The sequence below is a fragment of the Leopardus geoffroyi genome, chromosome C2 (assembly GCF_018350155.1).
Source record: "Leopardus geoffroyi isolate Oge1 chromosome C2, O.geoffroyi_Oge1_pat1.0, whole genome shotgun sequence".
Lineage (NCBI taxonomy): Eukaryota > Metazoa > Chordata > Mammalia > Carnivora > Felidae > Leopardus > Leopardus geoffroyi.
The window spans coordinates 129482247-130058962 of NC_059333.1; the positions used below are offsets into that span (position 1 = coordinate 129482247).

At 40.4% G+C, this 576716-nt stretch overlaps 2 protein-coding genes, 4 long non-coding RNA genes and 2 other non-coding genes across 16 annotated transcripts in view; 2 read left to right on the forward strand and 6 right to left on the reverse strand.

The window, feature by feature from the left end:
- Window positions 1-19748: 19748 nt before the first annotated feature.
- On the reverse strand, window positions 19749-88669 carry BFSP2 (beaded filament structural protein 2). Its single transcript, XM_045503610.1, has 7 exons — window positions 88054-88669; window positions 52856-52938; window positions 46787-46943; window positions 45571-45732; window positions 29406-29537; window positions 22664-22884; window positions 19749-20024 (listed from the first exon to the last, which is right to left on the reverse strand). The coding sequence occupies exons 1-7, from the start codon at window positions 88543-88545 to the stop codon at window positions 20021-20023; spliced, it is 1251 nt and encodes a 416-aa protein (XP_045359566.1). The 5' UTR covers window positions 88546-88669; the 3' UTR covers window positions 19749-20020.
- Window positions 82748-85484, reverse strand: LOC123611552. Of its 2 annotated transcripts, none has more exons than XR_006718725.1 (2): window positions 84845-85484; window positions 82748-83071 (listed from the first exon to the last, which is right to left on the reverse strand). It is a non-coding gene; the product is annotated as an uncharacterized LOC123611552 (long non-coding RNA). The 2 variants fall into 2 exon arrangements; XR_006718724.1 differs by having other exon boundaries at window positions 84651-85484.
- A 2178-nt stretch (window positions 88670-90847) lies between the features above and the next one.
- TMEM108 (transmembrane protein 108) lies at window positions 90848-455321 on the reverse strand. Of its 6 annotated transcripts, none has more exons than XM_045503613.1 (6): window positions 455210-455321; window positions 448387-448505; window positions 264029-264114; window positions 105939-107366; window positions 97020-97174; window positions 90848-92737 (listed from the first exon to the last, which is right to left on the reverse strand). In XM_045503613.1, exons 3-6 carry the CDS (start codon window positions 264066-264068, stop codon window positions 92615-92617), a joined length of 1746 nt encoding a protein of 581 aa, XP_045359569.1. In that variant the 5' UTR covers window positions 264069-264114; window positions 448387-448505; window positions 455210-455321; the 3' UTR covers window positions 90848-92614. The 6 variants fall into 6 exon arrangements, with proteins under 6 accessions (XP_045359569.1, XP_045359571.1, XP_045359568.1 ...); XM_045503615.1 differs by lacking the exon at window positions 455210-455321 and adding an exon at window positions 454539-454630 and having other exon boundaries at window positions 264029-264110; XM_045503612.1 differs by lacking the exon at window positions 455210-455321 and adding an exon at window positions 454539-454630.
- Window positions 129009-132024, forward strand: LOC123611554. Of its 2 annotated transcripts, none has more exons than XR_006718726.1 (3): window positions 129009-129398; window positions 131656-131774; window positions 131940-132024. It is a non-coding gene; the product is annotated as an uncharacterized LOC123611554 (long non-coding RNA). The 2 variants fall into 2 exon arrangements; XR_006718727.1 differs by lacking the exon at window positions 129009-129398 and adding an exon at window positions 130714-130748.
- Window positions 175947-274183, forward strand: LOC123611555. 2 transcript variants are annotated; one of them, XR_006718729.1, is made up of 4 exons: window positions 175947-177417; window positions 260221-260334; window positions 268565-268739; window positions 273829-274183. It is a non-coding gene; the product is annotated as an uncharacterized LOC123611555 (long non-coding RNA). The 2 variants fall into 2 exon arrangements; XR_006718728.1 differs by lacking the exon at window positions 175947-177417 and having other exon boundaries at window positions 257254-260334.
- On the reverse strand, window positions 247017-247323 carry LOC123576317. Its single transcript, XR_006701323.1, has one exon. It is a non-coding gene; the product is annotated as a small nucleolar RNA U89 (small nucleolar RNA).
- LOC123576233 lies at window positions 305094-305201 on the reverse strand. The gene has a single exon (XR_006701253.1). It is a non-coding gene; the product is annotated as a U6 spliceosomal RNA (small nuclear RNA).
- A 60390-nt stretch (window positions 455322-515711) lies between the features above and the next one.
- LOC123611558 overlaps window positions 515712-576716 on the reverse strand; it is a 141669-nt gene continuing 80664 nt past the window's right edge. The window contains exons 3-4 of the long non-coding RNA XR_006718730.1: window positions 518837-518896; window positions 515712-516206 (exon numbers count right to left, since the gene is read on the reverse strand). This is a non-coding gene — a long non-coding RNA (uncharacterized LOC123611558). The remainder of the gene's footprint in view (window positions 516207-518836; window positions 518897-576716) is intronic.

The window sequence follows — 576716 nt, forward strand, 5'->3', positions numbered from 1 at the left end:
ACCGTTCAGCTTAACCATCAGTAAAATGATGAGATGCAATGTAAGCATATCATCGCAAACCCCTAGTTCACATGTACCATGTATGTGCAAAGGCACATGCACACAATGTAAGCGCCACGACAGCAAGTTCTTTCTCTGTGGCGCCACCAAAGATCGCTGTCTTGCAGTGGTAGGCACTCAAATATATGTCGAATAAGTAATTTGAAAATAAATGATAGAGAAAGATATCTGTATAGAAGAAAATACCACCCACACAGGGGTTATTCTCCATAAGTGCGTTGCACTAGGAGAACATACAGAATATTAATTACATACAATAAGACCTATGAGATGATAAGCTAAGACAACAAAATGGGTTGGAGAGGATACTGCAGGACTAAAGAAAAGTTAACGCTATTAGACATGAAATAAATAAACAATGCGGTCATGAACTGACATGACTGGCAGTCAAATGTTGGAGGCGAGGTTTGAGAGAATGCAGAGAAAAGAGAGAAAAAGACTTTAAAAACTAGAGAGACAATGACAGACATAGAGAAGAGCAAAGGCAATCCTTTGATGGCTTTGAAGTAGAGACTCTAACAAACGGAACAGAAAGAACACTCAGAGATATAACCCAAAAACGTTGCCTTGAGATGAAAGGAGAATAGAATTTTCAGGCAAAGAGGGCATATCATACACTTGGGAAAACTGATTAAACATGATGGCAATCAAAGCGCATCTACCCTCTGGTTTCTTTAACAACTTGAAAAATGAAGAAAAGCTACTCAGGTGTCCAGGAAGAAGCAGGTAGGGTAAAGCGTGAGGCTGGCCTCAGACTTTTTCACAGCAATAGTCAAAGCCAAGAGATGATGAGGCCATGCCTGCCAAGTGCTGAGGGAAACCAAATGTGACCCAGGAGCATTGTACTTAGTCAAATTCTTATTAAAATATAGCAGAGACAGTCGGACATGTTCACACCTGAGAAAAGTCAGGAAGTGGAGCATACATCAGCCATCAGCCTTTTTTGGAAAACTACTTAAAGATAAATCCATTCAACCAAGAGATGAAAGAAAATAAAGAGCTCAGGAACTACAATATTGTGGTAAAAGTACTCATGTTCATTTAAATGTAAGGGAACGTCTTTTCATGTGTCTGTTAGCCATCTGGATGTCTTCTTTGGAAAAGTGTCTATTTATGTCTTCTGCCCATTTCTTCATGGGATTATTCATTTTTTGAGTGTTGAGTTAGGTAAGTGCTTTATAGATTTTGGATACTAACCCTTTATCTGTTATGTTATTTGTAAATATCTTCTCTCTTTCCATTGGTTGTCTTTTAGTTTTGTTGATTGTTTCCCTTGCTGTGCAGAAGATTTTTATCCTGAGGAGGTCCCAATAGTTCAATTTTGCTTTTATTTCCCTTGCCTAGAGGTTGTTGTCTGTTTTCTCCTATAGGATTTTGAACATCATTCATCATCAGGGAAATACAAATCAAAACCACAATGAGATACCACCTCATACCTGTCAAAAAGGCTAAAATGAACAACTCAGGAAACAATAGATGTTGGCAAGGATGCAGAGAAAGGGGAACCTTTTTGTGTTGTTGGTGGGAATGCCACTCTGGAAAACAGTGTGGAGATTCCTCAAAAAATTAAAAATAGAACCACTGTACGATCCAGCAATTATGCTACTAGGTATTTATCCAAAGGATACAAAAATGTTCATTCGAAGGGGCACATGCACCTCAATGTTTACAGCAGCATTATCAGCAATAGCCTAAAGTTTGGAAAGAGCCCAAAATGTCCATCGACTGATGAATGGATCAAGAAGATGTGGTATATATACAATGGAATAATACTCAGCCATCAAGAAGAATGAAGTCCATGGGGCGCCTGGGTGGCGCAGTCGGTTAAGCGTCCGACTTCAGCCAGGTCACGATCTCGCGGTCCGTGGGTTCGAGCCCCGCATCGGGCTCTGGGCTGATGGCTCAGAGCCTGGAGCCTGTTTCCGATTCTGTGTCTCCCTCTCTCTCTGCCCCTCCCCCGTTCATGCTCTGTCTCTTTCTGTCCCAAAAATAAATAAAAACGTTGAGAAAAAAAAAAAAATTAAAAAAAAAAAAAAAAAAAGAATGAAGTCCTGCCATTTGGAACTATGTGGATGGAACTAGAGTGTATTATGCTACACGAAATTAGTCAGAGAAAGACAAATATCACATGATTTCATTCATCTCTGGAATTTAAGAAATAAAACAGATGAACATAGGGGAAGGGAAGCAAAAATAAGATAAAAACAGAGAGGGAGGCAAACCATAAGCGATTCTTAAATACAGAGAACTGAGGGTTGCTAGAGGGGAGGTAATTGGGGGGATGGGTTAAATAGGTGATGGGCATTAAGGAAGGCACTTGTTCAGATGAGCACTGGGGGTCATATGTAAGAGAGGAATCAGGATTCTACTCCTGAAGCCAAGACTACACTGTAGTTAATTAACTTGAATTTAAATTAAAAAAAAAGAAGAAAAAAATAAATGTAGGGGGACCAAGTCTAAATCATAAAAGGAATTATGGTTGCAGAAAGGAATGGGAATACTATAAATCTTGATAAAGTAAAAATGATGTGAGCAAGAAAAAAAAAGGAGCATTAAGAGGGAAAGAAGAAAAAAAAGTGTAGCTGTGTTAATAATTACATGTGTTCTACTACAGGGACAAGTGATACTATATATAAAACAAACACGTATTTAAAAGTAATATATAATATTCCAACCTCTTAACAGTTTTTATTATCTTTATTTATTTATTTTTAACGCTGGGCCCAAAAGAATCCTATAGCAACTAATAGTTCTTGAGGTGAAGAAAGCATTTATCAAAAGTTCAGTATTTCTTTCAATATCATTTTTTTAAGTTCATGTGGAATTAAACTAAAACCTCAGTTTGTTTTTTTTTTTTTCTTTTCAAGAAAGCAGCTTGTGTAGCTTGAGCCTAATCACATATAATTTGTTCCGGGTGCCTCTCTTTAACAGATCTCTTTTGATCAATACTTCTCACCCACTGTGGGCATAGACAGAGGGCTGGAAAAATGATCACCAAACCCTAGCGCAGGGTATTTCTGCAGGGTGAGATTTTAAGTGATTTACTGTTTCTTATTTGAACTTTCTGGTGTGGCTTAAGATTTCTATAATAAGAAGGCTTTTAGATTTTTGTTTAAAATTTTTGTTAGTGTTTATTCTTTTTGAGAGAGACAGAGAGAGAGAAAGACAGAGTGTGAACAGGGGAGGGGTAGAGAGAGAGAGGCAGATACAGAACCTGAAGCAGGCTCCAGGCTCTGAGCTGTCAGCCCAGAGCCCAATGAGGGGCTCAAACTCATGAACTGCAAGATCATGACCTGAGCCAAAGTCAGATGCTTAACCGATTGAGCCACCCAGGGGCTCCTAGATTTATATTTTTAAATAATTGTGAACCAACAGAAAAGCTGCAAGGATGGTACAAAGAATTTCCATATTCCTTATCTAGATTTCACAAATACTAATATCTTACCACATTTGCTTTATCATTCTGAGTGTGTGCACGTGTGTGTGTATTTCTTTTTTCTTGGGAACCATTTGGGAATAGGTTGTAGACAGGATGGTTTCTTTACTCCTACATACCCCAGGTGTAAAAGCAAACATATTCTTGGATAGCTAGAGTACAATTATAAAAATCAGAAAGTAAACACTGATACAATAGTGTTATCTAACCTACAGACCTTATTAAAATTTTGTAAATTGTCCCAAATATGTCCTTTATGGAAAAAAGAAAAATTTTGGCTTGGGATACAACCCAGGTGTGTGGGTTACATTCAGGTGTCATGTCTCTTAAGTTCTCTTTCATCTGAACAATCCCTCTGTCTTTCCTTGTCTTTTATAAACTTGACATTTTTAGAGCATATAGGTCAGTGATTTCACAGACTGTCCCTCGATTTGAGTTTGTCTGATGTTTTCTCATGATTAGGTTTGGACCATGCATTTTTTTGGTGGGAATAGCATAGGACAGACATTTGTCCCTCCCAGTGTATCATCAGGAGGCACACGATAACCATATGGCTCATTCTTGGAGCATGTATTGTTCTATCAAAAATAATAAGGGCATGGATTATAAACAAAAATAAAATTAAGGGCTATCTTAATGTTGCTCAAGTGACAATGTTAGAAGAGTGACCTGACATGTACGTTAGGGTCAACTAAAGCAGCCACCTGTTTGGAAGGAGTCTCCTATGTAAGGAGACCTCCTCCATTATGGTGTCTGTAGCTTCTATGTGAACCCCTACGAGGCCAGCTTGTGCAACTTCCTGATACAGTTGTCTGTGTGACCCGAGTTTTGGCACTGAGCAGAAGGCACACTCTACCTGGCTGCTTTGAGTAGGGCCCGATAAATGGGTTATGAACAAAGGTACAGGGTGCAGAGATCATATAAGGTGGTGCAGTATCCCAGCCTGGGAACAATGGGGCACTGTCACACCTCTAGGTTTGGGAAGGTGAGTGGAAGGAGCCAGTCGTAGACTCAGAAAGACAGAGTTGGGTGAAGAGGGCTGCCTGATGAGGTGAAAGCTTTAGTTAGGTAGGGGGCCAGCCTGTGGTAATGGTGCAGGGAGGGCAGGGGATAAATACCCTGGCCTCACTCTCTTCCCTGTCATTCTCCTGTGGTGTCCCCTATTGCTCCCTCGTGCTGGCATACACTGGAGTTTACAGGGAAGCGAGCCATTTGCACAGTGCCCACAGATCTGCCTTCCAGGCGCAGAGTAGGTGGCCTGAAGCTGCCTGTGCAGCCCACCAGATCCAGGGAACGCGGGGAACCCAGGGGCTGCTCATCAATGGAGAACGGTTGTCAGCAATGGCGGGCATAGCCTTTCTCAGACTCTGGGGGACTTCACTGCGATCCTCCCACTGTGGCTCGCGGGGTTCTAAACAGCGTCTCTCTCTGCAGCAGATACTTGCAACATCACTGGGCGCGCTGGTCACAAAGCCCAGGGGCAGGGCGGCCTACACAGAAAGCCTGCCTATCTGAGCCTCCTACAGATCCCTGTCTTGCTCTAGTCCCTCCACGAGTGCATCCTGATATAAATATTCAAACAAACAAATAGGGGAGAAAGGAAAACTCTTTCTTCCAGGAGAAGGTCACCTGGAAACGTAGAAGTGATGGAATTGAAAAATCACCATTGGGCAACTGTAATAGTAATAAATGCTCCAGGCAAGAATCATCAATTGATATGCAACCTGAAACCAGTGGGGGAAAGTTTGAAGACTCACAGAATATTTACATGGTCTCAAAGTATCTTCCCATGAGATGTTCACCAATGACAAAGGGGGAAACAGTAACTGCAGTGGAGAAGCTTGACTCGCGCCACCTTGACCAACTGATGAAAGTTAACAACACCAGCAATGGGACATAATAATATGATGTGCCTCCTCATCAGTTTTATGGTATTCTAACCTAAAGTATACAGCCTGAATTTAATCTTGAGGAGATAGCAGACAAACCCAAATTGAGGGACAAATTTCCGTTGGTATGTGTTGAATTGTGTTCTCCCAAAATATATGTTGAAATCCTAATCCCTCAGAATGTGACCCTATTTGGAAATAGGGTCATTGCTGATGTAAGTGTTAAGATGAGGAGAAAAAACACGCACAAAAAAAGAGGAGAAAAACCAAGGACAGACAGAGGGGAGAATGTCCGTGAAAACAGAGGCCGAGAGTGAAGTGCCCCAGATACAAACCAAGGAACACCAAGGATTTCCAGCCACCACCAGAAGCTGGGAATAAGCAAGGAAGGATCCTCCCCTACAGGTTTTAGAGGAAGTGTGGCCCTGCTGACACCTTGATGTTGGATTTCTAGCCTCCAGAACAGTGAAACAATACATTTCTGTTGTTTTCGGTCACCCAGTGTGTGGTAATTTCTTACAGCAGTCTTAGGAAATGAATGTGCTTGTTAAAATGTCAGTGTCATGAAACACAGATGGAAATACTGAGGACTTTTTCAGATTTCAGTAAACTAAAGAGACATGACTAGTCAATATAATCCATGATATGGGATTTTCTTTTGTTCTAAAGGACATTATTAGGACAACTGATAAAAACTGAAGAAGGTCTTCAGATTGGATGATAGTATTGTCACCAATGTTAATTTCTTTTCTTTCTTTTGGTTTTAAAAACAAATTTTTAATTTAAATCTTTATTATTATTAATTTTTTAAGAGAGAATGTGAGCAGGGGAAGGGCATAGAGAAAGAGGGAGAGAGAGAGACAGAGAGAAGCTTAAGCAGGCGTCATGCTCAGTGTGGAGCCTACTTGGGGTTCATGACCTGCCCAGAAATCAAGAGTTGGATGCTCAGGGTACCTGGGTGGCTCAGTTGGTTGAGCATCCAACTTCAGCTCAGGTCATGATCTTGTGTTCATGGGTTTGAGCCCCGCATCAGTCTCTCCTGGAACCTGCTTTGGATTCTGTGTCTCCCTCTCTTTCCCTCTCCCTCCCCTACTCATGCTCTCTCTCTCTGACTCTCAAAAAATAAAATAAGACATTAAAAAAAAAAAAGAGTAGGATGCTCAACTGACTGCACCATTCAGGCTCCCCTTAAATAATCATTTTTAACAAACTTATTACACAAGTGAACTTACTACCAGGTGAAATTAAAACAGATATCTGTGCCACATCATTAATTAATTGCTTTTTTTTAATCATTGGAAATTTCCATTTTAAATTAAATCACTTCTTCAAATTTTAGGAAATGAGAAGTATCTCCTTTTTATTATTTTATTATTTTTAAAAATATAATTTATTGTCAAGTTAGCTAACATACAGTGTATGTAGTTGTACTGTAGTTATTTAAGACAGTTCCTTTTTTTAAAGACATATTCATTTATTAATAAAAATAGGGGTAAAGAAACGTTATGCCTGTAACTGACTTTTAAACAGTTTAGAAATTCCATCAAACTATTTTGGGGATATTGACAAACTGATTCTAAAGTTTAAGGCAAAAGGCCCAGAATGGGCAACATGATGATGAAGAAGCAGAACAAAGTTACAGGATTGACATGACCCATCTTCAAGACTTACTATAAAGCTACAGAAATCAAAATAGTGTGCTTTGTGAAAGAATAGACAGCATATAAAGACGGTATAGTAAAGGACTCTTATCCGCAATATAGAAAAGACTCTTAAAACCAGCAGGAAGACAACCACCCAATTAAAACACAGGCAAAAGATCTGAGCAGACACCTCACCAAAGAGGATATACAGGTGGCAAATAAGCACATGGACACGTGCTCAACATCATACGCTATTAGGGTATTACAAATTAAAACAACAGTTGATGTACCACTGTATCAGAATGGCTAAAATCCCCAAAACTGAAAGAGCAAACACGGACGAGGTTGCAGAGTGCTAGAACTCTCATTCGTTGTCGGTAGGGAACGCAAACGGTACTTTGCGCTGACACTTCCGGTTCAGAAGACAGTTTGGCAATTTGCTACGAAGCTAAACATAGTGTTACACTAAGATCCAGCAATCACACTCCTAGGTATTTACTAAAATAAGCTGAAAATACCTTTTTGTCCACACAAAACCTGCACCCAGATGTGTATGGCAGCTTTATTCATCATTGCCCCAAATTGAAAGCAACCCAAATCGCCCTTCAACATCATTGTTGAATTTATCAACAAATTGGTGTCTCATATCTCGTCCATACAATGAGGTATTCTTGAATAATAGAAGCAGAGGAGCTATCAAGCCACAAAAAGACTTGCAGGAACTTTAAATCATATTGCTAAGTGAAAGAAGGCAATCTGAGAAGGCTACCTACTTCATGTTTCCAATTATATGACATTCTGGAAAAAGCAACACTATAAAAAGTGAAAAGATCATGGTTGCCAGGGGTTCAAAAAAGAGGGGAAGGGTGAATAGAGGATTTTTAGGGCAGGGGCACTATTCTAGTGACACTGTATGGTGGATACAGGACATTAGGCATTTATCAAGACCCACTGAATGTACAACACAAAGACTGAACCCTAATGTGAGTTATGGACTTTAGTTAATGATGTGTCAGTATTGGTTCGCTGATTGTAATAAGTGTACCTCACTGATGTACGTAGTTAATAATAGAGGAAAATGTGTGGCAGAGGGAGTAAGTGGGAACTCTGTAAATCTGTCAGCTTTTCTGTAAATCTAAAACCATTCTAAAGAATAAAGTCTACCCATTAGAACTTATTACTCAATTTAATGAATTTTAAATATTAACTTTTAAATTTTTTTGTCTCAATGTTTGCCAGTCAAAACTTCTTTTTTTTTTAAATTAAATTTTGTTTAACGTTTATTTCTTTTTGAGAGAGAGACAGAGCATGAGCAGGGGAGGGGCAGAGAGAGAGGAAGACACAGAAGCTGAAGCAGGCTCCAGGCTCTAAGCTGTCAGCAGAGAGCGTGACACAGCTCGAACTCACAAGCTGAGAGATCATGACCTGAGCTGAGGTCAGATGCTTAACCGACTGAGCCACCCAGGCACCCCAGCTAGTCAAAATTTCTAAAGCTAGATAAGTATATAAGACATTTACATGCTTTAACTTTAAAATAATTTTTTTCTAAGTTTGTAGCATTTATACTTCTGAAGTTAATAAAGTTTAAAACTGCATTAAGAATCTATCTAGAATGTTAATATTTGTGAAATCTGAGCAAATGGTATAATGGAATTCTTTGACTATTCTTTCAACTCTTCTGTATCTGAAATTATGTTAAAAGAAAAAAGAAAAAAACCTCAAACCCAAAACCTTGTAGTCTTCTGAGTTACTAGTTCTCAGCCCAAATTGATTTGTATTGCTTCTGAAAATCAAGCTCTGTGCCTCTTCCCTCATGGTGACTGGTGTAAATTACAACCCACACTACTCACTTTAGAACATCTATCCCAACGAACCCCAGAGGCTTTACCCATGTGGCAGTGTTCTGAGTGTTCTCAGGGCTTACCTTCCATCCTCTGGCATGCCTTCCTAAGTAAGGCATCTACTTGCTAGTTAGTTCCTTCGGGCCCACCAGGTCCAATTAGCATGATGAAAACATGAAATGGATCAGCTAGGTGTGCCGGGGTCCTTCTAGACTACATTATGAGCAGGTGCAGGAGAGTTGACATAGCCTGAGGCAATACAGTAAAGGTATACTGTTGTCCCTGTAGAAGAACATGGGGAGAAAAGCATTGGCTAGGTCAATGTAAAAAATGTCACCTCTGTTGGGGTGCCTGGGTGGCTCGGTTGGTTAAGCGTCTGACTTTGGTTCAGGTCATGATCTCACGGTTCGTGAGTTGGAGCCTCACGTCAGGCTCTGTGCTGAGAGCTCGGAGCCTGGAGCCTGCTTCGGATTCTGTGTTTCCCTCTCTCTCTGCTCCTCCTCTGCTCATGCTCTCTCTCTCTCTCTCTCTCTCTCTCTCTCTGTCTCTCAAAAATAAAATAAACATTAAAAAAATTTTTTTAAAAATGCCACCTCTGCAATCTTGCTGTGATTCACGTCACCATTTGATTACTCTGTGATAATCTGCAATTATTCTCTGTGACCCAGCTGATTTGTACCCTGACTAAATGGGTGAGCTAATCGTGGATATGGTAGCAATCACCACCCTGCCTCTTCAGGTCTCTGGTGGTAGCATTCAGCTCTCATGAGGGCAGAGGAAGACATTTGTAAGAGGCTGGTACACCGTAGGAGCTTGACGAATAGTCATCACCATCCTCATTGTTGTTATTGTGTCAGCCAGGTCAGGGCCAAAATCTATGTTACCATTTTCCCTTTCTAAAGTACCAAATTTCATTGATCATCCATCCTAAGAGCACATTATCTCACACTTGAACATTTCTGAAACTAGAACATGGTAACAGCTGGTGGTGTGTTATTGCTGTCCAGTGGGATTCAAACTGGGTTTGTTCATAGAGAATTTTTGTTTGTTCTTGGAAGTGGAGGCAGATTACCTGAAGCCAATGAAACTACAGCCTCAGGGTCCCTCCCTCACGTGTCTCTTCCAAAGTCCTGCAAGGGCCCTAGTCGCAGCTTCATACGATCATATGTTTTTGTAAAATTTGCAAGAATAAGATATTTTGTATTCATTTTCCTAAAGATGGCCCCAAATTCTATAAGCTTTGGGCTCTGCCCCTGCCAGTGAATTCAATAATATGAGACCTCAATCTGAGGGTTTTGAACAGCACAAATGGTCCCACAGTCTGCATGAGAACCAACTTGGGGTTCAAATGATTAGGGAAGATATTTTCCTTCCCTCCACCCAGGGGCAGAGTTGAAACATGCAACTTCCCTTGCTGCCCCACTCTGCATGTTCCTTTCCTGCTATCTCTTTTCTGTAAATTTGTCATTTCCTCCTCTACCGAGGTCTTTAGTGTCTCAGCTGTATCTGGGGTCTCCTACTAGACTTCTGTTTGAAGTAGTTTTATTTCTAATTTTTGAAAATATTTTTATTTATTTTTGAGAGAGAGCAAGTGAGCACGACTGGGGGAGGGGCAGAGAGAAAGGGAGATACAGAATCTGAAGCAGGCTCCAGGCTCTGAGCTGTCAGCACAGAGTTTCACATGGGGCTTGAAACCATGAACCGTGAGATCATGACCTGAGCTGAACTCAGATACTTAACTGACTGAGCCACCAAGACGCCCCGATGAAGTGGTTTTATTTCTTAGTGTTACTCGCAGTGATGGTGCATCTTATAATCAATGATGCCTTAAGTTCCATGAACATAATATATAATGGGACCCTCAAGCTGGGACCAGTTGGGACAAGTAGGCTAGTGTTGGACCACACTACCCGCTGGATGTCCCTCTTGTACTCTGGGGAGATTAGCCTACAGTGACTACTGATAACTCAGGAGTTTCTTAAAACTCAGGAAATACTTAGGGACTTTGAAACAGATGCCTGGTCATATGCCCTGACTGGCATAGGGCTGAGGGCAGAATGTGAATACAGTCCAAATATGGGGTTCACATCTGTTTGAGGAACTTAAATGGTTGGAGTGAGTCCTGATAAGGCTGGATTGAGAGACTATGGAACCTTGGAGAGAAAATCACTACAAGGGAAAGAAGAGACTGGTAGAATGATGCAGCTGAGCAAGAGGGGGCCAGTGGTGAGATCATGGCGGCCAATTTTGATTCAGCTCACCCTCTCCAGGGCTTGTGTGTTAGGGGGCCAAGGAAAGGAGAGGGATGTGGCATGAAACAAAAGACCTGTCATAGGAGGCTCAAGAGCTCTGACAAAGGGACTCCTTCCAAAGGAGTTGGTTATGAGAGGCAGTTCCGTGGAGTGGAGGGCTACCTGAGCCACGTAGGAGGCATGTGTAACAGTCGGAGTGGCAGCCATTCTATTTACACCTGCCTAGGATACTCTGGGACACGCCCCTACCAAGCACTTCTCACATTGCTGAGGAGGTGAAAGCAGGACTTCCCACAGATAAGCTTGCAGTAGTTTTCACAAGCTATCTATCCATCCCGCCCACCTCTACTCAACCTTTATCTGCTCTGTCCAAACAGTAGCCACCAGCCACACACAGCTAGTGTGACTGAGGTAATGCATTTTAAGTGTTATTTAACTTTGATTAATTAAAAATTTAATTTAGGGGCACCTGAGTGGCTCAGTCAGTTAAGTATCCGACTCTTGATTTTGGCTCCGGTCATGATCTCACAGTTCGCAAGCTCCAGCCCCAGAACGGGGCTCTGCTCTGACATTGCAGAGTGGAGCCTGCTTGGGATTCTTTCTCTCCCTCTCTCTCTGCTCTTTCCCCACTCACGAGCTCGCTCTCTCAAAATAAATAAATATACGTTTTAAAAATTTTTAATTTAAAAATAGAAGCAGTATAGAATATTTGTCCTGTAAAACTTACAAGACAAATTTGAAAAGTGTTTTTTTTTTAGATAGTTACAGATTTATTAGAGTTGCTTTTCAATACATACCATACCTTCTTAAATATGATACTAATAACCCTGAGTGAACACAAGAGTTAGTGAGTTTACTTAACTTGGACAGGTGTGGTTTTGAAGCCAATATGCTTTTGCTTCAAAGCCAATAAATTCTAAAAAAGATGAACAAGGTTTTGTTAACATAGATCAAAGGAAAAAATATAAACATCAAAGGAAAACAATTTTTGGTCCTCAATTCAATTATTGAAAAACTTCTAAGTCTATTTGGGACCACTTGGGTTTGTGAATCTACTTTTTTTTTTTAACTATACATTTTGTAAAATCTAAATATGGATCACGTACTTCTGAGGAAAATTTAATATCCTAATTGGGAGGGACTGGAAGGGTAAACTAGAAGCCTGATTAGAAGATTTAGTAGCAAAACAAGAATCTAAAATATTTTATTAATAATTTTAAAATGTCAATTACATGCTGAAATGTTAGGACCTGGGATATATTCAGATAAGTAAAAGGTATTATTAAAATAAGTTTCACCTGTTTCCCTCTGATCCTTTTAAAAATGTGGCTATTAGAAAATTTAAAATGATGTACAAGGCTTAGATTCTATTTCTTTTGGACTGTGCTGATCTAGATTATTTAAAGGCAGGTCTCCATACCCGTGGCACCTAGCAGGTGTTGACATGTAACAGAGGCTGCATAACTGTTTTGGGGGGGAAAGAGGATTTAATCTTGGAGAGGGGAGAGCTGCTGAGCACGATGGTTGCTAGTTTGCTGGGACTGAATTCCCCAAATAATACATAAAACCACAATTTTACTTCCCCAGGACAGTTATTATCCTGCATGTTTCTCTTGCCTCTTTTTTCTTGGTCACTAGTAGCTAAGTGATGAGGTGCTTAACCTACCACTAGTCTATTCATTCCTGCCCTTTTGTTTCCCATCTCAAAGACCCCATAGCAACACTGACATAAAGGGACTTGGTGACAACTTGCTTGAATTATCTAGTCAGGTTTGCCAAGTAGACTTTTTATTTTTTAATTTTAATTTTTAAAAAATTTTTAATGTTTGTTTATTTTTGAGAGAGAGAGAGAGAGAAAGAGAAAGACAGAACGTGAGCAGGGGAAGGGCAGAGAGAGAAGGAGACACAGAATCGGAAGCAGGCTCCAGGCTCTGAGCTGTCAGCACAGAGCCCGACGCAGGGCTTGAAACCACAAGAAGTGAGATCATAACCTGAGCAGAAATCAAGAGTTGGACACTCAATGACTGAGCCACCCAGGTGCCCCTAGACTTTTTAATTTAAAATTTTGAACCTCATTTATACATTTTTCCTGCCTAGGTAGGTCATCAATAAGAACTTTAGCTGTAGAGACAAAACAAAATGAATAAAGACAAAACAAAATGAATAACAACAACAACAAAAGGCCAAAGTACCTACGGCTTGTCCAAAGAAATGCAGGAGTTTTTTGCTCATCTACTTTGCAAAGCCCATTCTCCAAAAGTGCAACACAGCTTTTGTGTCCAACCCCAAAAGTACACTGAAAACCTGACTCAGTGTCTTTCATTCTCAGGAGGAGGAGAAAGAGAAAATGGAGTATTTCCTCTTGGGCGTGACAGGGAAAGTTGGGTTTTCTGTTGACTCTGCAACACAGCACATCTATGCTGGGATCTACTCTGGTTCCTGCTCCACCTATTGTTCAAAATAACTGGTCTATATGATCCAATTAAGCCAGTCACTTCAGCTGAGAAAATAGTATGCTTTCTTCACTCAACCAGCAGATTAATATCTCGAACGTGATTGGGCCTGCTGTGCTGTTGTGTCAGGAGACTGAGTTTCCAATCAAGACTGGGCAAGAGCATGACCTGGGTCACCCATTCCCCTTCTTGGGTGTTGGGATAGCCAAGCTAGAAATGCCAGACAAATCTTCATGAATCACTTGAGGTCAGAAAACTGTGGGGGAATGTGAGGATGGACTATTTCTGTCTGATACTATTAGGGCTGCATGATGATTTTTTTAGTAGAAGTATGTCTGATGCGATACACGGGATGTATTTCTACTAAAAAATTATTCATTGTTTAACTGAAATTGAAATTTACCTGGATGTCCTGTATTTTATTTGTTAAGTTCAGCAACCCTAGATAAGATGCTAGTATTGCCCCAAAGAGGCACCATTCTCTTTTGCCATTTATAAAAACAAAAAAGATGATGTAAGAGTTCATGAAAGAATATCTGTGGCACGGTAGCGTCAAAATAACAAAATAGCTCAGAATAAATTTAACCAAAGAAGTGAAAGATCTCTACACGGAAAACGATAAGACATTGATGAATGACATCAAAGAAAACACAACCCAAAATGTATCCAGTGCTCATGGATTGGAAGAATTCGTCTTGTTAAAATGTTTATACTACACAAGGCCATCTAGAGATTCAGTGCAATCCCTATCACCATTCCAATGACAGTTTTTACAGTAGTAGAAAAAAAATGCTAAAATTAATATAGAACAACAAAAGACTGCGTAGCCAAAGGAATTCTGAGAAAGAAGAACAAGCAGGAGGCATCACACTTCCTATTTTGAGGGTATATTGTAAAGCTATAGTATTGAAAACAGTGTGATATTGGCAAAAAAACAGTCACACAGACCAATGGAAGAGAATTTAGAGCCCAGAAGTGAACACATGCGTATACAGTTGATTGTATTTGACAAGGGAGCCAAGAGTACTCTACGGGGAAGACACAGTCTCTTCAGCAGATGGTGCTGGGAAAATTGGATATTCACACGTGAAAGAATGAAACTGGACCCACATCCTATTTCTGCTTAGAAAAATTAACCTGAAATGGATTAAAGACTTAAATGTAAGACTAAAAACTATAAACCCCCTAGAAGAAAACATAGGGAAAAAAGCTTCTTGACATGGGTTTTGGCAATGACTTTTTGGATAAGACACTTAAAGCACAACAACAAAGTAAAAAACAGACAAGTGGAAATGAACTGAACTAAAATAAACTAAAAATTAGCTTCTGCACAGAAAGGAAATCATCAATGAAATGGAAAATAACCTATTAAATGGGAAAAAAATTTCGTAAACCAAATATCTGATAAAGGGTTAATATCCAAATTATATAATGAACTCACACAACTCAATAGCAAAAAAACAAATAATCTAATTAAAAAGTTTTGGGCAGGGCACCTGGGTGACTCAGTTGGTTAAACGTCCAACTCTTGATCTCAACTCAGGTCATGATCTCACAGTTTGTGAGTTTGAGCCCTACATCAGGCTCCGTGCTGACAGTGTGGAGCCTGCTTGGGATCCTCTCTCTCCTCTCTCTTTGCCCCTCCCCTGCTCATGCTCTCTCTCAAAATAAATTAAAAAATCTGGGGGGGAGGAAAAAGTAGGGGTCCTAGCATTTCAAGGCTGTCACTTCCCAATGCCCTGTGACCCTGCCAAGGACCACAGACAGGACATATGGCTCATGTACTCTGGCATGGTAGCAGGGACAGCTGTGGCAGCATCAGCCTTGGGGTGCCAGGCCACCGACTGGGCAGACACTCAGCATGCAGTGGTTCATTTTGGATGACCCACTGCTGTATCCCACTAGCACCTCGAGATGTTTCAAGAAGAACAGGTGTTTGGTTTAGCAAAGTCGAAATGTCAACTGGCCAGACAAGGGCATATACAAGGAGAGATCGTGTCTCCTTTCTAATCTACTTGGAGACTCTTGTCCTGACTGGGGACCATATCAGCCCTGGTGCTGCCACCTTAGTCCTCCTGGGGACAGAGTGCCCTTTCTCTCCAAAGAAGGACCTCACTTTTGGGATAAGACTATTCAGCGAAAAGTCCCTGCTCTCAGACTGCAAAATGTTAGATCTGTATGGGTGATAGGCCAGCCATAGTCATCATGCCCCACCAGTGAGCTACTAGGTCAGATGATCACGCGTATGTGTTACCGCTTCATCACTTAGAATATGAAACAGGCAGCTTTGCTTCCCTGAAGAGTAGTATCAAACCTCCATTAATGCTCGACTTACTCTTGCCTTTTTGTAAGAAAATCCTCTTATTCTGGCTGCTGTCGGCACCCTTACACTGGTGTCACATGTTTCCTCAAAGGGCCCGTGAAGTTTCGTTTGTAATAACTGGTAAACTGAATGTTATGCTAACAGATTGGGATGACACAGCTCTGCGCAGCTAGAGTACTAAAAATTAGTTACCCTTCCAGATATGTTGAAAATCACTCATTTCTTTAATAGCCAAAGTCCTATGCTGATTTCTGCAATTTTTTTTTTAAAGTAATATATTCAGGGGTGCCTGGGTGGCTCAGTCGGTTGAGCGTCTGACTTCGGCTCAGGTCATGATCTCACAGTTCGTGAGTTCGAGCCCCATGTCAGGCTCTGCACTGAAAGCTCAGAGCCTGGAGCCTGCTTCTGATTCTGTGTCTCTGTCTCTCTCTGCCCCTCCCCAGCTTGTGCTCTGTCTCTCCGTCTCTCAAAAATGAATAAATGTAAAAAAAATTAATATATTCAACTTTGGAAGAAGTATTAATGTCTGATAATACAATAAATTAGCAAATTAAAATTTTAAAAAATGGGCAAAAGGCCTGAACAGACATTTTTCCAAAGAAGATAGATGAGGGACCAACAGGTTCATGAAATGATGCTCAACATCATTAACTGTTAATGAAATGTAAATCAAATCCACAATAAGGTATCACCTCATATCTGTTAAAATGGCTAGCATTAAAAATACAAGAAATAAATGCTGGTGAAGATGTGCACTCTTCGTGGGGATGCACACTGGTACAGCCACTGTAAGAGAAACAGTATGGAGGTTCCTCAAAAAATTAAAAATGGAAATACCCTGTGATCCAGCAACCCCACTTCTGGGACAATATTTGAAGGAAATGAAAACATTATGTCAAGTTGATATCTGCATTCCTGTGTTCATAGCAGCATAATTTATAATATCCAAGATGTGTGTATGGATGGATGAATGGATAAAGAAGTTATGGTATATATATATATATATATATATAGACACACACACACACACACACACACACACACACACACACAGAGGGGAACATTATTTAGCCATAACAGGCAGGAGATTCTGTCATTTGCAACAAATGGATGGACTTTGAAGGCTTTATACTAAGTGAAATAAGTCACACAAAGACAAATAGTGTCTGATCTCATCTGTATGTGGAATCTTATCAAAGAGACAAACAAACGACTAGACTGTTAGAAAAAGAGATTAGATCCGTGGTTAGCAGAGGTGGGGGGTGGAATTGGAGGAAGGTGGTCAAAAGATACAAACTGCCAGTTATAAGAGAAATACATACTAGGGATTCATGTACAACATGATGACCACAGCTAACACTGCTGTATGGTACATGTAAAAGTTAAGAGTAAATCCCAAGAATTCTCAGCACAAGGAAAACATAAATTTTTCTTTTTTATATGTGTGTCTATATGAGATGATGATGTTAACATACTGTGATAATCGTTACACAATATATATGTATGTCAAATCATGATGCTATACACCTTAAACTTATACGGTGCTGTTTATCAATTACATCTCAGTAAGTCTGGGGAAAGAAAGAATATCTGTGGGTTATTTAGAGATAATCAGAGACCAGCATGGGCCTTGAGGATTCTTGCTGAATCATCTTACTGAAAACCCACAGAGATCAGATCCAGATGTCTATTTTCATGCCTTCTATAATAAGCTGAATTATAGGAAGGGGTCGTGCAAACTGTAATGTGCCTGCTTGGCCTGTTTTGCTTTGTTTTTCATGTGCACACCCAGACTCCCCAGTGAGATTGTAAACCCACCGGAGCAGAAAGCGGCTTCTGTTTCCTGGTATCCTTGAAGTCCAACAAGATGAGTAGGTGCTCGGAAGTGTCGTAGATGACAACGAAGGTGAGTTTGTTCTTTGGTCTGAAAGCAAGTGGATGTTCTAGCAGTCTCACTGGGTGTTACACTGTGCCCCAGGGGCCAGAGGCCAGTGGCGTTACCTAGTCTGGAAATAGCACGCATCTGCGCTTCTGGAGGAGTCCATTGGAAGCCCTTCTCTGGTCCGCTCCCGAACAAATGCTCTGTCCTTGACACCAACAGAAGCAGCAGCCTCCCCAGCCACCTGTCAGCACACTGCTGCCAGAGTGTAATTTTACCGGATGTTGTGAGAGGAAGCCTGAGTTAAATAAGGCCCTAGCGGAATCAGGGGGCCAGCAGTGCCTTTTCTTACCTGTTAATGAAGCCTCATTAGAAACAGCAAGAAGCCTTGCTGAGAACTGGAAGCACCAGTCTGCCTGGGCTCTCCCTGCCAAAGGATGATTAACTTAATGATTTACGGCAGCTGCTCTTTGAGATTAGGGAGCGGAGGGGATGGAATGTGTGCAGCCCCACACAGCACACTGGTGGAAACTCAGGATGGTGTACAAATCCAACCTCCCCTGCGTCCAATAGTTGAAACTGCTCCCGGGTTCTGGAAAACGCGTGGCCATTCAGACACAGAATTACCTCCTTTTGATGGCTGACCTTTCGGGGCCCTCCAGCTGTGTGTAGGTTAGGGATTTAGGTCTTGGCTGGGGGCAGAAAATTAATTGTTAACAAGGAAGAAAGAAAAGAAAAGACCTCCGTGTACAGTGCATCCACCATAGCTAGGTCAGGGCACACGCTCTGCCTTCTAGGGAGGCCCTTGCTCCCAGTGCTTCAATTGTGGGCACTCCTGGGGTGTGCGGCTGTGGCGGGGGGGTGGGGGGATGGCTGCTTTGTTGAAACGTAGCAGTAGGTGGTGCCTTGACTATTTCCGTGCCTCAGACAACAAACAGAATTATGTAAAGGTGTCGTGCAAACTGTAAACACCTGTCCTGTACACACGAGTTATGAATACAATTCCTTTTATCCTAGAAGCCAAAAAGGGAAACCAGCTGGCGCATTTTCAGCCAGGAGACTCCGCTTCTTGCCTTGCTTTTCTTCTAAGCTTTCTTAAGGGTAAAGAAGGTTTCTTTTGTTTATGTCGGCTTTGGCTATTTGGAATCCCAGGGCTGGGGGGGAGGGTGTCTTTGAATATGCCCATATTGGACACTTCCCCCGCCCCGGCTGGATTAGCCACTTGTGAGAACAGACTCAGCTTGGATATTTTGGTCTGTAATTCTGGGTGGCAGGTCTGTAATTCTGGACTGACAGACGCTTGGGGGAAGAATTAAGAAATTAAGACTGGGCTTTGTGTGTGTGGTTTTGGAGACACTAAGAGCCCGCGGTAGGACACAGGTGGTGGTTTCAGTTTTAATCAGAAGGCGGGGAGTCTTGCCTAGGTAGGGGCGATTCATGAACCATATTTGGGTGGGCTGGGTCCTGAGAAGGCTGGGGGAAGGATCCTGGAAGAAAAGTCCAAGGCTGCAAGTGGGATAGGCAGCCACAACATAATTAATGCCCTCCCCCACAAGACTTAAATTGAAGTACCCTTTCAACTGATTGAGAGATAATCTGCCAATCACAGTGGACTGTGTGTGTCTGCACGTGTGTGTCTGCACGTGAGTGCCTGTGCAGAGTTTAGTCAAGAGATCTGAATGCTCTGTGATCATGATATATTCGATAAAGTACCGCACCAATCCTCTCTCTAGCAAGAGTGATATTTTTGCCCCAAATTGGGTCAACCCGGCATGCCATGAGCACAAGCCTCGCCTAAGCAGTGCGTTTATGTCCATAAACCCAAGAGCACCTGGCCCTTCGATGACGAGGCAGATGGCGTCAAGCTCAAGGACTCTTGCAGAAGCCTTTAAGAATGCCTCCATGAGCAAAAGCCAGCCAGGTAATGTGATATCCATTCCACCTGACAGTGGGCCGAGCAAGGTGGGCAGACTGGAAGCCACACACAAAGCCTTTATTTGGAGAGGCACAAGGGAGGTTGATCAAGCTACAGACTATTTAAATTAAGGCAGAAGGATCCTCTCCACTTCCAGGATGCTTTTCAGATTAAGCCAAATCGACCAGGGAATCCAGCAGGGAATCCAGCTCAGGAGGGTAGGGTGGTGGTGGGAGTCTATGAGGGTGTGGAGGAACTCCTCTAGGAATTTCACTGGTCACTTGGTGAGGGAGGAAGCATTTCCTTTATGAAAAGAGGAAGTTTCTTCATTAGCTGAAACAAACAAAAAATACATACATGTGAAAGAAGTCATAGATGATGAAAATTAGTAAAGATATCATGGGAGGAGTATAGGACAGGAAAAAATTTGGCTTTTGGAGCAAGGCAGTTTGGGTTTCAACCCCCTGTCCCATGGTTATTAGATAATGTGACTTTGGGCAAATGACTTAAGCTCTCTGAGGCTTTGTTTCCTGTCTATAAAATGGGGAGAATGATGTCATCCTGGCAGTTTTGGGGAGAAATGAAGATAAAGAGCCTAAGACTATCTTGGCACATAGCAGGCACTCACTAAATGGAGTTCTTATATTCCTGAAGTACATTCAGCCTAACTCATTACTTTCTGTATATGTTTAAAACAATTTTATGTATTTATTCAGATGTTCATGGGCATTTGAAAAAATTAGCTTTCTTAGGAGCATCTAGCTTTTATAATCAATAGAAACCAATCCAATAAAAAGGCAGTTGGAAAGGAGCTGGGTGACATATTTTCCATTTGAAAGGAGGGAAGATTAGGTTGCCTCTATTCAGATCTCTTGCCTTCAGAAGAAAAATGTGGCACAGCACATTGGAAAAGCCAGGAGACCTGGGCTCTAGTCCCAGCTCTGCCTCCACCTTCCCGTGTGATCAAGGACACATCATGTTCTGCTCTGGGCTTTAGTATTCTCCCTGAAATTGAGGGGTTGGACTGTAGAATCACTAAGTTGTCTCTCAGAGCTGATATTCTATTCATTATTCAATGTATGTCTTGGAAGGGGTGTTGGAGGGAAATACAGAATTATGATAAAATAAAGGCTTGGATTTCCTTAAAGAGCTGGCAAGGAAACTGAGCCTCAAGACTTATGTATATGCTCCTAGAATTCTTATCCGTTAAAAAAAATGACTGCAGGGGAGCCTGGGTGGCTCAGTCTGTCAAGCGTCTGACTTTTGATTTCGGCTCAGGTCATGCTCTCAAGGTATGTGAAACTGAGCCCTGCATGGGACTCGGCACTGACAGCGTGGAGCCTGCTTGGGATTCTCTCTTCCCCCCTCTCTCTCCACTACTCACTCTTTCTCTCTCTCTCGCTCTCTCTCAAAATAAATAAACATTTAAAAAAGACTGTATATACACATATGTGTGTGAGCATACACATACATACACAGATGTATATATGCCATTCCTATCCCTTGTCTCTCTCCAGTATGGAGGCTGGAAAAGCTAAATCATTGCTTTCCCAGCATCCCTTGCAGGTAGGAATGGTCACATGAGCAGGTTATGATCAGTGTGATATAAGGAAAATCCACTGCAGCGCTTCTCAAAATGCTTTTCTTTCACTGATAAAAGAAAAGAGCCACAAACGGAAAAGATTTTTTTGTCGTTTCCCTCTTCCCTCCCCTTCTTGCCGTGAATGTCTGGAGCTGTGGCAGGCATTTGGCAACCATGGGTGACAAAATGAAGACAGAAAGCCAATATATCAGGGATGGTATATCAGAAAGATGAAAGAGCTTGGGACCTTAATGAAATCATTGAGTAACCTACACCACCTTATTTCTGGAACTCTTAGATAAATGTGGTTTATGCCCTTGCTGTTCAAACTGTGGTTTTTTGGGCCAGCAGTTATGGGCACCACCTGGGGGTTTTGTTAGACGTGAAGACTTTCCTGCCTTACCCCAGACCTGGTGAAGCAGTGTCTGCATTAAAAAAAAAAAAGTCCCCAGGTTGTTCTCTATCTTTAAGAATCTGTTTTTTTTTTTTGTTTTGTTTTGTTTTGTTTTTCTCTTTTTATCTTTGTTCATTTGCTTTTGTTCTTAAATTCTACATATGAGTGAAAACACAGACTCTTACATACAGAGAACAAACTGGTGGTTGTCAGAGGGGAGGTGGGTGGGGGATGGATGAAATAGGCGATGGGGATTAAGGAGTGCACTTATCTTGATGAGCACTGAGTGAGGTACAGATTGTTGACTCCTTATTTTGTACACCTGAAACTAACATAACACTATGTTAATTATACTTCAATAAAAATAAAAGATGCCCAGGTTTTGGCGTTTTAAGTGCACATGAAAGTTTCAGGAGCATTGATTTGTGGACCCACTAATGAGGGTCTATTACATTCAGCTGAAAGTATTCCTAACAGACATCATGTGTGTACTCAGTATGTATGAACACATAGAGGTATGTCTGTGTGCATGTGTGTGTCCCTGTGTGCCTGCATTATGTGAATATATGAACAGAAAAAACCCTTCAGGGACCTAGGCTGTGGAAGTGTGTGTGTGTGTGTGTGTGTGTGTGTGTGTATGTTTGTGTTGGGAGTTTGAGGATGATTTCTTTTTTACTACCTTTTTAAAATGTTTCTTTATTTTTGAGAGACAGAGCATGGTGGGGGGGGGGGGGGAGGGGGGAAGGGCAGAGAGAGAGGGAGACACAGAATCCAAAGCAGGCCCCAGGCTCTGAGCTGTCAGCACAGAGCCCCACCAGGGGCTCGAACTCTCAGACTGCGAAATCATGACCTGAGCTGAACTTGGACGCTTAACTGACTGCACCACCCAGGCGCCCCTTCCCCTAGTTACTTCTCTAGCGTTCGAAAAACGTTTCATTTCAAACCCATGGGCATGTCTTCTTGTCACTCACGGGAATCTGGAAGACGGGGGCTTACCAGCTCTCCTCCCTGTCCAGCAGGGCGTGGTAGGACGCCACGTCCCTCTGCAGCTGGGCTTTGTGCGCCAGCAGATGCTCTCGAGCCTGCTGCTGCTGCTCCGCCTCTGAGCGCGTCTCCCTGAGCTCCGCCTCCAGCCTGCTCACCACGGCGCCCAGGTTCTGCAGCTCGATGTCGTGCCAGTGCTTGGCGTCGTGCAGGGTGTTCTCCAGGCCTCGTTTCTGCCAAAGAGAGAACGCGGGTCCGAACCCGAGGAGGCCGCAGGCAGGGCCCTTGGAGAGGGAGGTGGGTGGAGCTGTGGGAGGGGCTGGCATGGCCCCGGGCTGTCCATTTCTCCCAGGACAATGGCTTCGCTGGCTCCCCGGGGGAAATGATGACTCTTCCTGGGGAGGCCAGACTCTTGTTTGGTCTGATTCACTGAGCCTTCTGATGGGGGGTGGGGGGAGGAAGAAAGAGAAGAGGGGAAGGAGAGGGAGAAAGATGAGGTATAGTGATGAGACAGAATGAAAGAGTCAGGAGAATAATGAGGGGGAAAAAAAAAAACGGGAGTGAGAAATTGACACACAGGTACACAAGGGGGAGGCAGTTTGCAGGTGTTTTTCAAAGAAATCTTGCTCTCTGAACTGCCTCTGGGCCTTTCTGCCCGTGATTTCTCACTCCCTGGGGGGCCTTTTCCTCCTCCACTGCTGAAACCCCATCCATTTTTAAGCTAAAAAGCCTTTTCCTCCAGCATTCTTGCCCACATTGCCAGAGTTGGCATGAGTGTCTCTGGCCTTTACACACTCAGCATTTTTTCTTTAGTGTGTTACTATCACACCTTGGCTAAGTTCTCTTCCCCTTGCTGTCCCCTCTCTGTGGGCACTCCACCACCCTCTCCTGAGTCTGTTTCTCTCTGAGCTGTGCTTCTCCTGTCTGTGTTGGTTGGTCTCTGCCACACTCATGATTTTAGTTGTCTCTCTCTCCCGGTGACTCCTGCATTGATATTTCCAGCACAGACCTCTCCCCCGAGCATAAACCTGCTCCTGAACTTCTTACTGTAAATATATACAATCCATGGGCATCTCAAATCAAGGTGTCCACAATGGAGCCACCGGCTTCCTTCTGAACATGCTTGCCTCTCCTATTCTGTGCTTCAGCTGGTGAACTCACATGGACTAGAAACCAGGGAAAGAAAGGCATGTCCCTAGTCTTCCCTCCCTCCCCAGTTCATCATCAGTGAATTCTACCTCTTGTATATTCTGAAAAATTTTCACATCCGTGCTCACTCCCCACCAGCCACAGGTGCCCAGGATGGATGCTTATCACTGCTCCCCTGGGGTAACCTCAGTAGCCTGCAGCTGGTCTCTTGGTCTCTAGCCTCCTGCTTTCGCACTCCCCACAGAGCAGCCATACATAGTGCTCTGCCTGAAGTCCAAATCTGGGTGTGTATCTCTTCTTCCGTCTCATCTGGATCATTCTTACTCATCCCCAAGTCCAAGCTCAGGGGTCACCTCCCCCAGGAAGACTTCCTTGATAGTCTCTTACCCCATCCCCCCCCTCCCCCCCAAGGTTGGGTTAGGGGCACCTCCTCTGGGTTTCCACAGCTGCCCAAGTACATGCATGCTCTTGAACTTGTAATAGTGGGCTGAGCTTCTTAGGGGCATGTCTCCCCTACCGGAGAGTGAGCAGAAATGAAATTTCTGTAACCCCAGTGATAAGACAGAGGCTGGCACAGAGTAGGTGCTCATCTGGGTGTGTTGCCCAGGATGACAGCACTATGGTTACACTTATTGCCCTACCTGTCTCCCATATACCAAGTGTTGCAGACCATAGGGCTGACCAATAAACACCTTTAAAAAACTGCATGCGTCTGTCTTTAACATTTTTTAATAGTTGTAATTATGGTGTACCTATAATTTAGCATCTGACTTTTTATACAACACATAAGAACAGATAAATATCTTTTCAAATTGGATTGAATAAAATCTCGATGAAGCAACTTTCTGTTGTTTCTCTTCCCTAGGAGGAGATTTTTCATACCTTTTTGATGACTGTGGTTGAAATGGAGGATTGTTGGCCATGATGCCATCTTGAATCATGGCTCCTGTTAAGCAGGGGCCACTATTATCTTATTTAAACTATCTTAATTCCATTGGATATGAGGATATTGAACCAGATTCCCATTCTAGGTACATTTACAGGTGGCAAAAAGGTGACTAATAGAAAATAAATCTAGATCAGTATCTGGTCTGGGGTTATTATTTTGGTGAGATCTGAGAACTGCTCCATGGCAATGAGGATGCAGAAATGGCCACCTGCACATTGAGAATCACTTGTTCCACTCTGGGTTTTCTCCCTTTGTTTATCAGGAAATTGCTTGGTTTGGAGTGTTTATTGTTGATGTTGGACCTGTAACACCTGTTATTTGGAAAAACCTTTTATGGAATCATGTTTGGATCATCTGTCTACAGTTTCTGCTCCATGTTCATGGGTGACTTCTCCATGTGGCCTGGGGTTTTCTCTGATGACTTAGGACCCATTGCCCAAGGTGGGTTCATAGGAACCCCTATCAGAGGTCTTCTGTCTCTTCCATCCCACCCTCAGAGTCACAGTCCAGCTTCCCCACCTAAGTCCCTGAAATCCTGGCCTGGTCCTCCCAGAGACACTTGGGCTTGGGTGATGGCAATCAGGCCACTGATGCACATCTCCTAACTCTGGCCCCCTCAGCCACACAACACCAGCAAGCAAAATGAGGTCACAGAAGCAAACTTATTCCCCAGTCTCTGGAGATTTGAAGGGACTTCCTTGAACTGCTAAGCCCTCCAGAAAGTAAAATAGTGACCTTATGTGATTTCTGGCCTTGAATCCCATTCCTGGTTTGAGTTGACTGAACACAGAGCTCAGTAGGCTTTAAGCACCATCATTGGTGTCTGGCTGCCAATATAAATAGGGCCTTGTTGGCAAAGGGGACTGAAAGTGTCTCCACCGTGGCTGTCTGAGACTTCTATGAGTGCAGGTTGCTCAGACTGAGGATAACGGGGATGGCTGAATGAGCAGAGCTGTATTTGAAAGCTGCAGGAAAGTGTGCTACTTATTCTGGCTTAGTCTGTGCTCCCAACCTTGCCCACAAGGCCCAGTGACCAGAACTCTGATCTACTCGAGGCAGCAGGGGACAGAGGCAGCCTGTCCTGGGTCCTGAGCACCACCAGCATGTCATTACTCTTAAGACTTCTGGTTGCGGGGGTGTGAATTTTCTTCCCATTTGTTCCAATAGTTAGGACCATGGGGTTTAAGTGAGGTGATCGGATGATGCCAACTTGGGATTACTTTGCCAGTGGTTATAATAATTTTACAGTGATGATCAATAATAGATACATATATCGACTGCTCACTCTGTGTCAGGCACTGCGCCAAGGGCTTGACCTGCATTGTTTAATTAATCATCCCAATGACTTTATAAAGTAAGTTCTGTTAGGTCCAGTGGTAGATCACATTTCCAAAGGCAGTTATAATCATTATCTCCATCCCACATGTCCTTTCGCTATGTGACCTTGCCACTGCCTCATCAAGAGGTGGTGTTTATTTCTCTTCTTGTGAGATCTGGGATGGTCTGTGCCTGCTTAGACCAACAGGATTCTGTATAAGTGACATTTAGGGACTTTCAAGTCCAGGTGTTAAGAGGCCTGGGAGCTTCTGTGCTCACGCTCTGAGGGAAGCCGCTTCCATGTCAGATGTCCAACTATATGACTGCTATGATTTGAGGAAGTCAAAGCCAGCCACATGGAGAGGTCACATGGAGGGAGAAAAAGAGGCACATCTGGGGCACCAGATGTGTGATTTGAAGCCATTCCTGGATGGGCCAGCCCCAGCAGATGCCACATGGAACGGAGAAGAGCTGTCTCTGCTGGACTCCACCTAAATTGCAGAGTGAATGAACAAATGATTTACTGTTGTCTTCGGCCACTAACACGGAAGGGAGCTATGATAACCCAAATAGATCCTCACCCTGCAAGTGAGAAAACAGAACCTTAGAGAGGTCACGCAGCTAGTGAATAGAGTCAGGATTCCAGATTCCAGAGTCTGGTACCAACCCCCAATCCCATAGGCCTACCGTGGTCTAGTAGAGAAACAGAGCCAGAAGGGCTTGGGTCCTCCACTTGTTACTCGTGTTAATGGGCAAACCCCTGAACCACAGTTTGCTCTTCTGCAAAATGGGAATGTCAGTCATAGCCCACCACACTTCTCAGTGTTTCTATGAGGGTCTAAGGGCAGAATGCTTGTGAGTATGCTCTCATTGCTACTGGTATCACTTTGAACACTCACCAAGTGCTTTGGGGACATAAAGCTAACTAGACATGGTCTCTGCCCTGAAGAAGTTAATGTGACATCAGAGGATCAGCTGATATACCACACGAACCACAGGGCTCTGAATGTGAGTGGGTGGCAGGTGGAGAGATCACCCCAGCTGTGGGAGTCAGGATCTAGGCTCTTCACTGGGAAGCATTGGCAGGTCTTCCACTTCACCTGTGCCAAGGGTGTGTGAGGACAGGTAGAGTGGGCAAGGCTGGGGAGGGGTCTCCTTCCAGTCATGGGAAGAACATGTCCAAGGGCTCAAGGGTAGGAGAGCAAAGGGTGAGTCCTGGGTATCTCCCTTCCTATGGAATCTGGGCTGGTCTCTGAATGAAACCCAACCTGGGTGGTGCTGGAAGGTCTGGCAAAGGAAGCCTTTCTGCTTTACCCCCAGGCAATTCCACCGAACATGCAGAAGAGAGGGGACAGTAGATAGAGGAATGTCCCAGATGGGGCAACAGTGGACAGGTGAAGTTTACTGAAAGGAGGAGAGGATGGATAAAGCTTTAGAGGTATTTCGAGTTTGGAAAAGGAAGACAGAGCCCTCGTGTTGGGGGACCTGAATCTTACCTGCAGCATGGTGGTGACAGCATCTGCTGAGGGACATTGTTGAGGGCAGGCTGGGACTTGCTGAGAATGGAGGCTGCTGGGAGGACCTGCTCGGGGGAACCAGTACCCTCTGCTGTGTTCAGTCATTTGCACACAGGTTTTCTCTTACCCGTCTGTTATGAGTTTTTAGACAACAGGAACCATCCACTTCCTGTTTGCATCCCTGGGACCTGCCTCAGGGAGGGCTTAGCACACACGAGGCGGCCAATACACGTTTGGAATGTGTGCTGAGTGATGAGCCACCTCTACTCAGGTGCGATTCATCCAGGATTTTTTGATGATGTGGGGTTGAGTGTATGTCCCCCACATTTTGCCTGGCACTTTCTATGACTGGAAGAGTGGCAATTTTGACAGCCACATGAACACCTGGGGAACAAACGGCAGCCCCTTAACTGTGCTTAAAGCAAGTTGGGCAAAGGGCAGCACCCCTAACATTAGCATCAAGGGTTATGGCAAGTGAGTAAAACTGATTACAATAGAATTCACATAGCTCTGAGTAAATAATGCAATGTCTTCCAATTTTTTGGCTAAAGCCACATTGCTCTAGGCTGTAGCTTCCTGATTTTTCTCACCTCAAATCCTTTTCTCACATCCCCTTGCACTGACCCAGATCCCATCACAGGATGTGTGGGAGAGCAGAGGAACGGTGAGATGTGTGTCGTGTCGTGCTGTGGCATGGCAAGACTGAGCATCTTCCTGAGCTGACTGGGCACCATGTGACCTTGTTGGCCAGAGGACATGGACCCAAGTGAACTGAAGACGTAAAGGAGGGGAGCTGGGGGTGATGGGATCAGCTTGGCCACAGGCAGTGAAAAAGTTGTTTCTGAGGGAATCAACTAGAATAAATCCTTGTGCTAACTTCTTGGGAGGTGGGGCTGCTGGTTTGGTGTCGGAACTGATTTGGGTGGCAAGACTGAGATGGGGGTGTATGGGGAATGGTAGAAGAGAGGGGCACTAACAATAATATTGGAACTTCCACAAGGCTTGAAACTGATGGGAGAGATGGGCTCCCTGGGCCTCAGTGGAGTCCAGACTACCACAGCTGCACAAGGATTGCATGAACTATTGCCTTTCATGCACTCCAGTGTGGACAACAGGCTTGTGGTTCAGATCTAATAATAATAATAATAATAATAATAATAATAATAATAATAAATAATGCAAGAGATCTTTCCACAAACCCCAGTGAGTCTGAGGCGCTTACTAGGTGTCTTAGGTTTGGTTCCCCAGAAGCGAAGCCTGAGGTAGGGATCCTGGTACCTGTAAATAATTAAGGGGTTGTTCTCAAGAAAAGGGGGGGCAAGGAAAGCAGTATAGAGCAGAGGAAGGTGCTAAGCCAGGAGGTAGTCTCAGCAGGAGACTGGGACAGCCTGATCCCACAGAGAGCTTGGAGTATGAATTACACTGTAAAACCTACTCGCTTGGAAGCAAGTGGGCTGGACTTTTAAACCCCATGTCAGCCGTCATTGGCTGAGGGGGGTGGGGGTGGCGGGCCTAACCTTCTGGGCCAGGTGTCTACTGTTTGAGGACAATTCCCTGGAGAAGTGGGGCCCCTGAAGAGGGACTCTGAGGATATCAGCGGCCATCACTCACAGCAGCGGCCTTGTGTAGGGTATTTCAGTGGGGCACTAACAGCGTCTACTATTCTTGTGATTCTGTATCAGAGGACCCTTTCAGGACTCAAAACTCATGCTGTGAAATGGGAATCTCTTGCAAACTCTGACCCACACGACTACGACTAGGGTTCAACAGTTGAGAGTTAAAACTGACATAAGAAACGCCAGGCTCCTCCCGGCCCACTCACCAGGGCCCGCAAGGATTCCGTTTCAGCCTGGAGGCTCTGGACCTGGCACGAAGTGTTGTGCAGCTCCAGCCTGAGGGCGGCGGCCAGCTTCTCTTCCTGGGTCTGCGCCATGCGGGCCATTTCCGCCTGTTGCTGTGGAGGGTCAGGTGTCCGCGTGAGCAGGGGTGCGTGGAGAGCCCGAACCTCGCTTTCCCTCTCGCCCTTCCCAGTGACCACTCCGCTGCATGTCACTTAGGGCAAACAGCTGGCAGATTGAAATATCCCCCTTTTTCTACAGATGCCCCCACCGATTCGTATCCAAGCATTTACTTAGTTTGAACATATAATGCATGCAAATAGAATAAAATTCAAAATATTTTTCTGAAGGATTTATAGGAGAAAGTCTCCTTTTGTCTCTATGCCCTAATTATCTAGTTCTCTTGTTTCCAGTTTCCTATACCTCTTTCCAGAAATATTCCATATATTTATAAGTAAATAGGTATGGTCATCCCCCATCCTCTTGCTTTGGTACTTAATATATCTTAGAAAATATTTTCTACCAGTATATATAGATCAATTACATTCTTTTATTAAAAAATGTTTTTGGGGGGGTGTTTATTTTTGAGAGAGAGGGAGAGAGTGTGAGTGGGGAAGGGGCAGAGAGAGACGGAGGCACAGAATCTGAAGCAGGCTTCAGGCTCCGAGCTGTCAGCAGGGGCTGTCGCGGGGCTGGAACTCATGAACCTTGAGATCTCGAGCTAGGCAGAGGTCAGATGCTTAACGGCCTGAGCCACCAGGCACCCCTCAATTACATTCTTTTAAACGGCTCCATAGTATTGCCTTGTTTGGAAGCACCTTAATTATTTAGAAGCCCTTGCACCGATGAGCACTTTGTTGCCAGCCTTTGCCTGTTATAAACAATGGTGTGAAGAATGGCTTTATAACCCTCGTTTTCCACATGGGCGTATCTCCGAGGGGGTAAATCCTTGCAGTGGAACTGCTGAGTCAAAGGGCATGCATTTATCATTTTGAGTAACGTTGCCAAATTGCCCTTCAGAGAACTTCTAACTCTGTCCAGTACTGTAAGGCAGTGCCAACTATCCCCACACCTGCTTCAGACGAGGAGCACTCCAACTTCTCTGACAGCCCCTGTTTCCTCATAAAAAGGAGTCTGGCCACAATTGTGAACACAGGGGGAAGGTCTGTGTTTCGAAATTTCTCCCTGAGTGAGATGGACATAGTCTGGTTCTTCCCCATACTTTCAGTGGAGTAGGTCATCGCTCCCCTTTTCTTTGTGCTGGAGAACAGGGAAAACTAGAGGTCACCTACATTCATCTGAGAGTAGTCTAAGGGTTATCTCTGAGCCAGTGATATGGGAGAAAACACCTGTTTTCTCTCCTACGTTACTGGCTGGCTGGGTTAGCCATTTTTACTACATCTGAATATTTATTTATAGGGTTATGCAAAAATAGCCCAATCTAACTGACTAAGAACACCCAGGTCAGAGGGCTCATATCTCAGGAGTAGTTCTTTCTGTGTGAGGGCTATAAAGCCCTCAACAAAAACACCCATTAAAGAAAGGTCTGGGAGGGGAGCCTGGGTGGCTCAGTCGGTTAAGCGTCTGACTTCACCTCAGGTCGTGATCTCGCGGTCTGTGGGTTCAAGCCCCTTGTCGGGCTCTGTGCTGACAGCTCAGAGCCTGGAGCCTGCTTCAGATTCTGTCTCCCTCTCTCTGACCCTCCCCCGTTCATGTTCTGTCTCTCTCTGTCTCAAAAATAAATAAAGGTTAAAAAAAATTAAAAAAAAAAGAAAGTTCTGGAATTGGGAGCCTGAGTGGCTCTGTTGGTTAAGCATCTGCCTCCAGATTTCAGCACAGGTCATGATCTCACGGATTGTGGGTTTGAGCTCTGCGTTTGGCTCTGTGCTGATGGCATGGAGCTTGCTTGGAATTCTCTCTCTCCCTCTCTCTCGCTGCCCTTCCCCTGCTCATGTTCTCTCTCTCAAAATAAATAAATAAACATTAAAAAAAAAAAAGTCTGGGATCGGCTGAAGGAGAATGGAAGCTGTGGGCCCAGCTCTGACTGGTCAGTGCATGGCTGTGTGTCCCTGGACTGTCATTCAGCCTCTCTGAGCCCCGTCCCTGCCCACAGAATGCAGATGACAGTGAGTGGAGAATGATAATCATATGACTCTCTCTAGGGGTCACTCTGAGGCTTCCATCAGGTTATGCATGTGGAAACTTTTAGAACCTTAAAAGCATGCAAATAGTGACAGCATATATTCTCTATATATGTAAAAAGTACTATCAGCCAATAAATGAGTTTGTAAAAGATATTGTGGGTTGGATACTACTAATGATAACTCATAGGCGTTAAGCACTTAACTGTGCCGAGCGCTTCATTAACAGGGTTAAGTCCATTATTTCACTTAATCTTCACGACCCTATGAAACAAGTGTCATTGGTATTCCTATTTTACATGAGGAACTGAGGCACAGAGAGACTGGGCTATTTACTCAAAATCGTATGTCCTATGAGGGCAGAGCTGGGCTCCAGTGTAGAGACAGATGCCAGACCTGTGCTCTTAACCAGTACTGAGTGCTGCCGTTTCCACCAACCCATCAAGACTCCTGAAAGCAGAGTTGCCTTCCCCAAAGTGAAGGTGGACCACTCTAAAACATCTTTGTGGTCTGCCAAGCCCTCCTGCGATGGGTTGCCCTATTTTTCTCTGTCTCTTTCCGGTTGGGGCTTGACCGTGTAGGCCGTGTGGCTGGGTGGGCAGTGGGAGGGTGGTGCTCTGGCAGACAAATGGAGTCTGGCAGTGCAGGGGCACTGAGCGGCCAGGGGCAGCCGGGAGCTGGAGTCGGCCCCTGACCCCTCACAGGAGCTGAGTGTTAAATTCTCAGGATGTTTGTAAGCTGGTTGGTAAACACCGCCATCATTAAAAATTAAATTGCATCAACTTACACTTAATTAAGTTTTATTAAAATGGTAGCAAATACTCCAAACACATCACTTGCTAATTTATTTACATTTTATCATTATCTGTGCCATCCATGGTCTTTATATTGATGGTACCTGTGTAGTGGGAATAACATTTAATGGACTTCTGAGCATGTCTTTCAAACTCTGTGCTCATTTACATCAAGTTAGGAGTTTGAAATCAGCCATGAGAGTATTTACCTCATGGAAATTGGTAAACACCACAAATCAGGGATTGAATTATTGTTTTGCTGACTGTCTAGAGTTAAGGAAATGTTAATAATGCAGATTAAACTTTAAATTGGGTCATGTCTGTAGCTGTTGCATTAAGAATAGCAAAAACAGGGGTGCCTAGGTGGCTCAGTCAGTTAAGCGTCTGACTTCAGCTCAGGTCATGATCTCACATTCGGGGGTTGGAGCCCCTCATCGGGTTCTGTGCTAACAGCTCAGAGCCTGGAGCCTGCTTCCGATTCTGTCTCCCTCTCTCTATGCCCCTCCCCCACTCACACTCTGTCTTTGTCTCCCTCAAAAATACATAAACATTAAAAAAAAGGAATAGCAAAAACATTAGAGGGAGTATTTTCCCAATATTTGCAAACTATTATCTGATTTGCAAAGAAGTTACTCATATCATTGATGAAAGGACTCATTAAGGTCAATGGAAATATCAACCGAAAATTCATATGAGAGCTATCCTCATTTATCTTTGACATGAGTGACTTTTTTGTTTAATTGGATATTAATAATCAAGCATATTTTGTAATCTGATTTTGTGACATTGTTGATGACAGAATTATAAAAACAATTGGCAGATTTTGCAAGATTTCAGCAAGTCACACTGATGGTATAGGTGCAAATGGAAAAAGCAAAGTGAGTATTTTATCTTAAAATTTATGTTCTCTCTTACCACCTCACATCTGTCAGAACGGCTAAAATTAACAACTCAGGCAACAACAGATGTTGGCGAGGATGTGGAGAAAGAGGAACCCTTTTACACTGCTGTTGGGAATGCAAAGTGGTGCAGCCACTCTGGAAAACAGTATGGAGCTTCCTCAAAAAGTTTAAAATAGAATTACTCTACGATCCAGCAATTGCACTACTAGGTATTTATCCAAAGGATACAAAAATGCTGATTCTAAGGGGCACACGCACCCCAATGTTTATGGCAGCATTATTGATAATGGCCAAAGTATGGAAAAAGCCCAAATGTCCATCGACTGATGAATGATAAAGATGTGGTGTGTGTGTGTGTATACATATATACACACAAAATATAATATTACTCAGTGATCAAAAAGAATGAAATCCTGCCATTTGCAACAATGTGGATGGAACTAGAGTGTATTATACTAAGGGAAATAAGTCAGAGAAAGATAAATATGATTTCACTCATATATGAGATTTAAGAAACAAAACAAGTGAACATAGGGGAAGAGAAGGAAAAATAAGATAAAAACAGAGAGGGAGGCAAACTTTAAGAGACTCTTGAATACAGAGAACAAACTGAGGGTTGTTGGCAGGGTGTTGGGTGGGGGAGATAGGCTAAATGGGTGATGGGCATTAAGGAGGGCAATTGCTGGGATGAGCACTGGGGGTTATATGTAGGTGATGAATCACTAGATTCTATTCCTGAAATCATTATTACACTATATGTTAACTAAGTTGGATTTAAATTTAAAAAAAATTTATGTTATCTCTAAAATTATATAAAGAAAACGTCAACAGAAACTTCTCTGTTACCTTTTAATGGTACTGTGAAATCTGACTAGCACATAAATACACATGCTTATGTCTACCCCCTCCAGAGAGCAGGTGTGAAACATGAGCAGCATATCCTGGGTAAGAAATGGAGATGGGTGGAAATCAGGTCCTTTGGAGGGCAAGTTTCAAAGCCTAGGTGGGTGGGTCTGGGGTGAATCTGCTGGCCCAGGCTCTCATAGTCCCCCATATGATCTGCCCTCCTCTCAACCCAGGCAGTAGGTGGTTTGTATTCAGAGTTTCACACTGGTCTTTGAGGGGATGAACACTTTATCCAAGTGTTTCCACAAGCAGCATGGTTTTGCACATATCTGAATACTGACTTAAACAATTTTTATTTAAATCAGTTCATCTTTTCTTTATAAAGAAATGTGTTCAAAATGGAAACTGTAGATAAGTTCTCAAATTTTGTGCACATCAGAATCATCTAGGGGGGGGCTTGTGAAAACGTAGATGCTGATTCAGGAGAGCTGAGTGGGCCTGGGAATCTGCATTTAAAAGTCCCATGTGATTTTTGGCTCAGGTCACGATTTCACAGTTCGTGGGATCCCTGATTGCCCCTCTCTTTCTCAAAATAAATAAAGTTAAAATAAAAAAACTGTCATGTGATGCCTGGTTCATGGAAGCAAAGTTCTAGATTGCTACAGAAACTGCTAAAGCTGTGTCACTTGTCACAGACAAAAGATAGTTGAAAAATTAATCACATTAAAAAATTTTAAAAATGGAGCAAATTTTGGTTGTCAGGTTGCTAAGTGCCAAACCCTGCTTTCTCTTCATTGGAAGTTGAAATTAATAATATAAGAGAAGTGTCGGGGTACCTGGGTGGCTCATTAAGTGTTCAACTCTTGATTTTGGCTCAGGTCATGATCTCACAGTTCACGGGGTCAAGCCCTGAGTTGGGCTTTGCACTCACAGGGCACAGCCTGCCTGGGATTCTCTCTCCTTCTCTCTGCCCCTCCCCTACTGGCGTGCTCTCTCTCTCTCGCTCTCTCTCTCTCTCTCTGTCTGAAAATAAATAAATAAGCTTAAAAAAATAAGTACAGGGGAAGTGTTAATGACCTACCAGCAGCAAATGGAAACTTTCTTATACAGTTTAATTAATATGGAAAGAGAAAAATAAATTAACTTGCTTACTATGGGTTTCAGTGTCATTTTATATCATGCCCAATACCTTCTCAAAACAGCTTACCACAAGTAATACTTACCCTTCATTTGGGGACAGTTAACTGCTTTAACTCACCTAAAAGTATTACCTGTTCTCTCCAATTGCTTTTTGGAGTTATGCTTTCTGATTAATAATTACTTTACTTCTATTTCCATTTCAATCCAATGCTTCCAGATTTCTCCTCACAGACCAAACAGTAGGTGTGTCAGTCTAGACCCTGAGGATAGGAACATAGGGCTCTGTTTTGTTGCTCAGTGCAGTTGCTAGGATGTGTAATGAGATTCAAATATGTTGGTCCCCAGGCTTTCAAACCAGCTTGAAATCTTGGCTCTGCTGTGCAGGAGAAGGCTCCCATGTTTGCACTCCATCTATATTTCTGGGACAGGAGAGTATATTGACATTTTGAAATCTGGCAAAAGATTTCTTAAAAAATTTTTTAGCGTTTATTTATTTTTGAGAGAGAGAGAGAGAGAGAATGAGCAAGTGGTGGGGGGGGAGGGGCAGAGAAGGGGACAGAGGATCCAAAGTGGGCCCTGTGCTGACAGCAGAGAGCCTGATGTGGAGCTTAAACTCACAAACCGTGAGATCATCACCTGAGCTGAAGTTAGACGTTTAACCAACTGAGCCACCCAGGTGCCCTGGCAAAAAAAAAAAAAAAAAATTAATTTAAATTAAGGGGGCACCTGGGTGGCTCAGTCTGTTAAGTGGCTCAGGTCATGATCTCGCAGCTCGTTAGTTGGAGCTCCACGTCAGGCTCTGTGCTGACAGCTCAGGGCCTGGAGCCTGCTTCGGATTCTGTGACTCCCTCTCTCTCTGCCCCAAACCCTCTCATGCTCTGTCTCTGTCTCTTTCAAAAATAAATAAACATTAAAAAAATCGTTCTAAATTTTAAATTTTGCATGTTATTGCACATGTAAGATGGGTGTGATAAAGAACAGCAAGCATGCTTTGGAGTGAGTCAGAATGAAGTCTCTGAGAGTCTCCAAATGGAGGGGGAAAAGGGCCATCTCCTAACCCAGCCCTCTGCTATGCAGGCATGTTCTTAGCAGAACATGTATCCAAGATGAGCGCTCAGACGTGGAAATGTGCAATCTGCCTTTTCCCAGCAGGTGCTGTGTGGATTTCAGCAAATCACTGGAGCTCTCTCTTTTTGCAGCTGGTGAAAAACAGCTTTACAAAAGCGTTGCTCTGCTTCAGAGTACAGCTAACCGCCTTGCTCTCAAGCCTCTTGGATCTCACGGGGTCACACTAACCTCATTATGTTCATTATCGAGGAGAAAGGGAAAGCAATGGAGTCCTTGAAGATACCGGGGTTCCCGATCTTCTATCACAGAGGAATCTTATCCCACGTGGGGGCAGGACACAGAAACATGATTTGGAAAGATCATGACAAGAGTCTGGCATACCCTTTTGGACCCTCAAGACAAAGGCTTCTCAACCTCACATTCCACAAGATGTCACTTGCTCATTTCTAAGTAAAGAAAATGAATCAAGACACCCCCACTCCCATCCCATGTGATCTGTCCAGGTCAACCTAGCTGTTAAGAATGTTGATACTGGAGTCAGAATGTGTGGCTTGAATCTCAGTTCTGCTGCTTTGTAACTGTGTATTCTTGGGTAAGTTACTAACCTCTCTGGGCCTTCCTTAGTTCCCTCCTCTGTAAAATGGATAATATTTCAATACTTATCATGGGAACACGAAATAAGAACAAGCCTCTGAGGTGCTCAGAACACCACTGATACTTGGTAAATGCTCTGTTGGCAATGCCTTCATGACACATTGCATTCTGCCTTGTGGAAGTCTTTTTCTTCGTTTTAAAAATGTTTTATTTACTTTTGAGAGAGACAGAGACAGAGTACGAGCGGGAGAGGAGCAGAGAGAAAGGGAAACACACAACCTGAAGCAGACTCCAGGCTCTGAGCTATCAGCACAGAGCCCGATGTGGGGCTCGAACTCATGAACTGAGAGATCATGACTGGAGCCGATGTTGAATGCTTAACCGACTGAGCCACCCAGGTGCCCCTAGAAGAATGGTCTTTCTCTCCATTGCCTCCCACATGCACTCAGCCAACCTCACACTAGATTGTAGGTACCTTTCCTGAGTGGACAACATCTCACTGACCCCTCTGTCTGCCCTGGTGACCTAACATGGTTTTTTACACCTAGGACATGCTCAGCAACGTTTACTAAAGGTCTACAATGTGTCCTAGGCACATTCTAGGGACTACAGAAGAGGAGGGTCTACCAGCAGTGGAATTAAATCACATCTCCTTTTCATTAGGAGGATTAGCTATCATTATTATAATGACTATAAGTCACTTTATAGTCCTGCGGTGTCATATAAATGGTATTTAGCTAAGGATAGCTTTTGATAAGCAGCACACACACCCCTGACCTATCCAGCCAGATGTAGGATTTATTTGGGAGAAGGCTGGATGCTATCCAGTCTTTACCTGAGACATGAGTTCTCCTGTGTGGGAACTAAAAAGAAATACGTGTCTCGCTCGATGAAACTTCAGTGTTGGCAGGAGAGCTGGCCTGGTGAGGCTAAGCCAGGTTTCTCCTTGAATTTACACAAGAGCCACCTGGCTGTTGAAGCTGCTCACTTAAGGCTATAGGACCAATTCCCAGTCTCAGTGGAAACTGGCAAAGGGCACAGCGAGGAGCACGTGGCTTTTTGGTCTTGAGGCCCCTTGGCCATCAGTAAAGCACGTCCCGCTGAGGAAAGTGGCAGAAGAGGCTCGGCAGTGAGTGTAAAAGTATGAAAAGTATGTTTTCCTTCTTTTTTTTTATTTTTAAAAAAAAATTTTTTTTCAACGTTTATTTATTTTTGGGACAGAGAGAGACAGAGCATGAACGGGGGAGGGGCAGAGAGAGAGGGAGACACAGAATCGGAAACAGGCTCCAGGCTCCGAGCCATCAGCCCAGAGCCCGACGCGGGGCTCGAACTCACGGACTGCGAGATCGTGACCTGGCTGAAGTCGGACGCTTAACCGACTGCGCCACCCAGGCGCCCCAAGTATGTTTTCCTTCTTAAAGCAGTTGTTGGAGAAGTCTAAATGATAGTATTTTTCTTCTGGTTCATGGAGACCATCCCATTCCTAAGAAGGAACTCCTCTGCTCTGTCTCTTCTTGGAGATTAACACGTGTTGAATGAACACCATACTACTTTAATTTCTCAGGGATTGGAGCTGTTTCATCTTTGCAAGTGTCTTATTTTAGAAACAAGGTCCCTATACTTTTCATGGGGAAGAGCTACCACTGAGAAATATCTAAGATATTTTGAGACCACAGAATCAGGTGGCCAGGGACGGGCCAGGGACTTTGTGCCCACAGCACCAAGCACCTGGTCTGTGTTTAGCAAATGGAGTCCGAGTGAGTGAGCGAGTGAAGATTTCTTGGTAGAATGTATGAGGAGGAGCTTACAATGTTGGGTGATCCTCTATATAGATAGTCACTCAAATATTGGTCGTCGACCAGTTATGAGGTTGGAAACACAGTGTGGATGGTGAGGGTCTAGGAGTGCCCTCTGCAGTATACACGTTATACTTGGTAGGGTAAAGAACAGGTGAAAGTGGCCAGTGCCTACCTCAATGAGACGGTCTCTTTATTTTCCCTTCTAACAACTACTCTGATTCCCCCGACCTGTCCCCCGGCCAGACCAGCCGGGCTACACTATTGTACCACACAGTGACAGGAACCAAATCCTGGTCTCCTGGCTCCTCTAGTAACCCTGCCTTACTGGCTAACAATACCTTTTGAAAGCTAGCTGGAACTACCATAAATTAAGTAAAAAGACAATTGACAAGCTGAGAACACATTTACAACTTATTGCAGGGAGAAGATGAACCTTTCTAACGTACAAAGAGTCACTACAAACCAGTAATAAAAAGTCCAAGACTGGGCTGCCTGGGTGGCTCAGTCAGTTAAGTATACAACTTTGGCTCAGGTCATGATCTCCTGGTTCATGGGTTCAAGCCCTGTGTTGGGCTCCGTACTGACAACTCAGAGCCTGGAGCCTGCTCCCTCTCTCTCTGCCCCACCCTCGCTCATGCTCTGTCTGTCTCTCTCTCTCAAAAATAAACATTAAAAAAAAAAAGTCCCAGACCTAACAAAAATGGGTAAAAGGTATGATCTGATAGTATACATGAGAGCAAATATGGCTGAAATTCAGCATGTAAAGAGATGTTCCACCTACCTTATAATATGAGAAATGCAAAATGAAACTGCACCGAGAAACCATGTTTTACCTATAATATTGATAAAGATCACAAGGTATGAGAACTCACAGTATTGGCGAGGATGTGGGGAAATGGTCACTCTCAAACATTTCTGAGTACGTAAATTGTTACAACCTTTACCTAGGGTAATTCGACAACATTTATCAAAATTACCAATGTACATAATTTTTGACCCAGCCATTCCACATCTAGGAATTTATTCAGTAGATGTATTTCCATCTTGGGAAGTGAGGGACATACGTAGTTAGTGACTCATCTCATTTATAAAAGCAAAAGATTGGAAGCCACCTTAATATTCATCAGCAGGGCATTAAATAAATCCTGGGATATCCACTAGCTAGAACAGGGGTTAGGAATTTTTTTCTGTAGAAGGCCAGATAGTAAATATTTTAGGCTTAACAGACCATATGGCCTCCAATGCAATTTTTCGCCTCTGCTAGCATATGCAAATGCAGCCATAGACAATATGTAAATGAAGGAGCATGGCTGTGTTCCAATAAAGCTTATTTGCAAAATACAGGCAGTAGGTCAGATTTGGCTGTGGGCCATAGTTTGCTGCCCACTGTGGTATAATATCACGCATCTAAAAAGCATGAATACTACTATTTGTGTAAAGAGAAAGAGAATATATACGTATTCTCTTGTATGTGGATAAAATATCTCTGAAAGGACTCATAGTATAAGGATAACATTGACCGACCCAGTAGAAAAGAACTGTATGTCATTTCGCACATTTTGAATTTTGAAGCAAGTGAAGGTATTATATATCAAAAATGCTTAAATAAAATAAAAGTAAATAAAAAAAAAAAAAGAAAGAAAAACAAGCTGGGCCCAAAGCTCTTCCTGTGACACTCCCCCTCAGTGCTTGTAGTGAGCGCATCAGAATAAAACATGGCTTATTTCACTGAAGAGGCATCAGGATTATAGCCAACTCATCAACACACAGGGTCTCCTAGATTGCAGATGCTCTTAGGGGTTCTGCTGTTTCTGTCCTCCTTCAAAGGGACTCTCCCAGTGGGCTATCTTGCCATCTAGAGTCAGTGACCCCAGGTGACTAGCAGAAACCCATTTCAATCCAATTTCATATATTCTAGAAAATATTCACTTTTGTACAAGCAAGCAAAGGGAATGTGTGGACATGGCAGCCTATACAAAATATTTGCCCTTTCAGGATAATTTATTATTTGTGAATATGGGTAATGTGGAGACATGTTATCCAAGGTTTCTAGTCTCCTATGGGTAGATCTAGACCTATGTTGTCCAATATGATAGCCACTAGCCACACATAGCTATTTAAATAAACATTAAATAAAACTAAAAGTTCAGCTTCTCGGGGCACCTGGGTGGCTCAGTCGGCTAAGCATGCAACTCCAGCTCAGGTCATGATCTTGCGGTCAGTGAATTCAAGCCCCACATCGGGCTCTGTGCTGACAGCTCAGAGCCAGGAGCCTGCTTCAGATTGTCTCCCTCTCTCTCTGCTCCTACCCCGCTGGCGCTCTGTCTCTCAAAAATGAATAAATGTTAAAATTTTTTTTTTTTTTAAAGTTCAGCTTCTCAGTTGTATGAGGCACATTCCAAGAGCATAGTAAGCACAGGTGGCCTGTAGCTGCCATACTGGAAAGATGTACAGATTATACAACAACAGTTCCATCCTTGCAGAAATTTCTATTAGAGGGCACTGCTCTAGTCAGTTGCTAATGTGTCTTCCAGGCCTAAGACTATCAATAACCAGGAACCTCACAATTCATCTCAATCTGTTCACCTCTCTTCATTCTCTACTGTCTCCACAATCTGTCATCCTGACTGTGGGAGGCATGATGGTTAGAGCTCCAATGAAGTTCCTGACCACAAATGCCTTGAACTGATCTGAGGCGAGTGCCGGCCACCATCAGAATAGGTAGCGTGGGAGCATTTGCTGTGGGGTTCCTGGCCCCCAGGAGCTATTAATAGGAAGCTGAGTTCTCTCTCAGTGGCATCTCCCACCCCACCCCACCAGCTTGTGCTGGTAATTGAGTAAGCCTTTGGTTATTGCCCACATCCTCCCGCTGCAGTGAACAAGGGACAGGGATGAGGCTTCCGGGAGTGAGGGTGTGGAGACCCCAGGGGCGTGGTTAAGAAGGCAAAACAGAGCCTGTCTTGCTTGCTCCAGAATAGAAAATCTCAGATTAGGAATGCTAGGAAAGAGGTGCATGATAGTGGCCTCCCCATATTCCCAAGGTGGCCTTGTGAGGGTCTGTGGGCTGCAGACTGGGGGATGTATTCCATGGCCAGCCAGGAGGTCTGGAGGGTGGTATGGCATGTTGTCTGTGGTTCCCTGAACATCCTCAAATACCTTGAGGTGGGTAACCACAATAAACCAAAGGAAGGGCCAGGCTGCAAGACCCTCCAGAAATTTTCTGGACCAAACTGATCTCCCCAAACGTGGAGTTATACAATTTGAGAAGTTCCAAAAACTGGACCGCCAAAGTTCCTGACATCCATGACCGTGGCCGGAGAGAACCTAGCCATAACCTCTTTATAAGCTTTTGTTGATTTAAAACTAGGAGGCGTTGGCAGATAACTGGTAGCAGATGCCGATGGCATCCACCTTTATCCCTCAGGCTGAAACATGTTTGTTCTCCCCAGCTTCCATTCCACTGCCAAATTCCATACTTCTTTGCCTGGGAGAGCTTTCTCTGAAGTCTTTGAAAGGTCACTCTGCTAGCAGATGCCAGATGTCTGATGGGGATGGTATTACTACCCCAGCTTCCTCGCCTTTCCCTTCTCTTGTATTCTGTACTGTTCCCCAGAAGCCCTGTGGCTTCAGAGTCCAGTCTCCCACAGTGGCTGCTGGTTGGAGAATGAGTTCTTTGTTGGTTCCCTTCTCTACCGGTATTTTGTACTCCCCACCCGCCCCGGCCAACTTCCAGATAAACCATTTCCACTTTAATATTTGTCTCAGGGTCAGTTTCTGGGGAAACCTAAACAAAGACATAAATTAATCATGTCAATTAATTTTCAGGCTTTCCAGGCTGAGAGGTAATTAAATACATGTTTGTATGCTCTCTGCAAAAGGTTTTGAAAGGAGTGTGTGCTAAGCCATTTCACATTTATGCTTTGCTGCCAGGAAACCGACAGGAGATGCTCAGGACGGGCAAATGTCAGCCCCCAAGGGCATGACAGCAACTGACAAAACTATTTATTGGAGGACTTCTGGCTGTCAGTTCTGATCTCTGTTGATGATCAGAGGAATTCACTCATTCTGCAAATATTTTCTGAGCTCCGCCTCTCTGCAAGAGGCCCAGGCAGCATTAGCCAAATGAAAACAAGTACTGTCTGTTTTCTCTGAGATGCAGCTTTCAGATTACTCTATTAAAAAAAACACTAATGAATCTGTTCAGAATTAATGCTTGAATTACTGTTGGGTTGGTAATGATTCTCAAGAGTGTGAAGGGTGAATAATAATGGCCAGGAGTTTTTTCCTTTTCAAACTATGCAGGATTTATTTCTGTGAATTCAATGCCCCTTCCCTCCTCCCTGAAGAAATAATTGCTACAGGGGCGCCTGGGTGGCTCAGCTGGTTAAGCCTCCAGCTCTTGATTTCAGCTCAGGTCACGATCTTACGGTTGGTGGATCCAGCCCCTCATCTGGCTCCACACTGACAGTGTGGAGCTTGCTTGGGATTCTCTCTCTCTCTCTCTCTCTCTCTCTCTCCGCCCTTCCCCCCTCCTCAACAAACAAACAAACAAACAAACAAACAAAGAAATGATCACTACAGTGTGGTGTATGCCCCAGGAGGGTTGGGACAGAACAGGGTTGCACACCACAGAGATTCTGCTTTGGGAACAGAGCCAAGCAGGAATGACAGCCCAGTGTAGAGTAAAGGTGCCTGGACTGGGAGCCTGGAGAGCTGAACAGTGGTGTTGCCAGCCAGATGTGTGACCTCAGGACGTCACTGCCCTCTCTGGATCTGTCTCCTCACCTTTGAAACGAGGAAATGGGATGGTCTCTAAGGTCCTGGATTATAAATATTCATGAATCTTCTAAAAAAGAAGCAATGGACCAAAATCAAACCTGTGGTTTGGTTTCACTTTCCCTTTGTGTTGTTCCACCTCTGGCCTGGTTGGAGGTGGGGAGCTGCATTTTGTGCAGTTAGTAGGCACTATTTGCCATAAAAAATGTTTGCAGTGACCTGGCCCATGGAATTAAGGTTAGAAAGAAAAGGGGCGTTGAAAGGGGATAAGGGGTAAGAGAGATGGGGGAGTAAAGATGTTTCCTGGGCTGGAGAACATTAGGGGGTCCAGAATCAGTGAACACCCTGATCTGAAGGTTTCTGTTGATACTTAGGGGCCAGGGGATTGAGGGGCCACAGGGGGAAGAAAGAACAGAAAACGTCCTCCTGGTTTTCTTTTAGTAGCTTTTATAAACTCTTGTGGCTCTCCAGCCTTCCTGTATATTAGAAACATCCAGCGAGCTTGAAAAAATCACAGAGACCCTCTCCTTCTTCGGATCTGAGTGGTCTTTGATGGCACCTGGAAATGAGCATGTTTGAAAATGCTCTGAAATAATCCCGCCGTGCAGGTGGAATTGAGTCCCACCAAACAGTGACTCAAAGTATAGGAGCAGTCCACTTGCCTTCTCTCCAAAAGATGAGCTATCTCATTTTTCATACCTTTTCCACACCTTTCTTTCTCTTCTGTTCCTCTCATCCTGGGCCTCAAAATGCCCCAAGTCATACATGGCTGGGAGATGGAGAAGGGAAGAAGAAACCCTATGCATTCTATTTTCTCGTTAATTTCTTGATTATTTATGAGGTTTAATAAAAGATGTTTTCCTCCATGAATATAACTCATAATATTTAAGAAAAACTTTAAAAACACCGTGCTCAAAAACAAGCGAGCAAAAACATCTCAATGTGTCAAATAGGCCCCTCCCTCAAAGACAACCGCTGCTAACTCCAGCACATTTTTGCGTTTTCTTTCTAATTCTTCCCTGATGCCTCATTTCTTTGTCTGATTGCTTCACCCTACTGTATATACCAGGGGTTGGCAAACTGCAGCCCACAGGTAAATCCAGCCCACTTCTTATCTCTGTAAATAAAGTTTTATTGGAACACAGCCATGCTCATTTGTTACCTTTTGTCTACAGCCGCTTTCACAGGACCATGGCAGGATTGAATAGTTTCAACAGAGACTGTCAGGCCCAGGAAGTCTAATATTTATTATTTAGTGCTTTCCAGAAAAAGTTTATTGGTTCCTGGCATATACCCTTCTGTACTCTTGTATCCCCCATTTTACCTTATTATGTGAGCATTTCCCGTGTTGTTATAAATGCTTCATAAATATTTCTAACAACTTCCTGGAATTTCATTGCATGGTTAGGTTGTGGCTTAGCCTTACCCCTATTATTAAACATTTCTGTGTCCCCTCACCCAGTTTTTTCATTCTTTTTTTTTTTAAATGTTTATTTAAACATTAAATAAGAGAGAGAAACAGTGTGAGCAGGCAAGGGGTAGAGAGAGAGGGAGACACCAAATCTGAAGCAGGCTCCAGGCTCCGAGCTGTCAGCACAGAGCCTGATGCAGGGCTCGAGCTCACGAACTGTGAGATCACGACCTGAGCCGAAGTTGAACGCTTAACTGACTGAGCCACCCAGGCACCCCAGTTTTTTTCATTCTTTAAATGAATGCTTCAGTGAGTATGTTTGGATGTAAACTTTATCTGTGTTTTCAATGATTTGTTTAGGAAAGTGTCCAGATTATTCAACTGGGAGGTAGGGGCATTTCAGGACTTTTAACACATATCGTGAATTCCCTCACTCAAACATGTCATACGAGTTTGTACTCCTCAGTAGTAATATAGGGGAGAACCTACTTCTCCACACACTTGTCAGCATTAAGTTTTAAACATGTTCTGCATTTAGATAGGTAAGCCGCTATCATCTTAAATTGCATTTCTTTTATGTCTAATGAGATCGAAACTTGCATTTCTTCTTTTCTATGTTGACTGCTTTTCACCTTTGCTTGGCCTCCTTCTGCACAGGGCAGAGGGGAGCACACTCACCTTGGCTTGGAGCAAGGCTCCTGCCTCCGCCCGGTTCTTTTCCACGTCTCTCTCCCAGTGGATTCTGATGGTCTCGAGGATGTCGTCCAGACCAGTGCCAATGGGAACACCCATTTGTTCCAGCTCAGACCCTGCCAGCTGTTTGTACAGCACTTTCACATCCTGCAAATGACGATAGACGCTTCAGGTGAGTTCCAGAGGTGAAGGAAAGGACACAGAAGTTGAGCCAGCATAAGCCCAGGTCTGTTGGGTAATCCTTATGCTTCTCATTCTGCTACTGCCAAAAGTGGGGCTTCGCAGAGACTGGCAAAGTCCCTGACCCTGTCATCAGCACCGGTGCCATAGTCTCCTTCCTCAAGGACGCATTTCTTAGGCTGGTCTTCGCAAGCCCAGACCCACTCAAAGCAAACGTCAAAATAAATAAATAACCAAATAACAACACAAACAGAGTAAGCAACAAGAGTAAGATGAAATTGATGGATTTCGTAAAGTCACAGTAGGCAGGAAGAGGTTTAAAGGTAACTCTGGAGTCTCTCAAGGGTTGGGGGTGGGGGGAGTGGTACCAAACGACTGAGCTAGGAACAGGAGGGCTCCTGGTCAGCCTGAGGTCGGACAAAAGAAGGGACTTCCCAATGGAAGCATGGTTAAATGAGTTTTGACTTTTTCAACTGAAAGCACTTTAAGTGTCTGATCAGCGACTTGGGTGAGGTGGTTTAGAGTCAGTGCCATTCCGCAGGGAACTGGAGGGCTTCCCCGTTGGAGGTCCCACTGAGTCCTGTCACTCAAGCATCTGACCTAATTTCATTAATGAGTGTGTGTAAACCACAGCTTGGATCTACCTTCAGAGCTGTCTTGTTTGTCCTATGCAGTGCAAAAAAAAAAAAAAAAAAAAAAAAAAGACGTGAAATACAGTGCCTTGAGGTAGAGGATGCTCTCTCCAGTTCAACACAGACTCCGTCACTCTTGCCGGTGTGGACCTGCTGTCTCCTCCATTTATGTACCAGCCTGGTCTCAAAGCCACTTGAATTTGAGACTCCCCGGGGTAACCTTACCCACTACAAGGATTTGAAGGTATTTTACCCGCATTTTCCCTGCAGCCCTGGGCAAGGGACGGGGAGAGGCCGAGATGAGCCACCATCTCTGATGTGAACCTCCGTCAGACAGGTGAGTGCCTGTGGTCTGTGGCCAACCCAGCGTTGCCCCTGCCCCCACCTACCTCCTCATAGCCCCTTGACAGAAAGCCAAGTTCTTCTTTCAGGCTTTCTATTTGACTCTCCAGATCCATTTTTGTCAAATTAGCCTCATCGATGACTTTATACAGAGAGTTAATTTCCTCTTCTGCTGCCTTTCGAAATGGCTGCTCATTTTCATATCTGCAGATAAAGGAAGGTAAAGAGCAGAGGTGGGCAACCCAAAAGGGAAAATAATCAGAAACATTACCAATAGGCCAATTATGTCATAGACAAACAGATGTGAAAAGTCACTGTTCCAACAGCTTTAAGGGCACTGTTAATGCAAGTCTTAGATGTTGACTTATTATCATGAAAATGATTGCAGCCAACTTCTGATGGCCCAGCTTCACAGGCTGCCAGGCTCAGGGGCTCTGGAGGCACAGAACTCTAGGGAAAGCTTCTCCAGGAGTTGAGATCCAGGTAAGGGGATCTGGCCTTGTCACCCTTATTGTGATTTGTCATCCTTTCCCTTGAGGATCTTTGAACAGACATGACTGAGAGTCTGCTAAGTACCAGGCTATGTGCTAGTGATCCCAAAATAAAAAGCATGGTTTCTGCTCCAAAGAACCCACGTGAAATTTTAAACCTGTGGCTGCAAACCCAAGTGCCATCAGGGGCCAAGAGGGGAATATAGATGAGGGACGAGGCCCAGGTCTGGGAAGCAGGGAGAGGTGGGGGCGGGACAGGAGCACACAGGACGGCTCACCCTTCAGGCAAGGGGAGGCTGCTGCGTGGAAAGGTGTGTGCCCAAACGAGGAAACCTGGATTTATATGTAAAATATCCAGAGTTTTAAAAACTTGCAGCTTATACAATCACACACACACACACACACACACACACACACACTGACACAAGTCTGAAACTGTGCCCTCCCCTCCCACCACCAAGTTCTTTCTTTTTTTTCCCAAGTTCTTATTTAAATTCCAGTTTACATACAGTGCAATATTGGTTCAGGAGTAGAAATCAGTGATTCATCACTTACATATGACACCCAGTGCTCATCCCAACAAGTGCCCTTCTTAATTCCCATCACCCCTTTAGCCCATCCCCCCACCCACCTCACCTCCATCAACCCTCAGTTTGTTCTGTTTTTTTTTTTTTTTTTAATTTTTTTTTTTCAACGTTTATTTTTGGGACAGAGAGAGACAGAGCATGAACGGGGGAGGGGCAGAGAGAGAGGGAGACACAGAATCGGAAACAGGCTCCAGGCTCTGAGCCATCAGCCCAGAGCCCGACGCGGGGCTCAAACTCACGGGCCGCGAGATCGTGACCTGGCTGAAGTCGGACGCTTAACCGACTGCGCCACCCAGGCGCCCCTGTTTGTTCTGTTTTTAAGAATCCCCCTGAGTTCTTTCCATCTCTGGTTTGCTCAGAGCCTTCTTTCTAAAAGCCACTCAACATCTTTGCCAGTTTCCCCCAGTGTTAACTCCTTTTCTTCCACAGCCTTCCACCCAGGTGTACCCCATCAGCCAAATTTCACACCTTACCTTCATCCATCCATAGGATGGAGAAAGCTCACACTTCTCATTGAAGAAAGCATCTTAGGGCTTTAGAGTTTTAAGGGCATTTAGTGTTCCTACATGTCTCCCACTCTGTGACAATGCCTCGATAGCATTCTTGATAGGTGATCATGTAGTCTCTGCTTGACTACTTCCAGTGATGGGGAACTCATCACCTATCAAGGCCACCGTTCCATTTTGGGACAGCTGTAATTATTACAAATTTCTTCCTTAAAGAGCTTAAGCCTTCATTCCTGTAAGAGTCTGAGTTCCACTCTCTGGAGTACCCAAAGTCAGTCTAATCCTTCTTTCTGGCAGTCCTACAAATATTTAGAATGTCTCCTCTTATAGCACTCTTTCTTTCCCGCTCATCTCTCCCTCCAAGCCTTTTGTTCCTCAGGTTAAACATTCCCGGTTCTTCCGTTCTTCATACAAATTGGTTTCCATGTCCCTCATCATCCGTGGCGGGGACTGTGACCTTTCTGTCTTTGTATTCTTAGCACCCACCTCCAGGCTCCAGATAGATTTGTGGAATGATTAGAAATGCCCTAATTGGTCCATGTCCTTCTCAATATGTGATACAGAAAATGGAATGTAAAACTGCGGATGTTCCCTGATCAATTCAGAGTCCTGGGGGACTGTTTGCTCCTTTGTTTAAACCCTTCAGTTCTATTCACCATGAGCCCTAAGGTTTCCTTTGAGGGGGTTTGTTTTTTTGTGTGTTTGTTCATTTGATTTTGACCAGCTGTATTTGCTGTTGACTAGTATTGGGTGTCCTCTCAACTAGAGACCCTGAGCATTTTTCACAAGCCCAACTACCTTGTCCTTTCTGGGTGCACCTGGCATTTGAACCCCAAAGAGAGGATCCGCATATATCTTCTCTCAGTTTCATTGGCCCGGTGTTCCAGTGTGTGGGGATCATTTTGATTCCTAGTTCTGTCTGTCATCTTTCTCTTCACCACCCTCCTGGCTTTGTATCTTCTGCCATTTTGCCCTACCTGCTTTCATGCACCTGTGGTTAAAAATAGTAAATGAAGGAACCAAGGACAGAGCCCTGTGGCATACTGCTAGAGACCTTTCCTCAGAGTTGGACCTGCACCTTTGAATCACCCCCTGAGGAGCTGGTTTCTAAAGCATTTTGATGTGCTCTCTATGTGGGATTAGATTTTCTACCCAAATGTATTCTTTAGGAAGTACTGTATTTTTATTAACATTTAATCTTTGGGAAACGAGTCTTGCCCTTCTAGCTGGAATGAAAACCCACCCATAGCACTGGGATTGGTCCCTTTTGACCCCCGCTGGAAGAGTCTCTGTGTGCCTCCCAAGTCCTGTTGTGATTATCTCTCCAGGGAGCCTGGTCCCTCCCAGGATATGCGCCACTCAGCATTATGGGAGGCCTTAGGTGCTCTACAGACCTTTGTTTGGAAGTCCTTTAGAATTTGACACATATCTGTGATATCCCCAAGGCTGCTGCTAAACTTTCAGCTTTCTCTCACTGTCTTTTATTCCTTTCCCCTTCCATGTTGAAGTCATCAAATAGAATCTCTGTGTTGGTGATGCCCAGAAGTGCCTATCTTGACCTGTGGGCCACTCTGGCCCGGCATCTTCAGTGGCCCACAACTGCTCCATCAGCTCAGCTCAGCTCTGCTTGCTCAAAGCCAAGCTCATTACTACCCTTGAATTTAGACCAGCTTTGCTTCCACAATTTTCTATTTTTGTCGAGAGAATGGCAAATCCTCTCACTTACCCAAGTTCAACACCTGAAACTTACCTTTGCCTTCTATTTTCAGGCTGCATATGTAGATAATTATCAACCCCTGCCAATGATTTCTTTGACCCATCCCTCAAGTCTGCTCGTGGCCACCGTCCCAGGCAGACCTTGAGCTGTAACAGCCTCTGATCGTCTTCCCACAACTGACCCACAGTAGTGCCTCCAGAGGAACCATCCTTAACCATATCCAGTCACCATCTGCTCAGAGCCTTAAGTGTTATCTTCTGGCCCCTAAGTAATCTGATCTCACCTTACTTTCCAGCCATGGCTCCTAGTACAGACTCTGCCCTTCCACTGGTCCAGCCCCTTTGCTCCCATTGCTTCTTGCTGGTTTGCCCTGCTTCTCCTCTCTACCAGTACAAAGCTGAAATTTTGAAGCTGAAGACTAGTCATGATGAGACACTGCTCAGATCCCTTCTATGGGTCTCTTCTTCTCTCGGGTCACCTCTGAGCTCTTTGGTAGGCTGACATGATACTCCAGGATTTGGTCTCTCCCTGATTTTCAAGCCCCATTGGTTGTCCCTCCTTTCTTCACTCCACATGCCCCAGTTATAATGAGCTACTTGGTGGCCACGAATACACCATGTTTTCTCGTGTCCTGCCTTAACACATACTGCCCTCTCTGCCTGGAAATTCGTGTCTCCTTTATTGGCCTGCACAACTCCTGCAAAGGACCCAAATCAGACCTCACCTCTTTGGTCAACCCTCCCTGGCCGACTAAATGTCCCCACCCCACCTGTGCTCTTCTCAGTGATGGCACAACCACCCCATGATGCTACTATCTGTTCACTCCTCTGTCTTTGACACTGAACTGTGAGCTCCTCGAGGTTCCATTTACTTCATCCCCAGGACCTGGCCAGGGTCCGGGCAGCTATTCAAATATTTCTTGAATTTATTCATTTATTCATTAATTTAACAACTATTTGTCAGGCATCTATCTTGTGCCTGGCACTGTTAATACACTGGGGAACAAAACAGACCAAGCCCCTGCTACTCAGTTGGATGGATGGATGAAGAAATGTATGAATGCATAATGAATGAATGAATTAACGAATGAATGAATGAATGAATGAATGAATGAAATTTTGGTTACATCCTAACTTAACTTCACACCTAATTAAATTCTATCTTAAATGTAGCACAAATGGTTTCATGTCTCTTGGCATCCATCTCTAACTGTGCAGTTAGCTGTCAGTGGCCAGCTGATGGCTTCGCTTTTTTGCGCTTCTGTGACCTTGGCCAGCACAGTGTTGTCCAAAACAGCAACCCCAGCTGACTGAGTTTCCTTGACTCGAGAGTGGCCACTAGTGGAGGTCCTTTTATCAGATGGAGAAGCCTGGTCTTAGAGAAAGGAAATGACTCCGGGTCTGAGGAGACGGTAGCGATTTTCCTTTCCATCACGATACCCTTTCTATCCTAAGACAAGAATGGCAGTGGGGTCACTGTCTTCCCCAAAGACTCCCAACTATATGCCTTTCCTCTTTGCCTTTATCAATTTAAGGAAATGTTCCTTGAATAACTATCCCATCACCCATCTAATTGCCCAACATCCAGAACACCTTCCCCGCAGAATATTCCCAAAATCGCTGTGTTCATCAATGAAAGGTCTTTTTCATTTCACTTCTCCAACACGGACCACAGACCTCATGCACCATCATGACTTTGCCCTAAATGCATCTCTCTCCTGTCACTAGTACTTCATATTGTCCCTTAAATTTATCTACTTAAAAAGTACATGTTAAATCAGTAAACTTTAAAAGCTCTTTATATTGAATACATTTTAAATTGCTACTATAAATTATAGTAGCTATAGTGGAAAAACAGTTTCATGAGTCATAAATAGAAGGTAACTGTAAAAATCCATAACTATTAAAAACAAACTGTCTATCCTTCTATCGCTTAAAACGATCGTCATCAGTGGTCTACACACCATATTTTAGGAAACACTGTACTAGACTTCAACAGATGTTTTTCAAGGCTGGTGACTTAAAACGACTGAGGCCTGGACCCACCCCCAGGGACGGTGGTTTCATCTGTCTGTGCAGCTTGCACGTTGGCAGCTTTAAGTGCCCAGGTCATTCTGACATGTGGCTGCAATTGAGAAGCATTGCTCAAAACCAGCTGTTCTCCACGTGTGGTCCCAGGACCAGCAGGATCAGCATCATGGGGACCTCATTAGGAACGCAAATTTGGGGCCCCACCCCAGACTACTGAGTCAGAAATTCAGAGGGCGGGGCACAGCCATCTGTTTTCTAGAAGACCTCCTGCTGGTTCTGAAGCACACTACAGTCTGAGAATCCCTGCCCTGAACCAGGTGACAGTGGGCAAGGTCTCTGAGCCCTGGGGACCTGGCTTGTGTCTAGAAGGAGGGTTTGAACTGGACGATCTTTCCTCTGGATTCTCCTGGGGCTTCCACTATCCCACTCCAGCCTTCTGTGCCGCTGGAAGGGAACGCTGCAGACCCTCGGAATAGCAGTCCCCGAGTTGCACAGTGGTCTGAAGGTGCAGAGTGACTGTCCCCCCTGCTGCAGAAGTTACCTCTCGGGGCACCTGGGTGGCTCCGTCAGTTAAACGTTTGACTCTTGATTTTGGCTCAGGGCACGGTCTCACAGTTTGTGGGATTGAGCCCCATGTCAGACTCTGCACTGACAGCACAAAGCCTGCTTGGGATGCTCCCCCTCTCTCTCTATCTGCCCTTCCCCCTCCTCTGCTCTCTCTCTCTCTCTCTTTCTCCTTCTCAAAATAAATAAACTTTAAAAAAAAAAAAAAGAAGAAGAATTACCTCTCTTTAAAGTCGTCTGCACCCGCCTGGATATTCTCTGTCTGAAGCATGAGCCGGGCATTTTCCAAGACCGCCTCGCCCACCTAGAAAGATCACACACATCAGAGGAGACAAGGTCACTGGACCATCTTCCCTTACTTCCCACTGTGACTCGCACTGGGCACAGAGGTTCTGGGGAATAGAGCACTTTTCTTACAGCAAATATTTTTAGAATTCAAGTATCTCTTTCCAAAAAGGTAGGGAGGAGATAAACCACAAAGCATAAAATCTGGCTGTCTTTTAAGAGCCTTTAGAGTTGGATTTTTGGAGCTAAAATATTACTCAAAGGCAGACTTGTTCCTAGCCTCTGTCATAATGCTGAGCTCTCAACTGCCAGTGAAGCTTCTGGCTCCTTAAATGAAGTTTCACTGGTTTGATTTAGTGGCTCTTAACATTTTCTGCTCATGGGTGCCTTTGAAAGGCTGACGAAATCTTTAGGTCAGTGCTGTCCAATAGAACTTTCTGTGGTTATGGCACTCTTCTATGTCTGCACTATCACGGCCACACGTGGCTACTGAGCACTCAAGATGTGGCCAGGATGACTGAGGAACTGAAAATTTAATTTCATTTGAATTTAAATAGCCACCTGTGACTAGTGGCCACTGTACTGGGCAATGCAGCTCTAGAATTTCATTCATCCTCAAAACGTACATATGAACATAGATACACTATGCATACAGTCTGGGAGTTTCCTGGAGCCACAAAGAGTGGCTTTTCTTTTTTCTTTTTTTTTTTTTTTTTCAACGTTTATTCATTTTTGGGACAGAGAGAGACAGAGCATGAACGGGGGAGGGGCAGAAAGAGAGGGAGACACAGAATCGGAAACAGGCTCCAGGCTCTGAGCCATCAGCCCAGAGCCCGACGCGGGGCTCGAACTCCCGGATCGCGAGATCGTGACCTGGCTGAAGTCGGACGCTTAACCGACTGCGCCACCCAGGCGCCCCAAGAGTGGCTTTTCAAAACTGGCTCCCCAAACCCTACAGAGTCCTTCAAAAGTGGGGGCTGGGGGGTAGTTCTCTCCTTGATCTGAGAAACATATATATTACATACGTAGCTTTTCTATAATCTTCAGTTTGGGGGGGATAAGAGGACAGTTACTTTAAAAGAAGGACGCAAGTCACTGTTTTCAGTCCTTTTGTACTTGGATGTGAAAGTGTTGTAAGCTCTTCATTGAGTGGGAGGTCTTCCAGCACCAGAAGTCAGAGATGGCATGAGATGAGAAAGTAGGAGAGGAGAGACCCTCATCTGCCTGTTCCCCAGGGTTCCCCAGGGCTGGGCTGGAGCTGAGAGAAGATCAAATTTGGTAGCAGGAAATTCAATGAAACGAGACAGGACATCCCCACTGAAATAAGGCAGGACGCAAATCAGTACTCTCACTGTGGTTGGGACTTGGCCCACCCCTGTGCTCTCTCCGTTTCCCCATGGGACCCCTAGCCCACCGTGTTGACATGGACCCTCCCCAAGCTTGGTTCCTTGTTAACTGCTAGGTCTCCAAAGCCTGGCTTCTGGTAGACATTGCATCGATACCTGCTGAATGAATGCATGCATGAATGAATGGTGCGACCATGGGTGAACCGTACCCCTCCCTTCCCCCGTCAGGGTCTGGAGGTCATTTCTATTCCTCAGAAGCCCCCTGAGATTTTGTTTTTAGTTAGGTAGGGTGAGGCCAACAGATTGGGAGATGGCTGACCTTGAAAAGATATTACTCACAGTTCCCAAAGGCAGGGGCAGCCACACCAAGAGGGGCCATATAACGAAGTACAAGGGTCGGCTGCAAAAGGATGAGGGGAAAGTGTGGGCAAAAGCCTTTATTGTGGTTTTCATGGGAAGGATGGGAAGGAATGGGTGAGGCAAGGTAAATAGCCAAGCGGGTTTAGGATTGAGTAGTTTGAATCATTTCAGCGGTCTCTATGGGTCCCTGGCTGGTCTCGGGCCACCTGGGATGATTAGAGCAGAGGAATATTGCCTCCTGGAGTATAAGTGCCAGAAAGAGAAGGCAGATGGGGTACAGACTCTCGGACTCTTGGACTGGCTGGTTTGCATATCAAAAGCATGTCGGGCAAGTGGCTTACTATCTCTAAGATCAGCTAGCTCAGTGAGGGGCTAACAGCGAGGCCCTAGATGCCAGAGCACCAAGAATACAGAAAAAAAGAAAATACAGTCAATATTGTTGAATATAATTCATCTAAAGGGCCACGGCTATGTGAGGCCTCCCTGAGGACTGGCTTTGGCTGGTCTGGCCGAGGCTCTCTTCAACCTCCTGCACGCGGTTGTGGCCCTCCCACTCAGGAGCCCCTTTTCCAGACTTTGGTTGCCACTTTACAGATGCCATTTTCCAGATGACAGACTTAAAGCCAAAGGCAATCAATCACCCTGCTGGATTTCTCACAACAATGCCCGAGCAAATGTCCCACTCTAGTGTGGGACACCGAATCACAACAGGTATCTAGACTGCGGGCCCCAAAACTATGGCTGTTAGAGAAGGCGGCTTTACAATCTCTTTAGACAGAGATTGTGGCCACGCAAAGGCAGCTGTGGGCAGCTGTGGGGCCTGGAGCTTATGCAATGTGGGAGACTGCCTTTAAGAAAAAAAATAAAGACTAATACAAAGGGCTATGCACAAATAAGGGATCCTGAAGCTTAAATTCTTAAAATTCTTCACCTTGGTACAGCCTAATTTTGTCTGTTTCTGCTTTTTAAATTTGGGCCCCAGGGGGTGGGCAGAAAAAGTACAAACCAAGCAACACTCTGGCGCCTATGTTGGAAACGCGTATTGAGAGTCCTACGATTCGGGACGAACAGAAAGATGGCTGAAAATGCAGTCGCCCCAAGTCCTGCCATCCAGCACAAGCACCGCCAGCATTTGGATATGTTGTATTTCCTCTCAGCCTTTGCTTTGCCCAGCTACAACAGTACCCGGTGTGTTCATTTTTAACGCTCCCCTAGTTGATTGCAAACTTTATGCAGAAGAGGTGGCAGGGAGCCATCCATGAAGGAGTCTGATAGGAAATGCCAGCCGCTGCGTGATCGGCTGCGGTGAGGGGTCAGCTGCTCAGTGGTCCTCCTGCTCAGTTGGGGTTGAGGACAGGAGCGCTTCCTGGGGTAAATTGGAGAGCAGACGGGGTAGTTGCGTCCAAATGTCTATCCCAGGCAGCTCGTGTGGCACTGGGCTCAGGGAAGCTGGAGGCCTTCCTGCTCTAACTGTTGTTTAGTGACAACCAGGGGCTTATTCAAGCCTCAAGCAGAGGATAATTATAGGCCCTGACTTGCCAAAGCACGGTTGCTGTCCGTGCTTTCCCGTCTCCTTCACATGAGGAGCTTAAAATAAACCGCCAGCCCCCAATTCAGCCATAGAGCCCTTCACTGTTCTCTTGTGGGCACCTCAGCCTAGCAGAGGGGCGTCCTCTCTGGAGTTCGTGGTGGCCCAGCCTCCCCCACTGTAGAAAGGGCCCGTCAGGCAGCATGACCAGGGCTGGCACCTTGGCCGAGGTTTAGCACAGGCTGGGGACCGGGCTGGTGGCCAAGGCCCAGAGTAAAGCACGGAGCCTGCCGGGGCACAGGCTCTTTGTCTTCTCACCTGGGAAAGTTTCGTGAAATCTTCCCCAGGGCTGAGCACGGGAACTGCAGAGGGGAGGGCATGCACTGACCACCTACGGATGTGCCCGGCACACCTGCTGGGGCTGGCTTGTACTGGCTTGCCGGGGCAGGCTGGTAAATACTTCAGGAGTTTTGGGAGCCAGTGGTTAAACACAGCCATCACGAACATTTTAATTATGTGAACTTACAATTAAATAAATTATACGAAAAACACCATTAATAAATGCTCAGAATACAAAGGCCATGATTACTCATCACTTCCTCCCATGTTTGACTATCATCCTGCTAGTGAGGTTATTTCCTTCTGTTGTGTCTGCACAGTGGAAACACCGTATGATGTATGTTATGTGTGTCTCTTCTCAAGTGTGCATTCAGTGACAGCAGGGTGGTAGCTTCGTATCAGCCGTGGTGAGAGTGTTTACACCAGGGAAGTTGGCAAACACGGTAAACCAGAGCCTTTTATTTATGGAAAGCTGATTGTTACACAGATTCTGGCTCGGTGGCTGGGCCTCCCATGCTACTGAATACTTAACACTCATGACTTCGCTCAGTGCTCCTGATATTCAGCCCTGACAGCAACACACCTATTTTACAGAGGAGGGTGCCAAGGCCATACAGAAGTTGCCCCAAATCACCCGGACGGAGCAAGGCAGAGCCAGAACGCCAGGCCAGGTCAACGCGACTCCAAAGTGTGCGTATTTTTGTCATCAGCTTTGGAAACTAAAGGGCTCATCAGCATCAATAGAGAAACTCATTGCGGAGGACTGTCTTCTGTCTTTTTCCTGGAACGGAACAGCCAGGAATCGTGGTTCCTATTTGGGCTGCATCACAGAGAGAAAGGGATGTCTTCCCCACTGGCGTGAGGCAGCTCACCAAATCAAACCAAAGCAAACCAGCTCCCACGCCAACCTCCTGAACTTACATTTCTGAGCCCGTAAGCTAAGCAGAGCTGAGCAGACAGTGGGGCCAACTCTGAAGAAGGCCTGGAGAAATCCTGCTGCAGAGTGCTTTGCTGTCTGGCCTACAGAAGAGACGTCATCTGCATTTAAAAGTGAGGGAAATGCACATTCGCTATCTGGTCCTCTGAGATTCACGCTTGAAGAGGATGCAAATTAACTTCACCTCTCTGGTCATCTTTTCTTTCCAGGAGTGAAGGCCATACAAAGACCAAATAGTAATATGTACAGTCACTAGGCTGATGCCATGCGTACAAGTGTCCTTGCTCGTAACCCCGGAACCCCTCCTGCCCTCTTTTCTAATAGGAAGAAAGTCGGAACCAAGGTAATAGTTGCACAGCAGGGTGAACCATAAGGGTGGCTGGCTGGCAGCTTGCGTGTGGCTGCTGGGAGGGCCAGAGGGGATGACCTCTCCTCCTCCTCTCTCTCCTTCTGCCCAAACCAAGCTGACTCCTGCCAGCAGCATGTGATGATTGTTTCGTCTGTGCAAGATGATTTAACACCAGGTCTCCTGGTAAAAAGAGACACCGAGGGGCGCCTGGGTGGCTCATCGGTTGAGTGTCTGACTCTTGATTTTGGCTCAGGTCATGATCTCACGGTTCGTGAGGTGGAGCCCACATCGGGCTCTGTGCTGACAGTGCAGAGCCTGCTTGGGATTCTCTCTCTCTCTCTCTCTCTCTCTCTGCCCTTCCCCTGCTCTCTCTCTCTCAAAATAAACCTTTTTTTTTTTTTTTTTTTTTTTTAAAGACAAGCTGATTTTCATAGCAGCATCAGTGAGAATTGGTGTGGGAAATCAGGTGGTCTTGAGGGGATAGGTCTCAGGATTTGGAAGTTTTGATGGAGTGAGAAACGGAAGATACCTTCGAAGCATACAGTTCAGTGGAGGAGAACAGCAGAGCTGACTAAGTACCACGGGGACGGGCAGTCAGAAGTCAAGTAAGGCACAGGCTTTGTTCTGAGAGGGATGGGCAGGTAGGGGTAAGGGAGTGTTTACAAACTGCTTTGGCTTGGCGCGCAGCTCTCTTAGTTACCTCCCTGGAACCCTCTTCCTCTCGCCTCCACGTGGAGAATTCCTTAGCACACTTTATGTAGGTGGTTCTCAAAGTACGGTCCCCGGCCTGGCAGCATCAGCACCACCTGAAACTTGCGGGAAACGTGAGCTCTCAGACCCTACCTCAGACATCTGAGTCAGTCTCTGGAGGGCGGCCCGACAATGCATGTTTGAAAAGCTTTCCAAGGGCTCACAGGGCACACTTGGCTTGGAGAACAGCAGCTTTGCGCAGACCTTCCTCCAGTCCTGCTCGTGCTGCCTCCCAGCCTGCTCCTGGCTGTTCCTCCGTGACCTTGCCTGGGTCATTGTATAAACCTAGAGCACCCCGTTTTACCACTTCACACTCCTAGGCCTTGCCTCCTGAGAAATCTCCCTCCATTTTAATGCTCATCTCAAACATGCCTTCCTCTGCAAAGTTTTTTAATTTATCTACTCACTCATTCTTGCCTTCACTTCTTCAGCACACGATTATTGTTTCCTCTGTGGTAGGCTCTGTGTTGGTTGTAGGGGAATCAGCAGCTGCTATAAGGGATGCTGTTAGAAAGGTAGGAAAAGGCCAAGCATGAAGGGAAGGCTGTGGGAGCGACAGGAGGCGGGATTTGCTGGGGAGCCAGTGAAAGGTTTTGAGACGGGCACAGGTGTGATCTGTGCAGTAAGCGTGTCCCCTGACTCCTGAGGGAAGGGCAGATTGTAGGATGCAGGGGAGTGCGCTGAGGGCCCAGCTAGGAAGCTCTGTGAGAGCCCAAGGGAGATGATGGCGGCTTTGACTAGGGTGGTCATCGGGGCCATGAAGAGAAGCAGACTTATCTTGTGGATGGAACAGATGGGTTTTGACGATGGAACAGTTGTGGAGAGAGGGAAAGAAAGTAATTGAGGGTAACTTCTAAGTTTTTAGCCTGAGCTGCTGGGTGCCTGGTGCCTTTGCTGACTCTCTTCCTCCCGCCTTAGATCATTCGTGCATTGGAGCCACGCCCCGACCTGTGTACCACACCTAGTAGACAATGACATCGGTCATGAACCCCCCTCCTCCACTCACCAGCTTGGGCCAGTTACTTGGACATTTCTAAGATTCGGTCTCCTCATCCAGAAAATGAGGATAACACCACCCCCTACCTCCTAGGGAAGATGTGAGAGTTAAACGAACCACAGAAGGTAAAGCACTTGGCCGGCTGCCTGGCACAGAGTAGGCTCTCCATGCATGGCAGCCGTTATTATCACTGTTACATGTCTTAGGCCACAGCACTTGGCCCATGACTGCTGAATGGATATGATGGGTGTGTGCAGCCTGGCACTGTTCCCTCTTCTCTGTGCAGGCAGTTGAATGAAGACTTCCATCTAGTGGCTTTTTTTTTTCTTTCAGTTTTTTCCTGTCCATAGTCATTTGAAAAAAAGCCCTGGTCACTGGTACTATGATGAAGAGGACCTTAGCCTTTCCTACTGCTGTTCCTTGCTATGGGTATAGTTATTAAAATAAATGATGCTGCTGGTGGCAGGTGAGGAATCTGACCCTCCTTGTGTTTTAAAAAGGCAAGGACAGGGAGTATTTTTAGAAGGGTTATCATTTGGCCTGAAGGTACAACTAATGCTTTTATTGAGCTGCAGGTGCGGGGAGGAGGTGGGCAAGACTGGGCCCCTGGGAAATTAGACGTGGCTGGTGCAGTGGCAGGGGGTAGGGGTCCCTGGAAACACTTTACACATTTCTTTGACTCTCAAGTTTAGGAGGAGTGCTCAGCACGACTTGTTCTGGCAGTAAACGAACAGGAAGTCATTATCTGTCCCTAGCACCCCGCTGAAACTGCATCTTCATCACGATGGTGAAGACGCACCATGTTACCAAGCCCAACAGATGCTTCTCTGCGCTCAGCTACACCTGCCAGCGACATTTGTCACAGAAGATGTACTTTACTGTCTTGGCCGCCGTGACACAGCTCTTCTCCCGCTCTTCCTCCTACGTCACTGGCCATTCTTGCTCAGTCTCCTTCACTAGGTCTTTCTCCCTCAACTGACTTCTGCGTGCTAGAGAGTCCCAGGCTGGGTCATGGGACTTGTTCTTTTATCCCTAGGTGATCCGGTACAGTAGGTATCAGTTGAACGAATGAGCCCAGCAACAGCACTACCTCTTTAGGGAGAACCAAGGCGGTGAAGACACGGTTCCTCCCTGGCTCCCACCTAAGACCACCTCCCTCACCTCCCAGGTCAGAACTCCATCGATGCCCTGCATCGATGTGCTCCAGTTCCTTTCTGCCGCACTGCCCAGCCTGGGTTCGAGGCCCGGTCGTCTCTCCGGTGCTTTTACCTCATCGTTGCTACCCAGGGACGGACAGCACAAAGCCCAAGCACATGGAGTTAAGATTACAGCTACAAGTGCAGTTAGGGAGCGTGTCACAATGTCATGGAGAAGTTGAACCTTCTCCAGCAATAGCTCACCCCTGAGTGCAGTCACAGCCGGTGGGGATCCGGAGAGGACCAGGGACACCTGAAGGCTAAGGTTGGGTCTTACTTTGGGAGGCCAGGAGAGTAGACATTTCTGAGTCTGTACTGCAGAGAAATGTTGACTTCATCATCAAGCTGTGCTCGGTCTGAAGAAAGAATGTTATTGTAGAAGGGGTCAGATGAGCATGGGCTGAGAGGCCAGAACTGGTGAGTGGTGTTATAAACAATTTTGGGGCAATCAGGAACACTCTGATCTCTACAGGTTGTCCTCTGTCTTGATGAGTACAAACCTCCTTAGGCCTCACCTTTCCCAGAAATGTCTGTACCCCTCCCAGGACTGGTTCTGAGCTTAGTTAGCATCCTGCCTCCTCTCTGGGGAACAGAGGGGTTGATCTGGAGAGCAGCAAAGCCCTAAGGAGCTGAGCACTAAAGAGTAGCCACCACTGTGTGGGCCCCCCTAGTCCTGGGTGTCTGTATCACAAAGCCTGCCCTTCAGGGCCTAAGTTTCTACAGACGTCCTAACAAAATCTGAGTTTTGAGTGCCAGGCACATCAAGATACAGTGACCCTGGGAGGCTCTGTCTGGGCAGCCAGCTGATTGGTCTCTCTCTCTCTCTCTCTCTCTCTTTTTCTTCTAGATTTAGAGTGAATGCTTTCTAATCTTCCATTCCCTTTCTTACTGTAATGAGCTTACTGCAATGCAAACTTGAACTCACATTTATTCAAGAGGGTGTTCTTGAATAAACCCTCACAGTTTGCGCCTTTCTCTGCACTTAGCTTTCTCTCTTCTTCACTCTCCTGCTGTGAACTGAACTATTTCTTCTGAACAGACTCAGGCCTTTCCAGCTTTCAGAACCTCGGCCCATGCTGCTGCCTCTGTATGTCATGACCTAACCATGCCACCCAGCCTCCATGCTTTCCTTCTCTGCCAGGTAAACTCTTAGCCATCCTTCAAAACCCCAGCTCAGGTGCACTGGTAATCCTCTGTCCTCCCTAGACTGCCCTGCGGGCATATCTCTTTCAAAGCAGTTGTCACGCTGTATTTTATTCTGATTCATTTCTCTTTCCCTACCACTGACCTGTGTGTCCCTGGGATGGGGACAGTCTCCCACCTCTGCCTCCTCAGCACCCGGCTCAGTGCCTGGAACAGGGACACTAAATATTTGTTAACTCAGTAGGTGAGGTAAGCTAGCTGAGGAATGCAAATAATGCAAACACATAAGGCAGTACGTAACGAGATGTGTAGGACTAAGTATAAGATGGCTGAGAACTCAGAACTTAGAGCCAAACTTCATAAAACCCAAAATAAAAGCAAAGCAAACCCAAACATTTTTAAAGCATTTAACAACGTTTTATGCCACGATAAGCCCTTCACAGTCAATGAACCCCACACCAGCGGCTGCACAAAATGGGTGCGTGTTCATTACAGGGGAGGATATAGACCCAGAGACTTGCCCACAGCATCACACGGCCCTGCTGAATTTAACCTGTCTCCTGGACTCCACAACCCATGCTCTTTTTTACCCCCTTAAAAAGACACCTTTTTTTATGGGGAATTTCAGCTAGGTAGAACTATATATAAAGGTGGAGAGAGAATAGAATAATGGCCCCCCTGTCTCCCCACTTCAACAACCAAAATCTCACGGCCAATTTTCAAAATCTCTGTTGCTGCAAACCCCCTCTCCTGTCTGAGATTATTACATAAGTATCACTTCATCTATAAATATTGCAGGAGTCATGCTCGATGTTGTACTCCTTGCATTTTAATTTAAAAGGTATCAAAGTAACACGTACACTTGATTAGAAGAAATGCTGGTAAAGAAAAGCATTCCCTGCCCCACGTCTTGTCCCAGAGCCCCAGTCCCCAGCAGCTTCCACTTTTCATTTGCCCGGAGCTTGCCCCATATTTCTACAGGTTTTTGATTGTTTGAGTTATCAGCCATAGACATCATTTACTGACTTCCCAGCTGACAAATGAAGATTATGTCACTCACACTCCACCACCCTTTTCCTGTATTTATTGACCATCTTGATAACTTTAAATAATGAAGCTCTATTTCTCGCTGTATCAGTTATGGAGTTTCTCTTTCACACTTTTGCGCCCTCTTACAATCACAGGTGATTTATCTTCTAAGGTCAAAGGGAAGACACAAAACCAGCTTAATTACTAACCTACTTCACTGATGCTTGTGTGAAATACAGGTCCTTTCTGCTAGGAATTACGATGTAGGTGCCCCTGTCAGAAGCTATGGGCAGATAGCCAAATTGTTTTACTTCCCAGCTGAGCATCCTCGGGCCTGCAGAAAAATGTCAGCTACTTGACTATGTTCCACGGCGCTGCATGCACACCCCCACGAAACCACCTTGCCTTACCACCACGCTCAAGTCCAACGTTAGGTGGCTCCGTTTCTTCTCTTGAGAGATGGGGCCACTTTATCGTGACAGTACCAGGCACACAGTAATCCCTTAGTGGATGTTTGTTAAATGAATAAGTGATACGTGTTTAAAGAGGCAAACATATGAAATAACGAGAAACCAATTCGCAAGCAACAGACTGGCAAACCTGTGGGAGGAGAGGGTGTGGAGAAAGCGGAGGTCAGTCTCACATGCTGTTCCAGAACGTAAATTCGTGTAGCCGCTTTGGGAAGCAATTTGGCAATGCCATAGAAAAGCTGACGGCAGGCATGGCCCACTCTGCTCCTACCTACTGGCCTGGAGCAGGGTCAGAAACTTTGTCGCTTTGTCTACAAAGGGCCGGACAGGAGATACTGGAGGCTACGGGCGCCCACAGTTTTTGTTGCAACTACACCACCCTGCCCTTGTAGGATGAAAGCACAAGTACACAATTAGTACATGAGTGGATGTGACTGTGTTCCAATCAAACTTTATTTACAAAAGCAGGTACCTGTTTGCATTTGGCCTGCCTATTGTCTGCCCACCTCTGACCTAGGGAAGCTCTTCTGTGTGTGTGAGGTTTATGTATGCCCTCTCCTGTTTGCGACAGAGAAAACTGGAAGCAACCTACATCCATCAACGGAAAACTTCATAACCTATGATGTATATACAATGAAATGCTACATGTATCACCGTGGATAAACCTCAAAAACAAAATGAGAAGCGAAGAAAGCAAGTTGCAGAAAGAAATATTATGGGATGGTTAATTTTTTTCTAATGTTTATTTTTGACAGAGAGAGAGACTGAGCATGAGCAGGGGAGGGGCAGAGAGAGAGGGAGACACAGAATCCGAAGCAGGCTCCAGGCTCCGAGCAGTCAGCACAGAGCCCGACGCGGGGCTCGAACTCATGAACTGTGAGATCATGACCTGAGCCGAAGTCGGACGCTCAACCAACTGAGCCACCCAGGTGCCCCTGGGGTGGTTAATTTTATGTGTCAACTGGCCATGGTGGTCAGATTTGGACAAACGTTATTCTAGATGTTTCTGTGAGGGAGTTATTGGATGAGATTAACATTTAAATCAGTGGACTCTGAAAACAGTAGATTGCCCTCTGTAATGGGGAGGGGGGTGGCCTCATCCAATGGGTTGAAAGCCTTAATAGAAGAAAGACGAGTGCTCCCCTGCCCCAGGGAAGGAATTTTGCCAGCAGCAGATGATCTTTGGACTTGAACCGCAACGTTGGTTCTTTCTTAGGTCTCCAACCCGCTGACCCCTTAATCTGGGACATGTAGACTCCATTATCCTGTGAGCAAATTCCTTACAATAAATCTCTTTCTCTCTCTAGAAACATCCAATTGGTTCTGTTTCTCTGGAGAACCCTAATGCACAGTATGATACAACTTAATATCAAGTTTAAAATCATGCAAAACAATCCTATAAAGGGTTTATTATACATATATAGCAAAACTGGAAGAACATTGGTGGGAGTGGTAAAAAGCCAAATTTAGAGTGGTGCTGGCCTCTGGGGAGGGGATTGGAATCAGGACAGAGCACAAATGAGGTTTCCACTGAAATCTTTGATTTCATGTTTAAATATAAAAGGTCTGCCGCAAATAACACGGAGACTGACAATTCTGGATGTTGAGCACCCATTTTCATATGCCTGAAATATTTCATAATTAAGAAGAAAAGAATGAGAGAACATCAACAACAAGGCAAAGAAATCTAGCGTGGTGAACGGAATGCAATAGACTCCTAATGTGCAGAGAGGGAGACTGACTGGAGAAGGCAGGTGACGGAGACTCGGGGGAGGGGAGCGCCTCTAGAGCTCCAGAAAAGGCCTCCTTGGGCCGCCGGGGGTGAAGATGGAGTGGGACTGGCTGTGGACTCAGGTCTGGGGGCCAGCAGAGCAGGACAGGAGGTATGGGGACAGGGGAACCGAGAACAGCTGGGCGAGTGTGGGAGAGGCAGTGCGCGCGTGGCCGCGGAGGTGTGGGTGGGCCAGTGTCAAGATCACCGTCACTGGAGCTCTCCCAGCGGCCCTTTGTATTCATCCTAAGGGGGCCCTTTAGAAATGGTTAGCCTGGACTTCCTTCTGACAAGGTTTGTTTCCTGCGTGCCGGCCAGAGTCAGAGGAGTCCGTGTTCTCACCGGGGACTTGCTAAGGCTTAAAGCAAATGAGGAGCTCTTCTTGTCTACTTCAGGGGTGGCTGCTGGGGCAGACTGTCAGCGCTCAGCCCGCAGAGTTTTTTCAAACCGCCTCTGTATGCCCCCAGGTTCCGCTTCTTTTCCTTTCCCACAGCCTGCACCTGGGCTCAGGCCACCCCAGCCCGCTTTCCAGTTCCCCTGGGCTAACTGCTGCTCTGGGAATGACTGACAGGTGTGGGGTGGGAAAGCCAGCTCCCTCGCTGGGGGCTGGGGCAGCTCTGAGGTGGAGCTTCCCTCCCAGTTCCCTGCAGGGTCAGGCTGAAGCTGAGACCTGGCCAGAGACGGTTCTCTTGCTGGTTCCTCCCTTGCTGGTCTCTCTTGGGAGCACCTCCATAGTGTGTCCCTCACTAAAGAATCCTGGACTCTGGCTCTGCTTCCTGGGAATCCGTCTGGGACAAGTGTTCTTCTCAGCCTCCTGCCTTGCATCCCAGAAACCCTCTGGAGTACAGGTGCCTTAAGCCTGGTCTGTCTCAGTGGAGCTGGGCACACAGGTTCTGGAGCCAAACTGCCCAAACCGATCTCTGTCTAGATGTGTGATCTTGGAAAAAGTTATTTAATTGCTCTGTACCTCAGTTTCCTCATCTTCAAAAAAGGAGTCATGAAAGTATTGGCCTCATACAGTTGTTGTGAGGTTGAATGAGTTAAGAACCTCAGAACAAATTCTGGCATATATAGTAGATGCCCAATAAATGTTAGGTGCATTAATTAATCTCCACTGGAAGTTTAAATGGTGTTTAAATGGCACTATGTTTTTTTAATGTTTATTTTTGAGAGAGACAGAGACAGAATGTGAGTAGGTTAGGGGCAGAGAGAGAGGGAGACACAGAATCCAAAGCAGGCTCCAGGTTCCAAGCTGTCAGCACAGAGCCGGATGGTGGGCTCGAACTCATGAGCTGTGAGATCATGACCTGAGCCAAAGTCAGATGGTCAACCGACTGAGCCACTCAGGCACCCCTAAATGGCACTATTTAAAGAGCATTTCTCTCTTCCCCATTCTTGTTTAGGGCACATGCCTGCAGGAGATACAGGGTGTGGGAGCAAGAGGTGAAGAGCTAAGCTGTGGGCTGCCTTCCACATGGGAGGTGGGGGTGGGGAAGGGGCTGGGGGTGGGGGTGGGGGTGGGAGGCCTCTGCAGAATTCTCCGCCATCTGCTTCCAAGAGACCTAAGTCAGAAATGTCATTACACAGTCTTAGAATGCAAAGGGCTCATGAAGATCATGAAAGATGAAGACCTGAGGCACAGAGAGGTGTGATGGCCAACGCCAGGCCCCAGGGCAGGTCCTTTGCCCTTTAGAGTCCAGCAGCAAGGACTTCTGGGAAGATCACGGGCTGTGACTGGAAAGACAGGGCTTCAAACCCTGTCTTTGTTACTTGGGGATTGTGATGCTCTATTTGTAGACTATCTGTAGCCTGGGGAAAAGGAAACTTGCTCCCCAGGGTTTCAAGATGATGAGAAGAAATGTATGGGAGGGTGTCTGGGTGCCTCAGTTGGTTGAGTGTCTGACTCATGATTTCGGCTCCAGTCGTGATCTTATGGAGCCCCTCATTGGGCTCTGCGCTGACTGCGGAACCTGCTTGGGATTCTCTCCACCCCTCCCCCGCTCCCACGAGCAAGCACACTCTCCCTCTCTCAAAATAAATAAACTTAATAATAATAATAAAGAAATGTATGTGTAACAACACAATGTTAACTCATCTGGGCTGCGACTGGGAAGTCCCTGCACTCCTCTAATGGCCCCCAAAGGTGCGCCCATCCTGGGCACAGAGGTGGAGCTCGTGACAGGCATGTTAGCCTGCGCTCATTGGAGAGGGGTCCTATCCAGGAGGGCAGCCTGGGGCTGGGGCTGAGGGAGAGGGGCTGCTAGGGGGGCATCAGCTGAAGAATGGGCTTCTCCTTGCGGTGGGTCCAGCAGGGGAATCTTAGAAGAACCCAGAAAAATCTGTTAAGAGAATCTGTTTTAAACTTTAGTCAGACCCAGACACTGTGAAGCGACCTCACAACAGTTTCTCTCATGGAAGAACTCTCTGGCCCTCTTTCCCTTTCCTTTCTCCCTGCTTACACTTTGGTCAGGTTGAAACAGCAGTGGGGTGTGAGGATAGAAGAACTTCCAGCAAGAGGTGCTGGGCCCTACCTGGGGCGGGGGTGGGGGGAGGGAGACAAGGGTCCACGTGTTGAATGATATACCGACTAGACATTCTATTTACTGACTTGGGACCGTGTTTCATGACTTAAAATGAGCATGGAAGTTTTAGGTAACGACAAGTGATCAGAAAAGTCATGAGACTACCCAAGTTTTCAACCAGAGGCAGGAGATAATATTTACCTCCCAGTGAACCAGGAGAGGTTCCTCTCAAACCAAAGCTGCTTTTAGAACGATGCCTCATGAGTCCTTCCTGTTCAATGTACGGTTGACATCCATCATACAGGTCTTGGCACGTAGCAGGCACTCAACAACGTGTGGATTTATTTACTCATCATACCTCTTAGAACTTCAGGTCCTAGAGTCTGAGAATTTTGACTCTTTAATAATATTTAAATTCCCATAGTTCCTGGTACACAGTAGACCCACATTCAATGCCTGATGAATGAACATAACAAAACTGAATTCTGTGCCAGCCCCACAGCAGCTACCATGACAAATGTAACACTGTCAAGACTGCCGGTGAGGAGGGAGGCAGGGCCAACACATGCCAACATCACTAAAGATTCCGTACTTACAAGTGACACTAATTACACCCATGGACTGAGAATCTGCAGCTGAATCTGTGACACTGACAAAGACTTTTTCTACTCACATTATTCTCCTTAAATTTTAAAAGGGTCGGGGCCATGATGGCAGGTGTAATTATCTCCATCTTTTTGCAGATAAGGAAGCTGCAGATGGGAGAGATTAGGGACCTGGGTGAAGCCTTTGGGGAGCCAAGACTTGGGGTATTCAAACTCAAGCTCTGACCTAAAACCCAAATGCACAGAAAATGCAACTGAAAGAGAAAAGGAGCGGGGGCGGGGGGGGGGGAGGGCAGAGAGAAGGGGTTGTTTCTCCATCATAAATGGAAGCAGGAGAGAATATGAACAGACTTGCTGGCTAATATATGCAAAGTCTCAGGGAAAAATGAAATTTTATGGTTGATTTATAATTCTCAGGAAATGGGAGCCATTGTGGAAATTCTGACATAAACAGACTGCAGGGCAGCACGGACCGCGTGGCTGGCCTTTCAGATCAGGGTGGCGTTGGCAGTGAAAGGATGATTATAGCTGTCCAAAACTTAACACAAATGACATCTTGCAGCTGGTTGACTAGGTATGCAAGACAGTGCTCGGAGCAGCTAGAAGGTGGTGCCGCCCGCCAAAGGGACAGAGTCAGAGGCAGCAGTCGGGGACTCCCCCATCTCCAGGGGGGCCCCCCGCCGGTTGGAGAAACCTGGGGTACATTCTGGCAGATGTGGGGAGCTAATAAAACTGCTGCTTCACCAGGGGTGGGGCACAGGCTACCACCCGACCCTCAGAAGTGAAGGAGGTGGCCGACATGTACTGACTGTTCCGGGTCTGGGTCGGCCAATCAGCTGAGCCACAAAGGGTACTTTAAATACTTCTTCCCTTTAGGCTTTGCACTGCTCAGAGATAATGATGGGCGGTGACAGACAGGTGTATTGTTGGAGGCTTGGGAGATCAGAGAATTCCACCCTCTCATTTTACAGATGAGGAGCCTCAGAGCAAGAGGGATCGCTGCAGGGCACAGAACTGGTTAGCCGTCAGAAGCGAAGACGGACGAGGGGTCGGCTGTACTTGGTGTCTTCACGTCCATGAAGGGGTTGGATAAGGCGACCCCCTGCTGACCAGAGTTAGGGAAGGGAATCTGGCCTATCCCCTGTGTGTCTGCAGGGAGACGTCAGTGTGACCCAATCTCTTCATTTAACAGTCGAGGAAACTGAGGTTTGAGAATGTGGGGTCACTTGTCTAAGATCACATAGAAACATAGTGACATTTACTGTATTTCCACTACATGAATAGTCCTCTCTTAGTCTCTCTTTTCTGAACCTCCAGCTCCATGCTCTTTGATAGGATTTGGGATCTGATTCCAAGTGCAAAAGGAGTGAGGGTGAAATGGAGTATGTACAGAAATATTGGTCATTCTGGAACATTTTAAAATGACATTTGAGGAACTGGGATAAAATATTGGGAATCAGGGGTCGCCTGGGTGGCTCAGTCAGTTAAGTGTCTGGCTTTGGCTCGGTCATGATCTCACAGTTTGTGAGTTTGAGCCCCACATCTGCACTGGTGGTGCAGAGCCTGCTTGGGATTCTCTCTCCCTCTCTCTCAATCTGTCCTTCCCCATTTGTGCTATCTCTTTAAATAAATAAATAAACTTAAATTTTTTTTAAAAAATATTGGGAATCAGGACTACAGTGTGAAAGAAAACAATAGTTACTCTTATGTGTCGAACTGTGTACCACCCAAAAGATACGTTGAAGTCCTAGTCCCCCAGCACCTGTGAATGTGACCTTAAATGGAAGTAGGGTCTTTGCAGATGTAATCAAGTCAAGATGAGGTCATTAGGGTGGGCTCCTGGCCAATGTGACTGTCCCTCTTGTGAGGGAAAGGTGGACACAGACATACAGGGAAAATGAAGGCAGAGGTTGGAGTGATGCTTCGACAGCCAAGAAAGGCCAAGGATGGACACCCAACAACCAAAATCGGAGAGAGGTCCAGAACAGAATCTCTCTCACTGTCCCAGGAGGAACCAACCCTGCTGATTCCTAGATTTCTGACTTTCAGCTTCCAGAACAGAAGAGAATAAATTTCTGTTGTTTTACTCCACCCGACTGTGGCACTTTGTTATGGCAGCCCTAGCAAACCAAAACAGGTACCTCTTATTAACCAATTACTTTGCTGGATAAAGACCATTTGTTGATTTAGCCAATGTTCCCTGTGTATCTGTTGGGTGGAAGGCACTACGCTGGGTGCCAGAGAGAGAGCAGGGAGTGAGAGAAGCTAACTCCTGTCTTCCAGAAGCTTACATTCTACTTACCTGTATCATCTCCCAGAGTCCTCACAACAGTCCTGCGAAACAGGGATCATTCTCTTTCAACTTAGAGATAAGGAAATTCACTCTTCAGGCGTTAGTAACTAGGCCCAGGCCTCACTTCTGGTAAGGATTAGGGGCCTGGACTTGGCTCGGTCTGAGCCACTGCCCTGCATTCACCCCTCACTGTGTTCTACCTCATTTACTGCTTACGTGCATGACTGCCTAGATAGACTCTCGAGGGGGAGAAGGGTGAGAAAGGCGGGAATGTGGGTCCCAGAGGCACCCAGTGGGCCCCAAGTCACGTTACAGTCAGGAAATGACACATCAGCCCCAGGCCTCCAGGGGCCTCATAGTTGTGTGAGGCAGAGACCCTTCACACTCCTGCTCTGTCTCCACAGGCCTGCTGCCCCCGTTGAGAATGAGGGGGCTCAGGAGGCCCAGTTTGGGGGGAGGAAGTTGAGCCACGGCCCCGCCAGCTAACAAGTTGGCCATAGAACCCTCACCTGCTCTGAATGTGCATACGGTATCAGTGATAGCCAGACAGGGTCACTCTGTGATCCTGGTGGAAAGAGACAGAGATAAGACCATGCTGAAATCATATCCAAACAGAGAGGAAAGGATGCTCTGCATTCACAAAACTCAACATCCCTCTTCCAGCAGCACAAGTGACGAGGTTTACTACTTACTGTTTATGAATGCCCGCCCTGTGCCTGCTTCATGCCTCCCATCTCCTGGATAAAACCTATAAGACACCCAGTCATCACACTGCCCCCAATTTCTAACAGCATCAGATGCAGAACAAATCCTTGCTCTGAACCTTTACCCCAATCAACCAGCACAGCGCAGACCTCAAAACAAGCCCCTCTGACTCCCTCTTTCTGAGATGTCCCAGGTTCTCCCTTGCTGCAGCAAGCTGACAAACCTGACTTTGTCCACCGGGAAGTGTGTTCTCAGTGGCCTGTCTGGTTTAGGCAGGTGCACGCCTCACCCCTCTACCAGGATCCATGGGGGTTGGTCCTGGGGGCTCCTCCCACTGGATGTGGCCCTTGAGGAACCCTCAACTCTTCAAGTAGTACTTGGAACTGGGTGGTGGAGGGGGGTCACCCTGCAGGGGACAGGGAGCCAGCCCAGAAGTCTATGGAAAGCACCGATGCCTTTGTGCGCGGTTTGGGAGGAGGACTCATCCCAACTACACTGGAGCGGTGCCCCTCGGGGAGTTCCTGAACTCTGCTCAGATATAGACATTCTGCCTCAAGGGCCGACTGCTCAGCACTTTTTTCTGGGCATTAAAATCACTGAAAAAGAAAAGTCGAAGTCCCTGGGGCAGGGGGAGGGGGATGCCGCACCATTTCCTGGCAGCAAAGCTATTAAACTTTCAAGTCCCAGTACTGAGCTGCCTGACAATCTGGAAGCCACCCAGCCTCACGCATTCTAGCTACAGCAGTTAGTTCCAGTTAAAGTGTGCTTGGCTAAGGATCAATCACTGTTTCTGACAGTTTTTTTTTTTTTTTCCAAATTAAAAGCAAGACAGAGGAGGAGAAAAAGGAGGTTCATCTTAGTGGTTAAACTCCTCACAGAGAATGGCCCTTGTTGACTATGACTCTGTCTTTTCAGACAGTGGGTGCTCACAGTATACCCTTTTAGGGCCTGGGGTGTGAGGCAGGACTGACCCTGTTGTTATAAATGAGTATAACAGGAGGACTTTCATAATATTTTGAGGGTGGAAACATTGAATTGGTCCTGGCTGGGACACTAATTCAAAGGGGGAACTTAATCTCTGTAGGTCTCACTTTCTTTGTCTATAAAATGGCAGCTATAGGGTGAATTATGTCCTCCCTCAAATTCATATATTGGAGTCCTAACTCCCAGGACTTCAGAAGGTGATTGCAGATAGAGCCTTTAAAGAGGTGATAAAACCTTAGAGGAGAAAATAGCAGCCTCTTTGACCTTACTCGACTTGTCTCTGAAGGAGAGGGAAACAAAAGCAAAAATAATCTATTGGGACCTCATCAAGATAAAAAAAAGTCTGCACAGCAAAGGAAACAATCAACAAAACTAAAAGGCAACTGAAGGAATGGGATAAGATACTTGCAAATGACATATCAGATAAAGGATTAGTATCTAAAATCTATAAAGAACTTACCAAACGCAACACCCAAAAAACAAATAATACAGTGAAGAAATGGGCAAAAGACAGGAATAGACACTTTTCCAAAGAAGTCATCCAGATGGCCAAATGACACATGAAAAAATGCTCAACATCTGTCATCATCAGGGAAATACAAATCAAAACCACACTGAGATATCACCTCACACCTATCAGAATGGCTAAAATTAACAACTCAGGAAACAACAGATGTTGGCGAGGATGTGGAGAAACGAGAACACACTTGCACTCTTGGTGGAAATGCATACTGGTGCAGCCGCTCTGGAAAACAGTGTGGAGGTTCCTCAAAAAAATTAAAAATAGAACTACCCTATGACCCAGTTATAGCACTACTAGGAATTTATCCAAAGGATACAGGAGCACTGATTCATAAGGGCACATGTACCCCAATGTTTATGGTAGTGCTATCGACAATAACCAAATTATGTAAAGAGCCCAAATGCCCATTAACTGATGAATGGATAAAGAAGATGTGGTTTATAACTTAGCAATGAAAAAGAATGAAATCTTGCCATTTGCAACAACGTGGATGGAAATGGAGGGTATTATGCTAAGTGAAATAAGTCAGTCAGAGAAAGACAGATATATGTTTTCACTCATATGTGGAATTTGAGAAACTTAACAGAAGACCATGGGGGAAGGGAAGGGGAAAAGTAGTTTCAGAGAGGGAGAAAAACTGTAAGAGACTTAAATACAGAGAATAAACTGAGGGTCAATGGGTGGGTGGTAGGGAGAGGGGAAAATGGGTGATGGGCATTGAGAGGGCACTTGTTGGGATGAGCACTGGGTGTTGTATGCAAACAGTGAATCATGGGAATCTACTCCTGAATCTAAGAGCACACTGTATACAATGTCTGTTAGCTAACTTGACAGTAAATTATATTTAGAAAATAAACAAATAAAGAGATGATTAAGGGGCACTCGGTTTGCTCAGTTGGTTGGGTGTCCAACTTCGGCCCAGGTTACGATCTCATGGTTTGTGAGTTCGAACGCCATATCGGGCTCTCTCCTGTCAGCCTGTCAGCGTGGAGCCTGCTTCAGATCCTCTCTCTGCCCCTTCCCTGCTTATGCTCTCCCAAAAACAAACAAATATTTTTTAAAAAATTAAAAAATAAAGAGGTGATTAAGTTAAAATGATGCTGTGGGGGTGGGGCCCCAATCCAGTTCCACAGGTGTCCTTATGAGAAGAGGAAGTCTGGGCATACATGTCCAGAGGGAAGACCATGTGAAGACACGGAGAAGGATGGCCATGGAGAAACCAAGGAGAGAGGCCTCAGAAAAACAATGCTGACACCTCGATCTCAGACTTCCAGTCTCCAGACCAGAGGGCATAAATTCTGCTGTTCACGCCATCCTGCCTGTGGTACTCTGCCATGGCCGCCCAGCAGACAGTGGGCGTCTTCCTGGGTGACACAGACGTTGTTGAGACAACCAAATGAGACAGTGAGTGACAGTTCTTGTTAATGCTTATGTCACGCAAAATGAGCATCGCACAGAGGCCTGCTTTCATCGTGAAGTGTGGACAGTCATCTTCATGAGACTCATCACAGTACTTGGTTTTCTCAGGAGACATTGGAGGGGAACCTGTAGAACCCCTAGAGTGACTGTACCTCCTCCAGGGGGTGGCTGGGATGTGGGCAAAAAACCCCAGGAATTCAGGGGCCTGCCTGTAGTGCCTGGCAGGGCTGGCCTGGGGGTGCAGACTCCACATTGAGGGGCCCTGGGCTCCCTCCCAGTCACCTGCAGGCCCTCTGAAATACCACCAGAAGCAATTCACTTCCCAAGCAGGGCTCCTTAGGGACAGGGACAGTGAACTCTAGAGATGCCTCAGGGCTTTACCTCCTTGCCTCATTTAGGCCTCACAACATTGCAGGAGAGAGTTTTCACCGAGGCTCTGAGACAAGCCCAGGTTTCCTTGGCAAGTAAATAATAATAAATCCATCTGTCAGTTCAGCTTCCTCCTCAGCGTTGGCTGGGAGTGGGTCTGAGGAAGGGACTCTTACCCTCGGGTGGGAATGAGGATGAGGAAGGTGTGTAGTCGCAGGCTGGGGATGATGCTTGCAAGTGCTCCTGAGGGCAGCACTGGGGGTGGGGGGCGGGCCGAGCTGTGGAAGGGTGCTCGGAGGGAGGGGTGCGAAGGGAGGGGGCGCTGAGGGAGGGGAAGGGCACTGGTGGGGGTATGGAGGGAGGGGGACCTGGAGGGAGGGGCTGTGGAGAGAGAGAAGGCCTGGAGGGAGGAGCAGAGTAATGGTGGGGGCAGGCAGGTGTGGGCATTTAGAATTCAGGCAGGGCATTTTGCCTCTGTACAACTTTGCCCAGAGTCTGTGGAAGGGGCCTTTCTAACTTCGTTTCTCTCTGAATACTGTGGTGTTTCCTCTAAGACTTTTTCAGAGTTATTCACTGGCCCTTGAAAGAAATAAATACAAAGTCCCAGTCGTTTTCTGAGAGCAGGTTGCTTTTGTGATGGACATTCCCTGTGCACAGCTTTTCATTACTTACTGATAACAGCTGAAGTAACTTCTCATTTCTGCTGAGTATTGAATTTGTGACAGTCAGCTCTATTAGCTCGTTTACAACCAGATAAATGAGTCTTTCTGTGCATTCCTCCAGCCAGACGATGATAAACTGCGTTTTATTTCCCTAAATTGAGTCCTCGGCTTCAATGGATCTGCATGAACCCTGTGGAGGAGTGCTGGGGACCTTGGTTCACCCATTCTTTTGATAATTCCCTGTAAGGAACCATTTGTCCTTGGCACCTGTGCCACCTGCCTGGATGAAATTTTAATTTAGTGCTTCTGGAGAGTGTAGGTCACTACGAAGTCTTGCCTATTGCTCTTACACATGCTTATGTAATTTGGTTGGGTTTTTGCTTTGAGACGAGAGTGTTGAGATGAGCCTTCTTTCCCACCAGGACATGTCAGTAGCTTCTGTGAGGTTGTGAGGGCTTCGCCCACCCTGGCCTGGCTGGAACACCCCCACTCCCAACCCAAGTCGCTGGCAGGAGTTTTATTTATTACTTCATTAAAAAAAAATTTTTTTTTAACGTTTATTTATTTTTTTTGAGACAGAGACAGAGCACAAGTCGGGGAGGGGCAGAGAGAGAGGGAGACCCAGAATTCCAAGCAGGCTCCAGGCTCCGAGCTGTCAGCACAGAGCCTGACATGGAGCTCAAACTCACAAACTGTGAGATCGTGACCTGAGCCGAAGTTGAACACTTAACCGACTGAGCCACCCACGTGCCCCTATTACTTCATTTTTTAAATTTTAGGTAAAATATAGCAACATTGCAAAAAGAATAATTGCCCGAAGTACGTCTGCTCCTACCCTTGTCTCCAGCCCTCACTAGAAGCATCTGCTGCTACCACCCCTGGTGTATGCTTTGAGTCTGCCTTCCCACATGGAAACAAAACAAAACACACAGAGTGCAGCATAGCATAGATGGGGTTTTGCAGCCTGCCTTTTTCCTCAAAAATATACACTGGTGCTAGTCCCACATCAGTACATAACAAGCTTCCTAGTTCTTTTCCTCCAGCCACCGAGGATTCCGCTGTGTTAGTTAGCTATATTGGACATTCAGGCTGTTGCCAGTATTTCGGTGTGGTGTGGGATTTTAGGAGGCTTTCTGCCCGTAACTTCAGGGTTCCCATTTGAAACCTTGAATGTGTCCGATTCTGTATTCAGCCCTGGCTGTGCAACCATCTGCTGGCCACATTTTGTGTACTGGGGCACACCCACTCCACACCACGGACTTAGAATAGAGAGCTGAGGGGGACAGTGCAGAGACCGGGAAGAGCTTGGTGCCTGGTGGTGAGAATGAAAACCCTCAGCATCAATGATGCCATCTAGCCATCCCCCCCACCCCAGCCCCGGCCCAGCCACTAAGGAGCCTGACCACACCGTGGCATGGCTTCTGTCAGCCCAGACCATGTTCCTAGCGTGGACCTAGGCCCCTTACAATGCCTGCCTGAGAAAGGTCAATGCTGCCAAAAGAATTTACTCTTTCTTCCAGCTAAAACCTGACAAAAAGCCCCTGACCTCCCTTTTCCTTGGCAGTTATTTTAGGAAACTCGAAATTGTAAATCCTTTATCTGCTGCCTTTGAGAGGTAGATCCACAATTCAGAATTTTGCTTCAAGGACCTGGGAGCCATCTCTGTGAAATGCACACTTTGAGGAGATAGTTCCCTGTCTCCCAGTTCCTGTGGGAGGGTCGGATGCTGACTTTGGTGGGCGTCTTTCTCCAATTCGCTCCTGTCATAAAGCTATGAGAAGTGTGTTTCTCCTTTGGATAAGCACCAATTAGCAAACACAGATGGCCTGATCATAGACCACCCCCTCCTTTAACCTCCTTCAGCACTTTTCCTTTGGCACACCCAGCATTTAAAAAGCCTTCTGTCTTTTGTTTCAGTGGAGTTGAGCTCAGTTCTGTATCCTCAAGTGTCTCTCTTCTACTGCAGTAGTCTGAATAAAGTATGTCTTGCCAATTTTAACAAGTGTTCAAGGCAAAATTTCTCTTTGACAGTTGAGAAGTCTGCCTCATGCATAGACTGCTCTGTGGATGGTCAGACCGTTTCCTGATTCCCAACCTTCGTCCATGTGGGGCCCCGGTCTGAAGGGCCATCTTCTGGCATGTTCTGTGGGTCCCACATTGAGTGTCAACCTCCTGGGGTACCCTCACTGAGGACCAGGGAATACCCTGTCTCTTCTCTAAACTCCCGCAGCATGGGTGGGTTGAATGACTCATGAATCCACGTGTGTGAACACAGTTGTTTATGTTACTACTCACTTAATATCTGTAGCTTCTCCTTTACTCAATTCCACAAATTTAATTGGGCATTGGTTATACATGTAGCAACTTACAAGCATTATTTCATCCATATACCCGTCATCCAGCTCCAATGATTATAAATGCATGGCCTATTTTGTTTCCCCTATATCCCCTCACATTCCTACTCCACTTCAGATTCTTTTGAACAAATTCCAGATATCATTATTTCTTCTTCATATATCTCAGTATGTAGTGTTAAATTATAAAAATGCCTTAAAAATAACTTCTAAAAACATCTAAAAATGACATCTAAATATTAATAACAATTCCTCAAATACCCAGTTCATCTTTCCTCAATTGTCTAATTTTTAGTTTGTTTAGATAGTGGTTCAAATAATGTCCATTTTAGTGGGGTGATATGTCAGTTTAATCTCTTTTTTTTTTTTTTTAATTTTTTTTTTTAATTTTTTTTTTTCAACGTTTATTTATTTTTGGGACAGAGAGAGACAGAGCATGAACGGGGGAAGGGCAGAGAGAGACGGAGACACAGAATCAGAAACAGGCTCCAGGCTCTGAGCCATCAGCCCAGAGCCTGACGCGGGGCTCGAACTCACGGACCGGGAGATCGTGACCTGGCTGAAGTCGGACGCTCAACCGACTGCGCCACCCAGGCGCCCCAGTTTAATCTCTTTTAATGTATAGCTCTACCTCATCTCCCTTTTTGCTCCTTGCAGCGTTTTCTTGTTGAAAAATATTGGGTGTTTAGTTCTATAGTTTCCCCATTCTGCGTTTTGCTGATTTCATCGCAGTGGGTGCCAATAAACATGTTCATCTGACCTCTACATTTTCTGTAAATTCGTAGTTTTATTTTGAAGCGTAATCACATTCAGTTTTCTTTTTCTTTTCTGGCAAGACTATATCATAGGTGATGTTGTGTACTCTACTGGGGGGTACCTGTCTGCTGGTTTCTCTTTTTGTGATATTAGAAGCCATTTGATGATTGTTATTGCCTAGATCCGATTTTTAAATTATGTTTGCAAAGTGGTGATATTTGAATTCTATTTTAATGATTAATATTAGTTATAAATATAAATAAAATGTTAATAGTTACATTATTATTTATTTTTTAGCTGTATTATTTCTAAAAAAAGATAATTACTCTCTTCAATTCTTCTTTTTTTTTTTTTTTTTTTTTTTTTTGTTAATGCTGATGGATCTACAGTTCTTATAGGAAAGGTAGGAAAAATGACTAATTCTTTCTAGTTATTTACCAGGTTTCAAAATAATGAGTTGGTTCCCAGTGGACTCCAACACAACTAATAAGTGGGATTTTTTTTTTTTTGTATTATACTGAACTCATAGATTTAAACATACTTGATGTGTCTCAATGCCTTGTGGTTAATATTCTTATTGATATGTAGTCATCTTTGTTTAGTGGGAGCTTATTCAAATTGTCTCCTAAGTCTTTTCACATGACTCTAGCAGTTCTTTATAGCTTCTTTGGTTTTGGTATGATAAGAGGTTTCAGATTCATCTCTTACACTTCCTGTTCCCAAACCTGGATTCAGCCATTTCTCTAACTAAGGAGCCTCAGTTCTTGTAATGAAAGATGGTACTTAGTGATCCAAATCAGAGGCTAAAAATACTCATTGCTAGTGGGTTGACAATTGTTTCTAGGTCTTTTCACTGGCCAGAGTTAGGAAATGGGTATATATTTATTTTGGGACCACATACACCATGATTTTAAATGGATAATTTCAATTCAAATTCAGGACTAGAGAATTGTCACTAAACTTTATCTGCCTTACAAGTGTGTCTCCATTTATCCATACTAAAAGTCTCAGATCTCAATGACACAAATAGAATTACTCTTTTGCTTTATCCCACAGTACAACACACACACACACACACACACACACACACACACACACCAGTGTCAGAATAACAATATGAACAATATCATTACTGAAAATGATTTAATAAGATTTTTTTTCAGTACTCTTTGCATCCCACTAGGGATGTGCAAATTACTTTAGTATAAAAGTCACTTTTATAATTCCGCAAAAATACTTTCATGGTTCCAAAGTCATCTCCACATAACAAGATAAATTAAAAGAATTCTAGTGCCCATTCCTTTCCCCTCTACCCTACTCCCTCCATTCTCCTATAAATGATCATTTAAAAACACTTGTGGTTTTTATTTTCAATTACAAGTGAATATGTATGTATATGTTCATATATCTTCCTCTTCCTTAGATAAATGGTAGAATGAAATACACACTATCTCCACCTTGCTTTTTAACTCAACAATACATCTTGGAGATCATCACTCCATAATACTTATAGAGCTCTTCCTCATTCCTTTTGTGGATGTATCATTGCTTATTCAGCTCGTCCCCTATTGCTAAGTATTGGGGTTTTTTTCCAGTCTCTTGCCATTATAGCTATGATTGAAATGAACAACCTTGTGCGTACTTCTTGTTCATGTGTTTGCCAGGTATCATCAGGAGAGATTCCTAGAAGTGGGATTGCTGGATTAAGTCACATAAATGCACATATAGTTTGTCTAGATATTGCCAAGTTCTTCTCCATAGGCATTCTAACATTCTATTCCCATCAGTGCTGTGTGGAATTGGCTGCTTCCCTAGCACTTCACCAACAAAATAGATTGACACGCTTTTGGAGTTTTGCCAATCTGATAAGTGAAAAGGATATCTCAGGTAGGTTTTTGTTTTGTTTTGTTCGTATTTCTCTTATCATGGGTGAAGTTGAACATCCTTTTACGTGGTTAGAGCCATTTTCATTTATTTTTATGTCAACTCTCCATTTGTGTCTCCAGCCTATGTAACAGTAAGCACATTGTTGGCTTTTATTTTAAAACCTCAAATTCTAAATGCTGCTTATAGAATAGAGGTATTAATCCTTTGAATTCAAAGTTGCAAATACTTTTTTCTAGTTTGTCATTTATCTTTTAATTTTGCTTATGGTGTTATTTTGTGATGCAAAATTTAAAATTTTTTGGTAATAAAATTAACAGTATTTTCCTTTATTGCTTTTAGATTTTGAATTATATCAAGGAAGACTTCTTCCACACCCAGGTTATAAAGGAATTCACCCATGCTTTCTACTTGTATGGTTTCCTTTTTTACATTTAAAAAATGTATCCAAATGGGATATATTTGGAATTGATTTAGGGAACAGTGAAGGATGGATCCAATTTTATTTTCCTTATGACTATCTAGTTGTCTGAATACCATTTATTAAAAAATCCATCATTTCCTCCATTAGATTCAAATAGTGCATTTATCAATACTAAATTTCTGTATGTAGCAGGGCCTACTTTTGAATTTTATATTTTGTTCCATTGGTCTTCTTATCTTTTATGGACCAATATGGAACTGCTTTGTGAATGAGATTCTAGTATATTTCAATGTCTGGGAGAGCTGACGTTTCCCTCCTTGCTCTCCTCTTTCAGTTTTTCTTTTTGGCTATGCTTGCCTTTATGTTTAAAAAATTATTTTTTAATGTTTTATTTATTCTTGAGAGAGAGACAGACAGTATGAATAGGGGAGGAGCAGAGCAAGAGAGGGAGACACAGAATCCGAAGCAGCCTCCAGGCTCTGAGGTGTCAGCACACAGCCGGACACAGGGCTCGAACTCACAGACGGTGAGATCATGACCTTAGCCGAAGTCGGATGCCCAACCAACTGAGCCACCCAGGCGCCCCTCTTGCCTTTATGTTTTTACAAATGAAATTTACAATAAGCCATTGTAGTTAAAAAAAAAAAAAAACCAACCCCTATGATACTGTAAAATTAGGATTGCATTAAATATGTAAATTAACTTAGGGAGAACTGACATTTTTCTTGAGTCTTTATATTCAAGCACATGGTCTTTGTTTCCGTTTATGCCTTTCAAGAGAGGTTTATTATTGTCTCATATACATTTTGGACATTTCTTGTTAAGTTTATTTAGAGTTATTTTAACTTTTGCTATCATAAATGAGATGGCAGCCATTTATATGTGAAATAAACATATGTCTATGTGTGCGTATATATATATTTAGCATATATCTTTAATGTGTATAACCTGCTACTTTCCTAAATTAACTTATTTTCTATTGTACAGTTTTCATGTGGATCCTTTTGGGCTTTCCAGAAAGACCAGCATTTTCCTTCTTTCTTTCCAATCCTTATACCTCCAATTGCTTTCTCTTGTGTGGCATTAACTGTGACCTCTGACCAGTGTTCCATAACAGTAAAGATAGTGGGCATCCTTATCTTGTTCTTAATTTCTATAGGAAGTCCTCTTGTATTTCTTTCTTAGCTATTTTATCATGTCAAGAAAGTCTCCAATCATCCTTATTATTCAGGTGAGAAATCAAGATGTAGCAAGATCAGTGAAGAATTTGCTGTCAGTCTTTGTAGCCCATCCCCTATTTTTTGTCACTGGGACAGCCCAGTCCTCTACTCTTCAACATGGCCGGTGCATTTTAAGAGATGTTACGAGATTTGACAATGAGCCTCCAATGATAGGACTCCTTCTCCCCCCTGTATTCTGTAGCAGAATTTTGCTTCTGCACAGATATCCTCTACTTAGTAAAGCTAGAACCCCCAGGAAATCAGAAACTACCCTTCTTAGAAAGCAGTTTGGTGACTGCCTATATTACTGGACCAAGACCCTTGGGGGAAGCCTCATGCCTCCTTCCCTGCCTCTGCTCCCTCCAAAGATTTCTTCCTCTCTTATATGTCACTCTCCCTGAGAGGAATTCTCCTAAATACATTTTTTTTCTCCATAAAGTAACATTTCTAATGATACTTTAGTGTCCTTTATAACTTGGCTAACAAAGTAGTTAACTTACTGGCCTCCTCTGACCAAAGTATATGTACAGTACTCAGAAGAGATGGGGTGGTTTATCTTGGGTAAATTTATGCAGGGTGTTGCAGATACTAAAATAGCTCAGGGTTCTTTCTCCCTCCCCCTTTCAGGGACACCAGGTTGTGAATCATGAACGATGATCTTATGGCCTTCTTATTCAGGGGCACTGGGGGCTGGGGCTGGGGGGTTAGTTCTTGTTTCTTTTTCTTTTAAAACAAAAACAAAAAACCCTGTTAGGACCACAGGTTCTGTGGGGAGAGAAACTGGCCCTCACCTGGATTGGCTAAGTTTCCAGCAGTTTCCCCAAATAGGCAGATCCCCAGAGTATGGGTCTCTCTTTGCAAGGACAGAAAGAGGAACTGTGAAAGGCAGGAAAAATATTCAAATCAGGTTCATTTTAAATTCTAATTCTCTTGCTTTTTAATGATTTTGATTTCCCCTTTCTTCCAGCTAACAACCTTTGCTGTGTGAGGTGTAAGCTGCTGTTTTCTCCCACGGAGACCAATAATTTCAGTGGAAACTGAAGCCTCCACGTTCCCCTTTCTTTCCCAGGCAGCATCTCTCTGGCCTTGGCCTTGGCCTTGGCTTGCTCCCTGTGCTCTGAGACTCTGCCTCCATGGCTGCATCTCTTCTGTCCCAGTCTCCTTTTCTCTGCAGCTCTGAGACAGGGAGGCTGCCTAATTCCAAGCTTGTGTTTGGCCTATTTGAAGATGAAAGGGTCTGACATTGCTGCCAGAACTTATTATGAGCACCATTCACTTGGCAAGAGAAGTTGGGAGCACTCGGCAAAGCAGGAGAGGAAAAGAGTCAGTTTCTGCCCAAGCAATGGGCAGGGACTGTGCCCTCTTTGGCCTCTGGGGCCATCACCTGAGAGTTTTCCTGTTTTTACTGCTTAGCAGAAGTGGCTGAGTTTCTAATATAACTGAGGAGTGGGGAGAGAGAGGTTTGGAAGTGAAAAGGGACTTTGTATACATTAACCCTAGCAGGATTGGCTATGTGATTTGTGGGTCCTCGTGCAAAAGGAAAACATGGAGCTCCTTGTTCCAAAGGCAGGGGGGTAAAGTGCTTTGAAAGGTGGTAAAATATAAAGGAAATAAATAATGGTGGCAAAATATAAAACTCTGTGGTTTTTCTCTTGTCTTGTCATGGTAATTTTTGCTAGTTAATCTTGCACATCCTCAGACACAAGGGTACTCAAGGGGGCAAATGCAAACTCTTCTAGGCTCCCCGGGGGCCCTGCCCCACTATTTGGGGCACTGTGTGGTATACCAACTGCTTGGTTAGCCTTCCTTCCCTGCCTGGTATCTGCCTTTCCCACAGACCGGCCACTCTGACCCATGGAGGATAGGCAACGCTAAGAGGATTGAACTTCAGTGTGGCCCTGCAGGTGCCTGGGTCAAGGGTAGACAAGAGGCTCACCCTTCCCCTCTAGCTGCCTTCTAGATGCAGTGTGGTGCTGCCATTCCTGGTTCTGTGCCACACCCAGGAAGCAACCCGCCCCTCCCTGAGCCTGTGACGAGGCCCTAACTGGAGTTGGTGGTGGGTGGGGGCCTGGGGTTCCCAGGGTCGCAGGACTGAGCAGCTGAGAGCTTTGGATTCTCGGAGCCCAGACACTCTTAGCATGGCATGGCTGCCTCTGAAGCCTGTGTGAAGGGAAGGCAGCACTTTCTGAAATAAATGAATTTCTGGTAGTCTGTTCTCTAGGCCTGGAAGAGGTTAGGGGCCCTGGTTGGGGTGGGCCCCTCTTGCAGTTCTATGGGAACTGGCTGGTTGGTGGGTCTAGGGCTCCATGACAAAGCACCCTGGAAGGCAGTGGGGGCCCCCATTCCCCAGTGGGAAAGGCTTTGTCTCTGATTAGCCAGAAGTTGGGTTTCTGAGTAGCCAGAAGTTGGGCCTGCCGTTTGAGGACAGATAGGGCTTGGGAAGGAGCTATCATCGCATGGCTGTTGGGTGAAGAGGACTCTTGGGGTGGAGAAAGGAAGAAAGGATCCAGCTAAGGCCCTGAAGGGGGGCCATGGCCTCCAGAGGCGAGTCCCTTGGTTTGAGGCTCGGCTCCCAGGGGACTGGGGTAGAGTGTTCTGACTCAGGATGGCCTGCTGCCCGCGTACCGTGCTTCACAGTTCCCAATGCACCTTTTTGCATCTTATTTCATCTCATGCACACAGGGACCCTGGGAAGTGCTCATTCATTTTATAGATAGTGAAAGGGGGACATAGAGCAAAGGAATGGCTGGTCCACGTAAGTGGCAGAACCAGGATTTGAAGTGGGGCCCCACTCACGGTTGAGCATCAATCCTGTACATGGCTCCAGGTAGCTGCAAGGCTGTGAGTGAAGCAGTCTCTCTAAGCTGTTAGTCACTAATTTTACTGGGTCCATAACATTCAGTTAACCCCCTTAACAGTTCTCCTCAGTAGATAAAGTAATCCCCAAATGGCAACTGAGGAGACAAGTTGAGAGAAGTTAAGTAACTGACCCAAAGGCACCCAGTGAGCAGGTGGCAGTGCCCACATCCAAATGTAAGTTCACTGTAAGCTGAACTAGTTTAAGCTCTTTCCAGTCTTTCCACTGGTGGGGAGAGCTGGTTCTTCCTAAGTGGCCAAGAGTGCGAGGGCACGGCCAGGCAAGGGACCACAGGACAACATGGTAACTAACTACCACCGTGGATGTGTGTAGAGGCTGTCATGAGATCACAGAAGGAACAGGGGGAGCATCACAAAGGAGCAGGCTGAGGACACGCAGTTGTGTTCAGGGTCTCTTAGGTGGGTGGTGTGGCTGGGACAGAGACGTGGCTTCATGAGGGCTTCGGGGACTGAGCCCAGAGTCATGGATTGTGTCCTGACAGTGATGAGGAGTCCAGAAAGGTGTTGGGCAGGGACATAATACAGTCAGATCCCATATGTCCAAAAGAGGATGCTGGTGACTGGTAGAGAACACCAGGAAGGAGAGCAGGCATCAGCAAAGCCATCTTAAAGCTTTATGTTGAAGCCTGGAGGGGTAGAAAGCGTGGGTCAGCTTTGTAACCGCAACAAAGGAAAATTAATGTGCATATGTAGAATTTTCTTTGGTTCTTTGTGGCGGAACAGAGCTTAATATGGCTGGAAGGCTGGGCTGTGTGATACAGAAATAACTTCATTTTACAGGTTGGTCTAACTGTATCTTCAAGTTCATGCTTTAAAAAAAGGAAGAAAAAGAGAACTCTGTAGTCATATGAAGGATCTCACTTATCGTCACTTAATGTTTATTTCTGAGACAGAGAGAGACAGAGTGTGAGTGGGGAAGGGGCAGAGAGAGAGGGAGACGCAGAATCTGAAGCAGGCTCCAGGCTCTGAGCTGTCAGCACAGAGCCCGACGCGGGGCTCGAACTCACAAACCCATGAGATCATGACCTGAGCCGAAGTCGGTCTCTCAACCAACTGAGCCACCCAGGTGCCCCAGTTATGGTCATTTAAGAGGAAAATGACCACCAGTGTCAGGGCTGAATGTCTTGGCATCCAGCCTTTGCTTTGGCAGCCCTGTGGCTGTGCTGCTGTCATGGTGTAGCTTTCTGGCCTGTAGTCTACCTGCAGGCAGGAACCATGCAACTTACATATCTATGGATTCGCTGTAATAGCCACAGCATTAGACCCGTTTTACAGATAAGGCCAATGATGCATAGAGAAGTTGAGTAAGTTGCCCAATCTCCTGTAGCTAGCTACAGTTGAATATGGACTATGTTTTGTGGCCATACTTTCTGACTTAGAAATCAGGATACCTGACTTCTCATGAAAAGCCTGTGTGGCATCTGAATGTGAGAAATTGTCCTGCACATGCTGAAATATTGGAATATCTGGGGACAGCCTGGTGGTTAATAGGACACAAATATTTGGACTCAGGGCTACCAGGGAGGATCTGGGAGGGATGGCTGTCTTAGATTTGACAGCTTTAAGCCCCAAGCTGCTCTTAAGTTGGCTTTCTCTCACAGCCCAGATTGATGCAAGCAGGACAACGGCTCCAGAGGAAAGCCAAGAGGACAGTATTGCACATCACACATACTGAGCTGACAGCCAGGCACTGATTGCCTATGAGCCCATGAAGGAGAAGCATCCTGGGATGAAATGGGAGGCAGGCAGGGAATGGGGAGCCTCTCAGTGTTCCTGCTCTGCATCACCCAGTCACACACAAATGAGGCTTGTGACCTCCTCTCCGGGGACTGCGTGCTGGGCCCCAGGGTACAAGGGCAGTTCCTAGCTGAGTTGGAGGCTGATCTAGCTCAGAGGGATCCTAAGGCCAGCCTTTGTTGGGTGGAGGTGGGGGAGGGAAGGGACAAGAAAGAGCCACCCACAGAGACCTGATGAGATATGCAATGCTGGCTGGAGTCCCAGTGGTGGAACCATAGGCCGCAGGCCAGACGTGACAGATGAGCTCAGCATTCTGCAGCAATCAGCCTGGAGAGCACATCCTGACCAAGCAAGGGGGAATGATGAAACCTCTGTGTCCTGCCCTGTCCCATGAGATAGCCACTGGCCACATGTGGCTATTTAAATCTATTATTATTGTTATTATGATTATGATTAATTTATATAGAAAGAAAGAGCACACACAGGGCAGGGCAGAGGGAGAGAGAGAGAGAGAGAGAGAAAGAGAGAGAGAGAGAGAGAGAGAGAGAGAATCTTAAGCAGGCTCCACACTCAGCGCTGAGCCTGACCTGGGGCTTGATCTCATAACCCTGGGATCACAACCTGAGCTGAAGTCAAGAGTCAGATGCTCAACTGACTGAGCCACCCAGGAGCCCATATTTACATTTAAATAAAATAAAATAAAATAAACATAAAAATAAAAATTCAATTCCTTATCTTATTAGCCACATTTCACGTGCTCAATAGCCATATGTGGCTAGTGGCTACCAGACTGGACAGTGTGGGTATAGGACATTTCAATCATGGCAGAAAGTTCTATTTCAGTGTAAATTATTTCATTAATATTTTAAATATTGACTACATGTTGAAATAACATTTAAAATATACTGAGTTAAATAAGATATGCTAATATTAACTTTACCTGTTTCTTTTTTACTTTTTTTTTACTGTAGGTAATGGAAACTTTTTAATTACCCTGTGGCTCCTATTTCTATTGGACAGTGCTGTAGTCGATGAATAGAGGAACACACCCCCATTTATCCATTGTTTTTAATGCCATATCCATTCGATGGTGTTCCATTTGATGATGTCTGTAAAAACTCTTGCTTAATACAAAGGGTACAGAGTCAGCCCAGGCTAATGGGATGAATGCAAGCTTTGGAACTGGAACAATTTGGGCTCAAAGCTGAGCTTCCCTATGGGCTGCATGATCTGGACAAATTACTTAATTTCTTTGTGCCTCAGTTTTCTCATCTGAAAAATGCGGTCAGTGAATAAGTCCCTGCCTAGCACTGCTTTGAACACAGGAGACAGTGCATGTACAGGGACTCCTATGGACCTGGCCCTTAGTCTACCTCAGTAAATGGCGACTGTCATTGTTATCATTGCCATCAGTATTTCCGAGCATGAAAGAGTAAGAGGCTATGGTCAGTTTCTTTGGCCTGAGACCATTCACTCCCCTGCCCCTGCCTCAGCATCCTTGCTCTCTGATGATGACCCCCCAGGCATCTGTGAGCATCCTCTCTTGGCCCTACACAAAGCCCTTGGGCATAGCCCACGTACTCACCTGTTGGCAGCTGCTGGCCCAGGAAGCCCTGAGGGCACCCCAGCTTTCGGAGCGTGTGGCCTTGCTCTCCAGGTGCACGCGCAGTTGTGCCTCCAGCTCCTGGCTGACGTTCTCGAGGGCATGAACCTTGGCCATGTATTCCACCAGGCAACCCCCCAGGTCCTCAACGGCACCGAGGTTCCTCTCCAGGCCTGGAGCTGGTGCTGTGGCCAGACCTGAGCTCCGCAGGCCCTGCAGGAAAACGCTGCTGATGCCCAGGGCCCGGCGTGTCACGCGGGTGCCCAGGCCACCTGTGTACCCACTGGGCACCATCCCTACATAGACTCTGGGTCCTCGGACGAGACCACCCATGGCATTGGTCCTGGAGGCTGGGGGGCTATCCAGGGAGGATGATGACCATGTTCCCCCAAAGGACGCCCTGTGCCTCTGGAGGGGCAAGCTGGAGCTGGCACCGGTGGGCATGTCCACCACCACTCGCCTGCTGCTCGTCATCCCTTCTGCCTCTGCTGTGCCTAGTGGGCTTACAGAGCCCAGTGACTTTTGGTTTCCAGCCCCAGTGTCCCTGTGGCTCAGTTGTGGGCCTCTCTGGAAGCTCCCCTATCCCAGGGCTGCTTTGTCTGCTGTTTTCCATGAGCTTCCACCATTCACCGAGCTGAAAGGGAAACAGGCCCTGCCCAGGGCTGCGTGCAGAAAGGCACTCATGCATTCTCTGCAAGGTCATGTGCCTGACCTCCCAGATTTTTCTGCTGGTGATGGGGGTGCTAGATCAGTGCGGACTGTGGGGGTGGCTCATCTGGATTTGTGTACTTTACTACCTAAGAGAGAGCAAGGCAGGCATCAAGCAGCCCATTTCACAGATGAGTAAACTGAGACCCAAAGGCCTCAGATCACAAGTGTAGTGACCCAGGACTGAATCCAGGTGTTCCAGGGCCGATTTCAGAGCTTTCTACATCTTTACATGTGTTGTGTATGTAAATGTGTGAATGTGCATGCACGTCCACACAGGTAATAGAGGATGGAAATGGATGTGAACCAGCCACAGTGGGAGGCAGCCCCATGAACTGAAGAGAAACAAACCAAACCTGTTGCCTCCCTTCCCCTCCTTCAGTCTTGGTAGCAGCTTCAGGTCCTTCTGTGGCATTTTTCTTCCCCCAACACTGCTGTTTATCAGCTGCTTGACCATGGCCACGTTGCTTCACCTTTCTGGATCTTGCTTTCCATGCACTGGCCTGAGCTCTCCCTAATGCAGTAGTGCAAGGGATCCTGGGAATTCAGGTCCCACACATGTTGGGCACCTTTTATGCTGTAGCTGTTCCCTACACCTCTGTTTCTCCATTTGCCAGAAAACTAGTAAATCAAAACAAAGAGAAGGTTTTCGAGTAAGCTCTTTAAGGGTGGGTGCTTCAAGTTAGGTTTTGATGACACCCCCTGGGTTTTAATTCCTGCTGTCAGCATCCAGTAAGGCCTGTTGTTATGGTCACACCTCAATTACTTTCCCAGATCTAGAAAAGATCCTCTTTGCTATCCTGAGATAACAAAATGGACCTAAATAAACTCCACTGCACGTAAGTTTTACAGTAGAGAAACCAAGTAGCCAAAACCCAGAGCTGGATATTTATCCCAAATCCTGCACCACGGGGACGTACCTCAAGTGAGAGAAGGGGAAGGAAGCCAATTTCTAGTAAGTACTGAATCTATCCTAGTGCTGTACATAATTTCCATACTTTGTTTCATTGAATTCTCAATTTAACCTTCGAAGGTAGGTACAGGGTTGACATGTACTGCTATTTGGGCTGTGCACTGTACAATTCCAGAAGTATCATCACATGTCAAATGATCAGTTATTAACTCCTTATGTGATGAAGATCCTGAAAGCTGCAATGACTTTTCCAAGGTCCCCTATCCAGAAAATAACAGAGCTAGGACAAGAAAATCTCATCTGACCCCTAGTCCAGTGACTTATGTAGGACGCCCTCTGTCTCCCACCACCTAGAGAACAGGGTACTATCCAAAGTCACACAAGCAGAGTTCAAAACTACAGTTACCTACTGGGATATTCTATGCGCTCTTCCTTGCTGATTAGGACACCATAACTTTTTTTCCCCTTTCTACTTTGTCTGAGTTGACACAGAAGATACTGTATAAATATCAATGTTGGTATATGATTAACAGATTAAGGAACCAACTTGATCAAGTAAAAGGTGGCAGTGTCCTTGTTTAGACGTGGCATTCTTGGTGCAAACACCACCTCTGAGGCACCCTATAGGCCCCACCGCACCCGCCAGACTCTTATAATAACATCCTCCTAGCACAGGGGGTGCTGCCTGGGTCTTGAGGGGCTGCAGGAATTTCAGGGTGTATCATCCAAGGCTAAATGAAGGGTTCAAACTACTGATGAAGCTGTTTGCACAGGTGTCATGTTTAGGCACTGTTATTTCCTACAGAATGGTAACTCTCAGTGGACAGGTTAACCCCAGCTTTCTCTGACCTTTCTCTGATACGTACAGTAAAACCCCCAGCCCTGTGGAGGGAGAGAGGAAGAAGGGATGTACCTTAATTGACACCAGAGTTTCCAAAGACCTAAAGAAAGAGGACTTTTGGAGAAGTCACAAACATGTTCTAAAGGATTGGTATTACCAAATGACAAACTGCCAATAGCTCATTACTCATAAAACCCAACTTATTGTTAAAATAGATTAAAAAATACAGATGGACATTAGGCAGTGTCAGGACTTAAGGAAGACTTAAAAGTTATTTTAAAATGAAAAGAATGCAAAATGTATTAGCATCTTAATCCTCTGGCTAGTAAAATAAGTTTATTTATATATACATGGTAGTTGAATTCTGTGGATAAGGAAAAATAAGTCATACATCCACATATGTATATATAACATATGTATCTTTGATTACATATATTATATATAATTTTACTTTACAAACAGATTTCTTTCTATATATACGCACACACATTGCTATATTAAATGCAATAGTTAACAGAAATAGAAGGTTTAAAGGTCATACAGCAGCACACTGGGAAATGAATCTCAGAGCAACATTTAACCTGCTTCCTTGTGGGTTGAAGAGTCTTTAAAGAGACACATCCACCAAACTCATGTTAAGTAGGTTCATACAACATTGAGAACACACATTTTTGAAGGCCATCTTTAAAAAAAAAAAAGAAATGTAGGAAGAAAGGAAAAAGGTATGATAAAAAGACCACAGCAACAACACGAACATACGAATCAACATTCAAGTTCAATTCCCAATCTGACTATAAGAACATCTATATTGAAAATATACTATCAAACTAATTTTCTTTTAGAGAAAGAGTCAAAGCAGTTATCTACTCTCCCAACCACTCTCTATTAGGGAAAAAGTGAGAAGCAGCCATCTGTGGAAGCCTCTGTTGCGTCTCTGTGGGTCTGAGCCCTCCTGAGCGTGGACAGGCGAGGGGAGCAGTGGAGGGGAGACTGGAGAATGCGAGCTGGATGGCAAGCCTGTCTACTGACCCACAGGCAGGTCTGCAACGCCAGGGAGGGATATCAGGATGTCTTCTCCCAAGTGATCCACTTTAGCAATCTTGTTTAAGATCACAGGAGGGCTTAGAAAATTACAGCCCCATAATTCAAGGCCTCTTAACATGTTCCTCAGGGGCACAGTGCGATGCCTTTTGAGAAAACAAAGCTGAACCCCAATAAACATTTGATCCTTGAAGGAGAGCAAGCATACCAAAGCTCCGGGGCTAGGATCCACATCTAAACCATCTCTAGAGAAAGGCACGAGCTTTAAAGCAGATGTGGGTGTTGGAGAGGATGCAGGAATGTGCTTAAGGGGGGGGGGCTTATTTTCCACCAGGGCAAGGCAGTCCTGTTGTTAGCACAGTGGAAGCTCCCTGTCGTGGGATGTTAGGGGGATGTGGCCTTGACGGGACGCCCATGATGTCCTCCACAGGCTCCTGAGGGCTGCATGTTCCTGCCCGCGGTCCTTAACTCAGTTGGAATTACGCTCGACAGCCAATGGTGCCACTGTGCAGGTGCAGGACGTTTATCTGCTGGAGTGGCGAGGTGCTCCCCCTTCCTGCTCTGTGCACGAGTCTACTGCTTCTCCCCCGGTGGCCCACTTGCCTTCACTGGTGTGTACACAGAGGGGGAGGGAAGGGAATCCCACTGAATCAAGAGGAACCAGAACTTTAAGGAGCACGCAAAGGGCCGTACTCTTGACCAATTTAAAATCGCACCTCTACAGGTCTGTCTCTTCCCTCACCTGCCTGGGGCTGCTGGGACCCCAGGTGCTCAAGGACAGTTATTAAGAGAAGCAATCAATGCAACTGCTTTGCTTAGAAATACCTTTATTTTATAAAGCCACGGATCGTTCTGTAAAGTTTTTTTTTTTTTTTAAACCACACTTGTAAAAAAGATGTTGACAATTCTTAGGGGGAGAAAAAGCTGAAAATGTTTCTCATTAAGTCAGGGTTACACAAAGGTTATATTTATAATATATATTTGTATATTTATAATTTAGAGACGAATGGTAGGGAACGGCAAAGCAAGGGTTGCTGCTGTTAGATCTCCGACACTTGATCATTTCCCACAAATAGTGTTTCCTGGCAGAAGGGGTTAACAAGGACCATCCCAGTGTCTCTGTAGTCGCCGTTGGCTGGGGAGCGGGGCTCTGAGAGCTGGTCCTGGGAGGAGAGAGGCAGGACATGGGATGATCTCAGAGGGTTTAGGCAGTGGCCATTCATAAAGAAATACACACACGAGGACATTTGTTTCCACATGGGATTGCTTTGGTAAACACCTTTCATCATCTTCACTGCCAGCGTGGAGGTGCAGAGCCCTCTCTGCTCTTCTTTCATATTTTTGCAGCAGCTTCTGAACAAGATTTCCTGCTTCCTGAATCACTCCCAGCTCAGGCTGCCAGAGATGGTATTGCTCTCCTTGTAAAAGTCCGAGAGGGCCCGCCATGAGTGACATTCAGCATATCTCGGTGCTCTAGTGGGCAAACCCACACTCTCCCTCCTGCCTCTTTCTCACAGATCTTTGGGAGATGTGGCTGCCTTTCTTCCCTCCACCTTCACACCCTACACTTGCCCACCTCCTTCCTCTCCTACCACCCACCTGGCAGGGCCTTCAAGGGCTCACTCCTCCCCATCCTGAGTCCTCTCAAAACCTGCTTAGAATTATAGCCTCATTTCTTGTAGTACTAGATGGTTCTGAGGTGAAAGGACCTGAATCTCTGTGTGACAATGGGTGGTAAGTGAAAAATACAGTCTGTCTCCACAGCCCCAGAAATGGAAAAGCCTACAAAGAGGTAATTCACTGATCAGGTCATCTGAATAGCTTTGGCCTCATCCAATAAAGGCTGCAAGCATTTGTGGGCCACTAAATGTCTATACTCAGATTCAGGCCCAGGTATAATTTAGGGAGGGAAAAAAAGTCACAGCTTGTCCTAATTCTCAAACACTGAAGTCTCAGAACCTGCAGGCTACATCAGGGCAAAGACTCAGTAATATGCTGAGGCAGAGCTGGCTTAAGCCAGACTTGCTTAGATGTCTCCACTTGAAGAAGACATAATTAATTCTCTCAAGTTTATTTTTAAGCAAAACATGTATAATTTTTGAGGAGTACATATTGCCTTATGGATAATAAGGAGAGAAAGAAAGAAAGGCCATTTGTCAGTAAAATGACTTTCCAGAAGACGAGAATTTCCATCAATGTCTGGAATTGGTTGAGTGCCCATCTCAGAGGCAGACACAGAGTCAGCCCTCTAAGTAAGGAAAACAAGGCAGCATGTCACTGAGTGGACTACCATTCCCATTCTTCATTGGGCTTTGGGTGGAGCTGTGGAGGGGAATTTTGGAGGATGAGATCTGGTGTGTCGTTTCATGGTTTTGTTTTGTTTTGTTTTTTAATGTTTATTTTGGAGAGAGCGAGTGTGAGCAGGGCAGGGGCAGAAAGACAGGGGGATAGAAGATACAAAGTGGGCTCTGTGCTGACAGCAGTGAGCCTGATGCAGGACTCAAACTCATGAACTGTGAGATCACGACCTGAGCCGAAGCTGGCGGCTCAACCAACTGAGCCACCTAGGCTCCCCCTGTATAGTTCTTACAAAGCAAGTGTTCACCATGGGTGAACCATGTGGACACTTTTTGCAGCAGAAAAAAGAAAGTTACTTAAGAAATATCAGACAAGAAAGAAGGAAAAAAAAAAAAAAAAAGAAGAAGAGGAGGAAGGGAAGGAAGAGGGGGGGAAAAAAAAGCATGGAAAAATTTCCAGGCGCTTTTTGGGCATCCCAGTTTTGCCTGTACAGCCTAGATTTGTGCTTCGCTCTTTCATCAACCCAGAAGGGGAGCAGGGCACCAGAGAAACTTGCTTAGGCAAAGCACTTGGCAGCCACTGGCGCTGGCAGCCTACAGGGCGGGCGGTCAGGGCTGCCCCGGCTGTGGAGTGTGGGGCACCTGCCCTGTGATGGCAAGGCCACTCTCGGGGTGGTCCACAGCGCCTGGGTGTGCCCAGAGAGTGGGAACAAACTAACACTGCGCTACGTAAAGCAGGATGAGGGCAGGAGGCCTGCTGGGAGGGAAACAGCCATAAAGCCCGTGCTGAAGCCAAACTGACCTTTTTGCTGCTGGTTCTGCTGCAACCTCCTGACCCTGGGAGGGTGACTGCTGGAGGCAGCCTCTACTAGAGCCTCTGGCTTGTGTCTGATGGCAGCCCAGGTGCCCTGGCTGGAATGACTAACTGGGACGCTGCACAGGCAGGGCCCTTTCTATAGTAAGCTCACAGGCACGGCCCTTTGGCTTTGGTTTTCGTTTATCAGTTTGCAGAGAGACTACGAGAAATTTATGTACTTAAACGTTTTTTAACGTTTATTTATTCATTTTGAGAGAGAGCGAGCGAGCAGGGGAGGGGTGGAGAGGGGGAAGAGAGAAAATCCCAAGCAGGCTCTGTGCCTTCAGCACAGCCTGACACGGCGCTCGATCTCATGAACCGTGAGATCATGACTTGAGCCGAAATCAAGAATCGGACACTTAACTGAGTCACCGAGGCACCCCAGGAATATGAGAAATTTAGAGTTCAGGGATTCACAGCCCACATTCAAAGTGTGGCCAGCCCCTCTGCTAACTTAGCCATTTTTCGCTCATTATAATAGTTTTCAGAAAATCTTTAAAATAAATTTTTATTTTTTATTGAAGTTTAGTTGACATTCAGTATTATTTTAGCTTTAGGTGTACAACATAGTGATCTGACAATTGTCTGCATGATGAAATTTTCACCACAATGACTGTAGCTACCACTTTTGCTATGCAGGATGTGCACTGACCATACTAAAGGTCACTGCTTTCATGAAGCCTGTCCCTCTGTCCTTCAGTTAAAATTTTTTATTGAGCGTCCACTGTGTGTTAGGCTTTGGGCTGGGTGATGGATCAATAATGAACAAAACTTGTGGTTCATTCATGTGATAAACATTTACCAAGCACCTAGCAAGTGCTGGGCACTGTTCTAGGTGCTAGGGATAGAGTGGTGAGAAGAACAAACAGAGCTCCTGCCCTCAGGCAGCAGAGACAGATGACAGGCCTGAGTGATAGGGAGAAGTTATTGAGGTGAACATGAGGGGGTGCTGGGGAGGGACAGACAACATTCCAGCAGAGGGGAGAGTCATGCACAGCCCTAGAACAGAATGTAACTTGGTGCCATAAAGAAATGAAATCCGGTGTGGCTAGAGCTTAGCAAATGAGAGGGAGAGTGGAGTGATGTGAGGCTGGAGGGTCAGGCCAGGGCAGGGCCAACCTCCCAGGCCCTGTAGATGACTCTGAACTTTAACTTGAGAGCACCAGGAAGCTACTGAAGGGCTCTGAGTACATGAGCGATGTGATCACATTTATGTTTGTAAAAGCCCACTCTGGCTGCTGTGGGGGATGGATCTGCAGGGGAAGAGGGCACTGTGTCTCCAGAAGAACTCTTCTTGGCTCTCCCTGCTTTTACTCAGATGTCTGTCATCTTTCTCCTGGACCTTGATTGGTCCCAGCTGGCCTACTTATTTTGAGTCTTTCTTCCGGTCATCCCATCCATTCATCCATCCATTAAACCACCCTTCCTTTCCTTCCTATTCACTCACTACTCACGTATACAGTGCCTTCATCAGACCACTGGCACAATCTTTCTAAAACTAGGCCACACAAAGCTCAAAACTTTCAATGACCCTCCACTGCCCAAGACTAAAGTATGAACTCCTTCAAGCCCATTCAAGCCCAAGCCCAACCCATGTACCTTTCCTGATGTGTCCTGGCCTCTGCCCCACCTGTGTGAGGGTAGAAGGAACACCTCAAAGCCTGGCTCTCTCACTGGCCAGACAGGTGTCTGGGCAAACACTTCTTGACCCAGTGTATTCTTTTCCCCCATGATATGCTGTGTCCAGTCCACATCCTCACCTTTACTCAGGCTACTTACTTTGCTGGGAAACCTGTCAAAATCCATTTATCCTTCCAAAACCCCACTGTGAAGGCCTTCTTCTCCTAGGTTTCTATACCTCTGCAACTCTTCTTGTATCTCCCCTAGTTTGTTTGCTTTGGAATGATGTGTGGGGCTCATCATACCTCAACCACATCTTGGAATCTGGGCCCCCTGAGAGCAAGTTCTCATCTTGACAGTCCCCAGGGACTGCCTGCCACAAGCTGGGTCCTCAGTGAATACTTATCGAACCGTTCCCAGAAACTAGAGGTCCCAAGAACAGTGCTTCCCAAACTTTAACATATGTAGAAGGCAACTGGGAATTCTTGCTAAAATACAGATTGACCCAGTAGGACTGGCTGGGGCCTGCAGTCTCCTGGTCCAGAGACCACCCTTCAAGGAGCAAGACACTGAGAAGCAAGCAGACGCTCCATAGCTTACTTTGGAGCCTGGGCTTTTCCCTGTGCTGGAGCCAGACCTTTCAGGGGCACCCCTTGGTTTGGGGCTCATTACCTCAGAGGTTTCAAGGGACTGGATCTCCCTTGGTAACTCCACAGCATGCTTGTTGAAGTAGTCCATGGTGATGGCATTGTTCCAGTAGCTCAGATTGTTCTCTGGGTTGGCCGTCTTTTTCTTCCTCCTCAGGCAGCACACTGTCAGCAAGACGGCTGTGGAGAGAGTCCAAGTTAGAGACAGGGGAGGGAGACAACAAGCATGGAGCCAGCAGTGCTGAGTGACAGGCGCCAGTCTCCAGGTGGGGCTGTGATGGCCATACATGCAACCACTTACTCCATCAGTCAATTTGTTTGCTTGTTCGTTCAACAGTTATCTACATACGCTGAATGCCTACTGTGGGCCAGGTTCTGGGAGAGAGGGAATGAAAAAAAAAAAAAAAACACAAGGCCGCCCTGCATCATAAACATCCCTCCTAGTGTGTGTAAGGAGGGATACTCGGGATGAGGGGCAAGGTCACACGATCTATAATAAACAAAATGAATAAATAAGATAAATTCAGATAGCAGTAACTGAAGAAAGAAAATAAAACAGGGTGAAGTGAGAAAGACAATGGACAGGGGTTGGGGAGAGAATGCTTTGGGGTCATCATGTAAGGCTTTCCTGAGGTGACCTTAAAGCTGAGAACAGAATATGGAGAAGGAGCTAGACAAGAGCAGAATGGGGCAGTATGCCCCAGGTAGAGAGAACAGCATGTGCAAAGGGACCAAGGTGGGGACACACTTGATGTGAGTGAAAAGAGTAGCCTGGCTGGAGTGTAGGGGAGTGAGGTAGGAGATGAAGCCAGGGTCATGTCCAGTGGCTGCATCCATAGGGCTCACAGGCAAGAGGCCTGGATATAATTTCAGATATCTGTGGGTGCTGCACTGCCACTCCTCGAGTTTGCTCCAAGAAAAGGCCTTGCTCATTTGGTGGAAAGGCTTAGAGAATGGCTATGTGCTCTCAGTTGCACTGCTGGACTGGTGAGGAGAATTCTCAGCCAGAGTGGGAGTATGGCAGAAAGAGGAACAGGACTTGGTGAACTTTACAAAATGAGCCCTTGAATACCACAGGGGCACTTGATGGTAGAGACTTAGAATAGTATTACTGAGCAGAGGTCTTGGACCCTGATAAAAACAGCTGCTCTGGCACCATAACCATCACCTCCACTATCACCAACCTCCTCCTCCTCCTCTTAAAAAAAAAAAAAAAAAAGAAGCTTCTAACAGTTATATAGTGTTTATGTGCCAGGAACGTTTCCCAGCACTTTAGAAATATTAATTAATTTAATCTTCCACTTCACTCCATGAGGTACTTTCAGGGTTCCCATTTTGCAGGCAGGAAAACTGAGACTCAGAAAAGTGAAGCGACTTGCCCAAGAGCAAACCCAGACATCTGGACTCCATAGTCTGTGCTCTTAACCATTCATGATTCTGCCTCACAAAGATGGATGCGCAGAAGTCCACACTGCACAGATGGGCCTGATCGGGGCTCTATGCAGCTTGATGTGTGACCCCGTCTGTCCAATCTTTGAGATTTGCAGGGCCCCAGGGAGGAAGGAGTATGTTTGGATTTTGCTTAACAGAGGGCTTTCGGCATGCCAACGGGGAAGACTTTTGAAGTTGGGGAGGTAAGGTGGCCTGTCCAGGCTCACACAGTGCAACGGGTGATGTTTCGACAAGGGTGACAGTAACCCTCTTGGTGAGAAGCCAGTAAATGAAGACTGGGCATCCCTTGCCCAGACTCATCATCACCACAGCCTGTGCAGTGGCTGAAACTCCAGGCCAGGGGTGGGCAGGGCTGCACTTAACATCCTGGAGGTGCCAACCATGTGTGCTCCAGAGAGGGGACCCCAGGCTGAGCATTCCAGAGGCCGGCACCAAGATAGCAATGACCACCAGGGGGCAGCAGAGTGCCAGCTCTGTTCGCAGCAGCCTGAGGGTTAGCCAGCATCAGGGCGCCTGTACCTGCCAGGGTGTGGGGTACCTGAAAAAGCTGGCACCCACACAGGCTAAGACCACAGGGCCCACCCTGTAGGCCCCTGCAGGATGATGTAGGAATTCTGTAACTCTCTTATCTCAACCTGAAACGGCCTCCAGACAAGACTGAGGTTGGGCAAGTTTCTATGGGTCCAATCTACTTTGATGAGAAAGACTTCTCTAATTTGCTCATTATTCTTCCATGTCCCCTTAAAAAAGTTTTAAAGATATAAAGGAGATTTCTGAATGTTTGAGCTAAAAGGAATTTTAGATTGGCTGGTATAGACTTTTTTAAATTTTGAAAAATTTCCAAATTCAAGTTCTCCTTTCTTCTCTCCCTTCCTTCCAAAGACGGGGGTGGTTGGAGGATGAATGGGGGTGAGGAAGGGGAGCTGCAGAACTCAGCCTGAAAATCTGCTAATTTAGGGACTCTCCTTATTTTACAGATGAGAAGACTGTGGTCCAAAGCATCCAGCTGACTTGCCACAGGTCACAGGTCTGCGAGTGGCAGGGCTGGGGCAAGACCCTAGGCCCTGTGTCCCTTTTTCTGGCATCTTTATTATTCATTGTCACTACCTTTCTACCCTGCTCCTGGAACTGGGATGGTTAAGTGGCCTGAGGGGGGGATTCGAACTGGTGAAACAGAAACCACAAAGAGAGGGTTAGGCTGCAGTGAACTCATGCTGCTAACCTGGGCTGGCACAGGGTGCAGAGTCCAGGTCCTCTGGCTCCTAGTCCAGTGCTCCCTCAAGCCCACACTGCCCCTGGCTCCAGAGCCAGGGCCTGTTTAAAATGTGGAACCAGGACCCTGTCTCGATGGGAAGGGCTGGCCTGCTTGCAGGATGGCCTGGGGATTGGAACAGGGGGCTCAGTTCCCAGCTTTCTCTCCTCAAATGTTGTTAGTGCTCTAGGCCTGACTGTTTCTCTCCAGGAGTTCCCAGTGCCTCTCAAGTGCCATTTCATTTATATAATAGAAGCTGGCCTGAGATAGAAAGAGCTTGGGCTTGGAGTCCACAAGACCTGGGCTGAAGTCTGCTGCACATTACACTAGGTAAGTCACTTCCTCATACTGACTGCTATGGACTCACAGGGTTGTAATGAGAGCTAGAGATCATGAATGCAAAATGCTGAGCAAACTGCCGGATGCACAGTGGGTGCTTAATTAATGACAGTTTTCTTCTTGTTCTTCCAGTACCCTCCACAAGAGAGATGTGGAAAGAAATACCGGGCTGCATGACTGTTGAGTGGCTCAAGGCCAAGGCACCACCTGTGGTTTAGAACTTTCATTGTTTTGCTGGCCTGACCTTTCATCTAAGAAAGAAAAGTACAGTTCAGATTTATGGAGTCTCTAATACATGCCCAGGGCTGACCTAGGCACTTTATAGTCTGATTTAACCCTCAAAATAGCTCTCTGAGAAAGGTACTGTTACTCTTCCCCTTTGCACAAGTGGCAACTGAAACTCATGGAAGTTAACAAAATTGATCTTGATCACTCAGGTAATTAATGGAACCTGACCTGGGTCTCTGTGACCGTCAGAGTGATGCTTGTTGTGTGAGATCACCCTGAACATGGCTGGGAACACATCTGAGGCATGTGGAAGCACTTGGTAAAGGACACAACTCTGGGCAAACACAAGCCCATGCTGGCATCTGCCTCTTGAAGGTCCTGAACTAACACAGAGAATGTTAGTCCTATTTTTATAGGTGAGGAAACATTGGACTGACAGTTAAATAACTTGTCCAAGCCCCACAGGTGGCCGGCAGGAGAGCTGGCATGACATCCAGGTATGTTTGAGTCCATGAGCCAAGCTTTTCTGTCACACCAGCCTTCTTCTCCAATGATTTATGCAGCAGAACAGGGGCACCTGGGTGGCTCAGTTGGTTGAGGGTCTGACTCTTGATTTCAGCTCAAGCCATGATTTTGCTGTTTGTTCTTGGGATCGAGCCCCACGTTGGGCTCCGGGCTGGCAGCATGGAGCCTGCTTGGAATTCTCTCTCTCCCGCTCTCTCTTTACCCCTCCTCTGCTCGCTCTCTCTCGATCTCTCACATAAAATAAATAAATGAACAGTTTTTAAAAAGTGTTAGAAAGTTAGAGGACAGGGAGGTGTGAAATATTTCAGTTTGGGCACTTCATCTTATAGAGGGGAAGCCTGACACCCTGGAGTGAAGGATTGGTCCAGTGGTGCCGGTCTGAGGGGCCAGTCTGTGGACCATTGTTTCCCACCTTTGGGCGTTTGGGAAGGAGGCCAGGCTCAAAACGAGGCTATGGGCCTCAGGAAAGCAGGTTTAGGGGCTGTCTGGCTCCTCATCCTGGTGTGTGGGACTAGAAGGCCCCCAGCAGGAGGTGCTGACTGGGAAGCAGAGATGAGCTATGAGAACATAGGTATGACACTGTGGTCCAGCTGAAGTGACATCCCCTGGCCCTGAGGCTGCTCCCCACCACCCTGGCTTCAGTTAGCTCATAAGCCCCAAGGAGACAAACCTCCTGGACACACTTCCTTCTCATTCCAATTTATTCTATTCTTCTCATGGAAAGAGTAACTCTGACCCGTGTCTTCTTATGTAATAACTACAAAGTTATTTTGGGCCTATAAAAACACACACACATATATATGTATGTGTGTGTGTATACACACACACACACACATATTTTATACACACATACATACACATACATAACTAAATACACACATATACACACATTCAGATTGGACTAACATTCACAGAACAATGAACATAGCTAAGAACTGCATGACCACAGGATATGTTATCTTGCTGAACGCTGCACTGATACTCCAGTGGCATTAGCTGCATGTCTGCAAGAAGCCAGAATGCTCTGGGGTGAGGTGCACATGGACCCTCACATATCCGGGGTCAGAGAGAGTTGCTTCCCGGTTCCAGCCAGGCTCAGCTTAGATTGGTATGAAAAACATCTGCCGCTGGCCTGTTTTCTGTTCTCACCCTCCAGAAAGGCTTTCATCTTTTTCAGGGAAGCAGAGTGAAGACATTCTCGAGAACAGATGCGTCATGTGCAAGAGACGCCAGGGAGCCTGGCAGAGCCACAAAACTGACCTCCTGATGAAAACCCAGAGCACCGACGGCAGTGCGGGAGGATCAGTTCAGTGCCAGGCCCAGAGGGTTCCGGCAGGAGGTAGTGGGCTCTTTGATTCCTGATGGTGGCAGCAGAGACCAACTCAAGAGCCACATGGCTCCCCTGCCCCAGTCAATTGTGGCCTGGATCCAATCAGTTTCGGTTCTCAGCACATCTGAAACCCTGTGTGGCTGTCTCTGGCATGTCTCAGGAGACAAAGCATTTCTCAGCTGTGGCATATCTAGCCTTCAAGCCATTGGGTGGAGCTTTCCATTTGGAAGGGCTGGTGTAATTGATGACATCCCTTCTTGCACAGGCCTGAGATTTGCTATGATCACCCCCTGCTTCCAACAGAAGTAGAGGATTCACCCACCTGCCTAGCAACCCTGGCCACCTGAAGTCTGGCTTCTGGTGGATGGAGAAAAGCAGGAACAAGACCAGGGCTGGTCTGAAAAGCCAGGTGTGAGGAAATCTAGGCACGCACTTTGTTACCAACCTAGACTGCCTGAAATATCTGGCAAACTGGCAAAGACCCATCTTTGAGGGCAGCAGAGTGAACTTTAGGATAAATGCAGCCACTGGAAGAGGTCTGCTTGTCTAATGACTGGAGTGGGATTAGGCTATGAAAACAGCTGGGATATTTGTTCATCTGTGCTCTGAAAGAGCATGGTATTCTGCAGCTGGACAAATATTCTATCTTGATGTCCCTTGCATCAGGGCCTTCACAGGCCCCCAGAGGACCCACAGGAGTTGGGGCCACGACTAAGGGCAGGGAGCCCTATGTGGAGGCAGCCAGGGCTAAGGCAGGGACCTTAGGAGTGAGAGGTTAGGGGACCCTCCCATGTGGACGATGGAAATGCAAGACAGATGCTAAAGAAGTGGAGTCTGGTTCCAAGAGGCTGCAAGAGTCCACTTTGAACAAAGACTCATATCTTCCTTCACAAAGTGGTATGTTCGGTCCCAGCACCTGAAGGCTCTTTTCAGACTGCCGAAGCATTCTCTGGGTGCAGTTCCAGGCTATGTATTTGCTACTACCTTAGTTGACATTATTATGCACGGTTTAGGCAGCCCATGGGTTTTCTGGCTTTGCAGTAAGATCTGATCTAATTTCAAACTCACACATGTAAAAAGGGCTGTAGAAGTCTTTTCAGAACTATAAAACACAGGTGGGTGTGGCCTGTGGGGTGCAGGCTGGATCTACTCTGTGCTGTCCAAACCAGGCAAAGAGAAAGGCCCAGGTGGAGAGAGGGCTCTGGGAGCTGGGGAAGGGAGCCACATCACATATATCAATTCCCTAATGCTTGGCATAGTGCTTGGCACACAACGGGCACTTGAGAAATATTGTGTTGAATCAAACAGATTCTACCACGGGATCTGGGCTGACTTATGTGAGCTAGGACCCTGGAAAAGTCACTTCACCTGGTGACTTATTCCCTCCCTGTAAAGTGTGTTCCTTGCATAGCATGTTTATGTTTTTGTTTTTGTTTTAATCCCTCTGGCTAGTCTGTTTTAAGGATGGAATGATTTTTTTTAAATGGCCATTTAATTTTGAGACAGAGAGAGAGAGAGAGAGAGAGAGAGAGAGTGCACAGGAAGGGCAGAGAGGGAGGAAGACAGAGGATGTGAAGAGGGCTCTGCACTGACAGCAGAGAGCCCAATGTGGGGCTTGAACCTATAAACCATGAGAGCATGACCTGAGCTAAAGCTGGACACTTAATCAACTGAGCCACCCAGGTGACCCAAGGATGGAATTATTAAAAACAATGGGAACTCACTTTGTAAACTAAAGCCTCTAGAGACATGTAGAGAATAGAAAATTAGAAAGCTGTTTCTAATGTGGTTACTTCTCAAATATGACCATTATTAATAATTTATTGGCTAACAGTGCTACATTTTCTCATTATCATTCTTCTGTTTCAGAAGTGGGCAATCAGTTTTAAGAATTCATTTGTATTTCCATGAAAGACAATAAAGCCACTTAATGAAAGAATGAAATATGCAATCTGCAAACATTTTCACTTTTCCTGAATTGGGTCCTTGAGCAGAAATAGGCCGCCCACTTTTGACATGGAAAGTTTGCTTTGCTTGTCAACTAGAAGGAAACAAAAAGCTGGGAGAGGTGGCTTCTGGAAAGAATCCAGAATCTAGATTTTAAAAGATCTTATTGGTACAATGCCAAGCAGAAATTATGTTCATGTTAAAGGCACACACCCCCTGTACTAATGTTCAAATGACCCATGGGTTGAGGAAAGGCTAGGAGAGCTGGCTTAAAAGCCTCCTCTGTGGAAAGTTTCTGGGGTTTCATTCCTCTTGAGATCAGGATGAGCCCATGGTGTGATGTGACGGTACCACCTACAGAGCCGATGCCAGTGTTGGCTTCCTGAATGTGACCGAAATGTCCAGAACAAAGGAGCGACCATCTGCTCTCCTCTGCCATGGCTGGGCATGTGAAATGCTGTGCTTCCTTCTAGGAGAGCAGGGATAAACTGGTGGCCATCCAGAGTGGCAGACAAGGGGGAAGTGCCAGGGCAATTTGGCCCTACAAAGAGACTTGAATGAATAGTAATGAGCAACTTGGGAAAAGAAAGGCTGCCCTTGAGTGCCATTTCAAATGTTTTAGGGATTGGTAGATGGACTGGTTTTGTGTGGTTTCAGAGGACATGGCTTAGGACCACAGAGTGGAAATTACAAAGAGGCAAATGTCAGGCTCCCAAGAGAGTTGGGTAACAACCTGAGGGGGCATAGGAGAGTGGGATGTCCAATGAATGAGGAGCACAGGGGGTTTCTCACCCCTAGAAGGGTTCAGAAGGAGGCCAGATGATAACTGTTATGGGTGAGCTGAAGCTAAGATCAGTGAGGATTCCTGTGAGGTTATCAGAGAAACTCTAAGAATCTAGGATCAAATACATGGCAAAGACATAAAAGGAAGCCCTAAGGTTCTGAGTGATTATGTTAGGTTCTGTATGGAGACATCAGGGAGAAGGTCTCCTGAATTCTCATTAAAGTAATGACAGGGAGCAGCAAGGAGGTGCTGGTGGCCTGGGGAGAGCCCTTCTCCACCAGTACCAGTGGAAGCAATGATGGGATCTACATCATTATCTAGCTCACACCACCCATGAACAAATAAAACCAGGGAAGAGAGAGAGAAGAGCTAAATTTACATGTAACTCTCAAGGCTCAATTTAGCTATAGGAACTGCTTTTGCCAAGGCTGATAGAAATCCCTGCAAGATCAAAGCTTCATTTCTTCTTTTTTGGAGAAAGAGAGAGAGAGTAGGAGGAGAAGAGATGAGGGATGGGAGAAAAGGCAGGCAGAAAGATGGATGTGAAGTGGGAGAGGAAGGTGAAGGTTTTGCTACTTGGAGGTTGTACGTTTAGAAGTGCCAACATTCACCTACGGTGTCTTGGTGCCATGTCACTATAGCCATTAGCAGGCTGCCCTCCAGGGTGAGTGTGGCAGCGGGGTGTCATGACAAGAGCACTGGGTGGGAAGACAGTCCCTTCCCAGGCCTGTCTCTCGCTTAACTTTGGGCTCCTGACTGAGCCATGGGACCTCTCTAGCTTGGTGTTCCTTTCTAAAAAATGCGGTCAGACTGGACTACTTGGAAGGTTCTTCCCAACTCTTGGGAGCTTTGTCTTTATGATCAGTGAGCATCTGAGCCATAGCCTGGCAGAGCAGAGGACTAGAGGTAGAGATAACCCATGATTCTTGTCCTGCCACCTGGTTTCCTGTAACTCTGGGAAGTTTTGCAGCCTACTTGGCGGGGACTGTCCAGCTCTAGGGCAAAGGAACTCTGGGGACCGACAAGTTGATGTGGTAGAGGGAGAGGAGGGAGAGAGGGAGGAGTAGGGAGTGGGTGAGGCACTTACAGCAGGAGGAGATGGGCACACTGATGGCCAGGATCACCCAGGCGATGTCCATCTTGCTCAGGCAGATGGTGGCTCTGTGCTGGGGTTTGTCCCCTTCAGCCACATGGGAGATATTCCCTGCTGTTCCAGGCTTCCAGGTCCCAGCAGGAACCAGGCGGTTGAGGAAGTTTCCTGTGGCCGTGGACACCACTGTGGAGAGAGGACTGGGCACCCTGTTGGTCATGGTGGGGGTGGCTGTAGCCTCCTCCTTGGCTTGGAAAACAGTGCTTTCTGAGCCCCCGGTGGGGTGGGCTGGGGCCTGCGAGGTTGAGGATGTTCCCTGAGGAATCCCCTTGGAAGGGGCTGAGACACTGGCATTGAAGGCAGCCTGGGTGGGCCCCGCGGTGGCTGTGAAGACCCCAGAGCTGGTAGATGGAGGTCTGTCGGTGCCAGGGGTGACAGTAAGCCAGGAGTCACTGTGGCTGGGGCCATCCTGTGGGTCACCGCGGGGGCGCTGAGAAGGCACTGGGGCAGGTTGTGGGCTGGCAGGGGCACCTGAGGCTACTGTGGTGTCCGGCTCCCCTCCTTGGCTGGTGAAAGTGGAACCACCCCCCTGGTCTGCTCTGCTAAGGCCTGGCTTGTCCTCTGCAGGCACAAGGGGGTTGGTGGGTGGTACCCACGAGGTCCTGCTGGGCGCCATGGTTGTGGTCACTGTCTGGGGCTGTGGTGAGGAAGAAGAACCCCAGAGTGGGTTCCTGGGGGTGAGGGTGGAGGGGTCAGTTTCTACAGACCCTGTAAAGTTGCCTTTGTAGATCTGAAAGATCTTCCCTAGGGGCCGCTTCTGCCCCAGATGTGTGGAGCTCTGATTTCGTCCCCGCTGGCCTTCCTTCCTCCCAGAGTGGCCACTGGGTGCAGGCAGGACAGAGCGTGATGAACTGCCGGCCCCCTTTCGGGAAGAGCCTGGGGGCCTGGGAGGCCTGCGCGTGGTAGCCCGGGTGGGTGCTGTGGTGGGACGGCTGCTGGCTCCTGTTGGCTTTGTCAGCAGGATGGTGGGTGCAGCTTCTCCCTGGGGGCGGCCCTCTGAGGGGGAGGATGTGGTTGCCATGGCAGTAGGAAGGGGCCCTGTGGGCAGTGGGCCTTCAGAATGTGGGGTGGTTGCTGTCGCCATAATGGTGGAGATGGTGTTTGTAGGAGGGTGTCCATCTGGATGGGGTGCTGTCATTGCCATGGGAGCTGCAGCCTGTGAGGAGGGTCCATCAGGATAGGGGGTCAGTGTCACCACAGAAGTGGGTGCAGTTGCCATGGATGAGTGTCTGGTAGAGCTGAGGGATTCTGTCACCGTGGTGCCTGGGGTGGTGCCTGAGGGGAGGACCTGAAGAGATTCTCTGGGAGATGGTTCCTGGGTGGCAAATACCAGTGCTTCGGTCAGTGCCAAGATCAGGAGGAAGCCTTGAGAGGAAGACAGAGAGAAGAGGTGAAATGCCTGGGGAATAGCTCAGAGTCTGGACCTTCCTTACCCATGAACCTGTAAAGCTCTGGGAACTCAAAGGAAACGTTGGGAGCATTCTGGAGGTCCACACTGCCATCCTGACCCTCATCAGATACAAGATCATGTGAAGCTGGGCAGGTCTATTAGGTAGGTGCTACCCAGCACTGTTGGGGAGAGGCAGCTAAGCTGGTCAGGACCATCCTTTGCTGAGTGCCTGTGAAACGCCATCAGCTCTCCACCCAAAAGCAGCTTCTGAGAACAGGCTGGGCTGGGTGTAGGAAGAAGGCTTGTGGCCTCTGAGTGTCTGCTACCCCTCTGCAGCCAGAGGGTGGTCAAGGCCAGGTTGATCAAAGGGAAGCTGGCAGTTCTATGTGGAATGCTTACATAAGCAGAGCTGACCAACTCTCATGCCCTTTCTGAATCTTCCATTTATGGACTAGACAAAGGCAGAAATGGTCAGAAATGCTCTCTCTCTTCAGACCCACTCACCAGGCAAGTAGGGAGGGTCTCTAGACCTCTCCTTGACCCTAGAGGACAAAAAATGAACAGGGCAGTCTCTGGCTCTGGGTGAGCTCAAAGAAATCCACAAACAATCCTAAAGCAAGGCAGCGACATCTCAGTGCCATAGAAGAGCAACAGGCAGAGGGGGACAAGGGTCCAGAGGGTGACCAGATCTGGTGCCTATACAGCACTTAGCACAGAGCCTGAAAGAGATGCACACTGTGAACACCAGCTGGTTTTGTGGTTCTCATTAATGTTAACTGCTTTTCTTGTGGTGTTCATGTGGCTGAACTCTCTGTGGAAAATCACTTGTGATGCCCAGCCTTTTGAGTAGGAGGACGCCTTTTGAGCATTAAAAGAAAATCAGGAGTTTTGCATGATGATCAGAGTGTATGCTTTTGGCTCATTGAGAAAATGCACAAGGACAAAAACCTATAAATTTAAAAATACTTCTAAATGTATGTGGATTTTATGAATCATAATAGCATGTGCCACATTTTACAAATAACACACCACATATAAATGTGAGACATAGGATCTGTTCAGATTATAAACTGGAAGACTGGTCACCCCAATAGAATACGTGGGCTGAGAAGAACTGGTCTCCACTACTGAGGTGTAGCCTGACAGACTTCTAAGGTCTGATTCTGACCTGTGAACTCCTCCTTGTTCTTATGAAACCCCTCCTGGTCACTCTCATGCCCTTCCTTCAGCTCTGCTGGCCACCCAGACAATGGTAGAGATCTGTCACTATCTGGTAACTCTCTGGGAGCTGCCCTCCCCGACCAGATTCAAGCAAGACAAATGGCCAAAGCAGGGGCCCCGGCAGTGATTTCTGCATGTGTGGGACAGTCAGCAAAGCTGCTGACGGGAAGACAGGGCCCTGGTGAGCTTTCAGAAACAGAAGGGGAGATCATCTCCTGGCATTCCTTTGAAAGGAGGCCCGGGATCACCACTGAGGCCACCTCCGACTTATGTGGAGTGGGGAAGAGTCTGAGCGTGGACCTGCTCCCCGTACTCTGCACTTCTAAATTAGTAGGTGGAAGGAGGCCAAGGGACTGCAGATTGAATGGGCTGTAGCACATACAGTCTCTAGGACCAACAGTTTGTCCTAAGCGACATATTTTTTTTTTCTAAAGTTTCATTGGTGACCTAAACCATGTAACAACTGTAATCTCTGTTTGTTCAAGTCAATCCTAAAAACTGTTTACAGAGCACCTGCTCTGACCCAGTCTCTCACGCTCGATTTAATCCTCACAACCACTCGACAGGGCAGGAAATTGAGATTTCAGGTAGATTAACTAACATGTTCAAAGTCCCACAGTAGCCACAGTATATGAAACAGACTATGTCTAAGATGCCTGCTTTTCCTGGTCAGTCAGCCACACCAGTGATGCAGGAGGAGGAAGCGGCTGACAGGAAGTTGCTGTGCCACGGTGCTCTGATGGGTTCAGGGTTTTTCTAACTCCTCTCTTGCAGTCAAACACCACAGGGACAATCTGTTCTTATGGCTGGGAGTCTTGACCTCGGATGTTTTGAGAGACATTCCCTTATGAGCCTCATAAGTTTACTCATAAGTTCCTTGGTTCAATATAAGTGTTAAAGATTGAATTGTTTCCCCCAAATTCATATGTTGAAGCTCTAACCCCTAGCACCTCAGAATGTCACTGTATTTGGTGACAGGGCCTTTAAAAGGGGTTATTAAGTTAAATGAGGCTATTAGAGGTGGTCCCTAATCCAACCTGACTGGTGTCTTCATAAGAGGAGATTAAGACACACAGAGTGATGCAGACATGATTGTGCACAGAGGAAAGGCCATGTGAGGACACGGTGAGAAGGTGGCCATCTTCAAGTCAAAGGGAGAGGTCTTATCAGAAACCAATCCTGTCAGTACCTTGATCCTGGTCTTCTAGCCTCTAGAACTGTGAGAAAATAAATTTGTGTTGTTTAAGCACCCCAGCCTGTGATACTTTGTTACAGCAGCCTGAGCTAAGACAGGTGTCTTATCTTACATTACAGATATCTCAGAAACAGGAAAGGGAGAGACCAGGGCTTGTGTGAAAGTAGCTTATTTTGGGAAGTGATCCAAGGGGACAACCATGGGGGTCTGAGATGAGTTAAATAGAGAAAATCAATCTGAGCGTAGGTTATGAGTTCATCATGGTGAGCAACTCCTATTTCCTGGGGACCTCTGAGGGGCTGAGTAGACCGCACCTCAAACTGAGTGAGAAGAGCACTCACTTACCCAGCAGCTCCCGTCTCCACTGGTCCAGGGCTGCTCCCCAGGTGCTCATCCCTCTGTACTTCCTCACTCTTGCATGAGGCCCACAGCCCATGTGGCTGAATAAGAGAAGCCCTGGGCAGAGGGGCTGTCAGGGAATGTCTGTGCCCAGCTGGTGGCTGGAGTGACAGCTGGAATTAAAATTAAGGGCCCAGAGGAGTCCTGGGGTCGAACACCAGATGTGTTGGAGACAATCAGAAACCAGAGACCAAGGACATGGCAGTCTTTTGGCAGCAGCACCAAGGGCAGTGCAAAGCTTTCAGAGACCCTGAATGATCCCAGTGACAGGCCTGGGAGTGGGAGAGGAGCCACCCTGGCCTCCAGAACTTCTGCAGCACTCTAGAGGCAGAGGGGTTAACACATCCTAGTCTTTAAAAGACTTGGGGAGAGAAATGTTCCTGACTTTCCCACTGGGAATATGCCAGGGACTAAAATCCCCCCGGCTGGGAAGTAATATGACTACAATAATTTCTTGCTATAAGACTTACAGTATAAGTAAATGTTTGCCTTTGTTGCTTTTTTTTTTTTTTTTTTAAGTTATCAGTGTCCTGTAAGGTTATTTTTCTCTCTGTGAGGACTGTTAAATTACCTCTCAGACCTTTAGACTTTAGAGTAAAACTTTGTTTGGTTCAATGAATGGATACTGTCATCCTGGGTGCACAGAGTTTTCATTTGAAGGATGACATTTGCTGTCACAGTGAGAGAGGGCCCTAAGAGGTAACTTAATCAAATCTCTTCATTTCACAGAAGAGGCAATGGAAGGAGCAAAGTGACTTGTCCAAGAACACACATCAGGTTGGGGACACAGCCTGGACCACAGCCATTATTTCAAAGCAACTTTCATTTGTGTCATAAAAATTGCTACAATGTTGCACTGCCCAAACACCTCCTTCAATCTCCACTGTTACCTTCACTAAGAAAATAAGACGTGACTTTACCTCTCCTCCTTGGCATAAAAGGTTAATGACTTAATGGAAGGACACACAATGTCACAATAACTGTGCAAGGCCTTCAACCTGGGGCTCCCCTAACAGATGCAAATTTTCATTCAAGTCCCTTTGTGTTGGTTTGCTCACTCCTCTCCCTACAATCTGGGGCTACCGCTTCTTTGAATATCATTTGCATAGATTATGCATAATAGCCTCTGGAGGCTCTAATTCCAAATATGTGAGAGAGACTAAAACTAAAATCTAGCCTGACATGCTTTAAATGTGGAACTGATTTTTAAAGTATCTTGGAATAAGGACAAGTGTGGGGAGTGGAAACTCACAGACTGATGGGTGACCAGATGTCACAGGAAGGCCTCCTCCTACCTAGAAGTCCAATGTATACATGATCTCAGGGCCCAAGGAAAGGAAAAGTCCTCTCTCTTATGTTTATTTGGTTGGCTGCCCACAGTGCATATTAGGCATGATATTTGCATCCGGAAAGGCAAGGAGGGAGTTGGTGAAGAGAGAAATGGCTAATTGAATGTACTGAGGTGCTTCTTATGTATTATGCACTGCTTGAAGGGCTAAGCCTCTCCTGATATATTTAATTCTCATAACAACATGATGAGACAAACACTATCATTAGCTCGCTGTTGCAATGGGGGAAAAGCAGCACAGAGAGGTACAGGAACCTGTCTACTTTCACACAGGTGGGGAATGGTGAACTGTGATTTGACCTGGCACCTCGGCTCCAGAGTCTACACTCTTAGACACTTTCACTCAGGGATCTGCTTGGCACCACACCTTCTCCCATCCATGAGGCTACTCTGCACATTCAAAAGCAATGATCCACAATCTTTTGGGAACTGATTTCCTATTATTGGTCTTTTGGATTTTCTTCCCTCTTACCTGTTTTCTTTCAGGGCTCTATATGACAGATTTGATGTTGTTTTTAATAAGACGGCCAATTAACTTTATCCTGTAAGTAACTAGGGAAACTTGTTGTTGTACAATAAAAGGGCCTTAATTCTGCTCTTCTCCAATCCTGACATATCATGTATATTGCTGTTTAAGTTTTGTCTTAAAATTGCTTACACACACACACACACACACACACACACACACACACACACGACATATTTCTTACATGGAAAAAAATTCCCTTCCACATCTAAACAATTCTATTTCATTTTCCTTGTAATTTAAATGTCTTCATCTTCTAAGTAGAGCTTCCCTCCCCATTAAACTAGATTTCTACTGCCAGACATTTTCCCCATTGCTTTAAACTCTGTGACAGAATCATAGAATCAGGAGTCTGAGAAGTCTTCTGAGCCACCCCTGTCACCAAGCAAGAGGGCAGCTCACCCATCTTTTGCAAGTTCAAGGACACTCTACCCACCAAGAGATAGGATCAGTTTCCTCTCTCCTTGGCCCTACGTAGGCCTTTGTGACCCCCGTGACGAATAGAACAGGGCAGAAGTGACAGCACCTGACTTCCAAGATCAGGACAGAAAAGGTCATGTACATTCTGCAGGTTTCTTTCGGGGGACTTTGGCCCCATGTACGAAGTCCAGTGGCCTCCAGGCCACTGTGGAGAGACTGCGTGGAGAGTGAGAGGAAGGCCTAAGGAGTCCCAGGTGTTCCAGCCCCAGCTAGGCATCAGACATGACAGTGAAGAAGCCTAGAGACAACTGTGGCCCCAGCCACTGTTGGGTTGCAATCACAAAAGACACTCCAAGTAAGAGCTGCCTCAGTAAGCTCAGTCAACTCTAACATTTGGGAACAAAGTAAATGATTAAGCCATTGTTTTGGGGGTAGTTTGTTTTGCAGCAATGAATAACTGGAACACTTAGGAATTTAGCTTCTGCATCTGATGTTTTGACAACAAAAGGAACGCATATTCACAGCATACCAAGTCTGACCATCAGGGAGTTCTGTTCTCAACACGGGCAGGAACACACCTTCTTGCTAGGAAATGGGCTTTTCTAATTTCAATATTATTACCTTTTAGTAGGAAGGGATGTTAGGACTCTCTGGTATCTAACTCCTTCACTTTATAGATGATAAGGCTTTTTGAAAATTTTTATTAAAAATAATTTAAAAATTAAAAAATATTTTAAAATATTTTATTTTTTATTTTATATAGAGAGAAAGCAGGGGAGGGGGCAGAGGAGAGAGAAAGAATTTTTTAAAAACATTTTTAATGTTCATTTATTTTTGAGAAAGAAAGTGCAAGCAGGGGAGGGGCAGAGAAAGAGGGAGACCCAGAATCTGAAGCAGGCTCCAGATTCTGAGCTATCAGCACAGAGCCCAGTGTGGGACTCAAACTCATGAACTGTGAGATCATGACTTGAGCTAAAATCAGACACTTAACCTACGGAACCACTGAGGTGTCCCCCCGCTTTTTTTTTTTAAATTTTTTTAATATTAGAGAATCTTAAGCAGGCTTCATGCTCAGTGCAGAACCTCACGTGGGGCTTGATCCCATGACCCTGGGATCATGACTTGAGCTGAAATCAAGAATTGGACGCTGAACCAACTGAGCCACCTGGATGCCCCCCACAATCCTCTCTTTAAATCACTGGTCCTGATATTCTAGTGTGTTCCATCCTCTGAACTTCAATGTTCCCTTTTATTTTAAAGATCAAACATGAAATCCTCATTTCTCAGACCATGATTTCCCTTAGAAATAAATATGCATCATTGCCTTTAGGGTGTGCTGGACAAATGCTCTTAAGAGGTAACTTATGCTTATGACCTTGGCTTCTTTATGAAACCAGGGAGTTTAGGGTGCAAATCTTTGTTGTTGCCCTCCTTCCAGGTAGTAGCCATACCTCCAGCCAGCATGAATTTCCTTGTGCTATAACTCTGGGAAGCTAACATAACACAGCTTCCTAACGAAAATATTATATACATATATGAACACACATATGTGCATGCATACACAGCACTGATTCTTAGGAACAGGAAACAGGCAAGAATTTGCAGCCAGGGTCCTCCTATAATCTCCATGCTAACATATGGTCAATTCATTTGTCTAAAGTCAAAACAGCTACCATGTAGAAGTACCAGGATTTAAATGTAGGTTCTCTGATCTTGGCTGCTTGAGACCCTAGGAATGGAAAGATTTTTGGCCCAGAAAAATACCCTATGTGAGCAGAAGAACATTTTATGAAGACAGGTAGTGACACAACAATAGTAACAACTATGATGACTACAATTAAAAAATAAAAATTTCCCCAAAGATAGCAACACTTAGGACAACTATGCTGCCTTCTACCTTCAGCTTTAGCTTTTTTGCCTTAGCCATTCAGCTCCTCTTAGTACAAACATTTTCCACCTAGGACTCCTCCTTGGTCTTGAAGACCTTTTAGGTATCCCTCCTTGTGTGCCTGTAATCTCTAAGCCTAACCTATTCTAACCCCTATCTCTTTGAATGGAAATAGACAGCATCTTATCTATTTGCATGTCAGAATTGTAAGCTACCAGAAGGTAGAGACTGTGTCTGGTTCAATGTTATATCTCCATATCTAGTGTAACACTGTGGCTACAACAAATATTTGTTGAAGGATAAGAAACCTAAGTTACTCACTAGTCAGCTGTGGTAGTTTGTATTTTCCAAAAATAATCACCACAATACATCCCAACCCACCCAACTCTTCTTAAACATGACTTGGCACTCCTAGTGGAGAGGCGAGGTCTTTGTTCTCTCCCCTTGAATCTGACTGGGGCTATGACTGTGGCTGAAGTAAAGCCACATGACTTCTGAGGCTAGGTCATAAAAGGTGGTTTGGCTTCTTCCTATGTCTTATTCTTGGGTGCTTACTCTTGGAAGCCAGCCACCATGCTATGGGGAAGCCTGAGTAGTCCATTGAAGAGTCCACGTGGAAAGGAAATGAGGCCCCTGGACTTCAGTCCCAGTGGAACTTTTGAGATAACAACCAGCACCAACTTGCTATCCATGGGAGTAAGCTATCTTGAAGACTGATTTCCCAGCCCCAGACAATCCACCCTAGCTAAATCTTGATGGAGCAGAGACAAGTGATCCCTGCCCAAATCACAGATTTATGAACCAAATGAATTATTATTTTTGTTTTAAGCCACTAAGTTTTGGGGTGGTTGGTTAGGCAGCAACAGTGACTGGAATACGACCTATATAGAAGTGAACTTAGAGCTCTTTCAGTGATAATTCTCAACTTATGCATCAGAGTTATTTTTTGTTTGTTTTTTTAAGTGCAGGAACTCAACATGCTGATTTTGACCTGGGTTCCCTTATTTTCCTTCTCTTTTTCTCAGACTTAAGGAAAGGGAAACATCTTAATTCTGGGTTCCTTCTATAGCATCACGATTTCTCCAATTTAGGCTACAAGTTCCCCCAAAGGAAGAAAGGAACATGGCAGCCTAGGAGGAGCTTCTTGGTCCACTATGCACTTTGTGGCTCAGGGAGGCAGATGGAATACAGCTGGAGGCTAGTATATGGTGGCCACAGATTGGAGAATATGACCATTTCCTTCAAGGAGCTACAATTTTAGAAGGGAAGAAAATCAGCTATGATAGGGGCATAAACCCATACACCAAAGACATTCTCTCAAAGACTTCCCTCAAATAAACAAAAATAAGAGTCGGAATTAGATGGATGAAAAGGTCAACTCAGCTTCTAATAAAATAACGGATCATTAATATTCAGGGAACATATCACTGACATCATGGGAAAGAACACAAATACAGCCCCGAATGGCTTGTACTCTCCCAAACTAAAAGGAAAAGGCTAATAAAAAATGTTCCAGCTTTACAGTAGAAGAACCTGACAAATACTACCTCAGCCAGGCGATGAAGGTTAACATCAACAGATATAAAGTCATGGCGACAGTATGTACCCTTGACATGAACATAGTACTTTACCTCTGTAGTTTTCCTTCCCCTATACCCCCACTCTAATGATAAGAAAAACATATGAAAAATCTAAATTGAGGGACAGTATACAAAGTATCTGATTGATACACCTCAAAATTGTAAAGGTCATCAAAAACAAGGAAAGTCTGAGAAATTATCATAGCCAAAAGGTGCCGAACGAGACAATGTGATGTGATATCCTGGATAGAGTCCTGAAACAGAAAAAGGACATTAGGGAAAAATGAAGAAAATGTGAATAAAGTCTGGACTTCAGTTAATAATAATATATCATTTCATTAATTGTGACAAATGTACTATAGTAATATAAGATGTTACTAACAGAAAACCAAGTGCAGTGTATACAGGAATTCTCTGTTCTACTCTTGCAACTTTTCTGTATGTTTAAAACTACTCTAAAATTAAAAAAAAAAATTTTTTTAAGTTCCACGTGGGTCCTGGAGGGGGACATAGTTGAAGGGAGCTTTGCAGGCAACTTTCCCAGCAACTTGGTATAAGATCATGTGTCCACAGAAGGGGGCATGCAGATACAACACTGTGTAGGGGGAAAGACTGAGTCCCACCCTGCCGCCCTAATGGCAGCTTCCAGCATCTCCTATCTTTCTTAACTTAGTGGGTAGATTCTGATTTAACCTAGCTACTGATATGTTGTGGAGCCTACCTGAAGAAAGAGAAAGGGGAAAAAAGATTCCATGACTATTGCCAGATACATTTATCTATATTCCCTCTGATTCTCAGCTTTTTAAATATTTGCATTCAGATCCAAAGTGTAGAGTTTGGAGGTGAAACAGAGAGACCAACAGCCTGAACACAGTTTTTAAATCTGTTCAAAATCCAACTGAGGGGTCAGGGTAAATGCCACTCACTTAATATAGTCATAACTTCCTTGACCCAGGAAGCAGGTTGCATGAAAACCAAAGCTTATTTATTATTACTATGGGGCTAGATTGCCTTACCATTTAACCATGGGAGCCATATAAGGTGTTGAATATGGATACTTCTAACCTCATTCAAAATTTCTACCTATACCCCCTTCCTGCTATGTGATAATGTATCAATCTCTAAAAACCCAACTTGGCTGTCAACTTGTCTTGACAAGATCAAGGCCCTTCAGTATTTCTGGTCAGAAATGATGGCTCCCTGTGCAGTGCTCCCAGGGCACTCTGTTCCTATTTATATTGTGGCCCTTCTCCCTACAGAGTTCTTTATTCAAGGGTGTGGTAGGAAGGCATGGGACTGGTGGTGGTGGTGGTGGTGGGGTTAATGGTATTTAGGATCAATTCTGGCTCTGTAATTTCCTAGTTGTGTAACCTCAGGCAAATTAGTTAAGCTTTGTTTTCCCCAGCTATATAATAAGGATGATGATGCCTAACTTCAGGGTGCTTTCAGAGGTGGGAGAGGAGACTAAGAGGTACAGAGCGTCCACACAGTAGTGGCATTCAACAGGTAGCAACTGTTGTTTTAGTTTCTACTACATTTAGGTCATTCCCCTGGGGCTGTGAACTTCTTGAGCATCTGGAGCCCCAGAACTTAGCTCACTGTCTGACTCGTACAAGGAACACAATAATGTTTTCTGAACAATGTGGGAATAAAAGAATACTTAATTTCATGCATTTGAGTTATCTGCAGCTGAATGCTTACAACAAAATTATAGATGTTTATTTCTTTGTTGACAATGTCAACAGAAGAAAGCAGTAAAAAAATGTGAGTCCTGTGATGTGGCTATACAAAGCCTGCGTGTGTCTTCATGTGTGTATTTATCTTACTTTTACTTTGCTTGTTTTTGTGGTTAACATAACTAGTTCAAATGAACACAGCAACGCATAAGACAGAGTGAGGCAGGAGAAGGCTGAGACGGAACCTACATCCTATGTATCCTCCTAAGATCCTCTTCCACAATTGTGCCCACTGCTGCACGTTCCATTCCTAATTACAAAAGCAAATAAGCCTTGTTTCTTCCAAAGTTCTAAAGGGTTGTGTGAAAGTGTGTGCCAGGAATTGGGCTTTACAGAGATATGTCTTGGCTTTGGCTTCCTGGTTGAAGGTGTGTGCTCTGGGCAGGTTTTCTGTTTTTGTTTTTTAACTTTTTATTTATTTAGTTTGAAAGAAAGAGAAAGTGCAAGTTGGGGAGGGGCAGACAGAGAGAGAGAGAGTGAGTGAGACAGGCGCGCAGGCACACAAGAGAGAGAATCCCAAGCAGGCTCTGCACTGTCTGTGCAGAGCCCGACGCGGGGTTTGAACCCGTGAACTGTGAGATCATGACCTGAGCCAAAGCCGGACACTTAACTGGAGCCACCCAGGTGCCCCTGGGTAGGTTTTGATGACAGCAATAAAGAAGTAGGATGAACAGAAGGACTTATGTTGAGGGCCAGCTGACAGGGGAGCCAGCCCTGTGAAGCCCATAGAGTCTCCAGATGCTTGGCTCCTGGAGCCAATAAAATGACCCAATAAAATGACTCCTCCAGGGCCTGAAGTCCCACAGCTTGGGGTCTTGGCCAGTGGGCTTCTCAATGAGCATACGAGAATCTTTGGGACTCCTAAGAAGCCCCTTAGATAGTTCTGAGGACCTTGTCAGATAGGCAAGGTCACTAGTATCTGTCTACCCTCAGCTTTAAATTCTCAAAAGCAAGAAGAAAAGGCACAAAGTTTGGGCCTGATCATGCCTGAGAATCATTTACCTAAAAAGAGCGTTGGGGTTTTTGACCTGACATCCTCTGGGGCTTGTCTGAAGCATTATCTCTCAGCACCCACTCCTCTTCACAAAGAGCTTGCTGTTTACTGAGAGGAAAATGGGAGGCCAGCAGGGACAGTGGCAAGTCTGAGGGGAAGGGGTGGGCTGAGTGGAGAGGCTGACATCAAAGAAGGGTGTCTGCTCTCTCTGGCACATTGGCTTGCCTGCTCCTGAGCTCCTGCAACTTCTCCACTAGCATTGTGCAAGGCTGCTTGGTATTCTCCTGGTTCCCTGATGGGGCTGGCTGCAGACTGTCTGGTACGGCTCTCATCAGTTGCCAAAGTTCACTGCCTGTTCCAGTTTGCCTGGAACAAAACGGCTCAGGCAACACAGCTGTGCATTCTTGTGAAATTGCCTAATTTCCCATTTCAAGGCAGAATGCCCATACTCTAAGGTATAATTTAGGTTTTGGGCATGAGCTAGATTTCACAATTGAATTCTGAGTCAGCCCTCCAGGCTGTGCGTGCTTGGGGATTAAAGCTTTGCTCCCTCCCTGCTCATCCCTTCTCCCCAATACTGATAACTATTCACTAATTTTAGATTTCCACTTATTGAGAAACTACTATGTGCCAGGCACTCTACTAGGTGATTTTTATATATTATCTTACTCAGTTATCGTAAAACCCTATGAGGGAGAAAAGAACAAACCTTAATCCATGTGACTACAAGGGTACCCACCCTCCACCTCTTTATTCTTCTCTGTTGGAGTAGAAATCTATGGATTTAGGTACTTAAACAATTCAGTGTGGACTTAGAGGTAGCTTTCTGGAGGAAAAACTAATAAAATCATCTTGTGCATGTCAAACCAAGGAGATAAGAACAACATATACAGAACAAGGAAAGAACAATGGAAGATAGTCTGTAATTCAAGACTATGTGGGATGTAACAGATTTGATGTACACTAGCTTGGCAGGGAACCCATGAAAGGCAGAGGAACCCAGCAAGTCTTCCTGGAAGAGGAGAAATCTGAATTCTCTTACTACCATTCCACCATTCATTCATTTCTTCATTCATATATTCAACAAACATTTATTGAGGGCTAAGCTGAGGGTAGCTTTGTGTTTTCTAGATAAAATGGCATCCTGATCTCAGCCATGGGGATGGCTGCTATTACCTCATTCCCCATGATGGGCACTAAAATGCATATTGGTAGAGAAAATTCTGGCAAATTCTGAAAAGGAATTTTTTTCAGAATTTATCCATGGGTAGAAAACACTTCAGCACTTTATATTTTACAGTATGCTTATGTTCAGAATCAGAACACACATTTATTAAATATCAAATTAGGTTTGAAGGTATTTTACTCTTAAAAACCCAATTAATACTCATATTTTATAAGAGGTGGGTTTCATTCCCTAAAGCCAAGTTTCAGAGATGTTAAAAGACTTATTCAAAGTCACACATTCAAGGGGGAGCCAAGATGAATACATAGCACACAGTTGAAACACTGCCTCTGACCTGAACCAAGGAAAATAAGATCAGAATTAAACCTGAAGCACATCCTGAAATGTTCTACTCCCAGGCTGAGCCTAGGGTGACATGGGGACCACCACCCCAGCCCAACTCCAGAATGTTGTTTTTTGTAGACATCTTCTTCAGTAGCCTAAGGTAGCTGCCCCTACCTCCTAGGCATGGGGAGGATGGGAGGTGGTTCCTTGCCCCAAATTTGGTAAGCTGTTCTTCCCTTACTCTAGCCACAGCTCCCACAACAGGTACTGAGACACATAGGTAAGTGGTGTCCCCCCGACCAAATGTGACCCAAATTTCTTTTAAAATCTAGAACACACTGTTTAAATCCTACAGACCTAGGAATAGGACTCTTTGTAATAAAGGGTGCTTAAGTTCTATCCTTCTCCTCCCTCTTCTCTTTCCTGAAGAGATATGGGGAGAAAACAGACACTGGGACTAGGTAGAAATTCACTCATTAGTTGTATGGCCTTGTATCAATTTCCCAGGCAAGGTGGCTATGTTGGGATTCTGTCTGGTGCTTTCTATTCACCATGATGTTCTTTCATTAGTTCTCAAGATTTTGTACTAAGTTGGTGCAGTGGACAATGTTGCTTGCCATCTAGATTCCTCCTTCCACCCCCAGTAAGGAGGTCCTTATTCTATAGCTACTAGGAGTATTGGCAGCTGATGGCACACAGCTGAGTTTCTCTTTGGGAATTGCTCTCAGTTGACAGAGCTGCCTTGTTCATGGATATACCCTCTTCCTGGTAAACTTGCATCCAATGACTGGATCCTGTTGCTAAAAGGACTAATCTCCTTGCTTCAATTTGGGACAAGCGTAAAGGGCCACTCCAGCTCCAGAGTTCCCCAAAGGGTTGGTTGAGGATTTTGGTGTGACTGCATCACAGCCAACTTCTCCCCCTGCCCAATACTGCTTCCTTTACTCTACTAAAGGTATTGATTCTGGGAACACTTCCAAAAAACATCCAGTATGCAAATTTACAGCTCATAGTATGCTTTCTGGGAATAATATCTGCAACATACAGTATCCAATAAATGCTGATAAGGAGGAGGATGATGATCCCCTCCTCTTGTCATTCTTTTCCTATGTCTTACTCATATATTACCCATTATGTCCTGTGTCTTAACCATATATTCCTTCCCTCTCACTTAATATTCCCTTAAAGATTCACCACTTTTAGATACCCTCTCTTGGTGTACCCCTTTCCTGGTCCTAGTCATTGTAACCATGGTTATCACTCTAAATGATATGTAAGATCTATATATTTGTCATTGTGTATTTCTGACATCTTTTCATTATCCTGGAAGCCCTTTGAGAGAATAAGTATTTTCAAATTCAATTTAAAAATATCAGTCTCACCCAAATTTGAGGAGGGGAAGATGGCAGTGGAGTAGGAGGACCCTAGGCTTGTTCCAGGAACACACTAGATAACTATCAAATCATCCTAACTACCCCAGAAATTGTACTGAAGACTGAAAGAACAAATTCCACAACTAAAGGGAGAGAAGAGACCACACTGAAGAAGGAAGGAAGTGTGGAGATGTAGTTTAGGAGAAAAATGGATCATGTGTGTTGTGGAGGGGAGGGAGCAATGGTTATGGAGAAGGGGGAGAGAGAGAGAGAGGAGAGAGGAGAGAGAGAGAGAGAGAGAGAGAGAGAGGAGAGGTGAGGTAAGGCAAGGCAAGGCGAGGAGAGAGGTGCACACAGGGGAATGGACAAGGAGAATGTTTCCTCAAAGCCATTGGAAAACGAGAGGGGCTGAATTTCATGAGTTCTCTAACCAGTGGGTCTTAAAATCTGGAGTTTTAAAGGTCAGGAGGCTTGGCTGGAAAACAGCCCAGAGGGCACTGCCCTGCTCCTGAAGAGAAGGCAGGCAAACCACCCAGGGGCAGACAGTATAGAAACAGCAATCTGAAAAACACCTGGGGCATAGTGGGGAGATTATCTTGGAGATCATCTTGGAGAGCAACCCTGGGAGGCAGCATTCATGTAGATGTCTCTGGGAACAGGAGAGCTGGCCAGGGCCATTTCCCTCCCCTGCCCCTCTGCATAAACACAGAGCCACCTGTGGGAAGCAGCACAGCACCAACACTGGCTGCTTAATTTGCTTATATCAAGCCCCACCCACCATGCTTTGGTGGGACTGCCCTTCTCAGTCAAGCTTGCCTTAGTCACAGCATGGCAGACCCTGCCCCTAGAAGACCAGCACAAACCCCTGCCCAACTATGTCGCCTAATCAGAGAGTGAGTTGTACAGGGTCTCAGTTCTGGTGGCATTGGTGTCAGGTTTCATTTCACAAGCAAACCAGAGCACACCTAAAGATAAAACTTGCCACATTCAGGCCAGGCACCAAACACTGCCCATAGCAGGCAAGAAGAACCTCTGCAGACAACTGGCCTGAAGGATACAGCAGCAAAATATAATAGCAGAGTACATGCAACAAACACCAGAGACATTCCCTGAAGCACCAGATCCTGAGCACTACATCATCTCTTCTTTATAGGGCCATAACTGTCAGAAGCAGGAGACATAACTGACTTTTCTAACAGACAGAATGCATAGACTCAGACAAAGTGTCAAGATGGAGGAATTTATCCCAAATGAAAGAACAAGATAAGGCCATGGCTAGAGGTCTAAGCAGAACAGAGATAAGTAATATACCTGATGGAGAATTTAAAGCAACAATTATAAAGATACTCACTGGGCTTGAGAAAAGACAACATCAATGCGACCCTTACCACAGAGATAAAAGAGTTAAAAAAAGAATCAATCAGAGATGAAGAGTGCAATAAATGTGATTGGAAACAGGCTTGATGTAATGAAAAGCAGGCTGGAAGAAGCAGAGGAATGAATTAGTGGCCTAGACGACAAACTAATGGAAAATAATGAAACCAAAGAAAAGACAGAAAGAATTATGCAAAATGAGAATAGATTTAGGGAACTCAGTGACTCCATCAAACATAATAACACACATATTATAGGAGTCCCAGAAGAAGGGAGAGAAAAGGGGGCAGAAAATTTATTTTAAGAAATAACACCAGAAAACTTCCCTAATCTGGGGAAGGAAACAGACATCCAGATCCGGGGAGGCACAGAAAACTCCCATTAAAATCAACAAAAGCAAGCCAAATCAAGACATTATAACTACATTTGCAATATACAATGACAAAGGAAAAATCTTAAAAGCAGCAAGACGAAAGAAATCCCTAACTTACAAAGGAAAACCCATAAGGCTAGCTGGAGATTTCTCAATAGAAACTTGGGAGAAAAAAAAACAAACTTGGCAAGCCAGAAAGGAGTGGCATATTTTCAAGTTGTGAAAGGGTAAAATCTGCAGCCAAGAATACTCTACCCAGTAAGGCTATCATTCAGAATAGAAGGAGAGATAAAGAGTTTCCCAGACAAAAAACACTAAAGGATTTCATGACCACTAAACTGGCCCTGCAAAAAATATCAAAGGGAACTTTTGAGTGCAAAAGTGACAAAGACAAGAAAGGATTAGAGAAAATCTCCAGAAACAAATAATAAAATGACAATACATATCTATCAATAATTACTTTGACTGTAAATGGACTAAATGCTCCAATCAAAAGATATAGGGTGTCAGAATGGATTAAAAAAAACCAAACCAAAACAAACAAAAAAAAATAATAAAACCAAGACTCATATATATGCTACCTATAAGAGACTAATTTTAGACCTAAAGAAACCTCCGTGAGGTGGTGGAGAAACATTTATCATGCATATGGATGTCCACAGAAAGCCAGAGTAGCAATACTTATATCAGACAAACTAGGCTTTTTGTTCTTGTATTGTTATTATCCTGCTTTGGGTATGATGGTAGTACTGGCCTCACGGAATGATTTTGAAAGTTTCCTCTATTTCATTCTTGGTAAGATTTTGACCAAAACTGTCATTAAATATTTTTTTAAAATGTTTAGTAGAATTCACTAGTGAAACCATGTGCTCTTGGGCTTTTCTGCACTTGGGAGATTTTTGTTTGCTAATTCAACTTTCATTCTTGTTATTGGTCTAAGAAGATTTCCTATTTCTTGGATTCAAAATTCATGATTCAATCAAGGTAACTTGGGCATTTCTAGGAATTATCTGGTTTCTTTTTCTAAGTTATCTGATTTGTTAGTATCTAATTTTTATAGTAATCTGTTATCACACTATGTATTTCTGTGGTTATCTGTTGTATTGTTTTCTCTTCCATTTCTCATTTTAGGTTTTGACTCTTCTCTCTCTTTTTTCTTTAATGGAGTGAAAGCATTGCCAATTTTATTTATTTTTATGGAAACCTTGGTCATTATTTTCAGTGTTATGTTATTGTTTATTCTAGTCTGTATTTACTTCTGATTTTTCTTTGTTATTATTTCCTCTACTAAATTTCAGCGGTCTTTTTTCTAGTTCCTTATGGTATAATATTATTTAAACGTTTTCCCTTGATACAAGCATTTATAGCATAAATTTCACTCTAACATCTCCTTTTGCTGCACACTGTAGATTTTGGAATATTGTGTTTTCTTTTTCTTTTGTTTTGAGACATATTTTGATTTGACCTTTGATTTCTTATTTGGTCCACTGCTTGTGCAGTAGTGTGTTAATATTTACATATTAAATATTTAATATTTACAGTGTAGATTTTCCAGCTTTCATTTATTGTTGATCTTTAGTTTTATACCATTTTGGTTGAAAAATATATTTGGCATGATTTCAGTCTTTTTCTAAAAATTAATTTACTTATTTTGAGAGAGAGAAAGAGCACAGGGGAAGAGGCAAAGGAAGAGAGAATCCCAAGCATGCTCTGCCATGTCAGTGCAGAGCTGGCCATGGGGTTTGATCTCATGAACTGTGAGATCATGACCTGAGCTGAAATCAAGAGTTGGATGCTTAACCAACTGAGCCACCTATGTACACCTGATTTCAGTCTTCTTAAATTTGTAATATTTGTTATATCTCTTTTTATGTGGATTCTTTTGTGTGTACTTGAAGAAAATGTGTATTCTTGGATGGATTTTATTTTTTTTATACACACACACACATATATATGTATATATATGTATTATGTATATATGTATGTGTGTGTATATAAGTATATACATATACTTATGCATATACAATATATATATATATATATATATATATATATATATATATATATATATGTAAGGGGTTTGAATCTTGGCAGTCTGGCTTCAGGGATGGCCACATTACCACAAGGTCCTCCTGCTCAACCATAACTCCCTGAAGGATGGGAGGAAACATTATTTCTTTGTATATTTCCATAGCATAATGGAATGGAATGGATGGAACGTTTCTTAGATGAAATGGTTTATATATCTTTTAGAACCATTTATTCTGAAACATGTTTCAAGGAAAAAATGTTCTTTTTGGAAAAAAAAACTAACCGAGGGTACTCATTTAAAATAAAGCATATCAGCCTGGCTCAGTTGGTAGACCATGTGACTCGATCTCAGGGTCCCACATTGGGCATGGAATCTACTTAATTAAAGAAAAAAATTTAAATAAAAAATAATATAAAAATATATAAAAGCAAAATAAAAAATAAAAAAATAAAAGAAATAAAAGAAAAATTAAAAAAAAGCATATCAGAGGTGAGGGGTGTAGGGGATGGATGAAATAGGTTAAGGGGATTAAGAGTAAACTTAATCATGAAGAGTACTGAGTAATGATATATAGAATTGTTGAATCACTATACATAACAACGTATGTTAACTATACTGGAATTAAAATAAAAAAATTAATACACCAAAAAAATCTATTCCTCCTACCCAATAATATACGCTGATGATTGAAGGCATCTAATCCTGTTGGCTGAACATTTGACAAATCCCTTATAACCACCTCATCTTCCTCTCAATTAATTCATTCAGCATATATTCACTGGGTGTCCTATCTGAACTATGCATTGTTTATGCTATGTGAATACACAAAGAAATAATGTTTCCTCCCTATCCTCCAGAGAGTTATGGTTGAGCAGGAGGGCTTGTGGTAATGTGGTTGACTCTGAAGCTAGACTGCCAACATTCAAACCCCTTACTCCCATGTTCTAGCCCAGTGACCTTGGGTAAATTAAACTGTCTGTGCCTTAATTTCCTCACCTATAAAATCAGATTAAAAACACTATCTTATAGGATTTTTGTGAAGATTAAATAAGTTAATATATAAGGGGTTTATAACACTGTCTAGTAGACAGTATTATCTAAGTCTACACTCTCCAATATGGTAGCCATTAGTCACATGTAGCTACTGGGCATTCTAAATGTGGTTAGTTCAAGTTGAGATGTTCTGAAAGTGTAAAATACATATCTAATTTTTCCAGGTGATTCCAATTTCACCACGTTTGATAGGCACTGCTAAGGGAATGCAGAGGAACTGGTGACAGGTCCTGTTAGAAGAGAAGACCATGTCATCCACCATCCACACCAGTTACAGAGAAGACGTAGGGCAGGGGAGGCCACACAAGAAATGGTCTAGGCATTTTAGTAAGTTTGAAATACAAATAGGTAGCCTACAGCAATGCTCCATTCCACACTGCTTGGCAACTTCAGTTGCTGCTTTTTCTGGAAACAATGCCCTCTTTGCCAGACTGGGTCTGCAAGTCTTCTACACCTTTTTAATCTAAAGTGAGCCTAGAACAAAGGGAATCTAAACTCTTTGCCCTAGGTCAAATTAATTTGCATTTGTAAAGCACAACCTCAAAAGGCATGCTTGTTATTCCCTGTGTTGTGCTCCCTACTAGGTGGATGTGGAGCTGACTTGGAAGCCTAGGTTCAGAAACAGTGCAAGAGAGCAGTTGCAACAGCTCAGGAGCTAGCCCATGACAAGTGGGTCAGCTTCTAAATAGAGCCACTTCTTGAGAACATCATAAGCCACGGGAGGATTAGGGGGTAGCTATAGAGATCTTTTTCCATTAAGAAACAATTCTACACTAACTCCATGATTTTGCACTTTGGATTTATAATCTTTTTTTTTCTCTTGGGCACTTACCAAATAAATGCCTTTCATTTAATGAAGTCTAAATTCTGCCCTTGGTCTTCAGTGGGGCTACACAGAGGGACATGAATCCAGAGAAGTCCACGCATTATGATGTGGGTATGACACATTGTGAATTAAAGGACTTAGTAAGCTGATGATGCATTACTCTTCCTCGGGGAAAGGAGAGCTGGGGATAAGGGGCCCCATGGGACATCATCACCTGGGAGGAGGTTGCAGGTGCATAACAAACTCATCTTTATATGGAAACCTGTCTTTGCTCTCTGCTCCCCAGGTTTCTTCTTCTTCTTCTTCTTCTTTTTTTTTTTTTTTTTTTTACAGCTTGTGTATTCATAGACCTCTCCATTCACAATGATGAATGATATCACCTTCCCTCACTTCCCTTAATGCAATTATGCTGCAGAAGTTTTGGGCTAGTGCAAGGTTTCCATTAAATGATTTCTTGGAAGTGGCATTGTGTCTGTGGCTTTCACCTACCAAAAGAAGGGCAAGCATCCGAATATTAGCAGTGATAGGTGTCTCATGTTTACTGGAAATTATGATAATAATAATAATAATAATAATAATAATAGAAGTGTAGCAGTGACAGTGGTCGTGGCAATAGTAATGGTCAAAAAGGTATTATTTATTTGGTCCTACTATTTCAGCTTCTGTGCTATATACTTTGCTACAATGCCACACTGTAGTTTTCAAACAAGACTGCCCTAAAATATCATCCCACAGGTTCTTCCTACAAGGTGAAGCTGACATTCATTGAGATATGAGGTCTATGTTCTCTTATACCTGGGTAAACCTGTGACTGTGGCAGAAGTGACACTATGAGTTCCAAGTTCTATTAATGAGGAAGCACAAGGCAAGCTGGGGGCAAAGCACAAGCTAACAACCTTCTCTGCCCCCACCCTAGATGGGATAAGTGTGACATCCCTCGGCACTCCTGAGTGTCCAAGAACAAAGGAAAGAAAAAAAAAACAATGGTTAACTGATAGAGATCACCGTCATGCAGGACATGAGTCTCATGTCATCAGTTTACAAATGTCTTAGTAAATGATAAGAAAATGGCAATCTTATCAAAAGCCTAATCTCCAGAAACCCGTACTCAGTTTCCTGGACCCCTAACAACACACCCCCCTTCGTGGTGATGTGAGAAGGAAATAGCAAATTTCCTTATAACCTGCAGCCCATAGACAAATACTTGAGATAGGCAGAGTAAAACATTCTTCCAGGAATTCCCTACTATCTTAAAGTTAATGCTTTGCTAGAGAAAAAACCACCTTAACTTGACAATAGCTAGGCTTCCAGTATCTTATGAATCCTCGTTAGCATATGAAAATCTGTGTGGAGTCCTCTCTTTTGCCTTTACCTCCCCCAACTCCATAGGATATAATCAGTCACTCCTCACACCCCTGTGCAATTCTTTCTGCCCAATGGTCCTGTCTTATGCTTTAATAAAATCACCTTTTTGAACAGACATCTCAAGAATTCTTTTTTAATTGTCAGCTCCAGACACCCACCATCACTCCAAAACCCCATCACTATGACTTCATAAAAAATAACATGCAATAAGATGATGCTGCCATGGATCATACAGAGATGGACATGCCCCAGGAGCCCTAGCCCTTTAAGCCCCCAGCTGTAGGTGTCTCTCCAGCATTGACTGCCAAATGGGAGTAAACTAATCTTTAGGTGATTTCAGCCCAGTTGATGCCAAGTGAAGTCCCCACTGAGTCCTGTCCAGAATGCAGGCTTGTGAACAAAATAAATGGTGTCATTGTTATAAGCTGCTAAGTTTGGGGAAGTTTGTTACACAGTAATAGTAAATGGAACCCCTACGTTATCTCATTCAGCCTGTGTGATAACCTTTCAAACTAGGTATTATTGTCATAGCTACCTTACAGATGAGGAAACACGCAAAGAATTTTAAGTTATTTGGCTGAAATCTCACAGTTGGTATGTGGCAGGGCCGAGCTGCAAGCCCAGGTCTGTCTTGCTCTGTGTGCAGGTTCTGAGTCAGATCCTATCCAGCCTTGGCTACACATCCCATTCATGTGCTACAGTCCCCAGTGGGTCTGCACCCCTGCCTAGCATATCTGCTAGATTACACATGGACATCTGTAAACAAAGACGGCCTCTGGATTTTTCACTGTGTCGTAAGAAAGATTTACCTTTTAAAGGTCTGCAGATACAGCTGATTCCTATGCTCAGTATGAAAACACACTTGGCACTGAAGTGAAAATGGGAAAAAAGAACACAGGCTGCCTTGAGGTTAGATTTGGGTTGCAATGTCTTAGTTCATTCCGGTGGACTTTAAGATGTTGGCTTGTATGTATGTATGTATGTATGTATGTATGTATGTATGTATGTATGTATTTAACCATCCATAATGTTATTTCCATCATGAGATGTATTCTAAGAGTCAAATGGCTTCTTTGCTGTCTTTTATTTTGGAGCTCAATTGGTTTGTAAGCAGGAGACAACCCATTTGGGATACTCTTTCAGAGCTGTAGCAAAGTTAGCTGTGTTGCTTGTATTTTCACCAACTGTTACACCCCAAATGACAATTGGAGCTACCCTTTGAATTAGCAAGGTCTCATCAGATACAGAAGGAATACAATCAGCGACAGCATGAAGCACAGTATGATCCAGTGCATAGCATGTGGGAGACAGGGTCACCAGTGTCACTCATGGCCAATAGAGGCCTTCAACCAGGTGGAGTAGCTCTGCTCCTGCACAGCTGGTTTCTAAATCAGAATCCCCAGGTAGCAAACAGAGAACCAATGCAGGGAGGGTCTGCTCATTTCTATTTCTCTGGGGTTCCCATACTATAGGGCAGAGACTTATCCTGTGTACAATCATACTGGAGGGCTAACTTGACTCCATCTTCTCATTCTTGAATATTCCTTCATTTTTCATGGCTCCCTTTTGATTGATTCAGGGAGACATTTATTTCTCTCCTTTTAAATTTAAATTTATTGAGGTGTGACTTATATGCAATTAAATCCACACATTTTAAGTGTACACATTGATGAGTTATGACAAGTATACAAACTTATGACAAGTATCCAAGTATACTTGTGACAAGTATCCTCAGTGAAGATAAAGAACATCTCCATCTCCTTGGAAGGTTCCATTGTGTCCCTTTGCAGTCAGATCTCCTCCCCTATACCTACTCTGGGCAACCAATAATCTGACTTCTATCACTACAGGTTTGCTTCTTCTGTTCTTGTTTTGTTTCTCGCTTTCACTCAGCATAACATCTGTGAAACTTATTCATTTGCTGCATCGGTGGTTTGTTCCTTTTTTATGGCTGGGTAGTATTCCATTACATGACTATGCCCCAGTTTGCATTCATTCATCTAATGATAAACATTTGGATTGTTTCCAGTTTAGGACTATTATGAATAAAGCTGCTATGAACATTTGTTTACAAGTCTTTGTATGGACATATGTTCTCATTTCTCTAGGGTAAATACCTAGGAGTAGAACTGCTGGGACATATGGTTAAGTATATATTTAACTTTGTTAAAAACTGTCAAACTGTTTTCCAAAGTGGTTTACCATCTTACATTTTTGTTTCAAAATTTAATTATGTTGATTGACAGATGAATTAATTATTTAGGTAATAAAGTATATCAGTATGATTGAAAGTCAAAATGCAGAAAATACAGTGAAAAGTCTCCCTCCCAGCTTCAACTCACCTGAAAGTAAGCAGTGTTACCAATTAGTTGTGGACCTTTCAAGAGATAATTGAAACATTCACAAGCAAACCCTTAACTACATTTTCCCTTCCCACTCTTTATACAGGTGAATGTGTCCTTGACACCTCTTGCTTTTCTTACTTAATAATGTATCTTGGATATTGTCAAAGGGATATTTTCTAAAGTGTGTTCTGAGAAACTCTATCCCCATCAAGAGCTGTGTAAGAAAAATGGTCCCAAATAAACTTGGGAAAATGCTGCATCCTTCAGCCAATCCTCAGAAATTCACAATTCACATTCAGGTATTAAAGGCTCTAAGAAGTCCTGTAATTGAAAAGCAAAGTTTCTAAAAATATTTGACCTGAGAATCTTTTTCTTTCCAGCAACATCTGTTTAACTTTGCAGAACTAGAATTCTGCAGAAAATTCTTGGGAAAGCACATTATATAGACAGACTAGTAAACATTTTAGGTTCTGTGGATATGGTCTCTGTTGGGATTATTCAGTTCTGTCATTCTAGTGTGAAAGCTGTCCCAGGCAAGATGTAAATGAATGGGTGTGGCTGTGACTCAATAAAGCTTTATTTACAAAAGAGGCAGCAGGCTGTAGTATGCAACTCCTGATCTAGGATTTGAGATAGTAAAGGACTGGCAATTATAAATTTTTAAAGTGTTTTGTCAAGGCCTGCTGTTTGTGCTTTCTCCCTACAGGCCCCATTCCCTTCCCCACCCCAATTAATCTGCCATCTCAAGGTTTAGAAGGACAGCAATTGAGGGAAGGAGGGGACAGAGACAAAGGAAGAAGATGGGGATGGAGAGAGAAGGAAAAGGTGAGAGGGAATTGTGGAGAAGGTGTCCTGGAGCAGAGGTTAAAGAAAATAAACACTGCTAAGGGCTAAATCAATAGCTGCCTGAAATTAAAGTTCCTCCTAACTGCTTTTCCTTTTTTTTTTTTTTTTTTGCCTCTCATTCCCCTCTTGTCCCCTCTAAGCCAGGTGTCCACATGGAACACTGGGAAAAGGGCATCCATGTTTCACACTCTCATGGTCCATTTGATTAAATAAATGTCCACTGACTGAATGGAGACTTTTGGATTCTGGGCTTTAGCATCTCCATCTGTAAAACCATGAAATCTTTGTTGTTCATGTCAAAACCATCTGAGGATGCATCAGGTTGTGGCCAGACATGTAATTCTGGGAGTAAATTTTGTAAGTTTTCCCTTATTAACAATTGGGCAATAGATATAATAGTTATCTAAGAAAATTTTAGCTATTGTTTTAAATACCAGATTCCATCAACTAGAAGAAGTAAAATACTATTGTTTTATGTATGAGTAAGAAAAAAATATACCAAGTATGACACAATGCTTTCTTGCAATTACAATTTTTATTTTATATTTATTAAAAGAGCTCCTTTAGACTTACCTAGACACATTTATCATATATCCCTTCACTTACATCATGAAGTAATTGCCAATCCTTTTGCAAGCATCTCAGGAAAAACACACAACCCGATTTCAACTGTTATGTAAGTGTTTTCCTTCTTTTGATTTCATCTAGAGTTTAATTGTTGCTTTGGTTTATGGAATGGAGACCATGCATACAATCATGGACATTTTTTCCACAAATATCAAATTTCGGCCCTGCTGCCCTACTTCAATGCCCTTTGCAAATGCAACTTTTTGTTTCCATGCTTTGTCACAGTGAATCTTTGTGACCTTTGTGTGTGTGTGTGTGTGGAAACTCTTCAAACAGCAGTTAAACATGCATAGTACCAATGGTGCATTTGCCTCAAATAGAGAGATGAGGTGAACAACTACAACCAACATTCACCTGTGCACAGACAATGATGACTGTCATGAGTGCTGCCTGGCTGACAGCAACTGCAATATGCATTGTAGTTCCAGGGATGTTAAAGTGAACAGAAGTGTTTCTAACAACATAAACCTACATGAAGATGTGTGTTTAAACAAAGTCCTAATTTCAAACTTTAGTAGGTAAAGAAAAAATCCAGTGCCCTGAAGCAGGATGTTGTAACATTTTTCTTCTTCACAACCATTTCCAAATGCTGCACAGTGATATTCAGATACTTCCAGCTAAAAACCTGTGCACTGGAGTCACCTGGATGGTAACAGGTCCAACTATGAGATTCCTGCAGGTGCTAACTTGGTATGACCCACAAAACTATATTTTCGCACTTGTCTGCCCTCCTGTGAACTCAAAAAAGATGTATGGTTTACATGATGAATTATGCATAAGAGTGTGAAGTGCTGATCATTTTAAAGTAAGAAAATCAGAATTGAACTATAGCTAGTTTTTTTTTTAAACATGTGCTTAGCACATATGCCAAAGGAATGTGTAAAGGAAAAAGCTAATTTAGAAATTTATATCCCTGTAAAAAATGGTTTCATGACATTTAAAGTAAGATCTGACAGGCTTCTGCTACAGTTAAGGAGGCTGCCTGGCTCCATAAACCCCTTTCTGAGCTGGGCTTGCCAGGTTCTGTTTGGTAGGATTGGAAGAGCAGGGATCTAGTGAGATGTGAGTGCATGTTGGCGTGTCAGGGAAAGCACCACGCTACACTGTGCGCTCTCTTGGTTATGAATCTTGTGTCTCTCTTGCCTGAGGTTCAGACCCAGGTCTTGTCTAATCCCAAGCTCCTGTTCTTTTCATCCTCTGCCATTTCACAAATGTGCTGATAGAACCCCCAATGTCAAAACCCTAATATTTCTGTTCTATACAATTCATTGTAGTAAATAAGCTTCCTGGCAAAGCTTCCCCAGGGATAGGGATGGTTGCCATGTGATATTCTGGATGCCAGCTCATCCTTCTGTGCCTATTCTAGCATGGCAGAAGTCTGTCAGATGCCTGATCAGATTTCTTGGGTGGCTCCACACGAGAGTGAATTTCCAGATGTGTCCCTGGCTCCGAGCTTCACTGGCATGCACCTAACGTGGTGTATGCCATGCTCTCACCACAGACATGGAAGTCTGAAATGGTAGAACTTGTCTACGGTGTGTGCCATTCATGCTTTCAAAATGTTTTCAAGGTGGTTTACAAGAGAACAGGCACAAACATAAGTCCTGTAATATAAAAACTGAGATCAAGACTTTACGGAGCAATAAGAAGACTAAAATGCATTGAAACAGAGGGTGGAAACCAATGCAACAGGGAGAAGCAAGAGCCACCTGTGAAATTCCATGCTGCTGGCCCTGCCTCCTATGGTTTCATTGCTAAGCAACCTTAAAGGACACAAGCAAATCAATGCTTCTCCAGAATGTCAAGGAACAAAATGTAGGAGTGATCATGAGCCTGTCTGGTACTTGTGAAGGAAAGTTTGGGAAATGGGCTGTATGATTAAATTAGATGGTAGGCAAGACACAATGCTGTTCTTTTTCTGAAAGGGAGAGCCTGAGCATTGCAACTGGAGAAGACAACGAGGTCCTTGGCTGGCTCCAAAGCTGCTTCCATGTTTGTAGTGTGTAAGAAGTGATTATTTCCTTTTACTGTACAACCTTTATCTCAATTCAAATCTCATACCTAGTACTTCTCTGTCAATCTAGAAGCATGAAGGTAATAGAGCTGGGACAGATGCCACATGCCAAGTCAGTTAAGGTCCTAAGTTACTGAATGAGAGTTGAGTAGAATACACAGGGCAGAAGCAGATACAGCAGTCCTTGGCATGGGACACTTGGCTTCCACTTCCCCAGTGGATAGGATCTTTACAAGATCTGAGGTCACACCAGGTTCTTGTTATGTCATTGCTCTTGCAGGCTCACATCTTATGTCTTCATTTTCAAACAACTAAGGTTAATGATGTATATGCTCCAGTTTAAGGAGCCCTTACAAAAAACAGGGTCTCCTAACTCTTAAGCCCAAATCAGCATCAGATTGCTCTCCTTATCTTGAATTTCATGAAGATTGGAATGGGTGGGTGAAGGTAGCATTATTAATACCCTGGTTGCCCTTGAACAACATCTTGGTCTTTTGTTTTCTAATATTCTGGAAAGAGGTTCCCCCTAAACCCCAACCTGTCATTCTGCTGTTCAAATATCTAGTTGGCCTCCTTCAGTTCAAGGAGTTATTTCAAGATCAAGATCACATAGGTGAAAAAAAAAAAATCACATAGGTAGTAAGTGGTAGGGCTGAAACTTGAACCAAGGCCTTCTAATTTTGTTCAGAGCTATAACTCCCGATCACACATAAAGATGCATGGCAGTGCCTAAAATTTCTTAAAAAAAATTTTTTTTAAATGTTTATCTATTTTTGAGAGAGAGAGAGAGAGAGAGAGAGAGAGAGAGAGAGAGAGAAATACAGAGTGTGAGCAGGGGAGGGGCAGAGAGAGAGGGAGACACAGAACCTGAGGCAGGCTCCAGGCTCTGAGCTGTCAGTACAGAGCCTGAGGCAGGGCTCGAACTCACCAACTGTGAGATCATGACCTGAGCCGAAGGACACTTAACTGACTGAGCCACCAAGGTGCCCGAGCACCTAAAATTTCTAGGCCAACTAGAGCCTCTATGTTCTGTGTTTTTGTTTAGTTACCATTTCTGTTGGGTTAACATGAAAATAAAATTGTAAACAAAACTCTCAAAGTAGTCACAGGATATCCAATGATGCAATCTCAAAGTTTAGGAAGAGAGGTAACATTAGCTTTTAAGAAGACACCAATTTTGTATTCTAGGTCATTTTCGTGTGCATCTAATATATAGTTCCCAAACTTGGCTTTTCACTAGAAACAATAGGATTTTGGAAGCTTCTCTGATGAATCTAATGAGAACCCAAGACTCAGAAACACTGATCTAATTATAGCTGCATGTTAAGTGGTTTTCCATAGCCTGTCTCATTGAATGGGGCCCGAGAGGAAATGGAGGTAGTACAAAGAGTGAGGTGTTTGGAATCAGAGAGATCTTAATTCACATCTAGGTGGCTCCAGAGAGTGCTTCCAGCTGTGTCACCTGGGGCAACTTGGTCACTTTAAGTCTCACTTCCTACATCTGTAAAGTGGAGACTTAGGATGATTTGGTGAGATGATATATGAAAGTGCTTCTCACAGTGTCTGGTACAGTCACTGTGGCTGCTATTATCATAATTATTATTAACCCTGAGGATGCCTTCTTTCTTCTTAGAGCATCATAGTCTCTATGCATCAGCCTTCCCAAGGGTTCAGAACAAAGTAACAAGTGACAACATGGGACACTGAGAGAGCACACCTGGAAAAAAGTCCACCAAGCTAGATGTTCAGCAGCTCCTTGATTTTTTAAAACAGACTCACAAAACTGGGGTGAGGCCACCTGTGATGTGTAATTGTAAGGAGAGGTAGGGGAATATTTTCTGGAGATCATGCTTTCTTATAAGCATACTGAGTTTGAAATACTTTGGGTGATTGAAACCAGCCCCTCCCTACCAGACACAAGTGTGAATTAATTCTGTGAATTAATAGGAACAAACAGTTCAGCTCATAAGCCAAGGCAGGCATGCTCTATTTCTCAGGGCTTTGAGAAAATCGCTACTGGAAGGAAAAGCCAGTCCTCCAGATGTCCAGCCTTGCAGGCAAGGGAAGTCACACCTGGACCACAGAGATGCTAGTGGCTTTTTCTACTGCTTTCTCTTCCCACCTATACTCCCAACCTTGATAAAACCAATTGTCACAGTCGCTGTTTTACAACTCTTCTTGTCTGATTTGGAAAGTATCACAAAAAAGTTCTTCTGAGTCCTATTTTAGGAATATTTATCAATATTTTCCTCTATTTGTTTCATAATTTCATCTTTTACACTATGTAATGGATATGTGTGCCACTCAGATCTGTCTTCAAGACTGAGGCTCTTGTCCACCAATAGCTGGGAGTATTGGTTGTGGATTGGCTTATAGCTGAATTCCTCTCCTGGAATTTCTCTCAGCTAAAGGGAGCTGTCTCACCCAAGATTACAACACTCTGGTGTGAACCCCATATCCAACATCTGGTTGACATCAGGGTCCAAAGGCCCTTGTCTTAATTTGGGACAATTCTGAAGGGCAATTCCAGCTCCACAGCTCCCCCTGGTGTGGGCTGAGTTGTCTTTGTTGACCACATGTCAGCCTGACTACCCTTTTGCTCCAGCAGACTAATTGCCTCAGCACTGAACCTTCTATATAGCCAATCTCCTTAAGGTCTGTTTTCCTAGGGAATCTTGGATGAACAGTTGAATGCATTTGAAACTTACTTTCATATAATGTGTGTGATGAATCTCTAACTTATTGTTTCCAAATAATTATCTCAATAACACTTATTAAGTTATCCTTTCCCCAGTTTTTGGACTGCTACTTTTATTACATTTTAAATTCTTAAATATACTAGAAACTGTTTCTGGGCTATGCAGTATGCTTTTCTAATTTGTCCACTTTTTGTACTTGTAATACATATTTTAACTAGTATTACTTTATGACATGTTTGACATGTTTTGATTTTTGGCAGAGAAAGCCCCTCTTCATTACTCTTATTTAAAAAAAAATGTCTTTACTACTTTTGCCTGTTCATACTTAAAAAAATGTTATTTAAATTTTAGTTAACATACTTGTACAATATTGGTTTCAGGAGGAGAATCCAGTGATTCATCACTTACATACAAAACCCAGTGCTCATCACAACAAGTGCCCTCCTTAGTACCCATCACCCAACTAGCCCATCTCCCACCCACTTCCCCTCTGTCAATCCACAGTTTGTTTTCTATCATTAGGAGTTTCTTGTGGTTCATTTCCCTCTTGTCCTTCCCCACCCCATATGTTCAGCTGTTTTGTTTCTTAAATTCCACATATGAGTGAAATCATATGGTATTTGTCTTTCTCTTACTGACTTATTTCACTTAGTATAATACACTCTAGCCCCATCCATGTCTTTGCAAATGGCAAGATTTCATTATTTTTGATGGCTGAGTAATATTCCAGTGTGTGTGTGTGTGTGTGTGTGTGTGTGTGTGTGTATACACGTAGGTGTACATACATTTATCCATTCGTCCATCAATGGACATCTGGGTTCTCCCCATAGTTTGGCTACTGTTGATAATGCTATAAACATTGGGGTGCATGTACCCCTTTGAATCTTTATTTTTGTACCCTTTGGGTAAATACCTAGTAATGCAATTGCTGGGTTGTAGGGCAAGGTCTATTTTCAGTTTTTTGAGGAAGCTCTATATTGTTCTATAAAGTGGCTGTGCCAGTTTGCATTTCCACCAACAGTGTGAGAGGATTCCCCTTTCTCTGCATGCTTGCCAATACCTGTTGTTTCTCTTGTTGTTAATTTTAGCCATTCTGACAGGTGTGAGGTGGTATCTTGTCATGGTTTTGATTTGTATTTCCCTGATGATGAGTGATGTTGAGCATCTTTTCATGTGTCTGTTAGCATCTGGATGTCTTTGGAAAAGTGTCTATTCATGTCTTCTGCCCATTTCTTCACTGGATTATTTGTATTCTGGGTGTTGAGTTTGGTAAGTTCTTTATAGATTTTGGATACTAACCATTTATCAGATAGGGCATTTGTAAATATCTTCTCCCATTCCATCAGTTGCCTTTTAGTTTTGTTGATTGTTTCCTTTGTTGTGCAGAAGCTTTTTATCTTGATGAGGTCCCAATAGTTCATGTTTGCTTTTGTTTCTCTTGCCTTCAGTGGTGTGTCTAGTAAGAAGTTGCTCGGCCAGGGCCAAAGATGTTGCTGCCTGTGTTCTCTACAGTTTTGATGGTTTCCTGTTTCACATTTAGGTCCTTCATCCATTTTGAATTTATTTTTGTGTATGGTGTAAGAAAGTGGCCCAGTTTCATTTTTTTGCATGTTGACATCTAGTTTTCCCAACACCATTTGTTGAAAAGACTGTCTTTTTTCCATTGAATATTCTTGCCTCCTTTGTCAAAGATGAATCAACCAAATAGTTGTGGGTCCATTTCTGGGTTTTCTATTCTCTTCCATTAGTCTATGGGTCGGTTTTTGTGCCAGTACCATACTGTTTTGATGACTATAGCTTTATAACATAGTGTAAAGTCTGGAATCATTATGCCTCCAGTTTTGTTTTTCTTTCTCAGGATTGCTTTGGCTATTCGGGGTCTTTTGTGGCTCCATACAAAGGTTAGGATTGTTTGTTCTAGCTCTGTGAAAAATGCTGGTGGTATTTGGATAGGGATTCCATTAAATGTGTAGATTGCTTCGAGTAGTATAAACATTTTAACAAAGTTTGTTTTTCCAATCCATGATCATGGAATGCTTTTCCATTTCCTCGAATCCTCTTCAATATCTTTCATAACTGTTCTATAGTTTTCAGAGTATAGATCTTCTACTTCTTCATTTAGATTTATTCCTAGGTATCTTATTGTTTTTGGTGCAACTGCAAATGGGATTGGGTCCTTGGTTTCTTTTTCTGCTGCTTCATTATTGGTGTATAAAAATGCAACAGATTTCTGCATGTTGATTTTATATCCTGCAACTTTGCTGAATTCATGTATTAGTTCTAGAAAGTTTTTGGTGGCATCTTTCAGGTTTTCTACATAGAGTATCACATCATCTGCAAATAGGAAAGGTTTGACTTCTTCCTTGCCGACTTGAGTGCCTTTTATTTCTTTTTGTTGTCTGACTGGTGAGGCTAACACTTCTAGTACTATATTGAATAGTAATGGTGAGGGTGGAATCTTTGTCTTGTTCCTGACTGTAGGGGAAAAGCTCTCAGTTTTTCCCCACTGAGGATGATATTATTTGTGGGCCTTTTGTATATGGCCCTTATGGTGTTGACGTATGTTCCTTCTATCCTTACTTTCTTGAGGGTTTTAATCAAAAATTGATGCTATATTTTGTCATATGCTTTTTCTGCATTTATTGACAGGATCATACGGTTCTTATTCTTTCCTTTATTAATGCGGTGTATCACATTGATTGATTTGTGTATATCGAACCAGCCCTGCAGCCCAGGAATAAATCCCACTTGATTGTGATGAATAATTCTTTTAATCTACTTTTTTTTAAAGGTTTATTTATTTATTTGAGAGAGAGAAAGAGAGCATAAGCAGGTAGGGGCAGAGAAAGAATCTCAAGCAGGCTCCATACTCTCAGTGTAGAGACTGATGTGGGACTCAAACTCATGAACCATGAAATCATGACCTGAGCTGAAAGTGAATCTGACACTTACCCCCAGGCACCCCTAATGTACTGAATTCAATTTGCTAATATTTTGTTGAGTATTTTTGTATCCATGTCCATCAGGGATACTGGCCTGTAATTCTCCTTTTTTTTGATGGGATTTTTGTCTGGTTTTGGAATCAAGGTAATGCTGGCCTTGTAGAATGAGTTTGGAAGTATTCCTTCCATTTCTATTTTTTGGAACAGTTTGAGAAGAAAGGTATTAACTTTTCTTTAAATGCCTGATAGAATTCCCCTAGGAAGCCATCTGGCCCAGGACTCTTGTTTGTTGGGAGATTTAAAAAAAAAATTTTTTTTTAATATTTATTTATTATTGAGAGACAGAGAGAGATAGAGCATGAGTAGGGGAGGGGCAGGGAGAGAGGAAGACACAGAATGTGAAGCAGGCTCCAGCCTTTGAGCTGTCAGCACAGAGCCCTATGTGGGGCTCAAACCCACAAACTGCGAGATCATGACCTGAGCTGAAGTCAGATGCTTAACCGACTGAGCCACCCAGGCATCCCTGTTGGGAGATTTTTGATTACCGATTCAATTTTTTGCTGGTTATGGGTCTGTTCAAATTTTCTATTTCTTCCGGTTTCAGTTTTGGGAGTTTGTGAATTTCTAGAAATTCATCCATTTCTTCAAGATTGCCTGGTTTGTTGGCATATAATTTTTCATAGTATTCTCTTATACTTGTTTGTATTTCTTGGTGTTGGTTGTGATCTCTTCCCTTTCCTACATGATTTTATCTATTTGGGTCCTTTCTTTTTCTTTCTTTTTTTTTGATACGTCTGGGTAGGGCTTTATCAATTTTGTTAATACTTTCAAAGAGCCAGCCCTTAGTTACATTGATTTGTTCCATTGTTTGTTTGTTTGTTTATATGTCATTTTTTTTCCTGCTCTGATCTTTATTATTTCCCTTCTTCTTCTGGTTTTAGGCTTTATTTGCTGGTTTCTTTTCTAGCTCCTTTTGGTAGAAGGTTAGATTGTATATCTGGGACTTTTTTTCCTTCTTGAGATAGGCCTGAATTGCAATACACTTCTTTCTTAGAACTGCTTTTGCTGCATACCAAAAGGTTTGGATTGTCACATTCTCATTTTCATTTATTTACATGTATATTTTTGTTTCTTCTTTAATTCCCTAGTTAACCCATTCATTCATTAGTAGGATGTTAACTTCCATGTATTTGAGGGCTTTCTAAATTTTTTCTTGTGGTTGACTTCAAGTTTCATAGTGTTGAAAACATGCATGGTAAGATCTTGATCTTTTTGCACTTGTTGAGGGTTGATTTGTGATCCAGTACGTGACCTATTCTGGAGAATGTTTCATGTGCACTCAAGAAGAATGCATATTCTGCTGTTTTAGGATGAAATGTTCTGAATATGTCTGTGAAGTCCATCTGGTCCAATGTGTCATTGAAAGCCATCGTTCCCTTGTTGATTTTCTGCTTAGATGATCTGCCCATTGCTGTAAGTGGGATGTTAATGGTATTAATGGGCAATAATGGCATTATCTTTGATGAGTTTATGTTTGTGATTAATTGATTTATATATTTGGATGCTACCAAGTTGGGGGCATAAGTATTTATAATTGTTAGATATTCTTGATGTATAGACCCTTTAATATGAATTAATGCCTTTCTTTATCTCTTATTGCAGTCTTTGTTTTAAAATCTAGTTTGTCTGATGTAAGTATGGCTACTTCAGCTTTCTTTTGACATATACTAGCATGATAGATGGTTCTCCATCCCCTCTGCCAGTCTTTGCTTATCTTTTTTCTTTCTTACTAAATAATGAAAGCTTTTAAGGGTATGGATTTGCCTGAATTGAGCCTTAAGGATTTTCATTTTGCTTTTGTATTCAGAATTTATTGTTGGGTTGCTTGGGTGGCTCAGTTGGTTAAGCGGTTAAGCATCTGACTCTTGGTTTTGGCTCAGGTCAGGATCTCAAAACTCTTGAGTTCAAGCCCTGCATCGGGCTCTGTGCTGTCAGCTTGGGATTCTTTCTCTCTCCCTATCTCTCTGCCCCTCCCCTACTCTGTTTCTCTCAAAAATAAATAAACATTAAAAAATTTATTTTCAATCACACTCCTTCAACCTTTACATATGACTACTTCTGTAAAATATTTTAATCTCCTTTCAGCCATAAACTTTGACATAAGTTTTTGTACTACTGTTATTTTCTATGCAATCTGCATTTGAACTTTTCACTTTCCTTAATGTCTGATATTTAGGATGATTTAATGGCTGTGAGATTTGGTTTAAATTTTTATTTTTTTATTTCTAACACTACTTTTATTATATTAAGAATAAAATTTACCTTTTTTGAATTTAGCAAGGCTTTTTTTTAATAATAATTTTTAATAAATGATCCATGGATATATGAAGATATCATCTGTAAGGTACAAAATTTGATATATAGTTATCAGATGAAATTTATTAAGCATATTTACATTCTATTTAGTTTTGACTCCATGATTTACTAAAGACTAAATATGGTGTGCTAATTTTTTCCATAATAATGGTTTCTTTTCAGGTCTTCTTTGTCTTCTAACAGCTTTGCTCTCCATATTTCTGTGTTATGTTATAGTACATTATACATTCATTGTAGGTCACAATTTTTATAAAACAATCTTCCCACTGAAAACTTTTATTCCTTAAGTTTTATTTTAACTAACATTAATATTGCCACTCCTGTGTTATTTTGCTTCCTTTATTTACTTTTTTGACTTAAAAATATATTTCTGGGGGAGGGAGCCAAGATGGTGGAACATCAAGGAAGTTTTTTGTGTGTCTCGTGTCTATGAAATACAGCCAGACCAACACTAAACCATCATGCACACCTACAAAACTGATCTGAGGATTAACACAACAATCTGCACAACCTGAACCACAGAATTCAGCAGAAAGAGAAAAAATTTTTATTTTTAATTTTTATTAAAAATATTTTTAATTTTTTCTACTATATTCTTTACTTTTGTGTAAATTTTTTCAAATTCTATTTTACTTCCATCATTTCATTTTAGTCTACTTCAGTGTATTCATTTTTTTCAAATTTTCCAATGATTTCCTTTTTTAAAAAAATTTTCCCCCCTTTTTTCTCTAATCTATCAAGCCACTTTCAACAGCCAGACCAAAAGACACCTAGGATCTAGCATCATTTATTCGATTTTTTGTGTGTGTGTTTTTAATTTTTTAATTTTAATTTTTTTAATTTTATTTTTTTATATATAATTAATTCCTTTTCTCCCTTCAAAACGACAAAACAAAGGAATTCACCCCAAAAGGAAGAGCAGGAAGAAATGATAGCCAGGGACTTAACCAACAGAGATACAAGCAAGATGTCTGAACCAGAATTTAGAATCATGATAATAAGAATACTAGCTGGAGTCGAAAATAGATTAGAATCCCTTTCTGTGGAGATAAAAGAAGTAAAAACTAGTCAGGATGAAATAAAAAATGCTATAACTGAGCTGCAATCATGGATGGACGCTGTGGCGGCAAGGATGGATGAGGCAGAACAGAATCAGCAATATAGAAGACAAACTTACAGAGAATAATGAAGCAGAAAAAAAGAGGGAGATTAAGGCAAAAGACCATGATTTAAGAATTAGAGAAATCAGTGACTCATTAAAAAGGAACATCAGAATCATAGGAGTCCCAGAAGAGGAAGACAGAGAAATAGGGGTAGAAGGGTTATGTGAGCAAATCATAGTGGAAAACTTTCCTAACTTGGAAAAGACACAGACATCAAAATCCAGGAAGCACAGAGGACTCCCCATTAGGTTCAATAAAAATATATTTCTGCTTTATTTTTGCTCAATTTTTCTCTATCCTCATATTTTTGAATCTTTTGTGTCATCATGTTTTAGGTGAATAGAGAAAATAGCTATATTTTGTTTTAGGTGAAAGTCTTTATTATCTAATAGAGACTTTAGTTATATTTATTGACATAAATGTTAGGTCTTACTTCTCTCATCCTGCTTTGTGATTTCTATTTTATTGTTTGTTGTTTCGATGTTTCCTTATTTGTTTTTAAAGTATATATGCTGCTATTGTCCTGCCATAATTACATTTCTTTAATTATCCATGCTAAACACAAAACTTTTTATTTTATTAAAAAAATACTTTATTTATTTATTTAAAGTAAGCTCCATGCCCAACGTGGGGCCTGAACTCACGACTCTGGGATCAAGAGTCACATGCTCTAGCCAGCCAGGCACCCCTAAACACGAAACTTTTAATCTTTCTCTCACCTTTCCACTAATCCTACTTACAACAGGAAATTTATCAAGCCAGGTTGACCTCACCCATTTCTTTTTATAAACAATTGTACTTATTTAAGCAATCTGTTCCAAAGAACTACCAGCAAAAAATACCAATTGTTCTTCATTATTCTACCAATTGAATTATCTAACTAGCACTGATGCCAGGGACATTGTGCATCAGTTATGCTTAAAATGTCATTTAAAAATAAAACTGCTTGAGGACAAATCAGAAAATAGCATATAATTAATTATAAGAGATCTTGGTCATTGTTTCTACATTCTACTTCTCTCTGTTACAGAGTGAAGTCAGTCAGATTGCCTCACGACAGATAGATAACTTCAGAAGAATTCCCTGTCTCTGAGGACCACAATTCATAAACTCTATCTCACCATCTGCTCCTGAAGGATAGATTTTGTCAATGTCCTCCTGGCTGATCGTGTCCATGACTTTGCTCTTGCTGCTTTCCTTCATCCATAATGATCTTTTATAGCTATCCATTTTTTCAAAGCTCAGGTCAAATACCAGTGATTTTCCTGACAACTTGCTCCTCTGAATGGCCAAAGAGGTGAGACTATTGTTCTACTTACAGGTGCTCATTTGTTGTCTTGTAATAACTATTATTATAGTTAAGTGTTAAGTGTCTCCTTAATTTGATTATGGGATCCTATGGAGCAGAAATACTGTCTTATACTTTGATCATGGAATGACAAGGTTTTATGACTGGAAGAATTTCAAAACTCATCCATAGATTGAGGATCAGGAAGACCAAGTTACAGTGCCAGATTTTATTCTAAATCAATGACTTTTAAGAACTTCATTTCTTCAGACCTGCAAAATGGAGATGAGCTCCAAAGCCACTTCAAAAGATAAGATGAGGGGTGCCTGGGTGGCTCAGTCAGTTAAGCATCCGACTTCGGCTCAGGTCATGATCTCACGGTCCGTGAGTTCAAGCCCTGCGTCGGGCTCTGTGCTGACAGCTCAGAGCCTGGAGCCTGTTTCAGATTCTGTGTCTCCCTCTCTCTCTCTGCCCCTCCCCTGTTCATGCTCTGTCTCTCTCTGTCTCAAAAATAAATAAACGTTAAAAAAAATTAAAAAAAAAAATAAGATGAATAGTCATTTTACAAAGAAGGAACCAACTCACAGCCCAAGAGAGAGAAAGTCACTTGCTCACGTTCACAGAATCAATTAATGCCCAAAATATAACTAGAAGCTCAATCTCCTGCTCCCAGCCTGCTGGTAGCTATCTCAGAAGGCTCTGTGACTCCTCCGAAGCACCAGCATGGAACCTTGTGAGCGAAAATACATACATGGACTTACTAAGAAACTAAACTCTTCAGAAAAATGCAGTTGCCTCCAAACTTTGACTATCCATAAACACTTATCATTTATTACAAAATTGTATAACTATTTCTTCAACTCCTGGAAGGCACCAATTCCTTTTATGTCATGTCAGAGGTTAGCTCTCTTTTTTTCTGTTATAAAGTCTTATCCTTGGGGCATTAGGGTGGCTCAGTTGGCTAAGTGTTTAACTTTTGATTTCAGCTCAGGTCATGATCTGATGGTTGTGGGATTGAGCCCCATATTGGGCTCCACAGCATGTAGCCTACTTAATATTCTGTCTCTCTCTCTGTCTCTCTACCCCTCCCCTGCTCACATGTACTCTCTCTCTCTCTCAAAAAAAAAAAAAAAAAAAAAAAAAACTTAAAAAAAAAAAGTCTTATTCTTGACTTTGGAACTGCCTGCCAAGCTCTATTGTTTTTTTACACGTTTTTGATTCTCTACTTGCTCATCTTTTCCACCAGAAAGATAAGTTATAGCAGAGACATATTTTTTGTGGATCTCTGTTTACTTATCTGTAACCAAAAGGTATAGAAATGGATATTCTCTAAAGGTCCCTCTGACTCTAAGATTATTTGATTTTTTTTTTTTTTTTAATGAAAAGGCAGGAGCAAAGTAAGGAAAGTAAAACAGGAACAGGGTGTTTTAACCCTGATTTCCAAAAAATAGTAGTCTGAGATGTGGCTTAAATGTAGGTAGTTTATTGTGAACAGTGATGTCAGGGAACACAGTTGTAGGGGACTGGAGATAAAAAGAAAAGGAGAGAAAGAACATCCAAGGGTATATTACTGAGCTGATTGCCACCATGGTCAATTGGGGCATAATCTTGCTGGGGATCCTTGGAGGAGCTGTGTAGAATGTACCTTCCAAGGTACACAAGAGGCAGAATCTATGCATTGGTTCTGTCCCTCATTAGTCAAAGGGTGCCTGCCTCTTGGATGTTAACCTGCACATGTCAGGAGTGTGTATGCAACAGAAGGGCTTAGTGGCCCTCACAGATATCCTACATGGGAAGTCAGGGGTAGAATGAGAAAAATGTGGCATTAGCTGAGGCGGTGCTTTCCAGTTACTTCTCCATGTGGCTGATTCCTGTAGCAACACTAGAATAAAGGGCAAACAGGTTGGTGAAGGTGGTGGGGCCAGGGGAACTAGATTTGGGACTGCGGTCCTCAGATCCAAATCAGTGCCTGGGTGACCCAGATAAAAGGAACACTAAATCAGTCTGGAGTGGGCTGAGAGATAATGGTGTTTCCCAGAAGGCTTAAAAATAAGGGGCGAAATATCATTCAGAGAAAGATAATATTAAACATGTGATAACAAATCACTTCTCTGCTGAAAACCCCCTATGACTTCCAGCTTACCTAGAGCAAAAAAGCAAGTCTTAACAATGGCCATCAACCTTTTTTCTGACTGTATTTCTTCCCTTTTCCCCACTCTGCTCTAGCTACACTGACTTGCATGTTGCTCCTCCAACACACCAACCTCTCTCCTCAGGGTCTTTGAACCTGTTGTCAGTGCCTCAAAGACTCCTCGTGAACTTGACGTTGGTTTCTGCTGTGATGTTATCTGAGATGCCTTCTGTGACTCTCCCACATATAAAAGTGCATCTTATCACCCTTCATATTACTTACTACATATTACTACTTCCATATTATTTACCTAATTTTTAAATATTACTACTTTTTTTCTATGATACTTATCACTACCTCAGTTCATATTATATGTCTATTTTTAAAAATTAATTTCAGTATCCAGTGGAATGAAGCACCACCAAGGTAACACTTTTTTTGTTGTATTCACTGGCATATCTCTAACATCCAGAAGAGTTCCTGGAAATAGCAGGTAATTGATAAACTAAAAAAAATAAATAAAAAAGAATGAATGACAGATTGAATGAAGATGTTTGTGCCTTGCAAAAACAAAATAATAAAGGAGGACCTAATATTTGTCAAAAGTCCTTGAACAGAAGCACAAAGACTGTTAGACGTTCTCTCTGGATGGTGATGAAAGCTGTTATCAAGCAAGACTTGATCTTTTTAGATCTGGAAAGACCAGTGTGCAGTGTCACCTGCTGTGTTACTCTAAGAAATTCTGGAACTAGAAGGAGAATAACTATCATATTCTCCCTCTGGTGAGTCCCTCATCCTGTGGCTTTAGACAATATTTTGTCCTCTTGGCTAATTGAACCAAGTACTTAAGCTAAACTTAGAGAATTTCTAGATGTGTGTGTGTCCATACATGTAGACAAATTCTCTTCCAACCAACACATAACAAAAACTGCAAAGACGTGCTATAGAACCTTAAGAGGGCAACCCCCTAAGTGTGACGACAGCAGGACGTGCACATATTTGAGAATGAATGGAATAGCTAGAGGAAGGAGAAGCCTAAATGAAGGTGTTTTAGTAATAAAGATCTCAAGGACTAGAAAAGATGGGAAGTATTTAGGATTTTGACAACTTTCTATACATAAATGCTTAGGTAGTAAGTCTAACAAAAAAGTCACTGAATCAGACTCTTAGAGGAAGAATTAAAAGTAGGAAAGCAGCACATGGGTGGCTCAGTTGGTTAAGCGTCCAACTCCTGATTTCAGCTCAGGTCATGACCTCACAGTTTGTGAGATTGAGCCCCGCTTTCTCTGTTCCTCCCAGCTTGGCCCTCCCTCTCTCTCTCTCTCTCAAAATAAATAAACATTTAAAAAAAAAGTAGGAAAAGATTTATATTAAGTGGAGGCAATAGCCTGATTCTTAAATGATGGTAGGCTTGTCAGTGAAACTCAGCATCACTGATTCTATATGAAAGGGGCACATACAGTAAAACCTGAAACTCTGTAGTGGCGTTAGTTTTTAAGGTGTTTTTAATCTTTTGAAATATCAATCTAGCATTTATGGATATCAGTAGTATGGAAATGGCATCTGAAGATTCTAGAAAAATGGAACTAGCAGAGAAGGTTGTAACCTGAGCTTGGTTTACATGGATGGAAGTAAGTGGGTTCACTTATTTCCTAAAATTGTGTATAAAACTTTGTATGTAGCCATGTACATTTTTTTGGGGGGCAAAGAGTATAGAGCAAGTTTGGCAAATACTTTCTATAAAGGTCCAGATAGCAAATATTTTCGACTTTGTGGGCCAGATGGTCTCTGTTGCAAGCTATTCAACCCTGTCCATGTAGTATGAAAGCAGCCATTGATAATATGTAAAAGAATGGGCATGGCTGTTTTCCAAGAAAAGTTGATTCAGTCATGGAATGTGGGCTGAATATGGCTGATAAGCCATAGTTTACTGACCCATAGTATAGAGTGGTGCTATCCACAAGATCTATAATAATGAAAATGTTCTGTATCTCTGTTGTTCAATAAGGTAGCCACCAGCCACATATGGCTGTTGAACACCTGAAATGTAGCTAGTATTACTGGAGAGTTGACTTTTTAATTAATTAAAATTTAAATTTAATAGCCACATGTGGCTATTGGATACCATAGTGGACAGAATTACAGGCCTGACAAAACCCCCCAAAGGCTCCCAGAGAAAAGAACCTTATCCTGCAAAGAGAGGTGTTGCACCCAGGGAGAGTTTTCTAGGGCCTTGCTGTCATGGCATATGCAGTCATTCAAAACTTGCCTCAGATATGGTCTTGATGGGTAAGTGTCAGGGAATGTCAGGGAATGAGGAGGTGGTTTGATTCTATGGCAAATGCTCAGGGATCTGAGGGGATAGACTCCATGTTTTCTCTGCTTTCTCTATCTTCCTGAAATAGTTTGCAAAAAGTGACACTAATGGTCACCGACTTTCCTAATGGTTCCTTGGTTACAGGAACATGCTGTGCAGTGTTACTAATCAGCTTAAAGGATAGGAAGAAGACTGAATGTAGTGACTGATAATGCATAATATTGAAGGGCTTTAAGATGTAGAGGTTTCCTTTTTTTTCTACCATCTTCAGAAAGTCTTGAAATACATCAGAACCTGACTCTAAATTTAAGCTCAGGGCTACAAGAATTTCCAAATAAGTCTGATTACCATAGCAGCAGAAGGATCCTAGTCAAACATTATTTCATTTACTCCCCTCTAGAGAGTGTTTAAGTTGAAATGGAGATCTCTGATCTCTATACTTCAATGTTGGTGTCTCCTGACTATGTATTCCAAGTGTTCCAATTTTTCCTGTTTGGTGATCATACTATCCTTTAGAGCTAGTGGGAGTGAATGGGTCAATTCACAGTTGGTGCCTGGATTTCAAGAAGTTCTCTCTTGTCAATTTTGGTCATGGCTATAGCAGGAGTCACAGAGAGACTTTTCCAGATATTCAGCATCTCCCTTCAACAGAATTACTCCTAGTGGGATCTCTAGCCTATGTTGAATGTGTAGTTTCCTCACCTCTCCAAGAGATGAGATGATTCCACGAAGAAACCATTTTCCAAACTTCTTTCATACACTGCTCTTCCTAATACAGGGAGTGGCTATTCCAGTGGCAAACTGAATACCTCAGTCCCCTCTTAGGATCCTGACTCATCCGGAAGATCATGATTCAAAGCTGCCAGTCAGGAAACTGAATTCAAAGTTTCTGAATGTATTTCTGACACAGATTGACTTCTAGTCTGATTTCTTGGATCTTGAGACTTCCCCATCCTCCATCACTAGAATTCCTTTGACAAATATTAATAAGAGTGCTTCCTCTGATTCTTGAGATTTAATTAGGTTTGTCCCCAGGTAAGTATGTACATCGTGGAACACAGGTGGTCATACTTCTGGGGAAACCAGAAGAGAAAGAAATGATAATCCATATGGGTCCTTGGGGGACGCTGTGTACATGTAGCATGCAATGTATAAATGGCACTAATACAGTAGCTAAGGGCAGATCCCATATGTCTTATGTTCCCTAGAAGGTTCTAAAAAGTGAAGAAAGGCAATATTTTGGCTATTCAACACACACTGCAGTCTGCACTGGATGTTTTGTTGTTGGTTTTAGGAAATAGAGTCATTTGTCTAGTTTCTCTGCCTCTATTAGAATGTCTCATCAGAGGAATGCTTCATTAGTATGGTAAACTGCCCCATAACATAACCAGCAATGGAAGAGACCTATTAAGTCTGGATCGAATCCATAGCCAGGTGTTTCTTTATTCTAGAATTTTTACTCATTACCAATGAGACATTGAATAGTGAACACCCCCAAATAAAGAAACCACTCCACACTAAATATCAGTATCTTCCTTTTAGTAGCCTTCAGCCTGATTTATTTCAGATCTACTGTGATTTCTTCCATATCTAAGGGCTGACAGACATGTGTATAACTTTCACTTTTTAATTACAAAGATGTCTATATAAAAGTAGGCATACTAGTATTATAAACCTTACACATGCCAGTGGTTATCAACTCCTGGATAGTCTTGTTTCATCTAAACCCCCATCCACTTCCCTCCATTTCCACATAACTTTGAGGTAAATTCCAGGCATTATAAAATTATAATGATTACTTAAGGATCCCTTTTATCCCCCTTGCCTAATATATCTTGCCTAATATATGCCCTTGTCTACTTCCCATCTCTAAGGTTTTATTTTGAAGTGAATCTCAAATATCATACTTTTAAGGGATTCTTGGGGCACCTGGGTGGCTTAGTCAGTTAAGTGTCCGACTCTCAGTTTTGGCTCAGGTCATGATCTCATGGTTTTGTGAGTTTGAGCCTCATGTCAGGCTCTGTGCTGATGATACAGAGCCTGCTTGGGATTCTCTCTCTTCTCCTCCCCCAGTTGCACGGTCTCTGTCTCTCTCTAAATAAATAAATAAATAAACTTAAAAAATTTTTTTAAAAAGGGATTCTTTTCTTCCCCCAACCTGATATGTTTTGTTAAAAAATTATCTGTTCAGGGGTGCCTGGGTGCCTTAGTCGGTTAAACATCCTTTTATGGCTCAGGTCATGGGCTGAGGTGATGATCTCGCGGTTTGTGGGATGGAGCCCCCTGTGGGACTCTGTGCTGAGAGCTCAGAGCCTGGAGCCTGCTTCGGATTCTGTGTCTCCCTCTCTCTGGCCCTCCCCTTCTTGTGCTCTGTTTCTGTCTCTCTCTCAAGAATAAATTATTAAAACATTAAAAAATTTAAAAATTTATCTTTTCATTAATTTTAATGGAATTGAACACATTAAAACAAAACAAAACAAAAATGGTGCAACCTAGTTAGCATAGAAAGCATGAGTTAGAATCCAGTAAGGCCAACAAGGCAAGCTCCATTCTCTAGAAAGGGCTGAATTATAGTTGGAAGACACAGTATTTTATTTTCTCAAGAGCAACAAAACAAAGCAAATACACTAGCAGCAGCAATAAGAAAGAAAAAGAAAAACACAAGTTATGCTCTATCTGATCACTTTCCTGTAAAACCATATGGTTTTATTGTGCAAGACTTTCTCCTACATCATTCTGGAAAAGGATTTTTTTTTTTTAAGAAAATTAAGTATAACTCACAGATCAAGCAAAACATATTCCCTTTATATCTTGTTTGTGCAAGTGCATGGAGCTTCCTCCCCACCTCTCTGCCTCCCCCATGGAACCTCCTGGTCCAAGCTGCTGTCCACAGCAACACAGAAGTGTCCTTGGAGCACAGCTACTTAACCAAAGGCTTCCACGTGAGAAGTGGAGCTGCTGAAGAGAAAGCTTTTATCTATAGGCAACTTACTTATTTTTAAAAAGTTGTCTTCAGGAAGGGAATTGTGTGTACCCAGCTGCCCCGGCCTGTTTTAGGGTAGGTAAATAGCTGGAGATATTCATGGCATTTTTAATGTTCCTTTTCCTCCTTCACATTATCATGATAGTTTCTTTTCAAAAGCAAAACTGCTAAATGCAAAGGATGAAAAGACAGGAAACTCATTCCTTAGAGAACCCTTATTGCATCTTCCCTAGCATCAGTTCCTCCATGTGGGGAATTTTAGTTTTAATCTTCTCTATGTGGAGAGGATGTAAACACACACTGTCCTATAATCCTTTCTCCCAGAAATCCTGATCACACCCTAGAAGCATGCTGAATTCGCAATTAAGCATTCATTCCTAGGATGGTTCTTAGATGGATGCCGTTTTAGGTGAAGGCTGAATAGAGGGTTCTGGGCCTTCACTTTGTGTGCCTGCGAGCTTTGATAAGGATTATTTGAACTTTTTCTTTGCCTTAAAAGAAGCCAATAAAAATGAGGCTAAACAAGCAAAGGAATGGGTAAGTAAAATCTCTCCCAAAAGATGTTCGTATGTGATTAGCAAAGCTGCTCAGAAGTTAAACCTACGGGTGAAGGAGGAATTGGAAGTTGGGTTTCTGCCACTTCCAGGATTTTCCTCCTCCACTTCCTCAAGAGAGCTTTTCTGTGAAATCTTGGGATCCTGTCTGGCAGAGACAAGATCCAGTAAAGCTCTGCCAGTCACAGCCAGGCTGTCACAGGCTGTAGGCATCAATAAACTCATGCTGCAATGTGTCACCTGCTTAGAGAACAATATTTATCTTTCTCAGCAAAGAGCCTCAATCTCATCTCCCAGATTCCTTCCCTGATTTTAGTGACACAGACCTGGAAAATGTTCCAAGGCATTAGGCAATAGTGGGGATGTTGCTGTTTTTTAAAGCAGATGCTTTCCTTCACCCTTGCACCTGCCATACACACAATGTGGCTGAACTGAACAGAGGAATGGGGTTTTTTAAACAAAATGGTAGTATTGTCACATATAATCCAAGATTCATTCATTTAATAATTTTTCAAACACTTATTTGCCACCTACTATATTCCAGGGACCATACTACATTATGAAAATGGTTAAAACAGTCCTGAGAGTCTTAGGCCGCTCATGGGTGGGTGGAGGGAGATATATAGATAAACACGACCCAGAGTATGATAAGAGTTAAAACAGAAGTATGAGTTTAACACAGTGAGACTGAAAGGGAGGAATGAATAATTATCTCTAACCATTTTCCTTTTTCCTTATCCCCCAATTATTTGGGGAGACCGTGGCATAGCAGGTTCAGAAAGTGTTGTCCAGAGTTCAGTCCTACGTTATATCCACCCTACTGTAAACTTGGACATTGAAAGTAAAAAACATACTGGCTTCCCTGTCCACTGCTCTCTGAAGGTGGACCGACCCTGCAGCCATATGATAGTTCCACAGCAGGAGGTGTAAGAGGGTAGGATGAGGTTAGGAAAAATCCACTTCTGCTATCTGCCTGCAAATGACTGATAACATTGTTCTCACCCTGATTGGGTAGAAACAACTGAAGAGTCCTTCTGTTTCCCACAAGGTGATAGGGAAAACACCCTGCTGAACCAGGCTGGGGACTCCAGACAGTAAGCAGTTCAGTGAGAGCTCACACAGTGGTGATAACTGTAAAAAAAAGGAAGACTGATCAAATTATGGGGACTTTCATTTATCCCTACCAGACTTTCAATTATAGGTGACAGGCTTAAAGTTCTTTCCAACATCCTTTTATTTCCTTGTGGTCAGATGGTCATTACCTTATCTTACATTCAGGCACAAATGATGAATCCCCTAGTAGGTGCACACCACTGCCCAAAACAGTTCCTTTTGACTTTGGGAAGGATGTTTAGGGTTTATGCTAAAATTCAAAACAACAAGGAGAGGAGCTCCCTGTTTGAGAAAGCACACATCTAACTTCAGTTCTGAATGTAGTCCCAACCCCCTTGGACTAGTAGCTCTCCTATATATCAACTCAAGACACTGGCATGAGATCAGAGACAGATTAATGAAACTAAATAGAAATCCCCAAAAAGATGAAAAATCAGTCTGAAAAGGTGGTATTGGGAAAGAAGAAAAAGTAGTTTTCAACAAATGGTTAAGCACTTGGAAAAAATGTGTCTATTTGTGTATTTCACTTTATACTCTTATGTCAGCCTTTCTCTTGACTTTCCTTCTTCCTTCACTGAGCCCTGCTACTCTTCTTTTCAATTTTTTTTTGTGGCTTTTCTCTTGCCTTTGCTTGTCCTGACCGGCTTTTGAATCATTTTGACCTTCACACCAAAGACATCTACAGAAATGGGGCTTGCTTCTGGTCTTTTCTTTCAGAAGAGTGGGATCCCTGCCCCTGAGCCTCTGCAGCCTTGAACTTCTGAGATGAAATAACAAGACAGTGACAGGGAAAGAGAAAGTATAAATGCTCACCCCAACCAAAATGACCTTGACACCACTCTGGAGAGGCAGCACCTCTTCAAACACTTCAAGGGAAGCAACAGTCCTTGGACCTTTCTGCCCATGGATATTTGTCAGGGGGACTCTTACCACTATTTAAGGTTCACCTGGCATCAGTAAGAAGCTGGGCATGCAGAGCTGTGACTTGAGGGTAGCCTGGGTAAAGTGAGTCCTAACAAGCAGCCAGGCCCTGGGTGGTCACCTCATTCAGACAGCTGATTTGGATAACTGGCATTTTCATACTTCTGTCTTCATTATAACTTTGGTACCATGATGCCCACGCTAGGGAACTGAATCAACCAAGAAGACATTTTAACATGGTCTAAAAATGTGGTTTGCTTCCAAGAAGCCCCAGGGCTCTGACAGTATCAATTGGAGTTATTTTTTCTCTTGACTCTTGGCACTAGTGTAAGTCATGTATTATAAAAACAAATTCCTTTCTCTGAGTAACTCATTTTCCTTCTGAGTAGGGACATTGATAGGCTAGTTGGCACCTTTGCACAAAGTAGACAAAGCCACCTTTCCTTTGGGCAAAGAGTCTCACACTCAGGTGCACATCCTCAGGAGTCCAACCAATGCCTTTGTCCAAAGAAAACCTGGTGATTTGTTTCTGAGGCACCCACATACCAGAGAGACATCTAGTTAAACTCAATCATTCAGTAAGCATGAAGAGAGTATCTGAGGATGGTGGGAAACTAATACTACCCAACTGTAAGCTGGGCACTTGAATGTCTTCTTTCATTAAATCCTCTTAGTGGGCATAATTATTGCTATTTCACAGATAAGGAGGTTAAAACATTTGCCAAAGGCTCTACAGTTAGTAAGCAATGCAGTCAGAATTTGAACCCAGGACTCTCTGATCCCAAGTCCACATTTGTCCTACCTCATTATGCTGGCAACACAAAACAGCACAAGGTATGGTTCTTCCGTTCAAGGGGTACAGACCAGTGGAAGAGAGAGATGATCTAGAAAAATGCCAGTCTTGCTATAGAGACCATTTCTTCTCCTGATTCATTGCTGCACCTTAATTGACCAGTGCATTTAAGAGCCCAGATTCTTGGGAGGGATCTTTAGGGTTTATGCTTTTCCATTAGGTTTATGCTTTTCTATTTCAACTCCTTCAGGTTCAGCAAGGTAAAGGGTTTTGCTCAATATTATGCAGCCACTAAAGGGTAAGGCCAAACTTCTAATGAAAGGCCAAGATCACCTTCTTTTCATTGTATCATACTGCCTCCTGGTATCCTTGGGTGAGATGGTCTATGGGGCTGCCTGCATAAAAGCTGCAGACCCCAGACAGGAAAGTCTACCATGGGTAGGAAGTCCAATGCCTAGGCCAGCTCTATAAAACCAAACCAACAATAGGCAGTGGCATACGTTCTTTGACCATTAGATTTGGTCCTTGTCCCCAGTCTAATAGAGGAGATAGCACCTAGGAAAGTGGCAGGTAGTCAGTGCAACCAACTCTACATTCGCTATCCCAGGCTGTTTGGTTTGGTTCTAGTTTTTATTTTGGAAAACTTTAAGCACATATAAAACTAAGAGAAAAGTATAAAAAGATCTATGACTCAGGTATAATAGTGATTAACATATGGTCAATCTTGTTTATTTGTACTCCCTCCAATGCATTATTCTGAAGTTAATCCTAAACATCAGATCACTTCCTCTGGAAATATGTTAAGTATGGACCTCTAAAATAACTCTTTTTAAAAAACAGAGCCACAATATTATTGTCACACTTAAAAAAATAATTCTTTAGTATTAAATACGCTGTTAGTATTCAAGTTCTTTAATGTATTTCATATATTAATTTTAAATAGTTTGTTCAAGTGAGGATCCAAATAAGCCTAAACACTGAAACTGGCTGTCTCTTAAATCACTTCTAATCTAGAAGTAATTTCTCATGCTATTTCTCTTTTTCTTGCAGTTTGTTTCCTGAAGAAATCAGGTAATTTGTCCTGTATAGTGTCTAGTATCTCACATTTTGGGTTTTGTTGAGAGCATCTCTATCTGGGAAAGATGTTTAAGGTAAAGAATAAGGCACTTATAAGAATGTGGCCAGGTGCAGTGGAGATTATAGATTCTGGAATCAGAGAAATCCTTGAACTGCAACTAACTATTTGCATTTGAGCAAGTTACTTAATCTTTATTTTTTAATTTCCTAATCTATAAAATGGGCTTGAAAAATGACACATTCTTGCAGGTGGTGAATTCTAAGAAAAAATGTGAAAGAGACAATTATAAAAGTCTGTAAGATCCTCAAGATGTAACCAGTTACCCCTGTTTTTCTCCTCCCATAAACTATCACAGGAGTGGAAAGCACCAGTGGTGACTTCTCAGAGCATTTGCCCCAAGGCAGGAGCCTCCCTCTGGACAATCTACCTAAGAATCACTGTCTAAGGTTGAAATTCAATCCGTTTCTTACTTTCCCTTCTGTTATCTATCAAAGCATCACCGTTGAGCTTGCTCATGATGAAGATCACAGTCTAACTGCTTTACATGATAGGTGGAGAAACAGTGATCAGAATGAAAAGACTTGCTGGAACCTTCTGCCTTCCACTCTGAAAACAAGTTCTTCCCTTTCCAAGCTGAAGCACCATCCTTCCCTGTTCTGGCTTCAGATTTCCTTATTGCATATACCTCCATTTCATATACCATATATTTTGCTTATTTATTCCTGTTTTATTAGTCTTTCCCCACTAGAACATCAGCTTCACGAGGTCAGGGACTTGATCTATTTTGCTTGCTGCTGTGTTCCTAACTCCTAGAATGTGTCTGGCACATAGAAGGCCTTCAATTCATATCTGGTATGATTGAACCACGTTGCAAGAAGCCTTTTCAGTTGTCACTTGGGGCATCCACACCAAATAACATCTTTAACCAAGATGACATTGAAGGTTACAAATAATTACTATTTGTTAATGTTCTTCAGATTTCTATCCTGCTTATTTTCAGAATTTGGTTTGGTGTTTATGTTCCTGCCTATAATTTGTTTTGTTTCCAATCTGTTATTCACTAAGCCATCTGGGCAATCTGTAAATCCATTACCGACAATTTGGAGAATCTAATTTCTTATAAAAATCCTATTATTGATATCTGCCAAGATCTTCAAGATTTGGCAAAAATCTTCCCATTCCTCCTGCTGAGATAAAGTTCACTGTTTCCTTAGTAAAGGTGGTAGAGTTCAGCATTTTTACCAAGAGCATGTCAAGCATCTTGTATCAAGGGAATGGTATATATTTTTTAAAAGCCATTCATTACAGCGATATGGTAACAGCAATGCATATCTTCCTTGGGGATAGGAAACCCTTTCAATTTCCCTACTGTCAGAGTTAGATGGGCAATAGCTGGGTTGTGGAAACACAGAGAATGTCTGTCAGTCTGCGAATTTGGATTGAAAAGCATTCAATGACTCACAATGGCATAGCTGTAGTTCACATCTGACTAAATCCTCACTCTGACCAGCTCAAAGGGGTTTACAAACCCCATCCCATCCAGCCCGCAATGGCATTTTTGGTGGCACCCCTCTTTCCACACATGGAACTTTCTCCCACCCACAACTTGATCTCTGTGGGCCTTAGCTCTCTGGGCTCTGTCTTTTGGCTTGCTATCCAGCTTTTTCTGCTCTATGCCAACTCACCTGGAAAGTCTTCTAGCTTTTGATTTGCATCTCCCAAGACTGGTTTTTAGATTTGCCATAAACTAAGGGCCACATATGCCCACCTTGGGTCTTGTTCAGGTCCTTGGGGACTTTGTCAGCTGGGCCCTGTTTGGGTAATAGGAGGAATCTGGTACTTTGACTCATTCTTAAGACATTCCAGAGGCATCCATAAGGTTTATCCACAAAGAAAACGTGTTCACACCTGTTATTATACCCGCACCCATCCTTGTAATGGCAAGGTCCTCAGTTTCCAAGGTTCAGAACTCTACTTGTTTAACTGACTCAGCTATCCAGGTGTCCCAGAAATCTACTTGTTGAATAGCAGGCATAGTAGCTGTACTCTCACAGAGCAGATTCTCACTGGGATGGAAAGAAATCTGGCAACCACACGGCTCCCTAAATGATGATTTAGAGATCAATTGTATACCTTTACAACTGGTGCCCAATGAGTACCAATTTTCTTTTAAAAATATTTTTAAAAATGAGCTTTCTACTATTTCTATTATAAAGTACATTCTTTTTTTAAAAAATGTTTATTTTTGAGAGAGAAAGAGAGAGCATGTGAGTGAGTGGGGGAGGGGCAGAGAGAGAGGGAGGCAGAGAATCCGAAGCAGGCTCAGCACAGAGCCTGATGCAGGGCTTGAACTCATGAAACTTGAGATCATGACCTGAACTTAAGTTGGACGCTCAACCAACTGAGCCACCAGGCACCCATAAAAGACATTCTTACAAAGATGGGGGAATATTTACAGACAGAAAGAGAACCAAACTGAACACCCACTATCTTACCACTCAAAAGGAATCACTCAACTCTTTGGTACATTTCTTCCAGTCTTTTTTTTGTTTGTTTTTTTTTTTTTTAAAGAAAAATGAGGAGTTCATTTGTTTCTTTTTAAAGTCCTTTTCTCTCCTTCCCTCATATGTGCATTTCCTTTTATTCTCCCTGTTTTGCATGATTAATGAAATATCTAATGAAACAGGAACTCCAGAACAGTTGATTATTGGAAACAATGTTTGCCTTTTTATTATTCTCTCATTCTTTTTTGTCATTTGTGCATGTTTCAGGAAAAACTGCAGGGCTTTCAGTTGTCTCTGGATCTTACCAGTAAGGAGGTCTACTTTGAGAATAGGTGCTAGCTAAACTGCAGACTATGCACATATGCTTTCTCTCTCTTCATAACTGAATAATGCCAGTGTTCATTCAATTATGTATGAAAATGATTTTGCAAAAAGGTGCTTCTTTAGTGTCCGCTGTCAAAGTTGGGTCAAATTTAATTTTCATTCCCTAGAGATCTGAAGTTACAAAATCCAACTATCAGATATTTCTTTGGTCTTCATTTCTGAGGGGGACCTAGCTCTCTACATTTGCTATTGGGCTTGGTAGAACTAACACGTCAGTGAGATTTCCTCCTGTGGTAGCTGGGAGCCTGGAAGGGGCATGGGAAGTGGGGGTTGTGTTGTTCCTGCCCCCATCTTGACTGGTTCCTCATTAAATCTGTGTCTGGTGGCTATCACAGATCTAAGCTCTGGTAAGCCTGGGGGCTGGGGTGAGGGGCTAAGCATTTTTGTGGCTATACAATTTGGTCCAGTCCTTATTCCATACATCCAGGTAAGGTCATCAGGCTTTCTATGCTTTCAAACCATTTAATGTGATACAATGCTCAAAAGACTGGAGAAGACACCCTCCCTACAGACCTGAAACAGGACTTTAAAACTTAGAGTGGCTTCTCTTTGTCTTGGATCCTGCATCAATTACTATCTGACACAGGCAAGTCATTAAATTTTTCTTCATCCATCAAAACAGGATGTTAATCTGCCTTTATCTTCTTCAATAGGATATTAGGATGACGATGATACTTGTATTAAGTACTTCCTGTGTTCCAGGCATTGTTCTAAGCACTTGATCAAAATTATCTCAGTTTCTATAACCACCTATGAGCAGGGAACCACTATTATCTCCATATTACAGATGAAGAAACTGAGACACCGCAAGATTAAATAACTTTAAGATTATACAGTCAGGAGATGGTGATGCCAAAATTTAAACCAAGGCATTTTGGCTGTATTGCTTCAAAGGAAGTATTTCCAAGAGTGCTTTGCAAGAGCAGAGAACTATGTAAAAGAAATTTTTTTAATGTTTATTTTTGACAGAGAGAGACAGAGCTTGAGCGGGGGAGGGGTAGAGAGTGAGGGAGACACAGAATCCAAAGCAGGCTCCAGGCTCTGAGCTGTCAGCACAGAGCCAGATGCGGGGCTTGAACTCACAGACGGAAGATCATGACCTGAGCCGAAGTCGGATGCCCAACTGACTGAGCCACCCAGGCGCCCCAAGCAGAGAACTATGTAAATCAAAGATGTCACTGTTGGGGTGCCTGGGTGTCTCAGTCAGTTAAACGTCCAACTTTGGTTCAGGTCATGGTCTCACGGTTCATGAGTTTGAGCCCCGCATTGGGCCCTTTGCTGACAGTTCAGAGCCTGGGGCCTGCTTCAGATTCTGTGTCTCCCTCCCTCTCTCTGTCCCTCCCCGTTAACACTCTGTCTCCCTCTCAAAATTAAGTACAAAAATTAAAAAAAAATGTCCATGTTGTCATTATTTCTCACAGATAGATATACTGATAGTAATGAGCTGTGGGGGTTAGGCTGAGCCATTTCTAAAAACTGGGCCATTCCAAATCCTAAACTGATGCTACCTGTCCTTGCCGCATAGACTTTCAGGCAAAGTCTAATTAACCCACTCACTAATCACCAGGACAGATTCCATGCTACAAAGCACCATAAGATCCCCACCAGCCCTAGACTTCTGTAGGACTAGGTAGAGAAATGGATTTAGTATACAGGTTACAGCTCTCTGGTGACCTTGGCTGTAATGTATAATTCGGGGATGCTTTACATCTTCAGATGCAAAAGTGACTTTGAGAAAGAGGTTCTCCATGAAGACCAGTTGTATAACCATTCCTTCTCAATGCATGCACGGTCCTAGGAGATCTATCAGTCTGAGAACTGGAAATAGAACTAGAAATTGTGTTCCATCACTGATATCACAGCTAATAATCTGAAAGTGCTTTTGAAAAGTAACTGATCCTCCTATTTGATTGTGCCTTCAATTAGCATCTACATAATTTAATAACAAAGCTGTCATCCTTTCTCATTAGCTGAATGCTGAGATACTGATGAGAGGTGGCACACGCTTTGGATTTGTTACCATCCTTTTTATTTTCCCAAGCTTTTAAAAATATTTTTTTTCTGCAAGCATTACTCTTTCCCATAAAGTCTGAGCCATTTCTTTTCTTTTGAGCTGTTCGTTTATCTTGATTTGATGGAATAAAAAAAAAAAAACAAACCTTAAAAATTCCTACAGGAACACAGCTCTATCCATTTATTCATGAACAGGCATGGCAGGGATCAAATCAGGCAAGTCTTTGACTGGAGATATTAATAGAACAGCGGAAAGGAGTTAATCTTATATTAGATTACAGTGGATAAAAAAACTGTCATATAATTGGTAGTAGCTTTCTCTAATTCGAATCATCCTTGCATTAGGGAAAAGCCTTAAATACACATTAAAAAGGCCCTCACATTCTAATGCCACATTAATGCTCTCTTCACAGGAGGTAGCAATTACTTATAGTGTTGCAAGTAGAGGAACAACTCCTCTCCATACCAGGAACACTGAGAAAAATCTAAAAAGCTGGTCTAAAAACAAAGGGGACTTACTAAATGTAAGAGGAAAATGGTAGTTAAATAGTGGAGAACCTTGATTGGGTGATGAAAATTAGTGTCAGTGAGAGGCAGATGGACATTAAACATTATGCGCCTCCAGATGTGTGGCTCTGAGTACATGCCATCACCTAAGTGGCATTCCAGTTTGGAAAACACAACATGAATGGAATCAGGAGAAAACATCAGGCAAAGAAAAAGCAAAGAACATTTATCTTAAAATGTATTTTAAAATAATTTTTAAGTTATTTTCAAAATTATAAATACATCTTATAAAATTGTGGTTGTTTTTTGAAAATGTATTGTCAAAACTGTCGATATAAAATACAAAGAAAGGCTGCAAGTGGTCCAGATTACAGAAAGAGACATGACAACAGAATGGATTATGTGATTCGAGATTGAATTCTGTTCAGGAGGAAAATATGCTATGAAGCACATTCCAATTGGTGAAACTAGAATGTGGATAATTGATGATCAGAGGAAAGTGTTGTACAATTAAATCTAGTGAAGCTGGTGACTTTACTGTGCTTATGCAAGAGAATGTTATCCTTAGGAAATGCACACTAAAGTATTTAGGGGTGAAAGGCATGATACATGCAATTTATTTTCAAGTGATAAAGAAAATGGACAAAGTGTTAACATTCAATGAACGTGAATAATGGATATAAGTGTATTTTTTGTACTATTGTTACAACTTTTCTGCAAGTTTGAAGTTATTTACAAATAAAAAGTTGTTTTGAAGAGTGATTCTGTTATGTTGAGATGTCAATTCTCTGAAAATTGACCTATAAATTTGATACAATTCCTATCAAAATCCTAATAGGTTTTTTAGTAGAAACTGACAAGCTGATCCTATAATTTATATAGAAATACTACGGACCGAGAATAGGCAAAAAAATTCTGGAAAAGAAGAACAATGTTGGAATACTTACACTACTTGATTTCAAAACATACTATGAAGTCACAGTAATTAAGACAATGTGGTATAAAAACACTAAATCAAAGGGATATATGCGCCCCTCTGTTTATAGCAGCATTATTTACAATAGCCAAAGTATGGAAACAGCCCAAGTGTCATCGACTAATGAGAAGATGTGGTATGTACATACAATAGGGTATTATTTTGCCATAAAAAAGAATGAAACCGTGCCATGTGCAACAAAATGGATGGAGCTAGAGTATAAATCTAGGTGAAAGAAGTCAAAGACAAAAATAACCATATGATTTCACTCATATGTGGAACTTGAGAAACAAATGAACATAGGGGGAAAAGACAGAGACAAACCAAGAAACAGACCCTTAACTACAGAACAAATTGATGGCTACCAGAGGGGAGGGAGGTGCTGGGGGGATGGTGAATTAGGTGATGTGGAATAAGGAGTGCACTCATGATGAGCACTGGGTGATGTATGGAATTGTAGAATTGCCATATTGCACATCTGAAACTAACATAACACTGTATGTTAACTAATTGAAATTAAAATAGGAAGTTAAAAAAAAAAGGGAAAAAAAAGACAATGTGGTACTGGCACAAGGATAGGCATTTTCATCAATGGAACAGAACTGAGAGTCCAGAAATAAATCCTTATATTTACATTAAACTGATTTTTGATAAATATATTAAGATAATTTAATGGGAGAGGGGAAAGTATTTTCAACAAACGATGCTGGGACAATTAGATAGTCTCATGCAAAATAATGAAATTAGATACTTACAGTAAACACAAAAATTAACTCAACATGACACACAAACCTAAATGTAAGAGTTAAACTATAAGATTTCTACAAGAAAATATAGGAGAAAAACATTCATGACTTTGGGTTGGGCACAGAGTTCTCAAAAATCATACCAAATATGACCCATCAAATTTAAACACTTTTGTGTGTCAAGAGATACTATTATGAAACTATAAGCCATAGATGAGAAAATACTTGCATAATATAGATTTGATAAAGGCTTATATGTAGAATATATAAAGAGCTCTTAAAACTCAATCGTAAGAAAACAACCCAATTTAAAAATGGGCAAAAGATGTGAATGGATCTTTTGAAGACATTTCACTTCTTATGGTAAATAAGTATATGAAAAGATAATTAATAATAGTATTAGTCACTAGAGAAAGACAAATTGAAACCAAAATAAGTATCAGTTCATATCCACTAGAATGGTTATAACAAAAAAGACAACACAAGTATTGGTGATGATATACAGAAACTGGAATATTTATACATTGCTAGTGGGAGTGTAAAATGGTAGAGCCACTTTGGAAAATAACTAGGCAGTTTTAAACACAAACTTACCATATTACCCTGCAATTTCTAGACTCTGAAGAATCTACCCAAGAGAAATGAAAATGTGTCCACACAAAGACATGCACATGAATGTTCACAGCATCATTATTTTTAACATCCTCCAAACTGGCACAATCCAAATTTCCATCAACTGGTGAATAGATAAAATGTGACTATCTATACAATGCAGTATTATTCAGCAATTAAAAGGAGTAAAATATTGATACATGCTTGTGATAATTTTATGTGTCAACTTGACTGGGCTAATGGATCCCCAGATAGCTGGTAAAGTATTATTTGTGGATGTGTCACTGAGGGTATTTTTGGAAGAGATTAGCTTTTGAATCAGCCTGAGTAAGGAAGATTATCCTTACCAATTTCCCATGAGCATCATCCAATCCTTTGAAGGCCTGAATAGAACAAAAATGCAGAGGAAAAGCAAATTTATTGTCTGACTGACCTGAAACATCCATCTTCTCCTGTCTTTGGACACTGGCTCCCTTGGTTCTCAGGCTTTTGAACTCACACTAGGACTTACACCATTGGCTCCTCTGGTTCTCAGGCCTTCAGATTTGTACTGGAATTATACCCCCCCCCTTTTTTTTTTTTTGCATCTCCAGCTTACATAACCATGTGAGCAAATCCTTCTTCATAAATCTCTTTCTATAATTGGTTCTGTTTCTTTGAAGAACCCTAATAGAATGCTACAACATGGATGAACCTCAAAAACATTATGCACAGTGAAAAAGCCAGATATAAAAGACTATGTATATTGTACACTTCCATTTGTAAGAATGTCTAGAAAAGGTAAATTTATAGAGAAAGAAAGCAGATCAGTGGTGCCTAGCATTGGAGGGGAAAGTGAGGTGCTGTAAATGGGCATGAGGAAACTTTCTGGGGTGATAGAAATGTTCTATAAGTGTACTAGGTGATGGCTGTATAACTGCACACATTTATGAAAATCACTGAACTACATATCTGCAATGGGTGAATTTTATGGTATGTAATATATACCTCGATAAAGCTGTTTAAAAAATCAGGATAGCCAAGTTCAGAAGGAAAGTTTAATATATAAGGCTCTGTCAGACCACTGTTGCATGATTATGGCAGAATCAGGATGTCAAGCAGTGTTTTGAAGATGACCACAGCCCTTTTATGACACATGTAAGAAAGGTAAAGAACCGAGCCAGGTAATCTGTAGCAGGCATTATGGTGGTTGGTTTTCTTACATTGTTCTATTTAATCACCATGACAGCCAGTGAAGTTGGTAATTATCCCCATTTTGCAGGTTTGGGTGCAGAAAATACTGAGATGGCAGAGACATACTAGCATAGCTTAACGAAGCTCGATCTCACATCATGAGACTTACTGAAAGTAACAGCCACCGCACGGCAATGTTGGCTTATGTAGCAAAGTAAAGCTCTGAGCCACAAATAGTTATAAAGTCAGAAACTATATTAACAGAAAGAAATTCCAATTTCCTGCTTGGGCAGAAAGGAAACAGCAACCACATTATTATATAGTTATTTGTTTTTCCAAGAGATTAAAAAAAACCCTCTATAACAAAGTAATCAATTAAAATTGGATTTCCTTGATATTTCATTATATCAGCCAAGTCTTTCAAACTGAACTGTCACATAATTACATGTTCAAAAATCAATCTTGGATTAGTAAATTTACAGTATTCAATTTAGGGGTATATGTTATTTTTAATGACTAAGGCTTTCAATGTTTCATTGAGTAATGAATGAATAAATAATGAATAAACAATGACTAGATTCCATCAGTGCTTAACTTCCTTGATGTTAGGAGAGGGATATCAGGAAGTTATTTTCAGAAGTATACTGACTCAGTAAATTCTTATTAAATTATACTAATTTTCTACACAGTGAAATGTTTGTTTTTAATTATTTAAAAATGTTTATTCATTTTTGAGAGACACAGAGAGACAGAGTGTGAGCAGGGGAGGGGCAGACAGAGAGGGAGACACAGAATCTGAAGCAGGTTCTAGGCTCTGAGCTGTCAGCACAGAGCCCAATGCGGGGCTTGAACCCACGAATTGTGAGATCATGACCTGAGCCAAACGCAGGCTCAGATGCTTAACTGACTGAGCCACCCAGGCGCCCTACACTGAAATGTTTAGGAAAGCACCAAAGAAAGTTGTTTTGGCAAATCTTGATAAAGTTTATTGTCCGTGAACTTTGTCACTATTATTGGAACATGTCTTTTGAAAGAACAAAACATGCCCACTAATCCCCGTGAGTGCTATCTGTTCCCTGAGGGGACCCTGATTGACATAGCTGATGTAAGACAGGCAGAATATGTAGCATATACATCCTCCAAAAATGGTGGTTACTATTAAAATATATAGTATTTTAACAAATACTATTAAAAGTATTTATTAAAATAAAGTGTTTTCAAAATGACATCTCTAATAATATATAAAGTGATTTTTCTTGAGATACTTGTATCACTGTTGGCTTTAAAGAATATCTATTTCTACAATTAAAGTTATATTATAAAATTGAAGATGAGTGTGATGGAAAAATTTCCCAAAGAATGTATCTTTATTATCAAATAGGCCCCTGGTTCTGATTATATTTCCTGGACCACTTCAGTCTCTACTAGCAGAACTTGTCAAGAGTCAGTTAAAAAACAGGGCAGGGAATTATGAGGTCCACTGTCCATCCTCAACCTCACTTTAGATTTCAGGGTCCATCAAGGAGCAAAGAGGAGCATGAGGCTTAATATTACTCTTCTTACTCTTGAGGGTAGGCATGATACATGTGTGGGGGTGTGCCAGGTATACCCAAATGTCATAGGAAAATGCTGACTTGAAGCGTCAATATTACTTGAACATTAGAGTAAAAACACTGTAATATTAAATGTAGCTTAGAAAATTCAGAAGATTCATGAAATTTTACTTTTTTAATGAGTGGCTTTGGAATATGTCTCCATTCCAAAAGGGTATAAATGTCTCAACATGTAAAGTTTGGTAAGTGTGTGTGTGTACATGCATGCATGGTGTTATGGTCCCATTAATGTGTCAGTTTTAGTGAGATAATAAGTAGAGAGACACCTGAAACTACACATTTAAGCTTCAATGAAAGTGGCAAGATGATCGATTCATTGGATGTAAATCCCTTGATCCCACTGTACCTCCTTTCCTCAGTCATTTTACAGCTGAGAACAGAGACGCAGTGAAGTTCTTGGGGTCATCCATCACAGCAGAGGCAAGGAACCAGGTCTCCTGCCCCATGGTAGGTGGGTAGGTACACTCACAGTTGTGCCTCAGTTGTGCCCATGCTATGTGCAAATCAAGACACCAAAGGGCAACGAGAAAGAGTAGATAATATAAAGCTTAAAATATAGTTTCACCATATTTTGTTTGTGTATTTGTGCTGGGTTTTGAATATTAGGTATGTGGACCCAAATGCAGTGAAAATGGTGGTTAGTCAGTGCAGGCTTGCAGACACTATGCAACTGAAAATAACTGTGCTAAATGCTATTACTTGCCTTTCCCCCTAATCCCATCACAATCATTACTTTTATCTCCTAAATATGTATTGTTAAGAGTCCCCCAACGTAATTATTAACAAGTGAGCCAGCAGTACTTGTAAACCATTTTAAAAACACAATAGGCTCTGCAAATGTTTATTCTCGTTAATGAAACTAATCAACAATGGCATAATATAGTATTCCCAGATAATGCTTTTTAGCAATGCTCACTGTGAGTGATAGGAAATGACATAGTTAATGCCTGAACTCTGGTTAAACCTGGCAAGTGAGCTGGGAAAAAAAATACATTTTCCACTTTTCTGTGTTGAGACAATCAAAATGATCAAATACGAGTCTTGTACTAGTTGGAGTTATCCTTTTAAGCCTGTGTCTTGTGGACTATATGCTGGTATTGCATAAAATGTTTCAATGCTTTTTAGGTACTAGGTGCAAATCTTGAAAGAATGGCTTTTCTGGAGGCACACTGCTTGGCATTAGAACTGAATGTAGGCTTGCTTTTGTGTACTTGGGTATTAAAGGGACAGGGAACAGGAGATCTTCCTAATGTTGTTCTTTAAGGTTTCTTACATACTCTGGGAAAACCAACCCCTAAAACACAGAAACCGCTTACGTTACAAAACAGACAACAGATCCTTTGCTTGTATATGTGTATTGGCTCTGTATTAACTATATTTTCTTATTTTCTGTATTCTGTGGCATTTGCAGATCTGAGGACGGACTGCCCCTCTTCGGATTAGCTAATTCTTAGATACAGTAAACTTGCCTGTGAGTCTGCCTTCGATATTCAGACCAAGCAATTGTGAGTCTGTACCCCCACTTACCTTTTATCAGGTCCTTACAGTACAGGACACTATCCCTCTGCCCCAATCATGCCCCAGGGTCAGGTACTGAGCAACTAGGAACCACCCCTACAGGCCACAGCCCAGTCAAATTATTTAAAAAAAATTATTTTTAACATTTATTTATTATTAAGAGATAGAGAGACACAGAGCGTGAGCAGGGGAGGGGTAGAGAAAGGGGGAGACACAGAATCCGAAGCAGGCTCCAGGCTCTGAGCTGTCAGCACAGAGCCCGATGCGGGGCTCTAACTCACAAACTGCAAGATCATGACCTGAGCCGAAGTCAGTCGCTTAACCAACTGAGCCACCCAGGCACCCCTACTCAAATTATTGAAACTAGCCAATCCTAAACTTGTCTAAACTGCTTACCCTGCCTCGCCTAGTCTTTCCCATGAAAACCACAAAAAAGTGGCTCACCCATGTTTCCCCTTGCTCTGTCTCCTGACTGACCCTGGTGCTTCCCTGTGTGGCATGCTGTGCCCCTTGTTTGTAGGGATCTGTGAGTATAAACTTCTTCCTTCGTGACAGTCATTTCCATGTCTGTGTATCTTACCGGACCTGATTAAAATCCTGGGTACATTTTAAAACAGAGTCCCTTACCCAATTCTTTTCAGAGTTAGCAAACAAGGGTAGGGGTGGTAAATGTGCTCTTCTGGACACATTTCCAATTTCCTTCTTTGCCTGGGATTCCTTTGCTCTAGGACTGGCTACAGGTTGCCAGGCAACAGTATCAGGTATGCGGCATATAGCTCCTGGGCATTAGTCACTCTCTTTTAGGTCTTATTTACTTAGGTGTTAACGTTCTTAAAATGTCATCAGGACCAACCTCTTCCCCCTCCTCCACCCCTGTAAAAACCCCTCCCACATTCTTTATCTTTTGAACATTTTTGAGGTTTTCAATAGCTTGATACAGTGAGATACCGAGCAAGGAAAGGCATGGGCCTGTGAGGTAGCCTATGGATTCTGTGACATTGACATATTTTACTCAGGCTCACGGGCTCATTGTAATTTCCCAGAAACTTAGGGTGAAAAATCAACTATTCCTGTTTTCCTCTCATTTTAACATTCTACTTTTCTTATTTCTGGTTTTCACATTTGTCACTTCTATGTGATAGGGAGACCATCAATAAAATATGCAAATGGGATATGATAATTATATTTGTAACTGGGGAGAATGGGAACAGATGTATGATCGTTAACACTGGAACGGTCCAGGAGAAGAGTGTATATGTCAGGTTGAAGATGTACATTGGCCTAGGGGAATGGGAACCATTTTCAGTTTTTGTTATTTATGGTATCATCCTAGGCAAAGAAGAACTATGGGCCTGAGACAGAAATGAGAAAAAGAAAAGAAATGCCCTATGATCCACTAAGACCTCTGGTGGTTTTAGTCTATATCATACAAAAACCTTAAACATAAGTTGACTGACCTGGTGGTGGGTCTAGGGGTGGAGTGAGGCATAATTTCCATGAGTTCATCCACTTCAAGCCATCCCCTAAACAGATGTACTGCAGAAGGAAACAGCTGTACTCGCTATGCGAATGTAGCTTCAAGGCAAGTCCCCTCAGCACCCCCTTCCAAAAAGATTGCCAACTCCATCTCCATCTATGCAGAAATTCTAGAGAACCGGGCTTGATCTTTAAATCAACTTCTGTCTACAGGAGGTCAAAACAGCCATATTTAAGAAGAAAGACTAAACTCACCAACTGGTTGGTTAATCCATTTGCTGCTGAAGAGTTATCCCACTTTTGTTTCCCTCACTGAAACAAAGACAATTTGTTTCTCTTGCTTGGAGAGTAGCTTTATGGCTACCTGGTCACCCACGAGGCACTGAGTAACACCAGGCTGCAGAACATGATCTAATAACTGAAGCCTTTACTTTCACTAAACTGCAAGTTTAATAATTTCCCTTTATTGTTCCTAGATTACACTGGCCATGAATCAAGAGCTAATAGCCTTGCAAGAAAGTATTCTTTCTCTCCACAGTTCAGATTACCCCAAAGGGAATTTATGTAGGACTGTGTCCTCTGTCAACTCAAAACAGGGAGTGGAGTAGGAAGCTCTTCTGGAAACCTATTCTAAACAATCCAAAAGAAGACCATTCTTTGTTTATGAAGAAGCCATAAACAACAGTATTATTGTTTGCAGTTATTTATAACTACAAGCATCTTAAATGTTACACAGTAGAAAAGTAGTCATATAAAATGTGAGAAATGCATAGTGGTCATAAGCACAGATGAGCTTATGCCTATCTCTACTGCTCACTCACTGTGTGAGTGAGTGGGCAGGTTATCTAACATCTCTGAGCCTCAATTTCCTCATCTATTACACGAGAATAATAGAGTTGTTAGAAGTGTGAAAGGAGTTTATATTTATCAATATTATGAGGATGAATTAATATTTGTCATAATAATTTATGTACCTGGTACATGGGAACACTATGTAAGTATTTGATAAAGTTGTAATTTTCCAGATGGAGAATTTTGCAGTTTTTTCAAAGATCATTATCAAGACTCTACAGTGATGAGGAAAATGGTTATGATAGAAAAGGTCCCATGAAAATTGTAAGTGCTCTATGTAAAATATGAATATGGAAATTCATCAAGAAACTACGTAAAATGGAGACAGTTGTATTGTGATTGAGGAGATCTGTTTTCTAGACGTTTTGTATAGCTTTTGTAAGTTTTAGGGAGTCTTGACAAGGTTTACTAAGGAGTGATGGGATAGACAGAGGGGGACATTCTTCTTGAGCCTCTGGTTCTTCTGGCAGAGTAGGAGGAGTTGTCTGCTGTACCTAGAATTAATAGAAACCTAGTCATAAGAATATCTCCAAAAGGAAGATAAATGGGGTAAGAGGTTTCAGTAGCCAGGAACAGAGACGAGGGACTAAAGCCAGGGGGCTGGCACTTCCTTTCTACCTCACTAGTGGGGTGGTCCAGGGGGGAGGGGTGGAGCTTTGAGCATCTTTGCAGGTTAGATGGATAAAGACATCAAAGAGATCAAAACATTTGAGACTTACAAGGTGGGGATAAAAAACTTTCATTAGTGAGGGATGTGCCACAGTTGGTGAAATAACTCTGACAACAGAAAGATATTAACACACACATCAAACATCCTTTCTCGTCTCCTGTGATCTTGATACCTTATCAGACTTTACCAGAAGGGCAGCTTCCCCAGGATAAAGTAACATGGATGTAACAGTCACGCCTTAGATGTTCATTCCAACTCTTTTTTTTCCCCTTCCTTCTCATAAGCAAAGATTCTCAAGGCTAGAAAGAAACCTTAGAGATTGCCACAGCCAGTGGCTCTCAGGGTTGGCCCATGGCCTATAAAAGGTCTATGGTCTTTAAGAAGTAGCAGCTCTGGGGTGGGGCCAGGATTCTTCATTTTTTTTTTTTTTAAGTTTATTTATTTTGAGAGAGAGAGAGAGAAATAGAAGCACGAGATGGGGAGGGACAGAGAGAGAGAGAGGAAGAGAGAGAATCTCAAGCAGGCTCCACACTGCCAGTGCAGAGCCCAACATGGGGCTTGATCCCACCAACCATGAGATCATGACCTAAGATGAAATCAAGAGTTGGAGGCATAACAGACTAACTCACCCAGGCATCCCCAGGATTCTTCATTTTTAATCTCTCTCTGAAAGCAGGTTGAATCCCAGTAATGTGTGTGAATCCTAAATGATCTAGACTATTTTAGTTATAGGGAATGACTGACCCAAAGCTTTCCCTTTCTTCTACCTCTTGGTTACTTTCTATTTTTTTCTCCACCTTTACCCTGCTTCTGTCTTCTTCTACCTCTCTCAAAATCCTTCTTTTCTGAGCTGGGACTGGCATTTTAACTACAAAAATGAAAATACCAGTTGGGGGAAGGGAGGCTGACAATGTATTGTCACTAACAAACATACTGGCATTTTTCCAACATGGCCCAATATCCTGACATCTGTCTCATGCAGAGAGAAGTATGCCTAAGCCATGCACACATCTGTCCTGGCAACTATACAGGGACACAAATTAAACACTCTAAATTAAATTCGAATGAGCTATATGCCTAATGAGCATTATTAGTGTGTCTGCATGCATTTAAGAAAAAGCTACTGCTAGCCTGATATCGTTCTGACCCCCTTTAGAGACCAAAAGGATCTGAGGTTCAGCTCAAACTGGGCCTTGTTCTATTGTCTTGATCTGGTATCTGAGGGCTAAGCTTCCCTCTGACCCCCCAGAAAGTGAGGATAGCAGACAATAACAGGAGTCCATCATTCTCACTGGTTTGTATCCTCTTTTTTCTTCGCACCTGATGAGAAAGCTGTTTGCTTAGAATCTATACCTTTGAGTCAGACACACTTTCAGTCCATCTTAGTTTCTGGCAGTTATCCTGATACTCTCCCCATGTTTGTTTGTGACCTTTCTATGCTGGACCTTAGCCTCACTGTCCATCAATGGCCCCAAACAACCCTCTGTCCTCCTCCACTGGCCCTTGCCACATCAATGGCCTTGGCTCAGGCAGGTGCCTCCTTCAACCTGTCCATCTCCATACAAGAAGTGGGACAGAGATCTGGACAAAGTGAAAATGAAATGCTCAATGAAAATGTTTGATCATTACTTTTTTTTAGTCTAGCAAATTGGTATTGATAATTTAATACTTACATGATACTTATTGGTTAGCCTGGCTACTTGATATTTTGAGTTCTGGAAACACATGCAGAAACGTGACTTCTTTGTGCATCAAATTTTTCATGCATTGTGTGTGAAAATATAAATCCCCATAAGAGTTCTAAGCACCCTGCCTCCTGTGTGCATAATTTGTCTTAACAATGTGATGGTTATCTTACATTTAATGAGCTCAAAAAAATCAAGGGTTTGGGGGGCAGATACTCTGGGATTTAAATCCTGACTTCACTGTTTTGATGGCTTTACGATTTTTTTTTGCCTGCACTTAATATTTAGTAAAATTCTTTTGAAAATTTAAACATGACTAAGAGAAAGCCAAGAAAAAAAAAGGACTTTTGTTAATGTTTGAACCAGAGTGTTAAGAGTGAATACACCACTTTGACATTAGAAATGTAAGGAGCAACAGGAATAAAAAATAAGACAAGGGAGAATTCTGGAGATAGTCTGGACAAGAGCTCTTCTCAGTCTTAGAACACTCTGTCTTGTTCTTTCACTGTAGTAAGAGGGGTTGTGCCCCTACAGACAGCCCCATTACCCTTTGCTGCCTATAAAATGTTTTTATTCAGGGGCCTTGGTGCACTGTACATCCCACACCATGTGGTTTTCTCTTCTTTAGTGGGCCCAGCTGCACTGCGGGTGTGCTAATCCAATAGCATCCTTTCTATCCTATAGTTCTTTATCCCTCTGTAGGGGGTGAGGCAAAATAGTGTAATCAAGTTGTCCAGCAGCCAGTGGTGGCCCTAGCATTGAACTTATTGCCTCCCTCCTGGTTCTTTCAGTGTCTCCTGGGGATAGGAAGAAAGCTCCTGGGCAAGTCATTGCATACTTGTGCTCTTCATGAGCAAAGTGAGGGGGAGGGTTTTCTAGGTAACAGTAATAATAATGACTAACACTGACACTGGGCTTTATAGTTCATATAAAGCTTTCAGGACATTTCATCTCATGCTTACAACTTTCCAGGCGGGTATATGTGTTATCACCAACTCCATTACAAATAAGGCAACTGTGGGTCAAGGCATTACCTAATGGGACCAAGATCACAAGGTTATACAATGGCAAGCAGGTATGGAACCAGAGCTCTTGGGGACCACTTCTTCATCCCTCCCCTCTAGAGGAGTTGCTCTCAAAGGCTGCTTCCAGATCCCAAATGCCAGGATTCTCAGGGTACGGGGCACACTGTTTAGTTTTTGCAACAAAAATTTTGGATAACTTATTCCAATCCCCAGACTTGTTTTATGAAACAAACATGAGAAAAGTATTTACAATCTATATGCTAATTTGTGATCTTAGCATCCTAAGTTTTACCAAATTCATCATTTTCCCATAATTTGTTATAAAAGTATATAATGGGGAATAGCTGAAAACACAGCCTTTAATTAACTTGATAGATAAACCCCAAATGCTTTTGCCCACAATCATACTACTAGTGTTGGTGAACTCTGATTTTAGGTAAGGGTCTACACTATTAAGTTGGTGGTTCTGCTCTCATTAGGCTGAAATGGCACATACATTCATTTCTTTAAAAACAATTCCTCAGGAAATAGTAAGGACATATGGATGCTTAGAATCTCATAAATCTTAAATTATCCCAATTGTGAATCTCTCAACATTATTAAAGGGAATGGGTTGGACCATCACTTCCTGAATTTTACCATCTTTGTAGCAGCCATTTAATAAAAGCTCATGTGCGTCTAATTTTAATTAGCTTCTATCAATTAGGATAGAAGTTTAAAAAATCAAGCAAGCCAATAAGATACATCTCAATATTGCTACATGGGAATTAATAGATTCAACCCTTCTGCAGATAAGAGAATTATCACAGGGGGCAAATGTCCCATCTCCAGAAATAATCTTTATACTAGTATTTAAATTAAATTTTCCAGAAATAATCATATTTGAAGGAAGTAGAGAAAATATCCTTAGATGAGTCATCATGTAGTGATGGCTCTGTGACATAACGGTGTGCGTTTCTGTGGTTCTACAATTTCTTTTGGCTTCTCAACTCTAAATTGGATTTCTTTTTTAAGACAACACAAAAAAGGTGGTTTCACTTTTTATTACCACATTCTTCTGAGAAACTCAAAGAATTTTAGAGCCATGTTGCTAACAGCTCAAGAGAGCTCTAGGATTGGAAGATTTTTACTGGAGGGTAAAACTTTCTTCCATACGTTTAATATTATCACTTTCTTTCTGCCTAAAGATGCCCTGTATTTTTCTAAAGAGGAGAAATAAAAATACTCATTATCCAAAATAAAGGACTTCTAGTAAATTAAATTCATTCAAGTCACATCAAATAAGGCATAGAGGACTAAACCCTTCAGAGAGTAGAACAGTAATATTCAGACATAAGAAATCCAAGATCTTCTGCATATTAGTTTGGTCTGTTTGCCAAAAGGATGGCAGTGTTCCAATCTGCAGCATCTCCCCTTAGTGCACTGAAGCTGATTTCCATGTTACCAGCTGCTGTTAGAAGTAATTCTAAAATTCAAGTTGACAATTTCTTAGTTCTTCAATTCTACTCTAATTGAGATGATGGGCCCTGCTTCCAACCTAAACTAGATCAGACTCTGTGATATAAGAGGAGCCTTCAATTATGTAAAAAAAAATATATACAAGATGTGGGTGTATTCTACTCCCATTTCTTTTAAGTGGAAGAGGAAATGAACTTCATCTGCACAAAGGATACTCATGCTTGATGAGTTAGCCAGTGAAACCACTCAATGTCCTTCTCAAGAAAGAACTAAAAATAAGGGGTCCTAATTTATTAGGTGCTTGAAAGTTGGCTCTGGCCAGCTTCCTGGACAGGAAGTTGGCAAGATGATTCTTTAAAATCCATCCCATTTCAGGAACGTGTATTGTGCTAATCTTTGGCCTGAAGTGCATCCAATCCAATGCTGGACAGTGTCCAAACTCATTCATTTAACAGCCGACATTTGTTAAGGGTTTACTATGTGCCAGGTCCTGTGTTAGGCTTGGGGACAGATTGGAAGAAGGTTTCTGCCTTTGAGGGGTGTGATAAACGCTTTCATGGAGGGAAGTAGTAATTTCAATAGGAATCCGAAAGAAAGCATGACTGGCGTCATCTGTGGATTCAGTGTTCAAGAAAGCTGGGGGCCAAATCCTTGGATAAATGGCAAGTGGTCTAGATGTAAACATTATCCATGACAGTTAACATTTCTGAAAGGTGCCTATTGGTAAATTGATTCTTCTTAGTGTCTCAGAAAAAGCAACTTATCTGTGGAGATTGAATTACTCAATGTTCTATTCCCTATTATTCTTAAGAAATAGTACCATATCTGTATCCCTTTTCTCAAAACTCCATTCATGTAAGATCTCATCTGTTATTCCTGGCTGCAGAAAGCAAAGCTGACTAGAATTCCAGTCTTATAAAAAAGGAAACTGAGATGTAGAGAAGATACTTTTTGGTTAGGTTGTTTGGCTGAGGTTAAATAAGTGACATATGAACTAGAACTGGAAGCCAAGTGTCACCTATCTCAAGTCCAGAGCTCCTTACAAAGCTTTGTTTGATAAAATTGACAATAAATTCATAATTCTACAATAGGGAACTATGGCTAGGGCATCTGTCTGAGCAAAGGAAGGAGGGCCTTGGTGCTTGAGAAAAACTTGCCAGTTATGGGCAGGCTAAAAGTCACACTAAGTTACTGCAAATTGTAGAGCACTTTGGGGTGAGTTCCTCCTGCCTGATGCATTTTATAAGTAGCTGAGTTCCAAGTTCCAGCCATATTGTTTCTCTTATGATGACTATCAGTGCCAGAACAAGGAACAAATAAGAGATAGCTATGGCAGGATCAAAGGAAAGCCTGAGACCACTCCAAGGCCTCATAGGGTCTAATGAGGACTAGGGGAGGAACCCACCACCTGGTAAGGCTGAAAGCAGAACCGGAAGGGAGCTTAGCAGCAAAACTCTTATTAGAAGAAACCTTATTAGAACCTTAATATTTATAAAACAGCTTCCTCCCCATTTGAGCACTCTTTTGGAGCACAGCTTGAAAATGTGCACTTCCTTGAACTCCACCCCCCTCCCCTACTCCCTTGTTCATACTTACATATGGTGTTCTATATCCATGCGTAAAATAATTCTCTTCTTCCCTTTGCCAATCTGGTAAATTTCTACTCACCCTTTAAGATCCACATTAAGTGTTTTCTAACAGACTCATCTGAGGCACTTGTTAAACATACAAATTCGGGTTTCGTCCCAAATGTATTAAATCCAGATTTATGTTGTTATTGAGCTCCTAGGGGATTCAGATGTACGGTTAGGGTTGGGAACCACTGCAGATTCTGCTTTGCAAAATGGTTTTAACAAGAGGTGATTTATAGTGGGATTAACTCCAAATTTGGGAGGGTGGGTGGGAAGAAGGAGGTGGTAGAGAGACAGTCTAAGTCTATACCTTGCCAAGAATCTGGGGCTGATCAAGGCCAAGATGGAAAGCAAAGAAGCTGGAATGGCACCAGATCCCTTCAGGAAACCTACCGGGTAAATTTGATGGCTTCATTAAAGACACAGAAGTAAGACAATAAGCTCAGCAACACAGGATATCCAGAGGGCTTATAATCAACAAATCTGCAATTTTCTCTTGGGCAAGGCTCAGGGAGATTCCACAGTCCATGAAGGTTGCAGCTGTCCCCTAAAAAAATTCAGTACTGATAAACTTTTTTTCTTCTGACATTTCCATTATAAGGTTTTTAGAGGGTGCCAAGAAGGAAAACAACCCACTGCTTGTTTTGACTGATAGTTCTAATTGCTATTAACATTTTCAGTATTGACTTCTGTATGTTACTCAAGGTTCAAAAAAAAAAAAAAAAAATCCCCTTATGGCCTTCTACTCTCATCTTCGTAAAACATCTCCATACAAAACTAAAATATTGTTGTTGTTATACGAGCAGCTGTATTAGTATAGTGTAGATACCATTTAAAACATCTAAGCATTTTAGCTAGTGCCATTTAGCATCTCAATTCATGATAGCATAACTTTTTTTTTTTTTTAACAGTTTGTTGGCTTAAACAAGTCACTTTTTTTTTTTTTTTTTTTTTTTTTTTTTTTTACTTATTGTCAAGTTAGCTAACAAACAGTGTAGTCTTGGCTTTAGGAGTAGATACCCATGATTCATCACTTCTTATTTGCATAAAATCTCTGGGTCCTTCTTCATTTCTCATTGTAACTGAGGTACAGTACTGACCTGGTATGATTATTACCTTTGTTTCCTTATTTAAGTTTGGGATCCAGTGGAGTGAGGTAATCCACAGAGAAGAAAAGTTATACACCATTTTTCTTTTCCTTTTCCATGAATTACTCTATCTGATGAGGTCAGTTCTCATTAATTTTCTATTTGTTGTACAACGTCAGGGCTCTGTTTCTGAATCAGTTTATTTATTTATTTTTTGGTAAGAGGTAATTAAGTGGCTGATAGTTTTCTTACCTGTTTCAGGTCTTTACCAAACTGTTAGCTTAGTGAGGCCTTCCCTGGTCACCTTGTCTAAAATTTTACCTCCTCCCTGCCCTACTACATTCTTATCCCCCTGGTTCTGTCCCCTTCTTAGCACTTATCATAATCTAATATAATGATGTTTATCGTTTGTTTATTCTGATTATTGTCTGTTTTCCTCATCAGCAGATAAGCCCCAGGGCAGGAATTTTTGTCCATCTTATTCACTGATGTATCCCCACCCACCCCATCCCACCCCCACCCCCCAATGGCTAGCACAACACCTGGTAAACAGTAGGTACTGGTTGAATGGGTAAGTGAATGAAACAGGTTTTTTTTTTTTTTTTTGTAAGTTTTATTTATTTAAGTAATCTTTACACCCAACGTGGGGCTTAAACTCACAACCCCAAGATCAAGAGTTGTATGTTCTTCCAGCTGAGCCAGCCAGGTACCCTGACACTGTCTTGCTTTTTACGAGGAGGCTGAGCTAGCATAGGGGACAGACATTTAGATGTTCCATGTTTCAGCTTCTACATCTTTGGCAGTGTAGTGTAGGGATTTCCCCAAACTTTGGTTCACAGGGCACTTAGGCCCCCAAAGCTAAAGTACTTATGTCCTAACAACTCAGTAGCTGTATGAAATGAAATACACACCCATTGAAAGAAAAATATTTTAATTTTATTCTTTAGTACCAGAATTATTTACTAATGGGGTGTGTGCATTACTGGTATCGTGCAACTTCTCAAACCTCATAATCAGATTGCATACCAGCACCCTCAGTCCTTGTTCCATTTTGATTTTTCACATGGAACTTGCTTTCTACCACAGTGCTGAAAAAAAAAAAAAACCCAGCTTCACAAGGTATCATCATAGGAATTCAATGCATTCTAATGTGGAAGCTGAATTTGAGCTACCAGTTCAGATGGTATCTGACAGATGTGGAGTACTGCTGTGCTTCCATCCACAATTTAAAATATCTTTCAGTACCCCAGCTAGTTAGTTCACTGCTGCATCCTGAGGAGTTTTGGTGCAATTTCAGAACAGTGGGTAAAGCAACCAGATGCATAGCTTTTGGAGTTGTGTGAACTTGCACAAGGTTTCCCCTCCATAAGGAAAATAACAGTATCTACCTCACAGTTTTTGTTTTGCTTTCTATTATTGTGAAATCTTAAACCTACATGAAAATACATACAATAAAGCCATGAGCCCTGTCTCTTGTCACCAAGTCCCAAGAATCAGTCACTTTTGGCCACCTTATTCCAGCCATACCCCGTATACCCTGTTCCCTATAATTAGGATGTAAATCCTAGAATTTTGTCTGTAAATGTTTCAGCAATTTTTTTTTTTTTTGTGGAAATTGTGTGGAAATCAAATGTGGAAACTGTGTGGAAATCAAATTGTGTGGAAAATGTGTGGAAATCAAATGAGTTAATATGTGCAAAGTATTTAGCAGAGTGCTGAGCATCCTGAAGTGTTAGGTATTATTACTGTCACCTCAGCACCAGTAGCTCTTCTATATGTGAAGCACTCAGTACCTCCTCTCCAAGGATGTGTCATCATACAAGCAGAGACTGATGTGTTTTATGTGATTTTCCCCAATATAAAGGCATATCCATGACCACAGGGAATAGGGCTGCTGCAAACGGACTTACAATCAGATTTTAGCAAACACTCTTTCCATAAAGAACTCACCTTGGAGAACACAAGGCATTTGCATGGCATCGGATGCTTTTTATAAACAACTATGCCACATCAAATATAGTCTGATTTCTTGGTTCTAGGTAGAAATATTCTCTGGGTAGGGGAGAAGCTTAAGTTTTTTTTTTTTTTTTTTTTTTTTTTTTTTTTTTTTTTTTACCTCCTGGCACTTCATATGTAGCAGGGTTTTGCTAAATTAAGTGTATCAGAATGCTGCTAATCTATTACAGCACAGTTATGGAAAAACTGGGAAAAACCAGTTTAGGGAGATAGGTCACACCTTCATGAACCACCATGCATACACATTTGATTGTGAGGGGCACAAGTCCTAATTTATCCCGCCGTTCAGCTATGAAGTATACAAATGACTGTAAGGGCAAGAAACAACCTCTATTTTCTATCAATGATTTCACATAATTCTCCTTTCTCTCCTGGGGCTTGATTAAAATGTAACTGAAATTGTTCCCATTTCAGGGCTTCTAGGTCCATCATCCTGAACCTAGCCTAAGGCTCCCCTGTGAGTGAGGAATGATGCCTGGAACATTAAGCACTTCTCTAACTTCCATGCCACAGCAGCAAAATTCTCCATTTAGCTCTCCTGAATTTGCTTGCTGTGGAACCTAAGTGATTATCTGTGTTCAACAAAGTTGAACAGATTATTGATTTGTACTTTTTGATTTAAAGTCTATTTGGTTTACTAATCTGAGAGAAGCCCTAACTAAGATTCTTTGGGTTTTACTTAGCCCAAGGGGAAAATGTACAATCATCTATAGCCAGCATCTGTTTCTTTAGGCAATGAGTGTATCTTAGACTGGGAGATTGTTATGAAATTTTATTAGCATATCTTCTGTCACAGCATTCATTTCATTACAGTCTGCTATCAACATTACATCAAAATTTCCACTTAGCTTCTCCCAAAGATGACTAGTCATTTCATAAAAGGAGCCAATGAAGGGGCGCCAGGGTGGCTCAGTCGGTTGGGTGTCTGACTCTTAATTTAGGATCAGGTCATGATCTCACAGTTTGTGGGTTTGAGCCTCGCGTCAACCTCTGTGCTGACAGTGCAGAGCCTGCTTGGGATTCTCCCTTTCCCCCTCTCTCCTGCTTGTGTTCTCTCTCTCTCAAAAGAAATAAAGTTTAAAAAAAAGGAGCAAATAAAAATAATTTGGCAAACAGAGCAAAATGGCTAGAAGTAATTCTATTAACTTCCATGTAACTCAGGAGGGTGAGGACTCAGTAAAATCACATTTGTCAGTAGCTTGTTCAGGGAGTAAATACATGTGACATATTGTGTTACATACTTGAATACTCTATGGTACTCTAACAGTTTTTTACAGGGTTAATGGAGTCACTGACTCATAAATACACTCAGCCTTGATCAACTTCTAAAAAGACCTTATAAATAAGGTTTTGGGGGAATTTTAATCCATATTCCTTATCAGTGACCTGCTCATTATCTCCCAAACCTCACTACATAAAACTGTCTGGAGCAGATGAATTATTAAAAATGCCAAGAACCTCTTGCCACTAACACTCAGTTCCAGGGCCAGTGAAACGGGGCTGTGGTGGGATCTGAGTCTCCTGCTTGTCCAGACTTTCTGTCTACTTTTAAAGTAAAAAAGAGCACAGGATTCAATGCTAGGACTGAAAAAATAGTAAATACTCAAATGTGGGTATCAATTAGATGAAAATCTAAGAAAAACACATGGTCAGAGAAGCAGGTAACAGAGTCTACATTAATAAAATGCAATCCTTCTCATATCTGCTCTGTCTTCTGCTTTCCTGGTAAGAGAAACTTTTTTGGTTACTAAGGCAGTGGTGATCCAGTGACCTACCTGTGTATTCACTGCACATACAGGTATATCAGTGTATTACTGGATATGCACGTATGTTCAAGACTGCTTAGTGGCCAGGGTCAGAGGTTTCATTACTGCTCTGTTCCTTGTGCAGCTGTCCTCTTATGTTCCTAGACTGATGCAGGCAAGATAACGTGGATCACATCTGGGAGTCCCTTTCAGGATCATTAAAAACCCAAGTGTGGTAAATTCAAGATGACCACAAATTTTCTGCTATTCCTCCCATTGAGAGGGGGAGTCTAACTTCCTTCCCACTTAAATCTGAGTCTGTCTGAGTGACCTGCTTAACCAAGAGTATGCAATTTAAGTGATTCCTGGGACTTCCAAGCCTAGCTCATCTGAAGCTTTGCAGCATTTGCCTTATCTTGGGACAGTCTTGTTGGGAAACTTGAGCTTGTAGCTAAGAAAATCCACTGCCATGAGACTGCTGTGGAGGAGAGGCCAGATGTAGGTACTTCAGTTGATAGTGCCAGTTGAGCTCAGCTTTCCAGCCCTTGCTGCTGAGATATGAGATATGGTTATTGTTTGAAGGTGCCAAGTTTTAGGCTGGTTTTTCACACAGCAGCAGATAAACTTAACACCACAGCATGACTGCCCCTCCTAGAATTAGAGCCAAGTGGTCTTGGAGGAGAATGGCTGGCATGTTGTTAAATGTATAAATGAACTGGGTCAGCCAAGGGCTGGTCAAGGTCACAGCTAGTCTGGAGGAGACCACTGAGAGTGATGATGGCTTTGTTGAAGGGAAACCAAGACCCATGAGGGGTGTTAAGGAGAGTGTTCAAGAGGAATCTGAGCATGTAAGGTTTTGTCTGATTGCTGTATAGGATGGATTACTTCAGTGATTTTGGGGAGGTATGAGGAGAGGAAGAGATCCAGAAAAATGGTTTTAGTTCTCCAGTTTGAATACTAAATTTTTTAAAAGACTGACTCTTTTCAGGGAAGAAGGGAAGAATGGGGCCAGAGAAAGAGGCTTTAAAAAGAGGTGCTGTAGTCCCTTACCTGGAATATCAGGAGAAGTGAGCAAAAGGAAGATGACACTGGGGTGTATGCGGGGATCTCATGAAACTAAACACTAGCAAGTTGGCCATGGGATAAAGTAACCACTCATTTGTGTGCTTGGCATAGTTGCAATTAAGCTTACTATTCTGGGGTAATTATTAAGAACATTCTCTTTCATTCTTGAAAAGTGTCTGGTTTTGGATAATAATGTGCTTGCCTGAGTTCTGGGGGCCTGTGTGGCTTAGTGGAAGAGAGTTTGAACACACTGTATCATTTCATTTAGATAACAGAAGGGGTTTCTTGACAGCTGTGGGATTTTACTAACACTTGTCTTTAGATTTGATATTTTGTATGTTCACTCAACAAATATTTAATAAGGGGCTCCTGGGTGGCTCAGTTGGTTAAGTGTCTGACTCTTGATTTCGGCTCAGGTCATGATCTCATGGTTGTGAGACTGGGCCCCTGCCTTGGGCTCTGCACAGAGTGTAGAGCCTGTTTCTTTCTCTCCTCTCTTTCTCTCTCTCTCTCAAAAAGAAAATTTATGACAGCCTATGTTCTTTCATATGTGTGACTAAATTCCTGGGGAAGGTAGGAATTAAAAAGTCTTTTAGGATTAGAAAAGTTATCAGAGGGGATCCCATTGGCTAAGATAGCTTTAGGTTTTGGTGTATCCCCTTTTTGTCCCTTGGCTCAAAGAGCATTGCCTGTTATAGAAATAGAAAACTAAAAAGACACAGCTAGACCCCAAAACAAGATACACATAACCATGGGCCAGAAATGGAACAGAAAGGTAAAGCATTGAGGAGGGCTGAAGCCACAGGCCAGCAGGACATCCAGTCTGGAGGCAGGCAGCAGGCTGAGATGGTAGCCCAGCTCTGGCAGGGCAAAGGGTCTAGTAATACTCAAAAGAGCTAGGGACAGGAACCAGGCTCATAGCTTGAGGTCAGGGTCTCAGGGGATGGAGGAGGGAGGCTCTTCTGCTTGTGAAAGTAAAGTAAAACAGTGTGTCATTGTTAGCTGCTGCTTGGGGCTACAGTTTTTAGCAGGTGGGAAGTCCAAGGAAGAAGAACAAAGTCATGGTCTGATCAGTAACTGACCACACCACCCACGTATCTTTCAACATTCATAATCTGTCTCTGTAGCAAAAGCTTCAATGTACCACTTTAAGATATAGTTCTAGACTAGCATACTGGTAGAGAGCACCGAAAACCACTAAAAAGGAAAGGAGGAAACCACACAGAGAGAACTATCTCCCATTTACAATGAACCTGCCAATCAAAATTCCAAAACATATGAGGAAACCTAATACCAAAAACAGCAATTCGATTTTGAAGATATTCTAGATCTGTGTTATCTATTATGGTAGCCACTAGCCACATGGATTATTTAAATTTAAATACAAAGCAAAATCAAATAAAATTCAAGCACTCAACTGCCTCATGTGACTAATGGCTTTCCATACGGGACTGCTGAGATACAGATAATTTTCTTCACTGTAGAAAGTTCTATTAGATAGTGCTGTTCTAGATGAAATATATTTTAGGGAACAGTCTAACAAATATTTTAAAGTAAATATGTTTATGATGCTCTAAAGATAAACAAACTAGTATCTTTCACTTGAAAAACAGAATTTATAATACAAAGAATGCAAAAATAAGACAAGGATAAGAAAATTTACCAATTAAAATATTGGTAGTTAAATTCATTAATTGAAATACAATCATTGAAATGAAAAAAAACTTAATACATTGAATAAATCTTAAACAGTGATTCAGTAATCAGCGAATTAGAAGACAAAACCGGAATTAACCCAGGTAGAGCTCAAAAGACAAAGTGAAATATCCTTACAAAAATTAGCAGAAAAGGAGGGTTGTAGATTATTTTTGGCTTGAATAAGTCAGGGTTTTGGCATTAATTTGGGATAGTCTGAACAGCCAAAAGCAGTAATTCAGAAAAATAACATGTGAAAAAAAAAATCAAAAGCCATTTTCTGAAAGAGATAAACTGAAAACACCTAGCCAGTCACTAGGTAGCATTGCTGTCAGGAGCCACTGGAGCTGGGACTCAGCACTTCCAGAACTGTGTGGGCTGTGCCCTTCCAGGCTGCTGGAGCGGAACTGAAGCCAGCAACACCTGCCCCATGTAAAGAAGGTGAAGTAGGAATGTCAGCTATCACCTGGCAAAAGCAGCCATTTGAGGGTAGACTGAGGGGAAGAAGGAGAATGTATTACTAGTGCTTAGAAACCAGTTTGCCTGAGAGAGGCAGGAAGATGATGTCGATGCAGAAGGCCAAACCCATGTCAGCCCTTTGAACAGTCTGTTCTGTGCATACACCAGTAGGACTCTGGGAAGATCTGGGGAACAGGACATCCATGGAGGGTAGGAGGGTAGAATGAAGGCTAGCCCTGCAGAATTCAGCATGCTTCCAACCTGCTGGTAGGCACTGAGGGAGCTGCCAGAAGGTGCTACAAAAAAGGGTGCAGGAGAGCAGGGAGGGATGTGGTGTGTGCAGCAAGGATTAGATGCTGCCTCTCTGGTTGTCTGGGAGCTGAGGAGACAAAATGGGAGGATGAGAAAGACAAGGCTGATAGAGGCAAGTGAGCCTGCCTCTCACCCTTGAATACCATGCAATGCTTAACAGCACCCTGGCCAGGAAGACTCCTTATCAGAATGCTCTAGAATCATGCTGTCCAGGATGGTAGCCATTAGACACATGTGGCTAGTCCACATTTGATATCTGAAAACACTGCACAGGTCTTTCCTCCCATATCTCTTGATTTGGAGATGTTATTGCCGATTTTCCTGGGTCTCTGAGAGGCACCAATTATATGGCATATGGATTATAATTTTCAAAAACACAGTAAGCAACACTACATACCACATACAATTGTACTTTTTGAAATTTCCAAAGACACATTAGGAACTTGCAGTATCTCACTGCCTTTGTTACAAACATCAGTTATCAGCATATGATACTATAATTGCTAACGGTGTAAGAAATTGTCATCTGGATTGACCCCATGACAGAACCTAAAAGGTGTTTTTGGAAGAGTTCCCTGATTTTAGTCTCTTGTTTGTCTCATACTCAAAAAGCAGAATAGAGAGAAAAGCTGATCATAGGAGCTTTCTGATTGCCCAGATTCTGAAGAAATAGTACTCTTGTAATTAAATTGCAAGGAGTTAATTGTATTTAAATTGCACAGTATTTGAGAAAAATCTGTCACTTCCAGAATTCACTCTGAGAACAAAACAAATGACAGAGTAATTAAAACCTGAAATGCAGACGTTTTCAGGTGATTCTTGTCCAGGTTGGAATATAATAGCTTTTTACTTTCCAAAACTTTTGTTATTTTCCTTCACATGGGTGGGTCAGAAATATAATACCCAATTCACAGGGTCCCGGGTTATTACTCTGAGAAAGGGCAAGCAATTTTTTCCCCACTTTTTTTTTATTTGCTTACATCCAGAGGTGGACATAAATCATCACCACCTACTGCTTTATAAAAATCCTTTTTAAAAAATTTTAATTGCACAAAATATATTCCTATTATTTTTTTGAGTATAGTTGACACATAATGTTACATTAGTTTCAGGTGTACAATTTAGTAATTTGGCAAGTTTATATGTTATGCTATATTCACTACAAATGCAGCTACCATCTGTTCTGTTATATCGCTATTACAATATCATTGGCTATATTTTGTATGCTGTACCTTTTATTCCTGTGAGTTATTCATTCCATAACTGGAATCCTGTATCTGTTTCTTCCCTTCACCCATTTTGCCCAACCTCCCAATCCCTTCCCTTCTGGTAACCATCAGTTTATTCTCCTTATTTATTGGTCTGATACTGCTTTTTATTCATTTGTTGTTGTTGTTTTAGATTAGATTGCACTTGTAATATCATTATATTCTTTTTTTTAACATTTATTTTGAGAGAGAAAGAGAGAGGGAGAGAGAGAGAGGGAGGGAGGGAGGGAGGAAGAGAGAATGAATGAGCACACACATGAGCAGGGGAGGGGCAGACAGGGAGGGAGGGAGAGAATCTCAAGAGGTTCCATGCTGTCAGCACAGAGCCCCATACGGGGCTCCATCCCATGAAATGTGAGCTCATGACCTGAGTCCAAATCAAGAGTCGGCTGCTTAACCAACTGAGTCACCCAGGCACCCCTGATTATATTCTCAATGTTAAAAATCTAAGTAATGTAGAAAAAGCAAATATTCTTGTTATTCTTCTTATCCCCATCTACTCTGCTGCCCTGAGAAAACTGGTTACCTATTTTTGTGTCCTTCCTGAGAGATGCTGCCTCACTTACACACCAACCTTGAAAAACATAGTTTAGGTTAACCTTCCCAAAAATATTATAGCATTGTTCAGTTTTTTAAATTTATCCATATCTTTTGGACAACATTCCACGTTAACACCAAGGAATCTTACCCCTTTTAACTGCTGGGTTGTATTCCTTTGCATATTTATTAAACCATTCCTCCCTCTATGGGCACTTAGGATGTCCTACTTTTCACTATTACAAATAATGCTTCAATGAACTCCACCTTTTATAAGAAGGCTGAATGGAGACGGAGACAGTGAACACAATCTTAACTTTCCAACCAGTAGGGAAAAAGAAATGAAATTATGATGGAAATGCACAACACTGGAACAAGGATATATTGGCTAACTGGTGCCAGGTATAGGAGATCCTTCTTTGGTATTGTGTGAAGACTTCCTTGGTGACCCAATTTATCCATGAATTAAAATGCCAAGTGAAAAGCATGCTTTCTAAGCATATCAGATATGAGGAGTTTATGCAAGGAGGTAAGCAACAATATGACTGCATTAACATATGTGGATTGCTGTGCGGGTGGGGAGAACACAAACAGGACTGTGTGTTGAATCTTTGTACTCCAACAGGGAGCCCTGTGTGTCTTAAAAATGCCTCTGGGAAACCCAGTGAAATAAAGGGGCTTCTCGATCTTTGTAGAGTTCCTTCTGATTCTTATTTGTGTAACTACTTACTGTATCTCAAAGAAGGGTTGTAAAATTAGGTTTGGCATTGAGGCCCATGGCCAGGAAAACTCAGCCAGAGCCCAGGATTAAAATGGTCTGAAAACGTTATTTTCTCTCTGTATAGGAATAAATTTTTGGGATGAGCCATTATGTTTTGAGGTATTTAGCCCTAGAATCCTAACCCTAACCACAGGGATGACCAAACCCACTCTCTTATTTGGTAGAGAAGGTAACCAGAGCCCAGAAAGGGAAGGTGACTTGGGCAGTGGCACAGAGCAGGTTAGTGTGAGAGCCAGGAGCAGGGCTACCCTGAACCAGTCTCTGCTTCTCACTACAGCAGTGAGAAGCATCCCTCTCCAACACCACCCAGTGTGTCAACTGTTCTCGTGCTTCTGTCTGGAAGTGCTATCTCTGCTCACCACTTTCTTAGCCATGTGACTAACATTTTTTCATTTACACAAAACCTCTCTGTCCTTGGTTACAGGGCACAGATAAAGATGCTCAGTCAGCCAGGGTTGTTCCCAGCTTTATGGTGTCTACTGTAAGATTAATTTTTATCTGATGCTATGCCTCTGCATATACTTGAAGCACAGCTGTCCAGCAAAACCACACCATACAACTTTGCCTAAAGAGGTTATTCATTTCCCTATTAAAATCAATTTTGTGGGGCATCTGGGTGGCTCAGTTGGTTAAGCGTCTGACTTCAGCTCAGGTCATGATCTCACAGTCTGTGAGTTCAAGCCCCGCGTCGGGCTCTGTACTGACAGCTCGGAGCCTGGAGCCTGCTTCGGATTCTGTGTCTCCCTCTTTCTCTGCCCCTGCCCACCCCCATCTCTCTCTCTCTCTTTCTCAAAAATAAACATTTAAAAGTTAAAAAAAATTTTTTTTGCAAACTCTTGGGGAATGAGCAAGCTTTGGCCCCCATTTTTCCCACCTTGGTCTGACTACATCTAAATATGTGAATCCTCTGACCATCTTCTCTTATTTATTTTATTTATTATTATTTTTAATGCTTATTATTTATAATTATAAATTTATTATTTATAATGTTTACTATTTATGATTTTTGAGAGAGAGAGAGAGAGAGAGAAAGAGAGAGAGAGAGAAAGCACAAGCAGGGGAGGGCAGAGAGAGAGGGAGACACAGAATCAGAAGCAAGCTCCAGGCTCTGAGCTGCCAGCACAGAGCCTGACACGGGGCTCGAACTCACAGACCACGAGATAATGACCTGAGGTGAAGTCGGCCACTTAACCGACTGAGCCACCCAGGCTCCCTCCCTCTTCCCTTCTTTTGCCCTGGCTCTAACTCTTATATTTACCGATTTCATTCAGGGCCATGTTACTTTTGTTGTGATTCTGATAGATGTAAAAATGGCTGCAGCTCTTCTCTTCACAGAATTTATGTCCCTTGCATATGACTTTGAAGAGGTGAAGTTTATTTTCCTACCTCTTTAACCCGGGCTGCTTTGTGACTTGCTTTGGCCAACAGAATATGGTGGAAGTGACAGTGTGTCAGCTTTGAGTTCAGACTTCAAAGGGTCTATACATTTCTATATATGTTTGTTCTCCTAGACACCTGCTCAGCCTCCATGTGAACAAGCTTATCTAGCTTGCTGGAGCATGAGAGACCATGTGGAGCAGAGATGAGCTGTCCCAGATTAGCCACACCTCCAACTCCTTTGGCAGCTGAGTACAAAGGCATGAGTCAGTCCAGCCTGTATAGCTGGTGTGTAGAATTGTGAGCTAAATAAATGATGGTTGTTTTAAGCCACTAAGTTTAAGCAGCAAACACTAACTGATACAGATCCCTTTATTTCTATCTCCAGGAATGTTTATTAAATTGGGCCTCTCAGAGCAAAGGGAGTATGTTTCCCACTTAGTTCTATACATTACCTGGATTAGTAACTTAACGGAAACCTAAAAAAATTTATTTTCTTGAGGGGAAAGGGAAATGGGAAATACTGATGAAAATCTGATTCCTACTTTTCTTTTACACTCAGCCTAATTCGACCTCTACAGCCTGTGATTAAGAAAATAAATAGAAATCCACAGGATGTAGGGCATGCCATTAATCAATACTAATAAGTAAGGATAGTAGAACAAGCAGCAGAAAATCCTCTCCTGACAAAAGATTGTACAAAAATATACAAGGAAAATTATCTAGAGACAGAGCAAAAACCTGTACTTTTTCGAACATCTTGGCTGTCCTGATTTTTGCTGCCATTTCTTTGCCACTATCTTAGGCTCTTACCTTTGAGCCTGCCTCAGTTGCTTTAGAAAAACAGTAGCTTGGGGCGCCTGGGTGGCGCAGTCGGTTAAGCATCCGACTTCAGCCAGGTCACGATCTTGCGGTCCATGAGTTCGAGCCCCGCGTCGGGCTCTGGGCTGATGGCTCAGAGCCTGGAGCCTGTTTCCGATTCTGTGTCTCCCTCTCTCTGACCCTCCCCCGTTCATGCTCTGTCTCTCTCTGTCCCAAAAATAAATAAACGTTGAAAAAAAAAATTAAAAACAAACAAACAAACAAAAAAAAACAGTAGCTCATCATCCCGCTCCAGACTCTCTAGCAGGGGAGGGATGGGGGGGTATGCCACCTGACTGCTATGACCAGGGCTGTTTTAAGTCTTTCTTAATCCCTAGACACTAACTTTTGGAGGCTCTCCCCACACCACATTTACATGTTAAAATGTGTCCACATCTCACAATTTAATATAATTTACACATAATTGTAAGGTTCAAATTGTACTTGACTAGCTGACATAATACTATATATCACAGCCAGCTAATTACACATTTTAATGGTTACTTTGCAGTTTTCTTTCTGTATTTTGGAGTCATTAATTTTGCTGATCTACAGGTCTGAAACATTTTCATAGGCCCTTGAAGGGACCATAGGTTCTGGGCTCTGGGTTTGTAGGTAACTAACAGGGAAGTTATCCTGGCCTAGTTAAGGTGCTGAGAACCAGGATAAATGCCCTGCAGGTCTTGCCCTAAGGGTTCTCTGACTTAACCAAGACTTGGCCCAAAGTAAAGTAGATGAAAAGAATTGTGGAGTTTGGATCTTTTCAAAATTCCAGGGCTTTTTCCTTTAATCCACCATAAGGGTGAGCATAGATAGTTATCTGAGGTCATCACCACCTTCAGCCTCTGGCAGCAAAGAAAGCCTGAATAGATAGTCCCGGTTCCTACTTGCAGCTGACCTCGGGTTGAGTTCTTACATTCCTTCCCTAGCAAAGCCAGGATGGTCTCATGATGGACATGGTGATCTCCAGAACAAAAGCAGGACTTGGGAATAACAGGTATCCATCAACTCAAGGCTGATATTAGTCTACCCAGAGTGATCATGGGGTTGGCACAGAGGATTTCCTCCATGAGCTTGGACTTTCTCTGCTGTGTCAGAATGCTGTGTTTTTAATGTTCACTAGAGACTATAGTGGCTTGCCAGAATCTTGCAAGGCATACTTTATAGCTTGAATAGGCAAAACATTGAACTATCAAGGGGCTTCTGTGGTTCAGCAATCTTCAGGTCATTTGGAACAGTCTAGTTTTACAGTAACTGCTCCCCTCAGGTCTCTTTAAAGAAACCACCTTGGGGCGCCTGGGTGGCGCAGTCGGTTAAGCGTCCGACTTCAGCCAGGTCACGATCTCGCGGTCCGTGAGTTCGAGCCCCGCGTCGGGCTCTGGGCTGATGGCTCAGAGCCTGGAGCCTGTTTCCGATTCTGTGTCTCCCTCTCTCTCTGCCTCTCCCCCGTTCATGCTCTGTCTCTCTCTGTCCCAAAAATAAATAAACATTGAAAAAAAAAATTAAAAAAAAAAAAAAATAAAGAAACCACCTTAAGAATCAACTCAAGGGTGGTATTTTACCTGGCTTCTCAAACTCTCCTGGGCATACAAATGCCCTGGGAATACTGTTAAAATGTAAATCTGATTCTAGGTCTAGGGTAGGGTCTTAGAGTCTGCATATCTGTCTCTGACATTGATGCTGAAGTACACTTTGAATAGCAAGCCCTTTATAGTTTACCAAGAGCCTCCTACATACCTTGGTTCATGTGATTAACCTAGCAACTAAATGAAGCATTAGCATCCCCATTTCACAAAAAAGCAATAGGCTCAGAGTGTCTTGCTTTAAAGCTACTAGCTAGTAAACCGCAGAGCCAGCATTTCTGATCCAAGTCTTTTGGTTTCTAGTTCAGTGTCACTGCCATTCACTCACAGCCCCAGACATTTTTTCTTACTACTTTACCTCCCATGTCTTGAGGTCATTTGTCTCGAGGTTAAAGTCCAGAGTTAATTTCATCCTTTTCAAACCTTTGAGCTGATAACCTGATCCTGCTTTTCATGCTACATGGCAGTTGGAAAAGAAAAGATTTTCAAAAGCATTCTAGAAAAGGCTTACAGTGGTTTTGTCCAATGTGATTATGCCTGCTAGGAAACCAATCATGCTTGGAAACATTGTTCAGAGCAGTTTAAAAAAATAGGCTTTCCACTGGGGTTGGCAATTAGAGGGTTTCAAATGCGACAGAGAGAGAGTCTCAGATCCACACACTTGGTGACAGACTGCTGTTTTCTGTTCCCAACAAAAATAAAAGACTATGGAGCCAGCAAGCCATGGTCTGCCTGTGGAAACAAAGATGGATTTAATTTTGAGGGAGTACCTATTACATGCCAGACACTCGGCCAGGTGCTTTGCAAACATCACCTCCAATCCTAATAGCAAGGCTGAGCGGGAAGTTACAGTACCCCCATTTTACAGATTAAGAAACTGAGGCTCAGCAAGGTTAAACAATGAGGGCACTGCAGTGTCTTACTGAATACATCAGGGCTGACTGTATCTAACCACTATACCACACTTCCTCTGAAAATGAAAATCAGGCAAGTTAAAGGGCAAAGAGACTAAAACTAATTTAATTCTGGTAGCTCCTAATTCAGGGAGGCAGGGACACTCACCTTCTCCCATGGTTATTCCTTTGGAACACCAGTTGTTGGATTGTGTCAGACTGTCACCCCCCACCCCCAACCTTCTTTTATTAAAAAATCCTTACTAAAAAGTTACAAGAAAAATATAATGAACTTCTGTATTTTTCCCACAGATTTACCAACAATTAACTTTTACCACATTTCTATGTGTACTTGTGTAATTTTTTTTCCCCTGATTTAAAAACAAAATAAATTTTATCCTTAAAAACTAGGAACGAAGGCATTCTCTTACATATCCACAGTACAATTATGATCAGGAATTTTAATGACAAAATTACTGTCTAATAAATTACTTATATGTCAAATTTCACTTATATTTCAAATTTCTCAATAATGTCCTTTATAACTATTTTTTTTTCTGACCCAGGGTTCAATCCAAGATCATGCAGTGCATTTCCATGTCATATCCCTTTAGTCCCTTTTAATCTGGAACTGTTCCTCAGTCATGTTGATGTTGATCTAGCACTTTTACAAGTCATTGGAAAGGATGTCACTAAAGTTTGAGGGATCCTGAGTGCACCTTACTGAATGAGTGGATACCATGCTATCCTCTCCTTAGTCTGTCAAATTTGCCACCTGCTTCTGCTGACTCTTTGAGAGACAAAGTGTCCAACTTGGCAGGGAATGCTGGATGCTCTTTACAGAAGCCAAGGCCCATTTCTGATGCAGTCTTCAAGCCTTCCCATCCCCGCACCTGGGTGAGCCAGATGGTTCTTAAAGCAGCACTTCCTCTTGGCACCTCTTCATTTCTGAGGCATTCAGGGAGGGAGTTATGCTCTCAACAAATCCCTCCCGTCATTAAAAAAAAAAAAAACAAAAAACAAAAAAACCAAAAAACAGATTGTTCCTAATTTAAAACTCTTCCTGGTTTTCTTTATGAAATCCTTGGCAAAGATTAAGAAGTCCCTAAGTCAGTGGTCACATGATTAGTTTGTGGCTTATGACCTGACAAGGTTCTTAATGGTTTTAAGGCAATTAAGAACATTAGTCAGGGGTGCCTGGGTGGCTCAGTCGGTTGGGCATCCCTTGATTTTGGCTCAGGTCATGATCTCAGTATTGTGCCTGGTGTCAGGCTGGAGCATGGAGCCTGTTTAGGATTCTCTCCCTCTCCCTTTGCCCCTCACCCCTGTACCCACTCTCTCAAAAAACAAAACAACAACAACAAAAAAAGAATGTTAGATCAGCAATTAGCCTTTGGCTTATCAAAGTTCCCTTGCACTGACCTATGCCATGAGGATTGCAAACACCACATGAATTCTTTGTCATTCTTAATTTTTTGGATTCTGGAATTAAACATCCAGATTTCCATTCACTTTAACTATGGTTTCTCTGAGTAAATGTGGTACAAGATGAGAAAATCAGTCTTCCCTCACACTTTCTTAGCTGGTCTGCAAGAGGCAGTGCTCTACTTGCTGAAACAGCTTTTAACCTGTCAGAGTTAATTAGTACACAAGAATACAGGAGGCCCAGATTAGCCAGAATTTCAGATAAACTTTATCTAAAATTCAAATATTGTGTGGGCATACTGACACTAAAAAAAATTGTTTGATGATTATCTGAAATTCACACGTAAATGAGCATCCTGTATTTTACCTGGCAATCCTAAGTCTAGGTCCCATAGATCACCTTTTACACTTACTGGAGACAGTTGTCACTAATGAGATTGAAAACAAAGGACAAGATTCAACCATTATGCCATGTCCATGGCTAGCACATGGACAACTGCATTGTCATATTGATACTGGGCTGCTTTTTGATAAGTAAAACTAAACACTAAACCTAAATGCACACAGTTTTCATGGTAGAGATTCACAATCCTTTATCTATAATTTCAAAAGGTAAAACCCTCTAAAAATGGCAAGTTTTTTTATCTAACTCACTAGGCAGCAATATTCTACCCACAGATGCTATTTATTGTCTTTATCTCCTTTAGCATAAACTGTCATTCTTTTTGCTACAGAAATATTTGTTTGGTCATGGAGTGCTGCTCTAGAACACCTAGGGGGTATATATACCATAATATACCATACATATCATGTGATATTTTATTGCCTTTTCAAATATGAAAACTTCTGAGTTGTGCATCTGACCTCAAGAGTTTCAAGAACTGTGGCAGATTAAAAAATTAATATCCAGAAAAGACTATAAAACTGCATTGCCCAATATAGTAGCCATTAGCCACATGTGGCCACAATGAACATTTGAAATGTGTCTAGTCTGAACTGAGATGCACTGTTAATGTAAAATACACATCAGATTTCAAAGACTTAGCATGGAAAAAGAATATGAAATATAACATGTTGAAATAATATTGTTTTGAAGACATTAGGTTAAACAAAATATATTATGAAAATTAATTTTACCCGTTTATTTTTCCTAGTTTTTTTAAAAGAAGTGTTTATTTTTTTATTTTGAGAAAAACAGTGAGCATCAGCAGGGGAGAAGCAGAAAGAGAGGGAGAGAGAGAGAATCCCAAGCAGGTTCTGCATGGTCAGCACAGAGCCCAACTTGGGGCTTGATCTCACGACTGTGAGATCATGACCTGAACCAAAATCAACAGAAGCTTAACCGACTGAGCCACCCAGGTGCCCCTTTCCTAGTTTGAATGCAGCTACTAACAAATTTAAAATTACTCATGTGGATCCTATTATATTTCTGGTGGACAGCACTGCTTTAGAGACTAATTGTAAAACTCCTTACAGCCGTGAAAACTGGATAAGAAAGTGATGTGGGTCATGGAGGCATAGTTAGTTGCTGAGTCCAACTAAAGCTTTGGTCTCCCAACTTGTGGTCTAGTGCTTTTTCCATTTCTCCTTAAAAGACCTCATTCCAGCAAGAAAATCCTCAAATGATAGGACTCTCAACAGTCTTCAGGATCCACACTTGGCACTGGAATTCTAAGACCACTTCCAGAGTCTGCTTGAATATCTGTGATCCCTGCTGTTGGAAGTAGTAAAATCAAGCACCAACTTGGAACTAACAGTTTCAGGCAGAAGAAGATGAGACGGAGAAAAGCAAATGAAAAAGATTTTTACCTTCCTAGTTCCATTTGATGGGATATTTCCCAACAAATTCAGAACAAAAGAGGCTGGGAGTGCCCTGCATGAAAGGCAGTAGAATTTCAGCCAGAAACTCTGGTAGAGGTAAGCTCCTCCAACAACTCCAACAATGTTGGAAATGTGTCAAGAGGTGGAAACTCACATTTAGCAGAGAGAATGGAGATGTGTCTTACTCTGGTTGACAAATGGCACAAAGGTCCACTACCTTCAGAAAGATAACCTCTTAGAAACAAGGTATTCAGTTAATCAGATCCTAGTCACCTGAGGGAATGGGAAGTACTATCACAGTGGGAAGGGAGTCATTTGTTCAGCACTAACTACAACTCCCGCCACAGGAGGCAATGGAAAAGGACTTCTCGCCCATCAGAACACACTCTATTTGGCTGAACTCAGGGGGAAACAAATCTCTAAGGGGATAAGGGCAAAGAACTTTGGGGTACAAAACTAAGCCACTAGCTAAGTGGAAGCCACCCTGTTAAAGTAGATGCAAACTAACCCCCTCTCTTAAAAAAAGATTTTAAATAATCTCTAAACCCAATATGGGGTTTGAACTTACAATTCTAAGATTAAGAGTCCTATGCTCCACTGACTGAGCCAGCCAGGTGTCCCTGCAAACTTCTTTTTGATGTGTCCATGCCAGGTCTGGGGAGCTCCCAGGGACTGCCATTCCCAGGCACTATGCATTTAGCAGTGGTCTTGGTTTCTCCCGTCGGTTGAGAAGACAAGATTCAAAGTCATAAGAAAGAGAGAAGGAAACTCATGAGATGTTGTCTTGACAGCATTCCATTTGGTTTTGATAGAAGCACAGACCATCAGAAAAGCTAAATAAACATCTGTAGCCTCGTCCTCAGCATCCTGGAATGACCCAGAGCAATTTGAGAAGGTTCCTGTAGCTGGGGAGGCTGCTGTAATTTTTGACACTATGGAGGCACTTGCTTTACAGATAATTTTAGCTGTTTGAAAGCACTGTTGGCTGAATAAAAAAGAATGAAATCCTGCCATTTGTAACAACATGGATGGAGCTACAGAGTATTATGCTAAGTGAAATAAGTCAGAGAAAGACAAATCCCATATGATCTCATTCATATGTGGAATTTAAGAAATGTAACAGATGAACATAGGAGGAAAAAAGAGAGAGGCAAACCATAAAACAGACTCTTAACTGCAGAGAATGAACTGAGGGTTGTTGGAAAGGAAGTGGGCAGGGGGATGGGTTAAATGGGTGATGGGTATTAAGGAGGGCACATGTTGTAATAAGCACTGGGTGTTATATGAAAGTGATGAATCACTGAATTCTACACCTGAAACTAATATTACACTGTATGTTAACTAACTGGAATTTATTATTTTTTTACTTTTAAAAATATATTTATTTATTTATTTCAATATGAAATTTATTGGCAAATTGGTTCCATACAACATCCAGTGCTCATCCCAACAGGTGCCCTCCTTAATGCCCATCGCCCACTTTCCCCTCCCTCCCACCCCTCATCAACCCTCAGGTTATTCTCAGTTTTTAAGAGTTTCTTATGGTTTGCCTCCCTCCCTCTCTGTAACTTTTTTTCCCCCCCTCTAACTGGAATTTAAATAAAAACTTGGAAGAAAAAAAAAAGAAAGCATTGTTAGCTGCATTCACTCATTTACACAAACTACCTGGGTGCCTGGGAAGCACTGGGGTGGGGAGAACTTGGCCAAGGAGTCACACAGGGCTTGGTCTGAATTTTGACTTAACTGAAAAAGTTAATCACTCTCACTTACTTTCTCACAGTTTCTTCATTAGTAAAATGGACAAGAAAATATGTCCCAGAGGGTTCTGTCAGGTATAAATGAGACACAGGTAAAGCTCTTGAAGAGTAACTACCTGAAATGTCAGTTTGGTCCTTTTACATGTGACCCTAAGTCCTTTCTCACAGAGGGGTAGCAAGCTGTCCACCTTTCCTCTTCTCTTCTCAGCCCTTCTCTCCACCTTCATCCCTGCCCTCCTTCCTCTCTTCAACAGCACCACAGAGGCTTCATAATCCACTACCTGTTACAAATGGAAGGGATACAGAATCCTGAAATGGAACATTTGCCATTTAGCTGATTTAATGAGTCAGAAATTGCCCACTTAGAAAAATTTTAAAAGTGTATGATTTACATCTTGACTAACATTTAAAACCTGCACTCTTTCCAACACTCAGCCAGAAGAGACACTTCAGAGCTCAGGGAGAGGGATCCTTGAAGTACACACTCATTCTCACCTCTGCCCTGCTCCCAGTATTTCTTAATGTGGGGGTAAGAAAGGGGAAGAAAGTGCTGGGAGCAGATTCAGTGTTCACTTGGCTCACTAGGAAATATGAGCTATAGTTTTCAAGTGATGGACAAAATCCAAGCTTCCTGATGAATGAACAAAAGAAAGACAGTCTATTAGTGTGGATAGCACTGTGCCCACTTGATAGGAAAAAAAGACACATTTATTATTCATTCCATTAGGCAGACACTCTTTTATCCATAAGAAAATATATACATATTTAATTTCTTCTACCTTTATTGTCTTTCTAGGCCAGAGTTATTAACCCGGGGTCCCTGGATGGGTTTAAATGGACTCATAAACCCATTAAAATTAAGTGCAGAGTTCCTGTGTATGTGAAGGTTTCCACAAAGAGACTGTTTTAAGTCAATTCTCAGAGGGGTTTAAGACCTACCCCCAAACACATCCACAATGATGAACTACTGCTCTGTAAACTACCACAGAGCCCAGTCCCTTCTTCACTCCTAACAGGCTCTTTTGCTTTAAGCTAAGTCATGTAGATCTCATAACATCTGGGGCTGGGTGAGTCCTCATCAGGTAGCACTGTTCCATCCCAATATGTGTAGCATCCTTGGCACCTGCCCATTAGTGAGTATCACTCACTAGTCACTGAGACAACCAAAAATGATCACATATATTTACAAGTCCCCCAAAGAAAGTAGTACCTCCTCTGGTTGAGATGATTAAGTTCACCTTCCCTGCTTCTATATTGTCATCAAGAAAATGAGAAAGGTAGGCAAGATGACCTCCATCGTTCCTTCCAACTCTATGATTCAGTAATATCTCACACATATCATCTCCTCTTTGAGTGTCATGCCCATTCCTATTCACCCCATTATGCTGACAGATGTGTGTTCCTTTGAGTGACTTGCACAGTACCATTAAAAAGTGTAAAACTGTGGCCTGGTCCTAGACTCAGTGCTGCCTATGGTTAGTTGTGTGACTTTGGGAAGTCCTTTAGTCTCCTGAGGCTTTGATGTCCATTAACTATAAACAAAATAAGTTGATTTGATTTGGAAGTTCAGTTCAGGTCTAAACTTAGATGGTTCTATGCAGTAATGAGGGTAGGGTCTATGGGGTTTCCTGCACCTCAAGAAAGTTTCCAGAAGTCTCTCTTCAAATATTACAACAAATCTACCTTTAGAAAAATGTGTATGTTGTCCTTACAAGGCTGAGTTAGAGTCAGAGGATCTAGCATGCTCTTTTCACTGCCCTAAGTGTTAGACTACAAATCAGATGTCTGATAAAGAAAAAGGACACAAAAGTCCTAGGTGAGGAAATATTCTATTTGGGTTTACTGATGACAATCTGGGAATCTGATGGCCTTAAGGGAAATGATGAGGCACAAAGCTCAGATGGCAATTCCTCTCCAAGGCCTACTTTAGCTCCTGAAACAGAATTAAGAGCTCACAACCTAATGTCAATGTATTTTTACTATGTTGCATGAATTTTGCCAAAAATTTTAATCAACAATTTTGATTACTAGTTCACCTACTTACATCTTTACTAAAAATCTAAAAACTTTGTCTTCGAAGACAGACGTTGTGTTGGACTCCTCTTTGCCTCCTTGGTGCATACTTAGCACAGAGCCTAACACACACATTCAGAGGAATGAATGAAAGGCGGCAGGTATTAAGGCCAGCCTGTAGGCTAGAGAGAGGTGAAATGATAAAAACAAGCTTGGCTTGTTATTCTAGGTAGGGGCTGGTTCATGATAGTCTATTAATGTAGCCTTTGAGCTCTGCCTCCTCTAAGTCCCAGGAGAATCAGAGGAGTGTCTGGTGTGCTGATTACTCTTTTCCTGCAAACAAGACACTTCCTGAACTCACACACTAGCTGGGTGGTCCTTTGAAGCCAACTGAACCATACTGTTAATTCCTGCTTTCTCTTTTGTGAACAGCATCTAACAGGCAGAAAAGACCTACATTTTCTCTAGAGATCCAACACCATGTAAGAAATTATTTCCAAGCAATGACTTTTGAATCATTAAATTCAAGTATTTCGATTGAAAAACGATAGCCCTATAATAGGGAGGTTTGGGACCTTGTGAGAGAGGTTGTGGACACAGCACTCGCTGGGTAAAAAGTTAGTATTTTCTAATGACACTTTGATGTAGCTGATTCAATTCCCTAGACGATTTGCCTCTGCAGGGCTGTCAAGCCCTGGTCCTCTTTCTGTTTCCTAGTTCTTCCCTTTACATAGAACTCCTTACCCTCTTCATCAATTAGTTTGCTCAATCTTGCCTGGTTTCTCCAATTCTACTTGTTGGCCCCTTGGGGATGGTTGGGGTGGTATAGAGTAGGACAATGGGCATGGCATGACTGCTCAGATGTTTAGGTATGGTTTTGGGGTACAGAGCTAGGATATGTGATCATCTGAAGTAACTAGGAATGGTAAGAACCAAAGTCACAGAACATAGTATCCTGGTTTAAAGATCAAAATAGTGTTTTGTTTTGTGACCAAAAATCCCCCCAAAACTTAGAAGGTGTGCTTCAGTACCTCAATAATTCCATTACCAGTCCCTCTGCCCAAGCTGCACAAGGAAGGTTGGGGCCGAGGTTATGGCCCTTTTCCTGATAGAACTGTGTGCTGATCTGGGGTGGCTGGAGAATTGTGTGTATGTGGGGGCATTCTTCAAGTAGGAAGAAAAACCCTGCTGCAAAAACTGGCTAATATGACCATAAAACAAAAGGTTTCAGCCACATCTAACTGCCAAGGTCTTTTTGAGAGCAGAAGGTGTCTATGATGCCTGCCTATTTCTGAGCGAGACTCAGAAAGTCCCTTTTTATGGATTAGGACCAATAGTTTCCAGTCCCCAACCTAGCTCCACCAGCTAAAAGCAGCAGTGGGTAGTAGAAAGGACACAGGCTTGAGAGGAAGATCTGGGTTCGAGTTACATCTGCCTCTGCAAAATAGCTTTGTGGCCCTCAGCAAGTCACAAACTCAGCATTCTAATCTCATTATCTCTAAGTAAAGGCACTAAATGGGTTTCAAGGTCTTTTAGGATCTTTATTCAAATATCATTTATTGAGTACCTACTGTGTTCTAGATACTAGATTTTCTAGGCGCTAGAGCTATAGCATTAAACACAAAAGACTAAATAATTCCTGTTTTTGTGTAGCTTATATTCTAGTGGAGGGAGATTGATAATAAAGTAAATTATATTGGGGGTGCCTGGGTGGCTCAGTCGGTTGGGCATCCGACTTCAGCTCAGGTCACGATCTCGCGGTCTGTGAGTTTAAGCCCCGTGTCGGGCTCTGGGCTGATGGCTCAGAGCCTGGAGCCTGCTTCCTATTCTGTGTCTCCCTCTCTCTCTGCCCCTCCCCCGTTCATGCTCTGTCTCTCTCTGCCTCAAAAATAAATAAATGTTAAAAAAAATTAAAAAAAATAAAGTAAATTATATTGTAGTTTGGAAGGTGATTAGTATTATGGATGAAATGCTGAAGAGTAGGGTAATGAGGACCAAGAAAACTAAAGCTGGAAACTAGGGGAGAGGACAAGTTGCAAATTCTCTGATACATGAGCTTTTGGAATCTCAAAAGAATGCCTTCAAAAGAAAATCTTCTGAGGAATAGGGATATGATGCCCATTGTACTGACATAATCAAAAAGAGGAAAATGAAGTTTATCTTTCACAAAATAGCTGGGAATGATCTTAATTAGCATTTCTTACCTCTTAACTAGCTCATTTCCATAAGGAAAAGGTAGATCTCAATATTCGCTTACAGTTTGGGTTGGGAGTATTGACATGGAAGCCGCTTAAGCTCAGGAGGGGTGCAGTCTTATTGAGGACTTCCTAGTTACAACTAGGGATCCTTGGGAATCCCACAGAGTTTATAGGTGACAGGCAGCTTAGAGTTTTACAATTTAAGGCAGTATAATTACTGGCAGCTTCAGATTTACTGGTCAGGGAACTGCCTAATCACTCTAAATGGCAACAGGTCACTTCATAGCATTGTGAGAAGCCAACAGTTAAAAAGGACTCAATAAATGATCAGTAACTCACCAGAAACTCTTCCTCCTCCATGAATAAAGCACTCTCATTGTGCCAATGTTTGGTTATAAGTGTTCTAGAAGTTCTTTCCCTCTCCCTTCTCCCTCCCTCTCCGTTTTTCCAGTCATCCATTCATATTCCCTCCCCTGCTCCCTCCCTCTTTGCAGAACTGGCTAACATATATATATTTAAGTTTGAGCTCCAGAACTAATTCATTTACATAATTTTCCTAATTGCAAAGAAGTGAGTAGAGGAAGGAAAGAAAAAAGCAAAGACTGGCATATAGCACACATATAGACAACTGGTGTTTGCTAGCCTGCAGACATCACACGATGCACTTATACTTAACAAATGCAAAAAAAAAAAAAAACAACCCACTGGGTGGTGGCTCCCATTGACCATAATGCAAGTAATGGATTTCCTGGCAAACATTTACTGTTTGAGCCCCAGCGGTTAATTGGCTCCCAAATCTGATCCCAGAAAAGACAATGCTTGGAAAGGTCACCTGAAAATCAGGACATTTTCCAGAATGTGCATTATCTCGTAGCTTTCCAAATCCCTGTTATCGTATTATTATGTTATTCCATTCCTCATGGCCTCTTTTCTGAAAATTTAGGTATCTGTTCTTTAGACTCTCAGACAAAACAGATAAGCTGTTTGGAAAATAATATAAAACTTTACAACAGAGAAGTATTCGTAGGTTTCCTTTGTTGGCACCACTTACATGACTATGATTTGTAATAAAAGAGAATGTCTTCTTGTTATTAGATTGTATCACATCAACAGTGACACTGTGCATATGCACAGCTCTCTGGATTCATTCTGTAGGCTCAGGTAAAAATGTTTACAACATGCTATCTAGCTTTGAAGTGGAGCAAATATGATTTGTAAGTCAATCTTCTGTCCTCTTTCTTCCTCAACACTCACATTCCTAATTATTTCTACTGCATCCTCTACCATAGTACTTCTCAAACTTTTAGGTCCATATAAGTCAGATTCTATTCAGTATATCTAGGCTGAATCCTACATTTCTACAAGCTCTCAGATGATACTAATGCTACTTGGCGTTATGCTCCATGGACCATATTTTGAATAGCAAAGTTCTACATTTCCATGCCACACTGCCCTGGCCTGGGTCTGCATCATCTCACTGGACTTTATGATAGCTCACTCACCCTTCTGTTCCAAACTCTTCATATTGTCCAAGAGGTCTTTCTGAAATGTAAATCTGAACCCATCAAATTCTCTTCTTACCACTCCTACAGTGGCTCCACATTGCCTACTAAATAAAGTTTCAGCTTCTTAATGATGTCCTTTGGGCTCCTTCATGATTGGTTGGGCCCAGCACCTTGCCAGATTCTTTTGCCACTCCTCCATCTTAAGCTTGATGTCCTTGTATGGTAGCCAGGTTCTACAGTGATCGCAACAAGATATTACATCCTGTCTTATACCCTGGTGTGGTCTCCCCTCCCATGTTGCATAAGATGACCTGTGTAATCACCAGAATTTTGTGTGACTTCAAAGATTAGGTCATAAAAGATGTTTTGGCTTTTTCCTTGTCCTCTTTTGGATCATTTGCTCTGGGAGAAGCCAACTGTCATGTCATGAGGACATGTGGGCAGGCATATCAAGAAACCCACACGGTAAAGGACTGGGGCTTCTTGCCAACAGTCACATGAGTGAACCATTTGGAAGTAGATCCTCCAGTCCCAGTTAAGTCTTCAGATGACTGCAACCAAATAACAGACCTCTAGCTAGAACCCCTCAGCCAAGCCACTTCCAAATTCCCGAACCAAAGAAATAATGAGATAGTAAGTATTTGTTGTTTTAAGTCACTCAGTTTGGAGGAAATATTTTGTGCAGAAACAGATGCTATTTACACAGTGTGCATCTCCCACAAACTGCTGGTCCCTCTTCTGGGAAAACCATTCATCTAGAAAACTCCTATTCATCCTTTGAGATCCAGATCTCTAGATGTTTCCTCCAGGAAGCCTTCATTGACCTCTTCACTCAAAGATTTGGCCAGATGGTTTTTCTTTGGGCTTCCATGATGTTTTGAGCATGTATCCATATCTGTATTTATTATAATGTTCAGTCATTATCTATATGTCTGATAGTCCCACTAGACTATAAGCACCTTAGATGCAGGGAACTGTACCATTTTGGTATCCTCAGTGCCAATCACAGTGCCTGGCACATAGCTAGAATGGACAAATGAATGAAGTCAACTGCCCTTGAATCATGACTTTACAGCAACTATATCCCTTTATCTTGGAATTCCTGTAAGCAACCCTTACCACTTGCTTGACCTGGCATCTCACACGGGCCAGCTATGACTCAATTTGTTAACCACTTAATTTTCAGCTTGTTATCACACCATTCATTGAGTTGCTTCAATGGCTCTTAACCAAAAGAACACGTCAGAATTACCTGTTGATATTTAAAAGAATACTCCACGTACACATACATACTCCAGTCCTGGCCCCAGAGATTCTGATTCACTAGTTGTGAGATAAGCTCCAGACACGTACATTTTAAAAGTCTCCACAGGTGACTATTCATATCCAAGTTGTTACTCACTGGTTTATTGATGTTTATTCTATGCCCAAAGATAAGAGAATAGAATAAAAAATTACTAAAACAAAACAACAATAACAAAACCCAAAACTCTTAAATATAGGAAGGTGTAATAATAAGTGATATGGCTGGGTGGGGGATAAATATTATACCAGAAAATCTAGGCTTGGAGAACTACTGCAAGTGAACACATTTTTTTTTTTTTTTTTTTTTTTAAGAACATCCTCAGAGCCAAGGCAAAAAGATTTTAATGAATTGGACAACTCTCAACATTTGAAAGAGGTAGCATACAAGTTCATATGTAAAGACAACTTTTGCCCTGGTACTGAATTATAGGAGGGATTTACCTCCCAAGTCTTTATGTAAGAAGCCACTGAATAATGCAGTAAATGATGTCTTTGATATATTTTTTTAACCAAAGCAGGACACTTTTACGTACAGCCACTTTTAAGAAAGCTAAATACATATTGTAAAATGCTAGGGTGGTGAAGGTATTTCTATGGTGAGCCAAACAATAACATATGTAGTTTTGTTGTCATCTGACTTGATATAAGAGAATTACAGAACCTGGAGGAGAAAGCAGCATGAATATTTCATTCACTTTCAATGGTCTCGCTCAGGCTTTTTGCAGAAGCTCAACAGTAGATCTCTCTCCACTCCAGTTCCTCACCAGGCAGTCCAAACTTGGGATATTCTCCCAACACATCTGTGCTTGCCAAAGACGGAAGGTGGAGATGGAAGCTTGTAGGTACAGAATCAATGTTAGTGACATTGGCCATAAAGGTTCCTATACACAGGACTCAGAATCACAGTATGGTAGCCTCAACAAATGATGCAAGGATAGGTTTATTTTATCTGTAAGTTAGTGCTGCACTATAGTGCAGGCTACAGTGATCACCCAACCCAAAGCATGTGTTTTGTCCACTAACAGGTTGGGAGCTCAAGGACAAGTTTTTAAATGAATTATTTCAAAGCTTCAAGGTAGAACATCAAACCTCAAAGGCATACAGAATGTTAGAATCAGGAAGAAGCTGCTGTCTGGAGGGAGTTAAGTTAAAAAAAAAAAAAGAACACGTAATCAAAGGATCCTGTCTTGCCTATGTCTGGCTTTGATGATTCCTAGTGGATCTATGCCAAATTGGCCCATCCAGGAATAACCAACTTTTGATAACAGTCAACCAGTCACTGAGGTATCAAATAGCTATCACCAACTTTCCTTGCCAAACACAAAGGGAAGCTTTCGATGTCATGTAAAAGTGCTAGACTATAGATGCAGACTGGGAAAGGACTGGGGTCCTAAAATGATACTTGATGTCATTAATATTGTAAAAAAATTACAAAGATTGTACATTTTAGAGATACATGTGTAAGTTCTGATCCACACGTGAAGACACATTCTAGCAGTGCGGCCCAACAGAACTTTCTGCAATTGATGGAAATATTCTATATCTGCACCGTCCATTATGGTAGCCACTAACACATGTGGCTATTGAAAATTTCTAATTTTAATTTTCACTAATTTAAATCACCACATGTATTTAGAGGCTATCATATTGGACAACACAATTCTATAGGTTATAGACCAAACTGTTTCTCCTCTGGAACTACTAACTGAGATTCTCGATTTTACCTGCTAATGAGGGGTATCCCCAAGTATATCTGTATGTTCCATGGGCAACCTGGTCATGACTTGTGCCCTGAAAGCTTTGGCAGCAGTGTCAACCAAATCACCAGAGCCTCCCAAGCCAATAGCTGACTTTAAGTCTTGGGAGAGGAAAAACTCCTCAGTCATCTGGGTGTCATTAAAAATCAACTTGTCAAAAGAACTCTAGGAAATGAGGGCCAAGACACCAGGGTTCAAAGTACTATGTTATATTTAATATCAAAAGCAGCAGTAACATAATTAGAATTCAGCAAGTATGGGGTTAAGCTATGGTAAATAATGTGACTTGATTTTCCCAATTTCCATTCTACCCTCTTTCTAGCTGGAGAGGTTGAAAAACTTAAAATCATGTTCCCTAGATTACAGTGTGTAGCAGCATTCTAGGTGTGTATTACATGCTTGTGAGAAACCTGGAAGGAAGAAGCAAGCAAGAGACCATTGCCCTACTTCTACAGCTCCTCCTTAGAATGAGAAGCAGTGAGGCAGCTGTGTTCAGTGTTTCAGTATCTTCATCATGGCTTTGTTGGTGCTTACAGAGAACTGTGGTGGTTCCTGGGGTCTAAAACCTCTGGATTGCTGCTACACTGGTGTGTCCTTGGACCTAATAGTTTCTGATTTCTAATGTCTGAAATTTCCAATAGTTTCATAAGCACTTAACCCCTTATCTGCAATCCCCTTCTGCTTGAACTATCTAGCATGATTTCTGCTTCCTGTTTTCCTCATTGACACACCTGCCTTCTCCCATTTAGTCCCCTCAGCAACTCTGGAAGTTAGGTAATTTCTCCATGGACTGTTTTACAGATAATCATCAAGTCCAGATCTGCTTGTACATTCATGGTCTCATGTTTTTCTCCAAAGAGATCTAGACGCATATCATGGACTACTTAAAAAGTTAGGACATGTGCTTAGAACATCACTGCTTCTTTTTGTGATGATTTTGTACCCAAAGCAGAAAGGAACATAATGTAATGACCACTTGGAGAGGGAATGATGTTATCTTTGCTAGAAAACAGTGTTGTCACCTGTGGACATAAGTTCATTCCCAGCTGGTTTCCCCTGAGAAGGTCATAGTTCCAACTTAATAGAATCAATCTCTGGTCATAGACAAGCAGCTACAAATGAGGTTCTTGCTCATAAGCAATCTTGACACAAGAATGGGATGGCTAAAATAATCTATTACCAACAGGGAAAATAGCCTAAAGGACACCTTTTGTTGGGTGAATCAATATTATTGTTTACTTCTCTAAAGTCGAACATCTAAACTCCCAAGAATTTTCATCACCAGAACCCCAATACTCTACAAATCACTGATTGTCCTCTTTGTAGGATGAGATAATGACCACTCCATGGACATATCAAATAAGTACTCTGAAATAGCTAACTGCTCTTATATCAGGCTTGAGAGGAAGAAAACATTCGTTGCCAAAGTGGATGTGACTTTCACAGCAGATGTCCCATCTTTTGCCCTCTAGCAGTGGTTGCGTGGTCTAGAGAAGGACAGCATGAGTGACTGACTTCTCCACTTTGCTCAAATGCTGCCTGCAGGCTTGGATTACTCAGGCTGAGGATTATATGTGTCCTCATTTTTCTGTTACTAACTTTGGGCCACTTGATTGCTTAAAAGTCCATTCTTCCAGAGGCTGGCATGATTGATGAAATTCAAATTCAAACCAGTGAAGTTGACGTTTTAGTATCAGTGTAATCTCTAAGCATTACCACTCTGAGAATTTTTCTCATATAGACTGCAGTTGTAATGCAGTGTTCTAGGATTTGAGGAAGGTCAAATTTAAAGAATTTCTAAAACTCTGTTTTTGTGTGGATTTTTCTTATTCACCACAAAATACTGTATGAAATTAGTCATTTTTGAATTTAAGTGAAAAGAACTATTTCACAGAAATCCTTTGGGAGACATAAACACAAGATTATAAGATACTCATTAAATCAACAAATCTGTTTTTCTTATCAGTGAATACTCTTTAATATTTATCTTTAATAACTCAGAAAAACCATGAACTCATCTATGATCCAGGACACTTTCAGATCCATGAAGAAATCTCATTCTTACACTTTTAAGTCAGATTCTCTAAGCACTAAAAGGATTTACTTTAACTATAATTAGGATAGAATAGTAATGTAGTAAACAGTAGCATATACAGCATACCCAAAGAACTGTTATAATTTTCAAAGGTAGCACCCATTCAAGCAGTAACTTAGCTTCAGATGACGTAAATGTTCCTTGCTACTTACTTGTTTATGCAGAAAATGTAATTCAGTTAATTTCTCCTTGTCACTCCAATTCATTCCCTTTAAATTACCACCATAGTATTTTGTTTTCCTCCAAGAAATTAAGAACATTTCCAGTTCACCATTGCCTGGAGTTCTTTCTTGTGCTCTCTACCTTAGCTGGGGTGTCCTCAAGGGGTCAGGACAAAGTAATTGGCTTGCAAAGTTTTAGAAACCATCAGCTATGATCTATAGTAGCAGAGAACTTCCAAAAACTTGGAAGGCTGTTTAAGTATTTCAAATGGTGATTCTCATTGTTATCCCATTAGCAGGGTATTCAGAATAAAAATTTGTTTCTCAAGAGCCTATTCTCAAGAGATCTGGAAAAAAGATGCCTGGCAAAAAAAAAAAGGGGGGGTGGATTCTATTTGGAGTTTTTGGCAAGATTTTTGCAAAACAACTCTGTTGTGTGAAAGGGTATGATTACTGTACTGCAAGTTCTTTGAGGGCAGGAACCCCCTCTCCTCCTGCTTGCATCCTCAGCAGTCAGTGGGGCTTGACACCCAGTAAGCAGTTCTAGATATCTGATGAACCAAGTATTCAAAATTCACAAATACCACAACACTCTCATTTCTAATGACAGAAACGGAAATAGGGCTCCTTGCTTTCTCCAGACCCTCTGTCTTGGTCAGTGGGCTCATAGAAACTTGAGCCAGTGGAGATGAAACCTCAGTGATGTTTCTCTTTCTCCCATTTTTGCTTGAACAATCTTTCTATGTTACTATGGTAATACCTGGTACCAGGATGCTGGTATTTCATTTATAAGGTAAATGAAAGTGGGAAGGAGGAAGAGATCGTGAGTTATGCAGTTCATAAGAAAATCCGCCCAGACGGCAACCTCTTTGGCAATCTGTAAAGCTTGTGCATGTTCCATTTAAAATAAATACATTTAAATAATACATGACACTATACAGAACAGATATACTATGTTGAAACAGAGATCCACTGAGCCCAAGAAAACTGCATCAAGTATGAGATTATAAATAAGGAATATTTTCAGACTTTTGAAAAAATAGCAGGGAGAATTTAGTCCATAAATAGGACATTTTCTCATTTCAACATATATAAAGGTAATAGCTACAGAATTTCAAATATGAGTATATGAAGCTATGCAGACTGAAGGCTGGATATTAACTAGGGACCTGATCTGAATGGTAAGTACACTGGTTACTACAGTTATAAAGGGCAGGGATAAACTAATAAAACAAAGACATCTTTTAGTAATACTTCAGAGCCAGGTAATGTGCAACTTTAGAGCCAGGTATGACCAAAGCTAGAATCTGAGGGGAGGAGAAAACAGCATGCAGTGACTGATATCTGAAGTCAAGTTTCTCCACATCACTTTTATACTTCGATGACTGTAATTTATTAAAACCCAAGCTGGGAATGTTTCTGCCTGTCCAAAGCAGGTGCTGTAACACTGGAGGAAACCTTCCATCCAGTAGATTAATTTTGTGCGAGGACATCTGAAGAAAGCTGCTATGGCTTCTTGATTTATGACTTCATTAAAATGTTTGGGCTTCAAATCTCCATCAACATTTATTGGAATTAACAGCTTCCTAAAATGGAAATATTCAATGATAAATTAATGTAGCTTGGACCTTGTATGAGGAAAAAACAAGGCACTTTAGGCATGCTTTATATACCTTGAGGAAAAGAGGAATACTTTCTGCTCCTGTATACTAATAAGTCTTAGGAATGAGTAGGTGAGAAGAGGTAAGTGAGAGCATGAAGAGAACAATAATGAATTCTCAGCCACAAAGAGTAGATAGAAATGCCAGCATTCTTTTCAGAAATGCATTAAGAAAAAGGTCTAGGGGCGCCTGGGTGGCTCAGTCCGTTGAGCGTTCGACTTCAGCTCAGGTCACGATCTCACGGTCCGTGAGTTCGAGTCCCGCATCGGCTCTGGGCTGATGGCTCAGAGCCTGGAGCCTGCTTCCGATTCTGTGTCTCCCTCTCTCTCTGCCCCTCCCCCGTTCATGCTCTGTCTCTCTCTGTCTCAAAAATAAATAAAGGTTAAAAAAAAATTAAAAAAAAAGAAAAAGGTCTAAATTGTTCCTGCTGTAGAAAGACCACAACCAACTGAAAACCAAAGGGCTGGTATGTCTGTTGGAGACATTAACTGACTTATTGTCCACAAAGATATCAATCCAAAGATGTAACTTCCAGGTGTGTTGTTTGAGAAGATTCCAACAAGGACACAAGAGTATGAGCTTTCTAGGTAGTTCTCACTTTTTTATATTTACAGCACTCAGCTACATCTAACAGATATTAAATATTTGATGAATGAATCAGCTACCACTTCCAAAGAGAGTCCCAATATTTTCCTTGCCGTTTCTTGCTGTCCATTTGTTCAAACTATTCCATGATCTAAAGATGATGCAGTTAATGCTATCAGCACCCAAATTCAACAAAGGTTCATGTATCCCTTACTTCATCAACTCAAGTGTGGACAAGTAGCTTACATAATTAATGGGGAAATATGGACCTAAAATCTACCTGGTTAGGACATGTTTTACCTTGCTGCCTGCCAGGGTTGATTAAATGTGACCCCTCACTCTGGTATCATCCAATCCATAAGTAAGTCCTGTTGACTCACGTCCAAGAGGTTTCCTGATTTTGTTTCTCCATTTCTATGACTACTACTTTTGTTCAAGCTATCACCATCTCTGGCCTGACTACTACAATTACCTTCTAACTGGTCACCCTGCCTCCAGTTTCAACCCCTACAAGCAATTATCCATATAGCAGCCAGCTATCTTCTTAAAACATATAACATATCAGGTTATTTCTGTTTAGAATTCTTCAAGGGCTCCCCATCACACTAAAAATAGAACACAAATTTCCTGCTCTTGCTCACCCCTTGTATACCTCATCTTATTCCACTGGTTTATTCACAGACTATACTCCAGCAAAATTGGCCCTCTAGCTGTTCCTGAACAATCCTGAACACATCCCCACCTCAAGGCCTTTGTCCCTTTTGTCCTATCAAGAATGTTCCTCTTTATCCACTTTGGCAAAGCAGGCTTTTTCCTGTCATTCAGATTTTAGCCTAATGTCACCCACTCTGAGATGCCTTTCTTCACCACTCAAACTAGCTACCGAGTCATACCTATCACAATAACCTTGTTAGATCTCTGCATAGTAAGTTTCTCTTTCTGATGTTTCTTTTAATTTCCTTGTTGTATGGGCTCCCCAATTAGTCTGTAACCTCCAACAGGGCAGAGATCTTGATCATCTTACTCACTATGAAGAATGATCCCTGGCACATAGATCGCAAATATCCTTACTAAAAAATAAAAAGTCTAAAACAGTCACATGTTAGTGGCATGGCAAGCAAGGAAGTACTTTACTAAATATGGGTTCCTAAACCAAACTAGGTGTTAAGTAAAGATACTTAACAGCTGGCTCAAGATATACACTAAGTTGGTGAGTTGGCTTAGAGGCTTCCATATATGGTGAGAGTCTCACTCACCCCTTGTATCTACAAAACCAACTCTTAGTCTCTGTGGCTCTGGGCTCGATTTTCACAAGGTGTTCACCTATTTGTGGGCATCCACTGTGCAATTCAGGAACTGTCTCCTTGACCACTTGGGCCATTCAAAGGACTGATAGGTCAGACCCATTTTTCCAAGGCCTGTCCTATTTATAAGAATCACACTCATTCTCTACGTACTGGAAAACTTTCTTTACCCCTTGTGCTAGGTTGTCCTTACTAGCAGCCACTGGATACTGTATTAGGGCTCAAACATACTTTCTCCTCTAGTTGCAAAACTCGTTGTTTCCTTTTGGTAACCCATAATTTTTCTCTAACTAATAAAGTGGAATAGCTGAATGAACACTGGGTGTGAAGTCAGAGTCCAGGGATTAAAATTCTAATTCTATTATTTAGTTGTAGCCAATTCAACCCTGGGTATATGATTTAACCTCACTGAACCCTGGTTTTCTCATCTGTATAATGGGGATATGACTATCTACCTCTTAAATAAACAGGTGAAAGCTCCAGGGCTTGCACTCTGCAGGCAATACACATCTGAGCCAAGAAGGGTGGCAAGACCAGAACTCATGGACTTATCCACTTCTCATGGCTTCCTCTAGTAGTTCCTCAAGTTTTCATAGGGGAGAGAGAGACTGTTCCATAAGTCTATCAAGAGAGTTTCAGAACAGCAAAAACACTTCTTTGTCATCAAAACAGTAATCATAAAGGAAAGGAAGACAACTCACCACAGACTACAGAAGCTTTAGAAGCAAATGAAACTATTAAGACCATGTTTATTGAAGTGCCAAGTCAGATGACAACACTGGATTATGTAAGATTTTGACTAAGTACCAGTAATATATTAAGTGTCATGAAGGTCTCATCGATGAATGAGAGGAACGTTAGTGTACATTACTAATCTGTATTAAAAAGCTACCCATCAGGACAGCCTGGGAGTGAAGACTAATCCAAGGGAAAATGTGACAATGTCTGCACATGGGCCTGTGAAGGGAATAATCTCAAAATCATTAACAAGACCCTACTTAATGTTATATATGTGTGTGTGCAATTTTTCTTCTCTCAATTTTACATTTTTCTACATTTTTTTTCAGTGAATTATAAGCCATTTGAAGCAGAGATCAGCCCATTGTTTCCTATGTAATAACTCTAAGAATAAACCTTTTCTCTCGGAAAACTTCCTCTAGTTTCTAAAATGGGTTCATCAGGTCTACTGTAAGGCACATCTGTGACTGGCAGAGCTCTCTGCTCCAGGGGTGCTCCATAAACATCCTGACACCACAAAGAAGCTACTCAAAACTGACAGGTGATCTGCTGGAAAACAGCAGATTTTTCAAAACAAAAGGGGAGCCAGAGATGAGTGTGAGAGGTGGGGTGAACATCAGCACCAGGCACTGTGCATTTGTCACTGTGCTATTTTTACATACACTACCTCACTGGACCTTGGAGGAGTCATACTCTCTTTCCATTTAGTAAGTGAGGAGGGAAACCAAAGTCTCCCACCTAGTAAACTGCAGAGCCAGGATTAGAAAATTCATGATTTTTTCCTATATCCCATGGCCTCAAAAAGTTTTCATTTTGACATTTCAGTCCAATTTATGAGATTCTGGAGTTCTTAGAAGGAAAAAAGGAACAGAGTTTAATTCTCAGTTCTCACTGGCAGCTGCAAACCTTGCAAGCTGTTGGCTGGGCATGGACCTCACCAGGGTACTACCTGGACTTCTGTCTGAATGAGAATTATGTTCTCTGTTTCTTCAAGGTTTTTCATTCAACCTTAAACCACAGCATCAAACTCAGATCCCTTACTAGAGAGCTACATGAATAATTAATAATTTCTACTATTTATTTGGAATCTAGTAGGCACCAAGTATTGTTTGGAGCTTTTGATAATTCTCACTTAATCCTCAGAAACCCCTAAATGGTAGGTTATATTATTCATTCTAGACAGATGAGGAAACTGAGGCAGCTAGCAAGTGGCAGGACCAAGATTTGAATCAAAGTACAAATGGCAAGCTCTTATAATTTTATATAGCTCACAATTACCTCTTATTAAACCAAAATAAAATGAACATCTTGAATACTTGAAAGTAAAGCATAAACAGCCATATTAAAGGTCAAATTAATTTAGCATATTAGTTTGGTTTTGCTCCTAACCTCCTTTAGGCATGCTAAACATAGGTAATAGGTTGATGCACAGAACATAACATTTGCTAGAAAAATTTTAAGACAATTATTTCATAAAAAGGTAATTTCTGCTTCTAACCACCAACATCTATGGCACCTGCAATCTAAAGATCTCAGGAAGAAGAATTCTGAAAATGGCAAATGAATAACTATTTTACATTTACTTGTAATAAAAAGACAATAGAAAAGTTAAAATCTGTATTTCCAGGCATGTCCACAGGTCTGTTGGCACAGAAATGGTGTGTTTTAGTGATTTCTCAGCTGTACTAACAATCAACTGATCCTGAAACAGCTCTGTATACTCCAAATTTAGTACAAGAGGCTTAAATGGAACCACTTTTTTGTTTAATAGACATACCACTCAAAGATAAAACACACACACACACACACACACACACACACACACACACACACACACACAAACTCTACTGCTCCTCAAAAAAAAAAAAAAATCACTGCACAATGCTTTGTCCTTTGTTCATAACATGAGAAGATGTTTATAGTCCCTTGCTCTCTCCATCTCTCTCTCTCTCTTTCTCTTCCTGTCCCCTGGCCCTTTCCCCCTCACTCAGATGAGGAGTTCATTTTGCTCTCCCCAAAGTCTTGAGGACAGGTACTGCAAAGTGAGAGGTTCTGAAGAGGACGGAGAAGAGCAGCAGTGGTGATGCAGGAGAGGGCAGAGGTTTTTGGGGGTGCTGGGGCTGCAGCTCTGCCCCTGGGTTGCAAGGACTGGGAGGTGAGATGGAAGCAGCTGTCTCATAGACAAGGCTGTGATGCACAAATACCTGAGGGACTTCTATCACTCTGGCTTATCCACTTATACTGGGAGGTAGCAGGTAGGACCCAGCAGCCAGCAACTTTTGGCCAGGGCCCACCACATGGCCTTCCAAACCAGGTTCTGGAGAACTACCTACTATATTTTCCTGCCTTCACAAAATGCCCTTCTTGTAACTTGATGGAAACAATAGTGGGGTATGAATGGCATTTTCCCCATGGACTCAGGGGCATTGGAATCCTGTCATACCTTTCCCTCAGGGTCCCGGAGGGAAACACATGAAACAACCTCTGCTTGAACCTTCCCTCTACTAAAAAATGTCTGGACCTCTGACTTCTTCCCAAAAGGTGTAACTCAGTGCTGTGCACTCAGTAAGCATATCATTGTCTGGAAGAAAAGTCCCTGCATTTGTCTTCCTCATCACCAGGAATTGGCCAAAGTTTACAAACAGGCAGCATCTACTCTGCCTAGTTCAGATACACAACCTAATCATAATCCTAAACCTAATCCTAATGGGATGAAGGGTTTTCATCCCATTTCTTTCCCCCTTACTCAATAACAGCTCTCAGAGAGAGAGAAAACATTAGAGGCAAATTTAAGCTTTTAACTTGAACTTAACTGGCCAACTCAAGCTTTAAGATACTAATGAATAGATAACAGGCAGATCTGCTATATTCAAAGGGAGAAACATAATATTGCTTTATGTTTTGTTTTGGGAGGGTCAAGTTTTATGAAGTCAGGTCTGATTGTTGGAAATTTCCTGGGCATGAGTAACAACAGAAGCAATGGTTAACCTATGCAAAAATAAATTGCTTTTCTAAGGATTATTAATAATACATTTGTAACTACTCAGAGACTGGTTATAAACTTTCAGGGACAGAATGAGAATGTAATCTGTCCACAGCAACAGAAATGAATCATTTTGATAAATTCTTTATGATGGTGGCTCATCTCCTGCAAACTGTGGATTGGTTAAAGAATCTATAGCTAATCCTTCAATAACTCCCATAGCACCTCATTACTCATGAGACAGTGACATCTTAGGTCATTAAAAAAGGTGCTGTTGTATAACACAGGTGCTGTGTAACAGCCTCAGGTCATGAATATTAACAGATAGCCTCAAATGGGATGATACCAATAAAGACTTCCTGACAACTTCTACCCAAGAAATGAACCAGAGGGCAGTACAATGTGCCCCTGCAGACATTCTGAAATCAGGGGTGATGGGTGTAGGCATTGTGTCCTTTGCAGGTTTGATGATTGCCATGATCCCTCCTACTAAGCCATGACTACAATTATTTTTGTTGGCAAGAATGACCCATAAGTTTCCCTGCTCATATTACCCTTTTCCAACTTTTACATTAGGCATATAGTAATTTCTTAAGTGAGTGTGAAGCACTTAATTGGTTACTTTATTCCACCAATATTTACTGTGCTCACTGACATCTGGATTTACTTCTACCTTGTCCTATTTATCTAATTTTACGCCCATTTCCCCCCTTTATTGCCTTCTTTTGGAATGTATTTTTTTTCATTCCAATAGATTTTTTGCTCTACTTGTTTGGAATTTATCTCCAGTTTTTTTAGCAGTTCCATTAAAATTTTGTCATGACTACTTGAGAATGTATTTTCCATCTTCTCAAACACCATAAGAATTTAGAAGACTTTGACTCTGTTCAATGCCCCCCAACCTACATGCTACTATTGGACAGCATATTTCTTTAGTTTTATTTTTCTATAACCCTACAATTAGACATTATATTGTTTAATATAGGAAATTATTAATTTCTTTTATGACTTTCCTTCTAAGAAGAATTTTCTTCTTCCTGAAGCACATCTTTCAGAAGTTCTATAAATAAGGGTCCATCTGTGAAATGTTCTATTTAAAAAAAAAAAGCAAAACATCTGAACATTATTTTGCTCTCATGCTTATAAAGACCGTTTCATTAGATCCTTAATTCTAAGTTGACAGTATCAACTATCCGCATTTTAAAGATACTATTTCATGGTCTTCAGGACGCTATAGTGGCTGAGCAGTCAACTGCCAGTTTAAATGTTATTCCTTTCTAAGTAACTTTTTCTACTGGCTGCTTTTAAGGCCATCTTTTATCTGTAATTTCATCGTTTATTTATACAGCTACGGAGTTCTTTTTATTTTTTCTTGAGACTCACAGCATTGTCAAAATCTGAGTATTCATATCTTTCATACATTCTAGCAAATATTCTTAATTGTTACATTTCAAATACTTCACCCTTATTTTCTCTATTCTCTTCTTCTTGAACCCCTGAAAGTATTTACATTAGATCTTCTCATATTATCTTGTATTATATCAATCACTTGCATTTCTTAACCTTCTATTTCTCCATAATACATGCCAGGTAATTTATTAAACTTTGTGCTCCAGTACATTATTCCTTAAAGATATTTAATCTGCTATTTAATCCATCCACTGAGTTTAAAATTTTTTTTAAATCTTTATTTATTGGATAGAGAGAGCGTGCAAGTGGGGAAGGGCAGACAGAGAGGGAGAAAGAGAATCCTGTGCAGGTTCTGCACTGATGCAGGGCTCAATCCCACGAACCATGATATCATGAATTGAGCTGAAATCAAGAGAGTTGGATGTTTAATCAATGGATCCACCCAGGCACCCCTGAGTTTCAAATTCTAATAATGACATCTTTTTAGTTCTTTAAGATCTAGTTAGTTTTTTTTAAAAATTTAACTGGTTGATTATTTTATTTTTATTATTATTATTACTATCATTATTATTTTTAAACTTACATCCAAGTTAGCATATAGTGCAACCATGATTTCAGGAGTAGATTCCTTAGTGCCCCTTACCCATTTAGTCCATCCCCCTACCCACAACCCCTCCAGCAACCCTCTGCCTGTTCTCTATATCTGAGAGTCCCTTATGTTTTGTCCCTCTCCCTGTTTTTAGATTATTTTTGCTTCCCTTCCCTTATGTTCATCTATTGTGTATCTTAAATTCTTCATATGAGTGAAGTCATACGATATTTGTCTTTCCCTAATTTCGCTTAGCATAGTACCCTCCAGTTCCATTCACATAGTTGCAAATGGCAAGATTTCATTCTTTTTGATTGCCAAGTAATACTCCATTGTATATATATACCACATCTTCTTTATCCATTCATCTGTCGATTGACATTGGGCTCTTCCCATACTTCGGTTATTGTTGATAGCACTGCTATAAACATTGGGGTGCATGTGCAGCTTTGAAACAACACACCTGTATCCCTTGGATAAATACCTAGTAGTGCAATTGCTGGGTCATAGGGTAGTTCCATTTTTAACTTTTTAAGGAACCTCCATACTGCTTTCCAGAGTGGCTGCACCAGTTTGCATTCCCACCAGCAGTGCAAAAGAGATCCTCTTTCTCCGCATCCTCGCCAACATCTGTTGTTGCCTGAGTCATTCACTTTAGCCATTCTGACTGGTGTGAGGTGGTTTTGATTTGTGTTTCCCTGATGATGAGTGAGGTTGAGCATTTTTTCATGTGTCAGTTGGCCATCTGTCATGTGTCAGTTGGATGTCTTCTTTGGACAGTGTCTATTCATTCTTTTGCCCATTTCTTCACTGGATTGTTTTCTGGGTGTTGAGTTTGATAAGTTCTTTACAGATTTTGGATACTAACCCTTTATTTGATTTGTCATTTGCAAATATCTTCTCCCATTCTGTCAGTTGCCTTTTAGTTTTGATGACTGTTTCTTTCGCTGTGCAGAAGCTTTTTATTTTGATGAGGTCCCAATAGTTCATTTTTGCTTTTGTTTCCCTCGCCTCCGGAGATGTGTTGAGTAAGAAGTTGCTGTGGTTGAGGTCAAAGAAGTTTTGCCTGCTTTCTCCTCAAGGCTTTTGATGGCTTCCTGTCTTATGTTTAGGTCTCTCATCCATTTTGAGTTTTTCTGCATGTCGCTGTCCAGTTTTCCCAGCACCATTTGCTGAAGAGATTGCCTTTATTCCATTGTATATTCTTTCCTGCTTTGTCAAAGGTTAGTTGGCCAAGTTTGGGGGTCCATTTCTGGGTTCTCTATTCTGTTCCATTGATCTGAGTCTGTTTTTCTGCCAGTACCATACTGTCTTGATGATTAAAGGTTTGTAATACAGCTTGAAGTCTGGGATTGTGATGCCTCCAGCTTTGGTTTTCTTTTTCAAGTTTGCTTTGTCTATTTGGGGTCCTATCTGGTCCCATAAAAATTTTAGGATATTTGTTCTAGCTCCGTGAAGAATGCTGGTGTTATTTTGATAGGGATTGCTAACTGGTTAATTTTAACAGTCTATTATCTCAAGATTCTTCTCCCCCATTTCTTTTATTTAATCAAAATTCTTACCTATTGTAAAAGATTGTCTTTTTGTAAGATGGCTACAACAATATTTCTAGTTTCAAATTCCCTCTCAGAACCTTGACAACCCTTACCAAGAGGTGAAATCTCTTTTCCTTTCTTCCAAGGCTTTGCTATTGATTTCCTTTCAAATAGAAGGCAGTGGGAGTCATCCTGCATGATGCTGAGGCTAGGTTAGAAAAGGTGATACAGTTTCTGCCTAAGCCTTTCTGCAGATTCCCTAAGAACCATCCATAATGCTGTGAGGAGCCCAGGCCACATTGAGAGGCTACATTTGGATGTTCTTGCTGATAAGTTCAACTAAGGGCTCAATCATAGCCAGCATGAACCACCAGAAATATGAGTGAACAAAGCTTCAGAGTATTACAGTAGCTAGATGTTGAGTCACTAAAGCCTACAACCCATCCAGCTGTGGACCCATGCAACATGGAACAAATAAAATCATTACCCAAACCCAGATTTCCTGACCCACAGACTCCACGAGCACAACTGGTTGTTTCATGTCACTAAATTCTGGGGTAATTTATTAAACATTGATAGATAATGAAAATACCATAGCTCATACCCAGTATCTGCTAATTCCAGTATCTAAAGTTCTTAGCAATCTAAAATCAATCCCTTTCCCTCTTCTCTTTCCTTTCTCTTCTCTTGCCGACTCTTGCTATCATAGTTCATTTCCTTATGCATTTGGTAATTTTTTATTAGAATCTCAAGTTTGGCTGAAGTTAATTTCTAGGTATCCAGAGCCGCCTTGGTTGAGGAGCTTTCCTACCAAGTGAATTTCCATTTTTGGCTGGCCCCTAGAGGGTGTTTGCTACCTAACAGAAATATTTTTATTTATATCTCCTCTTGTAGTTACTCATACTACATATATAATGTGGATTCAAAATCCAAACTGCAAGAGAGCAGGGATATGGTTAGAAATTCTAAAGGGGGCTAGTGTTATTACAATTCTTCCCACTAATACCCACAACAGTGACTAATGGCTACCTTTACAGGCAGTTCATTGGCTGCCTTTGTTGCAGGTGGATTTTTTCTAGGCACATTCATCCAACCTACAAATATTTAATGAATATCTTTTATATGTTCTTTACTAGGAATATGACTCATGTGCCTTCACATGAGATGTTTAGGACCCTCTGGCATGCTGAAGCCAGGTTTACAATTTAGTTTTTAAAACTATCTTGCCAAGTAGCTACCTCCCAGTAGGTACCTCCAATTCCTGGGTATTGGAATTACCCAGAATCTCTGTGAGATCAGGCCTGTTATCTTTTTATTTTTTTAAATAAAAAATTTAAAGTTATTTATTTATTTAGAGAGAGAGAGAGCGTGCATGAGTGAGCGAGCAGGAGGGGCAGAGAGAGAGAGAGAGAGAATCCCAAGCAGGCTCTGCACTGTCAGCGCAGAGCCTGATGGGGGGCTTGAATTCATGAACCATGAGATCATGACTTGGAGCTGAAACCAGGAGTCAGATGCTTGACTGACTGAGCCACCCAGGTGCCCCATCTTTTTCCTTTTTGTTAATGCACATAATGACTACAGCAGGGCACAGGAGAGATTCAGAACACACATATATGTATTTTTTGCCCCCTCCTCTCTAGCTTTGCTGAGGTATAATTGACAAAAATTGTGTATGTTTAAGGTATACATGGTATTTTAATATAGGTATATATTGTAAAATGATTACCACAATCAAGCTAATTAACCTAGTCATCACCACATATTTACCTTTTTTTTTTTTTTTTGTGGTGAGAACACTTAAGTTCTCTTAGTGAATTCCCAGTATATGGAACACATTTTTGAAGATGATTATCAACCAACCAAGGAGAGCTTGGTAAATAATGAAACCAAGTGAAATTAAACACTGGCAAAAGAAATCTTTGTACAGATTTAGAATTTAAAAAATCTATCAGAAGGGTGGTATACCTTTCAATTTTATGTATTAATCTGATCATACCTAAAGAGTTTAATACATTTTTATAAGCAGTGACACCTAGGATGGAGTAACTGAAAAGACCATCTTGTGCCCTCATTTATGTTTCTTCCTTGATGAGCTTTTCCCAGGCTATCTGACTCCAATGTGCAGATTCAATGACACTCAGGACCTTTTTGTTTCTTTTAGGGTAAAAACGTCCACCCCCCCCTTTTCTAATGTTTATTTATTTTGAGAGAGTGAGTGAGCACAGGGAGAGTCAGAGAGAGACAGGGAGACAGAGAATCCCAAGCAGGCTCTACATTTTCAGCACATAGCCCAAAGTGGAGCTCAATCTCACCAACCACAAGATGATGACCTGAGCAGAAACCAAGAGTAGGACGCTTAACCAACTGAGCTACCCAGATGCCCCAACATCCATCCATCCATTCTTTTTTTTTTTTTTTTTAATTTATTTTTGAGAGACAGAGCATGAATGGAGGAGGGGCAGAGAGAGAAGGAGACACAGAATCCAAAGAAGGCTCTAGGCTCTGAGCTGTCAGTACAGAGCCCAACACGGGGCTCAAACTCATGAACCATGAAATTGTGACCTGAGCTGAAGTCAGCCGCTTAACTGACTGAGCCACCCAGGCGCCCCCATCCATTCTTTTTTTTTTTTTTTTTTTTTTCAACGTTTATTTATTTTTGGGACAGAGAGAGACAGAGCATGAACGGGGGAGGGGCAGAGAGAGAGGGAGACACAGAATCGGAAACAGGCTCCAGGCTCTGAGCCATCAGCCCAGAGCCCGATGCGGGGCTCGAACTCACGGACCGCGAGATCGTGACCTGGCTGAAGTCGGATGCTTAACCGACTGCGCCACCCAGGCGCCCCTCCCCATCCATTCTTAATTGTAGAATGTTCAGAGTAGGAATAAGTTTATAGACCATTTTTTATTTTAATGTTCTTTTTATACGTGGATAAACTGAGAGTCCTCAGAAATGGGTAAACTGAAGCTCAGATAGGTGAAATAATTGATAGCAAGTTAGCAGCCAGTATTAGAATCTATCTTTTCTGATTCCTAACTACTTTTGTTGTTTTATGGGATATTTCTTGGGTAAAACAGGAAGTCCTGCAATAGGTTGCTCTACATTCTATGTTTCTTTGGGATGCTATACACAATAATGAAAGCCACCCTAACCCAAGCCTCCCATTTTATCTACTCATTTAGTTCTAAAAATGTCATAGCTTCTTGACCCTTCCATTTTCTGTTTCTCTACCATTCATTATACTCTCAACTCTCTTCCTCTTGATTTTACTTTCCATTTACTCATAGGAACATGAATTACTTGCTTATGGAGCAAGACTTCCTGACATACTGTACCAAGAAAAACTGATCAAAACATATCAAAAAAATCTAAAAGGAAAGTTATCTGCTGGGTCTCCATGTGAATTTACAATTACAGCATCATAAACTATGTTTAAAACGTTATTTTCCTAATGATTCCACTGCTAAAATTTTTATTCAGGTCCTCCACAGAATAGCTACATAACTCCAGGAGGACACCATTAACACAGTCTACAACGTAAATGGCTTCTGTACTATCTTCAATTCACAATCTGGATAACCTTAGGTGACAGTCCTGTTTTCATCCATCTCACATATCTAGACCTTTACAGCTCTTTTAATACTACCACAGCAGGGAGTTGAAATGAATCCTGTTTTACTTGCCTTTCATCCTTTTAAACCTGTAAACAGGAATAGTTAGTCCCATGAGCCTATCAAAACTTGAAATTAATGTGGTTTCGGTCAGTCACTCACTTATCTCAGGGGCACTCACATCAACAGATGGGGTGATGATGATAGTGACAATAACAGAACTCCGTAATAGAAAATTTGTGAAATAATGCTGTAAGAATTCACAGCAACAGTGGTTACAACTAGTTATTTCTAAGAACCATTCCTGTTGCCTTTATTTTACTCTATAATATAGGCTGTCAGAAGAACTGAATGTTTTAAAGTCTGTCTGGTTTTATTAGTTATCCTTCCACCTAGAGTTTTAAGCTTAGAGCCAAGAACATAGAGATGACTAGTTCACTATCCAAGATTTGTTTCCCTCCCATAGTGTAGATTTGTTGCTGGGCATTATCTGCACGGCCACAGACTATCGCCAGTCCCCTTGAATCCAAATGGGGCCATATGACTAGATCTAGCTATTGGGATGGAAGCAGAAATTCATGTGTATTACTTCTAGACAAAGAAGGATATGTATGCAATATTTCCCCCCTTCTGTGATGATCATGTAGGCTAGCACTGAAGATAGTGGGATCTTAAGATAGAAGAAGCACGGATCCTGATCACATAGTGTTTAATGAATGTCCATGAAAATTTGCTTTGGAAAAGAATAACTTTTAACTATATTTCTCTGGGATTGTTAAAATTTTGCTTTTTTTTTTTTTTTTTAATTTTTTTTTCAACGTTTATTTATTTTTGGGACAGAGAGAGACAGAGCATGAACAGGGGAGGGGCAGAGAGAGAGGGAGACACAGAATCGGAAACAGGCTCCAGGCTCTGAGCCATCAGCCCAGAGCCTGACGCGGGGCTCGAACTCACGGACCGCGAACGCGAGATCGTGACCTGGCTGAAGTCGGACGCTTAACCGACTGCGCCACCCAGTCGCCCCTAAAATTTTGCTTTTTAAGGGATCTTAACACAGGATCTAACACAATGACTGACATTCAAATATTTGTTGAATGAATAAACTTAGTGCATATTTTTGTCTATTAATCTCATTCAGCGCCTGTTGGGGTTACAGAATGGCTGGCTAAGGACTGAATGAAGTCCTAGGGAAGCTTACCAACCTACCAGACACGATAGTAAGACTATATAAATCAAAGACTAGACTTCAAATGAAGTAACACAAACAAACAAAATCCATGGGATTCTTCCTTCAGTGATTACATGATTTTAGGCAAGTGGCTCAATGTCAAAAAATTCTGCTTTGAGATATGAGAGAGTAAGAAGAAGAAAAACAGGAGACACACAAAATTAGAGTTGACAGAATTGAGGATTTTATTTACTTATTTTTAGAATTGAGGATTTTAAAAAGCCTCTCCCACCCCTTCAGTTAGAGATAATAACAATGTTTTAAATTATTATATTTGTTATTCAGTACAATTTCTGTAATAGAGTAAAATTCCCCGAAAGCACTGGATCTGAAAATCCCAATTGTTTGGCATTTGATGATTTGTACATGTCCTAGAAAATTCTGTTGATCAACTATTGAGGCTGTCTAAGTGCACATGTAGACTTGCTAATACGAGAATATAATACATTATAAGTCTATCATCTAGCATAGTCCTATGTAGAACTCAGTCAGAGTGCTACATTTCTAGGTTATGGGATGTTACTCCATAGACACCCCTAAAACCATAATTTTTGAAGCTTAAACATATATATTTGCAAAAACCCTCAACAAAATATTAGCAAACTAAATTCAACAATACATTTAAAAGGTCACACACCATGATCAAGTGAGATTTACTCCAGGGATGCAAGGATTGCTCAACATCCACAAATTGACATAATATACTATGTTAACAAAAGGAAAGCTAAAAATCACATGATCTCAATAGCAGAAAAAGCATTTGACAACTCAGCATCCATTTATGATAACAACTCTCTACAAAGTGGATATAGATGGAATTGTACTCAACCTAACAAAGATCACATAAAATAAGCCCACAGCTAACATCATACACAATGGTGAAAGATTAGGAACAAAACAAGGATACCCATTTTCACAACTTTTATTCAGTACAGTATTGGAAGTCTCAGCCAAAGCTAGTAGGCAGGAGAAAGAAATAAAAGGTTTTTTTATTTATTTTATTTCTTATTTTTTTGGAGAGAGTATGAGCAGGGGACGGGCAGAGGAGAGGGAGAGAGAATATCTTAAGCAGGCTCCAAGCCCAACAGAGCCTGATGCAGGGCTTCACCTCACCACCATGAGATCATGACCTGACCTGAAATCAAGACTTGGACACTTAAATGACTTAGCCCTCCAGATGCCCCAAAAGTCATCCTATTATTAAAAAAAAGTACAACTGTCACTATCTGTAGATAAGATGATTTTATGTGTAGAAAGTCCTAGAGACTCCACCAAAAAACTGTTAGAATAAATGAATTCAGTCAAGTTGCAGGATACAAAAATCAATATAAAAATCTGCTCTGTTTCTATACACTAACAATGAACTATGAAAGAGAGAAATTAAGAAAACAATCACAATTAGAAATGCATCAAGAAGAATAAAATACCTAGGAATAAATTTAGCCAAGGGGGTAAAAGAAATAGAATAACACACAAATAAATGGAAAGATATTCCATGCCCAAGGATTGCAAGAACATTGTTAAAATGTCCATACTTCCCAAAGCAGTCTACAGATTCAAAACATTCCTTATCAACATTCCAAAGGCATTTTTCGTAGAAATAGAAAATAATCCTAAAATTTGTATGGAACCGCAAAATACCTCAAGAAATCTTGAGAAAGAACAAAATTGAAGGCATCACGCTTCCTGATTTCAAACTGTATCACAAAGCTATAGTAACCAAAATACATGGCAATGGCATAAAAACAGATATATAGATTAATGGAACAGAATAGGGAGCCGAGAAGTAAACCCACATACATATGGTTAAGCAACCAAGAATATACAGTGGGGAAATGACACTGTTTTTAATAGATGGTGTTGGAAAAACTGGACAGCCACATATAAAACAATGAAGCTAGCCTACTGCCCTATACCATACACAAAAATTAACTCAAAATGATTTAAAGACTTGAATGTAAGGCACAAAACCATAAAACCCCTAGAAGGAAACATAGGTGGTAAGCTCCCTGACAGTGGTCTTTGCAATATTTTGGATCTGAATCTAAAAGCAAAAATAAACAAGTGGGACTACACCAAACAAAAAAGTCTCTGCACAGCAAAGAAAATCATCAACAAAATGAAAATACAATGTACTGAATGGAGAAAATAACTGCAAACCATGTATTCGATAAGAAGTTAACATCCAAAATATATAAAGAGCTCACACAACAGCAAAAAAAAATCTGATTAAAAAATAGGCAGATTGGAATAGACATTTTTTCCAAAGAAGATATACAGATGGTCAACAAGCACATGAAAAATATTCAACATCACTAATCACGGAGGAAATGCAAATCAAAACAATATGAGAGATAACCTCACACCTGTCAGACTGGCTATTGTCAAAAAGACAAGAAATAACAAATGTTGGCAAGGATGTGGAGAACAGGGAACTCTGTGTACTGCTAGTGGCAATGTTAATTGGTGCTATTATGGAATACATCAGGGGGCTCCTTAAAAAATTAAAAATAGAACCACCATATGATCCAGCAATTCCACTTCTAGGTGTTTATTCAAATAAAATGAAAACACTAATTTGAAAAGATATATGCAGCCTCATATTCACTGTAGCATTATTTACAATAGCCAAGATATGGAAACAACCTAAGTGTCCATCAATGAATAAGTGGGTTAAGATACATACACACATACACATACACACACACACACACACACACACACACACACACACACACGAACACTAATCAGCCATAAAAATTAATGGAATCTTGCCATTTATAACAACATGAATGGCCCCTGAGGGCATACTTATGCTAAGCGAAATAAGTCAGAGAAAGACAAATACTGTAGGATATCTCTTACATGTGGAATCTAAAAAAATAAATAAATAAATGAAACAAAAACCAAGCCCATAGATATAGAGAACAGAATGATGGTTGCCAGAGAGGAGCAGGAGTGGAGGGTAAGCAAAATGGGTAAAGGCAATTAAAAGGTAAAAGCTTATAAAATAACTAAGTCATGGAGATATAATGTACAGCATGGTGACTATAGTTACTAATAATGTATTGCATATTTAAAAGCTGCTAAGAGAGTAAATCTTAGAAGTTCTCATCACAAGAAAAAAATTTATTGTAATTATGGTGATGCATGGTAACTATTGTGATTATTTCATACTGCATACAAATATTGATTCATTATGTTATACAACTGAAACTAATATAATGCTATAGATTAACTATATCTCAATTATTAAAAAAAAGACAAAAAGAAAACAACAAAGACAAGACAAAAAACAAAGATGAGCCTGCAAGGCAGCTAGAACTCAAGCCAGAAAGACTTTCCTGAGGAATGGACCAGTAGAGCCAATCACATAAGAGATACAATAGGATCAGCAGTGGCGTTGTAGGTCAGCAAGAAGTTAGAGGAACCACAGCAACACCAAACAGTACCAATGCACCAACAGACAAACTGCTGCCAGGGCTCTTCCTCACTTGGGAGAGAGCATCTGGAGGACTTGGCTTTTGAACTATAATTACCTCCTAAATTTCTTAGATAATATATAAGAGAAATGAAGCTCAAAGAGTATGATGCTAGACTTGATTCAATTTAGCATATGGAAGAACAAAATAACTACAATATAACTTACACTCAAAAGTATTATGGATTATATCCCCATGATACATAAGAAAAAGATGATGTCTTTCTGTGCCACATTCTACCTGTGTGACCTTAAGTATTATCACCTTTCTTTTTAAATTTTACTCATTTTTATTGATGTATTGATTTATTGGTTTAATGTAATTTATTGTCAAATTGGTTAACATACAGTGTGTACAGTGTGCTCCTGGTTTTGGAGGTAGATTCCTGTGATTGATCGCTTACATACAACACCCAGTGCTCATCCCAACAAGTGTCCTCCTCAATGCCTATCACCCATTTTCCCTCTCCCCATCTCCCCATCAACCCTCAGTTTGTTCTGTGTATTTAAGAGTCTCTTATGGTTTGTCTCCCTCCCTGTTTGTATCTATTTTTTTCCCTTCCCTTCCCCATGGTCTTCTGTTAAGTTTCTCAAGTTCCACATATGAGTGAAAACATATGATATCTGTCCTTCTCTGACTGACTTATTTCCCTTAGCATAATACCCTCCAGTTGCATCCATGTTGCTACAAATGGCATGATTTCATTCTTTCTCATTGGCAAGTAGTATTCCATTGTATATATAAGCCACATCTTCTTTATCCATTCATCCATTCAGTTGATGGACATTTAGGCTCTTTCCATAATTTGGCTATTGTTGAAAGCACTGCTATAAACATTGGGGTACATGTGCCCCTATGAATCAGCACTCCTGCATCCTTTGGATATATTCGTAGCAGTGCTATTCCTGGGTCATAGGGTAGTTCTATTTTTAATTTTTTGAGGAACCTACACATGTTTTCCAGAGAGGCTACACCAGTTTGCATTCCCACCAACAGTGCAAGAGGGTTCCCATTTCTCCACATCTGCACATCTGTTGTTTCCTGAGTTGTTCATTTTAGCCACTCTGTCTGGTATGACATGGTATCTCAGTGTGGTTTTGATTTGTGTTTCCCTGATGATGAGAGACGTTGAGCATATTTTCATGTGTCTGTTGGCCATCTGGATGTCTTCTTTGGAGAAGTGTCTATTCATGTCTTCTGCCCATTTCTTCATTGGATTATTTGTTTTTCAGATGTGGAGTTTGGTAAATTCTTTATAGATCTTGGGTACTAACCCTTTTTCCGATATGTCATTTGCAAATATCTTGTCCCATTCCGTCAGTTGCCTTTTACTTTTGCTGATGGTTTCTTCTGCAGTGCAGAAGCTTTTTATCTTGATGAGGTCCCAAGTGAGGTTCATTTTTGCTTTTAATTCTCTTGCCTTTGCAGACGTGTCGAGCTAGAAATTGATGCGGCCGAGGTGAAAGAGGTTTTTGCCTGCTTTCTCCTCGAGGATTTTGATGGCTTCCTGTATTACATTGAGGTCTTTCATCCATTTTGAGTTCATTTTTGTGTATGGTGTAAGAAAGTGGTCTAGTTTCATTCTTCTCCATGTTGCTATCCAGTTCTCGCAGCACCATTTGCTAAAGAGACTGTCTTTTTTTCCATTGGATACTCTTTCCTGCTTTGTCAAAGATTAATTGGCCACACATTTGTGGATCCAATTCTGGGTTCTCTATTCTATTCCATTGGTCTATGTGTCTGTTTTTATGCCAGTGCCATACTGTCTTAATGATTACAGCCTTGTATTAGAGGCTAAAGTCTGGGATTGTGATGCCTCCCGCTTTGGTTTTCTTTTTCAACATTACTTTGGCTATTTGGGGTCTTTTGTGGTTCCATACAAATTTTAGGATTGTTCTAGCTTTGAGAAGAATGACAGTGCAATTTTGATTGGGATTGCATTGAATGTGTAGATTGCTTTGGGTAATATTGGCATTTTAACAATATTTATTCTCCCAATCCATGAGCATGGAATGTTTTTCCACTTCTTTGTGTCTTCTTTACTTTCCTTTATAAATTTTGTATAGTTTTCAGCATACAGATCTTTTACATCTTTGGTTAGGTTTATTCCTAGGTATTTTATGGTTCTTAGTGCAATGGTAAATGGGATCGATTTCTTGATTTCTCTTTCTGTTGCTTCAGTATTGCTGTATAGAAATTTAACCGATTTCTGTACACTGATTTTGTACCCTGTGACTTTGCTGAATTCATGTATCAGTTCTAAAAGCTTTTTGGTGGAGTCATTTGGGCTTTCCATAGAGTATCATGTCATCTGTGAAAAGTGAAATTTGACTTGTCAATTTTGATGCCTTTTATTTTGCTTTGTTGTCTGACTGCTGTTGCTAAGACTTCCAACACTGCATTAAACAACAGTGGTGAGAGTGGACATCCCTGCTGTGTTCCTGATCTCAGGGGGAAAGCTCTCAGTTTTTCCCCACTGAGGATGATATTAGCTGTGGGCTTTTCATATGTAGATTTTATGATGTTTAGGTACGTTCCTTCTATCCAGACTTTAAGGTTCTTATTAAGAAAGGATGCTGTATTTTGTCAAATGCTTTTTCTGCAACTATTGACAGGATAATACGGTTCTTATCTTTTCTTTTATTAACGTGATGTATCACATTGATTAATTTGCAAATATTGAACCAGCCCTGCAGCCCAGGAATGAATCCCACTTGATCATGGTGACTAATCCTTCTAAATGCTGTTGAATCCAATTTGCTAGTATCTTGTTGAGAATTTTTGCATTCATGTTCATCAGGGATATTGGCCTGTAATTCTCCTTTTCTGTGGGGTCTCTGTCTGGTTTGGGAATCAAGGTAATGCTGGCTTCATAGAATGAGTCAGGAAGCTTTCCTTCCAATTCTATTTTTTGAAACAACTTGAGAAAGATAGGTATTAACTCTGCTTTAAATGTTCGGTAGAATTCCCCTGGGAAGCCATCTGGCCCAACAACCTCCTTGTTGGGAGATTTTTGATAGCTGACTAAATTTCTTCACTAGTTATGGGTCTATTCAAATTTTCTATTTCTTCCCATTTGAGTTTTGGCAGTGTGTGGGTGTCTAGGAATTTGTCCATTTCTTCCAGGTTGTTCAGTTTGTTGACACATAATTTTTCACAGTTTTCTCTGATAATTGTATTTCTGATGGATTGGTTGTGATAAGTGCAATTTCTTTCATGATTTTATCTATTTGGGTCCTCTCTCTTTTCTTTTTGAGAAGTCTGGCTATGGGTTTATCAATTTTGTTTATTTTTTCAAAAAAACAGCTCTTAGTTTCATTGATCTGTTCTACTGTTTTTTGGGGTTTTTTTGGATTCTATATTATTTCTGCTCTAATCTTTATTATTTCTCTTCTGCTGGCCTTGGGGTTTCTTTGTTGTTCTGCTTCTAGTTCCTTTAGGTATTCTGTTAGGTTTTGTATTTTGGATTTTTCTTGTTTCTAGAGATAGGCCTGGATTGCAATGTATTTTCCTCTTAGAACTGCCTTTGCTGCATCCCAAAGGGTTTGGAGTGTAGTGTTTTCATTTTTAATTGTTTCCATATATTTTTTAATTTCTTCTTTAATTGCCTGGTTGACCCATTTGTTCTTTAGTAGGATGTTCTTTAGTGTCTATGCATTTGGAGGTTTTCCAGACTTTTTCCTGTGGTTGGTTTTAAGCTTCATAGCATTGTGATCTGAAAATGTGTATGGTATGATCTCAATTCTTTTATATTTATTGACGGCCTTTTTGTGACCCATTGTGTGATCTATCTTGGACAATGTTCATGTGCACTTGAAAAGAATGTGTAGTCTGTTGCTTTGGGATGAAAAGTTCTGAATGTATCTGTCAAGTCCATCTGACCCAACGTATCATTCAGAGCCATTGCTTCTTTATCGATTTTCTGCCTAGATGATCTGTCCATTGCCATAAGTGGAGTATTAAAGTCCCCTGCAATTACATTTTTATCAATAAGACTACTTATGTTTGTAATTATTTTACATATTTGGGTAGTTTCGAATTGGATTCATAAACATTTATAATTGTTAGCTCTTCTTGAAGGATAGACCCCATAATTATCATATACTGTCCTTCTTCATCTCTTGTTACAGTCGTTAGTTTAAAATCTAGTTTGTCTGACATAAGTATGGCTACTCCAGCTTTCTTTTGACTTCTAATAGCATGATAGTTGGTTCTCCATCCCCTCACTTTCAATCTGAAGGCGTCCTCAGGTCTAAAATGGGTCTCTTATATTTGCAAATGACATATCGGTCAAAGGGCTAGTATCCAAAATCTATAAAGAGCTCACTAAACTCCACACCCGAAAAACAAATAACCCAGTGAATAAATGGGCAGAAAACACGAATAGACACTTCTCTAAAGACATCCAGATGGCCAAAAGGCACATGAAAAGATGCTCAACGTCGCTCCTCATCAGGGAAATACAAATCAAAACCACACTCAGATATCACCTCACGCCAGTCAGAGTGGCCAAAATGAACAAATCAGGAGACTATAGATGCTGGCCAGGATGTGGAGAAACGGGAACCCTCTTGCACTGTTGGTGGAAATGCAAATTGGTGCAGCCGCTCTGGAAAACAGTGTGGAGGTTCCTCAGAAAATTAAAAATAGACCTACCCTATGACCCAGCAATAGCACTGCTAGGAATTTACCCAAGGGATACAGGAGTACTGATGCCTAGGGGCACTTGTACCCCAATGTTTATAGCAGCACTCTCAACAATAGCCAAATTATGGAAAGAGCCTAAATGTCCATCAACTGATGAATGGATAAAGAAATTGTGGTTTATATACACAATGGAGTACTACGTGGCAATGAGAAAGAAATATGGCCCTTTGTAGCAACATGGATGGAACTGGAGAGTGTTATGCTAAGTGAAATAAGCCATACAGAGAAAGACAGATACCATATGTTTTCACTCTTATGTGGATCCTGAGAAACTTAACAGAAACCCATGGGGGACGGGAAGGAAAAAAAAAGAGGTCAGAGTGGAAGAGAGCCAAAGCATAAGAGACTTAAAAACTGAGAACTGAGGGTTGATGGGGGGTGGGTGATGGGTATTGAGGAGGGCACCTTTTGGGATGAGCACTGGGTGTTGGAAACCACCAATTTGACAATGGAAACCAATTTGACAATAAACTTCATATATTGGGAAAAAAAATAAAATGGGTCTCTTGCAGAGAGTAAATAGATGGGCGTTATTATTTTTTTTATCCATTCTGATACCCTATATCTTTTGATTGGAGCATTTAGTCCATTTACATTCAGTGTTATTATTGAAAGATATGGGTTTAGAGTCATTGTGTTATCTGTAGGTTTCATGTTTGTAGTGGTGTCTCTGTGGTCTTTGCAATACTCAGAGAGTCTCCCTTAGGATCTCTTGTAGGGCTGGTTTAGTGGTGATGAATTCCTTCAGTTTTTGTTTGTTTGGGAAAACCTTTATCTGTCCTTCTATTCTGAATGACAAGCTTGCTGGATAAAGGATTCTTGGCTGCATATTTTTTTCTATTCATCACATTGAAAATTTCCTGCCACTCCAGAAAGGAGTGCTAGGTCTGATACTACCTTTGTGTCTACCCCTGTAGATTAAGGCCCGTTTATCCCTGGCTGCTTTCAGAATTCTCTCTTTATGTTTGTATTTTGCCAGTTTCACTATGACACATCGTGCAGAAGATCAATTCAAGTTACGTCTGAAGGGAGTTCTCTGTGCCTCCTGGATTTCAATGTCTGTTTCCTTCCCCAGATTGGGGAAGTTTTCAGCTATGATTTGTTCAAGCACACCTTCAGCCCCTTTCTCTCTTTTTCTTCTGGAACTCCTATGATAGCAATATTGTTCCATTTCATTGAGTCACTTAGTTCTCTAATTCTCCCCTCATGATCCAGAATTTTTTAAATCTCTTTCTCAGCTTCATCTCTTCTCATAATTTTATCTTCTATTTCACCTATTCTCCCCTCTGCCTCCTCAATTCTGGCTGTCCCCACCTGCAGGTTATTTTGCACCTCATTTACAGCATTGTTAAATTCATCATGACTATTTTTTAGTTCCTTGATCTCTGCAGCAATAGAGTCTCTGCTGTCTTCTATGCTTTTTTTCACGTCCAGCAATTAATCTTATCACTACTATTCTAAATTCTTGTTCAGTTATATTGTTTATATCTGTTTTGAGCAATTCCTTAGCTGTCATTTCTTCCTGGAATTTCTTTTGAGGAGAATTCTTCTATTTCATCCTTTTGGCTAGTTTTCTGTCCCTTATGTGTTTTAAAAGCTTGTTATGTGTCCTGCACCTGCGAGCACTACTATATTAAAGAGGGGCCATACACTGTCCAGGGCCTGGCCCTGCCAGAGGTGTTTTTTTGGAGTGTGTTACTTGCTCTCTGTTGTTGTGGCTCTGGTTGCTTTATATCCCTACTTGTAGTGATGTTTTGGACCCTCCACCAGGTGTACTTTGATTTCTTTGTTGAAGTAGCCCTGGAAAAAAATAAAACAAACAAAACAAAACAAGCAAAAAATAACAAAAAACCAAACACACACAAAACAACAAAACAACAACAAAAACAATGGGGTGGGGTGGTGTTAGTAGAAGAGGCCTTATCCCATGCAAAGAGAGAAATGACAGGGGTGGGGGGAAAAGAAAAGAAAATTGACCAGGCAGAGGAGCTACATAGCTTATCCAGAGAGAGAGGAAAATAAAGAAGGAGATATAGAAATGGTATAAAGATAATAGATTAACTATATCTGCTTAAACAAACCAACAACCAGAATAAGCAGACTAGAAGAGGGAAGAAATAAGGAGAAAAGAAGGAAAATAATTATATATAGTAAGAACTGCCCAAGAATTAAATCAGAAAATGCAAAACTGCTGAGTGCCCTGGAACCAGGGGCAGCTGTGGACTGGAGGAGGGGCTGTCTGGTTGGTCAGCATCAATCTCTGGTGGATATGCAGTTACCAGACATAGAGGGGCATGGTTTGGCATAGGCAGGTACCGCCTCCATTGTGGGCCCTTTGTCCATTCCCTGGAGCCCCACACTTTGTTGGTGATGGGGAGAAAAATGGCAACACCTGTCTCTCCTCCCCGGACTGGGTGTCTCAAACCACTCTGTTCAGGCTGTCCTCACTGTGCAATGGGCGTGAATGAGGCAGATTGTCTCACTCCTCGACTCCCGCTCCTTCCTGGCATTTAGGTGGGATTTAAACCCTGATGTCTTAATGGTCCTGCTCTGTGTGCCCCAGTTCTGAGGAAGTGCTGCTCTGTCACACCAATAAATGGCCTCTGGCTGGGGGGTGCAAGCAGGGAACTTTGTCCTTTGAACAGCTATATACCTTCTTTCTACAGCACTCCAGTACAATCCCCAGGGTGGGGACTGCTTTCTCCCACTGCGGACTGCACCTCTGAATTAGTTACTGAGCCCGGGGCTGGCTCCCCTCCTCCCCAGGTGCACAAACAGGACAGCTGGCCTTAGTCTGTCAAAGGCCTGCAGTTAGAGATTGGATCCTTCTCTGTCCCCGGTCCATGGTTTTTCTCTTGTCCAAATACTGTCCTACACTTTCACAGTCTCTCTTTCTCTTCTCTCTGTCTCTCTGCAGAAGGGGATCCCTCTCCTGCATGCCTACCCTGCCTGTTTTCTCTCTCCCAGTTCATAATCATGCATCTATGGCCAGCCAGGTTGTCCCTGTGGGCTACTGGAGTTTGCAACCCAGACTCTTGGAATTCAAAGTCCTTTGGCCTCAACACTGCTGTGTTTGAGGGATGAGAGAACTTTGGGTCCACCTACTTCTCCGCCATGTTGGATCTCCAGTATTATCACGTCTCTGAGTTCCAATCCTCTTTTGCAAACCAGGGCTATTCAGATAGTTATGAGGATTAAATAAAATGGTGAATGTGAAAAAAAAAACATTTAAAAAATACATGTAACTCCTGACATCACACACAAAAATCAACTCAAAATGGATTAAAGCCTTAAACAAAAGACCTGAAACCATAAAACTTGTAGAAAGAAACATAGGGAAAAACTTACTGACATCCATCTTAGCAATGATTTTTTTTTTTTTTTTTTTTTTGGATTTAACAACAACAAAAAGAAACAAAAGCAAAAATAAACAAGTGGAACTGCGTCCAATTTAACAGATTCTGCACAGGAAAGGAAGCCATCAACAAAATGAAAAGGCAACCTATAGAATGGGAAAAAAGTATTTGCAAACCATATATCTCTAAGGGGTTAATATCCAAGATATATAAATAACTCCAACAACTGAATAGCAAAAAAAAAAAAAAAAAAAAAATCTGATTAGAAAATGAAAGAAGAATTGACTAGACACTTTTCTAAAGAAAATATAGAAGTGGCTGAAAAGGTCCTTAACATCACTATCCTTAGAGAATTGCAAATCAAAGCCATAATGATGTATTACCTCACACCTGTTAGAATGGCTAGCATTAAAAAGATAAGAGATAAAAAGTGTTGGCAAGAATGTAGAGAAAAGGGAACCCTTGTGTACTGCTGGTGGGATTGCAAATTAGTACAGCCACTTTGGACAAGAGTATGGAGGTTCCTCAAAAAATTTAAAATGGAACTACCATATAATCCAGCAATCCCACTCCTGGTTATATATCCAAAGGAAACAAAATTACTATGTCAAAGAGATATCTGTATCCTTATGTTCTTAGAAACGTTATTTACAATAGCCAAGAAATGGAAACAACCTAAGTGTCCACTGACAGATGAATCGATAAAGAAAATGCAGTGTGTATGTGTGTGTGTGTGCATGCATGTGCACATGCATGCGCACATACAATGGAATAGTATTCAGCCATAAAAAGAGAAATCTTGTCATTTGCAGCAACATGGATGAATCTTGAAGGCATTATGCTAAGTGAAATAAGTGATACAGAAAAAGGAAAATACTGTATGATTTCACTTAGACGTGGGATCTAAAAAAAAAAGAACTAAACTCATAGAAAAAGAGACCAGATTTGTGGTAACCAGAGGTGGGGTGGGGGAATTGGATATATGTGGTGAAAGGTACAAACTTCCAGTTATAAGATAAATAAGTAGGGGGATGTAATGTACATGACTGTAATTAACTCTTCTGTATGATATATTTGAACATTACTAAGACAATAAATCTTAAAAGTTCTCATCACATGGAAAAAAAACTTGTTTTCCTTTTGTATCTATATGAGATGATGGAGGTTAACTAAACTTATTGTGGTCATTATTTTGCAATATATAAAAGTCATTATGCTGTACACTTTAAACTTACATAGAGATATGTGCCAATTATATCTCAATGAAACTAAAAGTTAAAAAATGGGCAGAGGAATTAAACAGACGTTTTTCCAAAGATGACATACAGATGGCTAGTAGGTACATGAAAAGGTGCTCAACATCACGAATCATCAGGGAAATACAAATCAAAACCATAATGAAACACACCTCATATCATCAAAAAGATAAGAGATGAGAAGCGTTGACAAGGATGCAGAGAAAAGGGAACCCTTATACACTGATGGTAAGAACGTACACTGATACAGCCACTATGAAAAACAGTATGGAGGTTCCTTGAAAAATTAAAAGTAGTATTATCATATCACCCAGCAACCCCACTTCTGGGTGTATAGTCAAAAAAAAATGAAAATAGGATCTCAAATATTTGAGATCACTCACATATTCACTGCAGCATTATTCACAATAGCCACAATATGGAAACAACGTGTCAGTAAACAGATAAACAGATAAAGAAGATACACACACACACACACACACACACACACACACACACACACACAAGAGTATTTTTCAGCCACAAGAAAGGACATCTTGCTGCTTTCAACAACATGGATGGACCTTAGGGTATTTTGCTAAGTGAAGTAAGTCAGAGAAAGATAAATACTGTATGATTTCACTTATATGCAGAATCTAAAAAAGCTGAATTCATAGAACAGATTAGAATGATGGTTACCAAGGGTATGGGGTAGGGTGGGGGAAATGGGGAGATGTTGGTCAAAGAGTACAAACTTCCAGTTCTAAGATGAATAAGTTCCTGAGATCTGATGTACAGCATGGTGAATATAGTTAACAATATTGTATTACATACTTGAAAGTTGCAGAGAGTAAGTAGATATTAAATATTCTCACAAAAAAAAATAATGTTATATGATTTGATGCAGGTGTTCGTTAACACTATGGTGGTAATTATTTTGCAATATATAAATGTGTGAAATCAATACACTGTACACCTTAAACTCACACAATGGTATATTTCAATTATATCTCAATAAAGCTGGAAAAATACATGTAACTATTATATTTTTCATAAACTAAAATTTCCTTATTAAAATGTGTTCTACTGTACACATAATTACTGAAATTACCATATTATTCAAATAATTTTAAAGTTCTTTATTCCTTAGTGTGAAGAAAATTTTTCACTATAAAACTTAATTTAAAATGAGGGTATTTCCTATAGTTGGGTTTCAAATCAAAGGAACACACCTCTGAAATGTCATCAGTTATGGGATAAATATGATCAGGGTTATCCTGGTGGCATCTAAGTAACCATGGCAACAACTAAGACCCAATAGTTGATGTCATTATTGTAGGCGTCCCTGATGAACTTGAAAACTCATCACTAAGGTCTGGCTGCACCCTTGACCCTGCTTCTCTCTCTCTCTCTCTCTGTATAATATGATATGATATGATATAAATAATATATATTATGATATATGATATAATATATACAATATGATATAAATAATATATCATATATATTATAATAATATAAATAAATAAATAAATAATTAATTAATTCAATATTATTGGACAGATCCATTGTACCATAGTGCTTTGACTTTCAGATTCAGCAAATTTAACAAACTTTGTTATTCAACCAGTGGTCTGGCGGCCATTTGATTCACTTTTCTTCCTCTTCCATTTCTTAAGACATCTTTGGTCTCTGATACACTCACTGCCCCAAATCCTCTGCCAAAATTCAACCAAAATGTCTACTTGTGCAGTTAGCACATGGCCTCAGTGGTTGAAAAACAGGATTTTAGAAGATATATCAAATTATCAAATGCCAAACCACTAGACTTTTCAGATTCCTATATGCTGGGATTGTGGGGGCTTTTACTCTCTATGGCAATTGTACTGAATAGGAAATAAAACTGCTCACGTCATTATGATCTCTAATTACAGAATTAGGGGTCATTTAAAAAATCCTTCATCTTTGGGGCGCCTGGGTGGCACAGTCGGTTAAGCGTCCGACTTCAGCCAGGTCACGATCTCGCGGTCCTTGAGTTCGAGCCCCGCATCAGGCTCTGGGCTGATGGCTCAGAGCCTGGAGCCTGTTTCCGATTCTGTGTCTCCCTCTCTCTCTGCCCCTCCTCCGTTCATACTCTGTCTCTCTCTGTCCCAAAAATAAATAAACATTGAAAAAAAAAATTAAAAAAAAAATCCTTCATCTTCTCAACTCTCATTTTCTGTTTCCTATTTTTCTCCTCTTTCTCATCTCCTTCCATGACCTTCTACCACCCTTATCTCCTTGAATTTTTTTCATAATAATTCTAGACTCAACTATGATCCCTTTTCTAATAATTCCTTGTATTCCTTTATCTGCATTCTTAATTCTTTATTACTCTCGGACCCTAAACTTATTCAAAATACTCTTGATCTCTTCCATTCTGGACTCCTCCACTGGGTCATATCCTCCTTCTGAGGAAACAAAATAAAAAGCAAAACAGATTTCTTCACCAGTTCCATGACCACATCTTGCATTTTTTTCTTTTGAAATACCATAAATACTGAAGGAAAATGAGCTATGTTGGATGAGCTTGGCAATAAGGCATGGTAGCCCCTCAGCAATGAGCTTGTGAGGATGTGAAAGAAGAGCCAACACCAGGCAGGAGGAGGAGGTGGAGACAAGTAACTAGCTATAGTAAATGTTGCTGTTGACAACCTGGGAAGTCCAACAGGGATGTGTAATATCTGCCTTAGTCTGGATAGGTGATGAGAAATCATGTGTGGAGTTTAACCAGTACCCAAGACTCAAGGCCAAGTTGGCTTTCCTGTCACAGCTGTGGGTGACCAGTCTGTTGAGGAAAGGCTCTCAAGGCTGAGGATTTATGGGAAACAGAATTCAGTTCCCTAGGGGAAAATGCAGACAGGAGCTTAGTAGGCAATCCTGAGATCAATTTATGGCAGGGTTCTAATGTCCAAGGAAACTGGAGTGCCGGGTAGAGGAACAAAGGCAGAAGTCCAAGGTGAGGGCAGGGGAGAAGACAGCAGGCAAGGCCCTCAGAGACAGCAGCAGGGCATGTGGGGAGAAATGGTTGCTGTAGGACCCAGGAAGCAGCAGTAAAACCTAAGTTCACATCTTTCATGCTCAGTACTCTAGCTTTTCCTCTACAATTCCCTCAGAGCTTTTCTATAATCAACCATAGTGTGAGAGAAACATCCCTGCCCTTTTGCTACTCTGATTCAGCCCAATAGTTTTCCATCTTTATTTACTTCCTGAGATCATTGCCACTCTTTGATGTACAGTGGGGTTGTCCCATTACGATCTCTTTCTCTTGTCATATTAGCTTGAACAAGGCATAAGTGCCGTGACTAGAACATCAGATTCATCACAAATTGTTAAGGTTTCACTTGGCAAGGAAATGTCATAGTTATCCATGCTTCCTACCTGGTCTTTTCCACCTCTACCCTCCCACATCCAGCTGGTACCAAGAACAAACAACTGGATAAGGAGGAGGACTGGCAGTACCCTGAAACATCTCTATCACCTGACAGCCCCATCAACAACTGTGTGATGGTAGCAGCTTTCAATCAATAGCAGGGGTGGGTGTAACATCCTCTGAGGGCTCGATGAAGGCAAATTTAATTCAAGAAATAAGCAGATGTATACTGGGAGCCAGATTTCGTTTCCCATCCTTTTTCACAGTTGCTATAATAATCTAAGACTTCTAAAAATAAAGCCATAAGGATGGCACAACCAGAGCTTGTTAACTAAGAAATAATGAGGCTAAATGAACTACAGATTCATAGGCTTATAAAAGGAATGGCCCATTGCCTCAAAGAGTTGCAACATTTCTGTACCCCAATTTCATCCAGCCAATATCTGACTTGGGAGCCAATACCTCTATCCTGCTACTGTTTATTTCTTTAAGCAGACCCGGAAATGGATGGTGGTGGACAAAAAGACCAAACACCAGAGCTGCTAAAACAAAATGAGATATACTGCAAGGGAAAGGCTGAAGGAGTTCACTGACTGAAGTTGAAAAACTCCAAGAAGAAAAAACACACAATCAGATGAAACAACTATCCTCAGTGGATCTCACAGTTTCCCACTGCAAGAACTGTGACTTAGGTAAACTATGGGAGGCTGTGACATTCTGAGAAAGATATTGAACTTGGAGTAAGTAGACTTGGGTCCAAGTTCCTTGTGGGATCTTGAGCACATTCGGCTTCTTTGGGTTTCCATTTCCTTAATGGCAACATGGTGACAAAAATGATGCCTATCAACAGGGTTGCCCATATGACAAAAGGCATTTGGGATGGGAAACACTTTATGAAGTACAAAAGGCTGGTTGTCATCATCTCCTTGGATTGTGGTGCTGGTTACAGGGACTAATCATTGCCTCTCTCCATCTTTGGAATCAATTAAAACATATATAGAGGAGTCAGAAGTTGTATCAAAAGTCAGCTTTATTACTAGTTAATCTGGATTTAAGAACATGGCTTGACCTGTGACATTTTAGTATATCTTATACCACACTATCTTCTTTACATCTTCTGTACTTTTCTTGATTATACTATAAGCTTCTGGTGAGCAGAGATTATGTCTCATATCTCTGTATTCCTAGAGTTTTCCACAGAGCCATACATGTAGCAGACACTCTGAATGATAAAGGATCACATTAATCACATTTATACTCTAATTTCTGTGTGAAGCCTCTCTCTCTACTAGCCTGGGAACTCTCGGACAGAGGGGTTCATGTCCTTTCATTCCCTATGCCTAGCATAATTCCCAGCACACAGTAGGTTCTTTATAAAAGTGACTTGAGGGGCTCCTGGGTGGCTCAGTTGGTTGAGCGGCCGACTACGGCTCAGGTCATAATCTCGTGGTCTGTGAGTGCGAGCCCTGCATCGGGCTCTGTGCTGACAGCTCAGAGCCTGGAGCCTGCTTCTGATTCTGTGCCTCCCTCTCTCTCTGCCCCTTCCCTGCATGGTCTTTGTTTCTCTGTCTCTGTCTCTCAAAAATAATAAGCATTAAAAAAAAAAGTGACTTGAAAGAAAATGAAAACAGAAGGGTACCAGATTGTCTAGTGCCATCCAAGGGTTGTACAGAGGGAATTAAAGTAGGAAAGTATCCTAAGGATTCCATTCCTGATAGCTTGTTCATTTGGGAAGATTGCTACCTACAAACTGTGAGGATTTTAGACTGTTTTTTCCATGGCAAACTTTAGCTTTTGTCTACTCATCAGGTACCCTGGCTATCTGGGATTCTACACCCTGGATATCTCAATTAGAGTTACTCTGCTAATGTTCTTAGAAGAGAAACACTGTCACTTGATAATTAACTTAGAGCCATGACCAAAGCCTGTGACATCCAATGTTTCAGTGTATAATGCTGACCCTTGTTCTTCTCCCAAGGGATCCACACACCACAAAGTAATTTCCTTTAGGGTTGCTGTTAGAATCAGCTCACAGCACAATACCCAGGCCTCCTGGACAAGTGTAGGAAAACTGGGAGAAATAACATCTCTGCCCCCTGCATCATTAAGCTTCCTGGTAACTAAGGGAGATGCAGTGCTGCCAGGCTAAGATTGCAGCAGAGGTCAGAATGAGATGGCACATAGAAGGGGTAGGGATCTCAAAACACTATTCTAAGGAGTATTAGTTCAGGGCCTTGCAGAGAATGAGAAAAAAAAGTCTTCCCATACAGATAAACTTTCAGTGCCTCTATGGGGCACATGTACGACATGCAGCTCACTCAATGTCAGTCACCTGAGCAGGGCTGCTCTGGAGTCAGACCCTCTGCTGTCTGTGATTCTCTTTGTGTTTTCTAAGCTCTGAGAAGCTCTGTGAGTCTGATGCCTCGAAAGATGTGCACATGTGTGTACTGTGCTGTGCTCAGCCCTGGACTATGTGTTTTCTGTGGGCACCGGGAGAATTCTCTGATTTTGCCCTTCTGGAACAAATCAGAATAAAGCAACTTTACTTTCAAGGTCTTAAAAGGATACAGCAAGTCCTATTTCTTTTTCTTTTTTTTTTTTAAATGTTTTATTTACTTTTGAGACAGAGAGAGACAGAACATGAGCAGGGGAGGGGCAGAGAGAGAGTGAGACAAAGAATCTGAAGCAGGCTCCAGGCTCTGAGCTGTCGGCACAGAGCTGGACGTGGGGCTCAAACTCACAGACTGTGAGATCATGACCTGAGCCAAAGTCGGATGCTTAACCAAATGAGCCACCCAGGCGCCCCAGCAAATCCTATTTCTTAACATGATGGCCAAGAAACTGATGGGCTAGAGGCAGTCATCTATCCTGGCACAAGGCCCTAGTGCTCTGCCCCACATACCAGGCTCTATACCATACGGCTGATGCAGGACAGGAAGGGCTAAGCGACTTCAAAATCAGTAGTCTGGTGCAACCAATAGAGATCTGTGCAGCCACTTGCATTTGTGGCATTGAGCACTCAAAATGTTGCTAGTATGACTGAGGAAGTGAATTTTAAATTTTTATTCTATTTTCACTAATTTAAATGTAAAAATGAACAACTAATTCAGTTATTATAAAAATTTTAAGAATGTGAATCTCATTTTTCAAGTGTAAATTTTATGAAATATAAATGCAAATCAAGTACTTCTGACAAAATGCAGTGTCAACATAGAGATGTGTTATAAGTACAAATTATATGCAGGGTTTCAAAGACTGGGTATGAAAAAAAAAAGAAAGCAAATACTTTACTAATAATTTTTTATATGTTGAAATGAAAATGTTTTGGATATATTGGGTTAAATAAAGTACATCATTAAAATTAATTTCACAATTTCATTTTTTTCCCCAATATAGTTACTAGAAAGTCTAAAATTGTGGCTTGTGTTCTATGTCTACGGAACAGTGCTAATCTAGACCACAATTTCACTTCTCTCTACATGACGTCTCACTTGACCAAGAAACCACCAAAGAAACCTATCCATTGCTCCTGACTTCTGTCCAGTTCACTCTATTTAATACAATGTTTGTTGGAGGTCTTCCATTTGCTGGGCACTGTTCTGTGCTGGAAATATAGCATGATGGCTCTTAGCAGACATTCCAAATGGAGATATAAACAATAAAGATAAACTGCAAAAAACTCCATCAGCCAACTCTATCATAGCCAACTGCTACGCAGAACTTAAACTAGAGCAACGTGATGGAGAGAGCCAGGTGGTGAGAAAGCTGTTGGGAAGAAGTCTGAGCAGCAGGGAGCCAGTCATGACAGGTGAGGGAGAATGGCCAAAGGCCCCAAGCAAGGAGTAAGTTGGAATACTTGAGGAAGGAAAAGAAAATGAGTGTGACTGGAATACAAGTGTGAAAGGTGGCAGGAAAGGAGATCCTACAATAAGCACTGCACCAGGAGTATGTGGAGCCATGTTAAAGTCTCTACCCTCACATCAAATAGGTTTAGATCTTGGACAGTTATCCTCTTAGGATAGCATCAGTTTCTTCATCTGTGAAATGGAGTGGCAATTAGTAAAGGAACTTGCTTTCAATTCTGAAAGCATATGATTTTTCCATATATTCTAAAAAATAAAAATCCTGTCCTGGAAAATGAAAGAAAGGGAGCAAATGTAAATATCCTGACCTCTAATCCCTTTCAGGATTTAGCAACTGCTTATCTGATGCCTCCCTTCCTCTTCCACTCACCATTCTGTTTTTCTTATTTTAAAGAAAAAGAAAATCATTTGATATTTAGCCAACTCATTCTCATACAGTATCAAAGGTAAACTCGTAAATTCCCTGGTATACACACAAGAATGTTTTCCTCTAAAATGTGAACCAGCTTCCTCATAAGAACAATTAGATATCCTGCACAGAGACTGCCCTCCTTCCTTTATAATTATACTATAACTCCCTCAGAAGTCTATAATTTCCTAGCTTTCAGAACTTTGTATTTTTCAAGTACCCACTGACTGGGAAATCTGGATTCTTAGATTGGCAATGACTCTGCCAAAGATTTGCCTATGGGAAAACATTTCCAAGGAGACCACATCTACAAGAGTCACATCTCCAGGGAAAGAATAACATACCTGGTCATACTCATTTATCGTCACAATTTAATAATGCACAAGAGAAGCCTATGAGACCACATCAGGGGGAATTTCAAGGACACCTGTAACGAAGGGGATGCATGATGGATGGCTTCACAATCAGCCTTTCATTGGTCACCTCCAGCTCTTAGAACATACAGATTGATTCTCAATGAATGAGATTTAGGAGAGGGACTAATAGGGGACAGGAGGGACATACAATAGTTTGTAATATGAAGCATGAAAATGAAAACAAAATCCTAGGAATGAAAGAGAAATGAGGTTTTACTTTAAGTCCAGAGAAATGGGAGGGGTAGGGGAAGGGATGGTGATGGTGGTAAGAATAATAATAACCCAACATTTACGGCACTGTTCCAAATGCTTTGCATGTGTTAAATGTATTAAATGTAATAATTTTTTTTTTCTTAGACAGCGTGTGTGTGAGGGACAAGAGAGAGGGAGAAAAATAATCTTAAGCAGGCTCCATGCTCGGCACAGAGCCCAATGTGGGCCTTGATCTCAAGACCACGAAATCATGACCTGAGCTGAAATCAAGAGTTGGATGCTTAACCGACTTAGCCACCTAGGCATCCTTCCAATTTTTTTTTTAAGTAATAAAAATTCATTGAGAATTCCTGAGATGGTGGTTACTGCCACCCAACCTAGAGGGAAGAATCAACACTGTAGGAAATCACTCAGAAATCACACTGTCCCAGCACCTCTGATCAACACAGGAAGGAGCAAAATCATTCCACTGAAAATTGGTCAGGCTTTTTTCATCCAAAAAGGTTTGGGAGGACAGATGCAGAAGAGACCATCACATGATACTGGAGGCAGGATGGGGGTGTGCTGGACCCCCCCCCCCCCAACTGCTCTTCAAAAATCAGGGGAGAAACAGATCCACTTCTTCTCTGGGCATGGAGTTCCTGGTGACCAGGCTCTCATTTCTCACCCTTGATGAGGCTGTCATTGCCCAGGTAAAACTTTCATCCTGTAGGTTCGGCACAAGGTTGTCAACAGTGAAAAAGATATGGTTCTGTGATGTGGCAATCGTCTTGGAGATGTTCTAGGATGCCTGGATCATGGCAGTTTGATATAGCCAGGGTTTTTGTTCAGGACTTCTCCAAGGTGAGAAGGTTGGGGTTAAGGGTTTACATAACACCCAGCTTCAATCCCTGGCTCCAACCTTACTATTCCATCCCTTCTCTTGGGTGTCAGATTCAAGGTTGTGCTCACATAGTTCATGCCTAGTCCCACACTGGTCCCCACCTGTGGGCCCCCCTGCAGGCAACTGCCAGAAACTTGATGCAGCAGCAGAAATGGAGGCAAGGCCAGCTATGTCACTAATTTAAAGTGCTTAAACCAGTGCCTGGCACATCCAAGGACCCACAGATCCAGGAATATAATGTTGTATCTCTGTCCCTCATGATGGGGTGTGATCTGCACTCTTACCAGAGCTCACAAGAGAAACTAACCTCATGTTGGCTTCTGTGGGGCTTTGCTTGATATCGTATCCTTGCTGGGCCTCTTTTCCTTTTCATGCCCACTTCCCATGCTCCTGTAGGTTTTCTGGGAACTGCTTCCTAACATGTTGCTTGTCTAAGGGCTCAAAGACTCTTTATCTAAGGGCTTAAGGTCTTCCAGGGAGCCCAACCCGTGACACTCACCAAAAAAGAAATGAGTCTTGACAATATGAGACCAACAGTGAAATGTGGGACATTTTTCCCCTGATTGAATTTCTAGAGCTAAGCTATTTAAGAATTAGGTTTTATTTTTTAGCTCAATTATTCTGGATTTACCACAGGTCAAAATAACAATAAGATATCAAAGAAATAATATGACTGCATTTTTCTGAGCCTTATTTTCCACCTTCAGGACTTCTCCTATGCCATGGTGAGCTGCTTAGATGTGACCCCATGTGTTCACACAAGAAAGCTGCCCAGCTACTCAAGCTTCCTTTCAAGCTGGCACTCCCTAACCCTGGGGGGCTGTTCATGCCTCATAATGACCTGCAGGCCAGAGTTGGAATCTTAATAAATTACCACCCTTATTAAGTGCCCCACTTTGGAGCTTCCAACTCTCCCCTTTTTATTCATCTCCTTGTTGTAACCTGGGATGCTAGGGATGACCTAGCAGGTACTCAGGGCATGGTCTTTTATCTAGGTAACTCCTGAACCCTTGCTTCTCTGCCTTTAGGGGAAAGTGGGCACATTCTCATTTCTTCATCTAACCAAGGAATTTCAAAGTAAACTACATTTTTTTTTTAATCTCAAAGGGCTCTTGTGCTCTCTCCTATGCCCTCTTATAATTAGCAGACCTCACAGCAGCTTGCACATAGCCTGAGCTCTGTCCTGTGGTGAGACAGTTGTTTGACTTTGAGAGAACATCTCAGGGAAATCATTATACTCACTGTTAAACAGACTCACTGATGAGAGGACACAGGAATCTCATTCTTGCTTCTTCTCATCAGACATGGCACAATTATGTACCCAGCACTAGCATTCACTGGCAAGGTTAGAAACATACCCTGGGCACCAGTTACATATAGACATGGGAATCACATCTGGATCTGTTCCTGCCTTGAGGGCTCACCATCAGTGTGCACCTCATGTCCTCTGAAGCTCACAGCCCTATAGTAAAACCTTCCTGGGAGCTTTTATACCAGCCCAAACCACTCTTTTTTTTTTTTTTTTTTAACACTCAGCCTTTTGTCTACTACCAACTACTGTCTTCTCTTGCCCTTACTTTATGGTAAAACTTTTATTAAAAAGCTGTACCAAACTCAGTAGTTCATTTCCTCACACCCTACTCACTCTTGGACCCACAACCACTCCCTACTGAGTACCTGTTTTGAACTGGGCACTGTACTTATATTAATGACTCTATAAAGTATAGGAATATTATGCTATAGTCAGTTGAATGATGGTCTCTCAAGTTATGACACTAGTAATTAAGATGGCAGAGTAGTAAGGGGACCCTGGGCTTGTCTCATCCCTCAAACACAGCTAGATCAACATCAAACCATTTTGAATACCTAGGAAATTGATCTGAGGACTAACAGAACAATCTGCATAATTTGAGGGAGAGAACACAGGAGGTACATAGTGCAGAGAGGTGAACTGGGGGAGAGAAGAGCCTTGGTGCTGCAGAGGGAAGGGAGCCCTTTGTGTGGAGAGCAGAAAGACCGGGGGGCAGGGTAGGAGAGTGGGCAGCCCATTGGGTTTGTGCAAGAAGCACTCTCCTGAAAGCAGCTAGATGGAAAGAGTAAAAATGCGCAGGGGACTGCACAAGAAAATGGTTCCCCAAACCACTGACAGGGGAAAAAGGAGAGGGTTTCAATATCACCAGTTTTTATAAACAGTGGAGCAGAGTCTGAAGTTTCAGAGGTCTGTGCCTGGTGGTGCTCTGGTGAGGAAGCAGGATGTAGCCCCGGGAGTGGGCAGCAGGATCTAAGGATCCCCTTGGTTGCAAGGGGAGAAGCACTTCCCCTTCTTGGAGTGCATTTGGTAGAGGTGATACAGTCTCTCCACAGGCAAAAGACCCAGCAGGTGCCATCAAGCTGCCACATTCCCCATATGGGAACAAAGACTCTGGCTGAGGGCAGCAAACCCTGGTGCTGCTTGTGTGTTGTGATTTACCATAAACTCTAAGCTGCTGCTACTGTGCAGTCACATGACTGTTTCCTAAGATAAGCCTGCATCAGTCAATGTCGGGATCACTAGAGGATCACTGGGGTCCGAGCTGCTGGGGTCTCTGAAGTGTGGGGTTTTGAAATACAGCCATGCCTGAGATAAAACTCTGGATGGAGGGAGGTGCTGCCTGGTAGGCAGACAGCTCAGATAGGCAGGGGGAAGGCAAGGAGCTGATGGAAGGGGCAGACACAGGAAGGGTGATTCACCGCATGTCTGTGAGGGTGCAAACATCACGCTCTAGAGACTAGAGAGGAGGATGAAGCCATTTTCAGTATTAGCCCAACATGGATGCACCCCAGTGAGCTCAACAGTGCCAACAAGTGGAGGAGGCAGCTCTACTCCCTGTACCCTCCAGGCACATCTCCACTAGGGCAAGTTGACCTAAGAATCAGAGCACCATCCCCCTCCCCCAAAACACCAGCAAAAATCCTTTCCATGTGCTTAGTCTACTGTACATAGACTGCTGCATAGTTTCAGTTCCAGGGGAAAGCAGATCTAGCTTCATTTGGGTTTTATTTTTTATTTTTTTTTTGCTTGATCAGTTTTTTTCTGTTTTAATTGTTGTTTTCTTTGATACAGAAAGAGCAAAATTTTTATTTTATTATATTTAATTTTTCTAATTTTTAATTTTTTTTCTGTTTTCTTTTTTCTATCAAGCTTCTCTTAACAAGCAGACTAAAACACACCTAAGATATAGCTTCCTTTATTTGATTTTTTAAAAAATTTAAAACTTATATTTCATTCTATTATTATGGTATTTTCCTCCTCCAAAATCATAAGATAGAGGAATTCACTTCAAAAAAAAAACAGGAAGAAATGATGGCAAAGGGTTTAATCAATTCAGATAGAAGTAACATGTCTGAACTAGAATTTAAAACAACAATTATAAGGATACTAGCTGGGCTTGAGAATCTCTTTCCAAAGAGATACAAGAACTAAAATCTAGTCATTCTGGAATTAAAAATGCTATAACTGAGATGTAAACCCAAACGGAAGGCATAAAAACAAGGATGGATGAGGTAGAGGAGCAAATTAGCAACATAGAAAATAAAAATAAAATTATGGAAAATATTAAAGCTGAAAAGGAGAGGGAAACAAAGATCAGGGATCATGAAGGCAGACTTACAGAAGCCAACGATTTATTAAAATGTAGTAACACTGATATGATAGGAGTCCCAGACTATGAAGAGAGAAAGGGGCTGAAGGTTTATATGAGCAAATTATAGCTGAAAACTTCCCTAATCTGGAGAAGTGGACAGACGTCAAAATCCAAGAAGCAGAGAGAACTCACATTAAATTCAACAAAAGCTGGTCATCACCAAGACATATCATAGTCAAATTCACAAATTACAGAGACAAGGAAAGAATCCTGAAAGCAGCAAGGGAAGAAAAGTCATCAACCTACAAGGGAAGACAGATCAGTTTCATGGCAAATCTGTTTACAGAAACTTGGCAGACCAAGGGGAGTGGCAGGATATATTCAACATGCTGAATGGGAAAAATAGGCAGCCAAGAATACTCTATCCAGCAAGGCTGTCATTCAGAATAGGAGCATTGATAAAGAGTTTCCCAGACAAACAAAAACTAAAGGAGTTTATGACTACTAAATGAGCCCTGCAAGAAATTTTAATGGTGACTCTTTGAGTGGAGAAAAAAGACCAGAAGACCAAAGACAAGAAAGAACCAGAGAGCATCACCAGAAATACCAACTCTACAGGTAACACAATGGTACTAAATTCCTACCTTTCAATAACCACTCTGAATGTAAATGGACTAAATGTTCCAATCAAAATCAGGATAAAAAACAACAACAACACAAGATCCATCTATTTGCTGCCTACAAGAGACTCATTTTAGACCTAAACACACCTGAAGGTTGAAAGTGAAGAGATGGAGGGGCGCTCGGGTGGCTCAGTCAGCTGAGTGTCCAATTTCAGCTCAGGTCATGATCTCACAGGTTCAAGTCCCACGTGGGTTTGAGCCCCATGTCGGGCTCTGCTGAGAGCTCAGAGCCTGGAGCCTGCTTTGGATCTGTGTCTTCCTCCCTCTCTGTCCCTCCTTCCCTCCCAAAAATAACTAAACATTAAAAAAAATTGTAGAAAGTGAGGAGATGGAGAACCATTTATCATGCTAACAGATGGCAAAAGAAAGGTAGAATAAAAACCCATACTTATATCAGACAAACTAGATTTTATTTTTTTACTTATTAACAACATTTTTTAATGGTTATTTATTTTTGATAGAGACAGAGAGTGAGAGAGAGAGAGAGAGAAACATACAGGGAGGGAGAAACAGGATCCAAAGCAGGCTCCAGGCTCCAAGCTGTCAGCACAGAGCCCAATGCAGGGCCTGAACTCACAAAACCCGAGATCATGACCTGAACTGAAGTCAGACACTTAACCGACTGTGTTCTCCAAGTGCCCCAAACAAACTAGATTTTAAAACAAAGACTGTAACAAGAGATGAGGAAGGGCATTATATCATACTTAATGGGGGTCTATCCATCAAGAAGATCTAACAATTGTAAATATTTATGCTCCCAACATAGAGAAACCCAAATATATAAATCAATCACAAACATAAAGAAACTCATCAATAATAATACCATAATAGTAGGGGACATTAACACCCCACTTACAACAATGGACAGATCATTTAGCAGAAAATCAACAAGGAAACAATGGTGTTGAATGACCTATTATACCAGATGTACTTAACAGATATATTCAGAACATTTCATCCTAAAGCAGCAGCATATACATTCTCAAGTGCACATGGAATATTCTCCAGAAGAGATCACATACTGGGGTCACAAATAAGCCCTCAACAAGTGCAAAAAGATCAAGATCATACCATGCATATTTTCAGATCACAACACTATCAAACTTGAAGTTAACCACAAGAAAAAAAATTTAAAAAGTCCTCAAATACATGGAGGTTAAAGAATATCCTACTAAAGAATGAATAGGTTAACCAGGAAATTAAAGAAGAAATAAAACACTACATGGAAGCAAATGAAAATGAAAATAAGACAGTCCAAACCCTTTGGGATGCAGCAAAAGCAGTCCTAAGAGAGAAGTATATTACAATTCAGGCCTATTTCAAGAAGCTAGAAAGGTCCCAAATACACAACCTGACTTCATACCTAAAGGAGCTAGAAAAGAAACAGCATATAAAGCCTAAAGTTAGCAGAGAAAGAGAACTAATGAAGTTAGAACAGAAATAAATGATAAAGAAACAACAACAACAACACAACAACAAATCTTGTAGAACAAATCAATGAAACTAGAAACTGGTTCTTTGAGAAAATTAACAAAATTGATAAACTCCTAACCAAACTTATCAAAAAGAAAAGAGAAAGGTCTCAAATAGATAAAATTACAAAGGAGAGATGAGAGATCACAACCAACACCGCAGAAATACAAACAATCATTAGAGACTACTATGAAATTATATGCTAACACATTGGGCAATACAGAAGAAATGGACAGATTCATATAAACATACAAGCTACCAAAACTGGAACAGAAATAAATAGAAAATTTGAACAGACCCATAATCAGCAAAGAAATTGAATCAGTAATCAAAAATCTCCCAACAAACAAGAGTCTTGGGCCAGATGGCTTTCCAGGGGAATTCTACCAGACATTTAAAGAAGAGTTAATACCTAGTCTTCTCAAATTGTTCCAAAAAATAGAAATGGAAGGAAAACTTCCAAACTCATTCTATGAGGTCAGCATTACCTTGATTCCAAAATCAGACAAAGACCTCATTAAAAAGGAGAATTATAGGGGCACCTGGGTGGCTAGCTGGTTAAGTATCCAACTTTGGCTCAGGTCATGATCTCACGGCTCATTAGTTTGACCCCTGTGTCAGGCTCTGTGCTGACAGCTCAGAGCCTGGAGCCTGCTTAGGATTCTGTGTGTCTGTCTCTTTCTGCCCCTGTCCTGCTCGTGTACTCTGTCTCAAAAATATATAAACATTACAAAAATTTTTTGAAAGAGGAGAATTATAGGCTGATATTCCTGCTGAACACAGATGCAAAAATTCTCAATAAAATACTGGCAAATCGAATTCAACAGTACATTAAAAGAATTATTCATCATGATCAAGTGGAATTTATTCCTGGGCTGCAGGGCTGGTTCAATATTTGCAAATCAATCAATGTGATAGACCACATTACTAAAAGAAAGGATAAGAACCATACAATCTTGCCAATAGATGCACAAAAAGCATTTGACAAACTATAGCATCCATTCTTGATAAAAACCCTTGACAAAGTAGGAATACATGGAATATATCTCAACATCATAAAGGCCATATAAGAAAGAGCCCCAACTAATATCATCCCCAATGGGGAAAAACTGAGAGCCTTTCCCCTATGGTAAGGAAAAAAATAAGAATGTCCACTCTCACCGTTACTATTTAACACGGTACTGGAAGTCTTAGCCTCAGCAATCAGACAACACAAAGAAATAAAAGGCAACCAAATTAGCAAGGAAGAAGTCAAACTTTCACTATTTGCAGATCACGTGATCCTCTGCGTACAAGACCCGAAAGACTCCACCAAAAAATTACTAGAACACATGAATTCAGCAAAATCACAGAATATAAGATCAGTGTGTAGAAATCTGTTGCATTGCTATACACCAGTAATGAAGCAGCAGAAAAAGAAATCAAGGAATCAATCTCATTTACAACTGCACCAAAAATAATAAGATACCTAGTAATAAACCTAACTAAAGAGGTAAAAGATCTGTGTGCTGAAAACTACAGAAACCCTTGTGAAAGAAACAGAAAAAGATACAAAGACATGGAAAAGCCTTCCATACTCATGGATTAGAAGAACAAACATTGTTAAAGTGTCTATACTACCAAAAGCAATCTATACATTTAATACAGTCAGCATCAAAATACCACCAGCATTTTTCACAGAGATAGAACAATCTTAAAATTTGTATGGTACCACAAAAGACCCTGAATGGCCGAAGCAATCCTTAGAAAAATAAAACTGGAGGCACCATGATTTCAGATTTTAAGCTATATTACAAAGTTGTAGTCATCCAGACAGTATTGTATTGCCACAAAAACAGACACATACACCAATCAAACAGAATAGAAAACCCAGACATGGACCCAGAACTATATGGTCCACTAATCTTTGACAAAGCAGGAGAGAATATCCAATGAGAAAAAGACAATGTCTTCAACAAAAGGTGTTGGGAAAACTGGACAGTGACATTCAGAAGAATAAAACTGGATCATTTTCTTATACTATACAGAAAAATGAATTCAAAATGGATTAAAGACCTAAAAGTGAGACAGGAAACCATCAAAATCTTAGAGGAGATCACAGGCAGCAACTTCTTTCACCTTGGCCAGAGCAATTTCTTACTAGACATGTCACCAAAGGTAAGGGAAATGAAAGCAAACATGAACTACTGGGCCTTCATCAAGATAAAAAGCTTCTGCACAGTGAAGGAAACAATCAATAAAACTAAAAGTCAGCCTACAGAATGGGAGAAGATATTTGCAAATGACATATCTGATAAAGGGTTAGTATCCAAAATCTATAAAGAACATATCAAACTCAACATGCAAAAAACAAATAATCCAGTGAAGAAATGGGCAGAAGACACGAACTTTTCCAAAACAGACATCCAGATGGCAAACAGACACATGAAAAGATGCTCAATATTATTCGTCATCAGGGAAATACAGATCAAAACCACAATGAGATACCACCTTATACCTGTCAGAATGGCTAAAATTAGTAACTCAGGAAACAACACATGTTGGCGAGGATGCAGAGAAAGGGGAACTCTCTCACAGTGTTGGTGGGAATGCAAACTGGTGCAGTTACTGTGGAAAAGAGTATGAAGATTCCTCAAAAAGTTAAAAATAGAACTACCCTACGATCCAGCATCACACTACTAGATATTTACCCAAAGAATACAAAAATACTCATTCAAAAGTATACATGCACCCTGATGTTTATACAAGTATTATCTACAGGGGCGCCTGGGTGGCTTAGTCGGTTAAGTGCTCAGGTCATGATCTTGCAGTTTGTGGGTTTAAGCCCTGCATCGGGTTCTGTGCTGACTGCTGACATCTTGGAGCCTGAAGCCTGCTTTGGGTTCTGTGTCTCCCTCTCTCTCTGCCCCTCCCCTGCTCACACTCTGTCTCCTTCTCTCACTCAAAAATAAATATTAGAAAAAAATTTTAAGTAGTATTATCTACACTAGCCACATTATGGAAACAGCCCAAGTATCCACTGACTGATGAATGAATAAGGAAGAAGTGGTATATATACACAATGAAATATTACTCAGACATAAAAAAATGAAATCTTGCCATTTGCAATGACATGGATGGAGCTAGAGAGTATTATACCAAACAAAATAAGTCAATCAGACAAAGACAAATACCACATGCTTTCAATCATATGTGGAATTTAAGAAACAAAACAGGTAAAATTATGGGAAGTGGGGTGGGGGGGAAGCGAAGAAAGGGAAACAAATGACACGAGAGTCTTAATGATAGAGAAAAGGCTGGGTTGACGGAGGTAGGTGGGTACGAGATGGGCTAGATGGGTGCTGGGTGCTAAAGAGGGTACTTGTGATGAGCACTGGGTGCTGTATGTAAGTGATGGATCACTGAATTCTATTCCTGAAACCAATATTGTAGTGTATGTTAACTGAAATTTAAATTAAAAAAAAAAAAGTTTATTCCTACATCCTAACTCTGAGACCTGTGAATGTGACCTTATTTGGCAAAAAGGGTCATTGCACATGTAATTAACTCAGGGATCTTGAGAAGAGATTATGCTGGATTATCCAGTTGGACCCAAAATCCAATGACGAATGTCCTTTTATGAGACACAAGGAAGAAGGGAAGGCCATGTGAGGACAAAGGCAGAGTCTGGCGTAATACAGTCACAAACAAAGAACATCTTAGAGCCACTAGAATGGAAGAGTCAAGGAAAGGTTCTCTCTCGGAGCCTTTGTAGGAAGTGCAGCCCTGCTGACACCTTGATTTCTAACTTCTGGCATCCAGAACTGTGAGAGCAAAAAATTCTGTTGCTTTAAGCTACCAAGTTTGTAGTAACTTGTTATGGCAGTCATACTTTCATAGATGGGGAAATTGAAGATGCTCAGGAAGAAAGTGAGTAGTGAGACTGACCACAGCTCACAGGGTACCCTGAGTGATACTGTGGGTACTGTGGTGGAGTCAGAGCAAAGGCAAGGAACTCACTTTGTGAGAAGCTATTAGGATGCCTGCAGCAGATAAAGCCTTTCTTGAGAAGAAAGGCTCAAAAACTTCTGACGGAGAAGAGCGAAGAGAAGAGAGAGCCTAGCCTGGTGATGGAAACCCCCCAAAAAAGGAAGGGAAAGGGTAGGGGTAAACAGGAGAGGGAGGTATGAAAGACAACACTGCAAGGGCAGTATGTTTTAGGTTTTGGGAGCTTCTTGGACCCTAGCCTAAGAGTCTCCAGGGTCCATCACATTTGTAAAGGCAATGGTTACACATTTCAGAAAACTTTCAGATTAGGTTTATTACAAAGCCAACACGAAGGTGTTGAAAAAAATCCTTTTTCTTCATTTAAAAAATTCTGTTTAAAGGGTGCCTGGGTGGCTTAGTTGGTTGAGCATCTGACTCTTGATTTCAGCTGAGGTCATGAGCCCATGGTTTGTGGGATCGAGCCCTGCATCAGGCTTTGTGCTGATATAGCGTGGAGCCTGCTTAGGATTCTCTCTCCCTCTCTTTGCCCCTCTCTGGCTTGCTCTTTCTCTCAAAATAAATAAATAAACTTTAAATAATTCTGTTCAACCTTGCCTTATTCAGAACAATCTTCCAAAATTTTGCCAATTCCTGATCAGCTAGAAACCCTTGTTAAAATCCCCCACTAATGAGGTTTATGTGCACTCACGAGAGCTCTACTTAGTTGGAATCTGGGTGAGGACATGCTAGACTGTCTTTCACATTTCTTTTTTAAAAATTTTAAACAGGATTTGCTAAACAACAGTACAGTATAACAACAAAAGAAACAAGTTATTTACGGACAGTACTAACATGGCAACTCACGTTTAGAAGACATTTTGCAATTTATGAAATGTTTTTATACCCTTCTCATTTAGCTTTCACAATAATCATCAAGGATATTATAATACTCATTATCCGTGTATTGTAGTTAAGGAAAATAAAGTGGCTCTGGAAGGTTAAGTGTTTGCAAAGTCCCATAATTAGTAAGAGAAGTGAGAGCTCAAAGTATATCCTTTAAATCCAAATTCTGTGCTCTCTCCCATCATATGTTTTAGCAAAAGTACTTTCATATAGAAAACTGAATTTACTCATGAAGAGTTAACATTTAAATTTGAGTGTCAACAGTTCTCCCAAGCGTGAGCATGACTTCCCTCATCTACATTCCTGCCAACCATGTAATAGAAAGTACTCAAAAGTCATAAAATTGTTTCTTTAAAATATTTTATTCCTCAGTCTTCACTAGAATTGGTTACAATGAGAAGGTCTCATTAAGGTTTGTTTAATCTGCATAAAAGAGTTTGTTGACTTATGCAAATTTAAAAACCACAACTTAAAATGTAGAAGACATTAAATCAATAGAACACATTTAAGGATGCAGTACATATTAAGGATGCCTAACTTCCTGGGTTAATGTCACATTTGAAAGTGTTAACTTCCTCAATTTTCTCTGTGAATGAATTTTTCTTCAGAAGGAAAGAAACCAGTTTTCTCTAGAGAACATTTGCAAGAGTTTTCATAACAACAACAAAAAAATCCAACCTCAAATTTGTGATTTGCAAAAGAATTATCCAGCATGATTTGAGGAAGAAATAGTCTTATAAAATCGAGTTCCGAAATGGGCCCCAGGGCCATTCTTGTGTTTTCCCTTTGCTTTATTTATAATCCTACCTAGTCCACTCTTTGTGCCTTTGGCATTGTTGAGAGTAAAAACCAACTTCCAGTGTACAATGAAGAGTAACATGAAACTTCAAATTCTAATATTTCCTATTTCTACAACACTGTGATTCTGCTAGTTCCTGCCCTGACATCTCTCCCTTCCTTTTCATTTCTGACTCACCCTGCTTTTGTTCCAAGATCCATTTCACCACTAGGCAGCTCAAGTGATACATGAAAGCTGAAAGCTTCCTGTTGCTCCAGGATAGCCTTTCTTAAGTCTAAGACAGTGATTTTCAAAGTGTGATCCCTGGACCAAAGTTTCAGCATCACTAGAAACTTAGAAGCACGAATTACTGTCCCTACCCCACATCTACTGAATCAGAAGCTCTGGGAGTGTGGCCCAGCAATCTGTGTATAAACAAGTCTTCAGGTGATGATGTTGCATGACTAAATTTAAAACCATTGCTGTAAGCCAGTGATTCTCAGCCCTGATTGTGTGTTAGAATCATCTGATGTCCAGTTGCCACACTTTCCACTCCGTCCCCCAAAGATTCTGATTTAATTGATATAGGGTAGGGTTGAGCAAGGGGATTTGTTAAAAGCTTTCCAGGTGATTCCAGTGTAAAGCCAAGTTTGAGAAACATTGATGAAAGCCAATCAGAATAATCTAGCCTGAAATACTGAATCGCAGTTTTGATGAAACGGATGTATCCATTTCCATAAGGCTGAATGAATACCAAATGTGTTATTACCATTATTATAGCCACTGGTGGTAGCATGAGAGAAATGCAGGCTAATAAATTGCTCTTAGCTACTAAATAGGACATGCTGTTTTATTTCAACAAGAGCAGAATCTTTAGTAGCCTCAAGAGTGACAGATTTGCAAGGGGTGGTAGACAGATAGCCCAACAGCTACTGGCAGTGAAGGCACGCTCAACTGGTATGTTTTGTATGGGAAGGGGTAAAAATCATTTGGAAAAGAATTTGTGGTAAGCCAGGATTTGAACCCAAGCAGTCTTAATCCAGAATCCAAACCCTTAACCATGGTTGCCACACGGTTCCTGTCTGTGGATATTATGAACAAGCAGTAAAAGGCAAGGGAAGACACCTTCAGTGGCAGTGGAGGAGATGAACATCTTTCATTTCATATGTGTCCATACTGCAGTATGTTTATGACTGCTTGTTAAATCTAGAAGAGCCTACGTTTCTGGACTCAATACTTGTTTGGATCTAAACTGACCTAAACTTACGATTTATATCAACTCTCCCTCCTCAATCTTAGGGAAAAATTTCCTCTCACTTATCAGGAGAAACAAACCATGAAGACAGAACACATGAGTCAACTTCAGTTAATTCAGTATATGCAAGATATTCAACAGCAAGCAAGATATATCAATAATAATACAGAGTGTGATTCAAGAAATACAAATGCCTGATTATAGAGCAACACTTAACTTACTAAATATAACCACTCCTTGACTCTACCTGAACAACTTTAATTTGAATAGATATTGGTATGTAAAAACTTACTTTCATAAGCTCATAATAATTATCTTGGTATTGTTAACCAAGTAGCAAAGTATCTAGCACTTAGGCAAAGATCAAATCTGCTAACTCAGGACTCAGTGCCTCCCCAGCAGTGTCATGTTCTTAAAGGTTTTTGATGATGTTCCTTACTTTCCATTATTCTTTTTTTTTTTAATATAAAATTGTGATATGGCTTGGGAAAAGCAGTCTTGATCATGTCAACTCCTTCCTCTGTAGAATGTGACTAATGATAATTAATGTCCCTCTTGCCTTAATAGATATCCTAAGGATCAAATTCTGTGAAAATGTTTGGTGAATCATAAAGTCCCATGTAAATGTTACAGTAGAGATCCTGGTTAGGTTGTACCTCTCTCTTGGAGACAGAAGACCTGGTAAGAAAACTGACATTTAGTGTAGGTCTTCTATGCGCTGTGTTATCTCACTCAATACCATCTTATGTATGGGTGGTCATATCCCATTTTACATGAGGTACGTGGAGGTAAAGTAATTTCCCTAACATAAGCCACCTACTAAGTGGTAGGGTGAGGATCTGAACCCAGGTCCGCCACTCAAAAAACTCAGGTATTCTTAGCATTAGCTTCATACTTACTTTATGGTGTAAAAAAGAAAAATGAATGCAGCACTTGATTTTTACATAACTGTGAAGGTTCTCACCACCACGCTCACCCTCAAGATTTCAGTTGTTTCAAAGTATCATATAAAATGTGTTAAACCTTACCAAAGAGCTAAAACTGGCAGGACGAAACACTCAATGCTGCACTGTGGAATAGAGCTCAAGAAATAAAACAAATTAGACACAGTCAGTTGTAATACAAGTAAAATATTAAAATCTCAATTTCACAGTCTGCCAAAGACTGCATCTCTTAGCCCCTATCAGACACACATAAGCCCCAATGACTACTGATTGTGATGCAATGATCCAGAGAGAGCCTGGATTTTTTTTTAATGTTTGTTTATTTTTGAGAGATAGAAAGACAAACAGCATGAGCGGGGGAGGGGCAGAGAGAGATTGAGAGAGAGGGAGAGAGACATAGAATCTGAAACAGGCTCCAGGCTCTAAGCTGTCAGCACAGAGCCTGACGTGGGGCTCAAACTCTGAACAGCAAGATCATGACATGAGCTGAAGTCAGATGCCTAACAGACTGAGCCACCCAGGCGCCCAAGCCTGCATTTTTTTTCTTAAAGCTTCACCTGTCATCATTAATAGGATGCAAACTTTACCAACGACGGGTCAGAACACCTCTAACCAGCCATATGGACAGCACAGAGGTCACACTACTGATTTTTCCTGTATGTGGTGGAGGCACACAGGCAGGATGAAAAAACAGGTGTGAACAAAGAGATCAGAGAGACTTGGATGTGAATTCCAACTCCATCACTCACTACTCGGTCACCCTGGGACAGTCCTTAACTTACTCATCGGTTAACACTTCTTTATCTTGAAGCATTTGCCTCTGGAATGAACGGCATGATATAAACTAATAGGCAGATGTCTGTGAATACAGTAGGCACTCAAGAGGGAGTGGCTTCTTTGATGATAAAGATGACTCATGAACTCACTCATGTCCATTAGTAAGTAGTTGCTTTTTTTTTTTTTGTTTTTAAACAAATACTCTCTGTAGTAGACTAAGGAGGATTACAAATTCTTACTAATCTTCCCTTTGAGAGCTGGCGTTCAATAACTCTTCCCTTGAATAAGGGTTGGTCTAAGTGATTCCTTTGGCCAATACAGTGTGACTGAAGTATTACTCTTGGGTTTCCAAGCCAATTCATAACAGGCCTTGTAGGTTTTGCCCTGGCCTCACAGTCATGATCTGCAATACAAGAAGTCTGACTACCATGAGGCCACTATGCTGCCTCACATGAAGCCCCCACTTAGTCATGTGAAAAGGCCTCAGGGTAAAAAGATGTTGGCAGGCCCCAGGCTGTCCAACCTCCAGCCCAGATCCTAGACACTATGGAGTCTCCACCAACCCCTGCCCAAATTGCAGGTTCATGAGCAATATATTTGACTGTTGTTGTTTCTAGCTACAAAGTTCTGGGCTGGTTTGTTACAGAACAAAATATAACCAGAACACTCTACCAGGTTTCCCCCCAAATTAAAAACATCAATTTGCTGAATTACATAAAGTAACATGGTAAGTCTATATTTAGAGAACTCTAGTTCTCAAGTCTGTTTTAGACACTGAAAAAAAATATACTGTTTGTGGATAACTTTAATCCAGGCGTAATTTAATAATTGGCTAACCCATGACACATACGAGCTATTGAGTGTGAATTGTGCCAGAGTTTTAGCTAAGGTTTTACAAAATATCCAATTCTCTTGAGAAAAAAAAAATGCTATAAATAACAACCCCTCATCTCCATGAACTTGTGAAAACCATTCTCTGAAGTGAGACTAATTGACCAGTGCCCAAGTGCTCCACCCTCCCAGCTCTGTACAAAGCTGGACTCCCACAGTCAGCTACCTAGTAACCAGTGTGGTTTATTAAGGGTCACTACCACCTACCTCCTAACTAGCAGGAAACTACCTACTCTGGGCTGCTTGCATTTCAAGGCAAGGCTGCAAACAATGAAACTGTTAAGACAAAGTTGACTTCTGCAGCTATCCAGATGTTTGAGGAAAACTCTTTCAGCTTTCATATAGGCTCTACTTGGGAGGATGGACCTCATTAGCATCCAACACTTAATCTCTGACTCATATAATACTTACCTGATGCCTTTCAAATAATACATGACCTTTTAATATTACTTGAACTTTGGGGCATACATCCAGCATAGGTGATGAACTCAACAAACATTTTGCTGCCTCCCAAATCTACTAAGCTCTTTTTCATTTCCTGTTTCTTCTGCCTACAAAGCTTGCTTTCCCTTCTTGATGGGGAGTGTATCTGTGTGTGTGTGTGTGTGTGTGTGTATAATCCTTTTTAACCTTTAAATGATCCCTCTCCCATCAAGGCAGAGTTAATCATTAGTTGATTGACTGCTTCTTCAATCTGTAAAGCCTTTTTTTCTAACAAGCCAGCTTACTATTAAAAAAAAAAAAAAGGCAACAAACCCACGGTCCTATAGAATACATGGAAAAAGAACATGAAAGAGTCCATATAATTTGGTGACATTTCACCAGCTGAAAAGAGGCTGATGTGATCTGTGTTTCAGGGATTAGAATTTAGTAGCAGAAATAAGTTAATTAAAAACCTAACCAGAATACTTTCTGTAAATAAAGTGCTTTGCACTGGAAGTGCAACATAACCTGAACTGATAAATTCTAAGGGCCAACTGGTGATTTGCATCTCAATCTCTCCTTATGTTATTTTCTTGGCTAAATTTAAAAAGGAACCATCCAGTGTAGGAAAGATAGATCTTTTTTATACCTCAGCAAGAACCAGACAAACACAGTGAACTCCAGGTTTTCCCAACCCAATGGCTTTGATTTGACTGGAATGGGCAATGTCTATTGTCTTAAGTGGGTAAATCTGAACACCAAACCCACCACTGGTATTGGTATTGGTTTTTACGTTCATTAACAATTGCAATCCCAACAAGAGATTTGTGGCACAACCCCCCAACACATGAGCAACATGCATAAAGTCATAAACGCTATTCATTCTACCACCAAACCTAAAGAAATCACATTTTAATCATTCATTATTTAAGAACACACGTAACTAAAGGCTGTATAGTCACCAAATGGTAACAAGTTCTATGTGACAAAATCCACAAAACACAGCCTAACATTCCTTCTTCATAAGGAACCTACAGAAGGTCATACTGGAACCCTTTATTCTGCCACAAAACCAAGAACAATAATGTTTTTGACACTCATCCTTGAATAAACTATGATTAACATGCCATTTTAGTATTATTATAATGGCATCTACATCACAACAGATGCCCAAAGCAATAGAATGACTTAATGCTTGACACTTTAACTACCTAGATCAAACAGAGGGAAAATTTTCTATTGAGAAAACCCTGGTCTTCATCCAGAAAATGTATTAAATTTCTGGCAGTGGACAAACAATAACATTGGTATATTCTAAAAGAAATGTGACATCAACTTACTTAACAGTTGGCAATAGAGGGCCTGTAAACTTCTCTTCATGGTATCATCTGGTCCTGCTTGTCCTCCAGTTTATTCATGATTCTGTCTAGGAAATCAGGAGAAGAAAATTGTTACACCTGGAGAACATAATTCAAGTCAATCAAAAAGAACTCCATCCTTAAAATACCTGATTTTGAAGAGGAAAATTCTTGGAATAAGGATACACCAGCAACTATTTTTTTTTAATTTTTTAATGTTTATTTAATTTTGACAGAGGGAGAGACAGAGCATGAGTGGGGGGGGGGGGTGGGGGGGGTGGGAAGAGATGGAAACACAGAATCTGAAGAAGCTCCAGGCTCTGAGCTGCCAGCACAGAGCCCAACACGGGGCTCCAACTCACAGAGAGATCATGACCTAAGCCAAAGTACAACACTTAGCTGAGCCATCCAGTCGGCCCCATCAGAGTCTAATTTACAACAGTCTACGTTATACAAATACCAATTCATCGAATGGTTAAATACTGAAACTCTATACACCACTGAAGGAAACTCATGTGGGCAATTAGAGAGTGAGAGTCTGACTGGAACTTTTGAGGATTTCCACTTAGCTTCTCCTGAATCTCTAGTTTTGAAACAGGAAAAACAAAAAATTTCTTATCTCATTTCTTTTATGGTGTTCACCAAACAAAACCACCCAAAAACCTTTACCACATGTTAAGTTGTATTATGTTAAATAATTTTTCCATTATTTTCTGGTTATAACAGATAATCCAGTATAGAATATCTGGAAAATAAAGCTAAATGAAATAGAGATAAGAATCTATAAGGAAATACAAATTACCTAACTCTCCAGCCTTTCAACATGCACTTCTATCGATCTGTCTCATTTTATCTATTATACTTTAGTTTGTTTTTAAGTAGGCTCTATATCCAATGAGGGGCTGGAATTCATGACACTCAGATCAAAAGTCACATGCTCTACCGATTAAGCCAGTCAGGAGCCGCCTCTATTATACATTCTAATTTTTCTCCCTAGCAGAAAAATTTTCTTGTGTTACTACTATTTACTACTTTATTTTAAATGGCACACAGTATTTCTTTAAGGTAAATCTCTAGAAATGGAACCACGAGGACACAAAGCTTTTGAAATATACTGCCAAATTACCCTTTGTCCATACCAGTAAGTGGGAATATCCATTACACTACAACCTACCCAATGATGGAAATTTATAATTTCTTTCCATCTTTGCCAATAAATAAGCAAATATTTCATCTTATTGCTTTAATTTGCATTTTATATGTTTATTCATCATTTGTCTTTTTAAAATTTTTAGTTCACATTTGACAAAGATCCTTTAGTCAGGCTCCTGGACCTTCTCCTAGGTCCATTTACACACTTATAACACCTAGTTTCAGCAACAACACCTGCTAACTCAGTTTGACCAGAACCCTCCACCCTCAGGAGCCATCAAGCCCCAGGTGATAATTACTCTGGCCTGTCTTTAGCAAGAATCTTGTTAGGTCAGTTTAGCCAACACCCTTTACCCCTGATGTTTCCTCTTAGTCATTTTCCATCCACTGACCCCCACCCTGATCCTTGGCTATAAACGGCCACTGGCCCAAGCTGTGTTCAGAGTTGAGCCCAATCTCTCTCCCCAACTGTTATATCCCATTGCATGGTTCCCTATACTTGTCCTGAAGGTCCTGAATAGAGCCTGACGCACCATCCTTAACAAATGTCATTGAATATCTTTTTCTTTAACGCTTTCTTTAACCATTCTCTACTGGCATGCTGCATTATTTTCTCATAATATCCCAAGTGGAACAGATTTATCTTTAAAATGTTTGTGTTGAGATATAATCCATGTATTATTAAATTCAGCCTTTTATTTTTTTTTAATGTTTATTTATTTTTGAGACAGAGAGAGAGACAGAGCATGAATGGGAGAGGATCAGAGAGAGGGAGACACAGAATCTGGAACAGGCTCCAGGCTCTGAGCTGCCAGCACAGAGCCCAACGCGGGGCTCGAACTCACGGACCGTGAGATCATGACCTGAGCCAAAGTCGGCTGCTTAACCAACTGAGCCACCCAGGTGCCCCAAATTCAGCCTTTTAAATATACAATTCAGTGGTCATTAATATATTCAAGTTGTGTAACCATCACCAGTACCTAATTCCAGAACATTTTTCATCACTCTAAAAAAAAAACTCTAAAAAACAAAATCCGAAAACTCCTGTTTAATTAGCAGTCATTTTCCTTCTCCCCTCTTCCCAGCCCCTGACAACTAGTAATCTGCTATACACATTTGCTCATTCTGTACATTTCACATAAATAGAATCATACAATGCATAGTTTTTGTATATGGCTCTTTCACTTAGCATAATGTTTCTTAGGTCCATCCATGTTGTAAAACATCATTTTCTTTTTGTAAGAATGATACACACACACACCAATCTATACACAGCCATGGTTAGAGAGGCCTTCTTTAGTCCAGGATTACATAAATATTCGCCTGTATTTTCTTCTGGTATTTTTTATTTCCTTTAGATCTGTTTCTGGACTTTGTGTTACATTTTACATCTCTGTTCATTCTTCTACTATAATAATAAGCGTTGTTTAAATTAAACTTTTGGTAAAGTTAGTCCTCCATTATTACTTTTTATGATTTATCTTGTTCTTTGAGTATGTTTTTCCCCTAAATTAACTTTATCATTTTATTAAGTTCCAGGAAAAATATCATTGGTATTATAGATGTAATTATCTTCTACTTACTTTATTAATTTGGTAAAGACTTGATCTGTTCAAAATCTGAGTGTAGTGAGGAGAAAAATAAAATTTTAAAAATTGTAGCTATGAAGATCAAAAGAATTCTTTTCAGAGAGTGAGAAGAAGCACTTTTTTGGGTATGGGCACAATAGCTCAATGACTAATTAAAGCCCCCCTGAGAGTGATCTGGATGAGCAAGAGGGAGAAAAAGAGATCAACTGTCCTCCATTATAAAAATAACAGATTTCAGTTCTCTAAGGTAGGAAATAGGGGCTAAGCAGTCCAGAAATCAGAGGCTAAAGAGAGGATACACAAGACATGTTGAGAGACAGAAAAAGGGCAATTCCAAAAGACAGGAGTAGGTGGGACCCAAGAATAAAAGATAAAGTGAGAAATTTCCCAGAGGGCATGACCCATAAACTTTAAGATGTGTAACACTTAATTTTTGTTTGTTTTATGCTATTTTTACTTATACATCTATTCTTCCCCTCCACAATGCTTATCCACCACTAGTACCCTCAAAAATCTCAGCAAAAGTCTTGTACAAAACAGCCTTACATCAGTGGTGCTCAGAAGAGACTATGTTCTGACATATCTTCTGACTATGACAGAAGAGACTATGTTCCAAGACAAGGGTGCCCATGAATAGAAAGGAGCCATAGGAGTCCTAAGCAACAGTTAGTGGGCATCTATGGAAGGTTTAGGACACAGCAAGCACTCAATTGTAAAGTGATTAAATATATGAATGAATAAATAAATGATTAAATAACAGGAGAGCAGAGAAACAGTTGTAGTTTATATTGATTAAGGAGAACATAAGCCCCTCGTCATCTCTAAAAATGCTGAGAGATTTTTGAGAAACTGTTCGACTTTCGACAATATATACAATAGAGCCATTTTATTCACATATCAAAGAAACAACTGAGCTCATAAATTGGGCACTTGGTATCATCTGGGTTATACAGGGGTATCCCAACTATAAGCACCACATGGCTTGTATTTATTCAAAATTAATCTTTATTTAGGTCTTTTTGTGGAGTTGTTTTTTTGTGTGTGGGTTTTTATTATTTTAATTCCAGTATAGTTAATAGTTTTGTGGAGTTTTATAGTGTTTTTCCTTCATTTGAGTTCTATAGTCTTATTGAATTAATTCCTAGGCATTTTATATACATTTTATATGCATATATACATGTATACATATATACATATACACATATATATATATACACATATTTTTTTGCCACTGTGATGGAATTTCTGCTTCCATTATATCTTCTAACTGCCTCTATATGAAAATGACTGAATTTTGTGCATTCATTTTGTGACCTAACCAAACTCACTTAGTTCTAACAATGGTTTCTCACCTGAGTCTCTTGGGTGGGTAGTTGTGCTTTGGATAGACAGAGAGGCACAATGAGATTCCATCTAAAGCCGTTTTTTAACCATATAATAGGAAACATTCATTGTATCTGGTCCCTCAGGGAATAATTTAGAAGCTCCAAGGAAGACAACTAATATCTGGGATGAAATTCTAAGAAAGTACAGTTTACAGCCAAGAGACTGAAGAGAGGAGGAGGATGAACATATTTGCCCAAACATGCAGATACAGTGGCACAGGTGGGGATCTCACTGACTATTAGGCTCAGGGAAAACAAAGAGGTACAAGTAACCTGAATCACTTCGTAAAGAAGGTGAGCCTAAAAGAATCCTACTTCTCCCCGCTTTGGTTTAAATGGAACAGTTCTATCTATTCCACTGATTCAGGAAGGGTAATTTTTCTCTTTCATAGGTCACTTAAAATGTTGCAATTAGAAATGTTCATGTAGCAGAGAAGAAGTAATGAAGAGCCAAATGAAAAGCTCTGATATGTGATGTGTAAACTGACTTGAAATAACAAGTTCATACAGAATAAGGAAGAACAGCCAGGAAAATCCTGGAAAACAACAACACAAAAACCCAATAAGGTAAGGACAGGGGAAAGAGGGACTGTCAGCCCTACCAGACACTGAAACAAACTGTAAGGCCACTACATAATCAAGCCAATTTGATACTAACACATGAATAGACCCAATTATATATGGAAATTTATATGATAAAAGCAGCATATTAAATTAATAGGCAAAAAGAACTTTTAAGTAAACATTGAGAGATTAGCAGAGTAATATGGGAAAGATAAAATTGTACTAACTTCCAAATATTACACACCAGCATAAATTCAAAGGACCAGACCTTTAAATGTAAAATATGTATACAAATACTAGAAGAAAGAGCAAATTCTACTGGGAGTAGAGAAGCTTTGCTAAATCTAAATCAAAGTTTGAAGCAACAAGAAAAACATAAACTTTATTACATAAAAATTACAAAGCAAAAACTATAATTAAGTAAAAAAACCCATAAAAACCTAGAAAAAAATGTTTATCTTACAAAAAGCAAAGAGTTAAAATCCCTAAAATTTATTCCTAATCCCCAAATCAATCCTCATGGTGCCTTAGCAATCATTTGCATACATGCTTGCATTGTCCAAAACACATGTTCCCAGCTGAGGTCAAACAAGGCAATGATCTGTTGTCATCTTTATTTTTGTCTTCTTGTTTCAGCTCTCATACTATGAACAATTATCCTTTCCATAGGCTATTGAGTACTATGTTTTTAACATTTGGGAGCTTTTTATTGTTCTATTTGAAATGGCCTGTAAGCACAGTGCCAAAGTGCTGTCTAGGGCTCCTAAGTGCAACAAGGCATGAGTTATGGTGCTATTGGCTGTGAGTTCAAAACTAATGAATTAATAATATATATTACATAAGGTGACTTTAAACAACAACACATGAAAACAAGGTTACATATGGATCAACTGACAAAACTGTGACCTCAGGCTCACAGGAACCTAACCTTTTATTTCCCCTAAGAGCAATGGCTTGTATTTACTATTCAGTATTTATGAAAACTTTATAGAACATAACTGCCATGAATTATGAGAACCAACTATATTTAAGATGAGCTTTAAAATATTTTGCGAGGCAAAGAATAAAGATGACCAACAATTCAGGTGAATAATAAAAGTTGGCACAAAACAAAACAATGGCTCCCCATCTCTTTCGGACTCAGGAAGAACTGATTAAACTAACAGCCAACACCTATAATAGTGCCCTTTGGGAAAATGATGAAGGGGGTCGGGGGAGAAGAACAGGAGAGTTCAAATAACAGCTAACATCACAGGCCTGCACAAAAGTTTGGAAAGGGGCATACATCTCCATTTTACAGGCGAGGACACAGACACCAAAAACTCAGTCTTTGCTCAACATCACATCTACCAGATGTGAGACCTTGAGCTGGTTTCTAGACTTCTCTGATTGGTGGATTTCTTGTTTGTAAATGGGGTAAGAATGGTACTTGATATGCTTGCTGCAAAGACCAATGCATGCAAAGCACCTGCCCTAGTACCTGGCACTCAAGTGCTCAGAGTGAATACCTAATAGCAGAAAACAAGAAAATGACACATTAGGCCAGAGCTCACCAACCATCTCTGAACTGTGCTTTCCCTAAGCTAGAAATGAAACAAAGACTTTGGGATATTACTCAGATAGTCCCTTTTGCTAAATCCAGTGTCTTATTTAAATTAAATTTAGAATTTATTTTTATGGGGGCGCCTGGGTGGCGCAGTCGGTTAAGCGTCCGACTTCAGCCAGGTCACGATCTCGCGGTCTGTGAGTTCGAGCCCCGCGTCAGGCTCTGGGCTGATGGCTCAGAGCCTGGAGCCTGTTTCCGATTCTGTGTCTCCCTCTCTCTCTGCCCCTCCCCCGTTCATGCTCTGTCTCTCTCTGTCCCAAAAATAAATAAATAAATAAATAAAAAAAGAATTTATTTTTATGGGTACAAGTTGAACTTTAAGGTTGTTATTTATACCTTTGTTTTCCTTAAAAAGCTATCTGAGGAGGCTTACTACTAGATGCAACTTGTATAACAGATTAACACATCAAAGCACATTAATAATATCAGAAAGGGAGATCCAAAATTATGTGGACAAAGTGGAAATCAATTTTACCATAAAATGCGATAAACAATAATACTTTTGTCTTGGAGCTTCCTAGAAGTAAATGCAAAAAAGATAATTTTTTTTCTGGCTGCATAGAGGTACAGTTTGCATTTTGTTCAGGAATACAACCCTTTTCTATCACTAACTTCTAAGAAAAGATCATTGGAGAATTTTTGATAAGCATTAGCATCCTCAGTATGAGGATGGAATTCCTCATATTCATTCCATATTCATGGAATATGAACAGATTATTTATTCTTGGCATGGCTGCTCCTTATCAACCCATAATAAAAGCTCAAGTCATGTGTTAAGTAGTAACTCAGGGAAAGCATTTCAATGAGCAGCAGGTGGACCATGCTGTAGGAAAAAGAACCAGGCAGGCCTACCACTGAGTAGCTTTGCTATGTGATCTTAAGCAAGTTACTTAACTTCCCTGATCATCAGTTTTCTCATTTGTAAATGAGGCTGACACCTAAGTCAGAATGGTTAAAATTAATAACTCAGGCAACAACAGATGTTGGTGAGGATGCAGAGAAACGGGAACACTTTTGCACTGCTGCTGGGAATGAAACTGATGCAGCCATTCTGGAAAACAGTATGGAGGTTCCTCAAAAAATTAAAAATAGAACTACCCTATGACCCAGCAATTGCACTACTAGTTATTTATCCAAAGAATACAAAAATGCTGTTTCGAAGGCGCACATGCACCCCAATGTTTATAGCAGCGCTATTGACAATAGCCAAAGTATGGAAAGAGCCCAAATGTCCATCGACTGATGAATGGATAAAGAAGATGTAGTATATATACAATGGAATAATACTCAGCCATCAAGAAGAATGAAATCTTGCCATCTGCAACAATGTGGACAGAACTGGAGAGTATTATGCTAAGCAAAAGCCAATCAGAGAAAGACACATATCATGATTTCACTCATATGAGGAATTTAAGAACCACAACATATGAACACAGGGGAAGAGAAGGAAAATTAAGATAAAAACGGAGAGGGAGGCAAACCATAAGAGACTCTTAAATAGACAGACCAAACTGAGGGTTGCTGGAAGGGAAGTGGGTGTATGGATGGGCTAAATGGGTGATTGGCATTAAGGAGGGCACTTGATGGGATGAGCATTGGGTGTTATATGTAAGTGATGAATCACTGGGTTCTACTCCTGAAACCAATACCACCCTGTATGTTAACTAACTTGAACTTAAATAAACAAATAATAAAAAAAAGATTACTGAGAGAATTAAATTAAGTGAAGCACCTCCTGTGTATCTAGTACATTGCTTCTGTCTCTCCCTTTCCCCCAAGCGAATGGCATACAGACTGCTGCTCTTGGTCTTGTGAGGATAGAGAAAATCAGGAAAGTGAAAGGAACTGATATTCAGCAAGTTACCCCAGGGCCTGAGTATCATGAGCAGTGGGTTACTTCAGGAAAGCAAATATGAAGGTTTCTCAGGCTCACTTACATCATAAGTCACAAATAGATGCATGTATCCACAGGGCTAAGTTTGGGTTAGAAAAGGTTTTTAGTCAAATTCTTTTCATACAGATGATCTGCATATTTAACACAAGAATATCCTTCACTTCCATAAAGAAATAGATGTTCTTATAATTTTTCCTGAAACTTGTGGCTCTCCCAATCGTTCTTCCAAATTTTGTCAGTTTTGAGCAAGAAATATTTCACTTTCCTCTGAACCTATGATCGACATTGTGAGCCTGACTATAGCCTGTCACTTTGTCTCAGTCCTAGGAGTCTATAGGGAATAGTGGTGACTATGGTGAACTTGAAAGCACAAGGGAATGGTATTTTTAGGCCCTAGCCAATTGTCAGTAGGAAAAGGAGTCTTTTTTTCCCTTATTTTTTTTTTATTTTTTTTCAACGTTTATTTATTTTTGGGACAGAGAGAGGCAGAGCATGAACGGGGGAGGGGCAGAGAGAGAGGGAGACACAGAATCGGAAACAGGCTCCAGGCTCTGAGCCATCAGCCCAGAGCCCGACGCGGGGCCCGAACTCACGGACCGCGAGATCGTGACCTGGCTGAAGTCGGACGCTTAACCGACTGCGCCACCCAGGCGCCCCTCTTTTTTTCCCTTAAACTGAAAAATCTTCTCAAAAAAATTTTTCCCTAAATTTTCAAGAGAAGCCATACATCACATCTCTCCCTATTTTAAAACACTAGCAATTAATTCATATGGGCAAGACTACAAGCCAAAAGAAATAGGACTGTGTGATTTCGGATTTATAAAGACTTTCGTGGTGCAGAACCTGCATGAGCACTTTTCTAGTAAACTAGGAGGAGAATAAATGTCTATCTGTGGAGAGAACTGTACCGACTTAGGAAGCAGTGCACGCAGATCTACCCTCCACCCTTGGAGCCAGGATCTCACTCAGTAAACTCTGAAGGATAAAAAACACTTCAGTAGTGCCCTTTCCCTCTCTTCCCCTCTGTATTTTCTTCTCTGAAAAATAAAAGACAATATTGGAGTCTGTCAGATCCATGAGATGCTGAATTCCAAACAGAAGGGCAAAAACAGATCCCTTCTACTAAGGAAAAGCCTACAAAAAGGAATCAATTAATGTAGACTTTGCTTGGAGGACTGAGAAGTAATTGCCTGAGTGTTCAAGACCAGCTGGAGTTTATTTGCATTTGCTGGGGGAGAGTGTTCTGCGGTCCACAGCCACTGAAGTCAGCAAGGGGGTAAAAATAGGACTAGGAGCTTGAGGCTTATTAGAATGACACAGACTTCTTTTTTATGGCATTAAAGTGTATTAAGGACATTTATCTCATTTGAGGAGACAGAAAGGTGCTTGTGCAAGGTGAAGCACACATACCACACTCCCTCTTTTATGGTTTTGGGATTAAAAACTATACATTGAGTTCAGGGAATTAAATGATATTGTAGCAATGCCAAATGCTAAAGGAGGATGTTTTATCATTTTGACTGGACTGCTTATGAAAAAGATTATTTCTTGTCCACAGCAAACACATTCATTTTTTTTTCTTTCTTTTGCAGTGCCTGAAAAATATCTTTAGAAATTGAATTTTGGAACCTAAGAATATGTGTATTTCCTTTGGGAAGCAGCCATTTGTCCTAAAAGATGTGCCAAGTTTTTACAATGGAAAGGGAGGGAAGGCCATATGAAACAGGCAAACTCTTATCACCATGTTTTACATGTGGAGAGAAGATTTAAATAATGCTGCATGCTATGAACAAGCAATACATTTCAGTATGTGAAATTATTCCTAATATCATAGTCCTTGCTAAATTTTAATTTTGATCTCAAGAACAGTCTTTTTTCCCTGTCATTCTTTGTCCTGAGCTTCTCCCATCCAACTTCAATCCACATAAAGACTTCTGGAATTCTTGAGCCAGTGTGAAGACGGTTTTAATTTATGGCTTTGGTTTAATCTTTCAAAATATGTAATTTATGTCTGGTGATTCCATAGGAGATGCAGAGTCTGTTGAATGTATGGCTGGAACAAAAATTATAATGAAACGAAAAATTATGCGGGTACGAGTGAGGTGGGCCAATATAAAACAGATACAGCCTGAAGTTTGAGGCTCTATAGATTCTACCTCAATCTACGGGCAAGACCATCAGAGGAATGCAGTGCTGTCTGCTCCCAATACAAAGATGTCCTGCAACTCAGTGTTGGTAGTGTGCAAGTCACTCCCTATGTGGTACAGGACCAGGAAGTCACTACTATGCTGCCCACAATACCCAGGGAAGAGAGGAACACTTATAACCATTACCTGAAGAGTAGGAATTAAGGTGATGGGTAAGATCCGTGTGGGCAAGTTCAATCCCACAGTGAAGTCACAATATTCCAAGCATTTCTGATAATTCTCAACTTTATTCCTTGCTCCAGGAAGCATGAGTAAAATAATACATTTCATCTCACCTGTGAGGGCCTTAACCAGCCCACTTAACTATGTTGATAATTAGACCTTACTTTGATAACTGGAAGGGCGAGAAGAAATATCTACAAGTATCAAAATTAGTATTCCCAAGACTAGCTGATGGTCAGAATCTATTTTTAAGATAGATTCCTAAGTCTTTCCCTCAGGAATTCTAATTCCCAGGTTCTTAGATGGAGCAATCGAAAAGGCTCCCAAGATGGCTCTTACGATCAACCAAGGTTGGAAACCAAGAACCTAATCTAGTACTTCTTCATCCTGACTACACATTAGAACCCTGGAGGAATGTACTGGGTAGGTTAAATCAGATTCCCTTGGGATTCTAATGTGCAGTCAATCAAGAACCAGGGACCCTTACCCCAGCCTAAAAGAGCACTAGAGCCACAGTGAGGCCAGCGCTGCTTATTCTCATTCCTGAGACTGGCATTTTATGGGAGATGAAGGAAGCAGGATGATTGATGAAACCACATTTGCAAGTTATGTTTAAAACAGAAATGACTGATTCAGTGTTTCTTAAATATTTAGATCCACAGCCTCTCATGCGATTCAAGTTTCATGCAATGTGAATTCTTTGTAATATTTTACCCAATCTATCTTTGATATACCTCTCACTTGTCCTTGCTACTTGGCTTCCAGGGATGTCAGGAAGATTAAGGAGATAATGACTAAAAGGGAGAGAGAATGTGGTTCAGTGAAGTCAAGAGGGTGTGGAAGCCACATACAGACTAAGAGACTGGCATAAAGCTGAAACAACCCTAATCCCAAATCACTTCTTCCCAAGGTAGACTGATGTTCCTTTTCCCCAAGACTGCATTCACAGAGAAAACAGAGGGAGCAGCCATGGCCACAAATTCTGTGTGGGATCAGGGAGGATAAACCAAACTGAAAGGATCTCCTTTCTGTGGGGACCAAAGCCAACTACACAGAGAATCAGGGCAGGAAGATACAATATAAACAACAATTAACCTGGAGATCCACTTCTTTGGAAAATACTGAGTGCTGCTAAGTACTAAGTACTGTGTTAGTAGTAGGGACTGGGACTGGGAATAAAAGCAAATGAGACATGATCCCTGCCCTCAAGGAACTTGCAGTGTAGCAGGGGGAACAAATATCATGTCAAAAAAAAATCACTCTACAGCCAGCTTTGCCCTTATCAGTTGTATAAGACAAATTATTACACTGTATTCTAGAAAATTATAACAACTTAGACCCTGAGACTCAAGAAGGGTAGCACATTTTCTGTCAGTAAAACGGGTATCACACCTATGCTACAAGGTTGTTCTGGGAATGAAATAACACCTCCACAGAGTTTAGAGCACAGAAGTACAAGAAACATGTCCTATCCCTTCAGAGGAAGGAAAAATAACATCTTCTGGAGAGTAGCAGGACAAGGTTTTTGAAGGAGATGGAATATGAGCTAAACTTGCAAGGTTAAGAAGGATTCTGACTAGTAAAGGTAAAAAAGTACAAAGATGCTGAGTGAGGACAATGAGGCAGGAGTTTGAGGGTGAGTACATTAAACCACAGAAGATCTACCACTTGCTGCTTTAAAATTCCTAAACAATGCAATTTGACTATGCGACTCTCCAGCTTCTCAAATGAGATTAGGCCAATGTTCTCATTTTCTGGGGGAGGGAAGGATATTCCGAAGAAAAGACAAAACTGACAGGGAAACAGCAGGCAGAAGTTGGGAGGCAGAGAGATGGAGGCTGGGTTCCCAAGGCTCAATCTTCCCGGATCAAAATAAATGCCTACTAACCATGAGACAGCTGGAATGTCACTGTCTTATAAGTCCAGGCAGCTATCGGACCCAGAATGTTTACATCCCCATTAATGTTTACACGGCACTAGCCAAGTGGCACTGCGTGGTGCCAAAACCAGTGGATACATGGATAGATGTGATCATGCAGCTGGACCCTCAGATCCCTAGGGCTAGCTCTGTAGGCTCATTCTCATCATTTCATTAACTTCACAACAGTAACCACATTGTTTATACCACTGACTCTAAAAATGTGGTTCTCAGACCACCAGCAGTACCAGGAAGTTGTTAGGAATGTAAATTCTCAGGTTCCACCCTAGAGCACTGAATTAGAAACTCTCAAGGTAGGGCCCAGCAATCTATGCTTCAACAAGCCCTCAAGGATGCATGCTGAAGTCTGAGAACCCTTCCTCTGCAAAAGTGAATTTCTGGCTATGGCAGGGTTTTACTCTTTAACTATTACCTTGGATAAATCATTTATATCTTCAAAGGACCAATAAATGAGGAAAGAGGGAATTAGAGCAGAAAGGTCCATTTCCATAGTCTCTTTCAACTGTAACATACTACAATTGATCAGTTCACAAGTGTGCAAATGTTTATATTTCATTAGTTTGAATTGTTGGTGCTGGCATTTGTGGCTCTTGTTGAGAGTATTAGCATAGTATGTTTGAATCCTAATGACTGCTTTGAAAATGTCACCCATCTCCATTATTCAACTTTTTAGGCTAGTAATATTAATGCCATATGAGTAGTAACACCTACATGGGGGGTGGCATGTATTAAAACATGGATTTGTGGTAGAAAAACAACATGACTACAGTGTATTTCCTAGTCTCTGTTGTGGTTATACACTTCAATAAAAATGAGACCTTTCAATGAATTAAAATTATAAACACAAGCTGCCAGAATGAATTTAAATGATTAAATCCTAGAACAACTACTTTTCAAATAAACCTCTACCCAGAATCTAAAAGACTTAACAATGACAGTCAATACTTAAAGGTGAGTCAAATATGTAAGCCATTTGTGCCTTGCAAATCAGCCCAAACCAGGAGTGTAAAATTTAGAGCTCCAAAAATTGAAGAAAATTGAGCTATACCTCAAAGAAATCAGACTGGGGATGAATCAGGATGTTTAAGAACAATTAGCCATCTGTTTTCCAGTGGCGTCCTTCCTCAAGCTATTGATACACACTGACATTTAGATGTAGGATTTGTGAATTAAAATGTAAGTTCTGGGATGGTAGAAATTTTGCCTGTCTTGTCTACTGCTATGCCCTCAGTGCTTAGAATATGGTCAAGCACATAGCAGGTATTCAGTAAATGCATAAATGATCCACAAAATTGATACAGGTGGCACTCTCAAACAGAATTTTCTGTAATGATAAAAAAGTTGTATAAGTTATATTGTCCAATACAGTAGACACTGACTATAGGTGGTACTGAGCACTTAGAATGTTGCTAGTGTAACTTGAGAAAAATGTTTACATTTAAATAGCTATTTAATTGAAAATTATGTAGACACAGTTATAGAGGCTGAGGAAAATGTATGTGGGGGGTGCACAGAAAAACAAGAGTGAGTATATAATGCAGCAAACTGTGTTATTATTTCTGACAGGGAAAGTGGTTCAGATAAAGGCAGATTGGGTGGACAATGCTTCCTGGGCTCCAGATTCTTTCCACTTTCCCTAAAGTCTGTAGCAGCAGCTGTTGAGACAGGGAGGACTGAATTTCAGATTTAAGGAGGAGAGACAACACTCCTCAACCACCAGGGACAAGGTGGTATTGAACCCATGGACACCAACAGCTGATGGAAAGTGACTGCTGTACGGCCAAAGACACCAAGTGTCTACGGAAACAAAAGCAGTGAAGAAGTTGGGATTTCTCTCCTGGCTCAGCTTGCTAGCTGGCTCATGTGTTCATTCAAATATTTTCCAATGCTCCCTAAGTGCCAGGCCCTGTTTTCTTTTCCCTTCTTAGGGGATGTTATCCCAAGCACTGATCCTTGCAATTGAGTCGGACTTTGAGGTTCTTGGGCTTGCCACAAAATAGAGGAAATCTTGGGAAGAAAGGGCTGCCTTGCAAAATGAGATAATTAAATGAGAACCATTTAATCTTAATTGGAAAAAAAAAAAAAAAAGACATGCTCTTTTTTTTCTACCCAAACTAGTGAAAATTGATTGTTGTGTATGTGGCATAAAGCCTAAAATTACAGCATACTATTAGGTGCTGCCTTGACTTTTGGTAAAATCAAGAGGGCCTTGAATGGCCTAACTCCCCACTGGATAAGGTTCCCTAGCAAAGCAACTCTCCTTATCAAAGGTATCAGGCATAGTTCCTGCTTATCCCTGAGTAGAAGGTTTTAGTTCCTAACAAGCAAGTGGAATTATTCAAACAAGCCAATCACATCCTCCCCAGGAATCAGGGGGGACCCCACCCTCTTGATACCACAAACCTGCTTCCCACAACTCCTAGCTATCCATGCTGCTCCTGAGTGCAACTCCCCAGTGGCCCTGTGTGACATGCAGTATGTTTTCACCCCCCCCCCCCCCACCAGCTATGAGTACATGTGACTAATCAACTGCTGTTGATCACATGCATCCTGTGTTGCGTGTTTGGCTCATCCCCTAGGGTGAGTTCCCTCCCTCACCAATGGAGCGAATAGAAAGTCATTAAAACAAGTTCTACATAGAAGCACCTGGGTGCTCAGTTGGTTGAGTGTCAGACTCTTGATTTTGGCTCAGGTCATGATTCCAGGGTTGTGGGATTGAGCCCCATGTCAGGATCCATGCTGAGCATGAAGCCTGCTTAAGATTCTCTCTCTCCCTTCCTCCAACCCTCTCTCCCACTCTGTCAAAAAATTAAAAAAAAATTTAAACCCCCCTCAATTTCTACATATTTTTACAAACTCTTCATAGGTAATTCATCAGTTGTTGCTGGGCCAGATATAATTTATTGATACTTAGGACAATCTCAACCCTTTCAGGGGCATGAAACTTGGAAAAAAACTATATTTCTTAGAGATCCTTATCATCAGATTAGATTTCCATTAGATTATCACTGATTAGAAGCCAGAGCGTGACATTTGAAGGGTGAAAGAAAAGCCATAATTCTCCAGTAGCAGCTATGGGTTAATAGCACTAGACAAAAGACAGAAGGTTTGGTCAGAGACTTCTGAGGGTCCACCAGAGAACCATCTATTTACTTAGGCGCTACAGGCAGCTAAGGCTTTTATTGGCTATTCCCCCATGTCTCCTGCATATCCAATTTCCTAAAATCTGCTATAGCAAATGACTGCACCTTGGTTTATATCCTCTTGGCTTCACCTCTGGTTTCAGCCATGGTTGCACAGTTCCATACAGGCTTCAACTCCATGGTGGCAGCATTCTTCCTCAAGTGCCAGATACACATTTCTATTTTCTGTTCTAGGGTTCCTCTGACATTGCAGATGTCATGGGAGTCGGCTGGGACCACAAAAATGTGGTACGGCTCAGAAATACAGGGAGTTAATATCCATGGGGCAATTCTTGGAAGGCAATGGATAATTCTTCCTACCTTTCATCCCATGGGAGGACAATTCTGGAATGGATTCTATAGGTTTCTAAGTAGGTTCTGCTAGAATCAAGCTCCCATAATGCAATCTCTACAACACACCCCTGTTGGCCATTCCTCTTTGCCTTATTTCTCATTGCTAATCCTGGGATCAGCTCCCAAGTAAACTATCTACTCCTAAGTCCTTGCCTCAAGCTTTACTTTGTGAGGAATCCAAACTAAGAGAGTGGCTTTCCTGACCTTTGCTCCCCCAGCCCTCCAAAGGTTGTATAAGCTTTTGTTTCCCTGTATTAAAATATTTCCTATTCTTCACATTTAGAGTGGCTTCTGTTTTCCTGAACCAACTATAATTAATAGAGTTACACAATATTCCATCACCTAATCATTTTACCTATTACTCTGCAAACAGACATTAAGAGGGGCATCATTATTTTACTTTTGTTATCTTCAGTACTTTGATTACTATGGAAAATATTACTAGTTGTTTTACCAATAGACATTCTTTCAGTACACCTTACTAACAAAACCATATTTGGGTTAACCTGACCCAATATAGCTAACTGTAGACGTGCTGACCATACTGACTCCATCTTTGGTCCTCCATTTTGTTCATGTTAGCTCAGTGATGTCTTTTGGGGCCACATGTTCCGAGCCCCACAGAGATTAATATACATACCTTAGAAATGCCTGCCACGTCTGGGACAGGGGGAGGTTTGTTTTGGCTTCCCATGAATCTATTAGAGATAATATAGTCTTTCCCCTTCCCAATACACAGGTTGTGCCACAAGATCTAATTAAACGGTAGCTGTCAATTAGATGCATGTAAGCCCCATGAGGTGTGTGTAACATCTCATTACAATGCCCTTTGGCATGTCCCCTCACTCTATAAATTATAATCTGTGGACTAAGGTAAGATTTTGTGGAGAATAACTATGCACCTGCTGTGGACTGTCCTCTGCTCAATCCCCCTGTCAGTAAGTTACCCTGAATAAAACTCGGTAAACTGTATGGAGTGGCCTGCTTTGGTTTCCAGTCTCAAAGTGCCTTCTCATTTTGGGAGATACTTTACTGTCTCTCCTGCACCTTCTAACATTGAGCCAAACCTTAATTTTATAGTCTCCATTGAAGTTAGGAGAGACATAGTTCTAACTAATGAGAAACAGAAGTTCACCCTAGAAAAGTTTAAGCTGGCTTCCTTATTTTTTTCTTTTCCCATCTGGAACAATGACATGAAATAAACTTGCCATCCTACATCCACAAGGGACAGTGAGGACAAAAACCACTGCTTGGGAGGCTGATGGTATGATGGAGCTGCCTCAGGAACCCTGAATATTGGTCTCCTCACTTCTTGTTATGTGAGAAAGATAAAGGTCCATTTTGTTAAGCTGCTGTAATGAGTTCTTTTACCCTGCTGAGTGCAATCCCCTTACACTGTCTTCATATTTTTCACTTTGAATCATTTCCTTTGACTTGACTCCTGGAAGGAAACTGCCAGGTCAAGAGAGGTATATACATAAATTTATGATACTAAATGATCTTACAAATGATGCTAAATGATCTTACAAAAGGACTAGATCAATCTACATGGCTACCATCATACTATGACACTATATATTCTGGAAAGGGACACTGTACTTGTTTTGTAATTATCTTGCTAAATAAATTCCATTTCATCACCGGTCTAATATACTATTAGTAAGTTCTAAGCTCATAGGCTACATGGAAAGAAAATGCTCTGTGGAATCCTTACTCATAACAACTGTGAGCAGATTGTCCACTCAATAAAGCAGCACATATTACGATAGCTCTACAATGATTTTTATCACAAGATGACTATTAAAGACAGCCAGCGTGACCTCCTTCAAAGAAAATTTCCCCCACTGTTCCAAACAGAGTACAGTCAAGGGAGACATAGAGATGAAAACACACACAACAATGAGAAGATGACCAGGAGACCAGTGTGGCCAATGGCTTACTAACAGCTAAAGGATCTGCTTCTACCTGCAAAAGATGGAGGGAAAGGTGGAAAAGTCCCTGCATCACTCCAAATTAAAAGATACTGTTAGGGGTGCCTGGCTGATTCAGTCAGAGAAGCATGTGACTCTTTATCTCAGGGTCGTGAGTTCAAGCCCTATGTTGGTTATAAAGATTACTTAAATAAAACTTAAAAAAAATTTTAATGAAAGAACTATTTAATAACAAGAAAAAAAGATGAGCATTTTTATCTGACAGCTCCAGAGCTATTATATAGCCTAAAAGAGATATGAAAGAAACCATGGTAAAGAGATCACAGCAGGGGCACCTGGGTGGCTCAGTCGGTTAAGCGTCCGACTTCGGCTCAGGTCATGATCTCACAGTCCGTGAGTTCGAGCCCTGCGTCGGGCTCTGTGCTGACAGCTCAGAACCTGGAGCCTGCTTCAGATTCTGTGTCTCCCTCTCTCTCTGACCCTCCCCCATTCATGCTCTGTCTCTCTCTGTCTCAAAAATAAATAAACATTAAAAAAAAAAAGAATTTAAAGAGATCACAGCCAAACAGGCGTGCTTATCATGGCTCACCATGCACTATGCCTGTGTAAGCAAAACTCAGCCTCATCTTACATCTGAGCTCATTTTCCCCCTTTATTGGCAACTCTATGAGGAAATATCCTTGGCTAAGTGAATCATCACAACACTGCTTGATGGCAGAGACTCCTGGAATGTCATTCATTCATTCATTCATTCATTCATTCTATTCACTCAATCACTCTTCCTGCATGCCTACTGCCAGCAAGTGGTAACCCCCTGGACTCAAGGAGCTTACCAATCTGGGAGGAAAATGACAAATACAGCAATAATGATAACACAAAGGCACTGCAGGTTAAGAACCACAACAGAAATATGCGATGCTCTAAGAGCTGAGAATAGAATTTCCTTTAGATGGGATGAATGGAATATCCCGCAGGACCTGATGGCAGCCCAGCAGAACCTCAAAGGGTGGGTAGGAGGTCAAGAGGACTATTTAGATGAAAAAGCAATAAATGTGATGCATAGGGCCTAAGTTAGGAAATCTTGGATTTTGTCCCAGTTTGTCTTTTAGATCTTATATGTTACTTAAATTTTGTGAGCCTTGGTTTGCTTACCTATAAAATAGGAAACAGTATCACCCTTCAGAGTTGGTTATTGCATATATTAAATTAGGTAATACATGTGGAAGTATGTTATAAATTATAAAGAGATAGAAATGTAATTAGTGGTCTACTTTTACAATTGTTTTCATTATTCTTTCATATATTGCAAACAGGACAAAAAAGTTCAAATATGGGAAAGTTCAGGGCATAATTGGGACAAGTTTTTCTTTCCAGGCATAAGACATTATGATTTATGTAGTAGACTGTTAAACAATTGTGCATTACCTGTTTGTTCTTTGACACACAGACACGCATAGACACACAAACATACCCAGCGTCAGTTCCCTGAGGTCAGGTGCTGGATTTTACTATGTAAGTGTTGCATGGTAACTGTTATACCATGTTCAAACAAGTTCTTTCAAGTCAAATTTTATATTCTTATGATTTGGGCTATATATATATATTTTTAATGTTTATTTATTTCCAAAAGAGAGACAGAGCATGAGTGGAGGAGGGGCAGAGAGACAGAAAGAGAGAGAGAGAAAGAGAGAGAGAGAGAGACAGAATCCGAAGCAGGCTCCAGACTCTGAGCTGGCAGCACAGAGCCCGATGTGGGGTTTGAACCCACAAACCACGAGATCATGACCTGAGCTGAAGTCGAACGCTCGACTGAGCCACCCAGGTGCCCCTGGGCTATATTTTTAAAATGCTAATTCCAGCATAGTTAACATATAGTACTATATTAGTTTCAGGTGTCCTATATAGTGATCTAACAGGTCCATACGTTACTCAGTGCTCATCAGGAGAAGTGCACTCCTACCTAATCCCCTTCACTTATTTCACCCACCTCCCCTCTGGAAACCATCTATTTGCTCTCTGCAGTTGAGTCTATTTCTTGGTTTGTCTCTTTGTTTTCCTTTGTTCATTTGTTTTTTTTTCTTAAATTCCACATATGAATGAAATCATATGATATTTGTCTCTGACTGGTTTATTCCATTTAGCATTATATTGTCTAGATCCATCTATGTTGTTGCAAATGGCAAGATTTCATTCTTTTCTATGGCTGAATAATATTCCATTGTGTATGTATGTCTGTACGTGTGTGTGTGTGTGTATCTCACATCCTCTTTATCTGTTCATCAATCAATGGACATTTGGGTTGCTTCCATAGCTGGCTACTGTAAGTAATGCTGCAATAAACATAGGGGTGCATGCATCCCTTTGAAATAGCGTTTCTGTATTCTTTGGGTAAATATCCAATAGTGCAATTACTGGGTCACATAGTGTAGTTTTATTTTTATTATTATTATTTTTTGAAGTACCTCCATCCTTTCTTCAACAGTGGCTGCACCACTTTGCATTGTTATCAACAGTGCACGAGGGTTCCTTTTTCCCTACATCTTCACCAACGCTTGTTGTTTCTTCAGTTTTTTATTTTAGACATTTTGACAGATATAAGGTGATATTTCATTTGATTTGAATGTCCTTGATGATGAGTGATCATTTCAATAGATGCAGAAAAAGCATTTGACACAATGCAACAACCACTCATGATTTAAAAGAAAAAAACAAATGCTCAACAAAGTACATTTAGAGGGAACATACCTCAAAATAGTAAAGGCCTTAAATGAAAAACCCATGGCTAACATCATACTTAAAAGGAAAAAATTGAAAGCTTTTCCTGTAAGGTCAGGAAAAAGAGAAGGATGTCCATTCTTACCACTTTTATTTAACACAGCACTGGAAGTCCTACCCACAGCAATCAGACAGTGAGAAGGAATTACAGGCATTCAAACTGGTAAGGAAGCAGTAAAATTTTCATTATTTGCAGATGACACGATACTATATATAGAAAACCCTGAAGACTCCACCAAAATCAACTAGAAGTGATAAATGAATTCAGTAAAGTCACAGGATACAAAATTAATGTACAGAAATCCATTGTATTTCTATACACTAATAATGAAGCAGAAAGAGAAATTAAGCAAACAATCCCATTTACAAGTGAACCAAAAAAACAAAACAAAAACAAAACAAAACAATACCCAGTAATAAATTTAACCAAGTAGGTAAAAGACCTATACTCTGAAAATTAGAAAACATTGATGAAAGACAGTAAAGACGATTTGGGCTATATTAAGTAGGATTAAAGATGTTCCAATTTCATGAGATTGAATATATAACCAGAAAGGAAATCTAAAGCCTTTAATGTAAAAAAGCAGTTCTGCATCAGAAAGGAAGTTGGTACTAACCCACATTTTGATCCTCACCACACCTAGGTAGACTTTCTACCTAGTAAGGATGGGGAAACTTGGAAAAAGAGAATTAGCTTCCCTGCTGATTAGAAAAGTAAATTATGGGATTTAATAATGGCAAATATATCATTGGGCTTTACTTCCTTTTATGATGCTGATAAGTTTGAATATTCAGGAAGTTGGTTTAAAAAATACAGCAGAAAAGACTATTTTTCTTTGTCTAGTTTGGAATGAGTGTAGTCACTAGAGAAGAAGCTTAATTTGAAATGTTATTATTAATAAATGCAGAAATCTGCCCACAGCAAAACTGGCATGAAAATGCTCTAGGAAAGTCAGGATTTCAAGGAAGTGTCCAGTGAAATTACTTACATTACTAATTCATGGCAAAAAAGGTGAGCTTAAATTAAGTAGAGGTTGATATGATTTAAGAATTAATGTTCCTACTCTTCCTAAGTATTTGTATTTAACTGCAACTTATAATAAAATGTTTTATAAATATGATAGATCTAGTTAATGCTTGTATTTAGGGAGTTTAATAGTAAGCCCAATTTTTATATAAAAAGCTTAATTATGTGGAAAAAAAATATGCCCATCTCTTTACTTCAGTTGATTAGTAATCCAGAAATAGACCTAATGGTGTATCTAAGGCCCTACCATTCATGCAGGCACTATATAGGTTTAAGCTATAGGTACCAGCACAGGAAATTAACATTTACTATGCAGTGAATGTGTGCTCAGTGACATGCTAGATGGGACCTTTTCATTGGTGGCTTCACATCATTAAATAGTTATTAGTGTCCTTGCTTTTTTTGGAGCACTCAGAAAGTCATAAGGATAGCTCATAGCAGAGTCATGATTCTAATTAAGGACTGCTAAAGCCCACTGTCTTTGGATCAAAACCATGCTGCTCTCTTTTAGGTATAAACATATACTCAATTCTTATTAATTAGCTTCAAAAACCCAAACCCACCAAATCCCTACATCATCAATAGTCACAAAGGCTCCTAATAAATGCTTTTCTTTAATTCTGATGATTTATTTCTTTTGGCCCTCTACAAAGTGGTCAAAAGGTGTATCTTTTCTCTTTTTTATTTTTTAAAAAATTGAGGAATAAAAGTAACTTTAAAAAACTATTTTTATGTTTAATGACAAAATTCTACCTCCTCTTTAGCCCCTCCCCCCTACACACATTGGGAGATTAGATCCATACGTTTTATTTCCTTTGTGATAAGAAATATTAATTTGCAAAACAATGTTAAGATCCTTCCCAGAGCCCTGTCTCCCAAATCAAGAATGCACTATGTCCTAGACTAAGTAACACATCAGGTAGATTCCTGAAAAAGTCCTCTCACCAATTTTCTGCTACAGCCACTGACTTCTTTTTCTGAAATCACACACATATATGGTGTAAACTTCCTTTTCAAAAATCCGTTCGTGCTTCCTTTTGTCTGATATTTCACATTTCCTCAGCATGTTCCCATGGCATCTTGTATTGCTTTCCAACACATTCTTTCTTCTTGTCAAGCTGATGTTCTTACCTACATCTTTCCATGAACACTCACACACGAACTTCATGCTGCCCTTTTCCACTTCAATATTAATCCCCTACAGGGAATGTCTTCTTTACTTTATTCTAGCAATTCAAACATAATTGCTTCAAGACTTACTTTCTCCAAAATTCTCTCCTGCTATAATTCCTCCTTCACCTACATCTCTCAACAATCACACATCTATTCCTCACCAAATTAAAAAGTCCTAGAGTTGTGGGGCACCTGGGTGGTTCAGCTGATTAAGTGTCCATCTCTTGATTTTGGCTCAGGTCATCTCACAATTCAGTTCCTGGGTTCAAGCCCCACATTGTCTGCACAGAGCCTGCTTGAAATTCTCTCTCTCGGGGCACCTGGGTGGCGCAGTCGGTTAAGCGTCCGACTTCAGCCAGGTCACGATCTCGCGGTCCGCGAGTTCGAGCCCCGCGTCGGGCTCTGGGCTGATGGCTCAGAGCCTGGAGCCTGTTTCCGATTTTGTGTCTCCCTCTCTCTCTGCCCCTCCCCCGTTCATGCTCTGTCTCTCTCTGTCACAAAAATAAATAAACGTTGAAAAAAAAAATTTAAAAAAAAAAAAAAAGAAATTCTCTCTCTCTACCCCTGCCTTTATGTGCACGTGTGTGCTCTCTCTCAAAATAAAAATAAATAAAACTTAAAAAAAAAAAAAAGGCCTAGAGTTTTTAAGAAGCTTCAAAGGGGAAATATTTACATCTCATCACAATACAGGAGTCCTCTTTGCAACACTGAAAACTAGCCAAAATAGAAATAAAGATGGGGGGAGGGGAGGGTTGTTTCCATGGTGAAACTGAAGAGAAGAAATTCATGCTATGAAACAGGGAAGGTTAAACAAAAATTATTAAAAAGGGTATATACGCTCTTCTTTTAATCTCAAACTTTCCTAAGGCTCCAAGGAGAATGTAATTTGCCTCTGAGAAAGGTAAACTGAGTTACCATTATTAATTGGCTTAACTCCGGTCAACTAAACAAACATCAAGGATATGTAAAAATTTCTAAAACTTGTGTTATTTCTTCAAATCTTGCTTTAGGAGCACCTGGGTGGCTCAGCTGGTTGAGTGTCCGACTTCGGCTTAGGTCATGATCTTGCAGTTTGTGACTTTGAGCCCTTATTGGGCTGGCTGCTATCAGCACAAAGCCTGCTTCAGATCTTCTGTGCACCTCTCTCTGCTCCTTTTCTGCTTGTGCTCTCTCAAAAATAAAGTAAATCTTAAAAAAAAAAAAAAGTAAATCTTGCTTTAAATTTAGGATGTTATTGGGGTGTGTGGGTAGCACAGTCGGTTGAGCATCCAAATTCAGCTCAGGTCATGATCTTACAGTTTGGAAGTTCAAGCCCCGAGTTGGGTTCTGTGCTGAGAGCTCAGAGCCTGAAGCCTGCTTCAGATTCTGTGTCTCCCTCTCTCTCTGACCGTCCCTGCTTTGCGTGCTCTCTTGAAAATAAAAATAAACATTAAGAATTTTTTTTAAACAAATTTAGGATGCTACTTAAATGCACAAAACCAATGTACTATTAAGTGTTATACTTCGTTTTTAATCAAGAGTTATATTTTTGTAGAAGCATTAGAGAGAGGCATTAAAATCTTGCTAAAAGTTTACTACCTACTTGTAGCCTACATTAGCTACATAGCCAAGCCTGTCTGGTTGGACCCTGAGACCAGAGCCTGCCATCTAGTGGCAACCAACTCAAATTACAGGTAAAAAATTTGAAGGAGACATTCTAGAAGGAAATACAGATTAACTGTCAATATTGAAACTAAGACTAAAATTCTATGAATGATACATAGTTCAGAATGTGATGTGGCAACTTTTTCATTACTTCCCCCCCCTTAGCAGACTTTTTTGGACATTTCCCCCCAAATGTTCCCTCCAAATTTTAATACCATAGTTATACTGTGTATTTGTTTATGTAGTGATTATATGTTTTTTGTTGTTTTGAGAGAGAGAGAGGGAGGCTGGGAGTGAGAGGGGGAGGGAGGGACAGAGGGAGGGAGGGAGGGAGAGAGAGAGAGAGAGAGAGAGAGAGAGAGAGAGAGAGAATACCAAGCAGGCTCCATGCTCAGCGCAGAGCCCAACATGTGGCTCAATCCCATGACCCTGGGATTATGACCTGAGCCAAAATGAAAAGTCAGACACTCAACCGACTGAGTTGTCCTATTCCCATGTTCTATACAAAACAAGAGTCAGTGCAAGATTTACTATCTTCATTTAATGCAGGGTTGAGGATGACTAAAGAAATTTTAAGTTAAAAGTTAATTTAAGGGGTGCCTGGGTGGCTCAGTCGGTTAAGCATCTGACTCTTGGTTTCAGCTCAGGTCATGATCTCATAGGTTCATGAGGTGGAGCCCCAGACTGGGCTCTGTACTGACAGCAGGATGCCTGTTTGGAATTCTCTCTCTCCCTCTCTCTCTGCCCCTCCTGTGCTATCTTTAAATAAATAAATAAACTTTAAAAAGTTAAATTAAATTATTGGTATCAGGAATGGAGTGTTCCTGTAACAACAAAAAGCACTCAAATATAGGGCATTAACTTGGGGTCAGGCAATAGTGCTGTATGGAAACTCTTAGCAGAGCCTGGGAGAGTAGCAATCCATTTTGCAGTAGGAAAGCATTTTGTTTTAAGTTTACTTATTTTGAGAGAGAGAGAGAGAGCACACGAGCGTGAGCATGAGATGGGGAGGTCAGAGAGAGGGAGAGAATCCCAAGCAGGCTCCACTCTGTCAGCGCACAGCCTGACATGGGGCTAGAACCCATGAACAATGAGATCATGACCTGGGATGAAACCAAGAGTGGGACATTTAACCAACTGAGCCACCCAGGTGCCTCAGGAAAACATTTTTTAAAAACTGTCACCTGTGACAATTTAGGATACAAATAATGCATCTGATAAGCTTGTTGCTTTAGGTGAAAAAGGTGAAAAATGGGATGCTAATAGCATCCTTTGACTGCTGTTGGTTGCATCTGACAACTGTACCATGAAAAAAGATGATTAAAGAAATGGACAGTTTATAAGCAGAAATGAAAGGGACTAAGAGTTCAGAAATTCCAAGTCTTGTAGGATTAGAAGAGCCAACTTCTTTACCCATACTGTAACACAAGAAAACTGAGGAAACCTTTGAACAATTCAGGTCAAGGACCAAATTAAAGGTGTGGCTTTATAACCTTTTAAAAAACCACTGAATGGTTTAAGGTGGTCCCCAACTGGACAACATGACCCAGGAAAAAGAAAAAGGGGGTACCTCTCCCCCTAAGAAGTTCAAGGTACTTAAGATTAAGTCTAGAAAGAGAAGAAGGATTTCCTTCCCTGCCCAGACTTGGTGATGTGATTTGTCTGGCTAATGAAATGTGAGCAGGAGTGATGCATGTCAATCCTGGACTGAAGCTTTAATGGCCACTGCTCCATTAACAGGATGGAATTATTTTCTTACTACCACAAAACTGGCAGTGTTCCAGAGGCTATATCATTAGCCTAGGTCTTAGTAAAGATGAGTAAGCAAAGCTACAGCCCATCCTTGTTGGCATGTAGCATGAGGGAAAAATAAACTTGTGATTGTCATCTACTGCTATTTTGTGGTAGTTTGCTACCACAGCATAAATCAAGCACTCTGAAAAATAGAGGGACTTTTAAAAACATTTCTCAAAACTTCAAAGGAGAAGATGCCTATTTCATATAAGAGAGGTGAAAATTTACTCCAAACAAAGGTAGCGACCAGTGAAGGAGAAAACCTTGATGAATTTAAAACCTAGTTATTAAAGTTCTGTTGGGGATTATACTTTGTAAAAGCTGATCCCCTTTTGATTTTGCCTTCTCACCTCCATTTTTCTAAAAGAACAATCTGAATGGCTGTCTCCCTTAAAGTACCCACCCCCCATACTGAAATTTTATTCACAGTGGTACTACTCAAAAACACATTATGTAACTTCCTCCAAATAATTCTAAATGAAAATTTTAATATTTTGATCAAGAATAAAAATCAACTATATTGGCATATTTAGGATTTTTGTTTGTTTGTTTGTTTGCAATGAACCACCAGAACTGTTTAACTGAAATACCAGATCAGTCAACTCTGATAGATCATGATATACTTAGCACCAATGGTTATAGAATGTTGTATTGAACTCTTAGTTTAGATCCTCATATAGAAGTGACTGCCTCTAATGATATCCACTGTCAATCAATGATCTTTATTCACAAGAGCAAGGAAGATGGCACATACTATGCTCAAACAGCCAGCACGGTGCCTGGCACAGAGCATGTGATCAGTAAGTGCCAGGTCTCATCTCATACCCAGATTCCTCCTTGCTTCTTTATTGAAGAGATCTGGCTGATCAGACTTACTGACGTTTTAAGGTTTTAAAACAAAAATGGCAGATGATTTCTCAACAGCAAAGCTTTTAGAGCTCAGTTTTCTAGACCAGGGTGACAAGCATCTCTTATAGGGCTGGCTCCACTGTCTTAACAGGTTTAATGAAAAGAGAAGGAGAAATTATCAGGAAAAGAACATAGTAACATCCAATAAAGATTAATTTAATTGGCTCCTCTCTCCCCCCATTTTTGAACATCTGGTAATATTCAGAGAAATGCATATGTCCTATTCTTTTACCCTTGAGATACCTCTGGAATAAAAAGGTCACTGTTCCTGAGTAGTAAAATGATGTCTGATATGGTTTAAGTTCTGCTTCTTTCCCTGATATAAAGTCAGGGTTGACATATTAAAAGTCCTAAAAGCCTTCACCCTGGACATTAGCCCTTTGGCCCAGATGCTCTAACAACACCCTGCTGCCAAAAATCATTCCCGTTTTCTCAAAATTGCAATCTTTAAGGTTAAAGAAAAAAATAGTTTCTTCTTCACATGATATCCAGTTAAAAGTAGAGATCACTGTTGCCATGGAAATGGGATTTTTCTTGCAGTACTGGCCTTCTGTTGGCAGATAAAGCCAGTACTATAATCAATAAGTAGTACTTCATTTTCCACACCCCTCCTGGGGTATGGGATTTTGAGCAAAAGCATACAGAACCATATTTGATGGACCCTAAATATCCATGGGTAGAAACCTCTCCTGTGAAATACCAGCTTTTCCAACAAAATGCCAATCTATGCCTTTACCATGCTCTGCTGAAGAATTCACTAAAATTGCTGTAGAAGTATACAGGCCTATCTTTGACTCCTATTAGTTTCCTGTAAGTTTCTTTACTTTTTTTGGCCTTATCTACAAGTCCTTCACTTGTCTGAATTGCTTCTTAATAAAGAACCAACTTGAGTTTAGAACTGCTTAGACCCTGAGTTTTGGAATAAGGTCAAGGGGCATAAATGAATCTTTCTAGAACATTGTGTCTCAAACAATAATCTGTTACTACAATCATGGTGTCACTTTATTCCATTATCATTTAACCTAAAATCTCTCTGGTTTTTCTTTTCATCATCTGGTCATCTTGAAGCTCTGTAATTTTCTCTTCTACACACAGGAACAGCTTGATAGAGAAGATCATTTAAAGCTTTTCCTAAAATAATAGATGAATGGATGATATCGCTTCTTCCCCTGAGTATATATGAAACAGTCAGCATCCACTCCCTGTAGAATTCCACTTTAAAAATACAGGGATTCAAGCAGAGTCTATATTTACACATTTTTACCCCTGACAGTAGAAAAGTCATCGTCTATGCGTAAAGGTCACTTCCTTTCAGAGAAAAGCAAATGGAATAAAAAAGTATCAAAAGGATGCCTAACCACTAGATCAAACTAAATGCCTTGGTGTCATCACAGGTAGACCACCCTAAGACAAGGACTGTGTGCACAGGTATGGGTAGCAAGAGGAAAGGGAACCAAGGCAGAGTCAGTACTATGTGTCACCAAACTCATTCTTCCTTCTGCAGATTACAGTGCTAAACTACATTTCCAAAGCTCTCCTGCAGTTAAGTAAAACCACTTGATTGAATTCTAGTCTAAAACCTGCAAACAGACCCACCTATCTCTATTCTGCATGACCTTACATTCTCTTTCTGACTTCCTTCGCAGGTAGATACAAAGAATCCAGTGGAGGGAGGCTGAATGTGAGAAGATGACCAATTCACACTATAGAGAAATTCTAGGTCCCCAAATTACTATATAGTTCAGGACCCTTCACCTCACCTCCTGCTAATCTACACTAAATCAGGATGTGAGTGATAAATTTTTATCATGTCAAACCACTGAGAATCTGACTTTTTGTTAAAACAACAACCACTACCTACTCTAAAGCAGAAAGCTAAATGGATCCTGAAATGATTCCTTCTGTATGTTCAGCCTACCTTAAAGAGCCAAAACCTTTAGAGCCAACTAAACTTACACAATTAGGATTTTGAGGGGTCTCTTGGTTATTGATCCTCTGAATTTATGTGCCAAGAAGCAGTATTAACAGTGAAAACTTAAAATTGATGGCCAAAAACATAAATAAGAATTATCCCTTCCCTCACTTCCCCATACCCTCATGTCTGAAAACAAAAAGAATAGAAGAAACCATCTCTAAAAGCTGGAACTCATAAATGTCATTTCAGGGTAGAGAAAGAGGACAAGGCAAGGAGAAATGACCATCTCTAACATCTAATCTCTTTCAGATTATTTACTCATCATTTATATGAGGAGATTATCCTCCTACTATACCACTTTTCATTTTGCAAATGTGTAGTATGCAGACTTCTCTGGTTCAATGAGAAAGGTTTCCAAGAAAATTAAATGTCAAGGCTGCTTGGCTTATTGGTTTTGTTCTATATAAATTCCCTTTTTAATTCAGCTTTGAATAATAACATTCCTCAGTGTCAATGTGACAAACCGGCTTCAATCTTAATGGAGTGTGAGAATCAAGAAAGGAGGTGAGGACTAGCCATGGTTCTCATTTTAGCAGATTAGACAGAGAGAATTAAGTCTAAAGACAGCTTTTAATGGCTCCAAGAAAAAGTGGCACATGAGCCTTCAGAATTTTTTTAAGCCTACAGATTATTTGTTCCTGTCTTCTTCCTTTTCCAGAGATTGGTGCCCTGATAAATGTAAAACTTAAAGTAAGCTATAACACTCTCCTGAATGTGAATAGGAAATTGCTAGGAAAGCCAAATTGTCCTGTTAGAGCACCCTCAAGACCACTACTTACTGAGCTGGTGACAGCCCTGGGAGACATAGGCCCAAAGTTCTTCTCCTGACCCTTCAATCCTTCAGTAGCTCGTATGACACCATTCTGTTACAGAATTTCCAACATTGGAGGTGGGCAGTGGTGGTTGATGGTGAAGATCCACTTAAGTGAGGATCCAATATTTACTCAAAAAAGATTTTTATCTTGGGGCACCTGGGTGGCTAAGTCGGTTAAGCGTCCAACTTTGGCTCAGGTCATGATCTCGCAGTTTGTGGGTTTGAGCCCCATGTCGGGCTCTGTGCTGACAGCTCAGAGCCTAGAGCCTGCTTCAGATTCTGTGTCTCCCTCCCTCCCGCCACCTCTCTCTGCCCCTTCCCCACTCATGCTCTGTCTCTCTCTCAGAAATAAACATTAATAAAAAAGATTTTAATCCTTTTTGACACCTTTTTCACTTTACATATATAAAGAAATAAAACAGAAGTTAAGAGAATAGCTTACGTGCATCTTATTAGTCCAGGCTCTCAGAAATAAAATTTTAGTCTATGTAATTTGCATATGCAGGGCACACATAAGCATGTGATCTCAAAATTCTTTCCTATTAGAATGAAAAAGTGTTATAACTGTGAAAAGCTTAGAATAAAACATAGTGCAATTCCTTCACATTACATGTGAGACGACAGCCCAGAAAGGTTAACTGACTTGTCTGCCCAAGGTCTTGTTCTCTGATATGATGAAGTGATTTGATATGACAGAACATGCACATACACACACCGAGGAGAAATTATATACTAATTTGTATGTTAAACCTTCAGATGTCTGGAACCAATATGATATTTAAAATATCATATCCTCAAAGTAGGCATCATCCAACAAAATTATTCTTAAAGACTTGAAACCTAGGATTAGAAAAGCTGTTGCCAACCTTGTTGCCAAGATTTTATCAAAAGGAAACTTAGATTGGGGAGACTTTTTTCCTTATATGCTCTTTCCAGGGATAATTGCACAGATCAATGGAGGACATATTTTCCACGATTTGTCACAATATGCTCTCAACTGATATTTCTGTTTCTACTCACAAATAGGATAGACTAAGTTTTAAACTGAGTCTTGATTTCTAAGCCTTTTCAGAGTATTAAAAATTGACCCAGCACAGTGGTTGATGCTATGCATTTTAAAATGATTTTAGGGGGCGCCTGGGTGGCGCAGTCGGTTAAGCGTCCGACTTCAGCCAGGTCACGATCTCGCGGTCTGTGAGTTCGAGCCCCGTGTCAGGCTCTGGGCTGATGGCTCAGAGCCTGGAGCCGGTTTTGATTCTGTGTCTCCCTCTCTCTCTGCCCCTCCCCCGTTCATGCTCTGTCTCTCTCTGTCCCAAAAATAAATAAACGTTGAAAAAAAAAATTTTTTTTTAAAAAATAAAATGATTTTAGGGGTGCCTGGGTGGCTCAGTTAGTTGAGTGTCTAACTCTTGACTTGATTTCGGCAGGTCATGATCCCAGGGTTGTGGGATTAAGCCCCACGTCGGGCTCCACGCTATGAAGCCTGTTTAGGATTCTCTCTCCCCTCTGTCCCTCTCCCCTGCTTATGCATGTTCTCTCTAAAATTAAAAAAAAAAAATCATTTTATATGACATGGCTCTGCAGGCGTGGTCAGACCTAGGACAGTAAGGAATTAGTTACAAGTTATATTTACAATAGGAAGAGAACAGTAGGATTAATTCAAATGGTTGGGGGAAGTTAACCAACTCTTTTTACCACCAATGTTTGGAAAGTAAGATTCAGAAATATGCTACTAATGGATCACAAACACTGTGAAGCAACCCTTAATAGTTCCTATTGAAGTGAACAGTGTTGGCTCTGGCGAAAATATCAAAATTAAAGCAAAAAAACGGCTTATTACTCTTGATCCTCCAAGCTGAGAAGGATGTCAGCCGTGTTCTGGAATCTGCATCCTCTGACAGAATGAAAAGGTCTTTAATTCATTTGCTAAACATAGTGGAGGCAGCTGCTTATTCCTAGATCAAAGTTTTTCTATAGCTGCAGAAGTCAACAAACACTCACAGTTCTGCCTCCTATGCCATGGCCAGGAGTCAGCCTGTAGGATCTTTAGCTCTGCAAATGAAAAGGGAAATACACACACACATGGGTAGAATGTCAAGGAAGAGTGTACCAACTCTCCTTTCCACCTGTTCCACTTCAGGTTCAGGTGGCCGCAGGGAGTAGGAATTGGGTTACTGCATATATAAATAGTGCCCAAGCATGGAACACAAGAAGCCTGCATGGCACTGGACATGAAATGGAAAACACAAGCACCTTTGGTGATAGGCAGAAGTGCAGGTAGGGTAAAGGGCAGAGAAGTATAAGAGTCAATAGAAAGCACTGACATGTCCATTCAATGGGGGAAACAACTGCTTGTAGCTGGGACCCCCAATGAGAAAGTTACTTTTCCAACCAAAAGTACCTTAAAATATCCCCTATTTATTCTTTAGTCAGAGCACTGAAACAGGACACAGATTAGAGAATAGACAAAGCCAGAGCAACAAAGGCAACTCTAACCTGGGTTAGAGCAGACAGCTATAATTCTGTAGAACTTGTGGCAGGAAGGAAACTTCCTTACAAATACAGCAATGAAGACCATATTTTAAGAGACCTTCCAGGAGGTGTGAAAGCAGAAACCAAAACGAACTTTAGACAAGAAAGAAAAACCTTACTGGTTTACTATCATGTAATCAAGAATATCATGGAAAAGGATCAGCAGGAAAAAAGTCAATGTTCTACTGAATATCCATGCACAAATTAACGATATAAATTCATGGATTGATTATGAATGTATATAGTGGGCTTTTTCAAAGTTGAACCCACAGAGCATGCAACTGGAAAGTGCAGAGGACAATGTAATTACAAAAATCTTTTTAATTAAAGATTTTTTAATTACAAAAATCTTTTTAATTAACAAAATGTTAAAGTGCTATCCATAACTAATTTGGCCTTCTTTTTGAGCCATCACCTGCTGTTACGGAGAAAATGTTATACTATTCGTACTCTTAACCAATCTCCATTTAAACAACCAGCTGAATTAACCAGCACCCTCCATTCCGTCTCCTCACCATACGGTTTCCTGTGATATGCAGAGTACTCACAGGTTACAGGCTTCTGTCTGGGATGTCTACACAGTGTCTGTTTTCAAAAGTCAATTGTGTCCCCAAATCTATTTATGACCACCTTATGTATTATTTTAGTTATGTAATATAATTAATCACACTACAAAATAGGGGAAAAAACAACTGTGAAGATAAAGAGTTGTCTGTACAAAAACTAAATTGAATGCTTTGAACAGACTTAAAGTGAGTTTCCTTTAACAATGATTTCAATTGAGTGTCAAGGCAATTGTAAGGTTTTTTTTTTAACTTAAAAAAAAACTAAGATTCTATCTCAAAATTCTTTGCAAGCAGCTTAAGGAGTTATTGACCTAGTAAAAAAATACAATTAGAAATTGTAGACAAAGCATGATAGGTTTAATTAATGCTAGAAATAAGAACTCTAATTGGAAGACCAATATATGAAGAAAGGATGTTGGCCCCACATTAAAAGAATGCTGTATGAATATACATTAACAGTAAATTAAAATAAAATGTTTAAGATATATACAAATATAAATATAATTATTTATCATTCTTTGTTTTAACCATTATTAAAAAAAATTGGTTCTGATCACATCTGATATATTGCCTTTCACTGTAACTAAATGTTCAATCTACCTTACACTTTACCTCAGTACTATAATTTAAACAGCTGCTTTAGGAAGTTCGGAGGATCCTGGGAAGATAGCGGCATAGGAGGATGGTGGGCTCACCGCACGTCCTGCTGATCACTTAGATTCCACCTACACCTGCCTAAATAACCCAGAAAACAGCGAGAAGAATAGCAGAACAGAGTCTCAGGAGCCAAGCGCAGAGGAGAGGCCCACGGAGGAGGGTAGGAAGGGCGGCGAGGCGGTGCGCACTACACGGACTGGCGGGAGGGAGCCAGGGTGGAGGGGCGGCCCGCCGGCCAAGCAGAGCCCCTGAGTCTGGCAATAGCGGAGGGGCCAGACGGAGTGTGTTCTAACAGCAAGCGGGACTTAACATCTGGAAGGTTATAAGTTAACAGCTCTGCTCGGAGAGCAGAGCGGGAAGGCTGGAGGACAACGGGAGGGAGAGTTGCTGAGACCTGGGACAACAGAGCTCAGTTTGGCGGGGAACAAAGGCGCTCGCCAGCACCATCTCCCTCGCCCATCCCCCAGCCAAAATCCCAAAGGGAACCGGTTCCTGCCAGGGAACTTGCCTGCACCGCAAACACACCCAACACTGTACTTCTGCGGATCCATCCTTCTGGCGGCGGGTCTGACTCCCTCCTGGTGCCACAGGGCTTCTCCTGAAGCGGATCTCCAAAGGAAAAGTGAGCTGAGCCTGCCCCTCCCGCCCCTGTGCACCTTGCTGATCCACGCCAGCTAATAGGCCAGATTCCCAGCACCACAAGCCTGGCAGTGTGCAAGTAGCCCAGACAGGCCACGCCACCCCACAGTGAATCCTGCCCCTAGGAGAGGGGAAGAGAAAGCACACACCAGTCTGACTGTGGCCCCAGCGGTGGGCTGGGGACAGACATCAGGTGTGACTGTGGCCCTGCCCACCAACGCAAGTTATTCAAGACAGCACAGTGGAAGTGCCCCGCAGTTCGGCACCACTCCAGGAACTATCCAAAATGACAAAACAGAAGAATTCCCCTCAAAAAAACGTCCAGGAAATAACAACAGCTAACGAACTGATCAAAAACGACTTAAACAATATAAAAGAAAGTGAATTTAGAATAATAGTCATAAAATTAATCACTGGTCTTGAAAACAGTATAAAGGACAGCAGAGAATCTCTTGCTACAGAGATCAAGGGACTAAGGAACAGCCAGGAGGAGATAAAAAATGCTATCAATGAGCTGCAAAATAAAATGGAGACAACCACGGCTCAGATTGAAGAGGCAGAGGACAGAATAGGTGAACTAGAAGATAAAATTATGGAAAAAGAGGAAGCTGAGAAAAAGGTAAAAAAATCCAGGAGTATGAGGGGAAAATTAGAGAACTAAGTGATGCACTAAAGACAAATAATCTACGCATAATTGGTATTCCAGAGGAGGAAGAGAGAGGGAAAGGTGCTGAAGGTGTACTTGAAGAAATAATAGCTGAGAACTTCCCTGATCTGGGAAAGGAAAAAGACATTGAAATCCAAGAGGCACAGAGAACTCCCTTCAGACGTAATTTGAATCGACTTTCTGCACAACATATCATAGTCAAACTGGCAAAATACAAGGATAAAGAGAAAATTCTGAAAGCAGCTAGAGATAAACATGCTCTAACATATAAAGGGAGACCTATAAGACTCGTGACTGATCTCTCTACTGAAACTTGGCAGGCCAGAAAGGAATGGCAGGAGATCTTCAATGTGATGAACAGAAAAAATATGCAGCCGAGAATCCTTTATCCAGCAAGTCTGTCATTCAGAATAGAAGGAGAGATAAAGGTCTTCCCAAACAAACAAAAACTGAAGGAATTCGTCACCACGAAACCAGCCCTACAAGAGATCCTAAGGGGGATCCTGTGAGACAAAGTACCAGAGACATCGCTACAAGCATGAAACCTACGGACATCACAATGACTCTAAACCCGTATCTTTCTATAATAACACTGAATGTAAATGGACTAAATGTGCCAACCAAAAGACATAGGGTATCATAATGGGTAAAAAAACAAGACCCATCTATTTGCTGTCTACAGGAGACTCATTTTAGACCTGAGGACACCTTCAGATTGAGAGTGAGGGGATGGAGAACTATTTATCATGCTACTGGAAGTCAAAAGAAAGCTAGAGTAGCCATACTTATATCAGACAAACTAGACTTTAAATTAAAGGCTGTAACAAGAGATGAAGACGGGCATTATATAATAATCACAGGGTCTATCCATCAAGAAGAGCTAACAATTATAAATGTCTATGCACCTAATACGGGAGCCCCCAAATATATAAAACAATTACAAACATAAGCAACCTTATTGATAAGAATGTGGTAATTGCAGGGGACTTTAGTACCCCACTTACAACAATGGATAGGTCATCTGGACACAGGATCCATAAAGAAACAAGGGCCCTGAATGATACATTGGATTGGATGGACTTGACACATATATTTAGAACTCTGCATCCCAAAGCAACAGAATATACTTTCTTCTCGAGTGCACATGGAACATTCTCCAAGATGGATCACATACTGGGTCACAAAACAGCACTTCATAAATTTACAAGAATTGAAATTATACCATGCATACTTTCAGACCACAATGCTATGAAGCTTGAAATCAACCACAGGAAAAAGTCTGGAAAACCTCCAAAAGCATAGAGGTTAAAGAACACCCTACTAAAGAATGAATGGGTCAACCAGGCAATTAGAGAAGAAATTAAAAAATATATGGAAACAAATGAAAATGAAAATACAACAATCCAAACGCTTTGGGATGCAGCGAAGGCAGTCCTGAGAGGAAAATACATTGCAATCCAGGCCTATCTCAAGAAACAAGAAAAATTCCAAATACAAAATCTAACAGCACACCTAAAGGAAATAGAAGCAGAACAGCAAAGACACCCCAAACCCAGCAGAAGAAGAGAAATAATAAAGATCAGAGCAGAAATAAACAATATAGAATCTAAAAAAATTGTACAGCAGATCAACGAAACCAAGAGTTGGTTTTTTAAAAAAAAATAAACAAAATTGATAAACCTCTAGCCAGGCTTCTCAAAAGGAAAGGGGAGATGACCCAAATAGATAAAATCATGAATGAAAATGGAATTATTGCAACCAATCCCTCAAAAATACAAGCAATTATCAGGGAATACTATGAAAAATTATATGCCAACAAACTGGAAAACCCGGAAGAAATGGACATATTCCTAAGCACCCACACACTTCCAAAACTCAAACAGGAAGAAATAGAAAGCTTGAACAGACCCATAACCAGCAAAGAAACTGAATCAGTCATCAAAAATCTCCCAACAAATATGAGTCCAGGACCAGATGGCTTCCCAGGGGAGTTCTACCAGACGTTTAAAGCAGAGATAATACCTATCCTTCTCAAGCTATTCCAAAAAATAGAAAGGGAAGGAAAACTTCCAGACTCATTCTACGAAGCCAGTATTACTTTGATTCCTAAACCAGACAGAGACCCAGTAAAAAAAGAGAACTACAGGCCAATATCCCTGATGAATATGGATGCAAAAATTCTCAATAAGATACTAGCAAATCGAATTCAACAACATATAAAAAGAATTATTCCCCATGATCAAGTGGGATTCATTCCTGGGATGCAGGGCTGGTTCATCATTCACAAATCAATCAACGTGATACATCACGTTAATAAAAGAGAAGATAAGAACTGTATGATCCTGTCAATCGATGCAGAAAAGGCCTTTGACAAAATTCAGCAATGTTTCTAAATAAAAACCCTCGAGAAAGTTGGGATAGAAGGAACATACTTAAAGATCATAAAAGCCATTTATGAAAAGCCCACAGCTAACATCATCCTCAATGGGGAAAAACTGAGAGCTTTTTCCCTGAGATCAGGAACACGACAGGGATGTCCACTCTCACCACTATTGTTTAACATAGTGTTGGAAGTTCTAGCATCAGCAATCAGACAACAAAAGGAAATCAAAGGCATCAAAATTGGCAAAGATGAAGTCAAGCTTTCACTTTTTGCAGATGACATGATATTATACATGGAAAACCCGAAAGACTCCACCAAAAGTCTGCTAGAACTGATAAATGAATTTAGCAAAGTTGCGGGATACAAAATCAATGTACAGAAATCAGTTGCATTCTTATACACTAATAATGAAGCAACAGAAAGACAAATAAAGAAACTGATTCCATTCACAATTGCACCAAGAAGCATAAAATACCTAGGAATAAATCTAACCAAAGATGTCAAAGATCTGTATGCTGAAAACTACAGAAAGCTTATGAAGGAAATTGAAGAAGATATAAAGAAATGGAAAAACATTCCGTGCTCATGGGTTAGAAGAATAAATATTGTTAAATATTGTTAAAATGTCAATACTATCCTTTAGAAAATACTCATACCCTGACAGCTTTCCCTCTTCCTCTACTGGCACCCAGCCCTCCCCAGCGTCTGATGGGGTTTGGGGGCAGTCATCTGGCCTTGTGTCAGTCCTTTCATATGCATTGCCTGGCACCCACTGGTTTGTAGTAACATCTCATTTCCCTGTCACCATGTGTCTTTCTGGCCTCTTGATGCTAAAGTACCATGCTGGCCACTTCTTTTACCTCCAGTAATGCTCCCAGGTAGGTCTTGCCAATGCCCTTTTGTTTTTCAGCCCTGGCTGGCTGCATACCCCAGAGTGTGCTCCTTTACCATTCAGCCCCCTGCCCAGTGGTCTGCCCCAACATCTGCTGTAATGATTCTGATTCTCACCTCAGCAAACCTGCTGCATGATAAGTGAGCTGCTGCATATTGGCTTGTAGAGCACAATGCTCCTTCACAGTCCCCAGTCCCACTAAGAGCACAGGGGCAGAACCCTGAGTCTGCAGGGCTACTCTGAAGTCCTCAGTCTCTCAACACCAAAGTGCAGAACTAACTGTGGAAATGCCTTTCTTACACACATTTATGTTTCCCTTCCTCTTTTTATTTTCCTTTGCCCATCTTTACCCTAGCCAGGACAGAGGCAGACATTTCTTTTCTCATATCATCTTTTCCTTCTTCCCAATTCCAGTCTCTCTGCACTATAGAAGAGCCTCATGAGCTGGGCCCTCTAGGTTTGTCTTCTCTATACCTACGGGGCAGATACAATAATTTAATGGACCTTCTCACTCCTCAGTGTCTGCTTTCATACCCATTGTCTCACCAGTTTCCTATGCTGAAGTCATAAACCTACTGTGCCTTAAGAATAACATCCTATAATGAGACAGACTTAGAGGGGAAGAGAAGATGTATTATTATAATATCTGTGAAGACATACATTTATTTGTTTTTATATATTTACTCATTCCAGAGTGAGGAGTCAAGCAGTTCCAACTAATATTTTTGTTTTTATAATAAATTCTTCTCTACTTCTAGCTAAAGATTAATATCTGCTATTTCTAGAAAGATGTCTGGACTGGACAATACAGTGAGGATGCTAATGCAAGAAACGACAAAACTGAGTCAGGTGCACCTCCCACAGAATCATCTGATCAAGACATATTTGGTTTAGGTCTGTTTCACAAGGAGTATCATATCTGGACTTCAGAAGGCTTTGTTAAAAGGACAGCTGTATTTAGCACATCTCTAGCTGGGCCCTGTGCTCCTGGAATAAGGGAAGAATGGTTTGCTGGCTGAGGCAGACATAAATGGCTAAGACGGTGTTTAAGGGCACAAGAATATTAAAACAGGAAGAAATATTTTACTGTGAACCTTCAAACCAGCAGACAATAAAAACAGCAATATGACAACGTTTGCCACTACCTAGTATTCCTAGAATTCCCTTCTTACGGTCTGCTAATGCACAAATGTGGCCAGCAACAAACCCACACTGGAATCTCAGGCTATTCTCTCTAAAGAGTGATCCCCAGCAGGTCTTTTTAAAGCTCCCACTGACATGTAAGCTCAGACAACTCTCTGTGGAGACTCAAACCTATGAATTTTCCTAGAGAAAAGTAAATTTTAATCTTTCATGTTTTCCTTAGGACTATCGGTCTTGGAAGGAAAAGTTAATCTTCTCTGCTCTCAATACAATCTGGTTAATTGATCTACAGTGGGAAGGAAGGACTCTGTTTCCATTAAAATTGGAATGAAAAGCTGGCAGTCAAGTGCATGCAGAAACTACTGGACCTTGACACATCTGACAGATAAATGGCAGCCTGGTGGCAGATCAAGCCAGGTGGGAATGCCTAGATAGGGTGGGATCTACTAGGTGGAGTACTAGGCAAAGAAGACTTGGGGTTTAGAGGCAAAGACTACTGCCACAGGTTCATTGTGTCTTAAGATATCTTTGATGCAATTCTCCGGGCAAAAAGACTTCTGAATATTTAGACTGTTTCAATATTAACCACATTCTTATTTTCAGGGCCCAAAGCATAAAAGCTGAAATTTAATTTTGGTCACTGTCAAATTATTTGATATGAGAACTTCCAAAGACTGGACTTAGAACTGCTTTTATGTTAGCTAGCTGGCTAAACCTTTATAACAATGATCAAAATCCAAGATTAATATGGTGACAGTGAACAATCTCCCCTCCTCTGGTTAACTGAAATTCATGCTTCTGGATTTGGTTTGCTGAAAGCTTAATTTTCTTGGAGCAAAATCATTCCTGGAAAATCTTTATATATTCCACTTAAATGTGCCTGAAAATGTTTCTCTTTTTGCAATGGGGTCTTTCATAAGAAGATAATCTCTGAGTCCAGGCTGTGGGAAGGGCAACTTTAGTGATGAAGTGACCCTAAACAGTATTTAGAAAGAATGCTGATTTTGCCCTCAAAAAGCATAGACCTAAGGAAGGAAGCTGTTAACAGGAGTGAAATTAAACACACATTCAGTTTCCAAGTTCAGAGCAATCATAAGGAGCAGTGAAGCCCCTGAGTGATTTCCTCACTTACGATGAAGACAAATAAAGAAATCTGGCATGACAGGACATAGGTAAGGCCACTCAGGCTCTTCTCTTCTGGGACAGTACAACTGGATCACAGATGAAACTCCTCCATACCTTTACTGACACTTGGCACCATCAACTTCCTATGGTTATCTAGTTTCCTGTGTCAATAACTAGACTGAAGTTAACTTTTAAGCATACACTTAATACAGATTTTCTTTATCTGAAAACAATTTGTAAAAAGTCACTAATTCTCTGAATATACACCAAATGGAATGCTTTTTGGAACTTATGTGTTTTTCCTGACAGAACTAATATACCTACCATACAACATCCTTTATTTCATACGGGATGTTCATAGCACAATTATAGTGAAAGTAACTTCATGAATTTGTGTGTCAACCTTGCGCAGGGGCCATGCTAACCTTCTCTGTGTCATTCCAATTTTAGTACATGGGCTGCTGAAACAAGGACCATAATGAAAGTAATTTAAACAAAATCTATTTCAGGGCTTCATTTTATTTCCTTTGTTAGCCAAATGATTCTCTCTGGAAGTATCTACTGTGTCCTGATTGTCTAATTCTACCAGATCTTCATTTGTTAATGCTGATCATGTGACTCAAAGCAGTTTTCCAACATCACTTCCAACAGCTTCATGAATTCTAGCCTTGTAAGACCTAAATGTTTAATAATTTTGGTGATGAGAAGTAGGAAAGATAATATTTAAGAGCAGGACTCTGGAACCAGATTGCCTGGGGTCTACTCTTGGTTCTACCGTTTCTAGGCAACATACCCTTGGGAAAATTACTGAAGTCTCTGTGTCTCAGTTTCCTCATCTGTAAAATGGAAAAATACGGATAACTCTATCTCATTGGGTTGTTGTGAGGGCTAAATGCAAAGCATTTATAGCAGTGCTTCACATACGATCAACACTATATGGGTGTTGACTATCATCATCATCACCATCATCATCATCAAAGTCTGAGGTGTAGAGAATCTTTAGCAGCAAGACTGCAAGTATGCATAAGTCATGGGAACTTTTGACACCAAAAGGGTAAATGAGACATAAAGTAAATAAATGAGGAAAGTAATGTTTCTCTATCAGGAAATTGTTATAATCTAGCTATTTCTATTTCTTTAAACTCTTCTCTTAATCTTGAGTCCCCATAAACAGGATAATTAGTGATTTACGCTTGGCTCATTTAAGAGTTAGGCTTTTTCAGAAAAAGTTTAATTCAGTGGAGTCCCATCCTAATTGTAACTAAATGGGCATCTATCGAACTAAATTTTATGCTATTTTTCTTCATGCCCCCTTGCAGTGCTTCTCAATCTTTTCACAAAAGAACACATAACTAGATTGAACTAATATATACCACTTCACCCCCTCCCAATCCCATATTCTGAAGTCTTGGTTATAGTGTAAAATGGCCTCTCTGATCAAGAAATTTCCTTGAAGTCTCCTGTTTCACCTTTAAAATCACGTACATTTTACTTTATAGTCTGTAATATGTACACATCATTTTAATATAAAAATAATTTTTAAATTATCATCAATACAACTTGTTTATTTTGTCCTCAACATCCTAAAGTAAAACCGTTACTCTCTGAAAGCATATCACATTCATCTGTTTATTCTATAGCTTTGCTAACTTTTTTCATGTATCTAGTAAGTGTGGACAAATGACAATAGTGGAGACACAGATTAATGGAAAGTCAAGTTACCACCATTACTATTTATCCGGTGGTGAATTACCTAAATATCAGGAGAAAGTGTGAACCAATGACTTCATGTTAACAAATAAGTAAAATAACGAAAAAGACCAACTCACCTCACAGAGCTGCCTCTTGCTAATAATACCCACTGCTTTTAGTTGCCTAATCTTCAACACTTATCTAAATGTTAGGAACATGAGCTAGGGCGGTATGAGGTTTAACTGTTGTCTGCAAGTGGACACATCAGTATGAAGATTAAACATGCCCATAAAGTATACATAGATAATGCATTTGTCCAAAACCAAAATCACCACAATTATGCACAAATATCTGTATTTTAGAATGTGTCTACTACTAGAAATACATATTAATGAACAGATCATGTTTTGGGGCACAACTGTCTCCACAAAAAATCCAGCAGTATATTTTAACAGACTTTGATCTTTTAAAATCTGATTTTCATATTTTGACCACTTCTTTGTGGAGGAAGTAATATGATATTTAGCTGCATACACACCAACAATACCTATTTATGTTTTTTGATGATGTTTTACAATGTTAATGTATGTCTGAACATTGGATACATTTTGAACTAAATATGTTTACAATTAAAATTTTGGTACTACATTTTGAGTAGTTTTGGTTTAACTATATTTTAAATTATATGTGATCTTTCCTCTCCCCATTTATACCTTAGTTAATCGAGAGCTTGGAGATCCTGAAGTCTATAGTAGGGTTTTCAACAGGCAGCATCTTAGAAACTTTCAATTTGTTTTTTTAACTAAGCAGAAATGGAACGGCAGTCTTAAGCACTTGGGTAGCTTTTACTATCTTTTATACAACATAGTTCTGTGCATGCATAGGTGGACAGTGTAAATACAGTTTTTCTATTGCAGTCATAAATGGAACTAAAACGCTTAGTTTGGAATTTGTTGTTTTTTGTTTTTCGCTTTTTAGTTTGGAATTGTTTAAAATTTTTTTTTTAATGTTTATTTAGTTTTGAGAAAGACAGAGCAGGGGTCAGGGAGGGGCAGAGAGAGGAGGAGACAGAATCTGAAGCAGGCTCAAGGCTACAAACTGTTGGCAAACAGCCCAACGTGGGGCTCAAACTCACGAACCAGGAGACCATGACCTGAGCTGAAGTCGGACGCTTAACCAACTGAGCCATCCATGTGCTGTTTGGAATTCTTAAAGAAGAAAATCTCCCAGGAAGTGCACACACTACTATTCTTTACAAGTAGATGGAGAAATAACATTAAGTTTTCTCTTTTTTCATGAAATTTTTTGTCTTTTTTATTTTTATTGCTTAAATATTAGTTAACATATAGTGCAACACTGGTTTCAGGAATAGAATTCAGTGATTCATCACTTACAAATGCCCTCCTTAATACCCATCACCCATTTGCCCATCCCCCACCTACTTCCCTCCATCTGCCCTCAGTTTGTTCTTTCATGAAACAAAAATTAATGTTTATTTTTGAGAGAGAAACAGAGTGTGAATGGAGGAAGGAGACACAGAACTCAAAGCAGGCTCCAGGTTCTGAGCTGTCAACACAAAGCCTGACACAGGGCTTGAACTCATGGACTGCAAGATCACAATTGGAGCCAAAGTTAGACACTTAACCAACTGAGCCACCCAGGAGCCCTTGTTCTCTGTCTTTAAGAGTCTCTCATAGTTTGTTTCCCTCTCTCTACCCCACCCCACCGCCCACATATGTTCATCTGTTTAGATTCCACAAATGAATGAAATGATATGGCATTTGTCTTTCTCTGACTGGCTTATTTTGCTTAGCATAATACACTCTAACTCCATCCACATTGTTGCAAATGGCAAGATTTCATTCTTTTTGATGGTTGAGTAATATTCCATGGGATATATATACCACATCTTCTTTATCCATTCATCAATTAACATTTGGGTTCTCTCCATAGTTTGGCTATTATTGATAATTCTGCTATATAAACATTGGGGTGCATGAACCCCTTTGAATCTGTGTTTTCATATCCTTTTGATAAATACCTAGTAGTGCAATTGCTGGATCACAGGATAGTTCTATTTTCAGTTTTCTGAGAAACTTCCATACTGTTCACCAAAGTGGCTGCACCAGTTTGCATTCCCACCAACACTTCAAAAGGGCTCCCCTTTCTCTACATCCTTGCCAACACCTGTTGTTTCTTATGTTGTTAATTTTAAGCCATTCTGACAGGTGTGAGGTATCTCATTGTGATTTTGATTTGTAGTTTCCTGGTGATAATGTGATGCATCATCCATTTCTTAATTAGGTTATTTGCTTTTTAGGTGTGTTTTTGATAAGTTCTTTATAGATTTTACCTATATCTTATAAAGGGTTATATGAACATTTATAAAAGCTAACCTTTTCATGAAATTTTAAGGAAAATATTTTAATAAAAAATATGAATGCTGTGGTATATAAGTTAGCCCTTTCTCCATGTCTCCGTACTGTTAACATCAGAGTAGTATTGAAATAATGAATACACTGTTAATGAACTCAAGAAAATAGAAGTGTTAGTATCTGACCCTGACCTTGTTTCTAGTACACCTGTGCTGAGATGACCTGTTGTTATTCAACCAGCTAATCATTTCTTTTGTTCAAATCACTGTGTTTTTACTCACTGGGGCTAATCTACACAGCCATCTGGTATTTGATAGATAATTGCCTGTTCCAAATCCCACGAGTCTGAAAGTCATCTTCAGGGGAAACTGAACTAGATACATTCTTCCCAGGTAAAGCAACTACCAAAGTCAAGAGGGAACTCTTGGAGGGAAACTAAATTATAACTTTCAATTGGAATGCAGATTTTGCCCCATGTTACAGTGAACCTAGAATTTATATAGGAAATGATGGTTCTGATACTCTGTAGTGTGACTTAGCCTAGAATCTGCTTCCACTTCCCTGGGCAACCTTGTCTCCTGCCAGTCCAACTGACACAGCATCTCCAGGGATGAGGCTCACAAAACTGTAGTTCTACAAGCTCTCAGGTGATTCTAACGTATATTCTAGACCCTGTGGATAAACTAGTCAACAGCACACAGTCCCTTTCCTGCATAGATAATATTTAAGGATTATGTTTATATTATAATCACTATTTTTCTGAGGATAAAAGAAGTACATGCTTACTGCAGAAAACTTGAAAAATACAGAGAAGTCTAAAGATAAGCCCAGAACCATACCATCCAATAATAACCACAGTTAATGTTCTATATAAACCTGCAAACACTTCTTTTTCCAAAAAGTAAGATTACACAATACAAGGAAGTCAGTGGTCTTTTTCTCACTTACCAACACATCATCAAGAGCTTTCAATGGGACAGTGTCTTTTTATTGATTTGTAAACTCTTTACAATTAATGATTTAATTTTAATGTTTATTTATTTTGAGAGAAGGCAGCGGGGTGGGTGGTGTGTGTGTGAGAGAAAATCCCAAGCAGGGTCCACACTGTCAACACACAGCTCAATGTGGGGCTTGATCTCACAAATTGTGATCATGACCTGAGCTGAAATCAAGAGTCAGACACTTAACTGAGCCACCTAGGCGCCCTGTAGTTAATGATTTTAAAATGCTCTTCTCAGTTACTTTGGGTCATTCAATGTATACTGCATCCAAGTCTGCCCAAGCCTAATCTACCTTTGGTATTTACTCTCTCAGAAGGATCCCAAGGACTGTCTCTTGGGCTCCAAATGAGCAAAGAAGCTCTCACAAAGCCCTGCATCTCCATGAAAGGGTGATCTAAAGATTGTCCTCAATCCATCCCTTCAAGGCACTCTGCTGCACAGGCTTTTTTTTCTTCTTCTTCTTTTTTTTTTTTTTTTTTTTAAGAGAGAGAGTGTGTGAAAGTGGGGGGAGGGGAGGGAGGGAGAGGCAGAGAGAGAGAGAGAGAAAGAGAATGAATGAATGAATGAATGAATGAATCTTAAGCAGGCTCCATGCTCAGCGCAGAGCCCAATGCAGGGTTCAATCCCACAATTCTGGGATCATGACCTGAGCTGAAATCAAGAGTTGGACGCTCAACCAACTGAGCCAGCCAAGCACCCCATGCTCTGCTGCTTTTGACCCTTTTAGGAGTGATATGAAAATATGCTATATAAACAGATGTTCTTTATAATAAGCCTGCAGTCTTCTCAGGTATTCAGTAAAAATACAGAAAAGTGACTTTTAAAAGAAACAAGTAGAGTTTCATGAAATTTAATTTTAATAAGCACCTTATATCCCTCATATCAATGGCTGTAATGTTAATTTTTGCCATTATATGAATATAAAAGCACAAAAAATCTTTTCCCAGAAGATACTGTGCATTCCCCATCTACATTGCTTTGTACTTTTTTTCAATATGGTACCCTGGTTGGATACATTAACTGTCTCCCATATAGACTTTAAAATACAGATAGTCCCTGACATAGGATCATTCAACTTAAGAGTTTTCTATTTTATAATGGTATGAAAGTGATAAGCATTATAGTAGAAATCACACTTTGAATTGTGATCTTTTCCCATGCTAACAGTATGAGGTACTGTACTCTTGTGATGCTGGACAGAGACCTGCAGATTCCAGGCAGCCAGGCAATCACTAAGGAAAACAATCAATACACTTATAAATACTTTTCACTTTCAGTAAAGTATTTCATAAATTACATGAGATAGTCAACACTTTATTTTGAAATAGGCTTTATGCTAGATGATTTTGCCCAACCATAGGCTACGTAAGTGTCTGACCACGTTTAAGGTAGGCTGGGATAAGCTATGATTGTTGGCAGGTTAGGTGTATTAAATGCATTTTCAACTTATGGTATTTTCAACTTATGATGGGCTTAACAAGACCTAAACCCACTGTGGAGATCGGTATATTTGTTATTAACGGTATTTTCCAAAGAAATAATACTTGTATTGTGAACACTTAAGGTTAGCAAAAGAAATGGCTCTCACAAGAACCCTGTAATATATCCAGGGTTGTCACACTTAGCCGCAAAACCTTGTTATATTCACAAGTTTATCAGCAATGCCAACACGGTGCCTGATGCACAGGAGTCATTAAGACCTGAACTATTAGGTTAAAGGTCTTGACCACAAATGTGGCCAGTAAGTTGACAGAGTAAGGATGCTCCCAAACCCAGGACTCTCACTAGAAATTTGGTGTTCCTTGTCTTATATCACACTGCTTCTTGCTGGCCTCCTAAGCTCCAACACAAAGCTCTTTCATTCTCACAGGCTACTGGGTCTTCACTGTTCAGCTCAGGGACTTGCCAGTTGTTCACGGTATCAGGATTTCCACACATGGCTCATAAACTGGCTGGGTTAAGGATTGTGTTAAATCACTGGTGTATTCCATTACCTGAACTAGCCTTTAAAGGAGCCAAGAAACTCTTCATGGTGTTACATCAAGTCAGGGAGAAATCCTTGCCCCTGCCACCCATGCTGTGACTTGACACTTGGCCTTGTCTGCTGAAATGATTAAAATTATTCTTGCCACATATAAAAAGGCACTAAATATAGTTCATGCAGAGGTAGGCACATAAAGATGGTTTTGCTGGCCGTTCTATAAATTAATGTGATTTGAGAGATCAATTCTAGCACAGAAAAAGGGAAAGGAGAATTATAAAGAGATAAATTAAGCATCTCTGATTGGAAGTCACAAGATGAAACCCAGGTAAGGGTAACTAGTAACAGGCAAAATCCTTGCTTCGAATAGTGACAAAACTGAAAATCAGGAACTTGAGGCTGAAACACATAGCTGTCAAAGAACAAGTCTCTGGTGTGGGACAGACTGGGGCCTTTGCCAGCAGCCTGAGCTTTAGAAACCTGGCAGCCAGTGTTAATGGGACTCAGAGGGAAGCAAAAGGTGAGAGTTGAGGAAGGTCTACCTGGTGTCAAAATTCTCCAGATTTCTTAGATCCAGGCCACTTAACCTTACCCTTCCACCCTTCAGGGAGGCAAAGGGCTGAAATATGCTTCCTCTCTCACAGTCTACTAGGCTGCAGTTGTTATTCCTTTTAATTTGGTTTCTGGTACAGAAAGGTTTGGGGATCAGAGCAAGCAGCACTGTGAGCTCCTGTATGATGGTCCCCAGGGCAGAGTTGCGGGTGGCCTGACTAGGGCAAACAGCATCTCCTTCCCCCATCCCTCCAATGTCAACCATGACAGATGTTACTACGTATAATTTTCTGCTCTCCTTAACCTCTTTGTTTCCTGGAATATGTAATGAATTTAGGAGCAATTTAGCCATTGGTGTAAGCCATCATTGATGTAAGCCATCACTGGTGTAAGTGGTGTAAACACTGTGCCATCCCAGGGAATCATATGTGGTTCCCACACCTCTCCTGGCTGTTACCTACCACATTGCCTCTTCCCTACTGGATGGAGAAGATAGATAATTGCCACTTTACATAACAATTTACTCTAAGAGGAGGGGAGGGAGGAAAAGGAAAGCAAGGCAATAAGCCAGTAGCCCATCTCAGAAATAGGGTTCCCCTGACCTCAGCCTTCTGAATCTCTTTCCCTCATGAATATTTATGTGCCTTGGCACTCTCTGGGGGATGGCAGCTGAGAGGCTCAAGACTGTGGCAGGTAGAAACAGAACTAACAGGCAAGCATTGGAAAGCAGGCAATAACCATTAAATCCAAGTTTCTTGGATGCAGGATGGACTTCTGACCAAAATCTAGGTGAGGTGGGGGAAACACTCAGCCCCAGATGTTACTATAATGCCTACAATACCTTTTGGAAACCACATTCCCAGCCAACTGTTTCATATGCTTCCAGAAATAAACAGAATGCAGCTGGGAGCTCTGAGCTGTGCTACTCTGCAAATCATTTAACTGCATACAAATGATAGCTATTATACAGCCAGGATCCCCCAGGGAAATAATTTCTATTCCCAACTTCTCTTATAACCTGATGAGTCAGTTGAGGTCAGCTGGTTGGAGCACTGTGCTAAAGAAGCCAAGGGCTCAGAAAAGCTTCTTCGGCAGACCTGCTTCCTTCAGACTACATCCAGTGATACTAAGGTCTGTCTTACAAATATGCGTTGGACCTAAAGGAGCCTAACAGAAAGCACTAATGGTTCTAGAAGCCAGAACCCACTACCAGAGAAAAAAGTTAGGAACAAAGTATGACCTGAAACCAACTTTAGGAATCAGAGTCATTGTCATGACTGTATAGTAAGATCATTCTTCATCTTGGTCTGCTTATCAAGCTGTCTGGTATCAAGTTCTTTTCTCTGCCTGTAACAGTTCCCCTTCTCTTGTAGGTTCAGTTTCTAATCCACAATAGTTAAAAACAAAATAATAAAGTTAACAACATCATCTAATCAGAGTCCATAAGGATCTAAGTGAGGAAGAACTTTTTGATAATAGACATCTCCTCGATCCTTGGTCCAAAGCTTTGTAGCAGGATACTAAAAATGAAGAGACTTACCTTTTTATTTAGTTTTTCAAATTTTTATTTAAATTTTAGTTAATATACAGTGCAATATTGGTTTCAGGAGAATTCAGTGATTCATCACTTACAACACCCAGTGCTCATCATAACAAGTGTCCTCCTTAATATCCATCACCCATCTAGCCTGTCCCCCACCTATGTCTCTCCATCTACTCTCAGTTTGTTCTCTAAGAGTCTCTCATGGTTTATTTCCCTCTCTCTTCTCTCCCCTCCGTATGTTCACCTGTTTTTTTCTTAAATTCCACATATGAGTGAAATGATATGGCATTTGTCTTTCTCTGACGGGCTTATTTTGCTTAGCATAATACATTCTAGTTCCAACCACATTGTTGCAAATGTTAAGATTTCATTCTTTTTGATGGTTGAGTAATATTCCATGGGATAGATATACCACATCTTTATCCATTCATCAGTCACTGGACATCTGCGTTCTCTCCATAGCTTGGCTACTGTTGATAATGCTGCTATAAACATCAGGGTGCATGAACCCCTGTGAATCTGTATTTTTGTATCCTTTTGGTAAATGCCTTGTGGTGCAATTGCTGGATTGTAGGGTAGTTCTATTTTTAACTCAATACTGTTGTCCAGAGTGGCTGCTCCAGTTTGCATTCCCACCAACAGTGCAAGAGTGTTCCCCTTTCTCCACATCCTCACCAACACCTGTTGTTTGTGTTGTTAATTTTAATCATTCAGACTGACAGATGTGAAGTGGTATCTCATTGTGATTTTGATTTCTATTTCCCTGATGATGAGTAATGTTGAGCATCTTTTCATGTGTCTGTTAGCCATCTGGATGTCTTCTGTGGAAAAGTATCTACTCGTAAGACTTACCTTTTGTGTATTTAGTTCCTAATAAAAAGTTTGTGGGATTCAATGCTCCCCAAGTAGAGCTATTTCATAGTCTTTCTTAAGTACCATTCAGTTTAGATTTAGAATTCATTAAAATCTTCCAGTTTACTCTTTTTTGTTGTATGTGTAGCAGTAACATAATTGTTAATGTATGAATATGACCAGTCTCACCTCCACCACCTACACCCCAGGGTTCCAAGCCTGCCTTTTTGACTCCTGGCTTTTTGTTATGCTGATTCAGAAAATGGGTCCAGCACCTGGAGGCTCTCAGCAAGGTCACACATGTTTGAGAATCGTTCTTTTGTTGGGAGTTAGCAGGGAGACCGAAAGAATAGCATTGGTGGAGTGGATGCCATGAGTGCTGGGTATTGTGAGGGATTATAGATGGCAAGACAGGATTTTGTCAAGTCTTGTAAAAGGTGAAAAGTACACTCTCTCACCTTTAACATTTGCTTGAGGAAATAAAGATTTTAGTTGCTTTCAGTCCTATTTTTCTGAACAGCTATTTCTCTGAACATGTCACTGCATAAAATCAGGACCAAATGGGCCCCAGTTATATTAAGGTTTCATCTTTTTGTTTTTCTCTAATACAATTAATAATAGCTAACATTTACTTAGCACTTACCAAGTGTCATTCATTTATTCAATACATATTAGCTGAACGCCTACTATGTTCTAGGTACCACTGTATGCACTGAGGAAACAATAAAAAAAATAGGCCATAAAAGATCTTGGACTTCATGAAGTTTATTTTCCAATGGAAGTAAACAGATAATGAATAAACAAGACCTGAAGAGTGATAGGTAGCTACATGAGAGCAATTAAACAATGTTTCTTTGAGGATCTTCAGCTGGAATCTGATAGTGTGAAGAAGCTATCATGTGAGGATCAGTGGACAAGTATTCTAGGAAGCAGAAATAGCTTGTATACAAGCGCCAATGTCAGCAGGTACTGGGGAGTGTGTAAAAAAAATCCATGCAGTTGAATGGAAAGGGCAAGACTGTATAAAATGACATTCAAGGTGGAGGCACAGGCCAGATTATGCAGGGCTATGCAGGCTTGGGTGAGGAGCTTGGGTTTTATGGAGTGTGCCAAAATTCAGAAGTCACTGGAGGATTTTAAGCAAGGAAGTGGTAAGATTGTGGTAAGAATTTTAAAAGACCATATTGGCTTTTATATAGAAAATAGCTTTCAGGGGGGCAGGTTGAAAGCAGCAAGGTCAGGTAGGAGGCCATTCATTACAAGGGCTCAAGTGATAGCATGTAGCCTTAATGTCAGATACCAATCCTTTGCATGCACATAGTTCATTAAATCCTCAAGCAGACCTCCACAGAGTAGAACTTGGCATGACTGACCCAGATACTTAAGAAGTGGCCAAGATGGCTGGGCCGAGTGACTTGCAAACAGCAGGCCAACAAGTCCTCAAAGTCAATGGAGGTTTGAAGGCACAGCCAGGTTACCAGTGACAGCAAGGCATCATCAACTGAGTAGATCCACCCTGGGAGAAGCCCCATCAGTTTTTCTATAATGGAAAGCATTCAAAGGTGACAGCCCAAAGCTACCAGCCCAGCCATACTCTAATTAAAGGGACTTGGCTCCAGGGTCCAAGGCTAAAATATTTTTAACCTGTGCCTGGAACAACAATGTTCAAACACTCTGGAATGTAGTCCTAGGGCTCAGGGACTTGAAGGAACTCAGAATGGAAACTAGGTCTTGTTTGGTCTTGATGGCAGAATGGAGCATCCAGGGGAAGCCCTTTTCCCAACTACCTTCCTGAAACTTCTCCTCCTATGACAAAGACCTAAATCTACAGTTAAAGCCACGGTACACCTTTTAGATACCTTCACCCTTTCACTGCTTTAGTTTTCACAAAAACCTCAGCTTCCTGCTGACACTGCTGTTTAAATGTTAAATGAGTGACACCAACTAAAAGTGAACAGAAGTTAATTACTAAGGAAGTCCAAGCTTCGTATGTTAATTGGTGTTAAGGAAAGTTACCATGTTCTCCAAGTCATAAAGTTGGGAGTAACTATTAGTTTGTGTCTTTTCTTTCTCTTCATTCCTCCTTTTCTGTACCATCCCCCCATCCCTATATCTCTCTCCCACCCTCTCCCTTACCCTCTTTCCTTTCATCCCTTGTCCCCTTTCCTTAAGTCAACAGTAAGTAAGTCAATCACGCTAGAAAAAGCTTCCCTTCAATCTAGGATTACAGATATTATACCTGTTTAAATGGATGTGGAGAAATAAGGTATTAAGTTGGGTAAATTCTGAGGCCTACCCTGAAATCTGCTTTTGCTCACAGTTATAGTTCATGTAAACTCTAAATTTAAAAAATTCTCACAAATGATATCTGTCAACCTTCCAATGCTCCAACTAATATTTATTCCTTTCTTCAATAAACAGAAGATAGAAATTAAGTGGAAAAGAACATGGGCTGGCAAGCCAAAGATCAGAATTGTATTCTTACAATGAGAACTTGAGTAAAGCTCTGGAGTCCTTTAGACCTTTGTGTCTTGGTTTATGTAACAAGGGAGCCAGACCAGAGTGCTCCCTAAATTCAATTCAGTGTGAGGAATTTAGATAATGCATGAAAAGACACTAGGGTAAACCACTAAGGAAAATGCTTTCTTGTTTGCTAAAATTGCAGAAACAACCTAGAATAAAAATGGAGTATTGTTTTAGATCCAAATCCAACTCTTGGTATGAGATGGTTTATGAATTGGAATCACACATGTTCCTACAATTTCATGTCCAAATCTACTAACAAAGCAAAACCAAGCAGTTGTTGTTTCCTCATATGATTCCACTGAATGGTGTCAGCTCTTCTTCTCCCACCAGATCCACTTTCCAGGACCCTTTCCTCCTGCATCATGGAGTTCTGGGAACTCCTAACTCCACTAGCAAACACTATGATTTCCCTGCATGTTAGACCCACATTATGTTGAAGACTTTGACCTGAATCTGTGACCCACCTAAGGTGAAGTGGGCCCTAAAGCAAGCCCATTAGCCCCAGATGCCTTCTGCCTCAGGCTGGCCATAAAGCAGCCAGCTGTCCTTATAAGCATATACTATAGTAGGAGAACAGTGCAAAGCCTACCACAGATCACTATAGTTCTTGAAAGCTATTAACAGAGAAGGTGATTGTGAATCAGGAATTTTCTGTTTGATATCCTGGCTCTCCCATTTTTCTCAACATGCATTCACACTTGTAGTGATAGCAGAAACAAAACTACTATTTCTGTGTCTTTGTTGATCTTCCCAAATAAAATGGAACAAAACAAATACACAGATTGAAGAGTAAGTCAGAAAAAAGTGGAAAGTGGAAGCAGAATGAAGACATTCAGAGTATCAATTAAAGGAAAGAGGCCCTAGAGCCACAATGCTTGAATCTGAATACCAGCTCTGCCTCTGTTTGGGTAAGTCATTTAACTTCTCTGTGACTGTGCTTCCTCATGGAGATAACAACAGTACCCATTCATGGGGCTGTTGTGAAATTAAGTTAACAAGAACATGTGGAACAGTGCCTGGCCCCACGTTAGAGCCATGTGAGTGTTAATGATCACTATCACTATTATCATCATCATGGGTTTTTCAAAATTGAATGCAAACTTTTGGTTCTACTCTTGGAAAGAATTACACCAGAAATATGTCAAGTAAGGTACAAGAACTCTCAATGATTAGGTAGTTGAAGGGGTGGATCCCCTTGAACAGATGGAGGAAAATAGAGCATGGATAAATGCAGCCAAGGAGAACTGAGAGAATTGCACAGGTGTATAAATGCTTTTAAATATCTAAATCCCAGGAAAATGAGCTGTGGGAATTTACCTAACTTAATTAAGAAAACTAGAATAAAAACGAATGTACAGGTGGAAAATCACAAAGTATGTCATAGTGATGAGTTCCTACTCATCACTGTCAACTGGTAAGATAAGTGACATATGGAACACCTTACTACTGGATTAAATAGAAAATCACAGAAGACAATCTATCAGAAATAGCAGGATGTCACAAGTGAGTATCTGGGGAGAAAATGAATGCAATCTAGGTAGAATGTAAGTGATATGTCTGCATTTTTGCCATCCTTTTCCAGGTGATTCCTCACATGCTCTAACAGATACAGCACAACCGTTAACTCTCTATATATGGGAAAGGCTGATGGTATTTATGGCATTTACAGTCTGGTAAACATATTTACAGGCTGAGCTCTATTCTCCTGTGTTAGCCAACTATTCACAAGCTCTGATTAGTAGCTGGTTGACATCAGCCAGCTGTGGAAAAGGTCAACAGGAGATAGTAACCACAGACATTAGCCCTATGACATCATCTCGCAAAGCTGCCTATTTACTGAATTAATTCTCCTGCCCCTTATTCTTGAGATACTCAGTTTTTCAAGTACTACAGGAAGAGAGATAGTGCTCTCTCATTTCCTTCCATACACATTGCACACACTTGGATTTAGGAAAGGGTGACATGCCAAAGTATCCACAATTTGCTTTGCATGGTTGAATTATGGACAATTATGGACCTACTGGCTTTATAGCATTTTTCAATTACCTATGAAAAATAGGTCACTTTTGCGATGTTAAAAAAAAAAAAAAGAACTAAAAGTTTGTTTCTCTAGGCCAATCTACTTCACGTCTAAACAATCTCTAAGATATATGAGGTACAACAGAGAGAAATGTAGAGGGAAGAACTGACTGTGTGTGTGTGTGAGTTTTAATCTTTACAGGGAGTTGACAAGACTCACAGGATTAAGAGGATTAAAGGACAAAACCTATTTGCAAATGCCTAGTCCAGTACCTGGCATATGGTACATAGGATTTGCTCCCAAAATATGAGTTTAGGGGCACCTGGGTGGCTCAGTCGATTGAGCATCCAAGTTCAGCTCAGGTCATGATATCACGGCTCATGAGTTTGAGCCCTGTGTCAGGCTCTGTGCTGAGAGCTAGGACCCTGGAGCCTGCTTAGGATTCTGTGTCTCTGTCTCTCTCCATGCCTCCCCTGCTCATGCTCTGTCTTTCCCTCTCTCAAAAGTAAATAAACATTTTTTTTTTTTTATAAAAAGGATGGGTTTAGTTCTTCAATCTAAAGAGACTACATGCTCAAAAGGTCCATGTTACTGCCTCCAGTGCTGGCACCAACCAGCCTTCTGACAGACTCACAGTGCCCAGGACAGGCTAATTGTTCATCCAAGAACAAAGAAAGGACCTCATTCACCTGGCTTACACACACTCAGAGAAAGGTATATTCAATGGGGGTACACTGGCATCATTCTAATTGAATGGCTCAAATCCTCAAAGTTAGTGACTACAATAATGGACACTTACTATATTCTTTAATGCAGAAAAAAGTACAATCTAAAATAGTTCTGTCTGAGGCATCATCCAGAAGGTTTTGTTGTTCTCGTTTTGAAGAGTATTCTTATTCAAAATGCCACTCCTTGCATGGCTCTTAAGCCCAGGCTCATGATCACATGGTCTAAAATGGGTTTAATCTTCTCTAAGTGAGAAAAGTATGTCAAGTAAGAACTTGAAACTGAGTATGAGTTTACTTTGCCTAAAATAAGACCTTTGTTGAAAGGTCTTTATTTTTAAAGAAATAAATATATACAAAAAAGGTAACTCATCTTCTATAATTTTTCAACCACTCTTCCAAATACTGTTATAGTCAAATAGAAATTTTGGGTGGATACTGGAGAAGATGGTGGCATAGGAGGATGCTGGGCTCACCTCATCCTGCTGATCACTTAGATTCCACTCACATCTGCCTAAATAACCCAGAAAACCACCAGAAGACTAGCAGAATGGACTCTCCAGAGCCAAGCGTAGACAGGCCCAAAGAAGAGGGTAGGAAGGGCAGTGAGGCAGTGTGTGCTACACAGACTGGTGGGAGAGGCCTGGGAGGTGGAGGGGCAGCCCGCCCAGCAACGCGGGATCCCCGAGGCTGGTTTGCAAAAGTGGAGGGGCTGGACTGCATGAGTTCTGAAAGCCAGAGGGACTTAACATCTGGAATGTTTTAAGTCAACAGCTCTGCTCGGAGAGTGGGAGGGCAAGAGGACACTGGGAGGGAGAGGTGTTGAGCCCTGGAAGACAAAGCTCAGCTCGGTGGGGAACAAAGGCGCTGGCCAGTGCCATCTCCCTCTCCCATCCCCCAGCCAAAACCCCAAAGGGAACCAGTTCACCAAACTTGCTTGCACCGCACAAACACCCAACGCCGTGCTTCTGTGGATCCATCCCTCCGACAGGTCAGCCTTCCTCCCGGCCAGATCCCATCAAAGCAGTACCACAAGCCCGGCAGTGTGCAAGTAGCCCAGACAGGGGCCACACCACTCCACAGTGAGTCCTGCCCCTGGGAGGGGGTAGATAAGGTACACACCAGTCTGACTGTGGCCCCAGCGGTGGGCTGGGTACAGACATCAGGTCTGACTGTGGCCCTGCTCACCAATGCAAATTACACCAGACAGCACAGGGGAAGTGCCCTGCAGTTCTGTGCCACCCCAGGGACTATCCCAAAGGATGAAACGGAAGAATTCTCCTCAAAAGAAACTCCAGGAAGTAGCGACAGCTAACGAATTGATCAAAAACGATTTAAGCATTATAACAGAAGAAGAATTTAGAATAAGAGTTGTAAAATTAATTGCTGGGCTTGAAAAAAGTACAGATGACAGCAGAGAATCTATTGCTACAGAGATCAAGGGACTAAGAAATAGTTATGAGGAGGTAAAAAAAAATGCTATAAATGAGGTGCAAAATAAAATGGAGGTGACCACAGCTCGGAGTGAAGAGGCAGAGGAGAGAATAGGTGAATTAGAAGGTAAAATTACGGAAAAAGAGGAAGCTGAGAAAAAGATAAAAAAAATCCAGGAGTATGAGGGGAGAATCAGAGAACTAAGTGATGCAATCAAACACAACAATATCCGTATAACAGGAATTCCAGAAGAGGAAAAGAGAGAGAAAGGGGCTGAAGGTGTACATGAAGAAATCATAGCTGAGAACTTCCCTGATCTGGGGAAGGAAAAAGACATTGAAATCCAAGAGGCACAGAGAACACCCTTCAGACGTAACCTGAATCTATCTTCTGCACGACATATCATAGTGGAAGTGGCAAAATACAAAGATAAAGAGAAAATTCGGAAAGCAGCTAGGGATAAACATGCTCTAACATATAAAGGGAGACCAATAAGACTAGTGACAGACCTATCTACTGAAACTTGGCAGGCCAGAAAGGAATGGAAGGAAATCTTCAATGTGATGAACAGAAAAAACACGCAGCCGAGAATCCTTTATCCAGCAAGTCTGTCATTCAGAATAGAAGGAGAGATAAAGGTTTCCCAAACAAATAAAAACTGAAACACCATTAAACCAGCCCTACAAGAGATCCTAAGGGGGATTGTGTGAGTGAAATGTTACAAGGACCACAAAGTACCAGAGACAGCACTACAAGCATGAAACCTACAGATGTCACAATGACTCTAAACCCATATCTCTGTATAATAACACTGAATGTAAATGGACTAAATGCTCCAACCAAAAGACATAGGGCATCAAAATGGGTAAAAAAACAAGACCCATCTATTTGCTGTCTACAAGAGACTCATTTTAGACCTGAGGACACTTTCAGATTGAAAGTGAGGGGATGGAGAACTATCTATCATGCAACTGGAAATGAAAAGAAAGCTGGAGTAACCATACTTATATCAGACAAACTAGACTTTAAATTAAAGGCTGTAACAAGAGATGAAGAAGGGCATTATATAATAATCACAGGGTCTATCCATCAGGAAGAGCTAACAATTATAAATGTCTATGCGCCAAATACAGGAGCCCCCAAATATATAAAACAATTACTCACAAACATAAGCAACCTTATTGACAAGAATGTGGTAATTGCAGGGGACTTTAGTACCCCACTTACAACAATGGATAGGTCATCTGGACACAGGATCCATAAAGAAACAAGGGCCCTGAATGATACATTGGATTGGATGGACTTGACACATATATTTAGAACTCTGCATCCCAAAGCAACAGAATATACTTTCTTCTCGAGTACACATGGAACATTCTCTAAGATAGATCACATATTGGGTCACAAGACAGCCCTTAACAAGTACAAAGGAATTGAGATCATACCATGCCATACTTTCAGACCACAATGCTATGAAGCTTGAAATCAACCACAGGAAAAAGTCCGGAAAACCTCCAAAAGCATGGAGGTTAAAGAACACCCTACTAAAGAATGAATGGGTCAACCAGGCAATTAGAGAAGAAATTAAAAAATATATGGAAACAAACGAAAATGAAAATACAACAATCCAAACGCTTTGGGATGCAGCGAAGGCAGTCCTGAGAGGAAAATACATTGCAATCCAGGCCTATCTCAAGAAACAAGAAAAATCCCAAATACAAAATCTAACAGCACACCTAAAGGAAATAGAAGCAGAACAGCAAAGACACCCCAAACCCAGCAGAAGAAGAGAAATAATAAAGATCAGAGCAGAAATAAACAATATAGAATCTAAAAAAAACTGTAGAACAGATCAACGAAACCAAGAGTTGGTTTTTTAAAAAAATAAACAAAATTGATAAACCTCTAGCCAGGCTTCTCAAAAGGAAAAGGGAGATGACCCAAATAGATAAAATCATGAATGAAAATGGAATTATTACAACCAATTCCTCAGAAATACAAGCAATTATCAGGGAATACTATGAAAAATTATATGCCAACAAACTGGAAAACCTGGAAGAAATGGACATATTCCTAAGCACCCACACACTCCCAAAACTCAAACAGGAAGAAATAGAAAACTTGAACAGACCCATAACCATCAAAGATATTGAATCAGTTATCAAAAATCTCTCAACAAATATGAGTCCAGGACCAGATGGCTTCCCAGGGGAATTCTACCAGACATTTAAAGCAGAGATAATACCTATCCTTCTCAAGTTGTTCCAAAAAATAGAAAGGGAAGGAAAACTTCCAGACTCATTCTACGAAGCCAGCATTACGTTGATTCCTAAAGCAGACAGAGACCCAGAAAAAAAGAGAACTACAGGCCAATATCCCTGATGAATAGGGATGCAAAAATTGTCAATAAGATACTAGCAAATCGAATTCAACAGCATATAAAAAGAATTATTCACCATGATCAAGTGGGATTCATTCCTGGGCTGCAGGGCTGGTTCAACATTCGCAAATCAGTCAACGTGATACATCACATCAATAAAAGAAAAGATAAGAACCATATGATCCTGTCAATCGATGCAGAAAATGCATTTGATGAAATTCAGCATCGTTTCTTAATAAAAACCCTTGGGAAAGTCAGGTAGAAGGAACATACTTAAACATCATAAAAGCTATTTATGAAAAGCCCACAGCTAATATCATCCTCAATGGGGAAAAACAGAAAGCTTTACCCCTGAGATCAGGAACATGACAGGGATGTCCACTCTCACCGCTGTTGTTTAACACAGTGTTGGAAGTGCTAGCATCAGCAATCAGACAGCAAAAGGAAATTAAAGGCATCAAAATTGGCGAAGATGAAGTCAAGCTTTCACTTTTTGCAGATGACATGATATTATACATGTAAAATCCGACACTCTCCACCAAAAGTCTGCTAGAACTGATACATGAATTCAGCCAAGTTCCAGGATACAAATAAAAAATCAATGTATAGAAATCAGTTGCATTCTTATACACTAATAATGAAGCAACAGAAAGACAAACAAACTGATCCCATTCACAACTGCACCAAGAAGCATAAAATACCTAGGAATAAACCTAACCAAAGATGTAAAGATTTGTATGCTGAAAACTATAGAAAGCTTATGAAGGAAATTGAAGAAGATATAAAGAAATGGAAAAACATTCTGTGCTCATGGGTTAGAAGAATAAATATTGTTAAAATGCCAATACTACCCAAAGCTATCTACACATTCAATGCAATCCCAATCAAAATTGCACCAGCATTCTTCTTGAAGCTAGAACAAGCAATCCTAAAATTTGTATGGAACCACAAAAGACGCCGAATACCCAAAGTAATTTTGAAGAAGAAGACCAAAGCAGGAGGCATCACAATCCCAGACTTGAGTCTCTACTACAAAGCTGTAATCATCAAGACAGCATGGTATTGGCACAAAAAGAGACACATAGACCAATGGAATAGAAACCCCAGAACTAGACCCACAAAAGTATGGCCAACTAATCTTTGACAAAGCAGGAAATAATATCCAATGGAAAAAAGACAGTCTCTTTAACAAATGGTACTAGGAGAACTGGACAGCAACATGCAGAAGGATGAAACTAGACCACTTTCTTACATCATTCCCAAAAACAAACCTAAAATGGATAAAGGACCTGAATGTGAGACAGGAAACCATCAAAACCCTAGAGGACAAAGCAGGAAAAAAACCTCTCTGACCTCAGCTGCAGAAATTTCTTACTTGACACATCCCCAAGGGCAACGGAATTAAAAGCAAAAATGAACTATTGGGACCCCTTCAAGATAAAAAGCTTCTGCACCGCAAAGGACACAATCAACAAAACTAAAAGGCAACCAACGGAATGGGAAAAGATATTTGCAAATGACATATCAGACAAAGGGCTAGTATCCAAAATCTATAAAGGGCTCACCAAACTCTACACCCGAAAAACAAATAATCCAGTGAAGAAATGGGCAGAAAACATGAATAGACACTTCTCTAAAGAAGACATCCAGATGGCCAACAGGCACATGAAAAGATGCTCAATGTCACTCCTCATCAGGGAAATACAAATCAAAACAACACTGAGATACCACCTCACGCCAGTCAGAGTGGCCAAAATGAACAAATCAGGAGACTATAGATGCTGGCGACGATGTGGAGAAACAGGAACCCTCTTGCACTGTTGGTGGGAATGCAAACTGGTGCAGCCGCTCTGGAAAACAGTGTGGAGGTTCCTCAAAAAATTAAAAATAGATCTACCCTATGACCCAGCAATAGCACTGCTAGGAATTTACCCAAAGGATACAGGAGTGCTGATGCATAGGGGCACTTGTACCCCAATGTTCATAGCAGCACTCTTAACAATAGCCAAATTATGGAAAGAGCCTAAATGTCCATCAACTGATGAATGGATAAAGAAATTGTGGTTTATATACACAATGGAATACTCTGTGGCAATGAGAAAGAATGAAATATGGCCTTTTGTAGCAACATGGATGGAACTGGAGAGTGTTCTACTAAGTGAAATAAGTCATACAGAGAAAGACAGATACCATATGTTTTCACTCTTATGTGGATCCTGAGAAACTTACCAGAAGACCATGGGGGAGGGGAAGGAAAAAAAAAAAAAGGGTTAGAGAGGGAGGGAGCCAAAACATAAGAGACTCTTAAAAGCTGAGAACAAACTGAGGGTTGATGGGGGGTGGGTGATGGGTACTGAGGAGGGCACCTGTTGGGATGAGCAATGGGTGTTGTATGGAAACCAATTTGACAATAAATTTCATATTTAAAACAAAGAGAAATTTTGTCCAAATTGAAACTTTTCCTTTCAATTAATCTAATATTGCAAAATAGAAGTAGACAGAACAGTCCAGTTCTATTCTTAGTCTGTAGATACCTTAAATACCTCACAAGACAAAAAAAAAAAAAAAAAAAAAAAAAGACTGGTTTGAGTTTGAGACCAACATCTTTTTTGGAAAAGTGGAGTTAGCAAAGATATAAACAACTCCCATATGTAGTAGATAGTACCACTGTAACGTAAGTATAACCTAAATATACAAATATTCAAGTAATATTAAAGATGAATGATACACATTTTAGTGAGAGTATGCTAGGGGATGATGCTATAAAAACAACCCCAAATCTTCTTACTTTACCATGACAGAAATTTATTTCTTGCTCATGCTCTATGTTCAACATTGGCTGCCTAGGGGCTTTGTTCATTGTGGCCACTCAAAGGACCACAAGTTGATTAAGGCTCAAGAATGCTCCCACAATCACACTGGCATATCAACAAAAGGTACAGTAATGAATCGCATATGCTATTAAAGTAGAAGGGACACATTTCCACTTGGGTTCATATTTCTTTGGCCAGAGTAAATTACCAGACCATACCTAACTGAAGGGGGCAAGGCAGTACAATTCTAACTATGGTTAGAAGGGACCAAGCTATACATTTCTTGTGAAGATTATTAATTGCTATCTCAAATGACAATATCATCTAAAACTTTGGCAAAGTTCTTTCACATTCATTATCTCATTTGATTTCTATTCTACCCTAATAGTTTGGGTTCTATAAGCACCCTATTTTACAAATGAAATAACACTCAGAGAGATGAAATGACATGCTTAAATCACATAAATAGTAAGTCAAACAGTTTTTGGAACTCCAAATCCTAATCCTTTAGTTAGAAAGCTATTGAGGTATAATCCTTGTACCCATTCCAACTGGCTATTTATTAAATACATCTCACCATTGCTCAAATCTTCATGTATATTTTACTTGTTCTATATCTCTAATTACATATTTTATTGAGGACATATACTCATATAGTTCTCTGCATTCTCCATAGCATTTTAGCCACTTGAGAATCACAGAAGACTATACATTTTTAAGTGTCTTGGTTGACGTGAAAAACACCTACAGAATCACTATTTTCTGAACACCCAGGCTGTGCTTTGAGGGGCTGGCGAGAAAAAATGCCAACTAGATAAACTATCCAACTACTTTATTGTGAGGGAGAAGTTAACACTGTTCCATTTGAAGATGCCTTATAGATGTCACCTGCCTTTACAGGTACAATGCTTCATAGGTGTGACACTGACATGCATGTGCTTTCCTTTTCCTTCACAGCAAATCACACCACACACTACTGACAATACATCTTTCTTATAACAGCCTCCACAGACTTATACAGACTTCTATTTGCCTTTGACCCTCAAAGTTCCTCTTTGTGAATTACTAAAAGTCATTTTGTCATCATAATGTCATTTCTGCTGATCCCCATAGGCATAATTCCTTCTGCAAGCTCTGGAATGAATTCAGTGCTCCTGCATACAGGGCAAGACTGGAAGATTCAAAAACACAGTGCTTGATTGGCACTCAAGTCTTAATAAAAAGCAAAGGTGATGATGGTAAAAATAGTTATCCAATAGCTTGTCTAATTTTCCTTAATATAACCAGAGACTGAACTTGCCCAGGACATGCTATTCAGCTGTCCTCCATTTTCTCATTGGTAAAAGTGAAAGATTAATGGTACCTACCTTCATAGGGTTGTTGTAGGAATTTCAAAATAAGATAATGCAAAAAACACCTAGAACATGCTTAATACATGGTAGACTCTCACTAAATTTAAATTTTTTTTCATGTTTATTTATTTCTGAGAGAGAGACAGAGTGCAAGGAGGGGAGGGGCAGAGAGAGAGGGAGACACAGAATCTGAAGCAGGCTCTAGGCACTGTGCTGGACTCTCAGCACAGAGACCAATGTGGGATTTGAACTCATCAACAGTGAGATCATAACCTGAGCCAAAGTTGGAGGCTTAACCCAGGCACCCCAACACTCACTAAATTTTAGTTATTACTTTCCTTGAATATTGCCAAAAACTTCCACTTGAGCCACTTTAGCTCAGATACTAACATACAATGAAATTCAGGGTTGGAAGAGACTTTGGAATCCACCTGCTCCAAAGAAATTCAAGAGATTTGCTTGAGATCAACTGTATATGATGCAGCCAAGATAGGATCTGGTCTCCTGACTGTAATTTTATGTTTAGTAGGAACACCTTGTTTGGAAGCACGTTTGACACAATAAAGAAGCAGTCTACCTGATGCCACACAAATCAAAGTTGACTTACTTTGGTCAGTTTTTATTTATTCTGAAAATTCATCTTTTTAAGTAGACAGAACACAACCAACTGTCATCACTGTTAAATTCCGTCCTGAGAACAAAATGAAACAAGCCCAAATATTAAATCAAAGCTCTCTACAGCCTAGAGGTAGGACTCCAGTCTGAAAATAGTTCTATTTTGCTCACCAACCTAATGATATTGTCAGTTGTTTTTTTAATTAAGTCATCCTTAACTGCTATACTACAGGAATTTTAAGAGCTAACGGAAATACTTGTTGTGTTCCAATGTTCTTTATAGTGGAATACTTTGAACGAGTTCTCTTTTAAAAGGCTTAGAGAAGGGCATTTCAGAAAACAGTCTAAAAGTGGTTTTTTCCAGGTAACGAAGACTGTGGAAATTCCTGCAAGTTTCCAGGCCCTCCAGGCCCTAAGAGTTAAATTCTCATTCCTCCAAAGTAAGCCACTGAGTTTGTTGGTGAAATAGAAATCATGACCCTTGTAGCTCAGGAGAGATATACAGGAGCCATCTGACAAAGGCACTACCCAAATAGATGGTGGCAATTTCTAAAACAATTGTAAAGGTGGGTGCCTTTTTAAATTTTTTTCTTTTTAGAATCTAGTCAGTATTCAATGAAGAGTAGATATGCCATCCTAGCTTCTCTTCTGTCCCTATGAAGATTCACCTGAGATACCTCTTGACCACAATAGATGAAGTGAACCAAAGTCAGCATGCTGCCATTACAATGGGAAACAAAAGAGATATTGCCTCTACTCTGGGAAAAGAGTAAGATTGAAACAGTAATGTGAATTCCCAGCAGACCAACTGTTTGCACAAAAATACACTATTGTGGTTCCTTAGCAACCAATGCTGTTCTTCAAAGGCACTGTAAATGGAGAATACCTTCTTCAGTCTAGTATATATAAAGTATGACTTGTGACAGATTAAAATGAATGCTCTACTGGCATCTTGGAAGGCAGCTATGTTCACCACTATACGACCAACGCTCTACTGGCATCTTGAAAGTATTCACTCAACCAGCAAAACTTGCGCATGGAGTTGAGAAGGCAAATGCTATTTTGGTTAATTTAAGTCTCTAACAACCAAATAAATGCATTATTACTCTATTTGTGCATGTCTCCTGTAGATGCATACAACGGCGTCTGGTCTATTCTGGTTGGCATCTACCATGACATTCAACTCCCCATTCTCTTACTCAGCCCCTTGTTCTACTTTGCCATTAGCTCTAAAAGAGACAACTGATTTGCGAGGCACCCAAAATACCAAGAAGTTGTGGAGTTGTTAACAAATAAAACTCTACTTAAATTGAGAAGATACTGCAAAATTTAGTAACAGTCTGCAATTTAAAATATTGAGGAAATGCTCTGTAATTGCTCTACTGCTATTCATAAACACAAAAGAAAGATCTCCACTCAAATAACTTCATTAAATTAGCTCAAAATGTAAGACTAGTTTTGTTGTAATACAATAGGCTATCTGTTAGTGTTATTTATTTCTACTGTTTAAAATCCTGGTTTAATGCTAATCATTCCTAACCTGCTAAATTTCTATCAGACTGTTCTTGGAATATAGGTGATAAAATGACCCTACCAAGAACATTTATACTTCTAAGGTGTATTGTAATTTGATTTCCATTTGGTTTTCCCAATGTTTCTGGAGTAGACTTTGGAAAGTCTCCTCAGTAACCTAGTTCAGCTTTTTTTTTTTTTTTAATGTTTTTTTTTTTTTTTTTTTTTTTGAGAGAGAGAGAGAGAGAGAGAGAGAGCGAGCCAGACTGCAAGCTGGGGAGGGGCAGAGAAAGAGGGAGACACAGAATCTGAAGCAGGCTCCAGGCTCTGAGCTGTCAGCACAGAGCCTGATGTGGCACTTGAACCTACAAGCTGTGAAATCATGACCTGAGCCAAAGTAGGATGCTCAACCGACTGAGCCACCCAGGCGTCCCCCTAGTTCAACTTTAATATTACTCATTTGTTCATTCACTCATCATTCATTCATCTAACAGGTACTTATTGAGCATCTTGGTGCCAGAACTGTGTTGGGTGCTAGGGATGTGGACAAAATAAACATGTTCCTTGCCATCTAGACTCCCAAGGAGGCAACAGAAAATTAGCAGCTACATACAATGCAGCATGCCAAGTGCTCCTGACAGAAGGATCAATGCTAAAGGAGCATTTTACAAAGTACTCTTACCCAGACCAGAGGGGTCCAGGAAAGACTTCCTGGAAGAAATGGTGAAAAAACACACAAGGTGAATGATGAGGGAGTGTAGGGCAAGCTGAGGGCAAAGTATAGGCTAACAAGACCTCACCCCCACCCCCACCACAGGTAGGATACGGGTGACATTCCTCAGGCACTCCTGGCTGCCCAAAGACAAAGGAAAGGACAGAAAACAAATGGTTAAGCTGATAGAGTCTCCATCAATTTACAAATATCTTAGTAAATTATAAGAAAAAGGCAATCTTATCAATAGCCTAATCTCTAGAAACCTGTAGACTTGGTTTCCTGGAGCTCCGACATCACCCTCCTCTCCACAGTGATAGGGGGAGCAAAGGCAAGAAGGATATGGCAGGTAAAATTTAATTTCCTTATAACCTGCGCCCATTGACAAATACTTGAGGCAGGCAGAGTAAAATGTTTCTCCAGGAACTCCCTACTGTAATGTTAACACTTTGCTAGAGGGAAAAACAACCTCAGCTTGACAACAGCTAGGCCTCCAGTACCCTGTGAGCCTTCTTTAGTATATTAAAATCCCTTTGGAACCTTCCCCTTGAGGTTATCTCCTCTAACTCCATAGTATATAATCAGTCTCTCCTCAGGGTCCCAGGACAGCTCTTTCTGCCCACAGGTCCTAACCCTGTGCTTTAATAAAATCACCTTTTTGCATCAAAGATGCCTTCAAGAATTCTTTCTTGGCTATCAGCTCTGGATCCCATGAACCCTCGTCCCATCAACTCTAAAACCTCATCAGTGAAGCAGCAGCAGAATCTAAGCTCAAGTAAATAACCTAACCTTACACCTAAAGGAAATAGAAAAAGAACAAAGCCCAAGGTGAGTAGGAGGAAGGAAATAATAAAGATCAGAGCAAAAATAAATGACATACAGAATAAAAACAATAGATAAAAAAATCACTGAATCGAAGAACTTTTCTTTGAAAAGATCAACAAAATTGATAAACCCTTGGCCAGACTCATCAAGAAAAAAACAGAAAGGACTCAAAATCAGAAATGAGAGAGGAAAAGTTACAACTGACACTACAGAAATACAAAGAGAAAACTGATGAGGGAGCATGGGGCAAGCTCAGGGCCAAGTGCAGGCTAACAGCACCCCCCGCCCCAGATGGGACATGTATGATATTCCTTGGGCACTTGCTGCTACCCCAAAATAAGAAAGGACAAAAAACAAATGGTCAAACTGGTAAGAGTCTCCACCAGTTTACCAGAAAAAAGCAATCCCATGGATAAACTCCAGGAACTCCCTACAGTCTCAATGTTAATGCTTTGCTAGAGGGAAAAATAACCTTCACTTGACAATAGCTAGGCCTCCAGTAAGTCTTTAGCATGTGAAAGTCTCTTTGGTAACTCCCTCTTGACTTTATTCCTCCCCCACCGCCGCCCTCATCACCACCTAAGCTTACAGCTCAGCTCTTGATACCACCCATGGGCCCGGTCTCTGTGCTTTAATAAAATCACCTTTTTGCACCAAAGAGGTTTTCATGAATTCTTTCTTGGTTGTCAGCTCTGGACGCCACAAACCCATCACCCCCAAACTTCCATCAATACCATGAAAAAGTATATGCCAACAAATGGGACAACCTAAAAGAAATGGGTCAACGCCTAGAAACATATACTCTTCCAAAACTGAATCAAGAAGAAATAGGAAATCTGAACAGACCAATTTAATTGGCAATCAAAAAACTACAAAAAATATAATTAAAAAAAACTACAAAAAAAAAAGCCTGGAGAGGCTGCTTTTAGTCAACAGGCTTCAGCAATGGAAACTTAAGCAAGGTAAAAGTGCCCACAAAAACCACTGAGCTGACACAAACAGGCTTATTAAGCTGTAGGCCCTAACTAACCAGTAGGCTACTCATAACTAGACACATAATAAATGTATTAAAAGCATCTGAGAAAACCCAACATTCATTCATGACAAAAACTTTTCCCATCGTTAATTAACATCACTTAATTAAAAACATAATTATATGAAACAAGTAGTATTCTCATGGAAGATAATATTAAAAAAAAATTAATGCCCCTAGGAGCACCTGGATGGTGAATTAGTCAGTTAGGTATCCAACTCTTGATTTTGACTCAGGACATGATCTCACAGTTCGTGGGGTCAAGCCCCACGTTGGACTCTGTGCTGACAGCACACAGAACCTGCTTGGGATTCTCTCTCTCCTCTCTCTCTGCCCCTTCCCCACTCATCCTCTCTTGCCCCCCCCCTCTAAACAAACAAACATTAAAAAAAATTAATGCCTGTAGAAACAAAAGGACAATACCACCACCTCAACAAAACCCAGCTCTCTGGCTCCAAAGTTATCCTATGCATTTCCCAACTGACCCTTAGAAAAATAGCTATCATACAGATTTTAATTATTACTTTTAAAGATTCCCTCAAACCTAAAGTAGTAGCAAATAAACTTTTCGGGTAATGTATATCCCACCAGCACAATTTAATTACAGTATTATGAGGTTAAGCTTTATAACTTGATGAAACACTTGGCTAGGAATTCAAATCTGCTAACCTTAAAAGACCTTAAATATTTTTATTATTTTTATTTTTAAATGTTTGTGAGAAAGCACATCCACAGGGGAAGGACAGAGAGAGAGAGAGAGAGAGAGAGAGAGAGAGAGAGAGAGAGAGGGAGAGAGGATTCCAAGCAGGCTCCATGCTTGTCAGTGTGAAGCCTGACTCCGAGCTCCATCCCATAAACCATGAGATCACGACTGTAGCCAAAATCAAGAGTCAGATGCTCAACTGACTAAGCCATCCAGGTGCCCTGACCCTGAATATTTTTAAGAAATGAATATGTTTAAGAAAACACAGGCCACTGTTAGATCTTATTTTTATCTGTAGTGAATAATACATGTAAACTATGGCCGACATCTAAGACCCAGTCTTTGAGGACACTGTTCTACACTTTATGATTTGAGCATAGTTGAGAAAAATGGTGCTCCATTTGCTTAAAAATCACCTACAAACAGCCTAACTCACCCTTAGAGGAAGGTGTAGTCAAGAAAAACCTTACAGAACAAAACAAAACAAAACGCCAACTAATAAACTGCATGCAGTGAATGTTTACTGGGTATATTTCAATAATTTTCCAGTTTTCTCAATAAATTTCTGCTATTTGTTTATCTATTCATTAATGAATATTGTTAATTTTTCTTAGTGCTTACATAATAACTGGGAGAACATACATACTTTTAAGAGTAAAATTCTTAAGTAAATAAATAAGTGGATTGTGGCCCTGGGGAGTCTATAAATGCAGGTGTTGAAGACATGCAAAACAAGAAAAATATAAGATAAAAACTTTTAAATTTATTATTTTGAAATAATTTTAGATTTATAAAAGAGTTGCAAATATAGCACTGAGTTCCTGTGTATCATCTACCCAGCTTCCCCTGATTATAACATCTTACTTATATAATCATGGTACTGAACTATGAAATTAACAGTAGGATAATATTATTAACTACAGTGTCATCTGAATTCCCCCATTTTTTTTTTCACTAATATCCTTGAAGGTGTTCAGGATGTGCCATCCCAAAGTATGCATTTGGCATTTTGATTATTTTGGAGTAATTGATTTGAGAAGCAGATTCAGGAAGGGCTCTCTGACCTCCCCTTTTCTACCTAAAAACAGGCCATAAGGTACCCTCCTTGTACCAGGAAGAGAACATCCTTATCACCGGACACTAGGAACTGATACTAAAATGGATCTATACAAACAAACTTACTAAAGTAATCCATAACTTCCACTAGTTTCCCTCCCATCCTGTATTTCCCCTAGTCATTTCTCTACAATTTATTGCCCCTAGACTAAACCCTGGTCATTTCTTCACAAATATGTCATTTCTTTGTCTAAACAGTATAAAAGTTTTCTACTCTGGTCACTTCTTCATACTCTTATGAAGGCCCCCACATACATGCAAAAGTTTTAAAAAACTTGTATGTTTTTTTGTGAATTGTCTTATGTCACTGTAACTCTTTTTTTTTCTTTTAACGTTTATTTATTTTTGAGACAGAGAGAGACAGAGCATGAACAGGGGAGGAGGAGAGAGAGAGAGACACAGAATCGGAAACAGGCTCCAGGCTCTGAGCTGTCAGCACAGAGCCCGATGCGGGGCTCGAACTCATGGACCGTGAGATCATGACCTGAGCTGAAGTCGGACGCTTAACCGACCGAGCCACCCAGGCGCCCCTGTCACTGTAACTCTTAAGCCCAATCAGACAGCCTAAGAATATAAAGGAGAATTTTTCCTCCCCTATATCCTTTTTCTGTTCCTAGCTTCAGTCTAGGATCCAACATGACATTTAACTGTCATGTCTCCTTAGCCTTTTTCAATCTATTAAATTTCTCATCTTTCCTTGTCTTTATTCTTTCATGACCTTGGTACTTCTGAAGAGTAATGGCATTTTGTAGAATTCCCCTTAATGTGGGGTTGTGGATTTGGAGGAAGAACACCAAAGAGGCAAAGTATTCTTCTCATTCCATCATATCAGGGTATACAAAATGTCTATATGATTTGCTACTGGTGGTGATTTACTCCCTGATTACATGGCTAAGGTGGTATTTCCCAGGTTTCTCTATTGTAAGGTTACTAATGTTCCTTTTCCATTCACTGTTCATTAGAAGTGAGTTACCAAGTCCAACTCACACTCAGGGAGAAAGGTATTAATCTTCACCTTAGTATGAAATACAAAATTCATAGATATTCTACCATTTGCAGAATAATACCTACTGACATGATCTTTCCAGTTACCAACAGATCATGAGGTAATATACATAGCTAATTGCTTGCTTTAAATCAGTATGGTTTAAGACCAAGTCATGATAAGCTTCATCTGCAGGGATCACAGGAGATAAATGAAGAGACTCAGATGTATTTAAGTAGAGTATATTTGCATGAATTTCAAGCCATAAGACTGTAAAATAGATTTTGAGTAATATTTTATGAAAAGATAGGATTTCTGGAATGGCTGAGGAGCTTACCAAATATTTTTCCCCCCAAAGCAATAACAAACCTGGAAAAATTGTTGAAAACAATGAAATTCATTAAAATAAAGATCAGAGTGTAAATAAATGAAACAAATTAAAAAGACAATAGAAAAGATCAGTGTAACTGAGAGCTGGTTTTTTGAAAAGATAAACAAATTAGACAAACCATTAGCTAGACTCACCAAGATAGTAAGAGGATTCAAAATCAGAAATCAAAGTGGACACGTTACAATGGATACTAGAGAAATACAAAGGATAAGAGACTATCAGAAACAATTATATGCCAACAAATTAGATAGCCTAGAAGAAATGGATAAATTCCTAGAAACATACGATATACCAATGCTGAATCATGAATAAGTAGAAAATATGAATCAACCAATTCCTAATAAGCAGATTAAATCATTAACTGGAAATCTCTCAACAAACAAGAGTCCAGGACCATATGGTTTTACTGGTAAATTGTACCAAACATTTAAAAAAAGAATTAATATGGGGCACCTGAGTGGCTCAGTTGAGCGTCCAACTTTGGCTCAGGTCACGGTCTCAGGGTTTGTGGGTTTGAGCCCTGTGTCAGGCTCTGGGCTGATAGCTCAGAGCCTGGAGCCTGCTTCGGATTCTGTTCCTCCTTCTCTCTGCCCCTCCTCCACTCACACTGAGTCTCTGTCCCTCAAAAATGAATAAATGTTAAAAAAAATTTTTAATTAATAAAAAAAAAAGAATTAATACTGTCCTTCTCAAATTCGTCCAAAAAATATAAGAGGAGGGAACACATCCAAACTCATTTTATAGGCCACCATTACCCTCATACCAAAACCAAACAAGAAAATTATAAGAAATTACAGGTCAATATCTCTGATGAATACAGATGTAAAAATATTCAACAAAGGATTAGCAAATTGAATTTAACAATATATTTAAATGACGATACACTAATAACCAGTGGGATTTTTTTTTCCAGGGATGCAAAGTTGGTTCAGCATCTGCAAATCAGTGTGATGTGTACCACATTAACAAAATGAAGGATAAAAATCACATGATCACCTCAATAACTGCAGAATAAGCATTTCCAAATTCAACATTCATTCATGATAAAAAAAAACTCTCAACAAAGTGGGTATAGAGAGAATGTACCAATATACAAAAAGGCTATATGTGATAAACCCATAGCTAATATCATACCCAATGTGAAAAGCTGACAGCTTTTCCTCTAAGATCAAGAACAAAACAAGAATGCCCATGCTCACTTTTATCCAACATAGTACTAGAAGCCCTAGCTAGAGCAATTAGCTGACAAAAAGAAATTAAAGGCATTCAAATTAGAAAGGAAGAAGTTAAACTGTCTCCATGTGCAGATGACATTTTATATATGCAAAAAACTGTTAGAGCTAATAAACAAATTCAATAAAGCTGTAAGATACAAAAATCAACATATAAGAGATGCATTTTTATACACAACTATCAGAGACAGAAATTAGAAAACAGTCCTATTAGCAATTGCATTGAAAAGAAGAAAACCTAGGAAGAAATTTAACGAAGGAGGTGAAAGATGTGAACATTTTAAGACACTGAAGACACAAATAAATGGGAAGATAGCTCAAGCTCATGTACTGGAACAATTAATATTGTTAAAATGTCCATACTACCCAAAGCAGTTTACAGATTCAATGTAATCCCTATCAAAATTCCAATGACATTTGGCATAGAAATGGAACAAACATATTAAAATTTGTATGAAAGCACAAAACAAAACCCAAAGCAATCTTAAGAAAAACAAAGCTAGAGGCACCACACTCCTGATTTCAAACTATATTATAAACCTATAGTAATCACAACAGTATGGTATTGGCATAAACACACACACATACAAACACACACACACACAACAATGGAATAGAATCTACAGATTAGGGAAAAAAAAAAAAACAAACATGCCTATATGGTCAATTAATTCAAGACAAAGGAGCCAAAATATACAATGGGGAAAGGACAGTCCCTTCAATCAATGGTATTAGGAAAACTGGACAGAAATGGACCACTATCTTACAACATACACGAAAAATCAACTGAAAATGGATTAAAAACTTAAATATAAGACCTGAAATCACAAAACTCCTAGAAGACAACAGAGCATAAGCTCCTAGACATCAGTCTTGGCTATTTTTTTTTGTTTTGTTTTGTTTTTGTATCTAAAAAAAATGTTTATTTATTTTGAGAGCAAGAAAGTGCACACAAGCAAGGGAGGGGCAGATAGAGAGAGGGACAGAAAGAAAGAGAGAGAGAATCCCAAGCAGGCCCACACTGCCAGTGCAAAGCTTGATGTGGGGCTTCATCTCATGAACTATGAGATCATGACACGAGCCGAAATCAAGAGCTGGATGCTTAACTGACTGAGCTAGCAAGGAGCCCCTTTTATTTTGAATTTGACACCAAAAGCAAAGGCACCAGAAGCACACAGAAAAAGTGGAACTACATCAAACAAAAGCTTCTGCACAGCAAAGAAGTCAGCAACAAAATGAAAAGCCAACCTACAAAATGGGAGAAAATATTTTCAAACCATATATCTGATAAGGGGTGAACATCCAAAATATATAAATTAACTCCTATAGCACAAGAGCAAAAAAAAAAAAAAAAACAAAAAACAAAAAAACCAAACAAGCAAAAAAAAAACTCAAAACAAAACAATTAAAAAACGGTTAGAGAATCTGGATAGACATTTTTCCAAAATGACATACAAACGGTCAACAGGTACATGACAAGATGCTCAACATCACTAATCATTAGGAAAATGCAAATCAAAACAACAGTGAGCTATCATCTCACACCTGTTAGAAAACCTATTATCAAAAAGACAAAAAATAACAAGTGTTGAAGATGTGGACAAAAGGGAACCTTTGCGCACTGTTGGTGGAAGTGTAATTTCTTACAGCCATTATAGAAAACAGTGTGGAGGTTCTTCAAAGAAACTAAAAACAGAATTACCATAGACTCCAGCAATTCCACTTCTGAGCATTTATCTGAAGAAAATGAAAACACTAATCCTGAAAGATATATGCACCTCCATGTTCAATGCAGCACTATAATAGCCAGTGGAGGCATCTGGCTGGCTCAGTCATTAAAGCATGCAATTCTTGATCCTGGGGTTGTGAGTTTGAGCCCTACGTTAGGAGTAGAGATTACTTTAAAAAAAAAAAAGTTATAAAAAAATAGTCAAGATATAAAAAAAAAACCCTAATGTCCATCAGTAGATGAATAAAGATATGGTGCATATGTACAATGGACCAATAATTCAACCTTAAAAAAAAGTAAAGCTTGCCATTTGTAATAACATGGATGGATCTTGAGAGCATTTAGCTAAGTGAAATAAGTCAGAGAAAGACAAATACTATATGACCTCTCATATGTGTAACCTTAAAAAAAAAAACACAAAAAACTACATAGATACATACACAGAACAGATTTGTGGTTACCTCAGGTGGGAGTGGGAGGGGATGAGAACACACGTAAAATGAGTCAGGGTGGTGAAAAGGTACACACTTTCAGTTATAAGATAGATAAGGCCTGGAGATGTAACACATAGCATGATGACTATAATTAACAATACTGTATACTTGAAAGTAGCTAAAAGAGTAAATCTTAAAAGTTCTCATTACATGAAAAAAAATGTAACTATATATCCTTATGGATGTTAACTAAACTTGTGGTAACCATTTCACAACATATACATATATCAAATAATTATGTTGTATACCTGAAAGTAATACAATGTTAGTCAGTCATATTTCAATAAAAAAAGAAACAATAAAAAAAATAACCAACCATTCAACCAATCTGGAAATTGACAGAAGGCATACAACAAATTGAGGATTTATTCAAGAAAACCTACTGAATCTCAGAACAGTGAGAGTCTGTTACATTTTAGCCAGGAATTGCCCCAATCCTTTGCCCCTTCTACCTCAGATCCATTACCTCAAAGTTCTCCCCCAGCCTTAGCAGATGAAGAACTCTGTGGGAACTGGCAGTTCTGCTGCCCGGCTGGAGGGGAGCTGCCTATTTGGAGCAGAGCATAGAAAATTCCTGCCTGGGGGGCGCCTGGGTGGCGCAGTCGGTTGAGCGTCCGACTTCAGCCAGGTCACGATCTCGCGGTCTGTGAGTTCGAGCCCCGCGTCGGGCTCTGGGCTGATGGCTCGGAACCTGGAGCCTGTTTCCGATTCTGTGTCTCCCTCTCTCTCTGCCCCTCCCCCGTTCATGCTCTGTCTCTCTCTGTCCCAAAAGTAAATAAACGCTGAAAAAAAAAAATTAAAGTTAAAAACATATTTCCTCAGAATTTAAAAAAAAAAAAAAAAAAAAAAAAAAAAAAAGAAAATTCCTGCCTGGGTACTGTTTGAAACAAGAGCAATCTCAGTGGCAAACAATAAGGAAAGGCTAATATCAGGGGTAGCCTGAGCTCTTGATATTGGTTGGGTAAGTATCAAAATGGCAGACCAGCCAGAAATTTTAATAGGGAGATCCAGGGAAGGAAATAACCAGAGAGAGCCTAGCTAAGTAAGATCCCCCTTTTCTCTGGTGATCTGGAAGGCGGTGCATGCTCAACAGAAACCAGACAGAGCTCTAATGAGCTACTTGCTACTTGTCCTTGGCTGATTTTCCCCTAGTCATTCATTGTGTGTCTACCACATCAAATGGTAACTAAATTCATTTACACTTACCCACTATGATCATCTACACTGCCTCCTTTATTACATAGATGGGAAATCCAAAACCGCTGAGCAGTTTGAGGGTATGAATCTCCAAAAAGTTAGTAGAAAATCAACAGAGGTTAGTACAATGGCTCCTGGGTCTTTGCCAGAATTCATTTACCTACAAAAAGGTGGCACAAAACTAAAAAAATGATCAGGTGGCACAAAAACTAACAAAAACTGATTTGGGCTATCTGTACCAGATATAAAGATCTTCCCTAATCTTTGTCTTACATGTAGTCTGTATTCCCTTTTACTCTTTTCTCTTGAGAATTCTTTGGAAGGAAGAAGGAATAATAGAGGTTTCTTCAGGAAGTCACTCTTTGTGGATTCTTAAACAGATGATAAACTCTACACTGGAGAGTGGATCACACCTGTCCCATGAATGATGACCTATGTTATAGTCATTGCTCTGAAATGTTCCTCTTACCTTCTGCTCCACTTTTTCATAACTCCCAATTCCTGGTTCTAGTTCTTCATTTGATGTGCTTTGTGGGGGACAACCTTTGCTAAAAATAATCTAGGTTTGTAGTTGGGTACTTATAATCCCAGGGAAAATGACCAGGACATAGATATACACTCCAGTTCTAATTGCTATATAAAACTACTAAGCAGTAACATTTACATCTTTATAACACAGAATCTATAACACGGCTTCTTCCCATAATAAAAGACTATCCATGCATGTCCTCAAGCCCTCTTATTATAAATTCTGTTTGTTCAAGCAAGTGATTATAAGTTCTCATAGAGACAACAGAACATTCCATATGAATGTTTCCTCAAGCTTGGTGGAATGCAGGAAGCTACTCCATGTTGGTACCAAGGAGACCTGCTCCCAAGACAACCTTTATGCTCCTGTCTTTCGTGATGGCTTGACATTTGGCTCATTCTTGGCATTTAGTCAATTTTAAGTTGCTAGGAAAAATAAGGAACAAATCCTTACATTTATACAGCTGACATCTTTGCTGTTCAGAACCTTGTATAATCTATCCTTGTAATAAGGACAGTCAGAAATTTTTTTTCATTAAAATTTTTTTTTTAATGTTTATTCCTTTTTTGAGAGAGAGAGAGAGACAGAGTGTGAGTGGGGGAGGGGCAGAGAGAGAAGGAGACACAGAATCCTAAGCAAGCTCCAGGCTCTGAACTGAGAGCACAAACCCGACGCAGGGCTCAAACTCACGGACCGTGAGATCATGACCTAAACTGAAGTCGGACGCTTAACCGACTGAGCCACCCAGGCACCCCAGGGCACTCAGAAATTATCTAAGTGTAAAAACATCGCTGACAAATAACCTAACAGGTATTCAGTAAGGAGAATGCAGTAGAGCTGGCTAACTGTTGCAGTGTTGAGTGAGCCTCCTTTTCATTTTTTTCTAGCACATGTGTATTGTAACTTGGAAACAGTATCTAGGGACAGAAGTCTGGAATCTGAGGCAGGCATAGAAGGATGGTGTCTCTATCAAGGGAAAATACCTGGGTGAGACTAATTCATCACAGAAACATCTGTTCTCTCAAACGAACAAATACCAAAACATGCTTGGAGGTAATGTGGTATACATTTTGCCACCAATTATACATGGATTTGAACTGTGATCACCATGTACCTGTTCAATGACCTTCAATAGTTTCCCTACTCTCTAAGCTTCCTTAACTGCACAATCAATTAGATGAAGTAATTTACATAAAATGCCCAACACTATTCATATGTGCTCACACATGTCACCAACTGCACTACTCCTCACTTTCTGCCTTACCAATGCCATCCACAGGCAGGTACTAATAGTGACAAACCTGTCTGCATGCATGAAGGGATATATTCTGTCATAACTGTAATTTCTGAAAAAAAATTGTAGATTCATTCTGCAATTTAACAATTCAAATTCTTTTTCTTTTTCTTTCTTTTTTTTTTTTTTTTTTTGACTAGGGTGAAATAATTAACCTTTGCTTGACACTTTTCCTCCTGAGTCACTGCTAAAAGATCAGATAATTTTAACAGCAGCCAATCCACATAGCAGGATCCCATGGGTCAATCACCACCAACAACATAAAAAGACTAAGAATTATTTCAGATCATGATGCTGCCAGATAGAGTATCGCTCCCCAAAGAAAACATTTTATAGTATGCGATTTTTTTTTTCTCTTCCAAACTCCCTGGCCAACTTCTTCCTCTGTCAAGAAATGGCTGTATGTGATGGGACACTCTGCATGCATGCCTGATTCCAGAGTACTACATGATGGTACCAGGTAGAAGGTGAATAGCTGCTTGGGTTTCCAGCTGACACACCTGCTGTCAGAGCTACTTCACACCCTGGCAGGGAGAAATTCCTCTCAACTCTCAGCAGTGCTCATTGCAACTATTACATGTGAGTAACCAGTAAGTCACTGAGTCACTGTGATGACTCATGCATCAAAAAGGAAGCCCTCCTCTGGGCTGACGGGCCAGGCAGTAATCTCCAGGGGGAGAATCTGATCTTGCTAGCTAAAAACAGCAGGTAGGAGAGTGACATCACCAAGATACTCCCCCTCAAAAGAAGAACATCTATTCCAAAAAAAAAAAAAAAGATACCAAGAGAATCCTAGAACACAGAGGTGAGGCCGAAAGCACACCCTGCACCTCAGAGACCAAAAGAGACTGCATTAGAAGGTAACAGATGTGGTTACATGTTGACCACATTGTCCCTCCTCTAGGACTGTGCAGCACCACCAGGAGAGGTCGCCCTTGAGCTGCCAGTTCCTTCAGTAGGAAAAGAGCCCCCAGGCATTGTGGATCACTTTGTGAGAGTCCATACTTTGATCTCACATGATGAAGAATGCAGGGGAATCTACAGGGCCTAGCCACTGGCAATCTGACTGTGACAGAAAAGGGGTGAGTAGCTTGCAACAACCGACACACAGATCTTGGCAGACAGAGTTCATAACTGCAGTGCCCAAGTAGTAATTCCAGTCATCAGTTTTGCTCATCTGCAGAACTGATTCTGGGGTGCACTCTGACCAGGGAATTTGGCAGAGTGCAGATCTGCCTCATTTGGATCCTCAAATGAAGAGTTTTGCTGGCTGGACTTTTCCCATACCCAGGCAAGTAAGAGTCAAAGGCAAGCTGAGTCAAAGCTCTACTCTCTGTGGAGAGTGCCTTCTAGCTTCATCTAACCAGAAGGGCTGGTGACAACTGTTGGAAGCTGTGTGGCCCAGTGACACTTAACCTAAGAGGCAAGTGGGCAGAGCTGATCAATTCCATGGCAAAATCAGTATAGGGCACAAAGGCTGCCCATACTCAGTAAAGGCAGGGGGAATGATTCTTTGCCAAGCTGAGGGTAGCTCCTGGCAACTCCAAACTGGAAAGCCTCTTTGGGAAACAGAATACCCTGGAGTAGGCCCCTCCCCATCCTGCCCAGGCAGGATAGAGACAACAGTTCGCAGAGCAAAGCCAGTGGTCCTATTCAGCCAAGGAACTTGGGGTGCAGGTCAGCTTAAGTTAAGACAGCAAACAAAGAGCTTTACCAGTTTTAGAGTTGTTTCTCCTGCTGTTTCTGAGCAAAGAATTTAATTTATAGCCCTACTCATAGCTGAAAACAGCCTTCAGCCTGTCCGACCAAGGAATAGAACCAGAGCAGACAGGAAGCTGTGTAGCCCAATTCAACAACCCTATGTACAATGGCATTAGAACAGACAGCATTGCCTATACGCAAGAGCAAAACTAGTCACCTCACTTAACCAAGGAATTCAGTACACATTCAGGCCTGATTTGGGCTCCCAAACAATGAATGAGCTATACAGGCCCTGAGCCCTGGCCTATTACTCCGTTGGGGCAGGGAAACTAACTCACAGCCCTAGACACTAATCAACACAGTACTTAGTCCTGATCATCTAGTAAGCCTGACCAGAGATTCAGGCAACCACAGAGCCCATCTTACAGCCTCACTTGGGTAGGGAACCAAGCAAATAGTTTTATCCAACAGTTCTCAGTGGCACACACCCCTATCCCTGTCCTCAGAGTTCAAATAGTTGCTTCCCCCCAAAACATACCGTAATAGCAGGCCCCTCTTGCCCAAAGACATCACCAGCAGACACACCCCAAAACCTAAACTGAGTAAGTGGTCAAGAACTATCTCTGCCAAAGTAAACCTGTAAAGTTTAGAAAAGGAGCTCCATTACTCAAATGCACAGATACCAATGTAAAAAATCAAGGATCAGGTAAATATACATCACCAAAGGAAACTAATAAAGCTCTAAGAACTGATCCTAAAGAAATAGGAGATCTATGAACTATCAAACAATTTAGAATAATCCTCTTAAGGAAGTTCAGAAAACTACAAGAAAACACAGCTAACGAAACAAAATTAGAACAAAAATGCATGAACAAAATGAGAAGTTTGACAAGAAAATAGAAACCAATACACATACCAACCCTCCAATACACACAGACCCACACAGAAATCCTAAAGTTTAAAAATACATTAACTAAATTACAGAATTCTACAGAGTTTCAAAAGTATACTCAACTGAATAGAAGAAAAATTTAGTGACCTGGAGGATAGGACAATGAAAACTGACCAGACACAGAAACAAAAAGAAAAAAAAAAAAAAAAAAGAAAAAGTGAAAAAACCCTATGAGAATTTAGGACATTATAAAAAGAAATAACATTCAATATTTGCATTATGGGAACTCCAGAAGAATAACAGAAAGGACAGAAAGTATATTTAAAACAATAATGTTTGAAAATTTCCCAAACCTGGGGAAAGAAATGGAAATCTAGACCCATGATCCAAAGGACCCCAAAGAGATTTAACCTCAATGAGACTACACTGAGACACATTATAATTAAAATGTCAAAAGTCAAAAACAAAGAAAGAATTTTAAAAGCGGCAGGAGAAAAGAGAGAAGTTATATCCAAAGGAACCCACCATAAGATTATTGGCAATTTCTCAAAAGAAACTTTTCAGGCCAGAAGAGAATAGGATGACACATTCATAATATTCAAATAAAACAACAACAAGAAAACCTGTCAACTAAGATGTCCTTCATAAACAAAGGAGGGATAAAGACTTTGCTGAACAAACGCTGAGGGTGTTCATAATCACCAGACTGCCTTACAAAAAATGCTAGAGAATTCTTTGAGTGGAAGTAAAAGAATATTAATTAATCTCATAAAACACAAGAAGGCAGTATAAATTTCATTGGTAATGATTAATATATAGTCATAGTTTGATTCTGCAGAATTGTTAATAGTGGTGCATAACTCACAACTCTAGTTTGGATGTTAAGGAAAATGAAAGTAGCAAATAATAACCATGAGTATAATAATCTGTATTAAGCAATATGAAAAACAAGTAAATTTTAGCAGCAACAAACAAAAATGTGAGGGGGAGAAGAAGTTAAAGTGTAAGGTATGCGAATTCTACTGAAATTAAATTGTTATAACTTTAAATAAGGTGTTTTAAGTTTAAGATATTTTATGTAAGCCTCATGATAACAAGGAAAAATCTTGTAGTAATTACACAAAGGAACATGATGAGAAGTCAAAGCATATATATACAAAAATACATCAAAACACAGACACAAGACAGAAGGATGAGAAATAAGCAACAATGGATCCATAAAAGAACCAGAAAACACTCAACAAAATTGCAATAGTAAGTCCTTGCCTATCAAAAATTACTTTAAATGGATTAAATTTTCCAATCAAAAGACACAGAATGGCTGAATACAATATTAAAAAACTAACAATATGCTTCCCAAGAAACTCACTTTAGCTTTTTAAAGACATACACAGACTGAAAGTGAAGGGATGGAAAATGACATTTCAAGCAAATGGTAACCAAAAAATAAAAAAAGGAGAGGTAGCTATATTACATCAGCCAAGATAGACTTTAAAGTAAAAAAAAAAAAAAAAAAAAAAAAAAGTAAAAGAGACAAAGAAAGTCATATAATGATAAAGTGGTCAATACATCAAGAAGACACAATAACTGTAAATATTTATGCACCCAACATCAGAGCACCTAAATATATAAAGCAAAAACCAAGAGAGCTAAAAGGAGTAATAAACAGTAGATAGTAATAGTTGGGGATTTAATACCCTATTCTCACCAATGAATAGATCATACAGAGAATCAATAAGAAAGCAGAAGATGTGAACAATACTGTAGACCAAATGAACCTAATAGACACACACAGAACATTTCTATCCAACAACAGAGCATACACTCTTCTCAAGTACATATGTAACATTTTCTAGGATAGACCATATTTAGGCCACAAAATAAGTCTTAGCAAATTCAAGAAGACTGAAATCATACCAAATATCTTCTCTGACCACAATGGCAGAAATTATTAAATGAGTAAACCAGAAATCAGTAAAAAGAACTAGAAAAATTCATGAACATGTCAAAGTTAAACAACAGTCTCCTGAACAACCAAGGGATCAAAGAAGAAACTAAAGGGGAAATTTCTATTTGCAGTTTCTTGAGACAAATGAAAACAAAAAAACAACATACAAGAACTTACGGGATGCAGCAAGAAGGAAGTACTTAAGAACAAATGCCTACATTAAGAAGAGAGATACCAAATAAACAGTCCAACTCTATATCTTAAGAAAATAGAAAAAAAAAAAAAAAACTGATCCCAAAGTTAGCAGGAGAAAGGAAGTAATGAATATTAATACAGAAATAAGTGAAGAGAGAACAGAAATGGTTAACCAAACTAAGTGTTGTTTCTCTGAATAAACAGAATTATCAAGTGCTTAGCCAGACTAACCAAAGATAAAAGAGTCCAAATGTACAAAATTATAAATGAAAAAGGAAATACTACAACTGATACTAAAGAAATTCAAAGGATTATAAGAGGCTACTATGAACAATTATATGTCAACAAACTGAACAACCCATAAGAAAGGAAAAAATACTTAGGAACATATAACTTACTGAGACAGAATCAGGAAGAAACAGAAAATTTGAATAAGCCAATTACTAGTAAGGAGATTGAATCAGTAATCAAAAATCTGCCAATGAAGAAAAGCCCAGGACTGGATGGCTTCACTGGTGAATTCTGCAAAAAACATTTTTTTAAATAACACTAATTTTTCTAAAAATCTTCAAAAAAAATAAATAAAAGAAGAAAGAACATTCCTAAATTCATTTTGAGGCTAGCATTAAGCTGAAAAGGACACTACTAGAAAAGAAAACTATAGGCCAATATCCCTGATGAACAGTGATGCAAAAAACTCTCAATAAAATACTAGCAAGTCCAATTCCACAGCATATGAAAGAATTATTCACCATGATCAAGTGGGAATTATTCTTTGGATGGTTCAACATATGCAGATCAATCAACAAGCTACATTACATTACATTACATTAACAGAATGAAAGAACACTATCATCTCAATAGATGTAGAAAAACCATCTGACAAAAGTCAATATCCATTCATGATAAAAAACTCTTACCAGATTAGGCAAGAAGGAGTATATATCAAGATAATAAAGGCCGTATGACAAGTCAACAGTTAACATTATATCAATGGGAAGAACTGAAAGATTTTCCTCTAAGATCAGGAATAAGGCAAGGATGCCAACTCCCACCACTCCTATTTAACAGAATACTAGAGGTCCTAGCTAGAACTATCAGGTAAGAAATAAAAGGTATCAGAATTGGAAAGAAAGAAGTACAACTGTCTCTATTTGCAGATGGCATGATTTTATATATAGGAAATCAGAAAGATTCAAACAAAAATCTGTTAGATCTAATCAGTGAATTCATAAAGTTGCATGATACAAAATTAACATAAAAAAATTAGCAATGTTTCTATACACTAACAACAAAATTTCTGAAAAAGAAAAAATCAATCCCATTTATGATAGCATCAAAAACACCAACATTCTTAGGAGTAAATTCAACTAAGGAGGTGAAAGATCTCTATGCTGAAAACCACAAGACAATGATGAAAGAAATCAAAGAAGACTCAAATAAAATGGAAAGATATCTGTGTTCATGGACTACAAGAATACTGTTAAAATTTCAATACTCCCAAAAGCTGTATCTATAGATTTAATGCAATTCCCATCAAGATTCCAATGGTGTTTTCTACAGAAGTAGAAAAAACACTTCTAAAATTTATACGGAGACACTAAAGACTCTAAGTAGCCAAAGAAATTCCTGAGGAAGAAAAACAAAGGTGGAAACAAATTCACACTTCCTGATTTCAAGCTATGCTATAAAACTGTAGTCATCACAACAGTATGATACTGGCATAAAAACAAACAAATAGACCAAATGAACAGAACTGAAAGCCCAGAAATAAGTCCTAGTATAGGTGGTCATCTAATATTTGACAAAGAAAAAGACAGTCTCTTCAGTAAATGGTATTAAGATAACTGCATATTCATATGTAAAAGAATGAAAGTGGATCCCTCCATATCTTACACCACTCACAAAAGTTAATTCAAAATGAATTAAATACTTAAATGTAAGGTCTGAAACCATGAAACTCCTAGAAGAAAACACAGGAACAAAGCTCCTTGACATGGGTCTTGGTAAGGAGTTTTTGTTTTGTTTTAATTTTTTTAATGTTTATTTATTTTTGAGAGAGACAGAGACAGAGACAGAGCATGAGTGGGGGAAGAGCAGAGACAGAAAGGGAGACAGAATCTGAAACAGGATCCAGACTCTGAGCTATCAGCATAGAGCCTGACGCAGGGCTTGAACCCATGCATTGTGAGATCATGACCTGAGCCAAAGTCAGATGCTTAACTGAAATGAGGCACCCAGGTGGCCCTTGGTAACGATTTTTTGTGCACAACATCTAAAGCACAAGCCAGAAAATAAAAAATTAACAAGTGGGTATGCATGAAGCTAAAAAGCTTCTGCACAGCAAAAGAAACAATCAATAAAGTGAAAAGACAACCTATGTAATGACAAGAAATATTTGCAAACCATGTATCTAAGAGGTTAATATCCAAAATATACAAGGAAGTCATACAACTCAATAGCAAAAATACAAATAACCCAATGTAAAAATGGGCAAATGACTTGAATAGCTATTTCTCAAAAAAAGATATTCAGAAGGTCAATAGACACATGGAAAGATATTCAACCATCACCAGTCACTAAGGAAATGTAAATTAAAACAAAGAAATCAATTCACACCTGTTAACATGGCCTTCATCAAAAAGACAAGAAAAGGGCACCCTTGTATTCTGTTGGTGGGAATATAAATTGGTACAACCACTATCAAAAACAGTATGGAGGATCTTAAAAACAAAAATAGAACCACTATGTGATCCAGCAATATCATTTCTGGGTGTATATTCAAAGGAAATGAAATCACTATATTAAAGAGATAGCCACACCCTCATTTTCATAGCAGCATTATTTCCAATAGCCAAGACATAGAAGCTAAGTGCCCACTAATAGGTGAATGAATAAAGAAGTTGTACATTTGACCATTGACCAATATAGGTTTGAAATATGTGGATTCACTTATCATGGATTTTTTACAATATAGTACTGTAAATGGATTTTCTCCTATGGTTTTCTTAACATTTTTCTCATTTACTTTAAGAACATGTATATAACATACATAACACAAAAAAAGTCTTAAATAACTTTATTATTGGTGAAGCTTCAAGTCAACGATAGGCTATTAGTAGTTACGTTTTTGGAGAGTCAGAAGTTATACATGGATTTTCAACTATGCAGGGGACTGACTGGCACCCCTAACACTCATGTTGTTCAAGGGTCAAATGTATACATACAATGGAATATTATTTAGCCATAAAACATTAGGATATCCTACCATTCACAACAACATAGATGGATTTCAGATAGAGAAAGATAAACACTACATAATTTCACTTACCTGTGGAATCTAAATTCCGCCCCCCCACCACCACCAAAAACCAAAACCAAAACCAAAAACCACTCCTCTAGAAAGACATCAGACTTGTGGTTATCAAAAAAAGAGAATGGGGTGAAGGGAATTGGAGGAAGGTGGTCAAAAGGTACAAACTTCCAGTTATAAGAGAAATAAGTACTAGGGATGTTGTGTACAACATGATGACTACAGGTAATAATGTTGTATGATACGTAGGAAACTTGTTAGGAGAGTAAATCCTAAGAATTTTCAGCACAAGGAGAAAATTTTTTTCCCTTTTGTTATTTTCTTTTTATATCTATATAAGATGGATGTTACCTGAACCTACTGTGGTAATCATTTCACAGTATATGTAAATCAAATCATGATGCTGTATGACTTAAACAGTAATGTATGTCAATTATTACTCAATGAAACCAGAAAAAATAGGTGGTATGCAGAACAAATAAGCAAACAAAAAAACAACCCCCACAGTAGGTAGGAAGCATAAGCTCTGCCAATATGCTAATTAAGTAGAGGATTTTTTTTTTTTTTTTCCCCTCTCCTCTTCCCTTACTCTGCCTCTGTATTCCTTCTCTCCTTTCTCACCACCAGATGCTCTTAGATACTCTGGGTCACATCTGCCAGCCTGTGAAAAGGGATAAGATAAAAACAGACCTCAAACAAGAGGTCCCACCAACCAAGAACAATCACTGCCCAATTAAAGTAATTTTTCAAACAGCAGTGAAGGCAGTTCTATATTTCCTGATTTAAAAGTTAAATCCAACTCTTACATTTATTGCTGAAAATATACCCTTTGCATCCTGAAACACAGATTGACATTGTAAGTCAGAAAGCAAAAGAAGGAAAAACATTAATGACCAGAATGATGAGATACAATAAAAAAATGTTGCTGAGTTTTCAGCCCAGAGACATCCCAAATACCTTAACTATTGATTCTTCAATAACCAACCCACCATTTGTCCTGAAAAATCAAATGCTTTATATTACAAAAAAATCATTCTCTCTCCCCAATGACACCTTCCCTCCACTCCCAAACCTGCACACCACTTCAATCTTGCCAGTCCTCTAGAGTCCTTGGAATACATCCTCCAACCCTCTCTGCTTTAAATCTGTTATTAAGATTTTACCTTTCAATGTCTTTTAAAATTTCATCTCTTCTCTTCATTATCTTTACTTTGCCTTGGTTTAGTCACTCAGCCTCCTCTCAGGTGACTATGCAACTCATTGCCCTCCATATAGTCACACATATAACTCCTAAATAATACATTTAATCATGTCACTCTATTGCTTTAAACCTACCCCAACTTTCTGTTGCCTTCAGTTTGGCATTTAAGGCTCTTCACAACCCACTAGCTGGCTAGCTAACCTCTCTAGTTCCATCTGGCACCAACCCCCGCCTAAGTTCCAGCCCGCTGAGCTGATGATGAATGTTCCATGAACACACCCATAGCTCATAGTCTTTCCTGAGATGCCCTTTCACATTCTCTACACTTAGCTTTCCCTCTCTGTGCTCTCAACACTTTGTCCTGATCTCTACTTTTGCACTTAGTTTACACTGCAATTACATGTGCAAGTGTATCTTACTCATTTCTGTATCAATGATATATAGCATGGAATTTGCTATTAAAGACTCACTAAAGAAATTCTGAAGGACGTACTTCAAAAAGAGGGATGAAAGTAACAGTGAGGAAAAACATTGGTAAGTAGATGGGTAAAACTAAGCAAACATTACTTAAAACTGTGAGAAAAATGTGCAACCTGTGTGTGTCGGGGTGGGGGATAAGGGGCAGAGAACCTGAGAAGAGATAAGTCTTTGAATTTTGGAGCATGAGTGTTAACATACTCATTAAATAGAAAATGTTTAAAGTGTGTCCATTAAAAGAGCAAGAACAGCTATTAAGGGAGTAGACATAAAACATATCACCTCCAAAGAAATAGGAGAAAAAACTGGAATGGGGAGGGAGGGGGAAGGGAATTATCAATTCAAAATATGGCAAAAAGGGGAAAGGGGAGAAATAGAAAACATTGATAAAAATACATAAAACAGTGAAAGAAGCATAAATTTATCATTAATTGCAATAAATGCTAATGGACTCAGCTTTCTAATTAAAGGTAAATATTTTTAGACTGAACAAAAATCTAGCTACATGTTGCTTGTAAAAGATACACCTAAAACATGGAACAAGACACATGCAAAAACATTATACATTTGTATGTACCTATTAATATTATCTCAAAATTTGTAAGGCAAAAAATGACATGGTAACAAGAAGATACAGACAAATCCATCACCAGAGGCAGAAACTGCAATACAAATCTCCTAGCAACTGACATCTTCAGCAAATAAAATATTAGTAACAATAGAGGAGTTTTTAACAGCTTAAATAATAAGCTTTTTAACAATATAGAACACATTTAGAATATTAAATGCAACAATTAGTGATACATTATACAATTCTGAAAAATAACTATAATGATAGCTTCAATAAATTTCAAAAGATTCTTTTACTGTAATACAATATTACAAACATATTTTAAAAGATAACTAGAAAACTCTCATACGTTTAGAAGTTTAGAGAAAAACATATTTCAAAACACCTCACAAAGAAGAAATAAAAATGGAAACTGGAAAATTCTTAAAACTGAACAATAATAAACTGTCCTATCAAAACTTGAGGAAGGGAGCCAGAATACAAAGGGAAGTTTGTAACCTTATATGTTTATATTAGAAAAGAAGAAAATTTCCAAATTAATCAGGTAGTCACTTCCACTCAGGTCATGATCTCAGGGTTCTAGAGTTCAAGCCCTGCATCAGGCTCTCTACTGTCAGCAAATAGCCCACTTCAGATCCTCTACTTCTCTCTCTGCCCCTCCTCTGTGTTCTCTCTCTCTTAAAAATAAATAAACATTAAAAAAAATTTTTTTTAAGGAAATTAATGAAAAAGATAATACATAATAGGAATGATCAGCAAAGCCAAATACTGGGTCTTGGTAAAAACTAAGAAAATAGAGAAGCTTCCAGTATGATTAATCAAAGGGGGAAAAATTCTCAAGGGGTGCATACAATCATAGGGCTGAAAAGAAAAATAAAACCATAAATGATACAACTAATAAATAGGAAGATATTTTCAACAACTTTAGCTCAATATGTTTAAAAACTTAGATGAAATGGATAAATATCTAGAAAAATACAGCTATAACTTACCAAATATGACTTAAATAGAAAACCTGAATAGTCCTATAACTTTTGAATAACTTGAATTGAGAATTAAAAATCTTCCAACAAAGAAATCACTAGGCTCAGACAGCTTCCTTATAAGGTTGAGGCTAGTTCCATGAGATGTTCATGAAACAGAAATTCTCATCTTACTCTTCCAATCTTCCAGAGGATAGAAAAAGAGGGAACATTCCCCAACTCTTTCAACATAACCTTGATTCCAAATTAAGAAAGAAACAGAGGGGCACCTGGGTGGCTCCATCTAACCAACTCTTGATTTCAGCCCAGGTTATGATCTCACGGTTGTGAGATTGAGCCCCAACGTTGTGCTCTGTGCTAAGCATGGAGCCTACTTAAGATTCTCTCTCTCCCTAAAAAAAAAAAAAAAAGAAAAAGAAAAAAAATTAAAAAAAAAAAAGATTCTCTGTCTCCCTCTTCCTCTGCTCCTCCTCTCCCCTCTCTCTCTCTCTCAAAAAAAATAAAATCAAATGTTTAAAAAAAAAAAAAAAGAATGAGAAATGTGATTAAAGGTCAATTTCACATAGGTGAAAAATTCTAAGCAAATTACTTGTAAACATAATTTGGTTTATCAAAGGAATGCAAAGTTGATTTATTATTAGAACACCAGTTAATGTAATTTATCCCAATAACAAAGTAAAGGGAAAAAAATCATATGATCAAATCATTAGCCACAGAAAACTTTTTGATGGAATTCAACATTCATTCACAATTTTAAAAACTCAGCAGACTAAGAATAGGAAAAAAAACTCCCTTGACTGATAAAATATATTAAAATAAAAACAAAAAAAACCCCACCTACAATGAACATTATATACACGATAATGAAAATAATAAAAAAAACATTTCTTTTAAAATCAGAAAGAATGCCAGCTATTACCATATCTATTCAGTATTGCTCTGGTGGGCCTGGCCAGGGCAAAAATATAAGAAAAGGAAAAAAAATTATAAAGGAAGCTACAAAACTGATGTCACTTATAGGCAATATGTTTTGTTGAAATCCCCAAAGAATCAAAAGACAAATTATTTTCATTAGTAAGATTTACCAAATTTGACTTTTCAAAAAAACCAGTCTGTAGAAATCAACTACATGTTTATATTCAGCAATAATCAGAATGGCATCATTAACAGCAACGAAAATTTAAAATATCTAGTGTTAGGAAGTCCTTGGAACCACAGTAGAGGGGACGGCCATCTTGCCAGCACAACCCAATGAAAAGCCCCTAGCTGCTTGCCAGAACGAATTGGAGGTCAACCAATCACCGAGCGACAGCACGACCTGACAGATGAGAAAAAGGCCCACCGGGACCTAAACCCGGAACCGCTGCAGCTTAAAAACCCCACCCCACCACACCTGGGCACGACTTCCCTGACTCCTCTCTCTCTCTCTCTCTCTCCCTGAGTCACGGAACCTCGCTGGAGACCTCAGTTCCCAAATAAAGCCATTGACTGCTAAAATTTTTTAGCCTCTGACTCCTATCTTTACCCTGCCTTACACCTGACCCTAACATCTAGGAATAAATTTAACAAAAGATATGAAAGTTCTTTAAATTTTTTTTTTTTTTCAACGTTTATTTATTTTTGGGACAGAGAGAGACACAGCATGAATGGGGGAGGTGCAGAGAGAGAGGGAGACACAGAATCGGAAACAGGCTCCAGGCTCTGAGCCATCAGCCCAGAGCCCGACGCGGGGCTTGAACTCACGGACCGCGAGATCGTGACCTGGCTGAAGTCGGACGCTTAACCGACTGCGCCACCCAGGCGCCCCGATATGAAAGTTCTTTATATGAAATGTTTTTAATTGAAGTGAAAAGCACTGTATAAAGATCCAAACAACTGAAGGATTTGACTGTAGAGATGGTTGGTAATATGACAAAAGAAAGAAAAGTGATGATTAACATAAAAGTCAGGTTGGGTTTGACCTCCAAAGGGTAGGGAAGGTAATGGTTTACTTCTTAACTTGGATGGTAAGCACATGACTATTTATATTTTTAATTCTTTAAACCGTACCTATAAATTTTATGTTCTCTCATATGGATGAATTATTTTATAGTTTTAAAAAAAGGTCCAGAACAAACAGCCCAATTAACATAAAAAGTCTGTTGTCTGTCAGGTCATAGGATTCCCACAATTTACAAGAAGAGCTTGGGAGAAGATACTAATTTTGTCAATTTTGAAAATGTGTCTTGAATAATCACTTCATCTCCAAAAGAGGAGGCGGAAGCTGCTATAAAATGCTAGAACAAATCCCTTCAGGAAACATTCAATTTAAGTGTAATTATCTTTTTTTTAAGTTTTAAATGGAAAGGTTTCTATACAAAGCTGTTTACATAAATATTCAGTTGTTTACCTCTGCACACAAAGCAGAAAAGCAAAAATAGGATGATTCAGGAACACGTAACAGGTATCAGCTTAACAAGGATGAAAATTTAGGGAAAGTCTCAACTATCTACTTCATTAGCCTAATCCACTAGTGCTTTAGAAATAAATAGTACGTTTCTAAATATAGTTAGGATGCCAAAAACTTGCAGATAGAGTGTAACTTTTGGTGGGTTTAATTATAGGTAAAGAAATATTTTATTGGCATGCCAATATGCTCCCTTGGGCGAGAGATAAATCATCAGAAACACATGTGGCTTGAGCACTAGCATGTAACCTGTAGCCTGGCTTATCTGTATAGTAAACTATATTCCAAAAATGGCCACTCGAATTATTTCCAGTCCCACATGCTCTTCCAGAAGCTTTCCACTTCCTTATCAAAAGATGGAATCTATTTCCACTTGCACTAAAACTGAGTGGCCTTTGTAACTGCTTCAATGAGTGGAGTAGGGATGCTGTGTGATTTCCTAGGGTGGGTCATAAAACATAAGGTTCCCGCCTGACTTTCTCTTTCTTGGGTCATATGCTTTGAGAGCACTGAGCTGGCATAAAAGTCTGCCTACCCTGACTCTGTCATGCTGGAGAGACCACAAGGAAATAGAGATGATAGAGGAACACAGCTGTTCAGTCTTCCCAGCCCTCCAGATAGTGAGTGAGTGTGCTTTAGACGATGACAATCCCCAGCCTCCAAGCCAACCCAGATGATACTGAATGGAACTGAGATGAACCGTCTCTGTTGAGCCCTGCCCAAATTATAGATTTGTGAGCAAAATATAGTTGTCACTTTAAGACACTAAGTTTGTTGTGCTACAGCATTAAATAACCTGACCAGCTGTCATATCTACAGAGAAGATATTGGATGCAAATGTCATCCTGAACCAACAATCCAGACAGCATGGTTTCTAAAAATCAAAAGGATAGAACTGTAATACACCCAAAAAGCAGTCAGCACTATCCTGAAAGTTAAATTTCATTTAGGATTCATTATACCTGCTGCTGATCACTGATGCTGATAAGTGGTTATATTTATAAACCTATTATCTGCAAAAAAAAGAAAAAACAAAAAACCTTTAACATTTTTGTTTTTAACTACTTCAGAGGGTCTCAGAGATGCATGTTAACAATTTCTGTTTATAAATAAAATTTATTCCATTACTGTATGTATCTTTTATTTTGGTCTATTTATGTTGGCATCACAGCGTGATATAAGATGTCCTCCTCAAATTTAGTGGAACCAAAATGCAATTACTGAGGTCTACATATTGCCATCTGCTATTGGATGCTAGTGTAATCAGATTTTAGAGCCAAAGAAAATCCCTGCTCACTTATTATGTGACCCTAGGCAAGCTACATAACTTTGCTGAGCACTTTTATTGATCTGTAAAATGAAAATAATACCTATCTATCTTGCAGGGTGGTTACAGAATCAAAAGAGTCAATATATATAAAATACTTAGCATGCTTGGTACATAACAGGCAATCAGTAAGTTTCCTTTTCTTAACACCTCTTTTTTTTTTTTTTTTTTTTTTTTTTATTCAATGACAGGCTACAGGAGATTGCAGGCCCCTAGGTTTGCCCAGCTAAAAGAAGCCCTCCAGAGAAAGGCTCAACTTCTTATCTGTAAATATTACTCCCACACTTGGAAGTGGGCCTCCAACCTGTACTGGGAACTTCAACAAGAGCACCTGACAGGGGCCCTCTGTTCTGCTTTGCTGTGCTGTAGTAATTGTTTGGTAAATAAGCTAATTTAAATTTGCATTCCACCTACTGATTTTCCCTTTGTTATCAAGCATTTTCAGCAGCAAAGAATATATATGTGTACGTGTGTGTATGTATACACACACACACACACACACACACACACACACACACATACATACACATTTTTTTTTTTTCATTTTGAGGTCACTGGGGGACTTTATGCCGCACAGATATCCGAGATGAATTATTGACTAGTTATATGAAGGAGGTTAAAAAAACAAAAACAGAAACAGGTAACCTAGGGGTTTTAGGGGTTTCAGCCAGCAATCTCCAATTCAGTCAACAAAATGAATGTTATGTGGAAAAACAGAACCAGCCAACCTTCTGGATATCTTCATTTAGTTCAACCTCACCTCTAATTGCACAATGAAGCTCCTTGGGATAGACAAAGCACATGACTGTGATAACTGGAGATCTGCCTCCCACTTGCTATATGATCTCAGGAAGAGACTCTGCAAGCCTTTTATTCCTCATCTAAAAGCTGTGGGATTAGACTAGATCAAAACATGTGATGAGTGAAAGGAGCGTCAAGACCATTTGGTGTAACACTCTCACTTCACAGGTGAAAAGTGAGGCCTAGAGCAAGTCAATGGCTTTCCTTATGTCACACCTCTAATAGCTAATAGACTAGGTATTGGCAGCCAAGATTTTCCAGCTGTTCCCCAATTCCACAAAGCCCTATCTAAAATGACTTGACTCTGATGGTAAAGAGGAAAGACACAATATGGACTCCTATTCAGGTTGATTTTACATGATTCAATAGGTCAAACAGTTCCTAATTTCCAAGCTAGGTTTCTTGCCAAGACAGTATTTGTTATTGTCTTGGATAATACACCATTCTGTAGACCTGGAAACCTTCTATAACTGCTTTTCACTCTATATATTCCAGAACATGAAGGGTAAATTTCAACACTGTCATCAGCAATGTCCCTTGAGAGTCGCAGGTACTCAACAGGAACGTAGGAACTTCTGTGCTCTGTATAATCCTAGTGATGGAGTCGCTCTTCTACTGTGTGCCAAACAAGTTTCAGACTCAACCAAGATGCAGGGCAAAAAAATTCTGGCAAGTCTATGGGGAGTTTTTACCTTCCAACTCATTATTTACTAACTTATTTGTTAATTCCTCCTGTCGAGGGAAAAGAGAGGTTCTTTAAGGTTAACAGATCTGACCACAGGTAACTATCTGGAAGAACCCTGATCTTCCCAAAGAAAGATACTTTCTTGGCTAAGAGGAGAGTGAGGTTTCTTGGTCCAGTCACCTTAGAAATCTGGAGCAAGGAGAAAAGGAGGAAAATGTTCTTATTCAAATTAACAAAACCAATCAAATTTACCTCAGTATAGGTGACCTCACCAACTAAACTGCAATTTGAACATTTGAATCCTTCACTAAGAGCCAAATGTGGAAACTGAAACAATGAGAAAGATAAAGGGGTCACCCATAACCAAGGAATGTATTGATGTAATGGAAATGAACTATCATGGAGTAGAGAACAAGAGGAACCTGAGGCAAACTGTCAATGTTGGCATGTTTTTGTCTGTTGGAAAGACAATAAGGGGTGTGTTTGGAAGCAAAAGTGGAGATAGTGTGGTCAACCACATAAATAACTCCTTGCCAGGCAAGTTGTAACACATCTTAAGTAGAAATTTCCTTTGAAGAGCATAAACTCTGTCTGTAGTTCCATGCTTGTAAAGCCAGAGTCCTCTCCATTAGATTTCTCAGACAGATCTCCCCATCAGTGAGAAAAAGCAGCTAGATAAAAGCAGTCCTCTCTGTGCTGTCCAATGTGATAGCCAATACTAGCCATATGTCATCACTAAGTGCTTGAAACATGGGTAGTGTGACTGAGAAACTGAATTCTATTTTATTTTAAATTTTATTTAACTTTAGATAAATTTAGATATAGACACTGATTCGGTTATTAAAAAGTGATATACATGTTTGGATTGATTTGGTCATATGACTCTACTTTTTCAACTGTAAATTTTCATCTAAATACAGATTTAGATTTCTATAAAAATCTAGAGTCCAAATTGATAAGTGCTGTTTAAGTGTAAGATGTACAGTGTATTTCAAGATCTATTATGAAAAAAAGCAAACTATCTCATTATTAATTACTATTAAATGGTAAATTATATATATAGGGTTAATATATTAAAACTAATTTCACCTATTTCCTTTTACTATTTTAAGTGACTATGAGAAAATTTTAAATTACATATGAGGCTCACATTTGAGGTTCACCTTATACTTTTATTGGATGGCACTGCTCTAGAGTCTAGAGAATCTAGATTAAGAATATCATGTTTTTGTTGTTGTTGTTTAAAGAAATTTATAGTCAGTGTATATTTTGGATTCTTTGTCAAAATCATACTAGGGAAAGGTTATACCATCCGAGGAGCTTAAAGATAATTTTTCTAATTACATTCTCCCAGTACATTCTCCCAGTAAATTAAAACTTGGTGTTTGGTTTACAAATTTGTCTCAGATAAGTTAATTTGTGTCAATCAACGAGCATCTGATCAATTCTAAAGTAAAATTGACATTGAAATTCCAGACTCAAGAAACTAGCTAAGGGAGTGAGCCCTGAAACAGAACACAGTGACTCCTAATCGAGGTCCAATGGCATCCTTTCTATTTTTGCATCACAAGAATTCAAATATTTGAGAATAAATATCATGCTGTTAATCTTCTTTTACATGACCCAAAAAAGAAACCACATAAAAGTCAACAGTTACATATAATCCTGATATATACACATATACATTCTAAAGAAGAAACTATTTTAAATATCCATGGAACACATGAACCAAATATTTGGCAAATGATAATAAATATATATGCTGCATATATACAAGTAAACCTTTATCAGTTAAAGAAAGTTCCTCTTAAGATTGTAGCCTAAAAAATTTAAAAAAAAAAATCTTTGACTTAAACCACTACTGACAAACTAAGGTTGTCATTATCATCATAGGCACCTTGGAATCTTATACCACCCCCAGAAATTGTATTCAATGAGAGCAGCATCCATGCTCACATATTCTGAGATAAAAGGATCATCTATCACCGCCATTTTAAGAGCTAGATAATCGATTAATCAAACAGAAGTTAAACATCACAATCAAAGTTCAATATTTGCTAAAAGCTGCTTGGACCCCGAGCTGGCATTCTGGAAGCAGCTACCAGATGAGTAAGGTGTTTACTAATAATAGTGCAGTAAGCCCAACTCAGAGGGTCTCTTTAATGTTTTACACTGGTAGTACACAATTTGGTCAGTTGTGTTTTTCCTATAAAAACAGAATTTGATAAATATAGCAGCACAATTCATTAACAAATTTTTAATCACTACCTTTGTTTTATGAATTAAAATAAAGACATTCTAGCATACTATTTACGTAAATTAAAAATGCCTACCTTCAAGTTAAGTCTCTTTTTCCACTAAACTCCATTATTTTAAACCTCCATCTAACTTAAACCTGGGTTTAGTCCAGACTCTAACTGGAATTCTTCCTGATTTAATTTGAATTGTAATTTTTCCAATAAGTCTCAGGTCTTCAGAATAGCATAGGAGCTCATCATGTAATTTTCCTGAATTAATCTATTTTTTCTTCTCCCCCTGACTTTAGCTTCAGAAACTACTCATTTCATATGGCATCTAGGGTCTCATTTGCTGGGGCCCTTCTCTCTTCAGAGGATGCACTGTCCTTATACCTTTCCCATACTTCTACCCCTACAGAACCTCGGGTTTTGCTCCTTCGTCCCCATGCTTTACCTCTGCTGCACCGCCCACTCTGGGCTTCCATTTCCAAGCACAAAGAACCATAGATACAGCCTGTCTTCCTCTCTCTGCTCTGTGGTCTTGTTCCAATCAGGGAAACATTCCTATGGCAACCAACATGCACCACCATCTCACTCCACTTCCCTGAAAGTTCCTTATTTGCATGGCAGACGTTTGGCAAGGACACTGAATTACTTTAACTTGCCTAGCAACTACTAGCCTGTTCCAGCCCTTCTAAAGGGACTTAGCTTTTTTCTCTTTATTAATGGGAGCTCGCTGGCTGCAGAAAGGGCAGCTGCCAAGTCAGCCTCCCTACCTTTGGGCAAACTGGAGCCCTCTCTTGCCCCCAGGTTAAAAAAAAAAAAAAAAAAAAAAACTCCACAGGCTCAAGACAATGGGGCAAGAGTAGATAGCTCTAAGAAGCTCACTTTAGGCTAACTCCAGGGAAAATTCAACTTTTAGAGAACTTTAAATCTTGCTCATCCTTGACTATAATAAAGAGTCGAAGTATTGGTTTATTTGCCTTCATTCATAAAACCAGGTTTATCTATCATGTTGTGTATTTAGGACACTCCTATTAATTTATTTAATAGGCTAGCAACCAGATTTTTATTTTAAAAAAATTTTAATATTTATTGGGGGGGGGCAGAGAAAGAGGGAGACACAGAATCCAAAGCAGGCTCAGGCTCTGAGCTGTCAGCACAGAGCCCAACACAGGGCTCAAACCCACAAACCATGAGATCATGATCTGAGCTGAAGTCTGTCACTTAACTGAATGAACCACCCAAGCACCCCTAGCAACCAGATATTTTAACTTACATATTTTACTTTATTCATTTAGGTAATTTTGGTATCAGGAACCAACATGGTCCCAAATGACTGATACTGCTATCGATATTTCCCCTCCTCAGTGAATTCTAAGAAACACACAAAGTGCCTATAATATAATTGGGGTTCCCTAAATGAAATACTTTCTCTGAAAACCCACAGAAGTGGAAGAGCTTGAACAATGAATAAATCAAGTTTCTTCAGCCCTCGGTCTGTTCTGCTGGTAGGATCTCATGCTTGGTGCCCTTTCAGAACAGAGCCCAAAGGTAGATATTAGCTCCTAAAAGCACCTGATGAGATAATCAAGCCAGGTCCTGGAAAAACAAAAGCTACTGCCTTCGACAAGGAAAGCAAGGCCACTGATGCAGAAGTGAAGACTTGCCAATTTAAGCCAGGAATAGAACGACAAAAGTCGACACTGGTGGACACGGTCCCTCCTTTATGAGACAACTTCCTTCTGTTAGCATGGAGGAAATGATTCACTTTTCTATGCTTGTAATTTTTGATTTCTTCTAAAAAGAGCCTTCTTATTCACTTCCATGACTCCACAAGGAAAATTTTTGATCCCCAGATCCTATTTCAATGATGGTACACAGTGTTCAGCAACTATTTACTGAAATCAACTATGGACACAGAACTAACCAAAAATTTAAATTAAAATAACTGTTTTCACCTATCATACCCGTGAACTAAAATTTTTGTCACATTCAGTGCTGACAAAGGTGTGGAGAAACACGACATTCTCACACAGTGTTGGTGAAAGTATAAATTGGTGCAGTAATTTTGAAGGACAATTTGGCACTTTTTAGTGATACTAAAAATGCCCACACTTTCATTAGTAACTCCCCTCCTTTGGATGTATCCTACAAATATATTTACCAAAAAAATGTAAAAAGATATGTTGAAAGATGTAGCATTGCTTGCAACATGAAAAATCAGGTAACAACCAAAATGTTGATACATAGAAGTTAAATTATGGCATGCCATCACAATGGAGTACTATATAGACATTAAAAAGAGGGAGATCTATATGTACTGATGTAAACAGATATCCAAGATATATGGCTAAGGAAAGTATATTGTATTACAGAACTCATATGTCTCCATAAATAAGCACAGATGTGTGTTATGTGTACAGGTGCATGTATACATGTATTAAGTGTTCTACATGTTTGTAGATAAATCAACAGATCTTTCCTAGAGGGATCTCTAGAAATTTCACAGCGGTTATCTTTAAAGAATGATATTTAGGAACCACAGAAAAAGGAGAAAGATTTATTTTCACTTAACAGCGTCTAAAAATGTTGATTACTTTGAAAAAGTAAGTCTTACTTATACTTTAAAAACATGTTAGTAATTCATAATTACTTTCAAATAATTAGTTTTTCAAAAAAATAAAGCCATTAGGTTGTTTTTACCCTTCAGGTACATCAAGTAACTAACACACGAGTCTCTAAAACCATCTACTACTTTTGAAAGCAAGAAACTGCAGAAGTGGAAGCAGCAGCTCACATAAATTGTATACAAAGCTTGTACTTTTAATGTGTTAGACATGGTAAATATATCAAAACTATATTAAAATTAAGAAATTATATTTGAGCTATGTAAATTAAGATTTAAAAATTGTGAAAACTCACATTGTAATACACAATAAGATAAGTCAATGTTCTTCCTAATGCATGGAAGTCTTTTGGTGGGGGGGATGCGAGGTGGGTTCACAGGAAGCAGAGAAATAACTCCTATTGCTAAGTTAAAAATCATAAGCCTCAGAAGCCCTGTATAAATAAAAGAAATTAAGAACCAACAAACTGGATCCAAGAATTCTAAATGATGCTCAATCAAATAAAGAGACAGCTGCAAATGTACCTTTTTGGGGGGATTACTTAAAAAGCAGACAGGCACAGCTGAAGAGAAATATGCTTTAGTCACTGCCAATTCAGTAATCAGAAAATGGGAACCATGGTATAAAATTAATTTTTTTTTCTGGGGTGCAGTCAGTTGAGCATCTGACTTCGGCTCAGGTCATGATCTTGCAGTTGACAAGTTCAAGCCCTGCGTCGGGCTCTGTGCTGACAGCTCAGAGCCTAGAGCCTGCTTCAGATTCTGTGTCTCCCTCTCTCTCTCTGCCCCTCCCCTGCTCATGCTCTGTCTCTGTCTCAAAAATAAACAAACATTAAAAGAAATTAATTTTTTTTCAACTTCCAATGATTAGGAAGAGCACTGTTTTAAAAAATAAAGCATTAACGTTCATTTCCACATTATTCTCAGCCTCCCAAATATTCCTACTTTTTTCTTACAAACTCAAGAGAAGAAATTTCCCTTGGTACTCATGATAAAACCCCAAAATGCTCTTGATATTGCCATTCAAACTGTCTATTGTTCTCGTAATTCCAGGAAATCTGTGAAAGCCAGACATAATGACTGTTGTGACAGTTTTCAGCAACAAGAAGTGAAGTTTCCTGTCAAAAGAAGTGCTCTCTCCATTTTCATCATATGTAAAACAAGATGCTTCTACAGGCACATTCATAGACAGAGGGAGATTCTTTGAGACCCTGAAAATCTACTATCAAGGATGAAAGAATCAATCAAAATGACAGATAAATGTGTGGGAGTTTTCCCCCTTTTAGCTACAGCAAACTCTGATTTATTTCCCAATTAGTACTGGCTCTTTGGTCAGAAAACTGGCCTTTTCCTCCAGAGCTGTTAAGGAGCAGATTCCAGATATTAATCCAACAAAGGAGCAGAAAAAGATGGTGCCTGGTGCTTATTTGTAATACTTTAGATTCTAGACTAAATAGAGTGGATATGAAACATACAACATTACAATGCTCTTCCAGTAACTATTTAAAGTCACCAACATTCTAAATCTCCCCTTAAAACTGAGAGGCCCACATCTTCAGTAGAGATCGACTGGTCAGATGAGCAGAAAAAAGGTAGGGCATTCCTGGAGGATGAGTCTTGGACCAGGATTTAAAGGCCCTGAGTTCAAGTACTCTACAGTCCTCGACGTCCAAAGTGGAGACTCACCCTCATTTACCTCACTACTCCCATGTAAACAAATGTCAGATCAAGTGAGGGAACATACAGAAACAATCTGAAAAAAATGGGATGCCAAAATGGACTATCAAAAAGACCAATATAATCCTATATGACTCAATTTCCTTATCTGTTAAATGGGAACAATAACAACACTCACTTCATGGATACCATGAGGATTAAATGAGAAAATGTGAAATGTTCTTACAAGAGTGGCATAGATACAGCAAATACTCAAAAATATTAGGTATTACCTTTAGTACAAAGCTGATTTACTTAGAAAGGTGGATCCCTTATACTGGAGAGCCCCTGGATGTTACACAAATTAACATAAAGTGAAAAACATGCGACAAGAACATAAAGTAGGGATCAGCTATACCCATAGAACCTGCCTTTTTGTAACCAGTGTCCCATAAACACAAAGCAATAACCACAAGATGACATCTGGGATAAGATACTGACCAAGCACACAGAAACTCTGAGCACAGCAAGAGGCAAAAGACTGTATCCATCCCTCTACTAAAGGTTAAGTGACTTGTGCATTAAATATGACATGGACAGGGACAGGGACTTTTCTCTATGCCTGGATGGTTCCACAGTAGGTTCCCCTAAATATTTGAAACATGGATACATGGATAGATGGGATGATCATAGGTAGTGCTTTCAATATAATCCTCTTGCAGTGCTCCAATCATAACACAGTCTGCTCGATATTAAAAGACAGTCTATATGAGGGGCGCCTGGGTTGCGCAGTCGGTTAAGCGTCCGACTTCAGCCAGGTCACGATCTCGCGGTCCGTGAGTTCGAGCCCCGCGTCAGGCTCTGGGCTGATGGCTCAGAGCCTGGAGCCTGTTTCCGATTCTGTGTCTCCCTCTCTCTCTGCCCCTCCCCCGTTCATGCTCTGTCTCTCTCTGTCCCAAAAATAAATAAAAACGTTGAAAAAAAAAAAAAAAAGACAGTCTATATGAAAGACAAACCCCAAGGATGTATGTACTCTTACACCCTCATCATTTACCCATGTTCACTATAAGTCAAGCACAGTGCAGAGGTTTTATGAATAAAGGTTTGTTCATGCAATCACAGAAATCTAACCAAGTTTTGAGGAGAAAAAGTTGACCTTTATCTTGCCCAGACTCTAGTCACAGAGGAGATAGCTCCCTAGTTGGTTCTTATAGGCATGCTCTCTGTAACCGAACCTTAGTGATACCACTTAGGTGTCAAGACATTTTTATCTTAAGAAACCAAGGGAAAATTGAAAGTCTTGCTCAAACAATGTAACCATACCAGATGGTATCCAAGGAATTTAAAAGCATGTAATTAATTACAATAATACCTTACAACCAACTCATACTGGTAGAAGATATGTGTGACAATATTGAATTATGGACAAGTTTTAAAGAAGTAGAGTTTTATTAGAGTAATTCAAATTAAGTGCTAATAAAATATTACCAAGTGAATATCCTCATAGGATTACTTTAATGACTGGAATCACTCATAATCAGTACAAAGGATGCAAACAAATGAAAGGCATTTGAAAACCGCCCTTTCTCTCAAGTGGGTTAATATGTTTCCTAGAAAACTTGTTTACACTATTCATTTCTTCTGTGGGTCCATTCTTCATAGATAAAACAAAGTAAACCTCAGATTTACCCTGAAGAAATTATTAAGGACCATGAATTAACAGGGCTATAAATGGATGGCACTACCAATGAGAGATCTAGGGTTCCATCAGATGGCTGCAGCCAACTACATGTGAATTTATTTTTCAATGACTGTTTATACTCCACTGTTCATGCACATTATCACGAGAGGCTCGTGTTTGCATACAAAGCAGAAAAGAATGGTGAATGAAATCAGTGTACTGAATGGAGGAGAGTGGATGGAGGAGAATACATATCTTTTCTTGCTTCCTTTCTATTTTTTCTTTCACCTCTTATCCAGTATTCTGGGATACACTCTGAGAGCTTTTTCAAACTGAGGAGTCTGAGCAAGATCCATCTGACAACCTAGACTCATGAAAGCACACGTGCACACATTTTTTTCTCATCTGCGTAGGATCATAAGGCTCGGTGAATGGAGCTAACATATTTCCAAAGCACTCCAGTGGTGCCAAGAATGATCAGTGTTACTCTTTGATACAATCACCTATAAGACAAGGAAGGCAAACATCTTCACACTGATCTGGTCAAAGCCACACTGTTCGGAAATGATAGGGCCCAGCATTTAGTCCAGTCCTCTCACTTGGTCTGCAGTTATCTCCACACCACACTGCCTCAGAACATAACAAAGCTTTTTTACACAACCCTACGGTAAACTGACAAGCCCTGGCATCGAACTTATCCTGTTTGTGGGAAGCAGAACCCTGGGTGGAGAAGAGGTGATTTACAATCCTTGGCCTCACTGTGATTTCACAAAGGACTTACTAGTTTTGGGGCAGCTACTTTTCAGATGTCAAGTACATCTGCATCTGTTCTCTACTAGTAAAAAACCTGGTTTGGGGGCAAAGTCCAAGGCAAATTACCTGTTGTTCTGAATTTTTCTCAGTAAACTTGAGATGTACATTGGAGGCAGCAGTGCCTTGTCTTGTGAGGATAAGTGAGAGGCAACTGGAAAGTTATTTTGCCAACCTAATATAAATGCTTAATTAAATTATCTCCCAAACTTTGGGTATTCTCTTTCACTTCTTTTTTGAAAGAATGATTGCATGTAAAGTTTGGTACTCTACAACAATAAGCAATATATTAACATGGGGAACACTATTTTTTCATGAGAGATGTAGAAAACTCTGATATAATATCAGTTTAGGTTTGGGGAAATCTCAAGATTGCAAAGTCTTAAGATAGTCTTGAGATTATTGATTGACTCCCACATTTCAATGGGCATCAGAATCCCAAACAGCTTTTACTCAGCCCAAACAGCTTTTACTCAGATGGGTGTTAGAAATACTGATCAATCAACCCCCAGAGACAAGACAATCTGGTGAGTATCCAGTAGCCTGTTAAATCCATGCTGCTTCCTCCCCCAGAAAATCTTTAAAATAAACCCTAAAGAAGGATAGTTTTTTAAATAGTTACCCTCTCTTGGCCACCTGGGGGGCTTTTGTGGGTTGGAGAATTGCAAACATCACACAGTTGCTGATTAACAAGCAGCTGTAACTGTCCAAGAGAAAAAGTAGCCAGCAACAACATGGATTTCAAAGACTACATTTTGAGAATTACAGAAATTTGTCAAACTCCTCATGTCTGTGATTTTTTCCAAACCCAGTGCACCCAATCCAAGCTCACAAATCTTCATTTAGTATTTACTATGTACAAGGCACTGGTGCCTCCTGTCTTTTGACTCTGGATTCAGACACTTCAACCACAAGCATGCAAATTGACCTAGATAAACACACATACACATGACAGCAAATGCATGTGACAATAAATGCATAACAGCAAATGAATCTGTTGCAAATCATGAGGGAGGACCTGTGGGGTCAGCGGTGATTACCATGGCAACAACAGCCAATGACATTCTGTTATTTCCAGCTCCTAGTGCAATGATTTGAGATCTGAGTCTCCCATGAGAAGTTTCTGTTGGCTTTTGGAGGAGGCCTAGATGTACATGCTGTTTTCCATTAGGAAGTTCTGCTTTTGTCTCTGGCAGAAAGGAAAGCATTCTTTATTAAAGGTTGTTCACAATCTCGGTACAAAACAGAGAACAAAGGTTCAGAACTCTTATTCACTAATTTGCTTGGTTTTGAACAAATAATCATTGGAAATTGTTTAGCTCTAGCCTATGAAAAACCATGTGGTCACTCACATGGGATGGCCTCCTGGTACATCAGACCAAGTTTCAACCTCACTTGTTCCATTTGGGAACAAAATTCATTTGATGATGTGATCTATTCTTAAACTAACATCCTGTCAAATGGTCTGAACACACTTAATATCAAGCATATCTAGCCAAAATAAGTACTATTTGAATTAAATGCAAATTAATGTATTTTCCTTTGAGTGCACTAGTATCTTATAGATGACCACCAAGAGTGTCCAGCAAAATATGTTTTGGGTCATGTTGAACAAAAGTCCACTTAGAGTTTGACTGAATTTTATAACATAGTATTCATCCTGAAGGGTGAGTGTCTTAGAACTAAAGGAATCTTAGGGATAATTCAGTGTATCTTCACAGCCAGGACACCAACACTGCCCCCCCCCCCAAAACAAACCAAATAAAAAATTTAAAAAGTACATGAAGAATGACTCCATCTCATTTATTTGTGTAAATAAATGTGCATATGTACCAAAAAGAATAAAATACCTAGGAATAAATTTAACCAAAGAAGTGAAAGGCCTATACCATGAAAGCTGTAAGATACTGATGAAACAAATTGAAGATGACAGAAGCAAATGGAAACCTACACCATGTTTATGGATTAGAAGAATATAATTAAAATGTCCATACTACCTAAAGCAATCTACAGAGTCAATGCAATCCCTGTCAAAATACCAATAGCATTTTTCAAAGAAATAGAACAAACAATCCCAAAATTTTTATGTGGTTCCATAAAAGTAACTCAAATAGCCAAAGCAACCTTGAGAATGAACAAAGCTGGAGATACTGCAATTGCAGATTTGAAGAAATTACTATATGGTTATAGTAATCAAAACATTACGGTACTGGCACAAAAACAGATACACAGATCAATGAACAAGATAAAGAGCCAAGTCAGTTAAATAATATGGTCAATTAATTCGTGACAAAGGTAAGAATACACAATGGGGAAAGGACCGTCTTTTCAAAAAATGGTATTGGGAAAAAAGGACAGCTACAAGCAAAATAATGAAAGTGGACCACTTTCTTATACCATTCACAAAAGTAAACTCAAAATGGATTAAAGACCTAAATGTGAGACCTGAAACTATAAAACTCCTGAAAGAAAACATAGGCAGTAATCTCTTGGACATTGGCCTTAGCAGCATATTTGTGGATAAGTCTCCTCAGGCAAGGGGAAAAAAAGCAAAAATAAGCTATTATGATTTTACCAAAATAATAAACCTTTGCACAGTGAAGGAAACCATCAACAAAAAAGACAACCTACTGAATGGGAGGATATTTGCAAATGATATATTCAATAAGGTTTTAACAACTAAAATACATAAGAACTGACACAACTCAATGCCAAAAATCCAAACAAGCCAATTAAAAAATGGGCAGAGGACCTAAATGGACATTTTTCCAAAGAAGATGTGCAGTTGGCCAAAAGACACATGAAAAGAAGGTCAGCATCACTAATCAGGGAAATGCAAATCAAAACCACAATGGGATATCACCTCATGCCAGTCAGAATTGCTAATATCAAAAAGACAACAAATAACAAGTGTTGACAAGGATGTGGAGAAAAGGGAACCATTGTGCACTGTTTTTGGAAACGTAAATTGGTGCAGCCACTACGGAAAACAGTACAGAGGTTCCTAAAAAAAATTAAAAATAGAAATACTATGTGATCCAGTAATTCCACCACTGGGTACTTACTCAAAGAAAACAAAAACACTGACTCAAAAAGATACATGCATCCCTATGTTTATCACACTATTATTTACAATAGCCAAGCTATGGAAGCAACCCAAGTGTCCATCAATAAATGAATGGATAAAGAAGATGTGTATATGTACAATAGAATATTATTTGGCCATAAAAAGGAATGTAATCTTGCCATTCAGGACAACATAGATGGACCTGGAGGGTATAATCCTAGGTGAAATAAGTCAGACAGAGAAAGACAAATACTACTCGATTCCACTTATATGTGGAATCGAAAAAAACAAATGAATGAACAGACTTAAAAAAATATTTTTAATGTTTATTTTTTAGTAACACACACACACACACACACACACACACACACACACACACACAGAGTGTGAGCAGGGGAGGGTAAGAGAGAGAGAGGGAGACACAGAGTCCGAGGAATGCTTCAGACTCTGAGCTATCAGCACAGAGCCTGATGCAGGGCCCAAACTCACAAACCTTGAGATCATGGCCTGGACCGCAGTTGGATGCTTAACCTACTGAGCCACCCAGGTGCCCTCAAGCAGACTCTTAAATACAGAGAATTGTGGTTGCAGGGGGGGAGGTGCTGGGGGAATGGATAAAACAGATTAAGAAGATTAAGAGGTACAAACTTCCAGTTACAAAATAAGTAAGTTACAGAGATGAAAAGTACAGCATAGGCAATATATTCAATAAGATGGTAATAACATTGTATGGTGACAGATGGTGACTACAATTATTGTGGTAAGCACTGAGTAATGTGCTGAATCAATGTTGCTGTATACCTGAAACTAATATAACATTGCACAATTATACTTCAATTAAATTTAAAATTAAAAAATTGTGTATATATACAAAATAGATGCATACATGTACATATATACAAACACATTCATGGACACACATATAAAATAATATAAAAATATACACTGAAGTTTTAATACCTATCTGCAAATAGGATTATGGATCATTTTATTTTTTTGTTTTGTTCTGACATAATTTTTTTGTTCTTTTCAGGGGGTCGAGTTAATCATTATCCTCCATAGGGCACATTATTATTGTTCCTGTGAGATTATTTGTTGATTTATTGACTGTCCCCTTTTTTATCTCTACTTCTCCCCCTCATCCTTCATATAATCTTCATACAACTGTTTTGACAAATGTAACAGATATCTCTTTTGTATATGCTCTTACAAAATGACTATCATTTTATGGGCATGTATTTTAACTTGGGGAAATGGTTCTGCACTGTGTCTTATTTTTCTTACCTTTTTCACTTGGCACAATGCCCTTTAAATCCATGTTGGTAACTGCTCATCTAATCAATTGCTTCTAACAGCTAACTCCTTTATGTTCACTCACTAAATTTGAACTAACCACTTTCCTAGTGAAGGAAACCCAAGTTACCTCCAACTCCCTCTTACAATCACAGTAATCTTGCATGAATATCCTCTTATGTCCCACAATGGTGTGTTATACACACACAAACGCACAGAGGTATGTATGTGTGTGTGTGTGTGTGTGTGTGTGTGTGTGTGTGTATACACAAAACAAAGGCATTTTCATACATCCCCAAGAGCATAACTGTTGGGTCATGGAAGTATGAGTAGCCATAGTTTGAAGAAGGGTGCCAAAAGGCTCTCCAAAATGGTAGCATCAATACATGCACCTATTAGCAATGCATGAATGTCCCCACAGTCCCAGAAACACTTAGCATAATTGAGCTCTCTAAAATGCTATACATTTTACTGACTTAATTTGCATTTCTCTCCTTACTAGTGACTTAGAGTATCTTTTCCAATGCTTGATGGTGTTTTGAGTTTCCTCTTCTTAAACTGCCTTTTCGAATCCATTGCCCAAAATTTCAACAAATAACATGTATTGCTTTAAAAATAATCTCCCAGCCCCAGTGAAATCAGTTGAGCAAGACAGACAAGAGAGGCGAAAAGAAACACCCACACATGAGAACAGATGGCAGTTAATCCATCTTCTGAAAATGGCAGTGACTCTGGAGTCACCAGTGAATTTGAGAATTGCATGGTAACAATAGCAGGGGCAGCAACAGTTAATGATGCAATGTGAAATATATCTGCTATGGCCCCTGGCTCATAGATGTTCATTAAATACAAATTCCCTCCACTATTTTCTTAGAGTATCACAACAAATCTGTAAGAAAGCAAAGCAGTGTATTATTTTTAATCCCCTTTAATAGATAACAAATCTGCTTGAAGAAATCCCCTGACGTATCTGATAAATGAGAAAGGCATGACCAAGGCAGGTGCTTCTACCTCCTCCCTTCATTTCTACTAGGAGGATAAGCTTGAAGACAGCCTCGATTTACATCCCAGCTCAATTTGTTTAACTGTGTGGCATTAGGCAAGTAAAGCAACCTCTCTGAACCTCAAATTCCCCACCATCAAATGGAGTGATAATGATGGAATTTTCCTCATGGGGTTGTGTTGAAGATTGATTCTCTATAAGCCATGCAAAATAGTGCCTGACACCTAGTAAGTGCTCAGTGAAGTGTCGGCTGCTTTTATTATCATTCAGCTTATCTTTGGAGGTATGGAGATTGTACTAAATCAAAACTAAATAGTCTTTCATGAATGCCCTCCAGTTACTTGATTTTTAGAATTCATTTTGCAATGTTACACGACACATTAATAGCATACAACACTCTATATCTTAAATATTGCATTTCATTCTAAACATTTTTCATAATACATTTTCCCAGTTATTAAAAATATATATGTATATGTCTGCAAACACATACACACATATACGTACACATGCATAGATACATACACACTCATACATATGTGTACGTATGTGTGTGTGTATGTATGTATATGTATGTATATCTTGAGGATACACATGAGTTAAATATTCTTCTCTGAAATTTTCTTAGGTACTTTTTTTCCAGGTCTTTGTATCTCCAGTAATGTATCTGAGAACTTCACTGTCTAGAACTGTTGGAAAATGGGCCTCCATACAAAGTAGGCTAGCACTTTTGTTCTTCCTTATACCAGTATTCTTATTCATATTTCTATCCATGACAGTAATAAAGGATGTCAATCAAAAAAATAAAATAACTAGTGGTAACCCTGGCCTGTATACAAGCATCCCTCCATTTTTCTCAGCTTTAAAAATAAAATGGAAGTGGCAGGCAGAAGAATCAAATCAAGTAGGTGTGACAAATGCCAGGGTTAAAGGGAGCAGCAGCAACAAAATGGAGGCTGTCTGGAATCTTAAGTAAGTGGTCAGCACTTACTGAACTACAAAAAACAATACACGGTATAAAGTGAATGGCTAGAAACCCTAGTGTTTAAGTCCTGGTTCTGTTTTAACCAGCCAGGATCTCCTGCCTAGTCATGATGCTTCTGTATACTTCATTCTTTGCCATAAGATGAACCATGGGACAAAGTGTCCTCTTCCCCCACATTTCATTCCAGCCCTAAATTCTAGAATCTTATACTTTATTACTACATCTAGATTTTTTAAAAATTTTCCTACATTTCCATGGATACTACCTATCCCAGCAATTATATTAGTGATGCAATGCTCATCTCTTTCTATTTCAAACACAAGAGAATCCTGTTGCTGCATTTAATTAGAAGACAGGGATTCAACCTGTTGAAAATAACCAAGTGCTCCATCCAAGGACATCATTTTGACTATGCTTTTCCCCAGAGATGGCTCCCCTGCAAATGTAGGTTCAAAGATGTGGAGCTATTTCTTTCTCCATGTGGATTTTCTCTTTTTTTCCCCCTCAAAGTGTACCTCAAAAGGGTAAAACACCCAGAGAATCCAAGAATTAACCATCACAAATAGTCTCCATGCAGGATTTGCTGAGAAGTATCCAGTATACTCAGCCATATCCTGAAATCAACAAATGAGATCCTGAGAACTGCCTGAAGATCAAGAACAAATGAGTATACATACTTCACTAAACAATATAGAGCCATGTCAACAGATAACTCCTAGGGATATCAGTCAAGAAAAATAATCAGAGAGAAAAAACATTCAGTCGTCAGTGTCTTAGCTCCCACTTGGCTCTGCTCAAAGGCAGGGATGGGGTGGGATGGGGTGAGAACATGTCATCTTGAATATTTATGTGACTTAAAAAAATTAACACTTGTTTTGTGAGGTTGGGAAGGGGGACTTTACTCATTATTTTATGTTTTTAATATTATCTAAAACTTTATAGGAGATAGAAAATAAGTATGTGTAAAAGTGCCATCCTTGTAAGCCCTCATGTTACAAATGACCATCAAGTAGTCTAAAAATAAGAGAAGGGGTGAATCATCTGAGAATTGCCTTATAAAGTCACTTCTGCTATAATGCTTGTTTTGAAAACACAGATTTGTTTCAATGCAAGTGATATAATAGGGAACAATTGGAGCATAATGAAGATTTTATGTTTGCTTATGAGTAATTTCATCCTTAAGAAACAATAGGTGACTGTGGAAACCCACTCACAGCTGAACCAAAGTGTATGCACATACACACACATACCTAACCCCTACCAGCTACCTATTCATGTGTTATGAGCCACCAGTCCACATCTGCTGTTATAGTATTCTTTCAAATTTTAAACAGCCCTCTGTACACCATTTTACAATAACTTACAAGCTGCAACCTTTCCAATGCCGACTTGACTTCCACAAGCAAAATTAAAAACAAAAGCAAGTGACTTTATATTTTCCCAGTCATTTTCTTCCTGGGGTTACTTACAACCACCATTTTTTTTCCCCCTTATCACCACTCCTCCTGCAACCCAGATTCTTGTTTCACTACAGCCTTCAACAGTAGATGCCAGAATTTGTTGGGTTGTTTTCTCCCCCACTCCCCCGACCCAGTGGAAAAAGAGCAGTTTTGTTTAGGAAAGAAAAAAACCAAAACTACATTGCTATTAATGTGGACAAAGTACATAAACTCTCACTGCAGACACAGTCTCAAAGCCCTGAGGGCTTGTCCTTGTTTTCCAACAGAGTGAGTATGTCAATACAGACCTGCCAACTATCTCCCACCAGAACTAAATGATGCTCTAATCTCCTCCTTTACGGAGAACTACTGGGGAGAATGAGGAGGGCAGGATAGCAAAGACAGTTTCAACTCTGTTTACTGATGGCAGTCTGGGGCATGGCTGAAACCTAGTATAAGTCTACGGCTACCAAAAAGACACATTTTCTTAGACTTAATGTGAGCTATGGAGGAAAAACCAGATTGCATGTACATGACTAATGTGTGTGTGCACATGTTAACTATACTTGGGAGTGTATTTACATATACATATATGTATTGCCTGCCCTGTTCCTAAACTGCTTTAGGGCAACTTACAAAATGCATATTATGTAGTATAATAAAAACACATGCAAAATAACAAGAATGAAGCAAAAGAGCATGTTGTGTGTGTATATATGTATATATATATACATACATATATATATATATGAGTACACACAAATATGTATGTGTAAGTCATAATCTAAACTCTAATTAAAGATAGTCTTTATAATCTTGGTTATATAAAAATGAGGAAAGAGGGTGGTGAAAACCCTCAGTTCAAAATGGAACCCAGGACAAAGAGATTTGGTTGAAAGATAATCAGACACTGAAGCCAGAGTCCTGGGCTCAAATATTAGTTCTGCCATTTATGTCCTGGGCAAGTAACTTAAACCTTTTGAATTTCAATTCCTCATAGATAAAGTAGAATACTCCCCACCTAAAAGTGTTATTTTCATAAGAGATGATAAATTCTGCCCTAAATCTGTTTTACACTAGGTTCAGAAATTCAGATTGGTTGAGCACCCAGATACAGTTTCAGTTGTCTGGGACACTAAGGATCTGAAAGATAGGAAACGAGCACACACCCATCATTCCCAGAGCTGAGGGGTAGTGGGTCAGAGTCAAGCTGGCTCAAAGGAGCAACAGAATTGAGAAACCTCAGGAGGACTGTAGCCTCATCTCAAATTATTCCAGGTTGGTGAACCCTTTGGACAGTGGTTCTCAAAATGTCCCTGGATCGGCAGCATTTGCATCACCTGGGAACTTGTTAAACATGCAAATTTGGGGGCCTTACTTTCTACTTACTGAATCAGCAACTCAGGGGGTAGGGACATAACAATTGGATTTTAACAAACCCTTCAGAAGATTCTCATCTCCAAAAGATGCGCACTCATGTTCAAGAACCATAGCCTTACGAGACAGAGTTTTTGCTTCAGTAGCTTCAGGAGTCTGTGTTTGTTTCAAGTCAGAATTTTGAAAAGGTCTGATTTAGTAGATGAATCCCAGTATACCTCTGGCCCTGTTCTATAACTTAGCAATGAATTCACATCACCCTCTGGCTATGTGAGAGCAGAAGGCTAATCACCCAATAATGCTGACCACTTCCTCAGACCATTAGAGGTATGGCCCAATCCTAATTGAACCAGAAATGTCACAAACATGCCGATCAAATGGCATTAGAGGATTTGTGGACAGAAAGCAATGGAGTATATAATCCTCTTAGAAGGAAAGGAGCCTAGAAAAAGAAATAACATACTGGAAAGAGTAAATAGGGTCCACAGTGGTAGAACTGATGTGGAGATACTTGCTTTCACAAGCGCAGCACCAACTACTTATTTCTGTCATCCTGTCTGCTCTGTGTCTGAAGTTGTGGTTGCATGCTCAAACAGGGCAAGTTGCTATACCTGGTGACCATCTTCCTTCTCTCCCTTCTCCATGCTCAAATGAACTCCAGAATCAAGAGTTTGATTTTACAGAGCTCTCAAAACACCTAGGAATTTTGTGCCTTTTTCATTTCTCTGCTTGCTCATCTAATTGCATTTTCACCAAACCTCTGAGGGATGGGGGAGGTGGGAAGGGGAGGAGAAAGAAAAAAAAGAAGGCAGAACAGTCAGGCTTGATGAAAAAGAGTTCCAATTACAATGAAAACTAAAATCAGGATTTGCGATTAATTAGTGAATTTCAGTTATCCTGTAGAGTTCTATAAGGATTCCCAGCTCCATTTACCTATCCTAAAAGAGTATCTGTAATAGCTACAAACTGCAACTCCCAAGCATTCTATGACATACTAATGTTGCACCAAAACCTTTTTGTAGGCAGGAGGCTGCACTTCCTGCAAGAAGTTTAAGATGCTACAAATCATAATAATTGATTTAAAATGAAATCACTAAACAGAATAAAAACACACTGAACAGTACTTATTGCACAGACTTGCTTAATCATTATTAATGCATGCAATGGCAGGCAGCCTCTCTCATTTTCCCCAACATAACATTTATGAATTTTAGAAATTAAGTATTTCTTACAATTACAAAGGAATATTCATGTTACATGGAAAACTAAGCAAATGGATATGCATGGTGTCTAATAACAGTGCATTAAGTTTGCAAGAAACATTTTTGGTTATAATACTTGTCTCATTCCCTTCAGAAATAGAGTCAGCTTATCACTCTAAACTCTCCCCAGAGATACATGATACCTCAATTTTGACAGAGATATTCCATAAAAGAAATCCTAAGTCATGGAATGTTGTAATAAGAACGAACTTCAGGAATCATCTAATTCAACCCTCCCTCATTTTATGGGCATGAAATGAAGACCCAGGGGATTCACTATTTGCCCAAGATCACACAGCTAGTCATCTCTGTAATCTCCAGTCCTCTATTCTTTCCACCGTAGCATTCTGTCTCTGAGCTTCAGCCAGAGTCAACCAGGGATGATGTCGCTGAGGTCACCTGCATGACCAAGAGCACCCATGATATAGAAAGGTCACCTTCAGAGAAAAAGTATCCACAGGAGATTAGCCCTTACAATGTTCAAGCAAAGTCCAAAGATGTGGGGCCACTTTAGACTTCCTCTAAATCTGGATATCACTTCACTTAAAAAGAAAGCATTCATTCCACCCACATTACTCTCCTGAGTACATTGTAACTTAGAGGTTATGGCTGTTCACTGACAGGGTTTAGGCAGTGGAGTTTCAAGCCCTACAGGTCTCAAAAGCATAGGATGTGTCAACTCTTTCCTTCGAGGTATACTGGCACATCAGGAAAAATCACTCTCTCCTGTGAGGTGATGTCTAGGTTTTGCTGGCAGTTAAATCTCCCTCATCATTTGACTCCCCCAGAAGGACAGGGAATAGAGACTCCAGATAAGAGTCTTCCCACTACACTTTCCCCTATGGTTGTGTTTGGCTGAAATCTAAGCAGTACATGCTTTCATACCACGCATACTTCCTCCTAATGGTAACCCACAGATTTGCCTATAGTACTCTTTTTTTTTTTTTTAACGTTTATTTATTTTTGAGACAGAGAGAGACAGAGCATGAACAGGGGAGGGTCAGAGAGAGAGGGAGACACAGAATCTGAAACAGGCTCCAGGCTCGGAGCTGTCAGCACAGAGCTTGATGCGGGGCTCGAACTCACGGACCGTGAGATCATGACCTGAGCCGAAGTCGGACGCTTAACCAACTGAGCCATCCAGGCGCCCCGCCTATAGTACTCTTAAGACAAGCCATTTTATCTTTCAGGGACTTATGCTAGCCTTGTAAGAATGCTTAAAGTAGGAAGTTCTGCAATAACTAGAAAAATAAAATAAGATTTCCGGGATTGCAGAAAGAGTCAGATATAGACTTTAAGATTTTCAGACTCAAGGAGTGCCTAGGTGGCTCAGTCAGGTAAGCATCCAACTTTGGCTCAGGTCATGATCTCACAGTTTGTGGGTTCGAACCCGTGTCTGACTCTGTGCTGACAGTTTGGAGCCTGGAGCCTGCTTTGGATTCTGTCTCCCTCTCTCCCTTCCCCTCCACCACTTGTGCTCTCTCAAATATAAGTAACCATTAAAAAATTAAGATTTTTCAGACTCAAAAAAAGTAAGACAGAAGTATTTGGAGGATATTTAACCTCTTAGTGACTGCTTTCCAGGCCCAAATGGCGTGGAATTCAGTTAATTTGTAAATACTCCGTATGGAAGAGACTCTCCAATAGTCTATTTTTCCAAGTGATTGGCTATTCAGAACCTTTCAGTGTCTCCTTCATGCTTATAGAATAAAAAATAAACTTCTTAGACTCTCAGGCAAATTTTTTTTCTTTTACAATCCATTCAACACAACTTAAATAAGATTAATTACTAACTCTCTTAAAATCCATGCTGTATTAGTTACCTATTATTGCAAAATAAGTTAACCTAAAACTTAGTGGACTAAATCAGCAATAAACATCTCACACAGTTTCTGTGGATAAGGAATCTGAGAGCAACTTAACTGGATGATTCTAGCTCAGGGCCTCCCATAGGGCTGCAGTGATGGTGTTGTCCAGGGCTGCAATCATCTGAGGCTTGACTGGGACTGGATGATCTGCTGCCAAGATGGCCTTCACATTGTCTTGCCACATGACCTTCCCAAAGATGCTTGTCTCTTAGGACATGGCAGCTATTTCCCCTCATAAAGAGATTTCAGGAAAGCCAGCTGCAAGCTACAATGTCTGTTTTGACCTAGCTTCACAATCAAACCTGGCCCTTTCTATAGCATCCTACTGTTTAGACAGGCAGCCCTATCCAATTTGGGAGATGACTACACAAAGGTGTGAGTACCAGTACTTGGGGATCACAGGCAGCTCTTGGAGGCTGGCTACTCTACATACTATACTAATGACCTCAATACCTCAGCATATGCAATTCTCTCCACATGGTTTGCCCCTCTTCCTTCTGCTCATCTTAATGTGGTTTAGTTAAAAAAAATCACTGGCACAAAAACAGACACATAGACCAGTGGAATAGAATAGAAACCCCAGAACTAGACCCACAAAAGTATGGCCAGCTAATCTTTGACAAAGCAGGAAAGAACATCCAATGGAAAAAAGACAGTCTTTTTAACAAATGGTGCTGGGAGAACTGGACAGCAACACGCAGAAGAATGAAACTAGACCACTTTCTTACACCATTCTCAAAAATAAACTCAAAATGGATAAAGGACCTGAATGTGAGACAGTAAACCATCAATACCTAGAGGACAAAGCAGGAAAAAACCTCTCTGACCTCAGCTGCAGAAATTTCTTACTTGACACATCCCCAAGGGCAAGGGAATTAAAAGCAAAAATGAACTATTGGGACCTCATCAAGATAAAAAGCTTCTGCACTGCAAAGGAAACAATCAACAAAACTAAAAGGCAACCAACGGAATGGGAAAAGATATTTGCAAATGACATCGGACAAAGGGCTAGTATCCAAAATCTCTAAAGAGCTCACCAAACTCCACACCCGAAAAACAAATAATCCAGTGAAGAAATGGGCAGAAAACATGAATAGACACTTCTCTAAAGAAGACATTCAGATGGCCAACAGGCACATGAAAAGATGCTCAACGTCGCTCCTCATCAGGGAAATACAAATCAAAACCACACTGAGATACCACCTCACGCCAGTCAGAGTGGCTAAAATGAACAAATCAGGAGACTATAGATGCTGGCGAGGATGTGGAGAAACGGGAACCCTCTTGCACTGTTGGTGGGAATGCAAACTGGTGCAGCCGCTCTGGAAAACTGTGGAGATTCCTCAAAAAATTAAAAATAGATCTACCCCATGACCCAGCAATAGCACTGCTAGGAATTTACCCAAGGGATACAGGAGTGCTGATGCATAGGGGCACTTGTACCCCAATGTTTATAGCAGCATTCTCAATAATAGCCAAATTATGGAAAGAGCCTAACTGTCCATCAACTGATGAATGGATAAAGAAATTGTGGTTTATATACACAATGGAATACTCTGTGGCAATGAGAAAGAATGAAATATGGCCTTTTGTAGCAACATGGATGGAACTGGGGAGTGTTATGCTAAGTGAAATAAGTCATACGGAGAAAGACAGATACCGTATGTTTTCACTCTTATGTGGATCCTGAGAAACTTAACAGAAGACCATGGCGGGGGGGGGGGGGGTGGGGGGGTGGGGAGGAGGGAAAAAAAAAGGTTAGAGAGGGAGGGAGCCAAAACATAAGAGACTCTTAAAAACTGAGAACAAACTGAGGGTTGATGGGGGGTGGGAGGGTGAAGGGTACTGAGGAGGGCACCTGTTGGGATGAGCACTGGGTGTTGCATGGAAACCAATTTGACAATAAATTTCATATTTAAAAAAATCACAATCTAGAGTTGGTCAAACTGGTGCAATTTCAGACAAATTCTGGAATATGACTTGAAGCAAGTCTCTCTGGCTTTAGCTCCCGTATCTATAACACAAATAATCTCTGCTGCAAAAACTGTGAGTACTAAATGAAATCCAGTATAGACAGTACTTTGTAGACTGCAAATATGTAAATTTTTTCTTCTCGGCCACCACCCTTTATTATGGCCTGCCTGTACGCCACTGTTCAAAGGTTTCACCTCTCAGCTGAAGTTCCAGTTGCCTCCTCTGAGTACCGACAGTACTATGCATATTCGTATACAGTCTTCTCACATTGTGCATTTACTGTATTTATTTAAGTGAAATTCACCATACTGGGTTACAAAGTCCTCAAAGTCAGAATTTCCCATGATACTGTCTACAGAATAGTTAGTAAATGCTTGATTAACTGAACCAGCATATCTTTAGAAGGTCCATCCAAAGAGACAGGGAGGGTTTTCTGTACAATGTCCATGAGGTACACAAGATGTAACAGAAAGAAAGGTTGATTTTAGTTCTAGATGTCCAGAGCATCTTGAGGTATGATAGAGAAAACAGTTTGTCACTTTTGAACATCTTTGTATATCAAAAGCTGAGGTCCTAGGATAAGGGATGATTTTTGAAGAATGCACGCCCAGCCAGCTTATTGCTCCACCTGCACAGGAGAGACAGTCAAGGGAGGTTTGGAGTAAGAGTGTTACAGGCCAAATTCTAAAGATGTACCCCTAGCCCAGTTTCCTATTCCTTGGCTATTCAATCCACCACTAATCTAGGTACTGTTGTGAAGGGACTTTGCAGAAGGAATTAAAGTTACTTATCAGCTAACCCTAAAACAGGGAGATTATCTGGGTGGGCCCAACAGATTACCTGAGTCCTGAAAAGCAGAGGAGTCACAGAAACACATGGAAAAGGGAATGCAGGAAAAATGATACAGAAGAGGAGTTCGGAGATTCAAAACATGAGGATTCAAACCATCATTACCGGCCTTCAAGATTAGCGAAGGGAGCCACAAACTAAGGAATGTGGGTAGCCTCTAGGAGCTGAGAACTTCCAGCTGACATCCAACAAGGAAATGGGGATCTCAGTCCTATAAACAAAGTCAAGAAACTGGAGGTCAACAACCTGGTAGGCTTTCAGCTTTCTGAAACTTCAGCCTGACAAGTCAGCCAAGTCAACCTGGACTTGGTTTTTGAGCTGCTATTGATTTGTTATGGCAGCAATAAAAAAAAATCATGCACAAAAATTAAGAGTTAAATGCAGTCTGGGGTTTCTGAGAAGGAAACAGAGCCCTTCTCTAATGATCTGCACTTTGAGCCAAGCCCAGGTGGCTGGAGGATCAATCAAAGGAAACCCTAGGTAAGTTCAGAAGCTCGGACAGCAGTTCAGCACCCAGTAGGGTCCTGAGGGATAGGACAGCCATGGTAGCACAGGGTGAGCATGGAAACATATGGGGGCTCTTATAGATTCTGGGCTCTCTATAGCGAGAACCCAGAGAACACCAAAAATTTCCGCCAAAGCAACAGATGTGAAGAAGGTAGACCAGGCTCCAGGAAACCAAAGGTACTTGCAGAATCTGGCACCCAGGAGGCAGAAGGGGAATGAAAAATTTCAGCTGTGCACTCAGCAGAACCAAACACCATTAGGAACTCTATATTAGAATTGAAGTGTCACAGATACCAGAATAACACTAATCTCCAGATCCTCACTCTTGGGAAGAAGAAAAATATAAGGCAGAAGGAAAGAATTCCAAAGCCAACTGATTATTTACTCAAACTAGAGATTCAGGGGAAAAGTCTGGAATTCCCTGAATTTATCATAAATTGACAAGATTTCCTTTTATGCCAGTGGAGAAAATTGAGGCTCAAGACATGAAAAACTGCAGGTACAGACTGAGACGGTCAATTTTAACTGTCAGAGATAGATAGCATTTATTAAGCAGTTATTATCTTCCAGGAACTATACTTTCCATTCATCCTATAATTTACCATCAATAATAACCCTGTAAGTCTCATATTGTCATCATCTCCATTTTATAAGAACTCAAGGCTAAGAGATGTTAAGAATATAGCCCACAATGTTATAGCTAATAAATGGTAGATTCCAGATTCAAATATCTACCCACCTAGTACTACTACCTCTTTGGATTCCATGCAGTGAGTGTGCAGGAGGGATGATACTATTTATAAAAGCATTTTTATGAATGTTTCTGTGATTATACTATTTATAGGATCACTTTTATCAATTCTTTAGTATCACAACAATAGCAATAGCAACTGTGAACATAAACTGAAGCTCGGACAGCAGTGTGTGCCAAGCAGCTCTGAGTGTTTCTTATGGATCATTTAGAAGTTATAACTTTCTCTGTTTTATAGATGAGAAAAGTGAGGACCTGACTTGTCCAAGGGCACAGAATAAGAGGCAGGGCCAAGATGAGAACCCAGGCACTCTAACTCCAGTCTTCATGTTCTTACACACAGAGCTATACAACACCCCCACCCCCACCCCAGAACCATTCTTAGGACTTATAAGTTAAAAAGAAACATTGCACTGGTTACTCAAGCCCAGAACAGATTCTGATAGCACCACAAAGGGGTGTTTATAAAAGAACACACTCAGTGACTGTGCTCATTAAGGTTTAGCTGTCCCTGAAGTGATCCAACCTTTCTTAACTCACTCTCTTTCTATGATTTTTAAGGTACACCATCAAGAATTGCTTTTCAGAAAACACGGGACTTGTTGTAAGTCCTAGTTTCAGAAATATTAAATGTGTCTTAATATGAGAATGTGTGGTATTTATATCCTTAGTTTGTACCACTTGCTGAAAAAAATAAATTTAAGCTAATTTATCCAATACTTTCTAAAAGCCAAACTTGTGTCAAATGCTAGGAAATTAGAGATAAATCATGTGGCTGCTAGTCTCATTGGGCTTACAGCCTAATACAGGAACACTTTAACCAAGGGAATTACAATAGGCATTATAATACAGAAAATCAAATGGTTGTAAGTGGGTAAACAGAAGGAGCAATTAGCTGGAAAGGGAAGGGCTATGATAGAGAAAACTTTCTGGAAGAAGCCATGATACCACAGGTCACTTTGCAAGGATCTGAGAGCAAAGAGCAGGCCAAAGATATAGAAGGGAGAGACCATGACTTATTTAAGGGACTGCAAGCACAGGGAAAAACTATTAGTGAAAAACTCCTTTCACTAACCTCCCACTGAACCAACTCCTGAATTAATAAATACTCTCAATTCCCTCTGAAGACATGCTCAATGATACTTGTGCCAAGCCAAGTATTCCCAGACTGGTGGCTTCACTCCAATAGGCCAGGGCACTTAGTACTTCCCCCAGTCAAGGGATATGTTGTCAAGAGTCACTCATGTTTCTTTCCAACCTATGTATAGCAGTTGTGCTTGGTTTAATAATCATGTAATTTTACTAAATGTTACATAAGTCAATGAAATACGAATGAGTTATTATTTTCGATGTAAACTAAAAAAGACTAGCCACCAAAAAAAAAAAAAATACTGGTAAATTAAGTGTGAGATAGTCACAGAACACTGGAAAATATACCATAACAACCTAGAAGATTCTGCTCTTGTATTCACTCTACTTGAAAGAAACCCCAACTGGAATTCATAAGTGACATACTATGGGTGTGGTTACACAATAAAAATCAGTGACCTTGACAAGTGGAACTACATTCAAGGCAAAGGCCTTGGCCCTACATCAAAAGATTTGCAAACAAATGTCCAGTTATATATTTTAAGCTAAAATAAAAATTTTAAGATGTATCATTTTTTGTTACTTTATTTTAGCCAATATTTTTGATTAAAAAATCATGCCTCAAATCAGAAGTCTTCTATCATAATTTAAGAGGACTAAAGCAAAGACTGTATGTGGGCAAGTATCTACAGATGAGGCTAGAGATGTTAGGACTGCAAATCCCATGAGTTCTGCATACATGCAGAATACGTGGGTTCATGTGAAGACTATAAGGGAGCCACAGATGTGATAAGGTCCCTATTTGAGAAAGATCATGTTGAAAATATGGAGAATGCTGTGAAGAAAGTCAAGACTAGAGGCTGACGTAAACCAGTGAAAAAATGATGAGGTGTGATCTAAAGCTACATTAGTGAGGGGAATGTCATTTGCAGTCTGTGCCTAAATAGTACTTAATGAGCTGGTAAAACTGTGGTGAAAGTATGACACTGGGAACTCTCATTGTACTTGGGAGGACAATCTGGCAGTGTATTTCAACAATCCTTAAAACTATAGGTACCTTTGGCCATGCTATTCTATTTTTAGGCACTGTCCATAACACACGAATTAGAGAAACTCACATGAATTTTTACACATATGGTTAGATGAATGGATAAAGAAGAGGTGGTATAAATACACACACACACACACACACACACACACACACACACACACACACACACAGAATATTACCCACTTATAAAAAAGGACAAGATCTTGCCATTTGTGACAACATGCATGGACCTAGAGGGTATTATGATAAGTGAAAATAAGTTAGGCTGAGAAAGACAAATACCATATGATTCCACTTATATGTGGAATCTAAAAGACAAAACAAATGAACAAATAAACAAAAAGCAGAATCAGACCTATAAACACAGAAAGCATACTAATAGTTGCCAGAGGGCAGTGGGACTAGGGGGGAGGAGGGTGGAAAGGAAGTGGGAGACACAGGCTTCCAGTTATGGAATAAGTTGCAGGAATGAAAGGTACAACACAGGGAATATAGTCAGTAGTATTGTAATAGCATTCTATGGTGATGATAATAGCTACACTTGCAGGCAGCACAGCAAAATGCATCATTATATTGTCCACCTGAAACTAACATAACGTTGTATGTCAACTACACTAAAAAACGATTACAGGGGTGCCTGGGTGGCTCAGTCGGTTGAACATCCAACTCTCGATTTCATGATCCCAGGGTTGTGGGATCAAGCCCCACTACCGGCTCCACACTGAATGTGCAGTCTGCTTAAGATATTCCTCTCTCTCTCTGCCCCTCTTTCCCACTTGCAATGTCTTTAAAATTAAAAAAAAAAAAAAATACATACAAGGTTCTTTTCATTGTCCCATTATGTATAAGAGCAAAAACTTGAAGACAATTTGGAATGTCCAAAAATAGGGCACAGATAAATTATGGTTCATCTAAATGATGGATTCTCCACTTATGTGCATGTGGCAATGAGGAAATATTCTTAATTTAGGTAATAAAAACTATATGATCCCAATTTTGAAAATCAAAAGTTATATATACAACTAGGTATGGATAACTAGATATAGATATAAACACACACAAAACAAAGCTTGAAAGGCTATTCACAGTAATCACAGTTATGGTTAATAACAACAATCCCTGTGATGTGGGGTTATAGGTTGTTTGTTTTTTTACTGTGCTGAACTGAATTTTCTAGATTTTCTTTAACATATTACTTGTATAATCAGAAAAGTATTAGAAAAAAAATCACCTTCAGGTTTTAGATTTGATGGAATGAACAGTGGAATCTAAGTCCTAATGCTTAAAAAGTTTTAAAAATTACTCTTTTGGAGGTACTGAAAAAATCCTAACTCTTCACCATTTTATTGATTTAGCTCACGTATCCTATTGTTAAGTATCTATCTAGGCTGAAGAATTCTCATTTTTTCAATCCATCCTCACAAAGCAGCCCTCCTCTGTGCTGGTACTTGGCCTTTCTCAGATTAAATCAAACTGACACCAGAAGGCTGCGTTAAGAAACCCAAAACAAATATTCCTGCATTTGGCATTACACTCCAGTTGTTTATAGAGTCATGGATGAGTTCACCGCAGCGTCAGTATATAGTAATGGATATGATGAGGTTTATCTCCCTTTACTAATGGATCTCACCCTAAAAATGAACAGTAAACCACATTTCTGTCTCTCTGGATAATTACTAAATGATGCCAAACTACAAGTGAATTCCAAATAGAAATCTAACATTCAGATAGTAGTAAAACAAATAGGTAATAGTAAATATAATAGATAATAATAAAATAATTTTAAAGCAACCTTTTCAGTGTTACCTATGCACATATGTGATTTCTAGACAGAAAGGCAAAGTGACAAAAACTGGACCATTTTATAATAAATATATAATAAATTTATAAGAAAGTTTATAAATTACAGAGTGGCCTCACATACAATAGTTCATTTAGCTCTTATGGTGAAGATGCTATCATGCATTTTATAGGTGAAAACCAGACTTTAAGTGTTCAGTAATTTCTAATTTTATCCTTTCAAATGCCACCAGTATTATTTTTCTAATTCCTTCAAAAATAATGGGTGTGGGGAAAATGGGTGATGGGTGTTAAGGAGGGCACTTGTTGGGATGAGCACTGGGTGTTTTGTGTAAGTGATGAATCACTGGATTCTACTCCTGAAGCCAAGACTACATCGTATGTTAACTAACTTGAGGGGAAAAAAAATCTCAAATTAAAAAAAAAAACACAAAAATTTCTTGCTTCTGGGAGAGTCCTGGGGCTGTCTGGAGGGCAAAGGAAGAACAACACAGGAACAAGTTTTGAATAGTTTGTAGCTAATATTGTCTCCAAGAGAAACAATTTAACTGGTATGTCAAAGAAATAAGCCAGTCCTGAGGCTTAAAAGAAAATTTGAATTAAAAAAAAAAAAAAGATAAATTGAAGGGTCAGAGGTTACAAACATGCACAAAGTCCGCAACTGAAAATCACCTCACAGAAAATCAAAGTCTTCTTAAAGAGCCTGGAATGGGTTATGAACAACTCCTTTGTGACTGTACTTACAGCATAGAGGGGTACAGTACATACAGGGGTTCAGTCAATTAGGCGTCCAACATCAGCTCAGGTCATGATCTCCCAGTTCAGGAGTTTGAGCCCCAAAATGAGCTCTCTGCTATCAGTGCAAAGCCCACTTCAAATCTTCCTCCTCTCTCTGTCCATACCCCACTTGCTCTCTCTTTTCAAAAATAATAAACATTAAAAGAAATAACTATAATAAATACATTCGGGAATCACCATAGAAAGCACATTAAGGCATTAAAAAATGTTTATGTTTTTACCATCAGACATCTAAACCCCCATAGACCAGGGAACCCCCATTTAGACTATCAGCAGATTTTTTGTACAAACTTTGCAGGTCAGATGGAAGAGGCATGATATATTCAAAGTGCTAAGAGAAAAAAAGCTTCCAACCAAGAATACTGTATTCAGCAAAGCTATCATTCAGAACTGAAGAAGAAATAGTTTGCCAACCAAGCAAAAGCTAAAGTTCACTGCTACTAAACTAGCCTTAAAAGAAATGTTAAAAGGACTTCTTTAAGCTGAAAAGAAAGAGTCCTAATTATAACAAGAACACATATGAAAGAATAAATCTCACTGCCAAAGTAATATATAGTAAAGGTAGCAGATTAATTACTTATAAGCTAGTATGAAGGTTGAAAGAAGTGCATAAATTAACTACAATTACAATAACTGAAGGATACACAAGATAAAAAGTAAAATGTAAAATATGACATCAAAAACATAAACCATAGGAGAGAGGTAAAAAGGGGGACAAAACATGGGGAGGAGGGTAAGCTTTAGAATGGCATCAAACTTAAATAATCATCAACTTAAAATAGACTATTATAGAAATGTCATTATATGTAAGCCTCATGGTAACCACAAATAAAAAACCTATAGTAAATACACAAAAGATAAAAAGAAAGGAATAGAAGCATACCACTAAAGAAAATCATCAAACCACAAAGGAAGAGAACAAGAAAAGAAGAATGGTACAGAGAGGAACTATGAAAACAACTAGAAAACAATTAGCAAAAGGGCAAAAGCACAAACCTATCAATAATTACTTTAAGTGTAAATGCACTAAATTCTCCCATCAAAAGACATGTAGTGCCTGAATGGACAAAAATACCAACACCCTATATACTGCCTATAAGAGACACACTTTAGATGTAAGAAGACACAGAAACTGAAAATGAATGGATGGAAAAAGATATTCCATGCAAATGGAAATGAAAAGAAAGCTGGGGTAGCTACACTTATATCAGACAAAATAGACTTTAAAACAAAGACTATATGATAAGAGACAAAGAAAGGTATTACATGATAAAAGAGGCTATAACATTTGTAAATATTTATGCACCCAATATAGAAGCACCTAAATGCATAAAGGAAATGTTAGCAGAACTAAAGGGAGAAACAGCCATCAATATAATAATAGGGGATTTAAAATTTTTTATTTATTTGTTTGTTTGTTTGTTTGTTTGTTTGTTTATTTATTTATTTATTTATTTATTTATTTATTTATTTATTTATTATTGAGAGCCAGAGAGACAGAGAGACAGAGCATGAGCAGGGGAGGGGCAGAGAGAGGAGGAGACACAGAATCCAAAGTAGGTTCCAGGCTCCGAGCTGTGAGCACAGAGCCCAACGCGAGGCCTGAACTCACAAACCACAAGATCATGACCTGAGTTAAAGTCGGACGCTCAACCAACTGAGCCACCCAGGTGCCCCAATAGTAGTGGATTTTATTACCTTATCTTATGTCATCTAGACAGAATATCAATAAGGAAACATTGACCTTAAACAACATATTAGACCAAATGGACTTAATAGATATTTTCAGAACATTTCATCCAAAAGCAACAGAATACATATTCTTCTCAAGTGCACATGGAACATTTTCCAAGACTGATCATATATTAGGCCACAAAACAAATCTTACTAAATTTAAGAGGATTAAAATCATGCCAAGCATCTGTTACAACCACAATTATATGAAACTAGAAATTAATTACACGAAGAAAACTGGAAAATTCACAAATATGTGGATATTAAACAATATGATAATGAACCAATGGGTCAAAGAACAAATCAAAAGAGAAATCAAAAAATGCTTTGCAACAAACAAAAATGGAAGTGCAATATACTAAAATTTATAGGATGCACCAAAAGTAGTTCTAAGAGGAAAGTTCACGGTGATAAATGCTTACCTCAAAAACAAGATAAATCTCAAGTAAACAATCTAACTTCACACATCAAGAAATAAACAAACCACAAGAATGAAGCCCAAAGTTAGAAGAAAAGAAATGATGATTACAGCAGAAATAAGTGAAACAGAAACTAAAAATATAATAGAAAAAAATCATTGAAACTAAGCCGATTCTTTGAAAATATAAAAATTGACAAACTGTTAGCTCTACCCCTCAAGAAAAAAAAAAAACAACAAAAAGAGAGAGGGTTCAAATAAAAATCTGAAATGAACAAGGAGATGTTACACCTGGTATCATAGAAATACAAAGGATCAAAGGAAACTACTATAAACAATTACATGCCAACAAATTAAACAACATAGAAGAAACATAAATTCCTGGAAACATGCAATCTACTAAGACTGAATCATGATGAAACAGAAAATCTGAACAGACTGCTTGCTAGCTAGGAGACTGTATCAGTAATCAAAAACCTCCCAATAAACAAAAGTCCAGGACTGTGCAACTTCACTGGTGTATTCTGCCCAACCGTCAGAGAATTAATCTTCCTCAAGCTCTTCCAAAATACAGAAAAGGGATAACCTTCTAAACATATTTTACAGGGCCAGCACTATCCTGATACCAAAAACCAATGATGTTACAAAGGAAGGAAGGAAGGAAGGAAGGAAGGAAGGAAATAAATTACAGACCAATATCTCTGACAAACACAAATGCAAAAATCTCTGCATTGCTGTAATGTTCATATTACTCAAAGGAACAAACAAGTTCAACGTAATTCCTATCAAAATTCCAATGGTATTTATCACAGAAATGGATACACCAAGGCTAAAACTCATATGGAATCACAAAAGACCCTGAATAGTCAAAGCAGTCTTGAGAAACAACAACAAAACTGGAGCCATCACACTCCCTGACTTCAAATTACATTACAAAGATATCATATGATAGTATGGTTTTAGCACAAAAACCGACACACTGATCAAGAGAACACAATAGAAAGCCCATAAATAAACCCATGCATGTATGTCTAATTAATTTATGACAAAGGAGCCAAAAACATACAATGGAGAAAGAACAGTTTTCAATAAATCGTGCTGGAAATTGGACAGCCACAAGCAAAAAAACAAAATTGGGTCATCTTCTTAAACCATATACAAAAAATAACGCAAAACTGATTAAAGACTTGAAGATAAGGCCTAAAACTGTAAAAACTCCTAAAAGAAAACATAGGCAGTAAGATTCTTGACATCAGTTTTGGTGATAGTTTTTTTAACCAAAAGCCAAAGCAACAAAGGCAGAAATAAACAAGATGGACTACATCAAACTAAAAGGCTTCTGTACAATAAAGCAAACAATCAACAAAATGAAAAGGCAACCTACTGAGTTGAGAAAGTAACTGCAAATCATGAGATTAGGAGTTATCTACAATGGGTGAAGAACTCATACAAGTCAATAGTAAAAAGAAAAAAAAAGCAAACAATATAGTTAAAAATGAGAAGATCTGAACAGTTTTCAAAGACATACAGATAGCCACAGGTACATGAAAAGATGGTCACCATCATTAATCATCAGGGAAATGCAAATCAAAACCAAAATGAGATATCACCTACCATCTGTTAAAATGGCTATTATCAGAGACAAGGAGGGGTGCCTGGATAGCTCAAGAGCATGAGACTCTTGATCTCAAGGTTGTGAGTTTGAGCCCCACATTTGGTGTAGAGTTTTTTTTTTAAGTTTATTTGAGAGAGATCAAGAGAGCACAAGCAGGAGAGGGGCAGAGAGAAAAGAAGAATCCCAAGTAGGCTCCACAGTTTCAGCACAGAGTCCGATGTGGAGCTCAAACTCATGAAACCATGAGATCATGATCTGAGCCAAAATCAAGAGTCGGATGCTTAACCGACTGAGCCACCCAGGTGCCCTGGGTATAGAGATTTCTTAAATAAATCTTTAACAAAAAAAAAAAAAAAAAAAAAAGGAATGACAAGTGTTGGAAAAGATGTGGAAAGGGAACCCTTGTGAACTGTTGGTGGGAATGTAAACTGGTGCAACCATTATGGAAAATAGTATGGAGTTTCCTCAAAAAATTAAAAATAAAACTACCACATCTCCAGCAATTCTGCATCTGAGTATCCAAAAGAAAATACTAATTTGAAAAGATATATAAACTCCCATGTTCACTGCAGCATTATTTACAATAGCCAAGATATGGAAAGAACCTGTGTCCATCGACGGATGAATGGATAAAGAAATTGTGGTATATATACAATGGAATATTATACAACCATAAAAGGAAAGAAATCTTGCCATTTGTGACAACACAGATGGACTTCACGGACATTATGCTAAATGAAATAAGATAAATACCATATGGTCTCTCTCATATGTTGAATCTAAAAAAGAAAAACCAAACAAACAAAAAACCAAGCTCATAAATACAGAGAACAGATGGTGGTTGTAAGAGGTGAAGGGTGGGGGTTGGGAGAAATGGGTGAACTGGCTGGGTTTTTTAATTTAAGTAAATTGAATAAACAATTTTTAAATACATTTTTAAAAAATGATTATATTTTCACCATCAGAACTCTAAATTATGAGAAATTTACTTTTACTTTCTGTATACTCCTAAATCTCAAGTATACTTGGAATACATTAACCACCAGAGAACATTTTCTTTGAATAAAAGATGTTTACATCGATTCTTTAAATCCAACCACCACAGACACAGCACTATTAACCTTGAGTGATGGCTTTTCTAAACATACTGCTTTCTGAAGACAGATCAAAGGCTGTATCTTGCTCCCACAATGACCCACAGTTATGGCTTCTATGTAACTTCAAACAACAAAGAGAATGGCCAATTTAACCAAGTTTTAGTTTTTTGTTTTTTTTATCTTCCTCCCACCTCCAGGTATTCATAATGTTTCTAACATGCCAGGGTGGGGGTGGGGGTTGCTGACACAGTATAAAAGAAGGAAGATACCTGCAGTACAAACACCAAAACCAGCAGTCTCCCCAACTGAGACATGTTTCCTCATGGGGCCAACTACTCAAGGTAAGCTGAATTTTTCCCTGGTTTCTTGGAAGTTATATTTGCAAACCTCCATTCTCATCACTAGTCATTCATTCAGTGCCAGTTCACCCATGATATACTCTGCTGGGTAGATATACTTGTTTTTCTGGAACCTGATAAATATAATCCACAGAAAACTTATGGAGACTGAACAAGAGAACAGTCACAAAATAATCGGCCTTCAGAATTTACATTGTTCTTACCACCTATCTTCTCTTCTGGCATACATCATAAGAAAAGCACAGTGTATGGCGGTGGGTGAGGCAGAGCCATCAGAATTTTGTGTTTGCATGAAGTGAAGCTGTTCAGACATAATCCAAAAAGATAAGAAAGACTGTGCTGTTCATTAGTAGAGATCCTCCTTCATCTCCCAGTTGCAAAGAGATCATCCACTGCACCCTCAAGAGTAAATGAGCACTGCTTCATGAGCTCCAGGAGGATACTGTGGAAGAGGTTAAGCACACCAGATCTCTATTCTTTGGGATAATCTCAGTTTTCCTTCTTCAGTGTAGCTCACAGATTCATGGCCAAGACAGCAAAAATAAAAAAACACTGCAAGTGAATGGAAAAAAAATGTTTGCAAGGGAACAAAACAGCAGTTGGATGTCAGATTTGCAACAATTATTAGTGTTCTATGGAGAATCTTTAATCCACACAACAAATTAAAAGTTAATACAAGTAAATCAGACCAGCTTTCTACAGAGAAGTTGAGAGACAGGTACCTGCACGGTAGATGGAACCACCTCCCATCCTTGACCACATGCACCTACACATCCCATAAACCTCTTTTAGTCCATTACCTGACATGTATACCATTAAAGAGTCACACCTTTCAATCTGCTATAAAAATAAAAATTCCTTTCTGAGCAGCAATATATCAGGCAATTAGCTATTAATACCCTCTTCATTAATCAGACATTAAAAAGCTAGTTTATCTAGCTAGAAAGGACATAAGCGAATGATGGGAAAAGCAGAATTGTTCATTTATCAAAATTTATTGAGAGTCTACTACCAAATACCACAGTACAAAGTGTGGCTACAGTAATGAATTAATTCACTCATTCACTAACTCCCTCCCTCAGTCATTCGTTCACTCATTCAACAGATGTACCAGGAATTGGGATATAAATTCTGCCCTCAGAGGGGCTATAATCCAATAAAAGAAGTATTATTCACATCTACAAGGCAGAAATAAATAACATTAATTTTAAAAAGTGAAACAAGTGCTACAGCAGTTAGTAGATTGAAGAGATTAGTATTAGATGAGGGAATCAAATATGGCTTCATGAAGAAGGCATTCAACCTGAATGTTGAAGAACGGCTACCATATGAATATGCTATGTGGGCAAGATGGCTGAGGAAATGTCATAAAACTGCTACCCTATTGCTGAAAGGAGGCTGCCAGCAGAATGCAGCAAAATTCTAAGCGCCAGATGGTAAGGAGAATGTAAATAGGGAAAGTGAGTGAATGATGAGGCGTGCACAAAGGGAGGAGGGAATTCCACAGGCAAAAAGCATGTCTTGCCTTACCAATGTGCCTGGGGCCAGGCCTGCATGCCTGCATTTATTTATGTCTCAGGCCTTCTACTTCTGAAAGTATAATTTTGTGGATCTTGGAGATTGTCTGCCTTCATTTTACAGAAAACAGAGGAGTCTGATAAATTATCTAAGGCCACAGAGCTAATAAGTGGCTGATCTGAGACTATAACCAAGTTGCCCTGAAATGAATGTAGAGCTCTTTCCATTTGTACCAAAGCTTATCAACCTGGTTAGAAGCATCTTTCATGTGGCCATGTGTACACACTAGAGTGGAGGGACGAAGAGAATAACTGACTCTCAGGAGGGACATGGGTTATGAGAGTTAAGAAACACAGACTTGTGTACTTTCACATCCTAAGAGTAGTTTCCTTTGGAAACAGGATTGAACTGGAAACTTAAGCTAAATATTTGCCATCTATACAACAGCTGGTCTACAAACTATAACAAGTTCCTAAGACTTTCTTAAGCTACAAAGGTACCTGCTTCACACATCAACTCCCCTCATTATTATCACCATTGTTATAAATGAAAATAACAGGTTCACAGATAACCAAGGATGGACTTCTCAGTAGGACAAAATACAATCTGCAGAAAAGAAGTCACAGGCATCCACCACCTGAGTTTTCAACGAATTGAAAGTATCTCTATTCTAGCCAGATTTCCAGTTCAGAAAGACACACTGTCTTAACAGTAAACATGAATTGTCAGGAGAGACAAAAATGTTTTAAAGCAAGTTGCACTGGGCCTTCTTATTTATCTGTTCTGGGAAACTTCTGCCTCCATTAGAATTAAATTTCCTCCACCCAATAAGTTACATTAATTTCCCATAATTCCAGACCACCTAGAGCAATGTTGAGCAGGTAGTATATTAACCAATCACAGAATGAAGAATGTTGGCAAGTACTGAAGACATCTGATCTATTTTTATATAAGATGCAACTAGCCCAGAGAAATAAAGTGACTGGCCAAGATCCTACACACAATAAAGATGGAGAATCAGTCCAAGAAGGAGATTTGCCTCCATATTTTTCTTGCCCATCTAGGGCCTGATGACCAAGCTTTCTTGCAGAATGCAGTGTGCTCAGGGTTCAGACTTTAATGAGGGACAGTCTCAGCTTCCTATTACAAGTGGGACTTCATTCTAACCTCTCCAATCTTTACCTACAAACATATTAAAAGTGAGATCATGTTTTTCCCCCTAAGCCATGGATGTGACAGAGTAACTCTTTCAGATATGTCTAAATGAACTTTTTAAGATACTTACACAGCTATGTGCCATTTTCTTCTATGTAATTTCCCTTCTCACTGTTAAATATCTGATGATTTTATGAATGAATGTATTATAAGTATAGTTTCAATGACTCCTCCAGAATTAGAGGCTATGGACATGTTCTACAATAGGGAATGGTAAACTGTATGATTGCTTGATGGAAAATGATTTTGCTACTAACATTATCTTGATAATTAACATTATCAAGACTACACTGTAAATTAGGAAAGCTTTTAAAAATTTAATATTAAGTGAAAAAAAATCCAAGTTACAACACTGAATAGAACCTATGATTACACTTTGTAAAACCATTCCTTTTTTTTTTATAAAAGTTAAAAATTAACTAAAATAGTAATGGCAATTATGTTGCAATTACAGAATTATGAACAAATGTTATTTTAAAAAGTTCTAGATTCTAAACAGTGAACTATCAGGGCACCTGGGTGGCTCAGTCTGTTAAGTGTCCGACTTCGGCTCAGGTCATGATTTCACAGTTTGTGAGTTCGAGCCCTCCTCCACCCCCCTCACCACCCCCCACCAGTTGGGCTCTGTGCTGATAGCTCAGAGCCTGGAGCCTACTTCAGATTCTGTGTCTCCCTCTCTTTCCCCTCCCCCCTCATGCTCGGTCTCTTTCAAAAAAAAACATTAAAAATTTTTTAAAAAAATAAACAGTGATTTAATATTTTGATACATTTTAAATTATACAACTAAAGAAAATTATAAATTTAAAATTTGATAGAATAAAAATGTTTATATATCACTTGGTAAAAAAACGCTAGAGAATACTATCCACCACAGTCCCTAGATTCTGGAGTTCAGGAAGCAATGGAGAGCTTTCATAGCACTCTATATATGCAACCAACAATGAGGAAGAATGTTCTAGAAATCTGATTTTTTCATGGCTGGTTCCCTGTCACTCTGGATCTGAAATGAAGATGATTTGTGTCATTTAATTTTTATATAATTTTTATATGTTTATAAATTTAAGGCTGAAATGGACTCTTTCTTCCTGGTTATTCTTCCCTACCATTTAACAGTTTCAGGAAAGAGTACTTTAGCTTAGTATCAGAGGAATATGTTGAGTTATGTTCCCTCTAACCCTACTTTGTTGATTTTTATCATAAATGGATGTTGTGTTTTGCTGAATGCTTTTTCTGCATCTATTGAAATGTCATATGGTTCTTATCCTTCTCTCGTTGATGTGATATATTGTATTGATTTGTGAATACTGAACCACCCTTGCACCCCAGGAATAAGTCCCACTTGATCCTGCTGAATGTTTGTTTTTTTTTTTCTAATTTATTGGTGGATTTGGTTTGCTAGTATTTTTTTTAAAGGAATATATTTATTTTTTTAATTTTAGAGAGACCAAGAGCATGTGAGCACATAGAGGGGCAAAGGGAGACAGATAATCTTAAGCAGGCCCCACACTCAGCACAGAGCCCAATGTGGGGCTGGATCCCATGACCCTGGATTTATGACCTGAGCCAAAACAAAGAGTCAGATGCTCAACTGACTGAGCTACCCAAAACCCCCGGTTTGCTAGTATTTTGCTGAGAATTTCTACATCTATGCTCATGAGAGATCTTGGCCTATTATTCTTTTTGTGGTGTTTTCATCTTTGGTATCAGGGTACTGCTGGCCTCAGAATGAATTTGGAAATTTTCCTTCCTCTTATTTTTTTTAATATTTATTTTGGGGGTGCCTGAGTGGCTCAGTTGTTAAGCATCCAACTTCTGCTCACCGTTCATGAGTTCAAGCCCCGCATCAGGCTGTATGCTGACAGCTTGAAACCTGAAGCCTGCTTTGGATTCTGTGTCTCCCTCTCTCTCTCTCTCTGCCCCTCCCCCACTTGCACTCAGTTTCTATCTCTCTCTCAAAAATAATAAATGTTAAAAAAATTTTATAAAATATATATATTTATTTTTGAGAGAGAGACAAAGTACAAGCATGCATGTGAGAGAGGGGCAGAGAAAGAGAGAGAGGATAACAAGCAGACATCATGCTGTCAGCGCAAAGCCCGACATGGGGCTTGAACCCACAAACTGTGAGATCATGACCTGAGCTGAAATCAAGAGTCAGATGCTTAACAGACTAAGCAACCCAGGTACCCCTTTACTTTCTCTTTTTTATTTTGTAATAGTTTGGGAAGAATAGGTATTAACTCTTTTTTTTTTTTTTTTAATTTTTTTTTTTTTTACGTTTATTTATTTTTGAGACAGAGACAGAGCATGAATCGGGGAGGGTCAGAGAGAGAGGGAGACACAGAATCTGAAACAGGCTCCAGGCTTTGAGCTGTCAGCACAGAGCCCGATGCCGGGCTCGAACTCACGGACCGCGAGATCATGACCTGAGCCGAAGTCGGACGCCCAACCGACTGAGCCACCCAGGCGCCCCAGGTATTAACTCTTTAAACTTTGGGTAGAATTCACCTGTGAAGCTGTCTGGGCCTGGACTTTTGTTGGCTGGAAGTTTTTTTTTATTACTGATTCAATTTCATTGTTGGTAATTAGTCTCTTCAAATTTTCTACTTCTTTCTGCTGCAGTTTTGGTAGGTTATAGGTTTCTGGGAATTTATTTCTTCTTGGTTGTCCAATTTGTTGGCATATAATTTTTCATAATATTCTGTTATAAATTTTTGTGTTTGTCATGTTGGTTATTTGTCCTCTTTCATTTGTGATTTTGTTTGAGACCTCTTTTTTTTTCTCTTTTTTTATGAATCTGGCTAGGGGTTCATCAATTTTCTTTATCTTTTCAAAGAACCAGCTTTTGGTTCATTGATCATGATGTTTTATGTCTCTCAAATCAGAGAAGTATCTCTTTTTTAAAATGTTTGTTTGAGAGAGAGCACACGCATAAGCGGGGAGGAGCAGAGAGAGAGAGAGGGAGAGAGAATCCCAAGCAGGCTCCATAAGAGTCCATGAGGCACATTCAGATTCAAGTGGACAACAAGAAATCTATCAAAAATGAATTACAGCCCAAAATATAAGATTCATATGCATTTTCTTTAAAAAATAATCTATTTTTAATTAAGAAATTCAAAAAATAATGTCAAAATTATGGGAAAAGTACAGAATATGAACTGGTAAGCTGACCAGACAACTGACGTAATTCTGATAAGGACCCTCCAGTACAATGTGCATAGTGACCAGGGCTGCATGCATAGGATGGTTTCTCACTGCATTTGTGGCCATGGCACAGAATTTTAATGACAGAGTAAGTTCCCTCATTGGTCCCAAACAGCAATGCCAGAGATTGTCATAATGCTACAGCTAGCTTCAAGACTCTTGGAGTCAGTCTAGTAAGCAGCTATTGAAATGTCTAGTATCAATCAGAAAAGTCCTTAAAAAGTTATTCATGTTAATACTTATTCCAAGGCAAACATTCAAATATAGTGTGAATGTACTGCTTAGCACCATAAATCATGCAAAAATTCTTCTTTGTGTGATGAACTGTTACCATGGATCTATAAAAATCTATTAGAATTAGTGTAGGAGGGAAACACAGGGGCCTAAACCTTGCTACTCAAAAAGACAGCCCCAGCTGCAATCTATCCTCACCAATTACCCAATTCTCAGCATTGCCCCATTCCTACTACCCTGCAGACCCTTCCAAGGCTAATCTGAGAACTTCACCTTCATCACCCCTCCAAGCCCCTTAGGCTGCCATTTATTGTCACCTATGATCTATAACAAACCCTTCTTAATTTACTTCATCTTATCTTTCCCCTCCACCTAATTATTTCTTTGTCTTATCTTTCCCCTCCAGCCTAATTTTCCTACTCTATTCCTTTAAATACATTAGTTTTTTCATAACTTGGTCTCCTCCTCCAAAGCCCTCCTCTCTGCCCTTAGGAATCTTCCCATTTGTGAACATCAAGCACAAGACCTTCATGTTCTATCATCTCTGTAAAGCCTTTCCTGCCCTCTGACAATCCTGCAGCACATGTTGTCTGTCCCAGAGCACCCTTCTCAGATTCCCTGGCATCTGCTGTAGTCCAAAAAGACTAGAGATATCTCAAGAGCAAGGACCATGGCCATCCTTCTTTGTACTGCCTCAAAGGCCTACCATGGGCTGAAATACTGGGGCCCTGATTGAGAAAGAAAACCCTAAAGTCAACTTCAACACCCTAGTAACAATCTTTCTCTCTTCACCAAACAGGTACAATACCAAAATTATTATATTTATCTGTAGCTCTCTGAAAGTTCTCTATTTTTTTTTTTATTTTTTTTTTCAATGTTTATTTATTTTTGGGACAGAGAGAGAGCATGAACGGGGGAGGGGCAGAGAGAGAGGGAGACACAGAATCGGAAACAGGCTCCAGGCTCTGAGCCATCAGCCCAGAGCCCGACGCGGGGCTCGAACTCCCGGACCGCGAGATCGTGACCTGGCTGAAGTCGGACGTTTAACCGACTGCGCCACCCAGGTGCCCCTGAAAGTTCTCTATTGAGGGTGGGTTCTTTCCTTCTAACAAAGGTATTATTTCTCAAAGACACAAGCTAGCTGGATGCTTAACCAAGTGAGCTACCCAGGTGCCCCAGGTATAGCTGTATTAGGATCACACCCAACAGTCTGTGACTGCCACTGAGTCAGCTAAATAGCACCAAGATCCTAAAGTTGAATGCTCCTCCTTAGGGTTTCCTGACATTCCAACTTTCCTTTTACAACTGGGAGTTTAAGATTTCTGGGACATCTGCATTTTTCCTAGTCATTTTGTGATTTAAAAATGGCACAGTGGGCCAGTCTTTCCATAGCCATAAAAGTGAGCCCAAACTACACTGTAGTGGACAATGCTATAAAAATATTTGCTGGATTGGGGCCAACTTAATTTAACTAAATGAAACGTCATCTTTCATCCCCATGTGTGACTTCCAGTGCTGGAAGCTGGTACAGAATCATCCACACTGCAAAAAACAGGACTGTTCTGATTCATCATAGAGTGTATCTCATTCAATGGGGGAAGACAAGACCTGCTTCACATGGATGATGTCTAAAAAAAATGCCCACCTTATAGTTCATTAAATTGTTTATTTTTTGCAGTTTTTCTAGTTGTGTTATATTTAACAATAAAGCTTAGGGAAATGAGGCAGACACATATCCTGCATGTGTAAATATAATACAAGGTAGAAGGAATTCAACAACTACTGAACACTTGCTGCGCCTCAGGTCCGGTACTTGTACTATGTAGAATTTGTCATTTCATCCTTACTCCCAACTTATAAGTGTGATTTTGCTTTACTTTATAGATGGGAGGGAAAAACCCTCAAATGCTCCAGAGATTAAGTAAGAAGAGAACTAAAATGTGACTCCGGGCATGTCTGGCTCTGAAGTGAACAGCTCCTTGTACCTCTAGCCAACAGTGGACAGGCCAGGGCAGAGAGGGGAGGTCAGGAGTGGAGGGAGAGCCTCTAGATACGGGGAGGAGAGAAGACCATGGAGGACAGAATACATTTGGTATGCTACCCCTTTCACCACTCTCTGGGCAGGATCAGTATCTGAAAATTCCATTTCTTTTCATCTGAAATTTCCTTAGTAAGCAATTATCAGTGTATTCTTTCTCTTCTTTTCTCTCAGCAAAGAGAGAAATGAGTCAAAGAGTTGAAAAGTGAAAAGATGAAGTTAGTAAACCCCTGATTTAGAAAACTTATAAATTCCATTTCCCAAATACGTCTCCACTCTAAAAATATTGCTCTTGAAGGCCGAAATTCCGTTTTTAAAAATTGCAACTAGCACAGTGATCTAAATAATGGCTTTTAAATTTTTCAAGGAGTTCTAAAATCCATATAAACTCTTCTTTCTAGGCTTACACACACACATACACACACACATGCACACAAAGAAAAAGTCTGGCAAGAACATATAACACAACATCTTTTGGAGATATCTTATTGTCATAGGGAGCAAGAAAAAGCTCAGAGACTAATGGGATTATGTCAAAAAGATACAGGACCCATATTAAAGAGGCTTCCAGTGGCCAAATTTGGTTAAAAAAATTATAATGGACTATAATATAGTAAATAAAAACCCATGAGTATAGAGTAACATGCACTAAAAAAGAAAAAGGGAGATCCTTATAACTGAATCATATACCCATGTCTTGCTGCAGCCTCTGATTTGATAATCAGTGATGTGTTTGTGTTCCTTTCACACTGAATTTTTGGTATGTATACCCTTTTTCTATTATAAAAGTAACATTACATGAGTAAGCACCACAGTGGGCAATGCCTTTGGTGGCAAAGAATGAAATTATCCTTCAGACATCTATCACTTTTTTAAGTGTATAAGGTGGAAGAAATGAAAAAAAGAATGAAAACAATTCATTTTAGAGTTTCACATAAGGAGGCTGGAGACTCTTTACCCAACTTTACATTGACTTTTACACAATGCCTTGAATAGGCTGTATTCTCTAAATGTTTGCAAAGTTCAATAATTTGCAGAGTTAAGATTTTAAAAAATTAAATATTCCTGAAGAGAAGAAGGCAGTAAAGTAACATGCATGTCAAGCCTAAGAAAAGCTGAAAGGTAGAGAACTGATGTCACAAGGCCTCTGGGTACTTCTAGCAGTGGGGACAGCTGAGTTGCACAACTGAAACATACCAGGCTCAAGTCAGGGTTCCTGGATATGAGTCTCAACCCTGCCCCACACTAGCTGTGTGTCCTGGAGAAGCCCTTTACCACTTGCATTATGTCTTTTTTAATAAAGGAACCAGTCTCCATGACCTTAATACCTACTCTATGGACCTATGAATGTCTGAACTTCCATTTCCTTGTGCTGTGTGCCCTGAAATCGATTAACTTCCCTGTGTTTCAGGTTCCTCATCTGTAAAATGGCGATGTTAACAGCTCCTGTACCTCACTTGTCTGCTGTAAGAATGAAATAATATAGGCAAAGTATAATACTGAAACAGTGCCCGGCATGTAGTAAGGATGCCAAAACTGTTAACTATTGTGCTTATCATAAAAATTGCAATTATTCTTTTTCATCCATCCAAAAGCTTCTCCAAAAGCTAATAATCCTTCAAACAGCAGCTCTGATGTCTTCAATATTCTGACAGGAATTGCCACTATTTGCCTCCCTTGTTCTCCTATGATAAAGTGGGGTTTTTTTTTTGTTTTTTGTTTTTTTAAGATTACCTATTTGAGAGAGCAACCGAGAGAGAGAGAGAGTGTGCACATGCAAGTGGGGTAGGGGATATTAAGAGAGGGAAGGAGAGACAATCCCAGAGTGGCTCCACATCATCAGAGCAGAGCCCAATGTGTTCAAACCCACGAACCAAGAGACCATGGCCTGACCTGAAGTTGGATGTTTAACCAACTGAGCCACCCATGTGCCCCTCCTATGGTATTATCTTTTGATAGCTCCTGGATGCCTACACCATTTCAAAACAGGATAACCTCACAGCATCCTGCATCAAACCATGATGAAAGGCCATTTCTTCTTTGGAGTAGGGAGAAAAGGGAAGAGTGGCTAAAATAGGTCTAGCAGATTATCTTTTCAGTGAAAGTAAAAGGAGACTTAACCCAAGAGAAACCAAGCATTTTAAGAAAAACCAACTGATCATAAAGCCTAGCTAGCATTCATGACTCAGGTAGGCAGGTCCGGTTACAAGATTGATAGAATGCCCATAAAAGTTGAAGCTGGATATATGCGGTTCATGACATTGTTCTCTTTGGACTTTATCAGTTGAAAATTTCTAAGGACCTGAATGTGAGACAGGAAACCATCAAAAACCCTAGAGGACAAAGCAAGAAAAGACTTCTTTGACCTCAGCTGCAGCAATTTCTTACTTGACACATCCCCAAAGGCAAGGGAATTAAAAGCAAAAATGAACTATTGGGACCTCATCAAGATAAAAAGTTTCTGCACAGCAAAGGAAACAATCAACAAAACTAAAAGGCAACCAACGGAATGGGAAAAAATATTTGCAAATGACATATCAGACAAAGGGCTAGTATCCAAAATCTATAAAGAGCTCACCAAACTCCACACCCGAAAAACAAATAATCCAGTGAAGAAATGGGCAGAAAACATGAATAGACACTTCTCTAAAGACATCCAGATGGCCAACAGGCACATGAAAAGATGCTCAACGTCGCTCCTCATCAGGGAAATACAAATCAAAACCACACTGAGATACCACCTCACGCCAGTCAGAGGCCAAATGAACAAATCTGGAGACTATAGATGCTGGCGACGATGTGGAGAAATGGGAACCCTCTTGCACTGTTGGTGGGAATGCAAACTGGTGCAGCCGCTCTGGAAAACAGTGTGGAGGTTCCTCAAAAAATTAAAAACAGACCTACCCTATGACCTAGCAGTAGCACTGCTAGGAATTTACCCAAAGGATACAGGAGTGCTGATGCATAGGGGCACTTGTACCCCAATGTTCATAGCAGCACTCTCAACAATAGCCAAATTGTGAAAAGAGCCTAAATGTCCATCAACTGATGAATGGATAAAGAAATTGTGGTTTATATACACAAGAGAGTACTATATGGCAATGAGAAAGAATGAAATACGGCCCTTTGTAGCAACATGGATGGAACTGGAGAGTGTGATGCTAAGTGAAATAAGCCATACAGAGAAGGACAGATACCATATGTTTTCACTCTTATGTGGATCCTGAGAAACTTAACAGAAACCCATGGAGGAGGGGGAAAAAAAAAAAAAAGGTTAGAGTGGGAGAGAGCCAAAGCATAAGAGACTCTTAAAAACTGAGAACTGAGGGTCGATGGGGGGTGGGAGGGAGGGGAGGGGAGGTGATGGGTATTGAAGAGGGCATCTTTTGGGATGAGCAATGGGTGTTGTATGGAAACCAATTTGACAAATTTCATATATTAAAAAATAAATAAAATGGAAAAAAAGAAAAAAATTTCTAATAAGTTTTTTAATCTATGAAATTTTTAAAAATCTAATGGTTGAAAATAAAATCTTATTCTCCATGATAGTGGGGTATGCGTCGTGTAGATGACAGAAAGCTTCCTGGTTGAAGAGTAATCTATCAAATGCCTTTACTATGCTCCCCTATAACCATGTCAAGAGCTTCATCTTCAATATCTTAAGAAATGTTATTTATTTAGGAAGGTTCTAACTACGAACACAAAGGGAGCATCAAGTTTTTAGAATTACTTTATGTCCCCTTTTTACATTCCCTCAGGACTTGCCCCTATGGAAGGTAAAAAGGGAAAGCAATAGAGTCAAGGTAAAAACAAAAACAAAACCCCTTCATCTCCAAGTTACTCAGCTATCCTTTCCCTTAGAAAGTTCCTCAGCAAAATGCAAAATGTGTTTTTTATATTATGTATTCTTTTATAACAAGTCCAGAAATATCACTGTCTTCGGAATGCCCTCTGGGTTAGAACTGTCTAAAAATAAAACATTATTTCAGGGACATGAGAAGAAACAATGCCCAATGAATGTGACACCACAAGGGAAACTAGACCAAACAATGAATTATGGAATACACTTTTTTAAAAAATGTCCCTTTTTAGTCCACAGTGTTCATAATTAGGTAGGTCTGGGAACAGTATTAAGTCTGGAGAAAAGGTAAATAATGACTGAAGGTTAAAGGGGAAAACATCTAAAAAGGAGCACTATTACTCACTCAAGGGTCTATTCCTGTTTAACAATCCATGTGGTATGCATTGACAACTTCCTCACCTGCCTCAATCCAGTCATTCAACAGATTTACTGAACTCTCAGTATGTGTGAGGTGCTAGGGGCAGAGGGGAATGAGGAGTGAGAGACAGTGTCCATTGCCTTCACAATGTACAGGGTATGAAGGGATCACACAGAAAACAGCCAGGCCAGGCTAAGTGGTGAAACAGGGCATCAGAAGAGGGCTTCTAAAGCAAACCCTTGTGAGGGGGGTAAAACAGCCTGGTGGTTGGGAAGACCAGGCTCAGGGCCAGAGTTCCTGGGTTCAAATCCCACTGGCTCTGTGACCTTGATTGAGTTATTTGACCTGTGTCTCACTTTTCACTCTGTAAAACTGGTAAAAAGTAGTTACTGTTCCAAAGGGTATAGTGAGTATTAAAGGAATATTTTGTATAAAATGTGTAGAATTTTTGGCAAATAAATGATTACATAATGTACAGACTGGGACATTTTGAGCATGAGAGTGATGTTAACAATTACACTGGAACAGAAAAGGTCAACTGGAACTACCCAAGGCAAAGAAGATACATGGTCACCCTACATGTGTTTATGGATGTTATTACTGAGGATGTGAGATAGGTAAAGCAGGGAAAAGACGTTATGGCAAAAGGACAACACGCACAAACATAGAAAGGCAAGAGACTATGTGATGAGTTATAGGAATTCAGGTTCCTTTGTCGCTCGCCCCCATAAAATAAGCTTCCTTTCTATCAGAGCATTCACTGTAGTTGGTAGTCAACTGTCAATGTGAATATCTGACTAGCATTTATTTCTCCCATTAGGCTGCAGGCTTCAGAGAAGCCTGCTTTTGCTCAGCAAGCTTGGTTGCAGGCACAAAGTGGACACTCATATCTGTTGAATGGTTGCCGAAGGAACTTAACATGGCAGGGGAGAAAATACAAAGCAGACTGAAATGCTCATGAGGTATGCAGCTACTTATTTTCAAGAAAGAATCTTCCTCAAGGAGTGCAGTTAGCAGAGAGCTGATAACTATGGATGTCTTTAGGATCTGCCTCAACTCTCAAGCTGAAGTTAGGGTGTTTAGGCAGCTCCCACCAATGACTGGGCAAGATTCGCCATTTCTCAACAGCAGGGACTCATCTACAGGTAATTTTTGTACTTACTGGACTGGAAAAGACTGTCATTCACACAGCTTCACCAAAGTCTGAAGATCTTCCTGCTAAATCATGCTCCCTTCCTCCTTTCTTTGTCACAGGTGTCAGACCAGCATGACAACCTAAAGCTTCCCCTGCCTACTCCCATTCCCTTTGCCCAATAACCTTTCACAGGCATGAAATCTCTTGTTTCTAATTCCATACTGATGTCTACTTCCTGAAGCAATCAACCAACAAGGAAGGAGAAAGTGTTGAAGAAGAAAACAGGAGTCAGAGTTTCTAGCACTATAGTAAGAAATTTTTTATTCTGGAGGTGATAAAGAAGTACTAAACACAGGGAAGTGTTGAGAGGTCTACACTGCACACACACCAGTGTGGAAAATGTCTTGAAAGCATAGCATCAACACCTTCCAGTGAAACATCTATATGAGAAATGATGGTGGTATGGATGAAGGCATAGGAGACAAAGCCCAAACACATGCCAACCACACATCTTAGAACCATCCAAGGGAACTGTAATCATTCCCATTTGATAGCTGAGGAAATGAATAGAGGAGAGGCAGAGTAGCTTACCCAAGTCACCCATCTAGTCAGCTTTGAAGTCCATGGTCTTTTTATGAAACCACTTTTTCTCCCACAAAGAGGAACCCAGAGGAGAAGCTGTAAGAAGCTAATGAAGATGATAAATTCATAAATTTCACATATGATGAAACACCATTTAAAGTCTGCCTGGATACAAATATTTATACTCTCTTAAGCATTAGGTCCTAGTATTTGTACAAAATCTAAGAAAATACTGAAATATAATGTGCAGAGATGACAGTCCTTCATAATGTTAATTCTGAATTGTACAGACTTTCCTTTATATAACCAGTTTTTCAATCAGCATACACCACTGAGTGCCTACTATTTCTAGCTTCTGAGTATAAAAAATAATACATAAAATCTGTCCTTAAGGATCTTGAAATTCGATGGAGGAACGCAGCATATTTGTGAATAACCAAATATGTGGTCCTAAGAGACATGAACTAAGAGCTATGGGAAGATATACAAGACTAAAGAGCTCAGAGAAGAATTACATGCAGAAAGCATGTTTCAGTTGAGCCTTGAGGAAGCAGCAAGCGTTAGATCAAACTTTCATTTCCTAAAGTCACTGTTAAGTACCAAAGCTGACCCACAAATGCCCTTGGAGGCATGTGCCTGGAGAGGCAAAGGCAAAGATGCAAATGAGTTGCTTAGTTTTGGCATCACAATTCACATAAATCAGTTCCTAGTAGCCTCTTCAAGTTAATCACAAATCAAAGAACCTAAAATTCACCATCCTTTTGCTTCAGATGCTTATTCTTACTTAATCTATACAAAGAATAATATGAATAAGGGTAGGCAGCAGACAGCAGACACTATGCCACAATCTTCTATAGGTGGTTACCATAGCTCTCTGGAACATGATCAAACAGTCTCCACTTTGGAGACTCCACTTTTCCCACCAGGCCATTTTCTTGACCTGAAGAGAAACTTAAGCAGCTCACTTTAGCTCTATGTTATCAACCAATTTCTTTGTACAAGATGACAACAGGTAGAATATGTGGTGAGAGTCCACTTGTCCAGGTTATTCATGACCTTAGCATGCAGCAAGAAAACACTGCAAAACTTAGGTCTCACATGCCATGCACTGGGGTGAGGTCTGTAGTCTTCTAGAGAAGCACCTCAGCCTGTACTCAGAGGCTTCTCTATGCCTCTACTGAAGTTCTGCCTTTAAGAGAAGGTACACCCACACCTCTGTCCCAACACATGAGCAAGACACCAATTGTGGACAAGTACTCTTCCCTACTTTCAAGCTTTATGCCTAACCCATCTGACATTTATTTCAGAAGGATACGTTCCTGAGGCCCTTCTCATCTTAGAAAGACTATGAGCCCTTCTCATCTGTTGTTCCTTATCTGCAACACAGAGTTAATGTTGAGTATCTCTAATAATCCCCAAAGAATCATGGAGGGGATTGGACAACTCTACTTTTTGAAAGACCATTCTTGGGACACAGTCCTAGGTAAATGCAGTATACAGTACATATTTTATCTTACCTGACCAGGTGTAAAAGCCCCTTCTCTACACACAGGGAACAAACCCAGGGGGATAATTGGTAAAATGCAGCTACCAAGGATCTCTTTCCCTTATGTCTCTTTGCCAATCTTCTAGGACCTAATTACATACCAATTAGATGGCCCCTCATAATTTTGAGCAGAGAGCTATGCACAATGTAAGATTTCAACATCTATTTGTTGAATGAGTAGCTTTTTGGGTAACTACATGTTCCTTCTCCTTTTTTTTTTTTTTTATACAAGACTCAAGAGTAATAAAATACACAGAGGGGTGTGTGTGTATATGTGTGTGTATGAAGAGGGGAAACATTTCACATTTGATAAATGAATACTTTAGTCTTATTTAGTGCAATTATTCTGGCTGAATAAATTCTAATCTTAAAACTCCTCTAGTTTAACATCTCAACTTTCTAATTACTTCCTAAGTCACATTTATGTTTCAGTTGATTATTCACTTAAATTACTGAATCACCATCAATAATTAAAAATTGTAAATATCACTAATTCCATGGCTCATCACAGGGTGGCAGTCTTATAACTACAGCGTCAATTTTTCTTGGGTTTCTCCAACTCTTGCTTAATCTAACCCCACACATTCAGCTCAGCAATTCAAAAAAGATTTGCAGAGCATCATTTGCCATGAGGGGTTCAGACACTGGCCTGTTTGGGGTAACCTGTGTTTTTTTATACTTAGGAGATGGGAAGAAGGCTGGAGCTGTCCTTTAGGTGATAGTAACAGACTGGATATCCCAAAGGGTTGAGAAGGAGGTATGTGTCCTGCTATCCACAAAAAGTGACTTAGGGGCACATATGTGAGTGGCAGAATAAAGACCTGAAACATGTACACATATGAGCTCTCCAAACTCGACCCCTTTCAGCTAAGGAATGCCAATGAAACTACTTTGCCTCCTACCCTCGCCCACTTCTGCTTTATGTTTCAGTTTAGGGAACTCTTTTTCCTTAAGGATGGCTTGAGCTTGTCTTAGAAGACCCGCTAAAGAAAGCTAGCAGCATCCAGGGTGATTCATTTGAATGCCCCTATGGCTACCCTGGGAGGACACACACCACACTTGCATCCTGGGAACAGAGGCAACACTGAGTCAGTCTGGGAACAAGACCTCAGGGAACCCTGGCCAGATTCCTGTTCATCCCTTACACACAAGATAAGGAGTAGAGATTTTCCTTGAGTGGGCTCTCTCTCCTGTAATTCTAAGCAGCAGGCAGACAAAGCTGGCTTTATTTATTTTTTTTAACGTTTATTTATTTTTGAGACAGGGAGAGACAGAGCATGAACAGGGGAGGGTCAGAGAGAGGGAGACACAGAATATGAAGCAGGCTCCAGGGTCTGAGCTGTCAGCACAGAGCCCGACGCGGGGCTCGAACTCACAGACCGTGAGATCATGACCTGAGCCGAAGTCGGCTGCCTAACCGACTGAGCCACCCAGGCGCCCCTAGACAAAGCTGGCTTTAATAAGCAGGAATTTGCCTAGCCACAGGAAGACTGAAAGAGGAGGGGTATTTGAGGGAAAAAGAAGTTGACATATTTTTATTTCTGCCTTATCATTTTGAGAACTTTGGAGGCTGCCTCCAGAGAGGAAATGTGACCAAAACATCCTTCTTGGAGACAGAGTTTGCATTTTTCTTCAGAATTTCACAAGACCCATCAATCACCCCAAAGAAGAACTCTGTAGAATAGAGCATCAATTTCCAGCTGCACAGCTCATGGGAATCTTGATTTGGGGGCCCATGCTGTCTTGTACTGTGCTTTCAGTACACCCCAGTATGCCTTGCCCCCTGCTGTCCAGCACTTCCTCTGGACAACAGCCCTCCCTCACGTGGCTGGATCTTCACAAACGCCACTGCAATCACTAAAAGAAAAGGAAAAAAGGAAGAGAAACACAAAGCACACTTAAATAGGCACTTACTAACCAGCCACCAGCCCTGCATGCCCCCTGCTTCATCCCAAGCAGCTGGTCATCCACTTGTTTATTTCTCTTGCCTCTTACCCAAGTCTTTGGCCCAACCAGCCTGAGAATGAGAAACGACAGTTCAGCTGCCTGTTCTGATCTGTATGTCATAGATCTGCCTCATGGGCTTTAGCATGATGACTTGATATATAGAACCAAGGCAGGGCACCAGCCTGCTCAGCTCTGAATGTGGTCATTCCTGACTTTGGTATAGCAACCTGATTCTAATCTCTTGGCCTTGCCCTTGATTTCACTTCCTTCCATTGGCTTCACCCTAGATTTGGATTTGTTTCTGACTTAAACCCTATTCCAGTTAGCCTTAGAAAAGTGGTGTAACATCAAGAAGCTAAGCCCCTTCCTTTCATAGAGATCAGGCAATTTGGGCTCTGCCCTCTGTCAAGGCTCTCCTATATTTCAAGCTGGAAAACTGTCTTTGGCCTTGAGCCAGATGAAGATGGCATAGAATATCAAAAAGGTAAGCAGCTCTAAAATTCTGATTCTATATACTAGAAAAACTCCAAGGGGACAATTTAAAGTGGAAGACTATTAGAGAAACTAAGGGCAGAGTAGCTTAATTTTCAGTACACATTCTGCTGATACAGTCTTTCTGTTCCTTTGACCTCCTTTTCCTTTATGTTCTGCCTGTCCTTGGCACTCTGATCCCAATATTTAGCATTTTGTCACAGAAAGAAGCAATAAGCTACTCAGAACCATAGGTCCATTCTCGCCTTCTAGGAGACCTCGAGGAAGTCTCTCTTCCAATCTATAATCCAATCTCTTTGTATGCATGAGGATGGCAGTCACGTCCTTGACTCCTCAAAGTGTAAAAAGAACACTAAACGGAAATGATATACACATAAAGGATTATTACTACTACTATTTGCACCTCTTCCTGCCTTTATGGAAAAGCTGTATTTCCTTTTAGTCTTTGTAACTCTACCAGTGCCTTAACTCTTCCCTCTGCTTCCCATCATTAGGAATTACTTTCACCCTTCACTGATTATTCTGTGTCTTAACCTTTAACTCTGGCCTCTCAGCTTAATTCATAAATGACTGAGTTTCCTAGACTCAAAAATTGGGAACCTCAGGGTGAGAAGCTACAAAATAAGGGAAGTTCAGGGATGCTGAGACCAGAACTGCCAGATTTCAATACTTGTTTGACAGAGAAATGGTCAATATGAAGACCTATAACCTGCTCCTTAAACTCCTTGTCCAGCCAGTGCATTTCCCCTCATACATACCCATGCTTTTTCCTTCTCCTTTGGCCCATAATTTCCAGCAACTGCCATCGCTGATCTCAAAAACCAAGAGGGAACAATTCAGAAAGCCACTGTTTTCAGGGGACCTGACTGAAAGATAAAGTGGATAAGGTATCCTTAAAATTTGTGTATTGTAGGGAGGGCAAAAAAGTAAAGTTGAGGCAAGAAGTCAATGGGGCCTCTGCAGTAGTGAAATGAAGGGTTGATGCTCTAGGTTGTTTCTCTTTGGTTTCTTATTTCATTATCTTTGACCACTTTGTTCATTCTTCTACAGACATGAGCCTCAAAAGTTGACCTTCTCTTCCTCCATTCCTTCCCCCACCATACTGAGAGACCTCATTCAACTATTACTCACTGTTACTTTAGAATGTATCAGAGCCCCCTTCCCCTGTGGGTGGGATAGAAGTTGCAAACTACTGAATCAGACCATCTACAGAACTTTAGTAGGACATGTTGTATAAGTGTCTATTACACTTTTCAGTATTTTCCCTGACTCACATTTTCTAAAGAAATTAAAAGCTGGGCTGCTAGACTCTAAGTCCTCTGGGGCTGACACTATGACTTTTGGCTTAATCTTACAGGGAACATTTTATATACCACATGGTCAAGTACATGTATTAAAAAATATGTGTTTTATTACATATATTGTATTTAAAAGTACATGTATTAAAAAATCTACACCCTTATATACTCTGTCTGCTCTCTTCCCTCTCCAAATCTCAATGAGTCTCCCTTTTTCTTTATGCCTACATCACCCCAAACTATATACCTTTCTGGATCATCTTCTTCTGTTAGGTCTTGAGGTCTCCAGATACCACCTGACCCCTTTCCTAGCAACCTGTGTCATGATTCCTTACTCTTTCAGACTCTTTAACTTGCTTTACCTTGAGTTTTGGTTTTCAAATTTTTTTAATGTTTATTTTTGAGAGAGAGACAGAGTTAGAGCAGGGAAGGGGCAGAGAGAGAGGGACACACAAAATCTGAAGTGGGCTCCAGGCTCTGAGCTGTCAGCACAGAGCCCAACATAGGGCTTGAACTCACGAACAGCGAGATCATGACCTGAGCCAAAGTCGGACTCTTAACTAACTGAGCCACCCAGGTGCCCCTGAATGTTGGTTTTTAAAGGTACATTATTCCCATATGGCTTTGTGCCTTTGTTCTCACCCTTTGAACCATCTGTTACTTCCTCTGTGACTCCTTTGTGATGGTACAAAGAAGGAGAAAACTCCTCATTTCTCACAACAATGAAACACAGGGTGGACTAGATAATGCCCTGTCTTTCCCACTACAAAGGATAAGGTACAAGAGAGGGAGAATTATGGCCAGAGGAGAAATCAAAACTATGGGGATGTATTAGACACAAGGAGTGATGAAGGAGAAAATGAAAACAGAAGAACTGTGATGAGGTGGACTCTTTGAGGGTTAATATTACTACTCAATAAGGACACTTTTAACTTGCTAGAAACAACTGAAACACAGCAAACAAAAAATAGTGCAATTTCAGTGTACACATACTAACCTGGAAAAAATTAAAAGTTGGGTCATGCCAAGTGTTAGTAGGGACTCAGGAAAACAGGAACTCCCTAAGACACGCTGCTGGAGGGACAGTCGGATACAAACATTCTGAAGAGAAAAGGCTACTTGGTAAAATTAAGTATGACCTAGCATATCCATCTTGTGTATAAATCCCAAAGGAATGCTCATACACAGTCAAAAGAGGCTGTCAATGGCAGTACTGTTTGTGGGGAGGAAGAGCTGGAGGGAATCTAAGCAAGTGTTCCTGGCTTGATAGATGAGTAAAATGTGGTAGATGTGCCGTGAAGAAGCCCACCAAAGAGAAGCAGCAGGTTAGATGTACACAGAGCAACATGGACCGATCTTAAAAAATGAAAGGCTTAAGTAGTAAGAAAAAAAGGCATGAAGTATGTTCTGTTATAATACATGAATACAAAGTATGAATTTTACAATGTACTGAAATTAAAAAGAAAGATATACACAAAATGATTGCCTATGGGGAGAGATGAATCAGAATGACATATGGGGGGGGGGGATAAAAGAAATAAACATATATATAAATGTCAAGAGGGGGCCTTGTACAATCAATGCTCATAATGTGCCATGAACCAAAGATAAGATTAACTTCACTCCCTGTACTCGTGACTTAAAAAAATTCCCAGAACTTTGGAAGACAGGTACACAGAACTTTAAACTCCAATTGTGTCATTTTTTAATCAACTGGGTTTTGTCAGATGTCTTTCTCGTGATTATGATGGGGTTACAGGATTTGGGGAGGAGAGCTCAGAAGTTTTATTTCCATTACATCATTTCAAGGGATATCCTATCAACATGACCCATCACTGTTGATGCTGACCTGAGCACTTGGCTGAGATAATGTGTGTCAGATTTCTCCCGAAAAAAAATTCATTACCTCCTGATATCCACACTGTCATCTTTGGAAGAAGTCATTTGCAGCCGACACTTGTTGGGGGGGGGGGGGGGAGGGTATGTTCCATCCCCTTGAGGGTGGCATATGTGCATACATTAATTGGAATTCTTCAGCATGGGAGATTTGTCTCTTTTCCCACATTTATTTATTCAATCATCTATGTCAGTAAGAACTCGTGGATCTTTATTTTTCTTCTTTTTTAACTTTGGGTTATAATCCAATACGAGGCTATTTATTTTGTTGCTCAGACTGATCCACCTATGGTGTTGGGAGCTCGTTCTGTCACTTCAGGGTCCCTTTGTCATCATTGTTGGAATCCTTTTTTTTTTTTTTTTGAGCTCTGCATTTAATGATCATTCCCTGTGTTCTAGAGGGACAACCCTGTGCCTCACCCACACTGTTGCTGTGGCTTCTGAGTCCCTTAACGCCTTGAGCCTGACCTCCTAAAGGAGGTGCTTGCCTCCACAAAGCTGCTGGTGAGGAGACTTACCCCAGGGAAGAACCACCAAGAGGAGAGGAAAGAGGTGCCAGGAGCAGGAGGGGCAGATCCGGGGGGGGGGGGGGAGAGAGAGAGGAGAGAGAGAGGAGAGAGAGAGAGAGAGAGAGGAGAGAGAGAGAGAGAGAGAGAGAGAGAGAGAGAAAGAAAGAAAGAAAGAAAGAAAGAAAGAAAGAAAGAAAGAAAGAAAGAAAGAAAGAAAGAAAGAGGCAGAAGAAATCCTGGGTCCTGTGGTAGCTGGATCTCAGACTGTTCAATTATTGACCTAAGACATTTTCTTTTTGTTTAAGGTAATTTCAGTTTCTGTTACTCGCAACAAACAATTTACGAGATAGGTCTCCATTATGCTTTATGTTTTAATCTACTCGGGCTGCCATAATGAAATACTACAGACTGGATGACTTCAACAACAGAGTTTGATTTTTTCACAGTTCTGGAGGCTGGAAGTCTGAGATTAAGGTGCTGTCAGGAGGGGCTTTCAGAGAGAATTCTCTTCCAAGCTTGCAGATACAGTCTCTTGCTGTGTCCTCACCTTCCTCTGCATGTGTGTGGAAAAAGATCTCTAGTGTCTCTTCCTTTTAAAATTTTTATTATTATTATTTATTTAAATTAGACTTTAAAACAAAGACTGTAACCACAGACAAAAAAGAATACCACTACAAAAAAGAACAGTCCAACAAGAAATATAATAATTGTAACTATTTATGCACCCAACATGTAAGCACCCAAACACATAAAGCACCTATTAGCAAACATAAAGGAAGTAACTGATAACACAATAAAAGTAGAAGACTTCAACACCCCACTCATCAATGGACAGATCATTCAAACAAAAAATCAACAAACAGTGGCTTTAAATGACACATTAGACCAGATGGAGCTAATAGATGTACTCCTAACATTCCATTCTAAAACAGCAGAATACATATTCTTTTCAGGTGCACATGGAACATCTAGAATAGATCACATGTTAGGCCACAAAACATGTCTTAACAAATTCAAAAAGACTGAAGTCATACCACACATTTTTTACAACCACAATGCTATGTAACTTGAAATTATCCACAAGAAAAACTCTAGAAAACAACACAAATACATGGAGGTTAAATAACATGTTACTAAACAATGAATAGGTCAACCAAGAAATCAAAAAAGAAGTTTAAAAAAACATATAGAGAAATGAAAATGAAAACACAATGGTCCAAAATCTAGGGGATACAGCAAAAGCACTTTTAAGAGGGTAGTTTATAGCCATGCAGTCCTAATTAAGAAGAAATATCTCAAGTAAACAACCTAACCTTACACCTAAAGGAGTTAGAAAAAGAACAAACTAAACCCAAAACCAGTAGAAGAAATAACAAAGATGAGAACAGAAACAAACAAAACAGAAACTAATAGAACAGATCAATGAAACCAGGAGCTGGTTCTTTGAAAAGATCAACAAAACTGATAAACCCCTAGCCAGATTCATCAAAAAAAAAAAAAAGGATTCAAATAAAATCACAAATCAAAGGTGAAATAACCACCAACAGAAATACAAACTATTATAAGAGAATATTATGAAAATTATATGCCAACAAATTGGACAACCCAGAAGAAATGGATAAATTGCTAGAAACATATAACCTTACCAAAATTTGAACAGACCAATTACCACCAAGGAAATTGAATCAATACCCAAAAACTCCCCACAAAAGTCCAAGACCAGATGGCTTCACAGATGACTTCTCAAACTATTTCAAAGGATAGAAGAGGAAGAAAAGCTTCTAAATTAATTCACTGAAGCCAGCATTACCCTGCATACCAAAACCAGATAAAGACTTAAAAAAAGGAACTAGAGGCCAGTATTTCTGATGAACACAGATAAAAAAATTCCTCAACAAAATGTTAGCAAACTAAATCCAACAATACATTAAAAACAATATTCACCACAATCAAGTGGGACTTATTCCTGGGATGTAAGAATGGTTCAGTATTTGCATATCAATGTAATACATCACAACAAGAGAAAGGATAAAAATCTTATGATCATTTCAATAGATGCAGGAAAAGCATATGACAAAATACAACATTCATTCTTAAAAACACTCAACAAAGTTAGTTTAGAGGGAACATACCTCAACATGATGAAGGCCATATATGATAAAACCCAAAGCTAACATACTCATTGGTGAAAAACTGAGAGCTCTTCCCCTAAGATCAGGAACAAGACAAGAATGTCCTCTGCCACCACTTTTACTCAACACAGTACTGAAAGTCGTAGCTACAGCAACCATTCCAAAAAGAAATAAAAGTTGGGGCACCTTGGTGGCTCAGTCAAGCTTCCAACTCTTGGTTTTGGCTCAAGTCATGATCTCATGGTTTGTGGGATTAAGCCTTGCATTGGGCTTCTGCTAACAGCACAGAGCCTGCTTAGGATTTTTTCCTCCTCTCTCTCTGCCCCTCCCCCACTCACACAAGCACTCTCTCTCTCTCTCTCTCTCAAAAAAAAAAAAAAAAAAAGAAAAAGAAAAGAAAGGAACAGAAAAAAAAGAAAAGGCATCCAAATCAGTAAGGAAGAAATAAAACTTTCACCACTTGCAGATGACAGGATACTATATATAGAAAACTCTAAAGACTCCACCAAAAATTACTGGAACTGATAAATGGATTCAGCGAAGTCACAGGTTAGAAAATCAATATAGAGAAATCTGTATTTCTATCCACTAATTCTATACATTAATAATGTATATACTGGGGCACCTGGGTGGCTCAGTTAGTTAAGTATCCAACTCTTGGTCTCAGCTCAAGTCTTGATCTCAGGGTTGTGAGTTCAAGCCCCATACTGGGATCCATGCTGGGCATGGAGCTTACTAAAAAATATATAAAAATAAACATATATACTAATTTATATATATTAATAAAGTATACACTATAATGAAGCAGCAGAAAGAAATTAAGAAAGCAATCCCATTTACAATTGCACCAAAAATAATAAAATACCTAAGAATAAGCTTAATAAAAGAGGTAAAAGACCTGTGTTCTTAAAATTATAAAACATTGATAAAAGAAATGGAAAGTGATAAAATGGATAAAATGGAAAGTGATTCCATGCTTATGGGTTGAAAGAATATTGGCAAAATGTCTACATTACCAAAGCAATCTACATATTCAGTATGTAATCTCTATCAAAATACCAACAGCATTTTACGGGGCGCCTGGGTGGCTCAGTCGGTTGGGTACCTGACTTCGGCTCAGGTCATGATCTCACAGTTTGTGGGTTCAAGCCCTGCATCAGTCTCTGTGCTGACAGCTTGGAGCCTGGAGCCTGCTTCAGATTCTGTGTCTCCCTCCCTCTCTGCCCCTCCCCTGCTCATGCTCTTTCTCTCTCTCTCAAGAATACACATTTTTTAAAAAAATACCAACAGCATCTTAGAGAACTAGAACAAACAATCCTAAATTTATTATGAAGCCACAAAAGACCCCAAATAGCCAAAGCAATCTTGAAAAAGAAGAAAACTGGAGGTATCACAATTCTAGACTTCCAGTTATTTTACAAAGCTGCAGTAATCAAAATAATATGGTACTGGCACAAAAATAGATACACAGATTAATAGAACAGAGAGCCCAGAAATTAACCCACAATTATATGGTCAATTAACCTGACAAAGGAGACAAGAATATGCAATGGGAAAAAGTCGCTTCAACAAATGGTGTTGGTAAAACTGGACAGCTACATACAACATAATGAAATTAAACCACTTTCTTACACCATACACAAAAATAAATTCAAAATGGATTAAAGATCTAAATGGGACCTGAAGCCATAAAAACCCTAGAAGAGAGCACAGGCAGTAATCTCTCTGACATTAGCTATAACATCTTTCTGGATTTATCTCCTGAGGCAAAGGAAACAAAAGCAAAACAAACTATTGGGATGACAAAAGCTTTTGCACAGCAAAAAACACAAAACAAAAAACAATCATTAGAATAAAAAGGCAACCTAATGAATGGGAGAAGGTATTTGCAAATGATAGATGCAATAATGGTTCAATATCCAAAATATATAAAGAACTCAAAGAACTCAACACCAAAAAAAAAAAAAAATCCAATTAAAAAATGGGCAAAAGACATGAACAGACATTTCTCCAATGATGGCCTACAAGTGGCCAACAGACACATGAAAAGATGTTTAACATCATTCATCATCAAGGAAATGCAAATCAAAACCACAATGAGATATCACCACACACACACCTCCATCAGAATGGCTAAAATGAACAACACAAGAAATAACAGGTGTTGGCAAGGATGTGGAGAAAAAGGAATCCTCTCCCACTACTGCTGGTAACACAAACTAGTATGCATCTGTGGAAAACAGTATGAAGGTTCCTCAAAAAGTTAAAAAATGAACTATCTTATGATCCAGCAATCACATCACTGGGTATTTACCGAAAGAATATAAGAACGCTAACTGAAAGGGATACTTGCACTCCTATGTTTAGAGAAGCATTATTTATAATAGCCAAGACATGGAAGCAGCCCAAGTATCCATCAACTGATGATTGGATGAAGAAGACAGGATATATAAATACAATAGAGCATTATTCAGCCATAAAAAAGAATGAAGTCTTGTCATTTGCAATGACATGGATGGAGCTAGAGACTATAATGCTAAGCAAAATAAGTCAAAGACAAATACCATATAATTTCACTTATATGTGGAATTTAACAGAACAAACAAGCATAGAGAAAAAAGGAGAGAAATCAAGAAACAGACTCTTAACTATAGAGAAATGAAGGTTACCAGAGGGCATTGGGGGGGGGGGGGGTGGAACTAACAGGGGATGGGGACTAAGGAATGCACTTGTTGTGATGAGCACAGGGTGATGTATAGAAGACTGGAATCACTATATTATACACCTAAAACTAATACAACACTGTATGTTAACTAATTGGAATTTAAAACTAAAAAAAGTGATATTAGCCTTAATTTGATATTTTGCTGATGTGTTTTTAAACACTGGTTTATTTACTCCCTTGAAAACTCTTAAATAGCTTCTGGTTTCTGGTCAGCACGTAACGAGGTTGGAAGTCATCATTCCCCTCCTCTCAAGAAAAAAGCTGAACAAACTGAAAATCAACATCTCTTCTTAGATCCATCAGAGAACTGAGGTCACAGGGCAAGCCACTATCCCCAAAATTAGAGATGGTCAGGTAGATACAGAGAAGTCTAACTTACTAGAGCAGGCACCTGTAAGCCGAGACCTCCAGGGGGAACCAGTACCAAGGTAAGCAAACCGAAACTATAATTGATGAATTGTTAGGGGCTCAGTGTCAACAAATCTGAGTTAAAATCTTCATGGGTGGGATTGGAGGAGTGAATGTCTTGAGGAGGGGGAGACAGCACACTTTTCAGTGTTTTACCTACCAGCATTTCTCACAGTGAGGATCAAAGAAAAATTCCCTCCTGCTTCCTGCTGGAGGAGAGGGAAAGTAGCCATTTTGATGTACACCCAAAAATCCAATTCTCCTTAGTAAGGTCTGCCCTCAAGGGAAACTATTTACCAGAGCCTGACATGGGGCAAGGGAAACACCTAATTCCAGCACACTACAGCCTTCAACTTACAGGAAGGGAAATACCTAAATTCAGCTCCCTTTCACCTTCCTGTCACACCTAAGTGAAGGAGGAAAGGATATGAAAAGCACTGGCTCACTAAAAGACTAAGACCTAATTACAAGACTAGAGAAGGCTTCCCCCAACTCTTACCTTCCCACATCCATTGGGCTTCTGTATAATAACAGGGGATTACAACCAGAAGAATTGCATGTCTCAGACATTATTTAAGAAGCAGTCTCTAAGGAAACTCAGACACAAGAGGAGCAACAAAAACACAACAAAAGAACAGAATATTCAAGAACTGTGGGACAATTACAAAAGGTATTACATACTCATGATGGGAATAATCAGAAGAAGAAAAGAGGAGAAATATTTGAAGCCATAATGAGTGAAAATTTCCCTAAATTAATGAGAGATACCAAATCACAGAACCAGAAGGCTCAGAAAACACCAAGCAGAATAAATGTCCCAAAACCTACACCTAGGCATACCATATTCAAACCACAGAAGATCAAAGACAAAGAGAAAATCTTGAAAGAAGTCAGAGAAAACCTCTGAGTATTTTCATGGCTATCTAGTAGCACTGGACACATGTAATATGCCCCTGCAAGGAAGTAATCAGATCTTCATGACCTTGAGTTGTGCAAAGATTTCTTAGATACAATATCAACAGCATGATCCATAGAAGTAAAAATGATAAATTGGACTTCAAACTTTAAAACTTTTGCACATCAAAAGAAAGCATTAAGAAAATAGAAAGTCACAGAGAGAAAATATCTGCAAGTCATAAATCTGACAAAAGACTATTTAGAATATACAAATAATTCTTACAACTCAAAAGAAAACAATCCAACTGAAAATGGGCAAAACATTTGAATAGACATTTCACCAAAGAAAACACAAAAAAGATCATAAGCACATAGAAAAAATGTTCAGCATTATTAGTCCTTAGGAAAAAGCAAATTAAAACAATATGATACTACCTCACCTAGAATGGCTATCATTAAACAGTAACAAGTTAATGAGGATGCAAAGGAACATTGCTTAGGGGAATGTGAAATGTACAGCTACTCTGAAAATCAGTTTGGGAATTTCTTACAAAGATAAATTTATCACGATTCCATTCCTAAGTATCTATCCAAGAGGAATGAAAAAGTATGTGCACACAAAGACTTGTACATGAATGTTCATAGCAGCATCATTCATAATAGCAAAAAAAGTGAAAATAATAAAATGTTTACCAGGTGATGAATGGACAAACAAAACGTGGTATAACCATACAATGGGATTCCATTCAGCAGTAAAAAGGAAAATACTAATACATGCTACATGTTAACAAACCTCATAAAACATTACACTAAGTGAAAAAAGTCAGATGCATAAGACTCGACATCGTATAATTTCATTTATATGAAATATCCAGAAAAGGCAAATCTATAATGACTGAAGGCAGACTAATGATTTCCTGGGGCTGGGGTTGAAAGCAGGGATTGACTACAAATGGGCACAAGGTATCTTTTTGTAGTAAATGCAATGTTCTGAAACTCGATGATAGAGATGTTTCCACAATTCTGTATGTTTACTAAAAATAAATGAATTTTTGCTTAAACTGGTGATTTTTATCACATGTAAATTCTGTATCAAGCTGTTAAAAAAAAAAAACTGATGTCATAAAAGACACAGAAAGGCTGTGTAACTATTCTAGAGTAAAATAAAGAGACAGAACAAACAGCTTAAGTGACCCTAGACTGGAGGAAAAAACATGCTGTAAAAGATGATACTGGGTCACTGGAATGTGGACAGTATATTAGATGAAAGCATTATATCAATGTTAAATTTACCAAGGTTGGTAAAGTACTGTGGTCATGTAAGAAGATATCCTTAGTCGTAGGAAATATATACTAAAGTGTTTAAAGAATAATGAGATACACATCTCAAATGGTTTCCAAAAAAACTACACACACACACACACACACACACACACACACACACACACACCCCTATCTACATGGGGGAGGAGGGGAGAAAGCATGTGTACCTGAGCATGTAAATGGAACAAAATGTTAATAAATAAACCTGGATAAACGGTATGAGTATTCTGTAGTATATTTCAGCTTTTATAAAGTTTGAAATTATTTCCAAATTAAAAAAAGGGGGGGGGGGGTAATTCCCCGAGCACCTTTTGCATATAAGGCACATATAAAGTGCTAGTAACACAGAGAGAAGATAAATTCATGAGCTCCTGCCTTCAAGGAGATCAGACCTGCATCATTAGTTGGCTGTCTAGGTCTCCATTTCCTTGATGTGAGTTCCCTGAGGGCAATAAATGTTAAATACATTTTTAAAAAAGGCAACAGAACATTCAGAGTTGCTACCATAGCCCAATTCCCAAGTACCCATCTCCAGCTTAAAACACAATTCATTTCTTACAACAAGTGACTGTTCAGTGAACAAGAATCAGAGGAAATATTCATTGCAGGGTTTATTGTAGTTGGATCAACTAAAAGCTTTTTCTGTGGGTCGCCTGCGAGGATGTGGACATGGCTTTGTGAAACAGAGTCCTTGTAATGCAATGTTATAATGAGATTTAAATCATGCTCTTTTCTTAATAAACATTCTTCAGGGTTTATTATGTTTTTCTTTTAGTATCTGTATTCACATCACTTTCACTTAAGTTGCATCAGAGTCCTATGCCTTTCCAGAGAAAACTTCACTTTAAATTTCCTCAGCTGCACAGCTCACTGCCTAAAAGCTGCGGGGGGGGGGGGGGGGGGGGGGAGGTAGTAGGTACACCACAGCTCTGCAACTACCCAGGCTGAGCTGAACAGAAGTGACTGACATCCTGGTGACTCCAGTCTTGTACTATCTGCTCACTCTTGATCTGTTTAAGCCCTCTTCTCCCAGGACAGCAGGCCTATCAGAGGACAAGCAGAATGTCACACACCCTGGGCACTTACAGGGTCCCTCTGAATCTGTGACAGGCTATCAAAATGGCTCAAGTAACCTGAAAGGAAGTTAGCAGGTAGCTAGGACATTTATTATATTGGTGGTGTCACTCAATGCTTCCAGAGAGGAGCACTTGATGAGTTATGATAGGTGGTACTGAGCCAAAACAGAAGAATGGGTAAAAATGCACCAGGGGCTTTTATAGGAAAATAAATTTAGAAAGACATGTCAAAAGTGGAAAATGCTTGCTTGGTATCATCAATCCAAGAGAAATCTATTATTCTGGACAAATGACATCTATCAAGTTTTCTGAGTAAAAATAGGATGTAGTCAATCAAGAAATTCAAGAGATCATCTACAGGTATGCAAATCAGTGGAAAAGCAGTAGAGACTAAAGAAGGTACACATTCTCAGAAGTGTGAGACTGAGGTCAATTACACAGCTAGACTTTGACCAGACAATGACTGGACAGACCATGCACCCCTCCTGGCTATGGGCATGATGTGGTAAAGGCAAAATCATAAATGAAGGAAGCAAAAATCTAGAATGGGATACCATGTGGTCTCACTATTTCTACCTTCAGAGCAGGTTAGAAAGGAGTTCAGGCATTAAATAAAGGATAAAATATGGAGGGGAATGGCTTGGATTCTAAGTAAAAGGATTTGTACTGAATTGGACCTTTAGTTTCTTGAGAACAACACTCGACTTGATCTTGGCTGATCTAAATAAATAAATCCTGCAGATACATGTTGCCTCAACCATTTTCTAACCTCATTGCTGAAATGAAGAAAAGGCTTGAGGGAGTAAGATAAATGCCCTTCTTTTTTTTTTTTAGCTATACATGTAATTTCTTCCATTATTTAAAAAAGAATTGGTTCTTCTATATGAAGACCTAATGACAAACTAAAAATTAACCAATGACTTAGTAAAATCCCATTGGAAAGTAGTTCAGGACAACAAAATCAGTCTATAATAAAAAATGCAATGATGCTTTTTGTAAGGAAACTGTATTTCTAGTGAAGTCTTCGAAACTAAAGCCATCAGCAACATCCTCACAAAAATGAGAAACATGTATCAACTCACTACTCCACTAGTGGTACCATACTAGGGAAGAAAAGTCATTCAAGGCCTCTCACAACATGGCAAAAGCTTCCCCTCAAAATTCACCTCCCAGCCCTCCTCTGTTCCATCCAAACAGAGGTCTACACCATTTTGTCCTGCTTGCAACACTTTCCCCATTCCCTGCTATTTAACGTCTACCCATCCTTCTGGGTCCATATTGAATCTGACAGCTGCCCAAGAAGTCTTTCTTGACTGCTCCTGTCCACAGTGCTCTCTCCCATTTCTCAACCCCTAAGGTAGGTCTTCTTTGCCCAGAAAACTGCACAGTTAGTACTACCAATTGTGTTTCACCACCACAAATAACTTCTGGAGGGTAAGGACCTCACTTGGTATCATCACAGGTAATAGGTGCCCCAAATGTTTAGAATTTTGTGGTTCTTTTAACACCCTTCCTGCCCCCTCAATCTCTTCTTCACATATCAGCAAGAGTTATCTTAAAACTTCAACTACATCATGCCACCCTCTCCTCCAGTCTCCTTTTCTAACCTTTCACCAACTTTCCACTGCACTTAAGCATGAATCCATACTCCTCACACGCTGCCTAAAAGGTTCTACACAATCTGGTTCTTTCTTAACTACACAATTTTACCACAGTACTCCAAACCAGCATCTGACTTCCAGCCGTATCTGCCTTCTCACAATTCCTAAACATGCTGGGTTTTATTCTGGCCTCAAGTTCCTTACATGTTTTTTCTTATTGGCCTTCTGCATCCCCTTTCCTCTCCCCAATCTGCCCCACACATAGTATTACATGGCATAGCTAACCCTTTGCTATTCATGTCTCAACTAAATCCACCTGCCTGAGAGGCCTGAGGTACATTTCCCACAATACCTTCCATTTCAACACCTGAAGTTTTCTTCATAGCACTTTAATTTATAATCCATTTACAGACTTATTGGCCCTCACCCTCAAAAGACACAGAAGGTCTCTGGGAGCAGAGAACATATCTTGGCATAGACTAGATACAACACCAAGTAATTATGTGTTGAATTAACTGAGAAAATAAAAACTGAAGACATTTGAAAGCATGTTCTAAATTCTCAATCTAAGGTGATAGCACATGAACATTAGTAATTCAGAGAGCTGAAGCAGGCAAGACATTCAAGTCTTGATGGACAGTATGAAGGAAAACTACAGGGACTAAAGAGAAGTGTCTAGAGGGGTCTGGTGGACCAAATAAACAGTAATTCACCTCTGGTGCCAGGCTTCTTGTCTAGCAATACCTTTATAAAGAATACACCATTCACCTCCAAATGGGCAAATATTACAAAGTCACGCAGTACCAAGTATAATGAGGATATGGAGCACAAGAGCTCCCATTACATTAGCAGTAGCATAAAATGGTATAACCACTTTAGAAAACAATCTGGCATTATCTAATGAAGTTGAATATTCACAATCCCTATGACACAACATTTGTGTTGTGTAATTACATAGCCTGGAGAAAGTCTCACACATATGTATCTGTGTAAGACATACACAAGGGAGACATGAACCAAGTTGTAAATAGGAACACTGACAGCACTGTTGTTTCTATGGGAATGGATCAATAGCACACATTCACATAAGTGAAAATTAATTAACTATGGTACAAACTTCAACATAGAGGAATCTCAGTGCTAAGCACAAGAATAAGAGGTCACAGAAAAACACATATTATGGTTTCATTTTTTTTTTTTTTTTTTTGCTTAAAAATACGTAGACAGATGATAACATTTAAACAGTAAGGCATGACTGCAAAGTTGGAGATACTGATTACAACTAGTAAGGGAAAAGGAGGGGAATGTAACTGGAGAAGAGCACACAGGGGCTTCAAAAGGAGTGGCAATATTCTTTTTTTTAAGCTTGGTGAAGAGTACGCAGAAGGGACACATTTTATTCCTCATACCTTACACATACATCACTACTTTTCTATGTATAGTAATTCTTTTAAAACTAATTAAACACTGATCAAACTATAGAAGGGGGAAGGTAGATGGTTTGTTCTTATACTTAGGATCCCGTGTAATGGAACAGAGATTTCTTCAAAACAGATGCTATAAACCCAAAGCCATGTAAGGATCCTCTCAAAAGCAAGACAATCAGTCCCCATAACCTGAAATGTTCTTAGCTTCATTCAACATTCTACTTTTGTATATTTTTCCCCCTTCTTTCACTTTCACTCTTAAAATTTAACTTGTTGTATGTTGCGCATCTTCCTAAATCCTTTCCAAAACAAGATGTGGTATAAAATAAATGAGATATACAAGAGAAATAATGTGGTAATATAAAACAGATTAAAGGGATCATCCTGTAACCAAACACACAAAACACTAAAGGGTCTCATACCAGACAGAAACAGAAATGAAACTGATAGTTATCCTGGTGTAACATAAATTACATTTCAAGTTCCAGATAAGTCTTTACTTCACAGAAAAGATGAGTTTAAGCAAATCAATGAAAGTCCAGTGAGGAATATCATGCTTGGACTGCCAAGCATAGTAAGGTAATTGGAGCATAAGTACATGTGAAGAATTATGATCACAGTAAAAACTCAAAGAAAACACACTAATGAAGAGGCAGCGGTTTTCATTGCTATTACGGTTGTTTTCGATCCTTATACTTAACTTAGAGAATATATGTACCCATTACAGAAGAACTTCCAGAACAGTGTATTTTCTTTTTACAGAACCAAAATTGCCATGCATTAATAACCCTACAATTATATTGAAATATTCAGATGTGTGGATCTCACCCACTTTAAGCTTTGAAAGCAGCTAAACTATGTAGAAATAGGCATGTGCTGGTATTACGACTTTCATTTTAAAATTATATATTTATTCCTAGAATGCTACGTACAAATATTCATAACCACATGAATGCCATATGGACAAAAACAACCCTCTCACTTTAAAAAGTGGCTCCGTTGTGAATAAAAAAAAAAAACTTGTCAGAATCAAGATCAAGGAGCTATCAATTACATGTATCATAAAAGCACGTCATTAAGGAATATGCACCCTAAGTTGAGGTCCTTTCATTTTTTTCAGAGAGAACAAAGACAAATTTGGTTTCTTCTGTACTAACTAGAGCTTAAAAATGTCAAAACTAGGTCAGAAGTCGAGAGGTTAGGCTTAAGGCACCAGGAGAAGATGCCACATTTCCCTTCCCTAGCTCACATTTTATGATTTTATGATTTCCTAAGACATGGTTTTCCTAAACATGGTTATTTCCTCTATGAGGCAAAAGATTAAAAAGCTAGCCAAATGTAACTACATTTACAGTAAACTTACTGTATCTGCCATAGCTGGGAAAGGCAACATTGTGGCTAATTAAAACTCATGTTAGCAAAGAGTTAGGGTGGCTCTCTGTATATCCAAGTTATCTCCTCTATCAGTGCATGTCTACATGCATGTCTTCCTATATACACATATATTTGTGCATATCCTTATACATACTCAAGCATTTGGATTGCTAGTACCCACAGAATTAGAAAATGCACAGAACTAAAAAAATTACACTGACCACAATTCAATTCATCCAACAAATATACAGTAAATTCATTTATATTCAAGGATCATATCATTGTGGCTTTGGCATCTAGGACATCTCAAAGGGTGAGATCATTTCCCCAAAGTCACTGTGTAACACATAAAAGACCTGATCCTGCCCTCTTGAAGTTTACAGCCTGGCAGGGATCTGATTTAACTTTGTCATTTCAGGACTTTCAGGGTCTTGCAGGAATTACACTACGATCATGACTATACTGCAGCTGTGAGGAAGTGTCAATGCAAAGTTGGGGGGAAAAATGCCAGTAAATCACCTTTGGTTGTGCTTGCTGTTCACATACTGTGTAAGTGATCTGTAGGATATATTTCTTTATAAGGAAAGAAGGGGGACCTTTAAAACTATGATTTCATCAGTGTTATCTTCCCCTGCTTTGCTCCATATCTGAAACTTCTACCACATTCTATAATTTTCCACAGGGGGGAAAAAAGAGAGAGGTTCCTTCTCTAACCAACCTTTATATTCACATTTGCTCCCTTTGTTTTGAAAATTCTGATTCATATGTGAGAACTCCCCTTACACGCAAAATAGACATTTAGAAGTGAAATGTTAAAACTCCTCAAATGTTTCATGAAATGTCCTTTCTGTATGATATTCTTGTCAAGGTAGCAGGATTCCAGAAAGAGAAATTGGAATTAAAATTTGCTCCCTTTGGCAAATCTTTTTTGGATCTCTTTATACAGTGTGTTTAAGTCTCAACAGACTGGGGCACAGAGCAAACAGACACCAAAGACACTAGCATCTCTCCGCAGGGAGACAGTAAGGACTTATCAAAGAGTTCATTTTGAATTTTAAATAGTGCTCACAAAGAGTTAAACACAAATTAACTTCCCCAAAATAGATCACTTAAAGGTCAGTTCATACATTTTGTTTCCTTTGGCTTGTACTATGCGATCCCTTTTGGCTTGCCAAGATAGAACTGAATCCCTTTTAGGTTGGTAGGCATGATCCCTGGTCCAAAATGACCAAATGACTTCCTGCAGACAGTATCTTAACTGAGCTGGGCCCTGCAGATGCTCTGCCCTCAGACTGGCCTACATTGCAGCTTTCATCTGTCCAGATAATACAGATGGATAAGTGGAAAGTAAAGGAGCAAGAAATGAAGGAGGGCTCTTCATCAAGCACAAAGTAATCAGCAAAAATATGTCACAAAGGGATGTAGTCTCTGCGGTCAAATATGCAAAGTGATTCCCAAAAGTGAATAAAACAGGAGAGCCTTCCATTACCCTTTATTGCTCTTTACATTTCCCTGGGCAGGACTAAGGAAGAACTCTGAGTGCCTGAAATTAAGACAGCCCTCCTTCAGCTGGGGTTAAATGGGAGTCCTATGTGCTCAGTGTAAGACCACATCTCAACCAAGAGTCTGAAGACCCAGAACCCTGAGTGCTCCAATATCCACACTGCCTGCCTCCCATCCTACTCCCCTATGGCCATAGCCTTGAGAATATTAGGACTAATTTCATCATACCTTTTATGCCTATTAACAATACACACTGAGAAGCCCAGATCACTTCTCATTCCTCCCACTTTTACGGCCATATAACCTCTTTCATTCATTTTCTTGACCCTATTTCTCCTACCACCCCCAGTGCCTTAAGCCCTTTTCCTGTGCTTTCTGAAACTCACAGGCAGCCATGAGCAAGATCCCCTATATCGTTGGCCTCTTCTCTCAATGCTCCCACCATCTTCCTACTCTAACTGTAACCTGGCTAGTCACTGAAGGCACTCCTCCCCAACCCCCACCATCTCAACCACCCAAATGGTGGCTATTTCCCCTCAACATTCCTTGAACCACAAGGATTAGAGGTAGGTTGGTGTTTTTATTTCTTCCTACATCTAGACCATTATCCCTCCCTTTCCTCTCTGTACAAGTGCTGAGCTTTGAGTCACAAAAAAATCAGACCACCACCCACTCCCCCTCATTCGGGGAAGACCTGGGTTCCTAGCTGCCTGCCATTCTCCCTCACTACCATGGCCATGATTCCAGGTGAACTCAATATCCACACAGATGATCCAGTGCTCTGACTGCTCAGTCTTTATCCTCCACCCTAACTCCAAGGTTAGACACCAGTTCTTAACTGTAATTCCTCTGTGTTACTAACCACCACCATCTCCTGTGACAGTTCTCCACCTCTGGTACCCCAACTTCAGTGAGACCTGCAAACCACTGATCTTACCACTTTTCACTGTCCCTGGAGTTTCTCATGTCTGGCCTCAACCCCTTAACGAGTTTGATTTCCACATTCAATTGTTACAACCACTCCCTTTTTGAGTGAGGAAAGAATATACCCTGAACTCCCTCTCACTCTCATGTGGACCTGCCAACCTGGCAAAACTACAACCTGGTCAACTTCATTACTCCATTTATGCACATACAGGCCCAGAGACAGGAACCATACACAACCCGTTGAATGCTCTCACTCTGAATCTGTGTCCTCCAGTGAGCCCCTACTTACATCCCCCAGGTAACTGGCAAAAGTCCTCTGAAGTGTTGCCTCCAATCTTTCTCCTCCCATTCTCTCTTAAATCCACAGGGGCTGGATAAATCTTTGTAGCAATGAACTGGCATTAAATTCTGTCACCAGACTTTAGACTGAAAGTTAATACTGCGAAAGTAAATTTTGTATGCAATTTACTCCAAGTTTCTAAGGCAATACATATGTTCTGAGTTAGAATATGTTTCTGAATACTGCCCTTAGCACAACCTCCTTCGAAACTAGAAGCAGAAAATGAATGGTAGAACACATTAAGATTTAAGCTCACTAACCAACTTCCTTTAAACCTACCCCTTTAGATCAGGGGTTCCTATCCTTCTGGCCCAAAAGAATGTCCATTAGCTGCAGGCTGATGTTTTCATTCTGAGCCTATAAGACAATTTTAAATGAGATGTTAATGGGGAACATAATTATTAAAAAAAAAAAAAACCCTCAAATGGTCTCATGGTTATATTTTGTCCATCAGGTCAACAGGTTATGATTTTCCGTCAAAAATAATGTGACAATGCTAGTGGAAAATACGCATATCAGGAAAAAAAAAACTGGATTAAGGAATGACTAAGCACTAATTTTATTTGCAAAATGACCTTTTCTCCTAGAAAATGCATTCTGACTTCCCAGCACTGCCATGGAAAAGACTCTGTGTCCATGCTACCCCATTTAAATTGCAGGTGTTTAAGATACCTAATAAACTACCAATGAAAGAAATTGCTAGTTCTTTTTAAAAATAAGTGCCAAAACTGTTAGCAACAGTTAAATGGTTTTGGAGGTCCATAAAATTATGCCAAAATACCTCCTTCAATGTGAAGCACTCCCTGATTTTCCTTTCATATTTGGGTAAACACTCAAGGTAAAATGATATATTTGAATACATATGCCATCATAAAAGCTGCCTTAGGAAGGTACTTACATATTCCATACCACAGAACTGCAAACCCACTTGATACCCTAGACTTTAAGCTCCTAGGAAACAAAGGTACTCCTCTGTATTTCTATCACCTAGTATAGTAGCATATATACAGTTTAACTTAATAGATATTCTATAAAAACAATGTCCAGTTCTTTCCACCCATTTAATATGTCTTATTTGCATGATGCTCCAAACACTTGATCAATAAGGCCAAGCATGTTTTAAATATTATGATTTTTAAGGATGAGACTTGTTCGTTGCACAAACATTCAAATTATACAGCAAAGTACCAAAACAAAAATAAAAATCACTTGGAAAAAACACTGCTAGAATTTTATTGAACATTCTTTGTGTGTTCACATATATGCATTTACAATTTTATATGAATGGGTTATTTATGTTGTTCTGTAACCAGAACTGTTTTAACTAATGCATCATGGATATCTCTCCATAAAAACAAAGTACTACTACATCATTTTTAATGCCTACCTAGTATTCCAGAGTATACATGTATCATTTAATAATGTCTCCTACTAATGGATATTTAGGTTATTTATAGTTTTTTTTTAACCAAACGCAAAACTGCAAGTATCTCTGTGTATGCATCTTTCAACAGCTGTGCAATTGCTTTCTCTAGATAAAGTCAGGAAGTTGAATTGCTAGACCAAAGTATAAATACATTTTACCTTTTTGTGTATGTTGTCAAACTGTGCTCCAGAAAGGTTATAACAACACAGACCCAACCAACCATAGTGCTCCAGAGGGCCCACATTCACCAACACCATTATGTGTTAACTTTATAATCACCGCCAATTTGATTTCTATTTTCATGTTATGGATATTAACAACAAACATGCTCTACATGTTTTTCAATTACTCACATCTTTGAAATCTTGTTTATGGTGATTTTCACTATATAAGTTTTAAATTATTACATTATAAAGCTTAGCAACTTTTTAATAGTCTGGTTCTCATGACACATAAGGAAAGATTCCATCAACCCAAGCTTTTTAAAATCATCAATATTTTCTGCTGGTATCATTCTTTTTTTTTTTTTTAATTTTTTTTAATGTTTGTTTATTTTTGTGAGAGAGAGAGAGAGAGACTGACCGTGAGCAGGGGAGGGGCAGAGAGAGAGGGAGACACAAATCTGAAGCAGGTTCCAGGCTCTGAGTGGTCAGCCTAGAGCCCAACATGGGGCTCCAACTCACAGACCAGGAGACCATAACCTGAGCCAAAGTCAGATGCTTAACTGACTGAACCACCCAGGTACCCCCTGGTATCATTGTTCTTAATCTTTCTGTCATCATAAATCCCTTTGAGAATCTGATAAAACCAGAACCACCCACAAAAAATGTCCTTAAATATAAACATTTTACAGACAATTTCACACAGTTCAAGAACTCACTAACTAGATGTGTCATCTTGCTCCAATCACATTTTCTGTATCTGTTGTCACGCTTTTCTGCAAGCAAATGTAGAATGATAAAATATTTCTCTATCAGGGGCTATTTGTACAAGACAGGATGCAGAATACCTACTATATCCACAGGTTAAGCAGCCTCCCTTATTGTAGCTCTCTTGTCAAGGACTATATCCCCCCATCTGGTCCCTCTTCCCATGCACAGTACAAGAATAATTTCTGAGTAAACATATAAAGAGAAGTTCCCTTCAATTTTTGCCCAATGGCACTTCTGGCTGGGCCCACATATGTGAAGAGGTCAATGAGTTAGGAAAGAATGGTAAAGGGATTCCTTTACCATTTTCTACCCTCTGAACTCATTTCAGAACACCTCTTGAGTTTACTCTAAAATTTCAAAATTTTTATTAAAGTTCTTACTTGCTCATCACTCATCTTTTGGCCACTTTCCATTTTTAACATTCTGTAGGACACAGTTTAAAACAAAACTCTACTGAGTTAGAAGAAATTGAAAAAATGTAAAACTCATGAAGGCCATAAACTATCAGTGTTGACAGAAGCTAATAGGAGGGGAGCCAATAACTATTCCAGGAGGAGATAAGGTACTAAAACATAGTATACTGCTTTATAGGTATCAAGGAAGGAAAATATATATAAGGTTTCCTCATTATCAAATACAAATAATAAGGACATTATCAAAATGTAAGCTATTCATGTAATAGCTAAGCTGTGTAACCCAATGAAATTCAAGACCGAAGTATTCTAACAATGAGTGTTTTCACAGCATTCTCACAAAATTTGAAGGAGGGTAGAAATCTAGATTACAGGCCAAGCTCTGGTACACATGAGCTACTAATTGGCCTTGGGCAAGTCACTTCCCTTCTCTAGGTTAAAAATCCTCAGATTAAACATCAAAAGCCTCCTTGGCCCTAAGGCTGCTCAGCATCATGGACTTCTATAGCTCTCAATACCTAGAGCTCTCCTAAGACATTTAAGTATTTGTTAAATGTCTATCCTCTCCATTTGATGATAAGCTCAATGTCTTTACTCACCTCAGATCTGCTGCTCCTTACACAATGCCTGGCAGGGAGGGAACGAGGGATGAAGAAATAATTGAATCAATAAACCCACAATCAAAAAATGAGATGGTAAACCAGAAGATCTCTAAAGTATGTTTGGATGTTAAGGTAATAAGGGCATTTCTTCCTCTTGAATTTTATAAATGCTTGGGTTTAATTAGGTTAATACATTTATAGATCACCTAATTTCAATGGAGTCTTAGGTTTTTGTCTACAGGGAGAAAAAGTGGGGCCAAGAAGACATGAGAATTAGATGTTGTCCCTGCCCTTCAAAGAAATGGATCTGGCAAAAAAAAAAAAAAAAAAAAAAAAAAAAATTCAAAACAACTAGGATGAAGGAATAGAACTTTAACGAAAATAATGACTTCACCAGAGTGATGGAAAACCAGTAACAAAATAAGTGGTCTGAGTAAGAGGACTTGGGATGGCTTTCAATTATGAGAATGCACTATACAGAGAGGTGTGCTTACTCCTCTGCAGCCACACAGACCAAGTGAGACCTGATTGAAAAGGATCTAGGCATCTTCCATTTCCTGGCAGTGAAAGGAAAAAGAATCCTCTTAAGTCAAAAGTGTGGCTCATGTTCCTGAGATTCCAAGTTTACAAGAAAGGAAAAGGTAAGATTTAGCTCAACAGACAAAAATCAGATATGGCTGAGGTGCACCTGGGTAGCTCAGTTGGTTAAGCGTCTGACTCAACAACGGCTCAGGTCTTGATCTCAGGGTCATCAGGCTCTGCAATGGGAGTGAAGCCTACTTAAAACAAGCAAACAAAAAAATCAGGTATGGCTGAATCAGTCCTACTACAGACTGCTTTGGAGGCATGGAGAATTTGGACCTGTTTAGAACATAAATGCTACTCCAGGGAGAACCAAGCAAGTGGTTATTGAATACAAATACAAAAATGGTAAGTAAGCAGAGGTAAAGGGAATGAGTAAGACTGCAGAAACTACTATTAATGCACTGAAACCCCACTATTCTGAGTTCCTGTCATGTGCTTCCCACAGTACAGGCAATATAAATAATGCCAAGGGAAGTCGATGGCATGGTTCATGCTTATAAAGGCCTTACTGTCTAATATGGAGACAAATAATTGAGGAAAAAATTCCAGCAAGTAACAAAGTCTGCCAGTCACAAAAACATGGCCTCAAATGAGAATATCCAATGAAGTAAATCTAGGTAAACAAAAAGGCCTGGAGCAGATCTGTGAAACAGGGCTCTGCCTTGGCACTTTTCTTTTTGAACCTCTCACCCCTCAGAAGCATTCTTCCTCCATTTTTTCCACCCTGGGAAGAGAGCTGGTAGGCACAAGAGAATAGCCACAACACTCAGCAGCCTGACTTATAGCCAAACAAGAGGAAGGGAGCCCCAGACGGACAAGATGTGGCAGGGAGTACACATCTGATCGCAGCAGTGATTCCAAGGGCAGAGTAGGGTGTGATTTGCACAAGAGCAAGATGCAAGCCGTTCTTCCCTTCCTCAGGAGCAAACCCTCAGAGGGGCAGTCCATTCTTTATAGACAGAGCCCCAACGCATCAGCTTTTCTTCCTAAATCCTGAGGGAAGAGGGGATAGCTTCCAGGAGCAGCAGAAAGTTCTGATTAGCTCACACGGCAAGAAATTGAGAGGTTTATTTAAAACTGAAGGTAGACTAGGATATCTGGCCTAAGTCAACAAAACAGCCACATGTCTGAGCTGATAAATATCTCTCCTTCCATTTATTTTTCTTATCCTACTGCCATGGTTTAAAAAAAAAAAATCCAACTTGCTCAGTGGTTATATTTCTTGCTTCCTCCAACTATAATATTTCTGTGAGGAAGAGCACATGGCTGAGGCCCTGACATCTCCCTGACTTTCAGAAGGATGGCCCAGCAACTAAGTGCAAAGCAGTTTCACAGTTTATTGTTCCCACTCTCCCTTTCTTCTCCTCTGAAACACAAATATGGGCACTCCCTCCATCAGCACCTATAGAATCAAGTGTCAAGGGGCTCCTATTGCCTGCCTATAATATGTCTTTATTCAAAGAAGTTACACTAGATAATCGTTCTGATTATGAGGGGAAAAAAAATGTATCTTTACTCTTCTCCAAAAGAGGAATCTGAGAAGAATGAAACACAACTTTTCATACCACAAACATTTTTGTGGCTTTTTATATATTTCTTTCAAAAGCCTGAGATAAAAAGAGACAAAACAACTGGTAAGGGTCCATTTAGCAATACACATGAATAACCAAAGAATGCAAAAGAATCTAAGTAGTTATACTCCTGTCTCTTGCCAAAAAAAATTCAAGAAAAAAAGAGACAAAATTAATTTAATGAGAACCACACATCTATATGAAATTATAGCCCATTTTAATAACTTAAAAAACCAATATATCAAACTAGAAAAGCAATACAAGCATCTAAGTTATTCTCGAGTAGGAAAAAAATTTAAGACTTATTTTGTGCATGAGACAATAAGAAAAATTGTAAAAAGAGAAGGGATAGGAGGAGTTAGAGTTTATGAAACCTAAATTTATTGACCTAACATATGGCTTAAATTATTTGAACAAAATGTAGAAAACCATAATTTAAGTAGAAAGAACAAAAGAAACACTGATATGCTTTCAGCCCCGTATTCAGAGAGGGGCAGAGCTGCCAGGAGAGCACCACCATCATTTGAGAACACTGGCAGGCTTATTCATGCTAACATGTTATAATTGAGAATCAATACAGGGCAGAGTCTGCTTAAATGAACTCCAAGAGTTTGTCCAAGCAAACCTGTTAATGTCATGTTGCATTTTATTAAATGATGTTTGGAATAAAAACCCTGTTGGTTGGGCCTTATAAAACTTTGTTTTAAGAATATGTATGCCTTACCTTCCAATGACAGCTATAATGATAGCATTTGGCTCTACGATAAATCTTACTATATATGAGAAGAAACAAATGTGAAGGAATCTCTTATCAAGGTTATGTAGAGTAACCTTGAAGTTGCTGTCCATTTCTGATGTGGGCAGATACACTAGAGCCCCATGAATGTCCACGAACATAATTTTCACAATCACAGGGGGACGGGGGAGAATATATCTTCAGGTGCTTGCTGGGGCTAGGAATAGTGGCCTTTATCAAAGAAAGATGTAGTTAGAGAAGGCATGAAAGTGGTAGGTGGAGGATGGCTAATCAAGAACTGTGATGCAAACCAACTCTGCTATGATGTTCAATAACTTAGTCAGGGGCACCTAGGTGACTCAGTTGGTTAAGTGGCCAACTCTTGATTTCAGCTCAGATCATGATCTTATGGTTCATGAATTCCAGCCCAGCACTGTGCTGATAGCACAGAGCCCCCTTAGGATTCTCTCTTCCTCTCTCTGCCCCTCCTCGGCTTGTGCACATGCACACATGCACTCTCTCTCTCTCAAAATAAAAATACAAAAAATAATAACTTAATCAGCAAGCACATATGATGAGCCTACATGCAGAACTCTGCCAAACACGCAGAAAAGAGGATACAGGTGGGAAAGCACCACAAGTGCCATGCTCACAATTATTCTATAAGGTGATATTATGAACCCCAACCTAAAAGTAAGACAATTGAGGCTGACAGAAATTAAATATTTTTCCCAAAGTCACATTTCTAAAAGCTGATACAGGCAGGATGGAAATGCAAGTCTGGGTCCTAGGCCAAGGGTCTATCAATACTGCCAAACCAATTGGTCACTGAAGAAAAATGAGAAAAAACAGGCATTCTATGCAAACAGGAGAAAATGGGACCAAGGACCCATTCGAGTTAGGAGAAGTTTATGTGTAGAAAGAACAGAAAGAAAGTCAGAAAGTTGGGAATCAGACTGTGGACAGCCTTTATGCCCAGTTAAGAAGCACCTTGTACTGCAGCCAGTTGGTGGAACCACAGATAAGACAAAAATGTAGGAAAGGTGTCAAAGAGACTAAAGAATCTAAACAAGGCATTAGGGAAAGGCATTTGGAGAAACACCAGGAAAGAACAAAGATTTAAAATCAAGCACCGTATTAACATAGGATTTGGGTCTCTCAAAGTAAAAACATTATCTTCTAAGTTGGGGGTCCCTAATGTCCTATTGCTTAATGCTTTACTGATGTCAATAATTAAAAATTCCAGAAGTGCTCCAGTAAGTCTTCTTTCCCCCAAAACAGGGACAGCTTTTGATAGCTAAGAGAAGCATGTGCCTATCTGCCTGCTTCCTTGCCCATGAAGCCTCCTTAAGGGGGTATGCTGATAAAGAATGGGTCACACTTGGGGACATTATTTCAGCTATAGCTTCACTTCTTGGAAAGGTGAAGGCCAAGATGGAATGATGGGCTCAGGAGGCAAAGGGTAGAGAATGAAATCACCCCTTCCTGTGGCTCACAGGAAGGACAGGCCAGTTCATCAAGGCTAGAGGTTTCAGCCCTGCCCTCAGGCATCTGCACTCATAGTCCTTACCCTTGTGCACATTTAACACTCACAGAGAGTGGCCTGTAGCAGGACAAAAATCTCAGGACTCAGGATCCTGGCTCTTGGCCATCTTTCAGAATCTCTTTATACCCTAGAGAGAGCAGATGTCTTTACTGTTGCTACAAAATCTTCATGGAGGGGCTACATATTAATACCTGATTCTATGAGAATATAGTCTTATTTTTGTATAAAAAAAATTGTACATGCACAAATTTGAGTTACTTTAGCTTATACTATAAGATTAGTACTTCTTTAATATTAAAGATTTTAACCTGGCAATATGTGGTTATCTAATATAAATGTTCCTATTCAGAAAAAATATGGATATTAAACCTCACTGGATACAATTCTACATGTTTCCCTTTTTCTTTCCACTAAAAAAAAAAAAATTCAATAGAGAGGATGGAGAGGGATCTTCACAGTGTCAGACGAGGAGAAACTGCAGCAAATGGTGCATCTTTGCTCTTTTTATCTCAGTAGTCAGCAGCAGGGTGAGAAACCTGATCCAGATCACCCTTCAATAACAGACTACATTCTTTTCTCAATCAGCAGTTGCAGAAGCCCTGCTGAACTCCCCTTTTGCCGTTTTCAACGAAAGTTGCACCCAAGGAAATACTGATTGTCTATATGTGGCACCACTGTGTTCCAGGCACTTGAGAAGTGTGAGAGCCTTAAATCAATTCCATGAACCAATGGTCTGTTTGTGTTGCCACAGATCACACCACTCACAGCTGTGCGGGTCCATGAAGCCAGGACCTTTGTTATTACCCTGACACAGAATTATCAGTAAGGACAGAGCCTTCCACAATATGAAAACGCATTACCTTGTAAAGTCACAATCTATTGGTTCAAATGAAGCTAACTCTCCAAGATCAGGGATAAAGGCACAAAACACACTATAGCACAAACATTAAGTCTACTTTGTAAGGCAGTAATCCCCAAAATGACAACATCTATACAGAATTTATTTTTAGAGTCATAAGCCAAGTTATTTTCCTTTGTCAGAACTAGAATCTTACAAACCCAGCTGTTAAACAACATTTGTCAAAAACGTCAAAACGTCTTTCAACATTTAGACAGCCACCTCGCCATTATTCCTATGGGATACATGGGTGGCTGAGAGAATCACATTTGACAGATGCAAAAAATAAGTCATCCATACGGCAAATACAACTCTTCATTTTCCAAACATCTAGCCCAGCAATTTCCCTACCATTCTGCCTTGGGATGCAGCCAATCTTCCCAAAAGAATGGATTTAGGCTTTTTCACAATTGCTACTGAACATGGAGGCTTCACAATCTTCCAATTCTTTATTTTACACAGAACCCACAAATATTGTTTATATTCATTCTAAGAGTTAAGAATTCAGGATCTTAATGCTAGAGAGAGCTCATGTTGTATCAGTATATGTCATGATTGCTCCCTGCTAGGGAAACTGCCAGGACCGCAGTCATTACTGAGGCAAGTAGCCCAGGTCACAGCTGTTTGGACCAAGAGAGGGCATCAGTTACCCTAAGATTTCTGGTAGAAGAGCTTTGACCACTAGGCATGATAGTTACTACAGAACTATCATATTCCTTTTCTTCTTGGTCCATACACAGATCACCAGTTGGGTTGTGGGGACAAAAAGAAAAAGCAGGAACAGGAATACATGAGGAGAGAAGCCAAAATGGAAATGCTATGCCATGTTAAATGGTCAAGAAGTAGAATATGGATTGACCAACCACTGGTAGTACCAAACATCCTGGAGTTGCAGAATACTGGGAACAATCTTCCTGGTCCTGAGTTAGGTCCTGTCTCTGTGAGGTCTGACCAGACTACACCTCCTTCTCAATCTGAAAGAACCCTGGGATTCTTCCCAACTTGCTACATATCTGACATTGTTTTATTTTCTCACACGTCTTTAACCCTTCCATTTATTAGGTGACTTAAATGAATTTCTGTTCCTGGGATCAAAGACATTTATATAGGTCCCACAGCAAAATGACTCAAAGCTTTCCTTTTCTCTTTATTAACTATAACACAACCTCAGATCTCCTCTCTGATAGCGTACATATAACCTCACAAATTTAAGGGCTACTCTGCCAATTATTTGCAATCAGAGAAAGAAAAGAAATGGCTAGTGAAGCCTATCTCCCTTGGATTGTCTTAAAATCGCCACCGTTGCATTTTTTCTGTTGCCACATATAGACCACAATTTACTTTCAAGTAGACGTAGAAGATTAGCCACAGTGAGTCAAGAATGAAAACCCAAAATCCTATGGGAGCTTCAGTAGTCTATCTTCTGTGGCACTGACAGATTCCCTCCTGTGACTTTTGAGTTAAGGCTCAGGGGTCAATCTCTACATTGACAAAATCTGATTCTTCTGATCCCTATAGAATAAAATTGGTTGCCAAAGCTATTCCAGCACTGGGAAAAGGTCAGGTTATATCAAAAATTAATGAGCCAGCCCCCACAAAGCTTCTGTACCTTCTTCTCCAACTCATTACTCCTCCCTCCCCCAAAAACACACCATTCATCCCTCTAGCAGTCAGTTATTCTCAATCATAGGTATTTGGAAGTAGGGGGGGATGGGGGGACATGTTGGTTGACTTGATGACTTGGTTTGAGTAATATTAAAATTTAGTGACCAGAGATGCTAAACACCCTATAATGGACATAAATAGACCAAAAAAGTTCCATACAACGATGAATCATTCTATCAAAATGCTAATAGCACTTCCCTTGAGAAACATTGAGCCCTCTCCAACATTTGGGGCAGACGAAAAGCAAGAAAGAAAGGCAAACTGAAGAGAGGAGAGCAGTAAGAGAACACGCAATGCACCCCATCAGAAGTTAAGCAGTCTAGTAAAGGCTGTCCAAAGATCAATCTCAGCCCCTGCGGACCTCCTTCTCCTCACCTCCAACAATAATACTCATGGCACACAGACTTCTTACTCTCATTCCCCCTACCGTGCAAAACAATCTTGGGCTCAGATTTAAATTACATCTTTTTAGGGGCGCCTGGGTGGCTCCGTCGGTTGGGCGTCCGACTTCAGCTCAGGTCACGATCTCGCAGTCCGTGAGTTCGAGCCCCGCATCGGGCTCTGGGCTGATGGCTCAGAGCCTGGAGCCTGCTTCCAATTCTGTGTCTCCCTCTCTCTTTGTCCCTCCCCCGTTCATGCTCTGTCTCTCTCTGTCTCAAAAATAAATAAACGTTAAAAAAATTTTTTTTTTTAAATTACATCTTTTAAAAAATTGTGTCTTTATTTCCGCATCTTTTCATTTGTTCTAATTATGATAGTTTCTGAGCAACTAATACTGGTAATAGTAATAGATAATATCAACTGAAAATTCTACCACATTGCTAACGGGCTTAATTACTAAATTTGTACTATAATAAGTCTGTTGGAAAATTTGCTTTAGAGACTAATTCTTTAGGATGTAACTCCTCAGAGGTTAGGCTTATGAATTACTACCATCTTCTGAAACACTTTTGTGAGCCACACTGGGGCTTGGCAGAAGGAAAGGTGAAAATTCTCTTGCTACCTCTCCCAAGCTCTTTGTTAAGTTCTAGGCAGTATCCAAAGAGACAACCTGCACAAACAAATTTCACCACTGTGGAGAGACCAAATGGAAAGAGCTCAGAAACTTCTGATTAAAGGGCAAATATTTTAGAGGCAGTATACTTATGTCAGAGAGACAGGCCCATGGCACTTTCTGTAACAGAGAGATGCCACAGCAAGGTAAAAGTTCAGCAAGAAACACTCACAGACTGAAAAGCTCCCCAGGATGGAAAAAGTCCAAAATGCAATTCTGTTTTAAATGAGGTGAAGTCTTGTTAGAACAAGAGCATATTATCACTAAAAATAAGGGTTTCCAACAAGTAAGGTCCTTGTAGATGAAAGCACCATGCCCCGTAGAAATTCCTACTATTGTGGACATTCCTAATATTGGTGTCCAATATGGTATCCACTAACTACATGTGGCTATGAAGCACTTGAAATGTGGCTGGCATGAATGAAGGACTGAGTTTCTAATTTAATTTTAATTCATTTAAATAAAAATAGATAAACGTGGCTAGTTGCTACTGTATTGAACAATGCAGGAAAAGGTTTAGACCATGATTTGGGAAAATGACGTAAGAGATTATCGCAAAAAAATCTTACATATCTTCTGACTACCTGGAAAATACTTTCTCAGTGCACTCCCTGCCAGAGAGGGACAATTCGTAAGAAGTCACAACATAAAAAAATATCAGAAAAGAGTAGTGCTTTTAAAATGTTAGCATGTGGGGCGCCTGGGTGGCTCAGTCGGTTAAGCGTCCAACTTCGGCTCAGGTCGTGATCTCGTGGTTCGTGAGTTCAAGCCCCGCGTCGGGCTCTGTGCTGACAGCTCGGAGCCTGGAGCCTGTTTCCAATTCTGTGTCTCCCTCTCTCTCTCTGACTCTCCCCCGTTCATGCTCTGTCTCTGTCTCAAAAATAAATAAACATTTAAAAAAAATTTTTTTAATAAATAAATAAAATAAAATGTTAGCATCCATCAGAATCACCTGGAGGTCTTATTTGCTGTAAATTTTGTGGATGTGTCTAACAATTACAGGGGCCAGACACACAGCAAGGTGGAACTCAAACCTGCCAGGACGCTCTACATCTAATTCCTGCATTGGCCCTGTCTTGGAGTCAAAATGAGGCTTTCTATTAGAATAATATAACTGTTTCAGGTCTAGGTCAGGGTTACCACCATTCCAACACAGTTCTAGAAGAGTATCAAAAGAACACATGTTATATTAAAACTTTTATTTATCACTCAAAGGGCATAGGTTGAAGATAAACCCTTTCCACATTTCCAAAGAAACAGAAATAAAAGGTTTTAGAATAAAAACATTTCTACAAATATTCTGTGGTCTTTTTTGTATTACCTATAAAATCTGTTCTAGGATCAGTGGTCATTTGGGAGGATATATTTCTTTTGAGGGTTGTCACTTCTTTATGTTCTTTATCTACTTATACATGAGTTACTTTAACATTAAGAGACCACCCCATGAAAAAACAATTCCTTAGATGTGGTGTATGTGTGTACACATATACGGTCACACACACAACGGAATATTACACAGCCATAAAAAGAATTAAATCTTGGGGTGCCTAAGTGGCTCAGTCAGTTAAGCATTCAACTCTTGATTGAAATTCAGGTCATGATCTCATGGGTTGTGAGATGGAGTCCCATATCGGGCTCCATGCTGACAGTGCAGAACCTGCTTGGGAATTTCTGTCTCCCTCTCCCTGCCCCTCTCTCTCACTCAAAATAAATAAACTTAAAAAAAAAAAAATTAAATCATTCCATTCATGACAACATGGATAGACCTAGCAGGTATTATGCTTAGCAAAATAAGTCAGACTGAGAAAGAAAAATACCCTGTAATTTCACCTATATGTGGAATCTAAAAGACAAAACAATGAATAAACAAAGCAGAATCAGACCTGTAAATACAGAGAACTGATGGTTGCCAGAGGGGAGCGAGGTGGGAAGATGGGCAAAAATGGGTGAAGGGGAGGGGGAGATACAGGCTTCCAGTAATGGAATGAATAAGTAACAGGAATAAAAGTCACAAGATAGGGAATATAGTCAATGATATAGTAATAGCATTGTATGGTGACAGACGGTAGCAGAACATAGAAGTTGAATCAATGTTGTACACCTGAAACTAATATAACATTCTGTGTCAACTAAAACATTTTTTTTTGAGACAGAGATAAAGAGGCGGGGGGGGGGGGGAGGAGGAGACAGAAAGGGAGAAGGGAGACAGAGAGGGAGAAGAAGAGAGACAGAGAGGGAGAAGAAGAGAGACAGAGAGGGAGAAGAGAGACAGAGAGAAGAGGAGAGAGAGGAGAGAGGGTGAGGAGGAGAGAGAGGAGAGAGGGTGAGGAGGAGAGAGAGAAGAGAGGCAGAGGAGGAGAGAGAAGAGAGGGAGAGGAGGAGAGAGAGAGGGAGAGGAGGAGGGAGAGAGGGAGAGGAGGAGAGAGGAAGGGAGAGTAGGAGAGAGGAAGGGAGAGTAGGAGAGAGGAAGGGAGAGTAGGAGAGGAGGAGGGAGGGAGAGGAGGAGGGAGGGAGAGGAGGAGGGAGGGAGAGAAGGAGGAGAGGGAGGGAGAGGAGGAGGAGAGGGAGGGAGAGGAGGAGGAGAGGGTGGGAGAGGAGGAGGAGAGGGTGGGAGAGGAGGAGAGAGAAGAGAGGGAGAGAGGAGAGAGAAGAGAGGGAGAGGAGGAGAGAGAGGGAGGGAGAGGAGGAGAGAGAGGGAGGGAGAGGAGGAGAGAGAGGGAGGGAGAGGAGGAGACAGAGGGAGGGAGAGGAGGAGACAGAGGGAGGGAGAGGAGGAGACAGAGGGAGGGAGAGGAGGAGAGAGGGAGGGAGGGAGGGGAGAGAGAGAGAAGGAAGGAAGGAGGGAGGGAGGGAGGGGAGGAAGAGAGAGGGGAGAGAGAGCGTGTATGCACATGAGCAGGGGAGAGGGAGAGAAAATTTTAAGCAGGCTCCACACCCAGTGCTGAGCCCAACACGGGGCTTAATCCCACAACTGTATGATCATGACCTGAGCCAAAATCAAGAGTTGGACCCCTTAACTGACTGAGCCAACCAGGTGCCCCATTTTTTTTTAAAGAAATTTCCTTGACTATTCTTCTCAATAGCCTTCTTTTTTGCCTCCTTCACTCCCCTCTTTCTTAATGTTCCAAAAAGAAAGCCTTCATTCAGAATACATTGCTGTAACGAATAGGACATGAAGCCTTAAAATAAAATCAGAATCCAGTACTGTTCATTTCCCTCACCAACAATCCTTCTCCCTTCTTCAAACTCCCAATGTTCCTCAGTTAATACTTTCACAAAGTTTAAGAGTGATCCTTGGGTCCTAGAAATTTGGGGAAACAGGCATCATTTCTTAATATTTATAGAGCCCCCAAGTAGTCACACAACAAATACTATGTACATCACTTTCTTAGGCTACTGAGTTTATTAACGCTGTATCTCTTTTACAGGTAGGGAAACTGTAGCAAAATGAAGCTAAATGATTAAAATCTAGTCCCAGAACAACTCTTGCTCTGCAAGATCCAATCCCTTCAGCAGTATTATTTTAGCAGTGGTTCTCACTGTTGGCAATTTCCTGCCCCCACCCCAAGAGGACATATGGTAACGTCTGGAGACACTTTTGACTATAGAGAGTGCTACTGGAATCTAGTGGGTAGAGGCCAAGGACCCTACCAAACATGCTACAGTGCACAGGCCAGCCCCTCCCCTACCCCACCCCCAAATAACTGCCTGGCTCATAGTGTCAACAGCGTTAAGGATGAGAACCCCTGCTTCGCTGGTAATTCTAGCATTACTTTCTTTGCCCCCCTAATCAATAAAGAATGGCTCCCTCTACAATTTGATCTTTGTACAGTATTTACACAGGAACATGCCAATCAGGTATTATTTCTGGCCTTCTATACTTTCTAATTACTTTAAAAATGTAAGATCCATGGGAACCACAGAGGAAAATGAGGAAAGCTAGCAAAGTCTGGCTTCTTTCCTTTAAGGAGAAAACCTAGCAAAGACCAGGTCCTTGAGCTAGCAACCTCCAGGCCCTGAGCTATGGTGTGTATCTGGCTGCTCACCTGGACTTTTCTGTTGTTAAAGTGCTTTGCAACTCCCTTTTCTCTACTTTGCTTATCTCTAAGCACATGCATTATTCCAGAGCAGTAATGATGTATGCTTATGGGAATCTCCAGAGATCTACAGACCCTAATTGTCTATTTCGTTCAGTAAATTGTACTCATTACTAAGTCACGTGAGACACTGAAGGACATCAGTCTTTCTGGCTGCCCTTTGTATGAGCCTGGGTAATGGGACATTATCTGCCAAAGTCTCCACAGTATTGAACTGAGATTCTTAAAACAACCCTCCGTCCAGTTTTTCAGCTGAGTACCTTTTTTTTTTTTTTTTTTAACCTCCTGTCTCTTTGCTAACCATCCTTAGCTCTGCTTAGATCTGTATCAATCATGATTTTTCTCTTCAAGGAGTCTGGTTTTAGTTTAAGCTCTTGAAGCCATGAAACTCAGAAAAGTTATGACATTCTTTCAACTTATCCTTCCTGGACCTCCACCTGTACTCTGAGAAGGGCACACCAAACAGTATGTTTCTCCCTCTGGTCTTAAAAATCTTCAGCACAAATGAAAATCCAAAGCCAGCTCTGATTTTAATGCTCCCAATGCCCGTATCCATTATACTTAGTACTGCAAAGAGAGGAGAGAATCTCCCACTTCCCAAAGTGGGAATCATCACTCTGTGATAAGTGGTTTCCTTCCTGGGGAAAAAAATTAATGAAGGAAAAGTTAAGCACAGTAAGCCATGGAAGAGGAGGATGCTTGGAGACAGAACTATATGCAGCAGAACATGAGGATACAACTATAAGAAAAAGGCCATTAGGCCTGGTTCCCTTCTCTACAGCATTTATCAGGAAGGTCAACCAGCTCCTCCCATGTAAATCACATCCCATACAAACTCACTGAAAATTCCTGCATTAAGATATTTCCATGTACATCTTCCATCCCATCACCCTATTGAAATTTGTCTTCATAATTGTTGATTTCCATGGTGTCTGTTAGTTGAATCAATATAGGCTTTGGGAAACTTTCACAGAGTACCTCATTGTACTGACTCCAAGAGGCTACTGAGACCAGAGCCTCTATGACAGTAAAACCAGGAAAATGGCAGAGAATGCCTTTGACTTACCCTGGAGTAGAGGGTGAGAGAGCCTTCAAACACACTTACATCCTCATAACCCATCAGCTCTGCTGCTTTTCATCACTCACTCACTTCTGCATATTGGACCACCACTGATCGATCACCAACTGACAAAGACAAAAAGTAAAAGAATGAATTAGGCCACAAGTTCCATAACTTCAAGTCCAGAGTCACTGCTCAAGTAAATTTGTGAGTAGCCTAAGTGTTCAACATATAAACGCAAACACATATAATGGCTCAAGCTCAATAAAAGTTTATCTCTGGTTCCCATATACATACTGAACAGGTGAACAGGTCGGTGGAGTGGCTCTCCCTCATGTAGTGATCCAGGCACCAAGGCTAATGAATGTCCTGCCACCTTTTTTAAAACTAAATTTCCCAGCTTGCCCTAAGAATCCTCTCCATTCCAACCAGTCAGGCATGGAAAACAGCCTGGAAGCTCACATAGGCATTCTCTTTATGTGTTTTCCCCACCCCCATAAGTGGATTGCAACACTATTGCACTTCCATTCAGGTTCTAGTGGCTACAATCAGTAACATAGCCACACTTAAGCCATTGGCTACCGGGCAGCTAATAGTTACTATCCATCATACAGGGGCTGGCTACAGCCCAACCAAGATGACAGTGTTATGTTTGGCGTAGAGAGTTCTGGGTAAGACACTTGGCTTAGTTAGTTAACTGAATCTTGGTTCCCTGTTATTTATTTATTTATTTATTTATTTATTTATTTATTTAAGCTGTAAAATACCTCCTTCCTCACAGGGTCAATGTAAGACTCAAAATGAGACAAAGCAGCACTTCCCAGACTTTAACATGCACACGTAACGCCTCCTTGATGAAATGCAGATTCTAATTCAGTAGGTCCTGCATGAAGCCTGAGAATCTGCATTTCTCACAAACTCCCCGATGATACCAGTGCTGCTGTTCTCTGACTACACTTTAAGTAAAAAGAAGATAAAGAAAGAGTATTTTTGTAAGCCAAAAAGTAATTTGCAGATATCAAGAATTATCTTGGCACTAACTTGATTATAATTCCCAACTAGCTAGCACTTTTAGGATAGGTTTAGTCTAGGTACCATATAAAATTTCATACAGTCACAGGATTTTGGAAATGAAAAGAATTTAAGTGGTCACTGTTCTCTCTTATTTTCCAGAAAAGGAAATAAACTCAGAGATGTCAATACTGCCCCCCAAATCTCACAATAAATTAGGGTGCTGGAAAAAGAATGCAGAAATTTTTGACCTTTTTCTATTATTACATAAACTCAACTGATAACCTGAGAAACAAAGGGTAATTTTTATTCTTCTGCTAACGCAATAACAGATACTATTCTAGCCCATACCCAAAAAGGTACCAGAAGGTAGCATTCACCAGTTTGGATCACCATGGTACTAAATGTAGGCAAGGTGTCATGGAAAAGACATTAAGAGATTTTCAAGCAGACGTTCTTCCAAATGTAGTGATCTTCAAAGTTATGTTTCACATGTTCAAAATATGAACACAAATTAACTTCTATATACTCCCTGGCAAAAAAACAAAAAGATTTTCAATATATACAGACTGGGTCACTATTATTTGGGGAACAATTAGCAAAAGAGAATTGGGGGCTGCAAATAGAAAAGAGAAAAAAATAATTAGCCAAGAAGTAGCAGTTTCTATGATAAACCCTAAAGATAAATAAAGGAATCTCAAGATTTTTCTTTAATCCCTGACATGTATGTTATTTTTGAACCTCTGAGATCATGGGGAGTCCTAGGAGCTTATAGTAAAAAATAGTGAAACATAGGACTTCAGAAGTGAAAAATAGGAGTCAAAACCCCCCAAGTTACAAGTCAGAAAAGTACTGACTATCTTGAAATCAAATCAGATAGGCAGGGGTGGGGTGGGTGGGGAGAGAACCCTCTTACAATGCATGTTATCTTCAATGAAGCAACATGAATATCAAAGTGTCTTGGTGAAATCACGAGGGAGTACTTATTGGGCAAGCAATGATAAATGGAAATCAATACTTGCACATCCATTATTAATTTAACATGAACAAAATACTACTAGCATCTTCATTCAGTGAGCAATTTTAAACATTTTAATAAAGCTAAAATGTTCTAAGAACTTCCATAAGTTTACTTTTGTATGCTACCCACCCTGTCCCCCCGCCCTCAATCCTCATCCACCGTAGTGTCTTTAGCTCCTCAAATATTCTCTCATACTGACAATTTTCCACAACCTACTCTAGACTCTAGAATTTTTACCCTATTTTTGTGCCATGGATTCCATTCCCCACTCCCCTGGCCTTAACAGTCTATTGAAGCCTAAGAAACTCCTTCTCAGAATAATGTGCTAAATGTATAAGATAAAATATATAAGATTATGGAAGAAGCCCATCATACGGAAATACTTTTTCCACAGAGCACTCAGAATTGCATGAACCTAATATAAGACTATATAATGGGGAGTGACTCTTCTAGGATGATGAAAGTTTTTTCTTATAGGAAACAGCATGCAAAAAAGTTTTAAAAACCCAAAGATGCACATAAAGAATATTGCTGAGGATCAGTCAGTGAGGAAAAGAACAGCTGCAAAGAAAAGCCTGACCTTGAATTTCTACCTCAACTCAATGTTATTCATGCTGTGGCTTTAAAATGCCACATTAAGGAATTACTCAGAGAATTTTCTTGGCTCCAGCCCTGTAGACACAGCATATTCTGAGTCCTGATGGCAAGTGGAGAAAGGCAACACTGAAGAAGTGAAGACGGAGAGGAGTCTGAGCTCAGGTCCTAGTTCTCTACCACTAACTAGTTCTATCACTTAGTTCTTATTTGAAACTCTCTGCCTATAAAATGAGAAAGTTGAGTTAAACCACCTTTAGGGTTTCTTCCAACTTTGAATTATTAGGATTTTAACACAATGCATAATCATTTCTCTGGGAAGAAGTATTAGTGAGATTTCTTTTTGCCCTAGGCTCACAGTATGAAATTACCTTCTGTAAGAGAATTTTTCAGAGGCTTCAGAAATACCTTATGGGAGTCACCGTGCCACAGAATTTAAGACTGGAAGAGATTTTAATAGACACACACCACCTCAGCAATCCCAGTGATCGGGCAAGAAAACGGAGGCTCAGAAAGGCAAAGATTTATTTGAGGTCACATAATGAAGCAAAAGACTGTTGTGACTACCGCCATCTAGCACCAGCAGGATTTCAGGATTCGGCATTGGTAGTAAAGACCAGCTAATCAGCTCTCTTGGAGACAGAAATAAACCTCAAATAAGCTGAGCCACAGGAAGGGAACTGCACGAGGAAGCAGGTGACTGGGGTAATGACACCCAGAGGCAGCATCCTGCAGCTCAAGCAGGGTCAAAACGGAGGCTCCCATATACATTATAACCTCACTGTCAACAGCACTCTCCTCTTTCAAATATGGCTACAAACTCCATCTCAAAGAACAATCAGTAACAAAGAAAGAATAGCTATTTCAAAACAGGGGAATGGATAAGTGAACCCTGGCTAATAAGGTTAATAAAACCAAAATTCAAGATTTGGAATAATGTAATCTTGAAAGAAGAGCACTAGCTAAGAAAACCTTAAAATATTTGTCAGGAATTTCTAAGTTTTAGAAGAAACTGATTCAGAATAACTTTGACCTACCTTCTGTGGACAGCCCTGAAGTACAGTAACTTAACCACCACTGTTTAACTAATACTCTCACCACTATCTTTACGGCATGTAATTACTGGATATTCATCAGGTTTAAAAGTTACATGTCTATTTCCATAGTCCTATCCATGTGTGTAAACTAGCTTTATATGCAAAGAATTAGAAATTATTAAGTTTTGGGGAATTTTGGTTGAACCATAATTTCAACCTCACGTTCAATTAACCAAAACATATGCCAAGAGCTTTTAAAACCTACAATACAATGCTTGTCAGTTTACCCTCTGCCCTTTCTCCTACACACCACCAGCAAATTGTACCCATTCCTCAATCCCCGTAACACACATTATTCCCACCTAATATAAACAGTTCTGGCCTTGAGAACTTTTTTTTTTTTTTTAGATTCTTTTTGACAGCTGACACAGCCTTTCACAATCTGGAGGCGACACACCATTGGTTTGCCAGCTCTGTGTTTCATCTCCTCCAGGAATTCCAGAGACAGCAGTGCCATCTACTGGTAGGGAGGGCACAACTTATTTCTGGAAGCCTATGGGTAACAGGAGCCAAGGACCTGAAAGAATGGCAGGCTAGATTTGTGTCTTTGTGAGCCTTTCTTTTCTAGAGCATGTAACGAACCTAACTGATGCTTACAACCTGAGAAGCGGAACCTCCACAGGAGTCTCCATCACGAAAGGCAGGTCCTGTGGAAGCCATATACAGCCCAGCCAGGCTAGCCAATAATGAGCTCTGCCTGGAAATGCCTCCTCAAGGCTCTAAGGCAAGCAGGAGCCTCACTGAATTAAACATTTCCTCCAGTGCTTCTGTATCAGATGATCTCACCCATGCCCCACCTGTGGCAATGTTATCCAGCTGTATCTTGTAGCACAGGTCTTAGGGAAGATGCTCAGACCCCTCTCAATGTGAAGGCTCTTATGTTTACACAATGTGACACAGATCCTGTGCAAAGGACACGATTGCTTAGGTATGCAGGTCGGACTCTAATCTCTCTCATTTGCTCTCCATCCTCCCCACTCCTGACCCAGAGGACAGAAATGACAAAATGAAATGATTTTGTGGTTGCGTGGAAAGCAACATTAGTGGGCTTTCATTGAATCAGAAAATAAAACCTTGTCTTGCAGGTCACTGAGACACACTGCTTCCCTCAAGATGAACTAAGCCAGCCCATCTCCCTCTTTTCCCTAGGATAAGCCTATAAATGTTTCTCTACCTTCTTAAAACCCCTGCCTCTCTGCCAAAGGCTAAATGTAAACATAGTGTGACCTTTATCTGATTTACATAAATGACATTTTTCTAAACATAAAAGCACATCTTTTCAAACTATACCACCTACTCCACCTTCAGAATTCCTTCTCCCCACCATCACATGCCACCTAAAAAAACAAAACAAAAAAAAAAAAAAACACTGACAAATTTAATTATTCCCACTAATTATACTTTATATTCCAATCTATCAGGTGATGATCTATATTCACTTTACTAGGGTCATTTGTTACATTCCCCCAAAGCTTTGCAGCAACCTCTTTTACTTCCATTCACCTCAGACAACCATCAAAAAGTTGATTTGCTGCAGCTGATAAATGTCCTGATTTCCCCTAACAAATTTAAGTGTTCCCTCTTCAATTTGTTTTAACTTGCCAAGTAAATTGATTTCTTAGCAAGTGCAGGCACTTCACAGGCATGATACGAGTCTTAGATGTTTGAAGCATTGCACTGTTTCCTGAAGAAACAAAACTTTGCATGGGGGAAGGTAAGAGTAATGAAAGGGCTTTGAAACAGCATGTCTCCAAGGAGTCAGGGAGACAGATTCTCATCCAGCTCACGCCAGAATAAGTTCGAAATAGATCACGGTGAAACTCCAGCATATGGTAAAAATCCTAATGACCGATGAGCCATTATACCAAGTAGACTACAAGATACATCCAACAGATTAGTGGAAAACTGAAGGGACTTTTAATATTTCATCATAAGATACACAGTATGGCCTTGCTATTACAGGTCTGGGGAAATGGAGTAGGAAACCAGATGTGTTGCACACAACCGCCTCCCCCCTTTTAAAGTAGGACTTAAAGGAGACATCCCTCCAGCCCCAACACACAAACCGTTTTGGCATCCAAATGGTCTTTAAACAGGCACTTTTCAAAGAACTGAGGTCTGAACAGGTGTAATTTACACCATGCCTTCCCTTCTCCCTACAAGCCATTAACACGCTTAAAATAATTACTCTCTCCAGCAGCCCAGAAAGACCTCAGTTTACAGAGATAATCACCCCCCCCCCCCCCCACACACACACACACCCCAAATCCCTATCTTCTTGAAGGAGAATCTCACTGTGACGGTCTGGTCTGCAGTTCACTGCAGGCATTTCCCTCCTCACAGTTTACCAGTCATCAGTTTCGCTGTATCTATAATTCCTTAATGTAACCTCTTATTTAGACCAGCGCCCAACTGCTTTAAAATTTTTTTCTCACCCCTTAACGAAAACCTAGGTTCCCTCGGCAGGCTGAAAGCGTTCAGTTTCGATGCAACTCTGGGGTGCGAGCTGGCGTGCAGGTCCGGAGAGCCTTCTACCAGCAACACTTGGGCTCGGTCCACCGGTCAAGCCCCCCACCCCCGCCCGCACAGCTGCGCTAGGAATTCGGCTTGCTCGCCGCCGGATTAGTTCGAGTCCCGCCGCTTGGCTAAAGTGACACATTTTTTTTTTTTCCTTTCCTTCTCACATGTGACAGGTCCCACTGCATTAAAGCCATCTTCTCCCAGGCCCCAGCCCAAGTCCGGCGTCCGTGATGCCCCCGCCCCACCACGCTCACTCTTTACCTGGGGAGGGGGCCGATACCAGCATCCCTCCAGGCGGGAAACAAAGGCAGAGACGAAGCTGCCAGGTGGGCAACTCCCCTCGGGCGGACTCGTCACCATGGTGAGGGGGCTGGGAAGGTGCATTTGGAGGGTAGGAAAAGGGAAAAAGGGAAACCGAGGCACCAACGGGCATGGCTGAGCCCGAGTCTGCATCCTACCCGGAGCAGAGCTCCTGGGGAGGGCGGACCCCAGACTTCTCCCTCCACCTCGCCCAGCCCTGCCCTGACCACCCGCTGGTCCGCACCAGCCGCTGAGGGGCAGAGGGCCGCCCCGCAGCTGCGCTTACCTCAGGAGAAGCGCTCCGGCTCCCTCCGACGGCTCCGGAGAAAGCCCCGCCGCTCGCGCACGCGCACTCGCGCTCTCGTGCCTTCGCGCCCCCGCGCGCGCCTCTCCTTCCCGGCTCAGTCCCGCCCCAACCCTGGCCGTCAGAGTCCGCGAGAGCCAATCCGGTTACAGGAAAGTCCCCCCGCCTATCACGTGGCCTGACCAGCCAATCACCAAATTGCCCTCGGCAACACCCGCTCCGATGTCCCTGGGGGTTCGGTTGCTACCGTGTGGAGCCGGTGCGAGGCGGGCACAAAGGGCTGGATTTGTTTTCCGGAGCTGTTTTTGCCCAATGAATGAATTAATACATCAATTGATATCTGGAATTCTAAATATGAATAGCTATCCCCTGGGTATCTTGTTAAAGAGGATTCAGATCCAGTAAATTTGTGATGGAAAACTGATACTCTGCCTTTCTAACCAGCTCCAGATGGTGATGATGATGCTCCTGATCTGAGGACCACGCTTTGAGTAGCAAGATTTTAAGGGCACCTGTGAGAAAATGGTTATAGCCCTTGTTCCATGTTATGTGAAAGTTCCACGACCTTTTCCTTTCACCAGTGATGGAAAGCATTCCAGGGACTGAGTAAACATGGGGTGTTCTGGTGACACTCATAATTTGGGCACCGGCTGAGGGAAGGTGTGTTTAATTCCCATATCACCTACCCCTAGACAGTGGGGCAGTGATCTGTGCCAACTTGATGGTTAGAGTGTGGAAACTAGAAGTGGGGACTGAATGCTCCCAGCAGAGAACTAGGTCTACTTTCATTCTAAAGTATTCAGCAGGTGTGTCTCAATGGGACTGTGCTAAACCCTTAGAGAAGTGACGTAAGTAATTATTGCTTTCTGGAAATTTACATTCTGTCATGGAACTATATAGACAAGCTCAGGAAGAAGCATATAGGAAAAACATTCAGGGAACTAATGGTCTCAGCATCTTGGACGATTCTGGCATAAGCCAGAGGTGGTGTAAAATAAATCTCCTACCATAGGGATCTTAAAAATTGCCCAGACGTCCTTCTGTCAGTAATATCAGAGTCTGGAAGTGAGGAAGTCCTGTGCCTCCACCATCTCTCAAAACTTTACCTGAACCTAAATGTGTTCAGACTTGTCAGCTAGAACCTTTGTTGTTCAGCATAGTCAAGCTCACATTACCCAATAGAGTACCAAGGTGATTCAAAGCCCTAAGTGCTAAATTCTTCAAAACCCTCTTTCCGCAGCTCTTCAGACCAGATGGTATGACACTGCTTCAAGCAGTTTTCTGTCACTGTTTATCAAGATCAAACTGCCACTTAGAGAAAACTTCACCTTTGTCAGTGTGTCTGTCTTGGGCTTATCAACCCCGGAAATAAAGCCCCCTGAGCAATCTTAGACACTATTCATCACAGTATGTGTATCAGAGATGGCTTGGCACAAAATCCAGAGTTTCATGGAATACATTGAACCTAGAACAACAATGGTTCTAGCTATACCAACAGTAAAGAAATGTCCAATCAAGAAGATTATGTTGGAAAATCTCGAAGTTTCTTTTGCTATCATTAAACCACTGGATCTCAAGCCTAGCTGCACAGTAAAACTTTTAAGGAAATAGGTTTTTGGGCCCTATGCTTAGAGATTCTGATTGGGGTAAGGAGGGCAGCCTCAGCAACTGGAGGTTCTAAAAGATCTACAGGTGGTTTGTACCCAGGCTTGCGTGAGAATACCTGCATAAGCTGCTAGGTTGGTAGACTCATTCTTTAACAAGGGAAAGCCAACTCTGCAACACAAATCACTAAGGACATAAAGACTCTGAGAAGAGGAAAGTTTCCACATAATTTGTGAGAAGACTGTTTTTAAAGGCCAAAAATAATTCACAGGTAATAGATACACCTGTCCAGTCGAACAAATCTAAAAGCCATGTCCACAACTAAGTTTAATTCCAGTTGATTAACTAAATATTTAAAGAAAAGAACCTATTACCTTTTAACCACTAAACTAATCAAGTCTGTTGATACCTTTGCTTGTTTTATGCTCTTCTTAACTAAAAGCAAATGTCTATTTGAGCAGTATTAAGAGTTATTCTCTGAGGCTCTTCCCAAAGTGCAATGGAATCACCTGGAATACTTGTTCAAATACAGATTTCCAGCATCGCCATCCTGAACTTCGTCTAGCCTCTCCTGTAACAATTCTGAAGCTGTACTAGTTAAATTTGAGTCCAAGCGGTACCTCCCGATACAGAACATATACATTATAGGCAAACCCTCAAGGAAAATAGATGTGCTATTAGTTTAGTTTGCCATGCAAGCTAAATAGACCTTATTTTATTTTAAAGAATTCCAAGAGATTCCAGTTTCTTCTTCCTGGGTTTTTGCCAAATTCTTTTATTTTGTGAAATAAAGATATTAGTGCCTGGATCTTAGAAAGCTGTTGTTGCATGGAGTTTTTCTATGGAGTGTTATTTGCAGTAGCAGAATTTGACCTAGTTTTTAACTGAATTAGTGAGGTCCCCTCAGAACGTTGTGCCAACAATAGCCACCTTGCCCAAACTTGACTTTATTTGCCACATCAGAAAAATGGAAGCCTAATGTGGGAGCCTGCAAACTAGCTTCCCTCCTGCTCTGACACTTTTAAAAATATATTTCACTGCATTCCGATGGGGAGAAGATTTTCTCACCTTATAAACTTGTATCTTTATCTACTGGGTAAAATGAGGACAGTTTTCACTGATATTTAACTAGCACGAATAATGTAAATTTTTAACAAGAAAAAAAGCATTTATTTTTCTCTTTGTGAGTGTCATTTTTTTTAATTGATGACACTTTTTTATTGATGAACAAAGAGATTCTTGCTTGAGGTTAAGTATTAGAAAAAAAGAACATCCAGGCTGTCATTCATTTTCTGTTTTTCAGTCTGCCTGCCTGCCTCACGTACATAAACTGGCTATCCTATTTCAGGAAATGGATATGTATGTATCTGATTTAAATCATGAGTTAGCTTAAGCTACCACCCCCCCCCCCAACCCCCGCCACAAATTGCTTAGAAAGAGCTTTAGGTTTACTTGAAAAGAAAAGAGATAGATGAAAACTTCCAAGTCTACAGAAATCTATCCAGTGCTCCATTAATGATCAGAACCCCTACAGATTACTTTATAATTGCTAATTTTGTTTTAATCTATGAATAAATAGCTTTCCTCAACTTAATTGATTTCCTTCATGAACACCCAATATTACCCAAGATTCTAGTCTCCATCTCTCACATAAATCTGATCAGAATAGCATTTTATATCTATTATCTGTGTTTTATTTATTTAAAAATTTTTTAATGTTTATTTATTTTTGAGAGAGAGAGACAGAGAGTGAGTGGGGGAGGGGCAGAGAGAGAGACACCTACAGAATCTGAAGCAGGCTCCAGGCCCTGAGCTGTCAGCACAGAACCCAACGTGGGGCTCAAACTCATGAGCTGTGAGATCATGACCTGAGCTGAAGTCAGACGCTTAACCAACTGAGCCACCCAGAACTCCCTGCTTATCTGTGTTACCTTCTTTTTCATTCAGTGTTAACTGTGTACTGATTTAACCTAACACACTGGACATCTTTTAGGTAAGTTCATTTCCTTTATATTTTTATAGGATTTATTCTATAATTCATTCTATAATTTGTTATACATAAAGAATATGAATGTTTTTATATTGTTATAAAATAATCGTACTAAAACATGTGTATATAATGACATACACACTGATATTATATGCCTCTTCATACCACTTCCAACTTAAGACATAAAACATTTTTAATACAAAGCACCCACGTATCTCTCCCAACAAATTGATTGTTTTAGATGAAGATAGCACATTTAGCAAGCTTGCTACAAAAGAGAGAGTGATTTATGGAAGGAAATACCATATTGTATGCATATAATAGAGAACAAATGTAAATGGGTAAAATTTTTACTGAGTATTTGGAAGTTCCCAACCTGATATATGAAAAAGATAACAGCTGGAACTTTCAACTGGTCCAACACCTGTGTTTTACAATTACAAAAATGAACCTGGAAAACAGGTAATTTTTAGGAGACAATACCAATAGTTTGGAGCTGAGAGAAGGGGAGGTATCAGGTCTCATTCATTCAGTAAAAACACTACATGTACTTTTCTTTCAGCTCATTTGAAGAGAAGTAAGCCACCACAATTCACAATAAAAAGTGTTATGTTACCAGCGAGATTCATAACTATATAAGAAATCACTTAGAAGGAGCACCAATTCTGATTGATGAAATCCGCGAAGGTTTTCTGCAAGGTGATGCCTGAACTGAATTCCAAAGAAGTAGAAAGAGTTAAGTTGCCAAGGGCTAGAGGCTGGGTGCTCCAGGACTAGCAGTAGCCCATACAAGAGTATGGACACTGGGGAAGAGAACGTAGTTTAATTTGACTAGATGTGAAAGGGGAAGGAGGATGACTGGAGGGTGAGGAAAAGGCCAGAATGAGAGGATGAAAATGCATGATATGCCATTCCTCCCTCCAGTAATCAACCATGGCATGCAACTCTATTCTAGTGATTTTGAGTAGAATCTAAGACCAAATCCCAGTTCTTCCACTTACCACCTGTGCAAATGTGGACAATTTGGCCCTTGGAAGATATTAGAGAAATGATTTCATAGTCTTCTCATCTGTAAAATGGAAATAATGGCAATACAAGTACTTGCCTCTTACAAGTTAATGAGGTGATTAAATAATATAAAGTGCTTAGGAGCATTTGGGGCATAGGAAGTGCTAAATTAACATTAGCTATTAGTAATAGTTTTCTCCTGAACCTGGATGTGGCCTTGGACTCCTTTTCAATAGTGTCATTGGCTTCCAACTTCAACTAATCAGAACTGACACCCAAAGAGATACCTCCCAGCCCTCCCTAGTGCCTGACACAACTCTGATTCAGAGCACTATGGCCTAGTACCACTCACCTATATTAATTCTTGTCTACATTTAAGCAAGTTCTCTATGAGAAAATGTCCCTCTCTGTCCAACAGCAAGTCACAAAAAATTAGCTGCTGACAAAACTAAATGTTTTCTTGAAAATTTAAATAGATTATTTCCACTGGGTTTTTTTTTCTTTGAAATTTTTAATAGAATACATCATGCTCTAAGATGTTTGGACTTTTTGTCCCTTAGATGTTATTATTTCTCACTTGCTCATACTTGAGTTTATATGCTATTTTTATGGCTATACCTCCCAGATTTCTGAACTGTATTCCCACCACCTTGCCATTCCTATGCAGAAGAGCTTAGCAACCTCTATGAAGATGCAATATTGGGGTATGTGGCTTCCGCCAAATGATTTCTAAAAATTCTCAAGATTAATTCCTTAGCCTGGCGTGGGTTCACGCATGCATTCGTTCCCACTCAGAGACATCTCTGAGGTTCTCTATGGTGAGTAAGAACTGGACTAGATGCTGAGGGCACAAAGCCAAGAAAATAGGGCTGGTTTCCACCTGGGGAAGCTGCCTGAAGCTTTGTTAGCCCTGGGGTAGAGAATGTTGATTCCCAACCAAGATCCTCTTGGATCCCTTTCACCAGCTCTGTGCTCTCATCCCCCAGCTTTTACTCCCTTTGTTATAATTTTCAGACGATTACCTTCGATATTGAAGCCATCTCACCTATATGGAACCAAAAGTGCCCGAGAGTGACCCCACCCTCTTGGGGAACCCATATTCAATGACTAGCAGATATACATGTATAAAAATTCAGCTCAATTGCTTCAAAGTGTGACAGACTCTGCAGTGTAATTTACACTACATGACTCCCTATAGTTCAGGCTGAATCTGTTGCTGAAATCCCACCCTTACCTGGCTCTTCTAAGTTCCTCCTAGGAGCACTTCCTTTTAAATCACTAGTGCCTGAATGCTTGGCTCAGGGCCCACTTCTGAGAGAACTCAACCAATGGCCACCCACTTGCTTACTATTAAGGCGTAGCATTCATCAAACTGTATTTACTTAGTCTAAGTCATGTGATATACTCTATATTGTAAGTTGCATAAAGACAGAGACCATGATTCATTCATCTTTGAAGACCCCAGGTCATGGCGCATAGTTGGAGCTCAGTAAATCTTTGTTGAATTGACTTGAGCTAAAATGTCTCTGACATGTCTCACCATCTCTACCTGTCACCAGCCACTTTTCTGATCTTACCCCCCCCACCACCTCTCTATCCCCTGATACTCAGCTCCAGCCTTCTTAACTGTTCCTCAAATATACCAAACCCACTCTTGTCTCTGACTGGAGTACTCTGCTGTGGCTGCCCCCCTCCACCCACCTTGCATCTGCAGGGGACCTCCCTCCCTTATTGAACTCAGGTCTCTGCTTAAAAGACTTCTTGTCAGAAAGGCCTTCCTTGGGGCACCTACCTAGGTGGCTCAGTCAGTTGAGCATCCGACTTCAGCTCAAGTCATGAGCTCCTTTCGTGAATTTGAGCCCGGTGTGGAGCCTGCTTTGGATAGTCTGTCTCCCTCTCCCTCTGCCCCTCCCCTGCCCACTCTCTCTCTCTCTCTCTCTCAAAAAATAAATAAAATATTTTAAAAAATATTAAAGACAGGCCCTCCATGACCAAGTCATCCCAACCAGCACTCACTCCCACAACCTTGCTCTCTATCCCAGCCTTTCTCACCTAGGGTTCCATGGCAGTATAAGCCCTACAGAAAATTATTTCAGTAACTGGTTTTTTTTTTCCCATTTCCCAACTGGTATCACTCTAGCTGCATAGCAGAGAAGGTAATTCATTGTATACAGAGGGTGCTGTAGGGCACTAGAGTTTAATTCTCTGGTAGAACTGGTAGAGAATAGCTGCTCTGAACTATCATCCTACATTTTTTTCTTCTTAGCTCTTCTCAACATCTGACAAATTATTTCTTATGGTGTCCCTACCCTGCCCCTCACTAGAATTTAAATTTTGATTCCAGCCCTTGTTCATTCCCAGTGTCTAGAACTGGTACAGAATGGGTACTGAAAAAGTATTTGTTGAATGAGCTTCACAGGATATATTTGAATTATAACTTTTCAACTGTAAAAATAATTCATGTTAAAACTTCTATGTACAAAAAAATGTATATTATAGATTACCCAAGTGAAATAATGAGACAGAAAATGATAAATGGAATTGGAAAAGCTGTAAAAATTAGTCCAGATAATGATAGAAGGCTACAAATACAAAGTAAGGAACTTCCCAATCAGGATGAGAGATACAGGGGTGGGGGCTGGATGTTAATAAATTGAGCACCGCTCTCTAAATCTCACTAGGAAGGGAAATAGAGGGAACTTTCATCCTAAACAGGATCAGAAATGGACCCACAAGATTGTTGTGGGTGAACCACTAAGCAAAGATTAAAAACATAATTAAATTCTACATCCTCATGGGACAGGGGAAAACCAAGTAACGTCCCACACACTCTCAATTTTTAGAAAGGGAAATAGGATAAATACAGTCCCCGTTTAGGAGACAATTAAAAGGAAAGACTATGAAAAGTCAACAACCCACAATAAAAGCCTATATATTGTGTTGCTGTTGTTTACTTTCCATGAAAAGCATACACCAAGGAATGAAAATAATAAGCATTAGAGGTAGAAACTAAAAACAGAACTGCTAGAACCATCTATATTATCAAGGAAAAAAGAGGGCATTTTCCCCAAATTGGTGAGGGAGTTCATGTGAGAAAAATAAAGAATAACAGCTACAAGAAAAACACTCTGAAGAGCACCTTGCAAGTGTCTGTGAAACCAATAAAAGAAGATTATTTTAACATGTCAAAGGGAGTAAGTCACTCAAAGCGTAAGTGGAGTCCTTTGATCTTGGTGGGATAAAGGATTTGCTCAAGAATGGAAAGAAGCATGAAGAAGCTGAACTATTTGCTGCAAATTAAGATACTGAAAGGATAATACAGAGCCTTCCTTTCCTATGATATCCACAAAGAGGGACTAGTTAGAATTACTTGATTATAACAGTTCTCATGTACTCAGGATACTTTCAGTTTGAGCAAAATCAGTGTGGATATACCATCAGGACTCAGAAATGAAGAATCTGCTGACTCATTAGTATGAGTTGTATATACAAATGTGTAGCCGTTGCCCATTTGTGTACAGGATCTCACAAGAGACTTGAAAAAAGGTAATCCCTAAGATTATTTTGTTTTCATGTTCAACAATCTTTACTCTCAATTATTGGCTCCATGACTTCGCCTGATTTAAAATAACTTAATGAAACGGCTATTTGAAGAGACCTGATAAAAATTATACGTGGCCATGTTCTTTCTACTGTTTCTTGTCTCTCTTGACACTATCACTTACAAATTTGTTGGCCAATTACATTTAAAGTTATAGGCTGAAAACAAACTGAGAGCCTGAGTGAACATTTAATAAATGTTACCTGCTTAAAAAATTTTTTTTCAGTAAATAAATAAAAATATAAAAACCAAGGGGGCCTGGGTGGCTCAGTCAGTTAAGCATCTGACTTATGCTCAGGTCATGATCTCACAGCCTGTGAGTTCCAGCCCTGCGTCAGGCTCTGTGCTGACAGCTCAGAGCCTGGAGCCTGCTTCGGATTCTGTGTCCCACTCTCGCTCTGCCCTTCCCCTGCTCATGCTCATGCTCTGTCTCTGTCTCTCAAGAATAAATAAGTATTTTTAAAAATTTTTTAAATATATATATATAAATCAAAAAATTAAAATAAAATAAATTCTAGGCTGTCTGCTTCCCCCTTTCTTTTCTTTCCTTTTTTGTACTGAGAGCTCCTTCTGGAATTCCATCAGCCATCTCCTGCTACATCAGCAACAGTCTTCTGACAAAAGGGCCTATTAACAAAGGGCCCAAAGCATGGCCCTCATATATTCTTATAGCTATTTATGCTTAAAAGCTCTTATGGCTATAATTCTTTCTGAGAGGACCTTGGAGTAGCTAAAGCCATATTCTCCCATAAGGGAAAATATTCAGATCTTCTGCTTTCAAATATTAAAAAAAACAAAAAAACTAACAATCACATTCTTTGGCTAGAGCCCTCTCCTCAGTGCTACAATTACCTGTGCTTCCCAAGGTTGGAAATGGTTTCACAGAGGGTGCTGGACCCAGCCCTGTGCTTCTGCCAAGGGTTTTGATTTCCATAGTCCAAGATCTTTCTTTCTGTCAAATATCCTCATAACACACACATTTTCTATTAAAACCCCAAATTGAGACTAATGTTTCCCACCTCACAGAGATAATTAGAAGCTTCAGAGAAGTACTTTACTAATTTCCTTCACTTTACCCCTGTGATGTCTCTGCTCAAAACATTATGATGACCCTTACTAAGAGGCCCCATCTCCCAAGTCTGGGTTCAGCACCTCTCCTCTGAGCCCCCATAGCTACCCTGCATGTCCCCCAACATGGCTTCTATCACACTTCATTACAATTCATTGTTCAGTGGTTCATGACCTCCACTAGACTAAGTTCTGTAAGGTCAGGGATCATTTCTATGGCCTCTAGAACACTGCCTGGTGTGAAGCAGGTATTCAGTAATTATTTGTTAAATGAATGGAAGCTCTCTTTCTCAGAATCTTCCCTCTACTTCTGTGGACATCTCAGCTGATTCTACTCTGAATTGGAGAATTGCCATTACCTATTAGTACAGTCTGTCATTAGCATTCCTTTATGTTTCTTTTCCTTTCTGGGCTCTGTGTTCTCTCTGCTAATATGTGCATGTATAAATATTTAAATTCCCCTCAGGTTAATTCTTTTTCCAGCCTCACGTTTCTTCCTTTCCCCTTGCTAATTTTAGTAAGATCATCAAACCTAGATAGTGCTGCTTCAAATATGAGCAACTGACACCTTGTGCACATTGCCAGTGATCGTATTACTGTCGCCATTAATTCTGAGAAGCAAAAAAGCAACACAACAAGATACTCTCCATATTCCATTCCTTTACCTTCCAGTTTTTCTGGTTCTAAGTAGAAAGTCCCTTTCATATGAATTTTTCTGTCACCATATCTCATTCACTTACAAAACACTATGTCCGTAGGGCTGAAACTTGAATGTACATCAGAATCACCTAAAGGGCTTGTGGAAACAAAATTGTTGGAACTTACCCAGAGTGCCTGATTCAGTAGGTTTCAGATGAGGGCTGAAAATGTACATTGTAACAAGTTTCTTTCTAGATGATGCTAATGCTTTTTCCTAAGAACCACACTTTAGATGTCAATCCAATGTGCCTCTGTAGCTCAAGTGATCAACCAGTTGTTGAAGATCATTCAAAAGAAACATATTTTTCTTCCCAACAAAACTGTGTACCTCTGGTTTCTGAAATTCAAGAAAAGGCTACAACAGTCCTGGGAAAAGTGCTAGGAAGAGCAGCTGGGCTGATAGAAAGCAAGAGTTCTACCGGACAGAAGCCTGCCTTATGTGGCTAAATAAAGGAAAGTAAGAGATTTTTTTCATTTCAGAATGGTAAAAGCTAAAAATTAGGACACTCGAAGCCTCTAACATCAGGAGCAGTACAGATAGGTTAATAACCCGATTCTGAAATCCTGGAATGCAGAGGATCCTTTGAAACTTGAGCTTAGGTAAGTTTATGAAGAAAGTACTACTTCATTTAATGGGGTGATTTTGTGGTACTCCTAACCCCTGAAACAGATGTAAGGAAAATAAAGATAACAAAAATATATTCTGTCAAGTATATAAGTGATAAAACCATACATTGTTAGCGTTTCATGGTTCACAAAAAGGAGGACTACTTATCTATCAATGGGCCTCCAGTGCTACCTTTGATAAAAAGAATATGGTGAATACTCCTTGAGTTTTACCTTGTAACCCAGTTCTAACTCTTAAGACTGGATGAGCAGTCTAGACCTTTAGACTTTGTGTGGTCCACTTCACATAAAGTATGGCCTGTGATCCAAATTCAAGGCCAGTCACTAAAATACATATTTTTAAGTAAACTCTACGCCCAACATGGGGTTTGAACCCACGACCCCAAGATCAAGAGTTGCATGTTCTACTGACTGAGCCAGCCAGGTGCCCCCAGTAACTAAAAATATTAAAGTGGATGAATAGTAATTCCATTTACTCACACAAGCTCCAGCTTTTAAAAAGTGCCACCTGGGCATGGTAATTCAGACAATTCTGATAACTGTGAGTTTGGGCACACATCTGTCACCCAGGGCTAAGGCACAGACAGATAAAACATGGCATAGGACACAGACAAGAAAAAGAGGGAGAGAGATACAGACTACAGCTTAAGATAAGGTTTACAAAACAAATACTTGCAGGATGAGGTGGGCAGAAAAAGTGTAACCAAACCAAGGGGTTTGCTCCAAGGGGAGTTAAAAACCGCATCACATTGAATTGTCTAACACAAAGTAAACTTTATTTGCAGCAAACAAGGAGAACATAGGGAATAGCCTTCAAAGCCATGACTCCCTGAGCAAGGGTGGATGGTTTCCTTTCATTTAGGGTTAGGTTGAGTATTTAGATAGGGAAGCCTGGTCAGTGGATGCAGAGATAGGCGTAAGGTCACACACATGCCTTAAGGAACTATGCCCATACACACATTGTGTATTATGTAAATGAGGCTGGGGCTCCTCTTTCAGTGGAGATTTTAGTATTATAATGAGGTAAATGTAGTCATCGGTCATTCTAGAGATCACTCCATGGCCCATCTGCGCAGGTGTGAGTCAGGGCTTAAACTCAAACTGGTCTAGGTGGTCTGGTCTGGCTCAAGGTCTTGTTAGGGCAATTGCTATTGCTCCAGGGGTGGTTTTGCTTTCCATTTGGCTGAGTTAAGAAATAAGCTGGAAAGAAGAGCTCAAGGAAGAATGTGGGGTGAACGTTGGTGAGTAAAAGCAGGTGGGCAGTAAAGGTCAGGTCTTGGGGTCTAGCTGGTGACAAACAGAGTACAGCAGACATGAAGACAACAGGAAGAAGTGGACATGTTATTAAGTTGTAGCCTATTACTGCAACATGGGAACGCAAGGTGAATCACATTCCATAATTCTTTTTTTTAAATGTTTATTTATTATTGAGAGACAGAGAGAGACAGAACATGAACATGGGAGGGGCACAGAGAGAAGGAGATGTGGAATCTGAAGCAGGCTCCAGGCTCTGAGCTATTAGCACAGAGCCCGGCACGAAGCTCAAACCCACAAACCGCGAGATCATGACCTGAGCCGAAGTCAGACGCTTAATGACTGAGCCATCCAGGCGCCCCGACATTTCATAATTCTTAAAAAGAAATCTAAAATCTGAGTTTTTAAGAAAATATATTCAATTTTTTAAAGTTTTGTTTATTTATTTGAGTGGGGGGAGGGGCAGAGAGTGAGGGAGAGAGAATCCTGCACAGGCTCCATGCTGACAGTGTGGAGCCCAATGTGGGCCTCAAACCCATGAACTGTGAGATCATGACCTAAGCCAAAACCAAGAGTTGGATGCTCAACTAACTGTGCCACCCAGGCACCCCTCCTTTCAGTTTTTTAAAAGGAAGTCTCTATGGGTCAGGCAAAACATTTGACATGGGCCCAGACACACCCTTTGGCTGAAAAGGTCAATTCTTCATCCTAAACTCCCAAACTCTTTCTCAGAATTGTCATGTGATCACTGCTCAGTGCCAGGGAGCTGGGAAGTGTAGTTTTTCGTTGTTTTGGTTTTTTGGTTTTTTAAGCAGGGTACATTGTTACCCTGACTAAAATCTGGATTCTACTACTAAGCAAGAAAGGAGACCACACATACTAAGGAGGTAAGATCCCCCATGCTTTGGAATGCTAGATCTAAGAGAATTTCACAAACATTCACTCTTTCAGCAAACTCCTTTCTCCCTGCTCTTGAATGATACTTGAAGGTCTCTAGACAAATCCATTAGCCTGAGTATAATATAACTTGTACTGTTTTATTATAGAACTACATTAAATTAAAGGACTGCAATCATTGTGCCAAATGTGGTCATTTTCAATATAATACAGGTCTGCGTAAAGCAGACAAATGGGAAAGGAAAGACACGCTAGAAGTTCCAGGTACACAAATTAAAATTTGAATCCCTGATTTTGCTAGGACTTTCATGACATGATAGATGTACTTCTCCTGTCATTGCCCCAGTCTCAAGACAAGCAAATGTCTGAGAAGTCATTAGATTTAAATTACTTTGGAAAATCTCTTTATAGCCAAAAGCTGTATGGACCAAGTACACATTTCTCATTTTCATGTCAATAACTATCTTATTTGACGAGTCAATTGTACTAATTTTAAAACCCAGAAAAAGAAGACAATAATCCACTTGTAATGATGCAATGGTCATTGGTGAGGATTGACTAAGCCCTCAGGACTGCCTTATTATTTTTCTGATTTTAGATTTTCTGGCTTCACCTTAAACAACATAGGTATAATGCATCTAAATGTGACACTAGGAAGGATACTAATTTCAGGTTTTCTGTAGTCTCAAGAGATCTCAATTTCACCTGGATTTCATTTTCTTTAAATTTTATGATGATTGAGGGTATACTTAACCTCACATTACATTCACTGGGGAAAAAAGGGAAATAATTTGCTTCCATTTTTACTTTTTATTTATTCATTTCTAGGTATTTTTTGGTTTGCTATTTAGTTTTGTGTTTTGCTTTGTTTTTTGGTGCTTATGATAAAATCTTCTTGATTTAACATCTCTAGTTATCAAGATTTTCTAGAGCTAATGATAGCTGAGGAGTTTGTCAATAGCAACGCAAATCCACACTTGAACATTAAATCCGTAGTGCTGGAATTGTTTACTCTGGGCCATGCTGACCAACTCTTCCGGTACCTTCATCTATTTTGCCTGCTTTCATAGAGTTAATGTTTGTGTTTCAATCTAGCCAAGTCTCTTTGGAGTTCATTCTTCATTACTCTTCCAGTGAGAAAGGTCAAGTTGCCTTTCCCTCAGCTTCAGAGAATGGCTTTTTCTCATCCTCCTATTCAAAAGCAGGAATCCAACAGGAATTATATTTTTCTCCTCAATCCTGACGTTTCACTTATATTCCATTTGCCTTCAGCAACCCAAGTTAAGTCTTGTGAATCAGTTCTTCATTCACATTTTGAAGCTCACAGTTCAAGATAGAAAATACCCCTCTTTGACAGGCATTGCTTTGGAGTGGATATATGTGAAATACAGCTGCTGTGGCTTATCCAATATTTTAAACAATCTCATGATTCAAGGAGTCCAGAGATAGCCTGGAATAGCAGCTGTGCAAGGTCATTGTTGCAGGCCAGCTTCTCCTGGAAAGCAAACTCTACCATGAAGACTGAATGGAGGACATTTATATTGAGGAGTGTACTTGGTATTAACACCTTTCGAGTAAGGAAAATCAGCAGAATTAGGTAAAAGGAAGAAATTGGGTTGTGGTGTGGTAACAAAAAAGCTTCAGCTGATCACATGGGAAACTCTGAAGCTGGCCCTTCAGAGTTTTTCCATATTGGGGCAAGGAAACAGGCCTTTATACTGTCTCATCAGCCAGTCATTGGGTGCAGGCTGTGCACCTGCAGGAAAGGGCATGACCAGGGGTGAAGTGTTTGTCTTCAGCTGAGGGCAAGTCCCAACAGGGATGACAGCTGAGGGATGTCAGCTATCAACAGTCTCAGCAGCTGGGATCAAAGACTTCAGTCCTGGAAGGGATGCAGGCAGGTATAGTACAATGCCCACCACAGTTGTCAGTGTCCCAGATGCCTTTTCCCTGTCGGATCTGCCATTCTAAGCACATGGCTTTCATGTTCATGGTTGCTTCATGATCTCAAGATGACTATTCCACCTCAGTCTTATGTCTGTTCTCTGGGCAGGAACAAGAAGGAAGCAACAAGGAGAAAAACGTAACACCTATATCAGAAAAGCAACTACTTCCCAGAAATGCCCGATAATCGTCCATTATGTTTCATTGTCCAGAGCTTGATGCTGGAAAATGTGTGTTTTAGTGAGACACAATGCTGCCTTGACCAAAATCAAAGATCAAGGTTTTCATTTATATATTTATTTAAAGTTTATTTATTTTGAAAGAGAGAGAGTGCAAGCAGGGGAGGGGCAGAGAGAGTGACAGAGAATGAATCCCAAGTAGGTCTCAGCACTGTCAGCACAGACAGAGCCCCACATGGGACTCAAACTCACAAACCATGAAATCATGACCTGAGACAAAATCAAGAGTAGAATGCTTAACTGACTAAGCCCCCAGGCATCTCCAGAGATGGTTTTTAAAGAAAAAGAAGACAGAGGATATTGGTGATAGCAACTAGCAGTTCTCCTAAGCCATCTGACTTTCAAGAGAATTAACTCCCATTGACAAGTAGTTGGTGAGTCTCCATACTCCTCAAGCATTGTTTCATATTTTGTTATTAGAAGTCACTGCCTTATCTTGTGTCCTAGTTATATTAATATCTTTTTCTGAAGTCAATGGTGGTTAGACTTCATTTTGTAAGCATGTTTATTTTAAAATAGTAATTATCTTTTTTTAAGATTTTATTTTTAAGTAATCTTTCCATCCAGCATGGGGCGCAAACTCACAACCCTGAGATCAAGAGCCACATGTTCTACTGACTGAGCCATCCAAGCGCCCCTTAAAATAGTAATTCTTTTGTTTTCAAGTTTTTAAATGCTAGTTAGTTAACATACAGTGTAATATTAGTTTCAGGTGTATAATTTAGTGATTCATCACTTACATACAATACTCAGTGCTCATCACTAGTGCCCTCATGCCCATAACCCATTTAGTCTATCCCCCTGCCCATCTCCCCTCCATCAAACCTCAGTTTGTTCTCTATTATTAAGAGTCTGTTTTCTGGTTTGCCTCTCTCTTTTTTTTTTCTAAAATAGTAATTCTTTTTTTAATTGTATTTATTTATTTTGAGGGGGGGGGAGAGAGAGTGAGCGGGGGAAGGGACAGAGAGGGAGGGAGAGAGAGAGAGAATCCCAAGCAGGCTCTGTGCCGTCCGCACAGAGCCCAGCATGGGGCTTGAACTCATGAGTCACGAGATCATGACCTAAGACAAGGTCGGACACTTGACCAACTGAGCCACTCGTCCAACTGAGACACTCAGGTGACCCTAAAATAGTAATTCTTAAATCACTTCCCTCTGTTTCCCTTTCTCTCCCTCATGCATGTGCATACACAGACATACAGTTTCACAATTCCTGTACTGTGGAGAGGGAGTGATGATAGCAAATAATCATCATTAGTTTCTCATCAGAGCTTGACCAAACTAAGGTACATCTAGAAATAAGGGAGAAGAAAGGCCATTATCAAGAGGAACACACAGAGAACAGAGGTATAGCAAGTCCAAGATGGGGAAACCTGCCAAAGTAGAAGTGAGCAGGAGTCGGGTTGCTAGATTTAGTAAATCAAAATAGAGGAAACCCCATTAAATTCGAATATCATATAAACAATGAATAATTATTAGCATAAATCTATCAGCAATGGGCTAAAAGTTTGTATTCCCCTGAAATAAATGTACACGTTAAATCCTAATGACCTCTATGATGATGGTGTTTAGAGGTGAGGTCTTCAGAGGTGATTGGGTCATTAGGGTAGAGTCCTCATGAATGGGATGAGTGTTCTTATGAAAGGGACCCCAGAGAGCTCCCTCAGCCCTCCCACCATATGAGGACATGGTGGGAAGATGTTCATCTATGAAGCAGAAAATGGGCCTTCACCCAACACTGTGAGTGACTTCATCTTGGACTTCTCAGCTTCCAGAACTGTGAGAGATAAAAGTCTGCTGTGTAAGCCACCTAGTTTGTGATATTCTATTACGGAAGCCTAAACAAACTAAGACAATATCCCAAATATTGCATGGGACATACTATCCTAAGAATTTGTTGTTTATCTGAAATTCAAGTTTAACTGGTTATCCTGTGTTTTGTCAGGCCACCTTACCTAAGAGGAGTTGTGTCATCATCACAGAGGTAGATACTGCCATTGTGCCCATTTCTATAGCTACTGACTTCACTCCTCCCTTGGAACTTTTCCACAAACCTCTAGCCTAAGAACCACGTCCAATATTTCTGGGCACTCATCAATCAATGCAGCTAAATCCAAAGCTCTTTTTTGCAACAAATTACATTTTAAATACTTTCTAGAGCACAGATCCCTTAGGGTACATGGGTAAGTTGCAAGTGGGTCTCTGAATCCCCTACAATCGTGTGAAAAATTTTGTGTGTGGGGGCTTATGTGCGTTCTTCTGGGAAGGAGGCCCATAGCTTTTGTCCTATTCTGAAAAAAGTCACAGACTCAAAATTGTTCATACCCAGGCAGAGGGCCCTGAGAAAACATCAGGCAGCCTGTTAATCTTTCTTGGTTATTTTATATAGGGATGGAGGTAGAAATACGAGTTGTGGAACAAATGCTTTGGAACTCTTCTTTTAAGGAAATTTGGAGAAAATAGAAGAAACTTCCTTTTCTTTATCAATCCAGAACCAATTATAGAGGTAGACATTAGTTGGAAAGGATTTTTAGCAAATCCTGTTAATCTTAGAAATCACCTGCACTCTTTTCTCAGCACCCGTGTGGGTGAGGTTTCTCTCCTTTAACTGCTGAACTATTTCAAAGAGTAGGGTAGACATAAGAGGCCACCACACCCCCTTCTTGACCCCTGTCTTTGGAGGGGCTGATTAAAAGATTTGTCTGTGGTTAAATCGTGTAGACATGACCTTGTCATTCCTTCTGTCTGTTAAGTGCCTTGTCCATTCACGGTGCCTGACAGTGAAGACCTGTTAAAAGTTTTTGCTTCCCACTTGGACTTCTGTTCTCTGAGAGGAAATGCTACAAAGTAGCAAGCTTAGAAACAGTCTTAGGATTTAGTGTAAGAAAACAGAATATCCCACGTTTCATGCTCCCTTTAATTCCTAGGGCAATGGCATGGTCTAACCCTTGAAGCGTTGTGCTGTCCTAACAAAATTTTTTCTAATTTCATGTGCCCATAGAAGACATGCTCACCATATCATGGCAAATGAGCTACCAGGAAAGCCCCCAGACACCTCTGTGAGATTCTCCGAGGGCAGAAATCTGTGTTCTGAGTAGAGAAACTATATGTGGGTGCTTTGGTCCGAGGATGAAAATCACCCAGCACATTTGGGACAGATCAGACAAGGTTTATAAGCCAAATTAAGAAGTACCTGTTATAGTGGCCTTAGGCATGGGCAAATTCATTCAAGCACTTCCACCCCCATCGCATTTGCCCTGCCCCCTGCTTGGGCTCCTGCCTCAGGGACTCTGTGCTTTGGAGGGCTTTCTTCAAAATTATCTAAGTCCTGCTCTGGTGTTTCAGACCAGATGGGTATGAGAGTGCCATTTGGGTGGGGCCCAGAGGCCAGAGTGGGAGCTGCGCAAACTCTGTTTCTCTCCTTCAGAGTGTTCTTCATCTTCTACCTCATGTGTGAGGTTGACCAGATGCCACAGGATTCATACTCTGGGATTATCTTGGGGCCCCAAGGCCAGGCCCTAGTTTCAGAATGACAGTCTGACAAGCAGATTGCTCCTGCTGGCAGGGACAGTATTTCTTCTGTGGGATCACATGAGACTGGGCTGCCAGGCTGGTGCTGACCAGCTGATTCTCAGTGATTCAAACTGTTTATATAGACAAGGGCCCCATAAAAAACATTTGCCCAGGGTCTGCACATCCCATAGATGACTTTGTTAAGGAATTTGGACCCAAAATAAAGAGGAAAGATCAAACTGCAATACCCAAAAGGTCATTTTGTCTAAATCTGCTTTCCAACTGAAAAATATATTTTTATTGCAGTAAAATATATATGTAACATAAAATTGACTATCTTAACCATCGTAAGGACATAGTTCAATAGTATTTTTTTAAATTTTTTTTAACGTTTATTTTTATTTATTTTTTTTTTTGAGAGACAAAGCACAAGCAGGGGAGGGGCAGAGACAGAGGGAGACACAGAATCTGAAGCAGGCTCCAGGCTCCGCGCTGTCAGCACAGAGCCGGATGCGGGCCTCAAACTCATCAACCATGAGATCATGACCTGAGCTGAAGTCTGACGCTTAACCGACTGAGCCACTCAGTCGCCCCTGTAGTTCAGTAGTATTAACATTGTTCTGCAACCATTAAACTTCTCTTTTAATATAATAAGAAAGTAAAGCCCAAGAGCCAACTTGCCCAGCGTCACACAGGTGATTGGTGGAAGAGCGCTATATTGTACAGCTAGTATTTGTCCTGCTTTTCTAATTCATTCATTTTATGGATAAGGAAACAGAGTCCAAAAGGCAAACCGACCCTGCCCACATCAGGAGGAGGACTAACAACATCTACAGACCTCTTCTGCCAATGCTCTGCTTTCTCCACCTTATTACCCCAGGCTGCCCAAACAAAACCTCCCTCACCATTTTTCTTCCCCAGTTCTTTCCACAGAAGTTCCAGGCCTCTGTGCACCAAAATGTGAATTTCACACAGCCAATTATCACCTAAAAATGATTTTCTAAATTTGTGCTTGGCGGGTGTCAAATCCATTGGCTGCAATATGTCTTCACACCAGACTTCAGTAGTTTTGTCAGTTATGGATTAAAGACACTACTTGCCACCATTTCCCGTCACTGCTAAAGTTCTTCATGCATTGTTCTTGGCTGCAAATCAAGTTTAAGGAATTGGGAGAGTAATTTAGATTATTTGTAATACATTATATACAATGGGATTCGTTCGCTTAAATATATGGTCATTTAAGAGTATCTAGCACATAGTGGGTTGCCTGGGTGGCTCAGTTGGTTGGGCGTCCAACTTTGGCTCAGGTCACAATCTCACGGTTCATGGGTTCAAGCCCCACATCAGGCTCTGTGCTGACAGCTTGGAGCCTGGAGTCTACTTCAGATTCTGTGTCTCCCTCTTCGCCCCTCCCCCGCTCACACTCTGTGTCTTTCTCTCTCAAAAATAAATAAAACATTTAAAAAAGTTGAGAGTATCTGGCTCATAGGAGGTGATCAGTAAATATGGTTGAAAAAGTGATCCCCCCCATTAAAAAAAATAAGGTATAACTTATATGCAGTAAGATTCACCCTTTTAGGTGTATAGTCCTGATTGATCTGGCAAATGTTTACAGGCATGTAACCACCAGAACAATCAAGACAGTGAACCCTGCGGTTCAGTCATCCCTGCAATTCCCCCATACCCCTTTGTAGTCAAGCCCTTCTACCCTCCTCAATCCACCCACAATCACCAATCTGATCTCTGTCCTTCTAGGTGTGCTTTTGTAAGAATGTCATAAATGGAATCACACAGTAGGCAGCCTTTTCATTCTGGCTTACTTCATCTAGCATTATGTTTTTGAGTTTCTTCCACAGTAATGCATATATAAGTAGCTCATTTCCAAATACCATTGTATATTGTACCATAGTTTGTTTATCCATTCCCCACTTGAAAGGTGTTTGGTCTATTTCCAGATTTCATTACATGTTGAATTTTAATTTCAGTTTTCATTTGTTTAAAAGCCTATGTCAGCATCTGGGACTATAAGAAGAAGGCGTATTCAAACCTTTAGCTCATATTAGTTTACATGTTTGTATGATCTGTGCTGGAACCGATAAAAGATATTTCAGTTAAGACAAAGTGTAAGTAGAATTTCCTGGTAACAAAGCAAGAAGAGTCATAGATACTGAATGCTGTTTGACCCTCATCATGGCTCTGCTTTGGAATCTTGGTGGGCATCTGCCCTTTTTCTGACCGGCCCAGATCTTGTGAATATCCTGCCCTCATACTGGGGAAACCTCCATATCATAAGATGGGTCCCATTTTCCCAACTTTCTTTGCAGGTACAGTACAGTCACATGACCTCAACTTCATCAATCAAAAGTCATGCAGGAGACTTTGGTTTATAAGAGAACAAAGGGGATCTGTTTTCTGGGGAGGGTGGCAGTAAGCTGTCTGGCTTCTGAGGGCAGTAAGGTGGTAGTCTGGCACTACAGCTCAGCATTGCCAATGCGATCTATGATGTCTGTGATCAGTAGCAACATTAGCTGAAGAGGTCATTTGTTGCAGCTAAGAACACTACTGTCTTAGCAGAAAGGGCCAGTAACTGAGCTCCTGTTATTGTTTTCTCTTCCATAAAATAGATCCAAATTTCCAAACTTTTCATGAATAGCTGTTAAAGGTATCCCTGTTATCCCACATAGTATTCTCCTTTTGGAGATCCACCCCAAAAACTGCAACAAAGCTTCATGAATTCCTGGGCTTCCCTCACAGATACATTGTTATCTTGCAGACATGAATCATATCATTGATTTGGTGGTGTTTTTTATTTATTTTATTGGCTATCAGAAAGATCAGAGCCAAATGTGTGGTCACATGTCAGCAGCTGCAGAGATCTTAAGATGTGTATTTTGTACTCCAAATTACTCATATTTTTATTTTTCTAACCTTTATTCCTGGTTACAAAGTTTATATTATAAAGAAAAAAAAGTAGGACACTATCTCACCACCCAGATAACTCCAGTGATGTGTAATATGTAATATAACTATATAACTATATTATATATATTATATATATACTTTAATATATTATATATATAATATATATTATATATATTACTCTAATATATGTAATTGGTTAGAAAATTCAAACGTACAGAAAGGTATAAAAGAAAAATAAAATTTCCCACTTATCCTAAAGTCAAATTTCTCAAAGAAACCACATTTCCTTCAAGGAAAAACCATACATCTGTAAGCATTTATTTAGGTGAGACCTGAAACCATAAAAGTCCTAGAAGAGAACACAGTAACTTCTTTAACATTGACTGTAGCATCTTCTTTCTGGTTATGTCTCCTGAGGCAAGGGAAACAAAAGCAAAAATAAACTACTGGGACTACATTAAAACAAAAAGCTTCTGCACAGTGAAGGAAAAGACAAACAAAACTAAAAGGCAACCTATAGAATGGGAGAGGATATTTGCAAATGGCATATGCAATAAAGGGCTAATATCCAAAATATATAAAGAACTTACAAAACTCAACACTCAAAAAGAAATAATCCAATTAAAAATGGGCAGAAGACATGAACAGATATTTAATCAAAGAAGACATCCAGATGGCCAATAGACACATAAAGAGATGCTCAACGTCACTTATCATCAGGAAAATACGAATGAAAGTACAATGAGATATCACCTCATACCTGTCAGAATGGCTAAAATTAATAACACAGGAAACAACAGATGTTGGTAAGAATGTGAAGAAAGGGAAAGCCTTTTGCACTGTCGGTGGGAATGCAAACTGGTGCAGCCATTCTGGAAAACAGTATGGAGATTCCTCAAAAAGAGGAATTTTCCTTAAAAATAGAAGTAACTTATGATCCAACAATTGAACTACTGCGTATTTATGCAAAGAATATACGAACACTAATTCAAAGGGCTACATGCATCCATACGTTTATGGCAGCATATTTATAATAGCCAAGACATGGAAGCAGCCCAAGTGTCTATCGACTGATGAGCGGATAAAGAAGATGTGATATATTTAATGGAGTATTATTCAACTATAAGAAAGAATGAAATCTTGCCTTTTGCAATGACATGGGTGGAGCTTGAGCATATAATGCTAAGCAAAATACCATATGATCTCACTCATATGTGGAAATTAAGAAGCAAAACAAACAAAGGGAAAAAAAATGAGAGAGAGACAAACCAAGAAACAGACTCTTATAGAGAATAATCTGACAGTTACCAGAGGGAGATGGGTGGGGTGATGGGTGAAATTGGTGATGGGGATTAATGAGTGCACTCATTGTGATGAACCCTGGGCCATGTATGGAACTCTTGAATTACTATATTGTGCCCCTGAAACTAATATAACACTGTATGTTAACTACCTGGAATTAAAAGAAAAACTTAAAAAAATAAACATTTTTAAAGTAAAGTTATATTTATTTAAATTTACACACAAGAGATCATATCCTATGTAATTTTCTGTATCTTTTTTCACCTCATAATATATCTATACATTGAATACATAATATTATAAATATCTCTAATATTTCATCTAGTATATATCTTGGACATCTTTAAGCATCAGCACATATAGAGGGAGCACTTCTTTTTAAATGTATCCATAGTATTCCATATTATTAATGTACCAGAATTTACTTAACCTATTCTCTGAATGATGGGCACTTGGTTTTCTCTAGTTTTTCACTATTAACAATTTTTTGCAGTGAATATTCCTAAACCTATATCTTGGTGAAATGTTGCAAGTAAACTTCTAGCAGAAATTGCTAGATTAATTGGTACGAGACATGAACATTTTGATAGATGGTGCTAAATTGCCCTCCAGGAAACTGGCACCAATTTTCACTCCTATGTGTGTTGTATCAGCATTACCATTTCCATGCATTCTCATCATCACTGGATATCATCAATCTTTTACATTTTTGCCAATGGGAAAAAAGCGGTATTTTAAATTTCCTTTTATTTAATTATAATTTTCAGAGTTAAAAAAATCCTTGGATGAAAATATTTCTGGAACCCATTTCAAAGCCTTTTAGAATTAATGTGGACTATAAAAACTTCGATATATTGCACTTATTTAGAGGACTTAAAAAGCACTGTCCTGCTTCTAAATCAGTAGTGCTCTATGTTGGCTGCAGATTTGAAACACCTGAAGTGCTTTCAAAAATATCTTTGCCTGGGCCTCATCCCAGACCAATTAAGTCAGAATCTCTGGGGGTTGGGGCTCAGCCTTAATATTTTTAAAAATCTCCTCAGGTGATTCACAAGTGCGGCTAATGTTGAGAACCACTGCTCTAAATGCATTGTAATGGATGCTACAAATAGTAGGTTTTAAAGGTATAAGTCTTAGGTCGTGGATGGCACCAGCTGAATGTATGAAAGTGAAACACTTTCCAAGTGGCAGTTTTTTCAAACAAGGGTCTAATGTATTTATAATGCTGAAGTGACAGCCCCTTTCTTAGCCACCACCCTCCTCCGCTGCTCCATTGTGTACCAGTCCGTGCCGCCAGCATTTCAGTAAGGAATAACAGACTCACACTTTACAAATTAATAACTGATATAACCAAACCACAAAGAATCACTGGCAGAATGGTTATTAATATCTTTGTGATCAAAGATGTCAGAACCCCTTCCCGTTGAGCTATGACTGTAATTGGTTCATCTTCCAGCAGAGAAAAAGAAAAGATTATCATGAAGAAAGAAAGCCATTCCCACCCCATATGAAAGAGGAACTTTAAAGTTTGCCTGTCATTCTTCAGTTTGCCTGGTTCCTACAACAAATGTGACACAAGCTGTCATTTTATTCATTGGAGCTAAACCGTGACTGATTTTTCTGCGGACGCAGCAAATACCTAATAAGAGAAAAACTGGGAAATGATCCAGTTTATCGATTCAGTTTGACTTTCTATGATATCAGGAAACAATCAGATGAAGTAATAACAATAAATTCTTAACGAGGTTTCTGAATGTGTTTGCATTTTAAAATACAAAATCAGGTAATATGAATGGGAAAATAATTTTTAGTTCTTATAATTCAGTTGCTTTTGATTTCCTGATTCATACTAATACCTGTTTTCTTCTGTTCTCCGAAGTAATTAGATTACACTTCCAAGCAAAAGTTGTTAATAGGCAAGAACTAGAATGTGGAAATCTTTTAAAAATACATTGAAGGATTAAAAACTAAGGGGCGCCTGGGTGGCGCAGTCGGTTAAGCGTCCGACTTCAGCCAGGTCACGATCTCGCGGTCCGTGAGTTCGAGCCCCGCGTCAGGCTCTGGGCTGATGGCTCAGAGCCTGGAGCCTGTTTCCGATTCTGTGTCTCCCTCTCTCTCTGCCCCTCCCCCGTTCATGTTCTGTCTCTCTCTGTCCCAAAAATAAATAAGCGTTGAAAAAAAAAATTAAAAAAAAAAACACTAAGAAGTCACCACAAATTAGTAATTATAACAGAATATAATTTTTAAAAGAAATTGCAATTTTGGCCTCTCCCTTTAATTGACTTCATTGTGCTATGATTTATTTACAGTAATTTGCAGATATTTAAAGTGTATAATTCAATGAATTTTTAAGAGATGCACTCCTGAAACCACCACAATTACTATGAAGACCTTTTCCATCACTCCCCAAAGTTTTATGTACCTTTGCAGTCCCTCCTTAGATATACCTCTGTCCTCCAGGTCACTTGTGATTTGCTTTCTGTCTATAGATTGGTATACATTTTCTTTTTACATGAATTAAATTACATACACATTGTGTTCTCTTTTGGCATGGCTTCTCTCGTTTAACATATGGCCTGTGAAATATATCGAGGTAGTTGCATGTATGACTCATTCATTCCTCTTTGCTGCAGGGTATTGTTCCGTTGCATGGATGTACTCCAGTTTGTCATTCATTCACCTGATGATGGGTTTTTGCATTGTCTCCAGTCCTGGGCTACTATGAGTAGTGCTTCTATGAACATTCTTATACAAGTGCTCATATGAAGTCAAACAATATATTTTTAAGATGTTAATGTCAATGTATATATAGTCTAAGTTCTAATGTACATATATGGTTTTGTTGATTTGTGGGGGCATTTTACAAAATTCGAATACTGTGATTCTCATGGCAGATGACATGGCTCTTTACTCTCCCAGTCTTCTCTGTCCCTAAACAAAACATCTTTCAGGTTGTACATGCACAGCTCTACTGGGTGCCATTTATATCATGATGTACCATCTGCTCAACTGCATGTGGCAATGTAAGTCTTTAACTAGTTCTCTTTCAATGAGGCCAGAATATTTTCTCTGTCTGTCCATCCTCTGATATTAATTGTAATGGGTTAATCTTTCTTTTTCAAAAAATTTTAAAATGTTTGTTTATCGTTGAGAGAGAGAGGGAGAGCGCACGCCCAAGCAAGCACACGAGTGGGGAAGGGACAGAGAGAGAGGGAGACACAGAATCCAAAGCAGGCTCAGCACTGTCAGGGCAAAGCCTGACTTGGGGTTCAAATTCACGAACCATGAGGTTGTGACCTGAGTTGAAGTCAGAGCTCAGCCAACAGCCACACAGGTGCTCCTAGGTTCATCTTTCTAGAAGTCACTCCTGTCATTAATCTGTCAAGTATAGAATACTCAGTGGCACCTCCTTGCCACTTCTCTGCCTGCCATGTAAATTCCCCATGGATAGGTTTCCACACCTAGGTAGCCAGCATCATTTCTCCCAAACATGATTCAGCCATATCAGTCCAGCCTCTCTGCCTTTTTCACATGCCATCATCACAGCTCATGGGTACTTTTCCCTACAGTGCTCTTTCCCTGCCTGTCCAATGTCTTTCAAACCCTCTTCTGGTCCAACTTCAGTCCCTAACTTTGTGGTGTTAGTCCTCATCTGAATCCCAAAGTCCTGTTATACTGTGCTGTACATCCAGCACTTGCTCTTTAATTATTGCCATATATATGTATAATCTCCTGAATTGTATTTCAATCGCCTTAAAGTCAGGGACTGTATCATTAATTTCATATAAGATAAATGACAAATTTGCAAAATATATTGGTGTGTGTGTCCTCCTAAATCCTTAATACTATACAATTGTCACAATAGTCACTGTCCAGACCATCTTTGCTTTCCCTTTAAGCAGGCAAATGATTTACTTCACTTAATGTGAGATCTCTTTGTTGTCCAGTGCTAGGTAAGCTGGACTAAAACAGAGCCACAGGCCAGACTCTGGCACCTAACTTTGAATTATTAGAACCTCTCTTTGGATGAAAGAATAAGATAATGGCCACCACAAGAGTTTTGGAGAAGCAAAGGCAAGCAATGGTAAATCTTTGGAGAACTTGGTTGGCTTGGATCAAACACAGGTGCATCCCATATCCAGGGAGAGGCCAGAAAGGGGGAAGGAAAAAGAGGAAGATGCTGATATCAACAATTCCTTTTAGCAGAGTGTATTGAGCCTGAATAGACTGAGAAGGCTATTTTTAAAAGCCCTTTACTTTGAGCCTGATTTATAGGCAGACACTAAAAATATTAATAAGTAAAAATGGTGCTGATCCATGAACATGATGAGCTCTCAATTTCTGGAGCCACAAGGTGACAGACTGCTGTGAAGATGCTTGCATCTTCATAATATCCTGGAGGGATCCAACTTTAAAGAAGAAAACATTGGTATTTGAAATCCCAGTTTGGCATTTAACAGTGTTAAGTCATTCTGTTACATTGGCATCACATAAATAGCCTTAAAAAAAAGAATAAAAAAACCCAGATTGTACTACACATCACAGAAGCTTTAATATAGATGCTTTAGGCCCAAGGGAAATTATTCCTATGTAAATTATTTCCCTGATATTGGCTTTCTTCTCAGTCCCCTAATCCCAACTTGCATATAGCTATATTGATACAGGTCAGAGGTTGATAAAAAATGACTGTATTATCATGGCAAAGGCAAGAGAAATAATGTCTGAAGTAGTGTATCACTGGGGGAAATTTAATCAAGGAAAACAAGAATTGGCAAAAAGAATTGTTTCCAAACCAATTTACCAACCTATTCTTGCCAGGAAAACCAGGTGCAGTCCTTAACCATGTGACTTGGGTACACCATTATAATAATTAAAAATAGAAAAGTCTGAGCATGGTATAACTGCTTTGGAAAAAGTTTGGCAGTGTTTAATAGAGGTAAAGATACACATACCTTAATGACCCAGCAATTCCATTCCTAGGTATAGACCCTACAGAAACGCATGCTTACGTGCCCCACAAGAATGTAAGAATGTTCACAGCAGCATTCCTTGTAATAGCCTTTGTGGAAATAACCCAGTCAATTTACAGCAAAAGGGATAAACAAACTGTGGCATAGTCTCACAATGGAATACCACAAACCCATGACATTTTAGGCACATTTCAGTATGTTTGTTACATTTCAAAACTTTTAAAAAGAACAAAAAATGGGAATAGCATATTTTAGGTTTCTTCACAAGATTATCTTTGCCCTACACATTGTCAAGGGAATTTAACAATAAATCCGTTGTAGTATTTCTATGTGTTTTTAAGTTGAACTCCTATCCACTTTTAATCCTTGAAAATATCTGTTTACTAAACAAAGTGATTACATTTCCAAATAAGACTTAATAAGGCAAGAATTAGATCATTGAAATCTTTTTATTTATTAATTAATTTTAATTTTATTTACTTTGAGAAAGAGAGAGAGAGTACAAGTAGAGGGGAGGGGCAGAGAGAGGGAAAGAGAGAATCCCAAGCAGGCTCCGCACTGTCAGCACAGAGCCCGACCCAGGGTTCAAACCCACAAACCATGAGATCATGATCTGAGCCGAAATCAAGAGTCAAACACTTAGCTGACTGAGCCACCCAGACATCCCTAGAACGTGGAAGTCTTTTTAAAAATTAAAATTATCACTGTCTTCAATCCAAAAGGAGAGAAATAAAAGTAATGTTTGGAAACTATCACTTGAAAGCGTTACAAGGATTTATATTTCTAGACTATTCGACAGGGACCAACTTGTGAGACCAAGAGCTCTTGTGTGCCCTTTTCCTTTTAGTTGATGATTCATCTCAAATCTCTTACTCTACTGCTATCTGATCTTCCTCTGATGGACACAAGCATGAAAAGTGCCTGGGTCATTGATCTAACCACAGGCTTGAGAGAGGGACACTCAGAGTCCCAGACCCTGCCGGGCTGCCATCTTACTAAGTATCCACAAGCAACACTGACTCCAAGTTTCACTGTTCATTAAATTGAGGTCATAACCTTCTTAGCCTGCTTTGTTCTCTCAGCATATGAAATCATTATTGCAAAGCCAAAAAAATTTTTCAATTAAAAATGTCTACTTTTACGCGTAGATTTTAACACATTCATGAGAGAGTGTTTTATTTTTCAGCTTTCATGTTTTTGACATTTTCAAGGATTTTTATTCTATATTCATTAAAATAAAACTGACCTCACTGGCTCTCCTTTCTCCTAATGGGGGTAGATTTCAACACTATCAGTTTTAGTTTTTAGCTTGTGCAGGGTTTTTGGCATCTTCAAGGATTTTCATTCTTTTATTCATTATCAGAGTGACTTCACTAGCTCTCCCCTTTCCTTCCTACATTCCCTGGAATTTGGAACTATATTTGTGGGTGACAGAGAGCAAGCAAGAGAATTTATACCTGAGAAAGAGGGGAGGAGACAGATCAGTCACAGAGATGCAGGTTGTTTAAAGGTGGATGTACTTTCAACTTGAAAGCCTTGGCATGAGACACGACAAGGCCAGAAAAAGACGTCACTTTACAACATAAAATAAGACTGTGACTCTGTACATTTTTTCAGTGTGTTTACTTATACATTAGATAGAGACATTTCCCCCTTCTTTTAAAATGAAAGTAGTAATGTCAAGCTGGGAGAGATCCAAGGAAAATAAAGTTATGCAGAATGGATTCAGAGAAATTATAAGAAATTCCTAATGTTTTAATATAGAGAGTCAAGATATTTGATCTATAGAAAGAGCTCATGGATCAAAAACAAACAAGCCTAGATTTTCCTTTCTAACTACAATCATTTTTGAGTTGCAGATAACTTTGAGGGCCTAAAGAAATTTATGAATAGTACTTCACCCCAGAAAAATATACATAGACAAAAAATTTTACATATGCTATCAGCATGAAGATACTGAAGCCCATTCACCTATTGCGACTGATGGGCGAAGCTCAAGAATAATGCCCGAGGCACTTGAAGCTTAAAAGATGCAGATATCAGGAGACATCCCCTTTCCCTCCTGAGCAAATGGGACAGGTGTTCTATTATTTTTATTATATCGTATTATCATTATTGTTAAGGGAGCAGTAAGGAGGGAGAACAGTCCCCATTTTTCCAGCTATGTTTTCCAGCTGTGTGAGCTGGGCTATTATGGTAAATGACAGTTGTGCTCCTTATTGCCCCAGATTGCCCATTGTGAAAAAAAAACCCTGTGGATGTGAGCAAAGCAAGAATTTCAACTCTCTGGCTAGCCTCACTCAGGGACTGCTAAGCCTCATGGTGACATGTCAATGGGAACTTGTGGGGTGGGGCCATGGAGGTCATTTAGGTCCCAGGGAGTTTCCAAAAATGGCTTCCTGTATGTTACCCTAGCATAAATCTGCTTGTGTGACTCTGCTACTCTGTCTACCTTCATTTTGCTCCATGGATCCATTTGTATCATCAACTCGCTGACTCTCTGAATCACAGCTTAGCTTTCCAAATCTGGTTGCTTCAGGTGATCAGTAGGCTTTGTAGATGGGCTCTTTTAGAGTCAGATTCTCTCCCCTGAGCTAATTGGCTTTGACTACCATGGACTTGAAAGAAGTGTTTCAGAAGGTGGCTGGGAACAGCCAGCCTTCCGAAGTTTGTCTTGTCCACCATTTTGCCCAAAGATCTCATAATACTATATAAAAATAATTCCAAATATATAGCTGTAAGATCTCATAATACTATATAAAAATAACTCCAAATATATAGCTGTGAGAAATGAGAAAGTTTGATTTCAGCTCCTAATGATTTTGGCCAGCATTTCCCAGACTGTGTGGAGGAATGAGATTCTTAGAGGAGAAAAGAGTTTTGTAGTTCAACAAGTTGGGAAGTACTATATACTCTAGTCCTCATCTGAGGATTTATAACACCCACCAGCTTACGAAAGATACTTGGAAACCCTGAGATAAAGAAGCCTGTTTAAATGTATTTGACCCAGCACTTCTCAGTACCCAAATATGTATGATCATAACCTTCCTCTCATTTTTTTCCAGCTGTGTAATAACAACTCATGGAAATAGTGTTCTATGGAAGAAACTTTGAGAAGTATTGATTTAGGCTAAAATGCATCACCGGAAAATTGCTACGTTTAGTGGAAAAAAAATTCTACTTTGAAGGAGTATGTACAGAATGGACTCTTTCATTTTTTAAAATTAAATGTGCATTAAAAACTTTAAAGATAAAGAACTACATACCAGCTGCTATTATCTCCAGGCAGTGGGTTAAGCCGGCTTTTGTTAATTTTTTTTTAACGTTTATTTATTTACTTTGAAAGAGATAGAGAAAGAGAGCAAGCTCGGTAGGGGAAGAGAGAGAGAGAAGAAAGAATCCCAAGCAGGCTCTGCACTGCGAGTGCAGTCCCCAATGAGGACCTCAAACTCACGAACTGTGAGATCATGACCTGAGCCAAGATCAAGAGTCAGACGATTAACCGAATGAGCCACCCAGGCATCCCTTAGGTGGCTTTTCTTTACCTTCTCTCTCTCTTTTCCTCTGTCTCTTTGAAAGTCTTTCCATGAGCATTTGCCACTTTTGTAATAATAAAATATATTTTATTTTTTAATTTTATTATTATTTTTAATTTACATCCAAGTTAGTTAACATATAATGTAATAATGATTTCCAGAATAGAATTTATGATTCATCACTTACATATAACACCAAGTGCTCATCCCAAGTGTCTTCCTTAATGCCCCTTGCCCATTTAGCCTTTCCCCCCTCCCAACACTCCTCCAGCATTTTTAAAAGGACAAATGCTTACTGAACTTTGAGGGAGAATACTGTTTAGCCTGTTTGGGTAAAAGTGAAAGTGAGTTCAGGAGAGATGAGGGGGTAAAACATTTTCCTGCCTTTTCCATTCTCAACCCCATTTGGCCTGTACTTTGGCAAATGAGACATAAGTGGGAAAATAATGAGAGAAAAAGTTGATTCAAGTATTTCTGAGTTTTTGCAACAGTTACACTGGAAGCAATGGAAAGTGCGGACAACAAGGGATTCACTTCATTTCAAACACTGCCTTGAGATAAATGAGCGATAACCCCAAGACCTTTAAGAAAGAGCCAAAATATAATTGCCTACTATTAGGAAGGGGATTTGACAGAAGAAATTAGGGCTCATGGAGCAAGACGGCAAAAAGGGTTAACAAAATTTCTTCAGACAAGAGAGTCATTGAGCCATCTTGTTACTGTTGTTTGGGTCATTGCTTTTGACTAAGAGTTATAGAGTGAATTTACCCCAAATGTTATTGCTACAGGTAAATGGTCCAGGCTCTGTAACAAACTGAGGTGAACTGAAGTTCTCGCCAAGTTACACTTTCTGACAGTGCCAGGCTCAGGCAGAATTCCAAAAGCAGTGAGGCCAGTCTTCACCATCATCCTTTTTCCCAAACCACAGATGTCTACAACTCCATGCTTGCTTCTGCATGCACCCCACCCCCCCACCCCGCAGTCAGTCCTTCCTAAGTACTACCCTAAGTTCTAGAACCCAACTCCCTGACTGTTTTGTATGGCCCAAGAGCTAAGAATGGATTTCACCCTTTCAAACAGTTGGAAGCAATTCAAAGAATAATATTTCATGACATGTGAAAATTATATGAATTCAAACTTCAGTATCCCTGAGGGAACACAGCCATGTCCATTTGTTTGCCTACTGTCAATGGCTACCATCTCGCTACAGTGGCAGAGTTGAGTAGTTGTGCCAGAGACTATATGGCCTGGCCTGCCTGGCCTAAAGTATTTACTATCAGGCCTTTTTTTTTTTTTTTTTTTTTTTTTAACATTTATTTATTTTTGAGACAGAGAGAGACAGAGCATGAACGGGGGAGGGGCAGAGAGAGAGGGAGACACAGAATCGGAAGCAGGCTCCAGGCTCTGAGCTGTCAGCACAGAGCCCGATGCGGGGCTCGAACCCACGGACCGCGAGATCGTGACCTGAGCCAAAGTCGGACGCTTAACCGACTGAGCCACCCAGGCGCCCCTACTATCAGGCCTTTTACAGAAAAAGCTTGACAACTCCAGGCCTCGTCCACTGTTTCCTCAAATTCATTTTGTAGAACCTTGCCAAACTCTGAGATGCCCTCAAAAGACAGAGCCCCAAGTAGCAGATTCTTTATGTTATATGCCCCAGTTAGAGAGAGCTCATGCACATTAGCTTATCAAATCTCTGAAGGGCACTAGAGTTTAAAACATAAGTGGAGCCTTGTGTTTCCCAGCCTCATTTGAAGATGTATCTGGGTTCTCCAAATAACGCCCATCAATATGCCTGTAAATATCCCAAGAACACATCTTTGGAAGTATCACTCTAGATCAATTCTTCCTCTTGCCCTATTGAAATGTATCTGTCATGTTCCATTCCTTCAGGTCCACACCTGAAAGCTATTGCTTTGGAGCTAAGAGAAGGATCTTACAGATTGAGTACTATGTTTCTCAGTTTATATATTTTGATATGGTCCTTACCTATGAGCCTTCCTCAATCATAAAATGGAGGTAATGACAGTCTTCTTGCATATCACATGACAGTGTTGTGGAGTACACGATGGGTTTTTAATTATCAGAACTACTATACAGAACTAAGACGTTATCATTATCACCTCAAATCAGAAGATCCGCAACAATCTGTTAGAGTCTCTTCAACTCCATTTTTCCTCATTCAATTATTTCTGTATGTTACTGCCAAATTAATTTCCTAAAACTACACTTAAAAAAATGTCACTCCTCTACTCGATTACTCACAAATGCTCCTTATTGCTGAATGCAGTGTTTTAAAATTGAGTTCTGTAGAGCCATAGAGTTCCATGTGGCTGACTCAGGTCCCCTAAGGATAGGAAGGGTAGACCTTGGATCTCCCACTCACTCTTTAACTGTCTTGTATATTGGAATTTCCAAATAACATTTCACTTTAAAAAGTGTTTAGCTGCTAAAAATATGTTAGAAAACTAGTACACCCAAGTTTATCTCTCCTGTGTGATTTTTAAAATTCCAGACCTAACTGAATTTCCCATATCTTTGCAATAGTTATCTTCCTTTCCAGCTGGATATTGATAGGATTGGCTCCCTGTGAGGGTAGATCAGTGCTGCATCTGCACACTATTTCTGGGGACATCAAGAAGGAGAAGGCAACAGAGAGTGAGAGATTTATGCAGGACACACACACTGACAGAAGCGTTGCCCCCAGAAGGGGTCAGCCATCTCAACTATAGACCAAACAGATATGTTGCTCTATTCTTCACTCAAACAGATCTCAGGTTGCAAGGAGAAGCTGAAGGGGAGGAGAGGGAGTCTGGGTGTATGAGAGACGAGAGAAGGGGAGCAAGGCAGTAATGCATGGATTTTGAGAGGTATGGGTAATAGCAGACCTTAAATCTTGGTGCAACCCAGGCCATTAACCAACACCATGTTAAATGAGTTAGCACATGAAAATTATTTACAAATCACTGGGACATAGTGTTATATGTGTTAAGTATTATTATTATTTAGGGGTACCACTGTTGTTTTTATTCAGTGTGGGGCACAGAAGAAATAGGGATGTAGCTCCCAAGAAAATGTTAGCTGGAATTAGACAAGATGCTGGAACTGTTTAAGTTGATGCCTCCCCCTGCGTGGTCTTATCTCTCTGTACCCTGTTTAGTTCTTTCAAAGCACCTACCACAATTTGTGTTTATATATTATTTGTGGGTTTTTGTCTGTTTCTGGCTTATTATATGCTTTCTCCTTCAGATATTTAGACTCTATGAAGACAAAGTCTGGGTCTGTTTTATTCACCATCTTATACCCAGTGTCTAACACAATGCCTGGCATGGTGGGCATTCAATACATAATTATAGACTGACTGACTGAGTCAATCCCAATCAGGTAAAGAGAAGACTTCCCCCAAATGCCACAGCCTCAGTGGGTGAAGTTGGAAAAAATTTTGATGCCCAAACATTCCAGGTAAAAGGGACCCAGAAGGTCAGGCTGAAATCCCTGGGTACTTCAATCTTAGATTATGGAGCAGGGGAAATTGCAGCCCAATGACAGGTGGGGCTAGAACTCTGGACATACAGCTAAGGGAATCTGTTGGAGCCGCTGAGAAAGAGTAGCAGCAGCTTGCGGGTGTCCAGAGTCTCCTTGCCAATAGATAGGATGGGGCTAGGAGAAAGGCTCCAACTGAGTGATTTGCTCAAGGTCTCTGATAAAACCTGCACACTTCTTCATAACATGCTCTTCTGTCTCTTTGACACAAACTCAAGCAGTATTCTCTATGCCTTGTAGCTGATTCCAAACTCTATTACCTTTAAGTGAATGATTAATTTTGAGCTATAGATCAAACTTTAGTGATAGGGATTTTGGAAGTTTAGGGATGCAAATTACATTCTTTATGTGGTCTGGGTTCTTAACCAATTGATAAATAATAGCAAGGAGCCAAGTAAAGCACTGAACAACATTTGCTTATTACTCATAAGGTTGAATTAAAGAACGTGGTAAATCCTCCCCCGCCTCCCCCTTCTGATGTAGGGATCCATAGGATCCTAACTCACCCATCCAGATACAGAAAACTTGGAAGATAGGGTCTGCCAATCTAGGCTGCACTCAGTTTTCTTTCCACATGAAGACAAAAAGCACAAGCTCCAACTACCTATTGTATATATCTCGCCTTAGGGTTTCTTTTAAGGGAGAAAAACAGCCTTGTCTGAATTTCAGTAAAGTGGCTCTGGAATACCTTGTTCCTTGGGGAGAAAAGGAAGAGGGAGTGTGGAATGAGGATCAGAAGTAGTCCTTTAGGGACGCCTGGGTGGCTCAGTTGGTTAAGCATCCAACTCTTGATTTTGGCTTGGGTCACGATCTCATAGTTTGTGAGACGTCCAGATGTCCAGCCCCATGTCCAGTTCCTCACTGACAGTGCAGAGCCTGCCTGAGATCCTCTTTCTCTACCCCTCCCCTGCATGCTCTCTCGCTCTCTCAAAAATAAATAAATAACTTTAAAAAAAAGTAGTCCTTTAATACTTCCTCCTTCTGATGACTGGCACTGAAATTCTCTCATGAATGTATGTGGAAAGGGAACCAAAGTCTCTCTTCCACATGTACATTTCCCACACATCTATACACACACATTTGTTTCATTGTCACTCCTCTCAGTTATCAACTATTTCAACATATGTGACACATCGTATTTTCCAAAAATGGCCACAACAATATCTCCCCTCCCACATTCTCTTGTCTTTTAGGACTTTATCATTCATTCATCAAAAGATGGGGTCTATGTCTTCTCCTTTTGAATCTGAGTGGGTCTTTTGACTAACTCAACCACAGTGTATGGCAGAAGTGACATCCTGACTTCCAAAGCTAGATCGTATGTCCTTCTATCTTGTCCTTTTAGGACACTCTGTCTTGGACACCCAAGACTGAAGCCCAAGAAGCTTGTTAAGAGGCCATGTGGAATGGAACAGAGTTCTGTGACCTATAGCCCTGGTTGAATTCCCACCAGACAACCAGCATCAACTTGCCTGTCATGTGAGTGGGCCATCTTGAAAGTATAGCATCCAGCTTCCAGTCAAGTTGTCCCAGCTGATGAGCCATCCCTGCCAAGCTTTGCCCAAATTTTAGACTCAAAAGCAAAATAAATGGTTGTTTTGGAATGGTCTGTCACAAAGCCACAGACAACTGGCATAATATCGAACCAATATAAATCTTAAAGGCAGCAGTACCAAAGATGAACTATAAGAAGAAGGATGAAGCATCTTACCAGATAACATGAATGAGTTTGAGTACGAAAGAACAGATCTCTCCATAAAGCAGACCAACTAGTGTTTGATTATCAATATAATCAGCACACTCTACTACCCCAAGTTTCATAATAAAAAAAGGTGTGGGGGAACTGCTACAATAAGCTTCTGTACCTGGGAACTTTGTAAAAGGGATTTCTCTCTGCTAGGGATAATAGATGAGGTGTAAGATGTCAGCCCTGAGCTTAAAACGTCTATTTTTTCCAGAGTGTCTCACAGTGGGAAATCTAACCACCTTCTTCAAATACCTCGCTCTTAGTCCCCAAATCCTGCCTGCACAATAGTTTCAAAAGACTAGCTGTACTTTTTGACTCATGGGACTTCTGAAAGGCATGCAGCCTTTCTCCTGGGCCATTTGTACATCTTCCTCCCTTGCTTTCAAAATGGCCTTTTAGAGTCCCTAAAAGCTTTTGATAGATCAGAAAAGCTACAGAAATAGACTGTGTGAAAGCACCCCCAAGACTACAGTGGAGATGGTGCTATGAATGATTAGAACAAGAATAGGTCCAAGGGTTTATTGGGAATTCCAGAAGCATCCCAAGTCCAACCCTCCGCATGGACCAGAGAGTTCAGAGAGGCTTAGGACAATTGAGAAGAGAAGAATCCATGTTTAAGAGCTACCTTGTATAAATTTCAACCACTCTGAGGTTCATCATCATAATTTTTCCTCAGGAATGAAGCTGAGAACTCCCCCTGCCAATTCTTACCATGTAAATCATCTTTTTAAATCTTTTGTTTTTATCCAGGTCATTAGTTATGTAAAATGTCTAAATTCTCCTTAATAATTGTCTGTTGAAAAGGCCATATCTATCTATCTATCTATCTATCTATCTATCTATCTATCTATCATCTCTCTATATCTATCTATCTATCTATCTATTATCTACCTATCTATCATTCTGGGTTGGAGTTTTTTGGTGAACTTTTAAATTGAAATGTAACATATATAGAAAAAAATATACAAATCACAAGTGAGATGAGAGATGGACAGAATTTCACAAAACTCTCCTATACAACCACAACTGAAATAAACAAGTAACATTTCTAATACCCTAGAAGTTCCCTGATGTTCCCCCTCCCCCAGGTATTACTCAACCCCTGCCCACAAAGGGTGAGCAATATTCTGATTCCACTAAATGTCAGAATTTCATGTCCAATATGGTTCCCTTCATAAAACATTCCAGTGCAGTGCATATTTTATTTTGCTCAGGGTTACACTGATACCTTGGCTTACTTCCTCTTTCTTTCTGATTCATCCTCTTTATTGCCAGGTCATGAGATGTTGCCCTTAGATTTCTCCTAGAATTCAGTGGAGAATGATCTGGTGAGCAAAAACAAAGAATTAAATGTCAAGGCTGGAGAGATCTTACAGATAGATCATCTGGTTCAAATACAATTTCTCTCAATTTATAGAAGAGAAAACTATGGCTCAGGATGACTAAGTGGGTAATCTTTGATCACACAGCTAGGTAAAGAAAGCTGGGATCTTTTCCTCTTTTTGCTACACAGCTACATATACCTAAGGAAGAGGTGAAAACCCAACTAACATGTTAAGCTGGGACATTGTCCCTATGAAAAGAAAGCAGACCACCCATGCTTACTCAATAGAGTCAAACCCTTTTCCTTTATGGGTCTCTTTGAAACATTTTATCGTATCAGAACAGTTTTTGAGCCCAAGTTGATAGAACTTATATTTTTCTCGCATTCATTCATCTTCTCATTAATTTCCTCACTTGCTTAACAAACATGCATTGAATATTGATTGTGTGACAAGTATTGTTCCATGCCCTAGAGATACAACAGTCAATAAAAAGGAGAAAATCCTTGTCCTCATGCAGCTTACATTCTAATGGGGAAGACATCAAGAGATAAGACAAATAATAAAATACATTGTGTGTTTGGTGTTATGAAAAAACAGTAGGGAAGTGAATGTTGGAGGATAAGGTGAGCTGAAGTGTTCTTTTGAAGTAGGTAAGCAAAAGTTTCACTGAGATGATACATAAATTGATTCCTGAAGGCGGTGAAGGAATAAACCATGCATATATCTGAGGGAAAAACGTTCTAGGCAGAGGAAATACCTAGTACAAAGGCTCTGAGATGGGATTGTGCTTAGTGTGTTCAAGGAGTAGCAAAGAGACTAGTGTGGCTGGAGCAGAAGGATCAAGGGAGAGAGTAGCAGGAGAGGAGGGTAGAGAGGTAACAGGGACCCATATGTGCCACCAAAAAAAAATTTATTCTACTCTTAGAACAATGGGGAGCCATTGAGGGTTTGGGTCAAGGAACGCCATGATATGACTAATGGTTAATAGTATCACTCTGGTAACTGTTGAAAAGTCTTTAGGGAGATGAAGTAGAGGAAAGGATTCATAACAGGCTATTGTGATAATTTTGGGGGGAAATCTTGGAACCAGTGTGATGACAATGGAGGTGGTAAGAAGTGGTTGGATTCAAGATATGTTTTAAGGTTAGGACCAAAAGAATTTGGTTAACACACACACAAAAGTGAGTCTACATGTGGTGGTTTTTAAAAAATAACAGCCCCAAATCCTTTAATACCTCACCCGTCTTGAGAGTCTATGTCTCCTCTCCTTGATGGGCTTATGACTATTTTGATCTTTAAAGTACTGGAAGTGATGTTTGGTGACCTCTGAGGCTAAGTCATAAAGGCCACATGTTTTCTTCTTGGTCTTTTCAAATGCCTCTTCCTTTTTGGAACCCAGCTATTTTACTGTAAGAAATCTAAGCAACATGGAGAGGTTAAGCATAGGTACCCCAGTTGATAGTCCCAGGTGAGCCTAGCCTTTGCGTGATCCCAGGCCAGGCACCAGAGAAAGTGAAGAATCTCCTACATGATTCTCCTGAGTCATTTAAGTCTTCTCAGCTGAGGCCTCTGACATTATGGAGAAGAGATAAATATTTCCACTGGGCTTTTCTGAATTTCTGACCCAGAGAATCTATGAACACAACAAATTGTTTGTTGTTTAAGTCACTAAGTTTATCAAGTTTGTTACATAGCAGTAGATAATGACAACACAGACTCCCAGCAGGAACACTTTCAGTGCAGAATATTAAGAACAATCTTCTCACCCAGATTACAGTTGATTATATTGTTGCACAAAACCTACTGGGCAGGTGTCCAAGTTCTAGGGACAGTAACTGTGCCATCATTATCCATATGTAAGTATATTAGGAATGGGTAATGGCCCTGAATTCACTATCTCCCACTTACCAATGATGAAACCCCTGCCAAATACTCAAGAAGCCAGATTGAACAGATGCATTCAGCAATCTGGTTTTTCCCTTTATTAGCATTAATTACGATCATTTTGCTTTTACTGGCTTTATTTTTATTAATATCTCCTCAAATGAGCCAAAAAGAGAAAAGAACAAATGCCTTCATATATGGGCTGGTTTCCACAGGCTCAATGAGACAAGTGAGGCATGTCTCAAGATAGACGCAATTTACTCTCCACATACCCAGCACTTGTGTCAGAAATTGGGAGGGACCACGATTCACACTGATCGAGGAGCACTTCATGTGTGGACTCAAGATCATCTACCAGACTATGTTCCAGTTTGGGATCATGATTCTTGGCCCATCCTCCATCACTGAGCCATGGAAGCAAGCTACTCACCAACTTCTCTGAGTCTGTGTCTCCTGCTGAAAGAAAAATCTACTGAATGATGGCAACCAGCATTGTCTTATGATCTCAGGGCCCAAAGGAAGACATCAGACAATAGTTCTGCTATAAATAAAATAGATTGGTTCTAGTTCTTTTGTGGTTCAGTAGTCATATGAAGCTACATTTTTATTTATCCATCCATCTATCCATCTAATAAACACTTATCAAGAAAGTCTTGTATGCCAGGCCCTTTGCTGAAGGCAATAAATACACGAGATGAAGTCAGGACAGACTCATTTTCAAGGCTCAGCCCAAGTACCATTCCCTCTGTAAAGCTGTGGTAGCAACAATTTACTCAATTAATTTTCCTCCTATGCTCTCTGGAAAACTAACTTTCCAGCTTTCCTTATGGCTACATTTGAGTCCTGTGACTGAATTCTGGCCAATCGAAAATTTGGGAAATGTGATATTTGTATGACAACCTTAGCTATAAACCCTTTTCCTTCTGTGGTGACCTTAGAGATCACGTTGAAGATGCTGAGCTCACATGATGGAAGAAGAAACCTGAGTCCTTGCATGCCCCAAGGAGCAGAGCTACCCTGCTGGCCACACTGAACTGTGACAGATTCAAACAATGAACTTTTATTGTGTGAAGCCACTGGGATCTAAGCTGTTCGTCCTTTACTTATTCACTCCCTCCCTGCACCTACCCCATGACTAGTACAAAAGTTTTTCTAATTGTCACATGATTCAGCGTCCACTTGGGAGACAGAAATCATACCAGCTTTTTTTTAATTGTGGTAAAATGCACATAACATAAAATTTACCATCTTAGCCATTTTTAAGTATACAGTTTGGCAGTAAGTATATTCACATTGCTGTACAACCAATCTATAAATTTTTCCTCTTGCAAAGCTGAAATCTATACCCATTAAACAACAACTCCCATGTTTCTCTCTCCCTAGCCCCCGGAAACACCATTCTACTTTCTGTTTCTACGAGTTTGACCATTCTAGATACCTCATATAAGTGGAACCATGTGGTATTTGTCCTTTTGTGAATGACTTATTTCATAGTATAAGTTTCCCAAGGTTCATTCAGAATGTTGAAAGTGTCAGGATTTGTTTCCTTTTTAAGGCTGAATAATATTCCATTGTGTGTATACACCACATTTTGTTTGTCCATTCCTCTGCTGGTGGACACTTGGGTTGCTCTACCTCTTGGCTATTGTGAATCATGCTGTTGTGAACATGGGTGTACAAAGATCCCTTTGAGACCCTATTTTCAATTCTTTTGGATATATACCCAGAAGTGGAATTGCCGGATCATATGGTAATTCTATTTTAAAATTTTTTGAAGAACCACCATACCATTTTGCTTCGTGGCTGCACTTTACCAACAGTGCACAGGGTCCCAGTTTCCCAACTTCACCCAACATCACACCTGTTTTTTTTTGAATGAAGAGAATGTAATATAAAGAATTGTTAATTAGGTAACTGAAAGAGTGAAAAGGAAATTCTAAGCTTTTGAGAAGGTGACAGTTGCAGAAGGCAGCTAACCCTGGGGCTGAGGGAATGAAGGGAAGAGGCAGGGATTGTTAAGGTCTAGAGACTTAGAAGAGGTCCTGTGAGGCTGGACCAGACCCCTGAGGAGTGGGCACAAGCTGGCTAAGTAGTTCTGGTGCCTCTGAGAGGGGACAGTGAGGCTGGTTCTGTTCTATTAGACAGACTGCAAACTGGATTCAGCTGCCACCCCAGGAATGAACTGCCATTGTCAAAGTGCTGCTGCTAGGGCAAAGCAGCATTGCTGGAGTGATGCTCACAGCAACAGAAAGCAAGCAGGTGAAGCAAATCCTTTTCCCCTCAGCCTTCCAGTCTTCTTCTAGTGCCCCCTATTGGCAGAGCCTAAGAAAGAGCAGCTGGAAAAGCAGACCGACAGTTTGAGAGTCCCGGCCTCAGCATCAAGAATACAGGAGGGTGGGTTTAAAGCTGAGAGAGCAATCATTTAATAACTGGCCCATCACACCAGGGAGTCACTTCTTCTCTGCACAACACTCAGCACTTTGTCTTCTTTCTTGTATGGCACATATCACCTTCTACCTGCAATGTGAGTTCTCTGATTCAAACATAAATTCCTTTAGGAGCGAGATCAGTGACTGTATCATTTCTGTATACCTTCTCAATGACCCCCAAAGGCTCGCACAATAGTTATACATAGCTGACATATAGTAACTTTGTTGAATGAATGAATTGGGTCTCAAATGAGTAAAATGGCAGTAATTAGGAGGAAGACTGAAGTGAGCACAGGGGGCATACAACCGTAATGAAAGTCCACTGCAGATATGTGGATTAAATGGAATTGGAGGTGAAATACTCATAAATGCTTGTGGGAAGCAGGTTCACATGAACTTTGTGGAAATGCTGTATGATTTCATTGGAGGTGTCCTGAAAACATGCACTTATTTTGGTATTGGTTCCTCAACTCTGGCAAGAAGACAGGTGAAGAGCAGGACACTCTTCACAGGCAGACCTGGTCCTCCCAGAGTCTGTCTCTTCATGCTCTACTCAGAATACTCCTGACCTGTTCTCAGACTCTAAGCAGTAAGATCTGGCAGAGACCTTGGAGAGTTGGTGGTCCTATTGTTATTCCTGCTTAACAAATTACCCCCAGACTTAGTGGCATAAAACAACGATTTTGTTATGTTCATGGGTGCTGCGGGTCAGAAATTTAGAAAGGACACAGTGGAAATGGCTTTTCTGTGCTTGAGGATGTCTGGAGTCTCACCTGGGAAGACTGTGAGTGGAGGAGACGTTACGGGTGAGAACCCAATAACCTGGGCACATCCTTACTTAAATGTCTAATTGATGTTGATGCTGACTGTATGTTGGGACCTCAGCTGGGGCTGTTGACCCTGATACTTACCTGTGACCTCCCCCAATGGCCTGGGCTTCCTCCCAGCAGGGAAGCCTCAGGATAGTCAGGCTTCCTACATGGTGGCTCAGGAGCCATGCAGTGCTGCTTCTGTATTCTTGTATTGGACACAATTGACTCACAAGCTCACCCATATTTAAGGCAGGGGAGGGCCTGGTTTTAATGAATGTCTTTATGGTCAATTGTAGAAAAGCACGTAGGATGAGCAGTATTCTTGTGGACGTCTTGGAAAATACAATCTGCCACAGCTGTTAAATCCATCCTCCATGTATTCCAGATGAGGAAGTGAAGGCCTGAAGAGCTTGGGAAGCATCTTGCAAAGATCCTTCAGTCCATTCTCAGGGGTATCAGAGATCCCAGTTGTATTGCTTTGCTAAGGCTGCTGTGACAAAATTCCACAAACTGAGTGTTTTAAACAACAGAAGTCAATTCTCTCACACGTCTGGAGGCTAAAAATGTGAGTCCCAGGCTTCAGCTTAGCCAGACTCTCTCTGACAGCTCTAGGGGGGAATTCTTCTTGTCCTGTTCCCGGCCTCAGGTGGTTCTCAGCAATCCCTGGAGTTTCTTGGCTTGTAAATACCTCACCCCAATCTCTGCCTCATCATCACCTCAGAGCTTCCCTGTGAATCTCCACACCATCTTCCCATTGTGCATGTCTGTCTCTGTGTCCAAATTTTTCCTTTTCATAAGGACACCAATTATATTGGACTAGGGGCCACCCTAATGAACTCATTTTAACTTGATTACCTCTGTAAAGGCTGTATTTCCAAATAAAGCCACACTATTAGGAATTAGAACTTCAACATATATTTTGGGTGGGGACACAATTCAACCCATAACACCATCATTTATGAAGCCCATGGGACAAGGAGAACTTAGAGATTTATACCAACTAAGGCTGAGAAGCACCACCCACAGTTGTACTAAGGGAATTTCTCTGCCAAGTGAGCTTGGGCCAAGACTCTGAAGGTATTTCAAAGAGGAAGGGGGACTGAGATTGTTTTAACTGCTGCCTTTATGTTACTTAAAGACTGATGAAAAAAAAATAATGGTGGGCAGCAAGTGCCATCAGAGAGGATCCCAGTGATTCCAGTAAGAGATCAAATGCAGGAGCCAGTCCCCCGCCCCCCACATCTAAAGGGTGATGATCAAACTGCAGAAGCAGCTTGGGCCCCAGTCATGCCAGCCTGTGGACACACAATCCACTGACAAGCAGAGGGGGCTGGTGTAGGAGATGAAGAAGGGCAAAGTTGTTCTTTCACCCCTGGCTTGGAAAAGTGAAAAGTGGCCTTCCTTTTCATCAAAACAGTGATGTGAAGCAGATGATTCAGAGATAATGGGGCCCATGGGACTTTAGCAGAGCTAGAAGGAGCTCCGGATATGAGGGAAACTGTATTTTACCTCACCTATCAGTGGCTTCCCCTCCAGAATTTAGGGGAATACAGAATAGTTTACACTATTCACCAATAGCAACATCATTAAATAAAGAATTGTTGCTATTTATTTTTTTTTAATTTTTTTTAACATTTATTTATTTTTGAGAGACAGAGAGAGATAGAGCATGAGCAGGGGAGGGGCAGAGAGAGAAAAGGAGAGAATTGTTGCTATTTATTAAGGGGGCTACCAAGGACACACCCGTGTTGTGTGGTTTATCTATACTACCTGTAGCTTTGCTCGTATACCCTCCAGTTCCTTTTTTGTTTTCTTGCACACTGGCCTCTGGTGTAGCTTTTACTCCCTAAAACTGCATCCTTTCGTTGGAGGGCTGCCTTCAGGCTGCCAGGGCCCACTTTTCCAGCCACAGGAGGAGCTGGAAGTGCTGGGGAATTTACATAGGGGGTAGGCAGGAGCAGGCTTTAACCTAATGACTCACAGGTGTGGGAATGTAAAGCTGTAGGGGTGTAAATTCCCCAGCTCCCTCACTCCCTCTCTGTGTTGTTACCTTATGCTCTCCTCTATAAAAACTCTGTGGGATTGACTTGGACTTACTCCCTGTAAGATGCAACTTGTCTTCCTTTCCCTACCTGTCTCAATGTCCCACTTCTCTACTAGTTTTGACCAACAACAGTCCCTTCACATGCATTCCAATGTCAGGGTTTGTTTCAGGGTCTGATTCTAAGACACCACCTTATGGGACTTCCACACCCCCTCCCACAAGGTAGACAGGAACATCCCTATTCTGAAACCATGGAAACTCTGGCTGTGAGTGAACCTGCCCCCAGTCACATCATATGTTAGTAGCTGTCTTGACTTTCAAACTTTCGGGTTACCTTTTACATACATCATTTTAGCTGCTATGGAGCTCCAAAACTTTGGGCTTAATGAGACAGCATGTTCTCTTTGCAGGAAAAGCACTGCTTAGGCATTTGGTTGCATTTTAATTCTGCCACTTTGCCACCTTGGGCAAGTCACAGCCTCTCTGAGTTTCATAGCTTCATTTTCTTGCCTCTAAAATGAGATCGTCGTCTTGTGAAGCATTGTATGGCTTTCCTGGGAGAATGATTTGTTTCTGTGGTGGAATTTCTGTGGCACTTTGTGCATACTTGTGTTATGAACCATATCGCATATATCACACATGTTTTATTCACATGATACAGAGCTGGTACACTGTGCAGATTGTGAACCTCACAATCAGACAGACCTGGTTTCGCTGTTTAGTAGCTGTGTGACCTTGGACAAAGTATTTACCTCTCAAATCCAAGTTTTACTTACATGCAAAATAAAGATTGTCATACCTACCTCATATAGTTATATTGAGGATAAAGGCAAATATTTAACAAAAACAATGAGTAGATAAGTAAGCATTCAAAGAATCCTGCTATCCTTATCTCAGAAGCTTTCACTTTATAAACAACTCACGATATTATTTACTTCTACTTACATTTTAATTTGCCTAAAATAAAAATTATGACTCTAATAACAGACAGCTTAAGGAATGCTATAAATTACAGATTCCAGAGTAAAGGGCAAGCTCACTTTTTTCTGGGAGTTCACTCAAAGTAAACATTTGCCGTGTCACAGGCAAAAGTACTCCCCTCACCGAGGCCCAGCCTGCCAAAGAAGACAAACATATTTCATGTAGACCCAGCAGGTCTTCCATCTTCGGTCTGAGGTCATCTTATCTGCCCTCAAAAGCTTTTGTAAAGAGAATTGCGAAAGAGAAGGAAGTCCCAGCCTTTCCACAGGGCAGTCAATAAGCCAGGGCATATTAAGCTGCTTTCATTTTAGCAACCCTAAGTGTGTCAGTCAGCACAGTGGTCCTACGTCATCGCCAGGAGACAGAGGAGCCTGGAGCCCTGGGCCAGCTCTGAGGATGCTGACCAGCACGGATGGCCTCAGGACCTCAGTCCTATTTTGGCCTTGAATCTGCTCAGCACTTAAAGTTTTGTGCTTACGGGCACCTGAGTGGCTCAATTGGTTAAGTGTCCGACTTTGGCTCAGGTCATGATCTCAATTTGTGTGTTCGAGCCCCGGGTTGGGCTCTGTGCTGACAGCTCACAGCCTGGAGCCAGCTTCGGATTCTGTGTCTCCCTCTCTCTCTGCCCCTCCCCCGCTCACGTTCTGTCTCTCTCTCAAAAATAAATAAACATTAGAAAAAATTAATAAAAAAAATTTTGAGCTTGACTTTCTGCACTGCTGAAAGGCATCTGTCCTTCACTTTCCCCAGGTCTGGGTGGGGCTGGGGTGGGATATCAGAGTGCAGACCCAGCCTGAGCTGAATTCCCATCTCTCAACACACTTCAACATTCAATCAATGTGTATTGACTGAATGAGTGATTGAATGAATTGATGGGTAACTCATACCAGCTGGGTTTTGTTTATTCCACTGCTTATATTGACCTCCACCTCTGACATTGTCCTTCAGCACTTCTTAAATTTGGGCTGGAGAGCAAGGAGAAAATATAATTTATGAAGCCCCTACCACCTACACACTGCACTTTCTGTCACTTCATTCTCCCAGCAATTTTATTTTATAATGACAAAGGGAAGTTAAGAAAAATTAGGTAATTCTCCCAAGCCCCCACAGATAATGGGTGGCAATTTTAAGATTCAAACTCTAATTTTCTGACTTAGAAGTTCATGATCTCTCCACTATTCTGTGACATTTCTCAGAATTAGAGGTGCTGGTTGGTAGAGGAGAGGGAAAAAAGGCTATGGTGTCTGACCCTTGAGTTAAATTGTCTTTCTGTTGAATGGCATCCAAACCACTTCTGACAGATGGGGCCTCAAATTCCTGTTACAGATATTCTGGAATGGGGACAACTATTCAGTCCACAAAACTTGATAGAGCAGCCTCTACGTTCTTGGCACCATCTGAGGCAGATAAATTAGTCCCCAAGTCAGCTCTCAAGGAACTGCCCAGGAAACTCCCTTGACCTTTCTTTCAAGGGAATTATTAAAAATGAATCTGAGTAACTTTTTTTTTTGTAGCAGCAGCATCAGAAAAGCAGTGAATACCAAATAAAATGGATTTCATTTTAGACTTTTCATTCACACCCAAGGAATATGCACAGACCTAGAGATGGCTATCATATAGTTACAAGGCTGAAATTCCTAAAAATAGCCTCAGATGCTGACGATTCATGCCTCTGCAAAGCCTCAGATTGCCAACCCACATGTGCCTCTGTGTCGCTTCTCCTCTGCATCTTCCCCAGACAGGTCAAAGCTTTTACAGACCACAACCCAGCAGATTGTCAGGTAGGAGTTTTAAGGCCCCTTGGTTCAAAGATTCTACATGTAAGTCTCTGCAAGGAATAGCACTTGAATGTCAGCAATGGTTACTAGTCCCAAATAATTTCCTTTCTCCACCTGAAAAGGCTAACTACTGTCTCAAGAATTATATGCTGGGGTTAGGAGCAGTGTGGGAACTCTCATCCCGAGTACATTTTCCCCCCAAGCAGACTTTACTTTTCTGAAAAGGAGACATAAATGTGTGAAGCTTCTGGCCTTAATGAAAATAACCCCAGAGCGTAAAAGAATTCAGAAATTCAATTTTTACCTGGCTTTGGACATGTCACTGCCTCTCTGCTTCCATTTCTCATGCCTGGATTCTTATCCTTATCCATCTAACACCTGGGGTGAGATTTAGATTTTATCTAGGGCTACCTGACATCTCAGAGAGAATATATATATGGACAGTGTATTTCTTAGTGCTCAATGTGTATCTCTTTTTTTCAAATGATTAGACAGGAACTTCTCTATAATTTCTAAGAGTAATGAGGGTGGTGATATCACATAAACCTCATAGCCCCATCTTGCTCATCCCTAGGAGTTCCAGACTATTCATGGTTATGCACGAATGCTGTTCCACAGAGGATGCCATGTTCTCAACTGGAATGTCATTCATGTAATTCCTGAGTAGAATAAATTTTACTTCTGTAGCCACTTTCCCAGGACATACATAGAAGTATGCTGATAAGATGGAGGATAAAAGAATTAAATATTTGGGGTACTTGGGGGGCTGAGTCAGTTGAGTGTCTGACTCTTGATTTCAGCTCAGGTCATGATCTCATGGTCATGGGACCGGGCCCCGCTTTGGGCTCTGTGCTGGCAGCGTGGGGCCTCTTTGGATTCTCCCTCTCGCTTTGCCCCTCCCTCACCCTTAAAATAAATAAATACACTTAAAAAAAAAGGAGTAAGTACTTGATATTCACTAATGTGATAATGAGAGCTTTCCTTACTTTTTTTTGTTTTGTTTTGTTTTGTTTTGTTGGTGTAAAGACTTGGAGACTTTACATGTTCAGCTAGCGGGCCATCAACTTCATCTCTACAACCCAGTAAAGAAGTAGGCTGAGTGAAATTTGCATGTGTTCACTCACCTCTTTCCTAGAATCAGGAATCATCCAGAGAAGAAGGAAAAGAAGAATAGACCTCACTCTCTGGTCTCAGTATCTATGACAAGATGCAGTATTTCTCAAGTATTCAGAAACAGGGAGTTGAGACATGGAGAGACAAGCTTCCCATGCAAGAATTGTGTTGATGGTGTGGGAAGCACAGTATACTTACAAAGCAGGGGAGATTTTGGTTGTGGTCCTGGCTTTTCCCAGAACTTGCCAAATAATCTGGGGTCAATGATTGCAGTGCTTGGCTTTCCCAAGGGTCAAATGAGGGACTGGAGAAAATGAACACAATGCTATCTCTGACTGTGAGACTAGAAAAATAGGCTGGAGTCAGATTGTGAAGGAAATTTTGCTGAGAATTCTGGATGCCACAAAGTAACAAGGGCGATGTTATCTTGGTTCCTTGGCTTAAGCAAATCCTCCTCCTGGCTATCGTGGTGGTGATTCAACAAGGACAACCACCTTTTCCCTCAGATGCTGTATACTCAGTGTATAGCCTGCAAACCACATGGTCAGATCTTACCTGTCCCAGTGCTGCTGCTGTTAATGGAATGATATCATAACTGAAGACTCAGTTTAGACATTTTTTAATCCAAAGACAATGATGAAATGACATGGAGTGCTAGCAGCTTTCCCCAGACCAGGCCATGGTAGACATAATGTTATTGCAGTAACAAGGGTTATTATAATAAGAACAGTGTGGTAATAAACAACAACAAAAAAACAGACAAATTGACCACTGGAAGAGCAGAGAGAGACCTTATACATGTGGGAACACGATAGGTGATGGCATCTCATTTTTTAACTAAAATTTTTATTTTTTTAATTAAAAAAAATTTTAACATTTATTTTGGAGAGAGAGAGAGCGCTCAAGAGCGCAAGCAGGGGAGGGGCAGAGAGAGGGAGCCTGCAACAGGTTCCACATTGTGAGGGGAGAGCCCAACGCAGGGCCCAAACTCACAAACTGCAAGACCGTGACCTGAGCCAAAATCAAGTGTCAGCCGCTTAACTGCCTGAGCCACCCAGGCACCCCTAGCTGAAAATTTTAAATTATAATTTATTTATATTATTTAGATAGATGAGGCTGGGAAAACTGAGGTCACCACATAGACAGAAGCCAAGTGGTAGTCATACTTCCCACTATATGAAAAATAAAACAAAACAATACAAAAATGCCAAATAATCTAAGATCTAGAGTAAAAGGTAAAGCTGAATAGCTAAAGCAAATTGAAGATAAGGGTAATGAAGGAAGTGGGAATGATTTATTCAACATGACCCCAACATTTCAGATACTAAGGATCTCTATTTCTCATCTTACAACAAAATTGTGCAAAACTGTGACACAGGCTTCTCTGTGTTCCCCAGAGTCTGCTTTCTTTCCCTCCTTACCACATCGAAATTCCCAGATTCCCTTGCAGTTTGCTGTGTCTGTGGACACCAGTGGAATGCACACAGAAGCGATGTGTGCTTCTTCTAGGACTGGCCCATGTAAACTCTCCATAAACATTCTGACATGTTCTTCCCTTGAGGTCCTTGGAGAAAACTCTGTTGACCTAAGGGAGGGTGTAGACTCAAGGCGGAAGAGACCCGAGTCCTTGTGGGTCCATGCAGAAGGCTGCCCAGGTAACACCTGCACTGGACTACAATGTTGGTGAGAAATACACTCTTAGTGTGTGGAACTACTGAGATAGGGGGCTATCTGCTACCAGAGTTAGTGCTACCTTAACTAACAAAAATGACGTTGATGTGGATTGAAATATAAAATTATAAATACTCCAGAACACAATTTACAAGATTTTATGATGTAGATGTAGGAAAGAACTTTCTAAGTACGGAAGAAAAGTCAAAACAGTCATTAATGTTTGATAGATTTGATCACATAAAATCCTTTTCAACCAACCAATCACTACTTATTTAGGTATCTGTTTAATTGTGGCAAGTACACTCACCATAAGATCTACCCTCTTAATAACTTTTTAAGCATATAGTCCAGTGTTGTTAACTTTAGGCACAATGTCGTACAACAAATCTCTAGAATTTATTCATCGAATGTAACTGTAACTGTACACCCATCGAACAACAACTCCCAATTTTCACTTGCCCCAAGCTCCTCACAACCACCTTTCCACTTTCTGTTTCTATGAGTTTGACTCTTTTATATACCTTATATAAGTGGAAGCATGCAGTATTTGTCCTTCTGTGACTGGTTTATTTCACTCAGTATACTGTTCTCCAGGTTCATCCAGGTTATTGCAAAAGGCAGGACTTCCTTCTTTTATTGGAGCTGAATAATATTCGTGTGTGTGTGTGTGTGTGTGTGTGTGTGTGTGTGTGGTGTGCATACACACCACATTTTAACTATTCATCCATTGAAAGACATTTATATTGTTTCCATATCTTGTCTATTGTGAACAATGCTGCAGTGAATATGGGAATGCAGATATCTCTTCAAGACCAAATCACTAATCACCATTTATTTAGATAAAAATTGACTTTTACATTTGCTTTATAACTGTAATCAAGACACCTCTGGGCAAACAAAAACTGCTTTTTGCGATTTAAAACAACTCCCATATCTGAACTATACACATATTATTCCTATTATTATTGAGATTATAGTTATAATTAAAATACAGTGCTTATGCTAACTAAAGGATAAAATAAATGGAAATATCACTCATAAGTTGGTTGTAAATATTATCTTGAAAATATTGAGAACAACTGTTCCACCAAGCTTCAATTTGAGCAAAAAAATAAGTAGCAGTAGTTTCTCAAACCAATAATAAAAGGTAAATAATTCCAAAACTATTTCCTTAAAAAGAGACAAAAGGAGGCCCCAATGTTTTCAGTATGGTTTTCAAGTTCTCAGTATGGTTCTGGAATATTTGGTTTGTTTGAGGTTTGAGTTAATCTAGAATGAATCCTCTTTATTTTCAGGACATGAAGGTGGTAGTAGCAGGGAATCTAGAGGAAGAAGGAGAGACAGAGAGAGAGGAAGGAGAAAAAGGTTATTTTTGTGGAAATTGCTCCCTTGGGCTCACCAGCAGTAAGTGAGGAATAATACTTCAGACTGGAGGAAGAGAGGGGTATACATAGTCTGGTAGCAAAGGTGAGACCTGAATGAAGGGCAGAGGAAGCTCTGTTTTCAAAATGACGGTCCACCTGTTGGTGAGGGACCACGTGGGGGTTGACTCTTGCCCTCGTGCTCTATTGGAAAAGCGGCTTGTGATGTGATGACTTTTAATTCATCTTCTAGTGAATGGATCGTTCTTATAATTTTAGCTGCCAACTTCTCTTGTTCTGTGCATTTAGAGCTTTCTTCATTCAGGTCCTATTCTCGGGAAGTTAATTTCTCCTTAAATTTTCTAGTTTCCTCCAGGCTCCAGCCTTCTGACTCTTTCTCTTCCAGACTCTTTCTCTTCCAGACTCTTTCTCTAGGCTAGAATTCTTCAAAGGTGACTCCAGTTTTTCATATTCCTTTTGAACAGAGCTAAGCCTGTCAAAGAGTTCACATTTTTTTCTGAATCAATGTTAGCACGCTCTGGGGCAGGTTTTTTCCCCCCTTTTAATAAAAAATGGCTTTTATTTGACCTAAATATTCTGAGCAAAATATGAGTCCTATGAAAAATGTGCCTCTTGCTCCCACAAGAAGCTGTAGATGTCAAAGTCCAGGCCAGATCTTCAGGTAGCACAGCCACTGTCTCACACAGCTTTCCAAGGATTAGCTGGAAGTAAGGCTTCCCTGAGGTTCACAGCCCTTCCATGACACCAACACCCCACCCTCACCCCAAATCCTCCTTCAGCATCAATGGCGGTAGTGGGGGTGATGACTGTATTGTGTATCCCACAGTGTTGCACATAGAACCCAAACCCAGACCTGGCTACTGGGACAGACCATCAGTGGAACTGATAAGGAGGAGGGCAGGCATGGCAAAGAACTCATGTGCTCCACGACTGTCCACTGCTCCTTCTCACTCTCTTTTGTAACTTTTTAATTAGGAAAATTTTCCAATAAAGAAAAGTAGAAAATCAGTACAATGAACATCCACTTACCCACTCCCTCGATTCAACATTATGAACTGTTTATACTATTTACCCTACCCACCTCTCTCTCATTCTTTAATTTTTTTAGATAAACCACTGGAAAATAAACCACGGACATCCTGAGACTTCAGCATACATATCCTAGAAATAAGGACCTCCTGCTATATAATTGTATACTTTTGTAGTTCTATTGTTACCCACTTTACAGATGGGGAAACTGATGCCTGAAAATCTCCTTGAGGAGACAGAGAAGTAATGCTTTAGCACATTTCGCTCTTCAGGTGTGTAGAGCAAGGTGGTGAGTGGCCTGGAGACATAGGGGAGGATCTCCTCAAGTTGCTTGAGGAAGCTCACTGAACTGTGTGGGGGCTTGCATTTTTAAATTACTGTAAAGGGAAAAATATACCATAAACAAAGTGAAAGACAAGTGACAAGCATATGATTCATATAGTACAGATCAAAAGCTAATGTTCTTAATATATAAAGAGTGCTTCCAGATCAATAAAAAGCTGAGCACTTCACTTTTAAATGGAAAGAACATTTAAAAAGTGGTCATCTTTTGTTTCGTTCTCTCTTTTGCCTAATTTTGCTTTGGGAAAATACCCATTACTACATGATGGAACTGTATAGCATGGTACTACCTTCCCTACTTCAAGAATTGGCATGTGATGAACTAGATCACATCATCCCTCTCAGGCACACTGATTTGTCAGGAGTTAGCATGTTCCCAATGAGTCAATCTCTTGCAGATGCTATAAGCTGTTAATATGCTAAAAAATAAAAGAAACTCTCTCCTTTTTTTTTTTCTGGAATCACTAGCTGGAGGACAATGTAAGCCTACAGCCATCTTTGCTGCGACGTGGGAGAGAGCCTGGCTAAGAAGATAGATCACTGGGGTAGGGTGGCAAGGGGAGAGAGAGACAGGGACAGGGACAGAGACAGAGACAGAGACAGAGAGAGAATGAATGATTTCATGATTATTTGTTTCAGGTCCTGGATCTAGACTTGTTTAAAAGCACATGTGCCCCTAGGCTTCCCAGTTATAAAACCCAATAAATCTCCAAGTTTGTTGGGTTTCTGTCATTTATCATGAAAGAACATGGCCTGATATATTTGCTACTAAAAAATTCACAAGAGAAAAAATTTTAAATGGCCAGTTGCCTAATTGCCAATATAGGAACAATCTCATGAGAAAACAAAACAAAACATTAAAATCAGACAATATGTTTTTATGTATTTTATTTTCAAAGATGAAAAAGGTTTATAAATATTGAAAAGGTATAAAGTTAAATACTGCTTAGGTTATAGGTGCACATGGAGGAAAGGGTAGGGGAGCATAGAGGCCTGACTCACCCTCCTGTCAGTCTAACCCTTTTTGTCTTCCCTGGGCTAAATTCTGCTTCCAGAAATCCCTCTCTCATTCCTTCAAACTTCCTGTTCACTGACCAGATGTTATGATCCACCACTGTCCAAAAGATCCTTGCTGTGGTCACTGGTCTAGTGACTTAGTCCCAACTCATTGATCTCTCCCTGGAAGAAGTCCTCAGAATACTGTGTGGCTGCACATCCTGAGATCAGAGTCTGCTCTGCAGAAAATGACTGACAAACTAGAAGCTTCAGTTTCTTCCCCAGAAGCCTATTTTTCACATGACAGTTAAGATACACGTGTGCACACCCATACAGGGGTGACTTTGAGTGGGCTCTGTGGCGTCTGACTACCAGGGTTTGAATCTCGGCTCTGAATCTTACTAGATACATGATCTGAGAAGTATAATTAACACCTCAGTCTCTTCGACTGGAAAATTAGGACAATGAAAACATCTCCCTCATTGTTTTGAGAGTAAATGAATACATAAGCAAAGTCTTTAGCAAAGCACTTGGCACGTAGGTTACCATTAGTACATGCAATTATCACTCCTTTATAGGCATATACACTTGTTTCCAGAATTGAGAAGCTTGTATATCTTTATGAAAATTTATTTACAAGTGACAGAAACCACTGTCAAAGTAGCTTGCGCAAAGAAGACCATTTATCAGCTCATTTAACTGATTTAATTCACTTAATTATCAGCGAGTCCAGAGGCTGAGCTCACCTTGATCCTGGTTCTATCCGAAGTTCGAATGGTGTCAAAGGGTGCTAGTGGCCTAAAAATTATAACTGAGTCTTATAGTTGTGCTCTTGAATTTATGAGAAAGTTAAAAAAATCAAGATTCAAATCCCCGTTTTACCACTTGTCGAGGTATGAATTTAGGGGCATCAATCCCTGTCTTTGAGAATGTAGGAGAAAATTCCCTGCAGGGGGCCTGAGATCCATGCCATCATATGGTCATTTCTCCACCCCCTTTTGGACAGCAAATATGGCCTAATATATTTGTTACTAATAATCATATCTAATATATATTACTAAAATATATATCTCCTAATTTATTATATAGGTATATAGATATATCTCCTAATTTATTTTTCAAGTTCATATCTTCCATAGGCTCTCAGTTTCCACAATAGAATATTGTGCTAGAGTGGCTTTGTGTGAATTCTACTAATAAACTTAAAAAAAATTTTTTTAATGTTTATTTACTTTTGAGAGAGAGAGATAGAGTGTGAGCAGGGGAGGGGCAGAGAGAGAGGGAGACACAGAATCCAAAGCAGGCTTCAGGCTATGAGCTGTCAGCACAGAGCCTGACGTGGGGCTTGAATTCACAGACCATGAGATCATGACCTGAGGTTGGACATTTAACTGACTGAGCCACCCAGGTGCCCCAATCTACTAATAAACTTTTTTACAAAACAACAATTGCACCACGTTGTATGCAATTCAGAAAAGGGACGTGGAGCCCAGCACAGAAGTCCAACAACATTCATCCACAAAGCATGCCAAGAATTAACTTGGAAGGTAGTGTGAGAAGTCAGAGAGAAAAAGGATGCTGCGAGCTTGCACACATTAGGAGTGTCATCACTGTCAGATCTGTGCCACAGAGCCGATCCCGCACATCTGCTGTCATTTTTTTTTCCTCAGTAACAGAATGCTTCATTTCCTAGCAAAAGCCATTCCATTGTCTTGCCCTGACCAAGCATATTGGAGACAAATCCTTCTGAGCATGTACGTTAAAGGCAGCAAATACCTCCCCCCCAAACTATTAGGCCTCCACATCTGTGAAGTTGTGTATGCATGTGGCTTCTTACAAGGATAAAATCATTGACACCTTTAGTAATGCATGCATCCAGGTCAAAACTAACAGTGTAACTAAAAAGGCACTTTCTAATTACCAACAAAGTGAACCTTTTTTTCACATTTGGGAGATTTTAGTTTTGAAATGCAAGAGGTGTAAGAGATCTCAAAGGTCATCTCGTCCAACTCCTTCATTTAACTGCAGGAGGTCCAGAAAGGAAACCCCATGTAGCCAAGGTCACACATATAATGACAGCTTTTACCAGAACCAGAGGCTTCTGCCCCCTTAGTCAGTGACCTGTTTGCTTCAGAGAAGCCTGTCTAATACCAGTTAGATAAGTACACCCCCTTCTTTAGATTTTGCCTTGTGGATTTTCCCTGGTGGGTTTTAACGTCCTGCGTTGTCACATATCCCTGGGGCCCTCCTGGCTGCAGGCCCACCCTCCATGCTGAAATGTGTTCAGATAAGTGAGCTCATTTTAACAAACATTTAAACAAACATGAGCATGTGTAGTGATTTCAAAGCTGATTTGACTAATTTATGTCATTGTTCCACTTCATCAAAGCGAATCACCAGGAGTGAATACTTGTGCGCACTCAATGCAATGAAATCCTCTTGGCGATCTCTGACCTGTGAAACTGGAGAGGACTTTAATTGTGGCCCAGTTACTTCCAGAGTTTTGTGCATTTTCCCTATTCCACACTCAGTCTGATTTCATTAATCATCTGTGTCTTTTCTGACTGTTGTATCTCATCTTTAGGGTTATCCTTTCACAGGGTGACTGTTTTGCCACAGGCGGGTCACTGAGACAGCTGGTGTGTCTAGTAAATGGGGGGAATTTGTTGTGAGGAAAGAATAGAGGGGGCCTTTGGAGAGAAACAGCACTGTTTACAGGATTGGATCTAAGACACGTGGCTTAATTTATGAATAACCTGTTTCGATTATCTACCTAAAGGCATTTGTTGTGAATGTAGGATGCATTGTATAGATTCAGTATCTCTTGAGTAAACAAATGAAAAAACAAATGAATCAATAAAACAAGAGTCCATCTTGCCACTCAGTCTCACCTCCACTCTGCAGATATGTTGTTTGCCACTTGAAGCTAAATCTAGTCTTCGTATCTCCCCTGACTTGACTCGTAAGCAGCATCTGACAAGTTGATTGTCCCCTCCCCCTTGACACACACTCTTCTCTTGGCTTTGAGAAGTTGATTTTCTTCTATCTTACTGTTTGCCCCTTTTCATTCTCTGGTTCATTCTCCTCATGTTCCCCAACCTCCACATTTTTGAGTGACCCAGGGATCAGTCCTGACTCCTTGCCTCTTTTTTTTTTTTTATACATACTCATTCCTTCGTTAATTTTGTCAAGATACCTGACTGATGATTGCTCAAGTCATGTCTCCAGCATGGACCTCTTCTCTGAACTCCCAATCTGTTTATCCAACTACCTAGGTATAGTCCACTGGACATACAAACTTAACATGACTAACAGCAAGCTCATCTCTGTCCCCTAAACCTGCTCCTTCTGCCACCTTCCCATTTCAGTTAATGGCTGTACAGATCAAATCCCTGGGGTCATCACTCAAATGAAGACAATCCCCCTAAGGCATGGTGGATCCACAGGATAAAAGGAGCCTGCACTCTGGAATGGACCTCAGCTACTTTATAGTAAGCTGGACTACCTACTTCTTGAATGTTACATGACAAGAAAGAAGTTCTAAATTATATAAGCCACTGTATTTTTGGATCTCTTTGTCACAGTGGCTTACCTAACCTGTGCCCTAACTAACACAGGAGCTGAATAACTAGAAGTTGTAAATGTAGAAATCATTCTTTTAAGAAGTATAAGTATGTGGGAAGGAGAGAAATAAGACTATTGCCGGAATATTGAAAAAATTGTGAGAAGACTTGGCTCCAGGGGAAGCTGCTGAAATGCAATCAGTTCACTCAGATACATGCCTGTGCTCTGGCACAGTAAGTTTCCTGAATGTACCCCAGAAAATCCAACTCACTCAGGACTTTGGGGGCAAAGGTGGACCTGGAAGGGCTTACATGTCTGAGCCCTGTTTACAACACCATTCCTTCTTGGAGGTAATATACCCTGTAAAGTTAAAAATGATGGCATCGATGACCCAATAGTACAACACACAGATTGAGCAAGCTATTTATTCCTTAAATGGATGAGATTTTGTACTGAACCATTCATGCTCATAATTCCCTCTTATAGTAAGAAGTATATATATGAAGTATGGCTGGTCAGAGGTGATGAGAATAACAAAAGTAAATAAAAATACCAACAATTCTCAATTATTAAGCATCTAAAATGTATCCTAGCCTATGTAGGTGCTGCCTGCAAAGATCTGCAAATCAAGTCTTACCACCTATAGCAATTAACCATAACAGTCATCCTGTTGGTTGTTTTCCTGAATTTTTCCCTGGTGGTCTGGATCAGTATGTGGCTTGGTCTCCATTTCTTCTATTTTTAAAAATATTTTTAAAAATTTTAACATAATCTCTACACCCAACATAGGGTTCAAACTCACAACCCGAGATCAAGAGTCACATGTCCTGCCAGTTGAGCCAGCCAGGTGTCCCTGGCCATTTCTTCTATTGAGACACATTCACAAAAACTAAAGTAGGCAGGAATTTTTTAATATAGCTGCAGAAGGCTATAAGCTTTACAGTCGGCCTTCATTTATGGCAAGCATCAGTCTATTCTTAGTATATATCTCAGAATTCAATGGTTTGGGTCCAAAAGATTTAATACTGGAGCAGCTTGAACAGTAAAGTTCTGAAAATAGATAAACCTAATAGTCAAAGTAAAACCTATGTTAGACTTTGTGGCATATAAAATATTCTAAATGTTTACTGTATGGAGCCTGTGAAGACTCCCATATGCTTCCTGGAATTGGCAGATGGAAATCATCTTCAGAGACCGAATGCCATTAGGGACTTGGCAGTGGACTCCATTGGACCTGGGATGGGTAATCAGTGTACCTAGGTCAGAAGTTATATATATGAATTTAAGCACACATATATTTTTAGCCTGTCTATGAAGACAAGGAAGGATGAAGGCGTAGAAAAAAAAAGGGGGGGGGGGTGTAGGACTGATGGTTGAAGAGACAGTATAAGCTAGCTATGAGGCAGTGGAACTTCTCTCATGGCAGAGATATGTCAGATATTTACAATTACTTGGGTTTTCTTTCACCAAATTTAGCCATACCAGCCATTAGCGTACATGAGAGGAGTTTCCTTGAAGTCATCATCCTCCAATGAAGCTGTAACATGGTCCAGGTTCGAGAAAGATGGAGAACAGATGGCCCTTCTGAGACCATGAGAAGGCAAACTCATAGCACAGTCACATTTATAGAAATGAAAGAAGATACATGTGGGCTTATTCATCTTTAAAGGAGGGTTGGCTATTTCTCCAATTACTCTATTTACCCACATGAGGGAGAGGCCTCTGTCCAGTCCTTAAGTCACCAAAGTCATAGGGAGGACTTCACTGGAAGATATAGAGGACTTCACTCATGATTCCAAAGACTCACCCTGGCTCCCATGCAGCAGTAAGTTCTCTAAGAAGGGGACATTTACCCAGACATTTCAGATACTTTTCCAAGACCAAGAGGAGGCCCATACATGGTCCCAAGTTGACTTCCAGGTACAATTGTTACCAATCAGTAATTTTCAAGTGTTTTGCCCACCACCCACAATAAGAAATACATTTAACTTTGCATCCTTATACATGTACACATATTTTTGTATATATTTAACTGCATCAAACTTTTCACACAACAATAATTTTTATTATGTGTAACCACACCTAATATCTTCTGTTCAATTTTATTATATTGTAAAATTGCTTGTTGGACCTACTATTAATTTCACAAAGTATTGATTGGATGGTAACATGAAGTTTTAAAAACAATGGTTTTATTAATACAATGGAGAGATTCCTATAAATCAGTCCACTAACAAGTTGGATTTTTTCTTATTGGTTTATAGATGTGGCTTCCTTTTCCTTAAATATTATAAAGCAACAACTCTTTTCTGTGAAATCTCAAAGTATATATCCCATCTGTAACCAAGTAGCTCTCAGAAGACTTGCATCTAGCGGGCTTGGGCCCATACCTGCCTGCTTAGCTCTGCAGAAAGGACAACCCAGGAGATCAGAGATGATAGAGGGGAAATGGGTGTCAAGAAGGTAGAAATCTCTCCTTATCATGAACACTTTTTCTTTTTATACACAATTCTATCATTGGCATTGTGGGAGTAGAGAGAGGAATAAAATGGAAACACTGCCAGCAAGAATGAAGGAAACAATGAATTTGGAGCAGGCAATGGATAGGATCTCCTGCAAAATCAACAATCTAAATAATAATGGCTACTACTATTTATTGGCCACCTGCAGTGTGTTAGGTATTGTGTTTGGTGTATTAAATGCATTATTTCACTTCATTCTCACAAAACTCCTCTGAGGTAGATAATATCATTTAATTATTACCTTTTTTTCCACTTTACATTTGCCATCTTTTTTTATTGAAGTATAATTAACATACCATCGTATATTAGTTTCAAGTGGACAACATAGTGATATGACATTTGTACACGTTGCAAACTGATCACCCCATAAGCCACACAAACTTAACTAGTTAAATAAAAATTTTACAAGGTTAATTGAAGACATGGATCCCTGTCAATCGATCTTTTAATTTATATGCAGTTTGTGATATAAATTGGGTCCAAATCATTGGCAGCCTGGATACTGACATGGAGACATTTGTCAAGTCCCATCAGTGAGGCTCATATGAAGTGAGATGCGACAGTACTCATGCACTTAGCAAATGGGCAGAGGGTTCCTGAATGTTGGGTCAAGTTGGGAAAAGGTCCACTTTTGCATTCTCTGTGATAGAGAGAAATAGTAATAATCAGAGGTGAAGGGAGAGAGACAAAAACATGCAAAGCATTTTAGGGCAAGATAAAGGAGTAATGGGGAAGGAAAATAGAAATGTTGATGGCAGGTGAGTTGGAAGACTAGGAACAAGGCAGGAGGTGTGGGTCAGGTAAGGGGTCTGGTAATGATTCAGTGACTGGGGGTTTGGGCCGGAGTACCACACCTCAGCATGCGCTGCAGGGCAGGGTGTGGGGATTTAGAGGGTCATCCAAGATTGCAAGGAGACTTTAGGAAAGAGGCTTGCGGGAAGGAGTCTTGAGGGATTTCACCCTTTCAAGTGATTCTCAGCTAAACCACCTCTCAGAGCCTGGGTCCCCTTGTACCTCCACCTGCTGGTTTAGGACCTAATGTGGCTGGAGTTCCTTCATATTTCCTCTGAAATCTTTGGGTTAGGGTTAGGGGCTCAAGAAAGTGACAAGGAAGAAAGCTAAAGTTAAAGGATATAAAGAAAGCCCTACAAGGCAAGTTATTAATTTAACCTCAGACTCCTTACCAATTTGTAACAAACTATTAAGACAGACATCCTTTAGAAGCTACATTCTCGCCTTTTGTCATAGCTCTTTGCTAACATATGCAATTTTGTAATTGAATAATCAAGCATTACAAGTCCCCTACAACTCATGGATGAATCTAGGTTCTTAGAATCAAAAAACTGACCTGGAAAAATATTTAGAATCATGTAGTTCAATTGTTTTCTCAAACAACCTTAAACCACAGAATGCTTTCTCTCTTTCTTCTTTTTCCTTCTCTTCCTCCTTCCCTCACCCTCCCCTTCTTCTTCTCCTTCTCCTCCTCCCTCTTCTTCCTCTCTCTCTCTCCCAATTTAAATCTTACATGGAGTATCAACACATAAAACAAACAAAACTGAGCTGCTTAGGTGGATACTGGAGTTGTATAAGCTTCCTTTGACCCCCCCCAAGGTAGCTCATGAGTGAAACCCACTGATGTGGTTCAAGTCTCTCATTTTATAGTAGAGTCTGAGGCTCAGAGAGGGAAGCAATGTGTCCTCAAGTCATACAGCTGGTTTTATAAATAGATCTGGAAGCAAGAAGCTGTTAGAACATCATAGCCTATTAGAACAGCATATTATCTAAATTACTCAAAAACTAAAACCATTTTGTATTTTGGTTAAAGCTGTACTTTCTAAAATCATTGATTTTAAAATTCTCAAATCCTACCAACCACCCAAAGAAACTATCCTGGAGATACCATGTACTCCCAGCAGGAGGGCAAAACAGATTCCTGTAGAACCTGGGGAACTATGGGCTGTGGCTGCTCCTCCCCAGGCACCTACATATATTCCAAACTTAAAATATGAAGGAAGGGGGCGGAGTTTATAAAAAGATGTCTGTGGGGACTCTGGAGGGCTGCACCTTGCAGGTGCATGGCTGTCTGGGGTTTCAACTGCAATAGTCTTGCATTCTAACACTTTACCTCAGGGAGCTGAGAACACCGTGGGAGTGCATGTTTTGCTTTCCAAAAGTTTGATCCACAGTCACCAGAAGGAAATAACAATGAACCAAAAAAGAAGAGAAAACTGTAGGGGAGTAACAACAAAGTGACAAACATCTGACAGGTGGATCAGGGAGCAGGAGCCATCAGACCATAGAGAAATCCCGACACCCCCACCCCCACCCCCTACACAGATGCGCAAACACAGCTTCCTAAGAGTTTAGGCCACAGGAGTGGCTCCGCTTTGCCTCTGTGTGGTTGGCACTCTTGCTACACACATCCAAAGGGATACTATGTTCACATCCTAAACACTGATGAGCACCACTATCTAACTTTTGCCTGTCCGCCCCTCTAAAACCTCTTAACTGAGAGCCTGAAGGAGGAAAGGAAGATGAAAATGACAATAGTTAAACAGAAGATACAACGTTCATCTTTCTTTGGAGTAAACGAAATGGTGCCAACATCCAGAGTTACTTGTGTCATTCAGATTCATTTGCCAACACGCTTACATAGTGGAATTAAGATTAGCATCCTTTCCGCTTCTTAAATTGAAATCTCCTCTGTAGCTCTCATACAATTTGGCATTGATATGAAAGACTGTAGTCAAAGAATGTGTAGCCAGGTAAGTTACATAATCAAATACTAAAGACAATCATTATTATTAGCATAATGCCAATTATCCATCATAAGATTCCAGAAGTGAAAAGCACGAAGATTTCATCCCGAATCAAGTGTCTGTCTCTTCCACTAGACAAAGTGAGGACCAGTTCACTCTAGAACCCATGGTCCTGCTCATTAGGACTGTGCTGATGACACATGGCAGGGTACCAGAGTGGCTCTAAACAGAGCACGGGATATGCAAAACATTTTTTCCAACAGTATGACAGCCAGTGTTAAAGATATTACCATGTGTCGAGATAAAAGTTTTTAAAAGGAAAAAAACTTCTGAAATCCAGTAATCCTTTGCCAGCTTCTGGAGTATCATGATTGGAAAAACTTCAGTTGGCAGGAACACATATAGAAAGTAGGGGTTAGGAGAAAAAACTATAAAAATGTATTAATATGCATTTTAATTTTAAGCCCAAAATAAACAGAAGTTCTTGCAAGCATCCATTTTCCTACTCAACCAGAGTTTGTAGCATAATCAGTTCTTTATTGTTCAGAGAACATTGCCATGGCTCTGTGACCTGAAGAACAGGGAGTGCCCACAGATCTTAAGTTATGTGCATTTAACATCTTTGCAAAATTTTAATATCACCCCTTCTGGCTTGAAATTTCATGCCTTTGATACTCACATTCTTTTTAGTTTAAGTTTTGCAAGTCCCAGCAAAATATTTTTGTAATCCCTAGGCAAATTGACAAATTCTGGTACTGCCCAAGGACATATTTTCTGGCTAACTTTTCTATCCATAGATTGAGGGTTGGAACTCAAAGAGGCCTCCCTTAACTTATAGACTGTCTCATATAGTTTATAGGATGGGGAGGCAGTACCTGTTTTCTTCTTTGGGGACTGTATTACTTATGGTTCTTCAAAGAAATAGAACTAACTCTGTGTGTGTGTGTGTGTGTGTGTGTGTGTGTGTGTGTGTGTGTGTGTATTTTACAAGGATTGGCTTATGTGATTATGGAAGCTTAGAAGGCCCACAGTCTGGTATCTGCAAGTCAGAGAACCAAGAAAGCTGGTGATGTAATTCAAGTTGAGCACAAACCCCTGAGAATTGGGGGACTGATGGTGTAATATCAGTCTGAGTCTGAGAGCCAGGAGCACTTATGTTCAAGGCCAGGAGAAGAGACAGATGTCTCAGCTCAAGCAGGGAGACAAATTCAACTTTCCTCTGCCTTTTTGCTCTATTCAGGCTTTAGGTGTTTTGGATGATGTCCACATGCATTGATGAAGGTTATCTTCTTTACTCAGTCTACAGACTCAAATACAAATACTCAGACATACCCAGAAATAATATTTTACTAGTTATATGGGCATCCCTTAGCACAATCTAGGTGACACATAAAATTAATCATTAAAGGGACTGAGGTAAAATGCCCAAATGTTGGCCAGTCCCCTTGTATCATTAAAATCATGTAGTTACAACTCAGAACTTCTACATTTGAGACCAGAGATCTTTTTTCACTATACCCAAGATGGCAAATACACTTCATTTCAAGCCCCAAATGTGATTGATTGGCAATGACTGCCTGGATCTCTGGTAAGAAGGTGAATGGGGATTTACCAGAAAAGGGGGCTGTAATTGATTTGTGAAGTCTGCTGTGGTTAAGTGTGGGGAGTGTGGCACTCAGAAGGGCACATATTTGTTGAACCTAAACAACACTCTCCTCTACAATAGTTATCTTTTCAATAAAGCCTCCCTAAAGAAAAATCAAACTATGATTTTATTTACAAATAGCTTTCCACAAACACATCCAGTTAACTGTTATTTCTCCTGTGGGTTCATTTCAAACATGACTTCTACAGGGAAGTTTTCTCTGACCATTTTTAGGTCATTTTCTGTTATACATGTTCATCCCTTCCTCTCCTCAAACTCAGTTGGAATATCTATTCATTGGTTTAATTATTGGATTAATAGCTGTGTATTTCAAACTTCTAGCCAGTGAGCTCATGAGAGCAAAGGCATGTTCTGTATGGCTCATCATTGCATCCTGTGTCTCTCATAGTTCCTAACACTTACTAGACATGCATTAAACATATGCCAAATGAACTGAAAAGCCAGAATTTATTTTTCTTTTAAATTTCTCTGAGACTCAGGTCAGATTTGTTACCTTTCATTGCTTATTCTTTCAAGAGACTAAGACATATGCATATACACCTATCAGGTCAAGGTTACAAACTTGCAAGACATTGGAATTTGAAATTCTAGGTTTATGAGTCTCTAGATTTGTTTTCAACCATGCTTTCTTCCATGTCTATACTACACACATTACCTGTGTCGCTGTATGATGGTGTTCATTTTAGGTTATAATATATGGTGTAAGAGCCAGGAAGAGAAACAAAAATCTCTGTATTTGAATGGAGACAATCTGGTAAAGTGTAGGGAAGACCAGACCGTGAGTCAACGGATCTGAATTTGTGTCCTAGTTCTGCCATTTATTGGCCTAGTAACCTCGGAAAAACTAAATTCAGCTCTCTTATCGGTAAAATAAAAAAGGGGAGTCAGTTTTCAAACCTATTTTTTTGTAGTAGGACTGTTTTCTTTAATTTTAAAAAATTATTTTAATGTTTATTTATTTTTGAGAGAGAGAGAGAGAGAGAACACCAGTGGGGGGAAGGGCCAATTGAGAGAGAGAGAGACATAGAATCCGAAGCAGGCTCCAGGCTCTGAGCTGTTGGTATACAGCCCGATGCAGGGCTCGAACTCATGAACTGCAAGATCATGACCTGAGCTGAAGTCAGATGCTTAACTGTCTGAGCCACCCAGGCGCCCCTAGTGGGACTGTTTTTTAACATGAAATTTCACAAATCTCAGGGTGCCTGGAGGGCTCATTCAGTTAAAAATCTGACTCTTGGTTCGGGCTCAGGTCATGATTTCAGGGTTCATGAGTTCAAGCCCCACGTCTGGCTCTGGGCTGATGATAGGGAGCCTGCTTAGGATCCTCTCCCTTCCCACCCCCGCCCCCATCTCTGCCCCTCCACCCTCATGCGTGCACTCTCTCTCTCTCAGAATAAATAAACTTACAAAAATTTTAAAAAATAAAAGAAATTTCAGAAATTTCATGAAGAAGCACAATACTGAAAGAGACAAGGTGCCGCTGATCTGAGTGAAGGTGGGCAGGAGAAGCTACCTCTGGAGTTTTGCCCCCACTGCCTCTCTGACACTTGCAAGGAAGCTACTGAAGCTCACATGGGCATGCCATTAAAACAAAAACAAACAACAACAATAGAATGCATAGAGAATATAGGCAACGGTATTGTAGTAGTGTGGTACAGTGACAGCAGTTATACTCGTGGTGAGCATAGCAGAATGGATAGAGCTGTCACATCACTAAATTGTATGCCTGAGGCTAATGTGAGTCAACTACACTTCAAGTTTTTTAAAAAGAGGGAGAAAATTCTGACACATGCTACAACAGAGGTGAACTCTGAAGACATTATGCTCAATGAAATGAGCTTCACACAAAAGGACAAACAATGGTATGATTCTACTTATATGAGATCCCTTTAGTAGTCCAACTCATAGAGACAGAAGGTAGAATGGTGATTGCCAGGAGCTGGAAAGAAGGCTGAATAGAAAAAAATAAAACCTTTAAATTTTGAAATAAGTATAAATGTACAGGAAGTTGCAAAGATAATACAGAGAAGTACTGTATACTTTTGTCCAGTTTCCCCCAATGGGCCCATTTAAAAAAAAAAAAAAGGCTTAGCACAACAATGTGAATACACTTAATGCCACTGAACCATACACTTAAAAATGATTAGAATGGGGTTGGGGGGCACCTGGGTGGCTCAGTCGGTTAAGCACCAAACTTCAGCTTAGGTCATGATCTCGCAGTTTGTGAGTTCGAGCCCTGCATTGGGCTCTGTACTGACAGCTCAGAGCCTGGAGCCTGCTTCAGATTCTGTGTCTCCTCTTCTCTCTGTCCCTCCCATGCTCATGCTCTCTCTTTCTGTCTCTCAATAATAGATAAATGTTAAAAAGTTTTTTTAAATGATTAGAATGGCAAATTTTATATTATATACATTTTACTGCAATAAAAAATGTAAATTAAAAAAAAACCTTTGGGGGTGCCTGGCTGGCTCATTTGGTAGAACATGCAACTTTTGATCTCAGGGTTATGAATTTGAGCCCTGCGTTGAGTGCAGACATTACTTAAAAATAAAATCTCAAACAGCAACCACAAAAAACAACCTCTGGGCCCAGGACTAGACAATCCTCCAAGGCCCATCGAGTTCCAAAATTCCATGATTGTATGAATCCTACGTGTTAGCTCATCCCCATTGCATTCTACAGTTATGGACTTTTGGAGCATGAATGTACCTTCGAAATCAGCCAGTGTGAGACATAGTTCAAGTCTTCTGCTTCTCTTCAGGGCTTCTTTCTGCTGTGGAGTTTAACTAGAGTCTTGGATCAGACCTCTAACAAATGTGCTTCAATGGTATGGTTTTTACTATTTTCTATTTTCATACTTTTCTACTAGTAATTCCCTGTTGACTTTTTACGGTCTGCAGGAGCTGGTTCTTTGGGCTTACTTAACTCATTTTGATTTATCTGGTGGCAAAAGTGTATCCCTCTCCATCCCCCCTCATAATGGGCTTGGCAGTCCTGCCTTATATTATTTTCCATTTTCAATGTCGTATTACTGTATTCTTTACGGCCGCACCAAGACACGTCGGCTGCATTGAAATGGCCATGGGCTCAGTAAATCTCACTTCCCTTATTCTGTTTGTTATTTTCTTTTTAAATATTTATACATATAAACAGTCACATATAATTTTACATAAATTCAATATGTGTGATCATATAATACCTAGTGGTTTTTTAAACGCAATTTTTGTTTTGGTTTAGCTTTTCTCTTCACATATACTCCTCTCTCAATCTGCACTATTTCCTCATAGACACAAAGTAATCCATGTTAAAACCTACTGCACATGCTTTCATGTTACTCAACATGCTCATGTATTCATAAGTAAATGACTACACAAAATGCACATACATATTCATAACACACATATACACAGAAAGGTTTTGTCAGTGTTTTGCAAAAATTGGAACATACATATATTTTCAGACCTTGCTTTTTCTCAACAATAACACTCTTTGTAATGGCTGCATAACATTTTATGTTGCAATGTGTCATGATTTATTCAACCATTCCCCTATTGATGGACAATCACATTGCTTCTACTCTTTTCTCTGTTGTGTCTCTAAAATAATGTTGCAATCAGTGTCCCTGCACATATGCTATATGCTTGTGCTTTCCCTTCCGTGGAACAGATGCCCAGAAGTGTACAAGCTTTTGTGAGTTAAAGTGTACATGCATTTTAAATTTTAACAGATAGCATCAGTTTGCATCTCAACCATAGCTGAGGCAATTCACCTCCTCACCATGTATGTTAGTCCCCTTGGCCCCGCATTCCTATCAGCAAAGGAGGTTGTCAGTCCTTTCAACTTTTGCCAGCCTGAAGTGGTTATGCTATGTACTAGTTTGAGAATATTTTCATATATTCCTTGGATATTGGAGCCTCCTAGTTTCCTATGAGTTTCATGTCCCCTTCTTGTTAATTTTTTGGAACTCCTTTGCATTAGAAATATTAAACCTTTGTTCTCTTATTGCAAATATTTGCCTCACATCTATTATTTATTGATTGACTCTTTTATAGTATTTTTTGTAATGACACTTACTATGTGCCAGACGTTACACGTACTAAAGTTTCATTAGTGAACAAAATAGACAAAAATCCCTTTCCACTGGACTTCATATTCCAGGGATGAAACACAGCCAATCAATCAATCATTATTATTTATAGTACTTTAATATGATTTCTAAAAGTTTTATGTGTTCAAGTAGGTCTGACTTTTCTAATAGCATTTCTGGTTTTCCAGTCTTAGTTAAGAAGGCTTTGTACATGTGGTGTCCCAAATTTTATTGGTTTTTGTTTTTAAAACATGGCTGGTACAAATGCTATCCTTATTTTAAAATTAGGCAATATTTTTAGTTCTCAGAATTCCATTGAATTATTTCACCATAATTATATCCAGCCCTCCCTTTCTGTTTCAATCTAGAGTTATACCTTCCCTATATAATTCATTTAGGGTGCTACTATATATCATAGTTATCACAATTATAAGATAGAAATATATGACACTGCCATTTTGTAGATTAAAAAATGGTTGACTATCACTAAGTTCAATATATAGATAAGGGAATGGAAAAGAAAGAGTGAGGTCAACTACTTGCTTGATACTATGACAGACATTTATGTGCAATATTTCCTTTAATTTCCTCATTAGCACTTGGAGGCAGGTCATATTAGCTCCATATTAAAAAAAGAAGAAACGCTTTCACAGAGGTAAGATACTGCTGTCTCAAAATTATCAAGAGATTGATTTCACTTGGCTGATAACAAAGCCCAAACGTATTTCTCTTTGGCATTAGAATTTAATTCAACAGGCATTTATAAAGCACTCTATAGGACTCTGAATAATGCTGAGGACTTTAAAAAGTGCTGGACAAGTTAAGTGTCTAGAAAAGTATCCAATACAAAGAAATACTTAGGAAATGTGGGTTCAATGAAATCCTCTACCCTACAGGAGGTTACATCATAAGGGGAAAATAAAACATACACAGGAACCAGTCAAGAGAAATTTCAGGTGTCTGGTGACTGTTACAGATGAAACCGTGGGTTTCCTTTGTTTTTTCTTAATGATAAATATTACTTAGCATAGGTACAGCATAGAATCTAACATATAATAAGCATACAATAAATTTTGGTTTATTCAATTAATAAAATAAACCGATTCATTATAAAAAATACTTGGAAAATACAGATTTATAGGGAAGAAAATTTTTATGTATGTATGTATGATCTCTGCCTAGCAAAGAGCCCAATGCAGAGCCTGAAATCACGATCCTGAAATCAAGACCTGAGCTGAGATAAAGAATCTGACACTTAACCAACTGAGCTGCACAGGTGCCCCAAGAAGATAAATTTTAAATAATCTATAATCCCACTATTTACATATATAAGGCTTTTTAAAAATGTTTATTTATTTAATTTGAGAGAAAGAGAGCACTCATGAGTGGGGTGGGGCAGACAGAATCCCAAGCAGGCTCTGTGCTGTCTGTGCAGAGACTGATGGGGGGCTTGATCTCAAGAACCACGAGATCATGATCTGAGCCAAAATCAATAGTCAGACACTTAACCAACTGAGCTACCCAGGTGCCCCCTACATAAGGCTTTAAAAAACCCACTCCCATCAATTTTTAATTCCATAATCTAGATTATATAAATACTTTCTGTTCACTTTAACTAGACATTAGATATTAAGTAGTTTTCCATGCCATTAAATATTCTTATTAAAACCTGATTTTTGCTAGGTGTAATTTATTGCATGGATATGATTGACTTAATTAACCTATCACCTTTTTTCCCCTAAACATCTAAGTTGTTTCCAAATTCTTGCTATCATAAATAATACTGTGATAAACTGTCTTGGACATAGATCTTTGTCTACATCTCTGAATATTTCCTTAGGATAGATTTATTAAATTGGAATGACTATGTCAGAATCTATGAACACTGTTAAGGCTACTGATGCATATCACCAATTTGTCCTCCAGAGATAAGGTACCAAGAAGTGATCCATTTAAAATTATATTTGGATATGGGTATGTTTAGTGTTCTGGAAATTCATTTTAAAAACAACCTGTGAATATTTAAATCTTAAAAAAAAAAAAAGGAGTCATTTGATTTCTCCCTCATCTTGAATCTTGACTCCACTCCCCATATCCACTCCAACATGGAAATAGCCATCCAATTTTACAATCTGTTGCTCTCATATTGGAGTCCAAAGAAGTTCCCTGGGGAGTTCATGAACCCCCTGGGTATTATATGCAAATTTAGTGTGGGTCTGCAAATGTGTGGGAGTTTTTACCTAGAGAAGAGATGCGTATTTTTTATTAAATTCTCAAAGGGGTTGTGACTCAAAAAGTAACAAACAACTTTACCTTTATGGATATAAAGTAGATGTAAACAGCTAAGTCATAATCTTACACTCCCCGTAATTATTGCAGGAGGGGGAAGAATAAAAAATTTTCTCCTTTGAATTGCAGGCTGAGTGAAAACTACAATAAACATGAGATAGTAAGAAAATATGTGATCCAACAGTGTGTGTACTAATTGGTGTTATCTGCTAGTAGGCAAATTGAAACTTGGACAGCAGATAGGTGAAGTAGCCATGTTTCATGACCTTAGAGTCTTTACTAAACACAGTGCCATTGACTCTTCCACTTTTGTAGAAAGCATCCTTCTTAAGCCAGCACTTCAAAACTGCAGACCTTTTTCTCATTTTACCTCTAACTCAGACTAATTACAAAGAAATGAATATTTTATCATCTTTCTTATGATAACCTAAGGCTATTGAATTTTGGAGTCAAAGCCATTATTTAATTCCATCATTAAAATATACTATTAAAAATGACTTCCTTCATCCATAAAAATTCACACGAGCATTTGATGAAATTTCATGATATTTAAACTCTGAAATACAATTTTCTCCTAGAGAACCAGCCACATTGGGACACGATTAAAAAGGGTGAATCCCTTATAGTCACATCGATTAGGATTCCATCCTCTCTCCCTTACTTTTTAATTAGTTTGTACCAAAGCCTAAACTTGGCCTGAAATCCCCTCCTCTTCCTTTGTCTGGGAAACAAAAAACAAAAAACAAAAACCTACTCAGCCTCCTGTCTCTGAAGGACAATGGTACCTGTAGGTATTCTCCAGAACCACAAATGCCCTTCAACCACATGCCAGGGTAAGGCATTGTAATGGGACATCTTTCTCCCAGCACTGCTGAGACCCCTCTGAGGGTTAGGTCAGTGTACCCCACTGGGAGAGATCTCTTTGTGCCTCTAATAAGCCATCAGCAACTTGGGTAAGGGCAGACAGCATTCCACAAAACAAGAGCAAGAAGAAAAGAAAGAAAGAAAAAAAGAAAAAAAAAAACACCCATGCAAGCATGTGGAAAGCTTTCTCTGTCGAGCTTCACAAATAAAATAGCTCAGAGGCATTCATCTTTCATGAAGTGTGGTTTCCAGCCTCATCTGTCACGTGACAGCAGAAGCAGATGTGTGGGCAATGGCAGCTGCACATCCCTATTGGTTTGGGTTCCATTTCATCAACATATTTGTTACCAACTGAAAACAGCTTCTTTAGCTCTTTGCCTCCTCTGCTCTGTGCACTCCCCCCCCCACCTATCTCTCCAAGAGTTTCTTCATAGACAGGTTCTTAAATGATAATGGAGACTGAGGTAAAGTTACCTGACCTGATGTTATTCTAGGGATATAAGGATTTCTTTTAAGTACATATTAGCGGAAGATTTGGCTAATGTTTCTAAATCATTAACCAATGAAAGAGCTCTCTCTAATCCTTTCTGGAAAAATGATTACACTGATGTGTTTTTGTTTTAATAGTTGAGATTTATTCATTTACTTTGTGTCCCCTACAAGGATAAGTGCTTAATGTAGCTTGGGTTCGTTCAAATCTTATAACAACCATGTGAGATAGGTGTTATTGTGTCTATTTTACAAATGAGAGAACTAAGTCTCAGGGGGGTTAAGGAGCAGGCCCAAGTATGGCCAGGAAGTAGCCAATCTTGGGTTTAAACCTGGACCCCCCCCCCCCCCTCGACATTTCAGACAATACTCTTAGCTACAACTGTTTGATACTGATTTAAACATGACCTCACCTCTGGAACTGACCTCCTATGAGGGTAATAAACTGGTAATTTGCCCCTAAGTAGGATGATCCAGTAAAGTGAATCCTATAAAAAGGTTCTAGGTACAATGTTACACAGAAATGTGTCAGTCAGTGTCCAATCAGGAAAGTGGATCCACTGTTAATGATGCAGAATAAGGGATTCACTGCAGGAATTTGGACTTACGCCAACTGTGGGATCTAGTAAGAAGTCCTTGGAAGTCTTGTGGCCTCTGCCTTGAATGGTAGGCCTGAAGTTTCCGCAAGTCAGCAGGGCTAATACTAGGGAAAAAAACTGGATGGGAAGCAGAAGAGAAGGACAAACGAAACCTACATCTGTCTCTCACCACCTCCAACCTGATGACACAGGGATCTGCAGAAAATGCTGCTGCCCTTTGCTCCCTTGCTGCACACACACACCTGGCCTGGGACCCAGAGGCACGGAAGGAGGAGAGCTGGTGCAGAACTGACTGTGGCCCAGCGCCAACAAGGCTGGGCAGCAGATAGCGTAGGTGTGGGAAGCTGCAGGGGCACTTGGTGACCTACACTGACCTTGCTGCTTCATTTCTACCTTCTGCGTCTTCAAAAATTCCTCTTATGGCCAACCCTAACCCAAAGCCATACAGAATAGGGAATTTGGAGAAATGAAACTCTAGCTTAGTCAAGTTGACACAGTACAAAACTACTGCGAGGAACTTTTGAAGGGACCATGTACTTCTAGTTATTGCTGTTTAACACCTGGGAAACATGTGTCATCCTTTTTACAGAACAGATGTTTTTCCTGAAAAGTTGTGCCTAATAAAATAAATAATTGAATCAATTCTCCCTCATTGTCATCACCTAGCAATGTTTTATCTTAATTTCTCACTCATCTTCAGTTGACTCTTAAAGTTGCTCTCCTATCCTCTTCTCCAAAATTAACCATTCATGAAATCACAAGGGATTTTTTTGACTGAAGAAATTTTTTCTGTAAAGTGAGAAATGTTTTTAAAGTTTCTTAATTTATTTAAAGTATATATATATGTGTATATATATATATATATACATATATATATATTTAAAGTCTTTTAATTTATATTCTTAAAATGGGAAACATCAAATCTCACATCTAACACCCTAGAAGTGGAATACTGTTGGGTAATAACATTTATTTCAAATGTAAATATTTATATTCCACAAAGGTTGTCCATAAAGTAATTTTACAGGACTTCTAAGATATGTTTAGGCAATGAAAAATAATTGTTACAAGAATATCAACAGTACCTTCTTGTCACTTCTCCACATAAATTCTTTGTAGAGTATGATGGCTAATTTTCCATGTCAGCTTGAGTGGGCAACAGGTGCCCACACTGAACATTGTTTCTGTTGCATCTGTGAGTGTGTTTCAGGATGAGATTAGCACTTGAAGTGGTAGATTCAGTAAAGCAGAGACTGCCCTCCCTTATGTGGCTGGGTGTCATCCCATCCATTGAGGGCCTGAATGGAACAAAAGGCAGAGGAAGGAAGAATTTGTACCTTTTCCCTGCCTCACTGATAAAGCTGGAACATCTAATCTTATCTCCTCCCGGCCCTGAACTGGTATATACATCATTGTCTCCACTGATTCTCAGGCTGCTGGACTCAGACTGAATTATACTGCCAGCTCCCCTGGGTCTCCAGCCTGCAGACAGGAGATCATAGAACATCTCACCTTCCATAATCACATGAGTCAATTCCTCACGATAAATCCCTAGATCTGTATAGAGAAGCATAGATACATCGATATATCTTATTGGTTCTGTTTCTCTGGTGAACCCTAACATATAGAAAAAAATATTGTTTGTGGTTTAATTGCATTGATTATGAGAAAATTATGATATAATCAATGAAACTTCTCATAACCTGACCAGTTCAGTCCCACTTCTGCATTCAGGCTGATCTGTGTAATCTCTGTTCTCTTGCAATGCTCCTAGGCCATGCTCTCTTCATTCCAAGCCTGCTCAACTGAGTCTAGAGAAAGAGGACTGTATTTTCCAAGTAAGTTTGGAAAATATGTGTACTGTCACTGCTGCTTACAATTTCACAATCGAATATAAGCAAATTAAAAACTATAAGGGGGGGTGCCTGTGTGGTTCAGTTAGTTAAGCATCGAGCTCTTGATTTTAGCTCAGGTCATGATCTCACATTTTGTGGGTTTGAGCCCTGTATGGCACTCTGGACTGACAGTTCAGAGCCTGCTTAGGATTCCTTCTCTCTCACTGCCCCTCCCTCACTTGTGTTCTCTGTTTCTCTCAAAAAGAAATCAATAAATTTTTTAATTAATTAATTAATTAATTAATTAAACCGATTCTACCCCGTGGAACTGGAATTCTATGGTACTTTGAGGAGAGGTGATCAAGATAGTGTGTCCTTGAAGGTTTCATGAAATCTCTGGCAACCATGGTCTCCATTGCATTATGCAGGAGACACCAGTGAACAAAGGGCTCTGGCTTGTAGGGATTCCCTATCTTTAATCCTTTCCACTCTTTCCTGGACATCCCCACCTTCCCAATTCTGAGAAGAAAGTCCACATTATGTCAACCAGGTGAGCATATTTATTCTCAGGCAGTGAGAATAGATGTGAGGGAGTGATTGTCCAGACATACTGTAGGCAGGATTGATAAGATATAGTGACAACTTGGATATGGGGATTGCCACAGACTGAATGTTTATGCCCTTACCCAATTTGTATGTTGAAATCTAATCCCCAATGTGATGGTATTTGGAGTGGGACTTTTGGGCAGTGATTAGCTCATGAAGGTGATGCACTCATGATGGGATTAGTGCTCTTATAAAAGACCCCAGAGAGTTTCCTTGCCCTTCCCACCATCAGCAAAAAGATGATTGTCTATCAAACCAGGAAGCAGGCTTTCACCAGGTACTACATTTGCCAGTACCTTAATCTTGAACTTCCCAGCCTCCAGAACTGTGAGAAATAAATTTGTTACTTATTAGCCACCCAGTCTATGTATTTTGTTATAGCAGTTCAGACAGACTAAGGTGTGAAGGAAGAGATGAAGTCAAAGATGACCCTGGTGGTAAGTCCATTAAGAAAGAAAATGAAGAGAGGGGTAGGATAAGTTATTGTGTGCCCACCATGCTAGGCACTGTTTTAAGCTCTGGGGATACAGCAGTGAACAGAGATAAATTCTACTTTTTATTTTCACCTGTTGGAATTACAGTGCTATGGAATATCCAATTGGAGCCACCTGAAAATTCATAAAAGGCCTTCAGGAAGATAGGAGCATGTGAGCAAATACACTGAAAATTATTCTTATAAATTTACTTCTTGAAAAATCCTTACAGTTTAATAGTCTGTCCTTATTAAAGCACTCCCTCTTAATCTACTGCTAAAAAAGACATGTGTTTTCTGCCCTGAGGAGCCCTGCAAAGCAGCACCAGTTCAAAGAACATGCACTGCACAGAGGAACAGGTGAGCTCTGAGTTCCACTTAAGTCTTTTCAGCCACAGCACAAAAGAAAGTTCCCCAGCCGCCTGGGCTGCATTTGAATGCTACGTGCATATTATCAGCACTCAGTATGCACCAAACACCTAGTAGGTGCAAGACTGTGTCCGATGCGTTCATGTATGCCATCTCATCTTCCCCAAAATGTAGCATTTTCAACCTGTAAATAATTGGAAGCATGCCATAGAAGTAGCTCAATTCTGCTAGGGAGAAAATGTGTATTTTGCAAACAAACTAGTAATAGACACATTTCAGGCTATGAAGTTCAATGTAATTTCAAAATCAACTTTTAAAAATGAATACAGGGGCACCTGGATGGCTCACTTGTTTGGGCGTCCAACTCTTGATTTCTGCTTGCGTCATGATGCCAGGGGTGGTGGGATTGATCAATCTCCATGTCTGGCTCCATGCTGAGCATGGAGCCTGCTTGGGATTTTCTCTCTCTCTCCCCCTACCTTTCTCTCCCATTTGTGTTCTCTCCCTCTCTCTCTAAAAAAAGAATGAAAAATGAAAAAATGAATACAAATAAAATTTCAACAAGAGGTTTACTAATTTTTTCTGTGATCAATTATCCTTAAGATATATAGAGAAACAGGGATGCCTGGGTGGTTCAGTGGGTTAATGTATGACTTTGGCTCAGGTTGTGATCTTACAGTTTGTGAGTTCAAGCCCCACATGAGGCTCTGGGCTGACAGCTCAGAGTCTGGAGCCTGCTTCAGATTCTGTATCTCCCTTTCTCTCTGCCCCTCCCCACTCTCACTCTGTCTCTCTCTCTCTCTTTCAAAGATAAATATTTCTTAAAAATGCTTTAAAAAAAGATATATAGAGAAAAAAGAATCACAAACAAAATGGTTGCAAACTATCAGGAGGTCTCAGCTTTCTTAAGACAAGGATATTAACAAGTATATTCGGTCTTTTATGTAACATGAATTCATTCTTGGCTTGAATATTTGGAAATCTATTTGTTACACCAAACCAGAGGGAGAAAGCTAACGTGTGGTACATTCTGTAATGGAATGGCGAGTCAAGGGTCGTTTCTCCTGACATCAAGAAAGGAGGTCAACAAAGGGGCATATTTCATTTTCTTCTTTTGCTCTTCTATGTTTTACAACTTTTCTGCAATAAAAATGCACTACTTTTGTAACGAGGGGGGGAAAAGCAAGAAAGTGACAGGATTATGGAATTATTTTTGGTAAAGTCTATTAAAACCTCAAATACAAAGACTTGCAAAACCAGTTACTAAAAATTAATATTGATTCTTTTAATGTGATAAAACAACCATGGTTCTATCACATCTGCTCTCCTTTTGTTCATTTAAGATGAAAGAACACTTCAGGGAGAGTTTGAGGTATTAGTCTTCCTTACTGTCAGCCTTCCCATCTCTTCTCAGATGGTGTTAATGAAGGTCGATTTATATGTTCAAGGCCATTTGGCCAGTACCTGGTCTTGATGTGAAGCCTTTTGTAATTACGGTTTTTTAAAATAGCCACAAGCCTTGACAGACTATTTCTCCTAGAAGCAAATTATCTATCCAATCCCTCTCCCAATGACTCAGAACTCAGAACACCATCTTCATGATACGGATGGCAAGAAAAAGCCAAAATATGTAAAAACATTAAAAAACAAAACAAAACAGAACAAAAAACCAAGGCTGCAAAAGATCAGCAGTACAAGTAGGATTTGAATTCAGATGACTCAAAGGAGAAATTTAAAGAGGATTGAGAGAAATAACACAGACTTTGGAGTCAAACAGGCCTGAATTTGAATCCCAGCTTTGTCACTTAACAGTTAAATAACCATCAAGGGTTTCTAACCTCTTTGAACCTCAGTCTCTTCATTAGTGAAATGAAGCATGTAACAAAGTGGCTTTAAGGATTAAGTCAGATGGCATATGGAGCACAGACAGACACTTGGCAGTTGTAAACGGAAACTTCACCCTTATCTTGGAGAGTGATTTGGGGGATTATTTGAAATAATACACGTAAGACACATCACGGAGCCTGGCTCACAGTGAGTACTCAAAATATGGTATAATGATTATTACTCTCATTGAATTCTTACGTCTTCACTCATCTGGAAGAGGGTAGGCTAAGCGATTACCCAAGAGAATACAGAAGGCCAATTTTAAAACTCAGATTTACTGACAAATGAAGCTAATCTATATCTGGCTAAAAGTAGCAAAAACCCCAGCCAGCCAGAGAAGAGATGTAGTCTCTTCACATTTCTGATATTTCTATTTCTATGAGCTACCAACCATGGGGAGTACATAAACAAATTCCCAAGACCATTATTAACATGAGACCCCAAGTTGAATGTCCTACAAACTCTGCCACTTACAACTGATGGCTATACCAGAGCACTGTGACATCTAAACACTAAGGAGACCTTCATTAGCACCAAATAGAATCGACTGTGGGCACCATCCACACTTTCCCAGTAGAGAAGGGATGGAGATGTTGATGGGAATTTCTTCATTTCTTTATTCATTCAAATTTACAAGCTGCCTACTCTGTGCCAGCAAGCTAGAATAGGGAAAGTTAGGTGTTTTAATTTAGTGAGGCTGGTGACTTACATTCTCCTCTGAGAACCCTTTTAATATAAATGGATGGGTAATAACATATATGACAGGTTATTGTTTATAAATGAGAAAATTGAAGTTCTGGAGGTGGATGGTGGTGATAGTTGCACAACAATGTGAATGTACTTAATACTACTGAACTACACTTCAACATGGTTGAGATGGGGGCACCTGGGTGGCTCAGTCAGTTAAGCATCTGACATCGACTCAGGTCATGATCTCACAGTTCATGAGTTCGAGCCCCACATTGGGCTCTGTGCTGACAGCTCAGAGCCTGGAGCCTGCTTCAGATCCTCTGTCTCCCTTTCTCTCTGCCTTTCCCCCGCTTGTATGTGCTCTCTCTCTCTCTCAGAAATAAACAAAAATTTTTAAAAAACATGGTTGAGATGTGTTTTTTATCACAATTTCAAAAATTAATGTTCATTTTTCCTTTTTTAACGTCGTGTATTGCCCTTGACATCCACACAGAAAAAAATGGATACCAAGGCAATAGCCCTCTATCACAATACAAAACAACTTTTATGGGGGAAAATGTAGTCCTTTCTCAATTACATTGAGCATGAAAAATAATAGGCATTAGAAAAATATGAGTAAAATACTTTTTTCATCCCATGTCAGTGATACCAGTAAATTAGGCTTTACAAAGTCAAGTCAGCCTTCTCCAACATAACTGAGACTAAAATGATTCCAAGCTATAGAGAGAACATTGTAGTTGACGCTGAATGGCACATCAAACCATACTTTGCCAAACTTTGATTTAATCTTATTAACAAACTATAATTTCTAAATATAATTTATTGTCAAATTGGCTAACATACAGTACATACAGTGTGCTCTTGGTTTTGGGGGTAGATTCCCATGATTCATTGCTTACATACAACACCCAGTGCTCATCCCAACAAGTGCCCTCCTCAAGGCCTATCACCCATTTTCCCCTCTCCCCTGCTCCCCATCAACCCTCAGTCTGTTAAGAAACTATGATTTTGAACAAATGCATTTACTTTTATATAATTAGGGATTTCCATTTTAAATTACCCAACACAAGCAGAGATCCTATTAGTAGTTCTTGGAAGTGCTAGAATAAAATTTCTACTCACAGAGTAATTTTAAAATTTTGCCAACACCAAAAAACAGAGAATGCATGAAGGTTCAAATTCTATCAGTGGGACAGTACACTAAAGGAACACAGTAAGGACATTAACATTTCTCTAATAATTACTTGCTTGCCACCACCCAAATGAGTCTTAGAACCATTTACCTTAACTATTGTACTTCCTGGTGGTTTTCCTTCTAACATACTGGGCCAGGCCCACATCCTCTGCTCTTGGTTAGAGAATTAGGCCAGATATTAAGGGGGAATATATAAATGAGAGACTGGAAAAGTCATTTTTGGTTATTCCTTCGAAAGTTCCCTTCCAATGGCATGTAGATTTGAAAGGTCCATGTCCATCTGGTTTAACTTCTAGGTATATCAAAGTGCATAAGCTATATTACAGATTACGTAAGAAGCATTTCCTAAGAATTACAGAAAAACAACAACGCACTGTACATGCTTGCTAGGGTTCTGGCAAGCAAAGAAGTTGGTCTTTACAGGATGTAGTCATTATCAGAAGCCCCATCCATCACAAGGATGACCAGGTCTTTCCTCAGAGTCCTTTCTGTGGAACCCATCCACCGCCATTCATTAGGCTCTAAATCTGCCCTTTGACATCTGTTCAGAACCAATGGTCTCTCTTTCCAGCCCCAGTTGATTCCATTCAGAAAGTCATTGAAATCATTAACATTGGAAATGCAAGAGTATTTTGTTAGCATTTGAAAGACAAAGGAAGGACAATATCAAAATTTCCAAGAACTGCATTTACTCCATTTATGCACTTTGCAATTGCTCCCAGATACTTTGTCCCTGGAGCCAAGGCAATGGTAAGATTACTCCTTTAGTGTTTAGTAGCATGGACCTTGAGCCAGACTTTCTGGGTTCAAATCCTGGCTCCCAGCACTTAACTATGTCATGTTGAGCAAGTTACTTGACATCTTGGTACCTAGATTTCCCCATCTGTAAAATTGGGCTAACAATAGTATCTACCTCACAGGGCTGCTAAGATTAAATGAATTAATGCCTATAGAGTAATTTGAACAGTATTTAATAAATACTTAGGTGGAACACAATAAATGTCATCTGGAATAAATCTTCACACAAATCCTTAATATTCTATTATGTTACCAGGACTCATTCATTGATTTTGCTTTCTAAATACCACCCAAATCTCTCCCACCCTTCTGACTCCCATGGTTATGATTTGGCCCAGGACATCATCATTCCTTGCCTTAATGACTGCAATACTCTTTTAACTTGTCTTTTAGACCCATTAGACACCCCTGCTGCCTCCATCAGGGACATCTTCCTGCAATCTAATGACATCACTCTCATGCTTCTAATGGCTCCCAAAAATGTGAGGAGAGATTCAAGCTCATGTCATAGCATCCCAGAACCTTTACACTCTTGTCCTAGAATGCTTTTCCATCTCCTATCTCATCTTCTTCTATCATCCTTTTTGCCCCATCATATCAACTACTCCCACGTGCCACATACCATCACATAGCTATGCTTTCACATGTGATATTTTCTTTGTCTTCAATTTCAACTCACAACATCCTTGTCTATGTTCTAAACTCCTTCTTATCCTGCAAGCCCTCATCTAAAATATCCTCTTACCGGTAATACTTTCTCTTACTCTCCTCTGACAGAGTTACTTTCTCCCTCTTCCGTATTCCATAGCTTTTTCAACATTCAGCTATTAAATCACTTATTATGTTGTAATGTAATCACATGTCAACAGACTATTAGCTCTTTGAGAGCAAGGTGTATCCTTCTTATCATTCATTCATTTATTTAATCATGGTAGAGCTGGGAACAAAATTATAAACAAGGCACACTAGATCCCAGCCTTTGTGGTGCTTATAATCAAGTACTAGAGCCAGGAAATAAATAAGCAAACAAAAACATTAAATAATTACAAAATGCAGTGAGTACTAAGAAGGAACAAGCACTCTTCTGTGATAGAGAAAAAGAGGCAGTGACATTTCTGTATTCTCAGTGTTGATCATGATATCTGCTCATAAGTCCTCACCAATGCAGTCAGATCAGAAGAGACCATTGCGATTACTCATTTTGATTATCAAGTGATAGACTCCATTTTCAACTCTAATTCCAAATCTTGTACAAATACATCCCTATAATAAGACAGAATCACTATGGCAACTATTTATTGCTGTTGTGAAACATTCATACAGCCTGGCCATTCATCAACCTAGACCAGGCGAACTGCTGATGTATAAGTAGAGGGAAAATCCAGTCCTTCAGATATGTGAGTCTACATCAGAATCAGACAGCAGTTTGTGGGTTCTAAGTCCTGGCCCTAAATTAGGATGAGTTCTAAAAGCCACCTGCAGGGACCAGTGGTTCTCAAAGTGTGGTCCTTGGAGCATTATTCAGCATCACCTGGGAAACTGTCAGAAATGCTAATTGTCATGAGCTGCCTCAGACCTACTAAATCAGAAACTCAGATGGGGTCTGGCAATCTGTTTTCTTAAAAGAACTCCAGGTTGGGGTGCCTGGTTGGCTTAGTTGGTAGAGCATGTGACTCGATCTCAGGGTCAGGAGTTCAGGCCCCACATTGGGCATGGTGCCTACTTAATTATATATTTTAAAAAAGGCTCCAGGGGATGCTGATGTACACTCAAATTTCAGAACTACAAACCTAGAGAATAAATCTAAATCTTGCATAACCTGTCACATTGATTGACTCAAAGTTTATGCCTCCTCTAGTCAGATTACAATGAAAAGGGGCATTCCAGGTATATCATCCTAATGTTCTGGCCTCATGTCTCCAAGCTCTCTGGCAACATAATCTCATGAAAATGCTTGCTATCTCCATACGTCAGTGTGTCTGTGCCGTGACCTGAGTCATTGCCTTTGCCTGAAAAATTAGTTAAATCCTACTTCTTTTAAGACGAAGTTCAAATGCTACCAACTCTGGGATGGCTTGCTGACTTCTCCAGCAGAATTAATCACTCTCCTTTTGCCTTTTTATAGTATGTTGTTTACATTTCCCCATAGTCTTCATCATATTATATAGTTACTATTAGAGAAATACATAAGTTTCATGGTTCCTTCCTTGCCCACCATTCCTAAAAGATCATCTTTTTACCCTATATGCCCTGGACCCATGTCCCATCACTAGGAGTGCATAACTTATCCCAAAGTGGCCAATACTGGCTCATCTATAGCTTGAATGGCTCAGTTCAAACAAATAAGCTAGACTAATTAGGTTCTTCCACTTGAGAATTTGACCTAAAAGACTGTCAGTTGGCAGTGGGACATAAAGCTGGAAAGTGATGATGTAGCTAGGGGCTAAGGTGGGGAAGCCATGGGTCATATACAGATTGACAAGTACACCAAAGAATTCTGTCTGCCATAAGAGGGGGAATGGAGCAGGTGTGCACATGAGAACAGGAGATGTCCCTGAGAAGTGGGGAGTGACACTTTAGTTTCTAATGGTTTTCTACAGTCCTTCAAAGTCCATGAGAAGATCCTTATTATAAACTTTATGTTATTTGAATAATCTTGTGGGGGCTTCTGTCCCTTATAGTCACAAGAGTGCTGAATGAACAATAAGCTTCTATGTAGTGGCATGAAATAACAACCATGCTGTCATAGTCATAGATTTTGTGGATAAGGAATTCAGACGTGGCTTCAATAGGAATAACTTATCTCTTTTCCATGCTCCATGAAGTCTTGGGTCTCAGCTGGGAAAATGACTGGAGGGTGGAGTCATCTGGCAGCTTCTTTACTTTACAGCCTTGGTTGGAGCTGCCGATTAAAATGTCTACACATGACCTCTCCCTATGGCTTGGGTTTCCTCACAGCATAGCAGCCTCAGAATAGATGGACATTTTACATGGCAGCTCAGGGCTTTAAGAGCAAGTATTCCAACAAACAAGGCAGAATATGCTTGCCCTTTTACAATCTAAGCTTGGAAGTCGCAAAGCATCACTTCTACTATACTCTATTCATCAAAGCACTTACAAGCCGGCATAGAATCAAGGGCAGAAGAGAAAGACTCCATCTCTTGAGGAGAGGAACGGCAAAGAATTTGATGCCATGTTTTAAAACCACCACATTGTGAGAACAGTCTTCTTTTAAAAGGTAGGTTGTGTTTACTGATTCCAGCTGTGAGGAATAAAACCTCACAGAAAAGATAGGGTGTTTGCAGATATATTAATCTTATCAACATAGAAATTGTATGGTGTGGCTTCAATGTCTTTGAGATGTATAGAGATTAGGGTATTGTACACTGTCTTTCTAAAACATGTTAAGCCAGAGATTTAGGACTGAATAATTTACATAGGTATAGAATATACAAAGAACTCTTATACCTCAATAATAAGAATACAACCTAATTTTTTTAAAAAATGGGTAAATTATTTGGAAAGACATTTTACCAAAGAAGACTTACTAATGGCAGTTAAGCACATGAAAAGATGCTCAACATCATTAGTGATTAGGAAAATGCAAATAGCACATAGAACTTCATACCCTTGAGAATGCCTATAATAATAAAAAAAAAAAAGACAGACAATATCAAATGTTGGTGAAGACGTGAAGAAACTGAACCTTCATATATTGCTAGTGGGAGTATGAAATTGTTGAGCCACATTAAAAAACAGTTTTGCAGTTTCTTAAAAATTAACTCTAAATTTACCATATGACCCAGCAATTCTACTCCTCAGCATCTTCCTAAGAGAAATAAAAGCATATATCCACACAAAGACTTACCTGTACATGAATGTTCTTAGCAAAATTATTAATAATAGACAAATATTGGAAACAACTTAAACATCAATCAGCCAGTGAATGAATAAATAAAATGTGTTATATTCACACAATGGAATACCACTCAACAATTAAAAGTAATGGACTATTGATTCATGCTACAACATGGATAAATCTCAAAAACATTGTTAAATTGAAGACACCAGAAATAAAAGACCACATGTTGTATGGTTCCAGTTATATGAAATTTCCAGAAAAGGCAAACTACAAGAGAATGAAAGCAGATATTATTGGTTGCCTGGGTGAGGTGGGTAGAGATGAGAATTAAAAGCAAAGAGGCATTGGGGCGTCTGGGTGGCGCAGTCGGTTAAGCGTCCGACTTCAGCCAGGTCACGATCTCGCGGTCCGTGAGTTTGAGCCCCACGTCGGGCTCTGGGCTGATGGCTCAGAGCCTGGAGCCTGTTTCCGATTCTGTGTCTCCCTCTCTCTCTGCCCCTCCCCCGTTCATGCTCTGTCTCTCTCTGTCCCAAAAATAAATAAACGTTGAAAAAAAAAAAATTAAAAAAAAAAAAAAACTAAAGAGGTATGAGGGATCTTACTGGGGTATTAGAAATGTTTTAAAGCTCATTTATAATCATGGTTGCAAAGCTTGGTCAATTTATTTTTTAAAAAATCATTGAAATGTACACTTACAGTGGGTGCTTTGCCTCAATTTAAAAAATGTATTTTGGTCTATTATTATTCTTCTTTTTCTTAACTGACCTTGATTTCTGAATATATGAAACATATGCAGTCAATTTTTAAAACACACATTCATCCCATTAAAGAACTAGACTTGCAATTAGAAAACAAGACCACAAGGGGACAGTGTATATGGTGGTTGCATGGTCAACCACCAGTCTTCTGTGGTGATGAGTAATTGATTGAGGCCAATGAGTATAGAAATTAGAGCAAGATTTGTTCTCTGTATTTAAGAGTCTCTTATGGCTTGCCTTCCTTTCTGTTTTTATCTTATTTTTCCTTCCCTTCCCCTATGTTCATCTCTTGTGTTTCTCAAATTCCACATATGAGTGAAATCATATGGTATCTGTCTTTCTCTGCCTGACTTATTTCACTTAGCATAATACATTCCATTTCCATCCACGTTGTGACAAGTGGCAAGATTTCATTCTTTTTGATTGCTGAGCTGTATTCCATTATGTATATATACCACATCTTTATCCATTCATCAGTTGATGGACATTTGGGCTTTATCCATAAGTTGGCTATTGTTGATAGCACTGCTATAAACATTGGGGTGCATGTGCCCCTTGGATAAATACAGAGTACAAACTGAGGGTTGCTGGAGAGGCGTTGCTGGTGAGGGGTGGGCTAATGGGTGATAGGCATTAAGGAGGGCACTTATTCAAATGAACACTTGGTGTCATATGTAAGTGATGAATCACTGGGTTCTACTCCTGAAACCAATACCACACTGTATGTTTACTAACTTGAACTTAAGTAAATAAATTTTTTTTAAAGAAAACAAAGGAGCAAGGTTTGGAATCAGATCAGGGATCAAATTTTGCCTCCACAATTTACTTGATGGATGAACTCGACTAAACTTGTAGAAAACAGTCTTTTTCTCACATACAAAATGAACATTAAATGGTGCAAACCTCAGAGAATTGTCAGAATTAAATGAGATCATATTTTGGAAACACATAAATGGTAGTAGCTATAAGCTACTGAGTAGTAGAGCAGTAATTTCCCTGTTTGTTGTAGTTTTAAATGTGTGTTTGAACAAATACAGAAAACGACTTGTAAAACACTATATTTAATTAAGATACTCAAATATAGATTTTGTATTTCAATCACTTCTCGGCCTTTTGACTAAGATCAAGTGTAGATTTTGTATTTCAGCGCTTAATACAGCACCTGGCTTAGTGGACACTCAATAAATGTTAGTTGAAAAAACAAGATTTAAAAAACTCCATATAGTCTTGCCACATTAAGTCTTAATATTTAAATTAAAGCTAAAGCCAGCTTTTTGCTATTCTCTCTGGATGTTATTCAATTTTTTCCCTTTTTATAACTGACTAACTTCTACTCCATTATTTCTAGGGCTGCAAGATTTTAGATAAGTACGCTCTCGGGACTTTCCAACTCCTCTCTTAGGTATTGGCTATGAATACCCTAGGTTATCTCTTCTATGGTTTTGAAAATGAGGGTCTAGTCTTTTCTTCTCAACCAGTGGTTACTGATCTCACAGCTATCTCCCCAGTATCAACTAGTGAAAGGAAGAAAAGCCAGGAACAAAATACAGTATTTCCCCTCCTGTTCACTGCTCTTATCTTCCCTGACCTTCTCTCCAAGCAGCAGCAAGAGAGGAGTGAGCCTGGCCAACTACTGCTCCACCTCAATAGGAAGGCTGCTTTCAACAATCCAATGGGAGTCATTTCCCATTTGATTTAAAGAATAAAGACGTCCTTTTCCTTCTGAAAGATATCTCCTGCTGCTGACTGCTCTTCCAGATACTGCTTGAAATTAAATTCAATGGTAGCATTTTCACTGCTGAGGCTGCCCGTGCAACTTGCATAACAAAAGGCATTAAAAGGAACTTTAGAAACAATTCTAATCCATTCCTCTTGAGTAAGAAATTTGTTTCTACTACAACTATTTTAGTAAGAGTTCCTTCAAACTAATGTTTCAAAGATGTGTGTCCATATAGATGTGTAGAAAAAAAATTCTGGAACAGAAGTGGTTCTAAACAGATTAAAATTCTTTCATAACCACAGTGGTTCTCAAACTTCTCTGGGCTTCAGAACCACTTGGAAGACTTGGGAAACAGATCACTGTCCTCCCCCCTCCCTACCCCCAGTTTCTGATTCAGCAGATCTAAGATGGGGACAGAGAATTCATATTTCTGATGAATTCCCAGGTGATGCTGATGCTGCTGGTCCAGGAACCACACTTTTCAGAATCATCATTCTAGGAACACAGCTACTCTATATGCTGACCCAAATTATTATACTATTATTAACTGTAATATTTGAATAAATGATGTTTCCTCGTGTATCTCCTGAATGAAGAATGGCTATAAAACCTTAACTACTCTAAGTGCTATCTTTTTTTTTTTTTCTTTTTAAACACAGACTTTGTTGCCTAGGGAACAAACTGAGCTAGAAGAGATTTCTTAACCAGAATGTTGCCCAGTTCAAGATTTTCTTTCTTACAACCCAATAAACATTTTAAGATCACTTCTGGAAGGCCTGGGTGGCTCAGTCGGTTGAGCATCAAACTCGTTTTTTTTTTTTTTTTTTTAATGTTTATTTATTTCTGAGAGAGAGAGAGAGAGAGACAGAGTACAGGGAGGGGAAGGGCAGAGAGAGAGAGGGAAACAAAGAATCCAAGGTAGGCTCCAGGCTCCGAGCTGTCAGCACAGAGCCTGACAGGGGCTTGAACTCACAAACTGCGAGATTGGAGGCTTAACTGACTGAACCACCCCAGGTGCCCCAAGCATCCAATTCTTGATTTCAGCTCAGGTCATGATCTCACAGTTCGTGATATGGAGCCCCATGTTGGGCTCTGTGCTGATAGGGCGGAGTCTGCTTGGGATTCTCTCTCTCTCTCTCTCTCTCTCTCTCTCTCTGCCCTCCCCAGCTTCTTTCTCTCTCTCTCAAAATAGATAAACATAAAAAAAAAAAGATCACTTCTCTTTTCCATGTCACTCCTGCCTAATCTCTGTGTAGGATTTTACACACACACACACACACACACACACACACACACACACACACAATAGGATACTTCTTTTAAAATGATAAAAAGTAGGGGTGTCTGGGTGGCTTAGTTGGTTAAGTGTCTGACTTTGGCTCAGGTAATGGTCTTGCAGTCTGTGAGTTTGAGCCCTGAGTTGGGCTCTGTGCTGACAGCTCAGAGCCTGGAGCCTTTTTCGGATTCTGTGTCTCCCTCTCTCTCTGACCCTTCTCTGTTCATGCTCTGTCTCTCTCTGTCTCAAAAATAAATAAACATTAAAAAAAAATTTTAATGATGAAAAGTAAAATAATTAGATCACTGCTTTTTATAAGAATTTCAAACAAGGTAAGGGCTAACACACATGTTACTGATTCTCACGTTTGTCCTTTGTGTGGACATTATAAAATTGCATGGTGTTTTATTTTCTTCCCTCTGTGCTTGTGGGGAGTACATAGTGAGAAAAGTATCATCATGTAATTAACATAATATTGTGACCTGGAAAATTCTTAGGATAGGTTTGACTTTATAGAATAGAGGTGCTTCTAAAAAAAATGAGTATAAATGAACCTGGATGTCAAATCCAATTCTCTTACTGGCTCTCATTATGAAATTAAAGATAGACTCCTTTGGGGAAAAAGTGGCTTTAACACACAATAAAATCATACCTTAGAATATAATAAACTCTTTAGATAGAAAAATGGTAATTTTCTGATAAAAATAATAATAGCCAATGTGTGCCACAAATTATGAATACCAAGTAGCTAAGGTCATTCTCATGTTTGATATACTTGCTTAATTGTCAGAGGAAACAAAACCTGTCAGGCCAGCCAAGAAAAGAACACCCTGGATGAAACCATCACTAAGAAAGCCAGCAATGATAGACTGCAGCAATAAACAAATGCTTGGGACAGCATGTCCCCCGAAGATGTAGGCCGGGAGACTTGAAAATGCTTTAAAGCTAGTCAGTCTGGCATGCTGGATCAAGTTGGATCTTCGGAGTTAAAAAGTAGTAGGGGATTTCTTTAAGCAGCAGTGCAGCAGCGTTGTAAGACCACAGTCTCATAACCAGACAGCTTAGGTTCTATTCTTAACTTTGCACCATTGATGCAGCATGACCAGAATCCTGCTGTCACAAACCAGCAGCACTGGCGTCACCTGGGAGCTTGTTAGAAATGCAGGCTCCCAGCTCCCGCCGAGACCCACTGAATCAGAAGCTGCATCTTAAGATCCTTGAATGATTCATAAATACATATGGAGTAGTTGCTGGATGTGCTTTTCTGTTCCCTCTTTAGGGCTGAACAATTATCTTCCTAGTGGCTGTGGATGCTGCCCTTCTCTGGAAAATGCCCTTGTCTGGAGAGCTGCTTCACCATGGTCATGCCCCCTTTTCCAAGGGCAGCCTTCATCGATGACTGGTCAGTGTGGAAGTCATGGTCCCCTCACCCTACTTGGAACCACTCTGAAGGGTCACTTCAGCTTCAGAGATCCCCATGGTCTTGACAAAGGCTCTTGCTAACAGGGAATTTTTTCAAGTTCTTTTTCTGCTCAGTGATACTTTCTTCTCTTCCATTCTACAGGTGTTTGTCCTGAGAGTACTTATTAAACTTTCTGTACACCAAACTCCACTCTAGATCAGCTTTCTGAAGAACCCAATCTGCAATAACATCGATGTTTGAAATGCTTGAACTTTGGCCATGCAGATTAACCTCTGGCTCATCAGTCTTCTCATTGGTAAAATGGGGATAAAAACAGCATCTTTCCCTTGGTGTGCTGTAAGGATTAAATTGCCTAATATTTATAAAGTACTTACGAGCAGTGACTGGCTCATGCAATGCTAGACAAGTGTTAGTCATCACCACAGAATTAATCTGTCATGCTCGGATTCCTTGTTCAAAAACCCCCACTACTACTAATATGCAAAAATTAGGTTCTATTGGGGAATAATCTATTTACTTACATATTAGACCCTTTGAAAGGGCTGATGGGAAGTGAGTGTAGAAACATATATACTAATATGTTACCTGCTTAGGATCAAGAATATCAAGCTGATAAAAGCAAGTGGGCTTACACTGTTTTCAGAACATAGACAGTCAAATTCTTATTTCCCCACAGACAGAGAATAGTATAAAATACAGAAGAGCTCTATGACATGAATCAAAAAGACAGTGATACATGGAAGCATTAGAATGAAATAATTTCTGGGGAGAAAGGGATCTTATCTATCTAGTCCAACAATTCATGCAGTAGATAAATCTCGTTGCCAAATGTAATAGATATGTGTGAACCTTGTTTCTTTTGCCTGCAGTTTTGAGAGTGGGTCTTGACTGTTCTTTCTAAAACTAAACACACACACACACACACACACACACACACACACACACACACTCTTGAAATTAATGCCCTTGGCCCCACTGTGTCTCACTTTATGACTCAGCACTACCTTCCAGGTGGTATTCGTTTTCCTGACTCTCCACTAGGCTGTGAGTTCATATTTTTAAGCACCAATCACTATGACTTAAGTCCCCAGCTCATGTGATGGTATAACCGAGTCTTTGCCAGACTCCCCTCCAGAGCTACTTTTGGGAATCTTCAGGGATTTATATTGATCATCACTGAATGTGAAATGCTGTTCTCCCTCCTACACATACCTCTGTACATTCCTTTATGGGTCACAGTGCTGTTGGTAGGGGTATCCCTCCAGCTGCTCCCCCCTACTACCTACCTGTAAATGAAGGGAGGGGGGGCAATCCCCTTCTCTCAAATCTTGCCAGTGATAATAGTAACCTGATGGTAACCTTTAACTAGACCTTACAGACAGCTTGGAGATGACAGGAGTAATTTGGTTATCTATTACTATATAGCAACCAAAGCTTAAAAAAAAAAAAAGCAACCCCTGGGGTGCCTGGGTGGCTCGGTCGGTTGAGCTTCTGACTTCAGCTCAGGTCATGATCTTGCGGTCTGTGAGTTCGAGTCCCGCATCGGGCTCTGTGCTGACAGCTCAGAGTCTGGAGCCCGTTTCGGATTCTGTGTCTCCCTCTCTCTCTGCCCCTCCCCTGCTCATGCTTTCTCTCTCTCTCTCTCTCTCTCTCTCTCTCTCTCTCTCTCTGTCAAAAATAAATAAACATAAAATTTTTTTTTTTTAAAAAGCAACCCCCATCACTTATGTGTGGGTCCTTTTGCATCATGTGCTGTCAGCTGAGGCTCAACTGAGCTGGAATGTCTGCTTGTACAAAACAATTTTTAAGAGAAAGCAAAGCTCATAATACAGTTAGTCCCACAATTTCTAGAAACAGAGGGGTATGAGACCTAAATATAGGTCCCAATGTCTAAAAGCTGGATTTTAGCACACACTTGAGTCAGATGTGACAGGGGCATGGCTGAGGTGGAGAGACAGAACTGCATATAGATCTCCATGTAAGGGGATCTATAAACAACCTCCACCTGAGCCCAGGAAAACTTGCTGCCTACCTGAATTTCTGAGTAAAATTATTGCTTTGTTTGAACAGTCAAAACCGCAAGTCTATGCTAAATAATGGCTAGGAAACTTAAATGTATACTCATCATGGAGTATAAGAATCCCAAGTGGAGAAACTAATGTAAAATATCTTCTGGGACCAGTGAAGCATTTGTTTTTCTTAAGCATAAATAAATGCAAAACCATTTTTTTTTTTGACAAAACTATGCTTGAAATAGAGAACAGTGAGAAAATATGCTTGAAATGAGAATTCTCTCATTTAATTATTTCAAGCATAGTTTTTTCACAATCTCTTTTAGATTCTATTGTTTAAGTGCTTAGGTTGCGAATTCTGTTTGTGGCTTCTACTATGATACAGATATGGTGGATCTATAGGATAGAGATCATGGCAGATCATTACCTCTTAAATGAAATAAAAAATTTTAATGTAGTCATATAACATAAAAATAAAAATAAGGTCAATATGAAAGTGGGTAAAACAGAATTTCTAGAAATAAAACCATTGTTATAAAAACATACATGAAAGATGGTGAATATGTTATAAAAACAATAGAAATCATGGTCCTGGGTTGGAAGAATAAATATTGTTAAAATGTCCATACCACCCAAAGATTTAATGCAATCCCTATCAAAAAACCAACAGCATTCTTCACAAGACTACAACAAATAATACTAAAATTTGTACGGAACCATAAAAGACTCCAAATAGCCAAAGAAATCTTGAGAAAGAAAAATAAAGTTGGAGGTGTCACAATTCCATATTTCAAGATATACTACAAAGCTGTAGTAATCAAAACAGTATGGGTCTGGCACAAACACAGACATTACCGATCAATAGAACAGAATAGAAACCCTAGAAATAATTCCATGATTATATGATTAATTAATCTTCAACAATGGATGCAAGAGTGAACAATGGGATAAAGACAGTCTCTTCAATAAATAGTGTTGGCAAAACTAGACACCCACATGCAAAAGAATGAAACTGGACCACTTCCTTACACTATACACAAAAATAAACTCAAAATGAATTAAAGACCTAAATGTGAGACCTCAAACCATAAAGATCTTGGGGAAAAAAGGACAGGTAGTAATTTTTCTGACATCACCTTTGGCAACATTTTTCTAGATATGTCTCTTGAGGCAAGGGAAACAAAAGCAAAAATAAACTATTGGGACTACATTAAAATAAAAACCTTCTGCACAGCAAAAGAAACAATCAGCAAAACCAAAAGGCAACCTGCTGAATGGAACAAGATAATTGCGAATGACATGTCTGATAAAGAATTAGTATCCAAAATATACAAATAACTTATAAAATTCAACACCCTAAAACCAAATAATCCAGTTTAAAAAAAATGGTCAGAAGACATAAACAGACATTTCTCCAAAGAAGATATCCAGATGGCCAACAAACTCATGAAAAGATGCCCAACATCACTCGTATCAGGGAAATACAAATCAAAACCACCATGACATATCTTACCAGTCAGAATGGTTAAAATTAACAACACAAGAAACAACAGGTGTTGACAAGGATATGGAAAAAAAGGAATCCTTGTGCATTGTTGGCAGGACTGCAAACTGGTGCAACCACTGCAGAAAACAGTATGGAGACTCCTCAAAAAATTAAAAATAGAACTACCCTATGACCCAGAAATGTTACTACTGGGTATTTACCCAAGAATATGAAAACACTAATTCAAAAAGAAACATGCAACCCATTTACAATAGTCAAATTATGGAAGCAGCCAAAATGTCTATCAATAGATGACTGGACAAAGAATATATATATATATATATATATATATATATATATATATATATATATTACAACTACACACACACACACACACACACACACACACACACATACAAATATTCAACCATAAAAAGAATGAAATCTTGCCATTTGCAACGACATGGATGGAGCTAGAGAGTATTATGCTAAGTGAAATAAGTCAGTCAGAAAAAGACAAATACCATATGAATTCACTCATATGTGGAATTTAACAAATGGAAAAGAAAAAAGAGACAAACTAGAAAACAGACTCTTAACTATAGAGAACAGATTGTTGCTAGAGGGGAGGTTCTGCGAGGATGGGTAAAACAGGTTGAAGGGAATTAAAAGTACACCTGTCATGGAGCACCTGGGTGGCTCAGTGGATTAAGCATCAGGTCAGGTCATGATCTCACAGTTTGTGAGTTTGAGCCCCGTGTCAGGCTCTGTGCTGACAGATCAGAGCCTGGAGCCTGCTTCGGATTTTGTGTCTCCCTCTCTTTCTGCCCTTCTCCTGCTCATTCTCTCTCTCTCTCTCTCTCTCTCTCTCTCTCTCAAAAATAAATAAACATTGAAAAAGTACACTTATCATGATGAGCCCTGAGTATTGAATAGAATTATTGAATCACTACATTGTACACCTGAAACTAACATAACACTGTATATTAACTATACTGGAATTAAATTTAAAAAATAAAGCAGGGGATTTACATAAAATAAGATAAAAATAACTGAGTAATATGTTAAGGGTTCTAGTGGAAAAAGCAGACAACTTGCAAGAACAGATGGGTAATGTAAACAAAGAGATAGAAACTCTAAGAAAGAATCAAAAGGATATGCTAGAAAGAAGAAACACAGAAATGAGGAAAGCCTTCCATAGGTTCATCAGCAGACTGGATACAGCCAAGAATCTTTAAATGTGAAGATATGGCAAAAGAAACTTTCCGGACTGAAATGGAAAGAGAAAAAAAAATATATGAAAAGAATCGAACATGATATCCAAGAACTGTGGGACAATTTCAAAAGATGAAACATATGTATAATTGGAAATGGGAAGGAGAAAAAGGAGAAAATGGAGCAGAATAAATATTTAAAGTGATAAATGACTGGAAATTGGCCAAAATTAATGACAGACACCAAACCTCAAATCCAGAAAGCTCAGAGAACGCTATGCAGAATAAAAACCAAAGACACTCTTACTATGCATATCATATTCAAACTGCAGGAAGCCAGAAGTGTTTAAAGAAGCCAAAGCGAGGCGAAACACCTTAACTATAAAGGAACAAGGATAAGAATTACAGTGGACTTTTTGTCAGAAACCATGCAAGCAAGAAGAGAGTAGAGTAGAATATTTAATGTGTTGAAAGAAAATATCACCCATCCAGAATTCTATATTCTGTGATATTATCCTTCAAAAGCAAAGAAAAAATGGAGACTGTCTCAGTCAAATGAAAATGAAAGAAATTCATTGTCAGATCACCTGCTTTGTAAGAAATGTCAAAAGATGTTCTTTGGAAACAAAAATGATAATCAGGAATTTGGATCCACATAAAGAAAGGACGAACATCAGAGAAGGAATAAATAAAGGTAAAATAGCATTGTTTTTTTTAAATTCACGGTTGATCTAATAGACAACTGAAGTAAAAATAGCAACAATGTATTGAGTGATTATAACATATGGATAAGTGAAATGAATGGCAACAATGTTGTAAAGAGAGGGGAGAGAGGAACTGGGATGTGTCTCAGCATTTTTATTGTCTTGAAACTCATCTCTTACAGTCTATTACTTTGGAAAATGGATCTTTGTGACTGACTTGATAAACTATTGGATTTTTTTTACTCTGGAGTCTGAATTTAGTCTAAGAGATTTTTCAGACATGCAATCTTTTCTAAATTTTATTTTCAGTACAAGCATCTCCACAACCTTTAAGAAAGGCCCTAATCCGGGTGCCTGGGTGGCGCAGTCGGTTAAGCGCCCGACTTCAGCCAGGTCACGATCTCGCGGTCCGTGAGTTCGAGCCCCGCATCGGGCTCTGGGCTGATGGCTCGGAGCCTGGAGCCTGTTTCCGATTCTGTGTCTCCCTCTCTCTCTGCCCCTCCCCCGTTCATGCTCTGTCTCTCTCTGTCCCAAAAATAAATAAACGTTGAAAAAAAAAAAAAAAAAAAAAAAAAGAAAGGCCCTAATCCTAAGCATTGTAGAGTCAGCCTTTATTTGCTCCCTGTTTCCATAATCCTACCTCTGGAAGCTGGAAGGAATCTAAATCTCTGAAACTTTAACTAAATTCTTCTCAGACTTTCTTTTGGCAAAACTGGAAATCAGGCATTTGGAGGTCACCAACTATTGGAATGTTTCAGGTATACTAAACTAAATCGCTACCATTTTGGCTGGGTTGGCTATTAGGTCGTTCTTGTTACTGTGTCCAAGCTAAATCCTATCACTTCTCATAAATTACCAGCAACAAATCATGTTTATTTTATTCTCAGTTGAGTAAGGATGTTGTGCCATAGTACCCTTCAATTATTTACACTTTAAAAGACATCTTTGAATCAAACAAAGTTGGTATTTGAACCCAGTTTCCTTTAGGACACATTTTAAATCCCCATATTGTTACATTATTTATTCTAATTGTTTTGTCCACAAATCAAAAATTGCTACTTTTCTTTTAAAATGATCTGTTTTCCTTTGTAATTTTCCATAAGCAAGAATGAAATGGAAAATTTATGGCTTTAACGATTTTTAAAACTATGTAGTTATTGCACTGACATACCAGAGAAACATCATAAGCAAGATGCTTTGAAAGTCCTGCTAAAAATATTTTTTCCATAAAAGGCATAATTCTTCTGTTGGATATTTACAAAAATAAGTAACACCTACCCTACAGTGAGACAGCCTCTTTTCATGAAAACACAAAGGAGACATGCATTAGAGGTAAAACAACAACAATGAATATAGGAAACCAATTCATTTCATTTTCTGGAGGGATTTGTGGAAGGTAATTGACATTTTTAAAAACATACTATTAGCATATTGACTGTTTATTCAGAAACTTTCCAGCTTTAATTGTTCTTTCCCTATAAAATACAGTAAACAAATGCACTCCTTCAGGGTTTGACAACTAGTTGTTCATTCTCCATTCCCTAGAATTCAATTAAGTAGGTTTTCTACCTTATTCACATGGCATATGGATGTTCAGTTTGGAATTATTAAGAGAATAGGTTAAATTCAGCTTTTATCATGTGGTTTATGAAAAGTCTTGAATGGATGTGATTTCAAGTTAGTCTCTGTTAATGTTTATTCCCTGGAGTTAAGTGAATTTACATTGGATATTTAGATCTGCTTATATATACATATACATATACATATACATATACATATACATATACATATACATATATACATATACATATACATATACATATACATATACATATACATATACGTATATGTATTTACTGAGTCGGGGAGGGGTAGAGAGAGAAGAGAGAGAATCCCAAGCAGGCTTCATGGTGTCAGTGTGGAACCCAACATGGGACTCAATCGCATGACTACAAGATCAAGACCTGAGCTGAAATCAACAGTCCAATGCTTAACAGACTGAGTCACCCAAGTGCCCCAGATCTGCTTTAGAATAAAGAATATAGGGGCGCCTGGGTGGTGCAGTCGGTTAAACGTCCGACTTCAGCCAGGTCACGATCTCGCGGTCGGGAGTTTGAGCCCCGCGTCGGGCTCTGGGCTGATGGCTCAGAGCCTGGAGCCTGTTTCCGATTCTGTGTCTCCCTCTCTCTCTGCCCCTCCCCCGTTCATGCTCTGTCTCTCTCTGTCCCAAAAATAAATAAACGTTGAAAAAAAATTTTTTTTAAAAAGAATATAAACAGTGTCTGGCACAGTGGTTGGTTCATATAATTATCATTCCAACACGGGTACAATTCATGGTAGATATTATTATCTAAGGAATATAGGCTGCCTGCTCCTGATGGTCCCCCAAATGGCTATATAGACCTTCCTCAACTTACAATGGGGTTACATCCTGATAAACTAATGGTAAGTGGAAAATGTCACTCCAAAGCAATATACATATTCAATGCAATACCTACCAAAATAACACCATCATTCTTCACAGAGATAGAACAAATAATCCTAAAATTTGTATGGAACGAGAAAAGACCCTGAGTAGCCAAAGCAATCCTGTAAAAGAAAACCAAAGCTGGAGGCATCACAATCCCAGACTTTAAGCTGTGTTACAAACTGTAATCATCAAGACAGTATGGTACTGGCACAAAAACATACACTCAGATCAATGGAACAGAATAGAGAAACCAGAAATGGACCCACAAAGGTATGGCCAACTAATCTTTGACAAAGCAGGAAAGAATACCCAAAGGAAGGAATAAAGACAGTCTCTTCAGCAAGTGGTGCTGGGAAAACTGGACAGCGACATGCAGAAGAATGAACCTGGGCCACTTTCTTACACCATACACAAAAATAAACTCAAAATGGATGAAAGGCCTAAACATAAGACAGGATGCCATCAAAATCCTAGAGGACAAAGCAGGCAAAAACCTCTTTGACCTCAGCCAGAGCAACTTCTTACTCAACACGTCTCCAGAGGCAAGGGAAACAAAAGCAAAAATGAACTGTTGGGCCAGAGGCAAGGGAAACAAAAGCAAAAATGAACTGTTGGGACCTCATCAAGGTAAAAGCCTCTGCAGAGAAAAGGAAATGATCAGCAAAACTAAAAGGCAACCAACAGAATGGGAGAAGATATTTACAAATGACATATCAGATAAAGCGTTAGTATCCAAAATCTATAAAGAACTTACCAAACACAACACCCAAAAAACAAAGAACCCAGTGAAGAAATGGGGCAAAAGACATGAACAGACACTTCTCCAAAGAAGATATCCAGATGGCTAACAGACACATGAAAAAATGCTCAACATCACTCATCATCAGGGAAATATACACTAAAACCACAATGAGATACCACCTCACACCAGTCAGAATGGTTAACATTAACAACTCAGGCAACAACAGATGTTGGCGAGGATGCGGAGAAAGAGGATCTCTTTTGCATTGTTGGTGGGAATGCAAGCTGATGCAGCCACTCTGGAAAATGGCATAGAGTTTCCACAAAAAGTTAAAGATAGAAATAGCCTACAACCCAGCAATTGCCCTACTAAGTATATATCTAAGGGATACAGGTGAGCTGTTTTGAAGGGGAACATGCATCCCAATGTGTATAGCAGTGCTATCAACAATAGCCAAAGTAAGGAAAGAGCCCAAATGTCCGTTGACAGATGAATGGATTAGAAGATGTGGTATATATATACAATGGAGTATCACTCGGCAATCAATTTGCAAAAACATGGATGGAACTAGAGGGCATTAGGCTAAGCAAAAAAGTCAGAGAAAGACAAATATTATATGACTTCACTCATATGAGGAATTTGAGATACGAAACAGGTGAACATAAGGGAAGGGAAGCAGGAAGAATATAAAACCAGGGAGGAGGACAAAACATGGGAGACTCTTGAATGCAGAGAGCAAACTGAGGGTTCCTGAGGGGGATGGGCTAAATGGATAAGGGGCATTGAGGAGGACACTTGTTGGGATGAGCACTGGGTGTTCTACATAGGGGGTGAATCACTGGAATCTACTCCTGAAAACATTATTGCACTGTTTTGCTGACTAACTTGGATGTAAATTATAAACAAACAAACAAACAAAAAAGAATTCTGGAAAAAAAAAAAGAAAATGTCAGAGATTGACAATGCATTTTATACACCCAGCCTATGAAACATCATAGCTTAGCCTAGCCTGTCTTAAAGGTTCCTGCACTAGACTACAGTTGGACAAAATTAACTAACACAAAGCCTATTTGATAATAAAGTGTTGAACATCTTATTTAATTTATTGAATACTGTACTGAAAGTGAAAAAACAGAATGGTTGTACGTGTATCTGTTGTTCCCCCTCATGATCACGTGGCTGCCTGGGAGTTGCAGCTCGCTGCCACTGTCCAGCGTTTCCAAAGAAGATAAAATCATAAGTGGAACCATCTTCAGTTGGGAACCATCTGTATCAGTTTGGGGTTTTTCATGGGAGTTGACTGAAATACATCCTGATAATGATGGCCCTGAACTTTGTGTGGCACTCAGGCTGACTTGGTAGGCTTCAGTCTCCAGGCTCTTAGTCAGCTGGCTTTGGTTAATGAGAAGTGCTGGTGGGAGTCTGGAAGGTAGAAGGAAGGGAGAAGCCAAAGTATTTTCCCCACTTTCTGTCTCAGAAGCTTCCTACTGCATCTGGGTCTCCTTCATTGCTGTAGTTCATGCTAGACAGGTCTCACTGTGGTTCTGGCTTCTTCCAGATAACCCTGGCCTCTGGGCTCTGATAATACCACCTACTCCCTTGGCCCTTCCAGCCTAACTGTAGGAGTACCTTTCTGCCCTATGAGTGTCAAAACCTTGGGCTGGAAGTTCTCTGAAGTAAAGGCAGACCCTGAAGGAGCTGGGTGGCACATCTTCATGTTTACCAAACTCTCTGTGGGCATAACCTGGTTCTGGAAGCAGCATAACTCCAAGAAAATGAGCCAAGAACTCCTCTCCTCTTTTAAACAAAACTTTTTTATTTGCCAGGCTCTACTTCTTGGATGGTGTTTCCACATGCTCTGACAAGATTTTTCTCCTACTATCCTTTTTAAAATGCTTTCTGCCCATCCTATATCTGTCTAAAACAGAGTATACAATGGAAGTAATTTCTGCTCCAAAATATCCAATATGTTCATATTTTATCACCTTAAGATGACTGCTAGATAACTGTGATTGATATTTTAGGTGGTTTCTAACCTTCTAGACACACAGGGACAATCTCATGCTTTTCTCCCATTCATGGCAATCCATCCAGTATAGGTGGACATCACTGCACTGACTCTAAGAACAACTTTTGTTGTACTGACCAAACATAAGTGTTTTTTAAGTATCAGTTTCTGGGGAACCTGGGTGGTTCAGTCGGCTGAGTGTCCAACTTCAGCTCAGGTCATGATCCTGCAGTTCATGAGTTCAAGCCCCACATTGGGCTCTGTACTGACAGCTCAGAGCCTGGAGTCTGTTTCTGATTCTGTGTCTCCCCCTCTCTCTGCTCCTTTCGCACTTATGCTCTGTCTCTCTCTCTCAAAAATAAATAAATAATAAAAAAACTTTAAATATCAGTTTCTTCCTCCCCTCTTTTTCAATTTTCTTTCCTCTCTCTCTCTCTCTCTCTCTCTCTCTATATATATATATATATATATGCTTAACAGAACATTCAAGAATGAACAAGACCATGTGATAAACCCTACTTTGGCCTTTTGTTCAGTGGCCCTAGACTAAGATCATATTCAGGCTAATGACACACCACACCTCCTGGATTTACCTGAACCAGAATAAGAAATATATATATATATATATATATATATATATATATATATATATTATTATTATTATTTTTTTTTTTTTTGAAATAGAGAAAGCAAAGGGAGAGGGGGAGAGAGAATCCCAAGCAGGCTCCATACTCAGCACAGAGCCCAATGTGTGTCTCAATCCCATGACCCTGGGATCATGACCTGAGCCAAATCAAGAGTCAGATACTTAGCCAACTGAGCCACCCAGGTGTCCCAAGAATAAGTTATAAATATGAACAATCTTTATAACATCAAGACAAAAGACTCATAGACAAAATGTACATGTGTTAAGGTGGTGGCAGTGTTTGCATTTCAAGAAACACAGACAATGATAATTCTAGTCACTGTCAGTTTAATAAATAGTTATTTTTTTCCTCTCCATAAAATCTGCTATAAAAACTCAAGTTAAAGTTGACATGTCATTACTTTGTGAAGTTATTCTAAGTGAGCCCCCAGGCATGATTCACGGCCCATGTTATTCATGGATTATAAAGGGAAAGGGGGGGTTGTATCTCAATGACTTTCAAAAATCAAATTATAAGCTATAGTGCATACATATATGTATGCCCTAGAAGAAATATATAGACCACTTGAGGTTGAATGTCAAATTAATATATATTCTATCTCCATTCTTTTACAAGGTCACATCCAAGAAGTATTTCTGATGTTATTATTTGCCTATGCCTGCCATCACCCACAAACATTTATCCACCATTCATTCTGCCTCTAGATGCACGCTTTTTCTGCCTTCCTAAGCCTCAAGTCCCATTGTCTTCTTGTTTTCTGCAATTATCTCCCTCATGATAATTCCTCCATATCTAGAAGTAAACATTCTCTAGATTGAAAATGCCTCTTACCAGTTGGCAAGCCAAAATCTAAGCATATAGACCAGAAAAACAGAAGGACAACATCATGGCTCAGTAAGCAAAGGCTTGATTATTTAATCAAGTTTAGGGCCCATATAACAAAAGCACATGCATATTTAATTTTTATTCACATACCACCTCGTAAAAAATCTATAAAAGTCTAGAGAATGCCTATTTAAAATAATAGAGTGGGAGTATGGATTTGTGTGTACATATAGACACCAAGCCTATATTTTCTTGGGTATATTCAATTCTGGGAATTTGCAGAGAACTGCTATAAAATGTGTTGACCCACTCCAATTATGCTGCCTGGGCATCCAGAATTCTCAGGATCAGCTGTGTAAAATTTGGAGCCCATTCAGTTGGCCTCTACAGTAGAATAATAGAAAAAAATTGGTCTAGGCATTTGTGGCTGACTTTTGCCACCTGACATTTCAGGCAATCAAGTGTTGAAGCTGCTGCCCCAAATGCATTCCCTCCATTAGCTTATTTTTCTTGTATTGTGGAGTTATGATCTTTCTCTTGTTTCTTTCTCTCAGCTAGATTGTGTGAGATCTTCTTTTCAAACACCCAATCTATGTACTTGTGAGCATTTCTAATCAAGACAACAAATCTGTAACACCCTAAGAAATGGCCCCAGGTTGAAGCAAACAAGTCACCCATGACAAACCTCCTCTCTGATAAGGTTTTCCCATCTGCCTCAGGCTATGGCACGTAGATTGTGTGTGTGTGTGTGTGTGTGTGAGTGTTCTGTCTGTATAGCTAGTTCTAGTTATACATTTTGTTCTAGTTACACAGAAGGAAGTAATTTCAAAGCAATTCAAAGCAATCCCAATTTGAATCTGAATGAAAAGGAAGTATTTTAGAAAACTCAAGACCCCTAGATGGCCAGAATATTAAAAATACACAATGGTCCTAAATTTTAAAAACTTGCTTGATAAATTCCTCACAAGTTTCCCCATACCATTAACAGACCCCCTGCTGCAGGCCAGAGTTCACCAGTTTAGGCATCTTCTTTTTCCTTAAGCTCCCAAATCAAGTCCTTTCCATACCATGCCAAGGATTCTTGCATTAATCTGAATTCATCTTTCTCAAACAGTATATCTCTATCCTGTCAACTCTAATCTCATATGAGAGAAACCTGGGGTGGGTGGTGAGAGAACTGTTCCATGTCTTGACTGTGGTGGTATTGGTTACTCAGTTCTATGCATTTATCAAAAGTCATAGATCTGTGGGGCGCCTGGGTGGCGCAGTCGGTTAAGCGTCCGACTTCAGCCAGGTCACGATCTCGCGGTCCGTGAGTTCGAGCCCCGCGTCGGGGTCTGGGCTGATGGCTCAGAGCCTGGAGCCTGTTTCCGATTCTGTGTCTCCCTCTCTCTCTGCCCCTCCCCCGTTCATGCTCTGTCTCTCTCTGTCCCAAAAATAAATAAACATTGAAAAAAAAAAATTAAAAAAAAAAAAAAAGTCATAGATCTGTGCACTCAAATGGATGGATTTTACTGGCATATTAAATTATACGTCAAGAAATAAACATTAAAAAAAAACTTTAAAAAAAAGGGGGCCCTTGGATGGCTCCGTCAGTTAAGCATCTGACGGTTAAGCATCAGCCCAGGTCATGATCTCTCAGTTTGTGAGTTCAAGCCCTGCGTTGAGCTCTGTGCTGACACCTGAGAGCCTGGAGCCTGCTTCCGATTCTGTGTCTCCCTCTCTCTCTGTCCCTCCCTGCTCCCACTCTGACTCTCTCTCTCTCAAAAAATAAATAAATATTGTGGGAGGCCGGGCCCCGGTGCCAGGCTGAGACCGGGTCGAGCAACGGTTCCCTGTTGACTCAGCCAACCCGGTGGTTCCCCCTCCCATTCCCCCACTTCCAAGGGCATACGAAAGCCTTGTCAAGGCTGAGAAAGTTAATTCCTGAAGCCTGTGGTCTGCAGGTGTTGGCAGTAATGCTACCTCCCTTTTTCTACCCCGAGTCAGATAGAAACAAACACGGGAATTGTGTTTTGCTAGCAATCTTATCAACAAGGTCTTGTTGTGACCCGTTTAGAAAATTCACAAAGAACACAGAACTAAATGTTTTGGTTGGCAGCGATTATGTGAAACCTGTTTATTCTTAGAATGGCCTGACCCATAAGAGTCTTCATATAAAAGATTGTGTACAGCAACAATAAAGCCGTCACTTGGGCCATCAGCACAGGGATCCTCCTGTTCCCAAACCGGCTTCTCTTCTCTCCTTTTTGTCTTACATTCCCCTACCCTCAGGACCCTGGTCTCGGTGTTTGTTGCGCCGGTCGCAACAAACATTAAAAAAACTTAAAATAAAAATAAATTATACATCAAGAAATGTAAATTAAATATAAAGAATGACTCTGAAAGTACAGTTTGATTCTATTTACATGAAATCTAAACCACACAAAACTAATCTAAAGGAAGGTTCTCAACCTTGATACTATTGACATTTTGAATTGGACCATTCTTTGTTGTGGACAGGGCCAGCTTCGTGGGCATGCAACTTTTGCATGCAACATTTTCAGAGGGTGCAGCTCTTTGAAATGGCCCCATGCTTGGCTCAATGCTCTGCCATTTGATTTGTGAGCTTGTGTTTTATAGGTGAAATCCGATGGGACAATGGAAAGTGTATACGAGCAGAGGAGATATAGTAGGTATCTTGTGTGTAGGCATGAGCTCAGGTCCACAAGCATAGCAAATAGCAAGCAGTGAGAGCACAGACCAGTTAGCCTGGCTATGTAGCACCTGAACACGTACCCACATCGGTCTAGGCTGCCATGGGACCCCAAAGAGGAGGCCACAGTCAAGGGACGTGATCAGACCCAGAATGTTAGCAGTAATGGCAGAAACAATAGAGGCAGTAGGTAACCCCAGGAGAGAGGAGGGCCTTTGCATGGAGTAGCACCACGACTGCAATGAGAGATCAACTTGCCTGTCTCTATCCAGACCCCATTCTTACATCATCTGCACACATGTTAGTTCTCTAGCTTACACATCAGGACAGGAACTGCGGCACATGGACAGTAAAATTTGTCAGTAAATTATTACAAAATAAAAGCACATAGACTAGGCATTGCAATATGGCATATCAGGGAGTTATTTGGCTTCAAATAACTTAGATTCTTTGGTATTGAAACCTGTTGTAATATTAAGAACAAATATCCATAGGCTTAGGAATAGAAATTAAATTTAAAAATTGTTTTATTCAATGGAAAACTGTTTTTATACGAAGCTTCAAATGAGCTCATGTTAATTTCCTCTTGTTAATGAGGAAACACTTTTTAAATTATTTTTTCTTTATAAATGAATATACAGCAATAATATGCATAAGCAAGTATTTTGAATCATACACAAATCATGAAGCCATCCATCTTCAGTTTCTGCAAGTTACAGAAAATGTCAAAGAAAATATTAAAATGCCATTGTATAACTTTACATTTAAGATTAAATTCAGACTTAGATGAAACTGATTTCTATAGTTAAATATTTTTAGAAAAATTGCTCCAGAAAAATTGTTCCTCAACAAAAATATCTTCCTCAAAATGAAAAACTATCAAAAATTATTTGCAATTTTGCATTTCCCAAAAGCTACTGATGTCACTTTGAATTACATTGATTGCAAATGAAGTTCCTAATAGTGTAAATTTTGATGACCTAACAAATGAATTTGTAGAAAAGTAAGCCAGCAAAATCTTATGCTCAACCAAGATACCACATTAATGAAATAGTATATTAGTTATTTGTTATATAAAATTACAACACCAAAAGCATGTTTTTTTTGCAATCTGTTACTGATGTATTGCTATTACCCCTATTATATTTGATAAGTCATAAAGACCATCTTCCTTAATGATAAAATGAGGACTTAGAGAATTTCTAAGACTGCTTTCAGCTCTTAGATTGCATGGTTCATCAGTAAATATCCATCATGGCCATTAAAACTCAACCCCAAACCAGCATCCTCAAGTTTGTCTTTCTGTAAATCTGAGCCTCCTATGTACATTTGTTAATACTGTGTTCACATGGATTGTAGCTAATGATTTGACTGTTTATTCTGACAAGTGGACCACATGGGACTAACCTATTTTTTTTTTTTTTTTTTTGATACCTATTGGAGACAGACTCATGAAAAGAACTACTTTCCATCTCAAGTATGCATTGGCCATACTGGCATTCCACCACTCACATCCAAAGGAGACCAATGCCTGTGATTGGAAACTATGACTCTACTGGTGCAGTTTTTGTCAGCAGCAAACTCAAACTGGGTTTGTAAAATGAGAGGGCAGGCGTCATAATCTATGCCTTATCAGTGACACATTCCCAACTCCAAATGAAGACTCTTGTGTGGCTGACAAAAGCACAGCTTATAAACAACAGTTGATTCCTCTGCCACCTTTGGTGGTAAGATGAGTCACATCATCAGCAGGTCAAACATGATGGCCTTCCCCTACACCACCAGGCAGTTTTAAATGGGGTTTTAGCTGGGTTTGACAATTTCTCTGATTTAATTTGACTTTACCTAGAAGTAAAGAAGCTGAGGCCTAACCAGAGGCCAAAAGATAAAAATCCACAAAATTCACCAGGCCAGATCCTCAATCTGTAAGTTAACAGAGTAGGAAACACATTTTATAGCATATAACAGGTAGGAGAGAGTGGAAAGATGTGTGTTAAACTGTCATTTTGTGTCATTTCACCCCAAAGCAGTAGTATGACTAAAAAATTTCTCTAATTGGCACTTTCTTTTTACTTTTACTTTTTGTAGAACAAAACTGGCATTAGCTTTACTGTTTCAAAAACAATAATATATGTAAATTGTAGGGGGGAGGAGTGGCAAAAAAATTATGTAAACTGTGAAAAAAAAGTCAGTCAATACCAGAAAATTTATTGAAGAAAATAAACCATTGGAAATGTTTTCTCCAAGAAAGAATTACTGTGTGTTTTTCTATGCATATATATTTTTACAACTCTGAGAAAATAAGCTATTTCATTTTAACCAGTTTTCCACTCAATATACCATAGTGGTCTTTTCATATCAATAACTATAGATCTCTATCATTATTTTTAGTGACTCATAACATTCCATTGTATGGATATGTTATGATAAGTACAACATATAATAAATATTTGAGTATCCATATTGTTACACATTTCATTTGCTTCTGTTTTTAATAATAAAAACAATGCTTGAATAAACAAACATCTTTGCACATATGTCTGTATATGCTCTTATTAATTCCTTAGAATAAATTTTTAGAGGTAGTGTCCTTAGGTCAAAGGAAACATATTTTAATTATCACACATTTTCCCAAATTTCTCTCCAAATGGAACTTCCCTTTATAGTCCTATCAATAAGATTCCCCCAAATTTCCACGAACACTGAGCATTATCGTTTAAACCTTTAGCAGCCTGATAAGGAGGAATCATATCTCACGGTTGTTTCAGTTTCTACTACTATTTATTTAATTATTAGTAAACTGAATACTTTTTGATAATTCATTGAAAATTTGTGTGATTTCTATTGTTTTTGCTTCCTTATTCAGTTTATCGTGATATTTATTTATTCAGATTCAATTAGCGTAATTTTCACAAAAGGATAGGTTTTGTTCATGGGTCATTTCATGAGCCCTTGTATTCATTCACTCTTCCTGCCCTCACTCTCAGCAGATAAGGGAAACTTCATCCATCTGCTCAGTTTCTCCCTACAAGCTAGCCTACATCTGTGCCCATCTTTTCCTCTCACATTTGATCCCAATGGTGCTTCCTCACCTTCCTCCAATTCCTCCAATTCCTCACCTGTGTTCTCCCTTCCCATCCCACCTCTCCCAGGATGTCACTTTCCAACTTTGTTACCAGTCTCTTTCCAGCAGCATTTCAACACACATTAAAAAAGAAAATCTGTTCCCAACTTTTCATCTCTCTACTTACTACCCTCCCACTTTTTCCCTTGCCACAGCCATCAAATTATTAAAAGAGAGCTGTCTATACTCACCCTTTCCATTTCCTTTGCAATCCAATTACTTTGCCAATTACTACAAAACCTGTACCCCAACACTCCTAACTGTGCTTGGTATTTTGGAAGAGCTGAAAAAGAAATTATTGAATGACTGAATGAATCTGACTGTAAACATGGAAACATGTCCCTTCTACTTAACCTGTCATTCAGTTGGTCGCCAAGTATTTAGATGATACTTCCTGAAGAGCTCTGGTATCTGTCACCTTCTCTCCACTCTCACTGCCATTACCTTAGTTCTAGTTCCAACTACAAGCATCCCTCACTTTGATTACTGTTGGCGCTCCTTAACAGGTCTGCCCTGACTCCACATGTCTCAGAACACAGCATCTAGAGTAGACTTTCATGAGACTACTTCCCTGCTTAAATGTGCTACCTCATGGATTCCCATAGACCCCAGGATTACATTCAACCTCCTTATTATGGTATATATTTCATGACATTGCACTGCTTCATGATCAGAATCTAAACTCAAAACACACTGAATTGTAATTTCCAAAACAGGTCATTGTTTGTCTTGCCTCTAGAAATTTGCACCTGCCCATCATTTTGCCCAGCTGAAATTCCCCTCCAATCTTTCACTCTTTCCCTGGCCAACTACTACTTGCTATGTAAACTCACTGATTCTAGGAATCATTCCCTGCTCCCCTAAAACTCAACCAGGTGCCTCCATGTTTTTCCCATGACAGGCCACATGCATCTGTATAACAAGCCTTGTGTCATTCCCTTATAATTCTCCGTTTACTTGACTGATTTATTCAATGAGTTGAATTTGTCTTTGTTTTCTGCCACCAATGCTTTCAAACACTGGCAAATATCCCCTTCCTTCCTCCTGGTAACATCTAGGGTATATCTCATCACTTCTGATATCTTCAGGTGTTAAAGGACTGTCTTATTTTAAGATATTAAGAAATGTAGTCCAATTCAATATCAGCATTTCCATCTTTCATCCAATTCTCTGATTCTACTTATGGTGCCTCCAAGAATGGGGTCAGGGATAGGGATAGAAGAAAAGAGACAAAGATCCATTTATTTAACTAATACTGCCTGTAGCTCTCATTTGGCTGTTAAATGTTCTCACCCAAAGGTTGACTCTTTCATGACACACATTGGTAGATTCTTGAGTGATTTTCATAGATATGATCTCACTGACTAGACATTCACTGGTTTGCAAACCTCGTCACTCCTCAGATTCTACCCTCCAGCAGAATACCTTTAGGGTGAGGGAAGCCTGAGGTTCATCCCTCTCACACTGGACCTTTTCAGGATGACTCCAGCTTGGCAGCCCTTCTGCAGAATCTGCTTGGTCCACCAGTAAATTTCTGTACCCTTGTCCCAACAAAATCTGGAAGTATGGGCCATTCCTTTTATAACCATCTCTCTTCTTAGGGTCATAGCTGTTTCCTCCACCAGCTTCCAAGTAAGATGTAGATCAGTCTCTATGCCTATTAAAGTATAAGAGACATATTTCTTGTACTCCTGGTGCCCTACAGCTCCAACTTGTCTTAAAAAAAGAGCCAGGAAGGATGTCCCTTTTCTACCTGATAGGGAATGGAGGAGAATTACCTAAAAGTTCTCAACTACTATAAATTACCTTCCAATAATTTCTTTAAAAAACCCAACTATCTAGGTCTCTCTTTTATAGGATGAATTTAAATGAGGGGCTAAGAGTCAAAGAATTAACTTTGCTATCTCTTAGCAATTCCTGTGGAGACATCCCATGCCCTCCCTAGAATATATAGGCATAATATTAAGGCAATAGGGAAAGTCCCATTTGACATGTTGTTATGTTTGTCTTCCCTTGAGGACTGGGCGTGTACCCTCTTCAACCTCATATTCCCAATGTCTGACACAGAGTAGAGCTGCAATAAATTGTAGGGAATGATAAGTAATTGATATGCATTATGAAACATTTATGATAGAGTCATAGTAATATACTTTGCTACATAAATAGAGAATGGCCAAGTCTACTTGAGGATGTTAGGAAAGACTCATGAATGTGAAAATTTCCTTAAAAGTATGGGCTGTTTTGGCTGCTTAACAAGGGCAACTTCATTGCTATAATCTCATCGTTACTTATACCATTAGTTTCAGTCCAATTATTTCACTATGGAAATAGTTTCTATTTGATACCAGAAAAGAGAAATAACACAACATCTCTAAGTATAAATGAATCTTTAAACTCAACCAAACTCCGAATTTACTGGGCTTCTTTTCTGATCTGTTGGAGAACTCAGCAGGAAGCTAATCAGAAATTATATTTGACCCAGAAAAAGCTAAACCATTTATTCTTTTTCATTTGAGGATATATGTATTACAAACATGTGGCCATTTGGCAATAGTCCTAATCTCTTTTAAATTACATTAGGCTCCATGACTTTTAAACACTATTGAACAGGCTTCTTCATTGTATTACTATGTTAATTTCTGTGGAACACTTTTATTTTACCTCCATCAGACTGTTTATTAACATTCCTCATGTTTTCCTCCAGTTCTCCCTCCTCCCCTGCTGCGCAGATATTCGCAGAGCACATAATTCTAGTCTGCACCAAGGAAATAATGGATCCCAGGGTCTTATAAATATTGCGAATGAGGAGAGTCCCAAGAAGAGGGGAGAACTGGGAGAAGAAATAAAAAAATACCATGGGTAGTTGAAGACAAACACAGAGTTCCCTCCATTCCCAACAGGTTTCATTCCCATAATTATGATTTCTTTATTCTCAGGCATACATAGCAAGTGCAGGATGATCTTAGAAGGCATGAGATGCTGGGTGACTTTTACAGAAAGATATAACCACAGGGGAACACAATTCTAACAATAACCTTATTTATACCTACAGGATCATAAATAATATTTAAATTTAATGAAGTAGCAGTGTATTTGTTTACTTCCACTGGTGCCATTAACAGGATGCAGTTTTAGATTGCAACACATTTAACTGCTATACTCACAACATATAGAACGCCCATACTTTGCTAAAGGTGTAACTGAATGCACAACACATATCCCCGACCAGGGTCTTCATGTTTATGAGAAACGTCTGCATCATTCAGGACTAAAATAGCCTGGAAGCTAAACACTAATCCTCATAATCCTTTGGTGAACATACCTGTTTGGAAAGCAACATTGGATAGCCAGTTATTTTAACTGAACCTTTGCTTTCAAGTCAGAGGGCATCTCTCATTATAGTGAATTTAAAGAAGTGGAGACAGGCAAAACGGTTGTTATTTGACACCATGCAGGAACCTGATTTTACAATTTTTGTCTCTCTCTATTTCTCAGTATTCCCAAACAAGCAGCCTGAAGCTGACTGGAATGTGAGCAGTGGCTCTTTGTGCCAACACATTTTTTGTTTTTTAATTTTAGGTGATTAAGTTGACCTATTTACGTTTATGGGGCATCTATCACTCCGAAAATCCTGGATAAGAAAGGATGAATCAGATTATGGGAGCCAGGCCAAAATTGAACTAATTTGTTATTTTGCTTTTGGGGGGCAACGAAAATAAAATATGCCCCTAGTAAGAGAGGCAAGGATTTTCCCTAAAGTGAATAGTTGTTTCTCCTGTTAATAGTCCTGGAATAAAGGAAAGCTCAAGGGAGGAAATTTGACAGTCCTTGGAATGGAAAGGAGAGGGACCTCCTCATCTCTCTGATCTTGACCAAGAGCTTGGAGGAATCTTAAAGCAGTTACAGTGGAGGGAGCAAGGCCAGGTACTAGAGAACTCTGCTATCGCCTGTGACAGCCCAGCAACTACACCAACACCATGACCACAGCACGGAGAAGGGGCCCTATGGGAATGCCACAGAGAAACCTGGTGGTGAACAAATTTATGGCAAGTAGGGCAGTGGGTACATATGCAAAGCTAAAGATACTTAGAGTATATTCAAATACAAGTGATTACTTGCTATCATTAGCCAAAGACTATTTGCCTTGATATGCGAAGATTCTCTTACCTTTATAAGTAAATATTAAGATACCAGTTTCCATTGAATCTTTCATCCAGAAATAATAAATACCACAATCCAAAACATTCACTGGGCTATCCGCCACTCTGGATAACACCTTTGGTGAGATATCATTTTGATTCACAAGATTCTGTACTTGTTCCAAGTGTCTCCTGCCCCTAAGAAGCTTACAATCTTTGAAATTATGTCCAAAATTATGTTTATATATGTATAGACTAGGAAAAAACATTAAGAATGAAAAAGTGATGTAGGGAAATTTTCTTTTAATATATTTTTATCCAATAGCTGTGATGTGGACATTATAAGTATGATTTCAAAGAGTATTTGGTGGCCTGGAAGAATACAAGTGAGAAAAAAAAGCAGGATACAATTTCATAAGTGTGATTCCAATTTCTAAATGAATAATATATACTCACAGGACAAAAAAAAAAAAAAAGCCCTGGGAAGAAACACAGTAAATTGTTAGTACTGATTCTTGCTCAGTTGTGCAATTAAGATAATTTTTATTTTTCTTTACGTTTTTTTCAGTTTGAAATGTTTTAAATATAATGTTTTACCCTCTCAACACACACAAAAGTCTTTTCTAAATATGTAGCATTAAAGACTTTAAGATAGGGGCACCTGGGTGGCTCAGTCAGTTAAGCCAACTTTGGCTCAGGTCATGATCTCGCAGTTTGTGATTTCAAACCCCAAGCAGGGCTCTGTGCTGACAGCTCAGAGCCTGGAGCCTACTTTGGATTCTGTGTCTCCCTCTCTATCTGCCCCTCCCCCATTTGATTTGCTCTCTCTCTCTATCTCTCAAAAAATAAACATTAAAAAACATTTAAAGACTTTAAGATATGTATTAAGTGGAAAAAGTGGGGAAAATAAAAAACAGGAACAGATCTATAAGAAGGTATACAATAATTTAAACAGTAATTGGATTAAGATGACAAGATTATGGATGACTTCTTAATTTCTCAATTTCTTTTATTCTGCTTTTATGATGTAAACACCTAAGTAAAAACAATTCTTAATGTATTAGAATTCTAATAAAGCACTGGATTAAAAATTAAAACAATAAAAAAGTTACATCTAATTGGTAAAGAAAGCAAGCTCTAAGAAAAATTGCAGAATTCTTTCTCTACAATAGAAATGTATAGATAATATAACAAGGACCACATTACTCAGGCACAAAATCATATGTGTGAGGGGAAGTTGGCAGATACTAAAAGATACTTAGAGGCAGAATGGGGGGGATAAGACCACACAAGCTTTGGGGTCAGTCTACCTGGGCTTCAGTTCTGAATCTATTGCTTAGTAGATGAGAGACGGTAGTAAATCACTGGATTTTCTGAGTGCTGGTTTTCTCACCTGGAAATTGCCTATGGTGGCAATTGCTCTCAGGGTTGTTATGAGGAGCTCATCGTAGTGAAAACACCTGAAAGAGTCTAACCTAAAGTACATTTTTAAAATGTAATGGTCTGCCACTAACTCCTACATAGTCACACAAACATGGATACCTGCTTTATGCAGAAAAGGTCTCCATCTTCCCACATATGGGCCCTAAATTATCTACCATATATCAATTCTGAGTACTAATTTCAAACTCTATGGTGACTTTAAAATCCGAATTACTCCTGATCCATTATTTTAATAAGCTTTCAGAAATTGAGGCATACATGCATAAAAGTGCTCAAATGATATGTGTAACAACGAATGAAATTCTGTAAGTTGAGCACATGGATGTGACCACTATTTAAATAAAAAAATAGATCACTACCAACACCGCAGGAGCCAGCCTCAGGCTCCCTCCATCATTCCTTCCCCACCTCCCCAAAAGTGGGGGAGGAACATTCTGACTTAACACCAAAATTTAGTTTCTTCTTTTCATAATGGAATCACTTTTGCTCAACCTAATGTTTGTGAGATTCATTCATGTTGTGTGTGGCAGTAGTTTGTTCATTTCCACTTCTGTATAGTATTCTACCATATAAATAGGCCACAATTTATTTACCCATCTTCCTACAGGTGGACATGTGAATGTTTCTGGCCATGTAACTAGTGCTGCTACATATATTCCTACACCTGTCTCTTGGTGGACAGATGCACTCAGTTATCTTGGGCGTGTACTAATGACTGGGATTGCTGGGTTCTAGAATATATTTAAATTCGTCCTTAGTTTAAAAAAAAAAAAAAAAAGAGGTTGGAGTGGAAGAGAGCCAAAGCATAAGAGACTCTTAAAAACTGAGAACAAACTGAGGGTTGATGGGGGGTGGGAGGGAGGGGGGAGGGTGGGTGATGGGCATTGAGGAGGGTACCTTTTGGGATGAGCACTGGGTGTTGTATGGAAACCAATCTGACAATAAACTTCATATACTGAAAATCAATCAATCAATCAATCAATCAATTCGTCCTTAGTTGATACTGTCAGATAGTTTTCCAAGATGGTTCCCATTTCATTTTTTTCAAATTTTCCCCTTCCCCCTGATCTCTGGCAACAGTGTTCTACTTTCTGTCTCTATGAATTTGACTACTCTAGGTACCTCATATAAATGTAGTCATAGGGATGCCTGGGTGGCTCAGTCAGTTAAGTGTCCACCTCTTGATTTTGGCTCAGGTCATGATCTTGTGGTTCATGAGTTTGAGTCCTGTGTGGAGCTCTGCACCAAGCATGGAGACTGCTTATCTTTCCCTCCCTCTCCCTCTGCCCCTCTCCTTCTCACAGTCTCTCTCTCTCTCTTTCAAAAAAATAAACTCAAAAAAAATTTTTAATGTAATCATAAACAGTACTTATCCTTTTGTGACTGACTTATTTCACTTAGCAGAATGTCCTCAAGATTCATGCATGTGGCAGCTGATGTCAGAATTTCTTTCCTTTTTAAGGCTGAATAATATTCCATTGCATGTATATTCCACATTTTCTTTATCCATTCATCAGTCAATGGCCACTTAAACTGTTTCCATCTTTTGGCTATTATAAATAATGCAGCTCCGAACACAGGTGTACAGATATCTGTTTGAGTCCCTGCTTTCGATTCCTTCGGGTATGTATCTAGAAGTGGAACTGCTGGCTCATAAAGCAACTCTGTTTGACTTTTTGAGGAACCACCATACTCTTTTCTACTGTAGCTGTACCGTCCCACTTCATTTTTAACAGTTCTCTTCCAAACCAAACTCAGGTCTCTCATCTCAACATTCCCATCCATCTTTGGGTGACAATCCAGCCCTTGTGTGTTCCAGCCTGGTTATCTGTGCAAGGTGACTGCGGCAAGAAACCAGGGTTGAACACAGAGGGAACCTAGCTTCTCTCTCTAGTTCTGCCACTACCTGACATCACTATCAAATAAGAAACAAGGACCCTCACAAGCATCCTGTCGTTTAAGTAGAAAACTTAATTTAGGACGACAGGAAGTTAGACTAAGACAAGCAAAAAAAATTTAAAACACTAGACTTTATACATCACGTGCATGTTTTTATCCTCCAAGGAATCACTCCAGCTAGACTGAGTCAGATCACACTGTTATTACATAAAATCTATTTTACACCTTTTCTTTTGTAATCATCTCCAGAATCCAAATTTAATTATTACGCATTACTGTGTAAGGACGTAGACATGCAAACAACTGGGGACTGAAAGTCCAGGAAAAGGCAGGATTCTTTCCCTCGCAGAGAAAAATAGTGTAACAGCTACTGTTGTAACCCTATTTCTGTCCAGCACCTCTTCCTCCATTGCCCCCATTCCCTTTCTGACCAACAGGGTGTGGTAACCTTGAAGCATCCAATGCAGACCTCCTTCTGAAGAACCTGCTGGGGAGGCGGGACCTAGGTGACTGATAGGCTCCAGCTGCTACACCTTGGGTTCCACTGTTGTGTTCATAACAAGATCACACTTCCCCCATGCTGCTCCCAGCCCTTACTGAGCATAATGGGGTCTAGAGTTAGGATATTTCTGCCTGATGTAGTACTTTTCCAATGGGAAATCTTTTCTTAGAAACTGTGTATTAGCTTGATAGGGACTTTCTTAGAAGTGTGCTGCAGACTGACACTCTTCCTATTACTTCATCTTTCCTTCCCTTTCTTCTTCGATGGGATTCAGGCTTGCATCACAGTCTGAAGGCTCTCCTGGCCTACTCCTATGCCCCTCCAGTTTATCCTTTACCAGCATTTCCTTCAAAGAATCTCTTGGAAATCCTGTCTTGACTGTCTGCTTCTCAGAGGAGGAAGTGATGCACATTAGGGCAAGTGCAGGATCAGGGGAACGAATTATCATTGTTCATATCAATGGCTTCAGTAGTTGGTCAAAGGGGTGAACATATGGTGCCCATTAGGACCAATAATAATGCTTCCCTTGGGATTAGTCAACTTCAAACAGGTGGGGGCAAGGGATTCTGAGGCAGTGAGAAAATAAACTCTCACTTGTCTGAGGCCATATTTCCTGACAGAGAAATCCTGCCTGCAGTTGCCAAGAATGAGGCCAGTGCTACAGACAAATAAGGAGAAAAAGGTTTAGAAGCAGGGTGGTAGGGCCTGAGGCGATCTGAATTCTGAAATCTGGAGACCAGCATCACCCCTCATATTTGATCATATGAATCAGTAAGTTTCCTGTTCAAATTGGGTTTTGATTCCTTATAATCTAAGAGTCCTAATTATGTTACTTTTACACACACACACACACACAATGGAATATTACTCAACCATAAAAAAGAATAAAATCTTGCCATTTATTATGACATGGATAGAGCTAGAGAGTATCATGCTAAGCGAAATAAGTCGGTCAGAGAAAGACAAATACCATATGATCTCATTCATATGTGGAATTTAAGAAACATAACAGATGAACATGGAGGGGAAAAGAGACAAGCAAACCAGGAAACAGACTCTTAACTATAGAGAACAAACGGAGAGTTGCTGGAGGGGAGGTAGATGTGAGGATGGGTTCAATGGGTGATGGGTATTAAGGAGAGCACTTTGTGATGAGCACTGGGTGTTGTGTGTAAGTGATGAATCCCTAAATCCTACATCTGAAACTAATATTACACTGTATGTTAAATAACTGGAATTTAAATAAAAGCTTGGAAGAAAGAAAACATCTTCTCGTGGATTCCAATGATTTGAGGATAAAGCCCAAGCTCCTTATATTCCAATGTTTTGAAAATTTTCCAAATCTACTGAAAACTTGCAAGAATAGTAAAATGAATGCCCATACACCCTGCACTTAAATTAATCAATTATTAACATTCTGCTACATTAGTCTTATCTCTTTCTCTTTCTTTCTGTATATACATATAATTAGCTTTTGATGAATCATTTGAGAATTGAATTAATCACAGACATCATAACACTTCACCCTTAAATACCCTAAGAACAAAGACATTCTCCTATATAACCATAATACAGTGTTCCCATTCAGAAAATTTAACCTTGATACAATATTAGTACCTAACATACAGTCTGTATTCAAATCTCTCTAATTGTCTCAGTAATGTCCTTTATAGTTGTTGTTATTGGGTTATTTATTTTTGATCCAGGACCCAAAGATTACATAATGCTTTTAGTTGCTGTGTCTCCAGTCTCCTTTAATTAAGCCTTCTTCTGTCTTTCAATATCTTGACATTTTTTTAAGAGTCCAGGCAGGTTGTTTGGCAGAATGTATCTTAAATTAGATTTTTCTGGTTGTCTCCACATGATTAGACTCTAGTTAAACATTTTTAGGACTAATCAGAAATGATGTGATGTCCTCAATGCATTTGCAAGGCTGTTCACAGGCCCATCTCTCTGGCCTCATCACTGACTGCTCTCCCTGTGATCTTTCAAGTTCTAGTCTCTTGTAGTTTCTTGTAGCTCCTTCCCCATTCACCTGGATTACTGGCATATACATTTCTCTCTTTAAAAATTTTTTTTAACGTTTATTTATTTCTGAGAGAGACAGAGCATCAATGGGAGAGTAGCAGAGAGAAAGGGAGACCCTGAATCTGAAGCAGGCTCCAGGCCCTGAGCTGTCAGCACAGGCCTGACGCAGGGCTCCAACTCACCAATCACGACCTGAGCCAAAGTCACACATTCAACTGACTGAGCCACCCAGGCACCCCTTTGGCATATATATTTCTGGTTGAACCTTAAATAGCCACGAATCCTTCCTTAAGCCCTTGGGGTAGACCAGCTCACCCATGTACCTGTATAATTATCTTTCCTTCTAGACCATGGGCTTTCAAAGTGTGGTCCTCAGACCTCCACGATCCTGGGACCTTTTTATGGGGTTTACAAGGTCAAAGCTATTTTAATAATACTCTAAGATGTTATTTACCTTTTTCAATGTATTGACATTTGTACTGATGTACAAAAGCAATAGTGGGAAGCTGCTTGTGCCTTAGGATGAATCAAGATAGTGGCAACAAATGGTAGCATCAGTCATTGTATTCTTTACCCATCCACTCAAAGAAAAAAAATGCTAGTTTTACTTGAGAATGTCCTTAATTAAGCAGTAAAAATGATTACTTTTATTAAATCAGGACCCTTGAGCATGACAAAATGGAAAATATGCATAAAGCACTTCTGCCGCACAATGAAGTACAATGGTCATCTCAAGAACAAGCTGGACTTGAGTGACTGGACTGTGAGCTGAGCTACACAAATGGAGCACCATTTTTACCTGAAAAAACAATAGGCAGTGGGGTGCCTGGGTGGCGCAGTCAGTTGGGCGTCCGACTTCGGCTCAGGTCGTGATCTCACCGTTCGTGAGTTCAAGCCCCTTGTCGGGCTCTGTGCTGACAGCTCAGAGCCTGGAGCCTGCTTCAGATTCTGTGTCTCCCTCTCTCTGTGCCCCTCCCCTACTCACACTCTGTCTCTCTCTCAAAAATAAAGATTAAAAAAAAAATTTTTTTAAGAAAAAACAACAGGAAGTTAAACTCTTAGGCCTGAGTATTTGGCAGACATTTTCTCATAAAATGAACAAAGTGAGTCTTTCACTTCAAGAAAAACAATTCACAGTATGTGGTGTAAGAGGTAAAATTCAAGCATTTAAATAAAAATCAGAATTCTGGAAAAATTATATTTGTCACCACAAGTTTGACAGCCTCTCAATGCTTAAGGACTTTTCTTACATGATCAGTGCTGATATTAATGAATGTGGTTTTTATAGATTGTATAGTGAAATGTGTCAACATTTGAAAATGTAGTATAACTCAGTAAATCAATGTTTTCCAAATAAACAATGCATGTTATTACAAAATCCTATGTAAGACTCACTGAAAGTGCAAGATAGACTAATTTTAGTATATGAGAGCTTTATTTCATATATTACCATTGATATGGTCTTAGATCCCATATTGCAGCTAACCTTTAAGAAATTACCACTAGCTTAATTTGGGTATAGTAGCAAAGAAGACTTTTCACAATTATCTGAAAAGATGTTTAAGATATTCCTCTCTTTTCCAATTGCATATCTGGGTGAGGCCAGATTTTCCATATATACTTCAACCAAAACAACATATTGCAACAGACTAAAGACAGAAGCATAGATGAGAGTCCAGCTGTCTTTTATAAAGACATTAAGGACAGTAGCAAAATTAGAAAACAATGCTACTCATTAATATTCTTGTTTTTGGAAAAGATAGCTATCTTTTCATAGTAATACATTATTTATGTTTATATAAAACAGGTTCATTATGTTATTTTTATTTGATTTGATTTTTTCACCATGATAAGTAAACTCATTAATCCCCAACATCTATTTCACCCATTTCCCCCCACATCTCCCCTCTGGTAACCATCAGTTTGTTCTCTATAGTTAAGAGTCTATTTCTTCGATGTCTTTTTTTTCCTTTGCTCATTTCTTTTGTTTCTTATTCTCCACATATGAGTGAGATCATATAGTATTTGTCTTTCTCTGACTATTTCACTTAGCATTATACTCTCTAATCCTCTTCATGTTGTTACAAATGGCAAGATTTCATTCCTTTTTGTGTCTGAGTAATATTCCATTATATATATATATATATATATATATATATATATATATATATATCGCACCTTCTTTATCCATTCATCTATCAGTGGACACTTGGGGCTGCTTCCATTTTGACTATTGTAAATAATGCCACTATAAAGATAGGGGTGCACGTATCCCTTTGAATTGGGGTTCTTGTATGTTTTTTTTGGGTGGGGGTAAATACCCAGTAGTATGATTGCTACTACAATGAGATATTACCTCACATCTGTCAGAATGGCCAAAACAACACAAGAAACAACAGGTGAGGATGCGGGAAAGGGGTACCCTCTTACACTGTTGGTGGGAATGCAAACTGGCACAACCACTCTGGAAAACAGTATGGAGTTCCTCAAAAAGTTAAAAATAGAACTACCCTATGATCCAGTAATCACACTACTAGGCATTTACCCAAAAAAATACAGAAGTATTAATTCAAAGGGATGCATGCATCCCAAATGTTTATAACAACATTATCAGCAATAGCCAAATTATGGAAAGAGCCCAAATGCCCATCAATTGATGAATGGAGAAAGAAGATGTGGTATAACAATGAGATACCACCTTACTCTGGTCAGAATAGCTAAAATTAACAACTCAGGAAACAACAGATATTGGCAAGAATGTGGAGAAAGGGGAACCCTCTTGCACTGTTGGTGGGAATGCAAACTACTGCAGCCACTCTGGAAAACAGTGTGCAGCTTCCTCAAAAAATTAAAAATAGAACTACTCTATAACCCAGCAATTGCACTACTAGGAATTTATCCAAAAGATATAAAAATGCTGATTTGAAGGGGCAACATGCACCCCAACGTTTATAGCAGTGCTATCAACAATAGTCAAAGTTCAGAAAGAGCCTAAATGTTCATCATAGTCAAAGTTCAGAAAGAGCCAAACTGACGAATGGATTAAGAAGATGTGTTATATATACAATGGAATATTACTCAGTTATCAAAAAGAATGAAACCTTGCCATTTGTAACAACATGGATGAAACTGGAGAGTATTATGCTAAGCAAAATAACTCAGAGAAAAACACATATCATATGATTTCACTCATATGTGGAATTTGAGAAGGCCATAGTGGAAGGGAAGCAAAAATAAATTACAGAGAGAAAGGCAAACCATAATAGACTCTTAAATACAGAGAGCAAACTGAGGGTTGATTGGGCTGGGTTAAATGGGTGATGGGCATTAAGGAGGGTACTCTTCAGAATGAGCACTGGGTGTCATATGTAAGCAATGGATCGCTGGGTTCTATGCCTTGAAGCCAAGACTACACTGTATGTTAACTAACTTGAGAGAGAAAAAAGAAAATGTGGTATAAATACACAATGGAATATAACTCAATAATCAAAAAGAATGAAATCTTGCCATTTACAGTGTTGTGGATGGAGCTAGAGAGTAAAATGCTAAGCAAAATAAGTTAATCAGAGAA

Excerpts from the sequence above, each read along its gene's own strand:
- BFSP2 (XM_045503610.1), bottom strand. The coding sequence starts at position 88,545 with ATGACGAGCAGCAGGCGAGTGGTGGTGGACATGCCCACCGGTGCCAGC. Across the intron at positions 46,944-52,855 it reads GCAGACGACTTTAAAGAGAG|ATATGAAAATGAGCAGCCAT; the intron begins GTAATTCTTCTT and ends CTTTATCTGCAG. Across the intron at positions 29,538-45,570 it reads GAGCCTTGCTCCAAGCCAAG|CAACAGGCGGAAATGGCCCG; the intron begins GTGAGTGTGCTC and ends GACCCTCCACAG.
- TMEM108 (XM_045503611.1), bottom strand. The coding sequence starts at position 170,346 with ATGAACTCATGGAAATTATGCCTCACTCCACCCCTAGACCCACCACCA. Across the intron at positions 107,367-170,297 it reads ACCCCTAGACCCACCACCAG|GCTTCCTCCTGATCTTGGCA; the intron begins GTCAGTCAACTT and ends CTTCCTCTCAAG. Across the intron at positions 97,175-105,938 it reads TGTGCCCATCTCCTCCTGCT|CCGTCTTGCTGACAGTGTGC; the intron begins GTAAGTGCCTCA and ends CTCTCTCCACAG.